The 557,638-nt window shown below is 42.0% G+C and overlaps 25 protein-coding genes, 1 long non-coding RNA gene and 2 other non-coding genes across 53 annotated transcripts in view; 11 read left to right on the top strand and 17 right to left on the bottom strand.

Annotated features, from left to right (window-relative positions):
• The window catches only part of vps4b (vacuolar protein sorting 4 homolog B), a 10,994-nt gene extending 5,682 nt beyond the window's left edge, over positions 1-5,312 (top strand). For both annotated transcript variants that reach the window (XM_026998356.2, XM_026998357.2), the window contains 7 exons: positions 1-13; positions 220-376; positions 1,296-1,444; positions 1,720-1,801; positions 2,380-2,599; positions 2,885-3,025; positions 3,556-5,312. The exon at positions 1-13 is cut by the window's left edge and continues 107 nt beyond it. In XM_026998356.2, coding sequence (XP_026854157.2) covers positions 1-13; positions 220-376; positions 1,296-1,444; positions 1,720-1,801; positions 2,380-2,599; positions 2,885-3,025; positions 3,556-3,657 — 864 coding nt within the window. In that variant the 3' untranslated portion in view covers positions 3,658-5,312. The remainder of the gene's footprint in view (positions 14-219; positions 377-1,295; positions 1,445-1,719; positions 1,802-2,379; positions 2,600-2,884; positions 3,026-3,555) is intronic.
• Positions 5,313-5,905: 593 nt separating this feature from the next.
• kdsr (3-ketodihydrosphingosine reductase) lies at positions 5,906-13,883 on the top strand. 4 transcript variants are annotated; one of them, XM_026998259.2, is made up of 11 exons: positions 5,906-5,927; positions 6,253-6,350; positions 7,015-7,104; positions 7,204-7,260; positions 7,634-7,699; positions 7,846-7,941; positions 8,341-8,532; positions 8,924-9,007; positions 9,342-9,425; positions 10,603-10,704; positions 11,115-13,883. In XM_026998259.2, exons 1-11 carry the CDS (start codon positions 5,915-5,917, stop codon positions 11,232-11,234), a joined length of 1,002 nt encoding a protein of 333 aa, XP_026854060.1. In that variant the 5' UTR covers positions 5,906-5,914; the 3' UTR covers positions 11,235-13,883. The 4 variants fall into 4 exon arrangements, with proteins under 4 accessions (XP_026854060.1, XP_026854059.1, XP_026854058.1 ...); XM_026998258.2 differs by lacking the exon at positions 5,906-5,927 and adding an exon at positions 5,937-6,013; XM_026998257.2 differs by lacking the exons at positions 5,906-5,927; positions 8,924-9,007 and adding an exon at positions 8,767-8,850 and having other exon boundaries at positions 5,938-6,350.
• Positions 13,884-15,200: 1,317 nt separating this feature from the next.
• bcl2b (BCL2 apoptosis regulator b) lies at positions 15,201-40,454 on the top strand. Of its 2 annotated transcripts, none has more exons than XM_026998261.2 (2): positions 15,201-16,441; positions 39,244-40,454. In XM_026998261.2, exons 1-2 carry the CDS (start codon positions 15,908-15,910, stop codon positions 39,379-39,381), a joined length of 672 nt encoding a protein of 223 aa, XP_026854062.1. In that variant the 5' UTR covers positions 15,201-15,907; the 3' UTR covers positions 39,382-40,454. The 2 variants fall into 2 exon arrangements, with proteins under 2 accessions (XP_026854062.1, XP_026854063.1); XM_026998262.2 differs by lacking the exon at positions 39,244-40,454 and adding an exon at positions 19,028-19,217.
• A 2,281-nt stretch (positions 40,455-42,735) lies between these two features.
• LOC113570062 (5'-AMP-activated protein kinase subunit gamma-2-like) lies at positions 42,736-80,940 on the bottom strand. Of its 4 annotated transcripts, XM_026998252.2 has the most exons (16): positions 80,438-80,940; positions 77,290-77,361; positions 73,230-73,485; positions 60,222-60,466; positions 52,065-52,116; positions 51,723-51,832; positions 50,946-51,027; positions 50,387-50,445; positions 50,251-50,296; positions 49,970-50,024; positions 49,723-49,849; positions 49,360-49,525; positions 47,093-47,130; positions 46,367-46,513; positions 46,116-46,209; positions 42,736-45,304 (listed from the first exon to the last, which is right to left on the bottom strand). In XM_026998252.2, the coding sequence occupies exons 1-16, from the start codon at positions 80,522-80,524 to the stop codon at positions 45,276-45,278; spliced, it is 1,665 nt and encodes a 554-aa protein (XP_026854053.2). In that variant the 5' UTR covers positions 80,525-80,940; the 3' UTR covers positions 42,736-45,275. The 4 variants fall into 4 exon arrangements, with proteins under 4 accessions (XP_026854053.2, XP_026854054.1, XP_026854056.1 ...); XM_026998253.2 differs by lacking the exons at positions 73,230-73,485; positions 77,290-77,361; positions 80,438-80,940 and adding an exon at positions 67,579-68,266; XM_026998255.2 differs by lacking the exons at positions 60,222-60,466; positions 73,230-73,485; positions 77,290-77,361; positions 80,438-80,940 and adding an exon at positions 52,654-52,752.
• A 2,867-nt stretch (positions 80,941-83,807) lies between these two features.
• Positions 83,808-165,049, bottom strand: kmt2cb (lysine (K)-specific methyltransferase 2Cb). Of its 2 annotated transcripts, XM_026998326.2 has the most exons (61): positions 164,364-165,049; positions 161,172-161,354; positions 147,107-147,195; positions 145,457-145,604; positions 142,459-142,632; positions 139,490-139,587; positions 139,116-139,225; positions 136,916-137,078; positions 136,330-136,501; positions 135,903-136,017; positions 135,473-135,648; positions 134,860-135,143; positions 127,614-127,694; positions 126,374-127,425; positions 124,665-124,784; positions 122,147-122,263; positions 121,887-121,994; positions 121,626-121,730; positions 121,100-121,281; positions 120,080-120,244; positions 119,879-119,988; positions 119,503-119,586; positions 119,190-119,402; positions 118,816-118,941; positions 118,394-118,513; positions 115,315-115,457; positions 113,635-113,812; positions 113,238-113,342; positions 112,890-112,937; positions 111,165-111,302; positions 111,019-111,051; positions 110,766-110,915; positions 110,425-110,554; positions 110,013-110,251; positions 109,852-109,925; positions 109,285-109,491; positions 105,913-107,760; positions 104,960-105,273; positions 103,201-104,840; positions 102,979-103,090; positions 102,758-102,836; positions 102,586-102,649; positions 102,233-102,465; positions 98,231-99,781; positions 97,671-97,871; positions 95,535-95,699; positions 95,169-95,310; positions 94,738-94,885; positions 94,408-94,586; positions 93,237-93,373; positions 92,820-93,102; positions 91,705-91,844; positions 91,147-91,245; positions 89,778-90,936; positions 89,391-89,527; positions 89,109-89,239; positions 87,299-87,470; positions 86,663-86,779; positions 86,454-86,527; positions 86,090-86,198; positions 83,808-85,962 (listed from the first exon to the last, which is right to left on the bottom strand). In XM_026998326.2, the coding sequence occupies exons 2-61, from the start codon at positions 161,351-161,353 to the stop codon at positions 85,870-85,872; spliced, it is 15,066 nt and encodes a 5,021-aa protein (XP_026854127.2). In that variant the 5' UTR covers position 161,354; positions 164,364-165,049; the 3' UTR covers positions 83,808-85,869. The 2 variants fall into 2 exon arrangements, with proteins under 2 accessions (XP_026854127.2, XP_035392361.1); XM_035536468.1 differs by lacking the exon at positions 124,665-124,784.
• Positions 165,050-204,723: 39,674 nt separating this feature from the next.
• Positions 204,724-305,123, top strand: dpp6b (dipeptidyl-peptidase 6b). Of its 3 annotated transcripts, none has more exons than XM_026998353.2 (26): positions 204,724-204,979; positions 277,472-277,586; positions 280,577-280,675; positions 283,262-283,356; positions 283,609-283,683; positions 283,935-283,987; positions 284,698-284,779; positions 287,785-287,905; positions 292,648-292,802; positions 293,713-293,810; positions 294,027-294,153; positions 294,909-294,947; positions 295,210-295,317; positions 295,442-295,533; positions 295,713-295,760; positions 295,847-295,959; positions 298,637-298,690; positions 299,664-299,762; positions 299,862-299,931; positions 300,710-300,904; positions 301,408-301,462; positions 302,840-302,957; positions 303,063-303,121; positions 303,209-303,281; positions 303,404-303,477; positions 303,690-305,123. In XM_026998353.2, the coding sequence occupies exons 1-26, from the start codon at positions 204,923-204,925 to the stop codon at positions 303,837-303,839; spliced, it is 2,424 nt and encodes an 807-aa protein (XP_026854154.2). In that variant the 5' UTR covers positions 204,724-204,922; the 3' UTR covers positions 303,840-305,123. The 3 variants fall into 3 exon arrangements, with proteins under 3 accessions (XP_026854154.2, XP_026854152.2, XP_026854153.2); XM_026998351.2 differs by lacking the exon at positions 204,724-204,979 and adding an exon at positions 227,538-228,570; XM_026998352.2 differs by lacking the exon at positions 204,724-204,979 and adding an exon at positions 253,420-253,620.
• A 340-nt stretch (positions 305,124-305,463) lies between these two features.
• Positions 305,464-350,835, bottom strand: arhgap21b (Rho GTPase activating protein 21b). 5 transcript variants are annotated; one of them, XM_026998292.2, is made up of 25 exons: positions 350,747-350,835; positions 349,446-349,643; positions 336,934-337,110; positions 336,438-336,459; positions 332,829-332,921; positions 332,647-332,725; positions 332,508-332,562; positions 325,401-326,976; positions 317,886-318,032; positions 317,569-317,668; positions 317,420-317,456; positions 316,942-317,067; positions 316,523-316,822; positions 314,730-314,791; positions 314,474-314,613; positions 314,077-314,216; positions 313,801-313,959; positions 313,429-313,507; positions 312,986-313,059; positions 312,791-312,880; positions 312,211-312,336; positions 312,079-312,120; positions 311,736-311,841; positions 308,830-308,861; positions 305,464-308,483 (listed from the first exon to the last, which is right to left on the bottom strand). In XM_026998292.2, the coding sequence occupies exons 2-25, from the start codon at positions 349,518-349,520 to the stop codon at positions 306,951-306,953; spliced, it is 5,370 nt and encodes a 1,789-aa protein (XP_026854093.2). In that variant the 5' UTR covers positions 349,521-349,643; positions 350,747-350,835; the 3' UTR covers positions 305,464-306,950. The 5 variants fall into 5 exon arrangements, with proteins under 5 accessions (XP_026854093.2, XP_035391986.1, XP_035391984.1 ...); XM_035536093.1 differs by having other exon boundaries at positions 305,464-308,480; positions 350,630-350,830; XM_035536091.1 differs by having other exon boundaries at positions 350,630-350,830.
• A 4,619-nt stretch (positions 350,836-355,454) lies between these two features.
• Positions 355,455-365,920, bottom strand: prtfdc1b (phosphoribosyl transferase domain containing 1b). The gene is given in 9 exon segments (XM_035536470.1): positions 355,455-355,502; positions 356,987-357,069; positions 357,239-357,285; positions 357,432-357,514; positions 358,708-358,725; positions 360,751-360,764; positions 360,767-360,812; positions 362,880-363,063; positions 365,889-365,920. Coding segments are annotated over 9 exon segments (555 nt in total).
• A 3,070-nt stretch (positions 365,921-368,990) lies between these two features.
• Positions 368,991-402,280, top strand: gpr158b (G protein-coupled receptor 158b). Its single transcript, XM_026998267.2, has 11 exons — positions 368,991-370,256; positions 378,707-378,812; positions 386,695-386,797; positions 388,754-388,965; positions 390,319-390,387; positions 393,085-393,194; positions 393,994-394,232; positions 396,488-396,626; positions 397,864-397,969; positions 398,119-398,265; positions 398,524-402,280. Exons 1-11 carry the CDS (start codon positions 369,391-369,393, stop codon positions 400,285-400,287), a joined length of 3,861 nt encoding a protein of 1,286 aa, XP_026854068.2. The 5' UTR covers positions 368,991-369,390; the 3' UTR covers positions 400,288-402,280.
• Positions 402,281-404,971: 2,691 nt separating this feature from the next.
• On the bottom strand, positions 404,972-416,013 carry dvl3a (dishevelled segment polarity protein 3a). Its single transcript, XM_026998380.2, is given in 16 exon segments — positions 404,972-406,345; positions 406,872-407,075; positions 407,398-407,565; positions 407,693-407,824; positions 408,241-408,390; positions 408,624-408,691; positions 408,821-408,897; positions 409,011-409,150; positions 409,320-409,389; positions 409,482-409,575; positions 410,685-410,829; positions 411,329-411,444; positions 411,614-411,717; positions 411,719-411,733; positions 413,321-413,390; positions 415,515-416,013. Coding segments are annotated over 16 exon segments (2,022 nt in total). The 5' UTR covers positions 415,676-416,013; the 3' UTR covers positions 404,972-406,037.
• Positions 416,014-416,529: 516 nt separating this feature from the next.
• Positions 416,530-417,551, bottom strand: LOC118242937. Its single transcript, XR_004777108.1, has 2 exons — positions 417,513-417,551; positions 416,530-417,006 (listed from the first exon to the last, which is right to left on the bottom strand). It is a non-coding gene; the product is annotated as an uncharacterized LOC118242937 (long non-coding RNA).
• On the bottom strand, positions 417,099-417,232 carry LOC113570162. Its single transcript, XR_003409867.2, has one exon. It is a non-coding gene; the product is annotated as a small nucleolar RNA SNORA13 (small nucleolar RNA).
• Positions 417,552-417,861: 310 nt separating the features above from the next.
• Positions 417,862-418,000, bottom strand: LOC113570160. The gene has a single exon (XR_003409865.1). It is a non-coding gene; the product is annotated as a small nucleolar RNA SNORA13 (small nucleolar RNA).
• A 677-nt stretch (positions 418,001-418,677) lies between these two features.
• Positions 418,678-426,008, top strand: pcyt1aa (phosphate cytidylyltransferase 1, choline, alpha a). The gene is made up of 9 exons (XM_026998283.2): positions 418,678-418,898; positions 421,579-421,702; positions 421,802-421,901; positions 422,079-422,195; positions 422,610-422,761; positions 423,077-423,155; positions 423,431-423,573; positions 424,043-424,231; positions 424,326-426,008. Exons 2-9 carry the CDS (start codon positions 421,595-421,597, stop codon positions 424,548-424,550), a joined length of 1,113 nt encoding a protein of 370 aa, XP_026854084.2. The 5' UTR covers positions 418,678-418,898; positions 421,579-421,594; the 3' UTR covers positions 424,551-426,008.
• ap2m1a (adaptor related protein complex 2 subunit mu 1a) lies at positions 425,895-432,090 on the bottom strand. 2 transcript variants are annotated; one of them, XM_026998281.2, is made up of 13 exons: positions 431,983-432,090; positions 430,999-431,117; positions 429,498-429,763; positions 429,064-429,146; positions 428,912-428,917; positions 428,636-428,771; positions 428,186-428,330; positions 428,001-428,015; positions 427,512-427,634; positions 427,300-427,435; positions 427,006-427,103; positions 426,759-426,870; positions 425,895-426,513 (listed from the first exon to the last, which is right to left on the bottom strand). In XM_026998281.2, exons 2-13 carry the CDS (start codon positions 431,070-431,072, stop codon positions 426,379-426,381), a joined length of 1,329 nt encoding a protein of 442 aa, XP_026854082.1. In that variant the 5' UTR covers positions 431,073-431,117; positions 431,983-432,090; the 3' UTR covers positions 425,895-426,378. The 2 variants fall into 2 exon arrangements, with proteins under 2 accessions (XP_026854082.1, XP_026854083.1); XM_026998282.2 differs by lacking the exon at positions 428,001-428,015.
• Positions 432,091-434,221: 2,131 nt separating this feature from the next.
• anxa13l (annexin A13, like) lies at positions 434,222-439,864 on the top strand. The gene is made up of 11 exons (XM_026998393.2): positions 434,222-434,444; positions 435,137-435,212; positions 435,645-435,739; positions 436,285-436,455; positions 436,823-436,856; positions 436,999-437,078; positions 437,383-437,451; positions 437,527-437,628; positions 437,957-438,032; positions 438,433-438,545; positions 438,685-439,864. Exons 1-11 carry the CDS (start codon positions 434,430-434,432, stop codon positions 438,802-438,804), a joined length of 951 nt encoding a protein of 316 aa, XP_026854194.1. The 5' UTR covers positions 434,222-434,429; the 3' UTR covers positions 438,805-439,864.
• A 2,800-nt stretch (positions 439,865-442,664) lies between these two features.
• si:ch211-252f13.5 lies at positions 442,665-446,330 on the bottom strand. The gene is made up of 4 exons (XM_026998269.2): positions 445,616-446,330; positions 444,590-445,098; positions 444,290-444,356; positions 442,665-444,202 (listed from the first exon to the last, which is right to left on the bottom strand). Exons 1-4 carry the CDS (start codon positions 446,244-446,246, stop codon positions 442,665-442,667), a joined length of 2,745 nt encoding a protein of 914 aa, XP_026854070.2. The 5' UTR covers positions 446,247-446,330.
• Positions 446,331-449,186: 2,856 nt separating this feature from the next.
• Positions 449,187-463,088, bottom strand: abi1b (abl-interactor 1b). 2 transcript variants are annotated; one of them, XM_026998373.2, is made up of 11 exons: positions 462,884-463,088; positions 458,880-459,047; positions 456,914-457,090; positions 455,639-455,653; positions 455,170-455,276; positions 453,981-454,121; positions 453,055-453,152; positions 452,453-452,665; positions 451,768-451,854; positions 450,983-451,168; positions 449,187-450,580 (listed from the first exon to the last, which is right to left on the bottom strand). In XM_026998373.2, the coding sequence occupies exons 1-11, from the start codon at positions 462,998-463,000 to the stop codon at positions 450,405-450,407; spliced, it is 1,485 nt and encodes a 494-aa protein (XP_026854174.1). In that variant the 5' UTR covers positions 463,001-463,088; the 3' UTR covers positions 449,187-450,404. The 2 variants fall into 2 exon arrangements, with proteins under 2 accessions (XP_026854174.1, XP_026854175.1); XM_026998374.2 differs by lacking the exon at positions 455,639-455,653.
• Positions 463,089-470,142: 7,054 nt separating this feature from the next.
• tsen15 (TSEN15 tRNA splicing endonuclease subunit) lies at positions 470,143-472,363 on the top strand. The gene is made up of 4 exons (XM_026998336.2): positions 470,143-470,275; positions 470,528-470,609; positions 470,691-470,826; positions 471,098-472,363. The coding sequence occupies exons 1-4, from the start codon at positions 470,222-470,224 to the stop codon at positions 471,264-471,266; spliced, it is 441 nt and encodes a 146-aa protein (XP_026854137.1). The 5' UTR covers positions 470,143-470,221; the 3' UTR covers positions 471,267-472,363.
• A 176-nt stretch (positions 472,364-472,539) lies between these two features.
• Positions 472,540-477,874, bottom strand: zgc:55943 (uncharacterized protein LOC406337 homolog). Of its 3 annotated transcripts, XM_026998337.2 has the most exons (8): positions 477,299-477,874; positions 475,939-475,991; positions 475,748-475,785; positions 475,341-475,470; positions 474,671-474,756; positions 474,503-474,567; positions 473,812-473,872; positions 472,540-473,711 (listed from the first exon to the last, which is right to left on the bottom strand). In XM_026998337.2, coding segments are annotated over exons 2-8 (420 nt in total). In that variant the 5' UTR covers positions 475,940-475,991; positions 477,299-477,874; the 3' UTR covers positions 472,540-473,672. The 3 variants fall into 3 exon arrangements, with proteins under 3 accessions (XP_026854138.1, XP_026854140.1, XP_026854139.1); XM_026998339.2 differs by lacking the exon at positions 475,748-475,785; XM_026998338.2 differs by lacking the exons at positions 475,748-475,785; positions 475,939-475,991 and having other exon boundaries at positions 477,299-477,871.
• Positions 477,875-479,793: 1,919 nt separating this feature from the next.
• Positions 479,794-484,278, bottom strand: imp3 (IMP U3 small nucleolar ribonucleoprotein 3). The gene is made up of 7 exons (XM_026998370.2): positions 484,078-484,278; positions 482,679-482,786; positions 482,440-482,514; positions 481,986-482,065; positions 481,318-481,369; positions 480,997-481,069; positions 479,794-480,539 (listed from the first exon to the last, which is right to left on the bottom strand). The coding sequence occupies exons 1-7, from the start codon at positions 484,212-484,214 to the stop codon at positions 480,513-480,515; spliced, it is 552 nt and encodes a 183-aa protein (XP_026854171.1). The 5' UTR covers positions 484,215-484,278; the 3' UTR covers positions 479,794-480,512.
• Positions 484,279-493,359: 9,081 nt separating this feature from the next.
• On the top strand, positions 493,360-498,468 carry slc35a3b (solute carrier family 35 member A3b). Of its 2 annotated transcripts, none has more exons than XM_035535992.1 (8): positions 493,360-493,603; positions 494,985-495,241; positions 495,549-495,703; positions 495,896-496,018; positions 496,163-496,337; positions 496,598-496,716; positions 496,877-497,010; positions 497,097-498,468. In XM_035535992.1, exons 2-8 carry the CDS (start codon positions 495,040-495,042, stop codon positions 497,185-497,187), a joined length of 999 nt encoding a protein of 332 aa, XP_035391885.1. In that variant the 5' UTR covers positions 493,360-493,603; positions 494,985-495,039; the 3' UTR covers positions 497,188-498,468. The 2 variants fall into 2 exon arrangements, with proteins under 2 accessions (XP_035391885.1, XP_026854050.2); XM_026998249.2 differs by lacking the exon at positions 493,360-493,603 and adding an exon at positions 494,613-494,666.
• A 97-nt stretch (positions 498,469-498,565) lies between these two features.
• Positions 498,566-501,970, bottom strand: fam78ba (family with sequence similarity 78 member Ba). Its single transcript, XM_026998250.2, has 2 exons — positions 500,714-501,970; positions 498,566-500,116 (listed from the first exon to the last, which is right to left on the bottom strand). Exons 1-2 carry the CDS (start codon positions 501,040-501,042, stop codon positions 499,594-499,596), a joined length of 852 nt encoding a protein of 283 aa, XP_026854051.2. The 5' UTR covers positions 501,043-501,970; the 3' UTR covers positions 498,566-499,593.
• Positions 501,971-502,054: 84 nt separating this feature from the next.
• Positions 502,055-509,262, top strand: cmpk (cytidylate kinase). Of its 2 annotated transcripts, XM_026998376.2 has the most exons (7): positions 502,229-502,316; positions 502,860-502,954; positions 503,774-503,920; positions 506,790-506,942; positions 507,050-507,126; positions 507,382-507,478; positions 507,899-509,262. In XM_026998376.2, the coding sequence occupies exons 2-7, from the start codon at positions 502,901-502,903 to the stop codon at positions 507,938-507,940; spliced, it is 570 nt and encodes a 189-aa protein (XP_026854177.2). In that variant the 5' UTR covers positions 502,229-502,316; positions 502,860-502,900; the 3' UTR covers positions 507,941-509,262. The 2 variants fall into 2 exon arrangements, with proteins under 2 accessions (XP_026854176.2, XP_026854177.2); XM_026998375.2 differs by lacking the exon at positions 502,860-502,954 and having other exon boundaries at positions 502,055-502,316.
• Positions 509,263-511,024: 1,762 nt separating this feature from the next.
• On the bottom strand, positions 511,025-516,651 carry bcl6ab (BCL6A transcription repressor b). Its single transcript, XM_026998383.2, has 9 exons — positions 516,571-516,651; positions 514,151-514,322; positions 513,623-513,844; positions 512,799-513,527; positions 512,575-512,681; positions 512,097-512,255; positions 511,875-512,005; positions 511,637-511,774; positions 511,025-511,548 (listed from the first exon to the last, which is right to left on the bottom strand). The coding sequence occupies exons 2-9, from the start codon at positions 514,309-514,311 to the stop codon at positions 511,435-511,437; spliced, it is 1,761 nt and encodes a 586-aa protein (XP_026854184.2). The 5' UTR covers positions 514,312-514,322; positions 516,571-516,651; the 3' UTR covers positions 511,025-511,434.
• Positions 516,652-532,371: 15,720 nt separating this feature from the next.
• On the bottom strand, positions 532,372-536,343 carry tctex1d1 (Tctex1 domain containing 1). Its single transcript, XM_026998369.2, has 5 exons — positions 536,295-536,343; positions 535,852-535,989; positions 535,296-535,387; positions 534,160-534,284; positions 532,372-533,934 (listed from the first exon to the last, which is right to left on the bottom strand). Exons 2-5 carry the CDS (start codon positions 535,962-535,964, stop codon positions 533,731-533,733), a joined length of 534 nt encoding a protein of 177 aa, XP_026854170.1. The 5' UTR covers positions 535,965-535,989; positions 536,295-536,343; the 3' UTR covers positions 532,372-533,730.
• Positions 536,344-538,414: 2,071 nt separating this feature from the next.
• On the bottom strand, positions 538,415-551,037 carry sgip1b (SH3GL interacting endocytic adaptor 1b). 2 transcript variants are annotated; one of them, XM_026998343.2, is made up of 23 exons: positions 550,792-551,037; positions 549,962-550,025; positions 549,411-549,435; positions 549,226-549,282; positions 548,644-548,701; positions 547,678-547,850; positions 547,464-547,475; positions 546,672-546,683; positions 546,290-546,314; positions 546,041-546,116; positions 545,751-545,827; positions 545,306-545,386; positions 545,141-545,215; positions 543,376-544,083; positions 543,013-543,122; positions 542,516-542,669; positions 541,423-541,534; positions 541,112-541,267; positions 540,830-540,962; positions 540,392-540,594; positions 539,806-539,870; positions 539,084-539,248; positions 538,415-538,914 (listed from the first exon to the last, which is right to left on the bottom strand). In XM_026998343.2, the coding sequence occupies exons 1-23, from the start codon at positions 550,799-550,801 to the stop codon at positions 538,892-538,894; spliced, it is 2,574 nt and encodes an 857-aa protein (XP_026854144.2). In that variant the 5' UTR covers positions 550,802-551,037; the 3' UTR covers positions 538,415-538,891. The 2 variants fall into 2 exon arrangements, with proteins under 2 accessions (XP_026854144.2, XP_026854143.2); XM_026998342.2 differs by having other exon boundaries at positions 548,644-548,728.
• A 560-nt stretch (positions 551,038-551,597) lies between these two features.
• On the top strand, positions 551,598-555,017 carry si:ch211-107p11.3 (myb/SANT-like DNA-binding domain-containing protein 3). Of its 4 annotated transcripts, none has more exons than XM_035536301.1 (8): positions 551,598-551,618; positions 551,799-552,062; positions 552,440-552,510; positions 552,585-552,761; positions 552,867-552,937; positions 553,030-553,086; positions 553,172-553,234; positions 553,347-555,017. In XM_035536301.1, exons 2-8 carry the CDS (start codon positions 551,902-551,904, stop codon positions 553,470-553,472), a joined length of 726 nt encoding a protein of 241 aa, XP_035392194.1. In that variant the 5' UTR covers positions 551,598-551,618; positions 551,799-551,901; the 3' UTR covers positions 553,473-555,017. The 4 variants fall into 4 exon arrangements, with proteins under 4 accessions (XP_035392194.1, XP_035392197.1, XP_035392196.1 ...); XM_035536304.1 differs by having other exon boundaries at positions 552,585-552,710; XM_035536303.1 differs by having other exon boundaries at positions 552,440-552,507.
• The last annotated feature ends 2,621 nt before the right edge of the window (positions 555,018-557,638 follow it).

The raw sequence follows: 557,638 nt of genomic DNA on the forward strand, positions 1-557,638 counted from the left end.
CACCTCTTCACAGGTTTGCCTTTAAAAAAAAATCGGACAATAGTAAACCCTTAACCTTTGTGCTCTGCTGCTTTTTCTGCTTGAGAAATGATGTTTGTAATAACCAATGATACCCTTAACTTTTTTTGCAGGTTCGAATGTTGGTTAAAATGCATTTAATTTTTAATGGATTGTGCGCATGTTTGAGTGTTGTGACACAGCTGTTTCCTTCTCTCCAAGGCAAAAGGACTCCATGGAGGGGGATCCTGCTCTTTGGGCCGCCCGGCACGGGCAAGTCTTACCTGGCCAAAGCCGTGGCCACTGAGGCGAACAACTCCACTTTCTTCTCCATCTCATCCTCAGACCTGGTGTCCAAGTGGCTCGGAGAGAGTGAGAAGTAAGCTATTGCTTCCAGAGTTACTCTGTTCACTACACATGGCCTACCAAGGCACCTGACTGTTGGGTGGTGGCATGATATGGTGATGAGTCTTTGGTTTTTAAGTAATTGTTTGAGCTGCATCAAGTTTTACATCAAATCACAATACATACAAATTCCAATACATATATTTTTTTTTCCATTATGGTGCATATATAATACTCATAAAGAAAACCAAAAAGCCTCATTAACGTCTCATTTATATTTGTGGTTTGGGTCCGTTGGTCAGGTCCAAAGCAGACAATGATACATTGTTGTTTTTAGTCTTGTTATAATAACAATCAAACCAAAAGATGTGAACAAAAGTCATATGGATGTAACACTTCCTGATTTGTACAATTTTTTATGACTTATATTTTGTGACAGTAACTACAATAATGCGAAATCCCTCATTCTGTTTTGCCTCCATAATGCATTTTGCCAGCATAATGCATTTTGCCAGCTCTTCTGGGATTTTTAACTGGTAAAAATACCACCCACATATAGAAAACCCACTAGTGTATTTAAGACAGCATAGAGCATTGTTCTATTTGGTTGTTATAATCATAGTTGTCATAAAAGCTGTTTAATCTGGATATGATGTATCCTCATAACCTTGCATACATATTTTGGTTCAATGGTAAATATGAAATATAGCGGTGTTAAGTGAACCAAGACTAAAAGCAGCAATGTATGATTGTTCTGAACCAAGAGAAGCAAACTGCAAATATAAATGTGACCTCAGGTCCTGTTTATCAAGAATAAACAATGTGCCACACTTCTCAAGTACAAGTACAAAGATTTTAATTAGACTAAAATATAATTAGACTATAATAATTTGATTTTATTGGGCATTGTTCCTTAAGTTTGTTTGTCATACAACCGAGCTTGTCTCCTTCAGGTTGGTGAAGACCCTGTTTACCCTCGCCAGAGAGCACAGTCCGTCAATCATCTTCATTGATGAGATCGACTCACTGTGCGGCTCCAGGAGCGAGAACGAGAGCGAGGCAGCACGTAGGATCAAGACGGAGTTCCTGGTGCAGATGCAGGGTGAGGAGCAGCACCACACAGTATGCCCCTCAGAAAGCTAGCATCCTCCCAGTGCAGTCAGTCAACCCGGTTGACTCAGTTTGGGAGGTGTAAGATCGGCTTTAGCTAAGTATAGTCCACAACCTTCCCATCGCCTGATCGCAGATGGTGATTAATGTGACTTCACTCCTCAGGTTTTTTTGATGGTGTGATATACATATGTGGATGTCATTTTTGATGTCATGCAGAATTACAAACTTTTCTTTAGAATCTAATTATTCATCACCCCTTCCCAGGTGTTGGTAATGACAACAAAGGCATTCTGGTGCTGGGAGCTACCAACATCCCATGGACACTGGATTCTGCTATACGGAGACGGTAATAAACTGTTTCACTGGAGGATGTCAGGAGGATATGCTAAATAAAGAAAGCAATTGCAACTATTCAAGCAAAGTTCCTTGACCTGTTAGTCAGCATCACTACTGGCATGAGTGATACCTTTTCCAGCTGACTACAGGTCACCCAGAACAGGTTTTTCAACTCCCTATTTTAAGTCATGCAGCGGACTGTCACTTGATTGCTGAGCTTCAGTATGAGTATGAGCAGCACTTTCCCTGTTATAAAAAAAAATGCATTTCATCTGGATATGAGATTAGGCCAGTAGATGGAGCTGTGTAGCAGGATTGTGTGAAGAAACTGGTTCTCTGAAAAGCAATGCTGTAGTGTAGGTCTGACCAAGCTTTTTATTCTGGGGGTAGTCAACTTGCTTCATCTCCTTTACTCAGTATACTACATACTTCAGTTCCTATGAGAATGGGCTAAAATTGTTAACTAATCGTCACCATCGTGCTAGACGTGTGCGAATTACATTCTTTGATGTTAGTAATTTATGCTACGTAGTCATTCACCTCCTCCTCTGCGTGTTTGCACGTGCCTGTGTGTGGCCACATGTGCAGATTTGAGAAGCGCATTTACATCCCTCTTCCTGAAGAGCACGCTCGCTCCTTCATGTTCAAGCTTCACCTGGGCACCACGCCCAACAGCCTCACTGATACCGACTACACCACCCTGGGCAAAAAGACGGATGGCTATTCAGGGGCCGACATCAGCATTATAGTCCGCGATGCGCTTATGCAGCCTGTGCGGAAGGTGCAATCAGCCACTCACTTTAAGCGGGTAGGTCCCTACAAGGGAGGCAGAGTCTCTTTATTGGGCCTGCCTGGTTGTTACTGAGCTGTCATACAAATACAGTGGAGTTTTTTTTGGCTAGGAGATTTCTATATAAAATGCACACCTAGCAAACTCAACATTTTAGTACAAAAAAAAAACTCATTTTTTAGTGGGGGGGGGGAAGAAAAAGAAAACTATGAAGAATGCTGGCACTAATTCTTAGTGCATATGGAATTCTCACAGTTTTAGTTTTTTGTATTTTAACTTTTTTTAATTATTATTATTTTTAAGGTACGAGGCCCATCGCGGGACGATCCAAATGTAATATTGGATGACCTCCTGACGCCTTGTTCTCCAGGTGACCCTCAGGCTATAGAGATGACCTGGGTGGAGGTTCCTGGGGATAAACTCCTGGAGCCTGTAGTTAGTATGGTGAGTGCTTTGAGTTTGTTGGGCCGTAGAGTGTGTTTGCACAGGAAATCCATTCCTTCCTGTGTTACATATTCTGCAAAATGTTTGTGTGCAACCATACACAAAAAAAGCATATCAAGCCATGGTTAACCAGTTAGGCAGCTTGTTTTTGTTTACTCTGGTCTTTGGAAAGCTAGATCGCCTTTCAGAGATGATTTACGGTGTGGATTGGGCTCCCAAACACTTCAGGAAATGGGTCAAACAGGTGTATGTCACAGTAGATGAACTCTGAATATGCATTCTCATAACCTGTTATGCATATCTATCAGTGCAATTCAAAGCCTGTTTTAGATATAGAAATGCTTAGAAAAATGTGACTGTTCATTAAGCTACAGAATAAACATAAGGGCAGTGAAGTCACATATTTCACAAATCCCTTTAAAAAAAAAAGACATTTAACTATGTAAGCTATGGACAATTGGGTCATGTTTTGTGCTTGTAAAATTTTAGCGGTTAAGTGCCCATGTACTATTCTGTGTCTGCGCACCCAGGCGGACATGTTAAGATCCCTGTCCAACACCAAGCCCACCGTCAACGAGCAGGATCTGGAAAAGTTGAGGAAGTTCACCGAGGACTTTGGACAGGAAGGCTGAGGGGGACAGACTTGTTTCTGGGAACCAAAGCAAATGCCTTGTGATTGTAAAGTCTTTTTTTTCATTTTCTTCCTCTCCTCTTTCCTCTCCCCTTGGACTTCTGCTTTGACTGGCAAGTCTGGACATTTCTTTGAGGCCAGTCTGAAGGTTACATGGGACCCAATACTTTATTGATTTATATTTTGTCCTAAGGTTGCCCCATCCACCATCCCCTACCCCACTCTGCATATAAGGGTGCCGTTAGTACATTCCAAGGCTTGGGCCCACTACCTGTATTTGTCACGGTTGAATCATTGCATCTGGAGGAGATGTGATAACCCTTTTTCCACAACAGCTGCCTTACGAATAAAACTGCATTCTGAAAGTTGTGTTTTCTGGTGCAACAAATTTTCAGCAGTGCACTAATGTGAACTTGGACAATTTTCTGACACCACTACAGAGCACACAGATGTATTTCAACTCCCTATAAGCTGATGGTGTAAGGCTCATTTTGATTTTAGTGGATGCAGGGTCTCCAATCTTACAGAGTGAAACTTTAAAATCTCTGTCTCTCAGATTGCCAGAAGACGCTTCATAGGCGTTACTGCATTCATAAATTTTTAGGATGTAAACGCCATGCTTTTAAGTACTGAGTCTGTCTTATTTATAGGATAGCGTGCCTCTGAATAGTCGCAACTACTAAATCTAAGGTAACTTTATCCAAGGAGTGCAAAACATCTGCTTTTGCAAACCGTAACCTAAAATGTTTTCATTGTAACTACTTTAAGAAGATACATTTGAAGTTCTGGGTGCAAAGAAGATCACTATAACACAGACTTTTGGCTTTTTGTGAGTTTCTTGCAAAGCTCTGTGGTGGATGGAGAATATAGTCTCACAAGGCCTGAAATCCTAATCATTTCAGTCTTTTGTCCATTTGTAATATTTTTACAAAATTGACTTCCTTTATTGGACAAGATGAGGGATCAGTAATGAGTATATTTGCATCCATGCACTACAGTATATAGACCTTGTGCTTGGCTTATCATACATACTTTTCTCCATCTCATCCACCATTCTCTAATTCCGCTTGCCTGGCCCCATGAGACAGTAATGCTTTTCTTGGTGTGTTTGCATTTATTAGGCTATACAGCTGACTCTGGGTAAAAGGAGGAATCTATATTGAAATGAAATTAAAGCCCACAGTGGTGCCCCACATTATTATTTAAGGTGCATCTGATGATTTGAGGCCAATATTTGAAGATGCTTTCACCTGGTTACATAGCTACTGACCCTCTTGCTACAGCTAAGCAAACCATGTGCCTTCTATGCATATTTTTGAGTAGCTCTATATTAATGTTTTATAGACAGAACATTTGGGGAACTGTTGAATAATATTTGCACATTTCATTTAAATTAATACCCTATCATATTGTATACAGATATGCTCTTATGCACTTATGGTGTTGGTTTTTTCCTTAAAAATGTTAAGATAGTAAATTGCTATTAAAATATACCACTACTATGTATACCACCATTACTAGTTCGTATGTAGGTATGTATCCAACTTTTTTTCAGTTGGAGGATCCATGTTAAGAAATTTCTTCAGAACCAATTAGTATTTTGTGTTACTTGTTTCTTTTATTATACACATGTAAATAAAGACTTATGTTGACAAATACTGAAGTAGAAAGCATTTATTTATTAGATTTTAGTTGGATGGAGACATTTATTTTGCATTTCAACATTTCTGTTATTGAACACTGTACATAGGTTGTAATGTTCATGGATGTGCAGTTGATTACAATAGTTCAAGGAAATATTTTGACATGAATTTATTTTCATATAATGTGACGTTTGTGTAAATGCATAAAATGACGGCTTGTTGACACCGTTTAGAACTGGTTATGGACAAATGCGGAGTTGTGGTTCACCGTTACAGAGCTATTTAAGTCTTTGAATAAGAAAACCCATCACTCTCTATAATGGTAATAATGCCATATTTCATACTTTAATTATATTGTTAGGATCATTTTATACTGTAGGATAGTTCTTAAAAATCAAAATCGGTTTAAATGGACCCGTTGTGTCTTCACGGTTTATGTATCAATTTAACGGCAAGACTCCGCCCTTGGCAGCAATTGATTGTGAATCTCCAGATGCGCGATATTGAACTCTAGTACTTGTAGTCGTTTACTTAAGCATTTCGGTGTCTTTAAGTGATACGTAAAAACTAAGGAACTACAATCCCAGAAACTAGCCGACTGGAGGGAGGAACTTCATGCAAATGACCAGTATGTTGTGTTTTGGTTCATGTTAGTGAACGTAGCCTCAGCGTCATTTCACCTTTCCATCCTAAGGCTTTTTGTTTTCAGCAGCGGTAAATGCTACAAGTATTCAGATTAATCTGAAATCTTATTTGTTGTCTCTCAGTTAACAGAGGGAGCAGCTGTTCGGACATTGAACTCTTTCCGAATCTATACTAGGCAACGTTCGCTTGTTGGCTAACGCCAGCCTAAGGTTGACCCATGTCCTCTGAAGAGGGTTTGAGCTCAGCAATTTCGGACTGGCTCTTTTCTAACTCTTGGTGGTTGCTTCTCCCTTTCATTATGCTTTTAGTGGTTGCGGCATTTATCGTGGCCTTCGTCTTACTCCTGTATATGATATCCCCTTTAATAAGCCCCAAACCGCTCAAACTCAAAGGGGCCCATGTCGTGGTAAGTAACCATGTCGCGAGCGAGCTAGCTAGCATTGCAGTGGCGAAATCTAGATATTTACTTACAAAAATGTGGATCAATTGTCCAGCGAAACAGTACGCATCAGTATTTATTTACATAACTCATAATATCTGAGCGACAATTTTATCAATGACTTAATCTAAGTGAGTTAGTAGAGGGGCTATCTTAGCTTAGCTAGCTAGCTTTTGAAATCTCGCTAGCGATAATACCTGTGCGGTTCAATTAATGCCTATTTTACGTCAACTTACTAGCTAGTTATACATTTACCTTAATTATTCTTATTGGGCCTGGGTTTGTGTGAAAACCTGACCTAAATTAGCCTTTTCAATTGTTTATCTTTTTACTTTAGTAAACGAAAGAGAATAGGATCATCTTATATTTCAGTTTATAAAACTCGTTCCAAACACTTTCAATAAGGTGATTAACGGCAATGAGGTATATATCCTGCTTTTGGCAGCAGATATTTCTTAATAGCAAAAGCAGTAGCTAAACATAAAGGCAATTGACCTGTAAAAATAAGATTAAAGCTTTTGTGTATAATCCAGTGTGTTTGCATGTAAACTGCTCAGACAGATGAACTAGGTGTGATGTAGAATGGAGTTTTCATTTAGGAGGTGTGTGTTTGTTTTTGTTTATATAACAGGTAACTGGTGGCAGCAGTGGAATTGGGAAGTGCATTGCTATTGAGTGCTATAAACAAGGTGCCTTCATCACATTAGTGGCACGTGATGAGGTGAGGTGCCCTTGGTTTTTGTTTAGACATTTTAAAATCTAATTTGCATATCTCAGAAGAATAATTAATATGTCCTGAATCTTATAATCTTCTGTACAGAACAAGCTGATTCAAGCAAAGAAAGAAGTGGAAAAGTTTGCAATTAATGACAAACAGGTATGTACCAACCATTTTTGGATGTGAACACAGTATTCTTTAGAATCAGAATTAAAATCACTTTATTTAGCCAAGTATGTTAACCCAGGAATTTGTCTTGTTGAGTGCACACATGTATGTAATATATTAAGCAGACCTGACAAACATGCAACTGTTAATGGTATTTAACTAGGGAAAAATAAAATAAAAATACAATAAATAGTGAAGAGCCATGGAGGAGAGTTAAGAGATGTATGTGCATGAGCATTTTATGTTTAAGTTTCTTATAGCATCTGAAACAATATTAATTGCACATTATTGAATTAACAATTGTATGAGGGGAAACATTTAATTTGATGTTATCAGATATTAATTATTGCTTGTAATCTCTAAGGTGGTGCTCTGCATTTCTGTTGATGTGTCCAAAGATTACAGCCAAGTGGAGAGTGTCATAAAACAAGTAAGTTTGTATATGAATAAAGAGCTTCCTTGGGAGATGTTGTGGGGCTAATGTGCGCATAAGAAAGTTGAAGCAGAATTGTTTTTGTGTTGAGCTGTGTTGCTGTTGTGTTTGGATGGTTTTAGTGATGGTTACCTCCCCTTCAGGCTCAGGAGAAACTGGGTCCTGTGGACATGCTGGTGAACTGCGCAGGGATGTCTGTCTCTGGGAAGTTTGAAGAGGTGGATGTCAAACGCTTCCAGGTCAGTTTGAAATGGCTGTTGTGTAATTCACATAAGAGCAGGTAAGAAGACATTGCAATTTTTAAAATAAATTTCAGCAGCAGTTATTTTCTACCCTTAACTGCTGTTGTGAAATGTGTAATATCTAGACACTCCATAAGTGGTCTGACGTACAGTGATTCTCGTGTGTGTGTGTGTGTGTGTGTGTGTGTGTGTGTGTGTGTGTGTGTGTGTGTGTGTGTGTGTGTGTGTGTGCGTGTGTGTGTGTGCGTGTGTGTGTGTGCGTGTGTGTGTGTGTGTGCGTGTGTGTGTGTGTGTGCGTGTGCGTGGGCCTGTGTGTCCATGCACTCCAGGTTTGTAGCTTATACAAATAAACCTTTCTTTCTTGATCGGTCTGATATGTGAGCTTGTCTCTGTCAGAGTCTAATGGAGGTGAACTACCTGGGCAGTGTGTATCCAACGCGGGCCGTCATCACCACTATGAAAGAGAGGAGGATGGGACGTGTCGTATTCATTTCCTCTCAGGCTGGCCAGCTTGGCCTCTTTGGCTACACTGCATACTCCTCCTCCAAATTCGCTCTCCGTGGCTTGGCTGAGGCCCTCCAGATGGAGGTATGGGTCTGTGGGTGTCTTCATAATTAGGAGTGTTATCATAATTAGGAGTGTTATCAAGTGTTATCACTCTGTGCTTTGGAAAATTGGGGATGCTAAGATTGTTAAACATTTTAATATAAGTGCAGCAGTATGGTGTTGCTTCAGGCATTTCCCTGTGAATCAGACCTCATTCCTGTAACACTCTGAGATGTATATTGACTAACTGGCATCCTTTCATAACTTCTCTCCAAGGTAAAGCCCTATAACGTCTACGTGACAGTGGCTTACCCACCTGACACTGACACACCATGCTTGACAGAAGAGAATAAGACCAAGGTCACCTGATGTGTACTTACTTGCAGTGCTTATATATTGACTAACTGGCATCCTTTCATAACTTCTCTCCAAGGTAAAGCCCTATAACGTCTATGTGACAGTGGCTTACCCACCTGACACTGACACGCCATGCTTGACAGAAGAGAATAAGACCAAGGTCAGCTGATGTGTACTTATTTGCAGTGCTTATGGGAGTAGCAAGTCTTGTTTCTAGAAAGCACTATTGATTGTCTGCCCACATAGAAGACTAAGAACATTTTTGCTATTGTGTTCAATCATATGAAGTTATTTTTAGTTTTACTTCACTTTGATTTTGTGGTAACTTTATAAGAGCGCCGGAAAATGTTTGATTCAGACTTTTCCAGCAGGGGTTTTGTTCATGGACACTTTTTTAAAAAATTTGGTTTATTTGCTTCAGTGGATATTTTGTATTGAGAGTACTGAAATGGGCTGTTTGTAATCTGGGTCCTAAGTTGTGTTCTACATTCCAGCCTTTAGAGACCAAGTTGATCTCTGAGACATCTGGAGTGTGCCAGCCCGAGCACGTGGCCAAAGTTGTCGTCAGAGACGCTGTAGTAAGTGCTTTGATAATGGGCTTTAAAGTGGAAAGCTTAGTTCTTGGGGATTATTTTCTGTTCTTCCACCTTTTGAGTTGTGAATATGGATGATTTTAATTCTTTATAATGTGACTCAGTACTCCGAATTTAAATTTGCATGTTTTGTGGCTGGGTATGCATTATGATTTTAGATATCGACTTCATTAATCTATGTAGTGGTAAAATACCTGACAACTTGAATTTTCAGACTGTGATTTAATATTGTTTTAATTAATTAATATATTTTTTTAATGTTTCACATGTGTGACTGCGAGAGAGAGAAGGGGGTAAAGTAATTGAAGGGCGATCTTTACGATTCATTCATTTAACTCAGTAATGCCAGATATAATTACAGAAAAGACTGACCACACAAGACAGGCACACAAAGTGTAAGTACACTAATAGACACAGGTGGAACGGTGAAGGGCAGAAATATACAAAACACGAGAGATGGAGACGAAAATAAAAACACAAGACACAGGCAGAGAAAGAAAGAAAAATAAAAAAAAACAAAGCCGTGTGGAAACTGGAGCCAATTTGGATATGGGATGGATTTGAAAAGTCAGATGGCCAGTAAATTAAAATGTAAGGTATGTTGAAAGTTATTTGCAATAAAAATTGCAGCACGATAAATATGTTCCAGCACACAGGCTATGACGCAAACAAAAATACCAGCTGCCCTTCATAACCAAAAGAGCTGTTGGCCAATTCATTTTCTAGTGCAGTTCCATTTGACATGAAGCGCTCCCTGTTGAAAGAAATTACTGAAGTAGTGGCATTTCACATGAAGGAAAAACTATCAACAACGGTATTGGATGGATATAGCTAAAAGGAAAAGAAAATCGTGTTCCTTCTTGTACTTGTGCAATTTTTAGTCTGTTAAAGATATTGAAATTTTTTTCACTACTTGCCTGATACAGATTCCAAAATACATTTCTGATTTAAAAAAAAAACCATAACCTTCGTTTGAAATCAATTGTCATTTTTCCAATTTCATTACGTAAGGACTAAAAATAATAATTAAGAATCGGCCATGAGTTTACAAAGATCAAGATTAAATTTTTTTTTTTTGCTGTGTCGCCCAGCCCAAGGACACGGTATCTGAGTTGTGATTGGCTCTTTATGTCTCCTCCTCCCCATATACTTATACTTATAGCAGGGGAACTTCAGCAGCTCCATCGGACCTGATGGCTACATGCTTTCGGCTCTCACCTGTGGGATGTCCCCTGTCACTTCCATTACTGAGGGACTACAGCAGGTACTGTCTATCCTTACTGAATACACACTCTGTGTAATGGCACCAAATCCGTTGGTCATATATGGAGGCACAAAATTGCAAAAGGACACCAGTGTAAAATATCTGACTCCAAGCTGTATTATTCAATGCAGATAAATCCGTCTGTAAAAGAAACAGTATTGGTGCACCTCTAAAATTCTGAGTAAACACAGATGGTGCCAAAAATGCATGCTTTAAGAAAGCAGAATGCCGTGCAGCTAAAAATCAACCACGTGCCAATGTGGTAAATGTGAAACGGCATCACTGGATTCATGGAGGAAGAAAGAAAAGCTGGTGACGTCTATTGCTTGTTGCAGAATGGACATGATTAGGATGAACGGCTGTTCAAATTGTGCATGTGTGTGTATTGTGTTGTATCTCCTTGTGTCTAGATTGTGACCATGGGTCTCTTCCGCACCATCGCGCTCTTCTATCTGGGCAGCTTTGACAGTATCATACGCCGTTGTATGATCCAGAGGGAGCAGTCCAAAGCTTCTGACAAGAGAGAGTAACCCTAGCAGTCCTGAAATGTCTGGACCATTTACACCCCAGCCCCTGCATCACTACCCCTTTAGAAGGGCCACTCTAGGCCCTTTAATGCACGCACACACACTACATAACAATCTTGAATCAGGCAAAAGTGGAGCTTCTTAGTCGCACGTGTTCATAACAGTAGTTCTCGTGGTGTCCATCCACCACTTTCAACTACTTTTTCCACCTGTACATTTGCGATTTTGGTACTTCAGTATCAAAATGATTTACGTCCACCCCCTCAACCCACCTCCATGCATATGTGGCAACCGATTCCATTCATTTGAGTTTTGTTTGAGGACCCATTGTGTTGCCTCATCCCACCCTGTACATTATACAGTATATTACAAGGATGGTTATTTGGAAGATCTGTGATTCCAGTTTCAAATTTCCACATATCTCCCAATCATCGTTTGGAAAAGGGGGGAAAAAAAAAGGACAAGTACAGAGGCTACCTTTAGGTTACATATGCTTTAAAACAAACAAATCAGTCTATAGACTTCGTACCCTAGACTTCAGGCTTCTAAAGTTATGCTCGGAGTGCTACCTGAATTAAGACTTGACAAACTAGGTCATTTTTATTTTGATACACCTTGTCTTGTGAAACTCTTTGAAAGAGATGTCACCATGTGCCATACAAGTTTGATGTGATCTTATCACTTGCGCAGAATAGACGCCTTGCAATCTTTTTAGTAGTGGTCAGGTTGACTACCTTTGCAGGCAAAGGTAAACGTTTGATGTTCTATGTTTTGTTTGTGTGTCGTGTGTCCAGTACTGAGTCACACATGCAGCCAGCCCACTTTAATCCTAATTTTTTTTTTTTAAGGTAAAAACGCTGATACTCAGTGTTGAACAAGTTTGACGTGCAAGCTTTCTGTATTCTAGGATATAACGGCGTTAGTCTGCCAATTTGCCTTATCCTCAATTTTTTGCATGGGGGTCCTAATGGAGATGTTTACTGTACGTGTGTCTTGGGGGGGGGGTAATATGTATGTCCTGGAGGACCTCAGGGGACACTTAGGGTCCACTGAAATGCAGGATGGTGGCAAGACAAGCCATTGAGGTGCTGACTTGCTGGTTCAAGTCATTCCATCCCTCTGCCAGCAGAGGGAGCTGGAGAAACAAGGGATTAGCCATGAGCCTGGTGTTTCCCAACCCAGTAAATAGGGACAGCCCAGTCAGTCCACGGTTTTTAAAAATCCCAGCTTCCAGTACAATTGTGCCAGGTATTCCTTGTTCTTGACTGCTTGGTTCTGGTGACAGAGCAAAAAAAAAAGTGACCCTTCTGGGTACTCAGCAATGGTGCCCCAGAATAGCAAAACACAACTGTTTTGAACGGAAGAGGACTGAACTGTCTGTGTGTGATTAAACTGTATATTTAAGTGTATATTTTAGCATCCACGCTAGTACTTCAGAAACACACAACACTAGAGAACAGGGTTGTTTTTAAAACAGCAGCACGGCTTCCTTGTACTGAATGAAGCACTGTATCGAAGTTTCCTTTGTTTTACTGTGATGTAACTTCGAGTTGAGTTTTTAGTCGAGTTGCATTTCATGTGCTGTAACATTTAGATCAAGTGCTTTCTGAGAAACCTGTGCTACACAGACCCTACAGAAAATAAACTGATGCGCAGAAAAAGAAGTGAACTCCTTTTCGTCTTACTTTGCTGTTGTCGCCTGTGGGAGGAATGTGATCTTACTACCACCACAGGAATTCACGATGGGTCTTTCTGGAGGTGTCTGCCATCTTCCAAACTCCAACTTGAACTAAAAAAAGAGTGGCACTAATACAATACGACACTGAGATTCTTTTTTTTAAATTTTCTTTTGGTATTTTTTTATTTTACAGTTTCGCTTTTATGTTTACCAATAGGATGTAGCTCTCTAATGCGGTCAGATGCTACAGTAATGGAGGCCCGTTCTAAGCCTTAAGATGTAAGTTAATGCAGACCATGTCAGAGCTATAGGCATGGATAAGCCCAGAGCAGGCTGTGGCATCGCTCATGGGCAGGTTACATTTTTGTGTGACACTTGTGACTTTCTATACAGTCTTAACTAAATGATGATCTCACCTCCCCTGTCCATTTTGCTTCACTTTTAGATTTATATTTATTCATTATAAGGCCTTATTTGGACCTGAAGTATGAAAGAGAATGCGTGAGTCATAGTGATGACGTTCTCATTTGACATCGGTTCAAGGTTCACTGTCCAGCACAGATAGATACAGTTTAGTTATTGCTATTTTTAGGACTTACCATTAAGTAGGGCCCGCTCATTTCACAATACCGACTTCATTCAATAAGTAGCTAATAGACAAGCAATGATCTTTTAAATCTTTAAAGCTATGCAAATAAAGCATGTGCTCATAAATTACAAAAATCATGCTCATGCTATAGTTTAATCTTTTGTTGTTTGATGTTTTAAGACATATTTAAGTGAAATTGATTAGTTTCAAAATTAGGTAAATAAGACCAGCTTTGACACATTCTGCTTCCCTCTTTGGTGTCTCACTTTAATTTCTGGTTGCCAAACTTTCACCTTGTGTGCCTCTGAAAAAAGGAGGACGTTGTTGCTTTGTCTTATTTTCTTATATGATCAAATAAAAATAAAAAAAAAACTCTGGAAAGTTATTTCCATGGGCTCCTTTCTGTGATTATATTTTAATTACTCTGCTTAATTTACTATATAATATTTGTCAAATGTTCAACAGTGAAACAGTTGGCTTTGAGAAGAGCTTCATTTTATATTATTTTATCTGTATAAGAATCAAATATTTGTGGCAATTAGAATACCAAAATTCCTCTCAGGCTCTGCCTTCGTGTTTTATCTCCAACAACAGACCAATTGACATACCATACAAAGAAAAGGGTTTGCCGGTGGCTTCCAGTCATTTTTCTGCAGGGTTTAGCTGCTAAATGCGTTGCAGGCACATCTGTACCTATTGCATGGCTGTACCATAGACTCCTCTAGTGAACATACAACCATACGTTTTTTCAACCTGTAGGTGCGCAGGCCAGGCATGACTAACCGAGCACTACTACAGGTTCGAGTTGAACTCTGATATAAGGAAAGGTGGAAATATTCAACCAAATCGTTAATACACAGATAGGTTTAGACACAAGCAGAAATCTATGGTCCTCATTAGTCCAATAAAGTGAATTTGATGACGGGGTAGTAAATCCAGAATGTTTATATTCCGTTTGTCCGACGAATGACAAACGGCTCGTGGAGTAGCTTGCTCCCGTCATTCCGAGCCGGGACTGGGCACCAGGGGTCGCACATCAAAGGCTGCTCGTCACACACGACGTAACCCAATTCAGCACGAGCTCTGTAATTATTCATAAGCTGAAGCGTGAATTGTTTTACCTAATATTCAAAGCAGCAGCGACTGCAAGGAGCGAAAAAGATCAAAGGCCTTGTCCTGTTCAAAGAAACAATGCTACTGTCTTGCACAAATCCTCTACAAATTCGGTTCTGCTTCTGCCTCTATTCTACTTAATGTTGATTTTCCTTCGAGATAATACGGGATAATTTACATCTGTAGACGGAGATACAAAAATATATCAAATTTATGTTACAATACTACATCTCGGTAGATTAGTTACGATCAAGAACTCAACCAATTTTAATGATAGACATAAATCTAACTCAGTGTTCAAAAGTGGTGACCAATCTACTAGGTAGATTCTACCGGCATATTTTACTCTGTTCACACTACAAAAAATCGTATGGAACGACGGTTTTGTATTCTAAATAAATAGGAAAACTGCAAGTCTGTATGGGCTGTATACTGTACAGTATAGCCTACTTTCAGATCCGGATCAACGTGAAACATAAAATCATAATGAATGCATCTGCCGTAGTCGCAGTACGTCCAGGAATCACTTGAATGGGTGACGTAGTAGGCCTAGATAGGAAATGCCTCACTAATGTGCAAAGAGGGCACGTTCTACAGCGCAGACTTCAGCGCAGCCTGCTGTTTGCGGCGCATATGTAGCCAGTGCTGCAGACACTGAGCTTAACACTCAAGTTATGCAGACTTAAGTCTTAGGCCTTCTCCACCATTTAAGCAAAGGCTCTGCAAAAGACTAATTCAAGACAATATTCAAGGTTCTATTTAAACCGGTCGGCGACTGCTCGGGAAGGAGGAACTCGAATATATGCGGTTCGAAGCGCTTGCCTTCTCTTCCGTCTTTCCTGATCGGTTGCCCTGGACTGTTCTGTGGACAAATGGTTTGAAAACAGGTAGACATTGTCGATAATCGTCGGAAACTTGATGGATCCCGCTTGCGTGGTTTACGGTTGTTACAGAATGACATCAACACGTATATATTTCCTGATACAATTCCAAGGATTTTTCTAGTTGGAGAAAGTGGGCGTTTTTCTAACCAGGCAATCCGAGCCAGTGTTGCAACTCCCAGTTTCTACTGAAGCAGCATACAGTAAGTTCCTAAAGGTGTTTTCAATTATTTGTTTTTCAGACAATTAGTTGCGATCTTCTCTAGATTATCGTTTTAAAATTTGCCTAGCCTTGCCAATCGCTGTTTTTGAACCTCGTAAATAAGGGCACAATTCCGTTAGTCGTCAATTCAATGAAGATGCGCATGGATTAAGGACATTAGTCCCAGTATTTTTGAGCTATCGATAGAGCGACATGGCAAACGAAAATCTCGATCATAATCGTAACATAGTAGAAAAGTATCTCAACCACAAACTGTCGAAAAATGGGTACATGTGGGAATTCCATTCGCGTGAGACGGACCCTGACCCTGCCTCTAATGGCTTTGACGCTCCGGAGCGGCGATGTCAAGCAAGCACAGACGAGGAAGAGACCGTTCACCGAGCCCCACGCGCGCCCCTTCCCGACCCGTATGCTGCTCTCCACAGGGTTTTGCGCGAGGCCGGCGACGAGCTGGAAAGATTATATCAGCCGGACTTTGCCGAGATGTCAAAGCAGTTACACCTAACATCTATCACGGCGCAGAGAAGGTTCACAGCTGTCATAGACGAACTGTTTAGGGACGGGGTCAATTGGGGTCGGATTATTGCGTTTTTCGAGTTCGGAGCGTCGGTGTGTGTAGAATGTGTGAATAAAGAGATGAGTGCGCAGGTGGATAACATTGCGGGCTGGATGACGGAGTATTTGAATGGACCACTGCACAGCTGGATCCAGGAGAACGGTGGATGGGTAAGTCATTGCATTCAGCACTAATCCTACATCGGATGGCGTAGGCTGCGGGCTCGCACGCCCAACGATTTCTGCAACGCCTCTTGTCAATGACATCATTTCCAGACCGTCTAATGATTGGGTTTTGGGGATGTTTGTCGAGTTTTGCCGACCAATAATACACTGCGTTTTCTGTCACACCTCTACCACGCCTCCATATGCAAGGCCATTTATGACAGCTGCTTATTAGCAAGGAGGTGTGACCCTCTCGAGATAAAGTAAAGATACATTATTAATTCATGCAAAAAAAAAAGGACGCGATCAGTTTCTCAACCGCCAGGTTAGACGGGTTTTAAAAAGGGGCCACCACTAAATCCAATTTAATTTGAATCACAGCGACCAGAAAGATAATACGTACAGCCAATTCAGAGATACTCGATAACGTAGACTTTCTATGTCAAAACGGTATTTTTCCAACACAGGTAGCGGCCAAACATTTTAGCTAATTTTCCCTAAATTATTAACTGTAGTTACGATTTGTGTGTCATTGCGTTAGGTAGTAGAGGTGATGACAGGTGATGTGTGAGCATCTGATGGGATCATTATCCTGGTTATGCCCTGAAATCGATGGCTGGAGTGCACCGGAAGCAGAGGGGACACGCATCAAGACACGTGTCACTTTAATTTGAATGGTCCTTTAGGGCATTACCACACAAAACATTGCACTGAGGGCTGAGATGACAAGCCTGCTTTTAGGAAGAGGGTGGAGGGCTTACAGTTAATTTGTGGAAAAGAGCCTGCAAACGTGCTTAACCTTGAAACAAACACAGCTAAGCATCCAGCTCCACCCTATTGCGCCTTATAGGGTGCAATAGCCAAACACGACCAGGAAGACACTTTTTGTTAACGTTTTATCACAGTGTTGGTAATGAGAGGCCTTGAACATATTTCCTGTGGAGTTTCTCTCTCTCTCTCTCTCTCTCTCTCTCTCTCTCTCTCTCTCTCTCTCTCTCTCTCTCTCTCTCTCACTGCAGCTGTACATAAATGATATTGGGCATAATAAGCGCGTTATTCAGCGCTCTGTGTCCATGCAGTGTTTGTCATCAATATTGTATGGGCAGCATTTTATCTTTAAAAATGGATCCTTAAACATTCCCCTAGAGTCCTGGCCTTTTAAAGATGGAAGCTTATGCCACATATCAAAGCACCATTCTGAGGCACTGGCCTGAAAGTGAAAGGGAGAATAGCCAGGAATTTATGCATTCTTTCTTTGAAATTAGCCTTTTCTCCTCCTGCCCAGAGTGTTAGCTGACAATTAGAGGGACCACCATGCTTGTGAAGGGATTTTATATGTGGATAATTTTCAGATGCCTTTATGAAATTCCGTGACCTTTGATGAATCAAGGAGGGTGCATTGAGAATAAGGATATGATGTTCAAGTAATGTGTCCATATAAGGTATTTGTATGATTACATGGACTATGGATTAATCTGTGTCTGTTCTTTGTCCATGTTCTGAAGGGTCATAGCATAGAACAGTATGCAGGGGAAATGAAAATACTGTTGTCCTACGCTTGGAGCAGCTTGGGTCTGGATGTTGTGTCTGAGTGTTGTTGTGTCTGAGTGCACAGTGACATTACTCACCAATGTCTGATACTCAATGTGTAGCTTTCTGGTTACCAACATATTAGCCCCAGGGGCCCCCAGTTATTGCCACAGAAGAGCATTCGTCCTATCATCTGTAGTTTGCTGGTTCAAGCCCTGATAATACTACAGCCATTTGTGGCCAAGAGATCTCAGGGAGCAAATTGACGCTGCTCTCTGGGTCGGAGGGATGGCATTACTCTGCCCCCTGTCATTCACTATGACTCTAGCCATTTCTCCATGTCTGTGTGTTTGTGCTTTGCTGACAAGGGTTAGCACTATTTTCTGAGTGTGTAGTGCTGCACTCTGTCACAGACAGCAGTTTGAAAAGATGTGGTGCTTGGCATCGCTCCTCTCAGAGGAAGCACATGCTTGCTGGTGCCTTTGCTGTTGGTAGTTGTTGTAATGACGGGGGAGTTAGCTAATTGGTGGGTGGGAACTGGCATAACAACTAAGTTGGAAAGAAATATAAATATCCAATATATTAGCCCCAGTATCTAAAGAAGACCTTGTCTCGGTTAGTTGCTCTTTGCTCCCTGTTGCATAAATGTCAGTAGAAAATATTTGAAGAATGTTGGCATACAACTGGTTTAGTAAAGAGAAGAATGTGGCCCACACACAAACAGTATCCCTTCTGCCTGTTTGTGTGTCTGCAGAAGCTTCAGTTTACAATGTGAAATGCTCCCCTTACTCTAATTCAGTGCATCACCATTCACAAAAGTATCAGTAAGGGGAAACCTGATGTAGCGTAAAGTTTCAGATCCCATTGCTACTGACTGAAAGCACAGGTCTGGAGTATCTTTGGAGAAGTACTGTAGTTCTACTTTTATTCATTGACATGTACTTTAAGTCAGTTCTTCAGGATCTGGCAGTTGACCAGGTGTAATAAGGCCTTCTTTACATAGCCCAGGTACTATTTCAGGACAGTTCAGTTTAATTTACATTGCTCTTCTCTCATTTGCAGTCTTTGAGAACTAGGAGTTCATGTGAGTGCCTGTGGTGCAACGTGGAGCTGATGGAGCTGATGACTTCAATATCCAATTCTGCTTTTGGTGAACCTAAGCTCTATTTGAATTTAACAGTGGATTAAAGACTTAGAAGTCAATTTGACAAGCTTATCTTTGAATGTGCTGTATTTCATTGAGGAACTGCTTGTGATGATACAATGCACTAGTGATTACTGGCTGGCCTGAGCAGACCAAATACAGTTTCTGCCAAAAATACTGCTTGGTTTGTGAAGCTATGGTCTGGTGTCTTTCAAAGTGATGGCTGGGAGAAGCACATAGTTTGCACTAAAATTGTTGTTCATAGTATGCTTTGTCACCAAATGTACATGATGTTAATTATTATACTATTATTATACAATCATTACAATGCTGGTCATCCCTTACTGGTGTGTGGGCAGGACACCTCAAAATCTTCAGTATGGTGGTGGAGGTGTACGGTTTGACAGCTAATCTGAGGTGAGCGCCATGACATCGCCAGTGAACAGACTACAAACTGTGTGAGCTTGTGCCACAGCCAAGCCAGGGGCGGTCTGAGCACCCAAATGCATGTTTGCTTTCCTCCTTGTTCTGAAACCAGAGACAGAGGTGGGAGCTCATTAACCTTTGCGATGACATTTAGATGACACGTGAGAGTGGCGGCAGGGTGAACCGATGACTGCCCGCTTCCCACCCCCACCCTACCATTTCCTGTTGAAGTCCAGACACCTCTTAAATGTAGGTGCCATGTCTGCGGGTACACTCCTGGTACGCTCCTGGTACACTCCTGGTACACTCCTGGTATGCTCCTGGTATGCTCCTGGTATGCTCCTGGTATGCTGAAACTTGATCCAGAGCTGAACCATTCTAACTGCAATAATAACAAGGGCTGTTTGTTTGTTTTCCTGTATGCTTTTGAGTTGCAACATTCTATTAGTGTTAAGTCTATGACCTACACTGCCCAACCCCCCCCCCCCCCCACACACACACACACCTGCTTTGGAGGTGACAACACACAGACACACTGACTGACTCACATTCTCTCTACATCTTGGTGCATGTTCCTTTTGGCTTTTTTTCTTCCCATGCTCTTGTACAGCAGCTAGACCGCTGTTGATTCTGTGTCATCTCCGTATGACTGAAATAGGTGGCAACATGCTCTCCTATTGGATATGCAGAATGTTTATTTAGTTTGTCCTGGTCCACCTCAAACTTTACAGACCAAGATAAGAAGATGAGGTGAAGCAGTCCTGTTGGATAATTGGAACAGGGCCCAGGTTATGCTTTAGAACACGACCTGACTACAAATGCTTGTTGAGTCTAGGATCTGAAACCAAATGGCCGTGCATCTGTTTTTTCATTTCATATGGAAAGCCCATACCTTGTGCGCTCAAGTTAACCAGGGCCAGAAGCTACTCCTAGTTGAGTATTCAGCAGCGACGGGCCCCACCTGTGTTTATTTGAGTGACATTACCGACATTTGTGACTGGCCATGCTGGTAGCTGGCAAGCTCTTAAATGACATGTTAAACAGCAGCGGTCTCCGTCCAGTACGACACTGCAGATCTGGGCTGTTTCAGCTTCTTAAACAACCAGTTTTAAAGCCTGAGTGTATCGTGCACTGTTTGGAAGGGCCTTGGCATTTTGGAGAAAAGCAAGTTTCATTTCAGTCGTGTGTTTGTGCTTGAGTATGTTCCTGAGTGTGTGTGTGGGTGTGTGTGTGTGTTAACATGGGAGGCTCTCATAAATCGCTTTTTACACATTACATTACTCTTGCATATAATTATATGGTGGTGCCCTTTGGTTTGATAAGTTTTGAACTGAGTACACCTGCAGAGAGAGAGAGAGAGAGAGAGAGAGAGCGCGAGAGAGAGAGCGAGAGAGAGAGAGAGAGAGAGAGAGAGAGAGAGAGAGAGAGAGAGAGAGAGAGAGAGAGAGAGAGAGAGAGAGAGAGAGAGAGAGGGTGGGTCCGAGTAAAAGTGAGATGGTTAGATACTTCACACACTTGGCCCTTTGTAACTTTTCTGTGCAGACTATAATAATGAACAAATCAGAGCCTTTGTGGGGTTGGTGCACATTCACACCTGGCAGAGTCAGAATAGAGGAGCTCTTTCTCAAAGTAAGATTTTGAATGGAAATAATCTTATCATGAACATCATGTGATAAGTTAAATATTACTTTCCGACCATTTAAAAGATGAATTTGTCTATAATTGAGCATGATTCAGCTGAATGAGCCTAGTGCAGATCAAGGCCATGTTTGCCTGTCCCAGGGCCCTCTGGCTGGAACCTTTTTCAACCACACTCCATCTGCCTGTCTTTCCAGTAATCATTGCCATGCCAGTAATCTCATAAACCCTTCCTACTGGCACAGTGAGCATAGATCACACAGACCTTCCTAGTTAAGTGTCTGACGGATCCTTTTCATAATGTCCTTATCATTTGCACCAGTGTATTTGACTTCTCCATTTTTTAAATCTGAGACTTCTAGAGCCAAGTATCAATGTTTGAATTTTGGTGTTCTTGCATCTGCGTTCCTGGTGTTGTTGCATGTGGAATGCTGGTGTTGTTGCATCTGGATGTCATTGCTGGATCTGGAATGATAGTGTTGCTGTGTCTGGAATGTTATTGCTTGATCTGGAATGCTTGTGTTGTTGGGTCTGGAAGGCTAGTGGTGTTAGGACAGTATGCTTTGCCTTTACAGCTGCAGGTGAGCTGTAGCCAGTAATGTACATCTTAGAGCTTCAGATATGGATGTTTTCCAGCTGATTTGTGACCGGTCTGTTCAAAGGTGAAGTGTCAATATTGCCATGTAGTTGTTCCAGAAACTATTAACAGTAGCATTGTTCAGCAGTGCTGGTGATCCGGTGATTCTAGGCAATTGTAAAATCTACTGTTCTGATGGAGTGCTGTGTCATTGTTCAACACACTGTACTGTTAGCATATGGGATTAGCACACCCTCTGTACTGTGTTCTCCCTCAAACCCTCCACATCCTTCCAGTGCTTATTTCTGGGGCCTGTCTCCGGAGGCCACTGTTGCAATTAGGAATGTAAATAAATAGAGCAGATGACCTGGGCGTCTCTTTCCGGAGAGGCCAGTCATGGGTGTGGACAGCAGGGTTTTTTTTAACCTCTGGACAATGGATTGAGTCTGGATAGCAGGGTCAACCATGGCCACTTTTAGAAATTCTGTAACATAACTGCATCCATAAATGTGAGTTTTTCTATGTCAGTGTGCCCAGTGTTTTTTGGTTTGTCATAGGTGTAATTGTGCCATTATGATGGCATCGCTGTTGTCTTTCCTGGTTTGCTCATGAACCTGCACTTTTGCATCATGTGTTTTCTTGCATGTATCCTATTAACACCTATACAGTCTTTTTCCAGGTAACTTCATCCCAACATGAATGACCTCCAATTCCTGCAGCCACAACGAGGCCAGGACACGTTGGTAAAAGATGAGTCGATTGTTCTTCCATACTAAATGGTTGTCCCTCAAACAAGGACCAACCATCACTCTTTCCACAAGTTCTCCACACACGGCACCTGACGACACCTCTTCACAGCATGCAAGGGCCTGAAATATTCGGTGCCATGTGAGATGCCCTCTAAACGTGACTGTGGTCTTGGGACATGGTGGCTGGACATGCTCCTCCATACGAACTCACCAGGGATGTTGCCTCATGGAAGCCGACCTCAGAGGGCAGCTCACTGGGAATGAGCACGCACGGTTGTTGTCTCTGAAAGGTGCAGGTGGCATGGGCAAAATGATGAGATGAGCCTCCCAGCCCCAACTGCTCAGCAGCCAGCCCACCCTGGCTGGCCTTCAACCAAGGCAAAGGTCATGCTCCGCTGCCAGAAGTTACTGCTTCTGTATTTGGAACAGGGTCTGTGTGAATCACATTAGGTTAGTTTGCTGTCCATGAGGTCACTTTGTATGGAAAAGCCACAAAAAGGGCTAGGTGAGAGCCACATTTATAGCAGACTTAGTACAGTTAACTCTGCTGCTGTTACTGCAGAATATGCAAAGCACCCTGGCAACAAAATTCAGCCCTTGTATGCTTTGTATTTCATCGTTTTCATGAAATATTATAATTTGCATGCTCTTTGTAGAAGGCATAATTATAAACGGGTCATTTTTGCAGTGATGTAAAATTCTGCCATTAATACTGACAAAGTGAGAGGCAGAAAGACTCCAGGCAGAGGAGTCTGCTATGGCTACAAGCACAGGCAGCCTGTGAAAAATCAATAATGCACTGTTGTCACTGGGTGACACGTGAGCCATGGGGGAAAGCAAATGGCTGGGGGTGGAGAGGGGTGGCAGCATTAGCTTTCTGACAGATGTCTGGTTGCCTGGAAAGCAGACACGTGCCAAGGATTGCCAAAAAGACCTATCCAGTGTGCTCGGTCAAACAATAACATCACAGTTATGTCTGACTGCCTGTATAACACTCCCATTCGGAAACTCTCATAATGAGAGAGAAACTTTTCACTACCAATTTAACATTCTGCCGTCCATCTTCTCTTAATGTCACGTGAACGTGACATGGCCTGGGTGAAGCCTGTTCGTTAGCATGGAGGAGCCCACAATGCTCAGACATGTTCACCAATTTATATTTGCTCTGCAGCATGAAACCAAGGTTCTACAGCCAATCCTCCAAGATGTCTGTCTTCAGTCAGTTTTAATGAAATGGCATCTGATATGTTTCTGTATATGTGCAGTTTTCACGATATATGACAGTGCACCAACACTTTTGTTTTGTTACATTGTGGTGCAATGCATAAGTCCTACTCCAAACTAGTGACAAGAACTGAAAATTACATAATGAGGGTTAAAATGTTGTTGTTTTTTTTAATCTGGTGATCTCAGCTCCTGACATCTTGTCTTCCCTGGCTCTCAGTGCTACCAGATATTCTCTCAGCCATCACCTCTGAAAGCACATGCTCAGTCTTGAAATGATGGCAGGGGCTGTCTGTGCAATGTCTGTGAAGTAAAAGCTTGCGAACATGCTGCCGTCTTGTGTTCAAGTCAGCGTTCTGTTATCGAAGCCTAGCTTACCCTGGTATCTAGTCTGTTGTGAAAGGTGGAAAGAAGACCGGCACTATTGACCAGCATCAAGATCCTTTTACTGGTCTTTCACTGAGTCTTTTTTCTTCAGTGAGAGGAAAGTGAGTTAGTAAAACGTTCAGAATGTAGAGAAATTATGAGATTGTGGCCACTTCCATGGGCTTCAGCAATGGGCTTGGTAACCTGTTCGATCTGTTCAATCAAATCTGGTTTGCTAAAGAGGTGCTAATTAAAAAAATGTGGAGTTCATCTGGTGCACATCTATGTGCAGTAAACAAAGTGTACACAACCCGTTTTAAGCACTGTCAGTTGGGTGGTTCAATTATGGTTTTTACTGGCAAAGCTTAATGGGCAAGACAAGGGAGTTTTGTTTTTTTATGTCTAGACATGTTTCTTTATGAGTACATATTACATAAATGTAATTTTTAAGTGTCAATAAACTAGGTTATACCATATTACTCAGGCAACATGTAATGATGATTAGAACACAAAGACACCCACCCACACACACCCACACACACACACACACACACACACCCATAGTAGAGGCATGCTTGTATTTGATGTTGTTAGGTGTAAAGATACCCAGTATGATTAAATGCAACTATGATTTCGTTGTCTGTTGTGCTGAACCTGCTAGAAAAACCTTTCCAGTTTGCATGTCCCATCCTATTTTTCTCCCTTAATCCACCTAAACCTTAAACTGGTGACCAACTACAGTATTGCACACATTCTCCCATTACAAAGGTGCAGATTGTGTGCAGGAAAAAGTGTCTGATAATAAGGCGTGGCATAGCTGTGGCAGCAATTAGCACCCTTTGATCTGGAAGATATGTTAACCAAGACAGGGAGGGGTAGCTTTTGGAAAGGGGACATTCGTCAAACTACAGACACCCTATTTAATGACCGTCAGACAACAGAGTATAGCCGCAACATGGGCCAGACCACATCAGACAGGCAGGGGCCCAGAGAATGACTGCCCATGCTGACATCACGCATTAACTTCAGTGCTAGTGAAGTGAACATCAGGGGCTAAGTTCCATCAGCCACACCAGAAATCTGCATTGTATGCACTATCAAGTAAATTGGCAGTCAGTCTGGCAATTCAGCAAGATTATTGGAACTTCCTGGACATACTAAGCTTGCAAAAACGTGTAATTTTCTAGGTGAGCAACTTATTAGACTTTTAAAAAGTTCTCTAGCTTTCATTGCTTCACAATTATCTTATACAACGTTATGTTGATTCCTAGTAATGCAGGTAATTATTTATTTTAATTTTAAATTTTTTTTTAATATTAGGCCTGGATATTTATCAGTGCCTGATTCTGTATCATTTCCACATAGGTGTGACTTGCCGGTCTACTCACAACTTGTGGATTTGCCATCTTTGTTTTTCATATTCGTGAAAGTTGCTTCCTTGTTTTCTTTGCTGTAGTCAAGCATAGTGAGACTCATCCACAGTCATGTTTGCTCTAGCCTCCTGGCTGTTCAGACTTGCCATCTGTTGTCTTTTCTGTTCAGGCTGCTGAAAGTTTTCAGACCGCTTCTCCCCTGACCCCAACTGCCCTGGCCTGCCTGCAACACTTTTCTGTTTGTGGGTACCTGGATGGAACAGCAAGTTTAACCATGATGGCTGCTTCTCTTCCTCCTTCAAACTTCTTCTCTGGCCATACTTTATCTTTCTTGCTCCTGGATTCCACATTGGCCCCTACAGGACAGTTGCCCATTCAAACAGAAGTTTATACCTGTTGACAGTGGCCATGACCTCTGCTCTCTGCCTGCATCATAAGTCCTTGTTGAACTGCCATCTACTGGACAGGCTCAAAATCCACAGCATAACTTGTTTGTTGTATGGGAGGAGCATAAATAGATACCCTTTACAACAGGACAAATGAGAACTTGTCCTCATCCACTTTAACAAGCTTTTCTTAATCTGCCCACTCAACAAGAGCTGCTCTGGTTCTCTAAGGAATCATGCCCCAACTGTTCAGTTCCCAATCAGTTTATCCTCAGATCTGCACACGGCTTTGGACACTCTAGTGAAACAGCAGACTGTCACTCTCATTTCCAATTTCAGAAAATTCAGCATTGCCTGTCCCACACAGTCTCCTGTTCCTTCAATTTTAGACATCAACAGGCCTTCCAGTTTAAGCTTACAAGCTCTGAAAACTACTATTTGCAGCCATGCCACAGATTCTGTCAGTCAAATAGAAGCAAATCTTTCTCCTTTGTAAAATCACCCATCTGTATTTGTCATCCTTCCAATCATTCCCACTAGCTATTTTATCTCTGCACTTGTAAATGCTCATCTACTCTGTAAGCTTCTCCAGTGTGGACTACTACCTCACCATCTCCCAAACAGGCCAGCTCCCACCGACTGTACAATACCATGGTCATGTTGTCTGCAGGCACTCTACATCATGTTTGTATATCTCACAAACTATTTAGTCCAATTAGAATATACTGCCATTTTGTTACAGCTTTCTTGGTGTAATGGGAGTGAGATGGGGGGTCGAACACACGTGCAAAGTACCAGCGACTTGGACCTGATAATGAGCAGAATCCAAAATAGGGGAAGACAGTGAAAATGATAAACAGGACAATGTAAATAAATGACTAGTTTAATAACAAACACCAGGAACAAACAAAAAGGATGAGAGGTCAATTCAGGGTGAGGGTGAGCACTGGATAAATAAGAGGACTAAATATTAAAGTGGGAACCTACGGGATAACAAGGAAGCATAACACTCAGACAAACAGGGTTAAAAAACAAGGAAGGGGAGTACAAAGAACTTGGTTACTCAACTAGGTAAACAATGACCAAGACTAAATTACAGGTAACAGATATACAAGGAGAACCAAACACTTGTATGAGTTAACTAAGGGGAAAGAAACCTAAGGGGGGCAAAGCTACGAGGAAAGAGACTAGAGAACGAGAAACGCAAGAGAACGCATGTAGGAACCAAACAAGAAATAATGCTAACAGGAGAATAACAATAGTAAATGGAGAGAGTAACTTAACTTGAAACACAAAGAACGAGTACAGCATAACCATAAGTGAGGCAAAATCAGACCATCGAAGATACATAGACATAAAAATGGAACTAGAAATGACCAACCAAACCTAAGATGCGGTGACACGGTTTAAATATACAAAGCTAACAAGACTATAAACAAGGAGCAGGTGAAAGCAATGATGGGCGTTGAAAACAAATGAGGGGGTGGAGAAAACGAAACTAAGGACTGGAACGCGGAAGAGATCATGAAGCCAGGGAAACAGGAGAAGCTCCGGTCCATGATCATGACACTTGGGAACAGACTTTTTCATTCTTCACCAGCTTCAGATTCAGAGCTTCGTTTTTTGATAGTACAGCGTGACTCCTCCATCGTTTCCATCTATCCTTTTTAAATATAAGCTATCTTTTATAAACTACATTCCCCCTACAGACCCTTAAAACACTGATTCGAATATTCCAAAGTGCTTTACCATGATTAGCTGTTCTTTTATATATATATTTGAATACTGAGTACTGAATTCTGAATTATCTATTTTCTGTCACCCCAAGCTTAGTACTTGTACACCTGCTCACATTTCTAATAAAATTTGAGACATCGCAAGTCCCATATAGTCCCAAAATTACACCACTGCAGCAACCCACAGCAAAACACCACAATACATTTGACTTCTTTATTTAATCTAAAAATGGAATTACTTGTTTCACTCATTTAGAAAAAGAACAATTGACTAAATTATTGAGTGTGTGGCCTTCACTAATGACCTCCACTATTAGCAATTTGATGCAGAGTTGTATAATAGTTATACATCTAATTTGAAACAGCTCAACCCCTTGAGGCTTTTTACCAATTGTTGTCACATACAACCTTGACACAAATGGCAACATCCTTAGGGGCTTTCTTTGGGTTTTGTTTGTGAATTTGGAAGTGCATATAAAAATAATATTACCACACAGGATGTCTTGGTTTCTCATCACCAACTGGTCTCTATTTATATAGGGTAGGAAATGAAAAACTTTGGTCCTTGTTTTATATGTATTCCCAATGGACTGGCTGGCCATTTCTGAACAGGGAGCATAAAACAGTCCTAAAGACAGAGGCACAGGATTTGAAGGCAGAACAGAACAGTTACAAAAGGCAGCTCTCTTATCGAACCACTGTTGTTTGCAAGTTTTATTCATAGCTTAATCCTAGGGGGTCTTTAACTTTCTGCATGACAGCACCAACGCTCATGGAGGCAAACATTCAGATTTGGTTTCCTTGGATATATAAAGATTGTAATGCATTTTTTTCACTGCAGACCATTTACCATCCAGGAGGAGCACAACAAGCTTGAAGTGGAATCTGACCGAGTTGATTTGGAAGTGCTTTTCAAATCCTAGTTCCAGAGACACCAGCCCTTCCTTGACTCTTTTTTTACTTGATTATAATTATCTCGTTCTCAAACTAATTGTCAAGCACTTCATGACTTGTATCAGCTTGCATCAGCTTGCATGAGATTCACAGGATTGTCTTTGAGAGCCACTCCACAATGTAACAAAGCAAGAAATCCAGTCAGACAACCACCTCTTATATGCTATTTGAACCTGGTCAGTAGCACTCCCAGCGATGGGCCACACAACTTGGGCTCAAACCTGGGTCTTACTGCTGAGCCTTGCCTCTGCACAGAGAAAGTGCAAGACTTAGGAAGATTACGATCACCTCGGATTCTCACTGAGGCTCACATGGCACTGAAAAAAAGCGCTTAGCCGTGGAGACACGTTACTGATCGTAAACAAGTATGTATTATTTTTACTGCTTACTGACAGGGTGCAGCCTTGGGGCATTGATGCTCCACAGAATGCTCTCTTGTAGGCTTGATGTGGGAAGCCTCTTCCAGAGTGCAGGCCTGGCCCATGTATCTGTGTCGGTATGAAACAAAGTGGGATTGTTTGTCTCTGCGCACCAGCACATTCCACTCATTCCCCCACCCCCACCCCCGCCTTCTGGATGGGAGTCAGGCGGGTGCTGCTTAGCCTGAACTTTTCCCTGCTTTCTTCGTTGCCAGCAGACGGGGACGGAGGGAGGAGGGAGGAGAGATCCTTATGGCAGGAAAGGGAAGGAACTTAACTTTCATAAAGGAAAGAGCAATGAAATTGTTCTGTCCATTGTCCAAGAAAATAAAGAGGATCAACCAGTGTTTATGTAAGGAGTGGTGATTTATTTAAATATTTTAAAATATTAATTATATATATACACACACACACACACATATGTTTGTGTGTGTGTGTCCTGGTCCTGCTTCATGCAGGGACAGTGGAGAAATATGTTGTGTTCCATGTTAAATGTCTCCCTTGCTTTTAACACAGCAGTTGATTGGATGTTACTGCATGTGACAAATGCCACAGGAAAAGCTCCATAACACTGGAGAGGAACTGAACTGAACACATTAAACAAATGTCATGTGCCATCAATAGGAGCTGTTTGGATTAATTTATTAATGTCAAATATTCCAAATGTCATTTTCCTGAGCATTGATTAGTCTTTAAGTCAGATGCTATGGGTAAGTTAATTTATTTATGTGGAACTTCTCTGTGCAAAAAAACACTATCAATTTAATGTCGCTCTAGTTTTGACTCATCGCAAGAATTTGTGTGGATAATGGTGACATTTATGAAACATAACCCAAGAGGGACATAATTCTACAGGTTTAAGGAGAGAACCTTCTCCAGTTTCACTTGTCTGACTGATGGCAACTTTCCAAAAACTGATGTCGGAGCGGAACTGAGAAAGCATGCGTGGGTGCGTCTTAAAGGCTGTCTACATGACCTGCAGATTAATTAACTCATGACAATGAATCTCGTGTGACAATTGCATGTACAGTACACCCACACTGCGGGGCTCTTGAACTACAAAGACGCTCCGAAGGATGTCTCAAGTAGATCTTTGTTCTCATTTATTTAAATGGTCATCTGAGAGCCTGAGCCTCTCTCTCCCTTAGCCACAATCCGTGGTTTGTTCCCTTTACACAGTGAAAAGTTCAAATACCTGAAGCCATGCTTCATTGTGAGCCAGCAACCTAGTCAGAGGGACTCTGTTGCCAAAACCATCAGGGTTTCATTACAGGTTTTCTCCACAAGCTTTCATCATGAAAGGAGAGACCTGACTACAGGGGGGTGTTCAGTGAAGCTTGGCAGAGTGTTATTATTTTAACTTTGATGGTTTCATTATCTTTCAGCCATTTGCATTGTTTCGCATCGCTCACTTTGAGTACTTGAAACCCTGAAACGAAAGGCAGGTAGCCATCGGCTTTCGCGGTTAAAGAGTAACCTGAACTGTAGAGTGACTTTCCATTATGCTATTAAGTAACTTGTTTTCCAAATCCAATAATGCCCGTGAATCATCAGTAAGGTGTTGTAAAATATAACATGCTTTTTGGAGATGCATAATCTTGGCTCTTTGGTTGGTTGTCACCTTGCTTAAAACAACTCTAGCAGTATTGGCTTGTAGTTGGACTTCAAGTTTAGTTGCACTTCTCAGATTCTAGTACTTTTAATATTTAAACTGGTAGTTTGTTCAGTCTGCACGGACTGATTTATGTAAATGTCTCTATTAGTAATGTCATTTGGTTCCTAATGTGTTCCCACCTAGAGGTGTGACTTCTTGAAAGCATCACATGCCCATCCATTGACATCATCATTAAGCAAGAGTTCACTCAAGTACATAGTGTTTCTTTTGATGAGGTAAGTTTAAGGTTACATTGTTTTGTTGTTGTTTATTTTTGTCCAATAACTGTTGCTTTTTTTGCGCTAGCTCAACACTTCCATTTAGGGATGACTTAGTTACTGGATTTCCAATTTCCTTTAAATCACATTCCACCCAACACTTTGACCTTCAAGAACCTTTCTCAACCAGTCATCTTACTGATATTGTCTTAGTAAGCACACATTGGCTCCATGCTGCATTGCCTCCTGCATAAGAGCCTTATCCTTTGCGTTTCTGGCACTGTTGGCTACACCATGGAAATGTTAGCTGTTCTCCAGGCAGAGAGGTTATCCCACATGCATGCTTTCCTTGCAAGTAAGATGACCATCAGTGTTTTGAGCTTTAAAACTCAAACAGCCCCATTTTGGCTTGTGAATGTGGATTAAAAAGTGTTCAATGTCAGTCTTGTAGGCTTGTGCTGTTTCTCATACAATGTCATTCCCACCAGTATAATGAAACCGTTCCACATTTTCACCAAAAATGGCTTGTCTTGGCCAAAAGCCTTCTCCTTTTGTCCTTTTACAAAGTTAGTTGTATTGATCTTTGTTGCTGTTGCGTGGAAACTATTACTAAACCCTTGATAGCCATTACACTGCATTCACAAAAAAAGTGCTCTCACCTTGAGGATAAACATTTCCATGACTCAACCACAGATCAGAAGGTGATTTGTGGGTCACTGAGCTGGATGCGGTTTTCCTACCTCTGGTCATTGGACTGCATAGACATTTGGTTTCAGGATATAAACTTGCCCCAGAAGACATATTAGTCTCTTAAGGCGCGACAAGCCACCAAGGAATGTTCTGGTTCCCACGGTGTCTGTGGCTGCCTCTCATCTAATCTCCAAAGCCAAGAGCGTGAGGCAGTGTCTGCAGGGAATTCTCACGCTCCCCCGGCTTCTCTGCCGCTTGCCTGGGAAGCAGGAAGCGTTTGAAGCTCTGCTTTTTCCTCCTCACATTGCACCACACGACGCGGCTTTAGCAGAAAAGATGCTCCCATGTTTCCCCTCAACAACGTCTCATGTAGAGGTAGTGAGGTGGATGGAGGTGGTGCAGAGGTAGGCTGGTTGTTACAGAGGCACTTGCATTTTCATTGCGTTAGCTGCTTTTCATCACCTCCAGCGCTTTTGTACAGGTGCGTTACTTCCCCACATATGTATAGGCCTGTATAACATTATGTTTTGTATGGATATGGTATATATTCAAGGCAAGGCAACCATTCCACTTGATGCTGGCTAGCAAGATTTTCCGTTTAATTTATGCTTGTGTTTGCTCAAAATACGATTTTTGACAAAGGGATCCTATCAGTAGAAACATTCTAATGGGTTGAGGCAGGTGACCTTATTCAGGAGGTGGAGGGGAGGTGGGGCATGAAAGAGGTTGTGCATAGACATCCTGCTCTGCTCTGCCTTTGGGCTGCAGCTCTGATGAGTGTCTGACCCCTGTAGGTGATGACTCAGCGACCTTTATGATTATTGACCACCCACATGTGCGTCATCTTGGCCCTTTCAAACTGCATCCACTGTGTAGATACAATAAGCGCAGCTTTATTAGATTGTTTGGCAGGCCTGGCCGGGTGTATTTATAGTAGAGCTTCAACCACTCAGTCACACACACACACACACACACACACACACACACACACACACATTCAGGAACAGGGCACTCATACCCAGACCATTACTGACACTAAATCTCCCTCAGACAGTAGCAGCTTTTCTTTCCAGCATCTTTTCAGTTTCTAGTTTAAACCTTCTAAATGATTGCGTAGCAATGCCTCCATCAAAACACATAGGTATGCAAGATTCTTCATGAATTATCTTGACAATGTACTTATATGCTGTTGTGCAAATTCTAGTCAGATGGATCACAGCATGCAGGCATGTTTTGATGCTGCATATTTTCATTGTTGGTGGCCCTGCTGGTGGTATCTGTCAACAGGCCCTGCAATTATTGAATACCATCCATTTGGAGATATCTGGTTCAGGTGCATTGTGTGAAACATGTCCTTGTATCCTTTATGCTTCAAAAAGATGAAGAACTAATCCCAGGGCAATAACCCCCCGCCCCCCCCAAAAAAACCCAATATCTCAACACATGATTCTCTAAGGCAACAGAATCTATTGTCTATTAAGGTGTTTGATATAATAGAATTAGTTACCAGCTGAAGAAGCATCTCATTGTTCAAGGAAAGGGCATCACACAGATATGTACAATGGAAGCAGAGAGTAAATTTCAGTCTGTTTGCTGTGGTTTACCTCACTATCCTCAGATAGTTGGCAAGTAAACAGACAGAGGAAGACTTATGTTAAACTCTACCCTCCTAAAATCACGCTGGGAATTAACATATGTTATACCAAAGTGACAAATGTGTGGCAAGTAAAGGGCAAAGAATAGTTATCATGAAAAGATACACTGTCAAAAACCTTAGCCTTGAGTTATATGGCCTCATATTTCCAGCTTTGGGAGAAGTGGGACTGCATCATGGGAGATCTCTGCTGCATATGTAGGCACACCAACCAGACACACATTTGAATATGTATAAGGGGAAACTGGAGTATTTGCAGGTTGCTTTGGAGACTGGAAAATCGGATTCCTTTCGCTAACTCAGCTCGACCCCCCTGGGGCCTCAGGTAGTGCTCCATTAATACCCACTCTGGGCCGACTGCCAACGGCAAGCGAAATGGAATAAAACAAGAGTCTAGCTGGGTTGCGTGGAGCATACTGCTTACTGATGTAATACAACACTCTAACACCATACTGCATTCAAGAGGAGATCCTCTCTGATAGCTGTCATGCATGACATGCCAACATTTCATCTGTATAACAGGTTTGTAATCAGTGCCAAGAAAAGACAGAGAAGGTACTGCATATGCCTACTGCCCTGTTCCTTCTATTAAAATAAACTATAGGTTTTTAACATGTTAAATATAATTTTGTGTTCTCTTGGAAAATGAAATGCAGTGAAGCAATTTAACCCTCTGAAATCCTCAGTTATTATGCGTTATTGTAAATGATATAATGTTCTCTTTATATAGTAGCATATGTTCTATTTTAATCACTATAGTATTACAATATGGTTTTCCTTATTGCTGGTGCTGTGTCAGACCCCAGAGTATTTACTATATGTAAACTCAGAGGCTGGTTTACCCTAGAACCCCACAATATTAAGATATTAAGTATCATGAGGTGATACTTCCACCATCTCAGAGTAACCACACTAACCTTCTGTCAGTCCTACAGTGGCTGGGACACAGATTTGAATTCAAATGAAAGCGTTAGTAATTCTAACTTCCTTTTGGCTGCTTGACTTTGGACTGAGTGTTTTGCCATGGCAGGATTTTCCTGAGCTCCCTGTGGATTCTTGGGTCCCCCCCTGTGGCTTATTTGGCTGTGGCAGGTCACTGTCTTGGCATGGTTCTTCCCTCGGATCTGTGCTGCTCTTTTCCTCAAGGACTCCATACCCTTTCATCCCCTGCACACTGCTGACACTCCTGCTCCTATCCCTAATGAGTGCAGGCCTCAAACTCCTCGCTCATCATTTTCCTACAACACTCTGGAGACCGCCGGGCATGGAGGCCAGGTGTCCCGAGTCCGGTTTAGGAACTGCTTACCCCATCCCTAACTTTGATATGGGAGGTAGAACTAGTGTGTAATCAGCATGAGAGGCCACCCACCAGCCGTCTGCCTTGGCTACCTGTGTTATGGCTTCAGGTGTACGTTGTTATGTCTGCCCCAATCACCTGTTTATAAACTGCTTGATGAGGCTACGCTGGAGTGGTTCTTGCCTTTGATGATCATTTTAACATTGCAGTTACTCAGGCACCATTTCAATTAGATCATTCAAACTGTGCAGCCTTCTTCTCTCTCCCAGTTCCAAAATCCCCTACGACAGTCTTCCTATGGGATCAAATTTAGTTCTTTGCCTTTAGGGTCAGAGCAACTATACACAACACTGTGTATTGTCATATATACATTTTTGTATATAGTGTAATCAGATTATGGTTATGGGCAACAGAGAAACCACTTTAATGACTTGCACCACTTTCCAAAAGTATTTTTGGATTCTTTTTAGTATTACTTTATTAGTTATTGTAATTTTCCTTAATGTAATTTCATTACATCATGAATGATATAGTACTGCAGAATACCCATCGAGAGCTTTTGGATAATCAAATCAAATCAAATCAAATATATTTATATAGCGCTTTTTACAACAGATGTCACAAAACAGCTTTACAAATGTCCAAGTCCAAGCCCCCAGTGAGCAAGCCAAAGACAACAGTGTCAACGAAAAATTCCATAGAGCATGAGGAAGAAACCTTGAGAGGAACCAAGACTCAAAAGGGGGCCCAACCTCTTCTGGCTTACAACGTTCACCACAAAAGTAACAATATACAGTATACAATATAAAATATGCAGTTACAGTACGTTGCCCTGAGCTTACAGTTATTCTAGAAGGCTACTAAAACCTTTAAAACACCAAGAATGGCAATGCAAATTTATTTACAACAAGATCTGGGTGATATGAAAATCATGCAAAAAAAAAACAAAAACCAAATTGTTGTTGGACAGGAGAAATACTTTCAACCAATTTGAAACCCCCCAAAATGAAGCCCTGGACAAGCTGCTGGTGGCAAAACTAAATCACGGGTGAGACTAGCAATGACACTGTGTTACCACGTTACCATGGAATGTTGGCAAAATTGGCCTTCCCAACCCTAACACAACGAAAGCCACCCTGTCATTCATTTTCATTAGTCTGCTTCTCACTTGCGGTTGGGAGGCAGCTGAGAGCAAGGGAAGGTTCCCTCTTGAGGATCAGGACCGCATGGAGGAACGAAGCAATAAAGACAGTGCCACTTCTGGGCAGTGCAGGGCAGGTGTGGTGTGGTGTGGCGGCAGATGGTAGGTCACTGGTGACCTTATGTGACCTTACATGACCTCTCATGCTGAAAAAACTGTTTCTGGTTTGCTCCCACATCTAAATGCCACCGGAGAAAGACATAATGAAGATAGTGGAACCACGAATAGTAACTTGCACCATTTACTGACGTTTAAGACAAGTGCTAAATAAGTGGAAATGCTGCTATAATTTGAGTGCATAACCTTTTTAGGATTTCAGTGTTAAATGCCATTAAATAAATAGTAGTTCCTGGTGATAACATAGCCAGATTTGCTGTTATATATTAATCTATATTAATCTGACTCCTAATTTAGCCCTCTTCAATTTGACCTCTTGTCTGCTAACTCATGAACAGGAGTTTGTTAAATCAGCCCTGATCTGTCATGACTTTGCATTCTGATTGAGCTGACACCCCTCATGAAATTTCCCCCCAAATGAAACAGAGTGCTCAAAAGGAGCCCTGTCTAACTGTAAGGGCAGACGTTGGATCCTTCCAGCTGCACCATGTGCTATTTGTGCCTGGGAGTCCATGAATGAAAGGTGCTGTGTACTGATTGGAGTGGAGGAGGCCAAGGGGGCAATGTATCTCACAAGGTGAAATCCGAGAATTAGCACTGACCTGCAGACATATCAGGATGTGCGGCCATGCTGCCCTCGAGTAGAACGAGACATCGACCCCACTAGGTAAACTTCAATGCCCCCCCAAAAAAAAACAACCAAACAAACAAACAAAAAAAACAACAGCAAAATAGGTCAAAAAAGGGAGCAGAATTATAAGATTAATGCTTGCCACTTTAAAGCATAGCACTGGAAGATGTTGTAAAATCAAGTGTTTTTGGAATACTTGGTCTTGTGACCAGCATTGCTTTGAAACTGTATTTACCCAACAACATTAGGTCAACGTAATGGAAAAAGCAGGCTTGACTTCAACCAAGCAGCAAAGAGGTCACATGCAGCTGATGCCTGGGTATGTGTGTGTGAGTGTGTGCGTGTACAAGTGCGTGCATGTGTGCTTGAGTGTGCGTGTGTGGAGGGGGTGAATGATGAAGCAGAGCATGATGGTCATCTTCCCCTGTTGTCCCATGATTCTCACCTGACTGGCTCCTCCAACAGCTCGCATGACTCCTCTTTTGCTTCTTTCGGCTCCTTGCGCTTGGTTGGTGGACAGCTGAGAAATGAGGCGAGGCACTGACCGCACGCCGCTCACTCCCAGATGGGCAGCACACTGTGAAAGGCATGAGTCATGCGTCTCCCTTTAGCCCTTTGATAATCACTGTCACACCACTGGGTTTAGGACACCACATACTCCAGAGTTCCACATCTGATGTCAAAATGGCTTTGAGTCATTTCTAATAATAGTTATCTATTGCATTCTCGAGCCACAGTGAGCGTTGTAAAGCTAACCACACCTAGAGGCTCAATTCTCAAAGGCTTACGCATGTATGGCAAAGTATTTTATTGCATTAATAAGTCTAGTCATAGTCTCTGCATACTGACCCAGCTGTGTGACAGTATTTGAGCAGCTCCATACCGTGGAGTCATAACCATGTGTAGTGGTGTGAGCCAAACTGCCTGGACTGCTTGCGAGCTGCAGGAAAATGTTCACCCTCTTATGTCTTGCACTGGAACATTTCCTCCCATTCTTTTCATGGGACTTTCCTGCAGGCGTGTCTTACAGTAGGTTTGGGCAGGATCTTTTTTCCATTTAGTGTGCGGGTAAACGCATGAAAAGGCTTTGTGCACAGCCAAAATGGAAGAAGTTGCTGCCACCCTGATTTGTCTGGCCTTTGTTTTTCCTGAGGAGCCAAAAGCAGCCAGGGAGGCTCCCAGAGGAAAGCCTACTGCTAGGAACATTGTCTCGCAGTTGGTGATCACACGGAAACATCTACCGTCAGTTAATTACAACCTGAAAAGTTCAAACTATTGGTGTAGAGAAGGTACATGTTTTGAGGGGGTGTTGGGGGGCAGGCTGTGTGGTGTGGCATTTATTCACCTCAGTGAGTGTGCTGACCTACATGTCTCTTAACCAAGGACTGTCAGGATGATTCACTCAGAGAAAAGAATGCAGAGAAAAGAATGAGACAAAAATGAGAAATAAGCGAACATGCTCCGTCCTGTTGGAACTCTCTGTTGGTAGACTCATAAATTGTAAAATGTGGATTTTATTTTTGATTTTGTGTCAGCCCCAGGGATCTATAGCAGCTGTGCTGCAGACTCTGCTGTCTATCCTAGACGGGAGGAAGTGAATGAGGGAGATAGGAAATGGTCTCGTCTTTTTGCCACTCTGGAATGTAAGCACATGCCATGAAGTTTGGCCTCGACAAGGGGACTTTTGCTTTAGTTTGCGTTTATACTGCAGAAATGTGGCTCTCTGACTTCTCGATACTATGAACCTGCGGTGTTTGGTGAGCTAGTCCTATGAGCAGTGTGTCCCATAAAGCAAAAAAGCTGTAGTTTCCATTTCGTGTAACATTTGAAGGCAGGGGTGTGGAATTATGATACGTTTCTATAAATAGAGGCCATTACTCTGACTTTTACTGCTATGACCTGAGGAGGCGATATAGAGTGAAGAGGCCTACATTGATGCAGTTATGTAAGATGTGAGTTAATCATGTTGCAATCGTCTCTGACAAAACCAAGACTGGCTACATCGTGAGGGACTCCCACTAGAGGAACTGCTTGCTTCCATGGCTGTGTTTTTTGGACATTCAGCCAAGTGCATTGCTTCCTGTTTCAGAATGAGCCTTCACCAATCCAGCTGTATGCCCTGGGCAGATACATTAGCGGACATCCTCTTTCCTGTACTTTAAAGAACTTCCCATTTTGAGGTCAGAACTGAAACAGGGTTAGAAACGGAGAGAGATTTACACAGGTCTGCGGGTTGGAGTTGACTAAGGGCTGTTGTGGCTATATGTGTGTGGTATATATGATGGAATGTGCATGTGGTTGTGAGCATGCATGCGTGTGTGTGTATATATGTATGTGTTTATGGGTGTCTGTTTTGTTGTAGTGGGACCCAGATATGTAGATAAACTCCTTTTTTAATCAGGTGCTTTTGGTCTCTGGCATGTGCTAGCATGCAATGGCGAGCTTCCAGAAGAGGAGGGTTAACGCTCAAGACACCTCTAAGAGAACCCCCCCCCCCCAGATGGCTTTGCTCACACTCTTAAACTCAGAAGAGGCCTTGGAAGAGAAAGTGCTCTTCTGAATTCTCAAGCCCCTGAGAACTGCACATACCTACCACCAGGGGCAGTAGACTCAATAGCGTATGGGATGAGTAAAGGCAAGCACACGTACACATAGCTTGTCCAACACTTCTGAAACTAAAATGGCAAACTCAAATTCAATTTACATGTTAAGAATTTCCCCAATTTCAGTTCTTAGGGTAACTCCATTGTGTGGCGGTTGGCACCCAAAGCACTGATATTTTTTATTTTTAAACTAACTCTCTCTCTCTCTCTTTCTCTCTCAGGATGCCTTCATGGAGCTGTATGGCAGGCAAAAGGACTCCGTTTTCAGTAGTTCTTGGCCTTCCATAGTGACAGTCTTCAGCTTGGCAGCACTGGGAGCAGTCGGCTTCACCATAGGAGCCTACTTAGCTCAGAAATGAAGAGCCCCCTGCACCCAACCCCCTCCCTTTTTCTACAGCCATCCCCATCTCTTAATGTTAATTAACGTCAGCAGGATTTGGATTTGTATAGTATAGTACAGTATAGTAGTTCTTATATAATATAGTTCCATATGAGGGGCACAATGTTGTTTTTGCAGATTCACCAGATTCACTAGAAAGACTGAAAGACAGAGTCACTAGTCTTTCAACATTTCACACATTAACTTGTCCTATGTCAAGTATCAACAGAATGGTTATTACTAGCAATTAGCAGTGTGCTCTGAATTTTTGGCCCCGAGACATTTAATCAGTTCACTCCTATAACAGATAAACACAGAACACACGTACACAATAAGTTATAGTAGCAAATAGCATTTGTAATAGCAGTTGGCATGCTTAAAGTCTTGTTGTGTGCTCAGTCCTCTTCAATAATGTACATCCTGGGTCAAACCATAGTAAAGTTATAAATAAACTGCAGAACCTCTCCTGTACAATCAACATTCATGGACTGCTACACAAGGATGGAGAATAAAGCACCTCAGAACGTGGACGGCCAAGCGTGATTAAGACAGAAAACCATCGTGAACTCAGGAGGTGGGCGCAGATGCAAGGCTCTGTCTGAGATCCCCATCACCCACCCAGTCTCCATGCTAAATGCCTGTGTCTGATGAAACAGGATGACTCATCGCAAACCTTGAATGGCAGGAGCTGAAGCAGCAGGCTAAACCGCCGCTCAAGCGCATCAGTCAAGAAAAAGGACACATTGTTTATCCGATTTAAAGAACTGAAGAAACATGGTGCCATATTGAGTTGAGTCAATTCAAGTACTGTTTGATCATTGCATTGATAAATGGTCAGAGTTATACCTTCAGATGAATTTGGCTTGAAAAAGGTATAGGGTTTTAGGTGCTTTTGAAACACCTGTGTTTAGTGAACTTTGGACACCCTTAGAGTCGTCTATGTGACGGATCAAACATCCTCCCTTCAGACTACAACTTGTAAGCATGAGGAAAGGTTATTATTTCCAATCCACATCACTCTTGTGTATGTCAGATATAAAATGATTGCCTGTGGTTAAGGTCTGGGGTAAATGTGTGTTTGGGGTAAATGAGTTATTTTGTTTGACGTCGAAGGACAGAGAAGAATAAGGAAGGTGAAAGCCAAAGAGAAAAGACTTTTAGAAGAAGAAAGTAAGTGTGAAAGGTGGGGGGTGGGGGGTGGGATATCTGTTCCTGACTAAAGAAATACAAAGAACACAAGGGGCTTGGTAAATAAAGAAAGAAAGCTGCTGTGGCTAAGTTTGTATGAGGCTTTGAGAGTGTCGGAATGAGAGAGAATTAGACATGCTGTGAAACACAGCTGTGAGACTGACACCAGACAAGGACTTTCTACTGCCAGAGAAAAGGTGGCAAGCCCTAAATGCATGTACCTGGTGACTGTGTAAGCATTCTTGTTGCACCATTTTAAAGGTTCCAGAGAGTAACACAGTGTGCATGCTATGTGTATAGCCGCTGTTCTTTTTAAGTGTGGACGCTGCTGCGTCACCAAGTGAAGTCACGTGCATTTAATATTAAGTTGCTCTTCTTGTGCACAGACGTATACAGGCCTGTCTGTCGATCGCTGAGCACTGTGCAGCGAGCTACCCGGTTCCGCGTGTCCCAATATGCAGGGCTACTAGATGATCCCAACTATGCCTTGATATTCATTAATAATGTATTTGGGGGGGGGGGGCGGGGGGGCTTACTGTTTCTAGATCGCTGTGGCGTATCAGTGCCAAAAGCAGAGAGCAGAAGAATCCTATCGTGAATCACATGTGAATGCAGTCGAACATACAGTATTTCTAATGTTACCCTCAGAAGAATTCAGGTCCTTACCTGACCTAAATATCACCACTGGTCCAACCAAGCTAAAAGGTGGGACATTTAGGAGAGAAACAAAATGACTGAGATTGCTCCTTCTGTTGACAAAGGTAGGATGTGTTGTCCACCAACCTTCACACTAACAACGGAATTAGATCAGGGCCTACTACACTAGTGATAGATGCCCCCTTCTGGTGCATTTCATCAAATCTCAACTTGAATCAAAATTAATCTGGTTTCTGTTCTGTTTTTAATCACAAATGTGCAGGTGTTCATTTCTGAACTTGCCCATTTTTCACTCTTTTCCCACTGTGCTCTGCAGGGTGTGTCAAAGTTCTCCTGGATTTGTCCTGTACAGTGTTTGGTGGACATAGGCCTGTGGGAGTTTGACACAGTACAACCCCTAAATCCTAAAATATACAGACTTGAAGCATTAATTTCACCATAGCAGAAAATAGATTTTAAAAAGCACACAATCATGGAAAATATTGCATGGAAAGTGTAGCAAGGACATGTTTGACATGCTTTTACAGTAGAAAAAATATAAAATCCTAAAATAAGGTCAATTGTGAGGTCAGTCATGTGCAAATCTTAATTGTCTTATAAAAGCCTGTCCAACTTCCTTGGTATATGTTATTTCTGACATTTTACACAAGCTTGTTTAGTACTTTATATGAACAGACATAACGTGTGTTCTGATCTATTATAGTTTAAAAAAAACTTGGTGTTATCACCATAAACTACAACAGTGAGAACATTGTTGAGTTTCCTTTGAGAATGTACAGTGTCTGTTGTTATAATGAAATTATACATGTATGTTCTTTCCACTGTTTACAGCTACTTTAATAATGCCACACTAAAATTCAACAGATTTAGGATACCATAGTTAACTATTTAATCATTCCTTATTTTTTTATTATTTATTGTTAGGTACCTTAAAGCCAATAGTTGAACACGGGAGATCATTGTAAAATTACTTTCATTTTAATTCCATTTCTAGTTTTCTTGTTTATAATTCCACACTTTAAATATATAGAATTTATTAGGATCCTAATTTACTGCCTAAATGCTTACAATAATTAATGATGTATACATAAATCAAAAAATGACACCAGATAGCTATGTGGGTATTTATTGAACATTTATATTGTTGGACATATGACTTCACATATTACTGTAGCAAAAATGCTTGTGATGTGATATGGTGTCCATTTTTACATTGAACCCTGTTAAAAGGAAGTAAATTAGTAAATAATTTTACTTCCTTTACTTTAATAAGTAAAGGAAGTAAAACGTTGGGAAGAAGCATGTAAAGGGATTGAAGCAGTGTCTCACACTCTACTGTAACTACACCATGTACCACTATTTATTTCTGAATGGGAATGAAAACATGATCAAGATTTTCCTCATCATGCTGTATACATATATTTCCCTCACAATGCCATGCCTGCATATTCCTCAAAAGGAAGAGGAACCATCATTTCTCTTTAGTTTCTTTAATTACCATTATGTTATCATTATTCAATATTGCCATTTCGCACACAAGTCAAAGCATGGCATAAATCATGCATACACACAAGAAAGAACAGTTTCTCATTTTGTAAAAAAAAGACAAAATAAAATCCACTTAATTGTGTAGTTTTAATTGCAGTGTTATTACCAGGAGCAAAGGTGTAGAAATGCATCTCCTACTTACTGCTATACCCTGTCCTGAAGCCTTCCAAGGTGTTCAGTGCATTTAATTTAGCAGCAGTGCTGTTTGTACATAGTCCGCACATGACACTCCTTAAATAAGCTACCACAGTATCCTTCTGTAACAATGACATGATTAAAGAATCATAATGTCGCACATTGTTGTGGCCTGTTTTGTCAGTGTTAGATGTTGTTCTTTGGTAATTAGCAAAAACGTCAGCAAATGTCACCTTCACAGGGAGGATAGTCATGTAAATAGGGTAGAGTACTCTCTCACAGCCCACTGACTCAGTAGGAAATCAGTGAGGGTTCCATTTGCTCCTCCTGTTCTCCGAATCCAAAACTCACCAGCAAACTCCTTGTTCTGCTAAATGTAAAGGTAATTTCACATCTCTCTCCCTCCCTCCCTATCTCCCTTTCATATTCTGTTTGCACACATCTTCAGACAGGCCTGATGGGAGCTCCGTGTAATCTGTGAAAAGCAGGATGCTGTAAACAAAACTGTGAGAGAGGGCGCGTGGAGGAGAGTGAATCAGCCATCCCGACTCCTGCTTCAGCAGTCCAGGGCCTTTCTTGCTCTCCATACATAAAACACAACATGCTCAAGGAAACCAGGCTCCCCCCACCTCTGCTTTTTGAGACACTTTGACATGTGTAAAATGAGAGCTGGCTTTGATGTTGTGGTTGTGGTTTGGTTTTCCCATGTTTTGTATTCCTGAGCCTCAGACCTGACCTCTCAGTTCAGGCCAGCTGCATTTCAAATCACATTTACACAGGTCCTATGCACAGTCGTGCAGCTATGAAAATCAAGAAATGTCAAATGCTATGGCGCCGCATAGTGGATATTCCTATAGCATCAAAAACATAGTCTTAGTGGTTTAAGCACACTGGCCTGGCCTCAGATCTGTATTAAATAAATACATTTATAAGAACAATAATCATAATAAGAACACTAATTATAATACAATGAACATATTATAACTCTTAGATCTGATTCTGAATAAGTCTCCATTAATGAAAAAAAAAAAAACACATTTAACAGAAATTTTTACTACACTCCAAACTACGTGATGTATTAAAAAAGTCACAATTATGAATGCATTGTGCGTATATTAAGTCAGAACATATACAACTTTTTTAATGAAAACTTTAGCATCATTGTTCAGCTAATAAAGGTGCACAGTTTGTTCCAGATTGAAGACTTCCCTTTCAGTAAAGAAATATAATGACATTTAAAAAAGAAATTTAAAATTTTTTTAAATGAACATGATTTAACATTTTAGGATACATAATTAAACCTTCCTGTAGTAGACCTCCAGGCTTGCAACTTTTAACCTGAACATTAATGGTATATATAAAAAGGTACTCATCGTACTGATGGCCACTAACCCCTTACCGCACATCCCCCCCTTTTTGCATAGGATGGGGATCACATGCCCCAAAGCGATCCAGAAAAACACCTACAGAATGACAAAGCCAAAGTACATAAAAATCAGTCAACACTGTCGCCCACAAATTACCGTCCTGCTCCACACTTCTGAATGAATAAACAAAAATAATAATAATAATAAAAACATAAAAATGTCTTGTGTTCTCCAAGATTTGGTACATTCATTCTTTACCCAAAACTTGGGACATATACAAGGCACACCTGACAACAGTGCACAATGACATTGCAAGGACTACAGTGTTCAGCAAGTTGGCTTTTTTGTTGCTGTTGTTTTTTGCATTTTCAAAAGCACATTCATTGGTTGCTCATTGGATGATTGGTGCGTTCACAAGAATGACTACCATGCTCTGCCAGCCTCTTCAACAGGGAAAAAAAACAAAACAGGGAACTGGCCAATGAGGGCTAAGTGTCAATCTGTCATTCGGCAAAGTCCGACCGTTTAAATCTGTGATGTAGATGCAAATTTCCCTTTTGTAGATTTTAGCATAGCAGCTAAGTATGATCATTGTGCCATTTAGCATAATACATACAACATTATTATGTGACAATATTAACATCCAAAAACAAAAGACGACAGTGCGCAACTGTCATGTCTGTCACAGATGCAGCATCAAAAGAGCAGCATGGCGAGGCAAACAAGCCCATAAATCAGAGCATGTATAAAGTACAGCAGCAGACACTGGGCCACCAGAAACTATATAAATTATATAAAAATAATGTGCGTTATGACCGTTGCATGAAGCCATTGTAAAAGGCACCTAAAAAAGAGGCCCAAAGTATCTTAGTGCTTCCAGTTATCTTTCTGAGAAAGTCAAGACTCCAGCTGGACTGATTAGGACTTCAGATGGATAATTTGTCATTTCTGTAACATGACAGAAGTGGTCATCGATGCGTCATTCCATCTTAACTTCTTTCCTGCTCCCTATGAAATAAATTGCACTGAGTTTAAAAGTTGTACTGGTTTGTTTAATATAAAGTCTGATGCCATTAGGAGTCCACATATATTTAAGGAACAAAACTCATAGCTTTTAAATTGTTTACATTTTGTGGTTCATTTTTCATTTGCAAGGAAGTGCTTGGTTTTCTATTTATACCAAAATCATTTGCTAACTGTCACACATAACTTTGAACAGTGAGTCAATAAATAGGCTTCTATAATATTCAACTGAGTATTTCTCTTTACTGTGGCAAGTTGCGAACGTAACTAACACATGAACCACTACGCATAGTACAAAGACATCAATGCACGCTACAAACAATGAGCAAGACAAAATCAGTGCAACCTTGTCCAATACACACTGACATAACCATACAAACAACTGGATATTTGGATATCCTTGGCAATGCAGTCAGTATACTAACTTGTTATCAGAAACAGGCAGGTACCTGGCTGCAATGATTAATTATAATGGATGGCTATGCTTACAGTCTATATGGTACATGAAAATCTAGGAAGAGTCAATAATGTGATGACATTGCTTTTTGTAACTGCTGTTTGCACGGATATTTACAATCAGTTCCTATTTGCACTGACTCATAGCTTTGTTTTGGGGCTGAACAGAACAAAAGTGTGGACTGGCTGGGTTCCTGGAGGACGCTTTTGTCGATTTGAGCCCTCAGTGTCTGGGTATAATGCAACCACAGCTGTACCTGTGATGGAAAGCCTGCCTAAAGCATCTGGGCAGTAGAAGAAGGAGAGTGGAGAAACACTTAAGGATGCTGAGCTTCTGTACCTGAGGGGGTGAGGACCAAGGCCTGGAGGATGTCTGAGAGCGAGACGATGCCCTCAATGCGGGAATTATCGTCCACTACCACCAGCCTGTGCACCTGGAGAACCAGCAGCTTTGAGTGAAGCTTCTGAAATGGCTTTCAGCAGATACTCCCAAATGTACAAATGAACAGAACCATAACAGACAATGTGGGGGTTTGCATGGTGTGTGAGTGTAAAGAGAGATCAGTCTCACATCAGTCCACTCAGGCTCACCTCAGCTTTAACGATTCGGTCTACGATAGTCTCCAGGGTCTCGTGCCGCTTGCATTTCATCACACCCTCAAAGTACTCTGAACGGTGCTTCAGTGCCTGGGTCACTGTCACGTCCAGGTTGTTGTAGGTCTTCTCGGCAGCCAGGTTCTACACACACCCACAACAGTAATGAACACAGAGTAACACTATAGGCTGTGCCACTCCATACACACATACAACACTGCAGAGCTGAGCAATTGTGGCAAAAATTCTTACTGTAATAATTTAGACATACTATCTACCTTGATGATTGCTAGTAACATGAATAACTGATAATGCTTTTCAAAGGCAAGGGACCAAAACATATAGATATATAATTTAAATTGGCCCATTCTGTTTAATAGTGCCTTTTCTCCTGTTATGGAAAACAAAAAGCCAAGACAAACCAAACTCCTAAAAAGTGTAATTCTGAACTGGTACTCAGTAATAACTCCCTGGTTCAGTTGCCCAACCTTTCTTTTTTTTAATTTCTTTTAAATGGTGTAAATGGGTGCAACATGCTCTCTGGAAATCGCTTTTGTAAAAAGTTGTGATTTCAATGCATATTTTTAGTTTTAAATGTTTAAATAGTTTTCATTGCATCTAATGTTTTTTCTCTAAACCCCTCTAAGGAAAAAAATAATAGCGGCTTCTACACTATAAAGAATTTTACTATAATAAAAACATAAAAGAAAAAAAAAGACTTACTATGACATCAAATTTGGAGTAAATGTCCACAACCTTTCCTGTGTGAAATAAAAACAGTCAAATCAGTGGCAGTATGAGAACTTTCTAAAATTGTTCATCCCCATGGTGGAAGAGCATCTTTAAAACAACAAATTCTGACCCATAAAAGCCTCATTCTGTTGAAGAACTCCAACCAACTAACTTTAAGAGTGGATAAGTCAACTCTCCTATGTCCAGTAGTGCTCGAGGCTAAAATTAGCTATGAGATGTTTACATATGGATCATATTCTATTCTCTGTAAAACATTTCCTCGAGATGAAAGATTGCTGGGAGGCATTACTGGCTTGTTGGTTTGATTTTATTGACCATAAGTAGCAGGTGTTCTGCTCTTACAGTGTCTGCCTTCAGCTGAGGCTTAGACAAGAACACTGAGGATGTCACTGGCTGCATAATGGCAATGAATCTCATCTCAACAACTTCAGCTGACAAACGTGTGTTTATGCACAAATAAACTCAATGAAAACTTTTTCTGTATTTCTCCATTTTGCCCCATCAGAACTATGAAAACCAACCTAAAATTACAGTTATATGCAAAATAATAGCAGTGTTTAAAACAACTGAGAAAAAGATCAATCCTCATAATAGCTATTTCCATATACACAAAGGCACTGGGAGCACTGCACATTCAATTCCAAATGAAAACATGAATGAAATATAAATTAATTTTAAACTGAAAATGAAGAAAAAAGAATAATGGGCTGTTCAAAAAAAAATAGTGTCTTCATTTTCATTTACAAACTCAAATAATTTACAGTATAAACAAAGTTGTTTACAGATTTAGCTTTTCTGTTGATTACTGAACTAATATTTAGTTGTATAACCTTTATTTCTGATAACTGCTTTACATCTGTGTGGCATGGAGTCAACAACATCTGACACCTGCGAACAGATATTCCAGCCCAAGCTGACTGGACTAAATCCACAATTCTTCTGTATTCTTGGGTTTTGCATCAAAAACAGCATTTTTGATGTCACTCCACAAATTCTCAATTGGCTTGAGGTCTGGGGATTGGACTGGCCACTTCATAACATCAACCTTGTTAGTCTGGAATCTGGATGTTTTTCGCTTGCTGGTGTGTTTGGGGTCGTTGTCCTGCTGAAACACCCATTTCAAGAGCATTTCTTCTTCAGCATAAGGCAACATGACCTCTTCCAGTATTTTTGATATATTCAGACTGGTCCGTGGTGGGTCTGACTCCAAAGTATGAGAAATGTCCCCAAACCATTATCCTTGCACCGCCATGTTTTATAGTCTTCACAGGTTACTGTGGCTTGAATTCAGTGTTTATGGGTCGTCTCACAAACTGTCTGTGGCCTTTAGACCCAGTAAGAGCAATCTTGCTCTCATCTGTCCATAGAATGTTGTGCCACTTCTCAATGTGTTCTTTGGCAAACTGTAACCTTTTCAACATGTCTTTTTTACAGCAATGGTACTTTACGAGGTTTTTTTGCAAATAGTTTGGCTTCACATAGGCGTCTTCTGATTGTTGCAGTACTCACAGGTAACTGAAGATCTTCTTTGATTTCCCAGGAGCTGATCACTGGACGCTTCTTTGCCATTCTTGTTATTCTATGATCTACGCGGATGGTAGTATTTCTTTTCCTACCACGTGTTTCGGGTTTTGTTTGCCATTTTAAAGCATTTGAGATCATTTTAGCTGAGCAGCCAATTATTTTCTGCACTTCTTTATATGTTTTCCCCTCTCCATTCAATTTCTTGATCAAAATTCTTTCTCTGGAACAACCTATGTTACTCACTGAGAAAGAGCTAAAACCAGCAGGTACAACATTTGCTGCCCTTCTTCTTTAAATAAGGGCCATAATTGACACCTGTTTCTTCATAGAATGAATGACCTCACTATTTGAACTCCACACTGCTATTAATTTGAACACTCCCCTTTCATTAAATGAGTCAATTACACCCAATTAGCAGCGTGCATGTCATGACTGTTGATTCTGTTGGTTGCCCATTACTCGGCTACACCTGGTCATGAATTTTTTCCCCATGTTGTATTATCTTTTCTGCCAAAATCAGTAATTAAATACATTAGTGAAGTTAGACTGCTATTATTTTGCACATAACTAAACATCCTCTCTCTCACATTCCCATTCAAGATTAAGGTTCACAAATAAGGTCATAGATCTTCTCTCATGAATCGCCCTTAACAACATGACATGGGCTCAACTGATAAAGAGTGGACAAAGGTGGAGGTTAAGCCTGTTTCTACCCATGCCGTCCACCACGGGAAGCGCAGACACCCTCCTCTCCACGAACATGTTCAGGGCCTTGATGATGGCCGTGTGGGGCCGGATGAAGGCGATGTTGCAGTAGGTGCCAATCCCTAACTCCTCCAGGGTCTGCCTCATGAAGGCTGGCTTGGGCATCTCGCACACCTGACAGCCAGCACACACGACAAACGCTCTCTCTGAGAATCACTCTCAGACAACATTCATTCCAATCAGCATTCTGCTAATATGAACCGATCTGTAGCATTAGTCATGAATATTACATTTATCCTCCACATACACTATGCGAATATGGATTTATACAATGAGCTGCAGATTAGTGGCATATGTTTGCCTATACCCACAAAGAGCTGAAGAAATTTGAGGATCCTTTTATGTGTGAGGATGTAGAGAGCGTTGCCTGTGACTGGATCAATCACTGGTAACCGGTGAATCTTATTTTTGATGAGGGAGTACACAGCATCAAATATGCTGGAAATGCAAACAAACATATACGCACACAATTCTCAGAATTATAGAACTGTTACAGTTCAAGCCTTGTTAATGCCTGCCCCCTGCAGTGAGTGACCACAACAAATGTAAAAGTCTCACCTTGCATCAGGAGATATGTTAACCAAGGGCCTGCATGTTTCCTGTAAACAGAGTTCTTTTGGAAAAATAAAGAAAAAAAATTAATGTCTAGTTTACAAGCAAACTAATAATTGGTCCATTTTTGCAAATTAAGACTACTTCTAGACTACGCTGCAGTGCCAGTGGAGAATTACTATTGGGAACTCTTTTTAGTTTAGTCTTAAGCTTAGTCTGGGTCTGTGAAACTGGCTCATTAAAATTGAATTATATTTGAATATTACTTTTCAAAAGTTAACAGTTACCTCTCCATGTCTCAATTTTATGTTCTTCCAGCTCATATATTTGTACCTGCCAAAACAGAAGTTATAATCAAATAAAACAAAATACTATGAATTATGTATGAATTCATGTTTGGGAAAAATGATTTAAAACACCTACTAAAGGTGACTTGTAGTATCTGTGTAATATTATGATGAAGTCTGTTATGGTCAGCATTCCTAAAACCAAACATTTCAAATCAGTATCAGTTTACATTTAATTAGATCAGTTGCTGATTAGGACTAAAGCCTTCAGTGAGCAGCTTGAAATTAACTGGCTTACTGGCAGTGTTGTGAATAACGTGGTGTTATAGAGTTTGAAAGAAAGTCTACAGTGAGCACTGGGTAAAAATTGAAATTGCATGGCTAAACAAGGATTATATACTTTATTCTGCAATATCAAAGGCTAACTACACTGGCAATGGCAATGGCCAGAGGAAATACAAAGTGTATGTTACACTTTCAGAAAAAGATCATGACTATACAGGAAAGACAAAGAAAAAAGATGGATGGATTATACAAAAAATGGCAAGAACATTTATTTATGACTGAGTGTGAAAAGAATTATGCTAATTGTTATTAGGTAGGCCTAAGTTACATATGTAAACAATACATATGTGACCATATGTCTTGACAAAGTATTAAAAACAAAGATGTGAGCGTGTGCTAAATGTTCTTACCCACAAAGCTCTGCGTATTGGTCTCCCACAGTGGGGCAGCTCTTACTCCATTAGCAACCAGCGCAAAGAAAGCTTTCTTTACCTGCAGTATAGAGAAGGAGAGTTACCTCACACATTACCTCAGAATGGCACTTTGTCTCCCAGTTCACGCCCACAGTGAGGTCTCTCACCAATGGATACTCATGGATTCCTAACAGTTATATTCTCTATTCCTGCTATTTTGTCTTTGGTAAATCAGTGTATATGCTTTTAGCAAAATGTCACAGTGTGGCTACAACATGCTGAGTATCAAATCCACGAAGGCCATACAGCTTTCCTTGGCTATCTCAAACCCAAAATGTCCAGAGGCTCCCAAACACTGTCATTCAGTATAAACGAGGAGAGACGAAGGCGTAACTCAAAACAGCAGCATGACACGTGCACTTCTGGATGGTCCATACTGAGAGTGTCAGGCCAGGAGGCTGAAGAGGAGAGTGGCAACAGCCTCAAACCCTGCACATATTGCACGTGATTACAGTTGAACTGTTGCTTAACTATTGTTTACTATTGCTAAACAGTTTCTTCAGAGAAACACAGAATCTCATCTTCATTTCCTGCTATGTGAAACAGGTTTCAGTTATGGGGAAAAATAGCAAAGCAACGGAACTGCATGAATAACATAATAACCACTCCTGAATTTGTTAAAACTGGGAAGACTGATTTAAATTAAATACTTTATACTGTTAGGGTTATGTCCTACGTGCAGAATTGGTATCAGGAAATGACACAATTTCCTACCTGTAGTGTAGTATCGAAGACCACCAGCTTTGAACTGGTGGGAATGAGGTCATAGCACTTGTGGGACTTCATAAAGCGCATGTAAATATCACAGTCTGGCTCCTTAGAAGCTGAAAGGACAAAAAGAAACAGGCTTTCCCAACTACTTTTGATAGCAGGATAGAAATTAAGATACCATGCACATGAGCCCACAAGTGTGTGGTCAGCCCTGAGCTATTCTGCAACCATTAACTTATCTTTCTCACATATCTTCTACATGCTGTTTCTGGCAATCTGGAAAAAAGTCAAAATTCCAGAAGATTAGATCAGGGACATAAAAGATTTTCTATTTTAGTCACTTACATTCATTGCTGATTTCAAGTTTCTCCAACATGCCTTCAGCTAATCCATATACCTGTGAGACAGAAAAACATAGAACATAGAACTTAGCCATAGAAGATAGAGAACATAGATGGGTGGGGGGGGAGGGGGGGAGGAACCTGTGTAGTTCAAATCAACCCAACATCTACTAAGAACTTGCCATGGCTTCCCTTTTCCCTGGTGGCACCTAAGAATGCTTTGAGGTCCAGACAATAGCCCAGCTAAGCTCAAGGACACGATATATTGTAAAGCTTTCTCACTCATTCATTTGCCCTTCCCACTCCAAATGTGAAACTTACATTGCCCACACAGGTAAACATTAACCAATGGCACAGCCCCTGGCAGCGGTGTAATATCGGCTTCAGTCCTATGATCCGGAACCACTAATCACCAACGTGGAAGTGGTCCCTGTTTGACTTGTGTAAATGGCAAAGATTAAATAACAAAAGGAACTTTTGATACCCAATTCTATTAAAATAATAAGAAAATATGAGATTTATTGCAATAACCACAACGCAAATAAATAATAATCTTGTACAACCAGCTATCATTTTCTGCCATTAATACTTACATGACCTAGACATGTAGGTTTCTCTGAAGAATTCAGCCATTTGTGTCCAGAGACGCCACTCAGTAGCTTGGCCAGTCCCTTGTTATCTCAAGACTGGACGACTGCAATTCACTCTTGGCAAGCCTCCCTGCCCACACCACCAGGCCCGTGCCGCTGCACAACTCATATTTAATCTTCTCAAGTTCCCAAATATCATCCTACTCCTTCATTCCCATCACTGGCTTCCTGTTGTCGCCCACATCAGTCTTAAAATCTTGACACTCGCCTACAAAGCCTAAAATGGACATGTTTCCTCCTACCTGAAAACACTTGTCTCATCCTGTACCATGTCTCTCACCCGTCATGCCTCAAATGTAGCATTTCTTGAATCACGGTCTCTCAAGAGATAGCAGGGACATGCCAAGACTCTTTTCTACACTAGCACCAATATGGTAGAATGAACTCCCTCCAACAGTCCATACAGCTCTTAGTCTCTTGCTGTCTTCAAATGTAATCACCAATACTTCACTTACTTTTGTACATACATATATTTCTGTATGTGTGTGTCTGTGTGTGTGTGTACACACACACACACACACACACACACACACAGTAATTGTAGGAAAGTATACAGTTTACAGAGAAATAACATTTTAGACAGCGGTCCATCATCAGATGTACAAGCTTGGGTGTGCTTCTAAATCAGTAAAAGGGGCCAGTTTATATATGAAAAAGTAGTCAGTAGTCTGTTTAGAACCTCACTGAATGAATGTTATGATTTAAAGTTCCAGGGTTCCTTTTCTTTTAATTCACACACACACACACACATACACACACACACACACACACACACACACACACACACACAGTAATTGTAGGAAAGTATACAGTTTACAGAGAAATAACATTTTAGACAGCGGTCCGTCATCAGATGTACAAGCTTGGGTGTGCTTCTAAATCAGTCAAGGGGCCAGTTTATATATGAAAAAGTAGTCAGTAGTCTGTTTAGAACCTCACTGAATGAATGTTATGATTTAAAGTTCCAGGGTTCCTTTTCTTTTAATTCACACACACACACACACACACACACACACACTGTTCTGGAGGCAGAAGGGGAATGGTTTTAGTGTTATGGCTGATTGGAGAACACAGTATTTTAACAAATACTGTGTTCCCCTGTGTGATTTCCCTTTGACAATGTCCTAGATTAATGAGATCTTTAGATTCAGGCCTAGTTCACTAGAATAAGGATTCTCTCCATGGAGACAACTAAGCACTATTGACAAAAGTGTCTGTTAAATGTACTATAATATAAAAAGTATCCGTTTATATGTACTATAATTATCATAATTGCATGCTATAGCAATTTCAGACACAGTATTGCCTGTGCAAAGATGTGGGCTTGCCTTCATACATGAACTAATGCTACAATAAAACTACTTGCTATATTACAATTAACAGTACCATCACGATGCTATGATGTAAATGAAATAAGGATTTACAGCATGTGTGTCTATCCAAGCATCTTTCACTAAAATTTCTTTAGCAGTATGTTTCCCTCTGTAAAACCAACAATAAATGCTTGCAAACTGTGGGTTACACAGTTCTTTGATACAGATCGAAAGTGGTCTTAGCCTAAGCGCACAACACATGCATAAGAAACACACTGTGCGTGGTCCTATTTGGGAAATGGAACATGTGCACACCAAGTGTGTAAGTGTCATTTAAGTATGTAGACTGCACAAATATTAATGAAAGTTAAAAGTCTAAGTTTATGAGTCTAATGTGTTTTATGTTCTTGCTGTTTTAGAAAAGTGTCCATTTACCTTTAATTCTACAACTGAAATGACTTTTTAAGGCTTTGATCTCATCCACTGCAAACAAATGCAGATCAATGCAGGGCTGCTGAGATGTTAAACATGACAAACATGCCGGCAACCAGATAGTGTACAAACACAGTTCTGTGAGGAGCATGGGGACAGCTTCTAGGAAAAGGGACATCCTTTCCTTTGGGTTGGAAGTAGGTGGCAGTAATGTTCAGCACCTCATTGAAACTCTCAGAATCATTTAAATTCTCACAGCATACTGTAAGATACAGTTATGTGCAAAAAACAGCAATGTGTTTAAAACAACTGAGAAAAAGATCAAGCCTCATAATAGCATCTATTTCCATATACACAAAGGCACTGGGAGCACTGCACATTCAATTCCAAATGAAAACATGAATGAAATATAAATTAATTTTAAACTGAAAATGAAGAAAAAAGAATAATGGGCTGTTCAAAAAAAAATAGTGTCTTCATTTTCATTTACAAACTCAAATAATTTACAGTATAAACAAAGTTGTTTACAGATTTAGCTTTTCTGTTGATCACTGAACTAATATTTAGTTGTATAAGCTTTATTTCTGATAACTGCTTTACATCTGTGTGGCATGGAGTCAACAACATCTGACACCTGCGAACAGATATTCCAGCCCAAGCTGACTGGACTAAATCCACAGTTCTTCTGCATTCTTGGGTTTTGCATCAAAAAACAGCATTTTTGAGTTCACTCCACAAATTCTCAGTCGGATTGAGGTCTGGGGCTTGGGCTGGCTACTTCATAACATCAACCTTGTTAGACTGGAATCAGGTTGTTGCCCACTTGCTGGTGTGTTTGGGGTCGTTGTCCTGCTGAAACACCCATTTCAAGAGCATTTCTTCTTCAGCATAAGGCAACATGACTTCTTCCAGTAGTTTGATATATTCAGACTGGTCCATGGTGGGTCTGACTCCAAAGTATGAGAAATGTCCCCAAACCATTATCCTTGCACCGCCATGTTTTATAGTCTTCACAGGTTACTGTGGCTTGAATTCAGTGTTTATGGGTCGTCTCACAAACTGTCTGTGGCCTTTAGACCCAGTAAGAGCAATCTTGCTCTCATCTGTCCATAGAATGTTGTGCCACTTCTCAATGTGTTCTTTGGCAAACTGTAACCTTTTCAACATGTCTTTTTTACAGCAATGGTACTTTACGAGGTTTTTTTGCAAATAGTTTGGCTTCACATAGGCGCCTTCTGATTGTTGCAGTACTCACAGGTAACTGAAGATCTTCTTTGATTTCTCAGGAGCTGATCATTGGACGCTTCTTTGCCATTCTTGATATTCTATGATCTATGCGGATGGTAGTATTTCTTTTCCTACCACGTGTTTCGGGTTTTGTTTGCCATTTTAAAGCATTTGAGATCATTTTAGCTGAGCAGCCAATTATTTTCTGCACTTCTTTATATGTTTTCCCCTCTCCATTCAATTTCTTGATCAAAAATTCTTTCTCCTTCAGTACAATATCTGGAACGACCCATTTTACTCACTGAGCAAGGGCTAAAACCAGCAGGTACAACATTTGCTGCCCTTCTTCTTTAAATAAGGGCCATAATTGACACCTGTTTCTTCATAGAATGAATGACCTCACTATTTGAACTCCACACTGCTATTAATTTGAACACTCCCCTTTCATTAAATGAGTCAATTACACCCAATTAGCAGCGTGCATGTCATGACTGTTGATTCTGTTGGTTGCCCATTACTCAGCTACACCTGGTCATGAATTTTTCCTCCATGTTGTATCATCTTTTCTGCCAAAATCAGTAATTAAATACATTAGTGATGTTAGACTGCTATTATTTTGCACATAACCGTATATGAGGTTAAGCTCCATAGTTACAAACAGCATGGATGTTAACCTCATTTTAGCCTCATTTTGAGACACTGAAATCTGAGATCTGAAATCACTAAGAACAAATACACTGTTGGCCATTAGAAAAATATTTAATGAGTGATTAATTGTATTTAATATTTTAATCCATGTTTAATGGATTAAACATGACAATGCTGGTCTTTTAAGTGATCTAGGGACTTGTAAGAACACAGCATAGTAATCAATTTTGACAATCTACAGTGCATCCGGAAAGTATTCACAGCGCTTCACTTTTTCCACATTTAGTTATGTTTCAGCCTTATTCCAAAATTGATTAAATCCATTTTCCCCCTCAGAATTCTACACAGTACCCCATAATGAGAAAGTGAAAAAAGTTTATTTGGAATTTTTTGCAAATTTATTACAAATAAAAAACCCAAAAAACCACATGTACACATACAAAGTATTCACAGCCTTTGCCATGACATTCAAAATTGAGCTCAGGTGCATCCTGTTTCCACTTATCATCCTTCAGTTGTTTCGACAACTTGATTGGAGTCCACCTGTGGTAAATCCAGTTGATTGGACATGATTTGGAAAGGCACACACCTGTCTATATAAGTTCCCATAGTTGGCAGTACATGTCAGAGCACAAACTAAGCCATGAAGTCCAAGGAACTGTCTGTAGACCTTCAAGACAGGATTGTATCGAGGCACAGATTGGGGGAAGTGTACAGAAAACTTTCTGCAGCATTGAAGGTCCCAATGATCACAGTGGCGTCCAACATCCATAAATGGAAGAAGTTTGGAACCACCAGGACTCTTCCTAGAGCTGGCCGCCCAGCCAATCTGAGTGATTGGGGTAGAAGGGCCTTAGTCATGGAGGTGATGAAGAACCCAAGGGTCACTGACAGAGCGCCAGTGTTCTTTGGAGAGAGGAGAACCTTCCAGAAGGACAACCATTTCTGCAGCACTTCACCAATTAGGCCTGTATGGTAGAGTGGCCAGATGGAAGCCACTCCTCTGTAAAAGGCACAAGACAGCTCGCTTGGAGTTTACCAAAAGGCACTTGAAGGACTCTCAGACCATGAGAAACAAAATTCTCTGGTCTGATGAAACAAAGATTGAACTCTTTTTGGCTTGAATGCCAAGCGTCACGTCTGGGGGAAACCAGGCACCGCTCCTCACCTGGCCAATACCATCCCTACAGTGAAGCATGGTAGTGGCAGCATCATGTTGTGGGGTTGTTTTTTGGCAGCAGGAACTGGGAGACTAGTCAAGATCAAAGGAAAGATGAATGCAGCAATGTACAGAGACATCCTTGAAGAAAACCTGCTCCAGAGCACTCTGGACCTCAGACTGGGGCGAAGGTTCATCTTCCAACAGAACAACGACCCTAAGCACACAGCTAGGATAACAAAGGAGTCGCTTCGGGACAACTCTGTGAATGTTCTTGAGTGGCCCAGCCAGAGTCCAGACTTGAACCTGATTGAACATCTCTGGAGAGCTCTGAAAATGGCTGTGCCCCAACGCTCCCCATCCAACGTGATGGAGCTTGAGAGGTTCTGCAAAGAAGAATGGGAGAAACTGCCCAAAAATAGGTGTGCCAAGCTTGTAGCATCATACTGAAAAAGACTTGAGGCTGTAATTGTTGCCAAAGGTGCCTCAGGAAAGTATTGAGCAAAGGCTGTGAATACTTTTTTATTTATATATATATATATATATTTTTATTATTTTTATTATTATTTTATTTATTTATTTTTTTAAATACATTTGCAAAAATTCCAAACAAATTTTTCACTTTGTAATTATGGGGTATTGTGTGTAGAATTTTGAGGGGAAAAAAATAATTTAATCTATTTTGGATAAGGCTGTAACAACAAAATGTGGAAAAAGTGAAGCATTGTGAATACTTACTGGATGCACTGTATTTACTGCAAGTGCACCACTACCAGATTTATCCTTATGAGCTATCTAGCTCTCATAATGTTTGTGTACTTTGATGAGTGTTCTGGACAATACGTACTGACTATCATATTGTCCATTTAAAAAAAAAAGATTGAGGAGTCCGATATTACCCAAACAAAGTGCACAGTTCTGTTAGACTACACACACACACACACACACACACACACACACACACTGAAACTCATAAACATTATTTTTATTACCTCACGTGATTTGAACTGCATTCCAAAATGCAGTAACAATCAGGATAAAATCAGGCTCAGATCACTTTAAGCAGTCCACAAAACCAGCAGGAAAAATTTCAATACAAGTCTCGTCTAACATGAATATTTTACATGCTTCAAACAACATTTAAAATATTAAACTAACTGAATCTAATTTAGCGCTCTTACAGGTTCTGCTGTAGAACATTAGGAGCTATAGATGAGAAGCAGACCACAGAAGTGGAGAAAGAAGAAAATTCAGAGGAGCTAATGGAGAAAAAAACCTCAATGCTCCAGAAGACAGGATGCAATACACAATGCACCATACAGGAAAAATAATTTCACAAAACAAAATTTACTAGGCAGAATGCTGTAGCACTGCAGTGGTTTTCACTGGTTCTGGCTCATGGTGCAAGTGTGATGTAACTCCTCTCACCAGACTTCTCCAGATAACATGCCACAGAGTAACCAAAGCCAACATCCTACAACACAACCAAACCCAATGTCCTAAAGTACAACCAAAAGTTCTTGATGGTCATGGAACAGCTCTTGACAAAAGTATTTTACTGGACTGGACATTATATGCTTAGGAGCAATTACTTTAACCTTTGAGCCAACTTTCAGCCAGACAATATCAGTATCTATGTATATTACGCTGACAGCTAATGCCGATGAAGCAAGCAGAATCCAACTGTGTCATGCAGGCATGTGCAAAAACAATGTAACAACAAAAATAAAATCCAGCTGTCAAGCAAGTCATACAGTTAAAGCCATTCTCATTTTAGGTGGGTCTCTGCTTCTTTTTTTTTTATTTTAGTTTGTACTTATTACCTAAGAAACCTACAACAGCACAAAATCTGCATTATTAATGACCATGACCACCCACTAGTAATAAACAAAAATCCACTATCACCACCTGACACATAGTTCTCAATTCACATTTACGATTAAAATTATATACTGGAATAGATTTTATGGATTATTGTGTATATGAACATTGTGTATTATGGGAGCACAAAACATTTTACTTTTCAATGAAGCAAGACAAGAATGTACTATACATCAGCTATACATAAGCACTTTCCATTTTGGGTCTCAAGCTCCTTGCAGCTCACACTTCAGGGTGTCCTGCCCTATGCCTGATTCAGCTAGCTGTACAAGCCCTGCCTGTGTTGAGGCATTTTACACTGAACAAATTGTTTATTGTTTTAATTTAAAAACATACGCGTTCAGGCTCACTTAAAATAATGAGTTCCATTATTGTTCTGTTTATGTAATATATGAAGGGAGAACACTGAAATGTGTTATGCATGGGTACAGGACACGACAGACTGGAGAAGCACAGGACCAGAAACCCAGAGCTAAACTAAGCTTTTTCTATACTTATGTGAAGCACTTTGAATTGCTGTTGTGTATGAAAGGTGCTATATAAATAACCTTGCCTTAAGTCATGACCTGGGTTTCCCACTCCTGCTTCTGGATTAACCCTGCACTCCGGAAACAAATGTGCTTCCCTGCTCTCGGTGCACACCTAACTCAACTCACCAGGTAATTAACAAGCACTTTGTGAGGTTAAAAGTGGAGTGTTATAGCAGGGGGATCCCCCTAAAATGAGGGGTGGGGCTCCTCCAGGAGCAGGGCAGGGAAACACTGGCCTCCATCAAAAAGCAAACGACCAATGCCGAGTCCTTACCGGCACTGCAACTTAACCCAGGCGGGGAGAACACGATGATCACTCACCGGGCGGTAAGCAAAGCTGAAGGAGGCCAAGTTGGAGGTGAGGGTGGGGGTGGGCATAGAGGTGGACATGGGCGATCTGCCAGCGGGGGCCAGGCTGAAGCGCTGGCCAGTGTCAGGCGGGGATGAGAGCGAACGTGTCCGCCTCTTCTCCGGGCACTCTGGAGCACTGCTGGGGGCTTCCAGGGAGAAGACGGGCGGACTGGGGGTCTGTGTCGGGGTGCTAGGTGGAGAAGACAGCCCAGAGGCTAAAACAAACAGAGACAGACAGGACATGATGAAACCTATTCAACAGTTGTATACAAAAACAAACATTTTGCACAGGAATTCACTGAAAACTTTTATACTATTGTAATCTTCAAATCCATGGCTGCATCTGTTAATTGCTTGACCTAATCATATGCAATCCACAATAAAGAAGACTTTTAATGTCACTGGCAAACTGTGACTGGACAATTGCTTATGTAATATTCAATTATTCACTGTAGGCAGGAGGATGATAAAGTTTACAATACAGGCTACCTATGTGTGACACTCAGTGTGTTTATTTGCACTCAGTGATCTGATCATTATCGGATTTCTCCAGTTATCTGATTATTCAAGTACACATGTAAAGAGCATACTCAGATTTCGTAGGTCGGATTTCTTGAAACCCGATAAAGAGAGGTGGATTTAAGCACAGGAATCGCATTTCTCAATGCACGTATCTGGGTATTGATTTCTTAGACTCCTCGTGTGCAGAAATGTACATGGATAGACAAAACAAACAAAACCAAAAAGAAACCTCTAAGAAGGGCAGCATTTTGCAATAAAACCATAAAAAATGAAGGTCCATATTTTCCATTAAAAAAAAAAAGCTGGGATAAGGAGTTTTAAGTTTATGTCACATGCTACGTCTTCTATGTGTATACTGCTGGGCTGCAAAGCAGAAATCAGATTGCTACCAGATTTGTGAAGACTCTCCATTTTTCCATTATCTGACTACTGAAGCACACACAAGTGGGTTAATCGAATTATTGACAAAATCTGCTTATTATTGATAAAATCTGCTTTCTTGCCATTACTGGATTATTGAGTCCATGTAAATGCACTCATTGCTTTGCATGCACATAAAGGGTGATCAGTAATCTCCACTGGAGAGAGTACCTGTGACCTTACTAGTGTCATCTTAGTGTACACAACTGACAAGACAGCTAGCTGTGTAAACAGATGCAACTCTTGCTTTCACTTGCATGCACTGGGGATGTTACAGAAAACAGCTGTTGTGTCACATAACAAAGGTCCCACGACAAGTGTCCCACAGACACTCCCCAACCCCACACACACCCATAAACACATGCTGTCCTCCCTCAGCACATGGTAACACATGACACTCGCACACCTGCTGACCTACTGACATATTGTACCAAGCCATAACACAGTTACACAACCCTGACCATGGCATCGACACATGGGTATATACAGAACAGAGTATGTCAAAGCGTGAGATCGAATACATAATGGTAGGTTTTTGCTAGGCTTATGAGGTGTTGTCTTTTTGTTTGTTTTGTTTTTTTACCTGAACACGATTTACCATTTTAAAAACCTTGATTAATGATATATGTGTCAAGAACAAAAACAAAAAAGTGAGACACAAAAAATAAATCTTAAAACCATGTTGTGGCACTGTTGAGTTCTATTTGTTTACATGTAAATGACATTACAGCAGCAGCAAGATTATGTAGAGAAACTAAATTATTAATCAGTGTAATCTTAAATCTTGGGTTTGAGGCCCCTCACATACTCTTGAAAAAGTATAGACTGTTAATTAGGCACCTATACCCTAAATAGCAAAAAACAAAAAAACAAAAACCCATCTAATAATAGCAATAGCAAAAGCTTAACACACACACACACACACATATATATATATTTCAGCAAAATACAGAAAAAACCTAAATCTACTTTACAAAAATAAAATAAAATACACAAATAATGTTCTTTTGAAATGCACTTACATTGCCTAAAATTACATTCATTTTAGTCGAAGTGTGCTAGTTAATAGGAAAAATAACATTTCCTTGATTTCTGGTTTGAGGAGAATATGAATACATGAATGCAATGGTACCCAAGTTTCTTCAAAATAGGGAAGCGCGTCTCTTCCCCACCTCTTCTGTGTTCCACCAAATTAGTGGATTTTTTTCACCGTCAATGACATTTTCACGCAAGTATGAACTGGGTTCTGCTGTAAGCTCTCCATCCTAAAGCTAGCAAATGGTGAAAGCTACCATTGCCTCCGTTTCCAGGGCTTGCTTAGTAAATGTTTCGTGTAACTGGTTGGCTGTTGTGTCACCATGCCCAGCGAGGACGTAAACTGCTGCAGACGCTGGAAACAATAGGCCCCCATGACTGTAGGTACTCTGAAAATGTGAAGCTACAGTGACATCGCTGAAACCGGTTTATTTTCCAGTTTCCGTCTGTCAGTCGTACGCAAGTCCGTGTTTTCATGGAAACTATTTACAACAGTTCCCCACCAGTGATCAGCACTGGTTCTGAAAGCGTGGATTCCAGGTTCACTATCTCCTGACATTTAGCCGCATGCTGCTGGCTGCCTGTGGCCTGCCTGGTGTGTCACCATGTTGGCTTCTTATTTTAGCCTTTGCCACTGCAACACATTCCACAGATTCTGCTAAGCTATGTTGCTGGCACAGTGCTAAGTCTCCACAATCTCCTAAACTGCTCCAAGTGCAATACTGCCTGGTTCTACATGACTGTGTTCATTCATCAACAACCTGGCTTATACCTTTTTCCTTGATCATATTGTGAAAGCCATACTCATATTTATATATATTCCTGTTTATTCCTGTGCTTCCAGTTATTGCTTACTGGAACCCTATTCCTACAGTTGGATGGGGTCAGAACTCTACGTTCATGTCTTTTATCCGTTTTTGTGAATAATAGTCTCATAGATGCACAATGGTGTCAGGATTTGGTATAACACTGGAGTGATGCTGGATTTGCTTGGAACAGTGCAGCCTAAAATTCTGCAGTCTGTTAAGATTCATTAACTGATATTCCCCAATAAAATTAGTAAGATATTAGCAAAAAAAAAAAAAAAAAAAAAGTTGACCAAAGGAAGATTATGCATCTTGGAAAATGAATCTGATTAGCACTAATTTGCCAAATATGTATTTCGATTTTTTTCAGCAAGAAATATAATAACTACTTGTATAGGTGTATCCATTTCAACATGTTTATAAACATGTCTTTTAATTTTTCTACACATGAAACAGGAAATGCAGGCCATGAAGCGTCGGGGTGTAGTCTTCAATATCTATTTAGTCAGTATAGTATCCTACACTTAATTTTTGTTCAAATAAATTTAAGGCACACAGTACTGAGAAATGCAACAAAGATTTTTTTACCCTGAGGGATAATTTTCAATAGGGTGCTATTAAAATGGAAAAATAGACTACTTGGCTGCATCCTTGATGCTAGAACCCCCAAAACACTAATATAAAAATGCTATCGAACATCAGGCCTTACTCATTTGGGTGCATATTTTCAAGATGTGTCCTTAGGTTGCTTATACTGGAATGGTAGGCTAACTGTAGCTTACAATTCTTGCATGCAACTTTATCATGAGGTTCCACAGTTTTGCCACCTACTGACCAAAACTTAAATGGAGGGCAAATTACTCTCTCTGCAGCAGAGTTGTGAACTCTCTCCAATTGCTAAAATACAGTTGTTGAATTATTCGCTTGTTTTGGCTTGACATACATTGCATTTATGAAAGTGATGTGGTATGACTCCTGTTCGTTATACTGTACATTCAGTGCAGCAGCCGAGGCCACACGAGGCAGACAGCGAAGGTAGTGCTGTCCACCCCCCACCATCGAATGTCTGGGTTTTAAATAATTCGATTACAAAATCAAATTTATAAAATTCGTTGACAGCAGTAATGTTTATGTATAGTCTGTCATTAATGAACGTGATTAGATCATGTCATTGTTAAAAGTGATTCAGCCTTACGGCCCTCTGACGGCAGAGCCAAGTTGCTCAGAATCCGGAAGTGCTCTACATTCACGCTATACCGTGGGCTGTTGGCTTGCTGAGACCGTCTAACCATCCTACTGTGCAACAGGGTTCTGGGGGCATGGGGGTGGGGGGTTATTCTTTTCCAGACATCTGTGACCCACAGCGAATTTCCTGAAGAGGCCTAGAAGCCCCTGTCTGATTTCCTGTGTCACCTCCATTGGCCTCCGTCACCCAGGTAGCCAGGATCCTAGTAGCCTCTAGTGAGTTAGGCTAATAGGTTAAGTGCATCCCTGTCATGGTCATTTCTCCTCTCAGAGCAGGTTGTTTACCGTATTACTAATCTCTGACCTGCAGGTTCATATGTGGGTTTGGATTGAAATAATCACCTCCTTCAGACCTTGCAGTCCATTAGCAGGATGCTGGCCACTTTAACTGGAGGAATTCCCAGTTTATTTCCCTCTTCCTCTTATTTGTTTGGCTTGCGTGGTTTGAGAAGGTCCCCTCACCCGAGGGAAAACACAATCAGGTTCCTATCCTCCAGATTGCTAAGCAACATGTCAGTGATTCAGATTTCTCTCCGTTTGGGCCACAAAGCTATGCGCTGTCTGGTGATGTATCGGGTAGAAGTCAAAAATGCAAACTGTGGAGGAGGTCCTGTACCAGGCCACACCTTCCCAGAGTATCACATTAATGGAATATTCATTGAAGAAATATTACAGCTTTTTTTCAACCTAGGTTTTATCTACTGCACTGTAACATATGATTGTTAACCATAGGCAAAAACGTAGACACATTTCCCAGTACTTAGAAAAGAATGGAAAACTTGACTCAAAAGATACAACAGCTGTGCTATTAGGAGATTGGGAAGATACATGGTGTAACTTTATGAATCATCCTGTAGGAAATGATAGACAGGCAGTGTACCTACGCATCAAATGGCACAACTGAATATCTCGGCCTCATTAACAATGACTGCTATTCTTAGCGATCGAGCCCACGAGATTCTGGTTGCGAGCCTGGTTCTGCCTGAGCCAAAAACAACACCTGCAGTCGCAATCACCTGTCCATCTCTCCAACACTCCTGTTGAGCGAGTCAGGGTAAAAATAGTCAGTTTAAGAGTTTCTCTTATGTTTCGCATACAGTCATCATTAAAAGACTGACTGTCCTAAAGTGGATGGGCAACAGTGATCACCATGCTGGGATGCTTTCTAGGAAACACAATGCAATTTTCTAGGAAAATGGATGTTATTTTCTGTAAAAGATAAACTATTTCCAGAATGTTGCACAAACCCTTTCAGACTCTGTATGCTCCAATTGAGCCAAACAATGATCGAGTCTCTCGTTGGGTGCATGGTGAATGTGAGAGAACACAATTCACTAATACAGAAGGGAACACAAGGCTTTAAGTCTAATTTACGTCAGCAGCCTGCAATCTCATGTGACACACAGGAATCCCTGTGGGGCGACTCTGCCCCATTACACATCACTCCTGTCAAGCTGAGGTAATATGATGAATCACAAGGTTCCCGTGTGTGTCTGCGCACGAGAGATGGTGATGCTAATAGAGAGTATGTTGATAGTGTCCGAAAGCACATGCCATAGTGTATCTGTATTGCTGTCGACAGATAGGAGCGTTTAGTGTACTAAACAGGCACTACCACTGCAGGTCAGTTCACAGTCAGACCTCAGGGCCCATCTGTGCCAAACTACATATACATAGAAATACATACATTACAGATTCATACAAACACCACCAACTCTGACCTGAAATAACTGACCCGAAGAGAACAGGTCCTTCGGAACCATATGGGCTAGAGTCCAAACTGTTCACACAAAAGGTACACTATTTGAATTACACATCTATGCAAGCAGTACAATGCAGAATTGACCTACAATAGAAAACCTGAAGCATTACTCATGACATATATACATGGCATAAAAGAGTATTTTAAAGGAAAACTTCTCAAATATGAACACAACAAATATGAACATCGAACTGCTACGCAAACAGCTCACACACTCCTGTGGAGAATTCTGTCTTTGTCGGTGTTCTAAATCAGCACCATGGCATCCCTTACAGCAGAGCCCTGACCCTACCAACCAGGTGTAATGCAGGTGCCAGGTCCTCCAGAGAGCATTGACTAGGCGATCTATTTTAATGAAACTTGACATACAAAAATAGGCTGCCCGAGAGTGAACACAGACATGAGGACCAAGGCTTTGTTATGACAGTTAGGTAAGTGTGCTAACACTGGACAAAGGCAGCAGTCAAACACAGATGTAATGTACTATGGAACAGAATTAGGATTACCAAACACACACATATGAATATAACCAGACAAACAGATAAATGGAATGTCTTGTAGTGTCCATGTAGTGCTCTAAAAAAAAAAAGAAGCTGTATGTGACTTGCAGAGGTGGGTAGCAACGCGTTACTTTTACACTGTTACATTCGAACAAACTGTACTTCCAGAGATGCTTTAAAAGAGGTAACTTAATACTCGAGTACATTTGCTAGGTCAAAAAGTGTGTTAACTCTCTCCTACAACATTAATCCCCAAGATTTATTTGATCTTTTTTCAAAAAAAGAGAGTCACATGTTTGTTTGTTTTTGTCCACATTCAGCACTGTGCTCTCCCAAGACATCAACACATGAGATTTGGCTAAAAATAAATGGAGGTTTTCAGCCAAGTCATTGACCTCTATGGATTGCAAGAACATACAGTGGGCCATCAAAAAGGCCTTCATTCCCATCACAAGCAGTGCTTAACAGAACACCTCATACTACAAAATACCTTCCCAAGCATTTTCAAAATTTGTTTCTAAGACACATGCCCAGATGATGGTCCTGTTTTAATCATGCTGTTACAGGACATGAACAGTGTTTTAATGGAGTCTGTTTCAAGCAGATCTCTCTGTCAGTATCATGCTACTGCAAACTGAATAAATCTTGCAAAAGTCTTCAATCCATAGCTCTCTCTCAATGCCCACTGGCAAGAGCTAAAAGCAACATATCAATGGACACAAACATACCCACGTGCTGCCTGATACCCACAGGACTTGCTCTAATACCAACTACACAGCATGTAAAGCTCCAGTCAGGAGGAAGTAAAGAACACACCGTTCAGTTTAACTGGAGTACACACAGAGAACAGTCTGTGTTGTAAAAGGTCTCATCTTATAACTTGCCAGACTTTTAATCTACTTGGAGAAGATGAATCCCTCACTAACAGCAATGTGATTATTCTGAAAGTGCCTAACGTTAAGGCCAGAGACTTTTTTCAATGCTCTTTTTTCTTCTTGATCTACTATTGCCCGTTTTCCATTTGAATGGTACAGTACCAGCAGAGACACACGGGGTCTCGGACATGCGTCTCCGGCTCATCTGCTTCTCTTCCTTGCGCTTCCTGTTCCTCGGGAAACTGCTGAACCTCTTCATAGGAAACGAAGGGTCTTGACGCTAGATGGACCATAAACCATGCCCTGCGGACCTCAGTGCGGTTAACTGTTCAAGAGCCCTTCAGATAGAATGCCTGCAGAGCCAAGAAGGGACTGAAGCACTACTCCCTAGTCGAGGGGCGGAGGGGTGAAACTCAGTGAAGGGTAGCTGTTCAGATCCAAGGAGCCCAAGGAGTGTTGCCTGATCTTGAAGTTCATTCAAAGATGCGTGAAAAACAAGCAGCAGCTGGAGAGTCCGTCCTGTTTTTAGATGAAGAGTCTTCACTGAGGAATGTGATTGTTTTGCCCTTTTTGTAGCAGTCTCCTAAAGTGAGAGTGTTTCACCTGTCCTATAAATTCTCGACGATGTCGGCCTCATCCCACCAGGTTTCAGGGAATGTTCACTGCTGTATGGGCTGTTGTTGTACCACTTGCTGTTCCAGGGTTCTACTCCCAAACTCCTTGAGTTGGTGAAATGCAAGCAAGGCTACAGAGTGTCAGGTCACACGCCGACCATCACACTGCCGGGGCGACAAACTCTGCACGTTCAGCTTTCTCAGAACTGATACCTTGTCTGTCCCACACTCATCCAATTAATAGCCCTCTCCCTCCCTCCTTCAGCTGAGGCTGTTGGGCAGTGATCCCAATCCCCCACCCCCGCCTGCTCTCTCTCTCTCTCTCTCTGCATTGAATTGCCAGGTGCAGTTGCATGTCTTTTTAAAATAGTCCACATGGCAGATAGCTGTAAATGCAGAGCCTCCAATGACAGGCAGTTCTGCCCACCATCAGGCCCAGCCACTCCCCTTCGGTTAGACCAGCCGTCACTTAACCTTACCTGCCCACCACTTGACCCCTGATCGCTCTTCCCACTGGACACTTCTTCTGCTGCTTGACATTTTACACAGATGTACAGTCGTTTCTCAAATTATGAGCACTACTTTCTTCTTAACATTAAAGGCTGAGGATGTGTATGATGAGGTTCTTCCAAAAGCACCTCCTGCATTTAGTCTCAACTTCAAGAGTTGAAATAATGGTTCGTGCCTCCCTAGTACAGTGTCCACTCTGTTCTGTCCCTTTTCTTCTACATCTCACGGTCCGAGTGCTCTTCACTACTCCTGCCTCCCTCTCAGAGATCCCTGCTGTTCCTGTCTGAGGTCTCCCCAGAACGCCTTGCAGGGAGCACCATGTTTGAGACAGAGAGCATTTAGCTGACACTTGTATTCAAAGCAACTTACAATTATGACTGAATACAACTTGAGCAATTGAGGGTTAAGGGCCTTGCTCAGGGGCCCAACAGTAGCAACTTGGAAGTGGTCAGACTTGAACTGACAATCTTCTGATTACTAGTCAAGTACCTTAACCACTGAGCTACCCCTGCACGTGAGTGAGACAGACAGACAGACAGACAGACAGACAGACAGACAGACAGACAGACAGACAGACAGACAGACAGACAGACAGACAGACAGACAGACAGACAGACAGACAGACAGACAGACAGACAGACAGACAGACAGACAGACAGACAGACAGACAGACAGACAGACAGACAGACAGACACGAACATGGTATGGGTGCTTATCTCCTGACAAGGTCATGGCACTGTTATGTGCAACACAAAAAGGGGGTGAAAGTCTAGAGTGCAAGTGTTTTATGTAAAAGAAAAAATAATTCTACACAGGCAAAAGTATTACATCATACGCAAATTACATGTGAATTAATTGTAAAATGTATGAATAGGATGGAATTTAATTATTTATTGGATGGATGGATGGTTGATACTGCAAGTCAAGAATGCAGAAATAAGGCCTCATATACCTCCACAGAAATAAAAATATGCTAGAGAAAACTTTGACCCCCATCAGGAGGTGGTGATGAGTGGAAAGAGTTGAGGTCACACTTTTGACTGCTCATCACGTGCCTCATAGTGATGGGTGATGGGTCACTCTGGCTGATGGGTCATGGTATCACCTCGCTGCGCATAGGTGATATGACGAAGGCAACAGACATGGCATGGAAATATGCGGCACTGAAATAACTTTAGTCTAGACTGGACTGGAAGGGAGCAGAGTTGCTTCACTCAGTGAGACTACTGGTTTGACTCCGAGTGCCTCCTAGTGGGAAGTCTGGTCCCTGTTTTACACTGTATATGCCATGTACGAAAAATCAGAACTATTTAACAAAGGGGATATGCAGAAACAAGGCCTGAAATAATGGCTTAGAAAGCAACATACGTCTTCTGAGAGTGACCAGATCGAACATGAGATGCTGTTAGATCCTAAAAGTACTGCCAGAATTACATTTGATGCATCTCAAATGCAGGCTTTGTGTTCTCTGACTGTGCTAGCACATCCAAGTGAACTGCATTGTGCAGCCGTTTACAAAATATCAGCATGCTGTCAAAAATCACACAAAAGTGATGAATTAATGAAAATATTATTTTAAAAAGTTAACAGTTGCCATTGAAGATAACTGGACAGCACAACCGTCTAATTTTTCCTCATAGAAAAAGTTCTACAGTTATTTTGAAGGCTTCTTAGCTGGCTGAAGGCAGCTCCACTGTAGGAGGCCAACTCATGTCAAACCTGCAGTCTCTATGGCTGGCCCAAACTCCTGAATATTGCTGTTGTTAAAATTCAAAGGGTATGACTCCCAGCAGTAGGTCTTGGAGAGCAGGCCACTTCAGACATGATGCCATTCGAAAGCACCCAAAGACCAACCCTTTTACACAGGTGACCTTCCAAGCACAACACTTTAAACTGCTACAACCAAATGGAAGCTTCTCTCTCAAACATTCAGTCACTAACACTAATTAGTAAACCTGAAAAGAGACCAGCGAAGGGTGATGCAGTAGTTTTAGGAAAGTGAAATAACTGTGAAACGAAAAAGGAAATAGTTTAGCCCCCTGGTGCTCGTGTACTGGGACACCATTGTACACTACTATTACACTTTAATACAAAGTAGTAACAACAAAGAATGACTGCACTGTACTCTAACTTTAACAATATCATCTGTAATGCTACAATATTAAGATTTAAAACTATTTTTTTGGCCAGAAAAAAAAAGAATACCATCACAATGATGTTGCTCAAACAGAGTCAAAAGCAGTTCTGTCCTGCAGCATCCTCATTAGTCAATTCCAGGGGGAAGCTACAGAAAACTAAATCTGGGAGAAATGTGACGAAGCTGGTTTGCTAATGCCAGGCTCTTAACTAGAATAAAACCACAAGGAGCCTGTAACTTGGTTGTAAGATGTCGGGCTGTTTACAGCGGCTTAGTTCAAAACACACTGTGTATCGGCATTTATGAAATAAGAATTCATGATACGGAATGAAAATTTTAATCTACATCCTTATCAGAGTAGCAAATGATTAACACTGCGTTCTTAAGCCCTTAAGTGTATTAAGGGCTCTAGAAACACTCTGCCTTGATTTAAAACAACTCAGCAGAATGATGTTGGTTTGTATTGTTTGTGCTGTTCATACTGTAATTCTTGTGTTGACAATTACATTTGTGTTGGAAGTAACAAAGCAACAACACCATAATGGTTGAGCAAGAATCATGTTCTCACCAAGATATATTTGGGGAACTGAAACCTGGCTCATAATGCACTATATATATATATATATATAAATATCCCCATCCAAGCCCATCTTTCTCTCAATTAAATCTTTTGCTTTGCTTCATGAAGGTGCATCACCGTTCATACCTTCATTAGACAAAATATAATCCCAAAGCTAAACCTTTGGTCGCTGTGGTCTGTCACTTCCATAACATCACCTCTTTTCAGATTTACTAAGTAAGAAGTTTACCTCACGCATTACATAAGAGTGTTGTAGTACATGTAGTAGCACGAACGACCTCTGCTGATCGTCTAAAGTGTCTGAGGTTTTCAGGCAGGAAGTGTCCTCGCATGTCGGCATGGGTACCATCAACCTCTCAACAGCCTTTTCTGATGCAGAACTGAAACCAGTCATAACATAGTGGTGCAGATAGCACTCTAGCATACACACAATAAAAACAGTGAGTGTGTGAAAGAGGGGTGGGGTGGGGAGAGAAAGATCTGCAGAAGCCGAATCTTACAAAATATGTCCAGTATTCAGATAAAGGTTAGTCTAAGCAGAAAAGGTTTTGGAACATGGTACATTGCAGAGGTTAATAAAAACACTTCCTTGTTAACAGCTGTGGGTTGTTGTCTCAAACACACTGCCCCTTGTGCTGGGCTTCATAGCACCTCTGCCAGTGCTGATGCACTTTGAACCCCCAGTTAAACTCTTCCTCACATGCACAGCTCTGAAGCTATTAAAATTAAGAAAACTGCAATCAGTCTCTTACTATACACCTTTCAAGCCATTAAACAATCAAAGGCTCGCTAACCACAATTGTGATCACAGCACTTCCTGCTCAGGGATTTCAACTCTTGAAACGACAGGAAGCCGCACTCTTTATGAGTTGACGCAGAGTCGGTCTCTTGCACTTCAAACCCAACCTCATCCCGCAATGATTGGTACTGCAAAACAGATATCCGATAAGCATAAAGGCCCCAACCTGCCAACAAAGACGACTGCAACAGGATGAGTAAACAGGCAGCGCTTAGCAGTGATGGCACTTTGAGCCTCAGTTTTGTGTTACTGGGATGACCGTCTCTTGTGCAGGTTGGTGATGACTGCAGAGACAGCTCTCAACAATGACTTGCTCCCAATTGGTGAACCGACCTCCTCCGGGTAAAGAGATGCATGGATAATATAAAGTGGACCCAGAAAATATAAAACTACTCCCAACTGACTCACATTTCAGGGCTCAGAGGACAATGTGTAGAAAATGTAGCACTAGCTATATGCCCTCAAAATGGGGTGCATGCGATGCCAAATTCAAATGATCAATTTCCAAGTTTTTACATGTGATTTTATGATGATTATATTACTATACACACATAGTCCTGTGAATATTGAGATTCAGTGTTTTGTGCAGATGTGATCAACTGCCCATTCACAAACTGTCCATTCACATCAGCAGCCAACCACATGCTGCTGTAAAGGCATTAAAGCTTGGCCTCACTTATAAACAGCAAACAGGGACGATCTGGAATTAACCTGTTCAATTAGATCGGCAAGCTGACAGGGTTAGAGATAATTGGTAAGTTGAAAGGGTTAAAGAAAGGTGATCTTACACATATGGCACACTGACTGCTCAGAGATATTGGCGCACTGAATTATTGCTAATAAGGATTTACAATAATTCTCTCGTAGTTATTTCACTTTGATTTGACAACAGTTTCTGTAACGTTATGTTTTAGCTGAGATGTGAAGAGCACTAGCCAGCATATCCTGAATAGCAAGTGACCCAAACATTTATTGCCTGTCGTGGGGTTAATGTATCACATGACTTATTTATGCCCTTGGCACTGAGAAATGAATGTCTCTAAAATGAATGTCCCTTTCCCTTGTTTGTTATGCCCTGCAGTCGAACTGAAGATGTAGGGCTATAAAGTAGGGGATATCACAGAAAACTAGGACTCCCTACTGAAAATGCTCAGCTCTTTGCTGGTTTCTTACCTTTTCGGGCTCTGGAGAAGAGCCTGATGCTGGCAGGGGCAGAGTTAGATGAGGAGCGGAAGATACCACTGAAACTGAGGCGGTGGGGGGATTTGGGGGGTGAGTCCTGGTGGGTGGCTGGGGGGTAGGGGAAGGTGGTCTTTGTTGAGCTTGGACTGTCCCTGGGGTGTACAGGGGCTGACATAGGGCTCGACGGCTGCATGAAAGGGCCCCTTATGCAGAAGCCTTTAGTGGGGCTGGCAGAGGAGCTCTTCACCTAAAGGAAAGAACAGAAATCACGGAGGAACTGTAAGAGTTTACCATTTAAATACAGGAAATTTAATTAATCAAAGTTGATGATGAAGCTGTTTAAATTGAAATGCAAACAAAGTTGCGTGCAAAAATACTAATCTAGAAGTACTAGGGGTATAACAATACAATTTTACGGTTTGACTTTCAGATTCTGAATTCAAGATATAACATTTTTTGATATGTTAAAAAATGTGTTTTATACAGATATTGGGTTATTTATTACATAGACTAGTTTGGAAAAGAATACAAATTATATTACGTCCCTTTGCAAAGAGTGATCTTATAATGCAGTTGAACAACTGAGCTAAAACAATACACAAACTTTCTACAGCATATGAGAGACCCACTTTATCGATCCTTTAACATTTCATTAAAATTAATAGTTAGTACCGAAATTACTAAGAGGCTCAATGCACACAAAATGCAAACATTGTAAGGATTCTCTGATCATTTTATTAACTTGCATTTCTGATACAGTTAGAACTCAGAGCTCAGTATATGACAGCTGATATGATATAGTTACTGTAAAAAAATCTGTTAGTCACTATATATATATAGGCAGCTCTGAGACGCTCTGACAGTATTTTCATATTGAAAAAAAAATCGGGTTTGAACAAGAAATCACTATTGCTAAATCCAACAAAACAAAAAAGTAACACCGTAGTTAAATCCCATTACAACACAGCAACAAGGACAAGTCATTGCACAATGCAGACAGATTTTGAGTAGAAGAGGAAAGACAGGAGGCACAAGAACTATATTACTATTGTAATCGGTGAACAGCATAATTAAATCCCCCACCACAGGCATAATAAATAAAAAACTGCTGTGTGTGTCAGAATTAGTGGATCTGCATATGAATTCATATAATCATATTTCAAAAGTATTTCTCGCCAGAATTTCTTTTCTCAGGCTGAAACAAATCAAGCAAAAAACCCTCAGTACTGTAAGAGAATATCATCACTAGCTTAGATTCTTAGGATAGTTTACATTCCACAGGAAGTACAAAAATACAGAATAAAAACACACACAGGCATATCCACTCACATGTCCACAAAAAGAAAAAAAGACCACTGGAGGGCTGCATAGTAACTATATAGTAATATAGCTTTGTAACTATATATGGCATAGTAACTATATACTGCATAATAACTATATATAGCCTAGTAGCTATATATTTGTGCTAATCATTACTGCAATGTAGGCCTTTGTAACACTGATGGCCACAATATGCAAATGATTTTATTGCGCACTATGAGCACATGACCTATAGCAGACATTTCAGATGAGGGCTCTGCTGGTGTTCTGAGGAAGCACAGCATTCACATAAATATTTTGAGTCAAAATAATGCAGGTCGGTTTTTGAGCATGCCGAAAGAGTAAGTTAACAAAGTCTTTTAATATATTACTATACCCGCAACATCATATTTTTGTTGAGATCACAAAAGTATTTGTTAAAATATTAGAAGGAAAAATACTTTATAAATCATAACGCCAAAAGATTTTTTTAACAAGAGTGTCAGCTCAATACTTTATAGTAATACGTAAGATCAGTATTTGGTCAGTGGCAGCTAGCAGTTTAGTTCAGTGCTTGTTGGATCCCACACCGCTCTTCTTCGGACCATGTGAAACTGATGCATGATTTCTCATTGGCTCCAGATCCACGGCCATGGGCTGAGCAGCGAGGCCCTGTCTGGCTCCTCTGTGAAGGCTAAAACCTCAAAGCTGTGACCTTCAAATGTTTGACGCACACCCAGGCACTGTATATGGTCATGCACCAAAGGTTTTTTTAGGGGCTTTTGATATTTTCTCCCCCCCTCGTGCTGTTTTACTGGCTTGGATTTTGTTTGTCCTTTGATTATAAGACTGTCGCTGTCTTATCATTATGATTGTGTAAACATCTGGAGTCTCTCAGCACCTGTGCGTGAGTGTGGGTAAAAAAAGGGGGGGGGGGGGGTGGAGTCCTGAGAAATGACGGCTCACCCACCTTTGACGAGTCATCATGAAAGGTAACCACACAAATTCAGAACTATGGCTGCGGCTTTGTTTTAGGCCACATGGTGTTGGCACCAAATAAAAGTGACAACATGTGCATCGGGTCTTGTTTTGCTGGTGTTTCTATTGGTGTTTCTATTGTATTGAAATCTTTAATTTTTAATCTTTAAAGGACGCCACGGGAAGAACGGCAGCCCCGATGCACTGGGGAAAACCAAACTCTAAAACTTCCCAAACAAAACCAGAAAATAGGGAGGAACTTTAATGGCTAAGGGGAGCCTCGGGAGGGAGACAGACTTGAGAGGGAAAACTGGAGAAGGGAGAGGATGTGTACAAACACAGACACCCTCGCAGAGCAGAAGAGAGGTGTAGCACAAGGGCTCACAGACCTCAATACCCAGAGTTACCAGCTAGGAGCTTGGCTCAACACTTTAGCACTGAGTGACTGGGTCACTGGGCTTATATAGATCTAGCCCAGCTGTTGATTGGTAGTGTGCCTGACTCGAGGCCTCCCCCTGGTGGCCGGAGGGGACCTCGGCCTGGTGCCAGCCCTTACAATTATTACTCACAGTGTTTTAGTTATTCCAAAAGACAGTTAGTAATCCAATATTATTAATTTAAGTAAAGGTGGCAATGAAACAGTGGTGAATGAAAGAAATGTTCATAAATATCAGCCCAGGAGTCATGAGTGAGTTATGCACACCTTATGACTATTTAATATAGCTGCTAATATGACAAAATGATTAATGATGGTGGTTAAAGAGAGCCTCTTGCTTTTCCATTCTTATGCATTAATGCTGTGATGAGAAAACTTGCTTAAGGCTGGCCTGAATCCACACCTTCCCTCTGAGCCAATCCTATTACAAAACAAGAGCAAACACTCCCACCCCTTTCACAAAGCACACACCATGTCTATAGTATTCTGCATAAATGTGGATTTTGACAAGCTAAGCATATATCTGTGAAGCCTGATCTCTGATGAGCATTTCTAAAAGGTATACTGGCACCAAGTTTATTAGAAGCCACTCTACAGTTCACTGGCAGTGACATGATCACAAAAGCAGCACATTGTACAGCAGGCACTGATTCATCGTTAACGCACTGCTATAGCAGAACCAGGGTGCAAGATTACTGTCTTGACAACCATGTGGTCTATGAAACCGAGAAATAGACAAATCCAAAACACTCAAAGGAACACACTGTTCACACTAAGTACTAACTAACTTATGAACCCTTTGTTTGCAGGCATTTAAACATTTTATCAGGATTATGAGGCCTAAAATGTCCGCCATGTTTTTTCCCCCAAATCAACTACTAAAATTACATTTCTGGGCTCTCCACTTGAACGTACGTTTATGCCTAAGAATGATGTCTGCCAACATTTTACAGACTAATCTGGCCCCAACAGTGATGTGTGATGAGCAATCAATATTTGGTAAAGCAGTTTGATTTAGAACTGAGGTTCTAGATAAGAGAGACTTTGGCACCATGGAAACTAAGATAGATTGTCTCCAACTCACACACATGAAAGTCTTGTATTGTTTTATTGAAGACAAACTACACCGTTATTTATTGCTATCATTAGTTGATAATGAGTTGCCCTTGGACCACCTCTGCTTTTAATGTAGCTGTTTATCCATGAAGTCATTCAGGGGCAATAACACAGCTAATGGCTTTTCTCACTTGGTGTCTGGTGGGCTAGCAGAACAACTGCTGTGCCAGTGTCTCCCTTTGGATCAGCCAAACGTGCAGTGTTAGGAAATTACGTCATTACCTTTGGTGTTCCAGCTGTGTCAGGTTTGAATGTTTCTCCATCCACACAAGGAGAGGCAAATGGACTCAGCTCCTGTGTCAGAGAAAATAAGCTATTATGTCACCACGAGGGGGATTCCACACAGACCAACCTTTAACCAATATGTTATTCTCAGTTGATGACTGACAGCAATTTAACAACCAGAGTTTATACTTGTTCCTAAATGACACATCTTATCCAGAGCGACTTTTGTAAAGTGGATAAGAGCATCTGCCTAATACCGTAAAAGTTAATATAAATGTCCCTTTGTATGGTGTCACTATGTTTTCTACTCTGCTAGGTCCTTTCAAATGTAGTCTAACTCTCAAATTTTGATTACATTCATAAACTGAGATATACAATCTGAATCAGCACTGGAGAAAACAAGCATTTCTTAAACATCAATAAGGTGCAGTTTAACAAATGCTTTCCTTGTTACTTGCCAGCTACTATTCAGAAATATTAGCTGCCTTGTTTCCTAATGTTATAATCTTCTCTGCTGTGCTCACCTACCTTATGTGTATCTGCCAGCTCATTTTGGCATGCATTTTCAAAATCTCACATGTATTCAACCTTTTACCCCCCAGTGCAACACAGTACGCAAGACTTTTTTTTCCCCAGAGTTTCAAATAATTTCTCCTCCTACGCACCTGTGCAAAGGGAGGCAAAGTGTAGCGAACTATCATTACCCTTGGCACACATTACAGAGATGAGCATATTGGAGTGCCCATCAGGAAATACTCAAGATTTTTTCATTCAGATGTTTCCCCAGCTACTGCACTTGACAAGCATCTTTTCACAGACTACACATTCAGCCCTCCACGTTTTGCAGCTAAACTCTAACGGTCAATGTGCTAATGCAGCTCTTAAATGTCTGGTACCAAACATGAGGTAGCGTCTGCAGTAGCCACTGCATGCATTACTCAGTGCATTTGCAACTTGCCTGTTGGATGGGAGATCGGTGTGGCTGGCTTGGTTTGGAACGGTGTACTGCCAAGCTGCTCTATTTAGAGAGCATTTTGAGGTGGATGGCGCAACCCCACCATGATGCACGAGCTAGACATGCTTGTGTCCAGAACACCCATGCAGGTCAAAAGCATTTGGAGATGGCAGTAAAGAACACAAACGGAGCACAGAGCAGCTGAGCATAAACTCACACGAGGGCCGACACACGTTCAAACATCTGAAGTCATACATTTAACATCATGCACTTACACAGGAGGACTATGATTAATGCACTTAATGTTATTATTATAGCTGAAATTAGGTTGCCTTTGTTATCGTGTAAGCATCCGATTATAGCCATCTCTGCCATTATAGCGGTCTTACATAAGAAAGGACACAAAGCAAACACAGCATGGTCATCAAACAGAATATGGGACAAAGGTGAACGCTGTTTAATATATTCTGGGGAAGCATGTGGAAGATGGGTTGAAGGGTGATGGGAAACAATGAGCATCATAAATTGATCAGAAACGATTTTGCAAATGATAGTGTAAGCCACTTACATTTTTACAGACTCTACTTATGATATTCATGACATATTTTCCTGTTCACACTTAATTGTTCTCTGTCTTTCCCCCTATAAACTATGATTTTACCAATCAAAAATTAACACAGGATGCAATTTAGTAATGACTGGTGATTTTGTGCATGTTTAATTATTCAAGTACGCAGGGTCAGTAATAAGTGTTTATTTGGGAATATGAAATTCTAGCAGAGCGCTGCGGCTAAATTATTCCGCAAAGGTCCAGTGTCTAGGCCTCTTTACTTTAAAATGTTTCCTCCTCCAGTATGGAAAGCAGAAGAAAAGGAGGCAGGGGCGATTTGATTCAACAGAGAAAAAAGGTCTTAAATCCGTTCAGGGTTTCCAGTAATGAGGTAGCTGTGGCTTCAGTTTCGACCATTTGCAAAAACAAGATGTATTTCAGAAGCACTGTAGGGCCTCAATAGTAATATGGGCAAGATAGCGATACTTTGATGCGGAAGCTTTTCAAAAGTGAACAAAAATAGAGATATAAGATTGGTAGGAAGTAGCGACATAAGCATTTTAAATTAGAATGAGTCATCAGCTCCTTATATCCAATGTGAAGCCGCTGTACGGTTCAAAATCAAGTGAAATGTGCAGACATGTGCGGACTATTTCATAACGTATTACAAACATCCGCGAACTCTGTCAAAACTTTCTTTTTGCTGATAGTATTGTTATTACCTCTCACTATGAATATGCAAACGCGTATAGGCTTTACGGTATCCAGAAACGTATGGACTGCTTAAATCTCAACAGTCTCAAGCATAACAAAACGTGACCTTAGTTATTAAAAGGTCGGTGTGTCTGCGGAAGATTACACAAGCCTAGATGTTTTTAATAGTGACTATTAAACCTCGTGCCAGTGCTGTTCTTAGCCATAACTGGACTGGCTAACTGAGTGAGTATTTTAGAAAGCTATAGCTAGTTATAAAACTTGCGCACTTGGATGCGCCGTTTGATATTCTCAGTGTAGTGCGAACTAAGATCCATTCCAGTCCTAACAGCTGTTTGCTCAGCTTCTCCGTTTTTCTTTCTGTACACAACGACCGACTGAACGCAACTCAGCATGAACACGGCTGTAGCTAAACAATATAGCTACTTTCACCTCGCTGTAGCAAAGATTGCACTTTCGCAGTTATGTTTTGCTCATGTTAGCGTGGAACTTCAACACATCTAACGCACCTGGTGTAGTTTAAAATGGTAATTTACAATCACCGCACAATATGGTGCCGCCCTGATGTAATGTGTAACCGAAATCTTGATTTGCTATTTAGCGGGCTAGGTCATCCACTAAGTCAAAAGTAATTTAATCCTGCATCCTGCACGATTCCACCTTCGGAATAAGATAACTCCCGTGCAGGTGACTTAACTTGAAGAAAACACGAGTACTGTTTTCATATAAGTGTCGTTAAAAAAAGGAAATTAGCAGTGGAGATAGGAACCCTTTTGCAAAGATGTTAAAGGACCCGCAGACGGTATCGATTGCATGAACCCCGATAACACAGAACTTCCAGCAACACGCTACACTAACCTTAAAACGGACTCCTCGTGCGCATAAGCCGCGGCTGGAACACCAAGTTAGAAAGAAACTCAACTCACTGGCATGTTAAGTCGAAGTGCTCTTTTTTTCTTCGGATTCTTCTTCGAAGAGTCCTTTTTCTTGGTGTCCATCACAGTGCTTCCCATTGCCTCTTAAACTACTTTTGGTCCTTTTTTTCTATAAGTGCTCCGCGATCATTTGAGTCTTCGCAAGTAAGCGTCTGACAAACAGCTTTGTGATGCTGAATTTACGGAAGCATTACAAAATATTGCTACACTCCAAACCTTCAGTTCCTTGTCAAATTCGCTTTGCCATGGGGAATATCCGCATTCTCTCCGTCTGAAGCATTAACCGTTTATCCATCGAGAATGTTGCACACCCTTGTTACATCGTGACGCGTGCAACCTATCAAAAATGCACCAAAGCGAATTCTTGCTATAAAAATAACTAAGTGACGCACTGGGCGGTATGTCGCTTATCGAAAAGCAAAGCTGCTTATCAACGACTGTTGCTGCTTCGCCAGGTACGCGCAGTTTAGATACACCGAGAATCTGCGCATGCATGTTTCTAATGGGAGGGCTCACACGCGCCATAGTGGTGCTGCAGGCCCGTGTGCGTAGGCGCGTTTGGAAGCGGGACGTCAAAATATTAAATTATTCAATAATTCGCTATGGCGGCCTAATTATTTTCGATTTTCCATCATTTCTGAGAATTACTGGTGGCATTTAATTTTGCATTACCGCATCTGGTAGAATTTTGTATGACAGCTCCTGGCAGAAAAGCTCATTACTAAACTGAACTGACCCATTTTCCATTACGCTTAAAGTCTCGAGCGATAGCAGCCTGATAAGCCGCTCCTGCTCCTTTATTTTGTTCATGTATATAATATGTTTATATACTCTACTGCAATTGAGCGAATGGACAGAAATCAAGCTCTCTCTCTCTCTCGCTCTCTCTCTTTCTCACTTCATGTTACACAAAACGATAATAAAGCGTCATAAAAATAACTAGTGCTGTCCAAATTCATACAGATACAATCACACGTGTGCATGCATGCGCGCGCACACACAACACGCTCGTATGCCATTTGGCGCATACGGATGACGCGGGGCAGCATGACTCATCTCCTTCCCTTTAGCCCGCAGCTTTTTGTTGTTCTCTCGCTGCTATTATGGCATCTATCCACCCCCCCACCCCCCCCCCCCCCCCCCCGGAACACCCAAGCTCTATGTTTGAAAGTGCAGGATAGATGTAAGAAACAAATCTGCAGTAACCTAAATTATCCTCTCTGCGGGTTGCCTTAAGCTTCTAGATCTTCAATAAATTATGTTTATATTTCGCCATTGAATGAAGCTGCAGATTTCAATGTTCTCTGTTAAGCAGAAACACTGAGATTACTAACAGGAGTAACACACATGAACCATTTATGAGAACATGTTCCAAACACCCCACTCAAAGCTGGGACTGAAACAGGACATTTCTTCAATCACAGCTGGTTTCTCTTGCCTTCTGCCCACATGGTGACACCACTCTAAAAGAAGGCCATATTGATTCACGTAGCCATGACACTTAATACAAGTTATTGACTTTAAAATCATCCACCTGATTCAAATAAAACCATTTTTAAACGTTCCAAACGTTTTAAACGTTTAAACATGACTTTTTAATGTCCAACAGTGTATGAAGATGTCCTTGATAGTGAAAGGGGGAGTCACACCTTAAATTACTTAAACCGCTACACCGACAGTTACACTTTCTCACCAGCAGGTGGGGCACATGTGGCGTTGATTCCATACGAGGACCCTGAATTCCTCCGACTAACATGCATCATCTCTTTTATACCAGCTATATCTGTGATTTGACATTAAGCTATATTGTAAACAATGGTGAAGTTAAAGGCATTTATGAGCATGTTCTGATTTATTATAAAATATGCTCCATTACAGATAACCTGTTAAAATATATAACCTAATCCAAAGGATTACTGTACTATTACTATAAAGCCATTTAATCCAATATTTTCAAATACATGCGGAGTATTTGTTAGCCCATTAACTGCCGAAGAGTTTCAGAACATTGGTTCCCTACAGCTGTCCATAACATCTCCCTTATCCAGCAATACAACAACGCTGAGAAGACCCATTTAAAACTGGCTGACCCATTTCAAACAGGCTTCATCGGTGTAAACATCTCAGGTACAGAATACATTGGGATCGGCGAGAATAAAGTTCTTCATAGTAAATCGACATTAGAAATAATTTGATATCGATGTCTGTTTGAAATCTGCGATTTCTCGTCATTAAATGAATTAAATGAAAATTAATCAAGATAAACTTCACTTAACATGTACAAAGTATCAAACAAACACCATAATGACGAAAACAAATCCCGTGTTCACGATCAACAAACCTGTTAGCACTTAAATTGTCTATTGAGCGTCAATGAAAGCAAAGAAAGGAATAACTCGCAGCCGAAAGATCTCACAAATGTTTCCAGCCACAAACGGCAAGGGCATACAAAACGACCCAAAATGTATCCTGGTAAGAATACAACAGGTCGCGCACATCTCGGACCTTTGAATGATCGCATGCTAAGTTCTATGCTGATGCTGTTGCATTGGGTCAAGTCATGGGAACCGTTCACTTGATTAGCACCATTATAAAAGAAGAAAAAAGATAAAAAACGAACAAGTCATCCTTATTCAGTTGTAATCCTGCTAGTAATGACCATATTTTAAAAATGTACCAGTAATCGAATTACTGCATTCTGTCATTGCAAATGAATAATTATGAAAACGCAGTTACATATATTCCACAACCCTGATGATGTATCAAATCCAAAGTAATGCATGCTATAATAAACCAGTGAAAGTCCAACTGATCGCTCTTAAACGTCACAGATCCTTTTGTGTAGACGTACCGAGGCCCAGAGCCTCGACATTGAGAGATCCCGGAGATTTGGATGCTTTGCGTGGGCGTCTCAAAGCCAAGAACGCGCGCGTACACCACCACCCAGGTTTTAAACTTTGCGTTACTATGGCGACGGAAAAGGTTCTCCACGCCCTATCCGTGACTCGAAGCTTCGGCCAGGACTCAGCATGTCTGGTTCGCGTACTCCGTACCGATAAACACCCACTCACCCGCCGCTAGACTGCTTACGCACTATGCGTTATTTGGGTGGGATTAGTTCTGCATGCAGGTAGAGACGACTTCTGAACTACAACTAATTCTGACTCTACATTTTAAAATAAACTAATGTATGTCCTGTAATTTTACTATATTCTGTATATTCAAGATTACATTTAATGGTTATCATACTATTGTCATGGCATACAATAGAAATAAACAGATTTTGGGTGGTAAAAAAATTAAATTACTTTCTGTACCCTGTAACAAATGGCTAATTCAGACAATAAAGTCCTACAACCAATAATGATGTAAAATATTTTATTTTTCTGTAAATGTTCCTAAATTCAGTTCCTTGAATACCAAACCCTATAATCGCTCTGTGTACTTCAAAAGGATTCATTTTCCAAAACATTTGAGACTACTATACAAGGGGGCGCACCACCAGGAGAAATGTTGATGTAATTTACAAGACAAGTAAAATATTCATGAAACAAAACAATTTTGTTACAGATGTTCATTGAGGGAAAAATATATACAACTGACTCTGTTTGAAAAATCCATGCCCTGTACAACTGGTATTCTAACCTGTAAATTTATTTATTGGGAAGTTGTGTACAGAAAAAAAGAAGAAAATACTAGGCTTGAAACAAAGCATGTGAAATGCAAATATCAGGTATTATTTAGGCTACAAAATGAACTGCGCGCTTTTGACAAACATTTACCTTTTAATCAATAAAATTATTCATATTGAATATATACATTTCTTTTCTAAAAGTCACCCCAACTTTCTCATGATTTTTTAACAAGTACATGAACTGGCTAGAGCTTATCCGACTGAAACTAACATTTTTAACTGTTATAACCCAATAATTAAACTGGACACAGAAGATTTATACAAAAAACCCAGACCAAAAAAAAAAAAATCTACTTGTGCCTATTCTGGTTAAAGTCATGATTATTTTTATGTGGGTGGTTTAAAATTAATTGAGCTGTTGTCCTCAACTATAACCAGATTTCTTTTAAATGCCTTTATACGGTTGCATGATATTTTTCAACTTGCAGATCAGTTTATCATTAACAGCCTCTTACCAAAAAGCTAAATGCAAATCACATTTTTAAAAAATCAGTTTTTCAAGTGGTCAGAATGAATGTGTCAATCACAAAGAGTCACTACAATACCATACTCTAAGTAAAGAGAAAATACTTTCTTGTGAATTATTGAAATTACTTTGCAATTCTGTACAGAATAGTAATTTAAAATAACCTCTGAAACAGTTATAATGGCGCATCGTTATTAAATATTTTTTAAAAGAAGAAGAGAAAATGAAAACAAGCACATGTAAACACCCAAACATCAAACTGAATAAGGTAGTATTTGGTCAATCATTCCAATATTTTTCCTTATTTACAATTTATTTACAAATGTAACAGAATCTCTTCAAACTGCGGGCAATATTCGCAGTCTTGTATCGTTTTTGTCTGTTTGCGTTTTTCTTTTTTTCTTTTTTTTTTTTTAAATTTGCACCTTTTTTACATTTTAAAAATAGGCCCACTCACTCAGTCATACAGTAATAAATACAAAACAACTTTTCTTTTCTTACACAAAACAACAAGAGAAACCTAGGATAAAACTGACTCATGGAATCAAGTATTTAAAATTTCTTTTTGTGAGTTTTGTCTGTTTTCTTTTTTTTAGTGCAAGTTACTTTTCCCTTTGCGGAAGTCAATTCCGTACATTCTTCTTTCAGTGATGTTCTACATTGATTAGTACTGTACAGTCTCCACCAATAACGTCAAACGAATGGGCCCGCCCTCTCTTTCAACCAATAAGGCATATCCGGCACAGTGCTCGCTCTCCCTCCTCATTCGCTGGTGAAATCTGCCTCAGACGTTCTACCCCTTTCTCTCTCTCTCACTCACACACACACCGCCTCGGCACACACATATACACACACACACACACACACACCTCAGCACACACACACTCACATGGCACATGCAGGTAACTGAACCTTCTCCTTTCAAGTCCAGAGAACGATGCAAATGGCTGTAACACAATGGCGCAATTGCGTTTGTGTTTTCCTCTTGATTTTGCACATTACAAAAAAAATAAATTAATTTAAAAAAAAAAAAAGAAAATAAAAAAAAAAACCAAAATAAAAAAACAACAAAACCCCCCACCCCACCCCCCACAAAACACCTTAAAACATAGATCGTTCAGCAGTGTCATTAATAGGCCATGAAAGCTACAGGCTTTCTTCTTGCCACTGACAAACTTTAAATTTTGCAGTTAGTCTTCAGCACCTTGGTCTGCTCAGGACTCTTGGCACCTGTGAGTTAGAGAACATGTGCGTCGCTCCTCTTCAGTTCAGCCACTTGCGGCAGTTGGCTGTGCCACAAAGGCACGGAATCTTGTTCTGGCTGTCCACCGGCCCCAGTTTGTAATTGTAGCACAGCTTAAATAACACACACACACACACAGGCACGCAAGCCAGGATAAGTTATGAACATAAAAAAAAAGAAAATAAAAAGGATGCTGTTATAATGGATTAGCAGATGCACCCATTGAATACAAACACTTACCTCTTCTCCTTTTTCAATCCTACGACTGGAGCTGATGATGATTTTATAGCCACGTTCAAAGGTCACTACTTCTGCCACACAATTTGGTGAGCAAGAATGATTGATGTACCTACACACATACAACACACATATTTATATGTAATCAAGTCAAACGAATGATCAGTTTAGGTTATCTACCAGCTTGAATACGCATTCAACACCTGTTTATACCTACTGCATACTACTTAACAATACTGTTGCTGCATTTATGTGAATGGTGAAGAAAACAGCATACATCTACATCAGTACCATTTCCATAAACTACTGTGTGTTGTCACAGAGCCTCTACAGGCTCAGATCAATAAACATTGCAATTGGTATTTACCTCGCTGGGCTTCCAGAACAAGTAGCGTCAATGACCGAATCGCTGTCGATCCGGAACATGAATGCTGTCCGGTTCTGAGAGAGTGTGTGAGAGAGAGAGAGAGAAATTGTGTTTGTGTGTGTGTGAGAGAGAGAGAAAATCAGTCTGGGTGCAGTCTGTTGGACACTGTGTGGTGATGATGGCTTGGCCCTGGGAAAGGCAGACAGTACCTTGGCCTTGTACTGCAGCTCCTTCCGCAAGGCCACTTCGTTGCGGAGGACATGCCCAAGGTACTCAATAACCATAGTTTGCTTCTCGATGTCTCGTGCAGCAAACAGTCCAAGGCCCTGCAGACACATGACTCACTCAATGCCCAGAGAATGCATTTCTCCAGCTTAGGGGTTCAGCCCAGTGAGCAATTCTGCAGAGTTTGTGCTTATGTTATTGATCTTTTTTCCTGTTTTGGGACTTTTTATTACTGTTTTTTAAAATTATTAATACTTTCAATACTATATGTGTTTGAATTGATTGATGTGATGTAAGGTGACCTTGAGTGCCATGAAAGGCACCAATAAATACAACATATAATAATAATTATATATATATATTTTTTAGATGTGTTTCTGTGAACTGTGTGGTAGCTGATGGAACAATCATAAAAAGGCTCCACTGTTTTTGTAGTCTTCTTTACCTGACTGATGTACAGATTACCTGCATCTGCCTGACTGAAGTATAAGAATTCTATGAAAATAAACCTTTTTTTAATGCAATTGCACCTATACTGAACACCGAAATAAAAAGCTGAGAAAGATGGACACTTTAGGCACTGTGGCGAGGCTATCACAATTCTTTGTGGTTGGGCGCACCTGGATACGGGAGTGAGCCAGGTAGACATTGCTCTTCCATTCGCTGGTCAGCCGGCGATACTGAGACGACTTGGAGTGCACGAAGTGTTTACTGTGAGTTGGGCCGCCCTCAGCCACAGCCGAGTTTTGGATGACGCAGGAGGGCTTGTTCCACACAGAGAGGATCTTTGGCCTGCGTATGATGCAGGTGTGTGTGTTTGTGTTTGAGGGTGCGCACATATGAAAGATAGAGAGAGAGAGAGAGAGAGAGAGGAGAGATTGCGAAGATAGGATACATAAAAGGACAGAAAACACAATGCTCATGTCTGACTTGAAAGATTTGAAATGAATCTATGCTGAACAATACTGCCTGATGAGGAATGGCGAAAACTGATAAATGGATAAATACAAATTATTTTTGCCTGCAACATTAGCTGAATCTACTGCATATATCGACAATGCTCTTGCTAGAAAGCCTGAATGTTGCTGAAAGCAAACTAAATAAATAACACTATCCTTTTACTGAATAAATAACATTATTCCATTTTGCGAAACAGTCTTCTGTTCCAGTAGTTAGGTTCAGTTTCAAATTAGTTTCGGTTTGACACAGATGAACCTGTTCTGCAAGATTTCCTTCCCCTTCTCCAAACTTTTAAAGGGGACCTACTATGGTTTTCTGGGTTTCCCCTTTCTTTTAGGGTGTTATATAGCCTTTTTGTGCATGTAACAAAGGCCAATGTACAGTGAGTAACTCTCTTCCCGACAAACTACACGTCAGATATGTGAAACTCCTAAATTTATTTTCTTCAAGATGATGCAATCTTGTAAAACTTTGCATATTGCCCACCTACTGGCAAGCTTGGTATGTCCTCACACAAGGAATAGCAAGTACTGGAGGCTGGGAAGAGTTTGTAGCCAAGTGGAGAAAATGCTGTGCTCTGTGTTGTGACAGGAAACCTCCTTTTTAGGCTCTGCCAAAGGTACAACCACTAAGAAGTCAGTAGTCGAAATTTATTTTTACCACCTTTCCAATTAATTTACTGTGTGCCTGGCACTTCATGGAGGACTGCTTCAAAAACCGTGCATAGCTCAAATGCTGGATTTTCGCATTTCTTACTCCTAAAGCAGAGGGCAGTTAAAACATTGTGTGGCCCAATGGAAGATTCAGGTTCAGAACCTGAGTTGTGAAAAGTGTGCATCACTAGATCACTAGATGTCAGAACAGAGTACAAGTGTGGAGGTGGATTTATGATTACAAGATGTTAACATTACGGTCACAATCCACTGTTGCGTGACCTTGAACAGCTTGGAAACCACCAGACACTGAAATGCTGAAGTGAAATGAAAACATATTGTGCCCAAAAAGAAACATATAGATATAGACATATATATGTGTTACCCTACAGAAAAGCATGCCAAGTCAGTCTAAACCTTCTTCACTCATACATTTGACATTTTATCATCACCACTAAACCTAACAAATAATCATTTGTCGAGCAGTCTGCAGACTCCAAGAAGGGCAGAATATGTAGGGGCATATCTGCTTTGACAGTTGACCAGTCGGAACAGAGTGGGCAAGCTGACCAATCAGAGTAGACTGGGCTCCTTAAAGCCACAGGAGCGCAAACAGAGCATTTGACACAGAAGGTGAATCGAGAGTGTTTTTGGAAAACCGAAGCATGTTAATCTATTGTCCTTTACAAAAACATTTTTGAACAATGAAAATAAGCATAATAGGTCATCTTTAAATGCCTAATTCTTTCCCATTATTAACAGACCTTTTCTGGAAGACAGTGTTAACTCTGAGGTCAGAGGTCACTGAAAAACTGACCTCTCACTCTGTGGGTAGCTCCTTAGCTCAGACCGAGCGCTCCCCGAGGGGTTGATGGACAGAGGGAGTTCCAACATCAGGTTCCGCCCATAACGGAACCGGTACCTAGAACAGGCCTCTATGCCTGGCAGCTACGGAACAATCATGAGACGACAACGCAAGATTTTACGACATGGCAAGTAAAATCAATCAATTAGTATTAGATTACAAAGCGAGAAAATTATAGTGTGTGCATGATGCATGATATGATAGTGAACGATAGCGACATTGTACTGTAATTACCGATTCGGCGATGCGGGCAACGGCGGGTACGGTGAGGCCGAACAGATCCTCGCCTTTCAGGTAGATGGGAAAGAGACGCAGCATGCCTGTCTTAGCTCTCCTCTCCGCCACTGAGATCAGCACCTTGTCCCACACCCCTGTACAGCACACAACCGGACACACCATGTGAGAACAAGACCCCAGCCACACAGCCAGGCTGCTTTTCAAATGAATATCAAATGATTCGCACAAATGTTTGGGCGAGTTATACTTGGTAAGATGTTTTTACTTAGCTATTTATTAGCTATCCTTGAGAAGGAGCACAGGAAATCAAAAAAAGATAACTCCTCTTTACAAGAGAACAGTGTATCCATCAGAGGCCTACAGGCCCCCGGCCCTATACCATACCTTTAGCCGTGGTGTCGGTGAGCAGGAGGTCTTCGTAGCCACTCTCTACTACGCGGATGGTGAACTCGGGCCGGCCCTGTTGCTCTTCCACAGAGCAGATGTAGCGGCAGCGTCGTTGGCTGTGCCGCATGCTCCAGTAGAGGCGGCTGGCCTCATAGCCCGGTGGGAAAATGGCGCTGGCTGAGTGGAAAGCAGGCAGCAAGGCAGCTGGCAGCTGGCCCATGGCGTGGAAGAGCAGGCTACCCACCCGGAAGGTGTGGCCCAGTTCAGGCCTCTGCACGGCGGCAGCGAGCAGCCGCAGCTCGTCCCGCTGCACGTAGACGCGGCGGAAGACAGAGAAGCAGCGCAGCTGCTGGTCCAGGTGCGGGCCGGCGGAGGCGGCGCCAGCCCCCCGTGGCCGGTGCTGGTGGCACAGCATGGTCTTATCCTTGAAGAAAGTGCAGCCGGCCTGCAGCGCGCAGGTGAAATGGTAGACGTTCAGGCAGCGGAGGCGGTGGCAGCCACTGGTGGCACCCAGGCGCTGGCAGAAGGCACAGGCCACGGTCTGGCCCCTCTGCCGCGCCAGTTCCACGTTGATGAGGGCGCCCGCTTGCGTCTCGTACACCTCCGATGACCACAGTGCGCAGTTCAGGTGCACCCATGTGTCCAGGTCCAGGTTGAGGAGACGGGCAGGTCCGTCCGTCAGCCCGTCGCCCTCCTGCTGGCAGAAGCAGCAGCGGCGACGGTCGCGTGCGCCCGGACATGGCCGCAGCGACGAGCACAGCTGCTGCAGGAGCTCCTCTACGGCTTCTTCGGGTGCTGCTGAGCCGCTCTTGGGCACCACCACTTGGACGGTCCACCTGCGCCAGCGGAGGCCCTTCCAGCGCTTCCCATGGGGCCAGGGCCGGTCGTCGGCCATGAGGCTCTGCGAGCGGGGCTTCAGCTTCACCGTCACTCGGAGATGCGCCTCAGCTTCAGGCTCCACTTTGGGTGGCGCCTCAGCGGGCTGAGTGGGGCCCGGAGAGATCACGTTGGGTGGAGGCGGGGAAGGAGGCGCCAGCTTGGGCTGGAGCTGAGCCAGACAGTGCACGTCCAGAGAGGACATGTTGTTGTTGTACTTGTGCTGGGCTTTGGACGGACTCACCTTGACAGTACTGTCTGCGAGAAGGGCCACAGATGCCTGCAAACACACACCGACATCATGGGGCAAGATAACCAGGGTACTTCAGTCCAACAGGTGTTTTGTAAGGTATAAAAGAAACACAGTTGTGCCAGTGGAACAGACTTTGCCTGGAATGGGAGCCTTAGTGATATGCAAACAGAGAAAGAGTGCTCTGGAGCTCCTCACACTTCCTCTCGCACTGGGGGCATAGTGTGGAGGGAGACAAACCTTTGTGTCCACATTGCCTTTGGACTGGGGAGAAGAGTGCAGTATGAGACAGCTATGGCTGCAGAACACCAGCTCTCCATCAGAGCTCAGGTGCATCTCCTGCAGGAGAAACCGGAGCGAGAATAGCACAGTATGACCTGGTGTGGTGCTCTACAAAGACACTGGTTACACGCGATACATCACGGAAGTCAATCCACTGCCAGGGATTTCATGACAAAAGGCAAAGGGGAAAAAAAGGCCAAAACTCACTGAAAAGCCAAAAGGATATTCTAGATTTTCATTCTGATTTTCTCTTCTATTGTATACAGTCATATTTCACTGATAAGAGGAGGAATGAGATTATTTCTCTATAGATTTGTTTTAGTCCATAAGGTAATAACATTTCCAGAATATGTGGGGTCTCAAAGCAAGTCAAAGACTGCATATATCTGATAAGAGTGAGATTTCTGTCAAAGCAGCCAAAAGATTCACAACGTGTCTGCTAAAGGAAGTAAATAAGGACTTGCTGCATTTTGAAAATGACAACATCTGAGATGATATACACAAGTATTCTCATACCTGTGATCTGCTTTGTTGATCTTTAGCGGGTTTCCTCACTCCGTTGCCCAGGACGACCACTTTACAATGGCGGCACCACTGCGGCTTGGGGCCTGGGCTGGATGGCCGCTGCTGACACTGCTCCCTACCCCTGACAGGACCTGAGTGCGAGACACACGCACTACTGTAAACATCACACACTGTGAGCATCACACAATAAACACTGTGCAAGTTGCAGACAATGCTCTTACGTTACAGAAGCATCAAATCTATTGCCACCTGCCGAACTCAGATTAAGGTTCTGCCAATCAATCTAAATCTTTCTGTAGAATTCTAAATGTGCTTTAATGAAATGTTTCTCCTGCCATGCTGTTGCAATTTCTTAACAATTAGCACAGAAACACTAGCTACACAAAGACCAGGGGCAATAATGGCACATGCTTGGAAACTTACTGACACACTCCATTTTCTAATGCTTTTAATCCGACAGGGCATGGTCATTAAGTGAGTATCTGACACTCTGACGTGGATAAACAGGCCAGGACATGGTCAGGATCGTTAGTTCGTTTCATTAGCTTTCACAATCATTTGCCAAATCAATAAAGCAGCCCTGTCTGCACCTGAGCCATGTGGAAGACCCCAAGAAAGGAATACGGATTTGCATCATTAGTAAACATCATTAGAGGGGATAATCATCAGTGTGAATGATGATAGGAAAACAATCACAGCCCACCCCACTGTTTGTCTTCCTAGCGAAGGGTAGTGATGAAGCTTTGAGAGCAGACAGTATAGATGGTTTCAGGCAGGAAGCACCAAACGACTTGCTGGTTCAACACCAACCTTTGTGTTGGCTCTCCATATTTGAAAATCCCCAGGGCATCCTTACGTGTGCAAAAATTTTAATCTAATTTAGAAACTGTTAGAATAAGGATTAACTAAAAAAGAATAAAATAAAAATAATGTAATAATGTAAGAATAATGTACTGTACATACTTAAATGAATTAGTTCAAGGTTAGTTCACATATATAAACTCTTCTGAGTCTGAGTCTAATCTGGGTCATGCCTAAAGATTTTATATATATGCATTTGAATTTTAAGCGCAGCTCTGTAGTTAGAGGATGCTGCTCTGACTCACTCTTGTCATGGGAATGGTGACTGATGAGATGGTGCTGTGGTTGCAGAGGGCCCTGGGTTCCTGTTCCTCTGCCATTGCGTTCGGTCCCTCTGAGTGGCGTTGCCGCTGCCCCAGGGCACCCATGGAGCAGGCCAGAGGCCTGGGGGCGGGGCTCCAGGCCGTGCACAGAAGCCTTGTGGGCCCCTGGAGGGCCGTGGGGCCATGGCCCACTGCTGACTTCATAACTGCTGGGGATCTTCACCCCAATGAGGTTGGTAATGGCTGCCACAACGTCAGTGATGTTCTAAAGTGGTGAGAGGCCATGAGAGAATTTAGGGATTAACAGTGGTGTCTAGGTGGTGCTGCCACTGATACAGCCCACACCTGGTCCTCCACTCCCCCTTCACCCTTCCTGTTGGAAACATAATGGAGACTCACCTCGGCAGCAGCAGGCTTCAGGGTTATAGCTATGGAAACGAGACCTGTGCTGGAGCCATTGTGTGGTATCCCGAATGGAGAGCCAAAGAAAATGGATGACGGCTCGGTCTTGATATCGCAAAGCTTCGCTGCGGAACCTGCAATAGCAATGAAGCAGGATTAAACACCGAGCAGGGTCTGTTTATTATCAACAACAATAATTTTTAAAAAGTTCAGAGACATTTAAAGTCAACATGAATCATAAACCTGAACATATTTTCCTTCCTTAACATGTATTTCCAAGTTATATGGAACAATTATGGGACTGACATGATTTTATCCATCTGCATTTGATTGCGTCAGGAAAAGCAGGTGTTTCAAAACTAACTTGGATACAAAAATGGCCACTTCCTCTATTAGGAAAAATAATTATACAATATTTCCACTCTTTTCACAGAATTAAATGGTCATTAGCTAGGCAAAGAGGTGGTTTGATTTTATAACAGTGAATAAGGCTAAAGGGTATCTGTATACCAAATGCTTTTAGCTGAAAGAATCTCAGTGTAGGAAAGTTGTATTCTTGAAACATGATAAAATGCCTCAAACATTATCTGGTACACCATTTTCAAGATGTAAATAATCAAGCCACTGGGCCCATAACCATGGTATTTTAGGTAAAGGGAACAAGGATATTGCTGGTGAACAACCAAATCTGAACCTCCTGCTCAGTGATGTTGCTAGCTTGTATTAGAGCAGACCAGGTGGGAAACATGCCATGATATTTGACTGGTTAATATTTTATTCCCTGCCTTCCATCCATGATGACATAGTGAAATTTCACAATCAATTTAAAAGTCCACTTTGAGTCAAGATTTTGGAGAGACAAGAATTTTATTTATTAAATTATTTGTCACTATGACTCATGCTCAGTGTGACAAGTTATCAAGGGCAAGGTTAAAAAAAAGATTTTTAAAAAAGGAAATTCTGATTTTAGGTTGACTTTAAAGCATTTTTGCATTCATAACACACATACAACCATTCATGAAGATCACAAGATACATGAAGTGTAAGAAACCTGTGTGGTAGGCTATGCAGCCTTGATAAATGACATAAGCAAGTTATGTATGTGTTATAAATGTTTTATTAAGGCCTTAAGTAGGTCCCTGGAGAATAAGCAGTGAGAGGGCCCTACCTTTCCCCCTGGAGTGGGGGAAAATAGGCATGACTGGGGAGAGAGACGGAGATGGAGGCTCCTTTTTGACCAGTGACAGGTCTGGATAGCGGCTGATCTCCATGCCAACCACGCTCTCCGGGGAGGAAGAGGGGATGAAGCTGTCGGGTGTGTCCCGGTCCTCACAGTGCTCCTGCCCCCTGTGTGGCCAGCGTGAGGCAGGAAGGAAAAGGACAGAGAAAGGGAGACAGGGAGCACAGGAGATGGAAAAGACATACAGTTGAAAAAAAGGCATCCAGGGAGGAAAATTCTGTGCTCAGGAGCTTGCATTAGAGCATGCTCCGGACTGACCTGAGCTCCTCCTGATTGTTGTGGGGGGGCGTGGGGAGGGAGGCGGGCACATCTACTGTTTTGGGGCCATGTGCCAAGGCCCGAGCAAGGAGCTCTTCCTCTGCCTTAAAGGGCACATGCAGTGGCCTTGGTGCAATGCCCTTGGTTACTGCGTTTAGGAAGGAGCAAACCAGCATGTTAACCTCTTGTATCTTTTCTCTTTAAATGAAGCTTAGCTAAGGGTGAGCCATCTCACAGACAGCCAGATTTCATATATGGTGAAAAGGAAAAAAACAAAACAACATAGATTAATGCCAACATAACGGAAGGCGTGAAAACACTGTACAATTTCGGCTGATTGTGAACACAAATGGCAAAACATAGCCATTTCTAAACTGATCTTAAACCTACAAATGAATGACTCATTAGCGTGAGTGGATGCAGGCCCTCACCATCATGGCCACCCAAGACAGCCACTTTGCTTGCCAGCTCATCTGTGGTGGCAAAGCCGTTGAGCAGTTTCTGCCGCGCCACGGGGGGCGGTGTAGGGGGCAAGGAGGCTGGAGGAGTGGGCGGGTTACTGAGATTGCTCTGCTGTGGAGAGGCGGAACAGGAAAATGTGTGTCACGCATTTCTCAGATTAGACTGACTCTCCACTTAAGTAATTTGCACCTGTAAAAGCCCTTTGCTCCCGGGGATACCATCCTTGGTGTGCGTAATATTACATAATAACCCTAACATATAATAAAGGCACTGGATTTAGACATTCTTCTTACCGCAATGTGCTGAATAGATTAACACCCGCGGCTCTCACTTACTTTGTAAATGAGCTGCGAGTAATAGTCCGACATGCCGTCTAGAGAGGCGCTCCCGAATGTTCCCGATAGACGGCTCTCTCCGTCCAGCTGTCCGCTGCCGTAGGGCACAAAGTGGGCAAAATTGACCCCAACCAGAGGCTCCATTAGTGGCAAGAGAGAGGGCTGCTGTTGCAGGGAGATGAGAAGAAAGGAGACAGGAGTGGGTGGGGGTAAGAGAGGGTGAGAGGGAGGAGAGGGAGCGAGGGAGGGGGAGAGAGAGGGAGGGAGGGGACGAGGGAGGGGGAGAGATGTAAATGTGAGGGTGAGATGAAAAGCAGTGAGAGAAATTAGAAAAAGATTAGGAGCCTGGAGAGATAGGCTCTTGAGGTATGACCAGTTTAATTAATATGGAGACCTCAATGTCTTCATTTACTCAAGACGAGCATTTCAGTCACACCATTATCAAACATATGTTAGCATGGAACCTCAAGAAATGACTGCAGAACCACTAGCAATGTTATACATTTGTGCTGTTTAATTTGATTCTACCTGGAGCTTAATCATATGCAAACATCACCACTTAGCATCTCTGCATAGCAAGTTAGCACAAGTTATTTCAAACTTTAAGTAGAAAGGCATCAGTAATGTAAAGTTTTTAAAAAAGTGTTCTTTCAAGTTGAATTTTGTAAACATCAGCAGTCATAGTGATTATTTTATCACATATTGTTCAGTTAAAAGTAAAGCACTTGTCACTTCAAGATGGGACTACTGTAATGCCTTACTATCTGGCTTGTACCACTAAGTGAATAAACAGGCTCCAGCTAGTTCAAAATGCAGCAGCCAGAGTTCTTACTAGAACTAGAAAATTTGATCATATCACTCCCATTTTAGCTACATTACATTGGCTCCCAGTAAAATTTTGTATTGATTATAAAATACTTCTAATGACCTACAAAGCACTGAATGGTCTTGCACCACAGTGCCTGAGAGAACTGCTGGTGCATTACTAACCACCATGTCTGCTTAGATCAAAAGGTGCAGGCTCTTTACTAGTACCCAGAATAAGAAAATCTACTGCAGGAGGCAGAGCCTTTTCCTATAAAGCTCCCACACTATGGAATAACCTTCCTATAAATATTCAAGACTCAGACACAGTCTCAATATTTAAGGCTAGGCTGAAAACCTATCTGTACAGTCAGGCATTTTATTAACTACTTCCCATCTTAGTTAAAGGTGTAGATCTGGGGGTCCATGGGCATTGAGAGTTATGGTTAACTGGGATGTTATGATGCTGTCACTTCACCTCTCTTTTGTCACTGAAGTTTCATGACTGAGAGTGGCAGAGTGCTGATGTTCCAGGGTGCTCTCATGCTTGTGTTTCCTTCTGGCTCTATCCTGTTAGCTGTGCTGCCATAGCTAGATCTGCCAGAGTCCATCTTTGCAGGTTATAGTTCCCCAATTTACACACCCTTGTACCTGGACATGCCTAATAATTTATTCTCTCTTTCTGTTGAGGTACACCTACCCCTGATGTCATGTTGTCACTGAGCCTCAACCCATCTCAGCTGCCATGGCTCCTCCCACCACCCCCAGATGGCCCCTGCTGTATCCCACCACCCGCCACCCCAGCCAACTACTCCGTTTCCCTCAACAGACGTTCTTGTGCGGGATGGCATTCAGACAGGTGCACACCGTTGGGACCAGACTAGAACTTCTAGAAAACCAGACTAGACACGGATTGCTTATTTTTTCATTTTTTATTATTTATTTTTCTCCCTTTTTCACTACGTATTCTGCTCCTTATTGTTCATATTATTACTACTGTAGTGTCTGCTGTTGGCCAGAGGTGGATGGACCCCCCCCCCCCCCCCCCCTTGAGTCTTCGCTCCTCTCAAGGTTTTTTTCTTGCCACTGTCGCCCTTGGCTTGCTCAGTGGGGGGCATGGAGTCGAACATTTGTAAAGTTGCTTTGTGACAACAACTGTTGTAAAAAGCAGTATATAAATAAATTTGATTTGACTTGATGCAGGCTGAGAGATGACATGACACAGGCAGTATAAACTTGTCATAGAAACCTGCCTCCATGATTCATCACCACACTGATGACAAATCCTTAACAAAGCTGTCTTGGCCTCAGAGTGGGTCTGTGGGAGCTTACCTGTTTCAGGCTAGTCATTAATGGCTCTGTGGAGGAAAATGCAGCTTGTTTCTCATCTTCCTCCTTCTTCCTCTTCTTGGAGCGAGGTGCTGGCCGTTCTCCGCTCTTAGGGGTCCTCTTGGTCCTCTGCTTTTTCTTGTCCTCGGACAGCAAAGGCCCCGTGAAATCAGGATGGCCTGAGAACTGTTTGTGTGAGAATGTCTGAGTGCAGAAACAAAGACAAACTTATGAATTATATGATTATTTTTCAGATGAGTCAGATTTTAATTTAGGTAAGTGGGATTAGAAGAAAGAAAAACAAATTGTTTAGCTATTAACATAGAACATTCATATGTAATCATTTCCATGGCAAGTATAAACCCCATCCTAAGGCAAAACCTGGCAACATTCTTGCCCTGTGTATAGTTTGTATCATGTTGGTAAAATTATTTAACAATTTGATGTAATTAGTAATCAGTTCATTTCATTAATAGTCTGGTTTACATTAGATGTTATCTGAATTAAGGCATGTGGAACAAAGCCACCCCCAGTCTTTCATGTTGAAATATGCTGTCACTCACCCCACTGTCCATGGAGTTCTGTCTCTGGAGGGCCTTGCTGTCCATGCAGGTCTCGTCCTCAGACCTCAGGCTGTCCTCAGACTTCTGGTGTGGCAGTGCTGGTGGAGGAGTCTCCTTGTTCTTCAGCAGTTGTTTGAGGAGCTCATTACTACCCTCGGCCTTTGCGATGCTAGCTGGACTCTGGCGTGCAGGACGGGGGGACAAGCCTTCTTTCTCCCCTTCTTCCTTCACCAGGCCCATCTCCACTTCGGGCCCATGGTAGTCACTAGCATCCATCCTCTCCAATTTGATGTTGGTAAGGATCCTAGCCTGCATGTCCTGCTGACCTGCGGTCGCTTCGGCTCCACCACCACAGCTGCTCTCGGAAAGCTGTCGCTCTAACTCAGAGTGGGGTTGGCTGGTCTGGGAGCCTGGCGTAGAGGAACCCTGCTGGGAGGTCTCGCCCATCTCCTGGTCTCCAAAGAGCAGCTGGTTTCTTGTGGGTGTGGATGATGTGTCAGATACACAGGGTGTGAGCGGAGCAGTTAGGTCAGAGTGCGGTGTGGATGGCGCCCTTAAAGACTCGGCGTCATCGTCCTTCTTTTTCTTGCGGCTTCGCTTCTTCTTGCCTTTCTCGTCTGGGATAATATTGGAGTAGAGCTGAATCAGGGATGGACCAGAGCCTGGAAAGTTTGGGGGGAGGGGCATAGATGACTCCACCCCAAAAGGATGGCTCTGTCCAGGGTTCTGAGGTACCATGCTTGTTCCAGGGAACCCTGGAGGTCTGGGCTGCCCCTGAACAAAGTTAGGACCATGAGGAAGTTGATCATCTGACATAAAACCTGACCTTGCATCCTGAAGAAAGGGCCCATTTCCCATCATGGGTCCAGAAGGGGCTGCTCCAGGCTGCATGCCTTGCATACCAGGCTGCTGGGAGAATGCAGGGCCTTGCATCTGCTGCTGAGACCTGTGTGGCTGCATGAAGTCCTGAGGCAGGTTCTGGTTATAGAAAGGCATCTGTGAGAGAGCCCTCATGTTCCCATCTTGGTTGAGGAGGCCCTGCTGTTGCTGCTGCTCCATCTCCATCCGTTGTTTCATACGTTGTCTCTCCACTTCCTTCATCAACTGCACCCTCTGCCTTTCCTGCTGTTCCCGCAACCTCTCCTTTCTCTCTCGCTCCTGGAAGCCTTCACTGAAGGGGTTGGTGTCATCAAAACTCACATGAGGAGACTCACCGCTGGCCTGACCCGGACCGGGCCTCGCTAAGGTCACCTGAGGAGGTGGGCCTTGCATTATTTGAGGCGACATGACACCTGCTATTTGAGGTCCGACAGGGCCTGGAGCACCAGGACGCCAGCCAGGCATGTTGAGGGGATTTGTCTGGCCAGGATGGAGCTGCATGGGCACTGTGGGACCCATCTGAGGTTGGTTCATAGGGCTGGTTGGCATCAAGCCTGGATGACCCTGTATTGGCAGCCTGCCAGGCATCATGGGAGGTTGCATTCCACCCTGTTGCTGTTTCACTCTGTACTCCTCTATCAGCTCTGCATGCTCTTTTTGCTGCTTCCGTATCTATGGTAAATAAGAAAAGAGACTTTGTTAATTATTGATAGAAGATTTAAAGTAGTCAATGTAGCAAGATGGATTCCCATTCTTTAAAAAAAACCTTATAAGTTTAACATTGTCAGTGAATCTGGATTTAAATAATATGCACTCCAAATCAGGTTTTTTAAATCAGGTTTTTTAAACAAGTGTATAGCCACCTTTTCGTAGCATCGAATGTCATGAGGTTGTCTGTTTTAGAAAACCTGGATACTTTACATTACCTAACATTAGCTAACTAAAGCTTTCCAGTCTCATACTTTGTAATCTAACTTCAAAGACATGTAGTTAAAATGACAAATTTCACTGATGTTATATTGTTTTCAGGTCCTGGTACATGGAACCATAGTAAGCAAACAATATCATGTGCTTGCTAGCTAGTTAACTAAATAGCAGGTCTACTACCTTCCAAACTGATTAACTGCTTTCATCAGCCACATAGAGACTGTGGATATTTACATCAACTTAGTCTACTTTTGCTAAGTCACTAATTTGTTCTTCAAATATCTTTCAAATATTACTTTGTCCCCTTTTACATACTAAATGGCTGCCGTTAGATAAGGTTGCAATACCTGCTGTTCATAGACTGAGCTTGCTTTTTCAGTATATGGGTATAAGTGACAGCCTAAATGCAGGTTACAAAAATGTATAAAGTTTACACTACACCAAATACATCGAACTGTAAATGTAACCGCAGAAAAAAATTCTGTAAACATCTGAGAAATCATGCAGTAAAAATGGTTCATAGGGTATATGAACATTACAACATGTTTTATATTTTGTTGTTCAACCAAAAATACATTTCAGACAATAACAAGCAGTAGTTTAACATGCTGAATATAATCAAACATTTGCAGAGCAGTGTCTGTTTGCAGCAGTCTGTACTTTTAACGAGTAAAAATATAAATGCAAAAAATGATCAGAAACTATGTAGAACTTTATTACTAAACATAAAATGATAAATTATGATTTTACAAAGAATTTACTTTCTGGAGGCTTGCACAGTTGGCCATGGGTGCACAGCACCTATAGGCCATTTTTAGGTTAGACAACAATTACTGATGTGTTTTGTTTAACTAGTGGCAGTGACAGCACAACGGTGTCAGGTGTACAACTATAAAAAATATGAATTATCTGGAAGCCTTCTGATATCTTAATGGTTTGCCAGTAGAAGGCCGGTTGGTGTACATGAGTGGTTGCCAACCAGTCGATCAGTATGGACAGGTCAAGCTCCCAGATCAACCTCATATGGCTGATACGATCAGCATATAGGAGGTGACCACTGTCATACACAAATAAGCTATCCCCAGGTGAGTTTCCTGACCTGTACTCTTTGTTGTGTCAGATACCTTCATATACCTTAATCAATATCTATTGTACAAAAGAGAAACTACAGGCAAACTAAACTTCATGCATTTAATTGTGACTTTCCTGTTATGTCCAGGGCCTAGAATAGCAAGATTTATCAGACATATTTTTGCATATTATGCACTGATATCCTGGCCAGCAAGCAACAAGGATCTAAAACACAGTTATACAAGTGCTATTATAAACAAATCAAGCTAAACACCGACTTTGTGCCGCTTGCGTGGCTGGGCTAGTATAAACTTTTTCATTTTATTTAATGTATGTTAGAACAATATACATAACTAGAACTACTGCTGCTACTATCTCGGTGTATGTAAAAATGTTATTTCTAGTTATTTCTACTTATTATTTCATGCAGTAAGGCTAATGTCAGGCTAATACAGTGAAACAACCTGTCCATTTAATAGCTTGCCACCATAAACACCGTTGTCTGTAAATATGGTAATTTATTTTTCCATTCCTATTCTGGCATTCAACAGCACAGGACATTTTTGTGATTATTCTGTGGATTTTGCCCTTTTTGCTCCGCTTGTTCGTGTACTCTCCAAATTGGTCTATTCCATGCAAGTTACCACAACCGGTTGACTTTGCAGCTAATTAACGTCGTGAAACTGCATGATGTAGTCACTAACCTACTTGCAATAAATGGCAATATGGCAGCAGCCAGGAGTGAAAACAGTACCAAAACATAAATCTATTATATGTCATTACTTTGTATGCAAATTGTTCCCCCCAAAATTCCAATTCTGTATAAAACTTGTCAAATTTATTAGGGTGGTTCTTGTCCACTTTAAGATCGAATTCAGTTTTCTTTTAAAAAGAAATTTACAACAGTATAACCTAGATAATATAAATGTTCTACATCGTAAAATAATTAGTTTCATATCATGGTTATGGACCATTTTAAATAATTCCACCAGAATCCGAGAAATTACAATTACAACCATCGATTTACATGAAACAAAAGCTGCAGTGACACAGTAAATTCAAGCAATTGTGATCATTGAATTAAAAGCTAAGTGTGTGTGATTGATGTGTGTCTGGCTGCATCACCTGCTCCAGCTGTTTCTGCACCACACCCTGCTGTTCTGTCACATGTTTCAGCTGTTCAGCATCCTCCTCAGGGAACTCCCGCCCTGCTTTTTTAGCAGTTCTCTGCTTAGCTGACAGGGCCTTTTTGGATTTCCTGTGGGCCCCAATCTGCTCTTCAAGAAACTTCTGCTGCATCTGTAAAAGTTTTTGGGTTTCTCGAAGCCAGTCTTCATACTGTACTTTCTGGGCATCATCTGAAAAGTAAAGTAGAAAAAACCCCACCACTGAATAACTAAAAAGCCATATATATTTTTGCAATTCGTAATACTTTGGCATATACTGACTATTTTAATCTATATTTAGCAAACACTTACTGGCAAATCCTGGATTAAAATTTGGAGGACTGGGTCTCGTCATGTATGGGGCCAATTTTCCTTCCTGAATGGAAAGGAGACACCAAATTTATTTATAGACAATGGATTACAATTAATTAGGTGAGTTACTGAATGATGTAATATAAAAACGAGAATCAGATTATTGCTGCACCTGGCCAACTGGCTGCTGGGAAGGGACTAATGCATCTGGAACCTGTGGTCCATGTCCTGCTGGAGCTCCTACTGGAAACCTGAAAGAAAAATAAAGAAGATAAAGAAAAAAAGATGGAAAGAAAAAAAATCACTACAAAACAGGCTTCTTTCAGATGGATTTACAAACTACTGAACTACTTAAAAGCATTTATAATACGTAATCCTAAGTGATACACTTACTTGTTTATGACCATCTGAGACATTCCCATGTTGTTCTGAACCATTACTTTATTGATTCCTTTCAAGGCCACCATCTTTGCCTTCATGATCGGATCAGTAATTGCATCAAAATCTGAAAAGAGCATGTGCAGAAATGTCAAGAGTGCACCTATAAAACTTGATTCACATAGGACTGAGTATTCTTTATGACAGAAAAAATCTTGCTGTATTCCCACATTTTACCTATATTAGGGAAGAATGAATCACTGGACCGCTGTCTAATCATGGCTTGCATCTGTTTCTGCTGCTGTTGTTCCTGCCTCTCTTGATCCAAAAGATCTTGCAAGAGGAGAGGCTGTTCTTCTAGTAACAGAGGTCGGTTTTGCTGGGACATTTCCTGCTGGGTTTGAGGAAGAATACCAGTCTGCTCTACTGAAAGCAGAACCTCCTTCTGATCTACTCCTAACATTGGATCTGAAGGCTGATCCTGGATGGAGCCTGGAATGTCTAAAGGACCCTCACTGTGAGAGGAAACCAATGATGGTTCTACAACCAGGGTAGGATTCATTCCCTGTACAGATATGGCTCCGGGTCCTAGCAGAGTGGAACTGAGGGTTGGCTGTAGCCCAGGTTCGCGAAGTTTGCTTTGAGATGTGGTTTGCCCACAGCTTTCTTGCTTTTGTGTTTCACTGTCAGTTGGTACACTGACCAGTAAACTAGAAAGCACCGGAGTGGCATCAGGGTGAATACCAGCCTTTGGAACCTGGGAAATGGCATCAATGCTACTCCCATAGGCTTCTCGATCAATGGCTGTGATTTCCTTTGTTTGCTTTTTGCAAGAGGGCTCTTGTGACATACCATTTTTGGCCTCGATTTTGATATCTTCTTCTGCTTTCAAGGAACCCTGAATCTGAGAAACCTCATTTTTTAAATGGGTTGGAGAATGCTCTGGTTTGCGATCAGTTTTTGTTTCTCCAGATGTGGAATGGGAAGCATCAGTCTTTTTCTCTGTTTGTGCCTTTGGGATGTCAGAGGTTTCAGTGTGGTCATCAATAGGATCATTGAGATCCAGGTCCTCACTAAGGTCCAGGTCAGCATCCGTGTAGGCAATAATATCAAATTTTCCAGATGTCAAGAAAATTTCCTCCAGGTGCAAGTCATTGGTTTCTAGATCTAGATCTTTTCCATCATCTGGGTCAAGATTTAGGTTCTCTAAATCTGTATCAACGAGGTCTTTGACCTCCACATCTTCAAGATCCTTCACAGCTGATTCATCTGCATCACCTTCATTTGAGGGTAAAGCAACTTCACTGTTCTGTGTAGCAGATGCTACAGGGAAATTTGATGGACTAGGACCACTGAAACTCTCATTTGAAGCAGGCTGGCTCATTGACCTCATAAGCGGAATCTGTGGATGCCCTGGTTTTACTGCAAGATTTGGCTGATTCAAGTTCTCCATACTCACTGAGCCATGCATTTCTGGAGCTACTCCCTGAGTCTGATTCATAGTCGGATCTCCTGGTTTAGGAGCCTGATTGCTAGGAAATCCCATTTCTTGCCCACTTATAAAACCTGGAGGTCGCTGAGCTTGTGACGGTGACTCCATTCGGTTTCCCTGCATTACAGGTGGCCCAAAGGAAAGCCGAAGCCTGCTATCTGCAGGCCTGTGCCTAAGTTCTATAAAAGGTTGCCCCATGATATTGTGTTGCTGCACATGCATGCTTCGAGGTGGCATAGGCTGGAGTCCCATGGGGTTGCCACCTAATGTTTTCCCCAGATCTATAGACAGGGACCTTCTCATCTGTGGATGAGCTTCCATCATTGACTCTTGCATTTGATGGGGTCTTAAGCCAGGCCCTTGGACACCAGGTGGGAAACCTAGCCTATGGGAATTGAAAATAAATAATAGTCAACGTCATAAAGTGCTCCATTCTAAAATTATTCAAATACAACAATTAAATCTCTCTGACCACAAGAACCCGTCAAGTTCTAATGTACTCACCTGGGTCCTGGTTGCCTAATATTATTATTGTCCATAGGAAACTGTGGCCTGGGAAACTGACCATCGGGGAAACACCCTCGCTGATCTGCTGGGAATGGTCCATGAAATCTCTGAGGGCTCCTGACAGTACCTGGACCAGGATATGGTGGAGGTGGTCGATTAAATACGTCACTTTGCTGGCCTTGGGTCTCCTGACTCCAGTGCTGTCCGGTTCCCGGAGTCATGGTAACAGGCTGGTCTAGAGTGGTTTTCTCTTGGCGAATTGCACTTTTCTGCTGTTGCTGTCTGAGGATCAGTTCTCGAATACGCTGACGCTGTGATGAAAACAATGCAAAAATTAACAAGAGCTGTCAACTTAAGATTTATTATGAACATTATGTAAAGGTTAGTGAATTTGATTCATCATCTGTCTAGACACATGGCCAACTTTATACTACCTGATATATATAAATACTTAATGAGCCAATATTAATTCAATACAACTATATTACACAATAACCTCCCTTGACAAAACACTAATATCATATTTTGCATCTCATAAAGCTTATTTTTACAGGTCTGCAGCAAACTGTGAACTCAGTCAGACCTGAAGCACCCATCTGTCCACTGAGAAGTACACTGGCTGTTTTTGTGGAGATTAAACAACAATACCTTAGCACTATATAAAAATCTCCTGAATAGAAAGTGCTGTGCATTGTTGTTGTGGGTGGTACAGTAATAATAGAGAGATGAACCAAATCAAATGAAAGCAAAATTGTTCCTTAGGAAAATTCAGAGAAAATTCTGCATTGGGAATATTTGTTTGTGATCCAATTATCACAGAATATTGCCTACATTGGCATTTTTTGAGGATTGTTGCTGCAAAATCACTTAAATCAATGACAAAATGAATCTAATATTACAGTTAACTATTTTACACTTTCTCAAATCTGGTAGTACTACGGCAACTATACCTGTCTCAGCCTTTCCTCAGCCTCTGCGAGTGGAACACTCTGAACATCAGTGTTGGGTTGTCCCATTGCTACAGCACTGTGTTGCTCTCTACTTTCTCCACACTGGGGGTGAGGATTCAATGGTGCCTGTTCGAATGCATCATGAACTGGAGTTTGGCTTGGCTGACTAGATGGAGACTGAGTCATGTTGTTTTCATCCACCATACCAGGATGTCTTGGGGTCTGAGAACCTGGCATTGCTGAACCAGTGAAGGTGTCCTGCATCAAGACTTGAGGTGGTGAAAACGAATCCTGATTGGACATATGCCCTGGTCTTATACTCTGGTTTGCACCACCAGGACGAGGTGTTCTTGGTGGTTGCGCATATGGATCACTGAGTATTGACTGGGAGGATCCCACGGGCTGTGCATGAGGGTCAGGACCTATTGGTCGAGACAATCCAGAAGGGTGATTAAATGGATCTTGACTCCTTTGGTAACTCTGTGACTTTATGAACCTTTCTGGTACATTTGGATGTGATGCCCCAGGAGGCTGAGCATAAGGATCCATTGACATTGGGGACAGAATGCGATTCTGAGTCTGAGTTTGTGGGGAGGTTTGGTTTATGATGACAGGATGAGAAGTGGTGGACTGGTGAGAGTAGGGTTCAGGGTCATGTGGTCTGGGTGTTCCAGGCATTCGAGCATATGGGTTGGAGTAAGGAGACTGGGAAAATGGGTCACATGGAGAGTAATCTGCCCTAGAGTTGGATTGGGAGCGTGCATATGGATTCCCAGCAGGTTGATGTGCCATTGGCCCCGGCTGTGAAAATGGATGGGCTTGAGGTTGCCGTGTGATTCTGGTTTGATTCTCATAGCCGTCACTCATTCCAGGATGTGGAGTGAGTGGAGGATGCACATATGGGTCATTTGGCTGACTCTGTGAGAAGGTCTCTGCTGAACGAGGGGGGATCATTGGTCTTTCAAAGGGATCCCCACCTGGTCTTCTCGAATGTATGCCTGCGTTTGATTCCTGAGGCTGAGGTGGGGGCATCGGTGTTTTAAAGAGCTGGACAGACCCTGACTCATTACTTCCTGGAATAGGGGTAAGCAGGGGACGGGTGTAAGGATCTGAAAGTATCATTCTGCCTTGAGGCATACGTGAGTACGTCTCCTTTCTCAGGCCTGGCCGGGAGAATGGATCATGTCCTGGGGAGCCAATCAGGTGCCTCCCTTCCATGGACTGACTAGCCCTCGGAGGACACATAGGCTTGAGAAATGGGTCTGTTGGTCCTGCTGGCCTTGGGGTGTCTGGAGGCTTGGCATATGGGTCAGCGTTTACACTTGTTGGTGAACCGATGGGCTCATGAACTGAGGGAGGTTTCCCACGCTCTTCTGAGAGACTCCTAGGTGATTTTCCAGACTCAGAGTTTCGACGGGTGGCGCCTGGGCCACTTGTTGGTGGCCTGGGTGTTCCCACCATTTTGGCATAAGGATCCCAGGGTGACGATGGTCTAGAGCCAGAAGAGCCTGGAGAGAACATCTGGGGTGACTGTGGCTGGGATCCTGAAGAGGGCGCTGGAGGATGAGGACGTAAAAAGACATCATCTGGGGAACCTGAGGTGGGAGTTCCTGGCAACTGAGTCTTAGAAAGCCCATTCTTGGAGTTTGGCTGCATAGGAGACATGTTCCCATTGGTGGACTGCGAGGAGCCTGGACTCAGGAGGCTGCTGGAGTTGTCATGCTCAGACTGACCTCCTTTGAGGTTGTGCTGCTGCTGCTGTTGCTGTTGCAGTTGCTCATTCTTCACCTGCTCAAGTTTTTGAGTAGCTTCAATTTTGGCCTGCTGCTTACTTTTCTGTCTCATTTGCTGCAACAAAACAAAGAATGTTTGCAGACAAAAATTATTGACTGCATACAAAATATAACAGAGTATCACAGATGACTTTATAAAAAATAATTGCACCCATCTTACCTAAATTGCATAAAATCACCATAAATTGAAAGACTGTTACAAATTATTTTAACTATGGACAAGGAGTGACATTTTAATTACTTTTTTTTTTTTCAGGTTTAATTAGTTCTTAGCAAATAACAACCCTATATGCAATGCACCTAGTTCACCTACTTTCTCTGAGCACTGTGATTATCCAAATAAAAGTGCAGGCAAAAATGCATTCAAGGTGCATTTAAAATAAGATTTAAATTTGACTGGCCCGACCACTTAAGAAGCCTAACCTAGCCTAATTTTAGCCAGATTTTATGGCTACCATCATTTTCATGTAGCATCATTACAACAACAAGAACAAGGAACAACATGAAGCTGGCTGTTGGTAGTTTAGATTTGCATTTTTCACGCTACATAACTATTGGACATCAATCTGGCTAACCAGAGATGCGTTTGACTACAAAGAAAATGCATGTGGTTATATCTCATCAGGATACAACACAGACACAAGAGGCATGAAATGACCACATGTAATCAGGGTCTTTGTCTCATTTCAACCTTTAAGCTTTGAATATCTGCAAAGTATCTATAAGGTTGAGGTGTCACAAAACAAACACAATTTGCGCCATGGTTCTTTTGCCACAGAGCTCTATATGCCTTCCATTACATGTCACAAAGAAATGATAAAAGTTATTTCTTAAAGCAAAAGTGCACATAATGCATGTTATGCAATACCTGCATGGTTCTCTCTCTAAATGAAATTGGGGAGGTAAACATTTTTATAAATTAGATACTATATAAATGTACATGCAAAAGACCTACAAAAAACTACTTAAACTTAAAGGTTTTAACAAAATGATTATTTCCCGGACTGGTAACCTGTCACAGCTGCAGATAGCAATCAGCCATTCAGTGTGCTCTTTCAATGGCTGCTGTTCAGCATGAAGAGGGCTAATGAGATGATAATAAAGACATAATGGTAATGAGGTGATAAAAGCACAGCTTCTATGTGAAATACACTCTCCAGGCGTTCATGACAGCTACAGAACAGAGTTAGACATACTGACTGGAGCCCAGTATGGCCACAACGATACAACGACAAAGAGTATTAGCGCATGATAGTGCACCCTGCAAGGATGGAACAAAAGAAGCTACGATTTACTCTAAACGAAGGTATATCAATTTGCTTAATACAGTTAAAAGGACTTTATTGCGGGTTAAGAGTATTAGGGTTAATGCAATAGGTAACTATTTAAAGTCACAGACATTCAGAAACTGAATCATCTTAGAAAAGCCGCCCATTTCTGGGGACTTGATAACTATTTACCTACTGTTCACATCTATGTAAAATTGCTTAGGGTTCATACAGTTTTAATGACTCATTAACAATGTCTTTCATTCTAAGTTTCCTTCAGAGACATAAAGGGAATTCTCTGCAGGACTGACCTGTCTCAACTTCCATTCCTGCTCCTGTTCTGATTCCTTGTGCTTCAGGGGGTCCTTAAACAGAAGCTCCGGGTCGAGAGGGGGGATGGCAGAGTCAAACACTTCCAGAGGCTGCGAGGACTGAGGCTGCTGCTGCCTTTTGATTGTTTCATTAGACATTTGTACTTTGTTGATGCGAAGGGCTGCCCTGTTATCCCGAGCCTTTTGCTGTGAGTGACACAGATAAACAGCTTAACTTAGTAGTCATTAATTATGTTGGCCTTAAACTTGTAGTTAAGTCAGTGGACCTTAGTTCCATAACATTACAGTGGTAGAAGCATTGTGTTGTAAATTCTGTGAATCACAAAAGCTCATATCAGGCTTTCTGTTTATCAATATAAGGTTTTACTTTTTAGGACTTAGCTGCAACAGATGCATTAGAGTGAGGATCTAATGGTCATGTTCAAAACTAAATATCACAGTAATTGTAATTTGATTGCACAGTGGAGACAATGACAACAACTAAGTTGGGTATCACTCTGTACCCTTCTAGAAGACTGGCAAGTTTGTTCATGGCATACATCTTACCACATATGGGGCCCTGTCTTGCGAACTTGCTTTTCTCCACAACTTAGCAATTTGTTTCACTCGTGTCTGCCAGTCTGTAAAACGAAATTTTGACGAAAGAGCTAAATAAAATCATATTCATCTCAAGCAACCAAATACACAGTTGGATCATTATTACCTACCTGGGTACTCCTCTTTAAGGTTGGGGAAGTTTACATTAGTGTAGAGGACAGGAGCCACAGTTGCAAGCTCTCCCAGAGTCTCTTCTTTCTCCCATTTCAGGGTGCTCTTCTGAGCTGTGGACAAGGAATCCCCCTCTCCCTCGGCTGCAGAGGGAGGGGCAGGAGTCGGAGCAGGGCCTGGACCAGTGGCTGCCCATGGGCCGGCTGCATCCTGTGACATCTGACTAAACTTCCTGTCCCTGATCGACACAGAACATACTCTGAGTTAAGATCCACAACACAATGAGATGAATGAATGTTACAATCTGTCTAAAATGGACTCAGAAATTCTGATCTCGAGCCATAAAAATATGATTCTTACTGACTGTTTTGACAGTGTTATCAGGCTGGGATGGGTACACTTCACGCTCACCTCAGATTGTCGGAGAAAGGGGCGCGCTGCATGGTAGCGAAGTTTCGGGCCACATTAGGCATCTGAGATGGTGGAAACTGTTGATTGGGTGCCATCAGACCATTCATCACTGGCATCCGGGGAAACATTCCTGTAAGGCCGTGGGTGGGAAAGACATTTGCAGCCAATTAAACTAGTATCCTTCAAGCTTTAAAACAAACTTAATCCAATGAAAACAGCAGAAAAGTACAAAGTATCATCTGAATAAAAAGAGAACCATGAACTTAGTAGAATGCAAATTAAATGTTTCACAGTCTCGAGATTTAATCATGTAATGTAATTCCGGTGAACAGACGACATACCTGAGTTGAGCTGGGAGGGGGGCAATGCATGGCCTGGAGGCCCATGTAAAGGGTGTGATCCCTGGGATTGATGAGGCACCTGAGATGCCTGGATGGTGCTGGGGCTTAGGACAGCTGTGAACAGATCTTCAACATCCTTGCCCTCCAATTCTGTGTGAGAAGACATTTAAGCTCAGATACTCAGATACACAGCAAGTGTAACCTTCTCTTCACCATTACATTTCTGTTATTGAGCAACTGAACAGCGGCATACCTGGAATTTTATACAGCTTACTTAGAATGGACTCTGTAAAGAAAGTAGAGAGTGTTTTAAGTATTTAGTTTTAAATCACCTAAACATGTCAAGGTGTTTTTTGGCAAAACCCTTAAACCCTTGAGTAAAATGTATACTATACTGACCATCAGTGACCATCTTGTCCAGTTCAGGGCTTAGAATGCCATCCAAAGGCTCCTCTGCTACCTGAGGAGGAGCACGTACTGGGAGAGACTGGGAGGAGAGTGCTGCCTCTTCTGCAAGAGGAGCAACCTCCAGTCCAGCTGAGGTAGAATAAAACAAAACATACACACATTACTAATGCATATTATTAAACTGCAAACCGCAGTATAAAGGGAGTGTGGTATAGCTTAATTAATAGATCAAAAGAGTATTAGAACATTTCAATCACAACAAATGTGTGACTGGGAAAATTAATTATCAAAGAAATTAACATCAGAGTTCAGCCAAATGTGTTAATACTTAGGTGAAAGGTAATCACCCTGGGGGGGAGGAGGATTTATGTAATTTCTATACATTTTCAAAAAATTGTCTCAGTGGAGCTTCTTTTTTAAAATGACTGCTTATCTTAATAAAAATGCATTAATTGATAAACTGTACCGATTTCAACCTTTATAGATCTATGCTACTATGTCATTTATGCTACTAACTTGCTAACTGACAAATAACCCATCTAATACTAACAAAGACACAGCTAATCCCATCACAGACCCAATACAATGATGAAAGACATTAATGCAATCAAAAGCTTTGATAGTCTTTATTTACTGTAATAATGTTCAAAATGCTCAATATGTGAATAGGATAAAGCCCTGATAATGTTTTGGCACACCTTTCTCTCATTTCCTTCCCTTCTCATCACTGATGCATGTAGAAACTCCAGTTGTACATGACACAATCATGCCACTCAAGCACACATCTTAACACTATCATGTCAGTGTCATCACTGTGTTAACATTGGTTCACATCCCAAATAATATGCAGTCAGCTGTGGTACAGAAGCTGAACAGAAGGGGATAGATGGTTGACAGAGATGGTGTGCTTGGCAACAGGTTGGCCTATACAATCAGAGAAACTTTTGCCAAAAAATTGCCAATGAGTGAATGTGTGTTTTTTTTTACTAGAGTAGGTGTTGTGTTATATCTTCAGTATTTGAGAAACCCTAAATACAATGACAAAGTGTTAGACCTATCCTAATCTTCAGAGGTTTTCACTAGAAGGTAAAGGCCTTTCTACGACACAGGTTGCACAGTGCCGCATATGCTGGATTCTTTCTGGAAGCCAAAGACTCTGGTAGTGCTTTCATCTGGGCTAATTTTCACCTGGCCATGCAGATAGAAATTCTGAATGTTGAAGGACACTTCTCAGCAATATAGGGTTTTAAAGGGATCTGTACACTGCAGAACTTTCATTTCTCTGCATTAAAATAAGTGGCCTTGGCCATGCTTTCGAGGGTAAAGTCGAATTATTACAAATCCGCAAGTAATGCTTGGATGTGTACTGAGCTTGTTTTTAAGGACTATGCATGTCGTGTCTAAAACCAAATGTATCAAGGATAAATATCCTAATAATCTAATCTCGATAATACCTTCTACAACTACTCCTCTAACTCGAACTTATCTGGATTTAGGCAGTTTTCACAATTTTAACAGAAATGCAACAAAGATTAATCCATCTACATATTATTAGTAAAGCAACACAGTACCATATATATAGCAGGTATAGTCACTCTGACAAACACCAAGAAAAGAGAATTTTTAAAACTTGTGAAATGGTCTGAAGGAAAAGCAAAAATGCAGGCATGCAAATTTCAAGCTGGAAAACATGATTTTGGGTTCTGGGGCTCTTACCAAATGGAGAGGGAGAGCAGTCAACCTGGAAAGTGCAAAAATCAAGACCTACAAGGACCCAAATCAAACACAATGAGTGAACAGACCCAGAAACAAATAAGAATCATGAGAGAGAGCGAGAGAGATAGATCAACTAAACCAAAAGAACTTTCTAGACGGAATAACTTAAAATGAAATATAATGATGTCCAAACGCAATAAACACATGCATGCCAGTATAGAACCCACAACAGATGCATTTTAGACTGAGTGAGCGCAGATCGAAAATGAGTTCAGCAGAAGAGCTCATTTTGACACAAAAAAGGTTGCAATGAGTAGGGAACATGTTTGGGTAACATTAATGGCATACCAGACTCCTCTGTCTGCTTGACCATGTCATCAGACAGCATTCCCAACAGCTCAGTGTCTGATTTCAGCACCTCGGACAGGTCCACAAGAGGCTCCTCAGAACTCCCTTTGAATAAAGGCAGGGGATCTATGAGTGATTTGAGATGTCTGCACAAATCAATCAGATCTTAGTCATATGAAGTGTGTGCAATTGTGTGTCTATCTATCCCATACTAATATGGAACATATGCAAAATCCTTATAGCGCCATTAAGCAAGGACATTTTAAGGTCATGGATTAAACATATTTAGTTACACTAAGAATTAGGGCCTTGTAAACAAAACAAAAGAAGCATTTGCTTGTAAACAATAACAAAAGAAGCATTTGCAGGTGCGTGTGTTTGTGTGTGCGTGTCTTACGTGGTCCTGCAGCTTTACTAGGCAGCGATGTTGATGTTGTACCAAGCGTGGGGTTACCAGGTGGCTTCAGGAGGCTGCAACCAGACGGTTTCCTGTCTCTTTCTTCCTCCAACAGCCCTGTCGTCTCCTGTCTGCTCTGCTTGCTCTTATCCAGAAGGTCTTTTCCAAAGAATGCTTCCTACAGGCAAAGGTACCCATTATATTTTGAGTCACTCCTGTTTGGATAAGTGTTAATATTTCCAGATCTACATACACCAACAAGCAGACAAGAAACTGTCAAACAACCAACCAAAAACTATGAAGGGGGGTGTGTGTGTGTGTGTGTGTGTGTGTGTGTGTGTGTGTGTGTGTGTGTGTGTGCGTGTGTGTGTGTGTGTTATATGGGAGGTATGTAGTCAGTATATTTCTTGTCTTCTGTAACATCAACACAACTACCTTGTACTTTTATTTATCAGGTAGGTCCTCAACCCACTCAAAACTGCTGGAATGCAAGCATTTAATTTATAAACCCATCTATTTGTTTACACATGAGCTTTACATGGCTAAATGCACCCCAGGCTGGTTGAACGCTCACAGAACCCTTCCCAGACTCCGAACAAAGCGGCTCCACCGTGTAGTAGGTTGCCAAGGCCCCGCATGAAGCTGTCAAAATGCTGAAGCCTCTCAGACAAACTACCTTTTCATCCAGTCTCCCAGTGCTCCTAGCTGCCTTCCCCAGGACACCCTCGTTATTAAGACGCACGTGGGGTCCATGGACGCGGTGTGCCAATGGGAGCGCGCAACGGAGACGAGAACGCCCGCCACAGCTGCTGGCATATGTCCGCCCCACCGCTCCGCCATCTTGGCTCTGCTCGCCTGCCAGCCCGGCGCGTTTACCTTTCGCTCTTATGCATGGTGATGGCTGACACATTAAAAGCCTTCACTCTCAATAATTGATGGGAAGCAGGTTCTGCCACGCGGTGGGCCTTTAGCCGCAGCTACCCGCGTCAGTGGCGCCGGCAAGTTAGCGCTGACAGGCAGCGTTAGCTTAATGCGCCTCACATTCCTTGCTGTCCTCTTAGTGGCTGCTTTCCCCCAGGTTCCCCGTGAGCCTGCCTTTAAAATCGCAGTTCGTGCGAGTCAGCGGGCGAGCGCCTGAGACAGTCTCGCCGAGACAGAGTGGGGCTCGGTCTGGCTTTCAGACGCCCATTTACAAGGCAAACAGCAGCGATGGAGATGCGGGAGGAATCACGTCATCGCTGGTTCCCTGCGGAGCCCACGTCAGGCTCTATTAGACGTGCACACTAGCCTTCTCTCAGGTTATCTTTAGCTGTTGCCTAGCAATACCCTTGGCCTTCGGAACCCTTGCACAAGGTGATGGAAGTGAGTGTGAAAGTTGCGTGAGATATCGTGTTCCAGAACTCAGAGATGAATGTGTTTTTTTGTTCTTGGGGCAAGAATAAATAAATAAACAAAAACAAACAAACAAAAAAACCCACATCACTGCTCTATAATATGAGGAACAATGCAAGTGGTGCATAGCAACATTTGTTTTCATACTATGTTACCATTTACCAAACAGATCTGACAGTCTCTTCTACTTTATGCCCATTATTTCAGTTTACACTGTATTAAGCAGCCTGCTCTTCATAAGATACTATTTTAGGAGACTAAATGAATTGCACAATATGGGAACCATACCTGTAGGTACGTGGGAAAGGCCTCTTCTAGTTTGGTCTTCTTTTTCCTGTAGCGCTTGCGGACCTTTACCTCAGAGTTCTCAGGGAAATCAGACATTGGAGGTTTCTCATCCACTGGTGTATCTGGCATCAGGTCTCCCCATCCTACCAGAACCAAACAAATTTTTACCATGCGAATCTTAACAAGTACAGTGTTTCTGCTGCTAACATTTATTCATTATAGCCTGCCACACTAAAATCTTTTATGCCACAGAATTTTATTTATTTATTTTTTTAAAATATCAATCCAACAAATTGAGGTAATCTAATCCATTGCCTTCATGACTCGCCCGTGAAGACCGTTTCCTGCCGACACATGCCCACATTACTAAATTCAGTTAATGGCACCAACAGGCTATATTACGTTGTTATTTGGCAGACACCTTTATAAAGCTCTAATAAAATGAACTTACATAAGTATTTTCTACTTTTCTACAAGGAAAAGGAAAACATGAGAAAAACAGAGAAGGCCTTTAGTTAGGTGGAGGCCCTGACTGCATCTCTCTTTTTGCTCTTTCAGTTCCAAGCTGGGTTATCTTAGCTCTTATCCCAACTCTCTTTCCTTCAGTAACTTCTATTCTGCAACTGGAGCTCATCTACACACTTCATGGCTGGCTAAATTAATGTGACTATCGCTAATGACATACATATACTCTGCAGCAGTGTGCTGGTACTTCTCTCATACGCTGGGAGGGACTCACTTCCTACAACAAACCCCCTAAGATAGACTGAGTCACATACACAGCTGCAGTTAGGCTATTAGATTGTTGAGTGCAGCATTGGAGAACTATTGAAGACTTGCTTTAAAAACTGCAAAAAAAGAAAAAAAAAGAAATAAAGAGGTAGCTATAGCCATCACTGAAAAAAAAAAAACAACTAGCCTACATTAATTCATATAATTATTAAATGTTTGTCTCTCTCCACAGAAAGAGAGGGAACATGGATTAGGGAGGGAAGATGGAGCTCAGGGAGAGACAGATGAGGAGACAGAGGAGGCAAAGAGAGAAGTGTTCAGGCAAGACGAGCAGGAGAGGAGCGAGCAGAGGAAAGAGAGACTCTCCAGACGTCCAAACATAGAATATTAGGTCAGTGTGGGTCCCATCCATCTAAGATTTAACCCCTGGTTGTAAAATAGTTCTTATGGTAAGGTTCAAATACAAAATTACTGCATCAGGGTTTTTCTTGCATAGAGAATTACACGGCAGCTGCCGCTGTCAACTTTGTGCTGCCTGTGGGTGTAGACAAAATTTTGTTGGGTATATTCGTGGAAAACACCATTTTCTAAAGATCTCTGCACTCAGTGAATTTTCTAATCCAACAAGCATTGCACTGGTTCTTGTGGCCTCAAACACCTTTGAAGATAAATAAGGCCTGTGAACTTTGGTAGGCTGATGGAGATATAAGCTATACTTCATTCCATAAAGTATTTCCTCTAGAAGCTGTATTTGCTTCATTTATTCAATAATAATTTGCATAATATGCTTGTTTTAGTCAGAAAAACAAAATGTATCATGTTTCTAATGAAAAAATCTGAAAATGTTCATTCTTATATTTTGTCATATGATGCCGAAACAATAAATGTGGCATAAATGACATTTTGTGAAATGATACTATTTATTTTTTCATCAAAATAAATAGAAAACAAGTGTACTACAAAAATATTTTAAACCAATAGTTGACAAACATGGCCATAAAACCTTTCGTGAACCCTTTTCTCTCAGTTGAGCACCAACTTATTTTCAGTGAATACATATGCCTGAGGACTTATTTATTAAAGGGAAGGTGAATTTCAGGGCTGGCTGAATTGAAGGCAACACCTGGTTCACATTCTTTTCAAACCAAACCTACGCCCATGAAAAGCAATAATACGTTAAGGACAATATATGGCAAATCTGTTAGGCTTTATTTATGTTCAGTTACACTGCAAGAGGGCCATGCCACTGTGAACTATAAAAGAAAACAATAGCTTATGTTATATTTCATTTGATTTTAAACTTTGCTGTTTGTTAGCTGCGTAAATTAGCGCACTGCTTTTATGTTGTAATGAATTTAATGTTGAACAGGGCAGCATAGATTTTTAAATAAAATGTTTTAATGTGATAATTGTCATTTTCTTCAGTAACAATCATTAGAATTCCTAAAATAAGTTTGTGCTTCTGGTAAAGTGTTTACTTGAACCAGCTGAAGTCATGGTACACATGCACATGATCAGAATGGTACCACCTCTGCTGCCTTTTAAGCCAAGAAAAACCCTGTGTGTAAAATAAATAAATTAAATTATATAAACTAAAATATTCTTAAATGAACCTATCCATCATTTTATAGAAATGCTCTGCTACTTGTGTAGTTACAGTAGACCATTCCCCTACCCCAACGTTTTGATCCACAGCAAATACTGAACTAGAGAAACAGTTTTGTATATAAGGAGCACAAAACTGTAAAGTTATTTAATGTAACAGTATGTACTTATAGTTTGATCAATCTCACAGTGATCAGTGATCAATGAGATGAGAGGCTGTTACCTCAAAACCTCAAAAGCACATACAAAACAAAATTAACAGAACTGAATGGAATTCACCATTAAAGGGGATACTCAAACCACCCAAAATCAAATGAACATTTGCAGCATGTTTAACACTGGAGGAATAAGTGTCTGATCTGCTTAGTCTGGGTTTCTTACCACAGGTGGTGCTTCAGAGCTGTGCAAGCTGTTCGAAACCTGTGCCTCAAACCACTGTGAGGTGAATAAGTCAAAAACTGCATGTAGTGATGAATTTGCTATGGCCAGGTTTCTGCATTAGTATTGGTGCAAGACCAGCTTGCCCACAGGCTACAATTGTTGCTACAGCAAATATTGAACTACAAAGACATATACCAAACTACCAATCAAAGCATTTGCCATGGATTTGCCAAATTTATTTTCCTGGCATAAAAGGCACCAGACATGGTACCATTCTGATCATGTGCATACACATGAATGTGTACCATGACTTCAGCTGGTTCAAATTCAGAAAGTCTAAAAATGAGGAGGTCATTCCTACCTTCGTCCTTGCCCTGTGGCGTCTCAGAAACAGAGCCGGTGGAGTCCTTCCTACCCAAAGTTGGTTTGGCTTTGCCTGGACCGGTCCGGTTCCGCTGCCTGACCATGAAACCCCCGATACCTGTGGAGCAGGAAGATCCACTCAGCATGCAGGAGTACACCAAGAAAAGCAGTCACTCCATATCCAGGATGTATCAGAGATGTTCATGAATCACTGCACTAGTCCAAGTCGAGTCTTGAGTGTTTTGATAAGAGTCAGAGTCAAGTCTTAAGTCACATGAACAACAAAAATGTATGAGGCTGCTGGTTCCATCCATCAACCAAATGGCCAGTCCAGGTGACATCCTGCTGAGCAGTATGCAGTGGGCTACCATACACTTTCACACATCAGTGGAGCTCTCCTTCAAACAGGTGCTCTCTCACCAGGCCGGTAAGGCTTCCTTTTCCTCTTTTTGCAGGCTTCACTTCCTTTAGATTCGTCATCCACGGGAGGCTCTCGCTCAGGGCTGGAGTCGGACTTTCCCTCCCCATCAACTATCTCTCCTTCTGCTGTTAAAAACCAACACACAGAGTTGTCACACACACACACACACACACACACACACACACACACACACACACATCTCTGTCTACCATCATTGAGGGGCAAAGGAGAGCAGTGTGAGAGCTTTCGCTTGTTTTGGCTCCTGTATAGTTATCCTTTCCTGCATGTAGAAAAATGCGACCAACTTTCCAAACATAAACCCCTGTGATGAAAAAACATGATGCAGGACTCAGGGCTGAGATGCTAATGGTACCCCTGGTGTCGTCTAGGTCTCCATCTCTGGAGAGCTCTATATGAGGGTCTGGGGGTGTCTGCAGCACAGCCACGCTGTTCTGGTTGATGATCCTCAGCTTCAATTTAGGCTTGGGCCGACGGCGCCGAGACGCAGTGCTGGCCAGGCTCTGGAGCTGAGACAGACCTGACTCTGTGAGACATACCCCATCCTGCGTGTAGGTGCGCATCAAGTCTGTGCAGGGGAAACGGCAGTGGTCCATGAATAGTGCCTTGAGGAACCTCACCGGCAATTACTATTTTACAGATAAGAGGTTAACAGTGATGGTCTTTACCTAGATCTCTTGATTTTGGAGGAATTTGTGGCATGACAGGAAGCTCACTCATATCTGCATCTGGTTTAGGCCCTGATCCCAATGCTGTGTTGATACATGATTCCAAAAAAAAAATATGAGGACTGAACTGGAATGTGCAAATGAATGTTAGTTTTGATGTCATAAATTCTTACAGTATCTCTGCAACAAGTTTTGCATAGTAAATAAACAGCTAGTTAGGATAAAATAATGAGGCATAAGTGAAAACAAGTGGAGTCCAAAGACATACAGCCACACACACATACACACACCCCTGCCTAATAGTGCAACGATTAAAAACATTCTGCTGCCAAATGATTTGTGGACAGTGCAGTCTAAAACACCAGGTTGTGCCTACCTGGGGAGAGGGAGCTGCTGCCCTGGCACAGGCTGCAGTCGAAGCTGCTGTCTGCCATCTTCTCAACCTCCTCCTCTGAGTGGAAGCCTTGACACAAGGCATGCATCCACCTGGAGGAGGCAGAAAAGTGGATTTATCATCCATGCCCCAAGGCAACTGTTCAAACACATCTACACATGCACACACGCACACACAGCTCACCTGTCACACTGATGACACTGGAGGATGATCTCTTCCTCACTGTAGTCCAGCAGACAGACAGGGCAGCAAGCCAGACTGGCACAGGGGGCGCACTGTGTGTAATTATTCTGCCACTCACATCTCACACCTGGAGAGGTAGCACCACATTGCGTGCAGGATACACACCTATGTATGGGAGATAAGACAGTGACACACACACACACACACACACACACACACACACACACACACACACACACACACACACACACACACACACAATGTTAATCCTTCTCAAAATTTTGTAAATATTTTGTTGGAGAAAAACCTTGTGAAAACAAATAAACAAACAAAAATAAAACTACTTTAGTCCACTATGATCCATATGATACTGATCCACAATGAATTATTGTATTTGCATAATATTCAATACGTACTTATTGCTAAAGGTTACTTCAAGGTCAAATATTTATTAAAACCTTACATGATGGTTCTGTTTCTGTCAGTACACCTTGTTCTAACAGTCCATCATATGATCAGCCTACTACCAGTTAAATGAAATAGTGCTTTAGTTCAATCTCAGACCCAGATAAAAGAACAGATATGATTATGCATTACTCAGTCAAACAAATCTGAATGAATGCCAAACGTTTTTCAAAGGCAATTTAAGTTCTCATAGAACCCTATGTACATGAGAAGCTGGCATGGTGGTAGAGGTATGGAGACTTCCTCAGTAAACCAGGCGTAACGTCCCAACACCATGCAAGCTAGCAGAGCTTATGAAGTGCCTTCAGCTTCCTGACTAAAGCCCATTTACTCTGATAAACAAGCCCACACATTGTGGGAACATAATCACACCTTTAACTTTTGCCAATTCTACTTTTTCTTATACAGAAGCAATTTGCCTACAACTGAGAAACCCATATTTTGTAATTATATTTATAGAATAAATACTGTTTTGGTTTTTAATTCTTTGAGATTTTGTGCTTTATAGTTAAATAGTTCTGTACTCTAAAATGTGCCCTCTAAAGTGGGCGTTACCATTTGCACTTCCAGCTGCCATTGGGGACATTCTGTAGGGGCGGGTCCAGGCAGTAGGTGTGGTAACTAATGTCACAGTCATCACACAGCAGGAGACGGCCAGGGTCACTGGCCTGCCCGCACGCCTCACATACTGTACACTCCAAACAGCGCCAACCTTTGCTTAGCACCACTTTGGTGATCTACAACACACACACACACACACACACACACACGCATTTTTATGCAAGATTTACATTTAACGTTAAGTGCTCACTTATCTTTTCTGCAACTTACAAAACACCTAATAAAGAACTAATTGATACTGCTGTCTTAATGTCAACACACAAACCTGTAGTGCAAAAATTTAATGTTAATCGAATCTGTACATTTAAATGGGGATCTGAACATTTAAATAGGGATTTTCCAGTTACTAATGTGTTACTTTGAAAAAGACACTGAAATGTTGAAGGCGCACATTTGTGGATGCGCGTGTTTGTGTGTGGCTAGCTGCTTCCGGGTTGTGGGGTTTGGACTGGACCGTTACCTTAATATTAACACAGTAGGGGTGGTAACACTGTCCGCACTGAGCACAGGCGAGCAGTCGACCCTCCACGCCCTGCCCAAAACTTCCGCACACCACACACATGTCCTGAGAGAACGAGAGAGAAGAAGAAAAGGGGGCAGAGAGAGAGAGAGAGAGAGAGAGAGAGAGAGAGAGAGAGAGAGAGCGAGAGACCCCATTAGTTAGACAGCTGTGGACTGGGGCTATGGTGAAAATAGAAATTTCACACATGTTCACTGTCACCTGTTTCAGAGTGAAAGTGTCTGTGCTGGAGAATATCACCACTGTATTGTGCATAGCGTTCTCTTCTTCCTCTCTGAACGGATACACTGTTGTTTCTATGGCATTTATCTGCAAAAAACAAGCACAGAAGCATGAATGAGAAATAAGGGAGGAAGGGAGAGCCTTGCACCAAGCATAATTATTTCAGAAATTACCTTTGTTTGTGTATGGTTTTATATTACATACGATACGAATTCAACAACTGACACCAAGATACATACTCCTGGGTTGGGCATCGGACTCACTCCATTCTTCATCCTGGAGCGGCCACGTCCTCCTCTGCCTGTAAGCCCCGCCCCCCTGGGCCTCCGTCTCCCTGGGAAGCCCGACCCTCGGCCCTGTAGGCGGAGAAACAGAACCACATCATCTGCTGTACAATAGATATGCTGAGGACTCAAACAATTTCAGCAACGGAATACACACAATTCAAACTGCTGTAAGCCAAAGATTACTTTTGGCTAAATTGTCTTTAGATCCTGATAAACTGTCACTAAAATAGCTGCTCTAAAAGAAATTAAATGTCACTGTGACCTGAGCTCCATGACAAAAAAACCCCACAAAACAACCCACACCAACATTGTCTGGTGTATTAACCATCAGATAACTTCTCTAAAAGGGTGCAGCTCCTTCAGTGGCCAAGACTGTATGAAGTTAACAAGACCTGTGTAGTCATATACAACAGCATTATTAAGCTAGGTCCCTGAGGAAAAAAAAAAAAAAAAAAGAATGTTTAATAAAAAAGGTTAACAGGTCGCCTCTCAAATCCAAACAGTGATTATTTTTATTTTTTATGTTTCATCAATATGATTGGGTTTGGAGTACAGAGCCTGGGATAGCTATCTACATGAGTGTCAGCCCCCAGCCTCAGTTGACATCATTATGTATTACTCAAAGGGTAACAGAAGCATAAAAGAATCACGCAGGTTTGAAAAAACAACCATCATCCTTGTGTGTGAGGTGTCTGAGAGGCTGATCTGGGGCCATTCCACACAGAGAGGGTGAAGAGCTGTAAGGCTGGGAGAAAACATTCAGTCAACACTTTAACAATCCCCCCAAAAGCCCCATGTGTTCTTATAGACACTTCAGGTGGGCGAGGTTGGATCCAAAAAAATTAAACTGCCAAACAAATTAAAATGGAAAAACAATTCTTTTGAATTTTGATCCACACCGGAATGCAAAGTGCCTGTATGTAGTGAGATGGCATGACAAATTTGCATAAGTAACTTAAACAACAGGATGATGAGGGATGATGGAGAAGTCTCTCCCTCCAGTTGTAGCCTCGCTGTGCTGAAGTGCTGCAGGAGCTGGCAGAGCATCTGTGGCCACGTGTGTGTGACTCCTGCATTTCTACGTGACTCCTACTCACCCTAACAGCTCTATGCCTTCTGGCAGCAGTGTGTGATTCTGAAAAAGGAAATGGGCAGTGGCGTGTGGGAATGGGGTCTGCATTCCTTTGAAGACTTTTCTTTCAACACCGGGGACTGTCTGGTCGCACGCGACGCGTCCGCGATCCCGTAAGCCGACCCAGTAAACAAACATGAGGCTCCAGTCGACCTGCTGCGGGGGCGGGCCTGACTTGTTCAGTGGCACGGATGATTGTGGACAGTGCAACGGGGCGGTGGGAGACAGTCCCCCCTACAAGGCTGCCATCAGGGTCACGGGGCTGATGGCAGAAGCAATGGCTGCGGCTTCTGAGGCTGGAGTTCTACATGCTGTCAGTGAGTTTCCTTTCCGCAGGGACGGCCACCCCGGCTGTCACGCTGAAAACCGTTTGGCAGAATTACAATCCCTTTCCTCCTTCTCTCGTCACTCCTGCATTACCTCTTCCCCTCACCTTGTCATTAGGTGTCAGTGCATTCTCCCTTCCTCTCCGCTCCTACTTCCTCCTTCTTTCCATCCGCTTGTCAAATCCTTCCTTTGCTAACCTCCTTCTGCTTCTCTATTCTATCTGTGCTGTCTCCTCTCTCTTCTCCACTCATCCTTTTTGGCAAATTCTCTCTCCATTTCCTTCACTCCTCCCTCTCAGCCTCACTTTCTCTCTCTCTCTCTGACTTTCTCCTTCTCTTTGCCTCATTTCACCCTGTCCCCCCGCCTCCCACCCCTCTCTGCATCCCTCTCCATTTCTCTCTCTGTAATCACAGAGGGGATGGTATCCCATGTTCTGGCAGAGTCAAAGGTGATAATGCGGTTAGACCTGCCTTGGCTTAGTGCCTGGGCCTGGTGGGTCATCATGTCGACTCCGCTGGCACAGTAACAGATGGTACTGTGAACCCGCTGAGAGCCCTCTACTAGAGCGGACATGGCTGCCATGCGACCCCTGACCTCCCTGACATGCAACACATCTGCCCTATGACGCGCTATGCAAAGACATTCAGAACCCGGTCATTTATTGCTCCTGCTGCAGCCTGAAACCTAGGAAACATCATGCGTGTTAAGAGATTAAATTAGGCTGTTTTTGTTTTTTTACATAAGCTTAAGGCTGAGTTAGTGGCAGTCAGCAAACAATGTAGGCAAACGGCAGCGTGCTTGTTAGTAACCCATGCTAAATCTTCTCTCCCCCAGAGGTTTTCTGCTCCTATTTGTTCCGGAACCATTAAGTCACTAACAAGGTGGCCAAGTCAGAAGCTGTGGCGTCACCTCTGACGTCTGTTCATGGCTCATATATCAAAACCTAGTGTAAAAAAGCTAAAAGCTAAGCAGGTCGACTCAGTCTGAGTCTTAGTGAGGAGTTGTAGTTACCACGCGGATGCTCCATGCGAGTGGATTGGGGAGCTGCCTGCTCTGTGGGCCGTCCCAGCCCTCCGCCTGGCCAGGGCACCATGGGGGTGAGCTCAGCCTGGGAGAGGCACTCCATACTCCCTGAGGGTGGGGGTGGGTTAGAGAGAGAGAGTTAGAGAGAGAGAGAGAGAGAGAGAGAGAGAGTGAGAGAGAGAGAGAGAGAGAGAGAGAGAGAGAGAGAGAGAGAGAGAGAGAGAAAGGGTGAAGAGATAGACATTGGAAGAAGGAGCGAGAGACAGGGAGGAAACAAGTGAGAGAGAGAGAGAGAGAGAGAGAGAGAGAGAGAGAGAGAGAGAGAGAGAGGGATGGAGGAAGATAGGGTAGGATGTGGGCGACAACATGCCAAAACTTAAAAGAAAAGGCCAACAAAGAAATGGGCAGAAACACATGCATACATGGCCAGTCATGGTGGACAAAGCTGAAGTTGTACAGACCAGCACAGGAACATGGATGAGGTCAGGCAAAAATGACAGGTGTGCGTCTGAAGCACGCGGTGTGCGCAGTGCGGTCTGATTACAAAACAGTTGAAAAGCACAACCCTTCTGGCAGCCACCTACCACACCCCCTCAATAAGCGACAAACTAGCGAGATTTGTTATTGAAGAAGCGGGCCAGAGTTAACTCATGGAGGCTTCCCACCTCACGCCTCCTGCGCTGCGGTAAAAAACACACTTCACATGAACGTGCAAACCTCAGCTTGCCTTGGTTGCCATGAAAACCGAGCCACTGGTTTGTTTACAAATGAGAGAGAGGTGATAATGTCTAGAGTACAAGGGCATGAGGCCCCTGGAGGGTTCGATGTGCAAAGCAGTCAAATGGGAGGAGCACTTGATCTTAACTCCGCCTTTACTACAGACATCACCAGTAACCTCGTTTTTTCAGCTCATCTGTGAGTGGCTGGCAAATATATATGCTTACAACTCAAGATTTGGGGTATGCAGTAAATGCAGAACTAATAAATTATAGTGCACTTTAATGAGAGCAGATCTTACAGGGTTTATTTAACAGACACACTGGTATCTGTGCATAATTCTAATTCCATTTAAAGTGTATATTGTGTAGCAAAGTGTTCTTACTGTGGGGTCTGCATACTGCTTTATTTTAACTGGGGTTTGTATTGAGCATTTCTAACCTACATGTTGAAAGAAAGTCTTATGCTAAGCAATAATACATGTGACAAGAAGGTGTGAAGGTGTAAAGTAGAGAGACCTGCTGAACAAAAGAAGTGAAAAAAAAAATTCTATGAACTGTGTACAATCTGACCAAGGCCATGACAACCAGATGTCCATAGAAATAGCACATGAACTAACATGACACACTGAGTGATGCACTGAAGAACTGTTGTGAGCAAGTTGTCTCTGGTGTTGGCCTTATAGCTGACGAAGATTGATATAGATAACATGTTCTGACTGAGGAATTAAAAAAAAAAAAAAAATCCATCTACAAACAGACAGTGGAAAAGATGTGCTAACTGCTTAATATCTCAAAATGAAGAACACCTGTAAATCTGAAATGAACGCTTCTCTCACCAAGAGATGGGCAAGATTGTATATAAATTTTTTTTTAAAAAATCCATAGAGCACGCAGTCCACAACATGATCCCTTTTGCAAACCTTTACCAGCATGACAAATACATAGAATTCTGTCATTCACCAAAAACCCTGGTCCTACCTGTTTCACCCTTGGCCTTCCTGGTGAGAACTTCCTTTTGGAGATGGCGGGTTTGCCCATGCCAATTTTGGGCATGAACGGTATGAAGGTGGCTGAAGGCACGTTGCTACTAGCCTCTCCCATTCCAGAGTGGCTTTGGGGGCTGACAGAAGGATGGCCAGAGGAGGGCAAGCTCTCTGGCTGCCTGACTGGAGATGGCTTTAGTGATGTTCTCTCTTCCACCAGTGAGCTCAGCTTTGCCAGGCTCCGCTCACCATCCAGGCTGACGTCCATGTAATCAGTAAGGCCTTCAGAAGAGCGTTCGTGTTCCTCCATCGCGAGGTCGTCAGTGGCTCTCTCGTGCTGGTCCACCGTGACATCCTCGGTGGCTCTGTCATGCTGCTCTGCCATGCTGGTCTCAGTGGTTCTATTACGCTGCTCTACAGTGAGGCTCTCAGCAGTTCTCTTGTGCTGCTCTACAGTGAGGTCTTCAGCAGTCCCCTTGTGCTGCTCTACAGTGAGGCCTTCAGCAGTCCCCGTGTGCTGCTCTACAGTGAGGCCCTCAGCAGTTCTTTTGTGCTGCTCCACTGTGAGGCCTTCAGTGGCTCTCCCCTGGTGTTCCCCTATTAGACTTTCAGAGGCACCTTCATGCTGCTCTATTGAGAGGCCATCAGGGACTCCCTGAGGCTGCACCACCACGGGGCCCACCCTCTCTTCTTCCTCCGTTTCCACCTTTGGCACAGACTTAGCAGGACTTGCTTCACTTTCCAGGGAAAGTTCCGGAAGTCCTGGCAACGACACTTCCATGGGTTCCTCCTCAGAAGGTTCAGACACTGATGTGAGTTCTTTGGTGGATGGTGTGATGGCGTTCTGCTCCTCCAGCCTCGGTTCAACATCCTCTGGGTGAAAAGCTGTTTTTGCAGGACTAGTCAGCATCGGGGTCTCCTGAGTCGGCTCTGCCTTGGCGGATGGCATGAAAAATGAGACGACTGGAGTCTCTGCAGCTGGAACTTGTTCCTGCTGAGAAGGTTCTGGACTACTAGCTGGTTTAAGATCCTGAGGAGGTTGTGTGGCTAGGTAAGACAACAAAAAAGCAAGTTGCACTTTCTCAGACAGCAGAAATGAAACTTTAAACCAGATGTCTTGCCAAAGTAATTCCTCAACAACCGTCCTCAGTGGAAGAGGTTGTCTAGACAGCCAATAACAACCCATGATAGGACTGTAGGTTGTGCAGCAAGAGAGAAGAACATGAACAAGGTACCTGGAACTTTTTCACCCATGGGTCCTTTGTGGGAAGCTTCTGCACACTGGGCTTCTGCACCGCTCGTGTCAGCAAAGGCCACTAGAAAAGGAAACACACTGGAAGTCAGGGGAAGGACAGGTGTCCTCCTTACATAACACACAGCAGCACGAGCCAAGAACAGGTGTAAATGATTACATCACTAGGTAATGAGCAAATTAGGTTTTTTTAAGGAGGTAAAGAGGAGAAGTGTATATGTCTGCATTAGTCACAGATAAAACAGAAAGAGGGAGAAAACTAGATTAGTTCTTATAACAATGTAATCATATTCGGTCCTGCGGGCACACTGCTGATGAAATATACTCTCTTTATCTGTGCATATTTAAAAATGTCTCCAGTCTCACTGTCACACACACCCTTTTGCTTTGCGGCTCCAATTACACTTTGCTTTAAGATGCTCCAGTTGCCTATAATATCTGTCCCTTGCTCACTTCGAAGCCGTGAGCCACAATTTCCCAGACAAGTACCCTACAAACACTGTGATCCATTATTGGGGTCAGTTATTGGTCCTAATCAAATGTGGTCCATGTCTCCTCCAGGTACACAATCAGGAAGTTTCAAATACCCACAAAGGATTTCATAACTAAATATTAGCCCATTGCAGCTGAGATTATCTTAGTGCTATATAAAGTAATTAGACCGCAGGTTTCTTTGTCTGTCTGGGAGAGGGTTTGCATCAGCAAAAATAAAAACAGAGAAAGGACACGCCTGTGATAGTCTTTCTAAGTGACTGGCATACTAGGTATCCTTAATTACTAAATAATAATAATAATAGTAATATTATTACTACTACTACTACCACCAACACCACCACCACCACCACCACTAACAACAACAACAACATCAACACAATATTAAAGTAAATTGATCTCATACTTTCAGATAGAGAATTCTGGAGCTTAAAGCCATAATAACTAAAGGCAGACTCCCCCTTTTTAGCCAGGTTTTTGGGATGACTAGATTACTATTAGAAGACCTAACAGGTTGTACAGGTAGAGCACCATGGAGGCAGCTAAAGACTGAAGGGTTCTTCAAACCAACTATAAAATATATGAAGTCACTTTGAGGGTCGGTGTAATGTGATCTGTCATTCTAGTACGCGTGAGAATTCTAGCTGCTGCATTCATAACTTGTTGCAGATTATTAATGGACTTCCTGGGAAGGACAGATAAGAAAGCATTGCAATAATCCAGGCAATGTGAAACAAAGGGACAAATGAGTTTCTCAACATCAGCAAAGGAGAGAATGTCTCAGACTTTGAGATTTTAGTGACATCAGTGGTAACATGCTCTTTTACAGACCTCACTAATACAGTTATTGAAACAAGTTTTGGTCTTCACAGACTATACGTCTACTCAGATATTCACTTAACAGAACCTCTTTCTAATCTTTGTTCAGTTGTAGGAAATTCAGGTACATCCACAGGTTGATGTCATTTATGTAGTTCAGTAAGGATCCTTAAGAAATGTAAGCCTCAGGTGATAAGAACAGATATTGTATCTATTGGTTATATTATATCAGGCCAGCATGTATAGATAATATAAGGAAAGGGCCAGACATAACCTTTGTGGGACAGCGAAGGATCCTGTGTAGTGCTGATCCAGAGCAAATTGCATACTGCTGAGTATGACAGCATGTGTGCGCCCTGGGAATCAAAGTCTCTACCTTGGTGTTGCCAACACCCTGCTCTACTAGTATAGCAGTGCTGAGATATGCGAGTACCTGGGTGAAACGTCTCACAATCATTCAAGTAGGACCTAAACCAGTCTAATACTGTACTATACAGAGAGGTCAAATCAGTTCTTTAGCTCATCTATTCACATATTCAGCAAATCAAATGCAATACTGAGGTCCAGATAAATCAAGACATATCAACATTAACTCATTTACATAAAACAATGAGGCGTGTTGATTCTGTGCTATACCCAAAAGGCCCAAAAAACAGACTGGAAAATTGCATCAACTTTATTTGAGCAGAGACAATCAACTGTTTGGAAACCGCCTTCTCAATAACTTTGCAAAGAAAAAGTTTAGTTGGTTTGTACAGTTTGTTCATTGTTCTATAACCAAAATCTACCCCAGATATAGTGTTTTTTATACTCCTGCATGATGGATTAGTGACCAAACACTTTTGGAGAGCTATTTGCAATGTTTTATCTTATAGTAGTAATTATGTTGCTAAAGAATGCAGTGAACTCTCTGCATTTGTTGGCACAGAATTCACCAGAGATGCTAAGGGTGGGGTAAATCAATCTATCTATAATGGGAAAAAAATGTATTAAGGGTTGGCTTGAGCTGCTCTGCTGAAAACTACATCCATTATATTAGGCGTTTCATTACAAGAGGACATGGAGGCCGAATGCCTCAAATTCTCATTCAACATACTATGAAAAAATATATGTAGGATGACATACTATTATTTCGGCACCCCCAATCCACCACTGGCCACCTGCCAAGTCTCAGGACCAGCTACAAGTAGGAGTTCCCATGGTAACTTAAAGGAGCACAACTACAATTGTGCTCTACAGTCCAATCCAGCAGAGAGCCAGTAGCATCCTTTAACAGTTTGACCTGTGAGCTACCTTCTTTTAAGAAGCCAAGCTGCCTTTGCCTGCAGTGTGTGCAGGGACAGTAGATGATACGCCCACATCCATCTGCATGCATAGTGGTCTGGAGTAGTATGGATCAACAGTCAGCACGGACTTGTCTGTAAGGATGTGCGATGTAAACAAAATGCATTGTTCTGTGCAAAATTGTTTTGATTTGTTGGATTACGTGAATACTCTGATTCATCACAACACCCACAGAGGCCTCACATGGGAACAACTGAGAATTGGTTAGGATGGAGACAGCATACAATAAAATACACTGCCTGGCCAAAAAAAAAAGGTCACACACTAATATTTCATCGGACTGCCTTTAGCTTTGATTATGGCATGCATTTGCTGTGGCATCGTTTCCACAAGCTTCTGCAATATCACAAGATTTATTTCTGTCCAGAGTTGCATTAATTTTTTTTACAAGATCTTCTATTGATGATGGGAGATTTGGGCCACTGTGCAAAGTCTTCTCCAGCACATCCCAAAGATTCTCAATGGGGTTCAGGACTCTGTGGTGGCCAATTCATGTGTAAAAATGATGTCTCATTCTCCCTGAACTATTCTCACAATTTGAGCCCGATGAATCCTGGAATTGTCATCTTGGAATATGCATGTGCCATCAGGGAAGAAAAAAAATCCATTGATGGAATAACCTGGTCATTCAGTATATTCAGGTAGTCAGCTGGCCTCATTCTTTGGGCATATAATGTTGCTGAACCTACACCTGACCAACTGCAGCAACCCCAGATCATAGCACTGCCCCCACAGGGTTGTACAGTAGGCACTAGGCATGATGGGTGCATCACTTCAGCCGCCTCTCTTCTTACCCTGACGCGCCCATCACTCTGGAACAGGGTAAATCTGGACTCATCAGACCACGTGACCTTCTTCCATTGCTCTGGAGTCCAATCTTTATGCTCCCTAGCAAACTGAAGCCGTTTTTGCCGGTTAGCCTCACTAACAAGTGGTTTTCTTAAGGCTACACCGCTGTTTAGTCCCAATCCCTTGAGTTCCCTTCGCATTGTGTGTGTGGAAATTTACTTTCACTATTAAACATTTCCCTGAGCTCTACTGTTGTTTTTCTACGATTTGATTTCACTACACATTTAAATGATTGCCGATCATGATCATTCAAGATTTTTTTCCAACATTCCTTCCTTGAAGATGATGTTTCCCTACTGTCCTTCCACTTTTTAACAATGTGTTGGACAGTTCTTAACCCGATTTTAGTAGTTTCAGCAATCTCTTTAGATGTGTTCTCTGCTTGATGCATGCCAGTAATTTGACCCTTCTGAAACAGATGATACATCTTTTCCATGACCACAGGATGTGTCTTTCGACATGGTTGTTTAACAAATGAGCAGCTACTCACTGCATCAGTTAGGGTTAAATAACTTGTTGCCAGCTGAAACAATCACCCTTGCAGTAATTATCCAATGGGAGGCTGTAACTTATTTGCTTAGTTAAATCCAGGTGGTGACCTATTGTTTGGCCAGGCAGTGTATTTAAGATATGTTAGAGGGCTCATTTGCATGTAGCAAGGCAGCCTCAGTATTGCACAGGCCAGTATTGAGATAACTGACAGATATCAGGCACCCTTATTTTTTTGCCAGTGGAAGTAGTCATATTTGCCAGTAAATACCTACCAGTGAAGATCAAAGACTGACAGGCCTATGCCCTGAAGTACACAGTGATAGTTTTTTTCCCCACTAACCTAGCCACCTGTGGTCCATAAACAAACAATATCTAAACATAAGGCCCTTCAAGCTGTGTGTAAAAAAGCAGCTCCTCACACATCACCTTCATTATTCACACAACTTCACAACCTGCTCACCAGTGTTTAAATTTAGTGTCATAACTGCTCTCACATACAGTGACTGAGTCACATACAGTGTTGTCTGCAAGTCTGCCAAGGCCGGTGGGCCTTCCCAGCAGCACCAGGTATGGTGAGAGTGGAGGCCTGGGTGCTCACATCTGTGCCTGGACAGCTGCTCTCGCATGAAAACGACGAGGCTGGAGACCGCAGCCATGGACACAGCACAGGACCTTAGTGGCCAGCGCGGCACGTTAATGCAACAGCGAACACAGCGGACGAGTACCGTGATGCGGTGCAGTGGAAACTCACAGGACAGAGCACGGAATGCTGGCGGTGCCAGAGATAGCCGCGTAAAGTGCAAAGTTGGAGATGCGCCGTCTGGCTTCCTTTGGTTGGGCGAGAACAATGGACCAGAAAACAGATTCAAAAGGCAGCAGGGGTAGTGGGGATGAGAAGAGGGGCATCCTTCACAAAACCAGTCATTTACCCTTGAGGAAAGCCAGACTTCATAGTGCTTCCATGTCGTTTGCATCACGCCGACGACACAAAGAGAACACCCTTGCTTTAGTCTGCTCGTAATGGGGCACCATCTGGCTCCCGGTGCTCAAGACGTCCACAGTGACCGTGTGATCAGTGGGAAGCGAGGGATGGCAGAGGATGAGACAGCGTCATCTCCTCTTTGGTCTCCCTGCAGAACACCAGGGACCATGGCTTCATCTCACTCTACAAAAGGACCAGAAACTTCACACGGCGAGCCGCTATCGTAGCCCTGCGTTAAAGCAAGAGGGAGCGGCAGTTCATTAAAGGAGGGCTTCCACGTTCTGCACCCTTAGGACTCTGGCAGTCACACAAAGCTTATTATGACTCACAAAGGCTGGCAGGAGATTTGAAATTCTCCCGGACGAATCTCAACACAGATTCATTCGAAGCAGTGGCCCTCGGCTGATAACAGGTGTGACAGGTCATTGAACACCCAGCTCCATCCACCTGCCCAAAAGTGAGGCCAAACACTTTCCCCAAAAGCTGTGAGGCAATAAAAACTGGAGAGCGGGAAAAAAGAGAAATGAAAGCATTTTCAGAAATCAACCACTATGACCATACCAGGAGCTTCTAATCGAAATGAATGTTAGCGAAACAGCAAATTAAGACACTTCCGCACACTTGCTCTAAATGCCACTGGCCGCACCTGTCTAAGCCCTGCCCCAAAACTGTAACCCATTAACTGCTGCAGCCTTGAGTTGATATAAACACAGCACTTGAAGAAGTAAAAACAAAAGCCTTTCAAATGTGGCAAAGTAGTATTACAGGCAAAAAGTTCACTTTCAAAGAGAAAAGTAGACGCCTGATCTGTTGAGTTGTGCCAGATCAGGTTAGTCCATGCAAGGCATCTAGCTAGCTATCATTATTAGGTGATAAAACAAGTAGTTGCATGAAATCCGATGCACGATGAAACAAGTATTACACATATATGTGTGTGTGGTTGTGGTGGTGGTGGTGGTGGTGGTGAGGGGGGGGGTATTAATAAAATGCATAAGCCCTCGAAAAAAGGAATGCCCACTGGACAGCTGTATGTGTGCATTGCATACTGAGCAGTGACTAAGACAGCACAGATGGAGCCTAATTATGTCCAGCCTGATCTACTAACTACATGTAAAATGGGATGTTCCTTGTGTATAAATTATGAATATAGTGTTACATATATTTTAACATGTTATTGAGTTTGGTTAGTAATGAAAAGACCATTTTAAATGTGAGAATAAGTACTAACCCACACCTGGGCAGGTGTGGATGTAAGGGTGAGTGCACATTTCATGTGAGGTATCCAAGTGGGAGAACCTGCACAGTCACAAAGAAATGCTGATCAGTAGTCCATGCCTTCTGCACTACTGAAATCACCGTAAAAGTCTAATGCCACCATGCTGTCTTGTAAAGCTGTTCCGTCAGCTTTCCTTTCAGTCGGTGGCATTGTACTTTTGACAATGATTAGAGACTCCCCTCACTGAACCCGGGAGGGCTGAAGAGTCTGGTTTAATGGGGGACCTTGGCTGACTCCTCCCCTGAGCTGCCTCTGGCTTGAGGGCGTGTCCAGAGGACTGGCCCCCAGAGGAGCCTCAAGAACAGTTTGCATATTCATGACATGATAATGGAAGGATAAGCAGGCGAGAGTACAACAAGTTGACTTCAATGCAGGAAAACCGAGCAGATCTGAGGCGATGCTCCAAGGACATATTGACCGCAGAAAGAGATTCAGCTTGCGGATTTAAATAATATGTTAAAACTCAATAAATTGTGGATAAAGAAAAAGTGGGACAAGGGAAAGCGGCAAGATATGCTTTTGGTTCCAGGCAGACATATTTCAGCTTGCCTGAAGCCATTGTGACACAGGATTAAATGAACTTTTCTTTCCAAAGGATTCTCAAAGCCATAAACCTAAACACTGTTCGCTGCCAAGCACCACAAGCGCTGTGGTCATGTCATCTCCTTAACTTGTACAACAGCACAGAAAGTGTGTGCAGTAAACAGCTGGGACACGAGGAGTTGCGGATTCCAGATGCCAGAAGAGCTATACAATATTTAGCTGTTTATTTCCTCACTTGTACAGAGCATCTTAAGGACCTTTTTAATACTACATGCAATTCAACACCCACACACACAAGCACGTATACAGACATACATGCACGAAACACTATAGGCCAATCCATGAGGACAAACCACTAAAGAAGGCGAAGGTGTGGTCTTCAAGGCACCCGCTAGCGTCAGGCATTTCAGCACAGCAGGCTTTCCATCTTACCGGACCCGCGTCGCTCTGCAAAGTCCCCCAGCACAGACACGGTCTTGTTGGTGTCTTCCTCGTCGTCGAGGATCCGGGCCGGTTGGGGCTCAGCATCCGGGTGCGCCTCTCCTTCGGCGTCGATGTGCGAGCCCACCTTGGCTGGGAGAAGCTCCTCGGCGTCTGTACGCACGGGCCCTCCTGGCTCGAAGCCAAGGTGTTTACATGCAGAGCAGACGTAATCCTCTCCGGCCTGCACCTCCGCATGCCCTTCCACCTGCCGCTCACACTCCAGATGGAACCACCTGGAGCACCCAAAGAGGAGGAGGGAATATTAATACCATTAACCATGTTTTATTTACAGTGTCCCAATGCCGACACATCGGTCTGGCACCGAAAACAAAATTAAACTGACAAATACATATATGTGTGAGTACTGCAACAAGCCCTCCAAGACACTAACGTGACAATGATGAGTACCAGCAGACATAATTAGACCTAATCATTATCCTATAATAATTACCTTAATTATCCTAAAATTATCCTAATTTGGATGCATCCAAAGAATGTATTGCCTTTGGAAAATGGCAAGCAGTGAAATGTAAGGCCGGTGTAAGAAGGGATTTGCGCATACCTTTTGCAGTGTAGGCAGGACAGCAGGTCTTTGTGAAGCTCGGGGTCCAAGTTGCTCGAGCACAGGGGGCAGGGCAGAGGGGTGTCCGGATGCCCACCACACACCTCGCACAGCAGCCCGTTGTGGTGCCACTGGGTGCTGCTCCGTACTCCGCACTGCACGCATGCCCGGCAGTTCTGCAACAGATCGCTTGCGGTTAGCCGGATGTTTGCCCCTTGCACACCACCGCTACCATGCCTGTGGGTACTGAAACCCTTCAGGAAGGGGCGTTGATCTCCCTGCTCAGATACGCCTATTGAACCTGGTAAGTAAATGGCGAGCTGAGACAGGTGTGTGAGAACTGCAAAGGATTTCATGTGCATTCGGTGTGCCTCCTAGCCTACAGATGGACACACAGCAGTAGAGGAAATGCTCAGTTTTTGGGCTGTACCTGACATCTCCAGCCGTTAGTGGGGATGGAGTCCATCACTGGCTGTAGGCAGAAGGTGTGATAGCCTTTATCACACATGTCACACACCAGCATCTTGGAGTCCTCTCCAGGATTCCTGAGACAGGGCAGCATGTGAGCCAGAAAAGCACTTTTCAATGATAATCCACTCCCCCCAATCTCTTACTTTTTAGAATCTAAACACTAAAAAAAAATTCGAAACTAAAACAGAGAAACTGAATGCACAAATGGTTCATGATGTGAATGTGAAAATAAGATAACCAAGTAACGGAGCAAGATTCAAAATGTTCTAAAAGATAAAGCCATATGGCCATAAAATCAGACTACGGATTCAAACAAATACATGCAACCGGAGAAGCTCAATGGTGTTCTTGTGCCGGACTCGGCTCAGCTTTCCCACGACACTCACTTGCACGTCTGGCAGACTTTACACTCAGGGCACTGCCAGCCGGCCCTCTTCAGAGGGGTGACGCTGATGTCCAGACACATGCCATGGTAGTGCAGCCCACAGCTGGTGCAGAAGAGCTGGTCCAGCAGGTCCCCCGAGCTGTCACACAGCACACAGTCTGCCTCCTCCGTAACTGTTGGGCGTGGGGGTGGGGTTTGGAGACGGGGACACAAAGAGGCAAAGGTGACGGATGGGAGAGTGTGTGAGACGGCGGGAAAGAAAGGTTTCATGGCTGCGTGATTCATTAAAGGTATAAATTACAATAAATACAGAAAAGGGAGTCCCATATGGCATGCTCAGCAGAGGCCATCTGGCAGCATACAGCGTTAAACTGCTTGACAGAAATGACTGATATCTCTAATCTGTCTGCATGTGTCTTTGCTCTGCTCTTGTTGCATCGTGCCACCTCAACTCAATTGGAAAAAGTTTTATCCTGCAGCAGTAACAAATCAAATAAACAACAAAGAAACCAACAAAACATGCGTATACAACTTCAGCAAGCCTGAATGAGAAGAGGGAGGTTGACAAGGTTGAAGGGCTGTCTCACATTTGCTGAGGGCCAGTCCAATGTGCTCTGTGCACAGGACAGACAGCTTCCTGAAGTCCTGGAAGGTTCCGGCGCCCCCCGCGCAAGGGTAGTGGTACGACCGGTCACACCCCTCCTCACAGCACTTGATGGATGCTCCAAGGCGCTTACAATATGCACAATGCTATGGAGGGAGAGGAAGAAAGAGAGAAGAAGGATGGCAGAGAGAGAGAGATAAGTTTACTGGTTTTTACACTGATTTTACTGGGCCCAAGACGCGCAATTTATTGTTTAGCAAACCGACTTTGTGGTGCATTTATAACATGTATCCAAGCCTTAGAGACAACCAGCTATTTAAATACCAAAGCCCTGTATGGTCACAGCACTATCCAATGAACGCAGTGCCTATGACCACAACAAAGACTGCCCAACTTGCTCTGTAATTGTTCCACCATGACAGTGGTCGCACTAATCTTAATTACTCTCTCCACAACTGGAAAGGCTGCATCTGATTTTGTCTGGACATGGGGCGCTGTACTTTCTGTCTCAGGTCTGTTGTATAAAGTAAAGACTGATTTTATAATAATAGTAATATTTAAAAAGAAGATGGTTATTTATTAGGAAGTCTAATTAACCAAAGGAGAAGTGGTGAGAAAAGCACTTCCGTGGCAACACATTTGTTTAGAAACTAGGCGAAAGGAGCCTCTAATGAAAGAGGATATGCAGTAATGATGGCATAAGCTGAGTCAAATGGGGTCAGGAGTTCTCTGCTTCCTCAGCTCACTTCCATGAGCGAGTGCTCGGCATTACCGGTTTTCTCCTGCAGCAGGAGATGCTGCAAAAAGACTCGCAGCATCAAAAAAAAAAAAAAAAAAAAAAAAAAAAAAAAAAAAAAAAAAAAAAAAAGGCAGCAGCTTCCACATTTCCTCACCGCTAACGGTGCGACTCAAAGCACCTCCCTCTGCTCTAGGCTTGCAGATACCTGCATCAGGGCCCGCGTTTGCAGACAGGCTTAACGAGGCCTTCTGACACAAAGCCAGAGGTTCAGAAGAGAGGAGAGGTGCTCAGGCCGGGTTTCACAGCCAGGTCTCACCGACGTCTCGTGGCATGTCTCGTGATCACCATGTTTGTTTTTGCATCTGCCTGGGCCCATGGTCGGTGAATTTCAATAAGGTGTGTATGGAGACACGGTGGGCCAGACACACAGGCTGGATATAGAGGCATGGAGACCTGGAGCTAGCATGCCACACATACGGACGACTCTGCAGCACCTCAGCCCCCACAGCCCCGCACGCGCATATACACAGCTCCTCCCTCCCCACCCTCACGTGCGCACGTACCTTCATTTGCAGCTGCTCTGTTATTTAGCTCTAGTTAAACTGCGATTTGCCACTGGTTCAACACCTCAGAAAAAAGCCTTAGTTAAAAGAGATTTACATGAAGCAGTGGGAGTGGGCATGCTGGCCAGCGTGTGTGTGTGTGTGTGTGTGTGTGTGTGTGTATTAAGGTACAGCCTGAGCTGACGAGGAGGAGCCCTGGCGAGTGCCGTGACCTTTTCTGTTTCACAGCAGAGCAGGCCATGCTGATCAGCAGCGACCTTTAGCACCCCTCCCCCACCTGCCTCGCATACTGCCTCTCTCTCTCACACACACATACATACACACACACACACACACACACACACACACACACACACACCAAAGAGGCACATTTCTCAGGCGTTACAGCGGTGGGAATGTGAGTTTGCTGGCAAGAAGGGTAGCAGCAAGAGACGTTCTGGTGGGATCAACAGGGCAGACGGGGAAAAATTAGAGCATTCAAGATGCTTTGCTCAACATACCCTGCCATAAAGAATAATGAACCAAATATGAAAATAATATAACAAGTCTGAGCAAAATTATAGATATTTCATGGGTCGAAATTTGAGCAAAGCAACAGAGATTCCTCACTCCCATTATATAAAACCTTCCAAGGTAATTCTTTAGCTTAATTAAGAACTGCCTAAATTATTTATAGGACATCCTTAACAGGCTAAAGTATATACAGATATTTATAAATGCTTAAGTTATTAGCATCATCATAAATTATGTTGTGACCAATTTCTAATAAGGCTGATGAGTAATCTGTAATGTGTGTGTTTGGTAACATGTTTACATCGGTATAATCAAATAAAGTGTCATTCAGAGAACCTAAAGAAATCAACAGTCCAAGTCTGACTCACCACTGTGCTCCCTGAGTGGATGGCTCTGTCCACGTTGAGCAGTGATTGGTCCTCTGCCTGGTATACACCTTCTGACCACAGAGCACACCGCTGATGTGCCCAGCACTGACCTGCAGGCACAGAAGATTCAGTCTTGCCATCAGGTCAACACAGATATGGGCTTCTCTCTCCTTCCAAACCAAGAGCAAAGGGTTTTTGTAGGGCCTCTTTAACTGCATTGTGGAATAAACAACCTAAATATCAGTGGCTGGTGTTCACCCATTCAAACGGCACTGTGCATACCGGGAAACTCATAGCGGGAAATGCATCCTTTCTCAGAGCGAGAATGTGAACGGACAAGGCCCAAAGCTGGCTGTATCATCGAAGTACCTTACCCGACTCATCGAAGAGACACCGGACATCTACGTCATCCGGAATGCCGACATGGTGGAGCTCATCCCAGGACCTGCTGCAAGACTCTTCAGCTCCAGAACTACAAAACAGAAGATGGGAATCAGAGAAGAACTACAACAACACAGCTTGGCCTGTGATGGCCAAGCAACAGGGCAAATAGACAGTGAAGGTCTCTCTTGCTCCACCCCAAGCCTACAAAGCCCCAGCATGGTTTAGTGTTCATCCTTTCTCCTGTACCCCTGATTTGCCTAATGAACTATATCAACATTTAACTGGTAAGTTTTGATGCATCATAGATTCAAAGGCTCCACTTTTTGAGCTCTTGCAACAAAAAACTGATACATCAAAACATACATCAAAAAACATACATGAGAGATTTCCCCCTTTTTATGTAATCGGTTATTTTAGTTTTTGATTTTGTACAACCTTTACATTAAAAGTAAATTAAACTGCTAAATGTGCTTTATTTAGACTTACCTTACTTCAATCATATGGAACTTAATAATGCTTTATATTACTGCTTTTATTTTGTAGAATACAGAACAGCAGCATATGGACATGTTTTTTTTTTTTAATTGCAAAGGCTCATTTAGTGTTGTGACCCCAGTGAGCCAGATGTGGACACCAGATCAGGTCAAAAGACAGTGAAAATAAAAAACAGTGAAATCTGTCAATGCATTATGAACGTTAAACGGAAAATGAAGTATCCAGGACATTAGCAACGACATCAGGGGCAATCAGGCCCCTGCATAATAAAACAGAGGAGGCTGGGAGCCCTTCCCTCAAGCCTTGGAAAGCAAACAGCCTGATAAATGTCAGTGCTGTGCAGCAGGCTCAGACGTGGCCTTTAGCACGAAGCGGACAGAGCTGACGGGCTTCGCATCCGCATGCGCGTGGAGGGAAGGAAGGGGGAAAAAAAAAGATATATAAAAGTCTGCTGTCGGCCGGTGCGTCATCACGGGAGCAGAACTGAGCGCCGAGTTCACGCCTGACGTTCAGCACAGCAGGCCTTGACTCGCAGCCATTTTAATTTAGCTGTGGCGAGTGATCTTGGGCCGTGATGTCGCCGACTGATGTGCCAGTTATTCAGAAATGACTCACAGTCAACAGATAAAGGCATCGGAAGCCACCCTCTGCGTCTCATTATACCTTTTCTGCCCATTCATATCCATCTGCTTGGACTGGATTTAAAGAAAGATGCATTTACATCTATCTAATGAAAACACAGTTTATATGTAAATAACAAATATGAATATAATCCTTTATTGCTTATCAACCCTTCTCTACTGCTAGTCATGAATGTTCAGAGCGTGATCACTGTGAACAATTTGAACAGGTCTCAAATAATCTAGAAATTAAAATATTTATGCATAATTAATGCCACTCAGGTGACAAAAGTGCTGCAAAAATGTCATCCACTCCTGTGAAACCACCGCCTGTTATTGTGGTCGCAGATGTGATCTTAGCCCCAAGAACGTCAGGAACAAAGCCCTACGACACTTTTTGTACCGCATGCCCGCCCGCACACATGTACACCTGCCTGCCCGCTTGAGGCTACTGCTCCTGGTTGCCTACTCCAGCTGTGAATGGCGCTTTGATCTTTTGTCTTCTCTGGTACTCTGCCTGTCCATGGCTGCAAGTCCATGAGCGCCTGCAGCTCTGACAACCAATCACGGCGCTTCATTTGAGATGGCGAAGCCAGGCAGCGCTGGCCAGCCGCCAGCTCCGTGGTCCCCAGCAGCATTACGTCAGCTGGCCGCCCCCCGGGGAGACGCCTGATTGGCTCCATGGAGCCGAGACAAATTAGGCAGAGAAGCGTTCAAGAGAGGCCAGGAGGGAAGGCCCTTTGTGGGCCCAAGCGCACGCTGAGGCTGGTCCCTCGCGTCCCGCCCCACAGGACTGCCCGGAACCTACGGGATAATCGCAGGCCAACGCAGCGCATGCCAGCAAAGAAAAACATATGAGACGAAAGCGCGAGAGAGAAGGAGAGAGAGAGAGAGAGAGAGAGAGAGAGAAGACAGGGGAGAGAGAGGGAGAGAGAGGGAGCTGGAAGTCAGCTATTGTTCCTTTTGTGCAGTCCTTTTTCTGTAAAGGACTGGACTCCATTTAGCCCACTTCACCAGTGCGATGAATAGACCCAAAGCACTGCTACGTGTAAAACTTTCAGTCCATTTCTGGCCCAAAGGACTCCGGCCTGCCTAAAAAGGGATGTCATACACAAATGCCACACACATTCATGCAAAGCAGATGGCATGGCAGCCTGCAGTAAGGCTAAGCCTTCTGAAACAGAGAAGATGCCATTTTTATAAACTGCAGTCCCTGACAAAGCAGCACAGGCATCCCTAAACGGGATGAGGAGGCAGGTCTTAATTACGACATGCTACTCCTCCCACCGGATCAGGCCCTCCCCCGTTTCGCAAATGGTAAGCGCATATGTAAAATGCCAAATCAGTCCTTTTTGTTCCCCCTGTGAATCAAACAATAAGGCTCGAAAGAGTTACAATGCTTTGCAGGAGTTTGCAAAAAAGATTTTAAGTGTCACTTTAAATACATTTGTATAAAGCTATTAAGCTGTGTAATATATGTCTCTTCCTAATCAAGGGTATAGAACATGAGAGAGGTAGGCCTAACAATTTATGAATGCAGACAGACCATCTTTCTCTTTCAGATCCACTATGTGCACATCAGCACATACACATACTTGTACACACACACATGGCTAACGATGCCATTTCTGCTATAATAGTATCTAATCCCCTCTATCTGTATGGCCTAAGTTACAGGATCTGTGCAGAAGCCCAAACCACCGTGACTTCCATAATCGCTGTGCTGCTCCGAGCAAATTCCCACCACCCTCATCTCACTGGGCGAGTACCCAGGCCATTACAGCCCACCTCTCACAGCCAAAGCAAACCTGGCAGCTCTGTCCGCTCTCCTCCAATCAGTTTACCTCTCTGGGCCTCTGGGCCTTCCCAATTGGACGGCAGCTGTGCTCCCATCCTCCTCAGTTCTGCCCTGGCGGCAGGGCGGGGCTTCACAGCCGGGTGTGGCCTTGAAGAGTCTGAGCTCACCCTGGCCGAGCAGACTCCGGGCGCCGCAGTAACAGAAGGCACAGAGCCGCTCACTGTAGGCCGAGACCACACGCATGCATGCATACACACGCACAGACACACACACACACACACACACACACACACACACACATGCACACAGTTCAGAATGGGAAGGCATTGGCCTTTCCTCACACAAACAAAGAAAGGTCAGAAACACAACTTTTTAAAACCCCTTTTGACATATGCAGCTTTACACATAAATGTTCCAATGGTTTACTGGGATGGGTGTTACGTGGGAGTGAATGCCAGATTTGAAATACTAGGAAATCTGATCCGGCTGTTTACCGGGACCAGACCTAGCATGATTCCTGAAAACATTTCGGGGACACTTGCGAGTAAAAGTCAGAATGTTACTGGATTAGAGGATTGCATTTTGGACTGGATGCAACAGCTGCAGTTTAAAAAATTAAAAATTAAACAAAAATTAATTCTTATGTGTTTATTTACTGTTTGAGTCAAAGCCAAAATGAATTCCATTACATTCTGCTATGGTTTCCAGAATTTTCCCGTCATATACAAGCACGCTGGACCAGGCAGTGTTCCAGTGTTGGAAGATGAATCTGTCTGCATTGCCGAAATGTTAATCTAGGTTTTCTATTGCGATGCCTAAGCTAGCGGGCTATCCAAAGACCTGGTGCATCTCATATGGTAATAACTATAGGCATTACAGGCAGGAGAAGCAGTGCAGAGTGAGCTAGATGAGGCATGGCTCAGAGAAGGCGCTGGTAAATATTTATTAGCTCTGGAGAGCGGACAGACATGGAACCTGTAATAGGGTCCCCAGATGTATCGCCTGTCCCCACATCATCAACTTGCACTGACGCTGCAGTCCATCTGATGGATCGATCCGCGGTCATCAAGAGACCAAGGACCCAGGCCAGTGAGCCTAGATGTTCTGGCACTGGTTTGAAGGTGTGTGCTTGTGTGTGCGCTCGCACACGAGTGCAGAAGTGTTTGTGTTTGTGTGTATATGTGGGGGAGTACTAGTAGAGAGGGGCAGGAAAACAAACAAACGCGCAACACAGTCTGGAGAGTACGTAGATGCGCAACACAGTCTGGAGAGTACGTAGATGCGCAACACAGTCTGGAGAGTACGTAGATGCGCAACACAGTCTGGAGAGTACGTAGATGCGCAACACAGTCTGGAGAGTACGTAGATGCGCAACACAGTCTGGAGAGTACGTAGATGCGCAACACAGTCTGGAGAGTACGTAGATGCGCAACACAGTCTGGAGAGTACGTAGATGCGCAACACAGTCTGGAGAGTACGTAGATGCGCAACACAGTCTGGAGAGTACGTAGATGCGCAACACAGTCTGGAGAGTACTTAGATGTGCAACACAGTCTAGAGAGTACTTAGATGTGCAACACAGTCTAGAGTGTACTTAGATGTGCAACACAGTCTAGAGAGTACATAGATGTGCAACACAGTCTGGAGTGTACTTAGATGCGCAACACAGTCTGGAGAGTACTTAGATGTGCAACACAGGCTGAAGTGTACTTAGATGTGCAACACAGTCTGGAGTGTACTCAGATGTGCAACACAGTCTAGAGAGTACTTAGATGTGCAACACAGTCTAGAGAGTACTTAGATGTGCAACACAGTCTAGAGTGTACTTAGATGTGCAACACAGTCTAGAGAGTACATAGATGTGCAACACAGTCTGGATTGTACTTAGATGCGCAACACAGTCTGGAGAGTACTTAGATGTGCAACACAGGCTGAAGTGTACTTAGATGTGCAACACAGTCTGGAGTGTACTCAGATGTGCAACACAGTCTAGAGAGTACTTAGATGTGCAACACAGTCTAGAGTGTACTCAGATGTGCAACACAGTTTGGAGTGTACTTAGATGCACACAGCTGAGAACATAAGCACAAGGGCAAGCTCATCAGGGACAACAGTGGGAACAGTTTCTGTCTCTCCCCTTTTCTCTCTCTAGCCCCATCTCTCCATGACTGTCAGTCTTTCATTCTTTCAGATACACAGGCATGCACACACAGATGCACAGAGACACATGGACATTTTAATCATAGGAAAGGCTGGAGACATTATGCCTTAGGAACCTAGCAGCTCTAAAGGTCACAGGCCCATCTGGAGCCTATAGGCCGCTGATCCAGTCCTAACACGTGTACTGCGGTTGAACCCAAGGCTACTGCAACAAACTCACACAATCTAGATAAAATAAAACACACACCTCCCAGCACCATCTAGTTTTGCATACTGACCCACACTGGCATTTAAAACCTCCACAATGTTCTTGCTAAAGTCTGATACTTGAGGGTGGTGATTTTGAGACTGGTAACACACAGAAATGACTCAGTTTCAATAATTAAATAATGAATAATGCATTCTGTAGTGTTCAATTGAAACCATGTAGCTAGTGAAGAAAAGCCAAATCAAAACAACCTTTTACTGTCAGCAGTAAAACGGCCTTCAATAAATGTAGGACAATAGCAAATCTACACGGTAAACATTTAAGCAACTTTGTAAAATATGTCTATGCATATATTAGTATGGAAAGATGAGGGCAAGTATTTATCCTAAAAGTCTCAGGAAAGAAAACAGATGAATGAATAGGTTGTGTACATGAACAGACTGTGTACATTTGTGCGCGTTTCTTTAAGAGGTCTATATCCAATCATTTCATCTGAACTTGTTCTGGACAGGCCTTTAGAACGACACCGAGTATACAGTGCAGATCAAACTTCTCCAATTGACAGATAAACACACATCTGAATCCTCTCCCAAGCCTAACACACACACATGCACACACAAACACACACACACCTCCCACGGTTGGAAGTGAGTCAGTGACAGGCTGTTGCACTGACCTGCTTTTAGCTTCTCCAGAGGCTGCTGATGTTTCTGCCACCCCCATTGCAGGAGTTGGAGAAACAAGGGACGAAGGCCGCTCCTCTTCCTCTCCGGATAGTACCACTGCAGTGGTCCCATCGCTGTCCTCCTGCTGAGCTTTAGTGCCTGAGAGAGAGAGAGAGAGAGAGAGAGAGAGAGAAAGAGAGAGAAGGAGGGAGGGAAAGAAAGAGACAAGTAGGGAGAGAGGGACAGACAGAAGGAGGGAGGGAGGGAAGGAAAGAGGGACAGACAGAAGGAGGGAGGGAGGGAGGGAGGGAGGGAAAGAGAGACAGAAGGAGAGCAGGAGAGGGAGGGAGGGAGGGACAGAAGTAGGCAGAGAGAGTCAGAAGGAGGGAGAGAGGGAGAGAGGGAGGAGTGAGAGGAGGGATGGAGAGAGAGGAGAAAGAATGAAGGAGCAAAGAGTTGAGAAGGAAAGGGATGGGGAGCAAGGGAGAGAGAAGTAGTTCAAGTGATTGTGAGGGGGAGAGCATGAGAGAGGGGGGAACATGGGCTTTAACGGGCAGCATGTGTTTCATCATTGGGTACAGATCCATCCTGCTTCCCAATCCGTTGCTCTTCAACGTTCTTCCCAGGATTGCTTCGAGAAGTCCTCATGACTACTGACTGCTATATTCAAGTGCACATTCTCAGTGTAGTGATTCAAAAGCAATCCAGTGTCTCCTGTCTGCTGCACATTGAGGTGTGTGTTTGTGTGGCCTGGCATTTCCCTCTATAACAATGCAGAAACTGGTCAAAACCTGATTTTAAATGTAGGAACGCCTATTCTATTGACTCATTTTATTTGGCAAATGATCCAATTTCCAAATTCTGAATTAAACTATGTAAACACACAAGATTTATGTATGAAATGCAAAAAAATCCTGACTCGAAGCTAAACAAATATGGTGCTGTTGGAGGAGACACAGGGGTTCATGGCTACTAAAAGCCACCCGACATCTTATCAAACTGTCGTCAAACCTGGCCATGGGACAACAAGAAGAGGGAGAAAATCATGAGAGGAGATTTAAAACATTAGACCTACTCTAGCTTCCTCTATATCTCCAACCCGGGATGGGAGATCGAGCCGGGGGCGGGGGGTGGTGGAGGAAGAGGCCTGACTACAGCTCTGTGGCTAGAATCAAATCCTTTCAATTAGTGTCTAAGAGCAGAGCCATGTGGAGCCCGACGAAAAAACTCAATCCTGTTCAAGGACTGTGCACTGGCAAGCCTGCTAAACGCGCCTCCAGTGCAGCCAGAGCGTTGGGTCAGAGAGACCGTGCGGCTGTGCTGGGGGGAGGGCGGGAATCAACAAAATAAATAAAATCAATTCAGGCTTCCAAGTTCTGATTTTGTTTTCGTGGAAAAGGCCTCGGTAGCCCAGAATAGCACCATCAGCCATGGTGGTGGGGAGCAGGGATGGTAAACCGATTGGGGGGAGAGAACAGGAGAGCTGTGGGTGGGGTTTTAAGCTGGTGCGGAGGAGGTGTGGGAGAAGACACCATGAAGCAGGAGAGCAGGAGACGAGAGGCTGATGACGGGGACGTGGAAGGCCTGAGACGAGAGGCGAGGAGGGGATGAAGGAGGACACAGAGAGAGAGGAGAAGGAGGAACAAATGATCCAGCCTCACCTGGCTCCTGAGTGCTGCCAGCCTCAGCCAATTCCATTCCGTCTGTACTGTCTTCATCTTCCAGCACAGCCTTCCCCCGGCAACGGCTCCTGAGAGAGAGAGAGAGAGAGAGAGAGAGAGAGAGAGAGCGAGAGAGAGAGAGCGTGCATGAAAGACAGAGCAAGAGAATGAGAGACACATGGAGTTATCATGTGGAGAAAGCCAGTGTTGGCCAGAAAGTAAATCCGCACGACGTCAAACTGGTAAACAATGTATCCAAACAGTGCAGGAGGGAAAGAGAGGAAAAAAAAAGTCAAAAGAGTAAAAATCACTAGGCAGTTCAAAATCAAATACTGTAGAATAAACAGGAAGGAAAATGGTCTCTCTCTCACACACGCACACACGCTCTACAGTAATGCTGCTGTAGAGCATGGCACCAACCTGTGGCACACCTGGAAATGAGTCAGAGATCTCCAGTGCATGAATCATCAACATAAACAAACCCTATTTACCCCAAGTTGTCACCAGTGGCCTGCAGCATTTCCCTGTTGCTAAGAAGCGTGAAATGACAGTATATTTTATTTCTGTGGACACTAGAAGCTAAACATATTGGGGCGAGAGGTGGTCTCAAGCCTGTATGAGGAAAACACCAGCCTGCCCTGCCCCCACCAGTCAGGACTGCAAAGGATCCTGGGAAGGACACTAGTGCACCACTTTGGACTACCATTGTCTGAAGAATGAGAATTAGAGATGGCACAATACCAATTTTTCTGTATTGATCTAATACCGATACACTGCATTTGAATGTCACCTGATACCAATCTGATAATTTTTCATCCACTAATTTTTCATCCACTGTGGAGCTGTGGTTCAGTTGTTTGGGTGTAACAAACACAGTATAACCCTCATCATCAAAGTGAAAATTACAAATTTTTTTAAAAATCTGTTAAATTATTATAAATTAATTAGTAAAATAGCTGATTTGTATAAGTAAATAGCCCCTTAGATTAATCATTATAAACTTGATCAGATACAACTAATCACCTTCCGGATCACACAACAGGCCAACTGACCCACACCTGACATCAATTGTCATGGTTTTGATTAATTCAGAATAAAAACAGATTTGGGGATTCCACTTCTAGTAGTGCAGGGTAATAGAACATTTACAGATATAAAAATTTCAGCGGCTTTACCTATCCCTCCAAGTACCTTTCAGAGCATTCTGAAGAAGTGGAACGCGTGTGGCACCACTAACTTCTTGCCAAGATTGGACCATCCCTCCAAACTAGATGGACAAGCTAGGAGGACATTGATCAGTGAAGTTACCAAGAGGCCAATGGTAACTTTGAAGGACAATGTCACAACCTTTACACAAAGCTGGCCCGTATGGCAGGGTGGAAGGAAAGAAGATGCCCGGGAAAAAGTGGCACGATGAATGTCATTTTGTTTTGCCAAAAAACACTTTGAAGATTCTAATGTCATGCGCTAAAGGTTTTATGGTCAGATGAGACCAAGATTGATCTTACTGCACTGAACTCCAAGCAGTATGTTTGACGAAAACTAAACACAGCATGCCACCAAAGAAACACCATAACGTTGCCACCGCTGTGCTTCACAAAAGTTATGTGATGGGGATGTTTCTCTTCAGATGGGCAAATAGATGCTGCCAAGTACATCCAAATCATGCAAAACATGCGGCCCTCTGCTAGAAAGCTCAAGATTGGCAGGTTGTCCACCTTCCACCATGACAATAACCCTAAACACACCACCAAATAAACAAAGTGGTGGCTTAAGGATAGAAAGGTGAAGGTCCTTCAGTGGCCAAGTCAGAGGCCTGACCTAAAATAAGTGGATGGACTTGAAGAGGGCAGTGCATTGGTGGTCACCAAAAAATTTGACTGAACTTGAACTATTCTGCAAAGAAGAATGGGCAAATATTCCCCAGTCTAGGTGTGAAAAGCTGGTAGAGACCTATTCAAACAGAGTGATGGCTGTAATTAAATCAGGGGACAGATCACTTTTCCAAACGCTGTTATCTCCTAAGTGCACGTCCAGTTTTAAGCTCATTTTTGAATGATTTGTACTTGTTCACTTTAACAGTAGTCATCTGAAATTGTACACATAGCACAATGATCATTCAGGATTTAAATTGAAGTAGACACTTGGGCCAAGACATCCATTCACATCCAGGCTTATTTTTCCATCATTTAGGTTCTATTTAAGCTCATCTAATACAGAAGAAATGTAAAAATAAATAAATACTTTTAAAAAAAATTATTTTTGGGGTTTATAATGCGTATTTGGATGTTGGATATTCATTTTCAGTCATGCTCTACATTTACTGATTCACCATGGTCTTGTCAAATAAAGTAAATATTTTGGGCATATACATGAAATTATTCAGGAGCTAAACAGTATTTTCCACTAGGTGTCCTAGATATCCGCAAAGTGCCCAAGAACCTCTCCAAAAACACAAAGTCATCAGTCATATGTCGAGTATGCAAGATTTTTTTTTTGCTAAAACATCACAACAATGTTCAACAACTTACTAAAAGACAATATTTTGCTGTGTGCATGTCTCTAACTCGCACAATAGCTGCCCAAATATAGCAAGTGAGGTGTCTACGTTTTTGTCCAAGTGTCTTCCATTTGTGAAAACAGCTGCCAATTATGCAGATTGCGCCTGGAAAACACTTGTGAAGTAATTCGATAGACCAACCCTCTCCCCTTCACCCAAAACACCTTGGTACTCAATAGGTGTGAAAGAATGTCACTTGAAGAAAATAGCTCTTTATGGCCAAACAGCAAAGACAGAAACTAAGAAAGGAGGGTGTTCGGGGTCTATTCAGGAACATGTCACGCAGTTGCTTTGATGGTGACTGAATTTTCTGTAACAAAAGCTGAAGTTATCTTATACCAGGAGCATGTTTTAAAAAGCCATTTAAAAGGACAGGTATGATTGTAGTAGAAATTTAGCAAAAAAACCAAAAAACAAAAACAAAAAAAAAGGATGCATTCAGCGTGGGATTTCTGGTGAATGGTTGTATGTAGATGGCTGAAAATCAGTGAGCAGGTACTTATATTACTCATAAGGAATTTAGTATTGATAGATGTACTGCATTTTAAGAATATTCGATGGTATGAAGTGATTTATTTGATTATGCCAGATCAGGCCTGCTAGAGGGCGCAGGTGCAGTAGGAGGTTATTCTAGTTTTCCTTTTACTTGAATGTTGTTAAAAGGCAAAATGTATAAATGCTGGAGAAAGATTTTTTTTTTTGAGTTTTTTTTATTTCAGGATGAAAAAAACTATTGACTATTTCAAAGGGGCATGAATATTTTTTGTAGGCATTGTTCATGCTTTATATTTTTTTTATACAAACATCCTGCATGGATATATTAGCTAAATATAATAAACATTTTTTTTCCTCTTTTCTGAATGCAACTGCAATTCCATAGTAATATTGACTTTTTAATTATTCTTTTTATGAATTTCTGGGGTAAATCGCTGTCCTAGTTACTATATACCCCAGTTACTAAGTAAGTAACTCTACCTGACATCTGTTCAAAACCAATAGAAATATAACCCGATAATTACAAGATGGTTATTTCTATAGCTGAAAAAAAAGTCTATGCACAGATTTAGCTGAAGTTAGCTTATTCTATAGCTTCTTATTCAAATTTTCCAGTCCACCTTAAAATTCAGCAGACTAACAGCACACTCGGCAGTTTTTCCACTTTTTCATGTGGTTTGAGTATACAAACGCCATGGGGTAATTAACTTCATGAATTTAGTGAAGGAGAGTGCTTTACTTGTTCAGTTATACTTACTCCTTTCCAGCTATGTTTCTGCTGCACTTTCTCCATTCCTCAACCATTTCCCGTCCTTTAGTTTAGAGCCAAACTGGAAACAATGTCTTTTGTGTTGTTGTTGGGTTTTTTTTTAAAGAAATTATTCATAAATAAATCATTCTTGGTTATGGATCCATGGTGCTGAACAGTGTTAAGATGCTATTTTATCCAATTTAAATGCTCTTACTAGAAGGGGAAACAGGTCATCTCCACTAGGTTATCGAAACTACACAATAGCAGTCATGACGTGTGTGGGTGCATGGATATTTGCATTGGAACACAATTTTAAATGTTAAATGTGAATAAAACTCTACAGTTGTGTATAAACTCTGGTCAAGCTAACCTGGCTGTTATAATGTGACCTGCCCAAATTATCCTGGCTGTTATCACATGATTTGTGGTACACTGCTGCAAAACACTGCTGCTATTTTGAGGAAGGACAGTGATGCATCAGAAAAAAAAAAATTTCTACCAATATCCAACACAGCATTTTTCCCCCCCTGATATTGGCCCAGTTCTTATATGTGGTATCTTTTATGGTTCCTTCTGTATATAGAATGTTTTTTGTCCAAACACCTTTTGGTCCATTTACTTGTTTACTCATCAGCCACAAATATCTACTTTGGACCTACACTCATTGTCCTATCGTATAGGTGCGTTCTGTAAGTACCACACTTGCAGACTGTATAGACTCTGCACAAATACTGCCAGGTTGTCTGTAATGTCTTTGATGCTCAGCATGGTCATTAGTCACTTTGAAAGGAGTGGTGGTGGTGGTGTGAGTGCTAGTGGTGAGAGTGGTGGTACGAGTTGACTGGCTTGGCTGCACAATGGTGGTATCTAGCTGAAGGTCAGTTCAAGCAGGAGTTGCCCTTCCTGGCCACAGCCATGCTGCCCCTCGCTCCTGAGAGAACCTCATGTCAACCACACTTCCCTGAGTGCCCACCCCCCATTTCTCTCTCTCTGTTACATTTTCTCCTCTCCTTCTCTCTCATGCTCTCTTTTTCTCTTTCCTTCTCTGTCTGTCTGTCTGTCTGTCTGTCTCTGCCTGTCTCTTTCTGCCTCGCTCTCTCCTGTTTCACTGACAGGCTGCCAAGATGCATGGGGTTGCCTACAGCAAGACTGGGGCCTGATGCTTGTTGCCATGGCAGTGCTGTGACATATGCGTTTTTTTTTTTTAGGTTTTCATTAGTAAAACTTCCTATCATAAGTGCATATAGCCATGCAAAATGAGTAATGGACAATAGGAAAAAGCCTCAACCATTCTTCTTTGAACTATGCATTTTCTGTTAATGACAAAAAAAATGCTCACCAATTATTATAGGCAATAATTATGATTGGAATGAATGAATGTAAGGACAATTAAAGAGTTTTGCATATTTTAGACCCAAGTTGACAGTTCTCTCTTCAAGAACACCTGTAATTAGTCATATCTTAAAGAGAGGCTTATATAGGGTTTTTAGATGGGAAGCACCTCTAGGAACTAGATTTAAACTAAGGCACTTACTCATGGTAAGCAAACAGTAATGTCTACACTAGGTGGCATTACTGGAAAAAATACAATATGGATACTATGTCACAGTGGTGCTTCAAATCATTTGCATTTACTTGATGCTTTTATCCAAAGCAACTTACAATTATGAGTGAATACAACTTGAGGCCTTGCTCAGGAACCCAAGAGAGGCAACTTGGCAGTGGTGGGACTTGAACTAGCAACCTTCTGATTACTAGTTAAGTACCTTAACTGCTGAGCTATATCAATGATCAACATATATGAACAACATTCTCACCCCACCTTAAACCTCATCCAGAAATACACCTTTCTGGAACATGCAAATGACCATAAATATACTTCCCTTCCCTTACTTTCTAGCTTAAAAAATGTATCAAAGTGATGTGCAAGACAGTTAAGTGGAATTTTAGTATCTTTGAAATGGTTGATGTGAGGGGAGGCTGGAAAAAAACCAACACATTTATTTGGTGGTTTGCCAATTGGTTTTAGTGCTTTGTGCAAGGTGACAGCCGTTGTGGGTTGAGGGGGCAGTACATGCAGTCAGCTCAGGAGAGCTGTACGAGACCCACAGAAAAGGTCAGACGTCAAAGTCGCTGTTAAAAGTTTCTGTCCACCAGCTGCATGACAAGCTTTCATATTTAGCATTTCAACCAAGACAGCATACGGTGGATTAGGGAATGGTCACAAATTTTATTTTTTAATGTGAAATAACAGAGAAGTACAATGAAGCTAACAGTTTTAATCAATCCCAGACTTATAGTTATGTTGCCAGGTCTAGTCAGGACAGGGGCAGGTAAAGCTCGATTCCTTGTGGTGTCTCTTTCCAAATCGGTCCCAGATCAGCACAGTGTTCCAAAAAGATAGCTCCTGCAAAACCAAATTGGCTCAAAAGCCAGACATCATCCTGGGCAAATATATTAGCCTGATCTTTGAATACATACTCCCTTCTAACTCTTACAGCAGAGGCAAATCACTGTGGCACATCTGAAATACTTAACATGAAAAATGCTTAGTGTCTCTACATACCATGAAGAAGTACATATGATTCCACGATTTAAAAGACAAAGCACAGAGTTTTAAATTTTTAGTATTTTATGACGCTGTGGTCATAAACACCAACTTATGCTTCAGGCAGGGCTACATTAAACATGTTAAATCAAGTATTTTTCCATTTTCCAGTAGATTGCTTAAGGTGCAAGAGAAATTTTGCATTTTTTAGCACATTCTACATCCAACATCTAAAACATCCGACCACAAATGTCACTGTGCTGAGGTCCTTTCCCACTGCAATATTCTTTCACTCTCGCCTGTATCACGTTAAAATGTGAATGCAGGAACACAGTTTATTATATCTATTTAGCATGCTTACTAAATTAAAGCAAAAATTCTGTCAAACATTAAATTAGCTCATTAAAAATTAGAGTCTGTTTACAGGAACTGGTAATACTGTCAATAAAACTGCAGTGTTTTCTCCAGTAACCAACTGAACTAATGTAAAAATTAACCACTCATTACTAAATATAACACAGTGCAGGACTATTTAGACTAATCTTCACAACTCAACCCCTCTGGAGTGGTTTCTGTTGCACACAGATGCAACAGCTTCCCCTCAGCAGTGTGTGTTTCTTAATCCATGTCTGTTTGTGCGAGCTGGCACTTTTTCACAGGCACTCTGCTTAGACAGACTGAGAATATGAGGATTTCATTGCCACTAATCCAGTTTTACCATTCCTCCATTACTTTAACCACTTAAATCCTCTTTCTTTGGGTCGGTTTTAGAGTAATATAAAATGTAAAACATATACTAAACATGTATAAAATATATAAAAATGTACTAGACTTTTAAAGTCTACTAACCTAATCCTGTACCTTAAAAAAAGTATACCAACATAAAAACACAAAGGAAATGTATAGATTTATCTGCTTTGTGGTCATCTGACCTGTTGCCAGGTTGGAGTTTATAAAACAAGTGCTCTATCTGCATGAGCATGTGCTGCATCTTTACTAGATATGGCATGATAACTTTTTTTCTGTATTGATCTGATATCTGGCATTTGAATGCCATCTGATATTGATACCAATCTGATATTTTTTCATTAAGAAAATGTCTCACAGTGAGACATTTATTGTCTTGGTCTTTTTGGTTCTTAGCTTTAGTGTACTCACATTCAAACACACACACACCCACACACACCCCTCACCCTCTCTCGCTCTCTCTCTGTCTGTCCATTATGGCAGCCTCACGCTCTCACTACTGAAATTTACACTATACTTGAATAGCCTGCATATTTTTCTCATTATTGAATGCAACTGTAATTCCATGTCAACTTAATATCAACCTTATAATTGTTGTTCTTGTGAATTTCAAATGTAAAACACCGTTCTACCCGCTATACACCAAATGTACAACAGGCACTAAGTGAGCAGACAGAGAAAGGCTACTTGTGTTATAAGTCTCTGTTCACGCAACCTCTGCTTAAAACCAATATCCTACATTTTATTTGATATTTACAAGATTTGTTTTCTTTCTAGCAAAACATATCTATGGACAGAGTTAAATAGCTTATTCTCCAATTTCATATTAAAAATTTGCAGTTCACCTTAAAACTCAGCAGGCTAAGAAGCAAACATCAGTTTTCTCTAAAATTTATACTAAAGCCAGAGTAATTAACCATGAATTTAGAGACGGAGAGTGCAGTTCTTTATCAGGTCCAGCTCACTTTCTCAGGTTTCTGCTTTTCTTTCTCCTTTCCCTGACCCTGAACTTTCTTTACTTCACAGCCAAACTGAAAACGTCATTGCTTGTTTTCTTTAACAGTGGAGTAATAAACAAATCGCTGTTGGTCGTGAATCTATTTTGCTCTCATTAGAAGGTGAATAGTCAGATCCCTCACACTTGATAGACAGGTAGCGAGTGACCAGTCTACCACAATGCCTTCCACTTCAACAACGAAATCACAGAGCCACAAGTTAGCAAATCCTCAAGTAGTTTTTCTTTTTACTTAAAAAAAAAAAAATATTTAGCTCATATTACACACAGGTTATAAGGATGTGATTTACACTGGTTTAAGCATCCTTTGCTATGCTAAGAAAATGTAGTTTTCTGAAGGAGGACAAGAGTCACTCTTTGTTTGTAGCACACGTTGCACCACTTTGTACCTCTTTGTCCAGTTTCCACATTTCCACTGCTGGGTTTCAACTGGGCCTGGACCAGGCTACTTCAGGAATGCCATTTGTTTAAAGCCCTTTGCATCTCCACAGTCATCAGTGAGATAAAGATAGATGTAACTTTGTCTGAGTTAAAAAAGGTTTACTTCCTGTAAACTTATGTAAGGGAATTCCCAATTAACAGGGCAACAAGCAACCGACTAAGCTTCCTGCACTGAGTGGAAATGTGCTTATTGTAAATGAGCTGTGACAGTCAGGCCTTCAGCTTATGTTGGTCAGTAAGCATGAGAAACAAATGCATCAGTTCTTGGCAGGAGGTTGGCATCAATGAAACAAGGGAAGTCCAGCAACGGCCTTCAGCCATGAGACTAAATGCACCAGCTGATCACTGCCTTGCCAAGAAACAGCCTGTTTACCAAAGCTGATTACCAAACCAAACAGTCCCATGTTGTAAACCATGATGACCAAGAGTGCAGATTTGATCTGCCTTGCTAGCAGCTGCTTGTCAGGGAGCAGGTTGCACTGAGATTCCTGCCCCAGTTCCGTAAACTTGTGGAGGACAGCATCACCTGATCACTCATGCCAGGTGAGCATCAGATAAGCCTTTATTCTTGGAACTAAATGCAAGCTTAATTTGTACCTTCAGGCTATAAACAGACAAATCAGTGGATGCCAAAGGACTGAAGGAAACGTTTGGAATGAATAATGGATGAGTAGGCTATTTAAGGATAGAGATTGAGTGAACATGGGCAGTGAGTCAGCCTACAGGACCCTGAGCCTAGCGAGTTCCTTCTGCTGCGATAGGCCAGTCCGGACATGGTCCGGTGATGGCCTACTGCGGCCTATGGTGCCAGTTCTCAGACTACCCAGTCATATGGTGTGAGGAGGCAGTCACATGACAAGGTCGAACCAATGGTCCCAAAGAGCAGTGGGACAAGGAACGGCTGAGGGGGTTGAGGACAGCGCTGAACATCCTTATCAAAGTATGTATGTATGTATGTATGTATGTATGTATGTATATACTGAATAGCTACAATCAGGGTTGGAAAGGCTACCCTTTTAAATGATACACCATGGGATAAAACTTGATGACAATTCTATCACGTCTGTGTACGCCTGCCATCTGTTAAAGTTGTGGTGACAGTAAACAGTCTACTGCAAGAGTTGTCCTGCAAAGGACACCCAAGGACAATACAAACGCAGTCGGTGTTGGGACACTTACTAATTTGAGAAAACCATGTCAGAGGGAGACAATAACACCCCAGAGTGAGAGTGTGTGGGTGTGGTTTGTTTGTGCATGTGTGGGTTTTTTTTATTATTCGTTTTAATAATTATTTTTTAAGTGTTAAAGGGATGTTACTGAAAATTCCTAAGAAGCATGAACTGTTTTTACAACACTGTCATAGTCCAGAAAAATCTGTGAAGGTTTAAGTCCCTGACATGATAGTACTGTCCCAACCCAAGCTCTATGATAGACATTAAAGTTAAGCAGTACCTCCTCCAAGCTATGGTTAAAAATGAAGAAAAGAATAGGACATTAATGACTGACAAGCTCTTCACACTCATAACACAAGTGACCATTTCAATGTATGATGGGCATGTGACCAAAAGTGCTATAGGCATCTTTTGTCTACTCAAAAAGGAGCAGTGCTTGCACACAGTCTTATGCATGCCAGCTATGTCATCAAATACTTTTTGAATTATGCCCCCAAAACTGGTATTCTGAGTTTATCCCCTAAAAACAGCCACAACCGGACAATGTTCATCCCGGCTAAACCTGAGCACAGCTTCATATGGGTGACAACTGCCAAACTCACAAACAGTAGTCCTCGATATCAGCTCCATTGTAGCAAAGGAAAGTAACAAGAGTCAAAAGAAGGGAAGCATGTTTCTCTGAGCTATGAGGGGGGGAGGACCGAGGAAAGAGAGGAGAGACCAAGAGACGGAGCTCAGAGGGAAGCACAAAGGAGCAGGGAGAAGGTGCTTTGGTACCTCCAAACCAAACAAAAGACTCTTTAGGTTTGATTTAGGCCATGTCTAAGGCCAAGTTGGTGCACATTAACCAGTTAACAATATGGATCTGTTTTTAAGGATCACATCATGGACAGCCTACAACGTACACACAGCTCCTCAGCATAATTTTACTCTTACTTTAAAAACGGTCATCAGTATTCACACCTAATGTCATATTGCATGGTTTTTAAAGATAATTCTTAAGATACTCTGTCAGTGTATTTTCTGAATCAAACTTGCTGCTATTCCATAAAAGCAAATTATTTCTTCCAGATGATGTTCAGTGAAAGGCAGAGCACATCAATCTTTGCTTACACATTGTATACACATTGTCTGTAATATGCCTCTATCAGCATCATTCATTCTGATTTCATATTTGTAACAACAGCATCACTGAGAATGAGATATGTAGCAATCCTTTAGAAGTGTTAGTAAAAATTGTTATACTCTGTGAAAAAAAAAACACTTTCAGTTTAGAGTGATGTATACAGTGAAAATAATTTGGAGGGATATTCTGGGATCAAAACAATCCATGCATCAAAAAGAATGTGAGCCAATCCGTGAATGTCAATAACTAGTTATGCTCTACATCTCTTCCAGTAAAATGTTTTCACCTCCCAAAGAAATAATTAAACCATCCATTTGTTTCTTTTGTGCCTTGTTAAGCATTTAAATATAATTTTTGATGCCTTATTACAAAATTGTATCATAAAATATCCACATGCCACACCTTTAATAGGTTTGAAAAGGTACATGATGGCATTTGACTTAATGGCCAAAGAGATCATGTTTGCCATTTGCCCATTCTGAACTGAATACAACCATGTCAGTGCAAAGGACAGAAAACTTGGCTTACTATGACGTTTGAAATCTGAGCCTTCAGGTATGCTATGACAGATTTCCCTTTATAATTAGAGGGGAAATAATTTCTCACATAACATGATACACAAAACAAACTCGGAGTGTTAGTTCACTGCCACAGTTGTGACATGGCACAACAGATGTAATCCCATTTTGTCAGGTCCCATCCATCATGTTATTACCCATAGTACTTATTCGTCAATTTGCCACATGTTCTAACAGTGACTAACTGTTGAAACACAAAGACTGACCGGACAACGGCAATGCAGGAGCACAGGACGCAGAAAGCCCGAACTCTGGAACAGAGCGAGTACCAGTCGCAAAATTACAAAGTGCTTCATGGTCCCAGACAGCTGTCTGTGATACCGCACAACAAAGAGGCAAAAGAAAAGAAAATCTCACAGACAGCCTGCTGAACAGAAAATAAAAGAAAGATATCCATTTCATCTTGAGCTGAATTGGCAATGGTCATCTGAAAACATCCATTCACTCCCAACCAATACCTCACATCCTGATATGAAGGCTGCAGGATGTTCTAGAAAACGTCGGAACATTGGAATACTACTATAACAGGCTATGGCTATTTTTAAGTTCAAGTACAACAATCTGAAAATCAGCTGCTTCATTACAGTCCTGTCTTAATCACTGTAAACATCAGAAAGCCATAGGTTTATGTGCTACTAGTCAGTCAATTTGACAACACCTTACTTTAAACATGATTATTTGTTATTTGCAAATGAAAAAGCATAGAATGTAGCTATGATAGCCCCTTTAGATTGACTGGGCACCCAACCCCCAAGCACAGAGCCCTATAACTTATCCCCATGATCCCACTATGGAGGGGGGGGGGATCTGTTGTTGGAAGTAGTGCCAGCTCACGGGTTTAAGTGAAAATCTGGAATGGATTTTTGCATGAACTGGAACTGTCTGACTACAGTTACGCAAACATAAGTCTTCATGACCTTCCTTAAAACCAACCAATGAATGGGCTTTATTTTGTCATAAACAAACTTGAGTACTAATAAAGCCAACAGCAGGAAGTAAATAAATTACAAACTTAAAAAACAAACAAAAAATTAGTTCTTTGTACAATCACACTCATTTCTAACAATAGTAACACCAATTAACAGGTACGTTCACCAATATAAATATTTAGCATGTGCAGAGTAAGCACACAAAGACGATGACGGAAACTCCCCTCCAATTAGACAGTCACCTCAGACAAACATTGGAAACCCTCCTCTGAATGCAGAGAAAGGCCAAGAGGAAGTCAGAACACATTATCATCTTGCATGGTGAATAGGTTCGTTCGGCTCAAATCTCACACGCTGTCTGTGGCACTTTTAACAGGTGGCTCTGCAAATGGGCTCTAAAAGGCCAAATGATCTCTAGAGATCTTCTTCACACAGGAAATCCACTCAGCAGCCCTTAAACATAGAAATATCCAAGATAGTAAGCAGATCTTAGCTGACAGTAGTTACAAACTACAGACATGTAGATTTCTCTGCATAATGGCAAATATAAAGAAAAAATTATTAATTGATAAAGTCCCCTTCAGGCAGCCTGGACACTGAATGCCAAGATAAAATAAAGAAGCAGTTATATTATTTAACCTGCTAAATCTATTATATGGCTCCAAAGCCAGTAAGGCTCGGCCATATGCAAACTCACATTGCACTAATTCACCTATATGGGATTGGAAAAAGTCCAGAGAAAGAGTAGTACATGCAATGTACTGGTATAATCTGTTAAATTGATTATGGACTATTGAACTTTATTTTTTAGTTATTATAGTCCTTTTTTGCCTTATACGTAAGAAACAAATGTGTGACAGCCATGTGGATACTGGAAGTATATAGGTATATGTGGGGTTTGCTATTTTACTTGAATTTCATCTTACACAAGAGGTCCTGGTACTGGTCACTTATGACAGGCCCATACAGCATAGTGAACTCGCACAAATGACCAGGAATTAGTAGGGTGAGAATGATTGAAACAGACTTGTGGGGGGTCAAGACTGCCACACTACAAAGACCACAACTCCATATGGATTAAATTTTTTTTTTTTTGATAATTATCTCATATTAGTAGGGTTAGGCTGTCCCATCTGACAGCCAAGATACACCTTTGCATTCTACTGGAGACAGTTTTAAGTTTTAAATGTTAGTAAAACTTGTAGTAAAACCGCTTTTAGTATGAACGACATTTATTAAATTGTTCCACATATATAAGTATTAAAACAGAACTTATGGCAACCTGATGGGAAGCTCAAACCCCATTGGTTAAAGGCAATTACAATACGATTTCTATTCTAGCATAACGCATACCTGATGTGGAAAAACTTTTCTTGGGGATGATGCATAAAATGGAATGTTTGTGTGTGTATGAAGAGATGGAAAAACATCTTGACTCAATTCTCAAGTAAAAGTGACTTTCCAACCAAGAGTTGAAAAAAAGGTTTATTTGGTTATCTTTTTAAACTCACTAACTTTTACTTTTACTGTATTCTCTATTGTGCCAGTCCCAAGTTTTAGCAGTCAAACAGACTCTAGAATTCAAACCACCATGAAGCAACTGGTAATAGACAACCTGTTGATTTAGATCACAGCACAATAAGGTACTTAAATGTAAACAAAGCAAACACACACAGAAGCAGTTCAGAAAGAGTTGAGCTTACTTCTTTCTCTGTCTGGGCAGAAGGGGAGGTTGGGCGGCTGCAGACAGAGCATCCTTCCGAGGCCTGCCTCGAGGCCGTTTATCAATGGGGGCGGGGCTTCCAGTGGGCGTGGCCACAGAGCTGCTGAGAGGAGGCGAGGGTCCTTTGTCAGAGGGGTCCAGAATCTTCTCCTCTGATGACATTCTGATAGAAAGAAAAAAGGTTACACACAGACACTTTATTACACATGATATCAGTGGGTCAGGATTAACATTACCAGCACTTTTCAAACATGCAATCCATCACATTATGAGGGATCATGTTAAGAACTTTGCTTTTATAACAGTATTAAAATAGCTGACCTGGTTGACCTAGGCTGATTTTATTAAGGACCATAAATGGGTATAGAATTGCTAAAAAAAAATGCTATTTGCCAAATAACTGCCATGGATGATTTTACAAATTAAGATATTAATAAGAGGCTTCCTTCAAATGGTCAAATGTAGCAACCAGGCCTCATGAAACCAATATTAAATGTAACAACCCTAGTCATACACCTGTTATACATAATGCATAGGCCAGCATGTACCACTAATGCAAAGACTGTTACACTTTTTTCCAGTGTATGTGAGAATATAGTGGCATAGATCTTAGCCCCAGAATCATGGACAAAGATGTGCACAATCAAACAGGGCCAGGTTTTTTCAAAAGTAGAGATCATCGTTAACTGCTAGAGCAAGTGAGAGGTGAAAGGTGTCTAAGGTTGGCACTCGTTTGTCTGCCTGTGCATGTGATTTAGTGCATCAATCTAAGTGACGCCAATTCCACTAGCACTGTAATATTTGTAACGCTAATGCAAGCCACAACAGTTCCCTCTGAGCTCACAACCTTATTTCAAAATGGCATCAAAGCCCAACCATGCATTTTACATAGAGCATATTTATAAAGCAGCACAGGGTATTACTTAAAAACTGTAAAAGCATGTATAGTTGATATAGTTGGTTTTAGAAATGAAAAAATTACTATGGGAGTACAAAATAGTCCAGAATCTATAATTAATAACTTTAATGAAGGACAAATGGTAAAATCATACTGCTGTTCACATTCTGTACCAAAATTCTGTAAACAGATTTCTCACTTCAGTCTTGGAACAAATTCCAGCCCAGCTCTTTAACGCTCACTTATTTACACACTGTTCACATGTATTTTTTAATTCAACTTTTGGTCTCTTAATAGTTTGCTCCAGTTTGTTCTCTAGTAGGTACACCAAGACAGTTCTACAAGCATCCGTACAGCTTGTGCTGTTTCAGCGAGGCATGCTTCTTTAGGAGAGGGACTCCATTCTGTCACAGCGCCGGCAGCGGCTGCACCGGGGCCAGTGTGGCGTGCACGTTGTCACTTGACTGCTGCTGATCACTCGGCTTGTTATTCTCGCTCAACGTGATGCCTGTGCCCACCTGTCCGTTCAGCTGACAGGGCACACTGCCAGTGGGACGCTGCATTTCCGGGAACTACGCGGGATCCCTCCCTCAGCTGGGCTTTGTGTGAGTAAACAATTACACTGCTCCAGCTCAGGATCCCTGCCCCTCACCTTCCCCCACCCCGAACAGGCCACGCACGCTAACAATAGAGTGCACGCACGCACGCTGCCGACAATGCCAAGTGAGCTACGTCAGTGGCTCGCATACATCCTGAAATGCAAGACAGTCTTCTTTTAACAAGCATCCAAGCCATGCATCCTTAGAATTGAACAAAAAGGGATACTACTTTTTATGTGAGGCTAATATTAGGTCCACCATCATAGTATACTGGGGGCCTTGCAAAAATAAAGACTTCCTATAGATGTGTTTAGAAAACAAAAGGTGTTGGGTCACTGATAAAGCCACAACACTCATTAGTTCTGTGATGACTCAGCATTCAGTGACTGACAAGAAAGATTGACAAACAGAAGAAGCTCCGGAGCTGTGACTCTTCATAGGGAAGGGTTAGTGCAAGATCAATTAGTTGTGTCTTCTGGGCTGTTGGGGGACAATATTGTACATTTGCCTCTTGTTAAAACTGTTTGTGGATGTTTTGCACTGATAGAAGCTTCTGACACTATTGTTTGTCTTCAGAATTAAGGGATGGTCTTCCATATCAGTTACAAATCTATGCTATATGTTCTTATAGCAGTCTGGAATATGCAGTTTATTTACAAGTGAACAAGGAAAAATAATTGGCACAATTCTCAGTTAGCAAGAAACGGGGGAACAGACATGGGAAGAAGAAATGTTGGCAACATCAAGAGTAGCCGGACCAAGAGTAGTAGTTATTTTAGGTACAGCTAGACTCTGAGTACTTGGACAGTCAAAAACTCTTAATGTACTTTACATCTGATAAATGTATATTTGCTTCTATTTTAAATGATACCGTTGTTTTATTTTAGAGGGCATGCAACATTTGAGAACAAGGAAAAACTGATAGCCTTTGTTTAACAACTGAACACAAAGCAAGTGGTTCACATGAGGGGGGCATGTCCAGCTTTTTGCCTTTGTTCATTTGACTCAGGAGATTACTGTTTATTTTTTCCCCCAACACGGATGTTCAGTTGTTATCAATAAAATAATATTTCCACACATTGCTCTGAGTCTAACAGTTAAGGTTAAGGGAAATAATACACAAAAGCCGGTTGATTCATCAAAGTAGTGCTTCAGGAGGCTGATTCAAACGGTCCGAGAAACTCAATGGCTGAGCTTTCGAGGATTGTTGCCGAAGATAGCAAGATAGCTAACCTACAAAGATTTATCCTAAGAGTTTGAGAAAGGCAAACAGACACTGTAAAGATTAACTACGTGATATGACTGTACGAATAACAGAAGAATATATTCAGATGTGTAGCTTAGCACTGACTAGCCACACCAGTTCGACAGGCCTCGCTCCTCGGCTGAGTAGCCCAACTTGGAAACGTTAGTGTCCAAGCGGGAATACAATAACGGGCACACACTCCAACCAGACATTGTTTGAGACATAGCACACCGTTCAAATGCTCTGACCAGGTTACCTTTAGGACCGCCAGGACTACTATGAAACGCTCTGTGGAAGAAAGAGGAAAGCCCGAATAGACACGAGTAAAATAAACTGTTCGGTGACGTGTTAGATTTGTAGGGAAACGTGATATCGACAGCAAAACGACTTGCAATTCATGAACAATCGAAATGAGGTATTTCTACTTACCTCTTCAACCCTAGCAATGTTTAGATATTTCCTTCATGTCAATAATCGTGTTTTTGACATACAGTACTTTGTTTGGTGTTTCTGAGGTTTGGGGGTTGGTAATAGACCACTATCCCTCAGAGACAGCAAACGACATAGGCTCCGCAGTTCAGATATTCCGGTTAAAAAAATCCAGTTTATCTCCAAATGTTTGTAAAATCGGCAATGTAACATCCAAAAGGTTAAACTATTTATTCCTTTCGCCTTAGTTTGGCAATCAGTTTATTTTTATTCCGTTTCATCCCACATCGCGAAATCCTTGAGGGTTACATCCCTGTGCTGTGGGCTATTCTTCCAACGATGCTCGTGCGTAAACAAGTCGTACCAAACGCTTTTTGGAATCCAGTTAGCCGGTGACAGTAAAAAAAAACCTCTTGCCATAAAAAAACCTCGAAACAACCTGATATTGAGCCTTGCCTTTAATCAAAAATTATTCCGTTCAGCTCGCGGAGCAAGCTGTAATTTTGAACAAAAAAAAAAACCCACACTGTTATAGAAAACACATCCAAATAGTTACATTTCCGTGAATTTGGTTCAGCACACAAAATAACTAAAAGAAATATATCATAACTACTATGTTTGAAGAAAAGAAACTGAACACTAAATAGCTATTTAGTCACAAATATTAAAGTTGTAGCTTGCACTCCATGGTAGCCATATTTGAGTCTGACCAAATTACGCCCTGTAATCTAAGCAAGACCACCGTAAGTAGTACCACAGTTTAGCTAAAGTCCGCCGTATAGAACGTTACTTTTTTGAATAAATATGTCGTTTTATGAATATTTGAATAGATAACGACTTATTACATATTCACTATATTCCTTCGTATATACAGCTATCGATAAATATTTTCGCAAGAAAATAAACTGACCCTGCGGAGTGATATGTTGGAAAGCTCAGCAGGTGAGGCGACTTTTTTTTTTTCGAGGAAGTCTGCAAAATCTGGTACGGCGCACTGGAACGAACTTGTTTCGCGCTCTCTATCTAGAGCTCTTTACACACTACGGTCACTTTCATTCGGCCCTGTCATTTGCCATGGTCTCAAATGCATTAACATGAAGCTTTTGGGAATGCTAAGGATAGGATTTGGACATGGTTTTTGTAAGATATAAAAAGTCTGAACAGACATAAAGAAAACTAAGCAAATCAAACTATCCATTGACATCTGTTTTGACATATTATAGTGACCAATAAGTACAATTATTGGTCATTATATTGTTGGAATTGGTACTCTGGAGCTGTAGGACCCAGCCCTATAGCTTGTCAAGCTCGTCAATATGCTGAAATCAGCACATTTCTTCTAAAAAACTTCAGGTATGCTACAATAAAGAGCTTAAGGACTGCTGCTCCATGGCACCTCATGGTGCTGATATTGAACTTACTGAGCTCCTGTTTTATTGCTTCCTCCATCAGATCTCTAGTAAGGGAGCTTCCCACTAATAAATAACTACTCCTTATTACACAGTCAAGAGTATACAGACAAACAACTCTAAAGACAACTGACAATGAAAAAGAGAGACAAACTAGCTTGACACATGTTTCCTCAACAAAACAGAGGTCATCTCATAAAACAAGGGTCCATAATATTGTTAAACATAATATTAGAATATAGTCCAAAACTGTCCATGAATTATTACTAAGAAATGTTCTGATTCTCCAGAGATTTTACAAACCATTTTCTCTGGTGCAATCTTCCTTTACTTCCTTTCCCTTTATATACTTTTGACTCTTAAATTATTGCATTTTATTTATTGAGCGCACCAATACAAAAGCAGTCACGAAGGCCAAACAAAATGAGGCCGGGGTGACTCCAAGATCCGAAACAAATCCAAAAAGGCCTATGACTGAAAGGGACCTAAAAATTAATAGATTAGGTGGAAGGAACCAAATGCTATATATTTTCATATATTTTCTGGGAGCCCAAAATCCCTGGCAGCACCCCTGATTAGAGACACAAGTTTACAAAACTGTCAAGTAACTGCTCCCAAAATAGATAAACACTAGTGAAGATGATTCAACTTTTCACAATGATCAGGGGAGACTGCATGACACTGGAAAAATACAACTGTTATGCTGAATAAGAGGAAGAGACACATCTGGGTCCAGAAACACAAATCAAGATGTCAGTCTTGTATTAATTTTGAGTTTCTGGACTCTAAGCCCAAATATATTTGAAATATTTGGATCCAGTTGAGATGTAATTGTAGGCACAAAAGACAATGGGCACTTGGGTTGTTCTTGAGTGGTTCCTGCTGTGAAGAGCTGAGGACACCTTGTGTAGCTTGACTGGTGACATAGTTGGTAATGTTTACATGTACATTTATGGCATTTGGCAGACCGTCTTATCCAAAATTATTTACAGAATTTCTTTGATGTCTACTAGGAAATTATTTATCCATAGTGCTGCTACATATCGACCAAGTCACTGCTGGAGTCAGGAAGTAGTACAGTTCAAGCACACTTTTATATTTGAAGTTATATTTAAGTGCTTTTAAATCAACAGTAGTTTTCATTTAAATGTTGAATGAGGCATTCATTAAATAGGTGTGTCATCAGTTGGACTTTACCAGTGGATTCAGACAGCCAAAGGGAATTCATTCAATTTATTAAATGTAATAGGTCAAACTGAGTTGTCATTGTAGTACAGTAGTATAGTGAAGGTTTGATCAGTGTGGCAACAGTTGGATGGACCTTTTGGCTATCTATACAATCATTAGACTTTTCATCTTTATGTATGCAAGTACAGGAAGTCTGTGGAGGCAATGTAGGAGTTTAGCAGGTCCAGGGCAATATCAGCCAGTATAGCTACCAGACCAGACCACATACACCCTTGCATCAGTGTTAGAGCTGGTTGGGCAGTCCTTTATTCTTCTTCAAGATGATGAGCACGAAAGCACTGGGTCAAAGAAAAACAGCCCTATGTGACCAACATCTTGGGGAAACTCAATAATAACTCAATTCATAAATGCTTTGTGATTTATTAAACAAGTATGAAAGACACCAATTGAAATATCCAACACAGGTAAATTCACTACAGAAGTTAAGAAAATATCACTGTGAAAATGTTAGATTTACAAATCAGGTGTTAACACTACCAAAAGCAATTATGTTGTCAGCCATTGCTCAGTGTGTAAGTTAACTATGCTCCTTCACAATGAAAAGAAATCGATTTGAAATCAAATGATGCCCCCTAATGCATTCAGAGAGAGCAGCATCTTAGTATAATTCTGACTTACTTAAACGTGGGAGTCCAACTAAATAAGTACCACTACAGCACCATGAGTATCCGTATTTTTTGGCAAGGCCTGGAAGAGGTACCTCTCTCCATCCATTGCCATAATTATACCTATAGCAAGTGACATCTCACATTTGTAAGGATTAAAGTGGATGCCATAGCAGTGCATGCCATAGCAGAACTAAAGACTTCAGCAAAGGTGCTTCATGAGCAGAACGCCATGCACGGCCTGCAGATTGTTTTCCCTTTCATTGCTCCTCTTCCTCTGGACAGGCTCCATCTTATGCTATGAAATAAATCCATTCTTTTCCCAGCTATATAGGAACCACACATTGCAATATAAGATACATACTTGTCAGGTAATAAACACAAATGATTTTTGATGGCTCCTTTATGCATTCCCAAAAATAATAAGCTCAACTTACAAGGTCTGAATTGTTGCTATGTAAAGTAGATTATTGAATATTAGCTTGGATAGCTTGGATGAACACTGGATAAAACATATTATTGTATAAAAACGATAGAAATATATAGTTACATCTCTTGTTAACACATACTCATTGGCGGAGCACAAAATTCTGGGGCCCCACTGCCAGAGGTAGGGTGGAGTAAAGGGTGGAGGGCCATAAATTAGTCCCTTAAATGTAACTACCAATATATCTGGCCAGGGGGCAGTGTAACACTGAAGAAAAGAAACTGGAAGTTACTGAACGATCTGATATCACAACCTCTCTGAAAAACACCAATAAAGGTCAGTGCAGCCCATCACTTGAACAGCCCACCAAACAATCAGAAGATACTTTTAATGCTGCAGAGGTGTTTTAAGCCTGATGTTCATGGTATAGTAATCGTACAGCAAACGAAGTGCCCCTTAAAGTTGTTATTACTGCTGATAATTCACATCGTAGTGCTTACCAAACCACCTAATTTATAAAATCTTGGTCTTGATTGATCTTTTTTGTGTAATACTATTATTATTGTTGTTGTTTTTATTATAGTTCTTTCATCCACTAGCAAATAAATGTTGCTGGCACATTAGAATCCCATAATTCTCATTTTCCATTTCAATGCTTTTTTTTCTTTTATTGTTCCAGGAAATAAGATTCTGCCCACAAAATAAAGCAATAAATTGGTATTCTCGAAATGGGGGTGTTGAAATTCAATCAACCCCAGTCTTGTTAAAGAAATAGCTCAAATAGCTCTTTATGGCTCCCTTTGAGGCTAGAGTGAATTCAAAGACTAATCCCATATTGACATTGTTGTTGTTCTCTGGCTTTCTTTGCCAGGTTCTTGGGGTTTTCAGCATGTATTTTCTGTCATTGCAGTAAGTGATTAGCTTTCAGTTCCAGAGCGCCGTGTCCATTTATCAAAATGAAACTGTCGACTATAAACGCTTGTCTGTAATCCACTCTCACATATCAAACGTTGCTTTATTGGTGTTATTCAGGCTCCAGTGTCACATACCCAGTACATGACAGGAAGAATCCTTATGCAGATGCTGAGCTCATGTTAAAGCCAAACTGGAAATGTGATACAGAGTAAAACATGTGATAAAGAGAAAAACAAGGACCAGCATTGCTTTGCCACTTTTTACTTGTTGGTAGTGTTGTTTTTGAGACAGAGTGAGACCAACCTATGTCTACGACCTTAAGCAATCAAGCACAAATCAAGACCAAGACCAAAAATGTTATAAGGAGCTAGGTGTCTAACTCGGAATCAAGATGAAGGACACTATTAGTTCAAGATCATAAATCTGAATTGCAGTTGAAGAAATATATAGAACACAGCTTACACCAATAAGCTCTTACTTAAAAATGTTGAGTTTATATATGTATCAAACATAAAAAAACAAAACAAACGAAATATGTGTTTGTTGCATTTTTACAACATCCCTTATATAGACAAGAATCCTGGCAAACAAAATTTGCTTTTAATTTACTAAACCTGCAGTTTTTGAAGTTTTTGAAGCAGCAAAAATAACAAACATTCAGTTCTACAACTCAAATTTTTTGTCCATTGATCAGATGTTACATGAACTTGGGTGATCAAAAAACATAGGGTCCCCAGTGTTAACATGTGACTTCATACTATACTACAGTTACTGACCTTTCAAATTCACAATACACAAACAGCCTTCCTTCTTCTTTTAAGGTGTCTCTTTTATTACATCATATTACACTATTGAGTATTTTCCATGAAAACAAAAAACAAACATAATTCACAGCCTTTGAAGACTTAATTTATCCCATCTCCTCTAGACATAAAGCTGTTCTCTCCAAACAGACCTCTAGATTTCCCCATTAATACCAGTACATGATTGGTCAATATACCGGCAATGTTTTCCTTGGCAGCATGGCATGACTTTTATTTGTGTAGGCTAGATCAGATGGAAACAGGGCTATATCACCCGGTGGGCCCAGTCTGGTCGCATAAGACCGCATAAGCCTTATCGTCCAGCGGCAGCAGGCATCTCAGATGATGAGTGTAAACGCTGATTTTGAACGCACACTTAATGTCTTGCAAAACAATCCAATCCCTCAGAGCTGTCAGTTCATGTTTAAAGGTTAATAACTGTATCTAATTTCCTTAATAAGGCAAAAGGCAGCACTCCTGGCCATTGAGACAGGGGAGGACGCAAAGGGGCAGCCAGTCACCTGCTCCTCCTACACTGAGGAACATGGATGCATCAGGTTTTCTGTTCACCTCCATGTTCATGTGCAGACATTGTCATCTGCTGTTGTGTGTTGCCCCTGTAGTATTAAATGTCAGTGTAACGTGACATTTAACTTATTCCGATACGGAAAATAAATGAAGAAATAAAACCAGCAGAAGCAAGGCCGAAATAAGCTCCTTTCTATTTTCATAACAAGAAGAAATTCAAATTCTCACAAACATAATATGTATGTAAAATCATGTAATTAGAACCTTCTATATATGGTTCAATGTTTCTCCAACATTTTGCTATGTCAGAATGTCTATCTTTGAAATCTTCCTGCAATTGTTCTCCTGTATAATTGTGTTCCTGAAACACAGACAAGAATACATTATGTTGCCACATAATAGCATTCCTTATCTGAAAACAACATCAGCTAGTGACATCAAAACCTCTATACATCCCAAGTGCCGACACGTCCCTGGGAGTATACGCTTTTCGTTGAAGAAAGTGATTACTGCAGCTCCACAGAGGGTTACCAGAATACACAGAGCACAAGAGAAGGGGAGAGAGAGAGAGAGAGCGAGAGAGAGAGAATCAATAACTTAGGATGAAATCTGCAGGCCTTACTTTTGAATGCAGTCAGACAGGGACTCAGAAAAAGCCAAACGGGCTTCTGGGACCCCATCTATCAACGAACTCTACATCAGAGTGATGCTGGTGAGCCGGCAGGCTGAAAATCCCGGAAGTTTAAAGCAGATGGCCCTGTCCATTTGAAGGGAAGGACACAGAGATCTCACAGGGCTCCTCGGTCGATGAACAAATGTTTGGCTTGAAGGAATAAGTTTGCGCTCGAGCAATGTTCTGCCCCTGCAACCTTGTTAAGGCTGCTCACAGGACCTCACCTCATCTCCCAAGCCCCATATTGATGCACAGGGAGACAGAAATGGTGAAAAGTATAGACAGAAAGGCATAAACAGACACAGGAAAAAAAGCAAAAACAGGAGCAAGTAAACAAAGCACAATGAATCTTTGTAAAGACAAATATTTTATGCAAAAGAGAGGTTTTATTTGTAAAACCAAAAATAATTCAAAAATGTTCTTTTTGGCTATGGAGGTTAAGACTAAGAATTATTTGGCTAGTGTTACAGGTCATTGAGGACTAAACCTCATATAAATACAAGAGATTTGAGTGTGTGTGTGTGTGTGTTTGTATGGGAATTAAAGCCTCATCATATGACTGATCTGCTATGGGCACTGTTCTCTATTGAAGAGTTCACCTTGGCCAGCCTTAAATATAGTCTCATGATTTAACCCCAAAAAAGATTCTTTACATTAATGACTATTCATACATCTCTTGTTCTGTCTGCTTTTCTAGAACCAGAAATGTCAGGATGCCAAAATGTCTGATTTTTAAACCATGCCAGTGTTCTGAGTTCTTTCTGCTGTCCTGAGAAGAGTGAAAACGTGGGCCACATAGAAAAGTTGGAGCTGTCTAATTACTTGCAAAGCAGGGCATAAGTAATTGAACAATGACAATTATGTTTATTTTTTTTACACTCTGCTTCAGCAGTGGATCTAAAACAATGACTATGGAGTTAGTTAACTTTAAATTGAGGCAGTCACATGTGTGTTGGATGGACCAATTTCAAATCACAGCCTCTAGTCACTTCAATCAGAAAGGCCAAAAATGAGGAAAATTTTAAAATTGATCTGTTTTCTGTCCCTGTTTGTATTGTATATTTTTGCCTTTATACTTGTCCCTAGTCAGTGAAATGCATGCTCAGTGCAGTTTAGGTCAGGTACCTTAGAAACATTTCACTTTTTGCCCCTGAAAAAGTCTGGAGTTGCTTTAACGGTGTGATTGTTGCCCAGCTACAGAGTGCCATCCAATAAGTGCATTTGGTTGAGTCTGAAGAGATGACATCATTTTCTACAATAGACAAATCATCCTAATGCTGTTAGCAGTACCACCATCAACACAACCATGCATGCCAGTCCTGCCAGCAGCTGTACAGATACCTTTTATAGGGTTTCACGTTTCAAAGCATGTCGCGCTTCTGCTTTTTTTCTTTTTTTTTTCCCTCTCCAGGCTTTCCTGATTTTATCACTACAATACAGCCTGATCATCTCAAATGTCAAATTCTCAGCCTATAATGTCTACAAGTGTTTTTTGTGTACTTTTCAAAACTGCCTTTCTGTTTGTGAGGTTTACTGGTGACTTTGCACTTTGTTAGAAAGACTTGTAGCCACGCTGATGTGTTCTTTACTTTCTTTATAGTAGACTTTGCCTGTATCCTGGAGAGCATTCTAGATCTATGACAGTTGGAAAGAGGATGCCATGGAAGTGTCTATACGACCATCCACTAATTCTGTATACCAGTTTGTTCCTGACTGCGCATGCGCCAGTGCGCTGGTGTCTTAACCATGCACCGAACAGCTGATGGTGACTGTCACTATTCAAGTACCTTGGCTCTGTTTGGATTCTCTGCTTTGTTCCCTGGTTGTAGTGTTTTGCCATGTCCTGCATAATGAGCCAGAAAAATTCATGGTGTAGTTTCTCAGCGTATAAGTGTATAAAGTACTGTGTATTCACCAGTCTGGTGTCTGTGTCTCCTCACTTCTTGACATGGGTTGTGTCTTTAATTAACTTAAGAATTCTGATTTTTCAGACTTTTCATGATGACATGCTTTACTGGCACTAATTCTAGGGTTAGGGTTAAAGTTATGATTAGAGACAACAGTGAGAAGTGACAAATGCAACCACCATATCTGGTGCTGTGTTCTCTTAGCTGAACACAAAATCAGGGGGCCACATCCACTTTACTAGAATCTATCTTGCACATACAATTACTGACTACTTTATTAGATCCATTTATCTTATAGCTGCATTTTATATGTATACAGGTGCAGACTGTAGCCCACTGCACAATTTGTCAGAATTGCATTTATAACTGTGGTGAACCGGCAGTTTTCAATACAGTAGCAACACTGAAATGCATCACTAACATCGGTGGAGTTTTTGCCCGCATTAATGATATTGGTGGGTGGAGTGTGATCTGCTGCCCCAAAGTATCCAGCCAATATCTGCGGTCAGAAGAAGACCATTGACAAGGATGGCTAGCTCAAATATCAACAGATTTCAGTCTTGAACTGAGCACCTACAAGGTGCTAACTGCCCTTTCTTCCTAAAAAGCAATATATTCAAGTTAATCACTTCAAAATATCATTTGAAAACATTTTTTATTCTAACAAAAACTACTGAATGTGGTTCCTTTTTTTTTTTTTTTTAAAAGAAAAAGGAAAATACTTTGGCCTGTGGCAAGAACTAATTAGATACTATTAATAATTTCATAAGGAAATATCTGAGGATCACAAAGGCGAATATAGGAAGTGCTAAACCGGTTCTAAGCTCCACCAGCTATTCTGCAGTGGCTCAGACCTGATAAGGGGTAGTGCCGGGGATGAGCTCATTGGTCTGGTTAACAACTTACTCAGCTGCACAAAGGAAAAGCAGGACATGATAATTAACCAGGAGATGACAAGGGAATGCATCAATTAAATTCTTCCTGAAAATACGTTTCCTGTGTGCCAAAAGGTCCTTTAGTTATTATCGACTAACTGTTCAACTACAGAATTAATTGTTATTGGTCATGATTATGGCAAAGGCCTCTGAACATAAGTGAGAGTTTATGAAAGTATGAACAGTGAAAACAACACTTTTGTGAGTCTTTGTCACTAAATCTTGTTAAGAATGGAGACGATAGGCTCATGCGATGTATCTATTCCATCACTGATTTTGGTTTACGGGACATGGCTGGGGGGGGGGGGGGGGTGTCAAGTAAGAACTTGGCTTTTTTATTTATCGAGTATGCCATCTGGTTTCTATTCCCACATGTACTTTCAAAACTTTTTAATGACCAACTGCCAATCTTTTAGCTACAGACAGTATGGTGCCTGACTGCAAATCTTGAGGTACCATGGCTGAACAGTACACAGTATGCTAAATGTATATTTGTATTCTATCTGGGAATTAATGAAGGCTGCTTTCCATGTTTTATGCCAGCCACGCAGTCCAGGGTAAGTGCTAGCCTTTTTCTCTTTGAAATGGATACTGACTGTTAAATTGCAGATGGGATGCTTCCACAGCTTGACAAGCCTGGAGAGACCTGGTGATTTGCAAAAACTATGAATGATATTACAATTAAGGTTTTTCTACCTTTCAGATGAGGCAACGACATCCAAGACCTCCATTAAGAACATTTTGCAAAAAAAATAAATAAATAAAAAGAGTCCGCTTCCATGTTATTAGTTTTATCATCATTAACTAGAGTTAGGCAAAAATTATTAGGCTTCAGTTGCTTTGTTGAAGTATGGTAATGTATTTCGTGACTTTTTCTGTTCAAAGAGTCACCAGTTACCGAGATGACTGTGAAATGATGTATATGTCAAAGTGACGACTTCAAAAATCTAACCTAAAACAGGTTAAAATGTATGTGCAAATGATAAGGCATACTCACAGTGAAAGAGTTCACCTTCAAAAAGCCTTGACAATACAAATTGAAATGGAAACATCCTAATACATGACTCCTTTTCATTGTGACAATGTAGTCATGACTATATATTAAAAAATGTTTAATGAGTAATAGTACCTTAAATTCAAGTCTATAACATATTTGTAGTCAGTAAAATCAGTGATGTGTTCCATTTTTTTTGGTTTAGTAGCTGCATTCTGAACCAGCTGAACGTTGAACTTGTTTTTTTTTAAAATCCCACAAGGACACTATTACAGTAATCAACTCCGCTGAAAATAATTTCATGGATGACCTTCTCCAGCCCTTGTTTTTGCAACAAGTCTCTAACTTTGATTTAGTAATAGCTTTGATAAAATAATCTATAGGCCTTCATGGTGTTAACAACAGTATGTAATATCTAGTTATGTATATGCTAAGTACAAAGTTTAAATTAACACTAAAAAGGTGACATTTTATTTCCTGAAATTGTCACATCCCTTGCACGGTCCAGGAAACTTTGTGAATGAAAACATAAATAAATCCAAGTAGGATTAAGGCTTCCACTCAACTGTGGTTTCATCATCCTAGTTTAATACTCAGGCACGCTTTTTTTTTTTTTGGACCAACCACAAATGTTAAAGAGCTACCATTGATTTTGTTCCAGACCAGAACGAGTACAGAGAGATGTTCCTGCACGAGCACCTGTTCTCTTATCCCCATTTGCTCACACTTATGCTGGGAACTTTGGCAACCCCCAAAGTTTAGAGGATTGTGTACTAAATGGTTACATGAGAACTTCTGGGATCATCTTAAGCATAGCGACATGAGACAAACTACCCGACAGTGGTCCTTTCATTTTTTTCTCCATTGAGCTTCATAACACAAATATGAACAATGCTCCCTTGTGTTCAGTTCACCATAATGCATTCAGTATGCTGCTACTCTAATAGTGTAATTCAGTTCCAAAGAACAAGATTATTATTGTTTTGTAAGATCCTTAACCGCAACTTACGAGGTTTTTCAAAAAGTACAGAACACCAACGTTCTCTGCCCCAGGGTTTTCCTTTCAGTCTCTTCAGAGTTTACCAAAGGCGACATTTATCATAAACCAATTTTTGAATTTGCATCTTGCCTAAAAATCAACCCTTCAGCTGCATGAACAATCCCTTGGAATATACAAATATTAATTAATTTTAAGTAAACAGGTTCACTTATTGTCTATCTGGATTCACATGTATACCAGAGCATCTTGATTGTTTATAAAAATCAAAGTAGTTCACTGTCCAGTCCATGTTTCTAAATTCCAAAATATGAGAACTCAATCATGCAATTTAAAAAAAAAATCGTCTTCCTATCTTTTCTTTAGATAAGTTATGAAACAATGAGATCCCCATGCATTTAAAAATATTTTTTAGACATGTGGATCAAATGTGTTGTGTATCGAGCCTCAAAGGAAATCATCAAAAGAGGGAAAAACATGAAGGGAAGAATGCTGTGAAATTTTACATCTTGGAATTAAACAAAAGGCTTTTAAATTACTGAAATATATATATTTTAAAAAAATGAATTCATGAGAAATGATAGGTTTATGTTAGAGAGTTGGCACTTTGTTGTGCTCATAATCAGTACTTCATAGAAGTATGACAAGCATATGTGTCTTTGAAGATAAGGAAATGTCTTTTTGGAGGCATCAGGCTCTACTAACAAAGGGAAGCACGGATACGAATCCTTGCCCATAAAACTAGAGTGGAATGCAGGTTGCAGTTCTTAAGACTCTGTCCAGATGATTCAGGTAGACCATAGATAACCAAGTCTGGTTCTGGAGACCAGAGCACTGCAGGGTTAATGTCCAACACATCTGTTTCTCACATTCAGATGCTACTGAAGGTCTCAATCTACTTAAACGTGCGTTTGAGATTAGATTTGGAACTTAAACTCTGTAGTGCAGTAGCTCTCCAGGACCAGAGCTGGCCACTCCTGAGGTCCACAATTAGAGCCCTAATGAGCTGATGCACAACAGTGAGAGTGAGGCTTGGAATTGGTCAATTTTACAATGAGTTTAGTTTATGTGGGATTTAGATTTGAAGGCGGTGACAACAGTTTAAGGTTCATGGAATGTCACTTTCATGTATTCATAGGTGTAGTTGGATGGGATAATTCCTGCTCACACTACTCATATCTACACCTATGCTGTTTTAGGTAGGGTGGTGTGAGCAGTGTTGAAATCTATGCTACTGCATGTACTGAACTATCCTTATTCAAATATGTCTAACAAAATACACTTTTCTGTTTAATGTTCACTGAGATATAACATATTATAAGACATTGCTTTATTGATGGCTTTTTTGTTGAAGTTTATTTTTTAAATGTTTGTCTAGCAGTAGGAGGTTAGTTAAGACAAAAGAAACTGGAGTACTGTGCTCTGTGACATGTTTTTAAGATTGTGTGGTCAAATCGAATGCTTTAGTCGTTCATGGCTTTTGCAGCACTATCAGTCACCTGGTAGCTCCGGCCAAATCTCAGTGTGGGAGCTTTGGCTATCGTATAGTAAAGGACCCCGACAGTGAGCCGCAACAGGCCGCAGCTGAGATGATGGATGGCTGTGGTGTGACCGGTGCAGAGTGGTGCCACATGGGAGCGTGCCGTGCTATCGTGGTCCTATCGCCACGCGCTTGACGAGGAGTGTACGTGACTCCATCTGCTCAGCCAAAGGAGCAGCACGACGTACTGTGTGAAAACAGGCACATGGCTGACAGTGTAGGGAACATTTCTCAATGGAACAAAAATTAATCAAAGCAATGCAATAGTAATGTATGTTCAGTCCATATATATTCTTCTGACAATCATTGGGGTAGGAGTCATTTCAACTTGGGGGGGGGGGGGGGTTTCATTGTTCACACCTCCCAGCCTAACATTATGAGTGGTGTGAGCAGGAATTAAATTACACCAATAAATAAAAAGAGTGTTGGAATATATATATATATATATATATATATATATATATATATATATATATATATATATATATATATATATATATATATATATATATATATATATATATTGGAATTTTGCTTTAGAAGTTTTTTTAAGACTCATTAGATGGGCAAAAATTTGGCCTAAAAACAGCCACCCTGGACTTGGTGTTTATTGGACTTCTGAACTGTAGCTCAACACCAAATCAGAACTGTTAGGATAAGGGCACATGGTCAAAAACAGACATTTCCAATAGACAACACATTGTTTTAACACACACACAAGAAGTTTTGACATCACTCCTCTTACCTGTATTAAGGCCTAAATCCACACCTAGACAATGGAAGCGCCGTGATCCGTATTCCCATCGCAGCCTTGACATCTCATCAAATTTTAATTGCTTAGTCATTGAATCTGTACTGTGGCCTTGAAGAGGGATAAACACAACGATCAAAGAATGTTCATTCATTCTGAGCCAGGCCTTTGATAAAGGCTATTGGAGGTTGAATCAAGAGCCCACAACCTAACCTGACCTATCCCTCTGTATTAATGAAAGCAGTTAGGTCACACTCCATTTGATCAATTATTAAAAATAAATTAAGAGCCAAACAATAGCAGCAGTTTACAAGTGGTGCTTGCATTGTGAAACTTACGATACCCAGGTTTCTTTCCCGAAGTATAAAAGGGGGAAGAGAGTTACCTCAGTGCAGTCCACAACATTGTCCATCTGATCAGAGTGCAGTAGATATATACCACTGCTGGCCAGCACAATGCAAGAACAAACATTCATCCATTATGGATCAGTTAACTGAGTCAGGTAGTCACTCACTATCAGAACATGCATATTTAAAGCCCATGCATACACAAACACCTAGACAGAAAAAACAGCAATGTCATAGCAATTCCTGACATGATGGTACAGCTTTTGGCACACTCCCTCTCTATGGAGAGAGTATTTTGTTCAAGGTATTTTGCTTTTGGCTATACTGACCTCATTCATGTCACTGTCAGTACCGTACATCCTCAGGTGCACCTCTCATGACTGAACTGAATCACTCTTGCACACTGCTACAGTGCAATGTGAAACAGACCATGTAAACCTATTTGAAAACACTGAAAGAGTTCTCCAACTAGCTGCTATGTTGATGCATTTATCAAAACATGTTATTTCTGCAAACAGGGAAAACAGCTGATTGAGACATTTTTTGAAATATCAGCAATTAAAAAGAGGGTGTGAACAAAGGCTACTCCTTTTCATCTACTTATTTGATTGCTGTTCACTTTGTGAAACCTTTTGCCAGTTTGCATACCTGTACATGACCTGGGACCCATCTTGAGTCCAGTGAGGCTGAAAGGTTTGAGGAGAGAGAGAGAGAGAGAGAAGCAGCAAAACACGCTTTTAAAACACTCAAAAACATCATAGACCAAAACAGCATCATGTTGAGGTGAGCAGAGTACTTCATACCCTGCAGAACATTATGGGCAAACTAACTGAAATGTCCACTTGTTCATGACCTCGAAAATTACCAACATTCATGAAGTTTCTAGTGGGTGCCCACATTCTTAAAGACAACCAGGCCCTAGTTATTGACAGTGTCCCTGCTCAATTGTTGAAGCAGTGAAGATAGCTTTGTGAAGAAGCCTTCCACTAATATCACCAAAGTCTGGAGAGACTCCACAGCGGAGGTCTGCAAGGGAGGGGAGTCCATCAGTAGAGGGATATCTCTTGCTGGTAAAATCCTCACCAAGGTGAGGCTGAACACAGAGCAAAAGTGCCAAGAATAACATCAAGCTCTATGAATAGATCTTTGTTGACCTCCACAAGGCCAATGGCCCTGTGGAAATAGAGCTTTGATGGTGTGTGGTCCTTAAGTGTGGCTGTCCAGCTATATTTGTCAACGTCCTTTGCAAGTTCCGTGAGTGTGTTGGCTCTTCTGATTGGATGGCAGCCTCTTCAACATCACAAGGTTCTACGCAACTGCCATTCTCGAATTGCAGTATACAGATGACCTTGTGCTTCTGGCTCATTCTCCACAGGACACATAGGCTGGCTGTCCTTCCTATCGTTGTCAGAGCCTACAGCAGGACAGGACTGCCACTTGCAATGTGATCTTCCAATCCCAATTAACTGCGAGATCCTAACCCATGATGCTACTTTAAATTAATACCCCAAGTTTCTAGCTATTATTATTGGGCACATATGCCATGTAACTCATGTGCAATGTACCACACATGACACATACTAGCATGGAACACTCACACATCTATATGTTCCATCTCACATGTTCTGGTGTACAAAACTGCCGACACATACACCTCACATGCAGAAACAAAAATGTTTGTCTTACCTTGTCAGGAAATAGGGTCATATCCATGTTTGCTGTTTTTAAACACCACTTTATTGAATCCTGTCACCCATCCTGTCTTATCAGGCTGATATCAACTGAAGTCAGCAATTACTGGAATAAGTTTAGTGAACTAAAAATGACCATGATTACTCATTTACATTGTCCATTAAGAACTCTGCTTGTGTTTTTGACTTAATAAATGAATACATTTACCATGAATTTTGTTTTATTACATTTAAAGTTTTACTCAAGTTGCCAGAGTATTTTTTTTAGGGCTGAAAACGTTTCTCAAAAGAACTGGTGGCTTGTTTGAAGCACATTTTTTTTAGTACCTACATAACTACATAAAAAGTGCCAGTGAGTGAACACTCCATGCACTTGTAGCCTACATGCAAAAAAACATCCTAGATTGAAACACTGTTTTTCTGCTCCTCCTACAAGTTTAGCAAAGTTCTGTGTAATCATTTTCTGTTCTGCCATATTAGATCTCAAACATGCCATGTCATATCTGTCCCCCCTACCATCTTTCAACTTAAAGGTTTAGCTGAACTTTATTTCACCTTAACATGGAGGTCACTTACTTCAGAGTGAAAGAGAAACAGGTTATTCCCTAGTGCAGTGTCAAGAACTGGAATAAAGAGAGAAAAGCATCCCACATTATCTTTCAGCTCAGCATGCTCATAAAGCATTCTGTTTTTTGTGGACTGTTTGGACTAGATAAGGCAGTTAAAAGTCCTGTGATACCTGGGGAAATGGAGATACATGTTACCTTTGTACAGAGACTGTAGCTTAACAGCATGTAGAGGACAGTCACCGCAAGATCTGCTCTTCTGCCAAAAAGGCTTTCATTCTCTCGTTTTATCTGTATTCTCTTGAGATGACGACTGCAGCCTTGGCAATTAAGAACTAGTCTATACTACTATAGAAATTTGAAAATGTCTGTTTTCATAAATTTTGCCCATTCATCCACAATAAAATGAAGCTTTCCAACTCTGAAAATGGCACCTTTTCAAATTTGCTCTCCAAAGGGGGACATTCTGAAAACGCAACTTTAGTGTTGTGCAGATAAGGGAAAATGCAGCTTTTAGAAAACACTGTCATAAGGTTGTTGAGTGACCTCCACAGTTCCAAAATGACAGTTTTACTTCAAGTTTACTTGCTCGACTTTAACTGCCCGAATAACATTTTTTTCTTGACATTTTCCCTACATGTTAGCTGCTAAGTTGCACACAACTACAGAATGTAAAGGGCTGTAGCAGAAACTTCATAGGAGTCATAATACATGCACATGCTTATCATTCACCTTACCTGTCTACACTGTAATAACCACTACTTTTTGATTCTTTCAGATTTCTCTGTGTATTGATCAAGTGTTCGTTGTAACCACTATCTTCTCTGCAACAACCTCTTTACCCCCAAGCTTTGCCTTGTCTTAATGACCCAGACCTGTTGCTCATTACAGACTAATGAGCACTGTTACTGCATGGCTCCCCTGTTTGCTGATATCTGTTGTAAAGTCTCCTGTTCAGTTAATGAGTCTCCAAATCTTTCTCATATGTTCATTTTGCTTTGCCATTTACCAGTACTTTTTCTCTGATTTTGTCAGCACTTTCATAGCCTGTTTGGCTGTGTTCTCTGACACTTTGATGGTTTTGACCTTGTTTTGGATTTCCAATTTAGAGAGAGACAAAATTTCCTGTGCCTGTATCCAGTCAGCTTGTATGACACATTCAACCAGTGAATAGGGTAGACAGATGTCCCTGTTTTGAGCTAGACAGTCCAGTTTTTGAGAGCCCTGTCCTTTGCCTGGCCAGACACCTATTTATCATCCTTTTGGAGTGAACTGGTACCTGCTTCCATTGATCAACATTATTTTACAGTGCCACTGGGTCACACACACACGTCAAAGCCAATACCTTTCACTGGTTTAACAGATTGTCTTGTATACCCTAGCTACTGGTTAAGTAGATAAGCAGAATGTAAGCATTCTAAATGCTAAGTCAGTTAGGATGTTTGCAATGGTGTTAAAATGCCAAAAAGAAAAACGATTCAGTACTCAGTGGTCAGCAATCCTTTCAAACAGTGGGGAAGATGAATTTTATTCCTTCTGTACACCATGCCAGACTTAAATACTGCAAGTAGGTACCATGCTTTTGAGTAAAACATTAACTTATATTACTTAATGTTTCTAGATCAAATTGGTCTGCTCTGTTAGCTCTCCAATTAGGTTATGATTTTAATTCAGTTGTAGTGCCATATCCCTGTTCCTGATATGCCCTCCTTTTATGGGTTGATAAAGTGGTCACACAGTGTTCACCCTATCAGTGAATATTATTGCTAACTTCTTTTCTCCAGTTTTATTTAGTGTAAATGACAACTTGGCAGACTAGACTAGATCTCATTTGGAGTTCACGAAAAGCTAATAGATAGTGTGACGGCCCAAGAACTGCAGGGCGTGAAGCAGGACGTACAGACACCCTCCACACATAATGTATACTGCAACAGCATGTACATGGTTAACATGAATACACCTGTGACTAACAACACAAACAATAACCAACACTGAGGCCCACACTAACAGGGGTTTAAATACACACAACATTAAACCAGGTGCAGGTGTGTGCTATTATGGGGGCGTGGTTACAAACAATACAAAGTGACTTCCACTGTACGCGGTGGGCCGTACCTTGTGACCAGTAGCAAGGGGCACTGGTGACAGCTAGATTGTTTTATGTGCATCAGCACCAAGGGGATACTGATTTAATGCCCGAACCACTCGAAATTGTAGTCTTCAACACCAGAATTCCACTAAAACAGGCTTAAAAGTGCCTGGTTGATTTGTAGCTTGTTATCACCATGAGGTGGATCTAGATATCTCCTTCTCTTTAATTACCAGGTGTGCTTCACCAGAAGATGCTGGACTCCAGCCAACCAGCACCAAAGTTGGCCACCCTTGTCTTACACCCACAATCAACTTTTATCTGAGGCACTCTGCAGAAATATGCTATTTTCTTTCCCTTTGCTTATGTGTGCAGCCAAAGGTCACACATTTCTCACAGTGAATAAGAGAAATATGACTCTCTGTACACCGTTGAAACATTAATGGCTCAAATTTACATGAAGATCCTAAGGCCAAAATGCACAAAGGACACATTCTTTAAAGTTCCTTCCTCAGACTCCATTAATAAGAAGAGGAAGGTAGAGTCATGAGATCCAGAAAAAGATTAAAAACTGCCAATGAAATGTAATACATTTATTATTCTATTAAAATTAAAAAAAGATGCAGATTACACAATCATATGGGAAAAATGGCAGTAATCTAATATTGTACACAAGTCATACAAATAGACAAGCTGGATCACTTTCCACTTTTTCCACACTCAACACAGGGAGTATGTAACCTGCAGTTATACACTCCAACAGGCCAGCACCTGAAATCAGGAAGAACAGCTCTACCCGTAGTGCACACAACAATATAATTCAGTCTTGATACAGCAAATACCATGAAAGTGAATTAATAATTGGCCTGTGAATTACATAAAGGTCCACACATAAATCTACCATATATATATATATATATATATATATATATATATATATATATATATATATATATATATCTGTCTACTGAGCAAGTGTGACGTTTTCGAACCAGTCAGATGCCTGTGGATATTTAAGGGGTTTTGCTTTGCTTGTGGGGCTTTAGGACAATCATAAAGCAAACTATACGACTTTGGTTTCAGAATGGGCACATTTCACCTTATCCAACTTTCCCAATGGGGCAATGATATAAACTGAACTCCCATCTAATAGGGCTCTCAAAACCACATATACCACAGTGCTTAAAGGATCTTCAATCTACATATGAGCTTTCAGTCCTTGGTCTCACGCATTGAGCCTCTTGTAATATAGACTCTCATACTTTTCTGGCCTAGCCTTTTACTTGTGGAAAGCAGCCAGCTGTGCCCACCCAATGCTGTTCAATGGCCCCTGATTGACCTGTTTGGAGATAGCTAAAAAGGTTAGTATCAGTATATACTATACACTTATACCCCAAAAAGTACCCATTTCAGGGCCAAGAATTCCAGCTTCATTGAGCTATTATGGGTCATATAATGTTCATATGGTATCAGTCCCATATTGGCATAAGATATTGGTCTCACTGTCCCTTCTAGTTCCTGCGTCAGAACAGCCAAGCCACTATCGCTGGCATCTCCAAAATGAATGGCAATGTAAAGATAGCATATGCTACTACAGGAGCACTCACCAATCTTTGTTTCAACTCTTCAAAACTATTCTGGCACTCCAACACCCAAACTTCACCCAAAGGCTTTCTTGTGGCTCTTTTACTCTTCGTGCTCACCAATTCAACCACCACCTGATGGAGTGGAACAGCCAATTTTGTAAAGCCGGTAATAACCGCAAAGAGCTGGTGAGAACTAAGCAAACCTAGGAAAGACATAATTCAGAATCATGAGTAAGACACTTCCAGTTGACTACTGTTCAATTCTAATGGGGTCAGTGGCTACCCCTTCTTTGGAAATGACATTACTCTGGTATGCCACCAGCTGTTGAAAGAAAGGACATTTTTCAAGTTTGACTTTCAGGCCCTTTTGTAGCAAACTCCCCCAATCACCACCTCCTGTTGCTCCAACCACCAAAAAAAACAAAAAGAAAATACATCATTCAGGTACATGAGTGACAATGCTGAGCTCTAAACATATGCTTCATAAACCAATGGAAAGAAGTTGGAGCAATACAGAGGCCAAATGGCATATGGTTCCCCTCAAACAGACCAAAGGACATACAAAAGGCTGCCTAGCAACGTAGCTGTTGGATGGTGCCGAACATATTGTTTTAGTTCTCTACACAACTTAGGATCATACACACGTTCTACAAACTAATCACGAACCAAAACCTCAGCATTTGGCTTGGCAATGGGGGCACCAGCAGTCACTTTGGCCATTAAACTATGTAAAGTATAAGAAAACTCCTGCTTGGTCTTCTCCTCTTGCTGTCTCCTAGAGGAAATATGATTTTGTAACATTATAAATGACTCGGAAACGCCATACAACTCCTGCAAGATTCAATTATTTTGTCAGGATCATTCAGCTCTGCCTGAGGCCAATATTTAATTTCATTTGGAGCCTTGCCCTCCAAGTGATCATACAGAAAGTGGGCTTTATCAATAGAGTACAGATGACAGGCCCACATACTCCTCAAACCTCTCAAAAATACTAGCACCCCTAACTGGGGCTGTACTCTGCTCAGCATGTGTCTCGGCTTGTTCCTTCAATAACCCTCCTTATCAGACCTAAATTGCAGAACCAATTCCTGCAGTCATTGCAGTTCTTTTTTCATGACAAGAAAACGGTTAGTGAGTAGACGAGGGAGATGACAGTCCAGCAGGTCTCAGGTCCTTCAATCAAAGTCAAATCAAAATACAACTCCAGATGTTTTTACCATGAGCCCAAGCAATCCAACTAGTTTCTAAAAAATGAAACCACACCAGGTCACCTCTCTGCATTCACCAGAAATTAACATTGCCCCAGCAGACTGCCAATTAACTGTGACTCTCAATGCAATGATGAGCCAATGCCTCAAATTTCCATGAAGCTCTTAAGCCCAAAATGCACAAAGGACACATTCAATAACCCCCCCCCCCCCCCCCCCCCCCCCCCCAAATTGCAATACTAAACAGACGAATTAAGTGTCAATACTGTATACAAAAATCATAAAAATAGACAAGACCGAAGAATTGGCCCACTCTGACCCAGTCGCTCGTCACAGAAGGAACTCGCGTGAAAGCTAATCACAGGCTGATAACCTGCCCTTACACATAGTACAAAATGACTGATGTATATTGGCACATAATACTGGCTTATTAAAAAAAAGTTATATAGGCAGTTATATAAGTTACATAGTCATGTATACCCGGGCCCGAAACACTGTACGAAAGTTTCGCAGCATTCTGTTGGGCTAGCATGACAGAAGGAAAGTTATGCCTAAAGACTGGTCTGTCCTGCATAAAACATCCACCTACTGGTTAAATGGGAATCCATTAACATGCAATTCAATCTCAAATAGTTATTGATCACTGTATCATGGCCATTACTATATTATTATTTCATGCAGTAGAGGTTATGGGCCCTGCATACCGGACGACTGAACTGACCACACTGCATTTATAACAGAATGATTCTTCATTATATGACTTATGTGCTTCCTGGTAGACACATGCTAATGAAATACACCCACTAGATTCAGGCTAGTCCTATGTGTTTATTTGCATTGCTTACTGGTATGTTATGTGACTAACTCAAGCCAATGTGTGCTACATCGTTCATTCGATTGGGCTGCGATAAAGATATAATAATATAGAATATAGTAATATAGAAACCACTTTGAACATCCATTCTTTGCTTCACATTTATTGTCTTGCCTTAGCAATATTGTGGAAAACGTAATGAATACACCCCCACATGCTTCTTTTCCAGGGTAAGTTGTATTTATAGTAACTGTAATTAGGTCATGGATTTTATAACTTGTGCGTTTCTGAACGGGGGTGCAGAAGAACAATGTATTTGTCATCACTTGATTGTTTTTTTAACAATCTCTACTTAACCACCCATTTTTATTGCCATTATTTTATTGGTGTATATTTGGAAATGTGCAATAGCAATTCAGAAGTGACTACTATGATTAACTCATGAACTACAACTGCGCTTAAAACATAAAAACAGTTGGTATACCTCTCTCATGGAAAAACAAAGTATTTACTATACCTGATGAAATGTATTCAAGTGAATAAATTAATGATTTTGAATTTTTCAATCAACAAAGAATGAAAATATATAAAGCACTGTCAAAGAAAACATGTGGCACCGATGTCCACAGTTCACCTAAATAAATCCAATGGATTTTCATTCTTTCAGGTCTTTACTGAAAATTATTTGATATTGTCAGGATCTGAAACCAAACTGGGTTGATGTTAAGATGCTGCATATGAAGAGATAACCTAAGGGGGTATCATGAACCAAATAAACCAGTGCAAAGACAAATTAAAAGATAAAATAAACTCAAGACAGAGACACAATATTCTGAGGGGCTGATTTTGACCTAGTTGAATTTTTTTGAAGAAATATAAAGGTTCCCACGGTCCCAGTGAAAGCAAGCGTCCATTAATTTTGGATTTCCTCTGTTTGGTCTACTTGAGATGCTAAATGCACTACAACTTGAAATTTCCCTGAAAGCTAATTGTTTTGGTTAAGCATGTCCTCAAATGCTTAATAATCATCAAAAACCAAAACAATTCAATTACAGGAAGTCTCAGAAAATCATTCAGTATATAAATGCAACAATTAATATTGTCTTTATGGCAAACATGTTAGGCTACTGTATCACCCTATTCTAAGGCAAATGTAATACAAGACAGAATTTTAAAAATTTAACACAAGCTGTACTGGCACATCTATGTGTTATTCTTGCACTTTTTAATTATTTTTTTTTTTTTTAAATTAATTTTGACACAAACTTATTTGACACATTTAGAGAGTGCATTGAGACAGCACAAAAAGTTTTTAACCACACTTAAGATTAACACCCCCCCCCCCCCCCCCCCCCCCGAAGACTTATTTCGATTGTGTTGTGTTCCTCAGATCTCAAAAACAATCCTTTGATAAACCTTCTCAAGTTATTTCTCTGAGAATCACTACATTGGTGGAGCATAAGGAATTTGTATTAGTAGTCAGTTTGGAGAGGACTGTTGTGTTCAAAAGCTTATTTCAGTTCATTGACCTTTGTGTGATTCTTGTGAGAAGATAGGTCAGAATGTAGGTCAGAAGTAACACAACAGCCATCTCAGATAAGCTGCTGGACCAAGCAGAGGTGCCAGGAGTTGAATTATGAAGAATTCTCAGTAGCATGGGGAGAGTCACTCCACTGGGATCACTGACTCTTCCCTGAATTTAGCCTGGACTCTGGCAACATGTGCCCAATTACCCTCTGTCTCTGTCTCTGTACTCTGTAAGTAAGATGAATAAAGCGGAGTTGAATATAAGCTCTCAGAAGGTGGCCACCAGAGCATGAGTGTTTCTTTTCTAAATAAACTGTGCTTGCAGAATGAATAAACCTTACATTTATTGCTGCCAAGGGCAACAGATCACTAACCGTGATTATTCTAGCCAGAAGTGTGGCCAACATGCTAATCAGGCTTGCAGCAGTGTTGAACAGTCTTGAGTTCTACTGTAGTTCTACTGTTCTACAGTCTTATGCCATACTGTTGTCATGAACACTAGGACACAAGTAGATGTGGATTCAAATGCAAGATTGTTTATGTGAATATACCAACAGGTAGGGGTTGTGTGGGGAGTTGGTGGGGTCGAAAACCGGGAGATCGCAATGCGGAGAATCATCAGTCCAATTCAAGGTCAGAACCAGTAAGCAGAGTCCAGAGTGATCTGAAGGACAAGGAATGAGGCATTGTCTGGGAAGGAAACAGAGGTCGGTTGCCAGGAGTATCAACAGGGGAATAGAATGCTCGGTATGCATATGAGGAAAGCAATACTTCGCAAAGTGGACTGGGAGAATGGGAGGCTTTAAAGGAAGCAGCTGGAGATAAACAGGTGTTGCCTATCAGTACTCAGGAGAAGGCGACCTACGCCTGGGTGTGGTAAGACTAGTGGGCTGGGTCGAATCTGTCACAACTGTAAAGCAGACCACCCAACAACACACTGCCATGTACATGCACATCCATGCTTAGATGTAGTCTTTTGATGTGATTCAATTAACTTTATTTGGATTTTGCTTGATTTTGGACTGAGAAAGTTTGATTTTAGACATCTGAAGACATCATAAGACATCAGACCATGTCTGTGTATTTATTTACCTGTTGATCTTCAACTGGTCCCGTTCCTTTAGGAATACCACATCCAGCATCCTGTTTTATGATAGCTGAAGGGTGCTTGGGTTAACTAAGGGAAGTGGGAAGTCTGACATTGAGGTATTTGTGGGGGAGAGAAAACAATGTTAAATATGAGGCATTGAGGATGTACTTACTGGTAATATGCATGAATGGTTCGATTACATGCCATTAAGAATTCTCTTAATAGTGATATTTGTGTGAAAGTACGTTTGTGTGAAAGACTGTTGTGCTCTTCTCTGTAAACCCAGAATGCTATAACAATTATTTAGCCCAGTCTGATTATGGATGGGGCTATGAGCTTAAAAGAGGGGAGATTCAGTTTAAGGAAGGAAGAAGGAAGGTAAGAATCCTGTTTGCGGAGCAGGACTATTCTAGCAGGTACTGTTATGTTTAATTGGCCTAGTGGCTCTAGATTTTATACTGTATTGGAGTGGAGTCAGGAAAACTTCTTTTATTGTACAGATGTTTGGGAACTACAACAAGTCATTTACAATCCTTATGACCTGAAATATTTTTCTTTGATCAGTTTTTCTTTTCTCTTACATTTGAACAATAATAAATGCATGTTCTGAGTTGGAACCTATCTGGAAGTGAAGGAGCAATGCTTACTTGGCGAACCATGTCCTCCTTACATTCTATCAGACATAAATCCCTTCACAAAAAGGAAAGACACCCGTGGGCGTTTCGATCGAGACTTGCAGTGGTGATCCATCTGTTTGCAGACATTTTTTTTTTATTTGCGTTGTTCCTCCACAACCCCCCCCGCCCCCACCCCCCCAAAAAAGATGAGTTGGAGTTTCTTTCCAGAGCATAATGAACAGTTTGATAGTGGGGGAGATACTGATGAAGCACACTTTGAGGGGGTGAGCAGGTTGACAAGATACACTTTAAGAGACGGGCAGTTTAATTTGTTACTGAAGTGATTGAAGAGCTAGGTAGTTCTGCACTGGCAATCTGCAAAGTCAAGCTAACAACAGGCTCAAAGGGTGATCATTTAAAAAACCTAAAAAGAAAATGCCTGAACTTGTTTGCCTTTTAGAATGTGTACTTAAAAGTACATTGATAGATGATTAGGACATTTCCCCCTCATCTTTAAAAACCAATCACATCTTTGTAAGCCTTCTTTTTCCGTCAAAAGTGTGTGTACTGCAAACATTTTAATTACCCAAACTTTAGAATTAGAAATCCAGGAACATTTATTGGCTACTACTAAGCAAGCATTTCAGGACAGAGGGACTCCATTGTCCAACCTTATAAATGTGCAGCACTGATACACTACGTGTCATAATGTCCTGTATCTGACATACCGGACAGTACGAGCAAGCAGGATTGCTTTCCTTTACGTTTAGGAAGGATGTGTCTCGGACCACTGTCTGCGTAACACATTACTGCATAAATAAACGTGTCTGTCAAATAAGGCCCAAAATGTGAGACACTATGTCCCCATCAACAATACACAAATGTGCAGTTTCCCCCCATCAATGCACAAATGTCTCTACTACATGTTTTACATAATCCTCATTACCAGGCAGTATGAAAGAGCAAGAAGTAGCTCCAGGGTTACGAAAAGAAGCGAACACAAAGATGCCCTGGTCCATTAAGCGACATGTCTTTTTTTTCCTCTGTTCTTTTGTCCAAATAGTCTGACAAAAAGATCTTGTCAGTTTCAGGACAGTGGTATGAGGCCACTGTAGAATACTTTTACACTACAGAAAAGGGGAATAAACTGTTTCCACAAAGTTGGAAGCATACAATTGTCCAAAATGTCTTGACGTGCTGAAGCATTAAAATTTTCTTCACTGAAACTAAGGGGCCTAGGCCAACCCCAGGAAAACAACCTCACAGAATTATCCCTCGTCCACCAAACGTTACAGTTGCCACAGTGTAGTCAGGTAGGTGATATTCTCCTGTCGTTACTCCACAGAACATGTGCTACAGAGACCCATGTTGGCATGCTTTACCTCACCCCATCTGACACTTGATATTGCGCTCGGAGACTAAGGCTTGGTTAGGCTTGCATGCAGCTGCTCGGCCACTGAAACCCATGCCATGAAACTCCAGGCACATTTTTGGTGCTGGTGTTAATGCCAGAGGAACTATGCAATCAACAGAGCCTTGGTGACTTTTACGCACTATGCACCTCAACATTATGTGGTAATGTGGTTCCTAAATGCTGCCATTTTTCAATAACATTCATAGTTGATGGTGGAATATCTTGAAGGGAAGAAATTTCAGGAACTGACTTGTTGCAACATTAGCATCCTATTACAATACCATGCTCAAATTCAGTGAGCTCTTTAAAAGGACTGATTCTTTTACAAATGTTCGTAAAGGCAGACTGCGTGGCTAGGAGCTTGATTTTACATACCTGTGGCAAAGGTGTTGAATGAATCACGTGAATTCAATGATTAAGAGGCATGTCTTAATACTTCTGTCCATATAGTGTATCTATCATATTATTTTTTTCATTTAATTCAAAAATACATGCAATATTTGAAGACTTTGCATATTAAAAAATAAATTGGCCTACTGGTGAGCTAACAACACATATTTTATGTTAAAGAAAATTACCATCTAGCATGGATTATGGCAAACATAGGTAGTATTTAGTAAGTTCCCTTATATGCTGGCATCAGTGTTACACTAGACACATCAGTCATATCAGTAACAAATGCGCCTGGTGCATTTACCATTATAATACCTACAAAACACTTTGATGAGCAGAAGCCTAGTTATGTTAATAGTGGGTTTCTTCATTTATTTACGAGGTCATCTCTCATTTCTCATCAATGTAGGTTAAATTTAGCCCTTGGAGACTTTTTTTTTCTTCATATAGACAAGCTGCAGCAATCTTTGTTCAGTTGGTGAACTGCTGAAATATCCTACTAATTCCAAGGCATCAGACTCATTCCAAAGAACCAGCCTAAACATCTGCATGTATGGACTTTACTTCCCCCCCACAGGCATTAATTACAACAACTTGGCACATTATTATTATTTGACTAACAAAATTTAGAATAGTAAGCACGACTGGCCTCGGATGTGAAGCTGTGTCACTTTCTGTGGCTCTCACCTTCTACGTCTCTTGGTTCATTGTTTTAGTCAGCAGGTATCTGCCACAGAGGCAAGAAAGCTTTGACATCGGTGTGTGTTTGCGAGTGTGTCACAGAGAGAGAGAGAGAGAGAGAGAGAGAGAGAGAGAGAGCGAGAGAGAGAGACAGACAGACAGACAGACAGACAGACAGATAGACAGAAAAAGAGTGATGTGAAATAATTGAATGAATTCTTTTATTAAGAATACGGCTTTACCTTTCACATCACTAGAAAAAAATAAAAGAAAATAATATGTAGATGGAGGCAAATGATGATAAAGCTGTTTGCTGAGAGATGCCATTGATATTTAAGGACACACTTTAAGGAGAGAGGTTGCAAACATGTCATGTTTGAAATGGTAAGCAGTAGCACACAGTGGAAATGGAGAGCTCCCTCCCTGGGCTAGACCAGAAAGCCTGGCCCAGAAAGAATGCTAAACACATTTTCACAGACACCTTTTTAACAGTGACGAATTTCAGCATATAATATATATAATAAATCGAAGGTTGCTGTATCAGCATTATAACCGAAGCTATACTGTATAGAGCAGGTCTATTTTATAAGGCCAGACAGTGGATTATAAATTAGATAATCTGGGATTAATTTTCTAGACACCTATCAGTTCTAGAAGGAGAAGAAAGCTACCTTATTCTGTTCCTACATACAGTATTTTTGTTCCAATAACTTTGTACAAACTGAACTCAAACTGAACTTTGTACTCAAAATGAACAAATGGGTATATTTTTCTTAAAAAGGAATAAAGTAATTTTTAGTGTTTTACAAACCACACAAAATGAGTTCCTACCTTTTAAAATGAGGTTGTGAATTTCCTGGGGATATACCACTTTGGGATTTTACTGGCAGTGATATTTCACAACATCTAGCTTGAAAGTTTCTATATTTAATTTTGTCTGTTTTTACTGTATACTTTGGAGGGCCACTGACAGAAGGTGCCCATGAAAACTTTACATTCCTTTTTATTTGACATATTTATCAATTTATGTAACACATAGTACAAGTGAACCACAGATATGTGGAGAATTGTATAAAGTTACAGACAGAATACAAACAGAAAAGCTAAGCCACTGTGTGAGAATGTAAAAAGGTTTTTAACAGTTCACAGCAGGTAAATTATATATTATAGTGTGTCCTTAATACATTAACTATTGTGTGTGTGTGGGGGGGGGGGGGGGGGGGGGGGGGTCAATGGAGCATCAATAAAGTGCATGTTTTATGGAGTGGCTTGTGGTTATAGTCTTTGGATCCTGTTCACCAACAGTCTGGGAATATAAATAGACTTGTCAGTTCATAACATGGAACAGCATAGATCCAAACCAGGTTGCAATGACTGTTATGACTAGATATGATCGGTCCAGGAGAGTAAGTGAAGTAAACATGACTGTTAATTTGAGATGACCTCATAGTTGTGAGGTTAATAGATTTTAGTAGCTTTAGTGAGTGTGCATTCTTCTGGTTGGGGCTGGCCATGTGGTAAGATCATTTTCTCCTTGTCCACCTTGCTCAGTATGCATTTTGACAAGGAGCAGGTAAGCATAGGTCAAGAAAAATATCAAATGTGACTGGAATATCAGCAACAGCACAATTGATTTTGTAAGGTTTTGGATAAGGCTCAAGTAATGTTAAACATACTGTACAGTTGCATCCTCCCATGACTCCAGAATCAGATTCAGAATCAGGATTCATTAGCCAAGTGCATTGGCTGATACAATGAATTTGTTTTGTCTGTACAGGCCTCAAGGGAGGCGCTGGAACAGTTGATGGTCATGGCATGATGGGTCAGTAATAATTTTCTCAGCACCCTTCCTGATTGTGGGGGTGTACAGATCAAGCAAGGAAGAAAGGTTTACGACAACAGTCTTTCCTGCAGACCTGATGATGTGCCAAAATTCGTGCATGACATGTTTGGTGGCAGAGCTGCATCTGACTGTGATTGAGGCAATGATGACGAACTCTGTGATCACTGTGTCTGATCTGAACCAGTAGCTCTTGCAGCAGGTTGAACTTCTACAGCTGATATGGGAAGCACATCCCCTGCTGGGCTTTCGTTCTGATGGTGATGATGTTGTTGTCCTACTTAAAGACTGGAGTGATTGCATCGAGGATTGTGAAGGCCAGCAGTGGTGGAGGGCTTCTCCTGAAGTCCACCATCATCTCTACTGTTTTGAGCGTGTTCAATTCCGAGTTGTTGTGACTACTCCAGAGTACCAGTCAGCATCCTGGATGAGACCAGTGACAGTAGCGTGATCTGCAAACTTCAAGATTTTAACAGGATGTCCATGGAGGAGCAGTGGTTAATGTACAGTGAACAGAGCACTGGGGATAACACACATCTTTGCCAATACTAATTGTCTGAGTATCTGAAGAGAATTTTCCCATTCTTGGCCTAGGCTGCTGCTCTCTTCTTAAGAAAGCTGGTGATCTACTGGCAGCTGGAAGCAGGCTGGCATGCAGTCCTCCGGAACTGCCACTAACTACAGTCCCCAGAATCCTCTTGGGAGATCATCATTCCCAGAGTAGTAATCCATCTTATCTGTGCATCATTACAATCACCTTTATATATGCTGCTCACACGCTTCCTCATTGCAAAGTATTGCCTCTAGTTACCTGACCTACTGTTTATTTGTGTATTGACCTATTTACGTTTCTAGTCCATTTATGAGTTTTGCCTTGCCCTTGTTACTCCCTGTCTTACTGCCTTGCTTTCTTCTCTGATTCTGGATTTGCCCTTTGGAATTGTTTGGCTCTCTGACTCTCTCTCTGGATTTTAACCTGAAATGATTGTGAAGTTAATAAACTGTTCGCCTTTTGTCATCTGCGAGTGTCTGACCTGTCTTACTGTGTGATACAGGCACACTGAGTTGAATAAGTTTATTGTGGAGCAGTTAGGGCATGATAGTGTCAAATGCATTTAACCAGTTAACATAGTCAGGTATTCCCAGTGTAAATCTTTTGTATTTTAATGAGACAATTCACCTTTTTATCCTAAAATTACCAGCACAAAATGTAGACATAAGTAGAATATGGGAAGACAATGTATTTGCTGAGGACAACAGATGACTGGAAGAGTTTATTCCTTCAGGTTTATTTTCTAAGTGCACGTGGTTTGCTAACCATCTTGATGATGAGAAGTTGTGGTGTTATGCTGTTTTTTGAACATCTGGTGTACAACCCCATGAAAATATTAAAACATTGGAACAAAAAAACCCCAAAATTTACAGCACTGGTTTACAATCCCAGTTTTGAAGGTCAAAATATTTTTGGGAGTTTCCTGATCTAACAAATCTGATTCATCTTATCAGTAATTACAGCTCTTTGTGAGCTTCCTGAGTCACGTTAGATACAACAAATAAAAATCCTCAGGACTGGACCTGAGAGCCACTGCAGTCACTGGACTGTTGTTGCTTGTAGATCAGCATATGACAGCAATGATTCCACTTCAAATGTATTCAAATTTAAACTACCTAAGTGCTACAGAAAGAAACCTTGAGAGGAAACAAGACTCAGAAGGGGAACCCGTACTCCTCTGGTCAACTAATAACACAAAATGAACAAAGGGCCTTTTGATGAAATGATGAAACATTATGAGAAATCTCCGAATTCTGAGGCTCAGAAGAAATGGGCTTACCAAGGAGCCCTCATTCAGAAACATGGCTGGAAATGGGTCGTGTGGGTCACAAGGTAGTATGTATAAAACATGACTAATAAAACTTATTTTGGGCTTTGAGGACACCTTGGTGGAGCAGAGAGTGGAAGAGAAAAAAAAAGTTGTGGAGAGGGATTCTGCAACATTTGTTTGAACTCACCCAAGAGAGGATAGGACATTTCCTTCTTTGAAGTCCTAAGCCCACTTCACTTGGGAACATTTTAACCTTTTGGAAACAGCAGAGACTGGTGTGTTTTTCTCTTCCTTGCTGCTCTGAGGAAGAGGGACCATTCTGGCTGTTTTGATGACATTAACAACCACAAAAGCTGTTTTGGCTGTAGAGGAATTTTACCTTACGGGTGCAATATCGAGTGATTTAATGCTATACTTGTGATTCCAAACTGAACAGTACTGAAACATTGCCACATTGTTTTATTGTTTTTGGCCATTACCCTTATGAGGCTATCACACTCAACAAGCGAATGAAGCTTTCTTGCTCCGTTTGGTCAGCATTTTGTAGTGTGTTAGTTTTGGAAATAACCAAGACGCATTAATAAAAATAATAATAATAAAAACATCTAGGTCAAGACTGCCTGTGTGTTTCAACCAGACAACAATGACAAGCAGGAAACAAACAACCACTGTAAGGCATGTAGTAACATCTGAGAGTCAAGGGTACAATATGTAAGATCTGATAACATGCACCATGGAAACAGTTGCAATGCAGCAGCTAATCAGACAGGAGACAGAAACCTTTTGTGTGTGCTATGTTCATGCATAGAGGCTGTCGGATGAAACCCATTGCTCTTGTGTGCATTTTCAGGAAACCAGTCCACAGTGCACCATATTTTACACAGTCAATTGCCTCCTCACTGTGCAATTACTAGATGTGTAATGGGGTTTGGCTCTTGTGAGCTGTACTAGTCCTAACTGTGGTGCTCTAATTACAGAGTAGGTAGGGGGCATATTATTCCAATATCTGACTCAGCAGTTGCATTTAATTGACTTGGGGAAGTAAACAGAAAGTTTCTTACCTAAGCATTTAGCTCTGAATTTTCTCAGGGTTCCTATGCATATAACTTCATGGCTGCAGTGTGAGGCTGTAGGGAAGATATTTTTGTCATCTGGAATTTTAATATCTTGTATTTTACCAGCAGGAAAGTAATACGGCAAACTGATATTTTGTTTATCATACATGATATCCCTTATTCCTAATTTAAATGCAAATAGGAGTAGGATGTCTTCATATTGCTATCTAATATGACTTCATAAGTTGCTTTTGAAGTAGCTTACTGTACATAACCCAGTAAAGCATGCCTGGCTGACTCTCCCTAAAAGCACAACTCTGCAAAGAACATCAAAGGATTGCAGTTAAGAGCTACAGAGCATTTCTCACAGTCATTAATCCCTTTGTGTACATTGTAATCTAACATCAATATATTGAAGAAAAAAAAAAAACAGTCTGAAGGAAACTACCTGGATCATTCAGACACCTTTGGGGTATTTCATAATGCAGGATATCTATGTTAACCAATATACACTCACCAGCTTTATTAGGGACACATTGTTAGTACTGGGTTGGAACTCCTTTTACCTTCAGAAGTGCCTTAATTCTTCTTGGCATAGATTCAGCAAGGTGCTGGAATCATTCCTGAGAGATTTTGGTCCATATCGATATGACAGTATCACGCGGTTGCTGCAAATTTGTTGGTTGCACAATTCATGATGCAAATCTCCTGTTCCACCACATTCCAGTGGTGCTCTGCTGGATTGAGAGCTGGTGACCGTGAAGGCCATTTGAGTACAGTGAACCTATTGTTATTTTCAAGAAACCGGTTTGAGATGAATTGAGTTTTGTGACATGGTGCGTTATCCTGCTGGAATCATAAAATGGATACACTGTGGTCATGATAGGATAGATATGGTCAGCACAGGTAGGCTGTGTCATTTAAACATTTACACATAAACGGCGATCAGCTGGTATAAATGTGCCCAAAGTGTGTCAAGAAAATATCCCCCACAACATTATACCACCACCAGCAGCCTGAACTGTTGATACAAGGCAGAATGGATCCATGTTTTCATGTTCTTCATGACAAATTCTGATCCTACTCTCCTAATGCTGCAGCAGAATTCGAGATTTATCAGATGAGGCAACGTTTTTCCAGTCTTCTCGTCAAATTTTGGTGAGCCTGAGCAAACTGTAGCTGACTGTTGCTGTAGCTGCCTGTTCTTAGCTGACAGGAGAGGTGCCCTGTGTGGTCTTCTGCTTCTGCAGCCCATATGATCTTCTAGCATCAAGGTTCAATGTGTTGGGCTTTCAAGCTAGCTTCAAGAGGCAACGCGTTGCTCTTCTGCCTATCTGCATATTCTTCTGTTGTAACAAATGGTTATTTGAGTTATTGTTGCCTTTCTATCAGTTCGTAATTGTTTGGCCATTCTCCTCTGACCTCTCGCATCAGCAAGGCATTTTTGCCCAGAGAATTCAAGTAGCAGAGCTCAAGCTGTCATCAAAGCAAAAGGTGGTTATTTTGTAGAATCTAAAGTATAAAACATATTTTGGTTTGTTTAACAGATTGTTTTGTTTACTACATAATTCCATATGTGTTCCCTCATAGTTATAATGTTTTCAGTATTAATCTACAATGAAAATAAAAAATAAAGAAAAAACATTGAACGATATGTAGAGATATTCAAAATTATGATGAAGTACACAAGTAAAGTGCTTGAAACCTTTGCAAAGTGCAAGCAAAGACAAGACGTGGGCTATGTTAAGTCACCGGTGTGGGTCTGGTATGAATAAACAGCATTTTGTTTGCACAGCTAATGAAGGACCTCTGTCCTATTTCTCTGAAAGCTCTGCGCACTTCACTACAATTTTGAATATCTCTGTAGCTCTGTTATCTCTGTTAACTTAACACAGCATTAGAGATTGTTCAATTGGAGTGTGCCTTTCTCTTCGTGTCTTCCCTTATTTTGACAGTCTTTTTGTAGAGTTATTTTGTATAGGTTATCCAGCTAACTGAGAATTCTTGCTTCATAAAATACCTTTCTAGACTCTAAATACTGTGTAAACATGATAGAAAATAAGTAAATCAGGCTTCTGCTACTTATGGTTGCCAAATAATTGTTTCATGGTCGTGCTTTACTGTTATACAGTTTCCAACACACCAGTGATCTTTATGCATTGCTAATCTAAAATGTACTTTATTTTTAGCTTTTAGGTCTTTACTGGGTTTTTCCAATCAAGCTCCAGCGACATTAGTTAGTTACCTAGCAAAGAGGAATAAGGCATAGTAAACCACTTATGTTTAAGACACGGTCTGTGGGCAAAGGTTCAGCATAGTACAGTGAGACCTCATGTTCCCTCCTGTGTAGAATCAAAGCTTTCTTTCTAAAGTGAGGAGGAGCGTTAATTACAGCAAGATGTGTACAGGGAGAGTGGATCAGCTGTGTTATCGGTGGAGAAAGAAACCGGATCGCACGGAAACGTGTCAGAGGAAGGAGGTTGTGAAACACTGCCAGCTCTACCCTTATACCTGCCCATGTAATGCCATACCGTCTCACTGACCACATGTCACATGATCAATGTGTGGGGCACCAGTGAGACATTCATCCTGCTCGCGTTTACTGCTGATGCCATTGGGAGCGCGGAATCGTGCAAGTGGAGACTGATGCAGTCATGAGGTCACCCTGAAACCATTTTAGCCACATCCCAAGAACACCAATAAAGCGTCAACATTACAGTTCCAATATTACAGTTGCACCATTATAATCCCAGCATTTATGGTTAAGCCAATAACCTAATGAGGTCTGTAGTTGTAGTGTTTTCTATACACTTCATTTACATACTCCTGTCCAAGACATTATAGCTTTAGATAGATTTATTTGATTTATATACAAGATTTTAAGAAAAAACCACACAGTAAAGTTTGTGTCATGTAGCAGACAAGACATGGGCTGAATTAATCCACCGGTGTGAGTCTGATATGAATAAAAAGCAGAACGTGTTAAGTCAGCTTTAGCTGAGCTCTGGAGCATGTATAAGGGTTTACATTTACTATTAGTGTAGCTTCAGGTGAACAGGACTGTATTACCAAATCACTGATACCAGCTTGGACTGGAGTACTAAACCTTGGACTGGAGTACTAAACATGGGGTTTGATATGCTATACCAATGTACATATAATAAACAAAAAGTAGTGCTTTGAATGACTTGTTTGCTTAACATGCTTGAAAATATTAGTATTTGGTTTCAAAAAGCATCAAAAGCTGTCAATTTTCCTGACACATGCTGATATAGAAAATGCTGCAATCAAAATAACAAGTTTTGCTTTTACAGTATCCCTACAGTATAATTTGTCACAATGAAAGGCAGCTATGCTTTAAATTCTAAATGCTAGTGAAAATCACTCCTGGAGTCAGAAACCATTTTGAAGTAGTTTTTACATGTCAAATTAAGGCAGGTGTGGGAATTCAATAATTATCTTCCACTCCACACCTTGCTGCTAGGCACCTCCATTTAAACACTCAGCAAATGCTATTAAACGCAATTAAGATACAATTACCTACAACAGATGAAATTTAAATATGAAAGGTTTGTACCCTTTGACTGGATGGTGCAGTGTGATGTAACCTTTGGGGGAGCCTATCGTCTTTGCTACTGACTGTGAGGCAAATTGATTCACTGTTTGGTAGCTAGAGTGCAGAATGCCGGATTCGTAATATTGAATGCATGTATTTGCAGCGGTGGAGATGGAGACCTTAATATAGAGGTCAGGGTGAAGGATATTCCAAAAGAGAAGATGATTATTTGAAACTGATCCAAAGGTAATATGTAAAATTGCCAGATACAGTACCAACATATGCCAGTGCTATAGTATGGGGAATATTTTCTGACCTAAGAATCGTCATTATTTTTCACTGTATTCTGGTTGTCAAAAGTGAAACACACACACGCACACATGCACACGCACACAAACACACATCCATAGGCTGTCCTTGATGTTTGATGCTTGTACACACAGATTGCATGACGTCTGTCCTCTTTGAGCATTTTGCTATAATTGTCGCTGTGTGTCTGATGAAAGAGTTGGTGAAAAGAGATCTTGCCCTGAGACAGGCGGTCAGTGTCTTTACCATCACCTTCAGCATAGTTGTCAGTCAACATACAAAAATTCCTTCAAATTCCTTTTTGCTGAAAATGGCTCTGAAGTAATTGGTCTCCCAAATCTCATTTTGAGAGTCCAAAACTTTGCTCTTCACTCAGGTTTTGCCATTTTCTTGGGTCTGATGAACATTTCTCTATATTTGCCTTTGTAGCACTATTGTACCTGTTTAATGAGTACAGTTGTAAAGTGTTAATCACACAACAAAAGCAAAAGAGGACCAATCTAAACATTTGTACATATTTGTTAGCAAACCTCATTCGCAGAGCCTTTTAGGCTTGGGTGAAAATCTCCAGCCAGATTGTAAGAAGTCTCAAAGGTCTTTCACGTTTCACGTTAGTGCTTAGTTAGGTGCAGAATCTTCTGAATGCTCTTCCAGTACAATCCAGTCATGATGAAAAAATGCTGATGTACTCACTCTAGGTTAGAATAAACCTATAAGTCATTGTACAGCAGTGTTCATTCAAAACACCTCCTCAAATTGGGCCCGATTTCCACTGCCTGCAAATCTAACTCTAAACCAATCAACAAACTACTACCATTCAATAGCCAATGTCATGAAGTCAGATGGGACAATATTCCACGCCATCACATATCTGCAGTGAGCGACTGGTTTGGGGCTCATCCACACATCTGTTGAATTTCTTCCTCTGTAATAACATTTCTAAATCCTATTGAAGAATTGTTTTCTGCCTGGAGATGGAAAGTATATGACCACTGTCCCTATGACTAAATAACACTTTTATATGCCATAACTGAGAGATGTAGGACACAGCATCAGACTACCAGGGCTGGATCACGTACACCTTGAGAACCTTCCGACACTGCATTGCCACGCAAAATACTAATTTACTATTATTGTATGAAGCTCAATAAAATTATTGTACTTACAGTGAAGATGTGTCCTGCATTTCACTTTGTTGGACTGTGTTTGTGTACTGATGATTTTACTATAACTGTAGTGAGTCATGGTGGATTACAGTAGGTGTCCTTCAGCATTGTACAGTAGTAAGAAACATCCAACACTTTAAAACCAACCACAGGTTGTGACGAGCATCTTTGAGTCATGAGTCAGTCAGTAAGTCAACTGACTCTGAGTCAGATTTGACTGTGAATGTTTCATGAATGCTGTGTCAGAGAGCTTTGGTCTGGTCGTCAGGACATGTGATTGTTGCCTGTTGGACATGGGTTAAAGACCGGGTGTGGTTGCCCCATTTGCATTACAAATGGTGTCAGAAGTGGAAAGGTGCTGTGCGACGGAGACCAAAGGAGAGGGTGGTGTGATGGAAACTGAAGGAGAGGGTGGTGTAACAGAGACGGTCACTCGGGAAGGTGCTCTGTGGTGCCAGAGAGCTGGCTCCTTTGCCTAGTGATTGGGGCTGTTGGCTAGTTTGAGAATGTGGTTACTGTGTTGACCAATGTGGTTAAGTGCCTGAGAAAAACTGTAATTAGAGGTTGTGTGTTAATAAATAACTATAAAAGGCCTCCAGGCAAACATATGATCACCCACCTGCACAATGGATTTTATTAACACATTAAGACAAAAAATGGTATTTATATGAAATTGCATAACGTAACTGCAGCTGTTTGACATGAGCTTGCAAAGTATGCAGGCAAAGAATAAAATTATGATTTATGTTTATCTTTAGAAAAATATCCCTTCATAAAACATACATGAAGTCACCGCAGGTAATAGTTCTAAGGTTTTACAAATCCATTTTAGATGTAAACTTGCTCTCATTCTGTGCCTGCTTGAAGCCTATGAGGAACACATTTCTACAGTGTACTGCTCTGTACGACTACACAATTTACTTTAAAAGCACTTATGATCAACTTGAAAGAATACAAAACAGTTGGAAAATAAGTATTTATACAAAGTGTTTATGGACAATAGCTGGAAAATCCCTGTAAGAGCCTAATAAGATATTCATGCTGACTGTAGTTGGATTAGAAGTTCTCCTTTATCAGTATGAAATAAACATGTCCAGAACAGATTGGCCTACATACAGCAACAACCCTCAACTAGTCCCACTGCACATACCCCTCCTCCATTTTCCATGGAAAATTGCTTTCTGCCATCCTAATTAAGAAACCATTAAGTGAAAGAAGTAAGTTCTTAAGCCCTTTGGCCAAAGTGCCAAATGACTCATTCATTGTGGTGTATAAAATATTTCAGCATTTTTGCAGATTGCCACATGAGAATTTATCACTGCTGTGAATAAAGACGTATGGCCTCAGAGCACTGAAATTTCAAAATTAGTTGGCAAAGGAGTGTTAGAATCAGTAATATCCCCAAACCAAAATAGTTTGCAAGGCAACCCGCACCTCCTGGGATCCCTGTGAAACTAGCATCACTAGATAACTTGGTAGCATATTATATATATTAATTCTTATGTTGTTATATTCTTAAGTAGTGAAATAATGATATGTGAAATGTAGTTTATAGTAAACCTTTAACAATTTTAGTCATTACAACAGATGCAGTTCTTACATGCAGACTTACATACAGAAGACTTCTCCAGAGAGCATGCATGCAGACACTTTGGCATGGTCACATGCACATGTTACTTCAATATATTTGAGAGTCCATTGGTTTAAAAGGGTTTAATGTGTTCATTTTATTTCTGTCAGTTAAAAACTAAAGCTGCATGGTGCATCCTTGAGTGTGCGCTCCTCAGATGAAAACTGCAGATGAGAAGGTGAATAGAAGAGATTTATATTAAGCATGTCTGGCAACCCTATTGTGTGTATTTAGTAGAAAGTTTTGTTTTAGATCCTTTGCAGCCACCCCAGTTATATCTTAATTACTGAATCATGCATAGTTAATGGAAAAAAAACATCAGGGAAAAGGACAAATATGGAGAACAAAACAATGTGAGGAAAAGGTTTGTGATGTCATAGTAATTGTGTGCACTAGTTACTCATCCCTACTTTCACCATTTCTCAGTCCAATTCAAAATTGTAGTGAAGTATACAAAGTTTTCAGGGAAGCAGGACTTCATCATCAAGCAAAGTGCTTCTAAATTTGTAGGAGGAGAAACCCTGTACTTCAATAGACAAAAGCACTTTGCTTGCTTGCATAGCTGATGAAGGACCTCTGTCTAAAATGTGTGTGTGTGTGTGTGTGTGTGTGTGTGTGTGTGTGTGTGTGTGTATATATATATATATATATATATATATATATATATATATATATATATATATTTATGTATGTGTGATGTATATGCACACATATATATGTATGTGTGATGTATATACACACATACATACATCACACACACACACACACACACACACACACACATATACATACATATCATTTTGCCCAGTTCTGCATTTGGTTTGAAGAATTCATTTATAGATTAAATATCGCTAATAGACTTCTTGAATCACGTGATGAGAAGGGAATATAAAGGAGGGATGGCAATTTGACATGGGGTATTTAAATTTTTACTGTTGCTGGATCGCCCCCTCAAATCGAACCGTTTGTGTCTGTGCAATTTATTTGGAACTTAACCTTATTCAGAACTTGTTTAGAACTAAGATGACAACGTCGCGATGGGTATTACATTGATTTAATATCCAAAAAGTCTCAACGTGCTGTTATCAGGTTTACCCCCGCATACCCCATCAACGCGTGAGCGCTTGTAAGGGAGGGTCACTAAGCAGCGGGTGCAATGCGTAGTAATATGTAGGTTTGCAGCTGGCTAACTGAATTCTTCTCGTCAGTGTCACAACGAGGGAAGGTCTGCAAAGGCTGAGTTATCACGCTTCGTTACAGTCTCCGTCAGCCAGTTATCCTCCATCAAGCACGCTGAAAGTCTCTCGGCAAGTCACTTTACCGTCATTTTCGTTTCGTACTGGAAACAGACTTTACAGTGTCTACAGGAAGAGGACAAGACTGGATCCAGCTGAGACCGAGACCGTTTCTTTCTTAGACTTCGGTATGAACACCTCCGCGGGATCAGGAAGTATCCGGAAGAGTTTCTCCAAAGATGACAAGGTAAGCTGTTGCCCATAACTTTTTATAAGTCAGAAATGGTTGCAGCTTCACAAAATGTAACTTAAGTTAAATAAACATTTTTCAGATACCCAAATCTCCAGATATTTTTAAGTAATGTCAAAAGTAAAATCTAAGAAATGCATATATTAGAAATATATAGTTTAATGCACTTATAATGCATAATAACGTCCTATTTTTTTATTTATAGTAATATGTGTCTGCTACATCCGCATTACTTACCCTAATATTAGTAAGTGTTGTGCAGCTCGCCAACGAATCGGTTTTTGCTCCAATTCCTGTGAGTGGGACGAATCAATTCAGTAGAACATCGACGTCGAACGTTTTCAACCACTAGATGTCGCTGGCCTAAGATTATGGTCGGTCTATTTGAACAGGGATAAATTAACGGATATTATTTTGTTACCATACGGTATAATGAACGAAGACCGGTTTATTATCCACTAGAGGTAATAAGTGTGATGAATCCAGTACCTTTATTGTATTTCACTAATGTGGTGAATCACAGACAGGGAAATAAGCAGGCTAGCCTGGTATGTAGAGAAAAGATATCTACTCTACTATACCATAAAGTTCATCTTTTGCTGCATTGCATTCCGAGCTAGTAGTGCAAAACAGCCAGTGTTCAATGAGAAGAGCAAGTTGAACCAGTAAGGAAAGGGTCCAACAGCTGTAATCTGCACTCTGTAGTCTCATCTCTAGAGTCTGCCCTGAATCAATCACAAACAAAAACTCGTATGCGACTGGCCGGTCTCTCCCTCTGAGGAAACCTGACCTTTATGGTGCCTCCACTCAAACCTGACATGAATGCACTGGAACGCACTGCTGATGTTTACTGTGTACTGTGTATCACTCACTCGGCGGCTGATAAACTTTCAGGGTGGTCTGTGCTGAATGCACGCAGAAATCAATCTGTACACAGGCCAAACCTCTGCCCTCACTCTGTGACTGCTGGCTCAGTGCTGGGTAATTGTGGCAAGCCAAGTAGCATGTGACTCCAAACCAAACAAATAAGTACTTGGTTCATTGTGGTACACATGTACAGCCTCATAAAAGTATCGGTTCAACTTCTGAGTGCACTACTAAGGTTACGGCACCAAAGCATGAATTTATTACTCAGTGCCTTCCATCTGCCAGGCAAACAATTGTGTATAAGTTTGACCCAAGCTTTGTGAGAGATCTGATGTTACCAGACTGTTGTTATACAGCTCTGTGTGCAGAGCACTTTCTCTGTATGATCCAGCTAGATATATTGGGGGAACTGAAAGATCCCATGATGCTTTCCAGTAGGCATAACGACTCTGTTGACATACCCGTATTATCACCAAACAGTTGTGGTGAGAGCAGTCAGTAGGTGATTCCTCTGTGATGTACCCACAGAACAATTTTTCAAGGTGTGTGCCAAATTCATGGGAATCAGATCATGAGAAATAATTACATGTTCCCTTGTAGTTGAATAGAAAATCCCTGTTGTGTTTGTCATGAAACAAATATCAGGCTAATTATTAACAAGGAATATGGTGTAATATTACTTGTATTCTATTCTATTTTATTCTATTCTATTAAAATCAGTGGGAATTCTTTTACGAATGTGTTGACAGAGTGGGAAATAATTGTGACAAGCTTCTGGTTTTTCTCTTAAAATAGGAAACAGAATGAAATATGGTAACATAGTGCTAGGTGTATAATCATTTCAGCCAGGCGCTAGATACTTTCCTTTAGCTCCTGGTGAAAATGGCAGTTTAGATGTTGCTCATCTGTGTCAAACATAACGACATTAGCAAAGCCTGTGGGTTTGAGTGCGGTTCCGAATTAAGTTCACAATTTCATTGTCTATAGGGCTTCCCTACTTTAGTGGGAAAAATGTATTACCTTTATATTGTTACGGCTAATAACACCCACTCAGTGATTACCAGTTAAGATGATAACAGCTTGTAGATTAAGACAATTCACTACTTGTCCAAGACATAAATTGCATTAGCAGATTTCTTGGGGGCCTGTGTAAAAAACAGAATGGATACATTCAATATTTCCTGTCCAAAAATAAATAAATAAACAAAACAATAAAAGTGTTATCACGTTGGAGGAGTCTGGAATTCATCGTGGACTCATTTCAGTGACTGAGTTTGGGTGGCTGGGATCTCAGCCAGAAAAAAAAGTGCAGGTTAACACGATCTTATGGAGGCAGCAATTGTGTTGCAGGCAATGGAGAGACTGACTCCCTGCAGGGCCCCTGGGACTCAAGCCCCACCAACTAAGTACAATTCAGTCCACAGAATTCTGGAAGCACAGAATGTGAATTTTGCCAGTAGTTATTAAATGATTTTGTGGGTAACAATATTTATTTTGCTCAGTTTCTCTGGTCCTGCTCTTTCTTAAATCAGGCCTACCCCAAATATCTGTTCACTGCTAAAAGAATAAATGGATGTTATATTTAGAAAATTATAGAAGGGTATATGTAAAGGTTTAACTGCTGCATTTGTAAATTATATATAACATACATTAAATGCTTATGTTTCATTCATAAAATTCTATAACTATACATGAATTTTTAACTTGTACATTGCCTAGTGCTACTCCACATAATTGAACACTGAACCTTAAAAACTAATGTAATGTCAATCTTCACATCACAAATATCAGCAATACACATACTATATGAAAGGTTTGACTAAACGCCCTATACTTAATCTATTATGAGACCACTTCAAAGATAGCACATATGGTTGCCCTGTTATCATGCCATTTGAGCCTGTTAATGCAAACGTGTGTGACCACTTCCTGTGCCTTCACTGACCGCGAGGACAAATGACGTGAGTGCTTTAACACCGCCCAGGGTACGCTCGCCGATCGTTCGCGGTGACGTGGAGGTGTTCCCATGCTTCACTCGAAAAGGGGTGAGGAGTAGCGCCAACTAGCAGAACCTTCTTGATTCAGACAGAGCTTGCACAGGTGCGCCACACTTATAATACATGGATTGCCATGTCTAGATGCTGTGTTAATCTTGTCCCTGTTTGCTGAAGGCATTATAATCTTGGCTTCGTTTTAAACGAGAGAGAGAGAGAGAGAGAGAGAGAGAGAGAGAGAGAGAGAGAGAGAGAGAGAGAGAGAGAGAGAGAGAGAGAGAGAGAGAGTGAGAGTGTGTGTAATATGCGCTTTATCATTTAATGACTATCCTTTGTGTTACAATGATTTTGGGAAACCCGGCCCTGGTCTTCATACAGCGAAGAGACTTGCATTTCTTTTTTCTTTTTTTTTTTTTTGCCTGTAATATTTTCCACACAAAACTGTTTTGGAATAAGCTGTTACATTCACCAGTTCTGGATGTCTGTCGATGCGACGTTCAGTGTTCACTATCAGCCGATGGTGTGTCCTCTTTTTCCGTTGAATGGGCAGTTTCGCCGTGCTGCAAGTCTCTTCAGTGCGGCCTCTTAGTTGGAAAAAGGCAACGCAAAAGCCAAATATTGACGTGCGCCTTGTTTAGCTCGGTGCTATCTATCATGGACATCGAGCGCTGTCTATAAGACAGTTAAGACAGATTCAGTCTAAAAATACACTGACACAATTGCATGTTTGCGCTAAATGAAGCGTTCGTCCTTTTTGTTATGGTTAGAGCAACCGGAGTGATTCTTACAAATACAGTATGGAGCAGCCCAATCCTTTGCAGCACACGAAGCATGCCCTCTGCTGGCAAGAAGTGGACCTGCATGCAGGTCAGCGCGAACAAATAAAAACGGCAGTAAATGGATTTTCAGCCAGGGCCTGTATTGCCGGAAGGCTTGGAGCACAAAGATCCTTGTGAGACCTCAGTACAAGGATAGCTTTGATTATTCACTCAGACAACTAAAAGGAACTTTAACAGAACGGTTCGTTCAGGAACCCAGGCGCAGAACAGTCTGATCAGCTGGTCTGTTTGACCAAACAGAAGTGCCTTAGAGACACCTTAGACGTCTCTGAGCAGGCTAGAGGTCTTTGTAGGTGTGTACGCAATTACTCTAGTGTCCAGACAGAGAGTTATGTTGGCTTTCAGCTTCACTGATTCTGCTGCAGGGCTTTATGACTCCTACAAATGAACGTTTATCATGATGGAAGCAAAGGTGATTCAGCACTGCTGAGCTGGACCCAGTAGCAAGACTGAGATTCATGGCCTGCAATGAAAAGTCCACAACTGCGAGTTTAGTAGTTCAGTAGTTTCAGTATGTGCTGTGTTGTTTATGATGGGTCCCCTGGACTCCTGTTTTCCTATTCCCTGTTCCCTGAGAATTCCTGACTGAATCGTCTTATCCTTCACCCTTGGCACTCCCTAGTTCCCTCTACTGGTGAGCAGTCTGACCAAACATACCACCACAATCATTACATTGGCTGTGATGCAATGATTTGAATCTTATTGCAATGAAATGAAGAATGACTCAATCTGTAATGCATTTATATGAAGAATGGTTCGATCCTTGATTAACTGAGAGCATTACCCTTGGCACTATGGGGAGATCTTTTATGTGGATGTATTTATTTTGACAAGGCAGAGGTATTGAGGTCAAGGACTCCTGCTTATTTAAATTTAACGCAAGTGCAAATTCTCCACTTTTCAAAAGTCTCAATAATTAAAGAGAAAATGCACAGAATAAAAGAAGAAGAAAGAAAAAGAACATCCATTCATTTGTTTTGGATCATATTATGAGAGACCGTCTATCTTAAAACATATGGAGAATCTCAAAAAGTATAGGTCAGAGGCAACAGAGAGTGTTTCCAAAGTAAGCTACCACCCAAAGAGCATATTTGGCGGTGTCATCTCTGTGCTTAGGACTTCTGCCTAGGAGGAGTGATGTCATACGCCATCTGAGTTTTTTTTTGTTTGTTTTTTTGGTTTTTTTTAATGAACGCCAGCCTTGTAAATGGACAGGATGTAATGAGGTGATCTTTGCAATTACAGAGGTGGCGATCCCACTTCCTGATGTAGTTTTACACAAAATTGTTTGTACATTTGTGAAAGGAACATGTGTTAAAGTGTTAACATTAAGGATGCTGCAAATATATTTTCCTCCCATGAATAATCTGACAGATTCTCAGGTTCACTGGACTATTCTAAGATTAAAGCAAAGACTTTAGAATCTTGTGTGAGTGAACAGCTAAAGGAGTTTTGAACAGTGAATCAGCAAGTAATTTATATGCATGCACTTTTGTACCACTTGTACATGTTAGATACTGTTTAACACGGTTCTTTATGATTTATTATTGTTGGTTGATTACCCACCACATTCTTTTCAAAAGAGCACCTTTTCCTCATTTATGGGCATACTTTAATTTATAAATCTATATATGATTTATTACCTTCTTTTTTATGTACTTTTTATCAAAAACTAGGAATTATGGTCTGTGCTTCTTAAGATCCCCCACTGTACTGAATGCTAAATTAGGAAAACCAGTAATTATGCTGCAGATTTGAATGTCTGGAATTTGTTAGAGAAAAACCTAAACATAAAGAACTTGTGGATGAATCATTTTAAAAACATTCTTTAAACAGTGGAAGTGGCTAAAGCTGTTTGAGTTTTAAATGACTTATTATAATTTATTGCTGATTTTATATATATATATATATATATATATATATATATATATATATATATATATATATATATATATATAGTATGTGTGTGTGTAGATAGATTATTTATATATATATATATATATATATATATATATATATATATATATATATATAATCTATCAACTTTTATTCTTACAACTAAATGAATGAATGAGAATGAGTGTGCAACCAAAATCAGATTTATTCCATACATAATAAAAACTTCCATGAAGGAATTGACACTACATGTGACTATGTACCATGTGATAGATGGACTGATGGAATGATAGAATCAGGGATGGTGGATGGTGGGATGGCCTCTTTAATAACCCAGAAAAGGAGGACATATGGGGAACGTGGATATGACACTACACATAACATTAAAATCATAACAGAGCGAACAGAGCTGACCAATTGGATCCAGAAAGCTAATAGAAATTAATGAATTAGAGTTGTGTAGTGTACCATGAAATTCATAGGCATCAAACTTATCTTTTTTTACTCTTTGAAAGTAAAGGAGGTTCTGACCACTGAGAACTGAAATAATTTTTCTTATTGGTATTTTCACACCACTTCAAACATCCTAATTGACCAGGATTTAGAGTGCAAACTTTCTATAATTTACCAGTATATGTGATCTATTAAGCCAATGATATACAAGGTGTTTGTTTTGTCATGTGACCCAGTGACACACTAAAATAATAATGGTCAGTGGACAGCAACTACCAGTTTACTTCAGAATGTCAAATGTATGTGTCCAAGTGGTGTTCTGGATGAAAGGCAGGGATCTGAGGAAAATAAGATGGGACATCTGGTCACCCTAGTGGATGGATGGATGGATGGATGGATGGATGAATCTGTTCTAAAGCCAGAGAGAAAATTAGTTTCTTTTCTTCTGTGATATCATGTGATGAGCGAAAAGGAAGAGCAATAGAGGAATATCTCACATCCTCAGATAGCAGGCTTTGCATTAATACTGATTTACTGTCTCTCACACTGGAGCTTGGAAACTTGGGAATTGGAGTTAGATAAGGATACCTGTCTGAATGTGTGAAATATTTGTATATTTGCGCTACTTGAGTGGATTGAAAGTAACCCCAGCGTATTGATGCAGTGCCAGCACTTATGGGTGAATTATTTTTGATGTGTGTGCATGTGAGCAGAGGTGCATTTCTCATGGTCTTGATGCAGTGTGTGTGTGTGTGTGTGTGTGTGTGTGTGTGTGGGTGTGTGGGTGTTTCAGTAGAAAAGAAACATTTGCACATGTTGAGGCCTACGAATGAATCGTCTACTCGCTGAGTTGTCTGTGGGAGTTGCTGAGTTGACACTGATGTGCTGTTTCTCAAAAACAGCTAAAATCTGCTTGAAACAGCCCAAACTGGCCAGAAGCCGTCCTTTCAGAGTTTAGCAGTCTCTGGCAGGTGTCAGAAGAGATTCTGCAAAACACCTAGGGTTTTAAATTTTTTATTTTTTATTTTTTTGTGGGATCAACATTTAGAAGCATTCTTGAACCGATTAGCTTGCTGCCTAACATGACAAATTGACTTATACAGTGCCTTAAACCCTTCCACTTGCAGATGAGTTCAGTTTAGCAGTCAGGTTTTGAATATTTCTGCATATTTTAATATTACATACATGTGAAGCTTCCTTGATGGGTGATGTCATGTGTGCTCACGTTACAAAATAAGTTTGCCCATGTATAACTCCTCCTGTGTCGGTAATATTATTAGCATTTCCTTTCGTAATATTATTCTCTTTTGTAAGATGTACAAAAGAGAATAATATTACGAAAGGAAATGCTAATAATAACCTCCTTGCAAAATCATGTTATGGGGAATATTTGACGTTTTCTGTACTATCGTACTACAAGGCAAATATTGGTGAAGGTAAAAAAAAAAAGACATTGGCTGGAAGGCTTTTTGGACCCACCTGCAATTCATATTTACATGAGCATCTCCTTGTATAACATTGCTAGACATTAGAATAATTCAATTTCTTTTAATTTTCCTGCTCTATTGGGCTCGGGTGATCAGTGCGAATCTTACTTGATTCCATCGAATCCAACGACAGCCATAATGAACAATAACCTCTGAAACTCTTGCTCCTCAGTCCTACCTGAACTGCAGTTTATGACCAGCTTTGTTGTGGCCTGAAAGGCCGCCCTCCCTTGGCCCGCTTCTGACATTCCCCAGACACGTCCCCGACACACCCAGACGCACACCTGTCACACCCCAGACGAACTCCAGATGCATCCCAGACACACCCCAGACACGCCTCTTGCCCTCTTGTATCAGGCAGTTTCTCTGAATGTGCTGCCTGTCCGCTAAGTGGATGCAACTCGTTCTAAGCCTGCAGGTTTGTTGCTATTGCGTGCGATTTACACCAGCTGGAAAGGTTGCCTACAATTATTTATGTATGTGCTGGAACAATTTTTGTTGTGTCACTGAGATTGATGGTTCACTTTGTGGATGGAGCTTATTGCAGTTCAGGCTTCCACCCTGTGAGAAAGTTCTTCTAGGAGGGCCTGTCGGTCACTTGCTCCGACTGTTTGCGTGTACCTAAAGATAGCTGCATGTATCTTACATCTATATTTAAAAGCAACTTCTTTGTACATGCTGGGTTTAATATTTGTGTCTTTAAGTAGCATGTAGCCATGTTATGAACAACTTTATCTCATTTTTGTGAGACAAAGTTTTCTGAATCTGTTTTTTGTCTTTTAAAAAGAGGAGCTTTATGAGCCATAGTACATGTAGCAGAGGACAGCAATCACTCCCAGCTTTGAACCTGATAGTATAAACAGATTATTTACAGATTTTTTACAGCCACTGGCAGTGGGTAAACATACCTTTTTTTTTTTTCAGATTTAGAGCAAAGAATGGCACGTTCACCATATTTTGTTCACGGATCTGAATAGTTTTCAGTGCTAGTGTCTCAGTGCCTCCACATACCAAGATTTGGCAGTAGGAACAAACAAATTCAAGTCCACTCATTTTGCTTTGCACATCCTGCAGCCTAGTGCAACACTGATGACAGACACTTATGACGAAGTGAATATGTAATATTTCACTGACGTGTAAGCATCCCAGGAAAAGATCGTAAAACCTGTATTTCATCTTCGTTTAAATAACAGCTCAATGTAAAATGATAGAATGATGCCCGAAGTCAAGCAAAAAGGCTTGCTCTTCATTCTGCTGTTCGCCTTGCTCCACTCTTCGATCCATTCTTCTCCCTGCAAGCATGTACTGATTTTACCAATGTTACTAGCAGCTTCCTCAGTGGACCTTCCATTGAATTTCAATTGTTCACATGTTTGCCTTCAGGAAGACTGGAGCCCCTCCTGATGGGTCTCAAAGTCTCCAGTGCCTTCACCTAAGCAGTGCTGTACATTGAAAGGCTATAAAGATTCTTTGAAGCATGGAAGCAGTGACTGCTCTTTACTGTGACATTCACGAACCCTAGGTTTTCTATCTGTGAAAATACGGCCTACGCATTAGCCCATACATAAAAGATCAGCTTCAGTTTTCTCCCCCTCCATTTCCTGCATCCCTGCGTATCTAATTGCATCTCTCTTTTTACCTTTTAGTTTGTAATTTTTGTTCTGCTTGCGATTTTTGAAACCAGTGAAATACGATTTAAGACCAGAAGATATTCCTTGAAGATGATACAGTTTGCATTTTCAATAGAACACCCAGAATACACCACCCTGGCTCCTTAAAGCCCCACCCCCAGGTGCTATGTGTGGGTGACTGATGAGATGACGTGACTGGTGATTAACAAACTGTCTTCCAAAATGGCCTATTTTCTTTCTCTGTCTGAGATTAACACAGAGCCGCCCACGGCCAGAGGGCTCAACACAGTAGCAGGTGTTTTACCCGGCATCCTTATTGTCCAGGGAACATTTTGTATTTCCACCGTGATGTGGAAGGTTGGTTCCTGATCTAGAATGTTCCATTAAAGGCTTATGGGTGCAGCTCAAAAGAGGCTTTGCTTTGTGTGTGAGCGGGTTAAAAGCCAATGCATTCCTGACACTTGCAATGACTGAAGTATTCTTGACACCTGTAATGACGTTTATTAAAGAAAATTGGTCTGTTTACTTACCGCAGGGTGTTTGGTGCCAGTGTTTGAGCACAGTAGCAGTATGAATGATTGATTTGTTTATTTTTTCAAATGGTTGCGGTCGTGAATGTTCCATATATGTCGCTATTATGACATCCCAGTGCCGGAATGGTCCCGTTTCTTCACGCTGTGCATTGCGTTGTTTATTATATGGTAGATGTACTTGCCTTTATCCCAGTGCTGAGTGTAGCTAAGAAAGAGTGCAGGTTTGTTTGAAGTTGTGGGAGTGTGATTAGCTGTCTTTAGTGTGTTTAATGTATTTAGCACTTTATGCTTAAAATGCTAATGTACTGTTTCAGTACAGAGCTTCTCCCACTGCTTTAACGCTTTGGAGTTAGGACTGATTGTAACAAAAGCTGAGAAGGCCTAAACCTTTATACTTGTTTCTGTATTTCATTTATTTAGTTGGTAAGTGGCAGGTCCTAATATTTCTCCAACCTATTTTTCAAAGAGGGAATCCTAGAAAGTCTTTTTGGTAAACTTGTTAAGCTTTTTGCCAGGCTCAGGATCAGGTGGTAAGTTTTGTCTATTTAAGTAAGAAATGAGGCAAAAAACAGTAGACTAAGTGTATAATGTGTAAAGCAGACGAATACAGTAGGAAGTGTGCTATAATTTGGTATAGATATGTGGATGATATCTGTACACAGATTCTCTTCCAGAATGCATTGCGAGAGGTGCGGGGACTCGGGCTGACCTGTCTGTACTGTCAGTAGACCCTACGCTAGGGAGACGTTCTGTGGTTGGCATGAGCTAGTGTTGTGTGAGAAGTTGCGTGAGAAGATGGACAGAGATAGATCCCAGAGGTGTCCTACTGTTGCTTCCCTTTGTCTCTGATACACAGTCCAGAAGCCTCGTGAACTGTGGTCTGCTGATTTCATAGTCCATGATTCAGGAGACGATGGAGACAAGGTGAATCACCTTTCCTTCCTCCCCCAAAGGAAATGCAACATGGAGGCAGTATAGCACTACAGAAGGCAAAAACAACAACAAAAATCACAATATGGGAATGATATCCAGAATAGGATTGTGCAGGGAGTCCAGTATTTGTATCTCTGTTTAGTTAGGTAAATTTATTTGGATTTGTATTCAAATAAAAGGGCAAGTTGGAAAATGGGGTAGTGGTTAGGGGACTCCACCGAAACTGACAATACCATATGCTAAGTTCCAGGTGAATGCTAGCCTAATCTCTTCACTGTCAGCATCTCCGTCTGCTTCTACATCTTCGAAATGGCACAGCAACTTTGCTAGAATAACTATAAATAGCCCTATATTCATCCAGTGTGATTTCTCTTAAACACACTCGCACTGTGCATTTAGCACAGCATGTAGATAAACTAGCCAGCTAGCAACTACACTGCCAGAGCTAATGTAGGCTTATCTCCTCCCAGTCAAATAAACTCTGCTTCATATATTATAGGTCCAATAAGAAAACAAAAGACAAGTAAACTTATAATAAACTGCCTCACAGTTTTGAGGAACACCAGCTATTTGACATGTCTTTTCCCCAAAAATCAAATAATGAAAAAAATATCTCCTATTTTGTGTTTTGACAAATACCATTTTGATTAGGCTCTGCCCCAATCCAGAAACTGCTGGAGCAGAGTAGCTGAAGACCATCTGTAGACAGTTAAAGGCAGTGATGCTGCAGGGCTTTAGACTGACTTTCTTTTAGTCCTTGCTCCATAATAATGGAGTCAGGCTGCACATGGATCTATGCAGAGATGTGGCCTGTTATTGTAATGCAGCACAAGGAATGTGCACTGGCAATCAAACGCCGTCCTTCAGCGCCACATGCACTTCTGCTGCATTTTGGGTCTCCCGTCCTCTGGTGTCTCAGTGAGCTGTCTCTGGATAAAAAAACAAAACTGTAAATCTCATCTGGCATTTCGGCATCCTGCCTGTCTCTAGTCAGTCTGGGAGCATAGAGCAGGAGATGCTGTCTCTTCCAATGGACCTCACCCCAGAGGGAAAAGCTTAGGTCTGTTCTGACATCAGCTTTTCCAGTGATCGTGCAGGACTCAATCAGAGCAAACACAGGTAGCATTCAGACACCCCCAGGGGAAATATGACAGACTCCACCCGTTCAGTGTTTTTGTAAAGACCTCCATCATACAAACCCCATGGTCAGTGTTTAACCTCCGATAGCTGCATGACTGAACATCCCTGCAAGACCTGCCATCGGGCAGTCAGGTGACGGGCAATTTGATTTATCCCCTTTCCGTTTTATCGCGTGTGCCCATAGACCTAGCGTGGCCAAGGACAATATCCAAACGAAGGCTCACTAATATGTAACAAAGTAAGCTGCTTAAGTCTGCTTAAATCTAAATGCTCTGTAGCCTGACTTTAAGGATGGACTTAACTGAACAGCTGAATGCGGGTGCACAGAGCGACGCCGAAGACCATGCTCACTGAGAATATCCTGCAGTGTCCTGCTTCGCTGCTCATTGTCGTCGTTTTTGGAATGTTAATGTTCAGCTGCTGTCTCATCATGCTGTGTGAGGCGTGATTAATATGGGAGACATTAATAATCTAGTGGAACATGGTGGCTACCAGGCTGGGGGTTGATGCATGAATAGAGCGGAAAGGGTCTGTCACTGTGCTGAGCTTTGCAGCGAGATTCGCCACATGTTGAGGGCTTCTTTGACCTTGAAATAATTTGTGTCATATTGCGTAACGAAAATGGAGGAAAACGTTGGGGGAGCTGCATGGAAATTAAAATGATGTCTCTAATGCAGACAAGAATACGACTTGGAACCACTTAACCAGTCTGTTTACCCACAAGAAATAAACAAATATATCGAATACTGTGCCTGTATTTTTTTGTCTTTAAACAGTATCTGAGCAAGAAATTACTTATCAGATGTTCTGCTGTTCTGGGGTTTAGGCTGATTCATTTCTGAGTAGCATGTTTCCATCTCAGCATGGCCTGTGGCCACGATAAGAGGCCCCCGTCCCATCAGCTCAGTGCACCATTTTCTCAGTAGTGTGTGTGTGTGTGTGTGTGTGTGTGTGTGTGTGTGTGTGTGTGTGTGTGTGTGTGTGTGTGTGTGTGTGTGTGTGTGTGTGTGTGTGTGTGTGTATGTGTGTATGTGTGTGTGCATGCGTGCATGTGCTGATAACCTCCTCTCCAGTGCCACGGAGCGTCTCCCCTTTAACCAGGCCTAAATGGAGGGCGCTATACACAGCTCTCGCAAATTTCACACATTAGATTTTGCCAGAGACCCGAGAGAGAGCAAGCCTGTTTACTACACAAGCGAATGGGGAAAATAAAATAACACTGTAAAATGCTTTTAACTTTTCCCCTCACTGCGTTTTTATTTGTTTGTGTGCTTTTTGTAACATTCCACTAGACGGTATGTTCACAGTGAGAGAGACACGTTTTCTGATTTACAAAAACACACGCGCACGCACATGCATGCACACACCTTAATTAGTTATTAAAGCGATACTCTACATGTGCTCTGTGTTTAGGACTTAATAATGCTAAACAATGCCCACTTTCCTCAGTCAATAGAGACAACGCCAACAAGACTTTCATTACAACTCGTACATCTCCTAATGAACTTCTTGCCATGGACCTCACCAGCGTCCCATTGCACAGCACAAGAGACAGCTGCCTTGCGCGCCATAAATATCACCCGCGCGTCATTATCTAACGACATGCTCGATTAAACCGACATGAGGAAAAACTGAAGTCGTCCACTACCAAGAACTGAAAAATCGGGCCCTGTGATGTTTTCTGAGGATATTTAGACTGCTTTGATAGTGGGACAAATAAGAATAAAACTGGAATTGAAAGACCACCTTCAAAGTTTTAGATAAAGCAATAAACAACCAGAGTCAATGTTAGTTAGGCTACAGTTGTTCAGAGGCAATAACATTTCTTGTGTTTGGTGTGCACTATTCTGATATATTTCATATAAGGATTCACCTCTCCTAAAAGAGAAAATAGAAAAAAAAGGTTTGTCATAGTTTTAAATTATATAAATAAGTTTTTTTAAATGGTTTGTTCAGCAATGAAATAAACACAGTTCTTAGTAGTGGACCCAGTTGAACATAAGCATATACACCTGTCCTCTTATGCACACACTGCATACGTATTTATGGTTGCGCACACACATACAGAAAAACATTTCTATTTCTCCGGACCCAGATCCACTTGGCAAGGGCTGCAGACAAAGGGTTCTTGTTTGTGGGCATATGAGTGTGTGTTTTTTCAAAGTCTGCCTAGAATTTTCAAGTGGTTTACCTCACATTTCAGTGGGGCAATACGAGAGACAGGGAGGGGAGAGAAAAAGAGGGACAGTGAGAGAGAGAGAGAGAGAGAGAGAAAGAGACTTGGAACAGAGAGCGAGTCTGAGGAAGAGGACGACGATCGAGCTCATAACCGCATGCGTGGCGACATCGCCCGAGCCACAGTGATAGTGGCGCAGGCGTCTGGGATTCAGACCAAGGGAGTGGAGGTGAGTGGAGGTGGGAGCAGACAAGAGCCACACGTCCATTAAACGGCCATTAAACAAACCCTGCGTTCCACAAGTGGACGTCCTCGACCCCACCGGCACCAACTGGCCCTCCCTCGCCTCTGAGTCTGTCAGCGGAATCAGACACATCAAGCGTGATGTCAGTTCTCATCGCCACCCAGCTGAGGATAGACACCAGCTCCTCTTCCGGACAGGTAAGGGCCTTGGCTTCTGAGCCACCAGTGCATCAGACACGTCGTACTTCATGCTTAGTGGAAACTTTCCGTGCACGCAAGGCTTGTTGCCATTTAATGATATTTTCAAAGTAAGAACATTATAGGGAATCTCCATCACAGTTTTCAGCTTAAACCAAAATTCAAGGCTTTTCTGGGATTAAAGATGCTAAAAAGCACTTTTTGATGTTTGATCCCTCTTTCTGATTGATTTTTTTGATGTTTGGAGAGTTTTACTGTAACTTACGCTGACGTTTCTAAGAGGGATGACTTCTGAAAGGTTTTGCCGAGTAGAAATATTCAGGAGCTCAGGCTAAGACAACAAAAAAGACGTGTTTCATGCTTGAACGCAGTGTGTCCTCTGTAAATGAACTGCTGATGTGGGCTTGAAAAATGAGAGGTGATCTCTGGAGTGGGAGCCCCTCCCAAGCGGCACAGAAGTTTTACTCTTTTCAGTGCCTGGGGCAAGTTCACTGAGAGCTTTTTTCCCAATGTAAACCTGACTTTTAGGCCGTGGTGCATTCATTCTCAGTATATGCGTCATGCATTCTCAAGATATTCATCACATACACACACACAAATTCAGAACCCAATGTACACAATAAAGGCTGTATTATGTACATACAGTGCAGAGCAGACTGTATTATTTATGTACAGTGCAGAGCAGGCTGTATTCCATTTGTAGTGAGCTGGAGCTAGTTGTACTTTGTATTGTGGACATGGATATATTGTACTGCACTGTGGTGGCCAGTGTATTTTATTGCCACTTTGACATCCATTGCAAATTTCGGCCAGCCAGAAACCAAGGTAAGTTTTACCTGCTGCATAAAGAATATGTGTAATGTTCCTAGAATATGTGGTGAGGCACTTGTTGTCCAATAATGCCTCTCTTTCTTCATCTCTTTCATTTTCTATGCTTCCCCGAAGCTATATATCTTTGTCCTTTGTCACAGAGCAGTGTGAGGTAAAAGGTATAAAAATTCCACAGTGAGGTTCAATCCAGATTTTTTTTACACAAAAAATCCAATACCTGTCCCAACGCTCCCCCCTCTCTCTGTTTCTCTCTCTCTCCCTTTCTCACCATCCCTTGCCTTGCGTACTACCTTGCACACACTCTTGGGACCGCAGGAATATGTTAAGTCCACCCTGTGTCTGTCTTGTTTAAAACCCAATTTCCCTGGCACCTTATCTTGGACTTTTCGAAATTGAATTCAAACGTTATATGACGTGCCCTCTCTCAAACACCTGCCTGATTCAGTAAACAGGGAATTTTCAGAAAGCGCATGTTCTTATTTTCAGTCTATAATAACTTGCAAAGTAAGAGAGGGAAAGATAACAGGTGAGATGTAAGGTCAATATGAGCGCAATTCAATTCAAACTGCTTCTTATGTGGGGAAACTCAGTGGAGACTATTTGCCATGGGGCCCTGCAACCAAACACTCCCAGGTAAACAATTAAATACTAAATAAATAAACGTAGGACAGAAATAGTGCAGTGGCTTACTTAGAAATAAGCAAATGTACTAGATAATTTACAAAAGCATCAAAAAGAATAAATCCTAGACAGAACAGAGCTCCCACTTTCTCCCGCTTTCTAGTTCTTGTAGGCTTGGATGCTTTGGCTGCTGCATTTCAGCTGAAGGGGTGTTGCAGTAGGCTAAGCAGGCAGAAGCAGAAGTGTGATTTCTAGCACCCAGCGTTTTGAAGCATTCTGCCGTGGTCCTGTAACAGAAGAAGAAAGTAGGCAGGCACATTGCGTGACTTGTAGTCCAAACCGTAGGCCAAAAGCAACATGTGAAATATTCAGGGCTGATCTGGGGGGCGAAGACGACTGATTCCCACGTGTAATTACACATGTTTCTGTATTCATGCCAGTGTAGCCTCTTTCAACAAGATTTCTCCTACAACAAAGGGCCCGTCAACAGTCACTGCAATAACTGCAAGGTTTTTTGTTTGTTTGTTTTGTTTTTGTCATGTTACAGTTAATATCATACACACTGCTTGGTCAGTGCGGTAACTGCATTGTCACCATGACAGTGATAGATCAAATAGATTTTATACTCAGATATAACCTTTCAGGTGGAATCATATTCAATAGAAATCAAATTGGATAGAACCTGTGGAACCCAGGAAAACATATTCGCCTGCGTCTTTCAGAGACATGATGATCCGCACAGACAAAAACTCATTGTCATTTTGTTTGGTTTTTTCCAAGATGCTGCTCTGAACACCCAACAGCTAGCGGTGCATGCAGTGCAGATGTGTAAGGTAGTGGAGTTGCCGGCCCTCCTTGCAAGTGACTAAATCATGCACCAGCTTCAATCTCTCAGACAAGATAGATACTCTCAGGTGGATGGAATTTTTCACTGGGCTTTTACCACATTAAGCTTATCTTATAATTTTGTAGAGGTGGTGTTTCACTCCATTGCCACAGACCAAGGTTATAATTATTGGATGTTTTTAATGTAGTGTCCTCATTTGATCAAATTTCTTATTAATTTAAATGAATAGTATTCCTTTGCCTTAAAAACATGGTTGGTTTTAGACTTGCAGAAACTGAATTGAAAATACAAATGGGTATAACTGTGAGCCCCATGACAATGCATTAGAGTGAAAGTCAGCTCTACCTGTAAGCATGCAAACAGATACTCCCTCTCAAGGACTATGTAAGAGCCTCATTATATCCCATTATATTTCATTCCTTACTGTATATCATTTGGCCAATAAGCAAGAAATTGTAGTTAAGCACCGGTAACAGAATGCTGAGGCAAAAAAAAAGGATTTCACAAATATTAGTGACAAACACCATAGCATATATATATATATATATATATATATATATATAGAGTTATAATGAGTTAAATACAGACTGGTTCAGCTGGTTCAGGTGATAATAGGTAGGAGGTGGAGCCAGAGCTTGCTTGGGCCAATCCAGTGTGGCAGAGTCACCTGGGGGTGGGCCCCAAGGCACAGTGACATTTATATACTTTTAGGTTGATTCCTATGCAACCCCATCAATCGTCAGAGGAATGTTTATAGTGCAAGCTCCAGTGGTTCTGTGCCAGAATAAGGGTAACATATGCACAGCGGTAGTTTTTACTCGCTTATTGTATATGAGCTATGTGTCCAAAAAAAAAAGTACTCTTGTTTCAAAGCTTTTTAATTGCGTTCACCATTTGTCACGGCTGGCTCCGTTGAGCCCAGGGTATAATCGAATGCCGGAACATAATTGAGTGATAAGGAGTGTGTTTCACCACAGAACTTGAATCCCATTAGGGTCATCCTGTGCTGTGTTTAATTGAATTTTGATACAGACACTGAAGTAGACCCAAGTCTCTGCATGAACTGATGATTCTTCCCAGAGGAATTGTATTTAGCTCCTATTGTTAACCAATGGTGGTACATTTAAAAAGAATCCTTTATATCTCTATGATTAAAGTCTGTGATGTTTTGGTGAATCAGTGACTCATCTTTGATTGCTGATTACAAATAGACGGATTCGACATGGTGTCTTCTGGGTTGCCTGTTGCACTACATGGTGCAATGTTCTGTAATCTGTTCCAATTCTGATGAAGCTTTTTACATTATAAATGACTTGCGTGCACGTTCCTGCATTTAGAGTACTTTGAATGCGGGCTGTTCAGATGTCTAAAAAACTTGATCTAAAGACATATGCTTAAATTGTTTAGAAGACAAAGAATGAAATGAAAGCTCATTCCTGTGTACGAATGTTGTACCTAAAACCTTTTTCTCCACCCAGAATAGGTAGCATTCTTTTAGTCTCTCAGGCAAGTGTTTGGCTTATGGGCTTATAATCTTCAAAGTAACATTCTGGGTGACTTTGTGACTTTGCACCAAGGGAGCACAAAGTTGTCACTGAATCAAAGGATGACTCATTTGAAATACATAAAATATAATGGTTTTGATTTCTCTTAGTACTTTTTGTTCAGTCCATAAACATCTTCACTAGTGTTCTGAAATGTGGACAATAGAAAAGAATGCGTATGTCTCAGCTTTTGAAAAAATATGTCTAATGCATGACTGAAGGCTTTATTATAGCTCTTTTGTGCTGTACCTTATACTCTTCAGCCCTTCTTAGTCAGTATGGTGGAAAAGGTCTTTTTCTGTCCTCTTACCATTCTCAGAGTCTGCCAACAGAGGAGAAGGAAAGATAATAAGAGAAATTCAAATGGTTATTTAGTCAGTAAACACACACACACACACACACACACACACAGGTATAAGCATGCACATCATATATAATGACCCTTCCCCTGACTAAACTCAGTTCCAAAATGCATGTTTTGCATGGGCTGAATTTGCAAGCGCTGGCCAAAAGTCGTGCTTCCAGCAGTCCAGGTTTGAGAAAACACACTTCAGCTGGGAGATGAAACCAATGAAACCAAATGAACCTCAGATACTGTTTAGTTTGACATGCGTGTCATTGCCACTTGCGAGGCAATTAGGACGGAGCAGTGATTTGCCCATTCCTACCAGAACTGTGCCAATTTAAGGGGCACAAGGTTTTCTTTTTCTTTTTTTTTTGGGATGGTGGTGCAGATTATAGACCGGATACTACTAAACTAACTAATAGTATGGACTGACTGTTGAGTTCCTTGATTGGTGATTCTGTTCCTTAGACCTGTTCTATGTGTTTCAGGGACAAAAAGTATCATAACCACAGAAAGATGCACACATGCGCGCGCGCACACACACACACACACACACACACACACACATACATACATATACATACAGGTCTAATTTAATGTAACAGCTTTATGGGCTTTGAGCTGCAACATAGGCAAATTAAAGCACAATAATGTTTGAAAACGTAAATGTTTTTAATAGGAAAGTACCTGGTAACTCAAATAAGCTGCATACATGGATAATACATACATAAATAATATGGAAATATACATCTGAGGATATACCACATACAATCCCCAAATTACTTTAAAAAGAAAAGTTATAGAATAACAGCATACCTTTCATATTAATTTCAGTGTTATTACTGAGTAATTCACAGGAGCCATGAAGGGGAAAAAAAAATTTAGGGGGTAAATAATTGGACATTGATTCCATTGTGGTTAAGTATGATAAACTGTTATTAGTCAATGATTTTAATATTCATGTAGATGAGGGGTCTGATGTGTATGCGGCCGTGCTTTTAAATAATGTTTTGTCTTTGAATTTTTTCCAGCATGTGTCAATATTGCTCCTCTTGTTTCTCTTCCTAGCACTGATCCTGGATCAGTTTAGTAACATTTCTGTCGAGGAACTAATGGAGGATGTCTGCCATCAGTACCCCTCCTCAGATTCCTCTGATACCAGCTAATTTCTTGAAAAACTTACTGAAATTGGTAACGCCTTGTTTACTTATCTCTTCTCTCAGACCATGCTCCAGACTCTCGACATTTTGATTAAGGAGCAAAGCGCAAGTGAGATATAACAGAAATGGTTTTAATGAAGAATAGCACGAAAAAGAAAGAGGAACAGACTGAGGTCAAAATGTAATGAAATCAGATAAGCAAATGGATGACTGAAGTCTTAGAGTTCTTAGGCTTGGCTGGCATAGTCTGAGTGAGAAGGCCCACGCATAGCATAGATTAAGACAGCTGCGGGCAACAAGGGAGGTAAAAAGTTGCAGGTGTATGTAATGATCAATAAGTGGGTGATTGATTGGGAATGTGGAAGTGAATGAGTGACATGATTGGTACAAGCTGGTGATTGATGGATTGTAGGTGTCTGATTGGCTGGCTGATGGAGGTTGGCTATGTGGGGGTGATTGGCTGGGTGTGGGCCAAAGCGTGACACAGACTGCATTAAAATGGCAGTTCAGCCTATTCTCAAGAAATCTGATGTGAACCCAAAACACTTAGTCATTTTATACCTACTGCAAAATGTATTTAATTTCCAAAATCCTGGAGAAAGTGGTGTCTAACCAATTTGGAGGCATTTAAAAAAAAAAAAAAGCTTCAATCTGGCATTTATAAGAAACATAATACAGAAAGAATGAAATTTTAATGAGAGATATTGGATCTTCGTGGCCTTTGACACAGTTGACTCAGTTGGCTCCAGTTTGACCTAGACAATTGCACGCAGGCTTAAGAAATGGGTCTTCATAACAGTCACTGCGTTAAGATGGTCTGAGTTTATTTATCAAATAGAAAATGTTTAATATTAGTGGAAGATAAGAGGTCCACCATAGCTGATGGTGCTTGTCGAGCCCCTCGGGCTTCTATTAGCCCTGTTTTACTTTCTTTACATATGCTACAGCTAGGGGAATTAACTCCTATTTGGTTTCACTTTTATGCAGATGACATCCAGCTATATCTCTGTAGCATAATGATTTCAGTAGATTCAGTACTGGAATGCATTACAGCTGTAAAGGGCTGGTTATCTAGTAACTTTATAAAGATAAATGAGGACAAGACACCTAAGTTAATCCTCTGAAAAAATATGGGCATTTTTCACCTTAAGTTTCTCATAAAGAAACTCATTCACTCATTTTTTTTTTTTCAACTGATAAATATAGCAAAAATTTGGAATATATTGTCGATGCGGGGTATGGAGAAAGTTATTTATACATTTGTGTCATCACGTTTGGATTATTGTAATGCACTTTTTTACCTGCTTTAGTCAAGGGGCATTGGGTAAGCTCCAGCAGGTTCAAAACTCAGCTGCCCATCTTCTCACTGGACCAGACACAGCAAGCATGTTAGTCCAATGTTGGCCTTGCTTCACTGGCTACCATAGAGGTATAGGATCCATTTTAAATGACTGGGTTTCACTTATCAGGCACTGCAAGGGAAAGCACTGGGAAATATTTGTGAAATAATAGTGCCTTATATTAGTGGGAGACTACTGAAGACCTCAAATCTGTGGCTTTTTGATGGTACCAAGCACAAAATTGAAGCAGAAAGGTGATTGTGACTTTACTGCTCAGGACACTAACCTCTGGGATAGTCTGGAATAGCCTCCCTCCTCGCATCAGACTTTCTGATTCTTTGGTCTTTTTTGAAAAGCTGCTCAAAAACCACTTGTATGCCTTAACCGTTCAAGGGTTTTTATAGGTATTATTTACACATTTTTGGCTTTTAGCAGCCTCTCTTATCAAGAGGGACTTAGCCAGTACAGTATGTCAAAGATACCATTGCACTAGAATACTATTAAATGCAGGAATCAATGCTGATACCTAGAAGAAATGCAAAATGAGCACTATTAAATCATGATAAGTGCAACACCAAACAATAAGTGGTAGAGGTGTTCAGTTAATCAACAATAGTATAAAATTTCCAAAATTTACATATTCCACAAATAATCGAGTCTTCAGTCTGCGTTTTGAAGACAATATTATTATATTATTATGTAATTATAGGTAGTCAATTTGTAGCGGGTATTTTCTGTTGTTGTTTTTTGTTTGTTTGTTTGTTTTTTTACATTTTGATTATGTACGTTTTATTTCTTTTAACTTTCTGACTGTACAACATCTTATAGCCTCGTCTTTTAGTGATATGTAAATTAAACTGATGCATTCATTCATTTCTAGAGTTTTTTATTTAATATACTTGCATTACTTTGTCTTTACTCTCCATAAGTTTCCATTTTCCTTGTCATTTTGTTGGTTTGCACTGTGGCATTTATTTGCATGAATAATCGGCTCCGCTGAACTTTTAGTTGCTAAAAACGTACAACAGAAACATCTCCTGACACAGCAAAACCTGTAAAGCTTCCCGTCCTATAACGGAACGTCAGAACATGCGCAGCGTCGTTACTCGTTAGCATGTCTTTTTAGCATGTTGTTAGCATGTATGTAGATGGCCAAATTGTCGTGAGTAAGCATGTTTCTTACCCATCTGTGGATAAATGTGTTCAGATTAATTTTACACTACAATTAAGACCATGCCCAGTCATAGGAAGTCGCTTGTTGCAGCGGTAAAGGAGCTGTTCAGGTGCTGAAACCAAGCGGAAACATTAAAGCCCGGGCGACCGTCTGCCAGAGAGGATTTTATGCAATATATGCATAGAGAATTAAAGAGGCATTTCCACTGTGTATGACTACAGTATAGCCATACACTAAGCACACGCTACAGTAGTAATTTTTTTTTTTTTTAAACAAACCAGGGCTTGTGGTGCTTTGTTTTTTTGTTTGTTTGTTTGTTTGTTTTTTGTCATAGTCTCCTGCCTGGACTGCTGTTTCATGCTTTACCACGGCGTGGCGCCCCGATACTATGCACCAGCAATTCAATCTTCGTTCAGAAGTAAAACGCTAGAATCTTACGTGAAGGATAAATACAATGGCAATGAACATAATTCGAGCAGATATTGATTAGTTAACACGAAAACTGGTACTGGGGTCAGTGTAACGATTTCATATGAAATTTAAGATGTAAGATTGAGGGACTGTGTTTATATAAAGGTGGTGTGTTGTTCAGATAACAGTCTCAACCTATTCTCTCTCAGTGGTCACTTCTCATGCAGAACGCGTAGCCAGAGACAGGACTGCTCTGCGTATATCAGCTAGTGTTCAAGTCCAGTTTTTAAAGATATCCCATTGTAAAATAAGATACGGGAATCATTTTTGATTGTTTTGGGTCGCAATCGATTCATCAAGATCATTTTGATTGCTGAATATATTCGGTTGGAGCTTTTTTAGTTCTTCGGTGTACTGAAGAAGGGGACAACGTGCTTTGAATATAGAGCAGACTTTGACTAAAACTGACTACGGTTTGACCGCCCGACCCTTCAGTCAAAACCGCCAACAAATGAAATAGCTGCTGAACTCGATAATACTACCAAGAGTATTTTAGCTATTATTTGTGAACGCCTTCGTTCTAATTAAACGACACGCTTAATTGGGCTAATTCTACGAGTCGCTTTACCTCCCGTTCAAGAAGGGAAATCTTTTCCTTTGATCGAAACGGGAAACGTCCAAAAGAGAAGCAGTGCAGCGGAGGAGATGCATTAGTGATTTTTAACCGGACTTATGGCTTCGCTGTATCAGAGATTCACGGGAAAGATTAATACGAACAAATCTTTCCCGCACCCACCTGAAGCTAGCCACCTTCTCGGAGGACAGGTTCCCGATGAAGAGAAGACTGGAAAGATCCCTCAGCCCGCGACTGACGGCCCACCGCGGGTGCAGTATCGAAAGAGAAATACGTGTGAGGATGAGGACGTAAGACTTTACTCTTTAATTCAACTACTCTATGCTGTACTTGATAGTATGTTGAAGTAATACCTCGTAGTATACTATACGTGAGTTTATGGTGCTGCGGGAATCAACTCAGCAGACGTTTGGCTTTTCAGAACAAAACTGCAAAGTTATTCCCCGCTGTATCCTGGATGAAGGTTAGAATTGGCCGTCATTTGTACTAGAGTTGTTGAGTTGTGAGTGCTATAGTTTCAGCTAGTCTAGAGTCGGTTGAATGGTTACTCGTCTCTTGGCTTTGTAAGGCTGTTGTCGGACATTAGATGTTTGTGGCCACGTTTCAAAACAAAAGGAGCAAAAAATGTTGTGAAGTGCTTACTGCAATCTAGCTCCGATGGGGTAAAAACACCCTATAAATGCATTTTTAAAGCCACGTTTTAGCAAAACAAAAAGTCATTAAAGAACAAGTCTATATTTTATTTTGACACTGAAAAGAAACAATTTAACCGCTAACAAATGATAAATTGAGTTAACAGATGATTGACATACATTCTAGCCGTGGATCAAATTTGATCAGTTAACTTGTAACCTCTGAGATTCTTTATTAATTGTGGTTTAGCACGCGCATAATTCTCTCTGACCTTCGAAATAAAAAATGACGTAATTCTTGTGACCGTAAAGCGTCACAAATGCCCGCGCGAAATACTACGCTCTTTTGAGTCGTTAGGGGCCGTTGCTTTGCAAACGTATTGCTTAAAAGGTATATGCGCTTGTTTATGAAAACAGGAAAGTGTTAGTCTAGGACTATGCACAAGATAGCCTGTTAATTTGCTTATATAGACATTCTTTTTCACTTGTTTTTGCTCATAACCTTTACCTACAATCACTGTCTGTGTTGTGGCATATGACTAGCTAGCAATTATTGCATTTATGAATTATTTGGTGAGGGCGATGTATTTTCTCCGAACGCTCCTTTTTCCTTAATTGAATGTGGAGCTGACCATGGTGCTGAAAATGTCGACGTGTGTGATACCCTGTCTGGTTAACTACAAATGCCTCTTCTCCTAGGATTAAGTTTATTTCTGCTTAGATAAGATGTTACGAATGTCAAGACAAATGATATTTGCTTGCTATCCGTTAATATATTGTGCAACGTATGGCAAAACGACATAGCTCTCCGCAGGACGATGCTGAAATACTTTTGTTATGCTTGTTTTTATGTGCCATGGCCTATATACTGTGTGATATTTTTTTTTTTGCATGATTTCTGATCTATACAGAGCAGTAAGGCTAAACGCACGTCTATACTTACCTATCTTACATGATCATGTGTACTGAAGACCACTTGTTGCATTTTTGTACCTACATAATTTCAGCTGTTTCCTGATTCCTTTATTCAGTGACGTAGCTTTTTGTCATTGACAGGACATTTAACTCTTTTTCTATAACGATCACACAAATGGTGATCTGTGAGGTGTAGTGCATTATTTGTCAACATTACTGTATCTGTGTTTCTGAGAACCCGTAACTGTGGCATGGCCAGCAGGAAGGCTCAGTATTCTGAAGCCTTGTCCCAGTTGCCACAAGTGACATTTTGGCAGCGCGATGGTGTCGCACTGAATTATTGATGAACCGACAATCAGTTGACGCCAGCTCCTGATATGGATAATTTGATTACTTTTCAGCCACGCTGTATATACGTTTTTACAAAACAATAAATAAAAATAAATTTAAATGTTATATTTTAACTTCATTTTACCTTAAAGGGTGGTCTGATTGCAGTATGAAGTAACCTTTATCTCTGCTGGATGAATAACAGAAGTCTTCTGGTTTAAGCCTGGAATGCCATTTGAGTGTTTTATCTTGGATAATTGCAATTGGGCTGTCATTGGAAAGCTCAGGGGAACCAATTGCCAAGCTTGCTGTTTCCAGGCATGGGTTTATTAGATGAGCACAAACCTGTAGGTCACCTTCAAAGCTAATTATGCCATGATTTCCTGTCCAGCAACTTTTTTGCTGATAGTTAACAGCCCAATGGCCAGCTTCTGAATTTAACAAGAAAATACAAACACTGGATATACACACATTTGAAAATTCATTTAGCTAATTCTTTGTCAATTGTGGGGTACTATGTATCTACAATATGTTTTAATGTTTATTTGTACATACAATTGATCAATTCATTAAATGTAATACATATTGCCAATGTGCCTTTCACAACATTATGACTGTGCTGTGACTCCACATTATAAGTAGCTTTTGACAGGAAGTCATCTAGGGTTCCACTAGTCATAATTCTGCACCTCGGTAGTCAAGGTTGAGGGCCAGTACAGTGACCTTAATTAATCGTACAAAGGTGGCAGCCCGAGAACAGAGCGACTTCCAAAGGGGCCTGTTGTTAGGCCTGCATCTCTGAAGGGAAGTGTATTGACTTTTACTGCATGCTCAGCCCAATGAGGGCTGGGCTGAAGGGGCATTGGGGTGGGGTGGGGTGTGGGGGTTGGTGTGCGGTGGGGTGGGGGGGTTCCAAGCAAGCAACCCGTCATTTGTTCAGAACCACAGTCCACCCCATGTGGTAGATACTGGCCAAAACACGATAGAATCATACACTGGAACTTAATATATCAGATTAATTTGGGCTGTGTTAGAACAAGTTACCAAATGGAAGCCTCGTGGGTTTGGCCAAGCAGCTTGACCTAGTCATGAAAAATGGCATAGCACTGCATCCCATTTCCCTCCACCTTCCTGTTAGTGATAAGGTCTAGTTTATTATGAATTACCTGCTTCTCATTTTCCCTGATGTTGAATAATGAAGTTCACCTGGCATGTTGCATGCAAACTTACAGTAGACTAGCTTTGTTATTGCTGAATATAGCTATCCCAATGCATTCAGCGGCCAATTCCCACTGCTCAGAAGCACGTATGCTTGCCCTCACATGCCGGGCAATTGTGCTGGTAATGACTACAAATCCCTGCTTAGTTGCCACAGAAAGTTCTTTACAATAAAGGCTCATAGCCAGAATTTCATTGCTATGCTTCACTGACCCAGCACAGGCTGGTCTGCTCAGCTCTCTCATGGAGCCAGTGGTGCAAAATCCTGTGTCACCCTCTCATCACCATCTGTTCCTTACAGGATATTCCCCCAGAGATATGGTCAGTCTTATGTCATTTCCAAAAGTATCCCTTTGTGTACAGAAGCATACACTGACTTAGATAGTGGCATGCTTTAAAAATAATTCTGTTCCATTACAGTATCATAAAAGACTGGCTTTCTTTGAAATAAACTTTCCTGTTTTCAACTGAAATGATTAGCTGTTGACCAAATTGAAATTTGTGACATTTGTTATGGGGTTTAGAGAGTTGGGTGGGGTTTCAACTAGCTTACAGTTGCTGTGTCAGTTCTGGTAGCAATTATCAAATGCGAAAGAATTTGGTCTGTCCTTCCCTATGTGTGATAACACCTGTATTCATATTCAGCCAAAGTGTGATATGATTGGCAGATATTCTGGATCCCAGCAGAGGAGTGTGAGAAAATCAGCCGGTACTGTGATGACGAAAGTGAAACAGTGTCCCAAGTGACAATGCAAGGAAATGTTATTACACTATTTTTAGCCATGCTTTCTTTCTATTGTGTATAGCATGGCTTTGGAATCTTTTATTTAAATCAAGAGTTTGAAACTGTGAACTGGCATACTATATATAATAAGTGCATAATATTTTGTATCCTCAATCAAAGCATCTTATTTATTCCATTCATTTTTCAGTTGTTCTCATACTTCAAGGAAATGTCATAATTCTCAGATCAGATAGATTTGAGAAAATGTTTGCAAAAAAAAATAGATGAATGATTTGAATATTTTAGTGAAAAATTAAACATGCACCTTGGAAAAGAAAGGAGTAGAAAAAAATAGTAAAAAAAAAATCTCATCAAAGTTTAAATTGACCTCATTGTTGGTAAGATCTGGAGAGAGAGAGTGAACTGGAATGGAGGTTGGCAGAGATGCTATGAAATGTGCCATCCGGAATGATGCCAGGAAACAGGAGTTCTAGCCTGGCATATCAACATCTGTCATGCAGTACGATATGCGTCAGTCTAGCCAGGCAAGACCTTGGACTGCATCCGCAAACTCACTCCTGCATGAAAGTATACACATGCGTGCACAAAGAGACAGGTGGCATTTTGGATTGTACTCTGGTGGACTGATTTTATTGTCTGCTTTTGCTGAACCTGTGTTTGGCTGGGCTGATTATAAACACACCTGCTCTTATACCACTCTATACGACTGTTTGCATAGCTTTCTCCTGTCTTCTAGCTCATGTGGCAGAGCATGTTGAGTTAGTAATGCTAAGGTCATGGGTTCAATTCCCATGAACTGCATGTGTTGTCATACTGATAAATACGTATCTGGATAAGAGCTGAATGCTGAGCATGTAAATTATGGGACTAGGTGGTGCAGAACCAATTTAAATGACACAGAATCCAGTATCTGAATTTGCCTGTGGTGTGGGCAGCAATCCATGGACAAAGACCAGTTTCCCACTGATGAGAAGCAAGATCGGTTTAGAGCGGATGCAATCCCACCTCCACATGGGTCACAGGATAATGAGCCACGAGGCTGGCAGCTCTCACCCCCTTCGTGATGTCTGGCCACATCCCTGTGACGGCTGTCCCCTCCTTTGTCTTTGAGGAGTGTGTCTAGTAATCTTTTAGCCAGTGATGAACCACCATGTGCATTGTCCAAGGCTCTGTTCTACTTCCTGTCCCTGCCCAGGCAGGTGGGAACATGCTTGCATGGCCGACACCCCGGATCCTCCGCTGTCGCTGCTCCGGGCGTCTGGCTCACCGTTGCTATGGTTTCAGAGGTTGAAAGGGTGGTGCAGGATCCTTTGCAAGCCTTTGCCCCCCCAAACACCCTTTAGCACAGACTGCTGCCTGAGGATGACGCAGAGTACGCACACGTACACACACGCGTGCACACACGAGTATACATAATGCTCGGCTCTAAATTTGTCAAAATTGGAGAGTGAGGAGGAGAGGAAGAGTGGATCAAGGAGTGAAGAGGAAAAGAGTGCAAATGAGTGGAGAGGAGAGAGAGAGAGAGAGAGGAAGAGAGTAAAGGAGGGAAGGAAGAGACAGGGATAAATGATTTAAGTGTTTTTGTAGTGTAATGTTTAGTGCAGTTCTTCCTGTTAAAGTTTTATACTTAATATCAAGGGCAATACATTTATTTATTTATTTATTTTTGAGAAACCACTTTAGTGGTTTGTAAAATTAACAGAGACATTTAGTATGTGGGAGAAAGCAAAGCTCCTTTCTATCATAGGTGAATAGTCTGTGGGGACAGGGGAGTATCCAAATGTGTTTTTAGATGGGTGCCACCATGTGTGTTTTTGGGTGAGTGTTCATGTGTTTTTCTTCTCTTTTTGTCCGTTAAATTCACACATTGTAGATTTGCTTATGTGGGTTCAATGTCACCGAGAATCGATTTGCTTTCCTTGACCCCCCCCCCCCCCCCTCATGGAGCTGTTTTACATGGCCATCAATCACTCCTAAGCCCCACCCACAGAATAATGGGCAACCCATCAGTCACTATATGCCACGCCCCCAGGAGTTGCTGACAGGCTACCAGTGCAGAGAGGGTACAGAGGGAAGGTCAATTTTCGCCCAGCAAATGAAATGCGCTGATGTTTCACTGCTAAATAAGTGTTGGCTTAGATAGCTCTGCCTCTATGCTTGCTGTTCAGAGATGAGGTTATCGATGAGTCAGACAGTCGGGGGATGTTGTGTGTCTGATACTCCAGAGCAATGTTTAATGGAATGTTTTTTTTTTGTTGTTGTTGTTTTTTATACTACCAGATGTTCAGTGCATCCCAGATGTGAATCATAGAATGAGAAGTAGGCACTATGTACAGTTACTTATCTTACCACATGAGCATTGACACTGTACAAACCCCACCATCAGTATATTCAGGAACTGCTATATGGACTGTATTGGCATGTAGCAAAAATGACATGTGAGATGTACAAGCCAGCTAAGGTATACCTGAAACCACGGCCCCTTTTACTGGATCCCAGCCTTCGTTTTCACTGAAACGTGTTACTTTGCTCCCTGGGCCTCAGTGGCTATTTAGTGGGTCTTTGGTGTGGAGAGAGAACCCTTCCAACAGCTGCTCTTCTAATCCTCGTTCATTCTCTCTCTCTCTTCCTCTCTATGCTCCTCTGCTCTCCATCTGTTTTCAAAGCCCTTTCCAGACTCATCCCCAAACCTCTCTGTCATTGGATGACTCTATGTATAGTGTTTTTTTTTTTGCTCTCCGAGCTAAGAATAGCCAGATGTGAACTCTCTGATCCACCTCCCCTCTCTGTAAACTCTTACTGAAGTATACTGGGCCAGCGTAAGTGTGTGTGTGTGTGTGTGTGTGTGTGTGTGTGTGTGTGCGCGTGTGGGTGTGGTGGAGGGTTCTGCAGTTTCATGCTACTTGGGCTAACTGGAAAAAGAACAGCAGTCTTTTTTTATTCATGTTTAGCATGAGTCCTCTAGTTTGGGTACATTAGCCTTAAGTGAACACCACCTTGAAAATTTCAAGATCTGCCAATACTAGCTCTAAACACATTTTTCATTTACATATTTTGTCATACAAGAGTGGATTTGGTCAGTATTAATTATGAATGACCTTAAATGGGGGGATTTTGGCCTCTGCAACCAGTGAACTGGAAAAGGCAACAAGCAAAATGGATGGATTATAATGTACCCAAGCCCACACTTTGTGTCCTGTGTACTGTGTCCTGTAAATATGCTAATGATTCAAAAAAACATTTATTAACAGTTTTCTGTTACATTTGTGCATCCCTGACATATATGCATGCAAAGACTATACAAGTGTCTCATTAAAGGGCTATGGTCTTAAGATGTGGTGCATTTTGAGAATAAATTTCATTAAAATTTAATCTTTTATACCACTTTTTAAACATGATCTATTTTAAATTCCTTATGATAAAAACTGCATTCTCAGTTACTTCAATATTCTGCTGCTTCTGTGGCCTTCTTAGTTTTTCTTAATGCTTCTCAATGCATAATTCAAATGACATTCTCGTCTTGGTAATGGTAAATATCATGTGGTATGTGTTTTTGTGTATATACCGGTTTTGTTTTGTTTTTAAAGTGGCATAAGTGCACGGAACCCTTCCGCTGAGCTTCCCCTGGATGTTGTGCCACACTTGGGCAGCAGGGGTGCTCATGCGCTAGCCAGAAGGTTGCTGTGCTTCTGCTACCATTTTTGCCTGCAACCAGGAGCACAGTCTAATACAATCTTCCCTTCAGACTCACACTGCACCCACTACAGAGCCACAGAGGCATTCAGAGTTAGCTACGATCAGTCAGAACACCCAGCGGAATGTCGGAAATGCAGGGTCGCCAGTGTTGAGGTTTAACAGACAACATTTGCCCTAGTAAGCTTGTATAATTACATATGGCTATGGCCAGCCAGGCTTCCAGATGGAGTAGGCAGAGGGTGTCAAAGTCAGTCCAGCAGAGTCACCCTGAGCTGGACCAGGCAAGGGATAACAGACAGAAATTAGAGCAGGTCAGCAAGCAGATACCAACCAGATGTCCAGAGAATGTCATCCACTTTAAAAAAAAACCCCCCAAAAAACAAGGCATCAGCTACAATAAAGAGTAGTTGATCTAAAGCGGAAACACACTATGAATCTTGCTCTAGGGCTTCAATGTTTCTTTGTCACCCTGTAACCACAGATGCCTTTAACAGCAAAGGTTGTTCAATCAACAAACCAACACTCACACATGGCACGCAGACAGGATATCTTAATCTGATGCAGTATATGCAGACAGTGTGCCAGGAAGTGTGTACTTTCATACACAGCATGCCAAAAAGGTGAGGGATTGTCAAGATGACATGCGAGGCGCATCGGGTGCTCACCGAGTCAGCCCTTTGCCAGAGGAACATTAACGCAGACTTTCCCTCATCTCAAAATGAGATGTAGGCTGTAGTTGTGTTGAAAAAATCCCGACTTCGGCAGCAGAGGGCAGACTAAGTCTCCTCTAAAGTCTGAAACGTGATTTCAGTCTTGTCATATCATTTTGCTGATATGACTTTCTTTAGTGACATATCTGGGCCCCAGCCTTAACCACTGAGCTATTACCAAGGTTCGGTTTAGAGGGATTAAATTTTTATGTGCTATCCGCTGATAGAATGTTAATTTTAAGGCACTGAAGGCACATTAGAGAAACTGATCAGAGTGCATGTACCCTCTCTCTTCTTACTCCCGGCATCAAGCATGCAAAGTTGTGTACATTAAAACCAAATTAAAATTCGATTAACCTTTTACTGCATTTCTGGACCCCATTCTTCTGTATTCTCAAAGGAAAGCAAGGCTGTCCGTTCAGGACGAGTGTGACTGTTTTTCCCTTAAAGAGAATCCATGTGGCAGTAAAGTGTCTTGTTACTGAGGTTGTGTGTTATTGACTCGATATTTAAATGATAACCAGATGCCACTGGGACCACAAAAAGGCTATCTCTGGCGCCCCCTGTTGGGCTGTTAGAACACGGACTATAATGTAAAAGACCTTTAATATTTTACTTTTTTTTCTTCTTTGTTTATTTGTTTCTTTAATTTTAACTGTGTTATCAACATGCTAGCATCTTTTCAAGCCATTACTCTCCAGTAGCAAGAGTCACTTCACTTCACTTCACTGAGTGTGTCCAGGTCATTAGCTCAGTGGTCTCCATTCAAAAAATATGCAATGCAAATGCAAAAAGCAGAGCTTCCTGTGTGTCATATCGTCTGCATGCCCAGCCTGTTTCTTGCATCGGTTCTTAATTTATCTTCCACTTACAGCGGGCCATGCTTGAAGCGTGTCGTGCACAACTAACGCTCCTTTCACACTCCCATCTGTAAGAAACCTCAAGGAGGCGTGACTTCAACCGTGTGCGAGCGTGTTAGCCAAGTGAGAACGCCATTTCTCTCTTTTCACTGCCCCGTTCTCTGTTTTGGAGCCAGACGCAGCATGACAAGTGCCACCCTGAGAACGTGCAGAGCGACTGCATTTATACAAACGTGTGGAACTAAGAAATGGCTATTTCCCATCGCTGGTGCAGTCCCTCGCCCAAGATTACTTCAAATGAGCCTGTGAATTATGGACCAGTAAGGCTTTTGCAAAAAGGAATATAACCGCCTACTATTATGAGCCTGAATTCAAAGTGTAAGACGTGGCTATAAGACCATCACTAGCACATTCTAAAGGCCTAAGAGCATATTAAAATTAGTATATTATAACACAATCATCTATAGCACCATTACAACAGAGTCATTCATTCAGTCATTCATGTGATTTTGCCCTACGGAGGATAGAATACCAACATATGATGTGGTGTGAACATGTTAGGATCAAATGTGACTAAACCAATGTTTATTTTTAACTCTTTTCGAACTCTGTTTTCCTATTCGTGGCAAACTGGGAAACTGAGTCATCACCGTTCTGCGCCTGCTTATTGCTTGGCTAACTACACAGCAATCTTCCTGTGCAATCAGCATTTAAAGTTAACACTGCCAGTTAAAGCAGCACTTTGCAGTGTTCCTCATCCTGCCCTTCCAGAGGGCACGAGGTCCCTGCTCTAACTGAGTGGGCAATGATGATGATGATGATGATGATGAAGAAGAGGGAGAATCACCTTTATATAGAATTCTTTAAACAAAGTTTATAAAAGTGCTTTACAGAAAGTTAAGAGAAGCGAAATAAGTTGAAATGGAATATATAAGGATAAGGACTAAGAAAACAGGAAAGAAAGACAAAATACAAGAGCAATGAATAAATACACAAAATTAAACACATGAAAGACGATATATAAAACATATATAAAATAACATCATAAAATATGTAAAAATATATAAAAGAATAAAATACATCTGCAAAAAATAATGTGCAGCTCCCTCTGGCTTGAGTGTGGTTCTGCCTGCAGTTTGTAATGTCCATACCAAGTGAGGTTTGAACTGTGACCAGTGGATTGACAAGCAATTTAGGACTTATAGTGGTGGAAAGAAAATGTATGTGTGTATGCGTACATTCGGTGAATGAGTGTGTCTGTATTTGTGTGTGCTTGTCAGTGTCTGTGTGTTGTCAGGGTGTTGAATGCTAATCCGAAGCTGATGGGTTGTGAGCCCCTCACCCAGACAGTGGTTGATACCGTAACACAGGGTCAAGTTTCCCAGAACGCTCTGCAGGAGTGCTCTACAGGACGTCTCTGGTTCAGTTTCAGGACTTCTTTTACAGTGGAAGATGCACACTATTATACTCTGACTCAGTCTCTCTCTCTCTCTCTCTCTCTCTCTCTCTCTCTCTTTCTCTCTCTCTGTCTCACACACACACACACATGCTGCACTTTGTGCAACTATTTGGATATTGATTACACAGTGTTGAAGGAATGGTAAATGCAGAAAATCAACCTCTGTACTTTCCATGATGATTTATTGAGTTGATAAAATGCATTTTCAGCATATCAGCCAAAATTAGAGCAATTTTCTCTGGCAAAATATTATTACCTGCTAAGAATTTAGTGTGCAGTGTGTGTATGCCACGGTTAACATACTACACACAGCCACAGATAAGGACAGACTCTCACACACATCATGCAGCGTGAGCCCACAAACTATACAAGATTGTACACACAAACACAATTCAAAAATGCATACTCATCTTACCAGCAAAACAATATTATTTTTAAATATACATTCTCTCATACAATCTATATTCTCCACACACACACACACACACACACACACACACACACACACACACACACACACTCACACGCACGCACCCAGACGGACACAGTGGGGGGAAGCCCTTAATGGAAACCATTGGCAGGGAGAATGCTGAGTCTCGGTGTGTGGTTAGGATCACAATCAGGTCCACTTACAGCTGGCTCCATAACCCCCCCCCCCATCGTCAGCTGTTGACCCGGTGCACATCCCTGCCTCACACACTCACCAGCCCTCCAGTCACGGTGCAGCATGAAGACCCGCAAGCTGTCCCGAGTGGAACGCCTGTGGATCGTAAGCCTCTTTCTGTGAATACCTATACCTAATGGCACTTGCTGACCATTGATGGAATTAATATAGCTTTCAGCGCTAACTTGATTGCGTACATGTTTGGTAAGCAGCAGGTGTGCATGTTTAATGTCTTTAATCTGTTTCTGCATTTGAACGGTGCAGAACTGTTCAGATGCCAAGGGTCAGACTTGCTCTGTGTAAACTGGACTTTGCGTTGACTTTGAATTGTCATAGAAAGTTAGTTTGCATAGTCAACATAGTTTGTGTACTGCTGAATGCCTAAGGGGTATTTAAGATGCCTACCAACCTGTCATGTCCCATAGAAGGAGGGGTGGCTATGGATAACCAGTGTTTCTCATGGCCCTGAGCACTCTTTCTCGCATGGAACATTGCATCAGCCTTGCAAATGGTCTCCAAAATCTCCCCGAACCTGCACCTTCCATAGACCAAGTCTGTATGCATGTTTACGCTGACTTGCCCAGCTTTTACTCCTCGCATTTAAATCTCGTGTTATCGGCCAGTCTGAGGCTGGCTTGGCTGAACCTCTGAGAGGGAGACCCCTGGGGGCGGTCGGGTGCTCTCGCGCGGTGCAGCGCTTCGGTCTCACCGTGTTTGCAGCTATGTCACGAAACCGCTCGCGTGCACTCAAGCCGGCTCGCCCGTTTCATCTTCTTCAGATGTCCCTGTCAGCGAGAGTGTGAGCATCCCTGCTTCATTTTGCAGAGGTCGGCATCCATTAGCTCTCAGGAATATTCAATAACGGCCTGCATCAACACACTTATGCTGGAGCTCCAGGGGGTGGAGGTGCCCCCACCCCCCCACCCACCCACTCTAGCCCTTAATGCACAAAGTATTTAAAAGAAATTTTGACGTGCATGGTCAGCCACTTTCCTCTGGGTCTGTGCCCTTGGTAAATGCATGTTGGTCAATACACCATAACAGGAGGGACCATAAATGCCACAATTTGGAGTAGCTTCCCTTGTGCGACTTCTTAATGAGTTTTACGTACTGTGAGTATTTTGTCCTGCTTTCTTTTTGAGATGTCATTGCTGTAACTTTACTTTTCGTGAACATCATCCTTATGTACACGTATTAAAATTCTTTGCTTTGTATAATCAAATTCATAGCAGGTGATAGCAATGATAGCATTCTATTCCTCATACAAATGAACACTTCTCAATGGGGCCCATAGACCAATCATATATAGACCTTTTAAGAACCTAAAATCCACATTATAAGACCTTGAGTTTCAGTTTAAAAAGCAGAATGGAATTTGGCTTTGAATGGAACAAAACGTTGCCTTGTATCTTTCATGGCCTTGTATAAGACTTTTGAGTTAAACTGGCCAGTTTGACCCATTGCATGGTTTTAATGTGGCTCTTCTGAGGTGTCTCTGCATGCTAGTGATGGTGGTGATGGAGGACAGTCGTCAGTCAGGAAGGACCAGATGGTGTTGTCTGCAGGTCCTAGAGCCCCTGGTGGCCAAATGCAGGACATAACACAAAGTCTGGCAAACTCTTCAACCCAGTAACCTCAAAGGCAGAGATGGACATTTTTGGAGTCAATTTAGATCAGGCCAAAAGAATGAGAGAAAACAGATTATTGTGGTTACTTGGCTGGATTTCGTTATGTGTGAAAAAGTCTGCATAATCTCCTTTATAACTCCGCACCTCCACTGCAGCTCAGCCCACTGCACCTTCAAAGCTCTTCCGTTAAAGGAGAATACTTTGTGTGCATAAACTGACCCACATCCATAAGCCACCAAAAGACCCATAATCGATGGGGTAAAAGACTTTATCGACCCCTCATTGCTCGTGTGCATGTGACTACCCGGTACAGGGCCTTCATTTCTTTGGGTTTGGTATTTTATCCTAAACCACAAAGCTTTAAGGTTTAGATGTTGTGTTTGAGAAAGCAGAGGCAACCGCACTTCTCTTTAGAGGTGTGTGAGTCCTGACACTCACTGGTCACACAGCATTGTTGCACTCTTCACACCCTCTTACCTGCACTCGTGGCAGCCTGTGGCCCCTGGACATGGACACCGGCCGGACAGGGACAACTTTCAGCTTTTCCGCTCCAAATGTGGCCCCCGGAAACCTAGCCCCGCCCCTCTTTCATCATGTCCACAGGAAGCTACTTACCAAAGCTTTCCATCACACGGTACTGTGTCAGGCTCAAGTGGTACTGGCGTCTGTCCTCCCATTTTCCAACAGCACAGCAAATCATGACATGGCCTGGATTCCAGTCCTAGAGGACCAAACAAAGCAACCCTTTGCTGTGTTTTTATAAGTGTGGGACATGACAGCCATTACACTTCCTGTGAGTCACGGGTTGGAACACCGTGGCTTGTTCAGTTGTTCAGAAGTGTGATGCTCAGCATTTGCAATTACCAGGCAAAACTGTGATTAAAGGTGTGATGTGCGGTTTTTATACGCTTTATTTAATTGAGTGGCTGAAAGGTATGAGCTATTTTTCCCCTGTACATCTCCTTATGTTCTTATGTTCCTTGCAATAAAAATCCTTTCACATTCTACAAGATAAAAATTATATAAAGCATTTTTGTAAGTTTTATTTTTAAATGCCCACATGAATGAAGTACGTTAAGTCTTAACAAAGCATATTTAGCATTTTAATGTAATGTAAAGGTTGTACCAAATCAGAAACTAAAATAACTGATTACACAAGAAGGAGAAATGGCTGATGTATGGTTTTTCATTGCAACGGCTAAAATGTTCTTAAATTTGTGTGCAAGCATTCTGTGTAGCCTAGGCATTCTTGAGCTGGTATTACTGACCAAAAGTTCAAATATTTTTTGTGCCCTTTTCACTGTTCTAAAATATTCTATATGGCCAAAGGTATGTGGACATCCATCCTAGTTACCATCCTGGTAACAAATGTATAAAGTCAAGCATATAGCAATGCGCTCTCTATAGGCAAATGCTGGCAGTAGAATGGGCCATACTGAAGAGATCGGTGACTTTAAATGTAACGGAGGGCTCCTTTAACACAAGTCAATTTGTGAGATTTTTGCTCTGCTACATCTACGCTAGTCAACTGTAAGTGCTAATATTGTGAAATGAAAGCATCTAGAAGCAAGAAAAGTTTTGTTCCAAATGGTAGACTCAACCATTTTAATGCTATATTAATTCTGTTAATTCTACAGCATGAAAATTCATTTTTGACAATTATATGCTTCCAGCTTTGGTAACAGTTTGGGGAAGGTCCTTCTGTGCTGGCATGACTCTGCCCATGTGCAATAAACAAGGTCCATAAAAAGATGTTTTGACAAGTTTGATGTGGATAAGTCTGATATGGAGAGGAAATACGTGTATTTTGAGACAAGACATAGTTTGCGGAATTACTTGCATGTCTTAAGAACACAGAGGTAAAGCTGCTGTTTTTCCAACACATTGTACGTGACACCACATACAATAAACTCCTTTACGCTTGTCAGAAGATTCCAGAGCCACACTCCAACATGAAGGCAGGCTTGCCTTGTGCCAAACACACAAGGCTAGGGAACCGCTGACTCTGCACAGTTATTTATGTTTTCCAAGTGAAAATAGCTGTATGCTGAAGTAGCTTTAGTTTGTTCCTTTTGGTAATAGCAGTGCTGCTTTAAAATCCTGTGTTCCAGTCTCTAAACGGCACCGTCTGGCAAATTGCCACTATTTACATTTATGGCATTTAGTAGACGGCCTTATCCAGAGCGACTTACAAAAGCGCTTTGTCATTTACTCATAGAATATATCCTAGTACGGTACACTAGGTTAGACTCAAACATACCAATGAACTGGAATACTGTAGAATACAGGGATGAATGCTGATACCTAGAAGTACAAAATACATAAGGTCTATCTTAAACAATGATAAGTGCTATAAACAATAAGCGCTAGCATTTGTTAAACAACATAAACAACATAAACAATACCTTACAATAAGTACTAATTTAGTCAGTCAGTATGGGAGCAGTGTCAGTTGTCCTTTAATATTCTGCAAATAGATGGGTCTTCAGTCTGCATTTGAAGACTGCAAGGGACTCTGCTGTCTGGACAGCAAGTGGGAGTTCATTCCACCATCTTGGAGCCAGGACAGGAAATAGTCTCAATGCTTGTCTTCTATTAGGCCTGAAGCAAGGAATTTCAAGCCAAACCATACTTGAGGTTCGAAGTACTCAAGGTATGGCTCGAGCAATGACTACTGACCTAATGTATGAAGGGGCTAGTCCATTTTTGGCTTTGTAGGCAAGCATCAAGATTTTAAATCTGATGCGTGCAGCTACAGGGAGCCAGTGAAGGGAGCGCAGCAGTGGAGTAACATGTGAACTTTGGAAGATTGAAGACCAGTCGTGCTGCTGTATTCTGAACAAGTTGTAGAGGTTTGATGGCTCTTAGAGGAAGACCAGCAAGTAGCGAGTTGCAGTAGTCTAGTTTTGAGATCACAAGAGACTGCACAAGCACCTTGGTAGCTTAGTGCGAGAGAAAGGTCCGAATCCTTCGTATGTTACAAAGGAGGAATCTGCAAGACTGGGTTAGATTAGAAACATGATTTGAGAGTGACAACTGGTTGTCCAATGTTATGCCCAGGCTACGGACAGCTTCAGATGGTGATACCAGGGAGTTCTCAAAGGAAACTGAGGTCATGGTAAGGGTTGGGAGTACCTGGGATGAAGAGAAGCTTGGTTTTACTGGGGTTGAGCTTCAAGTGGTGGGCTGTCATCCATGACGCGATGTCAGTCAAGCATGCTGAGATACGTCTGGAGACCTGCATGTCAGAGGGTGGAAAAGAAAGAAATAATTGATTGTCATCAGCATAGCAGTGGTAGGAGAAACCATGAGAAGATATTACATCACCAAGAGAATGAATATACAAAGAGAAGAGAAGGGGCCTAATACTGAGCCATCCCTCCAGATAGGACTGAAACCATCTCCAAGCAGAGCCAGTCACACCAAGCCTGGAGAAAACAGAGAAGAATATTGTGGTTCACTGTGTCAAAGGCTGCTGAAAGGTCTAGAAGAATCAAAACATGAGACACAGACATTTCCTTTGAGCGTTTTGTACACGGGCTGATGAATTGCATTCTGGTTGATTGCACTGTGGCCAAGCTTTGAAATGTTAGATCTCTCAAGCAAAGTGAAAAATAACAAATTAAGGATATATTTCTTCAACTGTCTTCTAGTTGTGAGAACCTAGTACACCCCCATATACTTTATGAGAATTGTTATTGCTAAGGACTGGCTGATGCACAAGGTTAATGTGGACTAAATATGAACAGACTAAATACGAACAGAACAGTTTAAAATGCGAAACTGTTTTCAGGTCCTTCCCCACTCCCACCCACACCCCCACCCCCACCCCCCAACCCCACCTTCATGGCTGCTGTGTAGGAGCCTGTCATTAGATGTTGTGGTGTTGTTGAGGGGTTTTAATGATTGAACTGCAGAATGCTTGTGTCAGTACTGAGGAGAATTCCTTCTAAATCTGGCTGGAAATAGTACAGTGAAGTACAGTGGCTAGAGAAATTCTGAGTGCACTCTTTTTAGTATTGAATTGCTGTCTGCAGGGGCACAGAATCAAACATTCTCAAACGTACTTCACACAGTATGACCTTGTTCATATCTTGCATGACCTTGTTCATATCTTGCATGACCTTGTTCATATCTAGTGATGTGAGCCTTTGGACTCATTACCATCGTTTATTTTTGTTGTTGTTAAGCTTTTCCAAGCAAGCAGACATGCTTGCACTTTCTCTGGCCACTGCCTGTGCACCATTTTACAGTGTATGGTGGAACACAAATCCTGGTTTATTCCAACATAGCACCTCTTTCTATCCATACTTATAGATCCACCCCAAAAATCACATTTTCCTGCTTTTTTCTGATATTGTTTTGTCTTTGATCTCTCACCAATTTTGTCCTTTGACATTCCTTTTCTGCCACTTCGAATTAAACTTACTCTCCTCCTTCCCCTCGATGGCTGAAATCCTCTTCCGACATTCCATTTGGTCTCTTATTAATCGGATCTCGACTTTCTGCACTGATCACCTTTGGCAGTGGAGTTCCTGCTGTCAATAATTCCTCTTTTATTGTTTTTTTGGGCATTCTTGGTGGTAGATTGCCATGGTTACAGAAGGGCTTATTAATAACTTTTTTTTTAAGTGCCTCTCCCTCAGTTTTATTGCCATCAAGAAGAAAATTGATTAGGAAGGCTGAAGTCCAGAAGACCTATAAATCGTTGAAATTGAAATTGCAGCATTTAAGATAATGATCCTTTAATGAGTGCTGAATCATCCAAAGGGCGGCAGGGGGGGTTCCAGTGTTTTAAAATTCAGCTCACAGTTCACAGTTCATCATTCTCTCAGCTGAGAAGCCTTGGTCAGCTCCTGCTTTGCCGGAAACTGCAGTATAAATTGCGAAAAATATTATTTTGTTTTTGTTCCATCTTTTTTTTTTCTTTCTTTCAGTGGACAGAGTGTCTCAGGATGAGGACCATTTTTACGCACTGGACTTATGAATATAAGTCACGTGTATGCAGGATGTGTAAAATTTAGAATTAAAATTTGGAATAAAAAATGCACAAAGAAATGTCCTTTATCATAACTGAAAATGTGGTTAGATGGATAAGGACCAAGTCCTTATATATGTCATTCTAAATCCATGTCCTATTGAAGCATTAAAAATGTTTTGTCAATCATCAGATAATTAATTTAGATAGCTGGTCATTGTTTACATAGATGTTAAGTAGATAGGGAGCTATGTATTAGTAGGGACCAAGTCATTTTAGAGAATGAGGCTAAGAAGCACACAGGTTTTTGAAATTGAATTTATGATTAATTACTACAAATTATAATTCTCGGTATTAGCTGTGAATACAGTAGTATGCAGTAGTTCTCCTGAAGGAAAGCACAAACATGCTCTCTCTGGGATATTATCAGGCACTACTCTGGTCTCCTTCACCAATTCAGTGCTCGATTTTCTGGTCCCTTTTGCAATTTGAACAAGCCCAATACTTGAGAATTGGTACCAAAAATACTATTGAATAACACAGAGCCATAAGATTGCCTTCATTTCTTTTCATATTGTTGAAGCATGTTACCATTCCCTGTCAATCTAGCATTCAGAGAATAGATCAACCCAGAATCCATTGCTGGTCTGTTCAATGCCTACCTCTGCACCTACCTCTGGCTCAGCTTCTACATGGACACTGCTATGATTAGCCTTTCTCTTAACACGATAAACCATCACACTTCTGTCAGATTAAAATGACAGCATGAGAACCTAGAACCTAACCGAACCTCTCTAAGTCTATTAACACAGCAAGAGTTTTGCCATTCAGAAGCTCTCCCACATTAACCCTCACTGTGGAACACTGGGACATCCGAGGATGGCACCAGCCAGATGGCGATAGGCCAGAGAGTAGAATGGGTGGCTATCCTGGCTCCGGATGAAACAGGGGTTTACATGAAATGAAAACAAGCAATATGTATAAATGCACTATACAGATGACTGTTTGATCAAGCCAAGAGGATTTTGTCAGGGCACAAGAGCATCTTGTCCGTGCAAAATTCTTTTTGTCCCCCAATTTTTTTGCCACTAAGTTGTAGCCAATTATTGCTCACTAGCTGCATCTCTCCCTGTGATGTGATGGCTATCAAACGTGTGAAACCGATGGCTAACCTATGCACGTGACCCTAATGCACCTTTTTTGTGCTGCCGCTCATGCAGCGTCAGAGGACAGCTGAAGAATGTCGCTGATCAGTAGAGGGGCAAAACACAAAGCTGTCTTTACCAATCAGAAAGCAGGATGAGGTATGCCGTCTTGGACTCCTGGCCACAAATGATCATGGCATCCTAAGACTCGGGGCCGTTACCAACTCAAATTAATATTCTACAATAACTGACTGCATGCATAATGAGCTAGGAGTATGAAGCACCATTTTGAAGTATTTCTTAGCAGCATTGGATAGAACAGCTATTTCATGTGATTGTAGTCTAGTGGATCCGCGAGTCAGACTGTCGGAAAGCTCGGTTTCTTCCCCTGGGGCTAATGCCTTTGTGTCCTTCATCACTCTGTCTGTCTCTCTTTGTTGGAATTTGCATCACATGAACGCCACTGTTAGTAAACAGAGGAAGACCAGATAATGTTCCGTTAAATCCATTATATGCTGACCGTCTAGCTGCCTTAGATTCTCTTATTATCTACTGTTCTTTTCCTCATTCACTTGCTCTTCAGAGATGATCATCTTTCTTCCATGCTTTTCCTCTTCCTATACATCAGCTTTTATATTAAAAACTCTGGTCATCTTGCAATCAATAGCTACTCTATTTGCCTCGGGATTCATTTAGCCAGCCAGCCAGATGATTGTGTTTTAAATCAAACTGACCTGGTGTTCCTCCAGGGAACAAGGGTCTGCTCATTCACTTTGCTGCTTGAGTCAAAGAGGTCTAATGAGTAATCTTCTTATTGACTCTCCAGACACATTCCCTCAAGGGATTCTTCATTTTGATAGTTTAATAGAGTTTGAGTGGTAAACATCCCCATTAACTCTGTTGGTGATACAGAAGGTTGGCAACAGAGCAGGTGTCCTCTGGTCATGAAGCTTCTGATTTACCTAATCGTGATCTTCAGTGAAGTCCTCTGGGCTCTATTAAACAGGTGCTGGCATGGAATCAGGTGCCTTGAAATCAAAATTGATCAAGGAAACAGCAGGCTTCCCAAAGCCCAGGTCATACTGGCACATTCCTTGGTCAACCATTGCCACCTTAAGATTCAGTTTGAAGATATAAAATATGTAAATTTCTGTTACTTCATGCACTTCCACACATATGTTACAACGCTGCAATGCCATCATGCTCAATATTTCTGTTGACATTTTAGTCCCTAGAGGGCAGCACTGTGCAATAAGGACATACAGTGGACTAGACATGTGATCAGTCCAGCACTAATAAGATTGTGATTCAGGCTTGTTTATCATAATGAGCAGGACCTTTTTATCCTCACTGAGCCAAATAAGATACTGGAAATAATTTATGTAGCCAAACAAACCATCCTTTGAACATAATTTATAAAAGCTAATACGCTCAAACTCAAGTACAAAGTGCTGGATTAAAAACAACCCAATTTTTATCATTTCCATAACCCAGTGATGGGTCACAAAACACTGTTATTTGAATGACTCCGCAGGCTGGGACAAAAGAACCACCATTTTAAACGGTTACTTTGACCAAGCATTGGGTTGTTTTTACACTTTCTGTAGAAATATTTAGTGATGGGTAACACTATTGTAACTCTGTTGCACTAATGCAATGCAAAGGAAAAAAAATGCAGTGGTTTCGAGGAGGAAAACTTGCTTTACGTACCACCACATCAGATCCCAAACAGAACATAAACTAGACTAACGCGAGACAAATACTACTAGATCATTAAAGGACGGGTAAGCATCTAAAATACTACTAGATCATTAAAGGACGGGTAAGCATCTAAAATACTACTAGATCATTAAAGGACAGGTAAACATCTAAAATACTACTAAGGGAGACAGACTAAACTAAATAACCAAGCACACACAAACAGACAAAGAAATGTAACTAATTTAATTTACATTGAGCTGGGAGGTGCACACCATCCTGGGAGTCTTAGCTGTACCATCCCCATCTGTCTCCCTGGTTTCTTTCTTTCCTAGGCAAACATTAGCTCACAATAGGCTAAAGTTAAAATAATATTCACCCAACTTAAGTTATAAGTTAATAAGTATGCATATGGCAGACGCCCAATATCAGTCATGTTACAGAGGTAGGCGAATGCAGTGTTAAAATGGGACTGAGCCCCCACAAGAGAGGCAGAGATAACATTATCCACTACACTATACCAACCAACTACATAGATATGTTAACGATAATCATCCTGTCAGAAATGACAGTGCATATGACGGTAAAGCTAAAAATGTTGAACTGTTTACTTAATTCATCTGTACCTGTTTCACACAATACTAAATAAAAACACGCTTCTCAAAAACTACATTTGGCTTTAACTTGCCCATAACAACTACAAATAGCCATAAGACAAGATGGACAGACTCGGACATGTGTTAAATATTGGCCAGTGCGTAATAGCCTATGTGCCAGCTTATTAGTGCAATTAGCTTATTAATATTCAAATGACTATGAAATGAGACTATTGGTGCGAGGGGCTGAAAACCTGGGTAATTATAGCAGTATGTCTGTGTCACAAACAGTATTTAAATCAGTAGCTAACTACTGGGGAACTATTCGTTAATAAAAATCAGTATTTTTGTTGTTGTTTTTGCTTTTTTTTTTTTTTACTGAACGCCATTTTTACCGAATTACAGCTCTCTCTGAGCACTTCCCACTTACTGAGTAGTATGTTTCAAGGCTATGGTAACCTTTCTCTCTGTGCTGAAATCTGACAGCTTTCTCAGTCTTCTAACACTTTTAGCTAAAACTTTTAATTTTACCTTTAAAGACCAAATGTCATGAGATGCAAACAATATAACCTCAAGTAGTTATGTATTTCAAGGGTGGTAACAAATATGAGATGCCTTATCTTAGTGATATACTGAGTACTGAACACCAGACTGTAGTACTGAACACCTGGTAAGATGGACAGCAGCACTTTACTCAGTTGAGCTGGAATTTGAGCATAAATTTGGATTGTTCCATGCAATTAGATCATTTTCGTTTGTCATTGGCTGCACATTTTTTCTACCTCTGTACAAAGATTTGTTTATCTTGATTTTCTGAGGTGAACCATCTGCTAACATGCTGATATTTACCTTAGTCAACACAATTTCAGCTGGCCAATAGTTGGTCAATAATGGCCTTAAGATGGTATTTCTGGAGCTGCCCATTGTGATAATGCTGAAATCAGCATAGGAGCTGTCCATTGTTATAGTGCTGAAATCAGCATAGGAGCTGTCCAAGCTGTTCTTAGAGGCTCTAAAAAGTTGTGTGCACCTGTCTGAGAACTATTATCTGAGATGTTCAGCTTTGCTAATAGTATAAGAACATATTTGTCATAACATTTCCATTTCCAGTTCTAACTGATGCAAACAGTTTGTTTGCATTATTTAGTTGCATTATTGAATGATTTTTAATTTTGCAGGTCTTTTATGATTTGATTTTGTTTTTAGTATGCCAACACAGTGTACTGCTACCAGCAGTGTTTTTGTAAAATAGACCATTAGAGTGACTTTTGCTGTGGAGTGTATAAAATGAACATGGCATAGCCACAGAACACTTGGAAATGATTATTCACAAGCTCAATGCACCACACACTGTTAGCTAAGTCACAGAAACAGGCAAGGCTTTGGCACTTAGTTGCTATGACAACCCCCACTGCAAAGTGTGGTCTGGGAAAGAAAAATGAAATATGTTTCTATTAAAAGAAATTAAGACTCAATTAGCAAACAAAATGGATAGCTTACACTCTGGAAAAGTGTGATTTTGTTATTATGCTTGAATGCATCATGCCACTTACTAGTTTGACAAATTATGAACATTGTTTGTTCGACTGGTATCACTTGGGTGCAGTTCTGTGTATATTCATGTTTTACTGTCAAAAGTCTAAATACCTTTTTCCACATATGATTGCAAGCATACTGCCCTAGTTCTGGATTGTATCATTTTACTCAAAGGCCTATGAAATGGGATACTGATGTATACCTGACATTGCCCTAACCTAGGGCATGTTCATGATTAAACACAATTAGAAAGTTCTAGGGGCCTCCAAACGTCAAGCTATTCTCATTAAGTATGATGTGATCTTCACAAGATTAAAGATGTCAACTGTCCTACTTTTGATACTTCTTAACTTGTTTTAATGAATTATATAGGCTCGACCTAAAACTGGGTCATCAGTCCATTATCAGCCAGTTCTCCATTTCAAATCACCATGGAAATTACACATGCAGATGATTTTCTGCACGTACCACTCAGCATCAGTATTAGTTCCATATTACATCATATGCACAAATAAATATGAGCCTATATCTTATATATCCAAAAGTTGCCTAGACTATGGGGGAAGGTGTGTGTGTGTGTTGTGGGGTGTGTGTGTGTGTGTGTGTGGGGGGGGGGGTCCATCCATTTCAGCAACCATTACACCTTAATATGGTGTCATTTCCCAGTTCCAATGAAGGGTACCATATGTCTTCAGTAGACCTGGACTGTTCAGTGGCTTATCAATACAGTCTCCATAGAGTACTATTTAACAGACCATCGAGCCTTGTAATTGTTACTTTATGGCCAACTCTAAATCTTTTTAACAAATCGCAAATTGCCTGTCCAATTACACATGCACACCTGCCTCATATTAGCATACTGTGAGAGTTATGCTCAAGAATTTATATTGTCATTTGACAGCCTTGCAAAAGTTGCAAAAATCGTTTTATTATAGAAAGGGCTATTCATGTTGTTATGTTATATCTTTCTCTCCAGGTATTTAGATGTGATTTAGGTATTTAGATGTCCATATGACCATTCTGGAGACATGAGCTTCCATACAAGAAGTAGAGGAAGGTGCAGTGTGACACATCTCAGAAAAAGGAACTTGCTGGGGGCGGGGGGGTGGAATCGGCAGAACACATGCTAAATTTAGAGCTGGCAGTCTGAGAGATCCGGACACACCTGGGTAAGAACAGTTTGAGTGTAGGAATCAACATGTGCTGACTTTAATTATTGATTAATGGTAGAAGAAAAACAGAAGTTTAGAGGTGAAGTTACGCCCTGTTTTTTTTTAGACCTCAGTGTTGTTATCAGGTATCAGGTTGAAAAATGTCCCAAACATGGTGCCATGTATTTTTGCATTTGATTTGATTTGAATGATATGCTTGGCTTATTGAAGCAGTAGCAGGCTGATCATTAAATCTCCTTTGCAATGGAAATCTGACAATTTCAAATGCACACAGCCATACATATACAATATTGAAAGTAGCGTTATTTAAAGTCTGTTGAATTTCTGTATACCTCAGAGTTTTTAATGCTTTGATAACAGCAGAAAACAAATCAAGCTCAGTTTCAAATGACTCAGCCTGCTATATGCTATATGCTCTATTTCTTTCTATGCAGGGTGTGACTGTTTAATGTTAGGGGTTATATGGACTGTCCTGAACTATTTATGTACTATACCTGTTCACCATCTCCAACATGCATATTCACTAGCTTTAATTCCACAATCAGTCCATTTGTGTGTTTTATTTTTATTTGTTATAGACATTTAGACTGTCATCCATCAAAGTATACAAAGGACAGCTAAGATGCAAAATGTTTATTTATAAAAATAGATTTATTTATATTCATAAAAATCTTCCCCCCTAACCCCCCCCCCCCTTTTTTTTTTAGCTATAAATATGTTTCACCGTTTCCCAATACAGAATTAACAGTTGATTATGTAGTGGTTTCTTAATAAGTCGAGACACTAAAAATCTAAAACTTTTTAATTTGAAAACATCTAAAAATAAATCAGCTTGATTTACGAAGGGGTTCGGAGATTGAAACACCAGTTTTGCGCCTTAAATGATGCTTTCGAGGCGAAATTGATATAAAATGCAGTATGGACCTCTACTGAGAGACAAAGCCAACGAGTCTTGTAATTATAGGTTCCTTTTTAGTGTACTGAGCCATAGAACGGAAACCATTGCCCGCCCACCTAAAACCTTTGTTGCTGCTCGCCCAGCACTATGGAGCATCTGTTCGTGCGCGATCCGAGCGCCTTTTTTGGTTTGTTTCAGCTCGAGACGGAGAGGTAACAGCAGTGCCTGTCACAGCACTCGCCATAAAAGTCTAGCTCGCGCTCTCTCACGCGGGCGCGCGTGTACACACATGCACAAACACACGCGCGACTGGACGCTCTGTACTTGCAGTAGCCTTCCGCTAGTCCCGCAGCACCTCGTTCGTGTCCTCAGTCTCTACAATTTTGGCTCTCTCCGCTTAACGATGACCTCGGCTAAAGAGCCCACCGCGCCTGCCAAAGCAGCACAGACGCAGGACCAGGTAGTAAAGATTTGCAATATCTTATACCACGGTCATGTTTTTACAGCATGTTAAAGAAATGGAAAAAAAAAAATTATTTTGGTCAAATTCTTTTTTTTTCTCCCTTTTTATCTTTTGCCAACAATGTTTTGTCTTCAGAATAACGTTGTGACTTTCTCTGCTGCCAGAACGGATGTATTATTAATCGCTAGCTCAGGCTCCAGTGATTTTGACTGCAGTAACTGTACGGTCATAGTCAATTACGTTGGTCGGTTACCAGTGTGATTAATTAGGGACGCGCAGGATAACGAAGTAGCCGTATGTTCAAACTTTGCGACGCAATTACTTTTCACTCAATCACGTTCTAACCAACTGGTATCCGCAGAAACATGTTCAGTCCATTTAAAAGTGTGCTGCATGCAAAAAATAACAATAGTGAAATCATTCCTTTTTGGTCATTTTATGTATAGTTAAAGCTCTAAAGTTCATTCATATTCTCAGTGGCAAGGACATATTGTGCAAGCAAACCAGAGGACATACACGAGTTTAGTGCAGCACACTGCATGGTGGTCTCCGTTATCAGCAGACTGCTGTCATGTTTCAATTATTTACTTCCATTTTATATAATGGCTGGATATATAATTCGGTATTTTTTTTCTTTGCAATTTCATGACATATGAAAGGGCCTCTGGCAATAAAAGCTAGTAACACATGGCCTGTGTAAAACAACTTCCATTTTACCATAGGCTGCAACCGATCCGTAGAGCGTTAAGATATCACTAACTTGTGGCATATTTAAATGAATTGCGGAAACCTTGCTGTTGTTAAGAATAATTATAGAGAGGAGACACGAGTATAGTCTTATGTCCAAATATCTTGAATATCCTGCCAACATTCCAATTGTTGACACCTGAAATATTTCCAGATTTTCCTCGTGTTAACCTGGACAGATGGCAAACATAACGGTTACTTTTATTTCACCTGTTTATAAGACAAGACAACTCGCATCTCGTCCTTGAAAGCAATTACCCCAAACTCTTACATCTGTTGTTTTCTGATTAATTTCGTACCACGCATTAATCGTGTCTCTGCTTGGCCACGCTTTTGCTGTTCTCCACACTTAATCCTTCCTCAGCTTACTAAATACTCAAGTTGTCCCTTGAAAGTGATCGAAAGCGTTAAAATGTTAGAATGTCTTCCAGAAACTGCAAGTTGTATTGAATGGGATTAATGAACTATGGCGAAAAGCACTCAACATTTATGGTGGGGTGGGGGGTGGGGGGTTGCTTATCACGTCCTCTGGAGGCTGCGTCGCACGCTTGAGCCCCAAAGTAGGTCTCTTTGATGACAGTGATTAGGGTACAGGCACGGACAGCATAGAAGTCTGGGAATAGCTTTGAGATTCGGTTAAGCAAAGCGGCTATATTTGGTGTGTTATTGCTGATAAAGTCGGTCTAATAGGCGGGATTAATTGGGAAGTGCATTTATGGTTCAAAGCCAAGATGAAATAGAACAGTTCTCGTGAACAATTAAGGCTGTGCCAACTCAAAACTGCCATGCGCATCGCTGTGTTGGACCCCAGTTACACCTGAAAGTAACAGCAAGGCTGGAAAAGTGGCCAAGAGGCCTCAGCGTTGCGAGAACTGCACTGCATATGTGGCTTGTAGAGAATACGAACGAAAGAAAGTTGTTGCAGTGTATTTCTTTCCTCGGGTAAGACAATGACCACAGTCAGCAATATCGCCAACTTATCTTTTATGAGATGAGATCCTATTAGTGCTTGTCATTTTCCTGCTCTGGAGTGTTTGTGGCTGCTGCCACTATAGGTTAAGTAGGGCACTATGGCGTCTATGAGTTTTAAGCCTGCACTTTTTGTCTATAGATAGACTTCTGCCCCTGGACCTTCCCATAATAACATCCGACTTATGGTCCTGAAAAGGGCAGCAAATGTCGGCAGCAGGCGTTTGGAGGAGCCCTCAGGAGCCTTGCAATATTGTGACTCCAGCTTTGACGCTTCCCTGTGTTTTTCCCTCCTGTGTTCCAGAGGCACACAGCCACTTAGAGAACACAGCTAGCCTTCTCCGACATCCGCTTTCCTCGCTTTCATCCACCTCTTGAGCGGCAGATATTGTTATCGCAAGTGGGAGAGGTGTTCAGGTTTCTTCCACGAAATCAAAAACCATGTTGCAGGTCCGCAGTGCAGAGGCAAGAGTTCCTTGCTGAACACTCCTCGGTTCTCTGCGCCTTGTGTTGCCACTATTTGTGAAAGAACTGCTACCCACAGGACACCTGGAAACACCTATCTTATACATAGCATTTAAGTGTGCAGAAACAGACTGCAGCCCATCTGTTGACAGTCGTCATTTCTCTGCCTCCCTCTGTCGCATTCTTCACTGGTCAGATTCGGACTACAGGCTTACTGTTCACTTGATGTTAGTTGGTAGGGGCCGTGGAGGTGCTACAACTTCATCACGCACAGCAGTGTTGCTGGGGCGTTTACGTGCGCCTGTGTGTGCGCTGGTTTGAGATTGGTTCATCCCTGACAAAGAAATGCTGCCTACAGCTGCCCTGAGCTCAGCAGTCAACCACAGGATTTGGGGTTACCTGCAGAAACATGGCATTATTTGAATTCTTGAGTCCAGTTGTATAGCTACAAGGTGGTCCCCACCAAAGTGTTCATTCTAATTAGGTGGCTGGTGAGTCATTGTTGGTGTTTTTAGCAGCCCAGGATATGCGGTGTCACAAATGATTATTTATTATGCATTTTCTGCAGCAAGATATATTTCAACAGCAGGTTTATATATATATATATATATATATATATATATATATATATATATATATATATATATATATATATATATATATATATATATATAATTTATTTACTTATTTTTGTTTGTTGAGGCTTTTTTGGGGGCAGGGGTTAGGCATGCTCCCAACCTTGTTTTTGCTCATATTATTCCCCCATGAATGTGGTTCCAATATAATATAGAAAACATCAAATAAATGTCTAGTCCACCATGTACATTAACACCATTCAGGTAAGTGGACTCAAGTGGCAGTTCACTGTCATCAAACATTTTTTTTATTGTCCCAAACAGAAAATTATACCCATTGACTGTAATGAAATTGATATAATTTCAAAACAATCTAGTATTGTCTTCCTTCTTAGGGTAATATATATAACCCTCTCTGACATGGTGTGGTCATTTCTGCTTAAAAAAAGTGTTTCCATGTGTACTTGGGAACATCCTTTTAGTTAACAACTCTGATTTTAGTCATATGTTATGACACTAAGTTAGATTTCTCTGTCGAGGTTAATTTTATGAAAGAGAGAGAGAGAGAGAGATGAAGGTGATTACATTTAGATTTTCTTGATTCAATTTGTCATGTGGTTATATGGTGCAATAACAAAACTGTAATTATGTTTCTGAGATTCACACTAAACCAAAGTATATTGTGCATTACACATAACAGAATTATCTAAATGACAGCAAGCAGGCCTACCTCTATCTATCTATCTATCTATCTGTCTATCTGTCTGTCTGTCTGTCTGTCTGTCTGTCTGTCTAACCTGTCTAACCTGTCTGCTGAGAGGTTTACATTGTTCTAATATGATATTCACATTTTTCTTCTTTTGTTCTGTTGAGTGATATTGCCATTTTTTATGCCAGTTATTCAGCCAGTTTTGCCTACTACACTGTCACCTCACTATTATTTAATTAATGTCATTTATCTCTTAGATAGCATTGTTCTTCTTTGTATTCATAGCATTTCTCCAGTTTCTGAGGATGTGTTGTGTTTGTCCACCTCCCACTCAGTCACCTTAGAGGCACATCACATCCTGACAGGATATGGATTCCGCCACCACAGGATATAAACCTCATTTTTACAGAAAGACTGTAGCCCATAGTTGTGTGAAATGTGTCAGATATTGCCATCCCTCCCAAAAGTACAATATTAATTCTTAGTTCTAACATGAACTCTGCTGCTTTTCGCTGTGTTTCTATGGCAATACTGCTTTCCCCAATTCACTGGAAGGATAGACTACTATTTTTTTTGTTTTTCTTTCAGAGCTTCATTAACCTCATCATGGGTTAACTGGCCTTTAATATGTAATGAGTACATCACTGATGCACCGGTTTTCTATGCCGTTCACTGTAGAAATTTATTTTGTTATCGTCAGAACTCGATAACAGGAAATGAGAAGTTGCTTCCACGTCACATTACACCATGACGTGCCTTCACTGTTTTTTTTTGCTACACCTCATGCTGTGAAAGACACTAATTGCTCTCTTAATGTCTACTTTAATGTTCCCTTCAGTTACTGGTCTCCCCCATGGTGTCCATCAATCAGCTAGTCCATTTCAGTCGGCTGAAGTGTCCCACACCACACAATCGGCACTAAGTGCTTTGTTTGAATAAAATGTTTTTCCGAAGCATTTCAGTTGGGCTTAGTGTGTTGTGAGTGAGATACAACGCGTTCACCTTAATGTAAGCACTTGTCGGTATAAGGCGCAGTCAGAAGACTGTCAGTTCAGCGTATTGATTTTCTTTTTTCGGAGATGCCGCTTGTGTTAACTGAGGAACATTTATCCACATGTTTGCCCGGAGCATGCTGAAAAGTGATTTGCCTACCACACACAGCGCTGACAACACATAGATACTTCACACAAAGCTGACTCATGCCATTTAATCTGTTATTTAATCAATTTAAAGATTAGCAACATGACCACATTTTTTGTCTATTCGTTGAGGGGTAAGGATGCTATTTATGAAAGCACAAAAATGTTATTTTCTACTGAATGGTTTACTATTACTGTTCCAATAGAGCGACACACAACACAGTCGATTATAATATTTTAAATTTTAGAATATTTACTTAATTCGATATGCTAAGACAGAGTGGTAAATTGCCTTACACCCCAAACCAATGGCTAACAGCTACAAAATCCCACATGGTGCAGAAGAAATAACCCTGAGCAGAGCCATATTTTGAATTAGGTCCTAGAACAAGGATGCTTAGTTCTGGTCCTGGAGATCTACCACCCTACAGCATTTGGTCCCAACCCTAATCCAGCACACACAGGCCTGTGCCTGTTTATGTGTAGTACCACCGACTCCTCTGCTGTCCCTCAATCTTTCACTCTCCATCTTTGTCCTTCCATCTCCCTACGTTTTTTGCTGAAGGTGTTTGAAGTGGCAGCAGCCCTGACCACTGCAAAAGCTTTAATCTCCACCCTCTGGGATGCTCTTAAGAAGCTGTTGTTTGCTGTGGGGTAGAACTGATGAGTGAGTGGATTCTCATTCAGGCTTACCTCTCATCATATTGTTCCAAGGTTTGCTCATTCTGGGCTTTGTAGTTGAGCTCCTGTGATCTCTCACACCCCCTGCAGTTTCCTTTATGGCTCACTGAGCAAAGTTTTCAGGAAGGCTTTACTTCAGAGTTTCGTGTGTTTTGCCATAATTGTTGGTGAAACTTCAGTTTGACCATATAATGCCTATGGCTAGGTCAGGTACGGTTAAGGTACAATGTGACATTCATAGACAGCCAATTTAAACACCACGGTGTAGAAGTTAGTCACTCATGCTTGATGATACTGTACTATCATAATGTAATAAAAAGCACTTTTTTTCAAACAAGGTCTACAGAGTTTTTTACAAAAGGATACGATAAAATGAAATTCAATAAATTAAGATAGATGAAGCAAAAACAAAAGAAGATAAATATTAGAAAATAAAGTACAGCAGTCTTAATCTTCATAGACAAGTCATAACCTTCCTTAGATGGATATATATCCCTCAGCTATGCATAGAATAGCCATTCTCTTTAGACAGGTAGCAGGTGTGCTAGCCTGTTAGGTAAAGAGCTCTTCTGGGACGACACCTAATAATCTAATAATCAGTGATTCACTGATTCCTTCAAGAAGGCATTTAAAGGTTATAAAGAGTATCTTAAAATCATTTCTGAAAGACACAGGTAGCCAGTGCAGCTGTCTGAGGACAACCCAAATATGCTCCGGCACACTCATGCGTAGGAAAATTCTCAATGCCTTATTTTGCACTCTCTGCAAGCTAGAGATGGAGTTCTTTAGCAGGCCAAAAAGAAGAGCCTTACTGAAGTCCAGATGAGTTTTTTATGTTCCACTATCAGCTGTTGAGGAAATGTCACAGACCTTAGCTATATTTCTAAAGCGATAGAATGCTGTTTACAAACATTACTTCTTAAAGTTAAGGTCACTGTGACATGTTGTGACACATATTTATTGAAGAGCTAAAACATCAAACTAGAACAACAAAAGCGCTTTAACAAGAAAAGAACGTAAATCACAGAGACTAACAAACGGGAGACAATGGCAGGTAGGAAGCAGGCGTTGCATTAGTCTGAAGAACCAGCTAACGCACATGGTGGTGGGAACCTGTGGGTTTATATGGCGTTGATTAGATTGGCAGCAGGTGTATGTAGTCAGTATTCAGGAGAAGGGCAGCGATGACGTGTGTGACATGACAGAGAGGATGCGTTGCGAGTCAGAGTCATGACAGAGCTGCTGGGGGGACTGCTCGTGCCAGTGTGTGAGCACACACTGCCTCATGCTAGGCTGGGTGCCAGTTGGCACTTGACAGTTGCTGTTGAAAGTCACACTCAGGTTTATGGCACAAGTTTTAGACTTCACAGATAGGCGCTCTATGTGCAACATTTCTTAGTTTGTTGTTCCCAATAACAAGGAATTTGGCTTTGTCTTACCTGCAGAAACATGATTACATTTACATTTTTGGCATTTAGCTGACAGTTTTATCCAAAGCGACTTACAATTATGACTGAATAAAACTTGAACATTTGAGGGTTAAGGGTCTTGCTCAGGGGCCCAACTTGGCAGTGGTGGGGCTTGAACCAGCAACCTTCTGATTACAGGTCAAGTACCTTAAACACTGAGCAAATCATTTAATTGTCATGACATGGGAGCATGTATTTTAAATAGATTGAACCTTGAGGCACTCTACATGACACTTGGATGAAAGTTCCAACTACAATATTATATTCACAGCCACTCATACTGGTTTGAAAATAATTTAATTGGCCAACCCCATTTTGTAGACAATGAAGTATTCTATGGTGAAAAGTATTTAGTGGCATTAAGATCTTAAAGAACCTGTATAGGTAAGTTACCTGCATCTTGAGTTACTGTAGGATCATTAACATTAACATTAACTTTAAATAGCCTTTTCTGTCCTTTGATGAGCCTGGAAGCCAAACTGGAATAAATTACATAAGCTTTCATTTAAGTGTGCTGATGGGACATGAGGTGAGTGGTTAATCAAGAAGGATTTATAGTTGTCTTTATGGCTTGAAAAGTAGACTTACTAGCTAGTTTAGTTTGGTTGTTGAGCAGTTTCTGTTGATTTTTGTAAATATCAAAGTGGATTATGAGCTTAGTGTGCCTTCATTTTCATTTTGCTTTCCTGCAATCTCTTTCAAATTTTAAAGTGATGCATATGTATATCCATGGGGCTTTAAAATGTCTAGACACAGACTTGGATTTCAGAGGGGATATAGTATTAATGCATTCATTAAGTCTCCAAGTAGGCAGTCATAGGGGGATTTGGTGAGAGGATGAAGACAAGTAAAGACGTTTGTGAAAGTTGGCCTAGAATTGTCAGTAAAATAGTGGATGCTTATGACTACTTATCAGTATTGCTACAGAAAACCACAGACAACCCAAGAAGACACAGTAGTGACTGGAAGTTCCACCATCCAAAATATTAGTCACCTTGATATGTAAAATATAGGATATAATCAGGTCTAAGGTATGGTCATGTTTATGTATAGAGCCTGGAGCTTGCTGTGTCAAGGCAAAGGAATTCAGTCTAATTGTAATATCATTAGTAACAGGACCTGAAGTTTTATAAAGATCAATATTCAAGTCTCCATTGAGGTTTTACTTAAGAAAATAAAGTCTTGTTCATGGTTTTCAATTATCTATCCAGCTATAAACGACATATTAGTTAATGACCTTAGATTGAGTACAGCAGCGTTTAATGCAGTGGGTGCTGTTTTGTTTTTTTTTCTTCTGAGATTTGGAGTCACTGTTGTGCTTAAACATTACTAAGTTAAACTTATTAGAACCATCTTTTGTGGCTATGCCATCTGTTGCTGCACATATCCAAGACATTAGACTGCCATGTAGGAAGGTTTCCAGCTTGTCATATCTGTGTCTTATACATATCATACCCAAGTGCACCCCATGCAGCAAATGGGCTGGATGGAAATGGAGGATGTGGGTCAGACCTTGGCCAGTCTCTTGCTTTAGACACTAGCAAACTGTACCTGAGCCACAAGTGGCCCACATATTAAAAATTCATGGCCTTCATGTCCCAAAATATATCTGAGCCACTTCTGACAGAGATATTGCTCAGGAAGGCAAACTGCATACAAGTCAAATGTGCCCCAAATACTTAAGTACTAATATAGATTACACATTACAAAGCATTTCACTTTTAGCTGACACGTTTTTTCTGACAGATACACACCTAATCTGTTGTGTATGTGACCCTCATCTGGCAACCGGGAGTGGACCATCCATCCATGTGGCAAGTAGACCAGATGAAAATGGGGAATGTGGAATAGTTGTGGGCCAGAATGATTTCGCTATCAGGGTATTTCTCTATAAATGCAGTGGAGGAGAGGTATATGTTCACTGTGGTAAACTACATTTATGTCAAAACACATTATTTTCTAAGACTACTGTATGCAAGAACACACTTAGCAATGTAAGAGGAAAACATTTTCACAAAAAGATAATGCTAGCAAAAGTAGAATTGCAGAGTAATAGCCTATAATGCAAAAATACACTGTAATTGTTTTATTTAAGGCTAAATTGCTGAAATTTTTTTATTGTTATTTTAATATTTGCAGGCCACTTTTGGAACAAAAGTAGGATAATTCATAAAGATTTAATAACTGCTATCCATTCATTCTTTTTCATTCATTCATGCATGCAGATATTTGTTATTTAAAGGTGACATGAAAAATTCACGTTTTTCATGCTTGTGCAAATATATTTGGGTATCTTGTGTGCTTACCAAAACACCAACCGTGAAACAGAGTGCACCAGTTTTCAGCCAGACTGATTAAGGTCCTGCAGCTGGTTCTAGATGAGGAACGGAGATAACTGTTTATCGGCAGTATGCTGAAGAATCTATGAGAATGGAAAGAAGAGATACTGGTAGTTTTTTTGTTTTGTGTTTCTCTTTTATGAACAGAAATTGAGAAGTTCGTTAATCTCATCAGTTTTTTTGTTGTCAGAGTGCAACCATCAATCTGATTGATGACTGCGGCCTCTTTCAGTAAACAATGTTGTTTGTGTGGGTTATAAGTGAAAATGCGATATCATAAAGCAGATTTCCTATCAACAGTCAGGCACCAGTGAAGTTGGTATGAAGGTTTTAAACAGTTCACCACATTCCTAGAAGATCTTGAAATCAAGGTGAGCCAATTGTTCAATGACAACAGTCAGCTAAAGTAATCAGTTCCCAGTGCCAGTGTAGGTAGGCTTCAAGATGGGCGTGTAAGAAGTGGAGAACATGCATCAGGTGATTAAAGTCATCTTTAAGTAATTCTGAGTCTTGTTTGTGAATGCTACATTTGCAATGGTTATCTGAGCAGGTGGAATCAGTTGCGAGTCCAGATCCTGCTCTTCATCCCTTAAGGAATATGGTGTGAGAATTCTCTTCTATAGTTTGGTGAAGTCCAGAAAGCTGGTGGAAGATGGTGAGGTGAGTCATAAGTCAGATCTAGGAGAACCAACATGTGGCTTTATCTTTGTCTTGATTTTAAAAGCTTGTTTCAGTCATTTCTATTTTCCAAGGTTTCCATGATGGATACATCTCGAGATAGAAACTGTATCCAAGGAGGAAGAGTTTCAGTGCAAGTGCAAAAGAATGGTAGCAGCCAGGGTCAGAAAATGATGATGAGCTGTGTGGCCTTTATAATGTGTCATTTAAAATAAGTGTTCTCATTTAATACTTATAATACCATTATAAAACCTCAAAAAAAAAAAAAAAAAAAAAAAAAAATCTCCTTAGCAGAAGATCAGTTTTTCAAAAAGAGGTAATGCATTCAAATACTGTGCTTTCAAGGCTAGGAATCTTCATAGCAGTGCAATCAAATTTGTCACAGTCTGAAAAGACAGAGAAAAACCCATGAAAAAAGCATTTGCTACTGCAAGCATATCAATTTATGCACTCTGTCAAACAAAGCAATTAGCTGCAGCAAAGGTTGCTGATAAAAATCAATAAACTTTCAATTATGGCCCAAAAGCTTTAGCATATTAATATACATTTTTGACCTGTTGAATTGACAGATCTCATTTCATTTTCATCAGATGTTAGACTGAGAATTTATTAAGAAAAGCAAGGTAAAGGAAACGGCTTTTTTCATTAGCTTGTCTGGCATTTTTTTCTTCTGAGCATTGTAATGGTCACGGCTACTTTGGCACACAGCAGAGGATGGCTTGCTTCTGTAGGGGTTCACTTTTCTTGTAACCTAAGACCAAGCACCTCCTGCACTGGCTAAGAACGATATCAAAACAATGACCCTGGTGACACAAAGTCAAATATCAATTTACTGTTAGTAATATGGGCCTGTAACCCAAGATCAGTCAAACGAGAAACTAGAGAGGCAGAGCGAGAAGTTCACACACTAACTGGGATTGCTAACAAGCCTGTAAGAGTGCGACCCATATTCTATAATTCAGGAAAAGATACTTTTGGTTATTGGGAGTTAGGGCTTAAGCACTTCTATTGCAAATGGACTTTCAGTGCAGATTCTTTTAGTGTCACTCACGCTACGTAAGAGTGTATAATACACCTCTCAGTATGTAATACCAAGTTGTTTCCCAGAGCATTATATGGCTTGTGCCTTCAGTGGCATCCTACTGTGAGCTTCACCACTAGAAAATGTTTCTCCTAATCTCAGACCATCTGAACCGTCTTGTTTTATGTCATAATAAGAGACCATCAGAGCTCTCTGCACCCACTTGACTGGATCCAGCTTCACACTGCGTGGCTTCTCCTTTCAGGGAGGTTTAGATTTGAAGTGTTCAGCCTGACCTCTCACTATGTAGCATGCACTGCTGGGTTATCTGATTCAGAGGACATCCAGACCCATAATCTTTTGAATACTTTTTTAAGTGAGCTAATTGCCTCTTTTGTGGTCTGTAGTGCCTGCACAGCATGGCTTTTGAAAGGATGCTGGCACATTCAGATAGGATTCAGCAGATGCCTGGTTCCACATCCCTGAACCTGATACCCCACTGGCATGCATTCTTAATCTAGCAGGAAACATTGATTAGTTATTAAGGGAAGGCATGGGAAAAATATCAAAATATCAACGATTATATTGTGCTTTTAAAACCAAATTCATAATAGAACCATTGCAATGCTTTTCAGCTTGCCTGGTAGGATGGGTGACCCTTTTCAGGACCAGATAGAATATCAAGCAATGCCATCTACCTGCTACAAAAAGGGCACAACTTGGAGTCAGTGAGACTGTGCTCTAGCAACACAAAGGGGAAAAAGTAGCATGCTTCCAGTCTCAAGCTGTGCACTTGTACAGCCAGCAGTGCACTGGAAATAACTGGAATTTACACAATTCCAGAGTCGGCCAAAATCACTGATTGCAGGCCATCATCGACCCCAAAGTGATAATAAAGCTCACCTCCCACATCTACCCTCTTTTTGTTTCCTGCCTATTGCCATGACTTCTGGTTCCCATAGAAACGGTGGCAAGCAAATCAAAAAGAGACCTCTTCACAGTAGCATGAGGAGATACTTCCCTTACCCTGATAAAACTATTCAAGAAAATCCAAAGCCTCTTGATGAGGAAGAGTAGTACCTATCGTGCATCTCCGAGTGATGACCTGTTTTTCCAGAGTCTTAGGAATAAGATTTAACCAACAGGGGGAACTGAATCCTGTTCATCAGCTACCTGTACTAGTATGCTCCTGTCTATTGTGCAGTGCTGAGTCAGTGTGCTGGGGTCTTTATATGCTTATGGTAATCCACATTCTTCAAGAGACAGTAAAAAGATCTTAGCCCTTTGCAAAGGAAAATGAGATATATGATTCTTATGGTCCTTCCATATAGAAAACCTAAGCTTAAAGGCTTCCTTTTGCTTTTCCTCTGAACTTGTTAAACCCCACAGGTAATCTCGCGCAGAGGCAGAAATGAGTTTGCTGAGACGAATGTTAGCTCTTGCCTTAGACTTGAGAAATCTGGGTTATCTGGGAGACATTCGAGCTCGCTATTTCTTTTTGGGAACTTCACTGTTTACTTTACTGCTGATCCCTGTGTTGCTGAATGAGAGAAAAGTGGCAGTGTTGAGGTATTCACGTTGTAATGCAGCTTTTGAGCAACTTGTGCTAGCGCACATGCATGCACATATTGCTCGGTAACAAGCTGCATGCATGTGCACCACCACATCTTGTTCTAACACAAAAGCTGCATGTGTGTGAGGTGTGCCATGCAGTTTTTGTTATGGAGCGGTATTTGCTGGTGCATGGATGTGCAGCTTTTGTTATGGAGCGGTATGCGCTGGTGCATGGATGTGCAGCTTTTGTTATGGAGCGGTATGCGCTGGTGCGTGGATGTGCAGCTTTTGTTATGGAGCGGTATGCGCTGGTGCATGGATGTGCAGCTTTTGTTATGGAGCGGTATGCGCTGGTGCGTGGATGTGCAGCTTTTGTTATGGAGCGGTATGCGCTGGTGCGTGGATGTGCAGCTTTTGTTATGGAGCGGTATGCGCTGGTGCATGGATGTACAGCTTTTATTATCAAGGTGGTGCATACACAAGCAACCTTTGTCATGGAACAGTATTCACTGGTGCATGTGCATGGTTTTTGTCCTTCATGCCTAGTGGTAAATTGTGAATTCCAACGTGCATTACCTTGTCCTGTTGCCCTGGAATCCTAGAACAAAACAGGCAAATAAAAAGCCCTCGTGTTCAGAGTTTTATTTCTGTCAAAAAAAAAGATGAAGAAACTAGATGGATGATACCTTTTCAAAGCTCAAAACTCTGAGAGGACTGAAAGCTTTTTTTTCTGTTGGTGATATGAGGCAAAGTGTCTATGTGGGTGGAGTGGTTGTGGGTTGTAGAATGTTAAGTAAATCCAGTTAGTGAATTAGTACACTACAAAGCCCTCACTTTAACTTCAAGAAGCTGCTTCTTTATGCTGTTAAAGGTTGAATTGTACATCTATACCTGAGTATCTGTGAACATATGTGGGTTCCAAACACAGGCGTTCACATGGGTGTTAGCCAACATACTTGAACATAATGTCAACATATGTATTTGAAGCAGCATCCAAGTAAGAAAAATGAATAACAAAGAAGAAACTCTCTACAGTAAAGAAAAGTTTAGATTTTTACATTGGATATAAATAGAAACTTGTTTGTAACCCCATAACTCTTCAAACTGCTTCATTTTGTTTTTGCACGATCTCTAGTGTGAATCTTTGGCTCTCATAACCTGCCACCAGTGCTATCGGATAGCCAATCAGAGTTTTGTTGACATACAGCTCCACAAATACACATGACATGTAGTTGGGATGTTGGTGATGTATGCGTCAACCCCTCAGCGAGCCTCTGTGCACTACGCATACCCGTAATGCCACATTCTGCATAACGATGCAGAGACACATGTAGATGTTCCTAAATTGGTCTTAACTGCAGACATGTTTGAGCTGATCACTGCTGCTTATTCTGTTCTAATTAAACTGCAGTTCAACACTGCCCAAAACAGGCAAATTGCTACAAGACTAAATGGTTGACTCCAAGTCTAAATAGCATGCATTCTAGCTGACTACATACAACATATGATCATCTTTGAACATATTCTAAATTGTATGAAATTTGCATGAAAATGTGGAAAAAAAATAGTAGCTATGAAGGCCTAATAGCCGGTCACAGTTGGAGTGATGATATTATGGTATAATAGCATTCCAGAAAACACTTTTACTTCCAAGGCATTGAAGGGCATCCTGGAGTCCCAGGGAAACCGAGGCTGATTTCAATAAAACTGTAGAATTTGCTTCCCCGGCATGGCTCCTTAGTGGCTTTTGCTGAATATGTTTCACAATGCATAATATAATCAGTTTAGGGGCCACCTTTAGCACAGCACACATTTGAAATGCTTCTGGAGCACAGGCTTGTTTTTTGGCTGGCATGCCCAGTGCGCATGCCACGTGCACCGGTGCCTTGCCTTTTGGGATTACATTCATTTGCATTCCACACTCAGACACTCCATGGAGTGCAGTGCATGGACAGGTATGGGTGAAAGAGCCTTGGGGAACTAACGATACTTTATACATAGAGATGGGAGTCTGGTTTATCCAGTTCAAATTGGTTTCATCTCAGAGAGCTTCAGAAGCACTTTGCTTGCACAGATGATGAAGGAGCTCTGTCCAACCTGTTCTGGTTCTCTGGAAACCTTGTATAGCGCCTGTTACACTGCAATTTTTACAACTCTTTTAAACCCAATACATTGCAGTTACTTATTGTAATCATCTTCAAATGTATAATATACGTACACACACACACACACACACACACACACACACACATATATATTATATATATATATATATATATATATATATATATATATATATATATATATATATATATATATATATATATTCATTCTACAAAATTACACATACATACATGCATATAAATAAATAAATAAATAGTGGCAAATCAGTGTGATAGTAGACAAGATACAGATAATAGGAAGGGCAATAGATGTGGCAGTCCCAAGTGATGAAAACACCCAAAAGAAGGAATATGGGAAAGCTGGAAATTTCCCAGAACAGAATATTATTCTAGGAGCATATACCACTGGTTTGAGCTGCTGGTGTTCCTGCCCTTGAAGAAGGACCGCACCAAGCGCATATGAAACTGTATCAGCTGAGTGTTTCTGCTCAAACTGTTTCTGCTCTGCGGTTATACAGTGCCAGTCCAGGAAGCATGATCAGCTGTTTCTTCACGGTATCAGATGCTTAATGCTGAGAACATCCCAAGGAGATCTCGGAGAGGACTCGTGCTCTGCTATGTGAGCCAGGAATTTCCCTAAATGATTCGCCATAGCTAGAGAGCACCTAACCTTACTGTTATCTCTAGGTGCCTACATTGCTGACACTGCTCTTATTTTAGCTGTATCAACACTGACTCCAGAAACTTCATACATCTGGCACAGTGTCATGGAAAGATTTTTCTCTTTGCCAATTTAGGTTCAGGACAAGTGAACAACACAACATAAGTATTTTTGTGATTTAAAAAATAAATAATTAAACTTTATTTCAAAGAACTCATTCTCTGCAACAAGGAGCAGTTCAGTCTTGAGAGCAAAGCTGGCATTTAATTGTTTGTGTTAATCTTCAAATATCCAAAACGTTCTGCAGAGGGGGCACCTTCCAACTTCGTCTGTTTGGGTTGATCAAATTCTATATTGCGCAGTTTCTCCCCATTGGCTGCCAGTTGGTCAGCTGCCTACAGTAGATAGGATTCATGTATAGAGTCATACTGACCTCAGTAATGTCTACACTTTCCTCTCTTGTTAACATTACCACATTTCTCTCTTATAGCAAAGCGCACAGCTCAGCACACTCTGCTTGTACTCACACACACACACACACACACTACCCACATTCTCTGTGCCCAAGGCTGGTCGTGCTCACATACATGCATAGTATGTATGTAATATAAAAGTAGAAAAAAATCATATTCTGATTATTTCACAACAGCACTCCATCGAGGCCCTTCAGAATCTGTGACATTCTTGTTTGAATCTGTTATGGTGCTGATGAAGAGCCAAAGCACAGTCGGTTGAAGCAAAATCTCCTGAAAGGCGTCACACATGTAATGAGAAGGGTAGACTTCTTAGTAAGAGAAATTTGCCAGACTCCAGAATTTGTGTCTAGTTTAGAAAACACTTGCAGCCCCTCAAGTTGGCCCAGTGTGTTCTACAGCTGGTAGTAGTATTTTTCAGAGCACAGAGTGCTTCCCTTACTTAAGGTAGCTCGAACTTGATTGTGATATGTAACAGATCCTTTACAAGGCCTTGAGGGACTTCTTGAGGTCATCTCAAGTTTGCTTAATTGACCTCATTTGCGCAAGTTGGATGACAATGCTGTTATGTCTGCTCCTGTGTCAATTTCAAATTCTACTTGTGTGTTTTCTAATTTTAGTTTCCACAGCCAAGGTGCGCTGTGAGTCATCGCTGCAAAGAGAGCCTAAGAAATGTCTCCCGTCAGTATTCACCTCTGCTACAGACCTATTCTTGCACACTTTAGTGTAGTATCCTTTTCTCTTGCAGTGGTTGCAGGCGTGAGCTTCATTTTCGCATGCTCCATGGCTGAATTGTTGTTGTTTTTTTCTGCAAGCTGAGGTGACATCTCTTCATTTCTCTTTTTTAGAAGTAAAATTATTTTTTTTGAATTTTTAGCTTTACACTCCATCTTCTTCATTAACATCCTACACGAACTCCCCCTAACATGATCTTGCCGTCCCCCAAATATAGTCGCCTGTAAAATTATCTTTCAGCATATCCTGTGTTTTTTTAACGTTTCCACTGCCGAATTCTTCTGACTGCTCTCTCTAGTGTCAGTTCTGGGGTCCAACTGTAACTGCTCTGATAACCTTTGATCCCGTAAACCTACAACGAGTCGGTTGGCAATTATTGCGCTATGTAGCACGCCGTATCTACCATTCTCTGAAAGACGGTAGCGAGCTGTGGTGGAGCTGCCAACACTGTCCAGCTTTCACAATGCTGTACTCATTAGACTTTTCCGCCGTGAGCCATAGTGATGTCAGATAACTTGACTCTCCTCCGCGTGAAGTGCCAGCCTAACCTCCCAAACCACTTTATCCAGTTCGGCCGCTCGTCTGCTCTAAAGTTAAATTTCGCCAGAAGGGGAAACCGATTCATTTTGACCTCTGCCGGAGCGTTCTATTCCTGAACTTGAAATCGAGTGCCACACTCGAGGGCAAAACTACATTTCAGTCTCCAGTGTCCCGTGGAACATCCCGCAGATGATACTGGTGCAGCTTAAGCGGACACTTCTGATACCATGTTGTGTTATGAACGTTAGACACCACTACACAAGGACGATGCTATATTAATGCTGTATTATATCTTAATGGCTTTTCTCCTTTCAATCACACAAGTCCATGCTTACACCGCACTCACACTTTCCTTTATGTCCGACCAGGGACTGAAGGAAGACCGAGAGAATGTGAAATGTTAACACCAAGGTTGTCCCAGTGGTGATAGGGCCACTTGGGTTGGTGAACACAATCCTAGGAACAGCAAAAATACTGCACTGCACCCTCTGGTAGAAGGCCCAAGTGTGAGGAAAAGAGATTTTACCAACCACTCTCTGTCTCTCTCTTTCTGTCTCTCTCTCTCTCTCTCTCTATCTATCTAGCCATATATATATATATATATATATCGCATAATTCCCTTCCCTTGTGTTCAGTTACACCCCACTGGTTCCTTCTGTTTAGATGAGAGCAAGTGGTCCAATCAGATTGAAACATCTAGCAAATCAACAGCAGCACTGAGATAAGTCGAGTCGCTATATCAAATCCACACTTCATTTAGACAAGTACCAGCATTGTATGGGGAAGGATCCCAACAATAACCGCACGCCAAGACCACCACAGCAAAGGACTATTCGCGTAGCTTTATTTTGAAATTGTTTGTTTTACGTCGTCGTTGTCATTGTTGTTTTCCGTGTTCGTCATAGGTTTTCAACTTACGGCTTCAAAAGCATCTGTTTCTTAAAGAAAATACATCTGGAACTGTGTTCCCATTTTCCAGTAGTTGCTTTTGCTTGTTTTTGTCACGTATGCCCGTGAACGTGGCTAACATCGCATTATCTTTTGGCTTTGACCGCGTTGGTCCCATTGACAAACGGGCATCGAAACAAGATCTTATCTTTCATTTTCACTCAATGCACCTGCAGCCTTCCAGCTCTGTGCTAGCACAGTAAACCTTCACTTGAGCTTTATATAAGTGAAACTGGGAGCTTTTGGTGTTTTGTAAAAATGGAGGTTAAGTGTTGGGAACCGAGCCAAAAGAAAATGGCAGGCAGTATTCATGAGAGATGAAGTCAGTGTGTTCTGACATACTCGCTTGAGGCACAGAGTGCCAAAAATGAAAGGCGATAATTCACTGAAATATAACATAAGCGTGAATTATTTATACACATCATATAAATAAATAATAGACTAATATTAATGTCATTCTTCTCAAAAAAGTACCTTTCTTTCTTTCAGGTGTTGAGCTTCCAAAGAGTTAGATAAATCCTGTGTTGGTTTCCAAAACTTACCCATGGTGTCATAAATCTTGTATATCAGCAACTGTGCATCTCTGTATTGCTTGCTTGCTCTGAGAAACCTAGCAGATGATCCATCATGGTGAGCAGTGATCTGTAACTGGGTGGGGAACCGCACCAAAGCCCTCCAAAAGAAAGAAACAAGCAGAAGCTACAGATGGCGAGGTGTTACATGACCGTCTCAGACCGAAACCACTGCAAATAGCTGCATCTCTTTCTCGCTCGCGCTCTCTCTCTCTCTCTCTCTCTCTCTCTCTCTCTCTCTCTCTCTCTCTCCATCATTGCAGTAAACAGCAGGAGTTAAAATATTTGCAAATTCTTGAAACCTGTTCAGGTTCTGAGCCAAAGTCTTTGAACAGGTGCAGAGCAACGAAAACACTGAGGCCAGACTGACATGAACTAATCACGAGATTTGACACTGGCTCTACAGTAAGACTGCATGCTGTTTTCTTTCGAAAGTCCACCCAGAGTCCTTAATCCACAATGGCTGGCCTTCACACTATACTGTGGTTGAAGTTAATGTGGGAAAGAATAAGACCAGAGATCATTTATCTTAGTTTGTAGGGTCCTATTCTTTGTCATAAGTGATGTTGAGTTGAATAGAAGCAGGTTTAGATGTGTTAGATCAAATAGAGTCCTTTAAAAATAATGGTGCTTATATGTTTTCTCATTAGATCAGACATTCATCTATTATTCAGACAATAAAGGTTATAGTATTTATATGGTGTAATTGAAAAATTAAGCAAAGTTTGGATGCTTGCATCAGGTCTTTGTGTAATACAGAGAAAAGGATACAGGGACTGTAAACAGTACAGCCTGATGCATTCTGGTAGAGCATTGGAAATGTATTCCATAACCCATAGGTAAATGTTGATTGTTTCACAAAATCCACTTCAGTCACTCTTAGAGTGACATGAAAGTTTCTTTCACTAACTTCACTGACCTAGTTTCAGAGATGTGTAGTTCAAGTTCAGAGTGTTACCACCCTCTCCAGCTGTTTTCTCCAGCTGCATAGCCTCACTAATTGGATCAAGTTAGCAGGTAGTATTAAACTCTGAAATTAATCGGGTGATAAAAAATCATGGCAGGATCTTTCCTTTACTGAGAGTTGAGTCTACACCTCTATCTAGTTTTAACAGGCATGTCTACATATGTGCAATTTACTGAATACGGACAACAGCCGCATCTTTTATACTCATTATTTATCAATTTTTTGGTTCTTTGCTTCACCTAAGACAATGAATCATCATGTCCATACAAACCTTTTGTGTATATCATTAACGCGTTTTGCCCTTCTAGGCTTCCGTGTTCCTTGTTTTTCCATCTTCCGTGTTCCATGTTTTCCCATCTTCCGTGTTCCATGTTTTCCCCGTATATTTCCGTATTTTAGTTCCATTGCGTAGTTTCGTTTTCTCCGCCCCTCGTCTGATTTTCCACACCTGTCCGTCGTTTCTAGTCTTGTTAAGTTCATGTATTTAAACCCTGTCGTGTGGCCTGTGTCTTGGCTGTTCATTGTTTATTTGAATGCTTGCGTTTGTGTGGTTGGTGGAAGTCTGAAAGCCCGTTTTTGTTTCAAAACCTTCGTTTATGTTAGCCTGTTTTGTTATCCTATCCTCTGTTATAGCCCGCTTCCCCTGTTTGCCTTCGAGTGTTTTACTTTGTTTGTAATGTATCCCCGTATTCTCCGTGTTGGTTCTGAGCCTGGACTGCTATAACGACTGCGACTCTGGATTTGCCCCAAATAAATCTCGCTCTTCTCCGCACATGCGTCCGCCTCCTTACCGCTCACCGTTACGTGTAATGTATAATTGTATGTAATAAATGTATGATTGTGCACATTGATTAGCAGGAAAAACACTACAATGTCTTGATTTCAATTTTCCATCTTATGTGTGCTTAAAATAGAATAGCATGCCTTTTCCTCTCAATTAATCACCTTCAGCCATTATTGCTTCTGATTTAATCACGGCCCGTTCGAAAAATGTAGCCGATCTCGAACCTGAAGCCTGGATGTCTGTGTTTCTCCCGCGGGGCTATCCTCTTAGATGTGAGTGTATTTACAGGAGGTGGGATGAAGCGTGCTAGCTCAGGTCAACAAGGGTGGCGTTGCCACGGCAACGCTATTGCCTCAGCGAGTTTGGTTTTTGCGTCATGATTAATTGATGGCTGCATCCTTGATCGAGCTGGGAGCTTTGCCGGAGATTTTCCTCTCAGTTCCTTCTCTAACCAGTCATATTGCTAGTGTGTGAAGTCTCCTCATGGCTGATGATGTCATGTTTATTGTGTCAGGAGTCAGCTCCTACAGAGTATTGTGATCTCTCGCTAACTGCCAAAGGCTGCATTAATCAGCGTTAGGTCTGGACTCAGCAATCACACAGCTCTAAAGCATTTCTCCATTTTCTGTTGGTCCTTCCTAAATATAAAAATGAAAATTAATGATGATAAAAAATTAGGCTGCTAACAAGCCTCTAAAGCTTCAATGGGATAATTATTGTAAATTAATCTTTGGATCTGAGCATGCCTTCAATTGGCATCTTTTCAAACATGCTTTTATTTGGAGGGAAAGGACATTGTTATACATTGTTAGAGCATCAGGCATACTATGAGTGGTGGCAGGTACTTCCAGACACAAGACTTGCTGAGCCAAACACTCCGTTTGTCTATTGGGCTGCTGAAAGCATTTTCACAGATTTTCTTTTGCAGTTAAAGTTTGAATCATTAGAATTAAGTATGTATTAAAAGCTCTGAATACATCCCATCACTTTAAAACCTTAAAACTAATAACTGAAAAGTTGTTTTTTCCCCCTCTGGAAGGTAGTTTCTGCAACAGGTTGTTCTTAAAACCATCTTTTTCTTTCAGTCTCTTCTGCTCTCTCTCTCTCTGAGGAGTCCTTGGCATTTCCAAGCAGCTGGATATTGGTGGTTAAATATGTAGGATGTTACTGACCAAGCACCATCCTGCCTGTGATACACATAACCTTCTCTTTTCTACTGTTTCATATTGGGGTTTAACACACTGAGTATACCATGAAGATACTTTTTTTTTTTTTAGAGCACTACCATAAAATTTCTTACTTATTACTTATCAGACCATCACATTAAGGAAAACATTCTGTATCACAAGGATTTAAGTTATACTGAGAAGAGTTTAAAAAAGTATTTTCAAATGAAAAATGTTACTTTGTTTTACTGTGGTCAAAAATTATGGCAAATGATAAAAACTTAGATAATACTTTGGAAGATGTCTGGAAAATAACATCTTGCAGATTGAAGCCCATTGCTAGCCTTGTAGCTTGAGGTCTGCTTGGCCAGAGTTCCCCATGGCATCCAATCAGAAGCGTTGCTTTGCTCCCTGTGCTTCCCACTGTGGCTGCAGTCTCGCCACCTGTCACTGTCTCTCCCGCAACCCCCGAGAGGCATTTGCAGCCACACATCATCTGAGGTCGGGGTGACACAGAGGCTGCAGCTTAGCCAACTGTCAGAGCCAGATTCTGGATTTGGAACCGAGGAAGTGACATCGTGCTCCCTGGCTGGGGGGGGGGGGTGGAGCTGGTTGGAGCCGAGCGCCTGTGCTTTGTTGGAAGCCGGGCTGCATTTGGACGGGCGCACGCACCCAAGGACACAGGGCAGGGAGCGAATCTCACCGGAATGAGCCTGCAGCCTCCGGACATGGCTTAGACAAACCTCCAGCAGCGCCACGTGGTTGCGTTTGGGCTGCTTCTGTTTGCTGGGTGTTTGGGTGCACACAGGTGAACTGTTCAGTAGCCAAGACTACATTATTCACGTTTCACCGTACTGCATAGGTTTGTGTAAAGCATATCCGGAGGCTGCAGGCTCATTCCGGTGCGTTTCTCCCCCTGCCCTGTTGGCATAGTAAACATTATCGGCTCTGTATTCAAGCTTGAGTCATTTTTCCTCCTCTCTCACGGCTGATTTGTTGGTGGCGGGTTGGTCTCTCCGCTCATTCTCTTCCGAAAATAGCCTAGCACCGTTGCGAATTCCCTGGCGGCCTTAACCCAGACAGACAGCTCTCCTGGGCATCCCCAGCCCCGAGTCCCTCATCCCCGTTCTTGCTTCTCGCCTGGCCTGTAGATTAATGAGGCACTAACAGATTCAGTACACACTAAGGAGGTGTTTGGTCCCCAAGCAGAGTTTTTCATACTTTCAATGGAGTTTAACGTCATCATTTACCTTCATCATATGCTATATGTTATTTCCATCACCAAAAATGAGACAGTGAGAGAACTATTACATGGTGAAAACTCTTGAAAAAGAGCTAAAATTCAATCCGTTTGACTTATGAATATAGATTTAGAAGATATTTATAGGGAGCTGGTAATTAGAAAATGCTGATGAACTGATGGAATAAATTTTTTTTTTCATTTTTATTTTTTGGTGCGTCCTCATATTTTGACCTTGGAGAGGCCGTGAAATGGTACAAGGTCATTTTTTTAACAGAGCAATTACATGGTGTTATTAAAATAAACTTACAACTTATTACTTACAAACCCATTTCCACATCTTCAGTGTCTGTATGAGGAGTTCATATCTGTCACTAACCAGAATGGAGACAGACAATAGCACATGTGAGCAACTGGGTTAGTTTTATTCACAAAAAGATAATCCGGAGTCAGAGAAATGCAACAGGCAGAGGTCAGAGTTCACAAAGCAGTCAGCCAGAACTTTTACACTAGAACAAACCAGAAAACAGGACCAAGGCAGAGGCAATAATCTGAGAACAGAATAGGCTGTAAACCAAAGAGGGATAACAGAAAAAACACATGAAATTCATGGCAAAACTTTGCATGGAATATGGGAAAATGGATGGGACAGGGAAATACTGAGGAACAGGTGGGAACAATCAGTACTCCTGGGTTGCAGATCTGATGAGGGTGTGATGATTGGAGGAGCAGGACTGAGTGACATAGGAGCTGTCAACAGTTGAATGCAGGGAGTTTGGTCTAGGGAGTGTGGCACTATCAAATCTAATTTCATTATCCCAAAGGTGCAATGTAAGAATAGAATTAGGTTTAGTTACCTATTCCCACCTTAACTAAAGTGATACCTTAATGCAACATAACCGCACAAATTAACTAAAAGGTGTTTCCGTACATTGTGTGACTTTCTGTAGTTCAGTCTATGTAGTTCAATCAAGGATTAAATCTTTGATTGGATTAAAGTGCTCTAAGATTTCTTTATTTCTTCCAATGAGGAATTGAAGTCACATTATGTGAATTCAGACATGACTGTGCATATCCACCTCAAAGCTGAAGCCTAGTGTAGCAGCTCCCTGCTCTTTGTTGGTACTGCTGGGCTTCTGCACAGATCTGTAGGATGAACGCCTAATAGGATGGGCACCAAATTATGTTTTGGTAATTTGGAACTATTTGTTACCCCAATGTAGTGGTAAAAATGTAGGTGTGTCCATAAGTGTGAGTGCTAAAAATGGGCTTGCGTTTTTGTGTGTCCGGCAGGAGCTGGTGGGTAGTGCCCCAACTCAGCGGAACTGGAAGGGAATCGCCATCGCACTGCTGGTCATCCTGATTATCTGCTCTCTGATCATCACCTCCGTTATCCTGCTGACCCCGCGTAAGTTGGTGTCATGGGACAAACACCCCAATCTCCATGGGTAGTGTGGGCTGAATTGCATGGGCATGTCTCAGGGAGCACGAGAGGGCAGTGATGACGTGCATGTCCCGGGAATCACAGGAGTGCGGTGATGACATGTGCATGTCCCGGGAATCACAGGAGTGCGGTGATGACATTTGCATGTCCCGGGAATCACAGGAGTGCGGTGATGACATGTGCATGTCCCGGGAATCACAGGAGTGCGGTGATGACATGTGCATGTCCCGGGAATCACAGGAGTGCGGTGATGACATTTGCATGTCCTGGGAATCACAAGAGTGCGGTGATGACATGCAGCAGCTGTATAGCCCTTTTTGTTCAGTAAGAGTCATTTCACCCCTTCACTCTGTAATGGCTCTTTAATGTGTATCACAGTAATGATTCAGTCCTGCCAAACACGGATTATCACCGTCTAAATGCCACGGTCATTTATAAAATTGGCAGGATATCAGAGGTGCCATTTATATCTTGTTGAGTATAATTTTTTGCTTCTGTGTTTTATGGTTAGTGACCAAAGATGGCAGAACGTTTCAATTATCCTCTCATGTCCCAAATCAGAGTCATTAAAGGATAGTGTTTTTTTGTTTTTTTTTCCATTTGTGATTTGTTTTACCCATTTGCATAATATTTATGTGGCAAAGATGCTGTTAGTCATCTGCAGCAGTTGCATAATTTGTTTGACATTATTTATTGTAATAAGTCTGCAGTTTTGAGGTAATAAGAATGGCGCTCATAAGAATGGCCTTTGAGTGATAGGATCAAAATACTGGACTATACCAGTGATTTAAGAGCTCCTGACTGCACAAAAAAAAAAAAAAAAAATCTGATATTTTAAACAATATTTCCCAATCTTGGTCTCCTGAGAGGTCAGACATGAGTCCAGGCAGATTGTGGGATGAGAGGTCTATGAACTGCACACGTGTGCTACATTTTAACCAGCTGCCTTTAGGGCAGTGGTCTTCTCTTTTAGGGCAGTAAAAGGGCTACAGCATAATATGGGTCTTGATAAACAGCTGAAGTGACCTGTTGTTGTGATGTGAGAAATGAAGCCTGACTGTGACTCCTAATTTAAAGCAAACAAATAAATAAAAACATTGTGAGTTTTGGATCAGTGTGCATTGCTCTGCCAGACAAGGAACTAGCCGGCCTGACGCAGTGTTACCTCTGCAGCGCCATGACTGCACTGTCACCTCAGCAATGTCACCTCTGCTGCAGTCCACCTCTTCTGATTGTTTGTGGCCTCAATGCTTGGCAGGGAATTGCTCTTGTGAAATGAATCCGAGACAGTCATCAGTGAATATCAGCGTGACCCTGGCCGCCTCTGTTTGCTGCTGTTGTATTGTCATGGCCTTGTCATGGACTACTGAGTTGGTGGCCTCAAGCAACACAATGAAACCCTTTCAATATTTTGAAAAATTTGCTACAGGGTGGAAAAATCCATCACAGCAAAGAGAAAACAATGTCTGAAAGGGGCCAGCTCCACTAAGAACAGGGAAATTACAGTGACAGGAACAGAGCAAAACAATACAACACACAGACAAAAGCTCTGTTATCTGCAGAGGAAGCTACAGAGGCAATAAGGAACCAAAGTACATGTGGCTGTCTATACAGGCCCTCGACACGAGCACATTCATTTTCCCTAGGACTGTGCTCTCAGACAGCTATATGAGACTGACATGATTTGTGTCGAAACCCTAAAAGGAACCATCACTTTCGGCAGAAACTCTTCCAAGCCCAGACACCCTTCAGTATGGGCTTGCTAAATGGAATTCTAGTCATTCAGTACATTTGCAGCTTTGAAACCTGCCTGTGTTACTCAGTAGACAGCAGGGAACCAGAGACATGAGGTGACAAGGAAGCAGATCCGACGTGTCGGCGTGTCTGTGTGCGCACGAGGCACCGCTGTTGTCTGTCTTAGCAGGCGTGAAAGCGCCGAACAGTAAGCCTGATGACTGACTGGTTGATTAGCATACTGTGGAACACACGTGCATTTTGCTTGGCGTCCCTGTTGGAGACCCGAGACGCTCTTGGGGCCGACTCTAGCGTCGGCTGCCGCCGGCGGAACACCAGGGGCATGGGCTTTATAATCAGCAGCGGATGGGGTGCCGATGTCAACACGCTTCCTGAATCTCATCAAATGTGGAATCTCTAATGATGCCAGGCCTTCCAGAGGCATTCCTCGACTGCCATCCCAACTGCTTCCTAAATCTCCTGTCACAAGATCCCGGGCATCGTCTGCGAGCCAGAAAATTGTGCAAAAAAAACCCACAAGCATTTTCAATCATAACGGAAGAATTTCAACCATTCTCACCTTATGAGAAAATATTGCAGAAACACATTCCTTTTATGAGGGGATAGAGAAACATCATCCCAGCTCCACTCTGCCAGCTGGGCTTTACGAACGCTCCCACAGATCCATGTTCGGCCGGCTAATATGAGCCCTGCTCCAATACTACACCACTTCATGGGCTTGATGTACAGTGTTGTCACGAGCATTGCACTAATTAAGTAGCACTCGTTTTGCCGTGCACTAGTTCGTATGACAGCTGTGCCATGTTTTTTTTTTTCGGAATACAGTAGTTTAAACTGTCAGAATGGTGAATGGCTGCTAATTAAAGAACTTTGACAAGTAAAATGATTTCTACAAAAAACAAAAAAACATTGTAACAACGAGAGCTAGAAAGGGGATCAGGCTGAAGCAGCCAAATTCTGTTTGCTCTTTCATTATGTAGGGGCATGAGTAATTACTGAGAATTGCCCCATAGCTATTAATAATTCAGAGAGGATTAGATCCATTATATGACTAATCAATAATAAAGAGAACTTGCATTTTGCTGAGGCTCTTTTACAGTACGTTATTGCAGTTTATGGCCTTTCTTCTTTTGCGCTGTCTGTTTTACAGAGGTAATGTGTTTTATCTGTTCTTTAACACACATGTCTATTGCCTACAGATGAGGATGACAGCCTGGCCTTAAAGAAGAGAGTCACCATAGAGGACCTATTCAGTCAGGAGCTCCAGGTCCATGATCCCGAGGCCAAGTGGCTCAGTGGTGAGTCGGACTGGGGTTTTTACCGTATCAGAATGGCAAGGGAGGCACACCTATCTCTCTGTGTGTGTGTGTGTGGGTGTGTGTGTGTATGTGTGTGTTTGTGTTTGTGTGTGTGATGGCTCATTGTAACATTTCATGACTGGTGGAGCTAGTGATAGCATCGCCTGGCCCAAAGTTGTGCCTTCGAAGCCTCCCCCTTTATAGTGGGGAGCCTCGGGGCTACTTCAAGCGGAAATTCTGATCTAATATGAACCCAGGAAGAGCAGAGTGCTTCCTCACTGAGACAGATAGCACTTTCCCCATCATTCCTGTTTTTTTTCTGATTTCTTCAGTTTTTTTGCAGACAAAAAGCTTTCTTCTTTCTTGCATTAAAAAAAAAAAAAAAACACTCGAAATACCGGAATAGTTACATGAAAAATGGTAGAGTTACCGATACCTTTTACTGTGCTGGCCTAGCCATCATTAATCCCTCCATGCCTCCTTACAAAGTCAGCCTTGCCTTTTCTTAGTGGATTTTCTTGCTCCTCATCCCTTTCTGTACATGAACTTTGACGGAGGTCTTCCTCTCACCTTTCTATCGCGGACTTTCCTGTGGTCAACTAGTCAGACGTTAAACTTATCAGGACTCAACTGCACTTTGACCCGTGGGTTTGCTGGCAGGAAGCCCTGGTAGGTGCCTTAAAATTGCCAGTGGGTACTGGAGTCTTCAGGGCTGGGCCCCACACATCCACCCCTCACTTAGCAAATGATGGTCATGTGATATCTGCCAGCAGCCTTTGGGCTTTCAGACTCTTGGGTATCCTGTCCCCTGCAGGTTTTGCTCAGGACAGTCAAAAAGGTTTCTCTGTGCTTTTTTTGTGTAGAATTAAGGGTTGTTTGCGGGCCGAGTGTGTCAGCCACGCTTTTATTCCATTCGCCACTGCTTAGCATTTGACCACGGGACCACTGCACTGTCGTATGCTGAGACAATACATTTGTTTGAACGCAATATGCCACAGGCCTTGTTTCTGCACTTGGCTTATTTTACTGCAACCAGGTCCAGCAAGTGTTCTCCCATACCACATCTCCTCATCCTCCCTCCAAAACCATTTTAAACTGCAGATGACACACAGTGCACAAGTATGAGTATCTTCCTCATCAGAATTGAGGATGGATGAGGAAGCCATCTGCTTGCTCCCACATCGTTTTGAACTTTGAGTGATCATTCAGAACGTCTCAATAGTTTCACCAATCAACCAGCACCAGTCAGTCATCTTGGGACAGCCAAACGTTTGCAGAACTGCCATGTTTTGGAAAGTTGGCAGATGCCAGAAGCTCAGAGTGAAGGCCCCAGAGTACATCCGCTACCATATGGGTCAAGATAATTAACCACGAGAGCAGAGGTTCACGCTGCTGCCAGGACCAGACTGATGCCCCATAGGGAGGCTCCTGGTTCCCAGATTGCTCGGGAATTAGCATTTCCTCTTTCTAAAGCCCATTAGCTTCTCTGCAGCACTCTGGGCATATCAGCTAGCCGTAGCATCTCAGAGTTCGCTATGAGACTTTCTAGATTCTGATTGGGGTCTTGTTACCATTTGATGGCCAAGTACAATTCCCAGCACTGATTCTGAGTGAGAGAAGGTCCACAAAGAAATCTCACCTAAGGTGTGCCTTCATGTATGTTTATGCCTTGGTCATAAGGTGAGCATATCCAATCAAGTTAGGTGCTGTAGAATTCTGCAAAATTCAAAGCGGATATATCTGACTGACACAGCTTTTGATGATCTGACACATTTGACCATGGGAACAAGCTCCTTCTGGTGTTATTGTTTTCAGTAAAAAAAAAAAAAAAAAAAAAAAAGCACAATGTGTTTCTTTGTGCTTTAAAGATTAGAAACAGAACTACATGATATTTTTCGTTATTTTACTCATTATTTCCGTTCTGCTGTGCTGAAGGAACGTATCAGACAAATGCAGAAGTCCAGCTGCATTATGAATCCATTTCTTTTATTGAGCCCCTGGCACAATGTGTGTGTGTAATTTTGTGTGTGTGTGTGATCGTGAGAGAGTTACAGCTCTGTGGAACCCAGGGAAAACGCTATTATCTGCAGCCTGTCATGGTCTGCAGCTTCTCTTTGTAACGCTCCTTTTAAAAAGCGATTACTCATCTGTATTATTTATCGCAGTGGAAAGAATCAGCATTCAGGCCTCTGGCACACTTAGTGAGTGTGTGAGGACAACTAAAAAACATATCACCCCCCCCCCCCCCCCCCCCACCAAAATAAAACCAGCAACTTTAAGATATAAATTATTCAGCCTTTTGAATAATTAGCAAAAGTAAATGCCAATAAATATAATAAATGAACATAATCTGGAATTTGAAGAACAGTCTGGGCCTGCACTAGGTCACTTATCAAAGCTCTTAAAATAAAGAGTGTCTCCCTTTCAGATCCCGGTGGGAAGCGCAGAGCCTCGCGCTCCCAGTTTTGCTGTTAGCTGCAGCAGACAGTTACGTGTTACTTTTAGGGGCACGTGAGTTACGTGTGTTCTTGGTCAGGGCACTCCCTCCACTTCTAACCGAGCTTCGTCCTCTTTGTCGGCCCACAGGCCGTGAGCTGCTCTACCGCAACCGGAATGGCGATGTGATCAGGCTGGACGTGGAGAGCAACACCTCGACGGTCCTGGTGGAGAACCGGATGTTTGTGGGTGCTCCTTTGTAATTTCTCACCACGCAAACATAAGACTTGGGCTCGTGTGTCAGTGGTGTTTCGGATGTGAGGAAATGAGTAATACAGCTAATAGCGAATGCACAAGCTTGTGTGAGGCGAGTGCGGGGTAAATCCGTGCCTTGCATAATTTAAGAAAAGTTGGGGGGTGGAGTGGAATTGTATGTATGAGCTATTTATTATGCTAGGTGAACGGCATTTTAATGAGATGTATTCTTCTGGGTTCAGCAAACTTATAAAGCCAGCAAATACCAAGTCTCCCCTGATTTGACACATGTGCTACTGGCCTACAATATCTTACCGGTAAGTCCTTCCTGTCTGCTTTGTTCATTTACTGTGTTTTCAGACTGGTAACTTAAAAAAGCAAAGGTGTCTCTGCGCTGGGTTTTTTTTCTGCCACATGTCATAGTTATAATGGGTTACCTACATGTTTTTTGGTTTCTTTCTGTCTGGGTTGCCCTGATTTCCATATTCCTAAGAATTCCACTCCGTGTCTATTTGTTTTATGTATTTGTAATGACGTTGGTGCTCGTGTGTTTGTGCTCTCTCCACAGATCTATCAGTATTCCTATACGGCATCCTACATCATTTGCAGCCTCACCACGCCGTAAGTCCTCCCTTCTCTGGCCAATTGGGCTTGGGCTATAAATGTGATGAGCTTGTAATTATAACAGATAATCAGATAGCAAGTGGCTGCATGAGTCAGGCCCACTCAGGGTTTTTACCGTGTCTACACAGCACAGCAGTTAGGGCTCAGTTCATGCTGCCATCTGGTGGCCGCTGCACAAGGTGCAGGGCAGGTCGTTTGGAGACTGTCCCTCAATGGGGCTGGTCCGGTGTGGTTGCCCTGCTGGGGTACATTACCACGCACTGTGCTCCAACTGTGGAATTGCAGTTAGCCATTTTGATTCCTTTAGCATGACCGGAGTTTTAGTTGCTGGCCTGAGAGCAGATTTGAAGCTAAGATAGAGCACCAGACTACAGAGGTAATTAGACTCTTACAGGATGAGCACACTCATGTGCCTGCAAACACACCTGCACACACACACACACACACACACACACACACACACACACACACACACACACACACACACACACACACACACACACACACACACACACACACACAGAGACAGAGACAGACAGACAGGCTTTCTTGTTCACTTTCACATACACAGAAAGAGAGAGAGGGAGAAGATGGTAAATGAGTAATATTCTTAAGATACTGGAATAGTCCATAAAGCTTGCAGGGCAGACAGACGTGGTAGAGACTTGTCTTGTGTGATATGTGATAGCTCTCTGCCCTCCCCACAGTGACACAGTGGTCTTGACTCCCAATGAGGTTAAGCGCACCACATTGCAGTATGCTGGATGGGGCCCAAAAGGCCAGCAGCTGGTGAGACACACACACACACACACACACACACACACACACGCATGCGCATACACGTACACATGCATGCATGTACACACAAACAAACAAACACACAGAGGCACACACACACACAGGAACACACGCACACACATGTAGGCACACACACAGAGTAACAGATGGCATCAATGTGGTACATCTCCACGGGCACCAGTCCTTGGGATAATACACAACTGCAGTCTTGTATTCTGCTGACCTTCAGTGTATATGTGTGTGTGTGTGTGTGTGTGTGTGTGTGTAGCAGCCATATGACTCAACAGTGCTTATTCCAAACAGTGCTTAGTATCCCTGCACTTCTACTGCTAATTAAAATAAAAATACAGAAAAATCTAAGTAAGACATTAGGAGAATTGAGAAAATAAACATTCGTCTATGTCTTTAAATTTGTTTTAGTGGAGTCTGTGGGTTTAATATACGGACATTAAAGCTGTAAGTATACTTGCCAGTTATATTGGACATGGAGAGAAGTTATTTTAAGTCATGGGAATATTTGCTGATTTGAAATGAGAAATTTGATCATGGTTAAGTTATTTTTTTAATGTAGTAGTAAAGTTGTAATAATAGACTTTTATAGCACCTTTCACATTGCTGAGGTCCTTTTACAGTTTCAGGGAAAGGGAAAAAAGAACTTCTAACAAGCAGTAGAAAGGGTGAAATGAAAGTGTTTTAAGACAAGATTTCTGAAGATATAAAGCTGGGCTTTGTCATTAATGTAGCAAGAATGAAGAGATGTGGGTGAGAAGTTCCAAAGGGTAGGGGCAGTAACATTAAAAGCCGTACCACCCATACCACCCCCTGCCTGAACCTAGGGTTAGCTAGCGAACCGGTATCAGAGGACATTGGTTTGCGACATGGGGCATTTGGAAGTAGAAGTTTGAAAAGATGTAGAGTTGGGCAATGTCTACCTAACTGGTACATCACGATATCTGCAGGGAAACATCACAACATACGATGACGATGCGCTAGTGGGGTGGGTGGGGAGGTATTACAAAGGTAGCCTACTGTACATTTTATGTTCTTTTACACTTTTTTTCTATTCAATTAATTAGTTTAATAATTTAATGTTAATTACAGTTGATTGAACCTTGCAATGAGTAACATTGAGTTTTCTTTTGCAAAATTCACACTAACCCGATTTGTCATTGTTTGATGTCCACAATTTAAAATTAAGCCATCACTAAAGCGTTTCTGCTGCTTAATTGGCAATATTTAACAATTTAAATGTTTGCTCATGTGGAAAAAACATTTATCGCCCCTTCCATGAATTGATGTCTGGACATATACTTTCTACCAAATATAAACAGTAATATAAAACATTATACTGTGGCATCACAATACTGGCTCGACATTGTGAGGTCTGTCAGCCATGGACGACGAACAAGGGCATTGGCCTAAACCCAATACACAGGTACAGCAAACAGAGATGTAGCATGTAGCAACCTCTGCACTGTATCTTGGTTCTGTTCTTTCAGTGCCCTAGCGTCCAGAAATCAATAATCACAAAGGGTCTGACGGAACGCTGGGGCAGACGCATGCATGCACACACACCCACACCTCCCTCCCTGCATATACCTCAACATTTTTTACTACTGCCTGGAATCTTGTTTATATTTCATATATATATATATATATATATATATATATACACACATACACACAAACACAAGAGGCCTTAGCCAATCAGAGCACAGCACCAGAGCCATCAGCAGGGCACAGCCTGGCTGCGCTGTATGCTGCACATGCCTTCCAGGAGAGTGTGCATGTAAAGCAGCACTGATGAGCAGAGGGAAGAACAGAGCAGAGCTCTGGCTGCCCAGTAGCCGCTGGCAAACGTCACCGTCAGTCACAAGCTGGGATGCTTGCGCACGCACTCCCGTGCACTTCCCTGATGTCAGCGGGCTGCTTTTTCTTTCTTGATGCCATTGATGGTTCTCTTTTCATCTCGCCCTCTTTTAGAAGCTTGTGACCTCGCTCTTCGTTATTGCCGCAGGCTCTTCTTCCGTGCCCTGCACCCCTGCATTAGCAACATGGCGATTGTCACCTGCTCTTTCAACCTGCTAATCACCTCATTAGTAAAAGTGAACGGTGCCGCTCGTTAACGCTCACTTCCGCGAGCCGTGATTTACTGTGAGCATCTGATCCAAATAGGCGGATGAGCCCGTCAGGTCCCCGATGTGTTCCCGCCGCTGTAACGAACAAGTCACGGCAACGTCATCACACGTAACCATAGGATCCAGCGAAGAGGAACGTTGGCGTAACATCAGAGCTAGCACGGGGGACTCGGGAGTGTGGGTGGTGGGGTCGGATGCTCTCCGCGGGAGACTGGGAGAGCAGGGCGATGTAGGGAAGGAGGTGAAGGCAGGCGCTCATTAGAGAGGTTTACTTCACAGGAGGGGAACTAGGGTGGATGTGAGAAATCGTCCCACACGCGGCGGCGGATACTACAATGCCAGGACACACCTTGATCTTCACAAAGATCGACCGCAGGGGCCGCGCAGCACATCGGCAGTGATGACAAAGCATAGCTGACTCGCCTTAGAGGCAAGGCAGGGCGGCGCAGTCGGGGCTGTGGTCATGGCAACTGTGACAGCTCTTTCATTTAGAACACTGTCATGTTTTCTCCCCACCCATCAGGGTGACACAGTACAAATCCTTCACCTTCCTGGGTCTGTCGTGGAAAGATGTATACACTCGACACACATGTCGGCTGTCCATCAGTCAGGTTTGGCTGCTTGGTGTAGTCACAGGACCATACTGAGACTCACACTCATCAGCAGTGTTGGATTTACACATGCTATGGACATGTGTGTTGGGCCCCTGAGCAAGACCCTTAACCCTCAGTTCCTTGAATTGTGTTCTTACATAATTGTAAGTTGCTATTGAGAAAAGTGTCAAATAAACATAAACTTGCAAGGCATACCCTGAGTTTCTGAATTTTAAATGACCTGTTTTGTGATCTCTCCCCACAGATCTTCATATTTGAGAATAACATCTATTACAAGCCCACTGTGACTGACCATCCCATTCGCTTGGTCACTACAGGAAAGGAGGGTGTGATATTTAATGGGCTCTCCGACTGGCTTTATGAAGGTAAGCAAGCACCATACGTCTCAAATCACAGTGTGGCAGAGGGTCAGCGCTCTTCTGCTATTAGTAATCGATTACTGCTTACTGCTTACATGATTAAAAGCTTCTGGTACTTTGTTGCTCATTTAGTGTTCTGATGATGAATGTATTGTGATTTTCTTTTTTTAGATGATTAGCATGAGAGAGTGTAGAAAGAGCTTTCAAGGTGTTCATATTTGTAAACAGTTATTTTTTTATAAACATTTGATTCACCTCATGTCACTCCACATCTGTTGATTTATTCTATTCTTTGTACTCCAAATATTTATTAATTCTTTTTAAACATTATTATTTTAAACAATTCATGCATTTTGTAATACATTTCATTCAGTTTATTGTTGCTTGTTGATGGGCTGACTCTGAACACCATGTAGCTGGTACGGTATTCATTTACAATTTACATTTCTTTAATCTGATTTACAGTATTTTTGTTAGTTTGCTTACTTGTTTATTGTGAAAGAGGTGGACGAGGAAGTGGAGTTTATCCCGAATGGGTTTTTTGTGATTTAATACTTGTTACTGAATATAACCACACGGGACACCGTAGGCCAACTAGCTGGTCCACATCCGTGTGCACATTCTTACGCTCGGTTAAAGTGATTAGGACTTTAAAAACGATACTGTCTGTGTGTGTAAATGAGCACTGTCCCTCACAAACTGTTCTGAGATGCTTCGAGCAGAAGTAACCCGTGAGATCTTTTTAGAACCCTGATGACGAGCCTCTGTCTCAAGGATTAGAAAAGTGAGTACACAGAGAGCAATTCCCTCTTTTTAATTACAACCTCCTCTCAAAAAAGATTTAAAGTATGTGCTGAACAAATTATAATTAGTGTTTAAGTACAGATTATTAAATGCCAAATAAATCCCACGTTGATGTGAAGGCAGTAAGTGGCATGCTGGAAGCACTGTACCTGTGTCGGATTGTCAATGGTACCGAACAAAAATAAGGATTATTTCCCCCTACGTTATTCTGGGTTATGATTATGGCCTTCGGTTATGTTTATGTTGGTAGGATTTATGATGGTCTTTCCTCATTATGGTAGGGTTTGACATGCCTACAGTCGGGGCACTGGTCAATTCACCAGTTTTTGTGCCATGACTGATGGTGTTCTTTGTTCAGCCCTGTGTGTTCTGCCAGGTTGTTAAATTCACCTGTGCAGTTAACCTGCTTAACCATGGACCACGCAGTTGATTTTGACATAGCAATCTTCGATTGATCTGCCCCTGTGATTTTTTCCTGAACTTTGACCTTGAGTGTCAGCAAGACACTATAGAGATAATATTAAATAAATGCCTGCTTTTATGGCACTTACTCTTCCCTAGGGAGTGTTCAGAGAAGCAACCGCACAGAATCACAATCAGAATCAGAATTTGTTTGTTTGCAAAGTACATTTCCACCTAAAAGTTGACTTGGTGAAATTGGTGTGTGTCAATCATAATAAATACAGAAAGGTGCAATGTAGTCAAAGTGCAATGAGTTTATGTCAGTGAGGCAGCTGGGTCTTGCTGACGAGGCAGGCTGCAGTTGGGATAAAACTCAGATTATGGCAAGAGGCTTTGGATCAGAACAGACCTTAGCCGTTTGCCGGAAGGAAGCGTTTTTTAGATGACAATCCGACAGTAGCATAATTACTGATTCGTTATTTGCTGATTGTCCCCCAAGTTTAAAAAGGCTTGTGATATAGTTTTATGTGATATGGGTCACACAATTTAGATGTAAATACCCACAAATTAAAATGAAGATTCCACACATTGATCTTATCATTTTTATTTCAAACTCAGGGTGCTGGAATAACAAACCTTTTGTCACTGTTTATATATTTTCCTTGTATATAGCTGCTTGTATACATGGTATGCATAACCTTTACTTTAATGTTACAATCCTGCTGTCACTGTAAAGTTTTGGTGGGGACTTTCACGTTCACTTTAGCCCGTCATGGTTCGCTGTGGGGTTTGGGCTAGGTACTTTGGTGATGAGCACAGTTACTTGCGAGCCTCATCTAACGCAGTTATGTAGGGACGTAGAATCATTCCACCTCTACTTCTCCCTCAGTCTCGGCCCCACTTCAGTTCCCCTACACCAACCCCAGACGGCGCCAAGCCAAGATGTGCGCCTCTGGATCTCCGCGTGCTCACCAAGATGTATCCACACCGCGACCCTGGTCTCACGGAGCCTGGCTCGCTTGCCCTCTGCGCTTGGTTGTTCCATTTCTCACTCTGATGGTTTTACACCAATACGGGTCACAGTTTTTTCATTTTAACTCCCTCTCGCCATCCTCCATGCATGTGATTCATTTCTTTCGTCTTGGAAGTGATGGGATTTTTGATGGCGTATTGCTCGGTGCCTGGATTTAGGGGTTTGCTGTGGATGCAGAAGGGAGAATTGCACACCTCCTCCTGAGATCTTGCTCCTCACTTCCTGAGTTGTGTTGTAATACGAATTCGTGGTTTCTCCGTTCTTGGCTCAGGATTCCTGTGGTGGTTCCTACGTGTGAAGTCGCTGGGTTTGATTTGCTGCTGTGCCTGCTCCTCGCTGGCTCGGTATTGGTCTTTCGAGAGGAAACTGCATTACGCCACTGTCTGTGATGCAGTCGCTTCTGCCATGGCAGCAGATGCAAACCATCTCTGTCTCCGCGACGGAGATGAGCAGCTGGCTTTATGAGGCTATGGGTGCAGTGACGAACACACACACACACACACACACACACACACACACTCGGACCCAAAAGCAGGCAAGGTGCTGAGCTACCCGCAACTGTTTACAGCCACTCACGTCCACAGGCTAAAGCTGTAACGGCTCTCTACTGCCATCCTGTGGTCTTAAATTGCTTTCAGGTCAGACGTCCTTGTATCAAAATATACTTAAAGGCAAGAAATCCAACCAGTCCAATCCTTCTGTGGACATAGTTGTGCTCATGTGGTATTTGTCTTTTTGAATTTAGCCCTCTTATTATTTGTGAGTGTGACAAACTATTGGGTAGAAATGTTTTAGTCTGCATTCCATTTCCTCTGCTTCATTTCTCAGGTACGTGTGGCTATTCTTAAAAGACCAAGGTCAGGAGTTGTGCCATTTGTTTTAATGTTGAGCTGAGGCTCCCAGGGGCTATTGATCGAATTTAAGCATCCAGCTGAATAATGTTCTTGGCTCTGAAGTTTCATACAAGGGGTTTTTATACAGTGTAAGAGAAAGAAAACAATCCAACACAGTCCAATCTGTTTCCGTTGTTGCTACAGCATTGCAAAGTGAGTGGGAAGAACAGCTCTTGCTTAGCAATCAGAGCTCACCCTGCAGGCTGTTCCAAACTCCCTGAGCATGCAACATTTACCCCTAATTCAAACTCACCCGTTCATATACACATTTTCCTGTTCGCGAAGGCAGAGCTGATTCATATTTTGCTAAACTGTTATGCCCGCTAAAGCTACGTCTTCAGTAACTGTCCTTCTGAGAACGTCTGCTGCACATTTGGGTGTCGTGGCTCTTTTTCAGGGCGACTACAGCTAGTGACTCAAATGAAGCCAGAGCTCCGACAGCAGCCGGCATCCAGGGTGGGCGCTCCATCCCTGCTTTTCCCCAGCCCCTTCTGCAGGCTTTAACTGGTCCGTAACTAACCATAATCACGTTGCCCCGGACGTAGCTGGTGGTGTTTTATGTGCCGCGCCATTTGGCCGGGCCACCCCCAAACCGCTCTCCCTGCTCCGGCGCTCCACCCGGTGATAAACGGGACGCACGGGCTGGCAGGTGCAGGTGGGGCTCGAGGTGGGAAGGTGGAGCAGGAAACAGCCAGTGTGTAAATCACGCTCGCCACTTTTCGCTCGAGCTGCAGGCACGGCGGTCGCAGCACGTCCTGCCCACTTCGTTTGTCTAAAGGCTCTTTTGTCCTCGAATCCATATCTGTGTCAGAGATCTACAGAAATCTTCAGAAATGATCTTCAGAGATCTTCTATATTGGCTTTAAAAATGTCATTGTTTAGAGGCACATTAATACAATTAATATGACTGATTATTATAAGGATTTATTTTAGAAACCTACCATTTGCATATACCAGACGGCTTCTGTAGCTTTGGATTGAATATTTTGATCATTTAAATTCATGATGATATTAAGCAAATTCTCATTCTGCTTGCTGTCACAAACCAGTTTTTTAGTGGATTAACAATTTCCTGTGTATAAACATCCACGGAATAAATCTCAACACAAGTTCTATGCCCACTGGCATCAACAACTTAAATGTTTAACGGATGATAATTACGACAATATTTGTGTGTCTAAAGCAGTCTGCAGTCAGTCTACTGGAGAACAATATGAATCAACTTTTTTTCTTTAACACAGCATTTTTCGCCCGGAATTAAGATTCGCTCTCTTTTAGTTCTCTGCTGTATTTCCACGAAGATGCAACAGATACAAGAAAATGGTCACGTGACAGAAAATATTTGTGGCTTTGTAACAGTTTGTAACTAAATTTCAAGATGATAATATCATTAACTGCCATCATTCTGGAGATTATAATCGTTTTCCGGAATTTACACTACAGCTCAAGCCTAGTAATGTCTGACAGCTCTTCCACAAGTTCTATTTAAAATCATATTAATGTATATTGGATGCCATTATACATATTAATGCATAATGAATGTCATTTCTCCCAGTGCTTCTCTCAGACTTAAACACCTTGTAAACTAATGTTTCTACTGACCGGCTTTGTTGCAGAGGAGATTTTCCGGAGTTACACTGCTCACTGGTGGTCACCAGATGGCCTCAGGCTGGCATATGCCACCATCAATGACACCCTAGTACCCAGCATGGAGATGCCCATGTTCACTGGCAGTCTGTACCCACGCAGTCAGGAGTACCGCTACCCAAAAGTAAGGCCTGTGTGCTTGCTCTCTGCTCCCAGAACCTGTGCTAGTGCTAATAATCCCCACAGGAGTTAAAGTCATATTGGCTTGTACAGCTTTCTGGCTTCATGCTAGCTGAAGGGTGCACATAGCGTGTTTTTCTTTTGTTTTTTTTTTTAAACATGTGTCTAACCAAACAAGGTTCCCTAACCGCAAACACCAAAGGCAGCTCTGCACACCTGCAGCTTACGTCTAACGCGCGCAGGCTTGGAGGAGCAATAGCAGATTCTCTAGAGCAGCATTGTTGGAATTCCTGAAGACTCGGTTTTCCCATTTATGAGATGTGGATTATTAATAGTTTTAAACACAACTTTAAAATGCACTGAGTGCTGACTTATTTTATTTGATGTTTTAGGAATAAGCTTAACACCTGTTGTAGTGAATTGCAATTATTTTTTCAAACTTAAATTTTTCAATTTTGTATCTCACTAACTAAAAAAGACAAAAAAAATATATGTCACACTGATGGTATCGCTGATATTTTGTCCCATAAACCATTTTCAATCACATAACACTACTGACAAAGCCATATCAGATTTGTAAAACAAAACAAAAACATGACCTCAAAATTTTCCTTTGGGGCACACCACAGCATGCTGATCCAATTAACACAAATGCAGTCATTATTAAGCAAAAGGGTCAGAGGATTCTGATTCAGGTTATGTTATTCCTGCACATTTTGGCTATGTTTTCAAAATCTTAAAAGGGCAGTCACAAAATTAAACTGATGCTCTTTTAAACACAATTCCTATTCTTTTAAGTAGTCATGAAGACCCATGCAAATATACAAAAACACACAAAACTTTTAAAAGTTTAACGAATTACCAGAAGCATGGACAGAAACAAACACTACACATCACTTTGCTTGTTTTTGCAGGCCGGCACAGAGAACCCCGATGTCTCCCTGTCAGTGGTGAGTCTCAATGGCCCCTTGCACACAGTCAGGATGAAAAAACCTGAGGACCCCAGGATCGGGTGGGTAGTCATCACACTAGATCTCAGTTTCACTGGGCTTTCTAATTAAGCCGATAACGACAGCATTGATTTAAGGTGTAGTGCTCAGTAAAGCAGACAATGGCTTTTTGTCAAAACATGTAAGAGCTAATGCATGGAAATAGGAATTCTCTAAACCTACCCAACTGAATTAATGTGAAATGATACATGTAGATATAAAGCATGGCCCTCTTTTAGGAAAGAGTACTACGTAACCATGGTAAAATGGGCTACTAGCACCAAGCTGGCTGTGAACTGGCTAAACCGGGCACAGAATAACTCCATCCTCACCCTGTGTGAAGCCACCACAGGAATCTGCACCAAAGTGAGTCAGTCTGTCTCTCTCTCTCTCTCTCTCTCTCTCTCTCTCTCTCTCTCTCTCTCTCTCTCTCTCTCTCTCTCTCTCTCTCTCTGTCTGTCTGTCTGTCTGTCTCTCTCTCTGTCTCTGTCTGTCTGTCTGTCTCTCATATATATATATATATATATATGTGTGTGTGTGTGTGTGTGTGTGTGTGTGTGTGTGTGTGTGTGTGTGTGTGCGCATGCGCACGCACATTTGGTAAAATTTTTATATGAAAAGTGGTAGTATGGTAGTAGTGAAGTCTATGTGCGCTATTCTTCACAGTGCCCAGTAAATTTAGCTTACTAGCACAATGGAAGCTTGCAATGCCTGGATGTTACTCACAATATACCTAGACTGTCTCTGCTCCTGCTCTACCTCTCTCTCGCTCTCTCCCCAGTGGTGTTAATAGTCCCAGTGGCAGGACCCATCTGTGCCTCCACTAAATCAATACCACATTACCATATTCATTCAGCTTAATTAGAACACTGGTGTGTATTCAGGGAGAATAGCATCCCTGCTAATATTTTAATTTGCTTGCCTCTTATTACTAACCTTTGCTAAGGAGTGTGAGCAGATCAGAGAGACGCAGCTGTAACAGACCCAGTTTGCTGTGAAAAGGCCTAAAATGAGCCACACAAGCAGGGCCAGGCTGAGCTGCACAGTACACACACAATCACAAACACGAGAGAGAGAGACGGGGAAAGGCGTGAGCCGTTAACGTTCCGCTGTGCTTTCAGAAACACGAGGACGAGAGCGAGAGCTGGCTCCACAGACAGGTGAGTCAGACGCATCGTCTTAGTCACACGTCAAGAGCTTTCATCTCTGCGTGGAGACAGATGCCACTCGGAGAGCCTCGCCGCGTGTGGGTTTGGAGTGGAGGCGTGTTCTCTGATTCAGACATTCAGAATGTTATGGACTGTGAGTGCGGTGCTATACACTCACCCTGTTCTCTCACCTTGTCTCTGTAATGCACACACACACACACACACACACACACACACACACACACACATCTGCGCGCACACCCTCTCCGTACAGAATGAAGCGCCGCTTTTCTCACGGGACGGCCTCAGGTTCTTCTTCACCCGAGCAGTGCCGCAGGGTGGCTTGGGCAAGTTCTTCCACATCTCCATGTCCACCTCTCAGGTGAGCTGGCTCTCCCACACCCACACCCACACCACCTGAAGCCATCCTCCACCTGTATGCGGAGCTTTGCAGCCTGGTGAAAGTCATGTCCCCTGTGTCATGTTCTCCCGTCTGTCTGTGGTAGCCCAACAGCAGTTCCGACACGCTGCAGTCCTTGACTTCAGGCAACTGGGATGTCACAGAAGTTTTGGCCTATGACGAGATGTCCCAGCTGGTGTAAGCATCTGCTGCAGACACATACCAGCACACGGTCACAATGCTTAAGGCTAGTTTCTCAGAAGAGCGAACAGAACATGTTCACGTCTTTCTATAATGACAATTACTGTTAGGGAAACTGAAATGCAAATGTTGGTGCACTTTAAAGCCTTTTCTGACGCACTATGATCGCTTTGCAGATACTTCCTGAGCACGGAAGACGATCCAAAGCGGCGCCATCTGTACAGGTACAGGTACCGCCCGAACGCTTTACCGGGGCTTGTGCCGGATGGCGTCCGTGTGAAGAAAGTGATCATGACGTGCTGTCTTTCAGTGCCTCGACCACAGGCTCCTTCAACAGACGCTGCCTGTCCTGCGACTCCGACTGTGGCTACGTCAGCGGCGCGTTCAGCCCCAGTACACACAACTTCCTTCTCGAGTGCAAAGGTCAGCAGTCTATACTCGCTCACGAGGGCCCTCTCACTTAACGTCCTGTTTATGTTGGTACCTTTGCCCTAACCTCCATTGACCTCAAAGTCATTATGCTGTAGTTATTATACGAGCTAAATAAAAAATATGCTACCTGGTGTCACACAGAGGACGGGTTCTCCAAAAGAATTTGTTCTTGCCACAGTTACACTCAACTTGTGCATTAGATCTCTAGACCAGGATTTCTGTGAAGCAGTTTCATGGCAAAGTGTTGCTAGACCCGATGTAGAAACTCTTCACAAACGTGATTATGATTGTCATCACTGACATACAAGTTAGGAAACCTGTTAACAATTAGCCTAATTCCAGAAACATGTTATTAAATGACCTTTGAACAACAAAGCTTTCTCAATTTTGGACATGTGGTCTGTATCTATATGCATGTCTGCATCATGGCTTCACATGGAAAATTACTGCCAGAGGTGTCGAAAAATCTGAATGTGAAACTTCACAAAGAAAAGGATACAGGAAGATCTGTCATCAATTAAAAATTATTAGAAACAAAAGTGAGCTATAATACCACTAACTGAAACTAGTAGAGGTCGTCCCTATTGAAATGATGCCGCAGATAGGGTGCTACTGCTACATGCAGTCTAGCTCTGAAAAACAGAGGAGCAAGTGCTTAGCACAGAGGCTATCAATGAAAATCAGAGTTTCTGTGACAGTTCAGACAGCGTGAAAGACATTGCATAAAAACGGCCTCTGGACAGCATCCAAGAAAGAAAATCCTCGTTTTTGCTCTTCTGCACAAAACTATGAGAAATACAAACATGGTAAGAAGCCTGATGAATCCCAGGGACACATTCACATTCAGACTGAGACCGAGATAAATTTGTTCGGCTTAGATGGTGTCCAGTATGTTTGGCATAAACGTGGCCAGGACTACCACTGTGAATGTACAGTCCTGACAGTGAGGCACGGAGGGCGGCGTGACAGGATATGGAGTGCAAAAGATGTTGGGGAGATGACATTTATAGATGGTATCATGAATGACTGTGGATGTAGCAAAAATACTGGCTGACCAGATGACTCTCAGTCACCAGAAACTTGGTAGCAGAGGAATGTGGCAGCATGATAGTAATCCAAAGCTCTCTACCAAAATCACACAAGAGGTTCTAAAGAAGAAAAAAGTAAACTATCGCCTGCCCCAGTATACCGCCTGACTCGAATCTAACAAAACCCCTTTGGGGAATTTGAAAATGAAAGGTAGGGCAACACCACCCCTCCACCAAAGAGTAGCTGGGGGAAAAAAAGGCCTGGGAGAACATCTCTCCTGAAATGTGTCCAACCTTAGTATCCTCCATGCTGAGGAGGACTGAGTCCATCATCAAAAATAAAGATGGACTTAAAGTACTGAATCTCAGTAATGAATGAAAGGTGTACTAACTTTTGTTGTATTGAGCTCCTACTGCCCTTATTCCAGTCTGCAGTCCCTCAATCAGTCCATGTTTTTGTTTTGTTATCCTGCACCTGAACCAGGATATAGAAGGATCGGTGGTACACCAAGGATTGGATTAAGAACCTCTGACTTGTCATGTTTAGATGTAAACTACTCTGTACTCCAACCTGACTAAGCCAGTCATGTGGTGATAGAGCCAAACTAAAAGAGCTCTGAAAAGGTACTTGTGTTAGAAAGCCTATTTTAAACACATCAGATTTTTAGAAAGCCAAATTAAGTTGCCGACACCTGTCATCAAGTAAAATAGGAGGGTCTGATAGCTTATAAACAATAAATGGGACATTTCAGAACCTGAAAATGATTTATGAGGCTCCTTCTTGTGAAAAATAAGAATGTTCCTGAAGGGTTCTGTTCCTCGATGCTAAAAGATAAAACAACTGTCGGGTTATCACAGTGTTGCTCTCAGACACTGAGGCTCTTATTCCTGTTAATGCGTCTTTTTTTTTGCCCGTTTTATTCTTGGCTCTTAAAAACACTTTGTAAGCTGTTGTTTACCCATGGCGGCCTCGAAAAATAACCTCGCTCCTCATCTGCCTTTAGTGGAAAAACCCTGTAGAGAGTGAGTAGATGTTCAATGAAGCCGGACAGACGCAGTGAAGGGAGACGTATCGTTTCACGGGCGCCACAGCTCCACACCCTTCCAGCCCTGTTGCTGCTGCCTTTCTCCGAGCGCATTAATCATTGCTTTATTGCCGCCACGTTCTTTGACTGGCAAGGCCTGGTTGCCATGGTTGCCGATCTGCTTAGCAGGCTAGGTGGCTCACGCAGGCCACCTGACATTTAGGTCGTTAACCGAAGGCGTCGTAACAATCATAACAATGCTTAGCACGGACCCAGACACCAGCCCCCTTCCACCTAAGCAAGGGCGGCAGGTTTTCCTACACAGCCCAGCGTTCTCGGTGACAGATGGAACAGAACAGTTTCGAGCGCCATCCCTGAACTTTTATTGCATTTCCTGCCCTTCAAATTTAAATTTGAATTGCATTTCCTGTCCATGTGAACTTTTATTGTACTTCCACGGAATGTGTAAAGATGTGCAAAGACTGACAGCCTGAAGTAGGAATGTTAGCTTAATCTTTGGAAGTAGGGAGCTTTTGTTTACTACCATTAACAGTATTTTGAAGCATACGATAAGTGCACTGTCTGGATCCTAATCACATCCTCCTGTACTTCCAGGTCCTGATGTGCCCTACACAGCTGTCTACAGCACTCAGGACCGGCTCTATCAAAGTGAGTTTCCCATGCTGCCCGCCCACACGCTTGTGCCAGAACGTCAGTTTACAACACTGACGTGCTCCGCCTGGAGTCTTGTTCTCCGAAGCCGTGCGCCGCCAACCAAGAGTTCCGCGTCCTGTGACGCGCAGAAGACAGTGGAGCCAGATGGAGTTTAGCATACAAGCCACCAGATAAGCCTTTGGCCGTGAAGTCGGCGAGTGTTCGCGCCTAGCAAATATTAAATACCTTTCTGTGCTAAGACGAGGATGTCATCCTGTGAGGCGAGCAGTCGCGCCGCCATGGTGTTTCAGAGTAACGGGGATGACAGCAGGCTGCAGAAGGGCCATTAGGCGTCATCTCCACTAATCAGTCGAAAGGGAACATTGGAATACCAAGATATGGTTGTCACGGTAACTAGATTTTCCCTTGAGGAAAACAGGAGCCAGGATTTGAAAGCTGATTGCATCAGAACACACACACACACACACACACACACACACACACAAACAAAGGAGAGTGACTGAGTCAGTCAACACTGCTTTCATCAACAAATTGTACATAATATAAAAGATATTCTATTATTCTATTCACATATCCTTGTTTGCTGGTATCTAATGTTGCCTAATTGAGGACGAGTTCCCTTTCAGTGTGGTTCTCCCATGTTTTCTTCCTTATATCACTTCTGGCCCCTGCAAGGTCTGATGCTAAAAGCTCTATATAAGTAAATATAGCTATAACTAAAACTGGACTAAACTATACTGGATTGGGAGCTGAACCTGAAAAATACGCCTTTAGTGTTTTTAAGAAGACAACATACACCACCAAAGTGCAAGCTAAAAGACCTTCAATTAGAGACTGTTTAGAGACGCTGTGCTGAGGGGCATGTATTAACATGTTTGCATTCCATTTGCATTGTCATGCAGAAAGTAACAGGACGTAGGCTTAACGAGTGCCCTCTGTAATGCCTCCATCACCCCCCTGTGTTCAGAGCTGCTGGATGTGGAGACCAATGCTCTGCTGAACATCACAGTGAGCTCCATGCAGATGCCCAGGGTGGAGTACCGAACCATCACCATCGACGAATACCGTGGGTAGTCACCACCTCCTCTGGCCGTAGACATTTGTTAAAGGTTGCGACTGTGATACGCCAGCCACACGCTCACCGTGCACCCCCCCCTCTCTGCAGCCCTGAACATCCAGATCCTAAAGCCAGCGGGGTTCATAGACACAGCCCAGTACCCTTTACTCCTTCTTGTGTAAGTTCCAGTCCAACAATTAGACACCGAATCAAGATGAAATATAGGATAGAATTGGAAATTTGGGAGATTTGATTTGTTGGGCACTTTGAAAGTATGCTCTCAATCAAAGCAGACAGGAAGCTGTGTGTGTCAGCTAAAATAGTGGCATTTAAAATGTAATAACAGGAGGTTGGATGCACAAGACTTGCAACAGCTAGGGCAGGCCAGTCACTTGCTACGACCAGCCACACTGCCTACCCAAGCAGGAAAACACCACTGTTATAAAACATAAAAAAACAAACAAACAAAAACCAAAAAGGAAACTTGAACTGGCACTCACCCTCCATGTTACTTCTAATTAGGGCAGAGCAGTGGGCGGTCTGAGCTATCTGGCTCCTGTCCAGAGCAGCTGCTGTTTTAGGAACAGTCTTCCTACCGCACAGCCAGCCTGGTATGAGAGCAGCCCACTGTCCCTAGCGTGTGCGACTGCATAACAGCAGCTGAACTAGTGCGAAACCCTGGCCACATCATTTGGTCTCATTAATCATCAGTTTCGGCAGTGGAGAAATAGTGCTTTGTCTCAGCAGAGACAAACACATGAGCTGGGACGTGGCGATGAGTGTATTTATACCAGTGAGTGTGTAGCATTATATAGTGGCACATACAGGTACAATACTTTGTTTTTGACTAGTTGTTCTGTAAACTGATCCTGTCTCTGTGTGTGTGTGTGTGTGTGTGTGTGTGTGTGTGTGTGTGTGTGTGTGTGTGTGTGTGTGTACGGGCATGCCTATGGCAGGGACGGCACCCCTGGTGGTCAGACAGTGACGGAGCAGTTCCAAGTGGACTGGGCCACGGTTCTGGTGAGCTCCTACAGCACGATCGTCATGCGTTTCGACGGCCGGGGCAGTGGATTTCAGGGCACTAACCTGCTCCACCGCATCAAGAGGAAACTTGGAATCCTGGAGGAGTTAGACCAGCTGGAGGCATTGAGGTTGGAACTCGCAGATGTGCTGACAAGATTAGCTCACATGCCACACGCTTATTTGTTGCTGAAACTAACAGTAATAAGAACACTGGAATTTCAAAAGAATTTCAAAAGCTCTTTGATAAGATTTATCCTTTATTTAAGTAATGCAATGCGTGTCAAGTTGTACAGAGAGATATTTTACACCTGGCCCTTTCATGTAACTTGTATTTAGATTGTATGCTGATATTTTAACCACATTCATACCACATTGGCACTTCTTGTGTTATTCTCATTTAGGTATAATGCTGATACTCGTGGCCCAGTCATTAAAAATGGCCAGATGTACACACAAGATGGTTAATCAAGTATAAGTATATTAAACGAGGAAAACTGATCTCTACTGCGACATGGCACTGGAATCAACATTTAGTACATACAAAATAATTACATACAGGACATAGTGACACATTTGCAGATAAATCTACTTTTTAAATTGAAAATCTTGTCTTTTTATTTTTTTCTTGCAGCATTATATCTAAGGAGACATATATTGACAAAACAAGAATTGGCGTCTATGGGAGGGTAAGTTGAATGTCCTTAACCAGAGTTGATTAGACTGATATTCTGGTCCTGAATGAACCTCAGGGACCAGTGGCAACACAAATGCCCCTTATGCATGCGCTCACTCACTCACTCTCTCCCTCCCTGAGAGTGCGTTTGCATCGTTCCAAGCTGCAGAAAAAGCCTGTGTCCTTAGAAAGGGCTGTACTGGGGTATAGGAGCTCACTGCAGTAGCTCTTCACGCTCTCTATCCCCCTATGGGCTCTCTCACTATGTGCACTAGGTATCTCTAGCTTGCTCTTACATACACTGAGTCAGCACTGCTTCGTGTTTTACTTTAAACTCTTGCTATCGCACTGACCAAAAGATATTACTATACTGCTCTCTATTTGTCAGCTGTCCAGCTCACAGAATGAAAAATTAATTAGCACAACATTAGGCTTTCCTATATACAGTAGAGTGCTGGATTCAATCCAAACAAATGTACCCTGCTTACATCATAAACAGACAATATTTAAAATCTGTTCCATGTTGGTGCATGTTTATTTGAATGTATCTGCTTATCAGTAACAAACCCAATATGGCGACACATAAGTACCCCCCCCCCCCAAAAAAATATATAGGAGTGAAGCAGTGCAGAAGTTGGATCCACTATAAACGCTTGGACCTACGAAAAACAAGTGCAGGGAAAGATGAGGAACAAACCAAACCCCTCCAAGAGCCACATCCAGTAATACCACTGCAGAGTTCTGGAAAACGAGGCTGTTTCCAAACAGCAAAAAAAAGTGTCCGGCTTGAACGTGTGGATCGCCGTAGCTCATCTCTCCCGAGCTTTCGCTGCCAAAAGACGAGGCGTCGCTCTGTCTTCATGCAAAGATGGAGTGAGCTGTTCAAGAAGGCTGGCTAGAAAGGAAGCGGTCTGTGAAGTCTGGAGCACTTGCGACGTTCCAGAAATGCCTGCGCATGAATTATTGAGCTCAGTCTGGAGGCTGAACTTAAGATTGGAGAAATGAACTCAAACTAGGCCAGCAGAAGGGCAGAGTTTAAAATAAACCTAAAGCGGAAGAGCAGGTTGCTCGCGTTTGGCTCTCGGCCCTGGCAGGTGCTCCAGGATAACGGCAGGAATCTTGGTGCTGTCCATGGAAATTAATTAGTGGCAGGCAGACTGACTTGATGATGTTTACTTCAAGATGCTGTCAGCTCTGAATATAAAATAACAATTTACCAGAGGCTTGGATTCGATTTAATTCAAAGTTAATTCTGCAAATTAATACTGCTTTGTAGAATATTTTTTTTAGGGGTTAAGAGCTGACATACAGACCAAGGGTCTAATTCTATGTTTAAGGAATTGACCTACTTTAGTTGTTTCACATTAAACTGTGTGACTTTCTGATGCAGGTGTATGGGGGATACCTTGCCAGCCTTCTTTTAAATTCTGAAGAAGCTCTGTTCAAATACAACTTCAAATTCAAATGCGGAGTCGCCGTCTCTCCCATCACCGATTTCAATCTATACGGTATCATCACTGAACACAAATTAACTTACTCTGTGCCTTACAGTCAGATATAAACCCAATGGCAGTGACCGTATTTCTAACCCAATGTCTCGTAAACTCTTACAGCCTCATCTTTCTCCGAGCGATATTTAGGAATTCCTCAGTCCAGTCAGAGAGTGTATGAGGTAACTGCAATTCATCCTCTACATAAAAACACATCAGTGCTCAGTGCTTCTAAAAGCTACACCGATTCACATCATTTTGTTCACTAGATGTCAAGCTTAGTACGTCGGACAAGCCTACTAGACGATAAGAAGTTCTTAATTATTCATCCTACAGCTGATGGTAATATATTTAAAGTTTTTGTTTCTTTTTATGTGTAAATTTAGTAACTTACACAATATATATATAAATTTATAAGCAACCCAGAAGCATTAAGATTAATGCTGATCTCTGTCTTCCCCCAGAGAAAGTCCATTTCCAGCACACTGCAAAATTTATAAGCCATTTAATAAATAAAAAGGCCAATTACACATTACAGGTAAATGCTGTATAATTACCAGCAGGGTTGTCTGCACTTTCTGAATGACTTGTACATGCTGACAATTGCTTTACATTTATAACCTCTGACTGAGGTGGCATGGTTTTCATGAGTAATTGTTCTGAAGGCCATCATTGTTCGGTGTTGTACTGGGCACAGGAAGCTGTTCAGTTTTTTTTTTTTGTTTGTTTGTTTTCTGGCCTTCTACCCAGATCTACCCAGACGAAGGCCACTTCCTGCACTCCAAGAAGGCCCAGCTGCACCTGAGTCAGTCGATCATCAATTTTTTCGAGGCGTGCTTCAGACCGCCCGAGATTGTGACACAGGAGGAGCTGGAGCAGGAGAACGAGGATGACGGTTAAGACTCCACCCCTCAGAGCTGAGCACAGGCCAGCTTACCCCTGGATATGCAAACTGTCCCCCCTCCCCTCCACAACCTGCATCGTCATCTCCAACAAGATTGGGTTCTCCTGAACACGTGCATGGATCAGACCCCTTCGCCTCTGACTGGCTACCAGGACAGGTGAGAGCAAGAAAGCAGCACAAGTGAGCTGAAGAGGCAAATGGGACATTTCTTCTTCCTCTCCCCTCGGATGAAGCCCCGCCACCCCCCACCCCTGGATGTTGAGCGCCCTCGTGTGGACCAAGCCAGTAGCATCACAGCTACCCTCTGCAACTCTTCCGTGCACGGCTTCTCAAACCATGCACCGATTATGTAATCTTCTAAGAGAGGACAATAGCACAAGATTTAGGTCAGTGGAAAAGGCAGAGGAAAGAGTGCAAATAGCTATTTAAGAATACTGGTTACTTAACACCACCTTGTTAGTTTTTAACGTGTTGCATTCAACTTCTGAGCTTAATAAGGGCCCTTATTTGGATCTAAAAGATATTCTCAAACTGTTTCTTCGTTTGTCCGTCTCATTTAATAATGTGAATCATCCTGTTAAGTCAAGTATTTGTTACAGTACAGTAGCTTTAAATTGATATTTAGTAATAAATGGCCCATAACACTGTATACTGGTCATTTGTGAATGGGTCAGTTTAGAAATCAATGTGATTTTAAACATTGCTCTGATTAGTTCCTAAAGCTGGGGACATGGAAGCCTAGGTTATTTTAGTCACTGTGCCTTACTAAGTAAAGCTGTATAAGATGGGCTGTCCACACAAAAAGAAACAAATATGTTTAACATAGAAATAATTTTTACATTGAGAAAGGATAGAAAGTTAGGAACCATAACAGAACCCTGTCAACAGCATCTTGTACAAACTTGCTAGTATTCTGGTCATTTTGGCTATAGAGTAATAGTGAATTTCAAACCTGTATTAATGGTGTAGCTTACGTCATCAGGTACAGCTCATACAATAGCCATTATATTTCATATAATGGTCGTGTTTATGTCCAAAAAGGTCCTTGAGGCACATTTTGTACAGACCAAGTTGTTTTAATTCGGCATGCTAGCAAGTAAAATGCAGATTGTTTTTTGTTATTAAGTATCTAAGTGTTGTAACCTCTGACGGCTTAAATATGCCCATGTGGTTCCATGTAATGTGCCGTCTCGTCTGCAGATGTACAAATGTATAAATTACAAAACTGTTTCGGTCCCTACTGTTTGTGACTTGTACATAAAGCATTTTCAAAACTTTTTTATTTTCTTTTTTTTTTGTGTGTGTTTCATGTTCACGGAGTACCACGTAGGCAGTTTTTTCTTGTACGGAGGGAGAAAATGCCCAGGCATACCCGTGTACTCTCACAGTGACGCTATTGTGCCATCTAAAGGCGAAAAATGATCAAGTCTACTAGACAGGATTTATTGCATAAATGCTGATGTTCAGAAAGGTAAAAACTGACACGGTTATTTTTTTAGACATCAGAATCCCCATACTGGGGGCTGTGCGTAGGAAGGGTTCATTTGTGTTAAGATTATCCATGAAGTAATCATAGGCAGATGATGAGCAAAGCAGGACGCCAGAAATCTCATGCGGCGGTTCTTTGTTAGACATATAACATTTTATTTTTCCAGTGTTTTGAAAATACCTCCACTTGCTGGAGTGGACACAGCATGATACAAACAGTCGAGGAAGCATATGTTTCGCCCCCCAACACACAGAGAAGGGAGATCCATGTCCCCCCTCAAGAGATGAGCATGGTCAAGTCCTCTTGCCCTGGCCGGTCCCCTATCTACATGCTAGTATCATACAATACTTGCAGAAGAAACTAAAGTAATGAACGTGAGGAAAGATGCTAAAAGAAGGAATAGATATGTACATTTAAGTTATTTTTACAGGAATATTTAAAATTCAAGTCAGGTTAAAAATACCAATTGAGAAAATGAAATTAAAATGGTAAAAAACATGTTAAGACCAAAGTGGAATGCCTATGGAAAGGAAGCTTGTGTGACCCCCACCCCTCCCCCATCTGTTAGGCCTGGAAAGCCACTGAGGTGAACTAGGAATCTCTTGACCTTTCACAGTACGTTAGTGAATAAGAAAGATATGGGACACTCATTGACACAGGACCATAGAGCTCCCCTTGTCCAGTCACGTATCCCAGCCTTATCCCAACTTTTTTATATTTTCTTAAAACCTCTTTTTTTTTGCATGAACTGATGGTAAGAATACATAGGACTCGCAGGATGTTGCATCAGAGAGGTGTTTGGCACGCCTTCAGATCGGTGTGAAATCAATTGAGTTCTTTTCATCGTAAAAATAAACACTATCCCACATCACAGCGCACAAAGCGGTCCATAAAACAGGTCCAGAAACAGCCAGTGGGGGGAAGCAAAACATTTCAAGTACAGAGGGGGAAAGGGGGCTATGTACACTTACAAATGAGAACATGTACAACTATGCTTTTTTTGTAAGTATTACAGCAAGCAGATAAGATACATTCTTCATTTTGGTTATAGGAGGACCAATCATGATTGAGACCACCTTACGCTTTCAACAACAACAAAAAAAAGTCTTTAGCAATACTTTGACACTACAGTCTTTTCTCTTCAACATCACGTTCAGCCCTGCTATGACCTGCCTCGTCATGTCATCCCTCTGAGAACATTGCCATTTTGGCGCTCTCTCTCTCTCTCTCTCTCTCCATTTCACGTTGACTTTCCAACATGACCCTCTCGTAGCCTAATTCGAGTGGAACAGAAAGTCTTTCAGCAATACTGGTGGTTCACCAGGTCTAAACAGAGACCCTGTGTCAGTGAGTCATTTCACTGGAGGGAGGAAAAGACCCTGGAAGTCAGTGGGAGTGAGCGAGAAAAATGTCACTCGACTCACCCTGACAGCTGTCAAACTGGCGTGCTCCCCGGCATTTTCCTTTGCTTCCCGTGTATAAAAATCACCCTCCAAGATAGTGATTGCAAAGGCACCCAGTCGCAAACGCTCACACAGCTCACAACCCACGGCGAGTACCCTACAAACACACGCCTACTGTCTCGGGCATTCAACCAGGCAGATCACCGGGCCCTCTCTCACAGATACTGATAGAAACGGGAGCGCACCACTTGGCTGCCGGAGAGTTTATGTGGGTGGGCGTCGGACGCCAAGCTGAGGCTCCTGCTCTGAGAGGCCGCTGGCGGCGCGTCTCCGTTGAGCACGTGTGTCGGATTGGAGCAGGAGGGTGCGAGGGTGGAGCCCAGCTCCAGGCCCTGGGCGGTGGGTGGTTCTGCGGTGGCCAGGCTCACTTCAGGGTTGCTGGTGCGATGGCGCTCGCGGGCGATCCACTCCGTGATGGAAAAGTCTTGTGAGCCGCACCTGGGCTTCAGGCGGTCCACGGCGGAGAGCTCCGTGCCGCGGGCCGGCCAGCCGCACACGACGGACAGTTCGGCAAAGTCCCGCTGGCCGCCCATGGTGTGACGACGGCGGATGTTGGTCTTGCGTTTGCTGCGCGACTCTGGGGACCTGGTGCGCTGCGAGCCCACGCCGAACATGTCGTCGGCAGAGGTGCGGAGGCGGCACTTCAGCCGGTCGGTGATCTTGAGCCGCCAGGTGGCCTCAGTGCGCTCCGATTCGCTACGGGCCAGCCGTGGGCTACTGGTCGGCTTGTCCATGTCCAGCACCCTGCACGGCCTGCCAGGCTCGTCTGCGAGGGCGCCGTCAGCCGAGGACTCGCTGTCCGTCTTGTGGCGGCTCCCTCTCTTACGGGCGAGTGTATCGCCCGCGACGATGCGGTGGCAGGGGAGGATGCCGGGGCCGTCTGGCAGAGGCGTGGTGCTACCATCCGGTTGGCTGCTCTCCTCGACCTGCCCGCCCTCTCGGCTCACGGTGAACATGGACAGGTCGCTCTCGCTGTCCGTCTCTACGTGCCTGCCCTCGCTGACTAGCTCGCTTCTCTCGTCGTCTGCCTCGTCGCCCCGGCTCTCCGCCACCGAACGGACCTCCGGGCTCAGGACGCTCGACTCGACTCCAGTCAAGAACGTCATGGAGGAGGTGGTGGAATAGTCGGAGGTGATGGAGCAGACCTCGGCCCCCAGACCTGCCCCTGCCCCGGTGCCCTCTGACCAGGGGCCCATGGTCCTGCCCTGCCTAGCTCTAGGGACTGACGCCTGGGAGCTGGTGCTGTTCAGTGTGCCCAGGTCTGAGACACAGCCTTCGTCAAAGTTGGAAATGGGGTCCGAGAAAGAGTTCTGCCGAGCCATCTGCGTGTTGTAGTTCAGCCTGGGGGACTTACTGCGTTTGATGCTCTGCACGGACTGCTGGGGCAGGAGCTCTTGCCGCTCCTGATCCCTTGGAGCGGTCACGAGCCTCTTTCCCGGCTCCCCTTCCTCGGGCCTTTGGTGGGGACTGCCAACACCGACCTCGCTCTCGGCTTCGTCAGTTTGGTCGTCGGCGGGCCAGTTCGGGTCGCTCTCCTCCTGAAGCTCCTTCTTGGAAAAGACGGCGTCCAGGTCGTCGTCTGAGCTGCTAGGCTGAGGCTTGTTGGTTTTTTTGCGCTTGCGATTGACAAAGATGGAGGCGCGCACTAGATCTGTGCTATTCTGCTCCTTACAAGGCCAGTAGCCCTGCTGCAGAGGCAACAGCACAGAAGCCAAAAACAGCATGTTACATTGGAAGGCCAGAAAATACTCCCTAAAAAATACCCTGGGATTTCTTTTCTTCTATAATCTGAGGTTGTCTAGTGGCATTTTTGCAGCTGTCTTTGCCATAGCAACAAATACCTTCCATTTAAGACATGCTTTAATATGAGCATAACCTTGCATGAACTTAGAGTAGCAGTATGATTTGCATAAAGAAATAGATTTTCTGAAGGCAATAGGAATGGGCAAAAATGTGAAGATATACTGAGGAGTTTTGATGAACTACAGAACTGCTTATGATCTTTGAGTTAATATATTAGAACAGCCTACTCACCTTTGATTTGGCAGAGTCACTGGCGGTTGAATCTAATGATGGCAAGGGTAAACAAACAAAAACAAAAACGACATAAGTGCATTTTCCAACGAAAGGGTGAAAGTGGGACAAAACCCACAAAAACTGGAACAGGAAAAAACAAAAACAAACAAAAACAAAAAACAAAACCACACCATGAACCTTTCAGCACAAGAACAGCACAAACAGATGAGAAGATTGGAAAGACATAGGCGACGCAGTAAAGCCATCACACACGGAGGAACAGCGAGATGAAGAGGGGGCTCGGGGGCAGGGCGGGTGAGGAACAAGAGAGCCGCCAGGAGGATGAACCCGGCAGCTGCACCAAGACAGGAAGCAGCTCATGCACACGTTCTCACAGACGGCATGTCAAAGGTTCAGTCGGATATCACACACAGACGCGCGCGCACACAGCCTTTTCAAAGGCATTCTTTCCCAACTCAGAGACACCACTAAGGCAAAGATAAAACATCTGCACAGGTACAGAGTAAGCGGGTGGGAGGTTTCATCAGAAGCACTTGTGTTTTACTATCTAGTAGTGTAGCCGAGTGTATGCTGTAGTACGTGGGTGCTGAGGGAGCGTACACCTCTGCTATCCTGGAGTGCGTCGCACGCTCTGACCATATTCCTATTACACTAAACACTTATGTCTTTATGCTAGTTTAATGTGGTGGGGCCTTAATGGAATGGTTCAGCAAAGAAATGTTAATGTTCACCTAGATGCAGCAGATCTGCCATGACATAGCGGTCCTTCAGTGTTTGCGCTATTAATTTTGCCCTGGACCTGCAAGGCTAATGTAGCTAGCCATTTCACCCCAAAATCATCATCTTACATGTCCACATCTTTACACATCTTCACTGATCTCAAGTAATGTAACAGACTTTCCAATGTTGTTTAGGATCTAGTGTGACTTACTTATATCTATAAAAATGGATACAAACTACTCCAGAGCTAAGCAGTGTAACTATGGAGGCAGCAATTCTGGACAAACATCTTAATGTGGCATCTATCAAGCATATGAATATTTGGGCTTGTATTTCTGAAAATGTAAGATGAAATGGCTTTCAGTAATTGCTGGCTACAATAGGTTAGTAGACTCAGTGCAAAACACATGGAAATATCAGACTCAAAGATGACTTCTTTGATGGATTAGATTTGAGGTAGGTGGTAAACACATTTGACTTTGTTGTACCATTCCTTTAAGGCATGAGAGCTGTATATTGACTGAATCTAAGCTGATAGCTGTACATATGACAAAGTATATCCTGTAAAAAGAAACTGCACTGTAGACCATGTCTGTATTTAACAGCATCAAGGATCTGGTGTAGCGTCCAAATGTGATCACAGAGAATAGCCAAAGCTCTGGAAGATTTTGGGGGTGAACGACAAGGGGCAAATATTACAGGAGCTAATGGGGCAAATGCTAGAGGGTGACTGACTGTGGCGCGAGGAACTGTCCTTTGTGTGAGCTTCTCCACCACCAAAATGCCTCTAGTCTCGCTGTTAATCTGTGCTAGTGTAAATGCTACAGCCTGGCATGTGACTCCTCCGCTGATTGTGTGTTTGGGAATTTTGAGTTTGAGCTAGCTCGCAACCCCCCAACCCCACCACACCCCTTCAGACACCATGACAACGATGCCACATAAGTGGAAGAAAAGCCTGGAGGCCATACCATGCTAGAACTCCTTACGGTCAGCTTCAGAGACAACGGGAGACAGCAAAGAGGCTTTTCAGACACATGACACCATCACCGCTCTGTATCCTCTCTGTTAATAATAGTCTTATAAGATATGAAACGTGCAACACCACGATGACAAATATTGACTTCTCTGACATTCATTCGGGGTTTGTTTTCTCTTTTTTTCCGGGTTGTGTTTTTTTTTTTTTTTGAGCTTTGTTCATTCTGTTGGGGACACGTCCCGGATTCGGTTTCAATTTACAAGAACCGGGGGTTTCTGCAGACTAGGCAGCTACACTGGGGACAACACTCCTTCTTCCTACAGTCCCAGCTGTCCATCACAGACATAACAGAGTCCATCAGTGACATCACCGAGTGATAGACGCCGCCCACTTGGCCTGTGTCAAGATTGGGTAATGTGTGAGCAGGGCTGGACAGGCACAAGGGAGAAAGAAAACACTGGAGACAAGACGAGTCAGACGTGTGAGCCACATTCGCTTTGCATTTCAATCGCAGTTTGCTTTTTTTTTTTTTTCCTCCCCCCCCTCCCCCCATAGTTTTCTTTTTGGGAAAGAACATGCCGGGCTGGTGTGAGAAAGGGGGTGCGGGTGGGGGAGGAAAAGAACCGAGGGAAAAGGAGTGGAGTCATAACGGAGGCTAAAGGAGGAATGGCATGAGCGAGGGATGAAAAGAAGAAAAACCAAAAACTAAGGCAACACAAGAGATGTGGCGAAAGAACTGCGTTTCAACAAAAGACAAACGACCCTGCAAAACCATGATGAAACGGACAAATTAAAGTAGGAGGAAAAACAAACAAAAAAAACTAACCAACAAAAAAAAAACAATTCAGAAGCTTCACGTATATACTGGAACTATTTTATCCAATTTGTTTAACTTAACCATTGCAAAATTGTTAAAATAGTTCACTTTTACATAGGCACCAAGACATTCCTTATAAGCTCACTAAGCTTACTTAGTCTAAACATTTAATGAAAAGCATGTGTAGCTGCCAATCTTGTGAGCTACTTAAAAAACCCCAACAAAAAACCCCCCAAAAAAGTATATACAAACACGTTGACATTCATGAAGACATTTCACCGAGCTCATGTGCCAGCCTCGCTGTGCCTGCTTGCCTTGTCCTGACCTCACCTGCCTGCCGCTGTGAAGTGCAGTGCTTTTGCCAGGCAGGGCTGCGAGAGCGTGTCCTACCTGAGCCGTCTCCCGGCGACGCCGCCGTGCGGCCGATGTTGCTCAGCAAGTGGTCGATGTTGGGGACGGGCTGCGACTGCACCGTGCTGTCCTGCTCGACAACAGCCTTTGGGGGGGAGATAAAGTTGCAAAGACACATTTGGTGCGGAGAGCGAACCATTTCCGCTACTTTTTACCAGAGCGGCTACAGCGGTTACGATTGGGTGTTTAGTTAACTGCCCTTAACGATGGGGAGAGGCGCGTTGTGGCCGTCATTCCCGATACAGGCAGTAAGGGCTGTCGAGGCACTTCTGAGGTCTCCTCTGAGGAGACGTGGCATACAGTCTTTTATATGGATACTCACTACAGGGTCCTCATCTCCGTCTTCGGTGAAGAACCAGTCATACTGTAACAGAATCGGGTGGATCCAGGAATGATCAAATGATCAAAGTCGCACATAAAACATGGTCTGGCATACAAGTAAACAGGCTCTCACATGCTGAATGAGGGTTTCCACTATCTTGTACTGGTCCGGCATGTGCTTGACCATGTGGGTCATGTTGTCTTCAGAGGTTCTGACCAGCGTTGGCCCAAACACGATCGCCAGGTTACGGGGCTCCATCTGAGAAAACAGTAAGGAATAAATACTCACCCATTCCCACGGTCCACTCCAGTACATTATATGTTCTATGTACGATTCAGATGTGTTGAAAGTCACACAATTCTTTTACACCCAAATATGTTTGATTTGAAGGTATACATTCTAGAATTTTTGGATATGATTAACATTTTTTTTAAAAAGCATTCAGTACAAACTTTTACAGTACTCTAGTACATTTTTGTGAACTCTAAATAAATAATTTCAAAGGAACCACCGATATTGGTCACTGCAATGTGAGAACGTGCTGAAGTGGCGGTCATTTCCTGGAGTCCGCACTAACGAGCAGAACTATCTAATTAGAAACGCTCAATTATGATGCAGGGGCACAGGTGAAAGTGAACGGCCGCCTGCGGCATTTGAACCGAGCACAGCTCTTAATTGCGATGGCACGCCCGCTCATCCGGCTTGGTCCTACCTTATTCTTCTCACAGTTCTCAGAGACGGTTTTCAGGTGGCCAGAGAGGAACTTGAGGGTTTCGTAGTGATGGCCGGGCAGCTCGCGGATCTACAGAGGAAGAGAACATGACGGGTATGGTTCTTTCTGCTCGCCGAGGCTGACCGCCTGAAATGTCATCGTTTGTTAAATGGGCGGTAAACGTGTGCTGCTCACCAGACACTTGAGGGCCTTCAACCGCTCCACGCCATCTTCCTTTCGATTGGCCTCAATGAAGTCAGAGTACTTTTCTGCAAACAGACATGAAACCTGATGTAGCTATACAACAAAGCACAGGCCATAAGCCAAACAAGCAACCAAGCAACTCTCAAACCATTTCACTGCGAGTTATACTGTATACGACTATGTATGTGACAAATAAACCAAACTTGAAACTTAAAAGCAGAAAAGAGGGAGAACCCCCCCCCCCCCTTCCCCCAAAAAACCCAACAACTCCCATTACCAACTGTGTCCTCTAGGTGGTGCCCTCACTCTGCAGTAAAACTAAACCATAAGGAAGTTCAACTGCTTCAAAAGGGAAAATCCCATTAATTTCCCAAACTCTTAACTCAAAGCATGCTAACAATACACAGTAAAAGACTAATGTGCCTGTTTCATACCATTAGTAAACAGAGGATCTGGGAGTTTCCTGAAGAAGGATTTGAGCAAGCTGCTGATCACGTTAAGATCTCGCCATTTCTACATGAGGAAGACAAAGAGAGTGAGTGAGAGTGAGGGGGAGAGAGGTAGAAAGAGAGAGAGAGTGTGTGTGTGTGTGTGTGTGCGCGCATGCGCACACAGGAACTCTTTAGAGGCTGCGTGTATATAGCAGAGGTGTGTAACCACTGCACATTTAGGCTGTGATTTCTGACCGAGTATACTGAGCGAGTGTCATGGGAACAGAGCCTCCCACTTAGTCCAAGGGAGGCACCAGGTTTCAAAACAGCAACTCGGCGACAGATTTTGTGAGGAACCACTGGCCGTCCACTCACGTCATCCTGTACGTCAATGTCACTAATTCCCTTGGTGTCCAGCTCCTCCTGCATGCTGGAGATGGCAGCGTTGTTTCCCGGGACTCTGTAGATGCCAGTGTACTCCAGGCCTCTCTCTTCAACCAGCTTACAGCATACCTCCACTATCAGAGGCACATACTACACACCCACACGCACACAGACGCGCACGTGTGAAAAACAAAGCAGCCCGACAGAAAAGGCTCTGTGTTGTACCGAACCCCTGGTTTGTCATTGTGTCACGTTTTGAGCTCTTACCCTGTTGTTGTGTGCTGGGGGGCAGCTGTCCAGCCGCACTCCGAACGTGACCCCCGCAGGGCACTTTTTCTCCGGTTTCTTCTTCAGCCCTGGAAGCCCTCTCTTCCACGCGGCTTTGTCCCTCGGAGGACTGCAGTCATCTGGGATACAGCATGCCTCGTACATTGATATCTTTTACTAACGTGAAAGCGATGACTCTGCGCATGCATGTGTTTGTGGTGTGGGGTGTGCAAGTGTGGTTATCAAGCTGTGATGGTAATAACTGGGAGCATGTCTGTACCGAGGCTCTGGTGTCTATATACCCCTAATAGCCTGCACCATATGTTGTGCTGAAGAACTGACTTCTGAAATTGACAGAAGGTGTCAATACTCTGAATGTGCATGTGTCTGCGTGTACCTCTGCTGTTCCTCTCCTGCTCGGTCCTCGTGGAGTGTGTGCTTTGGCCCTTGTTGCCCGTCACCCCGAGCAGAGTCTGTTTAATGCTAAGAGACTGTCGCAAGGCTTTGGGGGAAGGCTCAGTCTTAATGGGGGGAGTACTACACACACACACACACACACACACACAAAAATGAGCAACATGATGATAAAAAAAACAAACAAACAAAAAAACAACAACTAAAGAGCAGAACATTCTTTTGCCGCATGGCCTCACCTCATAGAAATGTACTCTTTGATCTTCCTGTTGATCAGATCAGTGCTCGTCACGGCCGCGTTCTGCACAGATGAACAATGACAAAACAAGCAGAGAAAAGGGAAAGTAAGGAGGCATCCAAGACCTGCTCTCAGAGCGCTACCGCTCACCATACAGGGAGACGGAGGCAGAGCCAGCCACAACCCGAGGGCCTGCACTTCAAACTCACACCTTCAGCAAACAGTGCCCTGCCTGGTCTTCACTCCCGCGCTGATCGATGACAAAAGCATTGCGCGCTGCATGGGGCGTGAGCTGAATTTACTCTGGTCTATTGAGAGAAACCTGATGCTTACAAGTTGGGAGTTTCAGAGTTCTCCGAGTTTCTCACAAGGATCTGTTTAGATACATGTAACGGGTAACACCAATATCTAGGTAATCTGTAGATCCTCTGGTATGTCAAAGCTGCTGACACACTATATGGCCATAATTATGTGGACCCCAGATAATACCTATACAAGCTTGCAAGGCAACCCATTCCAAAGCAATGGACATTAATATGGAATACACCCTGCATCTATAATGGCCACATTTTTTTGAGAGAAGGCTTTCCACAAGATTCTGGAGTGTTTGGGAGTGTTTATCCATTCATTCAAAAGAGCATTTGGGAGGTCAGGCAGGCTGTTGGATGAGAAGGCCTGGCTGACAGACGACGGTCCACTTCATCCCAAAAGGTGTTTATTTGAGGTCAGGGTTCTGTGCAGGCCCCAGGAGGTCCCTTACCCTTCACTGGAATTAAGGGGCCTAACCCAAACCCCAGAAACCAGGCCCAGACCATCATCATCTCTTCTACTCCGAATTTCACTGTTGTCGCCAAGCATTCCCATAGGACGTTTTCTCCTGGCATCTGCCGAAGCCACATTCCTTCACTGCACAGCCAGATAGTGACACGTGAGTCATCACTCCAGAGAACGTTTCCATTGTGAGCCGCTGCGTTACAGCACTCTAGCCAGTGCTTGGCTTTACTCTATACGCTACAGTAAGACCCTCGCTACTGCCAGTGTTCGTTTATGGAGATTGCAGGGGTGTGTGGCTCAAACACTTGATCTCAGTAATTAAAAGGGGTGTCCACATACGTTTTGCCATATGGTGCATATTACCCAACCATAGCCATTACACAGTGCATACTACCTAACCGTGAATAATGCATGCAAAATTTTATCATTCACTCCAGAGCCGACTGCCTAGCCTATTTCCCTGTGGTCCTGTTTGTTTGTTTAATCAATTGTAAAGTGATCTGTATAGATTATTGTATCATGTTAACAGTTTACTCAGGAAAATGGATTGTAAGAAGGAATGAAAGTTGACTGTGACTTGTCACAGACAATCTGTCAACAGATCATGGAATTAAATCTAAATACTCAATAAACAAAACACTCTAGTTCCAGAGAGACCAAAGCACTATACACTTCAGCACTACACACTGATTCTGTTCTGGGTGTGTCAGAGCAGGGTAGGCAGTAATCTGTGCTGTCGTGTGCCTCTCCAGTATCTGAGTCGGTTACCCGTATTTTAGCTGGAGAAGAACCATGTAAAATAGGACTTCTAGAAGCAGATCTTTCAGAACTGTCTGGCGATTCACACATTGAAAAGCATTTGTATTCCTTGGGCATTCATAACCAGTACTGTGTCCTACAACAACAACAACAACAACAACAACAACAGCAGCAGCAGCTCCTGTCTATTCCCAAGATTAATCATGCAACATCCCAGAACTGACAGGCTCTAAAAGCCTGCAGAGAGGCGTGGCCACCTACCTCCTCGTCCAGGTTGCTGTTCTCCTGGATGACACGGATCCAGGACAGCATGTCGTCACGCCCCTCGGCCTGGAACAGGTACTCGCAGTCGGACGTGGTCAGCCGCAGCACGTTCTTGCGCTTGGTGTCGCTGTAGGAGATGTCGATCAGGCAGGCCTTGACGCTCACCGGCTGGGGCTCGTCCTCCAGCTGGGAGTTGACGTGCGCCAGCGCCTCCCTCCTGTCCTTATACAGGTAGAGGGAGTGACCACGCAGCACAGCATACATCTGCTTCCATGGCCGCATGCCTCCGCCCACACGCTGCCGAGAGGGGGGGGGAGAGAGAGGCCGACACAAAAATTGCACACGGCATCCTCAGTCATAAGATTTTCTGGGGACAAGGAAGACAGCAGGGCTGTGAGGAATAGTGGCCTCCATACTTTGCTCTTGTCCATGATGAGCTGTCTGAAGTGCAGCCAGCCCTCTTTGGAGGAATCCGTGAAGATGTCTGAGGAAGAATCTCTTCTGGAACAGGAGTCATCGGAGGACTTGTGTCCATCCAAAGCCTACAGCCGCACACCAGGAGTCAGATAACACACGTTTGACGCCTTACACGGGCAATGGTATCAACATCAACACAATATGCCATTTTCATTTTAGAATTCATCATGCAAACATTCATCATGCAAACATTCAAGTCACCAGGAACCAGAAAGGCCCAAGCTCTGCTTGCTTTGCTGTTTGCTTCAGGGAATCTTTGGAAAACCCTAGCCAGTAGTGTGGATCATAATTTGAAATGTAAAGTAAACAGCATGTTAAAACTAAATGCATTCTTTAGCATATTAAAGATGGGTGGAGTGGTGACAGTAATGAGTGTGGTTGCTATAGTGCTGTGATGGCTGTATAAGGACATCTCACCTTCTTGAAAACCTTAAGACTTGACTTACTGGAACGCCTAAACCATAAACAAACAAAACAAGGTAAACAGACATCAAATTCACTGCCTTCCTGAATATCTGTGGTGTGTGTGTGTGTCTGTCTCTCACAGGTTGGTATTATGTACTTACCCTCCTTCCTCCTCCCTGTAGTTGTCTAAACCCTCGTCGTAAGATTTGGAGCGTTCTTTTTTGGTTCCACTTTGTTCCAGAATAGCATTCCTGAGGGACTCTGTGCACAGATACACAAATTCAGGGAGAGGTCAAACGCACCAACACACATGCACACTGACATGTTATAAGCTGTCACAATAACAGCTGTATACACCTGTATGTCTTCATGGTCAAGACTACTACATTTGACATTTGAAATCAACAGTATAAACGCGTGCGTGCACACACGCACACGCACGCACGCGCGCCAACAAAACCAACAAATCTTCTGTCACCCTGGTCATGGGAGAGCTGCCGGCGCATGTGGGGGCTGGGTGTTTTTGGACTCTGGGTGTCCGTCGCTCCGGCTGAAGCTGACGAAATGACGGCCGAGGCTGGAATGTGGGTGCCACCGCGGTCCACGCTTGGACTGGCGGGCTCATCTGCGAATACCAAAGCGACAAACGCAGCTAAAACAGCTAATAAGCAAGATGACAATCTCAGTCCCAACAATTGTATGTATACATTTCTGTGAACACTAAACTTAAAATACAGGAACCAAGAAACTAACTAAAAACTGCATGTAACTGATGCACATGGCACATGTACAGTGCGGTCAAACTCAGGACAGAGTCTGATGGGGTTTGCTGTAGTTCAGCAGATCGTTATACAGTTTTAAAAAAACTGAATCTGAGCCTTCCATGAAACCTACATGCAGTCGTACTGATGACAAGTTGGCAAAGGACATAGCATTGCTGCTTTTCTCTGAACACAGAACAAAAATATTAAAATGATACAATTGAATGAGATCTGTATATTCATGTGAACTGGAAAACAGTTATGTGGTTGTGGATGCCTTATTAACAGCTACGTTTTAACAGGTACAATGGACTGCGAAATTCACTTTGTGAGGCTGAGTGGACTGACAGCTATGATTTAAACACACGCCCCCAGAACACTCAGCACTAGTCACACTGGGAACGTCCAAGCTTTCCAGTGTGAATCACTCAAAATTCCTGTGATTTGTGCAGGAAGCATTCAATGATTAGTGCTAAAGTAACGTAGTGGGAACGGTGCTATGCCAAATGCACTGCTGATTAACTGCGCTAACTGCTTCAGGAAATTACTTAACTGCTTCTTAGGTTTGACAATCTAGTTTTGGGGATTACAATCCATCAGAACCAGGCCACCAGCCATTTGATAGCCATGCTCAAATACGACCCAATTTCCCAGTTAAGAAATGTATTCGGCCCTAAATTACAAAGTGTACAAGACTAACACTGCCAAAAGCTCATGCTGAAACTTTCTTAGGAATGAGGACGGTTTTATCTGTCCCATTTGAGAGAGCTAAAAAACTCTCGAGGTCCTGTGAAGTCCTGAGTTCTGAAAAAGCCCAGAGTACAGAGCTGCTCTGTACTGCCAAGGGGCTCGAGCTGCTAAAATTAAAGCGCGTGCCCTAGTTCCAGCCTCAGCATGGCTCCTGAACACGGCCAAGGGGAAGGTGTTTAAGCACCCCGCAGAGCTGTGTCACAGAACACCACCAGGTCCTACAGCTCTGTCTATGGACTAATCGTAGGACACTAATGTTTTGGTTTTGTTTGTTTTAAAACCAGGCTAGCCATAAGCTAACATTGCTGAGCCACCTGATCGCAAAATTCAAAACTTACAAATAATTTGTATTCACAGCTGACAGATACATCAGCAAACAAAGCCTACTCAGCGCCAGTGTTACTTACAGATCTTTATGCCAGCAAAACACAAACGGAGACCTAATTCTGAACAGAGTTGGTATTGAGGTCCTGAAGGCAAGCAACTGTATGACTAGCCACTGTGCAGAGGATGTCTGCCAAAGATGGCGGACTATGGAATCTTCCAAAATATTGCAGGGTTTCACATAATATTCTCTAGCAGTCAGCCTGTTCAGTTCTTCAGCCATGGACTTAGCCAATCAGGAATCCGTATGCTTTGATGAGCTTTGGGGTGGCTCAGCTTGGGAACATACAGAAACAGAGGTTGCGGGAAAAGATAAAGAACCATAACAATGGCAAGAGGACTTCAAATTCTCCTGCACAGAAATACCAACTTGCTCTGAAGTCTTGCCCTGCTGCAGAAGGTTTGCTGTTCTCCGAGTGAGACCTCATTTTAGCAGCCTGCTCACTGGTGGTGTCTATATGCACAAACCTCACTGACATCACTTCCCACACCTTCAGAAGCCATGGAGCGACAAAGGTGAGCAATGCAAAGTTTTCCTTGTTTGGCTTTATCCAGGCTAGTGACAAATGTAGTCATCTGATTTAAAATAAAATAAATCAAAACAAAAACAAACAAACAAAGTCTCACACATTCAGTTATATTCAAGCAATCCCTGCACTACACAAATGCATGTATACTGCTGTAAGTGATTAGCTGGAAGCTAACATCTCGATTCACACACAACATAATCAGCCTTTGAAATCTCCTCAGAGAGACATAACTGGATTAAAATGTCCAAAAGCAGTAGATGAACAGTGCGGCATGTGGAACAGGCCTAACCCACCATTGCTTGCTGTAGAGGACTCGGTAAGCTCAGAATGTTCGAAGATGTGTGGAAGAGAACAGCTTTAATGTGGTGGCACAAGTGTAATTTAAAATCTTTAAAAAAAAACAAACACCTCTTTATAGGGGTACAGCCTAGAGCATTTCCTGAGTCTTATACACAAGGGAAGAATCGCAAATATTTATAGCTCTTCCACTTATCTACTTTGTGCACACAATAAAAATGATAGATTTTGATTATATTGCTATCGATATTAATATCTTCCAATATGTTAAAACACAGTGGGGTACACCTCCTAAGATTTGGATAAAAATGGACCTATATTATTTTGAGCAAAATTATTGACATTTCTTGAATTATATGAATGCAGTGATTCATCAAAACACCCACAGAAGCCTGCTCAGGAAACTCAGCATACCAAATATGTTCCATAAACTCATGTTCGTCACGTCATGCGCCATTCTATACTGCCTAAGGCCTTATAACCAACACAGAATCAAAGTTAGAGTCGTGCGTCATACACAGGCCTGCATTTGTGACCTCAGTTCAGTGAGAACCTTCTACATGCTTCTGTTTGGTTAGTCCACACCGAATGAGCTTCCATTAAAGTAAACTGTAGCCTCATTCTTATATTCAACAAACTTTGCCAAGACAACTGATGCACATATTCTTGAGCCATCAGAAGGGGCGAGCATGGCCATTCTTGAACAACGAACTCTTCATAAAAATAAAGAATGTAGACCGCACACTACCAAAAAAGAGCAAACGTTTTAGCTTGGATGCTCAACTGACAATAGTATGCAAGCTGAAACGTTTGCTCTTTCTTCACTGGTTGGCATAAGATCATATTAATGGAATAAAACTGATCAATACTTCTGTTTATCTTTTCTGGTAGTGTGCGGGTGACAAGCTTTATTTTTGTGGGCATTCTACTATTTGCTTCACATACCTACAGCAAATGTTTTTTAGTCCGTTTTCTTGGATTGTCCACAACTACAAATCTTTTGTTTTTCATCGAGAATCATGAACTGTGACAATCGTTTGATAAGCCTCCTGGGCAATTACCTTTTACATAAACAAATAAACATTTTACACCATACAAAAGATGCAATGCTGTATTCAGTAGTAATTCAAAAATGTAAGCGTATCCACACTGGAGACCAAACTGACCATCCTGCGTCAACTGGAGCTAGAGCCTCTGGCACTCTTTACAGGACTGACATGGGCCTGCCTCGCCTGACCACAGGGGGTCCACCAGTTTCTCAGGTTCAGACAGGGAACCGGAGAACCTACTGCAGTTTTGCCCTTTCCACAATGAACTGGTCCACTGTGTCATCTGCAGAGTATAAACTATACTGCTAAATCCACTTCTGCTGTCTCTCCTAACAAGTACTGCTTGATGAGAATGTCCAAATAAACCTGTCAGATGCACAGGAAAGGGATGAGGCACCCTTTAAAGATTAAATGCACCAGAGACCACAGAGCCAGAAGCACTTGAGAGCAGCAGTCACAGCGCGGTGCGTCAGCCTTCCGGCAGGGATGATGAATGGAGACCCGATTGGCCGCGGTGTGAAGCAACATGACGGGACAGGTTCTCAGAGTCCGCAGAAACAAGCGGCTTGGTCAGGGGTTGTGTTCTCAGGCTGCTGGGAGATGAATGGTGCTGCAGTTGGGTCTGGGTGAGGAGGGGCATTGTGCACACCTGTTACCAGGGCACCAACTACTATGGACCCCACAGCTCTGAACATCAGATCAGCAGCAATATATCTGTTGTTTTACATTTATGGTCAAACTAGTATCTAGATGTTTTCTCAATGCATTTAAAAGGCCAAAGATATCATGTAGGGTCTGGTGGCTTATATGACCATTACAAAAGACCTGCAGGAATCATTTTTTGAACTACTGTAATTAGAAACAGCTACATATTGGCCTTTCCATGCCAACTCACCTAGTTCGTGTTGTGGAGTTTCTTGATTAAGTAAAACATCATGTGAAAACGTCTATTAAATTCAGACAATGCAAAATCCTATAGCTCTACTCTAAATGCCATTTTAGTTATTAATTTTTTAAGTTTGGCCTTCTGAGCTTAATTATAACTTTGCTATTCTTTGTATGCGTACTTTGTACACGTTTTTAAATTTGTACTCAATATCCAAGAAAAGGACATTTCGCAGCATGTATTCATGTAAATAGTTGTTGCTGAATGTTTTACAATAATCAAATATAATTTTTACTCAAATGAAGACTCATTAATTTTCTAAAATTGAATATCGCCACTAGTTTTTACTTTCTTGCAACCAAATTTTGTTCCTCTGTAGTATTAATATATTTGTCACATCTATTAGTAATTTGGTGCTGCATCAAAAAAATCAGTGTCACAGACCTTGATAAATATAGCTTCAGAGCTGAAAATCCCACTTTAAGATATTTTGACTGTATATATTCCCAAAAAGGATTATTCCAATTTCGTTAAAAAAAACATTTATGGGAAAGTGTTAATATGCATGTTCTATTGCGCCGCCTTCATTTAATATCTATAAAAGAACATTTCTTACAGTTGTGATGGTGGACAAAGCCAGAGGATAACCAAATATTAAACATTATTGAAGTCAAGAAAAGAAATAACATTGAGTCTGAAGAAAGCTACATTTCACCAAAAGTACCTCTGGTGATGCAAACAAACTGTGGCATCATCTGTTAAGTCACAACAGCTTCTTCTCAACCTCAACAGTTCCTTGTCAGCCACCAACTCAGTCAAACTTGAAAGCTGAACCATTAGTGTAGGTTGTCTTGAGACAGTTTCCCACTTCTTGTAGGTTTTTCCAATAGAGTGAGGCTCCATGATTTCAATGTAAAATCAAATTAAATTTATTTGGATTGCACTCTTTCATATATTTCTGGGTATGTAGCAACCCATTCGGCAATCAGCCCAAACCTGTTTCAGGTGGGATTAGCCCAGACATGCGTTATTGTTTTCCAATACATCTAGAAATTAGTTGAGCTGTACCAATTTATGTACAAGCTGTAACCTGTTACTGTTAATTTCTTGACCCTAATGAAAACCAGGTTCAGCATGCATCACACATAGAAAACCCTGAAGTCAACATTGTTTTAATTAGTTATTTGAACTATGTATAATAAATCTTGAAAACACTGAATGTGATATTACAGCCAATAAAAATAATGAAAACCTATTTTCTAAGATATTAAAAAGTAATATACCATCTTCAATTCTTTTATATAATAATGAACACTTTTCCATTAAAAAAGGTTTCAAGGAAATTGGAATAATCCTTATTGAGAAAATACAGTCAAGTATATTAAAATGCCTTAAAAAGTGGGGTTTTCAGCTCCAAAGCTATATTTAGCAAGATCTATGGCACCAAATACCTTCTAGATGTGATGATACTATACAGAAACAAAATCTGGTTGTAAGAAAATAAACTAGGCATTACGTTTTTGGTAAAAAATGATTTGTTCATATGAAGTGCTGTCTGTGCCGATAAAAAAAATACTCAGGCAATTAAAAAAAATAAATCTCAGGTAACGTGCATCTTGTAACTATGACGGACCACGCAACTATACAGAGTTTACTTGCCGCCTGGCTAGCTATGAGGATTATTTTTGTTTACCTCCACATTTAACCATAGTGAGGAAACAGCTGCCTATCTTAATACCGCCAATCTGTCCTACAATACATTTTCAAGCTATTGATTTTTTCTTTAGTCATCAGGTTAGGTTGGGTCTCCCTACACCTTTATCTACTTAAGCAAAAAATCCAGGATTTAACACATTGTGTGTCGCATCATTTCCTGACTCCACTGTGTTTGAAGTGAGAAACACAAAAATTAACACATACCAGAACTAGAACTAAACCCCAAAACTATGAGACAAACAAATCTGGTTTATTATTTCCCCTAAATTCAATGTTTCTACATCTTTTCGCTCACTGCCCTCAATTTCTGATTTGTGCTTCCTTGATTATAGTGTGTAATCAAGAAAGAATGTGTCATTGATTTTTATGAATGGTATGTCTGATTCCACACTCCCAGGTATACAACCCTCCACAAGTTCACAGGACTTGCGTCGGATGGTTTGGTTGTTCCCGATCATTACTTGGAGGGGTGCACTGGGTGATCTCTCCATGTTCTTGAGGCATGTCTTGGATTTGACATGAGCATGGCAGGTGTCTTTTCGTGTTCAGCCTACAATACTAGAAAAACTGTTACCCTGATTCATAAGTCATCTGTGTACTGTGCTATGAATTGTGTCGTTAAGACTGATATCCTCATCAACATTACCCCCCTGCAACTAGCTAACCCACACACATCATGATGCATGCGCACCAAGAGAGAATAATAACAGAGAGGTCATTAAAAGAATAAAGCACAAATTATTTAAAACATTTCCAAATTCCCTTCCATGTCCGAATTCTGTATTTATGTTACAATTCCATTATTCCATGTTCTCCATATTGCGGAAATCAAAGGGCCCAGCAAACTTTTACCCTACTGCCTGGACGTTTTATTATTATGAGAATGAACGTGACACCTACTGCACGACCAAAAATTTTACTACATATATTTATAAGTATTTAATATATTTCTATATATAAATTAATTTAAAAAATAAGAATACAGTCAATCACACAAAAACTACAACAAAGCCCACAGGGACCATCAGGCAGCTAAGTGGTTATTGATTTGCAAACAATAAAGACTCCTGGAGCCCTACACCAATCAATTACCAATGACTTAACTACTTAGCCAACATGTAGTATCTTAGAGCACGTGCATACAGATGTGGAACTGGAAAATACCCTGTGTGGGGTCACTGTGCTCAGCTGCGCTTATCCCATGGTGTATAGGGAAAGAAATTCTACACCGGACAGGCACGTGCTTACTTAGCTATCCCTCAGCCAAAACAACATTAAACATGGGCATGAGCTTGTGTCACTTGTATTTCCCCTTTCCCACAAGTCATCCAAAATCTTACACATAATGGAGCAGATACAGAAAGACACTATTTAGACCACAGATCAGAGACTGCGACTTTGTGGATGTGTGGATTTAGATATTTGCAAATTTGTATTAATTACGATAGCTAGGCTGCTCACACGGATTACTACTCCCCCCACCCCCCATCACGGGGATCGTCCACTCGGTTAATCTTAATCCACAAACTGGACACACCACGTTACTCTCACATAGCTATACACTGCTGGCCAAAGCTTCTTGCCCAGCACTGTTGCCATAGCGACGTGGGCTGCACTTACCAATAAAGGGGATGGAGTCGAGCGACTCGTCCAGGTTGCTGGAACAAGCGGAGGAGTCCCTCTGCTCACCCAGCCGCCTCATGTGCACTTCACGGCGTGCATCGTTGGGCAGCCAGCACACGCCGCCCCCTGCTGGCTCTGCCACATCGGTGTCGTTCACGGCCAGGATGTAAGAGGGGTGGCGCAGCGGCTGGGACGCGCTCTTCCCCGCCGACTTGTCCCGCAGGACCACACCTGCCACCGGGCCGCGCCCGTTCACCGGTAAGCCCTTGAGGTCCCGCGGGTGCGGCCGCTGTGACGGCGCCTCTGCCTGCTGCGTCTGAGGGGGAGGGGCAGAGCAGGAGGAAGACCTCTGCCCCACCGGCGCCTCCCTCCCCGCCTCCGGGCTCTGCATCGTCTCTGCTCGGACCCTGGACTGCTGTCCAGCCGCAGGCACGGAAACGCGAATGCTCATGGCAGCTCTTTGGTCCTTTGGCTGGGGCTCTTTGGCCTGATTTTTGCCAACACGTGACAATCTCTCGGAGGGAACAGGAGGGGGCGGGACATCTGTTCTGGAGCTCAGCTGGTGCGGAGCAGCCCTTCCCCTGATGCTGCTCCCGTACGTGACGGCGTGTGGATAAAGCATGGACCTCTGAGGAAGGGCCTGCCGGCTGGGCCGACCACCTTGGTCCACCCTGCCGCAGCCCCTCCGCTCCCCGGGCCGAGGCACCAGCTCTCCGTGCTCGGCGTAGTCTGGACTCAGCACACGGGGCTTCCGAAGGAGGCCGTCCGAAGACACGCTGCGAGGAGGCCAGTCGTGCGGCCGTGCCGTGCCGCCCGCCCGGTCCTGCGAGGCGCTGCGGGGGGCGAGTGCGGGCGGCCCCACGTACGAGCGCTCATGGGACGTGCTCCTGCGGCGGAGGTTGCCGGGCCAGGCGGGCGGCAGCGCGCAGAGTCCAGCTCCTCGAGAGCTCTGGGCAGCGGCTCGCAGGCTGTCTAGCCGCTCCTGGATCGTCCGGCTGTACGAGTGGAGGCCCTTGTGGTCGATGTACTCCCTGTAGGTCTGGTACGTCCGCCAGTCGATGTTCTGGCGGGTGGCAGGCGAGACGACGGAGGAGGCCGGAGAGTAGTGGATAGGCGCTGCGGTGTAAGGGTCTCCGTGGTAACCCGACATGTAGGCATCAGCGTTGCGAGCGTGAAGGTATTGCGGTCGGCCGCCGGAGACTGCGCCGGGCCTGGACTTCGCCAGGAGCGGCTCCGGGCCGACAGGAGCGTAGTCTGCCCTGCTTCCGGCTCCCACGTGCCCCAGGTGGATGTCGGGGGGGGCCACCACCACTGTCCGCACGCTGTCGTTGCACACGTACACAGCCGTCTGCGGCAGGGGCAGCCGAGGCGGGGGCGACGGGGGCACGGATATCTCCACGCGGTAACCCAGGTCAGGCGCAAGGCCCCCTGGGGGTGGCGTCTCCGCGGCCTCAGCCATGCCCAGGGGTTTACAGTCTACTCGCGGGTAGCATATGGACGGCGGCTCCGGGATGTGACGAGCGTGTCCGCTGTAGGCGTCGTGCCCTTTAAGGTAGGCATCCTGGGAGTACGCCTGCGAAAGAGAGAAGGGGGCTCGTGTCAGAGAGAGTCAAGGCACACAGCAGACACGCGGCACGCTGCTGGAATACTGGGCACTCATCTTTGAAGATAACCAGAACCAACAGAAGACTGCAAACGCTCTACTGTGCGGGGGAGGTTCGTGCTGCAGCTTGTGTGTGGGAGTCTGACAGGTCACAAGTGTGAGCAGCACTGCTTTTCCAAGCTAAGAAATTTTACACTACTCACATTTTAAGCAGCTACCAAAATTTGCTGGGGTGCTAATCAAGCAGAGAACGCACATATTTCCAGACAACAATACAAGCTGAACAGAAGAGGGGAAAAAAAGGACTAAAAACCAAAAGCACTCAGCCATCAATGCAGCACAACAGTGCCGCTATCTAATCTCACTGGGTTAGTCAAACAGGTAGCCACTTCCCTATGAATTCCATTGTGGTGGTGGTCAGATGATTTGATCGTTAGCCTCCATTTCACATGCTTAATTCGACAACCGCCGAGCACACAAACCCACAACAGAGCCCAAAATTAACGCAAAAGCTAAGACTCCACAGTTCTAACTGGTATACATTTTAGCTTGTATGTCTTTGTATGTCCATTTGTTTTGTACCCACCGATCGGGTCACCGCCCGAGTCCGCAGGCACACAGATGCCGGGGGTGGTCGGCTGCTTCCATTAGCCACCGCGCTAAATCTGACTTCAGTTATCATAACTTAAAAGACCTATGATCAAGAGCAAAAGGCTACTGCAAACTCTCCTGCTAAAGCTCTAAAAATGAAAAACAACCACCAAATTAGAGATTCCATTTATTTGTTGTTGGTATCGTGACGAGCTCGTCAAGTCTCCGAATTGCGGCGCCGTTCAACCTTGCTGCGCTGGCTACAAAGCAAGCGCGGTGGACTTTCACCTAGCATACCTGTAGGGTCACGTTCCACTTCTTACGCACACCTGAGCGAGCCGAAGCAGACCTGATTGGTGGCGGACCCTGGCCCCTCCCTTGGCGAGGCACCACGGGCGGCGTGTGGAGTTCCAGAGGTCAAAGTTCGGCGGCGGCAAGCAGCAACCGGTGAACGAGTAGGGTGAGGCTCGGGGAACACACCTGTCGGCGTCAGCCGAGCAATACCACCCAGCCCTACATCAAACAGGTACTACGGGTTCCACAGAGCTGCAGCCAAGACATGCCAGGAGCTACGCGTAACAGCAGCAGCAGCTGCTGCAGCTGCCAGGGACACGAAGCCTCGGTCGACAGGCAAGCCGAGCGTGCAGACATGCATGACGCCTGCGGATGAGGTGATGACAGCACACGGTCGTCGGTCCGTCCGTCCGCTTACCACGCTAATCTCCCATGAAAACTGCAAACGTTACATCACGGAGTGGCACGGGAAGAGGTGGGTGGGTGGGGGGGGGGGGGGGGGGGGGTCACGGCGGGAGAGCAGAGGCGCACAGGTTAAAAGACGGCTAAACCAAAAAGGAGTCGGTCCGAGTCCAGCCTCTCTGTGTGTCTCTCCTTCACCGAATGATTCTGGGCGAGGCGCTAAGAACGCGGCGTGGCGGCAGTGCCGTGGCTGAAGAGGGATGATGAGGGGGGAGAACCGTGGGGAGACCGGCGCGTCGGCGAAGCCACCTGCTCGCGCTCGGCGTCGAGGTGGCTACGGGCAGCCTCCAGCGGCAGGAGCGGCAGCGATCGCCTTCCCATCTCTCTCTCTCTCTCTCTCTCTCTCGCTCTCTCTCGCTCCCCGTCCGCGGCCAGATTACAGTCAGCGCGTGCAGACACTTTCGCGCTCCCTCGCTCGCTCCCGCAGCTTCGCCCTCTCTCTCCCGCTCCTCAGAGAGCTGCAGCCATTCACATGACGGAGGCAGCAGCTTGATTATACATTCTGTTCGCATGGCACATCTCCCCCTCCCCTCCCGCCTTGCCTTCTCTCTCTCTCTCTCTCTCGCCTTAGTCACACGCGCGTGTGTACAACACACGAAGGAGGAGGACGACACGCAGAGCAATCAGCTGATCCAGTCTGTTCTTCCACGTCTCTCTCCCACGTCTTTCTCCCGGTGAAAGCAATCGTGTCGTTTCATATGGTCTGCCGTATTTGTGCACTGATGGGCCTCCGCCCCTGTCTCTTTAACGTCGAATCCTCCCGCACAGCTGACAACCCCGTCTGGACAGGCAACATCACTGCCTTATTACACGGCCGGAATGTCATCCTCCCGCCCTCCGTCGCGCGCGCGTGTGCGCCTGCGCGCACATCAGAAAACAAAACCACAGCAACAGATGTGAGCAGGAGAGACAGAAGACAAAGGAGGGGGCAACGTTTACAGCAGTTGGACTGTCCCTGAATGTGAAAAGGGCTCTATAGGCAAACCTGCCTTACATGTCATTTAACATGAAATAACAGTGAGGACATACACTGCATGCCTGCATTTTGCCTAATTTGCATCCAATATTTTGCCCTTAGATGATGATGATGATGATCATCATCGTGTATTTGAACAGTTAGGTGGAAACGGGTTAACTGTGACTGATTTTCAGGGGTTGGGTTAGGCCAAATAGTATTTAACACACATCACTGGTCCAAATGAAATACAGAAAATATAGCTTTCAAAGATTATTTAACATTCTAAAACCTAAAACATTCAAAGATGATGATAAAAATCCAAAGTTCAAAGCCTTAATACAACCATTTATGCTGGTCTTGGTTAACCATGTAGTAACATGCACTGATTATTGTAAAACCAATGGTGTTCAGTGTTTATTATTATTGCATACATTAGACAAGCACACTAATGCCAACGACTGCAGAAGAAATACAGCTCTTATGCGGTGCTTGGAGTGTGTGTGTGTGTGTGTGTGGGGGGGGGGAGTTGCTCTGCTCTGTGGCAGATATTGTGCTTATGCAAAAGCAGGCTAGGATACAGAAATAGCCTAGAAATTGCGCAGCAAAAATGCACATAATTGAAAATAGCAAATAAATTTTAGCTAATAGTTTCTAAACATTTAGCATCATTATAATGGGTGGAAAAGTCAGCATTAAAGCAGCATTTGCAGAGCTCTGCCTGAGAGAAAACCAAATCTGGCCAGCTGCATTAAAGTTGCTTTACTTATGTACCACCTGTTATACAGCACACGATTTGCATATTTATCTTGTTAGTAGCTTATCTACAAATTCTTAGTTTAAACAGCCCAAATAAAGAGCAAAGCGCAGGGAACCGCCCACCCTCGACCGCGCATGCCCTGGTTTACAGCAACGGAGGCTTTCTCTCCTGTTTACTAGGGTTATTAGGACGAAATTTCTGTTACCTGCAAAGCCCTCTAACCATGCACTATATACAGAAATTTTGCACCCTGCCTGTAGCCCAAGCCTTGAGTATTTACATTTACATCTGCGCATGGACAATGGGCTTCATACAAGATTTCACTCATACTGTATTTGTAAAGTTGTCCCATAAGACTCTGCCACATCATGATGAACACACTCAGCTTCAGGAACTAAAACGTCAAAAATGACTAAAAAAAATGACGTAGCACATCTTCCACCACCAAAATAGACACACGAGGGTAGGTGTCCCTGCTATGTTGATTTAGAAGGGTATTCATAAAAATCACTTCCAAAAGTTAAAAGAGCAACTTCATGGCATTAAAGACCGAAGTCCCACTTATAAGAACCAGTAAACTAAACACGCACGAGCAATTTACTAACGAATGCTTTCAAGCGAGCGCTGCTTACTCAAGGTCCTTTCTCTAAAAAACTACGTCCAACATTCGACAGAACTGTAAGCTATCAGGATTGACCTCATTACATAAGCCACTCTGAATCTAGACTGATGGAACAGCAAACCTTTTTGCATCTGGACGTCAACAACGAGCATGCTGGTAAATCGGCCCTGGCCAAAGGCAGTCAGGAGAGCAACAACCATATTCTCCACTTAATGGAGCCAAAAGAGAAAGCTGCTGTATTTCATTTTTCAACTGATAATGGCATACCAACTTCAACGTCTGTCTAAACAGCTTCAGCTATTGTTACTGGCATTTCCGCGGAACACTGAAAGATTGCAGTAAAGGCACGCGTGGCAAGTAAAGGTTGAGGGCTAAAACATGAGTAAGATAAAGCCGAAATGAGGAGAGAAATGGAGGAATGAAAAACCAACTGCTGGATCAAGTTGGTCTTTTTTCCTGAAGGAGGTAGCCTGTTTTAAACGGGGGTGGCTGCTATCATAATGGAATCATATGACCAAACCTTACACCTGACCCTCGGAATAGTTCACCAGGAAACACATGTCAATGCAATTCAGAAAAATACCCTGACTACTCACGCTATTAGAAAGATTATAATTACAGAAAGTCTTTCCATGCACATTTTGTGTGGACAACACATTTGAAGGCAGAGCACACTAAACCCAGCAGTGACTGTCAAGTATAAAAGCCTGCTCACAGACTGTTAAGACAGGCTACTATCAGTCACTGTGCATTCGTAAAATGCATCTAAAGGACAAGTGCACCTCATAAAAGTAGCCAGTGAATGCAGGCAGCTGTTTCCAATAAAATGGTTGGCGAGTCTATAACGAGGGTCTTACCCGCTCTGCTGTTAAGGAACAACGGCTAGAAAGGTTTAAGTTGTTCTAGCAGGCCAGTGCAACACGACTCAGCCGTCAGTGATGGAGGTAGGCGGAGTTAATGAGAATAGCGTAGTCCCGCTGAAGCTGCCACTGCCCTGGATACATGCTCACAAGGGTTTCAGAGGGACGCTGCTGAGCTTCAGCTGTGCCGCACGCCGTGCATGCTTCGCTGCCGCAGCCTCACAGCTTGGTGAAAGGTCACCGGTGCCGCGGTTCAGGCTTTGATGCCAACATACAGGTTTCCTGCCCAGCTCTGATGCACTCTGACTACGTGAGGCTATACTTTGACTTGTTTTTTTTAAGCAGAAAAGAACTAATATCACTTAGGAGGAGGAGGACTGGCAGCCTGACAGTTTTGCTGGAGTACAGAGAGACGGCGCTGACTGTGCTCGCCGTCTTTGACCAGCTTTCGTCCCCCGTCTCTCTCAAGCTGCCTGAAAAAACATCCCTTTCCCTTGAACATACTCATCTGCCGTGTCCAAACATCCATAAGTCTAAGAACTCTTAGGCTGAGGCCGGCCTCCTCATAATTAGAAGTGTTGACCTGCTTGGTTCGCTGAAGACAGAGACAGAGACACACACCCACGTGCCTGGGATAGTGGAGGGGAAAGCGATTGGGCCGGTGGAGCGCGGCCTGGTTAGCAGACCCACATAGAGCTGCTGCACACGTGCGCAGGAGGAGTGAGAGAAGGAGAATTTGAGCACTCCTGCTCAGGCAGGTCAGCTCCTCCACCGAACGAGTGAACAAATGGAGTGGCCCGGGATCAGCATGCGCTCCTGGCGCAGCGCTTTGCTACCCCGTGACGGCACTTTCTCTTGCAGCTCCTCCCCCCCCCAAAACATGGCTGTGTAAAAATATTGCACTGATCACCACGGTTTCTGTTTCGGTTAAGCAGGGGCGGCATGCGGGAAGCTTACCAGCTGCAGGATGTCCTCATCCTTCGGCATGACGCACAGCTCCAGGAAGGTGTCGCTGCAAGGGGAACGCGAAAGATGTCAAAACCACAGGCCGGCGCGGATAGCTGCCCTTCCCCTCTGCCTGGGCCGCTTTGCTCACCTGTCCTGGATGAGCGAGATGACCTGCGAGTAGGTCTTGCCAATGACGCTCTCGCCATTCACCTTCACGATACGGTCTCCTGCAGATGGACCAAAGAAAAGCGTGGGGGGGGGGGGGGGTTCAGGCACGTCGGGGAATGGCACGGCTGAATGCAGTGTTAGGAAGGCTGAGGTGGTGCGCACCTGTGCAGAGGCCAGCTCCGTGGGCGGGGCCTCCTTCCTTCACCTGCTTCACAAAGATCGTGTCCATTGGTTCCAGTCTATTCCGCGGTCGCCCTGGCAAGGGGAGGAGAAAAGGAAGCGCATCGCCAAAAGCCCAGACCACGGTAAACCTGGCCGTAAATAATGCGGCAGTCACAAGACCAATCCAGTGATAAATGTTTCCAAAGGACCTGCTGAAAGCTAAACTTACCAACTCCTCAAAGTATTACAGCATTGATTTGCTGCTGCAAGTACCTGCTACATTTAGGTCTAAGGCAGTCCAAAAAAAAAAAAAACAAACATTGGTTTTTCCTCACCTCACAAGGGAATTAAACACTCGAGTGTCACTCAAGCCCAATTATCTGGCTCAGAGAGAGGTCAATTGCCGTCACAAAGCCCCTCGATGCCAACGCCATCGGCTACGCAAAGATTGGATCTGCGCACACATCCTTCTGGAGTTACAAGGAGTCGCAAATTTACTGCGCGTCCATCAGATGTCCCGCCAAAACTGAATCCTTTTGCTGAACAAAACACCCGCCGTCACCCAATGCTGGTTCTTTAATCTTACTAACAGCAGCACTTTGAAAGTCTTCTACTCCCAAGCATGCACAGAATCTGAGGCAGAGCAGAAATACGCGAGCCCATTTAGCCGTGACAGGCCAGCGCTTGAGCCGCTTGCACACTTTTTTTTCAGCCCCCAGCTGAGGGTGGGGTCCGATCACATGCGGGAAAGCATATAAACCAAAGACCAACAGAGTGGGCTGGCTGTTTCGGGGCGCAGCGGAGTGTGTGGCGTGAAAAAAAAAAACCTTGCTGAAGTCACGGAGAGGCAATGCTCCCTGGGGTAACAGAAAACACCAAAGCCTGATGGGAGTTTGGAGAGAAAAGAGGAGAGTGTGTGCTGGCAAAGACAGAAAGCTGCTTTCTTATTCTGTTCCTGCCTCTCATCTCTTAGCAGCAGCACACAACACACGGAGTTACATGCCAGGGGGGTCAGGAGAGAGGAAAAGAACTCAACTCTAAACTACAACACTACTACACTCAAACCTATGACGTGTGCAGCTACAATGCCAAAAAACCCCAGTGCAACAATTTGTGAAGGTTATGGTGCTGACTGTCAAGGATGATGTACGAATATTACAGTCCTTCATGCTTCTTTATAGTGTCTGGGGGGCCCTGTGTGTGCGCGTAGTGGGGAAGACAAAGTGGGACATTTAATCCAGACCCTGGAACATTAATCTCATAGAAGTGGAAAGGAATGAGAACAAGACACTGAAAGCAGTGTTTAAACAGGCCACAGGGACACTCAACACACAGGGCTTTAGCTAATCACAGTATAAAGCCAAAGCTTGTTTACATTAAAACAACTGATCGAAGTGGACTCAGTTGCCCAGTAAGAGCTGCTTGATAATCATCTTGCATAAAAAAGCCCTTGAAAGCGTTCACATGCCCTCTTGTGTTCAGATTTAACTAATGCAAGCTTCAGGCACGTATGCAGCTTTTTTTCCTGAAATAACTTTAAACATTCAGTTGCAGTACGCATAAAAAAAAATAAAAACAAAATCTACAGCACATCATCAGATAATAAACAGTAAATATATGACTGACTTAGTTAAAGCGGCTAAGCTTATAGTTGGAGCATCCAACAGAGGGCACTGCTGTCACCTGTGTAAAGCCCATGAAAAGCCATATTCAAAGCATGTCAGACAAATCAGTTCCAAAGAAATTATTCAATGATCTGCAACTCAATGCAAATAATGAGCAGGAATGACGTCTTTTAAGGCCACTAACGTGTGTGAAGCTACTCTGGAACATTTCTGCGCCACTACTGTCGCAGTGAGGGACACCATACAAGGGGATTCATCCTCATTGCCTGCCTGCCCCCCCCACAAAGTTCCTGCAGAGTCAGCACACTCCAAAATGGCCTCACATAGCTCCCAAGGCCAGGGGAATTGCGTGATCCACACACTTAGCCAGGAACAAGTGGAAACACTAAAAGGTCAGTGGCACGTTGACACAGACTTTTAAAGTCCCTGAATTCAAGTAAAAATTCCCAGGCTTTTAGCAGTAAAGTGCTATAATACACAAATTCGAAACAGCTTCAGTTACATGACTACACTAGCCCACCACATTTTAATTCCTAAAATGCTCTGCGTGTTCAACATATGTTGTTGATTCCAATTGTGCATGTGATTAAAGTCAAAAACAAACAAACAAAGCCCCAGGTAGAGACCAAACAACTGGTGCAACTGTTTTAGACCACAGAAACACACAGTTGCCAAAAAAAAACTAACAAAACAGAACACAAGCAGGGAAGACTAGAACTTCAAAGGAAAACAGACAGACACTGAAAAGGGTTTGGCTCAATAGGAATTAAACTTCAGCTCAAAAGTTCACACACAGGACAGAGAGAGAGAGAAACGGGGGGAAGAGAAATATGGTTGTGAACGTTGCCCGAGGCCACTTGTGCGTCCACAGCAACAGCAGACACGGCAGCAGCATGAGTAACGCTGGCCTGCCGTCACCACGGAGACGGCAGTAAGACAAGTAACGCTGGCCTGCCGTCACCACGGAGACGGCAGTAAGACAAGTAACGCTGGCCTGCCGTCACCACGGAGACGGCAGTAAGACAAGTAACGCTGGCCTGCCGTCACCACGGAGACGGCAGTAAGACAAGTAACTGGCCTGCCATCACCACGGAGACGGCAGTAAGACAAGTAACGCTGGCCTGCCGTCACCACGGAGACGGCAGTAAGACAAGTAACTGGCCTGCCGTCACCACGGAGACGGCAGTAAGACAAGTAACTGGCCTGCCGTCACCACGGAGACGGCAGTAAGACAAGTAACTGGCCTGCCGTCACCACGGAGACGGCAGTAAGACAAGTAACTCTGGCCTGCCGTCTCCGTGGTGACGGCAGTAAGACAAGTAACGCTGGCTTGCCATTACCACAGAGACGGCAGTAAGACAAGTAACGCTGGCCTGCCGTCACCACAGGAAACACCTTGCCGAAGCAACATAGAGCTATACAGCAGTTTCCTGTGTCCACTGCTTGATGTTAACCTGCTTTAATACAGCTTACTCATAGCTCAACAAGCTGAGCAAACCTGTGTTAGTAGCAGACAAGAGAAATGACTCAGACAGCTGGCTCTACAGGACTCAACAACCTGCCTCTAGAAACACTGTTCCAATTTGCTGTCTGACAGCTGAAATGGCAGGGCAGCTCATAATGCATGTATCCTAATAATAATAATAATAATAATAATACTACACTAAACAAAACACAAACAAACTCCCTGAGAACAACACAGCCAACAAGTTATTCCATTACCTCTGGTGAATCTCTGCATACATGGCGCAAAGTTTACTGTGTCGTTTCTGGTTTAAAATTCCAGTTCCAAATCCAACATGACTATATGGCCCCCAAATTATAATTTTTTTTAACTCAACAAAACATCTGTCGCACAGTAATGAGTAATGCAAGGGCTGGCCATCTAATCAATTCTGACCTACATCAGTCTTATGGCTAAAGTCATTTACATAGATTTAGTTGTAATTGAATAGGTCTCTATACAAAGAGTTTATTAACTCACCTCTGTGATCATTGTCTTCCTCCTAGAATTAGAAGAAAATAAATATATACATTAGAGAAGCAGCATTCAAAGCCACCAACAGGAGTCTTCTAGAGGCCTTAGCCTCCACACATAGTGCTTTCAGCGCTGAGAAGGGGAACTAAAATTACGGCTTAGCTAGAATGCTACGTCTTTATACATGAAATTCCACGTAAACTGAAATTCCACGTAAAGAACCATTTTTAGCTTTGGTATGGGTGACACACAGACGGGCAACCAAACACACACAGAAGACTGTAAAAGGTGGCTGCATTGCACAGTTAGTCATTCCAATTCACAGTCTAGACATATCTGACAGACACTTGCACCATTTTCTGACAAAGCCACCCAATCCTGTCAGCTACGAGCAGCAATCGCTGCAAGGATCCACGCCCGGAGAGTGGAAGGCGGTCCTAGGTGCCCTGCTCAGGCTCGGACCGTGACGTCGACAGCTGTGGCATACCCCGGAGGCGAATACCTTGAAGGTGGAGTGCACGGCTGACTCGGGCGGGTAGACGATGAAATGACGCAGTGTGAAGCCGAAGCCAGCCGAGGTGCGGAGCAGACGCAGCGTCTTTGGCCCCGCCCACCCGAAGGGCTCATCCTCCAGTGGGAGGGGCGTGTCGACTGGGGACTCGCTCTGATTGGCCACATCCTGGGGGAGCAGGAAAACAATGGGTTAAAAAAAAAAAAAAAAAACCGCAGTGGAAATCTCTTAATCGAAAAGAACACAGAAGCTATATCCAAAATTAAAGAAATGCAATGGTATGTAAAACTATTTCTAAACTTTTGAAAGAAACCAGGAACACCTGTTTCAAATTTTAATCTAATCATGCATAAAGGCCACAGGGGAAAAAAAAGATTGAAAACCCCTTTAGCAGGTAGTTACCCAAAAGCTTGAGCTTGCAAAGTAGCAGGTCATGTTGCAGAAAAATTGCTTTACACAGCACATTTGACCTATACACAACACAAAAAACTGAAGTGCCTCATAAAACCTAAAGTAAATGAGAGGCCCTCAAAAGAGACAAGAGATCAGCAGTTCAGTTTTAAATGTCATTATACAGCTTCGAAATGTGATTAGTTGATTGATTCTGTATTATGGTTACACCCTTTATAAAACACTTCCCTTATCCTCGTCAGGGTAGCTGTTAGCTACAGCAACCAGATTCTAGATCAACAGAGGTTACAGCAATGCTGAAGGGGGGAAATGTCCCCACACTCTTCACCTTCACCTAGGAGACATGTGATGACAAAATGTGCAATTAGTCCTCCTAATTGTACAAATGTGCAATTAGTCCTCCTAATTGATGGTAGTCATTCCATTCTATAAATATCACCGTCATATCCGTCTACTTCCACAACATTTAAATCATACACATTACATTTTATGATTAAGACTGTAACAAGCAGGACATCTCATGGTGTGACCAGTAGACACTCCACCAGTTCATATGTCCTGGGCTGTTTCTTTCGTAAACAAGTCTTCGGTCTCGCCCAGGTTTTGTTAAATCATATTTCCCAGATGACTCAAGAATGGGCACTCCAGCTACACAGCTGTTTACAGGGTATTTATAGGCCCACACCTCACCAATGTTCACACCCATTTCTCCAGGGTCAAAATCTCCACTATGAAAAAACTCTGAGAACCGCGGGGCTATCGCTCTCTGTGTGGAAGAATGCCCATCCCACGCACACCGCTCAGCTCTCAAACATCCTCTTCTAATCTGCTCATGTGAACTCATATGAACTTTGTTGTTCATATGAACTGAGAAGAATCTGCAGGGCCAGTATCTTGTCAGCAACTTGCCACTCCGTGAATCCCATTGAAAAATACATTTAAAAAAAACAGACCAAAAAAAGTGAAGCATGTAAGGATAATGAATGAGAACAGAAGCAGAAAATCACTGATGAATTGTGGAGAAGGGCCATCTGATGGGTCGGTCGCTACCTTCCAAAACACACATTCGCACAAAGTTAAACTCCTTAACTGTATTGAGCCAAACCATCCGTCATGAATTCAAAGGCAATGGCTGCAAAACCCTTTGATGAGTCAACGATGAGCTCACCTCTGGCAGAAAAAGTGGAGGGGGGGGGGGGGAAAACACCCCACACAATTTCACCCAAGACACTATGTGGAGGTTGTGCTAAGAAGCATACAGTTGGGCCACTTCTTGCCTGTAACAACCAGCACACGGGGACTCCCGATCACAGCACGAAGCAGGAGCAGTTAAAAGCCAGTGTGTGTACACAAACACTTGAGAAGTTAATAAGTGTCAAATAGGGCACGTGAAGACGACTGCTGGATGGCTGCGCCCGTTTGACAGGCTTTCATCGACGAAGCAGCGCACTTAAGCGCACACCTCACGACGTGCCATCTGTTACGATCCCATTTTAACGAACTGATATTACCTTTCGATACATGAGCGGCAGAGCTCATTTAAGAACAGGAATTGGAGGTATCCCGGGTGAAATACCATGCTGTGTTATGTAAATCATCCCATATTATAAATCAATGTTTATGTGGTCTCATATTACACTCTGTGCACAAGTGGTCGAACAGGAAGGGCTTTGTGGAAAGGAAAACAGCCACAGGGTTTTTCTGTGGTTTTTTTGGAGCACTTTCAGTAGGTGCTGAACAAATCCGTCCATTGCCAACTTAGTCACTGTTGTATGCCAACTGTCCCAGAATACAGATTGTTGCAACAAAAAACATCAAGTGCTCGGCCTTAAAACCATTACATTTTACGCCTGCCTCTGGGATTGTCTGATACGGCATTATTTGGGGTAAAGTTACTAATAAGACTGCAGCTTTCCTATGACGACATGCACCTATTCACCCAATGGATGAGGAAGAGCAGGTGGTGGCAGCCAGCTTTAAGGCATTTCCCAGTTTAGCTCTGAGAGGGAAGCAACAAGCAGTGACTACATGCCAGTTAAGATGCCACTCATTCATTTGTTTAAACCACTCCCCCTCCAGCAGTGGCAGAACAGCGAAGCAGAAGAAATGGGGTTAAAGGTGCTGTTTTTGTCTGCAGACTGAACACATAGTAGGGCAATTCAAAGCAGACTTGGAAAACAACCGGGGAAACAAATGTGCAATCTCCTGGTAACTTGGCCCCCAAAGAACAGCGTCAAAAACAGAGAGAGAGCAATAAGTCAGTCATCGATGGACACCTGTGCAGAATGCTTCACAGTAGACAAGTACCCACTCGACCCACCCTGTATCCCCCGCCCCCCCCCCCATCCTGCTGGAGCAATACAAGTGATCAGCATACACATGCCTCCTGTACAGAGACAGGTATTGATTTAGGAGCACAAACAAACATTTCCAAAAGTGCCCTGTGACACGCAAAGAGACGCACAGTGGAAATGCAAGATGAGCAACTGGCTAAAGGCAGGAATTTGGGTCTGCTCTGTTTGTGTAGGTGTGCTTGTGCGCAGTTGCTTTTCTCTGTGACTGGCCCTCCACGTCACTGTTTACACAACAAACAACACATGAAAAACAGATAAGCCCATCCCCCCACCAAACAGATGCAAACCAAAGTAGTCCGAGGTGTTTTGAATATAAGATCACCAAAATTGCAAGGAAACAAGCACGCAGGCACAAATGATTCACAGGTTTCAGACAGCAAATTTCAGTTTTACCGATTTAGTTTCATCAACAACAAAATTTGTCATTCAAAATTCTCATATGTGATGTCCTTGGACAGGAACACAAACAGTAAGAACCAAACTTCTGAAAAAGAAAAAAAGAAATGCATCATTATGCTCATATTGATTACAAAAACAATTAATTGTTAAAACAATTTAATGATAACAGTGAAAAGCTGACTCTATTAGCCAAAAGCTAAGAAAACTTGAAAGGGAAACAAAACTACTACACCTGTAAAAAACTAAGTCAAATGAAAAAAAGTTTAATACTGCATGGTTCACAGTTCAGTTTTAAATGTCATTATACAGCTTCGAAATGTGATTAGTTGATTGATTCTGTATTATGGTTACACCCTTTATAAAACACTTCCCTTATCCTCGTCAGGGTAGCTGTTAGCTACAGCAACCAGATTCTAGATCAACAGAGGTTACAGCAATGCTGAAGGGGGGAAATGTCCCCACACTCTTCACCTTCACCTAGGAGACATGTGATGACAAAATTGTACAATTATTGCTAGTCATTCCATTCTATAAATATCACCGTCACATCTTTGACTTTATGCATGTTAACCCCCTATTGCCCCAACGCCCCCTAGCGGGCCCATGGGCAGGTCCAAACTAGCATAATCAAATTATTGACAACATCAAATATTCTTAAAGTACAGGACATCAAAATAACATATTTTAAGACTAATACAAGTACCTGCTTACCGATTTTCACTGTCTATATGCATCCGTTCGCCAGAAATTGCATGCTGAAGATACTGTGTTTTTCGGGTAAATTTCCACAAAAACGTGCCTGCACTTTTGAGCGGCCTTTTAAAACATTCTTCCGGTATACGTTCAGATTTTGTCATAGAAAATTCAACTACCATCAAAACAACTGCGTGACATGTTTAAATGGTATACAGAGTGTTAGTAAAGTTCTTTAATTGCATGCGCACTTCTTTGCGTAAATCACGTGTTCGGTTTCTTCGTAAGAAAACCCAAACTACGCAAGCCTTTGGTTAACTCAAAATGCACGTTACTGACGTAAAAGTGTTCCTGAACAGAGCAATATACCCCCCCCTTTTCTATTTTCTATTGGCCATTGCAGTGCCATCGTCTTGGAGTGACAGCAATTCTCACCTGTGTGTGAAGGGGTAAGGGGGTGGGGTGAGGGGTGACTAGCAGGTGTTTACTTCCAGGTGTTTCCAAGTGTTTCTAGGGCAAGCGGCGTGATTGGCAGCTTTCATCAAATAGAGGAGGCTTAGACAAAAATGTAGACCCCTCACTTGACTTATTTAGTCATCCCTTTAATGTTTAAAGGCCTGCGCACTCTGTACCGTCAGTGCATCAGTGCTGTTAGCAGATAGCCTAGCACATCCGTTTGGCAAAACTTGTACAACCATAAGGCAAAAACGGCACACTTACTCATCTCAAAATCTCTTGTCGCTCCTAAATTGAAAATTCCATTAGAATTTAAGATAGAAGGCGCAAATGCTTGCACTGTAAAACCCTGCACTATATGAATATCCTGAACATGCACAATCACTGAGCTCTCAGGATGGTGGGCTTGTGGGAGACAGGTTTTTCACATAAATGCTTGTTGGTTGTGCAAGAAGTGGCACACGCATCCAAATACAGCTGTTGTGATTACATTGGAGTCATAGCTGACCCAGCCAAATGTAGGTCCCCCCCCCCCCCCTTTCTTACACACCAGCAAAGAGCACAGTCTGTAATGTTACACTCAATCTCCTTTCCCCAAATTCAGCAGGAGAAGAAAACGCTTGTAAATGGACATTTCGTCTTGTCTCTTCCCAAAATGAGCTAGTTTATCAGTTAATCACAGCACTCAGCAGAAAAGTCAGTGAAATACGACTTCAGTGTTTAAAGAGCATTACTAAATGGTCATAATCCATTGGCTGGTAGTCCATAAGATGTCCCAGTGGAGCACTTCATCTGGCAGAGCTGGTCTGCAACTCTCAGTATACATGTCTCATGGATATTTCATATATTGTGCAGAAGGCAGGAAAGGTTCCATGTTTGTAACCTTGCACAGCATTTGTCAATAATGACGTTTACAGGTGTACTCAGGCCTATATTCAAAAGATCCTTATCTGTCTGGGTCAGTTTGGCAAATGGGCTTTAAATGAGGGGTATTAACCAGGGCAGTACCAGTGCAGAATTATTGCATTTTACATCAAATACGGATACTGAAGCACATAAAATCACAATTGAGTCCATATCACTTACTGACAATCTGTTAAAAATTAAACCTGAATCTGAAGAATATTGGAACACTGCACTATTGCACCTACGTAACACTTGAGAATAAAAGCTTGTTTACCATACAGGTACTTACAATACTATAGTTTATAGTCTGCCGTGTCTCTCTCAGATATGGAGATCTAAAGATTTGTCTTATAAGCTGCAGTCTCACTTTCAGACAGCTGCATGTGTTTTTTGCTTGTCTGTTGTCAGGGGGTTTTGGCTTCTTGACATGCTAACGCTTCATCTTCTGACACTCGACGAAAAGAACGTCATAAAAACTGGACCATGCACACAGATGCATTCTACACTCACCTGAGACAATTCTGCATGCACGCGGCACATATCTGCGAGCTCTTCAGCACACCATAGCAGCCCTTCATGTTTAAGGATGGCAAAGAGCTCCAAAGAATCAAGCCACACTGCGAGCCCGTAAATAATTCATTGCGAAAGTGCAGATGCATCTGCACGATGCTCCATGCTCATACAAGGCTTTCGCCCCAGAGCCATGAACAGTTTCCATAACATGGCTAAGAGCAGATGAAGAGCATCATGTCTTGCCATGAGCTTCTGTAAAAGGGTCCTTGATGAGGATCAAGCAGGTCAGAGGGGTCCTTGACAGCTACTGCCAGAGATCCTATGCAACATACGGTCTCAGCACCAGGGTCTTTGGTTAGTTTGCTGTGCGCTCATACAGCGGCACGCATACTGCTCAAAACGTCATTATATCTTCTGGAAGGATGCAGATTCTGCTCATTCCATTGCTGCATGCATTTATTTTATCTGCAGAGGACCCTCGCAGATCAAGTTGAAAACTTCAGACGGAAAAGCCCCACTGTCTCATGAGACAGCAAATCAGAAGTGGGTGAGAAGTGGTAGCCATGTGAGAGCAGCCAACGCTTTATGAAGCGAGCTCTTTTCTAGATCATGACAAAAAAAAAAAAGTTTCAAAGGCTGCATACAATATATTTAACGTTTTGGGTGAATATTTCATTACAATGTACATATAGGTTATATATTAGTTTGCTTGCTGTTGATGTTCAAGACATACATGCTAGCTAGGTAACTAATGACAGGAGCAACTACTCAGAATCGATAATCAAAGATATCGAGTAATTATAAATTACAGTAAATAATGAATAACGGTAAGAGTACATCAATAACTTCACAACCAATCACTGCCCATAAAAAATACGCTCTGCTCCTTCTCTGCTTGGCAAAATTGAGGAATCTATTGTGTTGTGTGAAGGTACGCCTAGATGGTCACTAAAGAGTGCATTTTTATTAAAGTGACAAAAATTGTTTCTCAGCCAACCAGCACACATCCCTGAAATGCACCAAATTTCAGACGTCTCCAAAGTAAAATATGATCAGAGTTGATGCACAACTAGCAAAATCTGGCCCAATATTGTAACTCTCATAAATCGTTTTTTTAAATATTATTTAAATGTTAAAATTGTTTAAAAATTCTAAAATGCACTAGTATGTTACTACTGGATTTGAGCTCGACCATGCAAGTGACATGATGAGAACGCTTGCCTGCTATGCCACATCCACCAATCTACTAGTCTACTAGTCTTCGGAGCCCGGCAATATTAATTTCTCATTTGCATAAAGTTCAAAATTGAGCTTTTTCTCCTGCTTTCTCTCAATTCTCTGCTTCCGCCCCCACTCTCGTCAATGCAGGCCTGGCTCCAGTCTCCACAGAAAATGAACGAAGAGGAGCATAAAACGTTCAGCTACTTTGAATACACCATGTACGTGTGGAATCCCAGAGCTGGAAAGTGGAGCTCATACAGCAAAACTCGCAGCACCTGCAGAAAACATGCATTTTATTTTCACAGTCAAAAATGGTACAGGCGAGAGGAAGTGTGTGTGCTACTAAAGACCAGCGATTTGCCCCTAAAAGTCAGTGGAAACTTCTCTCCAACACGTCCAGAGGGTCACCTGTGCAGTCAATCGTTCTGGATCAGACATTCTCCCTTATGAAACCAAAATAATCTACATTGCATGAGTCAAAATTTCATTTCCCTCAGCCTGCCGGGCTGTTCTCATAGACATCTGGCCTTACTAAAAGCCATTTGGGTCCCTTCTATTGAATTGAAGGTGCATTTATCCTCCCAGACAAGGAGTTAATTATATGATGACTGGTAATAAGAGACACAGAAAGGGGCATAAGGAAGCTTCTTAAATGAGGACCAGGACCTGAGAGTTAGGAATGCTGGAGCCATAAACCAACTCCCACTGTAACTGAGAGACGGGAAACTGAAGAAAACATGTGCACAGAATATGTGATAAGCCCTTTGAGGGTGATAGAAGCTTGCTTTAAAAAAATATAAATAAAACTATTTATAATCCAAGAAAAAGGAAAATCAAACTTAAAGTGGAACCAAAAGCTGCTTCTTTTGATTCTTTAACTATACCTTAAACCCAAAAAAAATTACAAATATTGGTAACCAATAATATGCTAATAAAGAATTGTTACAAAAATATCTACAGTGTCAATATGCAAGTGAATTAACTGTCAATGGTAGTGTCTTACAAAGCATGCCAGTAAAGCATTCCACACAGTCACTTAAGATCTTCTAATGTCTTCAGTGGGCGAATGAGGACAATCACAGAGTGAAGTCTTCTCCTGTCACACATTAACCGGCAAGTATTCAGTTCTGGACCCATAAATGGAGGCACCACTGGAGCGACTAATCCAGGAGGTGCGTGTGTCGTTGTTCAACTTAGCTAAATTTCTCCTAATTCCAACCATCCTGTCCCTAAATACAAACAAGGATGGGCTTGGGAAACGGGTTGAATTAGTAGCCTTTATATAATTAAGTTTCAAGTTGATGACATTCAGTGTGCTTTTTTTCAGTTCTCCCAATTATGGCAATCCCTGTTACTAACACAGCTTAAGATGTAAAAACATTAAACAATAAATTACTTTTGAAAAACAAAAATTCATGCACATTTGCTATTTAAAAATATATATGCCTGAACAAAACAAGACAGACATAAATTAGTTGTGAGGCTTCTGTGTCAGTGCACTGTGCATGCAAGAGTTAATCACATTCCCAACGCTATAGGAAACCCATCTGAAATTAAGCAACATCGCGCTGTTTAGAATGCTGGGAGCAATAAAGGGAAAAAAACAACACCATGAAGGACTCATTCCAACCTGTGTCAGTCGTACCAGTTTTGCCTAGAATTTCCAGACAATAGCTTTATTGTGTTGATGTGGACCGGGTCGTCTCAGTAGGCGATGTCTATCATTGTTACTCCCTAACTGCACCCCCGGGCCTATGAACAACACCCCCTGCCCATCCAGCCTTCTACAGACCAGCTATAAGCTCTTTAAGAAATAAATAGGTCTGTGTCAGTTAATGAGTAGCAGATCTAAGCATAGAAAGAGATTTCTCGTCTGTAAGAAAGGCTTTCTGTAAAAACACTGATTGAAAAAGCCATGCATTCATCACAATTCTGACTGGTCCCATTTCCAGTGAAGACAGACAGGCACTGGCAGGACTGTCCAAGGATTTTACACACACACACGCGCGCACACACACGCGCACGCACACGCGCGCGCACACGCGCGCGCACACGCGCGCGCACACACGCACACACACACGCACACACACACGCACACACACACGCACACACACACGCACACACACACGCACACACACACGCACACACACACACGCACACACACACGCACACACACACGCACACACACACGCACACACACGCACACACACACGCACACACACACGCACACACACACACACCTGAAGTGAGAGGGTATGTTCCCACTCTACCAGAACAAAAGCTTAAATTTTGGACCAGGAAAGATTTACCCTTATTAACCATCTAGATATCATCTCAAACCAACCCAAACACAGTGTTGTGACTCAGCCTCCATCAGTCCATCATGGATTACTCAGCATATCCCTTGGTAAAGAAGCAAAATGAACCCAAACCACCTAGGTCACATACATTTCAGGACAAGCTGCTGGAGGTCTCTCAAAGCTTTTTAATGCTCTTCCTGATCTTTCATTAAACTCTCAACTCAATAAATCAGCACGTCAGACGCTGGTTTCCTTTCTCCCTCGCTCCCGTTTGAATCATAATGTGAGGTGAACACTACGCGATTTTATGCCCGATTTTGCTGGTGACAAATGGTTGCACATGCCTGCCACCACACTCATATAGTGTGAACAGATCAACAACACAAATTTCCCAATCTGAGAGGTGCTGCAGACCCTAGAAGATCTTCAAACATGACTGAATATCACTGAATTGTATTAAATCTTGTAGTACAAGTACCTCTGTGACTAGCAATAGCAGCAGCAATGTGCCACAAGAATGCAAGAAAACAATCGCAGAACAACTAGCACCATAAATCCTACACGTGTGTAACTTACAAAATACTGAAATTAACCCAAAACCGATTTTTGTCAATACAGATAGGGAAAATGTTTGTGAAAGACAGAGATTCATTATCTGACTTTGGGGGCATTATCTTAGGTTTTGTTTTTAAGATTAATTCTTAACAGTTGATTGGTGTAAATAAAATAGACTTATCTTTGTAGAAAAGATTAGTTTTACAATGCAAGTGCCACCATAAATCTTAAACTCATGAATGGTTCTGTTCTATGTACAGACAAGTATTTGTCCATGACTGAGAGTGAACATATTATGCTTTGAACTGAGCTTCCAGTTCACAAAAGAACCCCATAAACATTCCTGATATCATTAGCCCATGTCAAGTCAGGACAAATGTGAAACCCAGGTTTCAAAACTACAAATTAGATCAGAGGAACTGATTCATTTTTGCTTGAATGGTTCAAACGTTTCATTGCATTTTATTGCACTATTTACCTCTAGCTCTCTTTGAAGACTGTTTTTGCTGACCACAACCAAATCTCCATAAACAATTTTTCCTCCACAATTTCTTTTTAATTCTCTTATCTTGTTTATGTTCAAACTAGCGCAGAAACATTATAGCCAGTTGTTTAGGCTCCACCTTCACATTATACAGCTCACAAGTATTTTTACCAGGGAAGTGTAGTCCTTGTACCTTGCCTGTGATCTCTAGTGAATTATGGACCTCTGTATCAACAAAACAACAGGTCACAAGCCATGTGTCATGTAGTCTTGATTCCAAGACTTTGAAAAGCTGTGCAGTGTGGTTGGCATAAGATAATCAAGACAGATACACTTGCTGCGAGGCAATCATCACTCTTCCTTGGTCCTTCAGTGAGGAGAACACAGGCAGCACTGCATATTAGATTAAAAGGTGAGGAAGTGATGTGTTCAGAAATCCGCAGATCCTATAAATAGATGACCTTCAACCCAATACGAACACAAGCAGCAGTTTCACAAAGGCCTCTGTTTAGAGGCTGGGTCATTAGCTGCATGTAACACAGGGACACTCTGCACTTAACCTCTGATTTTGTAGACTGGACTAATATCATAACTAGGCAGAATCAACTATTCATCACCAGAATCACCACTCTGTTGATATAAATCATTTATGAAACACACACACACACACACACACACACACACACACACACACACACACACAAACACACACACCAGGAAAAATTACTGAATTGCCCAAAGGGTCTCAGTTAAGGCCATAGCTGCCTATTAAAATTAACTATGCTAAACAACAAAGCCTAAAATATCTGTTCTTGCAAAGTCAGCAAACATTCAGTGCTGCCTACATGAAGGCATGAAAGACAACAGGCTGGGTGCCTCAGGGCTTCAGCTCACTTCTACTGTGCTCCAGTGGTTGGAGGTTATGCTGCCTGCATGTACAGTGGCTGTGTTAGCAGTGGGGCGAACGCAGGCTACTGGAGCTCCCTGCGAGGAAGAATGCCAGGGAATTTCCTTCAAGAGTCCCCAAAGAATTTTATTTCTTTTTGCTGTAGACAAAAGCATTTGCTTTCCTTAAACCGTGTGCTGTGAAACAGCATGGCAGTGTTCTCAAAGGTGAGGCAAAATCCTCTCTGAAAATGAACAATGGAGCACTTTGACCTTCAAAAATCTTATTTTAAAAGCATAAATAAGTCACTATTAAAATAAAGTCAGTGTCAGCGCTCATAAAGAGAAAGCATTATCGTTAACATCATCTGCTCGTTCCAGCTGACATTCTGAAACGTTTTGGTATCTTCTCCCATGTAGACCACACATAAGGTAGAGGAGAGGTCAGGAGACTGCCTGTTAATTTTTTTAGATAGACTGCTTAATCTGAGAATAAGATATGGAGTACAAATGTACCTCCCATAGGCTACTAGCAGCAACCTCCAATTTCTCCATCACTGCCCAATAATAAATGTGATGCATCTTAAACAACACATTGTTCAGTGTCTACACATCAAAATAATTCAGTATATGAAATGGATTGGCTAAATACCCCAAAAAAGGGTAAAATACATGGTGCTCTTTGTAAGACAACTGAACACCATTTCAGTCCCATTGGGCAAGTTGATGCAGACTGATCTAGCTTCCTCTTTCTAGTGGGTGGGACGCAGGTATTGTTTTTGACAAGTGGTGGAAGCAAACAGGCTTGCTGGCAGGCAGGAGGCTAAAAGCACCAGCTGAACGCCAATTCAACATAGATTTTCCAGTCACAACAGCCGGCATAGTAAAAAGAGACTGTCGACTTTGAGCAAGCAGACATCCAAAGAACCAGTTACAGTGCCAATATTATCAGGTATCTCAGATATCATACTCGATAACCTGGGACACACTGTAGTAGCACAAATTCTGTATATAATTTTATACAAGTGGCAGTAATAAACAGCTCCTGAGTCAGGAATGTACAGTATGACTGTGCAGTAGGACATTTCAGGTTTGATGACGTGATTAACACTGCAACATGTCAAGGCTGAACAGGTAGCAGGGATACAAGGTAAAGGAGTGGAGCAGCAGCACAAAAGTGCTCCCGTCAACGGACAAACAATTCCTTCACTGTACAACTTTCCAGAGAAAGCTGTGTCGAAACTCTTACTCTATCATTATCAGCTGCTGTGCAGCAGCACATCATAGGCTAACATCACAAGGCATATAGACATAACATTGCTTTACCTGGCAAAGTTGGGTCTTAATGGAATAGATTGTCTCATCCTCTTCGTTTGGACTCCCCCAAATCGTTGCCATCATTTCACTTCACGTAAAAGGCGATCTCCCACTTGTAGCCCACATCTAGGTAATTGTTAAAGTAACCAATCAGATTGTGTAAATATCCACCCTGTCTTCACTCCCCATTTCTTTTGGTGAAAAACGCTGTAAGAAAAAGAAATAAAACAAACACTCGATATTTTATTCAAAATTAAACATGTCATGTAATTAGCCATTAATAACTGTTTTTTTCCTGTTATATTTACTCTTCATTCAAATAAATACTTAGGGTTTTTTTAAACAGATACAGGAGATAGCTTACACAAAATCACAAAACATTGACTATCAGCAGACTTCGGACAGCACCCTTCTACTCCAAACTAAGCAAGTTTAAAAACGCGCCAGTAACTTTCTTTAAAACAATTAAGCTACGTGGATACCCTCAAGAAAAAAAAAAAAAAACAACCAATGCCTGTTCAATGCATCGTCCGTCAAACGCCTGAGTCTATCTAGCGTTGCGAGTGCCACATGGCTGCGTGCAAGCCCGTCGATTCGGGGAGCCTGATCAACAACTGCGCGCCGCCTTTTAGTCCAAATGGCCCAAACCCTTTAAATAACCTGATTCGCAAACGTCTACGTCGGTGTTCTTTCTCAAATATAAATTACTTGTACCCATCAGCTTTGGTTATAACTGCACGAATGGCAAACCACAGAATAAAGAGGAGTCCTGCGACTCTCGTAATAATTAGCTAGCTGTGAGCTAACAAAGTTGGTGGTAGTAAGTATTTTAACTCCAAGCGTGCACTATACGACAGTGTAAACCATATTCCAACTTAAGTTATAGCGTTAGCTGGTTATCTCAGCTAGCTTCCCACTGACCGCCAGTCTCGGAAAGTTTCGTAGGAATAGCTGGATTGACACGGGTCGAGGTTTTTTTTTTTGAGTGTTTAAACACAATAAAACGGTCAAAAGTCTTTCTCTCGCATTTAAGGACAACTGTGCAATAATGGGATTTATTTGGTACCTTATCTAATTTGAATGAGTTTGTAGTACATACAGCTAGCAAAACAATGTGGCTAGCTAGCTAGCTCAAAGGCTAACTGATCTTGTTAGCTAGCTAGAGTTAGTTGTGGTGGCTAGTCTGTGCCTACCTGTTGGGAATAAAGCTCTGATGTAACGTTGTGAACGCCCATTGAAAATTAACTGAAACCCCTCAGTTCAACGATAAGGGTATCCTTAAAGTATATCGCTGTCATACTCCTGCTTACATTCGCGGAGAACTGGAAAAGTTGAAAAGTTTAGTAGTTAGTTCCCAGTGCCAGGCGAAACACACGCGCGGAACAATGTTGGAATTGTGCTCGGGGGCTCTCGGAATCCTTGGAAACACCACCCTCTTTGCTGGCTCGGGGCACAACCGTCCAATCAGGTTTTACTTAATATTTCGGTTTGAATTTTAGCCAATTGGCAAGGTTGTTACAGCCAGCCATTTTCCCAAACTTCGGTGTATTTTTTTCCACTTTCAGATGTTATAGATATGTTCGAGATGTTGTTTGTTATTGTATAACACGTTGTTAATTCATTCTTATAACAATGCTGAAATAGTAAGAAATGTATGTTTTAGAATGAATGTTCAGCATGCTATACATACATACTAATAATTGAACCTCAGCAACAAAACGATAACAATCTTTTTCTTTCTTAAAGCGCAATAAAAATGACATTAAATCATACTGTATACCAAAACCATTAATTCTGCATAACTTGATTTTACATATTTTTTTTTCTTTCTCTTTAAGTTATCTAAAATATCCCACAACATTAATTTCAATTTAGGAGGAAAAATGCAAAGCAAAACCTGCTCTGGTGTCTGTGAAGTTTATCCTAACGTCTCCTAAACTATTAAAGTTTTGACCAGGGCTGCAGTGCTTTCAGAGGGGATCATTAAGTGAAATTCTGTATTATGTAACTGGTACTGACTTTCAGCTGAATAACACACTGAACAATCCATCCTTGACTCAATCAATGCCAAACAGATCTTTATGGACCCACATCGATGGGTAGCACACAGCACAGCTGGGGCTCAAACCTCAATCCCAGCTGTGTGCCTTGATTTCCACTTTTTTTTCCCAGGTGTATCTTCTGGGGTAAGTGAAAGTGATTCTTGAGATATGCTAAACCTTATACCAAAGTTGCACCATCCCACTAAAGTATTTTCCAGCTCTCTTCTAACAGTCTGTCAGCCAATCCATTAGTAAAGCTGCTTTTGTTATATATTCATAATATCCTCCTTTCCCAGCACTCAAATTCCATGCTGTCCTGATCAGCTGCGTGTGCCCCACACTTTCAAGCCCTTCTCGCTGTTAGCAACTGTTGGGACAGATTATCAGGGTCACATGCCATCCCAGTTCAAAGCGGAGTCAGCCGGCTGGGCAGGCGGGACCAGTGTGCAATTGGTAGGTGCACTGGAATGACTGCTCCACATGTCTGGCAGGCCACAAGTATGTGGCTGCACAAGGAACTTCACCCATCCATAGCCTGTCAATCAATCACCCCGCTACTATATTTGTATTCATTGTGAAGTCTGTGTGATGTGCGGGGGGTGGTCATGAGATGAAGCTACTTCATGCCTTAATAACTGACAGTACCATGGTTCATGATATGCTACTATGTAAGTGATTTATTCCCTGAATAACTGACAGTATTATATAAGTCATTCATGACGTAATAACTGTCAGTACCATGACACGTACAATATTTTTTACCACATTTTATCTGTTTTGGGTGCATCTGTAGTTGTCAGTAATGTGTAGTTTGTATCATGTATAGTATCAGGACATGCGTCCCTAAAAAGTAAACCTCCTTGAAAGAGATGGTTTCATTGTGTATGGTGCAATACATATACTGAGCACACACACACACACACACAGAGCAACCCTGAAAAGGGAGCTTTCTAAAATGTGGTCAGTTTCTATGGGCTTGGACAAATGTTCCTTTCATTGGTAGCTAGCAGAAGGGGCCACCTGTTCAAGGGATTTGCTAGCTTTTGTGCTGAAGTCACCGCAACCAAAGACTTTCACAATGTCCCCAGCCCCAGGAGCTCCTCTCCCAGCAGTCCGGCCGGGAATGCTGTACTGTGAAAACCAGACACAGGCTCGTTCTGGAAAAAAAAAAAAAAAAAAAAAGTCAGCTGCATGTCTTTCCTGTGACCAGTTCGTAAACAAGTGGTGTCATTCATCTGAGAAATGCAATACCCTTAATGTGATTAGAACCAGGGACGATGTCCCTCATTTAGAACTGCTCTAGAGAATTCAGCTATAGAGGAGAATCGTTCATTCTAAAATGTGGGTAAATAACGTGTTGGCACTTGATACATTTCAGGAAGTGCATTGTTAAGTAATGTCAGCTGAATTTTTTAAATAGTCAGGATATACATATGCATCTAAATTTCACCCTGAATTCCTGGCACGTGAAGTTATAGTGTCACACCTAAACTGCCCTCCTACACAAAAACAAAGGCCAGATCATGCACTACTTAGCAAAGGGCACAACAGTCGGGTGTGAAGTCGAGGCCATTAAGTGGCCAAACACAGAGCAAGGCGCTTTGTCTTCCTAGTACACTGAAACCTGGTCCTTCTGTTCAAACGTCGGAGTCATGTGTCAGCTGTGTGTAAAAGGGCCTGTGTAATACACACTACCCCTCCCCTCCGGCTCCACCGTGGGCATGGCTCTGTCCCTGCCTGGCATTTGTTTACACTGGATTTACCAAGTTCTTTAGCATATTTAGAACCAGAAACTTACAGAATCTGAGCAAGGTTTTTTGGGTTGTTGTTGGTTTTTTTTTTTTTTGTTTTTTGTTTTTTTTGGTCTTTGTTGAAATCTGAAGAATACGTTTAACCATTGCTGCCTTCAGGGAATTTTCAATATCCAGAATAAAGTTCAGTTTCCAGATTTGATTCGTTTCAACAAGAATTCCCCTCTCACTTTTCTACAACTTGTATGCTCAGAAAACATTATGGAAGGCTACACTTATATTTCAGCAGTCGGTAGTGAAACCGGACGGAATCCCCCTACAGAAAATAACAGTGGTTGATGACTGTTTGCCAAAGGGAGCCTTGCACTCCCAACAAGCTTCTTGTGCACACCCTACACTCTAGCTATAATTATATTTGCTCAAACACATAGATGTTGCTAGCGCAGTTCACCTGTGTGTTACTTAAACAAGTAAATGGTCTGCCTTAATCATGGACTTAGAGGAGCCATGGGTTAATGTCTATTGGTGAGGCCTTCCCACCAAGTGGAAGTGGTTAGCATGGTTTTGGGTGGAGGCAGCAGCCTCGCCTGTTTAAAGCCTTTCTTTTAATGCGAGAAAAACCTCATAACCTCTCAGATCAGCAGGGAAGCACCACCACTATAAACATCAAACCTTGCGTTAGAGAGCTTCTCAGCTCCCCCAAACTAGCTTTTTAAAAAACTACGGGGGCGCAGAATCCAAACGTGTAAGATAACACTGAAAACCTGGATGAACAACAAAGAACGTTTGTAAATAAAACGTATCTTTGTAAATTTGCTGTAGGCAGCTTGATTGTTCAACTGAAACATATCTACATCCCCTCTCACAAACAGAGGTAGTCTGCTGCTTTCGCTTAGTCCACTAAATCAAGTCCACTAAATAGGGCAGTTTGCTTTGTGCACTTCAGTTTGCCCAGTTTGCAGACTTGGGTTTTTATTTTGGTCCGTTCCTACTCTCATGTGGCAACAGTATGAGAGGGCGCTAGTTTAGGCTCGAAGTTCCTCTAGAACACATCCATCTGACAGCAATCCCACAAGCATGCCCCAATTGCCCGTCAAGCAACATTGATAACCGACCTGAAGCAAGCCATCTCATTTTTATGCTAAAAGCCTATCGATATAGAAGGGAAATCATGAACTTATGGACCAGTGAGAAAACGATTGTTCTTTAATACCCAGGGAGAATCTAAAACAGATCATTGATTGAACAGCGGCGATATTTTCACTGAGTAATGACCCTGAAAGGCATCTCATAAGTGACACTTTAACACAATTAATGTGCGACTGGCAAAATTAAATTAGAGCCTGCAGGACACACACACTTCACCTGCACTGAACCAAAACTACAAGAGGGCTGTTGTGTGTGTGTGTGTGTGTGTGTGTGTGTGTGTGTGTGTGTGTGTGTGTGTTACATAACACACACCCAAACAAGCCCAGGGCTCCTCTGCAGCTTTGTGCTTTGTGTACACAGGTGTGTTGCATGTTTGATTTCTCCCACTGAGCCTGTGTGTGTGTGTGTGTGTGTGTGTGTGTGTGTGTGTGTGTGTGAGTGAGACAGAGTGGGACCACCTGCTCCAAACGGGTAGCACAAATTTACATGGTTGTATGTCAGATACTCTACTAAAATAAATAAATAAACAAACTCAAATAATTTCATTGCAAAGCACACTTTAATGTTTAATACCATAGCGAAACACCTAAAAGGACATATAAAAGCATGTAAACAATGTAGCAAGAAAATGTAATTATTTACTGTTAAGGTTTAAACAAGACTTGACAAAAAATGTCAGGACTTCCAAAAAAAAAATTTACATTTTAAAATTTTTAAAAATCAGCATCTTTTTACCATTTGTTGCTTACATATAAAAGAATGATACAGAATTCATCATATGTTTTCATTCTGAGCTTAAGTGAAACAGGTCTTATGGGTGAATGTTGTAACAATGTAAAAGTTTAGGACCAATTGTACCTCGTAATGGAGTCGTATATATTTATCCAACCCTGTGGAATAGTTTCTGGGAAGCAACAGTAACGACTCTCTGATGTGGAACGGGAACCCAGAGGGGTAATGTGCTGAGCTGACTGTGCTGTCCAACACTGCTTGCATCACACGTATGCCCTGCAGAGAACTTCAGAACCTTGTGAATAAACACATATGACCGTGAGGGGAAGACGAGGTGGCCCACTTCAGACTTTATATTTCTGTTTCCCACTCTCACTGATCACACAGATGTGCTATGAGAGGTGAAAGGGAGGGGGGGTTCAGAGAGACAAAATGGGTAATATTTGAGATTAAACATCTTTATTGCCACAATTTAGGCACTAATTACAATGACAAAAATTAAAATATCATTAGATTCAAAGGTTTCTTTTTTTTAAATAAAAAAACAAATTCAGCATCTTTATCATCATGATACAACAGAGGGAGGCAGACAACTGTCTTCGGTGTGGCCTGTACTGAACACACCGAGCCCAACGAGTCTGATAGGCCAGCTGGTTCCGAGGGCCCCACTAAGAGTAGAACAAAGACGCACTGCAAACGAAGACTCACCAAGTCTTAATACCAGACGCTTCATGTTTTGGACAGCACAGATGAATTGCTGCATTCTTTAATGACATGGCTTTGAAACTGGGCCCAAACCCAAGTTGTGCTTTAAAGACAATGTGAAACGGAAATCATAATTTCCCTGCTATGGGACATATTTGTGAGTGAAACAGGATATTCAGGCAGGAAATAATGTGCGACCAGACCGGACTTGAGTTTATTCATTCGGATTTGAATGGACCATGAAAACATGACATTTATTTTCTTAAATTCCTAATATTATTTTTCCACACTAATTTGGCCTTATTTATAGCAAAACATTTTAAATGTAAGAGGCAGACATACGTCATTGCATTTTGATAAAACATAATGGAAAAACAAATAATTTTGTCTTAGGTGATTATACTAAGAATATGAAGGGTTTAAAAAGGGCCAATTTTGATGTCAACTTGTCTTTAAAAACATAAAACAAGCAATAAAAGAGCATCACTCTTTAAGTATGAGATGCCTCTATGTGGAGATCATGAATTGTTAGAACACCAAGTCCTGTGATCATTGCCAGATGTAAGGGTGTGGGTAAGCTTACAGCTTCCTGGAGAACTGAGTCAGAAGACCTGGGGTGTGCTCTGTAGAGGGTGCCATTCACTATTTAAGCCCATGTCGCCTAGCAACCTGCACTCCAAAATCGAGGTGGAACGTTGAGGTCACAGTGGGCTTCTTCTGCCAAATCTTACCAGGTGACACCCCCCCCCCCCCAGCACCACCACCACCCAACTACACATTCCTCAGAACGAACGGCACTCCCTGATGGGGGTCAGGACCGACATCTCCCCACTTGGAATCTCCCTTTATGGAATTTCTCAGAGGAGCGAGAGCCTTCAGAGCAGATGCTACTCTTTAGATCTCTTTAGCACTCAGCTCCTGACCTGGACGTCAGAAGTGATAAACCTAGCTCTGGGCAAATGGTGAGCTTATATCACCACCGGGGCAATGGAGTTAGCCAGAGCCATGCAGATAACCACTCATGTTCTAAACCCTCTATGTACTAATGCAGAACACAGGCCTTCAAACCAGTGGCATTCTTATAAGCCGATTAATTTGTAGCAATAAAGAGCATGCTGACACGATAAAATGGCTTCACGTCATTGTTCACAGAGGAGCCTGGGGGAAGAACACTTCCACCGAGATCCCTAAAGTATTCATTGTAGTCGAAGGCATAGCCAACCACAAACCGATTAGGGATCTCAAATCCAACATCTGGTGTGGAAAGACTTAGTTACAAAAAAATAATTATGATAGAAATGTTTTCCTGAATGAACTGTATAATAATAATAATAATAATAATAATAATAATAATAATAATAATAAGTTGTTGTTTTACTAAATATTAAACAGAAATATTAAAACTATAAAGACGGTGACTTACAGTCCAGGAGGCACCCTGAGTCATACGAGCGCCTTTTCACCAGCAAACTGCAACAGTGTAAAAGCAACACTAACTGGCCTGGGCAGTATGTGTGAAACGTGCTGATCCAGAGACACACTCGGCTGATCTGTGTGAGGAAAGGTCAGCGGTGTGGTCCGGCGTTACATGGATGAGCCGCGTGCCAGGCGCCCACCCTGCCACTCTGATCATCTCAGAGCCGAAAGCCCAGACGTGAGCCAGTAGGGCCTTCCTGGTTTTCCCTGTATCCACTATGGCCTGCACGGCAGAGACAGAGGGGGACAGGCACAGGAGTGCGGGGAACATTAAGGAGTGTAACGTTAAACGTGTGCACAAGCATATATGTGCATTCATATACACGTGCACAAGTATGTATGTGCATGCATATACCCATGCGCGAGCATATATTTGCATGCATATATACGTGCACGAATGCACACATATGTACACGTGCTTGATGCTATGCAAATACACAAAGATATGCAAATAAAGTGACACACTTGTATAGACTCTACTCCTTCCTCTTTCACACAGATATGTATGCATGATGTTATACAATTACAGACAGCGAAGGACATACAATTAATATAAAACACCCCCCCCCCCCTCCACACACACACACACACACACACACACACACACACACACGCTCTCCTAATACTCCTAAGACTGTTTTTGCAGTCCTCACTATCACATAGGTTCTGGAGTGTTGCATTGTGTCATGATGCAATTATCAATGTGCAGTCGAACTAAAAGGCCACCCAGCACTGTGCATAGGCCAGCAATGTGGACAGCAAGCCCATTGGAGGTGTGGCGTCCACACACAGTGCGTTTCCTGTTTCTTAAACTAGTTATGAATCTATTTTCATGATGCGTCTTCTATAACTAGATTGTAGCTGATTTTGTTCTAAAAAGGAGATTTGTTCAATTCCTATACCGTGAAGCAAGAGGTGAAGCTTAATTTGACCCAATAACCTGCTAATAACTAACATAACATAATTAACATAACCAGCATCAAAATTAATGCAAATTTTAAAGTCAGAAGAGTCTATCATGGATTTCCATGGGGCACCAAAGACTTCAAGAATCGTAACTGAGCACAGCATGGCCCCAGCAGAGGTATAACATTATTTTTGTCCTACATGTTAACTTCAAAGGGAAACAGGAGAATCTCTGAACTAAAACGACTTCCTGTCCTTAAAGTTATGTGAGAATAGAGCACTGTGTAACCACGACTTGGTCTGGAAATGCCATCTAAAGCTCCATCAATGGGAAATGTTAGGAGCAATAATGGCAGTGTTCATTCATGCCGGAATATAGCATTACATAACTGGGCACATAAAGGTTCGCCTATTCTGTTCACTTCTGACGACACTGACATAAAGGCAGGACTACTATGAGAGACGAGGCTGATGCACAAACCAAGAGAAAGGGCCACAATAAAAACTTACCTCCACAATGAGGACATTCTTCATTAGATGGCACATCAGACTTGCTGGGGTCTTTTCATGAATCGACATCATTACTGTGTTAAGAGGGCTCCAGATAGCAACAGCTAGAGGGCTAGAGAATGGCTAACACAAACTGGGCACGGCAGCCAATGGTCTATATCTGCATCTTCAAAATGTTTCTATGAAGATAATGTTTGGAAATGTTTATGGGTGTTTCCAATAGAAACCAAGTGAGTGTGCAGCACAAAAACATTTGTTTGAAGCTGACAGAAAGAAAAAAAGATTCGGTTTATAAAATTATGTATTTGGGGCCTGCTTCACATGGTTTAACTGCAAATCTTCTTCACAAACACATACAATGTGGACATCAAATTGTAATCCACACGTCTAATGGACATATGTAATCTCGTTTAGACACTGCCCTGCTTACATCACTGAGGTCAATCTAAAAAGCACTCTCGTCTGTTTTCCCAGCACCACGATGACACGCCCTGCATGGCCAAAACAAGCCAGGAGGCTGGGACTCCGTCTGCCAGCCAGCGGAAGCTTGGCTATGGGCCTCTGCCCAGCCGTATAACACAATTCAATTTGCATGGTGCAAGGTGAACATGAGACAGAGAGAATGAGAGTCCAGCATTAGCATTAATGCTCATCCCATCCATACACTCACTGCTTCTTACTGTACCAGAACAGTTAATGTGCTAGAGCATGTCCCAGAATGCTTTGCTGATGGGAGCAGGAGGCAGACCCATATAGGCAGGGGAAGAGAATGGAGATGCATGCTGTTGGTTAACGTGGTAAACGTGGCCACTTACATTGGTGGTGCAAAACACACAGCCCAGAGGACATATGTGGCCCTCCAGTAAAGTGATCTGCTAAATAGCTAAAATTTTAAATGTGGGCTTTCTCTGATGATAGGAAACTGGCCTTGTAAAATAATTACAATATCTATAATTAACAATTAAATATAACGTATTAACCTAATAATGTATACTTTTTATTATGGCTTTGCTTACTTCAGAGTATTCTGAATACCCAAGGTTTAGTGCCAACCAGAGAGCGCTCTCTCTATAAGACACACGCCAATACTCTCCATGGGCACAATTACCTGAGCAAACAAGCCCCTCTATCCTATTACAAGAGACTTGCAATTAAACACCATAATTTCAGTCCCTGACTATGAAAATTTAGCAGATTGACATTTACACTTTAGATTTGATTTCATACAACTTTTGTCATTCAGTCTCACTTGAACAATAAAAAGATATTTGTTTTACAATGAATAAAAAAAAGATATTAGGATGGTGCCTGTCTTTACTGCAGTAGGTAAAGGTGTATATATTACTGTGGAAAACTGTAACTCTCATCTCATTAAGTACCCCAAAAATACAAAACTGTCAGCAAAATACCAATTTGTGGTTTAAGGAGTGCTTTATGGTGGTTTATGGTCAATTATTAATTTTTTTTTTTTTTTTTACCCAGTTCAGTTTGCTTGTCATTTGAGGGCAAACTCACCAGGTACAGTGAGCAGAACAGTGAACTCCAACAGGACACTGATGTAATGTTTGAGAAAGAGATGACACACTGCCCAGAGACTCCTCACCTACAGGCAGAGCAGCGAGTCAGATCTTCTCACCCTACAGCTGAAGGTCCAGCTGCCCAGCCAAGATCCAGGCCCAACACACACACACACACACAACCCAACACAGAAGAACACGTACATATCTCCACAAGACCTTTGACCCATGTGATGTATAATGACTCAATAGGTACTGCGTTGTCAGTCTATAGATAAGACAGGCCTTCCCTAAAAGCTAACATCACCCTCTCTCCCTTTCTCCCCTCCCCAACGTAGGCATGGTCAAACAGATACAAAAAGACTCCACCACACAGTAGTTTGTCACTGAACAGCATTCACTACCAGCAATTAACTACCCGGAAATGACTCCTTGATAATTAATGAGACAGCTCCTGCTTGTTAATAAGGAATTATTCAATTACCTTATTACAACATTAGAGAAGGAGTTTTAACTATGCCCTTACCTTTCCGCTCAGTACAGACTCTCAGCTCTTATAATCTGGAGGTCTTGTGTCGAATGATCATTCTAATTTACACAAACAACATAGGTTCAGGAGAGGGTCTGGGTGATGACTTCATTTCTGACACTGTATTTCCGCAAGTCATCTAAAACCAGAATACCATAAGTTTCACTTGTCACATCCACATGTGGCTGAAGGCAGTCGTTCTCTTTACATGGGGGTAGTTCAAGAATAATTATCTATGATATTCTGCCATCTGCTGTTCAAACTATGCACTGCACTGGAAACGTTAGCTGCTTTTAAATAGTGCATAGCCTATTGGTAAGATAATATGTTTTAGGTACTATGAGGTGAGCAAGTGAGGGGCAGAAAGGGGGTCATAGACGAGGCAACAATGCACCCAGGGTGTATTGTGGTGGATAAACTGTGTAGTAGTGTACATTACCTGTTCTTATCAGTCCCGTGCTTACGTGTTAGTTGGGTTGATCTTGTCGTGATTGTGTAATGTTCTAGCGCAAGCCGTATTATTTACCGTATTCTTGTGGTGGAATGTTTTCCCCCAAGCTTAGCAAGTAGCTCAGCTAATCTCTAGTTTCTTGAGTGCTAGTTGTCTTTGTAAAGACTTCCTGCCTCAATAAAGAGCAACGCAGAGTAAGGGCTATGTCACGTATACCGAGTGTCCCCTTGCAAACATCACATTGGTATCAGAAGCGGGATGTGGCCATGGATGTCGAAGAGCCGTAAACATTGAGGACCCTCGCTCACAAACAGCAAAGAAAACGGTGATGCCAATCTCTGTCACCATGGGATGCTTATGGAAAGAGTAGGCGTCAGTGGGTCCATTCCATGAGATGGAGGTGGGGAACCACTGTGTCATCCTGGCCATGGACTGTTTTACAAAGTGGAGCGAACCATACGATGTCCTCGACCAGAGCATCGCCGCCGCCACCGTGTTTTGGAGGCATTCCGTTCCCCTAGCCTGAGTTCCTAGAAGAGCAGCACAGTGATCAGGGGCGAAACTTCGAGACGTAGCTGATGGCAGAGTTCTGCCAATGACGGAGCTTGCGCAAAACGAGGACAATGGTACTCCACCTGCAGAGCGATAGGTTGGTGGAGCGGTCACCACACAGCTGGCTCTTATCACCTCCAGGCGCTAGCACAAGTGCCCCAGTCCTGTGGGCTTGGCGATTAGCCAACCAGGACTCGATGGAGTTCACACTGGCAATGCTAATGCTAGGATGTGCACTCTAGACACTGACCAACCTGGTGTTCAAAGATTCTGTACTGATCAGATTGTGATTCATTTTATAGAAAAAAAAAGAAGTAAAAATCTAAATAAATAATCACTTCTAAAATACCGATTGCTACTTTTTGGTGGTAAAAATGACTTCCACCTGAATTGCTCCTTTAAATGTACTTGTGTTGTGTAAAATGTCTGATTGATCTTAGTGCTTATGTAATGTTCTAGTGTAAATGATTTTATCCATTGTCTTCATGTTATGTAAGGTTTGTCATTACCTTCCTGCAAGCTTAGTATGTAGCAAAGCTAATCTCTCAGTTCTTGACTAGTTCTCTTTGTAATCACATCTTTACTGAATAAAGAGCAACACAGAGTAGAAGCTGTCACATGTCTTCCTTTGCAAATGTCATAATATCTCTTGATTTTCATGTTCAGTAGATCACGTATAGCAGGAATGCTGTATTTGTATTAGGAGGGTAGTACTGGGACATGAACCATACTGTATCCTCGCTATAGCACTATGTCTAATTTTAACCTGGCATAAAGTGCAGTTACTGTAGGACAAGAGAAAATTAGAGTATGTGAGCAGACATATCTAGTCTAACATATAGAGCAACTTCCATAATAAAGTAAGTTAGAAGTGCAAAAACTATAATGATCTTTCAAATCTCAGATATAAAGAGAAAGACTACCCTCAATTCAAACACATGCCATTTAGGTACTCAATGTAAAATTGGCCTGATATAAATTCTGTGGGGAACAAGGAGGCAGATACAGTGTAACATACTTCAAAATAAATTACTTTTTTTAAAAAGGAACACCGGAAGGACCATCAAAAATGCATTTTAGATTTTAACAATGAATTTGATAGCTAGATGATATCTCAGAATACCAGGAAGCTCTTCAGCTGTACAAAGACCACCCTGACAAGCAGGAACCTGGTGGAGCTGCATGTCAGAGTCGGAATGGCCTCCACCAGGTCAGGGCAGAACTGGTGTCCCCCCTTCAGCACGCATAGCATCACGACGTCATGGTCATCCAAGTCTACCACGATGTCCCTCACCAACCTCTCAGTCCTGACATACCACAGCACGGTCCAAATTCAAGGCGTGGGATGGTATTCACACAGCAACCTAACTGAGAAGGTACCGCAGTTCTGTGTGCATGAGCATATTTCATTCTAAGGGATAGGGGGTTCTGTTTGGAGGGCTGGCTGAAACATGGCCTACATAGAAAAAGCTAATAACTGCTGCTTTCTCTTTCTTTAGCAACAAAACACCAAGAAATTGACATTACTTTTCAAGTCTTTAGTTCAGACAGCATAGAAATGCTGCCAAGTTTCAATCCCACAGGAGTCTCTTTTCATTGAGATTTGATAGGTTATGCTTCAGAAATGAACGAAACTTCAGAACACATACTAGTTCAACCTAATATGTACTTCACTTGAAATTCTTACAAATATTATCCAAGCTAATGTATTTTCTGTCAAACTAAGATGAATTTCAGCCACACAAACAGGAAAAATGCCAAATGTTACAGAAATCTCTTTACCTACCACTTACTCTCTGATGCAACATTAACTCCTGAATAGAAGTAACTGAACCTAAGTATTTCAATTATTTATCATTTACAAATATTCTGCTTACTTTCAAATACCAAACACAGATTAACAAACACTAGCAATAAACAACCAAAATTATTAGACTATTACAAAATCTGTTGATGATTCAAACAGCTAACACCATATTTCCCAGTCATGGAGACCCCATGCCGAGTCCACTCACTTGTCTGTTTCTGAGCTTTAACACTCCTAACACATCTCCCTGAACACAGAGGGGGTTTGCATATGTTGGCTCTGGAGTGCAGCATCATAGGGCAGCGATATAGAGTATATAGAGCAGAATATAGAACAGCGACTGATGAATGTCCCCGCAACACAGTCCAAATCCCTGGAGCAGTGCAACAGACAAGCGAGCAGGTCGAGGCGATACCCTGGCCAGTCATCTGGGATCTAGCAATGGATGAACGTATGAAGAATCAAAGTCGGATCTATGTCCGATTATTGTTCACCTGTAGTTTCTCAGCAGAACAAACTGTACAGCTTTTGGATGTGACCAGAAGCCTAACAAATGCACTGTTATGTGTATGCTTCTAAATAGTACCAAATCATGCCACTAATATTTTTAGGGCCAGATATTACCTGCCAATCAAATTTTGTATCGCCCAATCATAACAGAAAGCTTGTCTCGGGGCTTATTGGGAGAAGGAAATAGCGCTGCTTAAAGACATGAAAATATCTGTGTACGTATGAGGAAACAAAAGATCAGAAACAGGCAGGATAATCTGTATTCAGAGCTTTTTTTCTTTTAAAAAAAATCTAATTTACTCGTTTTTACTTCTTTATTTCAAGTTATGCGTAAAAATGCTTATTCCCTTAGCACGCCCCGATGTTCAGGTAACAGCCTGGGCCTTTTCCACTGAAACACGAAAATGCTAAACTACACTAGAGATAACTAACTTTCTACTTTTTTTTTTTATCAATAAGGCTACCAATTTCGTTTTCTTCTATATAATTTACATATATAATTCCCCCTTTCCTTGCCTGATTTCCACGTTAGGCAACAAAAGTTTCAGGATCACGGTAAACTTCTAAAACTTGCATTGCTCCGTATAACGTACACTTACTAAGTCGTTGGTAGCCTTCAACAATTTCGATTAAAAGGTCGCTGTTTGGGGGAAGATGCGTATTTATTTACAACAATTACCCTGTCTCCGCCAGTAGGAGTTTAATTGTTTTCGGTCGGCTCTGCCATCTTGGACATCCTCGTTAACGTTCGTCTCTGTTCGTAAATTTCATGTAACAGACAGGCGGAACGGTCTGAGGAACGCTTATTGTTTCGATCTCGCAGCAATTTAGCAGACCAAAAGTGAAAGGGGTTTGTTAAAATGATTTACTTGAAACCTTGACCCCACTGAGTATATTATTTCATGTGAAACTTTATAGTGGGAGTACTGTTTTATTAGAATAGTACTAGAACTGTCAGTAAGATGGCAGCAAAGCTGCCAACACACTGCGCAATGAATGGATTCGCTGTCGGCACAAGGTTCTAGGTGACTCCTTGTAGCTCTTATTTTTTACCAGTGTTAACAATGTCGAAAATGTTATGCGCAATCCACGGTCATGTGATGCAGGTGATGCTTTAGCTCGACTTTTAGGTCAGGAACTTTAGGTCAGGACCGATCGTTTCTTTCTCCCACTTCCCCGGTAAATTATATGATGGATTTGACAGTTATACTGTCTTATGTGGCTTATGTGTCATTCCAGTCCATTGTACGAAGTTTAACTTAAACATTGCAGTTTACAAATGGGTAAACCAGTTGCACTTCATTTCTTTTGCTAAGATATTTAGAATAAGACTAGGACCTTTTTGTTCCAGAATCATCTGTTTTTCCTGGCAATACCATTCAAACTGTGTGACTTAATTTTACTTTTCAAACCCGGGGAAGTAGGTGGGCAGCCTTAGGTTTAGTCGTGAAGACAGGCCTACATTTCTGGACTTTCTCTGCTTGAATATAAAATGTCATTCTTTCTTCACTATATATGTACATCACTGCACATTCATCGCACCATGGCTACAAGAAAATATGTCTCTTTAAGAATTGCCAATACATTGGTGGGTAATGCTCCAGGCCTTACCTGAACTCACAGTTCAATATATCTCTAATAAAGGGATGTCAATTACTGGCTTCCTCTGATACACTCCAATAATTTAAGGAAACTGCTAAGGCAATACAGCTTGGATCTTGTTTCCATGGGCGACAAGGAGAACTCCATAGCTATTTTTAGCCATTCTGAGTGTTATCCCATTGTTGCAGCACACACTGCCGGAGACAGCCTCACCTGGGCACTGACTGATGTGTTGCTGTGGCCATGTGCCCTCAAAAGCAGGAGCCGCAATTTAAACACTACCTCGACATGACATTAAAAACAATTGCATTCTGTTGAGTTTTAAGGCTTGTCGAGAGAAAGCAAAACAGTGGGATTTGCCAAACAAGATTGTTCTAGAATGTCTGTAGGACATGTCCATTTGTATTTGTGTGAGAGAGAAGCCGATGTAGTGTGCATGTCTGTCTGTTTGTATCTGATTTTATCATAAACTGTCATGCATTGGCCTCTGTCATTTTAATGTTGTTACTCATACAAAGCACCTATACAGCCCTTTCAAATGAAAATCCAGTTTAAGCAGTTAAATACCAGTTTGTCTTGCATAACACTTTGTATAACACTGCCTTGTAAATACATAAGACATTGTCTGACTGGGAAGATTGATTTTTTTTTCATATTTATCATCACTTTTGGAAAACTTACTGCATATCTGAGGGCTTTGAAGGCTTAAAGGAAACAGCAGTATTCCCCTTTTCACATCTTTATGGCATAGCTGAATCACATGCCCCACACCAATCTTTGTGCACAGTGTTCTGCTGCAGCTCAGCTGACAGGCTGCTCAGACAAGGTAGAGCGAGTGTGTGTGGGGGGGGGAGTGTGTGTGTGGGGGTGTCTGTAGGTCAGGTACTTTGAAGGCATGAGTGTTAGCACTCTAGGGGGGAAAGGGTGCTTCTTAGTTCCCACACTAAGCCATGAGATCGGCACCTAGCTGTTCACACCTACAGCAGCAGACAAAAGCACAGATGCTATGGGCTTCATTTATAAACACTGTGGGAAATCTGTCCTTCCTGCTGTGTAAATGGACAGATATCTGCACAAATGGTGGAGTTAGTAAAGAATCACAGCATTGAGTGCTAATGCTAAAACACAATCCTAAATGCATATTATGACTGTGATGAGCAGCTATTATAAAACTCTGAGCTCTCTAATATGGTCAAAGTAATTAATGGCCAAAGTTAAAACTAAAACCTCTGAAATTTTCATAGCGATGAGTCTTATACTAAAATGCAGCTGCATAAAATTAATATAGAGATGAGAGGCCTTGCTAAACCTTAAGTCAACTGAAACATCAAAATTCTTACAGCTTTACCAAAATTCAACCCTCTAACATTTCAGGGGTAACATTTCAGTACACCTATCCTGTAGCTAGCCAGCCCTCAAAGGCCACATCCACCATTCACTTCCCCTGGTCCCAATCACCCACTTATTGATTAATCACCCACACCTGTCTTTCATTTGCTTCACTCCATTTAATTCCCACAGGTGGCCACATTTTGTGCTTTGCATTGATGTGCTCTTGCCACCAGTTAAATGCTTTGCCAAGCCTACTACTCTAAAGACATGGTTTTTGTTTTTTTTTGAGTTCCTTGCTTCTGCTTCATGATGTTACGAAACTGTACTGGTAAGATGAATGATCAAGTCTGGATGGAACTCATCACTAGCAATTAGAAAGTCAAAATAAAGCTTATTCTAATATTTCAACTCACTATAATTCAGGGTGAGAAATTGTATTCATGCCTTCAAAGCTAATTTTCCATACCGGAGTAATTTATAGTGTTGGACAGCAGCATCTATCAGATTCTTGACATGTTGACCTAAAGTAAGTTTTATCTTCTCTCTCTCCATAGATTTCCACCATATTTGCATTTTAAAAAAAACATTTCCTTGCTACACTCTTAAAGCTCAATCTCTCCCTTTCAAATAATAAGCCATGCTTCAAAGTGTCCCAGACTCACTCTGCTTTCATACCATCAATTTCCTGTCTCCTGCCAAAGCAAATGGTAAGATAAAATCTTCAGTTTCTGCTCTCCTGAATCGAGAAGGCCAGACACCTCGGCTCTGCTGAGAAAAAGAAATTAAAAAAACCAGCCTGAGGTAGAAATTATGCCTATAACTGAACAAGAACTAGCTTGCCCTCTTATGCCTTAATCATTGGCCCATAAAACACAAACCCATTAAAGAAATTGACTTATAGCCATAGTGGCATAAGAAACACCTGCACTCACGACTAGTGTGAACGTGCCTCCACCTGAAACATGTTGACAGAGCACTGCCCAATGTGGCCGAAGGTTTCACAAGACCATGAAAGATGATGATGGGACTATTGCTTATACAACACACTAACCTTCATGTCAGAAGGCAGGTTGCAGAGGAAAGTGTCAGTCTCGCACCAAGCAACTGGCCTGAGATCAGAATAAGGAGCTGAGATTGGAATAAAGAACATTATCAAAGTCTCTAAAGCTTGTGTGACATTCAACAATAGACAGGCACAATTGATTGTAATTTCTGTTAATTTTATTAGTGAGTGGTTCCTGTGTGGTTCAGTTCCAGCTGTTGGTCTGTCCAAATAACTGCTTTAGGATCAGCTGCGAGTGTTTCCTGCTGAATGCAGTTCCAGCTGTTGGTCTGTCAACAGAACTGCTTTAGGATCAGCTGTTTGTCTGATGACGGGGAGCAGAAGGTAGGAGAGCAAATTGTCTGCAACATGTCTGATATCTGTGAAAACACAACAGTGATGATACTTGCAATAAGATTTTTAATTACATATTTTAGTTTTTATATATTACATAATTCATAAATGTTATGATGGTCACATTTTCCTTGGAGCGTTCGTTGCTTTTTCTAAATTCATATCTCATGCTCAAAAGCTTTTCCTTTCTAATTATTGAATAAATAAAAACCAGAAATATCGTGCATTTGTAATGTCAGTACAGACTTTAGGACAGTTTTCTAAAAGGACTCGTTCTATGAAAAGTAGAGTATCGTCGCGGGGATATTTTTTTAATTTGTTTATTATTTCTGCAGCCCAATTGTTTTGTTTATGGCTGTTCCGCCGTGCCATTGTTCAAATCCCACGGATTCATGGTAAAACCGTTGACTAGTCCTCCGGTGCTGCCTTCAGCACTGGACAGCTCCCATCCCCTGCACTTTACCCCACCCCGTTATGTGATTGACAGAGGACGTGGCCATTTATGAGTCCTATGTAGTTTAATGAGGGGAGTGGGAATTTGAAAGCGGCTGCCTCCCATCTTCACCGAGCCTTTATCGATGCTAAACGCAGAAGAGTGGTGCGAGCAGGCAGCAGTCGTTAAAACAAGCGGAGTGCGAGGACGATTCAGAGCGCTCCGACCTACCTGTATGTAAAGTGTTCGATCATTATGGGAAGACGTCAAGCAAATTGCATACCCGGTTTGGCAACAGACAGGATTGGCACACGAGGTAACGACTGGGCTGCGAACACGGTTCCACAGGATGCCACTTAACACCTCTGAACGTGGGCAGAAAGATTGACGCGAGGATTAAAAAAGAGCAAATGAAACATGGAGTTAGGCAACTTTTGCGAATACATAACTAGCAGTTGTTTGAAGACGCGCGTGGCTGGATTCAAGAACGATTGCGATTGTTAAATGGATTTAAATTGAGTTGGCTGTGCACCGTTACGCTTGGCCGTCGAGGTATGGGTGTATTTCTGCTATGCCTCCTTCTACAAACGGGACTTGCCAGCGGGTCGAATTACGGCTATGTGGAATGGTCGGACAACGATAAGGACCCTGAAATCAGGGCGAAATATGATGTTTACAGCACTCCCGATGACACCGAGCTGCTGTTCCACCCGACACTGCCTAGCAATCCCTCCACCGAGCGCACAGTGGTGGCGCATAAAATCGAAGAGGACCTGCCACGGGTGGTCACGGCTTTCTTGCACACGGGAGATTCTTCGACCCTCGAACATGTCAACTGTTCGCGGCGTTATGAGCTAAGCAGCCTCCGCGGTGGCGTTCACGTCGCCTCGCATTACTCCCTTCACGCCGTGCTCGACACAGTGGCACACGCGGCGAACTTTTTAAACGTCTTTCTGCAAACGGACAAGACGCGGGAGCAAAGCCTGCAGCGAGATATCCCGTGGTACTACGCGCTAGTACGGAGCATGCTGGAGGGGGACCCTAAAATCCACCGCGCAGTAGTTACATTTTATACGGAGTCTACGACGCCTGGCCCACAGGTATTCCTCCAAGCAGCCAGAACCAACAAGGACATCGTACTCCAAGACCTTTCTGCCATCGCTTCCCATCGCCTTAAAAACAGGACGCCAGAGTCAGAGTGGTTCAATGAGTTTAGGGACCGCAAAAGACACAACTTGATCAAAAGCGCACCGGTACGCGGCTTTGAGAACTCACAAGACAGATACTTTATTGATAAAAGTCACATAAAGTGGTCGGCACCTTACCTTGAGTGCCACCATGGGAGTTTCGTTCCGCACTGGCTATTAACACTGTCCACGGGTTTTTACGGTTTAAGGACGAACGCAGCGCCAGAGTTCAGGTAATCGCAACTTCCAGTACCTGTTTATTCTGTTCCATCCCACAGAAACGTATGTACATCAAGCTGATATAATACACAACCAATGTATTATTCTGTTATTGTTGGTTTTCTTGTCGTTATTTTGTTGTCGTTATATTAATTTTTAATGAAAAACGCGTTGTTCCCCTCAGGCCACCGTAAACCGTGCGCTGGATCACTTACTGGCTATTGCGCTCTAAAAATAAATCGTGCGGCTGTTTCCCTGCCCAATGTCCTTCCCAGTAAATATTTTTAATTTCTTTCATTTCATTTAAAGGAACATAATGGTAATGCGACAAGGACACGTTGGATTTCATATAGGATCAAGTCTGAAAGTTGCGAATAAGAGGATGACTTTAAAATATTCATCTCATGCTCTGCTCGCATTTGTAAATGCGCGTATTAACGTAAGGATAAGACAGCTTGCGCATGGTCTGCATAAGCACAGGCAATCGCAGAATGATCTGTCGGTTCTCTCCAACTCAAACCTTTTTGCACACTTGATACCCCAAAGCTGACTCGGGGCTCAGGGAGTCATGCTGACAGGTACTAAGGATGATTATTAACACGAGTATGTCAATAATCTCCATACGTGTTTTCACTTTGCCTTCACATACTACAGCCTCCTTTCTCAGCTTTTGCCAACCGAAAGGATAGATATAATCCAAAGGTAATACCTTTTGCCTTCAGATGAAAACTTTTGCCTTTGACAGTAATACAGACAGACGAATTTGTGTCTCAACATTTCTTGGGTATCCCCTTAAAGGCTCCTATCCAAGTTATAAAATCAATAAAGTAATTAATAAATAATAAAATATGCCGCCTACTAATAAGGTGGTTACTTGAGACCTCCTTCGTCTAGGGGCCCTTAGCTCTTGACTGGAAACTGTGAAACTTCTTGTGGCGTAATTTCAAAATAGCTCAAGTTAAAACATAGTAATAAAATACAGCATTCTGTCAGGTGGAATTTGGGCAGTCCAGTGAATAGCATTTCAGTCGGTACATTACTCTATATTATTCATAATCTTTTTCTCCTTAGTGAAAACGGGAGGCTGTTTCTACAATCCTGAAGACAAAGCAGGGTAGCCTTTTTTTCTTCTTGAGCTCTCGGACCGGTATTTTGATTCACGGCCACATGGATAGTGTGATGTGGAACGGAGCAAATGAGCCGTTTATGAAGAGTGTTAGATTGTCTTCCACTTAAACTTTATACTAAATTACAGAATAACAGGCAGGCGACACGGAACAGAGAGGGCCAGGTTTTTCGGTTCTTGTTTTATTTCCCTAGCGCTGTTCATAAAGTTCACGTTGTCCATTCGGGACCAGTAGTCCTGATCGCATTAAGACTTTGCCGTTGGCCTGTCTGTGCGACGGCCTCTGACTGTCGAAGTAATGTCGAAAAACGTCTCCACTGCATCAGGAAAACCTGTGGGGCAGACGCGTGCGCAGAAACCGTTGTTGTGCTGAATTCCGTCTCCCCCCTTCGCGTGCACGCGCTTCACGCAGCCATGTGGACGCTTAAGACTGTATTCGCGTTTTCTGCTGTATTTAGGTATATGTAAGTGCACCTAAATGATCTTATCGATAAACACCAGACCATGGTGTAAAGGCAAACAAAAAATAAGACAGTAGTATTACTAGTACTCGGTGAATCGAATGCGTATACCTGATGATGGGTATTCTAAGAGCGTTATGAACAGGGAATACATCTTTCAGCTTTAATTCTCAGATCTGGCACTGCTAACATTATGCTTGCCAAAATTGTACTCCTGCTTCATATCTCTGAACTGTATATATTTTAATTACTTATTTTGGAGTCTAGGTTATACCATAGGAAGCATTATTCTATAAGTTCATCAGGAGGGATAATACACTCCTAAAAAATTAAGGGAAAACTTAAATCACACATTAGATCTCTATGAACAAAAGATTCCATTTAAAAATCTTTACTGATATACATTGTGTACTGCGTTGAGAACAAAATGCCAAAACAATGTTCAGTGGAAATCAAAGTCATCAACCCATTGAGGGCTGGATTCAAAATGACACGGAAAATCAAAATAAAAAATTTAAATCCCAGACTGATCTTATTTGTGTGAATTTCATCATGGCAAGTCATAATGTGACTCAGTAGTGTGTATGCGCCCCATGTGGCTGTATGCACTTCCGACAACATCTGAGCACTACTTGGTGGTGTATAATGTCCCAGAGTTCCTCAAATGGATTCAGAGCTGGGGAAAATCAGGGCCAGTCAATAGCATCAGTGTCTTCATCCAGGATCTGCCTACACACTCTGGCCACATGAGGCTGGGCATTATCCTTCACCAGGAGAAGCCCAAGGCCCACCTCACCAGCATAAGGTCTGACAGTAGCTCTGAGGACTTCATCCCCATACCTAACAGCACATGGAGGCTTGTGCAACCCTCCAAGGATATGCCTGCCCAGACCATCACTGATCCACGGCCAAACCGGTCATGCTGGATGATGTTGCAGGCAGCATAATGCTCACTGCAGTGTCTCCAGACTGTCACATTCTGTCTATCACATGCCCAATGTGAACATGCTCTCATCTGTGAAATGAACGGGGTACTGGTAGCGGACCTGCCATTTTTGGTGTTCTCTGGTAAATAACAGCCAGGCTGCTCTGTGCTGAGTTATGAGCACAGGTCCCACTAGCGGATGCCAGGCCTTCATGACAGCTACATGGAGTCGGATTCTGACAGTTTGATCAGACACGTTTACACCAGCAGCCCACTGGACATCATTAGGTTGGGCTCTGGCAGTGCTCCTCCTGTTCCTCCTCACACAAAGGAGCAGATACTGGGAATTAGAGGTGTCTACCTTTCCTGCTGTTTAGTTGATGCCCTTCTAAGGCCCTGTCCAGCTCTCCTTGTGTGATGGCCCATGTCCATGCTCTTGAGACACAGCCAACCTTCTTGCAATGGTATGTATAGATATGCCATCCTGGAGGTGCTGAACTACCTGTGCAACCTGAATGGGCTACAGATACCACCTCATGCTACCAGTAATGACCAGCAAAACACAAAACTACAAAACCGTAGAGAAGAATCAGTCAGGAAGGGTAAGGAGAAAATAATTGTCTGTGGCCACCGCCTGTAAAACCATTCACTTCTTGGGGTTGTCTTGCTGTTGCCTCTCTAGGGCACCTGTTGTGACTTTCATTTGCACCAAAGCAGGTGAAACTGATTCACAATTGCTTATGCTTCTTAACTGGACAGATTGATATCCATGTAGTTTAACTGACTACTGTGATGATTAAATGTTCTCTTAATTTTCTTTGCTGAAATTATACTTATCTCTGAAACTGCAAGGTTTGATTCAAATTACATGTAGTTTGGTTACTTATCGTGGTGTGTAGGATATATACTAGGTAGCATCTTTCAGGATTCAGGATTCAGGATCATGATGGATAATATTAGGGGGAGTACACCAGTAGCACTGCCAAAATTTTACTCCCCTTATTATTATCCCTCCTGATGAACTAAGACAAAAATGCTATGGTATAACTTAGACTTCAAGATAAGTCACCACAGTACATTTGATTTGAATCAAACCTTGCAGTTCCTGAGATAATAGGGGGAGTACAGTTTTGGCAGGCATCAAAACAGCACTGTCAAAATTCTACTTAAACTAATATTTTCCTGCTGATAAATTTACAGAAAAAAGCTTCCTATGGTATGACCTAGATTCCAAGATAAGCCATCAAAATACATTTGATTTGAATCAAATCTTGAAGTTCAGAGATATGAGGAGGTAGTGTAATTTTGGCAAACATTATATTAGCATTAAATATATGGAATTCTGAATTATAAACGTGAACAGATTTAAGCATATCAGGTGAGGTGTGTTTGTGTAATGAGGGAGGGTGTGGCCTAAGGAGATCAACACCCTATATCAAGGTGTGCAGAATTATTAGGCAGCTTCTTTTCCTCAGTCAAAATGGGGCAAAAAAGAGATTGAACTGACTCTGAAAAGGAAAAAATTGTGAAAAGTCTTTCAGAGGGGTGCAGCACTCTTAAAATTGCTAAGACATCGGGGCATGATCACAGAACCCTCAAATGTTTTGTTGCAAATAGTCAACAGGGTCACAAGAAATGTGTTGAGAAAAAAAGACGCAAATTAAAATGAACTGCCAAAGATTTCAGAAGAATCCAATGTGAAGTGACCAGGAACCCATTACCCCCAAGTGCTGTCATATTCCGGAACTGCAACCTACCTGGAGTGCCCGGAAGTACAAGGTGTTCACTACTCAGAGACATGGCCAAGGTAGGGAAGGCTTGAAACCCGACTACCACTGAACCGCTGAAGACTCATTAGGTGAAACGTCAAGACTGGGCCATGAAATATCTGAAGACAGATTTTTCAAAGGTTTTATGGACTGATGAGATGAGAGTGTCTCTTGACGGACCAGATGGACGGGCCCATAGCTGGATCAGTAACGGGCATAGAGCTCCACTTCGACTCAGACACCAGCAAAGTGGAGGTGGGGTACTGCTATAGGCCGGTATTATTAAAGATGAGCTTCAAGCTTTTCGGGTTGAAGATGGACTCAAAGTCAACTCTCAAACCTACTGCCAGTTTTTAGAAGACACTTTCTTCAAGCAGTGGTACAGGAAAAAGTCTGCATCTTTCAAGAAGACCATGATTTTTATGCAGGACAATGCTCTGCCGCATGCATCGCAGTACTCCACTGTGTGGCTAGCCAGTAAAGGCCTTAAAAGAAAAATGAAAGAAAAGAAAAGATGAAAGAATAATGACATGACCCCCTTCCTTACCTGACCTAAACCCTATTGAGAACTTGTGGGCCTTTCTTAAATGGAAGATTTATGGTGAAGGACAACAGTACAGCTCTCTGAACCGTGTCTGGGAGGCTGTGGTTGTTGCTGCACAAAAAGTTGATCGTCAACAGATTAAGACACTGACAGACTCAATGAATGGAAGGCTTACGACTGTTACTGAAAAGATGGGTGGCTATATATTGGCCACTGATTTTTTTTTAAAGGTTAGCAATGTTTATTTGTAAATTTTGAGTTGCTTCTTATTATTCTCATTATTCTCAGAAAATAAATAAGTGAGATGGGAAAATATCTCGCCGGCTTGTGTGGCGACGGCTGCTCCGGCTGCTCCGGCTTCTGCGCATGTGTATCCAGAGATGCACCAGCTGACTTGTTCGTCTCGGGGGCAGGCACTGGTGATGCAGCTTTCTTGCCTTTCCGAGGCTTCCGCGTAGGCGCTTGAGCTCTGGGGCTGCGAGCTTTCAGCGGAGGGAGTGTCCTCATCTGATGACACCTCCCTGCAAGCCCCATTGGGCAGCTTACTTGTTCCGGAGTGGCCCCTCCTGGGCGGAGCCTTGGGTGGTACCTTGAGTGCCGGAGGCCCTTCACTCTCTGAATCTGCTGACGCAGTAACCATCTCCGAGGGAGAATCCCTATGGAGGACCTCCTTCATCTGATGGACCTCCAAGTCCGATCGGAAGCTGATGTTGGTATATTCTGATCAGAGGCTGACGTCCATATAACCCTCACCCTATTCAGACTCCCAGTAGTTTTCCCGATAGTCCCAGTAGGGGTACTAGGACCCTGCGGAGTCCGGACCTAGATACTGGTCTCCCTTGTACCAGCTTTCATAGTCCGTCAAGGGCCTGTAGGACTCCGCAGAGTCCACCCCTGAACTACACCCAGAGCCCCCACCCCCAGAATTTTCCAAGAGCACTCTCCCCTGTTGTTTCGGTACAGAGAGTGCCCAGGAGTATGGAGGGTTATCCCATAAGGGCTGGGGAGGAACGATTATGCGCCTTCATCCCCTTCTTTTTGTTCTTTTTCTTTCCCAACATCCTTGATGTTTCTGTGACAAGAGGAGGCAGAGCAGGATGCGGGGGCGGGTCATATCAAACACAACGAAATGTTTATTGTTACACAAAACAAAGATGACTACGTGGCTAGCAGGCTAACCGGGTTCAAACATCGACAACATTCACATTCAAACACAAGACCTATATACACACACACTAACAATACACAATAAGGAGCAGGTGTGAAACACAGGGAGGGCGTGGCCATACAGACGAAAGCGCGCGCACACATACACACACACAGGGAGACATTTGGGACGAGGGGCCGTACCATGACAAATTCTGCACACTAACAGTTGCCCAATAATCATGCACACATAGATATTTGCCTAAGAAAGCCAAAACCTCACTTTTCCTTTCTTAAATATTCAGGTTTTTGGTTTATTAATATTTAGGATTGATGAGAGCACTGTAGTTGTTCAATAATAAAATGAATCCTCAAAAATACAAGTTGCCTAATAATTGTGTTTGTAGTTAGATGTCCTTCAGCATTGCCACCCCACCACTCCTTGGTCTCTCTCTCTTTCTCTCTCCGTTGTGCTGAGAGACAGAAAGGAAAATGACAGCCCCGTGTGTTTGTCCCCATTCCGAGCTGACAGATGGGCTTCTCCTGCCTCTGAAACACTCTCCGACTTTTTGCTAATGGAAAGCAAGAGAAAAGGAATGGCGAGAGTGTCAGGCTGTGGACCCAACGTGAAATGAAATTGCTGTCAAGTCCCATGATCTTCATTTCAAAATTGCTGACAGTTTTTTGGACTACATCACAGGAAGGAACGTAGCGTAGCCAATTCAGCAGTTAAGGTCTCCTCACAAAAGACAACCTTAAACTTTTATGTGCAGCACGCCCGACCTCCAGACATGGCAAACTCACTTAGTGGTGGTGACCCACGCTCGCTGAACTTTCCGAATCCATACTTTCACTGACGTGAATGAAAGAGTGGATGGGTGAGCGAGCTCCCGAAGGCCAAGACTGTCTGCGAGCCACATCAAAGGCGATGAGAGGAGTGAATCCTCGGCTAACAGCCGTCATGTACGCTCTTCCCAAGCCTCCAGCGACCCACGTGCTCTACACATCTAATACCTCAGGCACGTCACAGGTCGAAAAACTTTATATATTCCTGGGCTGGAGAAAGAAGCTAGAAAAGGGACGCTGAAATCAGACAGATGGAGCTAGCTTGAGGGCAACGGATGTTTTGAGTGATGCCTCGTAGCCTGTAGGCAATTTTATGGGGTATGAAGTCTAGTGACAACGCATGTTTACACTTAGGCATGCAGCACATTATCAGGAGGGAAGCTTTTCAGCTTTCAGGTCAGGGATTTTTGGCAGTGGTGTATTCAAACAGACAATTCCAGAATAAGGGATCAGGTTTCCTACAATGATGGAGTTATGTCTTGGATCCTTTGGAATTCAGTTGTTCATTTAGGCCATTTGTTAGGACTTATATGTTTGGATAAAAATAACAGAGGTTTCCGAATATAAAACACAGACTTGCGTACCACATCTGCAGCAATTCTCAAGTTACCATGTGGATTTGTTTACATATCAGTGCTACTAATAGAATACGCTACACTCTTGCATATTTTATATCTATTCATAATCTAGTGTAGTGGTCAATATAGCTGCATTTTTCTGTATGAGTTTTATTCTGTCCTTCTTTTGTTTACTTTGTGTAGCCTAGCCAGAAGAATTTAAATACATTTTGATGTGACATTGACTTTTGAGTCCAGCTCACACCATGCAGTGTTAAATAATAATGTAATGATACTAAATAAAATAACTGTTTCGCAAAACATTACAAAATCACTGATTATCACAGTAGATCAATTCAAATATAATTAAAATACCATTGGGCTGATATCCTTTATCATTTACCACTGCAAAGCCAAAACAGAGCTGCCTTGAAATGTACCATTGTCTAAGCATGAGTGATCACAGTACACTCCTCTTTGCAAAGCTCTCTGTGACCCATATGAGCCCTCCGTGGATGAAATAAGAGAAATAGGCTCTAATGGACAGCTCTCTGACCTGAGGGCTGATCTTCTGTTCCACGTGAACAAGGCACGGGGTGACATTAGTGTAGCTCGGCCAGATAAAACCCCACCAGACGATGCTGGGTGGAGATGGCTTCCCAACGACTCCCATGATACTTTCAGACGGTAGATGTCAGTCTGAAAGAATATGTCAGTATGGGGTATGGAGAAGCTAAGGATAAGTTAAAACACTCCCTGTGTTTCTTAGCAATGAGGTATGTTAGATCCGGCCTGCAGACTAATGAAGGCACGTCTCCGTGCCCCTGGGGAGAAATGACTGAGATGCTCAGGATGGACCTGAAATGACATTGCTGTCACATTCTACAGCAATGCTTAATGTTCACGACTTTAAGGGAGCTTCCAAGAGGACGTAGCTTCCCTTTTGATAAAATGTTTTTTTGTTCTCTGATTCTCTCTCTCACCTTCTCACCTTTTCTGCTTCTCTCGCTCTCTCTCTCTCTCTCTCTCTCTCTCTCTCTCTCTCCATCTCTCTCTCTCTCTCTCTCTTTATTTCCCTCTCTGCCTATAGGGGAGTAGTGAGAGTCGATGTGAATCTGCAAGATGTGGACATTGACCAGTGCTCCAGCAACGGCTGGTTTTCAGGCACCCATCGCTGCAACCTGACCACCATGGAGGTGAGTGGCTCCACCTACAAAACACAGCACAACAATGAAAACAAAGCGACCCCAACAAACAACGAAAGCCTAAAGCTAGGACAAATTTCAGAGCACGACCAGTTGGTGCTGAAAAGCCTACATGCTCTCCGGCAGGCTCTCAATTTTAGCAGTGACTTGTAAAATACGGTACGGTACAAGGTATGTGTCTGCCTTGTGGGGAAAACTGTCTTTTACTGGAAATGTCCCCATGCACTCTTCACGTCCCTGAATATTCAGTTGCCATACATCTACGCTATAAGGGTCTAAGATGTAACTCTCAGTTTGATTTGCCAGGGTGGTGTTCTGGGCTTCCTTTCACCTTGAATTGATATATTCTTTCTCTAAATCGCTTAGGAGCTCATTATTTTTGGGAGGGGGAGATTGGGCATAGGTGTTGCACCGCCGCATGGCTGGTGACCGCCCGCTCCACCGTGCTGTGTTGGAAATCGCTCTGACGGCACTAATTAGCCGCGCTCTTCTGCATTTGCACCGGTCAGAATTCAGATCAGACCGGCTATTTTTGGAGAGCCTGCTCGAATGTTCATTCAGGCGGAACGTGAGATGACACAGGCAACCACAGACTCACCGCCATGCTTGGGTAAAAAAAAAGTAGCAGCAGTGGACAAAAGACTGACGTTTATCTCTGCTGCTGGAGAAAGGAAAACCATAAGAAGTCTGGTGACCATCTGTAATTCTTATGGATGCTTATCGATACTTATTGAACTGCAATTGGCTGCCGCTTCCCACTGTCGTGTTGACGGGATGTCAAGTCAAGTCAAGTCAAATTTAGTTTTATAGCGCTTTTTACAACAGCTGTTGCCACAAAGCAGCTTTACACATGTCTGCTTCCAAGCCCCCAGTGAGCCAAGGGCGACAGTGGCAAAGAAAAACTCCCAAGAGCATGAGGAAGAAACCTTGAGTGGAGTCAAGAGTCAGAGAGGGGCCTATCCTCCTCTGGCCGAGGATGTGAAAACATTTTGCACTGTGTTGATCGTAAAGTGTCATTGGCTATTGAGAAAGGCGCTATATAAGTGTAACTTCATATCATACTCATAATCGTTTCGGATAACTGTTTAATGCTGTGCATAAAAACCTGATATTCGTAATGTATTTGCTAGCTGTTGTGTTTGCCCTCTGTATGACTTGGTCCTCCGATCTATAAGGGGACTGACAGAGATGTCTGTTGCCAGGGCCTCAGTGAGGTGGGTAGAGCTGGTTTGATTATGTATGGAATGCTTGTTAAGGCTGAGCGTGTGTTGCGGGAGGGGACCTGCTTGCCTGTGTGATATAATCCTTAATAAATACAGGGTAATGGATTGCAGTGCGCTCCCTGAATTATTCACTGGCCTCTTTGCACGTGTGGTCCGTCTCTCGGGAACGCTGGACGAGAAGCAGAGAGGGAAGCACTGGGAAACGTTTGTTCCGGACCACTAAGTAAATTCACAGTTTGGAAAAAGGCTCCATCTGGCTGAAGTGTGAAAGAAACTGAATTTGTGTTTGTGTGTGTATGTATGTGTGTGTGTGTGCGTGTGTGCTTGCGTGCGTGCGTGTGTGCGCGTGCATGCGTGCGTGCGTGTGTGTGTGTGCGTGCGCATGAGCACGCACGCACATGTGCGCCTTTGTGCACGCATGTGTGCCCATGTGCACTTTTCCAAATATAGCGACTTCTCTAAATCAGATGACAGAGCTATGGTGCTCAGTCTGTGCCTTGTTGTTCAAGATAAGCGCAAAAAAAAAGACTTGGTGTCGGCTGCCACTTCGAAGGGAGCGCCCAGCCCAGTTTGAATGTGGTAGTCTGGCCTTCATGAACTTCACGGACAGTGCATTTACCCACAAGCTGCCTGGAATGGATGATACGAACATTTCCCTTCTTTGGGGCAGCTGAGTGTCTGCCAAAAACACTGCAGATGCAAAATAATCACAGATCCCACTGCATAGTCCAAAAGCACTATCACCCAAAGACCTTTGTATAGGAGACATAACTATGAACCAGATGATTAGCTTTGGAGCATAAACTCTGGGATGTGCTAAAAGTCAGTTTGTTCAGATCAACTGCAGGAGGCTCTCTGCACTTGTAATCTTTTAAGTAATGAAAAATGCCAATAATTACATAATGCAAAATACTGTGAGTGTAGTAAGAGGTATAGTTTCATAATAGTAGGTTTCTAACACTCAGTACCCTGTCTAGATCCATACAGACTTCATCCTGTCATGCCCCACACCCCCGACCTCTGACGCCTCCACATGTCTCTTATTTTTGTTCCTGGTTTAGTTTTCTTCAGCTCCTTGTTTGTTGTTGTACTGTTAACCTGCTTGTTTTTCTCTACATCAAAATTTTGTTTTCTTATAGTTTATTTTCTGTTTCCATTTAGCTTGCCTCCCCTTTGCAAGTTTTGTTCATCCATTGTTTCGTTCAATTGTCTGCCTAATGCATAAATAAATAGCATCGCTTACACGCTTGCGTATGACCCTGCTCATCTAACTCAATGTTACACAACCATTCTAAAACCCGATGCCTGTGTACTAGTGAGCCAACAAAAATAAATGGAAGACTGGCTCATAAGTGTAGTGCAAGGCCATTTCCAAATTTAGGACTTTTTGACAGTCAAAGATAATGAAATCAAAGTCTATTCATACTCGCTGATCAGATTAACTCACACCACACTGGTCTTATAAGTAGTATGAGTTGGTATGTTTTGTTTTTAATCAATAATAAGGCTTATTAAGCCTGTTTTCTGAATTCCAGGGACAGATGTAAGTGATTGCTATGTGTGGGTGTGTGCAATTATGAAAGGTCTGAGAGGACATTCCTGATTGTTGATTTTTGTACTGAGAGACATTGTTGCTAAGTTAAAACACATCATACCATCATTACCAATGGCAGTGAAGTCAGGAGTGTGGTGTACTTTTTTTTGCAATCTGGGGTGATTTAATTTAGCACATCTTCAGTTTCAGACATTTCATAGAGTTCAAGTGTAGCAACAACTCAAAACACTATTCCTGTATCCTGGCTTACTTGGTTTCTACATTTGTTCTCAGGTTGGAGGTTCAGGATGTTCAAACCACGATGAAGTGAGATGGCATTCTGATGCCAGTAATAATTTCATTGCTTGACTTCTTACTTGAGGGCACTCAGGTGGGATCAGTGGAAGTATTCAGCACTGACGTTCAGCAGTGAGCACCAACCAAATCAGTTGGATGCCTTACACAAACAGTTTATAACTGTATATAACAGTTCATTTTCCCTGATCTAGGCTCTCTAACATGTCTGACTGACCTCATAAAGCACTTAAAGGTTAGTCGATAGGTTGAAGTGGCCATATCTGAATAGGACAAACATAAAACCTTGTACCCTCCCACTATATGGGAATGTGTATAAAATAGAAACTTCTAAAAAAGGTTCTATTATCACAATGATGAACTACCCCTTTACACCCCCGTCCAATTTTTTTTTTACGCATATTCAGATCGTATGCTTAGTTATTACTATAGCTGTTGTGATAGTCTTGCATAGTTTCATGTACTCTATAGGAGCAGAGTCCAGCTCTGGTTGTTGTGGTTTCCTTGCGTTAATGCACCTGAGGAATCTGGTGTCTTCGAGCACCAGACAGTGCCAGGCTGTTGCCCTTCAGGGCTGGCTCCAGACACCTGCGGTCCAACAGCCAGTCTCACTCACAGAAGCCCGATTAAGACACCGCCCAGGAAGCAGAGCCCACCTACATGCACACGTATGTCCCACATGACTAAAAATAGTCGCCTCAGGCAGGAGGAGATGACATGTTTTCTTGCCTCACTGAACCGCCTGCCTGTTGGCAGTGGCTTGTAAATATTTATATCCCTACCTCTCCGACTACTTCCTTCACTCCGTTCCTTCCTCAAGAATCAGCAGGGCCCAGTTCTGGTGCCGGGACCCGCGTGTGACCCTCCGGGAGAGCCACGTGGAGCCTAGCATGAGGGAATATGGAGAGAACATAGCACACAGGCAGATAACAGCTTCAGCGATGCAGTCACCTCCCACAAAAGCAGGCTATGTCACTGTGTACATTCTCCCTGCAGTTCGTACCTACTAGCACCTACAGGTACCTACAGGATCTAAGGAACTTCAAGGTTAGACTAGGGTCTTCAAACAGGACTAAAAAATAAATAAAAATCCGATGTCCATGTATGAGGACAGAATGTCCCCATGTTCTGCATTGTCCTTGTGTAAAGAAAAGCGGCCCAGTTTAATATATGTGTGCTGGCTCAAGCATTTCTTTATGATGTTCATTACATATCCCATGGCAAGTTAAACGCGTATTGTATGATGTCTAGCAAATAAAGGAAAACATGGTAGACAGAATTAGCATTCACTACATGAGCACAGCTGCAATTTGACAGCATGCACTCAGGGGAGCAGACAATGGAGTGTTCTTTGATTTATTTATTAGTACAGTGGAGATGGCCAGGTCAGCACAGGTCAAAGTCCCTGAAGGTGTGCTGGCACAGTCAAGCATGCACACATACACATACTCACACACACACACACACACACACATACACACACACACACTCAGAAGAGCACACACGCATCCACATACACGTCCAAATATATTCCCCTGCAGACAGGCCCTAGCACCGCAGTGAAAGAAAAAATCCACTGGATTTACTCACTTGAATTGTAGACATTGGTTCCACATGAATGGTTTGTGTTATCAGTGCAACATACATTTGCTTTGCTTCAACAGCTTGGCTCAATACTTAACTCATTGCATTCTAGTTTAAAACAATAGTACATTCAGCAGACCCTTTTTTCAGTGAAGTCACTATCAACTATAAGTCTGTCTTGCAAGGGTGTCTTGAATCAGATGACTTCACCTGATTTATTCACTTGGTTTGCAGTTATTTGGGAAATTGAGAAAGTGTTTATTTCCCTGATAATGAATTGCTTTTAAAACTTTCACACCTCAGGTCGCAGGTGGCAGTAGACTCAAACATCATCATGATCTACTTTATAGCTGTACCAAATAGACTGCCATACATTGTCACTGCTGACACTACCATTGTGCTGTGAAGTCAGCTAACAGATTACAGCTTTTATCCAGAGTGTACCCAAAGGGCAGGTGTTGGCTGGATGGTTTTAATATATATGTACACTGTAAGAGGATGTAAAAACATTGTTTATGCAAACACTTATGAAAAAAGGCCTGATTTGTTGTTTGTATTTATATGTGCGTTCACAAAATATCCAGACACCCCATGCCCTTAAAAGAAGGTGATTAATGAAAAGTGCCACTGTAAAGATGACAAATATTAGTGCAGAGAAAGAGAGGTTATGATCTTCTGAATATACTGAAAAGGTAATGGTGGTCTGTTAGCTAGAGCTATACAACAGTTGTATCTAATAAATTAATCTTTTAGTGTATATGACAAGCATGGCCAGTGATAATAAATGTAGACTAAGTAAAATTGGTCCCCCATGGCCTAGGATGTAGAAGATCCCATAAACATAGTGTGTTCCCACAGGGAGACAGGGAGGTGTGTCAGAGCATGAATTAACATCAAGCCCTAATCAGAGCCTTGCCTTCTGTTAATTAAATCCACTCAAGTGCACTTCATACGCCAAGGCCGCTTGGACTTGCCTGCTGAGACGCTGACACATAATGCCTAGATTGACAGGTGGGTAGGGCGGCAGCAATGCTGGACAGACCAGTCAGAGGGCTGGTTGTACAGTGGGTGGGGCAAATCATGCTATTTAAAGACAAAGTAACCCACAATTTAGTGTCTGCATGCCGAGTGGCCATCAGCCTCAACATGACCGCTTTAGCATATACTGCTACAAAGCTGCTGAGAGGCGGTCCAGACTTGTGTTTCCTCATGAGGGTTCTTTTTTGAGCTGTTGTTGTCCTCAGAAAGCACAACAATAAAACATGACGAGGTATTGGCTTTCCTTTCTGTATGGTCTGCACTGTCAGACCCACCTGGTTGAAATAAAAGTGAACGTGAAGTGGGTTTCTAATACAAATCTGTGTTTTATTTTCACATTCATGAAATAATGGCAGAGACACACTGAGGTCATGTTTACCGTCTTCGTCCTTTGTGTGTGGTGTGTGCAATCTAACAGACACACCATGCTCAGTTCAACAAGGAGACATAGTTGTGTAACTGCTGGCTGAAACATATTTGAGGAATGAAACAAACCTCAAATTTGAGTCCATCCTGAACTCTACAGAAGGCATTTAGACAGCTAAACTTCATGATCATTCATCAAACAGAGAAGGAAGACAACATCTAGATTAGAACTTTAAATTGCTATTATCTGTCAGCGGATTGGGGTGATGGGTGGAGGGAGACTGAATTTCACACAAAATCAGTCAGTGACGATTACCCATGATTTCCATGGTTGGAATGCACGAGTGAAATTTGTCCTCGTGTAAAGCAATGAGGACTAATACTGGATTTGGTCTCTCATCTCTCTTTCTCATGTCACAACTTCCTTTTGATCCTTTTGATCTCAGACCCTCTGGGCACACCCATCAGTGCTTGACTTCTCTGGCTCATTAACTCCTGGCACCTTCTGTCTCAAAGGCAAACCCCTGTCTCCCATTATCTGAGACAATGAGCAGTCACACACCCCTTGCAAAGCTTAGCCATTTCTCCCAAGTGCATTTCTGGGTTGTGTTTGTTACCTTTCTGTGCTGGCTTTGGTGTTTGAGTTCTCATTCATACCACACCAGATCTTCTCAATCAAATAATGAGATCAAAACCAAGTTATCCCTGCAACAAACAGAACCTCAAGTGAGCTAAAGAATACAACTCCCATGTCCCATTTTGTGTTTTGTTGTTTGGTTGTGTTTTTTTTTGTTAGTTTTTTTTTGTTCTTGTTGCTCAAACTACCCAAAGGGCAAATACCTTAGGTAAGAAAACCTGGTACTTTCTTAGAAGAACTGTTTTATTATATGCAAACATTTCAATATTACCTCCGATAGGTGCACCATTCCCTCTTTTGCGGCTACAGAACCACGATAACTGAAGCCTTTTAATACTGAAATTGTCTACTAGTGCTAGTAGTACCAGTATTTGTTTACAAATACTTCTGTGTTTGGGCTCAATTTAGACCAACTACATGTTTGCTAAATAGCCACACCTGGGAGACGTCCATTTTTCTAGCACATTTTAATTGAGCAGAGAAGCCTAATTCCTAATTTGGATGTTAATTAGAATTTTATGCCACAACAAAGTAAGCCAGTGTCCCTTGAAAGCAGAGCTTAGACTTATTAGCAGGCTCAGGGAACACAAGTAACTAGGCCTAATATAATAATGGGGTCATTCACTCTTGCTTCACAGAGAGGAGAGTAAACAACACATGTGAATGAGCCACAAAGCAAAAAAAATGCCTTGAGTGATGTTGGTTTTATTGGGGTATCTTGGACAAATGTGACATACTGAATTCTCCAGATTAACAATCTTCTTTTCTTTTTGTATTGGTAATATAACCGAGCGTTTGGCTGCTCGGGTAGTTTTTTGAGAACTAAATAGATTAAACAGGTAGCTTCCCTGATAGTGTAGGTGGAGTGAGTGTTGGCAACACCCAGGTCATGGGTTTGATTCCCAGAGTGCAAACACTGTGTGATGGTGATAAATATGTAACTCACGCTGGATAATAGTGTCTGCCAAATGCTGAAAAATGTAAATGAAAGCAACCAGATGCTTCTTTCAAATAAACAAACAGTAACATGTCTTCTTGTATCCACATTTATCAGCACTGTCATCTCACCAAGACGGTTGGCTTAAATATAACTTTCTAAACACGCGGTTTCGCAGGTCCAACCCAGGAGGACCACAAGGACTGATGCTGTCCCTCTTCCATGTCCTTTCTCCTCAGTGCAAACCCGTCGTTGGCCACGGATTCGTGCTGGACAACTACAAATGCCAGTGTAGGAGAGGCTTCTACCACCCCAGCAGAGTGGTGCTCAACAGCTTCTCTAGTGAGTGGAAGTTCCTCTATGCCTTCCGGATGGGTCACTTTTAGAACCTTGTGGCCACACTTCTTTGCATAGGTCTTCTTCCTAGATGAGATGTGACCAACCCAAAAACACAGGAGGGACGTCAGACATGGGTGAAGTTGGCGTGGGTTGGCCCGTATTGTAGTTTCGGGGTTAGGGTGGAAGTATTTGTGTTGGGGCATCATCTAAGATGGCTTTTTAATGACAAGGCATTTGCACGGAATGAGCACATTTATGCTGCATGGAGATGGGGAAAGGCTAACAATCACTTTCCCATGGACAGCACCTGTATCCAGATCACTGCCTTTCTGAGCATTGGCATCTATCTGCGTAGTCATAATTAGCCCTCGGCGATGTTAACTCACCGAACGAGCACCTTCGTGCTTTGCCTCACCCCATTGGTCGGTAATTACACCCTTGATGGACCAAGCAGCATTGTCTGATCTTCCCTTTGGTGCACTACAGATGCAGAGCATCAAATAACCATTTGTTCCCCATGCATCGTCCTAATCTAATTTGTTCTGTTCTCTATCCCCTGGGGGCACAGAGAACGAGACATACATTTCAGGTTCTGTTCAATCTTATTTACATTTTTATTACCTGACATTTTTTCAGTTCTCAGGCTACTTCAGATGTGCGCCTTGTTTTATTTGTGTTTCAACTTTACTTCTATGACACCATGAAGTAATTAAAGGGGATGAGAAATACGGTATGCACACACATGCATACAATGATGAATTGTATGAAACATTCCCTATGCAGCGTTTAAGTCAGGACAGGAAGATACTCAGATATCAGCATGATCTAAGGTGTATCCAGCAAAGGGTGTGTGTATTTGTGTGTGTGTGTGTGTGCATGTGCACGCGTGCATGCATGTGTGTTTGTGTTGTTTGCATGTGTGTGAAAATACCTGGATGCTTGCTGGAGTTTCCAAATGCAGAATGATCATGACAGTTGGGCATCTAAAAGCTTTGCTGGAGATAATGACACAGGAACATTAAACAGGACTACACATCCTGTCACCTTCTGACATACACAAACACAGCAGGAGATTAGACCTTTGCCTCACACGCAGAGTACTCCCAACAAAAATTCCCCAAACACATTTTACGGTGAAACCTAGTTGCTATGGGTGATATTTCAATCTACTGAATCTTCTCCACAAACACACACACACACACACACACACACACACACACACACACACACACACACAACACACACACACACACACACACACACATACACACACACAGATTAACAGAATTAAAATTAGCTCATGAGTCACCAGTGAATCCACTGTGTTTCTTAATGAAGTGATACCAGTGCACAGATGCATCGCCTGATTTACATACAAGAGAAGAAAGACTTTTGACACAATAAGGCAGTTCTACAACCGTCAGCCAGATCCACCACTTTATCCCAGCCTGTAGCTCCTGCAAAGCCCTCAAATACTGCATTAGGGGGAGATGAGACGTTGCAGGTCAGGGTAGTAATACGGTGGGATTTAGCTTTAAGGTGTAGATTCACTTTCAATATGAGCTATTGTGCTGGGAGCAGGAGTGCTTCTTAGCCCCGTGCATCATCTGTCTACAGTGCTGCATCTGATAATGAGACAATCTTGAATTATTTAAAATATTAATAACGATAATAATAATAATACATGAGATTTTTATAGCGCCATTCATCTATGTAGACTCTATAAATCTGTTCTTTTTCTGCACTTTTTATAACCCTCTGTGTTAGGTCAGGCTAAAAACAAGATCCAAAATATCCGCAACCTCATTCATGACCCCTGCGTCTACGCAGGACTTAATAAACAAGTTATGAATATGTTCTAACTTTATTTCATGGGGTTGTTAAGGAGCAAACCCCTTCAGCTCATACAACAAATCAGCCTTGCTGCTGGCCTCTGTGTGGTGTGTGCGTGCTCACCAGAGGCCCACGAGGGTCCCCACAGTGATGAAGAGCCGGAGGTGTCCGGGAGGTGCCTGCCCTGCCGCGAGGGCTGTGCATTCTGCCGGGACGACACGCCCTGCTTGGCGCAGGAGGATGGTATCCTCCGTCTCGCCGTCGTCTCCTCGCAGGGCCTCTGCGTGCTGATGACCTTTGGCACTATGGCAACGGTCTACCACTACCGACGGAATAAGGTCAGAACGTGGGCAAAAAAAATTAATTACATAAGCTATAATAACTGCATTATATGTTATTTATAGTTAAGCTATTTTATATAAAGTGTGTTTTCTTTATGGCTGCCAGATTGTATTTTAACACATATTATTTTTATATAGGTCATATAAAAATGTTAATTGAAGCACTCACTTTTTAAAAGATAGCATATCAAAAATCTATAGATACATTATTAATTTACAATCACCAACAACTTTAGTAGAAGCACCTGCTCTGCATCTATTCTCACTAGACACTATAGATGTAGAATTATAGACTGTAGTGCATCTACTGGAACGTCTAGTCCAGCTTTCTCTACCATATCATTGGTCAGTTTCTGAACGCATGACAGAAGCTGACCAGATGTTATGTGCGTGATGGACAATGGCTGTCAGATGGGCTGTAATCTATTACTACTTTACTAGACGTTTCTAGTAAAGGAGGGTGGGGAATTTAATTCAGAGTACAGCAGAACTGTTGGGTTTTGGAGGGACTTCAAATTAGCTTGTTTTTCTATCCCCAGACCCTAATACAGACCATCCGTATTTTTAGGTAGTTCTACTCCTAGATAAAAAAAAAATAATATGAGTGAAGAAACTCCAATGTACTGGAAGCCACTGGAGAACTTCAAAACAGCTGTTTGTGAAATTCTGATAGATGATGATATTTAATGCTATTGCAGTTCCAGGAAATGAACCCCCACTGGTGTCTTTCACTCTTAATAGAATGTCTCAGCTGTAAATTGCTTCAGGTGAAGCTTAAGCCGGAACCATTTTGGGATTCCTTCTAGCTCATTTGTTGTTGCAGTGCTCGTTCATAAAGACAACCACAAAGGAATCATTCTAATTCACGTAAAGGGTGGTCCCCATACATTAAAGCGCCTACAGAGGGAACATTTGTAATCTTATTAATGCAATTTAATGTCTTGACATGGTGTAGTGACAGGCTCATTGTGTGAATAAGGAGTACAGCTGTTAAAATCTGCATCAGATTGATGTGCCGGGCGTAAAAGCCCTAGACGTGGAGGACACAGCAGTGATAGTCGTCCCTGTGGAGTGACAGCAGAGAGCTCTCTGAGCTCAGGGGATTAGTACTGGCTCCCCACACAGGACAGCTGTCCCATGCAGTCTTTGAAGGATTCATACTTTTTCATCTCTCTCTCTTTCTCTCTCTCTCTCTCTCTCTCTCTCTCTCTCTCTCTCTCTCTCTCTCTCTCTCTCTCTCTCAGTCTTCCTCGCTCCTGCTTTCTTTGTGATCTCTTTTTTTCTCTGTCTCTCTCTCTCTCTCTCTCTGTCTCTCTCTCCCCAAACCCTCTCTTTCTCTCTCTCTATCAGAGAATTAAAGCCTCTGGTCTTATTCTAATGGAAACCATCCAGTCTGGAGCTGTGCTTCTCTATCTTCCTGTAAGTAAAAATCTTTACAGTCGCAATTACAAACATGTTCACTCTTTTTGTTCAGTCCATTACTAATGCAAACATATCATGCAATATAAACACATCATGCTATACAACACTTTAGACCACACTAGTTGTTGATTATTCTTAAGACCCAACTGCCTCAAAACATAAAAATGTAGATGCTTTCATCCTAGCATGAAAATCTTATTGATGTACACCATGTATTTCATTCCACCAAGGCCTTCCCTTGGTGTTTGGCTTGGCTGGTTCCAGAGTGCATGTATAATGTATTGCCTAGTGCATTGTGTAAGCCTGTTATACAGAGACTGTATTATCACCACATGATGAGTTAGAATTTCTGCTCAAGAATTAGTATTAGTATTAGAATAAATTTGTCCTTCCCAGTTACAGAAAGATTTGATTCAAATTCTAATGTCCTTTAATTCTGAAGTTTCTAGTGGCCTTGCAGGAGATGAATTTCGCATAATAACTGGATTACTCACAGTTATGTCATGAACAGACATTTGGGTGACACACCACAGTTCTCTAATTTTCTTGCGCAAATAGTTTCCCCTCTCCTGCCACTTCTTTGCTTGAATGTTATTCAATATCAGAAGTGAGAAGTTGTTCTTTTTGTAGATTTACTGTATGAAAAGCTGCATAAGGAAGACATATAAAATGCTATATTGTTTCAGCCATTTCCAAACGTATGTGCATTTTGGAAGGGTAATGCATGATCTGTAAACTATCCTTTCCTTGTGAGTTAGTCAGTGATGACAGTGGTGTTTCCCAGACGCAGCTGGGGTCAGTTCCTGATGCGTTTTCCCATCCACAGCGGTAAGCTTTAGCCCACCTGCTGTCTGATAGAAGGAGAGGCAGGGTGTTTCATCACTGGACATGGATCCTGACATTCCTCTTCCTTTGCATTGTTAGCATTGTTAGGGCATTGTATTGTAATGATGTCATGCTCTGACAGAAAGAAACAGACAGATATGAGCATGATCTAAGGTATCCCCAGTCAAGGGTGTGTGTGTGTGTGTGTGTGTGTGTGTGTGTGTGTGTGTGTGTGTGTGCACGTGTGTGTTTCCCCACTCACTAATGTGACATGTACTGCCAAGTTCTTCTGCAGTTCCATGCAATTTTAAAGAGTCCATCAAGGACTACTGCCACTTGTTTAAAAATAAACACACTGATTAATTCATGTCAAGGTGTCGTGGGGGCGTGGCCCACTTTCTTGTCTCCAATCTGGCCGTCCAAACACTAGCTGTCCAGGACTCCAGGTCGTGAACCTCTAATTGTGAAAGGAGCCTGGTTTTTAACAAAGGTCACACCAATAAATGCTGTCATTAAAACAAAAAACAAGCAAACAAAAAAAAACAACATCCACTGTTTCAACATGCTGAGCTGAGCCTAAACCACTATACTTGCTTTACTCTCAGTTTCTTGACTTTCATTCACTTAGCTAACATTCACTGGCAGTGTGACAGTTTACACTGTATTCAGCACATGGTCACTACATCTCATCATTTGGGGCCTGCTGAGATGAAGTAAATGCGTGCCAGTTATCACAGCTCCACTCTGGGTGCTTATGATTGTGATGCAGCCACCCGAATACCACGCCATTGAGGAAATGCCTTTCCATAATGCTTATCACGCACGTCTCCAAACTTAATGAGGGCGGAGAAGCCCTGTGCGTCTGCCTCTTTTGTCTTCCAAGCCCAAAAGCCTCAGCTAAACGCCTTTTCATTTTGGTTAGAAGTCGACCGCGTGCAGCCGTGCTGTTTGATTACCCCGGAGAGGAGTGCGATTGGGAGGCTGGCAGCGGATCATGCAGCTGTTCCCAGAGCTCTCCAGAGAGATAAGCCCAGATGCGTCTGTCAACATCCTCTGTTATGGAGATTTGGTTTTTGCCACTTTTATGAACCATTGATGCTACTTTGGAGAAGGAGCATGAGAACAGAAAGGGGTAGGGGCCAGTCTACGAAGACAGGGCATATTTTTAGGGGCTTGCATGCTTTCTTGGCAGCTACAGGCTAGCAGACGATGTATTCCAGAGCGTACAAACTGTGCCGGAGGAGCTTTGGAGCGGGGAGGATTTTGATGAGGGAGGTTCAAAAATCTGCAGTGCCTTCAAAGGCTTACACGATTTGAGGGCACGAACTATCAGCCAAGCAAAAGTAATATCATGCTTGCTTTTTATGTTTGGTAACATACTTTTCTTGTGGGGGGACTATAACAGCGTACTGTAATTATACCAAAGCTTTCCTTTTAAGGATAAGGATACAGTTATACCAGTATACCAGTATCATCAGAGGTATGAATATGCTTTGCCCATATCCACCCTGATGTTTCATTCCACAGCCCCATGTAGAGCTCTCCATGCATGAAACTGTGTTTACACTGACTTTGATCTGCCCTGGCGGATTGGCCTCTGGTGGATTGGTCCTGTAACAAATCGGCATTGGTGGATTCTAACAGCAGGAGAGCTGGACACCCAGCTGGTGTATAGGAGTACTCAGCTGAATAAAAAGAGAAAAAAAAAAAGAATAAATCAGAATCTTAGCAGAAATGTGAGCAAGTCAGGAAGTGTCCCACATGGATGGAGTGTGATTTTTTTTTCCCACATGGGCAGACATTACAACCAACTCACCTACTACCCTCTACGTTATGGGGTGACGTTTATTTGCTATCCCTTTCTCGTAGGTGATGATACTTTACTTTCATCCAAGCGTGTTGCGATGCATTCTGCTGAGATGGCTGCGCCTCTTGGGCTTTGCAACCGTGTATGGAACAGTGATTCTCAAACTGTACCGGTATGCTTCCACACAACCGCGCGGTAAACATGTGCTCCATGCATGCAAATTGCACACCTAAAGGACCGAGGAAAGAAGAGATACTGTTGCGTTACTTTCCAAATGAACGGCTGACCCACATAGTTGTTCTTTGCGAGGCATGCTAATCGTGTATAAATCCAATCGGACAGGCTGTTCGAGCCACCCACACTGCTTTCGTCTAGAGAAAACTTGCTGGCTAGTCTGGCTCTTTCCCATGCACAACAGAGAACAAGATTTCGGCAGAAAACAAAAGCATTAGCGGAGGTGGAGAAGACCGCTGAGTAACAAAATGGAATGACAGATGCAGTATTTCAAGTATTTGTGAAATGTAAAAAAAAACAACCAGCAGTTGTTAATTACAAATAATAAACTGCATCTAATTATCTAGAGTAATTTCTCATCAATGTATCTGCCTCAAGATGTGATCACCACTCTACAAATTCAAGACCCTCTGAATATTTTAATATTATTTGTGCTCTACACCTGCCACACACCTTTGAATCTTAAATTTGGAGTAATTGCCACCACTTCTTAATCATTTTTGTTCTAGCAAATAGAACAAAGAAAGAGTGTAGCAAAAAAGACAGAGTTCCTCCTTGGCATGTGAGCCAGACAACTGTTTCTTCCCACTCTGAAACTCTCCCAGATATATTATACCGGTGCCTGCAATCCTATCCCGTATGATATAACCCTTCCTGGCAAAAATGGCTTCATTTTCAGGTTTTATCCGATGCCTTCCTTTCACCCGTTCAGAAGAATGGTGATCTTTTCCATCCAGGGTGTTGAAGGTGTTCCTGTCGCGTACAGCTCAGAGGGTCCCATACATGACAAGCTGGCGCGTGTTGCGGCTGCTGGGCGCCATCCTGCTGGTGGTTCTCTGGTTCCTTGTGGCCTGGACTTCGGCCATGTGCCAGAGCCGCGATGCCCACCTTGCCCTCATTGCCGTGGGGGTGACGCCAGATGGCCTTCAGTTCAGCATGTGCCTGCTCGACTGCTGGGACTACATGATGGCTGTGGGTAAGTACTTTTTAGCACTGGCGGTCAAACCTGAAATAAGTATTTCTTTGACATGGTTTATGTGAAACGAGCAGACAAATTTAGAGAACGTCCGCTAGTTTCTGGGAATTCATGTGTGGCTTCTTCAGTTATTCCTGTGTTTTGAGGTCTGCATCAAATTAAGATTTGCCAGCACTGGAGATATAAATGAGGAAAAGGTTTTGGAAACTACTTCAAACAAAGACGGAGGCTTTGCAGGATTCCACATGAGTGCCATTTGGTTTGATCCCACCCTTCACCCTGCCCCCCCTCACCAGCCCAACTCCCAGTTATGAATTCTCTCTTTGCACACACAGCATTGCCAGCAGTTCCAAACTAGCAAGAAAAATATATTAGACTCTCAGGGCTCAAGGGCGCCGCTTTGGGATGTGGAACCTAATTCTCCGGTAGCAGTAGAGAACCAGCACACAGCTGTGAGACAGAGCATGCTGTCTCTCTTCATCTCTCTCTTTCTCTGACTCCCCCCTTATCTCGCTCTCTCTCCCTCTCTCTCCCTGTCTCTCTTTCGCCATCTCGCCCTCTTTCCCTTCTTCCTGCTGACAGCCTTGAGGAAGCGGAGAGTGAGAGGGGGCTCATTGTGGAGATAAGGTGCCGGGGAAGCGCGGTGTATATCCTGACAGTGAGCGTGCCTATGAATGAGCATGAGCAGCTGGTAGAGTGACGCGAGAGCTGGCAGAGACCACGGGCAGAGAACGGGATATGTTGACAGTGTTCTTATTAGCTCAGCTCCAGTTAATAAAAAACCTCGGTAGTCACTCATATACACTGCATTCTTTCATCTTTGCTTTATAGCACACGTCTGTCCTCTGCTCAGGGCTAGTGATGCAAGAATATCACACCTTCGTTTTCTTGCGCATTGGCTACTATAATTCTTCCTTCGTCTCCCTGATAAATTGCTTAACCGGCTTCAGTTTATCCAAAATTCAGCAGCTAGAGTCTTCACTCATACCACTCATAACACTCACATTACCCCATCACTACAACACCTTCACTGGGTAGCCATTGGTTCCAGTCCAAACTGCTCCTCCTAACCTTCATAGCCCTTCATGGCCTTGCCTCTGTGTATCTCGTATGCACTCCGACTGTCCCACAGATCTCCATCCACAATGTCCTTCTCACTCTGTCCCTCAGATTTTCTCCATCCACAATGTCCTTCTCACTCTGTCCCTCAGATTTTCTCCATCCACAATGTGCTTCTCACTCTGTCCCTCAGATTTTCTCCATCCACAATGTCCTTCTCACTCTGTCCCTCAGATTTTCTCCATCCACAATGTCCTTCTCACTCTGTCCCTCAGATTTTCTTCATCCACAATGTCCTTCTCACTCTGTCCCACAGATCTCCATCCACAATGTCCTTCTCACTCTGTCCCTCAGATTTTCTCCATCCACAATGTCCTTCTCACTCTGTCCCTCAGATTTTCTTCATCCACAATGTCCTTCTCACTCTGTCCCACAGATCTCCATCCACAATGTCCTTCTCACTCTGTCCCTCAGATTTTCTCCATCCACAATGTCCTTCTCACTCTGTCCCTCAGATTTTCTTCATCCACAATGTCCTTCTCACTCTGTCCCATAGATCTCCATCCACAATGTCCTTCTCACTCTGTCCCTCAGATTTTCTTCATCCACAATATCCTTCTCACTCTGTCCCTCAGATTTTCTCCATCCACAATGTCCTTCTCACTCTGTCCCTCAGATTTTCTTCATCCACAATGTCCTTCTCACTCTGCCCCTCAGATTTTCTTCATCCACAATGTCCTTCTCACTCTGCCCCTCAGATTTTCTTCATCCACAATGTCCTTCTCACTCTGTCCCTCTCACACCCTCACGTCTTCTCTATCTAAAATGTGGTCCGTTAGCACTAACTTGTCTTTAAAAAGTGCTGGTGCAGTCTCTATGTCATATTTTGAGATATTAATCTGAAGGCCTACTCCTGTGATCCAGTACTCAAACAAAAGGCTTTTTGAGCCTTGACAAAGCCTGGAGTACTGAATTAAGGTGCAGATTAAGCGAACAAATTCTGCTGGATTTGATGAGTCGGCTGATCAAAGGCCAACGAATAAGCATTCATAACGTGCCAGCTGAATTGCCAGAGGAGGCAGGAAGGAGAAGACCTGTGACAGGGACAGAGCAGATGGGAATCCCCAACTGCCGACTAGGCTGAACAATCCAGGACTGTTTGATGCTCTCTCTCCCCATCTGCTTCACTGGTCTAGCGGAGTTCCTCTTCCTGCTATGGGGCGCCTACCTGTGCTACGCCGTGCGAACTGTGCCCTCCGCCTTCCACGAGCCACGCTACTTGGCAGTCGCCATCTACAACGAGCTCCTCATCTCAGCAATCTTCCACATCATTAGGTGAGTCACACACATGCGGTGTTAGCAGGCTGCAGCTGGCATTATCCAATCAAGAGACCAAAATCCACTGTGAATACTTTTCAGAGTTGTAGTTGGTTTCCAATTCATTCTTCAGTGATTCAGTGATACTTTAAAGGCCTGTAGCACATCACTCTAAAATCATCTTTGGTTTACGGTCTTGCAGCGGCTCCCAAATGAGTAATGTCCGCTACAGGCAGTGTAGTTAACCTACTTAGCTTAGACAGTGTTGGTAGTGTTACCTACAACCGAATGAGGACAGTGCTGGAAAGCTCACACTATCTATTGGTGGATGCATATGTGAAGGGGATCATAGCTAAGACTAATGAAATTTCCACACAGTCACACATCAGCAGAAATTTGCCGTGAACAGTTTGGGGGAGGCCGAAGTCAGCGTCAGCTAAATGACTTCTGTCACTAAGCACAGATAAGCCAGTTGAAAGTGGGTGAATGAAACATGCCTGCTCAAGAGATCTGGCGCATTAGTATGCCAAGGCTTAAAATTAACCCGTCATTCCCTCTTTCCATCTCGCACAGAATAGTCCAACTTTGATACTCTACTTCAGCTGCCCTTTTTGCTCCTTGTTGCCCTATTTCTTTCCCAGCTACAGAGCAAATCACGTCAAATTTATTCCACTTGTGAGAGACGAGATAAGCCGTGAAAGCAGATTCAGAAAGGCGGCCGCATTTCTGCTTGTAGATGGAAGCGTGCTCGTATAGATGCAGCCGGGGAAATGCTGCTTCCTTCGTTGTCTTAGGAGAAGCAAACCACATCAATTTGTTTTGAAGGTGCCATGGAGAGTGAGCCATTGTTCCCACTGTGTGTTTTGTTTTCCGAAAGTCATGGGTTCCCCACCGCCCCGCCTTTGCAGTGTTGCTTCAGCTCCTGCTGGGACTGGATGATAAGATGAGGAGTTCTGAGCTATTCCAAAGCAGAATCTGGTTCACCAATGTTCTTAGTGGGGAAGAATCCTGTTATTCTGGTCTATAAGAAACTAGTTGTATCTTTTAGGGCCCATAAACCATTGCTAGTGAATAATGGTGCTTCAATTAAGCTTCTTTAATGCTACCTATCACATTTCATTATAGTGTTCTTTAATTAATTGGTCATTAACATTATATTGTATTACTTGCAACAGATTAAAGAACAAACGCTGAAAGATGTTTGTAGGCAACATATCAGATGTGTTCTTAAGAATTCTTTTGATCTACTTTGCAGGTTCTCACTGGCTCCTGGACTGCATCCAGATTGGATGCTTATGTTATTTTTTGTCCATACTCATTTGACTGTGACAGTGACACTTGGCTTGCTACTTCTCCCAAAGGTGATTTCTTTACGCACTGTACTTCCTACCACAGCCATTTTTCGATATATCTAGGAAAAGGGTTCACATAGCCTGCAATTTAAATGTCATTTGTCAGTGATTGAGATGTTTCAAACATGCTAAAGTAAAGATTGCTTCCTTTGTGGCAGTTTCTATCCTCTGGGACTCACATGCAGGAGGATATCACTACCGAGCCCTATGAGGAGGAGCTGGACATGGGTCGATCTGGCTCCTACCTGAACAACAGCATTACCTCTGCCTGGAGCGAGCACAGTTTGAACCCTGAGGACATACGAGTGAGCTTGCTCTTTGCCCTTTCCTGTTCATTCAAAAAGTCTTACCAAGGTGTATTTACATGGATGACACAAACCACTTTTTGAGAACTTTTTCCAGTATAAGTGGCTGTAGTTCACACGACTGTTAGTGAATTTCCATGTGATGGTTAGAGAATTTCAGTCACTTGGTAGTGAATTTTGGTGTAAAAAGCAAGGTCTCAAGCTGAAATATTCTTTCAGTGGAGTATACAATTATCAATCTACCTGGTTTATTTTTAGGAGGAGTTAAAGAAGCTCTATTCTCAACTAGAGATCTACAAGGGGAAGAAGATGCTGGCCAACAACCCTCATTTGCAGAAAAAGCGTAGCTCCAAGAAGGGCATTGGACGCTCGATCATGAAACGCATTACTGAAATCCCCGAGACAGTGAGTCGTCAGTACAGCCGCGAGGACAGGGACGTCAGTGAACATGGCAGCAATCGCAGCACCCTGCGTGGAAACCTGTGTGAACCTCCCCACGGTGGCAAGTCCAGGGAAGAATCCTTGAAGAGCAAGGTATTCTCTCTGAAGAGATCCCATAGCTACGACCACACATGCGACCAGGGGGAGGGCGCAAACAGAGCTCCTGCTGGCAAAACGGAGAGCCTGACCAGCGAGATGTCTCTGCTGGACACTCTGATGGGCAGAAGGTCTACAAAGAATAACCCTGAGGTGCCCAAAGTTGAACCTGCTGAATCTGCCGAGTCCGTCCCCCTGGTATGCAAGTCAGTCAGCGCACACAACCTGGCAGCAGACAAGAAGCCTGTGCACCTCCGAACTTCAATGCTGCAGAAGTCTCTGAGTGTCATTGCCAGTGCCAGGGAGAGGACATTGGGTCTTGCAGGGAAGACCCACAGCATCGAGGATGCTAGCAAAAAGGGGCTCAAGGCCAGAGACACCAGGATGCTCTCAGGAGTGGATGAATCCCCTGAAGGTTTCCCAAAGATGATCATTAGCCAGTCGGTTGAGTACACCAAGACTGCGGGCAAAATGGGGATCATGAAACAGCAGGTGAGTGGAAGTCAGCCTTCCATTTGCTCCGAACCAAGCAGGAGCAAGGACCTGTATGACCTTTCTGAGGTTTGCCCATGGGAGATGGAGGAACTGGCCACTCTGTCAGAGGGGAAAAGCCAAAAGCATGTCTCCATCGCCCCAAATGAGAGCACCACAGTCCATGGGAGTGTCTCCAAACGTGGACGGTCTCAACACAGACAGAGGACAGTGGTCCAGTCACTGTCAAATCGTCGCCGCTCCAGAGACAAGGGTGGCAGTAGGGAGGAAGGGTGCGACAGGCATGAAGGAAGGAAACCCAGATCACCCCTTAACCTGATGGCCCACAAAGCAGATGTGTGTCCTTGGGAATTCGAGGACACGCCTTCCAAAGCAATAGAGTCTGCAGGTCTGTCCCCTGAGAGGACCAGACGCAAGAAAAGTGTCACTCCCACAGATGGAAATCCCAAAATTATCCTCTCAGACATCTCGAAGTCCACTGGAAGCCTTCTGCAACCCCCAGCATTAATGGTGGACATTTGTCCTTGGGAATATGATCAATTACCATCCCCTAGCCAGGAGAAAACCTCTAGCCCCACACAGCAGTCAAAGAGAAGGGACTCTGGCTCAAAAAGGAAAGGTTCCTGCTCATCTAAGGGTAAAGGCAAGGTTAAAGAGGACAGTGGGCAAATATGCAAAAGCAGGGAGAGAAGAAGTTCTTCAGGCAGACCTTCAGAGAAACGGCGGATCAGCCAAACATCAGATAGTGGCCAAGTTACCATGACAGCATCTGGCAGGAGGAGAAGCTCGACACGAGAGGCTGAGATAACTGATAGTAAGCCTGCTGAAGTGTGCCCCTGGGAGAGCGAGTGCGTGCCAAGTGTCACCTCAAAGGACCAACGCTACTCAGCAAGGGATAACTACACAGCTTCTCAAACAACAGCAGCCAGTAATGTCAGCATGGCGGAGGTGTGTCCTTGGGATTTTGACGAGTCATTAGAAAATAGCGCATGACACGTTTGCACATTATATTACACACATTATAAGGATATTTCATTATTCTTGAAAAGCTCTACTGAGTCTGTCCCTGTGATAACTGAAGGTCATGGAAGGTCATGGTTTGTGTATCTGAGGAACTGCCTTCTGTTTACTCTTGATTGATTCTTTTTTTTTTTTAAAGAAAAACATGATTCATTCAGAAATATTACGTTGCTAAATATCTTTGTGTTGTGTTTATCAACATGTTGCATCATAAACACTTGAAACAAACTCCTATTATTGTCACTTTGTTGACATTCCTTTTGAGATATTAATTGAGATATATTAAGTTATTGATTCAAGCTCAGACCATTACAAGCCAATATGGAAGTGTTTGAGCATGTTGTTTATAATTATACTCTCTAAACAGCAAAGCAATTTTAGGGGCCTTTAGCTTTATATTGAATCTTGGGTAGGGTCACCGTGTTGTTGCACTTATGTCACAATTTCCATTTAAATCTAAAGCTGCTTCCATTCCAACCAAGCAAACATGAACAAACTCGAGATGGTGTTGAGATGATGGTTTTTGGGAAGTCTCCAAAATGAGACCCCATCATTGGTCCTTCAGGCTTGGACTAATAGCAGACTGATGCTATGTTTGGAATAGTTCATGTGCATACCCTATAGCTCAGAGAAGAATTTATGTAGTTCACTAAGTCAGAATTGGCCAGTCAAACAAAGCAGCAGTTTAGGATTAATGAATGCAGTGGATTTGACAGCTGAAGGCTTTGACCAGCTAGCAGTTAACATCAAGTGACTGAGGAAAAAACTTCATGGCTATAGAGCAAATTAAATTAGCTACATACCCACAAGATATCATGTTTAAATTGGCAAAAATGGAACGAGTTAAGCCCCTAAAATTAGTCATATTTTAAGTAGCCTCATTGCCTACTTAATTGAATGTGCCATTTTCAGAGTTTACAAATTATGACTCCTCTTTTTTTGATTCAACACCTCTATGTTGAATATGGTTTATCTGTACATTACAATCTGCAGGGAACTTTACTGCCTAACAATTTGAACACCAATACACAATGGCTTACAGTCTATACAGTGCATCTCTTCAGCAGGGAACGATTCCAAACACATCCTGAGATGCTATGTTCAGTATGCCTCAACTTTACTTGTAAGCTGTTTGATTGAAAATTACATTGCAAAACACAAGAGCAAAATATCTGAAATATCAGAATAATGAAAAGTTCTTACCGTTACAAATTAAGTGCTTATTATTTTATTGAAATTAAACAAAATGTAATACACTGTGCACAATATACATTTTTGTTTCATTATAAATAACTTTTGGTAACAAAAGTAATCTAGTAGCCTCAACATTTGATCATTTCTTTTATGTAACCAAATAATTATTACATCTTTAAAACAACCTGGTGAATATCTGGAAAATGTCCACATTTGCTTTTCCCATAATAGACTGAACATTTTATTTATGCTCAAAAATTATTCCACATAACAGAAAAAAATCTTCAAAGGTGAAATAGTGTCAAGTACTTTTAATATTCTTCAATGAGTATTTAGTGGCAAATAAGGACAAAGAAATATTTGTGGAATATTTGTTAATGTTGATTAAGGAACTGCATGAATGCACTGATTTGTTGTGCTGTTGTTGATACAGTATTGCTTTACCTCTTACTCAGCAACGTCTACTTGAATACTGTGATGTGGTGATTTTTGCATCAGTATGAGTTACTGTAATAACATGTGTCCTCCAACCAGTGATTGCTGTATGCTAGTTACAGTGGCTTCTGTATGACAGTGAATCTGTAGGTCTGTCTCTCTGCATAGCACACAAAATCCCTGATCTTTTGGACTATTAAGAGACTCCCTTGAGTGTCCAGTGGAAAAGATCCTTTCCTATTGTGGCATATCCTAAATAGCAAGCTGTTGCATCTAGCCTGAGCCCATCCTATTGTCAAATTAATATTGTACTCTTCTGTGATGGTATGGACATGAAATAATCTGACCTGCAATAAACTTTTTGGTTTCAAGTTCTGACTTTTACTAGCATGCCGTGTCAGCACCGCCTTCAAATCACTGTATCTCTCCACAGAAATGACTTTTTTTTCTGGTGACTGTGAACTTTCCTGGAGTATGCTGAGTGTACTGGATTTAGATCGGCTCAGAGCTGCTTTGATCCGAAAGCAAAAGGACCAGCGTTTCATATTTGACTTTCGGGTCCATCCTATGAGTGAAAGTTTCCCTATTGGTAAATCTTTTAAAAATCTTTTTTTTTTTTTTTTTAACATTATACACTAAATCTATATTTAGAATATTCTATATTCAACTTTGTGCATGTTGATCCTTTGCAAATTAATACCTTGCAGCAATTTGCCTATTATAATAATTAATTTATTGTAGTGTTGAAGGTTTGCAGTGAGTTCAGTGAGTTTACAGAGGGAAGGGAGATGAATAAGTGTAGGGAACAAAAGTTATAGTTCCTTAAACCCGTATGGCTCTCAGATTTAGATAAAGTATCTAGTGAGGAATCAGTATGAATACACTTGAAAGAATGCTTTACAATCCCAAATTTTAATGTCTGCAAAAACGCAGCCAACTTTTAAAATGACTGGTGCCCACATCTGTTCCAAATAAGTCTGGGTGTAATCTAGTGATTCTATCAGATGCAGATGGCTATTCTTTTGGAATCTTAAATCAATGACTAACATTGATTTGTCACTGTTTAATCAACCCTTTTAGCGCATGTGATTATGAATGTATCTTACACCAGACAAAGATTAGAGTATCGGGTATGGACTCCACAAAATAATGAATTTATCTGACTGTTCACTGCCAGCTTTATTCGCTAGTAGATTGATCCCAAGACTCAGCCTGGAGTTGCTCTGATGGCAAACAGAGGAGACTCATGCATTTAGTCAGGGGCTGGCCAATGTCTACCTAAAACATGTTTTGTAATGCATTTCACTTTGCAGCACTGCATTGGGTTACACTGGTTAATCTACGGCGAGAGGGCTTACAGCACCGGCCAAGAAAGCAAGGTTTCAAGGTTTCAGTGCTTACATTGTCTGGTTTCAATAGCTAGGCAGTATAACCTTAAAGAGATCTGTGAGTTTCTAGACAAAGGTTTAGTGTAAAACCGAATGGCTATGGGGTGCCAGGGGTGTGTTACCAGCCAATTTTGTAAACAGTTGGAGCCTTAAGTCTATTTAATGAGCAGCTGGCATGTTACTATTTTGTTGGAATAATTGAGGGAACAGTTTGCTTTGATCAATTCAAACTCCAAATATAGCAGAGGAGACATCATTCTTGAACTTGGAAACAAGCCATATTTGAACTCTTCCCTGAAATGAAATCACTGTTGAAGTCTCTCCCACAAAACTATGGCCAGAATTGTTTGTCAAAGACTACTATGTTTTTTTCTCTACTTTAGGTTTCTTTATAACTAAATTATTCCAAAGGGGGACTTACATATGGCTTAGCTAGTGAATATCCATAAGAAGATATTTTATGACCCGCTGAAGGTTGTTAGGCCAGATTCCTGTGTGGTCTGCTCATAAGATACACACAGCAGGGAAATGGTTATAAGCGGTTAAAGTTGAAGAATTCCTGCTTATGATTTGAACGACGTTCATGTGGATCTACGGTCGATCTAAAAATCATTTCATGGACCTTTCACTTGACAATTCATAAAACTGAATGTGCAAACCCAATGAAAGAAACAGCTTTCCTATTTATTGTGCAGCAATGCCCACTTGTGGTTAGATAAAACACTGGCAGAAGTGCAATAAAACTGAATAAGGCCGGGAGAAATACAAATACAGATCAAATCTACCCAACAGCCAAAAAAGGGTGTCACTGGGTGCTCTCCATTTTTTTTCTTTCACCAGTTATACCGGTAATATTTATAGTTCTGAATTCACCACTCATATACTGAACAATTCTAATTATTCAAAACTTGTTTGCAACCTGACTCCATATATAAAACATAATAGCATATTATACAGCTGTATAATGGGTTAATAGAATAACTCTCTTTGAGTGAGGTGTTTGTGTGTGATAACGCATTACTGTATGAACATTTCAGGTGCCGATAACACCAGTTATAATCTGTACAAAATACTTAGAAGTGGTTGCATTGAGTCTAACTAAAAGTAACAACAATAATAACAACTGATAAGTAATCACTGAATATTAATAAATGATTAATATTGATATTAATAACTGATGAAAAAAAATCCTTACTGATGGGGGGTTTTTTGGGTGGGAAGAGTGGGGGTGGGGGGGGGGGTTTAAATGGTAGAGCAAGTATCAATGGGGCCCTCTGCTTGTGGTTTGTAAAGGACAGTCCTGCCATCATGGGCCTCATGTTAATGCTATAGTACAGATGAATCAGTAAGTTATTTGTTGTTGTTGTATTTTCTACAGCCCTTTTGATCATTTTTATATTCCCTGGGGAGATTTAAATTTTTTTCCAACATGACTGGACGGATAAGAAAAGTTTGTGGGGCGCGCCCTCTAGTGTCGCACACTGAGATTGCACCGATTTAGCAGTAAACCAATTTAGCCTATTTGGCAGTTATGGTTTAACTAAGGGCCATGATAAACGAAGCTGAAAACAATGACATAGCCTAATAAATAAAGGCAGATGTGTGGATAAATGTAGGAGCAAAACGCATGGACACTCATACTCATTCCAGACTTTATTTCATTTTTTATTAATTTCTTGCCTAATTATCTCCCTATGCTAGTTATAGCCAATCTCCATGTTTTGTTATTGGGGTAATCACGGAATGTAGAGGCTTCTTTCAAACCCTTTTCATATCTTTTTCAATGGTCAGCCATGCTGCATCCACTAGCAGCACCATGAATCTTCTGGTAGCATGCTTGAAGGGGCACCCCAACTGTTGAATGGCTGATAGGTCCAGGAAGATTAGTGTAAAACCAGATTGGTGGGCACAAGGTGTACCAGCCAATGAGCACACAGCCCATTACACCTTACTTTGCCCTCACTAACGGAGGGTGCATGGCAACCACTGTGATTCAAACCCACATGCTGGCTTGCTTCAGGTTTTGCTTGAATCTGTCTAGAGAAAGATGCGTGCATGCACGCAACATGGGGACTCTCCCAGCATAATAAACTATTTATAAATTAAAAGAACAAATTCTCCTCTGTCCTTGTAAAATTATTATTGCTGACAAACTTTGAAAAATTATATTCTTGATTTTAAAAAATTGCATTGTGAGAAACATATGAAGGAGAAATTTACTGATGCAGGTATAAACAAAGCTAAAAAAAACACACACAAAAAAAACAAACACCTCCCAAAATACACTACAGTCGGGCAGAAGACAAGAAACATTCAGACACTTGCATCCTTGTTTGGACTACATTCAACTTGAATCAGGAGTTCATCTCATCTGCAGTGCCCTGTATGATCTATGATCAAATCCCATTCAATGATGATTACTTCTCCAAGTCCCAGTCCTATCAGTAGATTAAATCTCACCATTAAATCTAATCAAGAAATTAATACCAGAGTTAGGGGTTGAGGGAGGGAACGGCGTGTTCTCAACGGCCCGTTTCAATCCACTGATAAGTGTGAATATTGACGTTACTTAGATGCTACCTACACAAAGGTCATTTTTCACAACCTACTCTTAAACTGATCCTAGCTCTTCTACTGGGCCATGTTTTGTAGCATCGCAAGGTTTGGCCACTTCTGCTACACCCAATCACAGGCCACCATCCACCATCACATGATGTCCACGAAGAACTCCCCATTGGCTGTGCTGCAGGAGCGGCGGGAGCCGGTGATCTCGGCGGGCACGTGGGCGAGGGGGCGGCCTGAGGGCGAGCCGGGCGCCGGCCACGCCGCCGCACCCCGTGCCGTCCCGCGGGCTTGCGAGCGCACGCTGCCCTCACTAGGGGGCGCTGCAGAGCGGTCTCGGCGGACGTCGAAGTCTGGCGCATCGGGCGGCTCAGGGCACCCACCCGGTCTGAAGTCTGCTGGACCCGCCTTCCCCTCCACCCGGCTCCAGCTGCAGTTCGAGCCGCTGCTCCCTGCAGTAGCAGAGAACACGTGGATTCAGTTTTTTAACACAGTAAGGGCTTCCACATGAAATTACTGTAACAGAAGGTTCAGCCACAAAGAAACATCCTGAGACTCTTCCTGAAACCAAGAACTGTGAGAGATTAACAAAGCACACTTGTGTATAAATGACATGACAAACCCATACAATACAGGCCATCTTATTACATTTATATTACATTTATTTATTGTTTTATGTCCTGTAAGCTTTTAATTCTTGTTTGTGTAAAGCACATTTTTGACATCTGTAAGATGTTCTATGCATTAACTTGCCTTGCCTATGCACAGATCTAACAGGACTCCTTTTTATGGCTTCATCATGCTGGGCCTGTCCTGGTCACCACAAACGGGACAGTGATGTCTGATGAACAGGCTCTTTCCTGTTCTGAGAATGCTACCCTAATGGTGACCAGCAAGTCAACCCCAAAACCCCTGGGCCAGCTTGGAAGCTGAGCCAACACTGTGAGACCAACATATCTGAAGGAGACGGGGCGTTACCCTCACTGTGCTGGCTGCCAGCGCTCCCGCCCCCTCCGGCCTCTGAGCAGGCGTGGGGGGCGTCGTGCAGCAGAAGAGGGGCGGGGTACTGGTAAGGGAAGCCCGGCCAGGGGGCGTCGCCCGGGTGGATGAGAGGGGCCAGAGTGTCCTGGTCGGATGCCCCACTGGAGCCATCGTGGTCATGTAGGGTCAGGTGGGCCATGTCTTAAAGACAGAATGGCAGGGATTTTATTAAACACACATCGGTACGCGGGAGCGTGTGCACACAGACGCAGGTGTGTTTTACTGGCAAATGGAGGAAGAAGAAACCGTTTCTCTTCGTGCTAAACACAGACTGACAGTGGAGGTACCAATTACTGTGTACACACAAGATGTGCTGGATGTTACTTTGGACTTCCATGAGGTAACATTAACTACTCGGTGAGCATAAACTGTCCATATGGGACATTAAAACTACTAGTTAAAAAAAAAGGTTAGTGATAAACACAGAAAGGTTACATGTATTTGCATGAATGCAGTGACTCACTGCCTGACAGGTCTCCGAACACATAGTAGCATTGCTCAGAGAAGGTGATCTTGTTGACAGTGTGGCGAATGAAGCCGCCTTTCAGCAAGTTGCTGGCGTACTTGCGAGCTTCCCGCCGATCTGCAAAGCCCTCCACATGGTGGAAGAGCCAGTCAACCACATCAGAACCTGATTGACCAAACAGAAGTGCACATGCACGCGTAGACACCATTCAGAAGAAGTCATATCCCACGGTGATTTACACCTTGAAATAAAAAACACACACACACGCAGAGTGCCAGAGGACCGGTTTTACCTATGAAGGCGTTGGCTATAGTGATTTTCAGCCACATCCTGTCACGAACCTCCAATCCTGAGTCAGGACAGGCCATCGCCTTGGCAACCGTTGCCATGTCACTGTGGACAGACAGGTGGTAGTCATCGAAACCTGGCGAGAGAAAAAACAATGGAAGTTCAGAATGAAGATAGTCCAGCTAAATCTAGACAACCACTCTAAAGCAAAAGTTGACAAAGGAAATGCTTGCAAAGTGAGCTCAATCTGGGATTTTTCTATGTCGTTTGGAAATCTAGTGCTGAACATAGCCAGTTACCATCTACTGGTTACCATTACAAGGGGAAAATGACATTGAAAACTTTGCAAAACGGGTAAGCTTTTAAATCTTCACTTATTTCTGAGCACCAGGACTAAACCAACTAAAGACCAAAATCATAATCAACTCAAAACTTGGAATCAAAAATGGGTGCAAAAAGTATTTTCACAAACAAGCTGCCTGCTTTAAGCACTGAAGTTTAACACGAGGATCAAAAACTCGGCTGTTCCCACGAAGGCCTCGGGGCCCTTACGCTCGGTATCCGGGGCGGAGCTGGAGATGGAGGAGCTGGTGGAGGTGACTGTGCTCATGGAGGGGCTCATGCCGTAGGCGGGGTAGACTCCCGTCATGGCTGCCGTGTGGGACACCCAGGCAGCGGGGTCGATGGGCCGGATGGGCTCACCTGGGGAGTGGGGGGAGAGGGACTCTGCTCAGAGCTCCACAGAAAGCCTCCAGCCATCCACACATGCACACAAGCAAATGGCTTCACATTCAAGCAGGTCTGCTCAAAAATAATGCTTGAAAAGTCTTTTTTCCAGTCTATCCAAGTTATATTGAATAATAAAAAAGAATGTTCGGTGGGAATGTATTAACGGCTGCATGATTATGCATGCATTCGTGTGTGCGCGTGCTTACTTCTGGGAAGCGTGAAGCAGCTGTTGGGATTTGGATCCCAGCACTTTGCAACCGTCAGGGAGACAGGTCTGTAAAGAAAAACAAATATACATACAACCCACAAACACACACAACCCACACACACTTAAAATCACAAATTAGTACAAAACAGGATATACAAAATGTCTAGATGCAAGCTGTGGCCTGCTGGGACTCACCCAGGCTTGTGCACGATGTCCCTCAGAACCCTGACTGCATCATCGTTGCACATGTTCTCAAAGTTGATGTCATTTACCTGCACATAAGGAACCAATAAATGAAAAAAAGTGATCGAACAGCGCATCCGAAAGAATATTCTGCTCCAGCTAAATGCCCCGCCCTGACATCAAATGCAAGCCCCACCCTCACCTGCAGAAGCATGTCACCTGGCTCGATCCGCCCATCGGCTGCCACGGCTCCACCCTTCATGATGGAGCCGATGTAGATGCCCCCATCACCCCTCTCGTTACTCTGGCCCACGATACTGATGCCCAAAAAGTTATACTTCTCTATAATAATATAAAATAGTAACAACAAAATACAATAAAAAGAAATGGAGAGACAGAATGAGACCAAGCAGCTGGCAAGACACCATAAGTATGTGGGAGACAGACTAAACTGTTTGTTTCTGGTCACACTGACTGTCGCTTAAGTGTCTAGCCACCGGCAGAAACTTACCCATGTTTAAAGTGACCGTGATTATATTCAGGGACATGGTGGAGTCTGTGATGCTGCTGAAAGAGGAGGACTAGAGAAAGAGAAAGAGAGAGAGAGAGAATCCATCAGTGCGTCAGTTTGAAATTGACCTCTAGGCCTGCTTAACCTCGCCCGTCGTCTCACCCTCTCCATGTGATGAGCCTTGGGCTTCCGGCGCCGGCGCCGATGTCGTCTCATCAGACGCGACGAGCCACTCTGCTCTGTGACACTGCTGAAACTGACAGACACAAATTGCATTACTGACATGACATCAAAAGAATTTGCCCTAGTCTCATTTGAATTAATTACTGCAATCACAGAGATTCTCATCCTGAGTACCTGGCCTTCAAGATTTACTTTGTCCATGTCTGTTTAGGGACAGCGGAGAGCCAGGATGCTTTCTGAAATCCACCAATTAGACCAATTGGAATCATCTTACATGAGGTCATCTAGTCCAATCAGAGCACTTGCGTAAGGTCACCTTATCAACGCATACCATCCTTGTTTGAGAGGAGCTATGGGTTCCCCGTTCACGCCTTTGTGTGGTCCCGCCGAATCATATACTTTACACTGGCCTCATCACAATGCCCTGCTCAACATTTTTTTTAGTTTTTACTACTAAACAGAGGAGTCTCTAGGAGGAAATATTTCACAGGACCAAACCCAGACTTTTATAGACATTCACCTTAAGGCTATTTCCACACATCCGATAGTTCTTTGGCTCTTGAAAATAAAATGTTCAGGATTTACCATATACTCGCCACACTGTCCACTGGCAAAAGTGCTGTTACACAAAGACTCTGACCCTCACTGGCAGTTGAATCATATTTAACTATTCATTCTTAAGAATTTCTACTGTACTAAATAATATTATTTTTATATTCAGGGACAAATGAATGCGAGTGTAATATTTATATTCATAATTAGCACTTTGTGCCAATTTTTCACAGACTAACTGCCAATTACTGTTGGACTCTGTTCTCTTAAGCACTACTTATTTGGCACAAGACTACACACACTTTCGCCAACTCAACATGTTTAAGAGCATAACTCCTGAACTTCCAGTCCTTGCTCCTGAGCCCAGGAATGGGTTCATCCCAGTCCAACGTCCTCGTCATAGCAGAAAAACCTCCACAGATGCCATATGGCGTACCTGGCACTCTAACCTACATGGTGGTCCTAAGATGCCCCCCGTTGTTAGCTACATTCCCTCAGAGCTGCAAATTAATAAAGAAGCAAAAATATACTGGACGATTCACAATATTTGAGGTAAGTTGGAAAATATGAGTTATGTACAATACTAGTCCAGCAGGAAGCTTCCGGAGGATTTAGAGGGTGGAGACTCACCGGCTGGTGGAGCCATCATCATCTGAGTCAAAGCAGCTGCTGGACTCCAGCTCACTGCTCATGAGGGAGGAGCGGCTGTCGCAGACGCTGTAGCCCCCTAGCTCGGCCCCCCGGCCCACCCGTGAGTAGCCATTCAGCCTGCTACCTGTAGGGGGCAGCAAAACGTGGACGGCAGCGCTTAGACGTCATGATCAAATTCATACTGAATACATACACCAGCAATTACAAAACACTGGAATTGTACACTTCCAATGTACATTCTTTACTTCACTACTTGTCAAGTTTACATACTTAAATTGATACGTACAGTCATTCATGGGTATTCTTAATACCTTAAGAAAATCCTTCTTTGTGTCAGTAGCTTTCTCCCATTGCTTTTTGTTTGCTTCAGAAAAAAAAAAAAAAACCTTGACACATTACTGACTATGAGAGTACATCGGGAGTACATGCAATCGTTACAGTAATATGCCTGAATTATGGTGACTGAACTGGGACAAACTTCACACTGTGTTATATGTCCTAATCAGGTAACAATGATCAACGCCAGCATATACAGGACTCAGGAAGACACCCAGGAAGACTTAATAGGCCAAAACAGCTAAATAAATAAATAAATCTCCAGATGTGTGCAGAGGAAGACATACCGGAATGATCGTGAGACTGTTTCTTTCTGGGTCTCTCCCTCTCTCTCCTGTGCGACACCACAGAATCCGTCTCCGTTTCATCATCTATGCCATGCCGGCTGCCTGCAGCTTTTGGACTGTGTGTATTTGAAATGAGAACAAAAATGTAAAAAATAAATAAATAAATAATAATAATTAAAAAAAAACCACACAAAAAGGTTACTTTTTCCATTTCACAGCTGGCAAAAAAAAAAAAAAATCACCACAGCCATAGAGCTTCAGAATTCCAGCTTTCTGGATACTCACTGGAACGATGGCGGCCTGGAATCTCCGATGCCCTGGGATCTCTCCCCGGATGGAGGCCGCTCCAACTGACTCTCCACCACCGAACACCCATCTGAGTGGGATCCGTTCCGCCGACACCAGCTTCCAAGAAGGAATTCACAGAACATGGAGTAGAGGTTTGTCATACAGTGCCACTATCAGGACAGCTCCAAATTAACAGGGCTAAATGTGATAAAATCAGCTCGGTGTCCGGGTTCGAGGCCGTAGAACACCGGCCTAAAGTGTGTGAACATCACCCTTACACTAAACTGAGGCCTTTTGCTAATCTACAAGGACATCCCCAACATCTTATGTATGTTTTGAGAAAAAGGTGTGGTTGGATTTCTGGTGGAGCTGGAATAGAAGTCTATAGAGGATTTTTTTTTTATGTGAAGACAACGCCTTAAAGCCAGCCTCAAAATGTGCTGGTTTCAAGTTTTCAAAAGTCCCAGTTAAATGATTAATGTCTTCAACTGGTGCACAAATGAAATCATTGCCAAGTAAAACTTGCTTTTCTAATACTGTATTGCACTTTCATAGGCTGGACGATCACTGCCAGAAGTCACTGCTCACTTAAGGCTCTCCATCTGAAGAGGGGGAAAAGTCCTTTTAATATTATAGTCCTTTGAACTTAGAAACAAAACATTTAAAAAGTTATGCAACATATGTAGTTATGTTCTGAATATGCAACACTTAAAAATTGATATTTTCAAGGACAGCTGAAGCTCCAGGGTGAAGAATTGTTTGTTTTCTTTTTCTCAAACTAGTTCAGGGCACTGTGTGGAGTCCCGTTATTTCTGGTTGATTGGTCTGAATAGCAAAGATTTGATTAATCAGTAGGGGTCCTTGCAAATTTCTGGGAAGTGTGCAGTGTAAGCACCACACTGGAACTATGGCAATGCAGGAATATAGCAGGGCAGCAATATGAGTTCAGCAATGCAGTATTTCACTGTGGTACATGTGGAACAAAATCCTGAGAAGTAATATTGAACAATCCAAATATCCTTTATGTGTTTTGTTTCATCTGCTGAATGTACAAAATGATTAGGAGCAGATGATTACTAAAATCAGAAATAACTGTGTGCAATTTCAGTGCAAATACTGAGAAAAATAACCCAGGCCTGCAAAATGGCACAACTCCGACCAATAGCAGGAAAGGAAAGATGCACAAATTAATTCTCTCAAGAATTATTTTTTTAATGCTGTTCTTACTACAGTGCACCTGCCAATAACTCTAATCTACATACAAACCAGAGGGGGATCTACACATCTGAAGGGTTTGGAAATAGCAGGATGACAAAACCTGTATAAGAGAGTGCATATGAGAACAGGGAACTGAACCTGTGACAGAATCGATTGTATATCCAGTGAATGCATACTCCAAAAAAAAAAGATTGCTGTGCAGAGTTTCCAATTCTCTGAACTCTTCCATATTCATGATATGCACCGAGGTCTCTAGAGCCAGAGGGAAACCCAGCTGGCCAGCTGGCAATATCTTCAGGATGAGTGTGACATTTAGTGCTTCTTTACCTCATTATGCTAAAAGGACCTGTGAAGTATGCTGAATGAGGTAAGTGTGTGTGTACGGAAATACAATCAACAAAAGATTATGTTGTGTTTGGCCCCCATATCATTCACAGTTAACTTGACATATAAGGAAGGTAGGTGCATGTGCGTGTGCGCACTCACCCAGCATATCACACGTCCATTGTAGCAGGGCAGTTTGGCATTGTCGTCTGTGATCTCTTCCTTGACCACCCTGCAGATGAAAGTGGAAGACATTTGGCTGGATAAGCATATCTGATCATCAAACCCCGCCTATCACGGCATCAATCAAACAGCAGCTTGGCTTTAACCCCAGGAGAGAAGTCTATGTGAATACATTAGAATAAGAAAGTGTAATCAAGATGAAAAAAAAGGAGGGTAACTGATAGAAAGACACACAGACATGCTTTGTAGACCCCCCCCCCCCAAAAAAAAAAAGGTTTCAGCATGCAAGTAAAGCAAAATGCACTTGCTCAAATAGAACAGAGAAATGTGGGTCATTGATTAGGCAAGAGGCATACAGGACACCACAGGGAGCGGGAGAGCGTGCTCCAAAATTCCACCCTTACCAGTCTACTTCACTGAAATGGTCTGTCCAAATAACAAGGAGAGGAAGCTAGAACTCTATAAACTAGCAGTCTAAACAGAATGTCCACACTTGGCATGAGCAGCTAGCTCTGGCGAACTGACAAGACACACCATTTCAAAGTTGTCATGTGGGATCTCTCAAACATGACTACAGGAGCGAGACATGAAAGAGTGACCTCAGGAACCTGGCCCAAACTTCTCAAACTGAATTACCATTTATAGGTAGAGTTTTGGCTATTTATGTAATTATGAGTCATTTAAATTAATTATTTATTTTGTGGAACAGATCTAAGATGACAGCAGTTGTTTTACTGTACTTTAAGATGTTGTAGAAATGCTGTGATTAATCACAGATTTATTAAATAAAACTATTGTTTTCTAATGCTTTCTGCAACATGGTCCCTATGAGTTGGCCTGTTATCTGGCAAAAAAGGCAACAGGAACTGCCAACAACTCTTTTCTGATTTACATCTATGGCAGGAGATAAAACATGTTCGTGTTCTTAAATGAGCTTTCCGAGGAGGAGCTTAAGGCAGCAGGAGAGGGTGGATCAAACTCGGGACATATTTCATGGTGAAGCTCTGGCTGTAAAACTGACAGTGTGCTTCACAGCATTCCACGGCATTCCTGACCGCAGTTGTCTCAAGGCAGCCTTCCATAATGCTGTTAACGCAACACACAGATGAGACAAGCGTTACAACAGCAATGTTGAAAGAGGGGTGAAGATCCAGTTCAGTAATGCTTATGATCCTGCTGTGAAATCTGAAGGACACACAATTCCAATCACTAGCTAGTTAAGAATGCCTTAGAATAAATTTTAAAAATCCATAACCTGGTATTTATTATTATTTAAAAAAAAATCAGTCATATTTTTGTTAATTAACCCTAATCAGGTCTAAACCAATGATGTCATAAAAAAATATATTTAAAATATATTTTACTGAGATACCCATGATGATGATTAACTTGAACGGAAATTTTCCAATTAATTGTCCAAGCCTAGGTTCCCCCCCCCCCCCCCCGGGGGGGGGGGGGTTGTTACATGTAATTTTGGAGACATATGGCATTTGCTCTGCGCAGGCGCAAATTACAAAGAGCACATTCAATGGACCATACACTGTAGCCTCCTACTTTGATGCTTAACCATGAATGGACAAGATCACTTATAATTGAAAAACGACTGTCGATGTATATGCTTCTGTCAATTACAACTGTTAAGACTAAGTTTAGTGCTGAGATTATAGCACCACACTTAAGGAAAATCTCAGGAAGACAGATTTTTTATGTAGTCATGGCAATTGACACGCACACGCCAAGCAGCAAAGCAAACATACAAGGAGCTCTCCTCCGACGACCACTTCATCCGAAAGTTCTTTTGCTCTCAGCCTTATACAGCACTCATTTGCACTGCCGTGTAGCCTGCACCCGACCTTGTGCCGTCAGTTCAAAAGCCATATTAGAAGGTAGTCCAATCTTAAAATGGATGCCGTCGGCAAAATCTGCACTCCATTTCACCCCAAATGAACTTCTCACTCTAACACTTTTAGTCTTTGGGATTCGAGTTTAGGCTACAAACGCGGCAGTAACGGCCGCCCTCGCGCAATCTTTATGAAAGCAGTTGAAGACCGTAAGTCACGTAGCGTTAGCTACAAAAAAGAAGAAACCCCCCCCCCACAAACTACTCAAATATACGTGAAATAAGACTCTAAAACACGGTAGATGGAAAACAACGATCAATAAATAAGCTCACCCAAAGTCATCGTCCATAGATTTGAAGAAGAATTTGTAATTTGGTTTCTTGAGAGCATTTTTGAGGTCTAAAAGTGTGACCCTTTCGGCAGGGATGGGCAATTTGACCAGGTATGGAGTTTCCTGGTCGTCGAGATGGTAGATAACTTTGGTCTCCCCCATTGCAGACCGCTGGGGAGAAATGGACGGTGGTCATCCAGCCCCGGGGTTCCCACTGTGCCCCTCCGAAATGGGCTTCGTGCCTCTTCACTTCGCTAAAGGACTTTTGTTTATCCCTTTCTTCCGTTGCGTTCGGGAGTTCCCAGGAATCTTAAACACGCAAGCACAACTATTCCCACTCACAGTTATATCCCAAAATGCTTTTGGTCTTCCATAATCGTATCTTATTCCTAATTTCCTATTGAAAAAGAAAATAAAATGACGAAAATCGGAAAATAAACGATTAACTTTGTGTTGGAAACCCGTGGTTCCCAGGAAGCTTGTCTGGTATTCTCACAGAAGGTTTTGTATTGCTTTAATTGATCTAAAACCGACTGGAAAGGGCAACGTGCTCCCTCTAGAGGAAAGGGGTGGGAGAAAGAAAGTGTCATTGTGTCCGCTGAACACAGCGACCCCTAATTTACGTTTCATCAAGTTGCGTTATGGTTTGCTACAAGTATTACACAAAGCTCAGTCTTCTATTTAGGTAGGTGTGCTATCCAAAGCGTTAATTAGTAGATACCTTCATACTTCCGTTGCCCTACATGTTAGCTGTGATGTAACTGTGCACCCGACTTAAATTGTTTGTTTTTCCCATGTAAGTTTTTTGTAAATTACATTAGATTATTCAACATTGAAAATATGAGACTGCACATAGATTGCAAAAGTGTTGACTATCACATTATCGTTCAATTTAAAGTGTTACTTGAAAAAGGCACCTTAGTTTAAGGTACAGGTTAAAACATTTCATAATACTGTGGTTCATGCAAGATTTCAAACTACATATGAACAAAACAATGCTCAGTGACTACACAAACTAATTAAATGCAAGATTATTTTATTCAGACATCAAAACAGACTATTACAGCATTTGGCAATGCATAGGTAATTACTCAAGACATCCTGAAATCTTTCATTTAAATTTGATGACTAATGAACAAACTTCTTTAGAAAGGGACAAAGAATTTTGATGTAGACATATGAAAGACATTAGTGGACACTTAAGAAAACCCTCAAGTTCATCTTAAATCACTTAAGATACTTTTTTATAGTTATACAAATGGAACTTTCAGTGAATTTCTTTCTAGTCATAGAAACCCCCCCCCCCCTCCAAATTCACATTAGAAAATGCCCAAAGGAAATATCCATTCGGCCTAGTACGCTGGAAACTACAGGCGCTGAACTGGGAAGAACTAGCATCCTGTCAGGAGTTCAGTGTTGGTCAGTAAAACCATCCTGTAGTCCAAGACAATAGGCAGCAAAGTTTATATCCAATGTATCTGTTGCTCAGCTACCTGCAATAAGAAAAAAAGCAAAGTGATACCACATTTCTTGTGCAAAAAGCCAGGATATAATGCATCTCATGCACATCATTTATACGACAGGGAAATGTTCTTGTCACAGCAAAAGCAATGGGAATTAAGAAATCCAGACTTGCATCATGCCGTGAAAAGATTTGCTGTGTGCCTTAGATGACACCTCGTTCATCACAGTGAAAAATGAACAGGCAACACAAAGGCAAGTCTGGGCAGCTACCATGCAGGGCCAAGTTTCCCCAAAACGTATTGGAACACAAAGATTAGTGAAATGGTAGAGTATCACATCAAACACACCAACACACTCATTTAAGATGACCATAACATCAGATGCTTTTGGGAAGCAAGGCCCTGAACATTTATCTGGATTTACTTTTTGCACATAACCACTAATTTTGGAATACCCAAGAACAGAATACAGTGAAGTTTTTAAAAGTACAAGGCAATCAAAAATAAATGTCAAACTACATTTACGTTACACTTACGGCATTTAGCTGACACTTTTTATCCAAAGCAACGTATAGTTATGACTGAATACAACTTGAGCAATTGGAGATTAAGGGTCTTGCTCAGGGGCCCCAACAGTGGCAACTTGCCGTGGTGGGATAACTGTCCACTAGTTGTGATCAGTGGACTTTCCTCTTGATAGCAGTGTCAGCAACGGGCCGTGCGCCAGCCATGAGGATTAAAATGGCCGCAGCCAATGTGGCCACAGGCCACATTTTCCACTAGATTTACATTATCTGCAAAATAAAGATAAAGACAGTTTAATTTAGCCAACAACCTGAGGAAACACAGTGGACACAAAACAGGGTTATATATAATTAGTGTTTAACATGTTCTTGGCACAGCCCTATTACAGAAATTACTAGATAGTGTATTTTCCGTGTTTATGCTGTTACAAGAGTTACTGTTCGCCTTATTTGACACCACATTCATCTAGTTGAAAATGAACGGGCAACACATAAAGGCAAATAATTAGCTAACGAGCTTGAATTACCGCGTTCTGGTTAGACTTCCGACTTGCTATTCGGTAGTAAATTGTGAAATGCTTCCGAAAGACTAAATATTCTCAGCTGCGCCAGTTTTAGCGAATTTACTTATTGTAGTAAATATGTTTTTGCCACAAACTTACCTACCTATAACGCATTTCGAGATACAGAATATAAAATGCTGTAAATGACTTCATCCTCCTCGAGTGCCGCTCCATGTGAGTAGCTTTTAACGAAGATAGGAACTTTTTTGGTCTAACGTTATAAGGACCAATAGATGGCCATCGACGTGCCAGAATGAAAGGAGTCCTGATGTAGTGTTTGTGGCGTGTATAATATAAACTCTATTTCCCCATGTACACGTTTTCGTGAGAACAATAGAAAGCGGCCATCAAATAAAGATAATTCTGTATTTTTTCATTTTGAAGATATATTGTCTGTAGTTTCAGAATTCAGAATTAAATCCTCCTTCACTTTCCCTTGCCGCTTTCTTTTGGGAAAATCCTCCACGATTAAACACGCTTATTTTTTGTTTAACCCTAACTATATTTTTTATTTTTTCCCGTAGTGTTTACACATGACTAGTAGTCTCAAATTCAGGCACCGGTAATATTAGCTGTTCGCATCCTCGTTGAAGTTCCCTAGCTGCCGCTCTTAGGGAATGTGAGGCGGTCTTCTGTCAACTTTCATAAGGACTGGACGTAGCTTTAGCTGGGTAGCCAACATAGCGAGTTGCCTCTGTGATCTATTTCAAACTGCGATCCTCTCTAGCTAGCGTGGCGAGTCTGTGGCACTACAGTTTGGAATCTGTGTAACTCAGTAATGTTGCAGCTAACTAGCTAGATTTTCAACGTTTTACGAGTGAATAATAGAACAAGGGTAAGTAACGCTACGTTAGCTAACCTAGCGATCTGGCTAATATAGCTAGCTGCTTTTACCGCAGCCAGCTAGTTAGATGTTAGCTAGATAACGCGTAATTATGCTAACACAAGGTAGTTCACCATCGTATTTATAATCGACCGGTTAGCTAGGATCAAGTTAATGTTTTGGCATTTGTAGTTGATGTTGGTTGCCGTTGATTATTTGATTGCTGAAAGTTACAGCCCCCTACTCAGTCTGTCCAAATAGCTACGTGGACATAAAGCAACTAGCGATCGTCAGCTGTCGTCGCCCGCTGGGTTATCGGGACAAGCGACAAGCAGGCATCAGAGTAACAGGTTACATGGCTAACTAAATAGCTATCTAGGTGTCAAGCCAGCCAACTTCTCCATGCCAGCTAACAAAGCTAACTGCTATTTTGGATTCAGTTGCCTTACGTGTTTGGACAGCTGCCGGGGCTACTTTTAGAAAGCCTTGTCCTAAGACTATTAAGACTAGCTACTCGCAACTCCATGTGCGCTCTTATAAGTACATTGGTCACATTGGAAAATGATTATGGTTAGAAATGTGTACGGGGACTCATTAATCTTAATAGCTGTAAGGAGACAAACATTCCCAACCTCTGGAGCCGGTTTTACGGTCCCCGTGTTCTCGGAAATCCAATCCTGTCACGCTCAATGTGAACCATCTGCCGTTTTCTTATTCGTGCAGCGAGAGGTCTAGGTTTGAAAACTAAGTATAACTCGAGGTTGCGTTCAGGTCTGCCAGTGCATTATGAAGTCATTGGCAGAGGTGCTGCACCTTAAAGCCTGCCAAGTTGAATCGCGTACTCAAAGTGCTACAAGAAAAAAAAAAAAAACAAAACAAAAAAACAGGTTTCCACTTTTTTCACTTTTTATTTTCTCCAAATCTGGTCGTTATTGTTTTCTAGCATATCTGGATTACAGTCCTCTTGTCAGCCTTCCCTTCCTGTTGTGTATGAAACCTGCTGTGTACTGTCTCCTGTGACGTCTCAGGCCTCTAAAACCTTAAAGACGACGTTTTTTCGTATCTAGAGTACTATATTGTGATTACATTGTTACAAATTGCAGGATGCTTAAAAAGATTTTATCCTTGATGTGTCATGACTAACATCTGTTATGCACTTTCTGAGATTTGTTGGGTCAAGTGAATGCCATAGTTCATCAAAGCACCCACAGACCACTCCTGAGAATTGTCAGGATGCTTACAGCACAAAAATAAAAAATATGATTTGTCGGAAGGCTTCTTTGCAATTTACAATTTGTGATCTCAGTGTTTTCCAGAGGCCAATACTGTGATGCAAGTTAGCAAGCATTCAGACCCATATGTAGGCAGATTAATAGAGTATAAGCTATTTAAACTCTTGTATGGTTTCTGTCTGCTTTGCTGCAACACCAGGAACATATAGTGAAACAGTTGTGCCCTGCCTGGTTTGAATTCAACTCTCAACTCATACATCCTCTTTATTTCCAAGTGAGAATGCAGGGTGAACCTATGAAGCTGAAATGTGACAGAGGAGGCTGCCGATTACCCGAGTTCGACTATTACAACCCGAACCGGCTATCAGGAGAAAATGTTTTTTAATGAAGCCGATCCTATACAGTCACAAATCCAGTCTGAAAATAGCTGCAGGTCTGGATACCTGCCAGGTTAGTTTGAGCAGGTCGTGTGATAACAGTTGGAGCACAGTTTATATGCAACTGTAGAGTTTGTCTTCACATTAACAATTAAAACAGTTATGTTCAAATGCAAATTTATATCCATGCAGTGGCAGGCTGCCACGGATCCTTGACCAACAGTGATTTATATATAATCCATTAAAAAAAAACTAAGGACGTTGTTTCTAGTTTGGCCGTGAAGTAAAGGCAGTTCAGGGAAGCATAAGTTGAAACGGCACTGCAGAGGTGAAGGATTCTCCTTTAAATTCATGAAGTTGATTACTATGGCTTTAGTACATTCAGACCGCATGAGAATGAGGGGAAAAACTGCAACATTTGCTGTTGCCTTGCTGAGAGAACTGGAAAATTTGAATGAGAAGCTGGAGAATAAGCTAATTTAAGATGCCTCTGTCCATGGATTGATTTATTTTTTGCTAAGCAAGAATAGCCATGTGGCAATTGTTATAGGATTACATTTCTATTGGTTTTAAGCAGACGTCAGGTGAAGAGAGACTCATAGTACAGGTAGTCCCTCGCTGTCTGCTCACAGTGCCTGCTGTGTGGGAGGAATGTAGTAGGTAGAACTGCGATTTACTGCTGAGATTCACAAGAATAACTATAGGTCAATATTCAGTTGATGTGGAATTAGGCATATTCAGTAATGAGAAAAAAAAAGCAGATGATCTATAGTGTAAATTTCAGGAGTCAGCGAGTGAGGCAGCTGAGAGCAGTGTATGTTTGCATGTGCTACAAGCAGATGATGAACAAGGCAATAAATATCATCTATACCATAGTCTGCATAATGATATCTTCTCATGTAGATACTATATTTCTACAGTATCTTAGAAATCTAATTTCTAAAGACACCATAGAAATATACCACACATAATACATATCACGAAACAATTTCCAACGGGAAAGCGTGTGCCCAGAATCCATTATGCATTGGGTGCACTGCAATGCCACTAACGTGGTGCCCCTTTACCTCCACACGACTCCAGGAGCTGTACAGACGGCATGGAGGCGCATGCGTCGGGCCGGGTCCTCTCCAGGAAGAGGAGGAGAGGCTCCAACGGAGAGACGGAGGAGGGTGAGAGACCCCTGAAGCAACAGTGCTACACAGCGGTAAGTAGGGTGAGGGTGTGAGTGAGTGAGTGAGTGTGTGTGCGCGAGCGAACGTGTGAGCGTTCCTGATTGACAGGAACGCCGCCTTTTGCCCCGTAGGGTCTGAGAGATCCTGCTCCCTACGCCGACCAGCTCGTGTCACCGGAAAAGAGACCCTATAAACGCGTCAGCTTGGAAGAAGCCCAGAAAGGCACACCTCGTAAGTTATTCCCCTACTGTTTGCACATCTGCGCATGCGCACGCACACACGCCAATACACATGCGCAGTTTTGTTCACGCACCCAATGTTTTCTTACTGTCATTTGCATGCTGCTCACTTGTTTATATGTGTTTTGTCTTGGGGGTTTTGTTGTTGTGCCATCCTCACATCACTCAGCTGACAGGCCAGTGAGGGTGTATGCCGACGGCATCTTCGACATTTTCCACTCAGGACACGCACGTGCTCTAATGCAGGCCAAAGGACTCTTCCCCAACACCCACCTCATTGTGGGCGGTATGTTCTTGCTTAACGCTCTGATCTCCAACTGATGTTAGACGTCACGTCGGGTCGTATTTAAAGTATGTAAAGCAGTGCACTTTGAAAATACCCTCTTGGTTTCGTGAGTCGGCATAGCTTTGTTAATTTAATGTCATTTATTAAGGCAAAATTATGTCTTTGGCTGGTCATTGCAAAATTTGTGCCATAAATCGTTTCAGAAAAGTCAAGTATAGATGCAAATATCTTGAATACAATTTTACAAATATTAGAGGTTCCCTTGTACTATACCCCCTCATTGATTGCTGCTTACATTCCATTAATTCCCACACGGAAGCTCAGAGCTGTAGGCTGCATGCTGCACGCCTTCTCTCCTCCAGCAGCAGGGGGCGCCGTGGCTCACGCTGGCCCCGTCTCTCTCTCTCTCCAAAGTGTGCAGCGATGAGCTCACGCACAAACTCAAGGGCTTCACCGTCATGAGCGAGGACGAGCGCTATGACGCCGTGACGCACTGCCGCTACGTGGACGAGGTGGTGCGCGACGCTCCATGGACCCTCACGCCCGAGTTCCTGGCTAAACACCGGGTAGGTGGCGCCGGAGAGGGCAGTCCGTAGAATGAAAGGTGCCCGTTGGTGAACGTTTAACGTGAACGTTTAAAAAGGGGCTTGCGTTATTTTAAGCAAGTTTAAACGAATGCCTTCATCAAAACTCTCACAAAAGACTCATCAGAAACATACTGAGATTAATCAGTACGCTAACATAATACTGCAATCTTGTTTTGTTAAAGGCTGGATTTACATATCGTGACCCCTTGGGATCAGGTCAATATTGCAAGAACAATGAAAAAAATGTGATGCTATTACAGAAAAAATGATTGGTCTGTGTTTTGAGCCCCTCAGATTGACTTTGTAGCCCATGATGACATCCCCTACTCTTCAGAAGACAGTGATGATGTTTACAAGCACATAAAAGAGGCAGGTGGGTGCCACGGTAACCGGATTCTCCCATTTAAACTTGGAACAGCAGAGGCTGTCTGACCCAATTTGTAAGGTTATGGAGGTGACTATGCTTTACGAAGTTGCATACCAGGCAACCATTTGCTATTCTTCACCTAGTAATCATCTCTGATTGTTAAATTCATTAGCCAATCATATACATCTTGTTTTCCCTCTCCTGCGCCAGTCTGTAATGGCTGGCGTTTTTCAGGTGAAACATAATAGAAGTGAATCCTCATCTAGTTTGCGCTTTTCCAGGAATGTTCGCCCCTACCCAGCGGACGGAAGGTATCTCCACGTCAGACATCATTACACGCATCGTCAGGGACTACGATGTGTACGTGAGACGGAACCTGCAGCGTGGCTATACGGCCAAGGAGCTCAACGTCAGCTTCATCAACGTCAGTCTCGCTCAGCACCTCCAGCTGTAACGTGCGAAGGCACACTGTTCCACTGCATCTATCTAGACATGGACTAACCCAGCAAGGCCAAGGTCTCGTTTCATTAGTCCTGTTAAGCAACATGCAATAAAAAGAGAATTAAGTCAATTTAAAAGTTGTTGCATAAAAAAAGTGTTAGAAAATACTACTGACAAAAAACAGTTCTGAATGAGCTGGTTGTTTAAGTTGAGTGTGTGCAGTCCTTGAATTTGTGCTAGATATGCGTGAAGGCAAAGCTGAATTTGTGTAGTGAAATGTGGCTGGGGTTCTATTCGTGTTCCAGTCTGGGCCCCGCGTGTTCCATACGTGTTGCAGTCTGGGGCATATGTGTTTGTGTTTTATGCAAGTCCAAATGTCATGCCCCGCATCCAAAACATGAAAGGGCGGCAGCTGTTCAACCCGTGCTTGTCCTTTTGGTGGTGTTGCACAGGAGAAGAAGTACCACCTGCAGGAGCGTGTGGACAAGGTGAAGCAGAAGGTGCGCGACGTGGAAGAGAAGAGCAAGGAGTTTGTGCAGAGGGTAGAGGAGAAGAGCATCGACCTCATCCAGAAGTGGGAAGAGAAGTCGCGCGAGTTCATCGGCAACTTCCTGCAGATGTTTGGCCCAGAGGGGGCGCTGGTGAGTGGCAGCCTGTGATCGCACACTGGTGCCTGGTGTTAATGCTATGCGAGCCCTCCTCAACAGCCTCTCTCTTTCACGCGCTTTCTCTCAGAAGCACATGCTCAAGGAGGGCAAAGGTCGCATGCTGCAGGCCATCAGCCCGAGCAGCAGCCCGGCACACGAGCGTTCTCCCTCTCCCTCACCCGCCTTCCGCCTGCCCTTCTTCAACAAGGCCTCGCCGCCCACATCGCCCGGCTTCGGGGCTGCCCGTCAGTGGCGCATCAGCGAGGACGAGGTGGACGAGGACGATGAGGAGGAGAACGGTGATGAAGATTAAAGGCGACGGGGGCGCAACGAAAACGGCAGTAACCCAGCGCACGCGTCCACTCCGCCCTGCCGGCTCTGTCCCTCAAAGAGGGAATGAAACCAAAAACAAAAAAGTTAAAAAAAAAGAAAAGAAAAAAGGAAACCGGGGAGAAAAGGCATGATGACAAACACGTGAAAGAATCAACCACTTCCTGTGCAGGTGACGGGCAGGTCATAGGTGTTGGGCTGCAGTGCGTGATGGTCCGTTTAGGGGCTGTGATGGGTCAGCGCGGTCGAGGAAGGAATGCTGTTTTTAATCATTTTAAGCAAATCAGTCCGCATTTTTCTTGTTTCAGCTATTATTACACTACAGCAGGGTGGGGGTGTTTGTTGCTGGTGTATTACTTCAGTACAAACCTCTCTACAAACCTGTTATCATTGCTTCTTTTACATATGGAAAGGGTCCCAGGCTTGGTGGACAAAAATATTTTAACCCGTGTGTTGTCAGTGCATCATGTCTTGTCCTACAAAACCCGTTTGTCTGCGTAATCGGATTGAGATTGTACTGAATCAAGGTTGACCTGGCCAGTCAGATGAGCTTGAAGCACAGTTCCTAGTTTTGCACATTATAAGTTACAGCTGCTTGACTGAATCCGAATGTTCACCGCCTCTTGGCTCTCCTGGAGTGTTTAAACTATTCAGCTCTCTTGAATTGAAGGGGGACACTTTAAAAAAAAAAAAAAAAAATTTATTTATTTATCCCCGAGTTAAATTTAAGTTACTTTTTCTTTAACACCCATTCAAGGTTTCTCAGATGCCACTTTAAACTCCTATTGGATGTAGTTATCATAAATTGAATCAGATGGGGCTTGGTGAATGGGAGTTGTCTTTTTATGCTGTTGCGTTTCCATGACGGATTGGTTAACACCGTCCTGAGAAATTATTTGTCCATGTTTGTGGGACACTCTTGGTTTGTCAGCATCTGAAACGCGTTAAAAGCACGAAAGTGTTGAAGCCAGTCTTTCACCACACACGCATGACGCACAGCCGCAGTAGAGACGTTTGACACTTTACTGTGCTCATGCTAAGATTGCACTGTTACAATTCATGCAGGCTGGCAATCACTGGTCACTGTGATATATAAAAGCTGCAATAAGGGCCTCTACCTTAAAGATGAATGGTTCAAGAAGGTTCACCTTCCTTCACCTGTCAACCAGTACAAACGAGTACAATTAAAAAATACTGTTCTAAATGTAAAGAGTTAATGAATAGTCATTGTGTATACTTGAGGTTTTGTTTTGGTAAAACTCAATGAGCAATTTCACTTCCTTTCTCCCATTCCAGCATGTCAGACAGGAAAGAGATGTTTGTTTGCTTTATGGTTTTATATTTTTATTGAACGTAACCCTTACCTACTAAGTAACTGGAGAGCAACCACAGATTAAAGTTACACCTCGGAAGCATGAGGCCACGGCCCTCTACTGTTCAGGGTTTCCTGATTTTCACAACCTGATCAAACCCACGATTTCCAAGCCTTTCACAATGCGGTGCCCTCCAGGACCTGAAACCAGCACTCCTGCATGGACAACTACTACAGCTCAAGAATCTTGGGTGCCAGTATTGTACAGAACAGCATGCACACACGCACAAACACTGCAGGCTCCAGAAAAATCCTCTGCCTTTCAGTAGAGCACGCTTTCAGATCCACGCGACTCATTTCACATTCTTCATAAATCTGTATTTTTGTTTTGTTTTTAATTCAATTCATCCACCTATGAGAAGGAAGGTGAGATATACATGGAGTTTGAGGACAAAATGCGATTGGTCCCTCCATTCAGCTGGGAGGGGGGGGGGGGGGCCTAGCAGCGTGTCTCGTAGATGCCGCTGCGGCCGATGTAGCGCACCCATTTAATGACATCGTGGTCGCTGTAGTTCAGCTTCGACTCGAACACCTTGAGGTAGCGCACCTTCAGTCCGGAGGGCGCGAACGGGACCTGGGGGCCCAGGATTAAATGACAAGGCGGAGCACTATACGATACGTGGCAAAAAAATGTATTCTCTGCCATTACGTGCCACAGGGGTAAACGAGAATATCCGGTCAGTGCTGGGACGCATCAAAAATATCGAATGACAACACCATTAATGCATGCTGTCGTGCTGAGCACAACCAAAATGGGTGTACCTGGAGCCAAAACTATAGTGAAGGTGTGGCTAACAAAAAAAAAAACGATGTGCTCACCTCGAAGTTCATTGAGATGGGAGGCCGAGCCCACTTCTTCTTGTCGTTAGTGGGCAGCAGCTCAATCTCGGCGCTGATCTGAGATTCCTTCATCCCAGCCATGCGTTTGATCCTACGCGCAAGAGAGGGAGGAACTAACTCCATGGGCTGGCATTTCAAAACACAGCTTGCTTGTAAAACACAGAACTCGTTTTTAGAAATAACTTGATAAGGAACGATAACCAGCAGGTGGGAGAATGTGACTGACTTCCACACGATGGCGTTCTCGCTGGCCTTGTATTTTGCCTTGCCCTTCATGCAGATCACCTGCACACCGCTCGTGTTCAGAGGGGTCGGGATGCGCACCTTATCAACATAGAGTCGGCAGCACTTATAAAACTTACTCCGAACATACCACAGCTCATTGCCCGCCTTACAGAAGTCAGGCCGCATTTTAAAGGAACAGATAAGTTCACTAAAGCACAGCTTTCAGAATCCCACGAAGAGAAAAGCAAAAGGTATAAATGGTAGAAGTTTAAGTTGGTGCGTTGCTTAAACTTGCCTCTATCTTCTGTGCGAGGAGCGAGGGCTTGAAGTTGGACTTGATGACAACCTTCACTTCCAGTTTGGTGCGGCCGACCTCACGTACCAGCGGGATGACCCGGAAGGGCAGGATGATGTCCTTGGTGGTGCGATACCTGCGTGGCGACACGCACCGTGAGCGAGCGCGCGGCCCAAGGGTGGCCCGGCGGTGGCGGAGGGCGGGGCACCGACCTCATGAGCTCGTATTCTCCGTCTGGCGGGATGAAGCTGATGCTTCGCTCCGAGTCGAACTTGCTGAGACGCACGCACTGGTGGAAGGTGCAGTCGTCGATGGCGATGGACTGCTTCCCGCTGCTGGAGCTCGCACAAAATACGCAGGCAGCGTTAGGGCAAAGCAAGCTATGACCTGACGTCCAATTTAAATAAAAAAATTAATTAATTTTAAAAAAATGATGACGACAGTACCCTCCAAAACAAAGGTGTTTGGGCCCAGCTGATGCTAAACCGTTCCCCCTACATACACATGGACATGTAACTGCTCAACAATGGCTGATTTGGTTCATGTGAGGATCACACACACACAAACACACACACACTAACTGCTAGGCAATCTAGGGGCATAACAGCAAGACGGCGAGTTCTACGGGAATTAGGCAATAAAGAGAAAAATAAAATCATGTTCGGGAATGGACATGAAGTCAAATATCGCAAGCACAGTACCTTCCGCCTAACTCACTGAGGCACGGCAGAAAGAGAAAGAGAGAAAGCGGATGCAACAAAAGCTTAAAAGTCAAAGCAAGCTTAACCTTAACACCTTTAAAAAAAAACAACATCTCTGAAGATTAACAAAAGGCCAGAAGTCTGAAATATGCCCCCTATAATATACCACAGGGGACACCGTTCACCTTTTACCCGCTTCGTCGCTGGCTCCAGCCTTGCCCTGCTTGTCAATGACGATCTTGTCGTTCATGCCGAACTTGCACTCGGGCATCCCGCTCAGGTAGCTCTTCATGACCACGCGGCCCGAGACGTGCGCGCTCAGCACCTGGCCTGGAACGGAGAGTCTCTTTAACAAAACAGGTGTAAAACAATCACATACACAAACACAATGCCAAGCAAACACACAGTCGCTCTAAATGCTTTCACTGGAACCAGATAAAACACTTCTGGATGCTTTCATGAGGTCAGTGAGTGCATGTGGTGACTGCACGTGCACTTTGGCGTAGACAACCGCAGTGAAGGTGACTGCAGCAAAGGGGCCGGTGCTAACGTCACAGCATGCAAATCTTGTGCTACATCACATTAAGCATTCATAACATATTACACCTCAAGTTTCCTAGGGGGCGCCACCTCACCCTGTGGAGACATGAGCAGGTTGACGCTCTCCAGCACGTCCAGGAACAGCTCGTTGCGACGGTATTTGATCCCTTCGCGCCGCCAGCCAATCTGTCCAGTCACCTGGCTGGTGATCTGGGACTGCTCCTCCTTGGTCTGCGGATCCAAAAGATGACCCATCATTGCCATAAAATCCACCGTTGCCATCACACCCCCTGCCGGGCCGACAGCAGCTAAACGGCGCGCAATTCTGCCAGAATGCAAAGATCTGCAGGGTGTAGGTGGGTTTTGTTTACCTGATGCTGCACACCAGGTCCAAGGAGACGGAAAAACATGAAAAAGAAGGACGACCAAAGTTACAAATGGGGTTTATATAGGCAGACGGAGCAATTGCTGTCCAGGACAGTGCAGGATGAGAGTGTTTCTGTTCTGTTGCTTCGTTCCCCACCTGGCTCTTAATGCCCTGCTGGGTGATGAAGGTCTTGAGGGCGCCGGTCTCAGAGTTCTGAGGATATCCAAAATCCAGAATCTCTGCGTGAGGATGCATGTGTGGACATTGGGAGGGGCAGAGAGAGAGTGAGAGCGCAAGAGAGAAAATTCAACAGTTCACTGGCTGCATCACAGACAGCATGGGCACCATTAATTGAGCTCCAGTTATTTATTTAGGCGGCAGGCTGGATTCTTGGACAGCACGTGCATCAATTTGCAGGTGGCAGTTTTGGCAGGGGTGGCTGTGTGCCAGGAAAACCCAATCTGAGAACCCAAGACCAGAAGGCCGCAATATGGCAGGCGTAGAAAGCCAACTAGGACAAAGATCTCCAAAATTTATCAGGCTCTGAGAGGCACGGAGGTGTCCGTTGAGGGGGAACAAGGCTGACTCACCGTCCAGCAGCTCGTAAATGAGCACGAAGTTGTTCTTGATGTTCTCCTCGCTGATCTTGCCAAAATAGGCAGTCATGACATCACACATCTTGTAGAGGAACTCGAAGACCATGGCGGCATTGACGTTCTGCTTGGTGACGGCGGCGAGCCAGATGTTGGACCGCTTGACGTGAAAGAAGCTGGTGCGGGCGATGTTGGTGACGGGTGAGCGCACCTGCTGGCGTGCGTGGATCACGTTCACACGGAACGCGTCCACCGCGTTCCTCCTGCAAATGTGAACCGGGGGGTGGGGGTTGGAGATCAGAACAGGAGGCAGAGAACACAGGAAAGGGGGAGGGGCTTAACCACCATCCACCTCTCCCTTTGCTGTACGTCTTTGAGGTGGTCCTTTATGCTGAGCGCTATGGCGATTGGCTGACTTAAGGAACCCCTAACATGTTATTAGTGCTTGTAGAACAGCAGTTCTGACTTGACTTTTATAAATAAGCTGTAATTTTAAAAAGGTTCCTGCTAAGATCTTCACAAACATTAATCACATGTAATAACGGGCTACCGGCTTACTGAAAACTAATACCTTAATTACAAAGTAGAAAGTCATGAAGTTATGGGAAATGATCCTTAGAAAGGTTATGTTACTCTTTTTGACTAAGAAAGCAATATTCTACTCATTTTAGGGTCAAATATTTACATTTTATTCAGTTTCTTCTACAATGAACTTTAGATTTCTCAAACATCTTGCATTGTGTAGTCTCATGCTTGAAATAAAACCCAGGAAATGCTACTAAGGAACAGGAGCACAGTACTGCTTGACCACAGGGCACCCACACCTGGTGGTCGCCATGGACACTGGCATGCATTCTATTCATTTCTGATTGGTTCTTGGGCATCCAGAAGTACGCTTTGCACTCTCTAGATACAGCAGCTCTTACCTACTTCTACAGTAGGCAAAATGGTGATGGAGAAATGATAGACATTAAGAAGAGGATGAGTAGAGGATTTAAAAGGAGGCAAAGGATAAAACAGTGGAAACACACAGAACAGGTACACAAACACATCACACCGCACACAGTAAACAAAAACTGTCCCTACCCATCCCAAATAGTATTTGCAAAACAAATCCCTTGTCTTTGGCAATTACCCTTCCAGAGAAGTGGAATGTCACAGTTAAGAAAAAGCCCAAAGCAGCAGAAATTTAAGGCATAGATTCTCCACTCAGCACATCCTGTGCTTCTTCCTCCATGGCTGCTGCATTAGGCTGGCCTCTCTGAATAAGAACAATGGGAAAAGACCAGTCTCTTTCTTGCAAACCATAATCACACCTTCCTGAACACGTCAAGCTAAATGACTCCTCCTCACCAGACTACAACAGCCCCGGTGGCTTACGTAAAAAGGCAAGAAGCAAAAGCAATCGGCTCTGTGAGAAACCGATTAACCCCGTAAAACGTATGAATGCGCCTCTACACCTTTGCAATCGAGCGACTACCATTCCGGACGCACTCACCCTATGTCATCACGGTAGACGCGGGAGATCAGGACCTCCCCCTTGTGGTTGTAGATGAACAGTCCTCCAATCATGGTGGCCGCTCCTCAGACCTCACGTTCCATGATGGTGTCCGACTCCTGCGAGGAGGCGGGAGAACGCACATTGTCCTAAGACTCAGGTGTGTGACAGTCCTACGCGCACGGCCGTCCCGTGTATGGAACAGTGTCTTTGGGGTGTCTGGTGATAACGAGAAACCGAGAAGGTTAGCCCGTAGTACGCTCAAGCTGATCTAGAGTGTGTTGTCTTGTCTGCGGGCACCTCAGGAAGGACAGGCCTTGTTTATACTCCGTTAAAAGAACGAACATTTTAGTGGTGGTTTTAATATCCACCAGGTCACTCCCGGCCCAGGAATGGAATTCGCAAAGAAGACGGCGCCATGCCGCGGCCAAAACACACCCAAGTTCCCCAGGAGGGTATCTGCATTTGTTACAAAAACCCATTTTGAAAAATACGTCTTAAAAATAAAGCAGCAACCCGGTCGTGCATCTTAACACAGTGACCTGGCCTGCTGCTGACGAAAAAGAAATATACTTATTTCACGAATATTAAACGTTTCGTCGTAACACAATCCTTGATCACAAAATAAACAATTTTGTAAACTTGACTACGAGCCAGACAGGAAGTGTCAATCCACCGGTTTAATCGCAGCATAATTTGTAAAAGATGTTTGCCTTAAAGAAAAGACGAGTTCATGAAATGTTAATGTATGACTGCTAACACCCTAAATTTAGCCTACCGCAAGAAGATCCCTTATTACGCCCAACATTTTCCGTCCTAAATCCTTAGATGTATCCAACGGTTTGCAATGTATTCCTGCTTCATTCGAGAGACGCATTGACCGAAATCTGCTTTTACTCTAATTGCGGATAGTCCTGACATATCATAACGTGCGAGAACTAACAGATCTTAGTTAACGTGCATCGCCAATAAAAATGACCATACCTCGGTATGGTCCACTCCAGCCAGCGTGGAGCTACTGTAGCGTTGGTGTTCTTCGGGATCAAAAGGATTAGCGGGACATTAGACTCGCCTCACCAAAATTAGCCCCTCCCTCGGCCAGGAAGTCAGATGACAGTCTTCTTCGCGCATGCGTTGTGCAAGATGCAAGCTGCGTCGTGTTTATGGTGATCGCCCCAAAGGGCAGGTCAAGGCGTGTCCTTTAAAAAGCATCCTGAAGTTTATACGAACCATTCTGCACACTACAAAATTTAAATGTATAATATCAAAGGCATTTGCACTATAGATCGAAGTAGTAGCCTCAACGCTTTACCTTTCACATATTCAGATATAGGTCATTACTGTTTATTCATATTCAGCATGTGAATCAACAACATGCGATCTCAATTACCGATGGTCAGTGAAGTTTATTTCGCTATAACTCACTTCCCTGAAATGTTCAATTATTCCAGCACCCAGATCTTTCAAACTCCATGTCCACAGTACAGTATTGTTCCCCGTACATCGTTTCAACACAGCTAACTTATTGAAACTGATTCAGTCACTATAGAGAAGCAAAACGCTGAACTGCTGAGTTGGTGATCCTTTCTATAAAATGAAGTCAAACTATTAATTTGAAATGATATGATCCCGCCCAGAAAGATGTTTAAACAAATAAATGGATATTGAGGGTTAGACAGCTCCGCATTGTTCAGAACGGTCGCGTTTGGTAGCCTACATTCAAATTTGGACAACTATTATTGAATGTAATTTATAGTTCTATTAGTATAAAGTCTTATTTGCAACGAAATAAACATAGAAAGGTTTGTATTCAATTTTCAAGTTTTTCAAAAACGTGTGTACGTTTACGGCATTTGGCAGACGCTCTTATCCAGAGCGACTTACAAATACAGAAGTGCTTTGTCATTTACTCATACAATACATCCTAGCCAGTACTTTAGGTTAGAGTCCAAGATACCAATAAACTAGAATGCTGTTGAAATACAGGAATCAATGCTGATGCCTAGAAGTGCAAAATACATAGGCTCTATCTCAGATAGGTGCAATCGGTGCAATCAACAATACGTACTAGATTTTCAGTGAGTCAACATAGGAACAGGATCGGTAGTCATTTAAATATTCTACAAATAGATGGGTCTTTAGTCTGCGTTTGAAGACTGCAAGGGATTGTGCTGTCCGGACAGCGAGCGGAAGTTCGTTCCACCATCTAGGAGGCAGGACAGAGAATAGTCTCGATGCTTGTCTTTCATGAGACTTGAAGCATGGTGTTTCAAGCCGAGCCGTACTTGGGGTTCGAAGTACTCGAGGTACGGATCGGGCTTGACCACTGACATCATGCATGTAGGGGTTGCTCCATTTTGCTTTGGAAGCAAGCATCAAGGTTTTAAATATGCGGGCAGCTACTGGAAACCAATGAAGGGTGCTCAGCAGTGGAGTGTCATGTGTGAACTTCGGAAAATTGAAGACCTGTCGTCTTGCTGCATTCTGGACAAGTTCTGGTGGCTCTTAGAGGAAATTCAGCAAGTAGCGAGTGCAGTAGTCTAGCTTTGAGATAAGAGACTGCACAAGTACCTGAGAAGCTTCCTGGGAGAGAAAGGGCCGAACCCTTCCTCTGTTACAAAGGAGAAATCTGTGTGCCCTGGTCACATTTGAAACTTGAGTTGCGAACGACAACTGATGTCCAAAGTTGGCAACAGGCTTAACCTCCCAAAGAATAGACTAATGTAATAAACGTAATCTTTATGTGGCAGTGACCTGGCTTATACAAATGTTCTAATGCAGGTTCTGCAAGTAATGCAGATCTTCATGTAATGACAGAAAGACAAAACATAGCGAGCCATTCTGGTCATCAGAAGGTCACAACATTGTGGAAGGAGCATGTGGGATGATGCTATTTGGTCAAACAAAGACTGTTTTGTCCAAATTCTAACAATCTTTGTTGTCAGATTTGTCACTGCTTCTCTATACTCAAGTGTCAGTTTATATAGTTTTTATATTCTTTTTTTTTTTAATTATTTTTTTTACACTTTTTGATAATAGACAGACTGACAGATAGACAGGCAGTGATAGATAGATAGATAGATAGATAGATAGATAGATAGATAGATAGATAGATAGATAGATAGATAGATAGATAGATAGATAGATAGATAGATAGATAGATAGATAGATAGATTTGCTGATTGATGAGTGCATAATGTTCAAGGCATTTTGCGTAAAAGTAAACGCCAAAGGTAGCCCAGCTGCCTACTGTTTTTATAGAGCTCCGTCTACTTTTCCAGTATTGCTTTGCTGGTTTTCATGAGCAATGGGTTATCGACGTGTGGGCCATTGAATCGGGTGACGTCAGCCATGCAGTGGAGTATTTTGCTGGGTAGCGCGAGAAGGGAGTAGGACCGGAGCGGCTGTGCGGTTAATAACATCATCGAAAGATGGGCAACGTTCAAGTGGGTAAAGTTCTATACCGGATTTCTTTGGGTCTTTTTCTTGCGTTATTGTATTGTATTGCAGATTATTGTACTAACAAGTGCAATTACAGATTACTGCAATATTACTGTATGCTTTGCCGTATGTGTAATTTATTATTGTTTAATATCCTGCGTAATTTTACGTGGTTGCTATTTGGACAGTGATTTTAGGATTTAGCATTGCAACAACTTTTCTCTCATTTTTCATTTTTGTTTTTTATAATTTTCCCGTTTTCTCTCTTTTATAAACATGCGTATTAAAGTCTAAATCCGAGAAGATTGCGTAGAAATTAACTTTTTATACCTATAATAATATTAGTTTAAAATCCGCCGCATATTCTACTGGAATATTCTCAATTCGAAACTCCCTTTTTATCATCAATACGCTTTATAATTGCCATTACAGGCAGTGGGCGTGGCAGAGGAAATATGTCGCCGCTACAGCGCACTCAGTCAGCCAATGACTCAGCAATGGGTGTATGACTGCACCCTTTGTGGGGTTTAGCTACAGTTTGTCAAGCTCAAACCATATATTTTCATAATTTTTTTAAACCATCAAATCCTGGTGATTTTATCCTCAAGTATTCACTGGCGCCATGACATCTGTATGGAACAATATTATATTGTCTTTATTGTGGTGTATCTCATTCTGTGTTTTGCTCTCATTTTAGCCAACAATTGTTCCGTACGAGGATTTTGATGTGGTGGCAGATATTAAGGAAATACGTAAAGCCTGCAAGGGCATGGGTAGGTCTAGACAAATCTCAACAGCAACCTGTCTAAGGCAGAGGTTCTCAATCCAAGCCTTGGAAACTCTCTGCCAGGCCGCACGTTTGTTGTGTTATAGATCCCAACACACCAGAGCCAAACTCAACGGATCTTCAGGATCTGATTACTTGCTTCAGGTGTATAAAGACCAGGAATAGAGCAAAATCTTGGCCTGGCCTGGGGACTGCAAGCACTAGATTGAGAACCTCTAGTCCTGGAGGACTGGAGTCCAGGTCAATCAGTGAAATCACCAAACTGCTGGATTCTAATCTTCCAGGGCTCCAGTTGTGCAACCTTGATTTGAAAGTAGCATTGCACTGTCATCCTAGAAAAATGGAAAACTAAGATTTATGCAGTAATAACATGCTGAGCATTATGTCAAGTTAAAATGGGGTTTCTTCCTGACTGCAGGTACAGATGAAGAGATCATAATCTCCATTTTAGCAAATCGCTCCACCACCCAGCGAGTGGAGATCAAGCAGGCATACTTTGAGAAATATGATGATGTAAGTAAGGTGTCCTTCATTTATTTCTTTACAAAACCACACAGTCATCAAGTAGCCAGTGTCTGAACACAACAGTTCTGCTGTTAAGTAATTTTGCTTGGATAGTGGTTATTTTAGCAATTTCCACATTGGATATCTGCTTATATTTTTATAAAAGTTCAGATAATATACAGAGCACAGTCTGAGCTAAATCCTTATAACAAGAGCTTGTTATAGTCTGTACACAATACTCCATTCCTGTGAGACATCATGAGCTATTTTTTTTTCCTTTCACTTTTGCATGGTCAGTGAATGATATTGAATAGTTGCCAGATTTCTTTCTTGCCTGCATCCATCTTTCCTTCATGACAGTGAAGAATAAAGCGTTTATAAAAAATAATGAGCAGTGCTGGTATTCAATGTTCCAGGCTTGACAAAAGCTCCTCAGGTCATTTGGAATTCAAAAGGGAATTCAATCACTATCTAACATGAGCATTCATCTCAGCCGAGTTCAATGAGATTAGCTGCCATGCTAAACATGACCTGACTAGAATGCTTTCCCTTAGGAGCTGGAGGAGGTGTTAAAGAGTGAGCTGACAGGAAACTTTGAGAAGGCCATCATAGCCATGCTGGACCCTGCGCCTGTGTACGCTGCCAAAGAGCTGAGGAAAGCCATGAAGGGGGCGGGGACTGACGAAGACGTACTGGTGGAGATTCTGTGCACCAGCACCAATCAGGTCTTTCTGTGATTATATTATTTTGCATAAGGACCATTATCATCAAACTTCAAACCACAGGCATATAAGATGTCTTAAAAATCTTAAAATGCTTTAAGATGTAAAATATAAGTATATTTCTTAAGCAGTTGTACATCTAAGAATCATTATCTTAAAGGTTTTTCCTATGTATTGAACATTGTGCCTCATTTGTTTACAGTGTCTTCAATGCTTTCTCTGTTGAAGGCAACCAATTTGATTTTTGTTCTATGTGACTTTTACAGAATTTTCACAAGAATCCAAAAAAATGTGTGTTTAAGCAACTTTTCATAAGGCACTATTCTATAGAAATGAACAATATAACATTTGCTATTTATTTAATCAACAGGATATTGTGAACATTAAAGAGGCCTATGCCCAGGGTAAGTCTGGAACTTGCGTAAATATGGAAATATGACAAAGTATTAGCGCCATCATTTGTTCTGATGTTTTACTGCTACCACTGTAAGAAAATGCATTGCAACAACAAAGCTAAACACCATTCATGTACTGTCATCCATATAGTACATGGACAGGAGTTGGAAGCCGACATCGAGGATGACACAAGTGGAGATGTAAGAAACCTGCTAGTTTCCCTCTTGGAGGTAAGATGGCAATATACCTTACTAAGTGCTCCTAGAGTCTTTTAGCATATGTAGGCCTACAGCCTACAGAACACATTTGGAACAAATTTGTATGTTTTGGACAAATTATTAGAATACATATAAATATTTTGGACAGATTATATTCAAGCTGCCTTATCAAATATAAAGTTATTGGTCCTTCAGAAAAAAAACCTTCAGAGCTGTCCAGAGTAATTTGGCATAGCAGAATTGTATTATAACTACTGGTCATAATGAGGTTCCTCCAAGTATGAGTTGTTAAGCAACAGCTCTTCTCCATCCATAGGCCAGCAGGGATGAAAGTTATGAAGTGGACGAAGGACTGGCTGAACAGGATGCCACCGCGCTGATCGAGGTGAGTTTGACCTTTCCCCTTCTTTAGTACGCAACAGGTTCCTTCATGGCATTGCGTTCTGCTGGTTTCTGCCAGGCTGGGGAGGCTCGGTTTGGCACAGACGAGTCCACCTTCACCCACATCCTCACCCACAGGAACTACCTGCAACTTCAGGCCACCTTTAAGGCCTACGAATCGGTAAGAATTGGTCCCTGCTGAGATAAAAACAGTCATAATTGTGTCATAAGTCATAAGAGGAATATGACAGATATGTTTGATCATGCTGGTCCACATCTATCCATAAACATTTGAGTATATTAAAACTCACTCTGTTTTAGTCTAATGCCAGTAGTTTCTTAAAGGAGTTACTTTGTTCTCCATTCAAGTAGATTATTTCTGGGTAGTTTGTCTACGCGACTTGAGTACAGTTTTCAATATGTTTTCCACTGCAATTTAAAACACGTGTATTGTTTTGACTATTAAAAACAACCTACAGTTATTTTAATGTGTTTCTCGGCCAATGCAGCTTTCTGGAACAGACATTCTCGATTCCATCGACAGTGAGGCAACAGGGACATTAAAGGATTGTTACATTACTCTGGGTAACATCTCTCTTGTTGTGTACGGCCTTCAGTGAATCTCTTGGATCCTTACGATGATCACTGTAGAAAGATCACTACACTTATTTTGTCATCACTTCACTTGTATTGTCATCACTTCACTTGTATTGTCATCACTACACTTATTTTGTCATCACTTCACTTATTTTGTCATCACTTCACTTGTTTTGTCATCACTTCACTTATTTTGTCATCACTACACTTGTTTTGTCATCACTTCACTTATTTTGTCATCACTTCACTTGTTTTGTCATCACTTCACTTATTTTGTCATCACTACACTTGTTTTGTCATCACTTCACTTGTTTTGTCATCACTACACTTGTTTTGTCATCTTGTTTTTACTGGGCTGTTTTGTTGTTTTTCTATCTTGGTTGATCAGTTCGGTGTGCTAAAAGTCCTCAGCTCTACTTTGCTCGTCGCCTGAATGCAGCAATGAAGGGGGCAGGGACAGATGAGGACACACTCATACGCATCATAGTGGGCCGCTCTGAGGTGATCTTAAAGGGAAAAATACTCAAATCAAATTTAGAAATTTAGGTTAATTTTATTATTTTAAAGCTTGTTTTTTTTCACGTGCACAAATAAATATAATTCTAGCTTAATACCATTCCCCCCCCCCCCCGGTTTACAGGTTGATTTGGAGACCATAAAGGACATGTATCTGGAGAAATACGACATGACTCTGAAGGATGCCCTGAACTCTGAATGTGGGGGAGACTTCAAGCGCCTCCTGGTGGCGATACTGCACTGAGCGCAGACAAGGCAAAGCATACCAACAGCAGCCTTATGTAACAGAACCCTCTCACCAACACTGCTTAGTGAAATGCCACTAACTATGATTCCACTCCAAATTCCACTCTGAATACACTCCACAATTCACTCCTTCTGCCTATACAGCCATTCCTTTCCATACCACTTCTGGGTTACTTTAAAACAACAAATGGTACACATTTATTAGTATTCAATTCACAAAGCATTTTCTAGTGACCTTTAATAGCAAACCAGGTGTGGCTGATATCAGATCTTACCAGCATGTTGTCAGCCTCAGAGCAATGTGGTGTTTAAGACACACATAAGGTCTGTCTACATATCAAGACAACAAAACTGCCAATTTTATAGCATCAGTCAGTAAATCTCCCTCTCCTGCTGTAATTCTGTTCTTAAAAAGATAAGGGCATTAAACACCAAATAATCCCTGAACATAACTTCATATTTGAACTTTTAATTGCCACCATATATGAAAAGTGTTATACAAATATTCTTGCCTCGCATTTTAAAATCATCTCAATCACAGAATGTGTTTTAGAGCACAAAACTTAATATCTTTTTAACATTTTATTCTTTGTGAAAAAAGTGTCTTGAATACTTAATACAAAAGTACCTACTTCATAGTACCTGGCAAACATGTAGCAAACCTGTAATTCTCTAGGACTCTTAGTACTGACTCTTTCGATACTGCCTTTCAGTAACCACAGACCATGTTATTATTTAAGATGTTTATTTGGTAATTGGAAAATCATGTCATCCTTACACATGCTCTCTTCAGAGTAGGACCTGGAGTACCTGTATGCCTTATGGAGACAGATATTGTAGATATTGAAGATTTATTGTATGTTGTGTTGGTGTAACCCATGTGACCTTTGCTCTACATTCAATATTTGGTGGAAATATGAGTCTGCAAAATAAATAAATAAATAGATAACAACAATAATAAAATAAAATAACCAAAGGAATGTTGGGGTCCCATATGATAGCACCCAAACAAAACATTATTAATGAGTATTAATAAACAACAAAACATTTGAATTGAATTTGGGTCCGGCCTCTTTTGTATCTTATGATTGTTATATTTATCATGTTTAAACATATAAGGTTTACTGTTTTGATTTACTTAGTTTTTTATTCTGGTGGTCTTGATAACACTGACATTCAATGTACTTACTGAAAGGATAGTTTTTTAAATGTTTTAGGTGAATCATATCTGCTGTTTATTTAAGCGAACAAACTGAACTAAAAATGCTTAGATTCTACAATGAGAGAGTTAAGTACCGACTCTCCTCACGCATCTGAAATGCTTCCAGATGTTACCCTTTGGTTTCGTCTCAGACCTTTTGGGAGAACAGTCATCCTATGTCACCGTTACCTTGAATGCCCTGCCAGTGCGACACTCTAATCATGAGAGTCAAGCTGTTATCGGAAGGTACAGTCATCAAGCATGTAAGAAGGGGGCCGAACTACAGACGTTTAAGGCTGTTTTCTGAGGCTCCTGGAGACACGTCGGGCCCGTACTGTTCCCATACACAAACACACGTGCATACTCACACATGTGCACACATATATGCATTGCCAAGATTAGACATGTGTGTTCACCCACAAAAGTGGAGCAACTGTGCCAATATTAGGGCCATTTTTGCTTGTTTCCTTGGTGAAGGCTTGATGGTGGCATTCTGTATGTACGTGTGTATGTTTCATGTCTAGTTTGTGCAATGATCAAATGGCAAAATAGGACAAAACTGATCACCATGAGGAAAAATCCACTTTTTTTTAAATGCAAAACTAAAGGACCAAAAGCTTTCTGAAACTGAAATTAGGTCGCAGCATAACGTTAGATACTGTAATACACAAGCCAGTGTATGTATGGACGTACCCCACAAAGATTGTAATACTAGACCATGTGTAAGGATGTCATATGGTGACTGAAGTTCAAACTGGGTGCAGGTCAGTTTTAAAAGTCACCAAGATGGAAAGAATAAGAGGAATGCATTGCTTCAACAGCTGAACCGTATGTCTCTTTCCCAACATGTGTGAGGCATCAGTCAATGGTCTCAAGAAGTTTTATGGAAACTGTCAAAATGTCCAAAAATAGATGATGTGCTGAGAACAAAGAGTTTTACAAAGGCCTTTGGGAGTGGATGTTGAAACCTGAGAAGTCGGCGGGAGAGAGATTAACAACGCTCAAGACAAAAGTATCCTGACTTACTTCCATCTTCATGCAACATGATTAAAGGCGTAGTAAGTTCAAAAGTGCTTCCTCTTACCATTACCCTTTGGGTTAAATTCACTTTTTTAATTCCCTCGGAACAAAGATGTTATTTCCATAAGGGCCTGGTTAGGGAAGAGAAATAATGTGATGGAAAGCTGTAAGCTGATGGCAAGGGGTGAGATCAGCCTTAACCCCCAGACAGATAACTGTGTTTTACATTAAGTCTGCAAATGTCTCCCCTGGCATATTCTCTTATAGAATAGCTCCAGCCTGATGTCACGCGCCGCTCCAAGAAGCACTAATGTTTGCCAGATGTTTTTATTAAAGTTTAAATCTGTGCACATAATTAAAAACAAAAATAATCATATTTTTTTCAATTCATTGCAAATAACATTTATTCATATATTGGCTGCTTCAGCATAGCGAATCCCTTTTTTTTTTTTTTTGTAGTATAATTAAAAAGACCACAAATGTGATTTTCAAACCAGTTTTGTATACAGACAGCCATGTTGAGTTTATTAAAAAGGACACCTTAAAACCTCCAATTCATGTTTTTTGTACATTATATCTGCTGCAGACAAAAACAGTGGGGCTTCGGTGTAACTTTATGATGAAGGAGTCAGAATGGCCATAACCCCGATGTTTCCCGTAAATTCCACTTACAGAGCAGTCTTCAGATCCACAATGAAAACCACGTGCGCCCGTGGGACTGGTGCACCTGCATTAGATTCCCACTAGCACAAACGGAGACATTCACTATTCCTCTTTACCTAGAGACATTGCGATATCAGACCATAGCCAGGTCTGAGATTACAACAAAGTTCAAAACCATGCTGTAAAAATAGGAGCAAGCACAAACAATGAGCTACAAACTCTGGCAGGATAAAAAAATCATTTATTTAATTACTTTTGTCGTTCCCCTTGTACCTGCTGTGACCCATAAGCCTTGGGTTTTTTAAGTTTGCATAATATTATTCAATTAATTAATTAATTAAAATACAGCCATACTTTGGGCACCAGGAATATTTCATAAATGAATATTTCAGTATTTCCAAAAGTAATCCAAAAGGAAATATAATTAAAATATGTTGGACAACTAGACAAACAATTACAAACACTTAAAACATATTATGAATAGCATAAAGTAATAAAGATGCAATGTTAGTTTAGAAAATATTGGCACATTTCTAAATAAGTGCTAATATTAAAAATAAAAACCATTTCTTTAAGTAAAACAAGTAAAGCATGAGCTAAAATGCAAAACAAAGTGGGAGTATATTTTTCACTCATCAATACTCAAGTATTAAGGCTATGTACCCAAATGTGTACTGTTCATTTAAGCACTAATGACAAAAATTTGTTAACAGAGCTTGAAACCAATAAAACTTTCTTAATGGAGCTTAAAATATTAGTGGTACAATAATAAAAAAAACTACAGGAAAAAAATCAATGAGTAAATTTGGAGAGTGTCATAGTTTCCTGTAATTGCACTGCAGTATACCATTATAAGAGAGTGACTGCTATAATTTGAACCAAGGTATATAGATAGTATCACCATGTGAGCTAGCTTTCTAGCCTCCTGATAACTGCTAAGACATGCTATGGCATGCTGTAAATTGTGACTTAAATCATGCAGCTGTCCAGAGGATGGAAATGCCACTGCCGGCCTCGTGGGAAATTTGGTTGAGGCGTCCATGTACGCAGTCCACTGTGACAAACACTTCAGTGCCATTGCGCACAGAGAAGGACACCCTCAGGCCCATGCTAGCCCACTCACTCCCTTCTGGCATCTGACCTCCGACCTGCCGGGCAATGGTTGTGGGTCGTGCCCCCTGTGGCCCGACCTGCTCTAGCAGGGCGAGCTTGATTGTGCCGCACGAGTGGATGAGCCTGAGATCGAGGGCCAGGCTCGCCACGCCCGCCGCCCGGAAGACGAAGTTCCGGAAAGGGTGCCGACCCCTGGTGCCAGCCAGCCCCAGCTGTGGCACCAGCGTAGATGTCTGGCGGAAGAGCAGCGCCTTATTGCGCACAGCACCGGTTGGCAGGCCCGTGCGTGAGACCGCAGCCGACACAGCAGAGGACACAGAGGAAGGGACCCATACCAGGCTCAGCACACTGATCCCAGAATCATCGCCAAAGTAGCGCACAGTGCACTGCACCGGGGCCAGGATTTCGAAACTGATCGAATCACCGATGTCCACGGTAGTGACGGCAGACAGTGATATGGACATGTCCCGGTAGTGCGCACCAGGTTTGAAGACACGCGCCAGCTCGCTGCTGTTACCGCTGCGGTCGATGTACGCCAGCAGGTGGAAGCCCTCAGACACGCACGCCTGGCCCATGGAGTACAGAGCCTGCTGTAGGACAAACTTCACCGTGCCCCTCTCTGCAAAACGGACGCTGCGGCCATCATGGGTCAGCCCAACTATGTATGGATCGGAGACAAAAGACATGCGGAACGCCGGCCGGTAATTGGTGTAGAACTGCGATGAGGCCACAGCCTGGGCGGCCATGGCGACAGCGCCTGTGTCGTGAGACAGCCACAGCAAGCTGAAGGCGGAAACGAGGCCACCCTGCAGGCGCACCGGCTCGCCCTCGGCGTCGCACCGATGGCTGGCGCTCCTGAGGACCAGGGCGAGCGCGTCACCCAGGTCTGCCACAAATGCCCCGCTCATACTGGCGCTCTGCAAGGGCCCACCCTCTCGCTGCTCCAGACGCACTCCACTCAGGTCCCGTACAGAGGCAGCACTGCCGGCCGCTTCACTGGCGTTCAGCTGCAGGCACATCTGGACAAAGCTCTGGCACCCGTGCCGCAGAGCCAGGTTGTTGTCGACCCAGACCAGACCGTGTTGGTGGAGGACCAGCCAGCCATCGGCGGTGGCAGAGGCCAAGCTGCTGTCATCAGCACCTTGGAGGGGAAGCTGCATGTTGGAGAACCCAACGCCCCGAGGCGGAGTCACATCACCAGACCAGGAGAGGGACATCTGGGCCCCAGATGGGCCAGCACACAGGGTGTCGCTCAGGGCCGAGCAGGGGGATGCTGTCGGCTGGGAGTCGCATTCGGAACAGGCCTGGCACTCCTGTAGCTCCAAATTGTAAAAGTAACCAGGGCCACACAGACCAGTCGCTGCGTCCTTCACTGACATGCTTGAGCATCTGAAGCCACCTGGTTCAAGGACACACACAGCAGTGGATTCCCAATGAAAACATCTGGTTGAGGAGAGGTGCTTAGATGGAGATGTTCTCAACTCACCTGGCATGTTGAGACACTGATCATGCTCTCTGCAAAGGTTTGGTATCTCCAGGCATTCATCTCTGTCCTATGAGACATGTTAATGTCATAAAGAGATATATCTGAAAGGTTTCCCAACTGTTATCAAAAGTATAGACATTGCATTTTATAACACTCAGAACTGCATTCATCTATTTTGTAGTCAAGGTTTTGAACATGTGAATATAAACAGATTAGCTTATTCTCAGTAAAATAAATCTTTCAAGATAGCTCACATTCTGTTATCATTTAAAATGGGTTAAAATACTTGTAGGTGAGCACCTGACAGATCCTGTCTGCACTGAAAGAACACTGGGACACTAGGAAGAACCCAGGAGGACAAACAGTGCATTTCTCGCAGCGTGGCCAGTTGCCGCGGTAATCACAGTACTCATCATCCCCACAGGAGCCACAGATCTGCAGGGGCCTGCCCTCTTCCATCACACTGGCTTCCATGTCCACCTTGTGCATGGTGTAAGCCTCCTGGAACCGGCTTTCCTCCTGCGGCCCGAGACTCTCCGGGCGAGCCTCCGGCTCTCCGCGCGTTCCACCCTGAAAGGGCATGTGCCGGACGCCGTCCAGGAGCAAGCTGTACTGGGCCTTCACCTGCTCCATCAGGTCAAACATTTGCCGCTGCTGCTCCATGATCTCCCTCTGCTGCTCCATCAGCTGGCCCTGCAGCTGCCCGATCTGCAACTGCTGCTCCTTGAGCGCCTCCGCCAGCTTCTCCTGGCCCTGCCCCAGTCGAAGCTGCAGCACTAGCGCATCCTCAGATGGCAGCTCATTAGACCCTGGACGGTTTGGCAAAAGCAAGAAGGATGAAAACTCACGTGTGCTTTAAACCTCCTGATAAATGTGTCACCATTTTTAATTAGAGAGCAAAGTTGGCGGACGGACGAACGGTTTATATATAACAATCATTTGAACAAATATTGCGCACTCAGTTATACTCAGTCCTAATAACCTGCACTGAATTTGTTGTTGTTGTTTTATCTGCTCTAGCACTCCTGATTCGTCTTATGAATGAGTTAATAACCCGATGATTTTAATCACTCTGTTAGAGAAGAGAAAACAAACAAAAATGTGTAGGGAAGGAGGTCCACAACTGGGCTTCAGAATGTGTGAAATGAATTATTAAAAAAAAAAAAAAACAAACTATAAATAAAGGCTTAAATAAATCTAAACGATTCAGATGCACAGTGCTAGTTATTATTATTACCAGCATAGAATATTCATACAATATTTAGCTTGCAACAGCAGACAAAAAGGGTAATCAAAATTAATTAAAAAAAAATTCTTCGGACTCACCCGGCTTGACGTCACATCTGAGTTGGATGCCGAACGGGGATTCTCCACGCTCGGAACCGACGTGTCCGAACTCTGGCAATTCATCCAGTGCCTGTTCTGCCCTGTCCTGCATATGGACGACTGTCGGATTGCGTACCACAAAACCTGCTCCGCTCTGGCAGTCGCCGCCAGCGCACGAATTTGGTTTAGGCATTGGACGAACAATGAAGGGCAGTTTACATCCGATGCCTTTGCACGCTTTTGTGGCATTATTAGGTTTTAGTGGATCACGACTGTGGCAGCCTGTAGTCTTGCATCCTGGGTTGTAAACCTCCGCCGTTATGGTCCTTGGGTTCTCTCTTGGGCTGTCAGCTTTTCCATGCTGTGGAGGGATAATTGTGTATGAAACAGCGTGACGATTTTGGGGGGAAACGCGGTAATCACTCCGAACAGTGTGTGGCGCGGCACCGACTTGTGCCGAACGCGTAAAGTGGCGGATAGCAAACCCCTCGGCACCCCGGCAATGCCCACCGCCGCACGGTCTGTTGTCCGCGCCAACGCAGCGCCTTCCCCTGCAAATTTCGGAGGTGTTTTCTGTGTTTCCCACAAACCACGCCATCCAAATCACAAACAGAAGCACAGCGTTGGGCATCTTAATCCACGCTCTTCAGAGGAAAATACTGCTCTCGCAACTTTTCAATGCCACTAAATCTGAGCATCCCGGACCCCCTATAATGCAAATTAACCACTGGACTGCATTACACGTCCCGTGTGATGTTTTAGCATTTGAGAATTGCTTGATTGAGGAATTTAAAACCAATTACCCGAGATCGCCTCTGTGTATAAAAGAATAAAAAGTGAGTCTCTGCTCCGAGCGCTCTTACGCATCTGTCCTGAAGTAATGTCAGTGTGCCATTGGCATAATTGGCAACAGGTTTTCTTCAAGATCCCATGTTAACCCATGGATTCCCCAAGACTTTTAAGATCTTTGTGGTGCAGATTTTCAGTAACACCATAGAAGAAGAAGAAGAAGAAGAAGAAGAAGAAGAAGAAGAAGAAGAAGAAGAAGAAGAAGAAGAAGAAGAAGAAGAAGAAGAAGAAGAAGAAGAAGAAACTACAATGTGTTCTATTCAAAGTTTGTCTTATAATTGATTCTTATGCCCTGCATTTCATTCAAAAATTAATGTAGATTAAGGCTACCCCTGATATGGTTTCGCTTGGTCCCTTGAACTTTCCAAATAGTACCTCTTTAGTCAGACCCCTCAGCAACATTCTTTCTCCTGGGGGTATTAATCCCAAATGCTCTGTGTGTGCATGTGCTCTAGTACATTCATGAAAACCTTAATGAAATATGTATTATGTGTATACCCTTTGCTAGTATGAAAGGTTTGTGTCATAATCTGTCACTTTCCTAATGTTACCAGCTAAAAAACATCGTACAGTGTCCCGTACCATAGCGCATACACGTTTGTTTGGTAGTGGAAGTCAAACTGCACAATGTCTACTACTGCTGGAACCAATTGCCGCATTACTACAATTACTCACTTGCAAAATAATAAAAACTTACTAATACATTCAATTTGTATAGTGCCAATATATAAGTTCACAAGCCCTGGGGGGGGGGGGGGTGTCTAGGAAGAACAGTAAAGAAGAACGTTTTGATCTGAATTCTAAAGGAAGACAGAACAGAAAAGTTACAAAGAGATTATGGCATAGAGTTCCAAATATAGTTAGGAGCAGCAGCACAGAAGAGTCTGCATCCCATGGTTGCAAGTCACGTTTGTGGGACAGCAAGACCAGAGCTAGAGGATCTAAGTGTGCGAGACGGATAACATAAATGGATGAGCTCTAAGAAATATGTAGAATCAAGAACATGACGAAGTTTGAAAGTTAGATTTTATACTTAACCTGGGTGATACCAGATAGCCAGTTTAGCCGCCTAAAGGCAGGTGTGATATCTGCAGTACGAGTGTTAAATGAAAGGAGCTTTGGATTTACTGAACATGGTTGAGACCATAAAAATTTGAGTTACAGTTACAGGGGGAATAAATGAATGCATTTATCAACATTCTTGCATAATTATCACTAAGAATAGGGCAAAAGTGTGCAATATTGTACAGATAAAATGCAGTTTGGTGAGTTGCTATGGGACTAAAAGATGATGAGTCAATCAGACATCCATGGTTTTTAAGAACTTGAGCTAACCTAATAGTAATATTATCAACATCAACAGTGAGGTTGGAATGTAGCAGTTTAGGCCATATTAGAAAAATTGCCGTTTTACCAGCATTAGATATCAAGTAGTAATTGTTCAACCAGAGTTTTAAATCTGAGATCTGTGATACATGAACTCAGTGCCTGGACAGAAGCTCTGGAGGAAGCAGTATTAATATCAACCTGAATGTCATCAGTATAAGAGTGGATTTTAATGCTGATGATTACGAATGAACTGACCTAGTGGAGAAATATATAAAGGGAAAGGGATTTGTCCAAAGACAGATCACTGACTCCTTGAACAAAAGCAAATATACATATGGGCCATTAGGTAAAAAAGCCTCTTGCCTGCCGAACGATATTTTTATATATACTGTCGCCCTTTCTCGAGACCTTTTCTCCAAATAATTAGCTTGAGATGTTTTACCACTATTCCGCACACTAGATGGTAGCAACAAGCCATTCCGTTAGAATTCACGGTCTCTAAGGCCCTGTTCACACCTGGCGTTAACATGTGCCGTTCATTTTGAACGCCTGCCGAGTGACCGCTTGTGATCGCATTTCTCACGTCATTTCCTTTTTCTGCTGTTTGTGTTCAGATAGGAATGTCCTGCGAGTTGTTGCTCACGTACGGACTGTTACAAGCCTTTTGATATTCCGTCGCACTGAATCCTCGGCCCAACTGGAAATGAGTTATTTCGTTCTAGTGGCGCACCAGTCACGAGTATCCCTTTTTATTCATTAGCCAACTTGCTTTACACACAGAGCGAATTTCATTCTCGCAACAGAGCAATCTCCAGTGGTCCGTATAACGATGTCTGCTGGCGAGAACTGAAACAATGACTTTGTATCTGAGACCGAGTTCAAAATAAAAGTGTTATATAGTGGTCAATTCCCGTTACAAAAGGTCAGATCACGGATACGCAATTTACTTTATAGCTTATTGCTGCCATCTACAGGGCGGAGTCAGTATTAACATTTTCGGGCGAAAAATATCTGGAGATAATTATCTCGAAATAATGATCATTGGCGGAAGATTGAAACTTTTTAAAAGTAAATAATTTTAAAAACCACTATGTCCTCTCACTGACTCCCTAGTCCTCTAGTGACATGAGGGCTGAAACGCCACCTTCTGGCAAAATGTTTAAACGAATTGAATGATTTTTCATAGGTATGCATCTTTAGAGCTATAGAATTTTTTTTCCCCTTTTTGCACACTATACGCACATTTTACACAAACACGTGTTCTTTATGTTTGTATATTTGGCTCTTCAATGAACACACAAAATAAACCGCAGTTACTTCAACCCTCCACTTCTGTGTTGAATGCTGTGGTAAACGTTCACAAACTAAATTTAGTGGGACATCTACACATAAGCACCATGGTACGCAGGACAGTGCTTTATTATAAAAAAGACTGTACATAAATTGAGAAAACATTATATAAAAGATGATGAGGGATAAGATCGTCTCTGAGGCCTTACCAATTGTTTGCACATCCTCTGGCAGTGCCTTACTGCCAATGACTAGTCATAATTCACACAGTTCTAACATTCTCATGAATATTTAATTTGATTTAATTAGTACAATAAAAACCTCACATTGTTTTTCAGCCTTCAACAGCATCTGAGACATTGCTTCTGATTCTGTTTCGACCAAGTGAAGGCAGGAATTAAGTTTGTGTCCAGAGCTGGCTGAAACTGATGCAGGCATGATTAAAGCCCATGTTCTGTTTTTGTTTCAGACCTATCATAATAGGAACCAATGACAAAAATGGACAAAATAATTCAACAATGCAAATAGTGATCCACAAAGATCACTGGGATGCAAAGTGTAACTAAACTGACATTTGTGCATGTTAATATCTTTCGATGGTTTCTTTAGACCTTTTAATATTTGAGTAGCTTGGGGAGTGAATAAAATGGTTCCCAACACTGAGCCTGATTACCATGAAGCTCCATCACTCAGGGGTGTAGCTGATTGGCCACTGCTAGTTTGGTGTTATGTTACACAAACAAGGACATTTGAAGAGGAGTTTCAGAGTAATCCTGCCTCCTTATTCTGCCTTGGCCTGACAAAGGCAAAATAACAACGCAGGCAAACATCGAAGTGGGAAATGGTAAGAATAATTTTTCCTGGGTTTTTTTGAGGAGTGAGGGTGCCTATTCATTAGCCAGGTATGAATCACATTTCAATTTCAGGAGCATTTTGACTGAGATGAGTCTGGCAGTCCGATTAAAAACAAAATCAATCAAAACAAACAAAAGCCAACGAGCACTTTTGAATAAAAAACAGGCCCTAGCTGGCACAGTGGCATACTGGCCTTGTTACACTGACAAAACACCCACAAAATGCACACTAGTAACAACCTACAGGCTTCTTACAGTACTGTATGTACAAAATATTTGACAAAAAGAGCTAACCAGAAAGAAGTGAAAACCTGTTCCTATTCTTCCCACATTTGCCTGTGCTCATGTACACCCAGTCCCTCAATACACTGAGCATAGTAAATACTTAAATACATTGGTATTTGGACAAAAACGAACATTCGGTCATAATGCTAATGCACTTTTGTAACATTTGTCTTATGATGGCATCAGTCGGCGTAGTGCATGATGGACTCAACGTAGTTGCCGGGAAACAGGCCGGTGACACCGTTGCACACGCCCTCAAACCAGCCATCATCGTTCTTTTTGATGATGTAGATGATGGCGCCCTCCATGAAGGAAAGCTCATCGTCCTTGTCCTTGGTGTAGTCGTAGATGGCCACCACTGGAAGTCAAAAAAGGTGAACAGGTTGACAATCGGTCAAGCCTCAAAGCAACGCCTTTGCGGCATTTAGCAGGCCCTCTTATCCGGAGCGACTTTAAAACGTGCTTTGTCATCTACTCGTGGAATTTGACCTAGCCAGTACGGTAGGTGAGAGTCAAATTGCTTTGTTTCTTACATCAGGACATGTTCTGCTACAGAGCTGAACGGACCTAGACCGGCATATGCAGGTGAAGAGTCACTAGGTGTGAACAGATGACAGACTGAGAACAGAAAAGTGATTCTGTCTAAGTCATGTGTAGTAGAAAAAGAATATATAGTATACATAAGGTTCATATCTTAATTAAAACCTTGCTCCACAGTATTAGTTTTAAGTGCTCTGCCAAAGAGAACAGGGACACACACCCTTCTCTATGTAGGACTTTGGGGCCCAGTGAGGGTCTCCGTCAGCATAAGGATCATTGTAGTGCACCAGCGCGCCATCCTCTTCCTCATAATCGACAGGCGGAGGGGGAGGAGGCGGAGCTGCCTCCTCAAAGATGGGCGTGTCTTCAGGGAGCGGGGGCGGTGGAGGGGAGGGGCTGTCTGATACTAGGGAAACAGGAGAGAGAGAGAGAGAGAGAGAGAGAGAGATCTGCCGTCAGCATTTTAGGAGGGAGGCAAAAATTCAGAAAGGTAAGCAAAATCAGTTCCACTTCATTCCTAGAGCTCAGTTCATACACTCCTAATTGGATTATTTTCAAGATTGTACATCATCGTATCCACATTAAGGCCTTGTAAACCGAGAGCTCCAAACAGTCAATAAAAAAGGCTTTTCAGATCATTTATTTCATACAGTAATTGTTTCTGTAGGACACCTTGTACATCTTAATCAGTGAAATGGTTGAAAAAGTCCTTGTTATGAGCTAAAGATGTGTGTCCGTGAGTAAAACATTACCATTTAAACACAATAACTAAAGAAATTCCCAGAGGTTGAAGGATATTTTTCACAGCTGCGATTCATATATGCAAATGGAAACTAGTAGCATGAGATTAAAGCAAACATATGCCATAGCATATGACAGTATGAGTGAGTGAGTTTGAGTGTGTGTATGTATGTGTGTATGTATGTATGTATATATGTATGTGTGTATGTATGTGTGTGTGTGTGTGTGTGTGTGTGTGTGTGTGCGCTGCTGTAGAATACTCACTATTCTCCTGAACCCTGGCCACAAATCCAGTGAGAGGAATCTGGGGAGTAAGCTGTACTACAGGAGGGGGTGGAGCAGCGGCAGGCACTGGAGCCACACACACACACACACACACACACACACACACACACGGAGTGAGATATCAAAAGACATAACAGATAAAACAGACTAACATGTACAGTAATCTGTACAACCAAAAGGCAGAGCACAAAGCTTTGGTTTCCAATGCTGCAGGTTACACAAAAAAGACATACACACCCACTGCAGTGCTTTGAAAAAACTGACATTCTGTCTACTCAAAGCTCCCAGCATTCATTCAACTACTTGTTTCATATGACATGAAGTGTTAGCCTTTTAATTTAACTGTGGCGTTAGTGTAGTTCCCCTTCAAAGCACACCATCGCATATTTAATTCAGTTTCATTATTAAGTATTTTGTGAAACATGCCTAATACCATGTTCAAATGCTGCACACACCAAAGCTGACGTTACAAGCAATGGGGTAAAAACCTGCAATTTCAGTTTGCAAAATTTGTGGGAAAAGTGTCATGTTTTGAAAATGGCTTCTGTGGGAAGCTAGCAAAAGGTTGTTTTTTTTTTCTTAAGATAACACGTTCCCTGATACAGTAAGCAAGAAGCTGGAATGTAGTCTGATTCTCTGGCCTTGTAAGGTGGTACGTGCCCACCTGGGGTTTGGGAATAAGTGGGACCTCCGTTGAGGTGGGGCTGGGGCACGGAGAAATGGGAGGAGCTGGAGGGGGCGCGGCGGTAGGTGCCAGTGGCTGACACCATGGAGGCAGAGGAGGAAGAGGTGGAGGAGTTGTGTCGGGAGATCTGCCGAGAGATGGTACCAAACTGAGACATTGGAACAGGACCCAGACCTGGACCTGGGGGAACCACTGTCAAGTCAGGAAGGGAGAGAGAAGAGAAAAAAAAAACATGCTAAAAGTTAAATACGGACATCGTACTACTAATACTGATCACACTGAATGAAGCTAAAAGGTATTTGAGCTTACGTTGCACATTTGAGCAAAAGAAGGAGGGTAACAGATGAAACTCTAAAATGACTGTGAAGGTAATGTCATTTAGACATTTAACTAGCTACAAATTAACTAAATTGGTCAATTAGTGGCCATGTAATTATCAACGGGACTTTAATCTCTCTTTCAAAATTCAGTTTCTTGCATAACCTCTGCCATTCCACTGATACAAATCCTTGTGACAAATTTAAAAAAACCAAATAAATATGTTCAGCACAGTTAGTATGAGCCATAGTTACCACTCTCACCTGGTGCCATGCTGGGGGGGGAAGGTGTTGGAACAGCCAGAGGGATTCCCATGCTGTTACCGCTGTTCTCCCGACCCCCACTGCCTCCACTGCTTCCACTGCAGAGAAACGAGGCAGTCAGAATACTAGGAGTATAAAAAGGTTAACTCTTAAAAGTAAACACACCATAAACATGTAAACGGTAAATGGTTGCTGTATTTTTTTCTACCAGTCAAACAGGAAACCATTTTGAACAAGCTGGTGTGTGAAGGACAAAGACTGAAGTCCAGACCTACTCTACCAGACCTACTCTAACCTACTCTACCAGACCTACTCTACCAGACCTACTCTACCAGACCTACTCTAACCTACTCTACCAGACCTACTCTAACCTACTCTACCAGCTAGGATGTATTGTATGAGTAAATGACAAAGCACTTTTGTAAGTCGCTCTGGATAAGAGTGTCTGCAAAATCCATAAATGTAAATGTAGTCAAATTTGCTTTCTTTGCTCTCTCTGTGTCCAGAAAGTGTCCACAGAGAGATAGAATATCAGTACTGAATGAAATTGAGGGCCAGCACTTAGCTGTAACAAAGAGGAGATTTTGGAAGAGTGCCACAAGCTCTGACAAGCAGTTATAACCCGCACATACTCATTGCCTGGACCTCTCAGGCTGACATTGTTAAATACATCACATAACTTACAGCATATGAGATGCATAAAACCAGTAAATAAACTCCATGGGGTACAAAATGTCATTTGCCTGCACTAAAGCTCTAGACATGACCTAGAATAAAATCTAGACAAAAACTGATTGATGAACTGTTTTGTAACATTGGATCCAGCAGAAATATCATACAAATACTGTCGCTTGCTAGATCCTGGTGCCTATGTCCATACTGCCAAACTGTGCAGGTGTACATATGTATATGTACATACGATGTACCTGTGTGTTCTTGGCCGTTGGTTGAGCGATGCTGTGCGTCCGGGGCTGTTCTGACTGCCCGGTCGTGCTGGGCTGGTCATGTAATCGTTAGGCACCACGGGAGGCTTGACAGGCTCCAGAGTCTTGTAGGGTGTGTTCCGTCTATGAGGTACCAATTCCAAAAATCCTAGACTGTTATGTAACAGCCTTGTCTGATTTCCACTCCTGAAGTTTACACCAGCCTACATTCTACCCCACGCAGTATTAACATGGAACTGCACAGCTAAATCTTCAAATGTTCTGCAGGTATTGTGAAGTTGTTAGTTTGCTCTGCAGATTTCACTCTGGACAGTTTCTCAAGCTTAGACAATACTGAGAAAGCTTCGCTCACTGAGAAGTGGGGCAGTTCCTAGTTAATTGGCATCACAAACCCAACTGCAACATTTCCACCTATCCACTTTTTTTTTTAAAGTCAGATCATCTTACATTGAAAGTTTCATAGTATGCTAACAAATTTTATTCAATTTGTGGTGTTGTCACAATCGAAAGAAAGAAGCTAGTAGAGGTATTGTTAGCTAGTAGTACAGGTATGGTTACTGGTAAAACTTTCCTACTTCTGTCCCCATTCAAAAAGTCTGTGCTGTTATATAAATCTACAATAAAAGATTCACCTTTGGTAAGCCCCTTGTCGGGCAATTCTTTAACTTAAAATGAACAAGACGTAGCATGTTGTTTAGAGATATCCACTCTATAGCTAGCTAGCTAGCTCACTCTTTCTAGCTAACACAGCTAACACTAGTTTTTCCACCACTTAAGTGGAAATGGTTGTCATTTGACAAGACATCTAGTCAATCTTTTAAAATCTGTTTTATCTGGCAACTGAAATATCCAGGATGCAGGCTCATACATTTACAGTTATATGTGTAATCAGTCCAGAGCACAATCACAGCAGAGCTGATCAATTATTCATGAGCCCACCAGAAAAAGGGTTGTAAAAAGAAAACCGCTCCTTTCATTCTAGAGCCAACTCATGGGGTTATGAACGGGCATGTAAACCCATAACTAGACATTTGTCACACCTTGCCAAAGATGAATACTTACTATATAGACATCAGAGAACAATTTACAATACTAATAAATATATTCTGGGGCACCTTTAATACACACAAATGCAACAACACACAGTTAGCCAGTCTTGCAGAAGACTTACCCCAAGGTTCCCCGCCCTGCCATGGGCGGGCTAGGAGGTTTCTGTGTTGGTGGATTGGTCCTCGATAAAGTTCCTCCCCCTGCTCTGGCAGGCTGGCTGTTCCCTTGCTGAAAAGAGAAAAAAAAAACAAAATGTAAAAACAGATGTAATGCCTTCAGGTTTGTCCCAGAAGATAACGCTACAAAGTCATCAGAATCAATATATTCAATAGAAGTTTATTTTACGTAGCCTATATTTGGGCACAGTAAGCATACAGTATGGTATCACAAGCCATGCGGGCCTTATGAGAAGTAATGTTGGAAATACCTTTGCAGTCTTGTGTAAAAGATCACACAGTGTCATATAAAGTCATACATTGTACTGTTTAAACCAAGGCAAACTGGGAGGATAAGACTTCAAAACTGGTGATTGCTGTGGAACCTCAGATGAACCCTCAAAGAACTTACGGCTCATGTAAGAATGCACTTACCTTTGCCTTTAGCCACTGAGCGAGTGCAGTGAGAAACAAAGGAGACGAATGTTAATTGATTAACTTCTACCAAATGAGAAAAAGTACGTGAGGAATAGTGACACAAAAGGTTTTAAATTAAAAATACAGCATGAGAAGGTACAAAGACCTTCTCCAACTGGGCTGGAAGGCCATAACTCACTGGAAAGAAAATGAATAGATAGTCACATACATTTTACTTGTAATAGTCTCTAAATACCTGCACGGCTAACATGTTTGTGACATGTTTATAATTATGTAATTATTTTTGGTCAATTAAAACTCTGGCATTTTCTCAAAGAGAAAAATGTGCTTCCATCATCCGATCAACAAATTCACCGAGCAGTCTTAATTTAATAGCACATAAATAGGCTTTATTTAATAAAAGATTAACTGTACAAATAGTATGAGGGTGTCTGCATGATACTTCTACAAAAAAATTTATTTTCAACCAATTAATCATAGTATAGTACAGAGTAAAAACATTTCTGTACCTGAAAGCTATTTAAGAATCAATATCAGAACACCAAATCAATGTCAAAACAATATTGTTCTCTGGTATCTAAATATGATGGGCATAAAACTAATCCCTGAGATGCACCATGGCCAGCCCCAGGTTCCCATTATTCTGGAAGATGCACTAGAACCAATAACAGTAATTGTATACTGAAAACATTTTCGTAGGAGTCATAGCTAATAACTCAATTATGTATGATAACATCTGGTCATTATTTGCAGTGTGGAAAGTAAAGTCACACAGCTTGACCAGACTAGTTATGCTCAGGAGTGGCAGTATGAAGACGAGGATGCTGAGCAGGGAGAGCCATGTTTAATGACCACCAGGTCAAACACACTAATGGCACACCTGCAGTTTGAGAACAGCCCTCAGGTGCTTCACCTGGCTGAAAGGGAAACAGGCCAGTGCCTACCCACGTAAGCCTAATGAGTTCATGTGTGTCCAGCGTGCACTACCACCACATGTACAGTAGGGGGAGTTGGAAAAGAACTCTATAGCATAATCTCAACTAGGTCTACCTGAGTCAAACACGGATTAAAGCGACAAAGAAAACCACAATTATGTTGGAATTCATTATTTGCACATAAAATGCACTATATTATGCAATACTTACAAGCACGCCATGTGAAGTTTATGAGAAATCTACATTAGATTTTAGGAATGGGTCTGAACCTGACTGTATTTCTATTTCTGAACAGCTACAGATCCCAAATTCACAAAAGGCTACACATCATACTCACTTTAACGCCGTGACCCACGTCGTCCAGAAGCGTGTAATCTATGGGCTTTCTGATGTAACGCACTGGCCGCTCCATGTTGCCAGGGGCAATTATCTTGTGGGTCCGGGACGTGTTCTTGTTGGTGGTCAAAATGCCAATCTCTCGCCTGGCAACTTTTTCTTTGTGGATATCGACAGTCTATAAGACATGAAGGAAGAGTAATAGAAAACTTTCTAATATAGACTTAGGAGTGAAATTTCAGTATAAAGCTTTAAAGGGTGTGTATGATATATGCACATAATGATTACAAAATTAGCATCAGACTGTAGGATGTGTCATGTCATGGGCAAGCACACCTGTAAAAACGTGTCATTCTCTGAAATAATATAACACTGCTGTATTAGTATCTTATACTAATTCAACCGGCAGCCTCCTGAGTCAGCTGTAAATATTCTAGCAATTAACAGTTTGCTATGAGAAATTAGTTTTTGTAAACAGGAACAATTGTGTGTTGAAACAGCACACTGTAGTGCAGCTGCAGAAGAACTGGGTGGCCCAAGATGAACATGACTAGCTGTTACCTCCACTTACCCATCACTCCTTGGTTTACCCATCACTTCTGCACCTCTGCTACCTTATGCTTAAATACTTCATGGTTTGTTCCCACAAACCACTTGTCCACCATTTCCTGAATTCACAGGCGAAAATGTCAAGCAAGTATCACCGAACAACCTAGAGGTTCCACCACACATTTGGAGAGCGTCTGCTACAATTTGATTAGCCATGTCTAGACATGCTTGGAGGGCACAGGGGAATGTCAACTGAGGCCTCTAGGGAAATGTCACAGCCAATTCTGTTCTTGGATCAGTTCTTGGTGGAACCCAGCAAGCTCTTTGCCACTATCTGGTCCCTAGTGTTTGGAATTCAATCAAATTAAATCACTAATCTTGGTCCACTGTTTTCCACTCAAACATTAATGGATTTTTTAAAAAGATAAATGTTAGGATTACTAGGACTACTAAAACTGATAATAAGCCAAACTGTTTTAACGCAGTCATGAATCACAGATACGTCACACATTTATTTGTTTGTTTGTAATTGTGCCAAAGGATTTTTGTTTGTGGTGTAAACAGGGTGTAGGCATGATATTGCGGGCTTGATCTTGGTGTGCTTGCTTTTCCTTGTGGTGTTGATTTTACTGAGATGGCCATTGTTGTAGATGATTGATGAGAGGTGTCCAGACTGAGTCAAAATGAGTCATTTTGTTTTTGATGGAAGCTGTTAATTCTACCATTGAAATACCATCCATTAGCAAGTTGTTTTCCCACGAGTAATGGAAAATGGCATTTAAACATAATACTTAATTTTGTATTGCTTTTTTAAGATCACCTGTAATAATGCCCTAATGTAGCAAAATTCAGCAGTCTGTTCATTCTATAATAGACATACATTATTATATTATTAAACTAAGAGGTTGGGAAAAGACATTAAACAATGTAGAGTTTTCACTATTTTTTGCAGTCAGCTATAAGGAGTTACTTGTTTAGTTATTAGGCTATGATGGAGTTGAGATGAATAAATTAATTAAGACACTAGGGAAAGAAAGAAATCCTGAAACTTCCCCAAGTCAAAGGGTTTAGAGCTAATTAAAAAACATGAACATTTCTTTCAATTTACTTAGTAATTAAATAGCTGAATGATCCACTACAGTCTGATTTAGACAAAGTTTAATTCACACTGATAAGTTGGTTGGGATGATCTGCATTTAGACTGTAAAACAAGTGTGTCAGAGCTTTGTAAAGCCTAGGGGAGACTAGGAGCCAAACATCTCACAAATTAAAACTCCCCCCATAATTGCCACCTACTCTGCCAGTTCCCCTGACAGTGTGAATCCAAAATATGAGAGAACATGAAAGAAAGAACTATTGGGATGATATGACAGCATTAGCAGGCTGGTGGAAGATGTGCTTGATGGAGGCAGACTGACCTGGGAGATGTGATTTATAGAGGACTCCATCCTGCGCAGCTGGGATGCCTGGATGTCCAGCAGCTGCAGGACATTGTTGGCCAAGGCGTTGATCTGGTAGGCCACGCTGGCCAGAGACTGGGTGGTGTAAGCTTTGGTCTCCTCCAAAGCTTTCTTCTTATCTGGCGCCTGAGGGCAGAAGGAGAGAGGGAGAGTGGGAAGGTTGAGGAGATATCTTTGTAATTCCTATCCATAGGATGTGGCCGGTAAGAAATCATTGTAAACCTAAAGGCAGCTAACACCAGGCACACAGTCCATAATGGGAAACGCTTCCCCTTTTCTGAAATTCAAAAATGTCTTAACTACACTGAACTTTTCTGTGTGAAAATCCCTGCCACCTTTCTCACATCCAGTAGCTACAAGTACTAACACGAATACTTAATGTTCAAAAACACTGTAATTTATGATAATCATTATTTGAGTCAATCGCACTGTGGCACAATATGTTTTTTTTTTAATATGTGTGATTAATTGCCTTAAATCTTTTAATAGTCAGTAAATATCTTCCATGAACTTATGTGTTACATATTTAGCGAAACAATTAACATTTGACCAAACAAAAATTAACAGTGTAATTAAATATGACCTGGACAGTAAACCAGTTAGGTTATGCTGACACACACACTGTATGAATGAAGATTGTATTTGCAGAAGCTAACAGATTCACTGATCAGGAACCCCAACCTGCAAACTAATAGAATAACTATTCTATTTTGTAACCTAAAACATATGCCTTAAAATAACCTGGCCCTCTCTTCCTTTGATAATACTAGCATTGTATTCCACTCTTCTCTCATGATTTTGGAGCTCAAAGGAAAGCACAGTGAGTAAATGGATCACTTAGAGTTGTTTTTTTGTTCGTGACGAATGAGTCTTGGAAACGATGTGATTCGTTCAGTGGGCTGTGCTGTTTAATAAGCTCTGCTTTCCAAACTTCAGGTTTAGTCAGGAAATTAAGTCTTGCAATGCACTGTGTACAGTGCATTCACAGATCATCTAAACGGTCGGTCAGGATTGTTATGTTTGGCAAAATGAAAATTCTTATATCATTTTGAAAATCACCAGATAAAGAGACATGAAATTACACTGATACCAGTTCCATGGCAGTAAAAGTCATGTTTAGCCTCATTGAGCAGGACTTAGTGAGTAATATCTTGGTTATTATATCCATATATAACTACCAGCAAGTATATATAAACAGTATATAAACCACATCTCAGTTCAGATATTAGCTAATAAATAGTACAATCAATATCTTGAAAATTGATATTTTGGATAGTAAAGAATGAGATCACCCAAGTTGATACACTGTGCAGAAATGTAAGTGCAGACAACACTTAAGTTGTTTTAAATAAATTATTTACAAACAAAATAGGTAAATTAAAAGTAACAGACATTCATTCTATTCATTATTTTGGTATAGGCAATATAGATCTGAACAGGAACTTTAAAAAGATTAAAAACAAAAATTATAACAAGTAAGGATATAAAGATGACTGAGATGCCAAAATGGCTGCCATGAGAAGTTTAGGTTTCAGCATGACAGGAAATTATGAGCTATGCATATCATGTTAGTGGTTGAAGTGGCCCTGAATACAACCTCAGATGATTATTGTAGAACAATGATAGAATTACTCTGAGTGAACTGCAATCGACATCTGGGTGAGGCAGTTCAGTAGATTTATTTCCAGACTTCAGTACTGATCACTTTCAGGTTACCTTATTTAGAAAAAAAACACAAAAAAAACTTCAACTAAAGAAGTCTACAGACAAAGATTCCTCACACATCGCTCAACATTTCTGCTGGAATATCAAGATAAATGTGTCAGAGTAGCTGAGATTTATGTTGAATACTGCCTTTTCCACCTAAGCAGATGAGGAATAAGGAATAGTAAATGTGGCCTTTTCCAGAGTAGAGAACATGGTCCAAAAGAAAGACTGCTCTCCATGTCAAGGTTGAAATAATTCAGCTTATAACTCCATGCAACATGCTCTGGTCTGACTCTCCCTTTGTTTACTGAGCTGTTCTGGAAGCAGGCAAAATGCGAACTCTGGGACAACGATCAGAATGGCCTCCTGTTTTAACACCGTTCCCATCCTTTTCAGTAAAATTTCCCATTGGTGCACTGGTAGGGCTATATTAAAGCTCTGTACATAATACCAGACAATCTTGATACTTCTTTCTCCTTGCTGAAATGGAAGTGGCTTGATATCTAGGTTCACCATACTACTTAGGTGTCTATATTACTACTGCATTCCCAGATACAGCAACATGATCACAAATGTTAACACAATAAAGGCCGGCTGCAATGCCCACCCATCGCTTAAGTATTTATGCATAAATACATATACGTGTCAATAAATGTAAATGTTTAACACAGACAGTAAATAGCTATATAGAGGAACACAGTCCGTCCATGTTCTCTGCATCTATCCATTTATTTTAAAGATATTTTTAATCTCTTAATTTCTGCAATTTCAGTCTCAGAGAGTTCCAAAATGAAAATCTGGGTCAAGAAAGCTCACAGTGATTGGGATCTGACTCATTTTATTTTCTTGCTCTCATCGACTTAAATGTGCAAAGATTATGCTTTTTGAATAAGGAGCTTTAACTGCTCGTTGGCCGACATCTATTCGTTCAGATCCCCTATCTGAACGACAGTATATCCGTGTAATTCCAGCGATTTTGTAAAAGCACCATGTCACGAGTACCTCTTCTCAATGCTGCAGGAGCATTTCAAATCCAGACAGGTGTAACCCGGATCACGAGCGTGCTGTGCGTACCTTACAGCAAAGCCCTAAGACAGGCCATAGTTTAACGATACCATATTACGTATGGAACTGCATGCGTATGCATGGAAGACATACAAAATTGCACCACATGCCTGTATCTTTGCGTCAAGTCTGCTGGACAGGAGAACCAGAACTCCGTCTGTGACGCCAAACAACACTCCCCATCCTTGCATCTTGTGGATTTTGATCTTATAAAAAGCGTTTGCACGGATCTGTCCAGGAAGACATATGTGATCGTCGAACACAGACGTGTCCGTCATTTGACTAAATACACCGCGACTCCAAGCACGGTAGACTATTTAGTGAAAGGCGCGAGACTAATCACACGGGTGCAAAGGAGTCACGCGCATTACCATAAAAATTACATCTTAGCGCTCTGACGCTATATGTTATTAAAGATGTCATCAGAGAGGTTATAACGAAATGAAGGTGTATAAGGGAGAAGAGGAATCACTCCCTCAACGTAGCTTGTCTGATACGTGTGATATTCCCCAACTCTAGTTTAAATCCATGCTGGCATATGATGGGATATGATCCAATGTATTAGATACGAAATAGCCAGACTTTCCCGTGATATTCGAAATTATTTGAAATGATAATCGGCAACATTAACTCCACGGAAAAGTGACAAGCACATTGTATAGCTTTATCATGACGCAAAGGCTCACTTGCAGAAAATTCATACATGTTAATCGGAATGAACCGTGCTGTCAACCGTGCTATCAAATCCCCGATCGCGTACACATTCAAGCAAATTTGGACACATATCAGCAGTACGTTTTATGCACAAATTTTGCGCATGAGATTCAGCGTCCATCAATTCCAGAAAGCAATATGAAATAGCGATAACAGACACACCCTCCGGGTAGCTCTGTAGCTGTGTGCGTGAAGTGAATGAGTGCATACCGAACGTGTTACCCCTCGCAACACGCGAAATTTCACCTAAAGCTATACAACTCTGAGCGTAAATTCGACAGAATTATAATTACATGAACGCAAGTGATCCGAATTTGGTTTCCAGCTGGGTGGAAGTCCGCTCCTCATTATTCTCTGCAGCATCGTACAGCAATTTTCTACGTTTCCTATGTCCGGCTTCTCAGAGTCTAGTAACATCAACATTCTCTGACATATGGACAATAACCGAACACAAAAAATTGCATTTTTGTAATTACCTGCACATAATTATTCTCACAATATTCGGCAACCCTTGAAAGATTCTGGTAGCTCTCGACTAAGGCTCTCTTCCCAGCTGGAATTTCTTCCTCTAACAACATTTGTAGCTCTGCCATCTTACATCCCTACGCATTACTATTCTCCCCCTTGTTTCATTGAAAGCAACCGAGCTTCACCCCCGCCACAGGAGGTCCCTCGCCTGGTATTGTGGGATTCCTGGCCTCGCTTAGACCACTACGACAATTCGCAACTTAGCACTCTTCGTGCTGCTCTGTGATTCGCTGCTTAGCGGAAATCAGTGGTTTTGGCCCAATAGGAAAAGAATGCGATTTACCGAGTGATGAGAGACTCGACGCAAATTTGATGGATTTCTCTACAGATCGGATTTTTGTACAACAGTTTAGTGATGTATTTCTAACATATCTGCTGCCTTTCATTTTAAGAATGTTTTTATAACTCTAAACAGTAGACCGTTTTGAAAAGAAACACACACTTTCGTTTACCGTTTATATTAAATATGTTCCCTATCCGAATAATATATTCGGTTGTTTTGTTATTATCTTTACAGAGGCGATGCTGCGGCTTTGGATGAAGCACGTTTTAGGAGAGTTTTTTGTTGGACAGCTCCGGCACGTTTATCGTGTCATATATTTTAAATACCCTTTCGAAAGGCATTGTGGATCTTGTAGGACAGAAACTTGTTATTTTCTTGTACTTAATGCAATTTTAATGCGATATAAAACTACATTTTCCAAGAACCCATGTTTATTGCAAGGAGTACTTACGACATAGCCTGCAGGGATTGTATTAAACAATTAACATGCAAACGTTGAGTTCTTTATAAGGCTTTTAAAGTTTATAAGAAGACTAAACCATTAAACCATTAGCATGTAAATCTCAGATTTCTTTTTTGTTCAGGTGTTATTTTTTTGGAGTTGTTTCAATTAACTGAAATCCTATCTTATAAATTACTGTAAAAAAAAGGTTTCTCACGCATGATAGCTATACTTGTCTTGCACGTTGTGTGAATCGAATCAGAAATAGCTTCTGAAATGTACGTCCGTCTTTAAGTTACTGTAAACTCATCGCTTTAGTTTGTTTACGAGATATGCAACGTATCAATGATGCATCCCTTATGTTTTAGATGAGAGCATCCGTCAAATATATTTTACAGCGTGACACGGGGTTGCAATGGCAAATGACAAATCCATTACCGGCAGAAGGTTTGAAGCAGCTCTTGAAGTGACACGATGAGTTTGCCTGAAGATGGTAATAATAGATGATGAAGTAGGTAATAATAGAAGATGTTTTCTGATGGCGTCTATGACTACAGGGTCTTCAAACCCATATGGTTACACCCCGGGATATTCAAAATTGGCAGATCTCTCAAGATAGCAGCGACACTGACATTTGTAAACAAGAGCACAACCACACCTCTGTCATGTCAGTGTATTAATGAGGGGACGAGAGGGGACGTCTACCGCAGTGGTCACTTGGTAACAGTTGGTCAGCACTATTTAGTCAGGAAAGAATATCAGTATTCTGCTCAATGTATTGCACCACAGTCAAAGGACATCTCACTAGTCTAGCTCCTATGAGATGAACTTGACTGCTCTATGAGAAAAGCACATCCCACAAATCAAAAATTACTTTTAGAAGAACTTCTAAGCCTTGAAATTCTATACCAAAACTTATCTGCTGAAATATCACGCAAGAATCCCTCAAGCATGTCGGGCTGTAATTAAAGCTAAAAGAATATTTGGATCCATGTAGGATTAAAACAAATTAAGAATATTTTAACTGGAACATCTACATTATAATTCTTGATGGGAAGAAATTAAACTTTCATTTTTACAGTTTTGGCTTGTAGTATAAGTGTTTCTTTATAAGTGGCTGGTGAGTGATAAGTGTCTGTGACTGTTTATGGCCAAAGTTGACTCAGCTACCGATCTTGGTTAAGTCACTGGTGCAATTAACCTTTCCATAGTCCACAGGTTGATTTGAGCTCTCCAGTGACATGCTGCTGATGTTTTACAGGTACTACAAACAAGCAACAGTAAGGCCATATAATACTACAAAAAAATGCCTGGGACACAGTCAGCAAAGCCAAATGTGATCATTCCCATCTCATCAAATCATTCTTTTTTTAATGTGTGTAGACATAGTGCATATCTATTCAGGTGCTGTTGTGGTTTGCTTCCCCACATAGGGCACATTTACAATCACATCACACATCAATTGCACTGCAGTTAATTTATCAGCTGAGCTGAGAGAATTCTGTTTGGGGCTGCAAAATTAAATCTTCCCTTTGAAATGCCCTGAGCGGATAACAGCTCTAAAGAAATGTTGCAATCATGTCTAATTACACTGAAAAGCGGGATTACAGGGAAAAACAGAGTAATACTTTTATCTCCCATGACACAACGGCTCCACTTCAGAGTACACTCAGAGTGGGCACGTTTTCCAGATGTGATAAATCTATGCAGAACAACTGGAAATGACTTTCCTTTCTCAGTTGTCTTTAGGGTTGGTTGTGTTTTTATTCAGAGAAAATCCACAGCATAGGAGGGTCAGCCTCCCCACTTGCTGTACAATCCTTAAATACTTTCTTTCAGTTATAATTCCCATTTTTATGGAAAAACACCAAAGCATGAAGCTTTTCAACTGATGCACAATGATGATGATATTAAAAGGGGCTATAGACCTTGTTTGCTCTGTAACTGTAACCCTGTAGCTTGTACTGTAATACTGAAAAATCATATTTCCTCATAGGGAGGCATGGCGTGTTTTGGGCAACATGTCAAACGAGCAAGCCATGAAGGAGTATGCTCAAGAAATTCAGTTAGTATATTGTTCATTACATTTGGACTTGCTGCCCTGTATTATATCGGAACTGCAGTAGATGTTCTCCCCACAGTAAAACTCCCACTCAGAAGCTCCATCCCTTCGCTGACACATAAGTGCTGCTGATCTGGACCCTGTAGCCCAGGACAGCTGCCTTCCACGCCGTACTGATGGTAAAGGGCAACAAGTATGAAGGGAAATTATTATGAGGTCAGTGAGCAGAAGATGGGTGATGACTCCAACAGTAAAGCATACAGTGACTCACTGGAGCACCTAGTATCCATAGAGGTATGGGTGGTGTGGAACACACCACTGTTCAGTATTATCAGAGGCTGTTTGGATTTTCTCTCATATGAATTTTGAGTCCTTGTTAGAGTCTCATAGGTTGATTGATAACATGCTCTCAAGCTGCCTCAATTTAAAAACAAGTGGCTTGAGATTTATGAATTTACTTGATTCCTTAGTGCTCATCTCTCACATAAAGGTCACTCAGGGTTAATACCCTGTACATTAGTACAGGTCTGAATGTGATGCTTGGCAGAATAAGAGGTTTGGGAGATGAAGCTCTTTTGACTTTTTGCGAGGCATAGAAAGAGGGAGGGAGAGAGTGATGTGTTTTGCAACTTTGCAGGATGTCAAAGCAATATAAATGAGAGCTTGTGACTTTCTCACCAGGGTTCAGGAGTTCCCAGGGCCTGTTTGGCAGGGCCAGAGATGGTTGGAGCCAAGAGGCAGGAGGAACAAGGGGGGAACAGAGAGGCTCAGTGTGAGAGTCAGGATGGAAAACCACAGGGAGCACCCTCTCTCCTCCCCAGGCCACTGGCATTTGGAATAGTCCAGCCTGACAGAGTCTCAGTAAGAAGAAGAGGGGGTTGACACTGTCAAGAACATTAGGAGAGCAACAGGCAGCCTTCCCATGTGGTATGTCCTCAGCCAGAAACCAAGGGTTCAATGTCTTATGTAGACAACAAAATGTCCAGTGTCAAATACAGTGTTTATTTGTATCCAGTTGGATTTAAATGAGCAATGTAGGTATTAACAGTACACTGTAAACTGTAGATGTTATTACTGTGATCTTAATTTCTAGTATACAATTGAGACACAGAGTAATCTGCTCACTGGGATTTAATCTGGGTTCACGATGTTAGTTTTTTCAGAGGTGAACATATAGCATAGGCTAGCCATCACATATTCCTCTCAAAATTGCATTTGTGTGTTTCTCATATTTACTGTGCCAGAATTCACAATATTCCAAGTAATAACCTTTGCCCTTGTTTCAGTACATACATTAATTTGGAATGACCTTATAACCTGTGATGATGATGTGACAGCAATGTGTTGCCATGGCATCAGGCAAAATGTGGAGATAGGGCCAGTGTGCAACGAGCATAAGGGGAACTTGCAGGTGACCACACAATTGTCAGGGCTACAGGACAACATGCAGAGCATGCTGTGGAGAATGAATGCGCTGAAGGCTTGGGGTACATCACAGGTGAGCGAGAAGGCAGGGCAGATGCTGAATTAGGCCATCTGCCCATGTGTATTCATCAGGACACAAATCACATGACCCTGCACTCATCTGTAACTCATATTATATAGCCAGTGTCAGAGCAGGACTCAGTACATGAATGGATACAAATGCTTCAAAATACTTTTTTTATAAATTAACAAAGACAAATACATGGGTAAATATGCATTTCAGGAGTACAGAATGAAGAACTTGTAAGGCTTAGCAAGCATGACTGGAAAAACAGGTCCCACAGTGACAATATGTCAACCTGGACATATGTATGCCACAGATAATGAAAGCATTAATAGGTGTTGTCACTAGAGGTTTCACTATTCAGAGGGGGCGGAGCCTCCAGCTGCTTGGCCAAGCCACTTCCCTGACAGGCAGTTTTGAAACTCCGATGGCATTTCTCAAGGAAATGGTGACCACAAAGACTCAGGCATTTTCAAAAAATACTAACCAAAATCCAGATTGGTACACTGTAAATTTAGCACATGCACTGAACATGAAAAGAGTATCCAGAGTTCAAGAAGACCACTGAGGTGGCAGGTCAGAAGAACAAAGAATTGATCACATACATGGGGCATACACTGATATATTTATAACATACATGGACCATTTCCATTATACGATGTATTGATGTTTATCAGTGCACCGTGGGCTGCTAACATGTAGCAGTATTTTACATATATGTTGCCAGCTGGATGGGCACACTCTGCCAAAGTACACACATATCAGCTTTAATTACTGGCTTAAGATCAATAGCCTACTACTACTTCTTGCCTTAGCCTCTAAGAAATTAGAATAAGGATCAGTGGTGCCTCACTTCTGGAAGAGATCTTTATACACCATCAAGAAACTTATACAAAATCAAAGCGTATCAGTTCTGTAGTGGGAGCAAGGGCATGATCATATTTTGTTGTTTTTCATCAGGTTACCACATCTTTTGTCAGCTAATGCCCAACAGCATACATTGGATCTTCATTTCATAATAAACCGTGTCATGTTCTTCCCAGATCAGAACTCAAGTGAGCCTCATACACACACACACACACACACACACACACACACACACACACACACACACACACACACACACACACACACACACACATACACACACACACACACACACATATATCCCATGAGCCCAAGAATGACATCAATTTCAGTGGGAAAAAAAATGCAATACTGGGAACAGCAAAATAAAAAAAAAATAATAATAATTTTATATATATATATATATATATATAAATTGCAGTTTTTTTCCATTGAAACTGATGTCATTTTTGGGATCTTTTGGAGCCACTCATCCAACTTAGGGGTCATAGCTTATCACTACTGGGACAACCATGATGTTAACCTTCTAAATCCTCTTTTTTTCAAAATCCTAATTTTTCCAACTTCTCATATTCTTCCCTTTGGATCGACTACAAGAAAGCATATGACTAATATATATATATATATATATATATATATATATATATATATATATATATAGTGTGTATTTCCTCTGGCAGGTTCTAGCTGAATGGTATCCTTAGATCATAGTCTAATATACTATCATAATGATTTCTTCCAAGGAAAGGAAGCACTATTGGAAGTCTGCAAAAGAGTGTGCACTACATACTACATTTGTCAGCCCTTTAATTAAAGATCCACGGACCCCTTTTTAAAATAATGAAAATGTTAGTATGACACTAGTGTTTTTTTAAGCATTCAGCAAATGTTCCATCAGAGAAACAAAACAGAAATATGAAAAGCTAACCAGCCTCAGGGTCTGATGAGTTTAATATCTCAATGAGCATGTTGATAAATGACTGAGAAATACTAATATTCCAATTTCAATAGTCCAATGAGCATGTTTGTTTGACAACTCTTGATCCATAATGAACTTTATTAAAGTGTTGACAGACTTGTAGCTGTTTTGTGTTCCTCGAGCAGAGCTGAATATTACGTTGTATATTACACGATTAGAATGGTGCAACTATACGAACCTAACGATTTAGTTTAATTCGTAAATTCTGGCAAAATCTATACCATTATGCTGACGTAAAGGTAGGGTTTAAAAAAACCGTTTTCTATCAGGATAAAATTATAGGTTTAGATAGAAACGGCTGTAAAATATCAATCTTGCATTGACTCTTGGAGCTTTTCTGTACTTAATGCATGTGTAACTTTCGTTGGGTAAAATTTACGTGAGCCTTCTGTAAGTCGCTCTGGACAAGGACTTCTGCCAAATACTGTAGCTAAATGTAAGCCTTACCTCACCAATGTGACCAGCCGTTTTACATCCGATAATTTATTCGATTTCCGAACAATATTTATAGGACACACGTTGGATATGTAAATTGTGTACACAAACTAGATTAACTTAATTAGAAAGAAATCACAGGTTCCTTGGGACTTTATATAGTTTATAGTCTTAAATAAGCTTTTTAAAAGTTCTATAGTTAAAGACTATTCCTAATGTTAACAGACGTATAGGCTAGAAAAAGAGAGTAAAGGGCTGTAATTTTTCAATAGACTTTGTTTCATTTGTTTAATAGAATACAACACAAATTTGTAGTCGACATTCGATAACATTGTTTATAACCGCTGTTAACAGCGGTGTATTTACTTCGAGTAAAGCCGTTTGTAAAGTATATTGTGGTATTTTTTTTGTAAAGTAGTATATTTTATGCTGTTTTAAAGTAGACCGCAAAATGTCACTTGTTTTCACAATTAATAATATTTTTACAAAATCATCTTGGAGATAACACTTTCGTAATCACAGTTATAAACAATTGCATACATTTAGCACTTCACTCCGTGCGTTGTTCTTATTTTCACTAGCGCTTACGTTTTAATACGGAACTCATGAACTCTACTCATAATTCCTCACGGTAGGATTTGAATGAAGTACTATTAGAGTAGGATAGCGTGGGTTGTTGTTGCTAGCGAAGATACATTTATTCCTGTTTAATGGGAAGTGAATATAACGATGGGCGATGACAATCGAGAGGTTTTATCTGAATGGATAACGCAGCATCCCATGGTAAGATTTAACGGCGACTTAGACGTCTGATTAACCTACTCGTGTACCCACTTAAACCTAAGATAGCGTTAACAATTAGCATATATTGCGCTACTGAACAGTGAAGGAGGTGCCCGAGTTGAAACGGAAACCTAGCAGCCTAACCTAGGTGTTAATAGGTAGCTTAGCTAGCGACAACTTTGTTAATGACACAATACGACATAGCTAGCTACTGTTTTCCTGCTGGCTTTAGTCTGTGGTAATCCCTTTTAGTACCAAGAACTGATGCGCCTGGATGTAGGTGACAGTGCTCAAGTTTACGCCGCATTCCTAGTTTACTTGGATTTGACGGAAGGTGAGAGACAACGCAAATTACTGCAATAATGTGATCTTATTTACATAACGACAAGAATGTCACAACTACCTTGTGTTGTAGTTCGTAAATGGAAAGATGTGGTCGGAATACCTTGCCATGAACTGCAGGCGGTTCTGCTGAAAGGTCGCGAGAAAGAAGATGAGTCTGTTCACATGGTCTTCCCGTTGCCAGCGCAGAGAACTGTCAGCCATAAAGAGTAAGTAAATACACGGAAAGCTTTGATTCTAACATGTATTCTTTGATTATTAGTCTGTTATAGAGGAATATATCAGTTTCTAGTTTGTTGAATCAGTTACGTAACAGAAAAAAAAACCAACAAATTGTCAGTTCCATCTAAAAACCACTTATAAGAGAAATGGTGGACTATTTTTTAACTCGGTGGATTCCCTGCAATATAACAGCCACATGCAGCAATGCCTCTTTAAATTCACAACTTGCTCTTTGAAGTAAACCCCTCTTTGTTTCAGCTTCAGGTGTGTATTAGACAGAGGAAGCCCCATGCTTCTGTGTGCAGTTGCATCCGACTCCACTCTGGTGTACCAGAGACTGTGTGATGGCCTGCTGACCCCTGATCCTCCAGTGGACATAAAGGACCAGGGTCACCGACAGCACCGCAAGCGAAGACTCCAAACGTGAAGACGAATGAAATGGGCATTTTGAAAAATACACATGCTGTCTGCTGCGAATAGCATGGCCTGGCCTGAATTTGGTATAAACTAGCTCCCCTTAGAACTTTTATGAAGCACTGAAATTAGAGTGAAATTAGCTTTTAACAGTGACCTGGTGCACCTAGGGGAAAAGTGGAGCTCCTTCAAGACCATCAATACTTAATTCTAGCAATATTTTGGCCAAACACTAATGTGCACTTACATATGATAAAACAAACAAAAACTGTTGAACCAGCTTTTTTCTTCTTCCAGTGATTACATTTTGATTGATATTGTCAGCTTACTCATACACTGGGCTGATGTTATTGCTTACAATGAGGAAGATATGAACCATAAATCGGAAAGCAAATGAGACCTTGAGTAGCAACAAGCGATACTTAACCATTGTTCTCTACAATGCCTTCTAGAAAATGAGTGTCAAACATTTGCCTCTTTGGGGTGTCCGTGTCACATCTACTTAGTTCCCCAGTGGAGCGGTACTCATTCCAGACGTCAGTGTGGAGCAGAGAAACTATACCACTGTCAACATACATTGCTTTTTGTCAGCTGGAATTTGTTTAGCCTATTCAAGACCAAAGCTCTAGCAGCTCACTGCAAGAGTTTCTTTAGAAATGAACTAAAGCTCACTTATACCCAAATGTCAATAATATTAATATCTAAATAATATGGCCAGTTACAATTTTCTAAGCAACTTGCATGTGTTTTTATGTTTATTAACTAATATTTGCCATTTAACATTTTATTTGATCCCTTTGTATAAGTGGAATACTGGAGAATACTACTGAAGAAATCAGTTTATCTGTGGCTTGATTTGCTGTTTTAGATGACACCATGCACAGCTAGGTGTGCTATTCGTTATAGCAACAAGACTTGTTTGGCAAGATATATAATCAGCCATTTCTACCACACGGATCTGTATGTATGGATTCCAGCAATTAGTCAGGGTGTGGTTTTAGCAAGGTTCAACAGTGAATTGATTGACTGTTTCTTGCAGCTTTCATAAGTAGCCAAATATTGATTTTCTATCTTCTATCAAAAGTTTTTCCGATTAAATCGGAATACCAATGACTGGTCTTTTAATTTACTTAGCAAAGATACTGTCCAACAGGGGGACCCAATTCTCACATATTTCAAAAGACTCACTGAAAAGAGGATGTGACTATTTCCCCACAAATGCATGTGTTAGTACTTGATGGTAATGTAAGAACAACAACAACAACAACAATAATTCATAAAAATAATTAAAAAAAAGTTCAGGTTCTTATTTGCATTTTCTCTTCCGATGAACAGAAATACAGTTGAACCTACATGAGCCTTTTACACAATCAAACCAAGTCATCAGACTAAGAATCTTATTTTTGAAATCCAGCAAACCTGTATTGTTTGATCATTTTACAGAATGTAAAAGTATGTTTTGTGTCATGAAACTACACAGTCCCATAATGATGCTTTATAACTGGTCCCTCTATACTTGGTTATGCTTGACACTATTGTTGTCATTCGACTTAAGTCAACATGACAGCACCTCCTTAAGTTCTAAAGTAACAATGCTTCTCTCAAACAAGGACATTCACTGAGAACTGCCTCTAACAATAAAAAAATAACAGCACAACCATCCTGAGCAGTGTTACACTTAAATCCAAAAGAAAGGGCTGAAATAGAAATTTGTGACACATAACAGACTCAAAAATACATGGGGGTGGGGGGTGGGGAATTCTGTCCACCTACTTTTTAAGGTCAAAATGTTAAACAAACCAAATGGTGTAGGACTTCCCGCAAAGAATGCCAACATCTAGGTCTCAGAAGTAACTAGTCCTTCTCAATTTCATTCGCACTCTCTTACTTTGTCATTCATGCCAACTCCCATTCATCTTTCTCTCTCGGTGCAGCAAAGACAGAAGATGTGCTAAGGTTCTGTAGACACTAAACAGGGAACAAAGTCACTTATTTCAACACACTGTTCATTCCATGTCCTCTTCAAAAGGTGAATGAAGTCCAGGACCTCCCTCTGGTTCTCTTGATTCCTGCTCGTCTGTGGGAAGCAGAAGGCTTACAGGCTTGTGTAGTGTAAGGCAGGGCACTGAAGTACAGTCCGACAGCGGTTCTCGCAGTGGAAATCCGGCACTCGTCCCAGTTCCCTTTCAATCTTTCCTTGCCAAAATGTCTTCCAGGGGGCCAGTTCTAGGGGCCCATTTGAGCACTAACCTGCAAGGCCACTGGCTGTGCTGCAGTAAATGTAAACAAAGGGAATAGGGGGTTAAAACTTTTTGTTTAAACAGAGGAGTTCTTTTAGGGAACTGGAAAGGAAAGGAGTCATCTCAGCAACGTTAGGGCAGGACTGGTTCTCCATTGGCCTGATCTCAACTGTGCCACGCTATGTCACATCTTCCTCTTCCGAGCAGTAGTCCCGTCCCTGGGAGAGTTAAAGGGGGGGAAAACAGCATATGAGCTTGGTGACTTCCTAAGGAGGGGGGTGCATGTGAGACCTGCCTTTGTACCACATGTGACCTCACCTTTTCAATCTTTTCATCCAGCATCCTGAAGAACTCCTGTTGGCTCTCTGAGGAGTGGATGCTACCAACAGCAAATAGAAAACCTTTAGTGTGCACAGGCTGAAATTATGAAACCTACAGTGGAACACCACGGGTGCATTCACACACATTCCCACTGAGCTTTTTTTTTTTTGTTTTTTTTTTGCTGATGTGAGAAAAGAAACTCATGCAATGTAATCATAACAGACTGCTTAGTTCTCCTTTGTATATGCTCATACTGGCTCTCTAGCTAACTACCCAGTATTAGATTTTATCCTCAATAGTGAGGAAGAGACTGGTTTCCTTAATATCTCCAATCTGATGTTCTATTATAGCTCACTAATGAAACTAATCTTTCAAATGGAAATTCTGAGCCCTCCAAGCAGCTGTTTCTCTCTGTCATTGGTACGCTGATTAAACAAGGATTTTTAAGTGTGTCTGCGCTTTTCTGAAAAGTTTCGGCAGAAAGGGTGGATTACAGAGATCACATTATCTGTCTCTGATTTAGGTTCTCAACTTCCAAGGTACTCCACTCTGCCAAAAACACTGCGGAGAAGCCGCTTCCATAGGATCCCTTGTAAAGATGACAAAAGAAAAGAGAGGCACTACATATTAATGTAGTTTTAGAGTATATGAGTGCTGAGTGCAGCTTCAAACCTTACTCCCCACTCACCTTATCTTATTACTGTTACCACTGGCATCTTTGTGTTTGCCCTTATGGAACAATGTGTTCTTTTCCTGAAACACATGACGGACAACTAGAGTTCAGCATAAAAGCTGACACTCCCGTAAGTTTTAAGAATGTGACATGAAAACTGCCGTGTGCCTGTGCGCGCGTTACCAGGTTCTCCTGGTTGCGTGTGTTCGTTCGCTCCTCCTCTCCATGCACATATTTCACCTTCTCAAGTCCTTTCATTTTGTACTCATCTACACAAAAGAAGTATGAATGCCATAACTTTAATCAGCTGGCAACCCTGGGAGTCAGTCCCTGAAATAAATATTTCAGTGGTTTTCAACATTACTTTGATGTTCCATTAAGGCTAGTTAGTTTACTTTCTAACTAAAAAAAAAAAAGATCAAAGGCAAAAGCTTATTATAGTTAAGCTACTGTTCTACAGGAAAACAGTTTTAACTGGCCTGTAATACCACAAAAGTGAAAGTTTTGTTACAGGTTCATTGCACTTGTATGACCTGTGGCCATGTATTATCAGCTCAGATGTTTGGGGAAGCTGATGTATATATGGCATTTTCCCGAACAAAAACGATATACCCATTCCTGCTGAGTACCATTTGCCCAAAACAATGATCTAAGCAAAGTGAATATTTTGTTAATTTTCAGAAACTCTATAATGCAGTCCCCTTTCTTTAGCCTTTTTCTAGAACTATCCTTAACAAAATTGATTTTTTATACTCACAAATTATATTCGATCCACATGTAAACATATTGGGCGAGTGTCAGACGCCCCTGGTCCAATCAATGTGTAACACTGCAGAAGGCGACCAACACTGACCAGACAAGGCTTCTCCGTTGCCGTAGGCCTTGCCCCGCCCCTCCTCATCGCCGGGGACAGCCGAAAGCTGCTTGGCCGAGGTGCAGCCCATCTCCTCACTCCCTGACCTTGTTTTCCAGCATGGCACTCTCTACCACAGCCGAGGAGAAAGACAGAGGGAAGTCAGAGCAGGGGAAAAAAAAAAAAAAAAAAAAAGCACAGTGAATTGGCACTTGTTGTCTCCTCAAAGGAGCAGATTAAGCTTAAATGTTTTATTACAAAAGCTAATGCACAGGATGTTGCTGAACTTTGTTACTTTTGAAATAAGGTGGCTCAGGTTTAACACTGTCCAGAAATGCCCAAGCTAACACTTACACATGTTGCTAATAACCAAAGCATTGCTGATATATGTTTAACTACTAATTTACCTCTCCATGGTCCACTCCAGCATTAAACAATGGGTTCACTGTTTTTCATCCCAGGCAAAAATATGATGCAAGATGTTATATCACTTCCCTAAGCAGTATTATAAAGGGCCATGCTGATGCATCACTAAAATTTAAACTGTATCTTTTTAAAATTGTACGTTCCCATCATTTAGAATAATGCACAAGCTCACTTCACTAAGAAACTTGCCACTCCTCTGCAGTTCCTCACCGGTCCTACAGTCCACTGGGGTGAAGATGAAAGAGTCGTTTGAAATTGGGTAACCTATACCATAGTCACACATTCTTGTATGCTTTATGGGAAATGTATACAAACTAGATCAGGTTTTACTATATATGCTTTTCAGGAAATCGATTTTCCGGGCTAAAGTAGGAAATTTTGTTCAAAACTGACATCACTATTATTCAAAACGTTCTGAATAAACATATAATGCACAAAATACATCCGAGTTTCTAATTTAGAAAGGGGGTCCACCCAATGGACAGTGTTTAAGCCCACCGAGAATTTGCAGAGGTGACGTTATCAATACTGAAGTCATCAAACAAGACATACTGTTAAACTGTAAACGACAATACAACCATTTTAAACGGACTAGGTTGAAAAATAGCGAATCTTCCTTTAACTGCAGGGAGACGTGCATGATAGCACATATAGCAAGAGAATAAACGTGAAAAAATATACGAATATACGCCTTCGCGCGTAAAAATATGCCAAGCAGTTCTTTCAATTGCGCTTATAATGAGTATCGAAACATTTTGTGGGTTTTTTTTTTTGGACAACCCAAAATGTAGTGGGCTGCCCAGTACTCCAGTACTTATTTACTTTAAGACGTCAGTCCTTATACAAAGACAGGCTGAACCAGCGCTGGTCTACACAAATAATATTTCATACAATAAGAATCCTTATTTGTATGACAAGCTCGCACACAAGTTTGTTAGACAAGTAAAAAGTGCGAAGCTAGCCAACTACAGAAAAATCCACGGCAACTCGAGAACAGCTCGGCCAGCGGTGCCCATGATCCGTGTCATCGTGGCCCATCGGAAAGAGCGAAGAAGCCCAGATTGCAGGGGTAGACACACGCCTGCACCCAGATGTTCGCGACGATCAACACACACGAACCGCGACCGTAATGCTTGGTTAATTTAACGACTAAACATTCACGTGTTTAAAAACCCACTACAAATTGCTTTTTGTCAGCTAATAATAACCCACGGGCCTAGCTGGCTCCGAGCTAGATGAACGGAAAACGAAACAAAAACACTTGGCAGACAAGTGATCTGTGACCACCAAATATCTGCTAAATTCCCGCGATATACAGGAAGAGTGCTTGAACGTGTGATATGAATATACCAGGTAGCAATCCAACTTGCGTCCCTTGTGTAAGAAAGGCGTTGAACGATCGTAACACGGGAAAACAACAACGGAAAACTACAACAAAAAAAGCCTTTGGGGTGTAATGCCTCGAACACACTGAAATCAACACAGCACTGAAATCCCTGCGTTACATATATACAAAATATATTAAGTCTTACCTTTATGCACTCTAAGTTAATGAGTAATTTTGGACATTAGTTGCTAACAAGCACTTAAGTCGGACAAGCGGGAGCTTCTAGTATTCGCACAAAACTGTCGTCCGTGTCTCGCATGTGAATTCCAGCAGCAGACGTGAGTAAAGGAGCCATGAGTAATCGAGAGGAAGGAAGCCTAGTCGATAGGACAAAGACAACCAATGCCAATATTTCCGTATACATTTTTGGGGAACGGCAGCCTTGGTTTATCCCACGCCATATCTTCACTAAAACCGAGGGTTGTGAAATGCAATAATCTAGCTAATTATACGATGATCAGTAAGCAAAGTCGATGTTCCCGTAACCGCTACCACCGTGCTAGCCATTCAGCTAGCTTTAAACTACTAGTGTACCTTGACATACATATAGCTAACGCTAATTATCGTAAAACTCCATCGATTCGTAATATAAGCGTATTACAGGCGTAGTTACTTTAGATATGAATCCGTCTTATGTAAAGAACGATTGACAGCGTGAATGCAAAATACAACATAAAAAGGAAACTAGTTTGCTAGTTATTAGGCGAAGCAGAAAGGAACTTTTGGCGTGCAGGAGCGCCGGGGAGTGTGAATTGTGACCCAACCTCTCCATGACAGCTAGGCGCCTTCTTGTCATTTTTAAATGTCACTTTAAGGGGAACAAGTGTGGTTAGTTAGAAGCGACACAATAATGCTGTTGACCATGGATGTTAGCATATGATTGAGAAAGGGGTATGTTACTTGACTTTGTGTGAAACTGGATTTCTCAAAATGCTTGCATTTGCTTTTCGGGAGGACCTTGAAATAGAATTGAACAGAAAATATGGGGGAAATGCCTACAGTGTCACGTCCTTACCGTTTTATTGAATTTGTTAAGACCATTTAAAGTGCAGAACAAACTGATTATGCACCTGGTGTGTCATCTTTTGTTGTGAAAAGTGTTTACATATACATGCACTGACCACTGTAATGAAAAAAAAAGTCTAGCTTGTAAGTACACCTTATAAATGGATAGATGCATTGGTATAGCAGTAAAATGTCAAACACACTTAATAGACAGACCTAGTTACACGTCCCCCTATTACAAAGACACCTACAAAACATTACATCAAGTGCCTGAGATGGCAACCACCAGACAGAACACAGTAGGAGTTAAGGTGTGCATGATGTCAAGAACTTAAAAACCTAAAGACCTAAAAACATCAGAGTTTAATGTGTCAACAGATAAATTAGGGAGTAATACTGTAATTTGGTATAGGTATCTGTAACTAAACCTTGATTACTGTGGTAGAGGGTGTCTGACATATTGTACATTTTAACAGATGGACTACAATCAGTAACTACACAGTAACTAAAATGCACTTTATAAACATACATAGATTCAAAGCAGATGTTTTCAAAGACGTTATCAGTGAGTGTCTGATTTGGATTAAGATATCTGTCAGTCACAAAGAAAATCTGTTTGAGTGTTTTACGTATTGACTATTATGGAAGACTGTTAATGGACATTACACACCTTTCCTAACTGTGTGCTGTTTTCCTTAGACACATATATACAGAAAACCAAAAAGTCCTATATCGATGGCAGAGCTCCAAGGAACCTGGGCAGTATTAACACAGAGCTGCAGGATGTGCAAAGGATCATGGTTGCCAATATAGAGGAAGTGTTGCAAAGAGGAAAGACTCTGTTTGGTAACCAAAGGCTTAATTTCATTCGTTTTCAGAAACGTTTGCTGTTTAACTAAACATTTTGCACATTAAACAGGGTGTTATGTCAAGTTGGAGCAACCTTTTGCAGACATAGGTGTGTACGTTTACAGCCGAGTATATTAGTAAGTTTCCTTGCTGGGCCATGAAAAGGATGGAAGATATAGAGTTTGCCTTTCAGGACATGTAATCTATAGAATTATAGTGATGCTGAATGCACACTTTGAAATCGGTTGACTATGAATATGTTGTGGTGTATTTTGTATTAGGCCTTACATATTTTAATCCACCTGGGGGCGCTACTGCCAAACAGAGCTACTATACTTCTAGTAGAAGAAAGGAAGTGAGATGGAGTTAGTTACACTCACATCGGTGTTCTTCTATTACCTTTAAATATATAATTAAAAAATAAGTTTAATGAGTGATTACTCACACAGGTAAACATCTTAAAAAAAAAAAAGTGCATTCAGCATTAATACAGTTCTCTTGGATTAGGGTAATCTAAAAGCCTTTGGCTTTCCAAATGGCTTTACTTCCTAGTATGAGAATTATGCTTATTGAGGATGAGGTCTGCCAAATAGTGAGCACGGCTAAACTTTTCTTTCCGTCATTTACCTGCAGCTTTGGATTCCAAAGCTACCACTCTGTCAAACCTCAAAGAAGTATGGCAGTAACACCAAGTACCTCAACATTCACTCCACCTACGCTAAAGTGGCCACCAGTGCAATCATTTTCCTCACACTTGTCATATATGCCTGCATCTGGTGGCTCTGAAAGACTCAGTCCACCCCTTTGGCTAAAAACTGCTCGAGCTGTGACTAATGATTAAGGCAGTAATTTCTGTGACTGTGCAGTCATTTTTAGGGCTGTGTGAATGTCCTGTTAGGGAAGGGCAGGGGGATAGAGTTACATGCAAGCAGAGTTCTGTGAATGTTTTCCCTTGTGAAATTCAGAATGTCACAACGTCCTTAGAAATTCGGATGACCTCTCTTCCCAAAGTTGCAGGATATTACAAAAAAAGTGGCCTTACTAGACTATGCAAAAAATGTACAGGTATTATGGCACATACATTATGGCATAAAAAGCACTACTCATGTTTACAGAAAGTTCCTAAGAACTAGCTTATGCTAGTCAATTCTTTAGGTTTTTGTGTGGCACTAATAACAGAGAGGTTTATTTTAATATTATGTAGCAGGCAGCTGTTAGAGGAGCATTAAAGGGAAGAAAATTTACAGTAGGGAAATGGAAGATTGTTTACAAATTGTACAGTTCTTTAAAAACAAAAACAAACAAACCCACTCATTTCACAGATGTACCAAGGCTGTGTTTTCTTCATGTGCATGGAGATTGATGTCATGGTCAGATACATGTTTTATCAGCACAAATGTTCTGACAGATGATGGTGTTCTCGCCTGTCTTCCATATGCTGCCAAGTATTGCCTGAATTCTTCTTTGGCTCTTCTGAAGATGGGCTGCCCTTAATTCCACCCACTTTAAACCACAAGATCAAAGTCATCGCGCTGGGAGGGAAGGGGGTGGGGGAGACAAACCATGAGTTATGTGCTTAAATATTACCATCATAAATATAACCAATGTTGAAATCTGCCCATACATTTGTGCATCAGGTGAGAATATGCAAATAAGGGACAAAATGTCTAGCAAATGGCAAGGAGGAATGTCTACTGGCCCTATCAATCATATTCTTTATGCAGAGCTTTGGAGGAAGCAGTGAAGGGTAGGCCTGTATTTGGCTGTTGATTCTAAAATAGCTAGTTTCACTTTTCAACACTAGCAATTCCAAAATGGGGATCCTTAAATAGCCCTTCAATTGCCTACTAGACCTGATCTCCATAACATGATTATGGAGCACTGTTTGAATGAAACCGTTCTAGACCACAAAGCATTCTGCCCAAACACCTGCACAAAGATCCTCAGAGAAATCCCATTAGCAAGGCCCTTGTCTGCACTATGTCCTACCTCCTCATTGTAAGTCATGACATGTTGTTTGATCTTTGAGGAATCCACCCAGGTCACAAAGTCCTCCATATTCCTGTTTGTAGATGATGGAGTTATAATATGACCAAATAACACATTTCAATCAGAAATAATTGAGAATACAGCAATATTATAAATTCATAAGCAGACATTTGGGATTTGTTCACAGAAAAGCAAAGTTCAGACAAAAGACCCATGTCAGTGAGTGGGACTCCAGTATAGGCTATATCGCTATTACACCTGAGGCTAAATATTTAGCAAACTGTACTTTTCACAGTTGTTGAACTAAAACTCATAGCTGACCTTGTAACAATAAAGGCAGGATCAGTGATGATCTCTGGCCCAACACGAATATCTGGTGAAAAGTGAAGGACATGGAACAAATGCAGCAAAAAAGGCGTGTGGGGCAGGCTTTTCACCCCACACTCATCAATAACTGGTTATTAAGAGAGCTCCTTTTGCAAATATAACAGAATTTTGGGCTCCATCTGATATATTTTCATCATGTGTGTAGATCCAGGGATTCAGGTTTCCTTCATGACAGGAACAGTTAAATATAGCTTAGTTGGCAGTATGATGCCTTCTAGGTAGCTAAACAAAATAATCTGTCAAAAGTACCTGTGGTGACCAGACAGTTTTTTTTTCTCTTTTTACATGAAAGGCTGAATTAGTTTAAACTTCCAATATCCCAAGCCTTTCTAATTGGGACTTTTTCCTTCCTGGGGAGTTTTTCCTGCCCAGGAGCTTTTACCTTGCCCCTGTCACCATCATCTTACTCATCAGGGATCTGGCCCCATACATTTGTAAAAGCTGCTTTGAGACAATATGGGTTGTAAAAAGCACTACATATATTTGACTTGCCTTTGAAGCCTACAGTTCTATTCGTAACCCTAGTTAACATTATAACCCATGCTTGGTTATGCTCGGTCACCTAAGACATGAGACAGCTAAGATATCCTTGTGGAGGATACGTCCTTGTTCGATGAAAGTGATGGCAGTCTTCAGGTTCTGAGCCATCCGCAGCTTAAGCATAACTGAAGGCAGACGCCGCCTAGAGGTCAGATTAAACAGGCCAGGTTAAAGAGGTCAATGCTCCAAGCAAAATAAAAATCAACAGTTTGAGAATTCAATGCATAATAAAACAAATCTGCAGTTCTATAATGACAAGCCCATGATGATGCATGAAACTGAAAAATGTATTTTCCACATTAATGCATGGATTTTATAGCTATGACTCTGCATCAAAGTGAGCTTGCATGCACTCAATAATCCGATCATCCTTGAATTTCTGCAGATGTCTGATTATTAGTGCGCTCATGAAAAATCTGCTTTCTTGCCATTATAAAATTACTGCAGGCATGTAAACACATTTATAGATGCTACTCCATTTCCATAAAGAACTGTACAAAAGGTGTAGTCACTTACCTACAGAAAGAAGATGCATTGACTTCATTTGCAAGAGAGAGACTCTGTTTGGTTGGGATCAAGCCAACGCTGTAGCTGTTAAAATAAGAGATTTTTTTTTCCCTTCCTCTAGTCCCAAAATGTTGCAATGAACGTCACGTTAATTTATATATGGCATGATAAAACCCAGTGGGATTCAGCAACCTTCTGGCATACCGCACTTGTGTGAAGGCACAGATGAGCCTTGTTCTCAAACTTACAGTTTTTCCAGGAGCTGAGAGGTGCTTTGAGCTCTGAAGCCATCCTTCTCATCCAAGTCGCGTATTTTTTGTGCCACTTCTCTAATGTTGCGACTTAGCTTGTTGTACCTCAAGAAACAATGGAGTATGAAATGACAATCTTACACAAGCGTATAAAATGTGTCATTTTTGGAGGCAAATCGTTAAACCCCCAAACACTGAACCGTCGGCTTGAAAACAATGTTGAGGCTCCTAATCCCAGCAGTCCCCCTGTTCCGGCCCTTATGCATTTCGTGAGAGGATGGCTGGAATTAGGAGCATCTGTTAGGCATGAAGGACAATCAGGTGGTGCCTTTGTTTCCATAAATGTCACCTCAAAAGCTATTTAAATGGGCACAGTGAAAATGAAGTGATCAAATGAGAGTAAGGTTTCCCTCAAATCCATTTAGTTTAATTAAATAATCCTGGATGTCTTTTCACTTCTGCCATATAGTTTTATGGCCATTTATGTAGGAATTTTTATATATTAAGAGATGAGCAATAAATTCAGGTAACCCCAAGTTCTGTAGCATAGCCACAACTGTTGGCATCTTGATGATCAATGGGAATATAAATACATGTACATCCAAGTTTAAATATTTAAAATTCACAGACACCAATTTTCTTAGGTCATGTATTCTTTAAGAAATATTTGCATTTATTAAAGTTAAGGTTTAAGTTGCTGACATTTGGTCTTATACATTTTGATAAGCTTAGTGAAATGTGCTGCCCATTTAAATTAACTTATAAACGAAGCAAAGATGGGAAATTAAACGAATAAAATCATACTTGAGTTACAGTGTATAATGGCTAGTTGTTCTGTGCTGGTTAAAACTAGAAAAAAAAGACCAAATGCTAGAATTCTCACATCTCCCAAGCACACTGCACATACAACACCTGTCCTCCAGCAACTGCACTGTCTTCATCTCTAGGAGAAAAAAAATTTCAACTTCTAACCTCCAAAGATCTGCATGTTCTGAGTCCTGTCCAACCTTCTGAACTTATTTTCCCATACCGTCCCTCTCGTAAATTTAGATGTTATGACCCTGGACTTCTTATTGTTCCCAAACTCGATTCTCATCCATGGGTGGGAGATCCTTCCGTGCGGTTGCTCCCAAACTTTGGAACTCTCTACCTCTCCGTGACTTGCTAGTCATCGTCTTCTTTCAAATCTCATCTTAAAACTTTCCCCTTTATTTAGCTTTTCGTTGTTTTTCTCCCAGCGTAAAGTGTCCTTCGGTTTATGATATGTCGTACTTTTTATTAATCATTTACTGACGTTAGTAAAATGTTAAGATTTTTTTACACTCAACACTGAAACTGCTCAGCTAATTGCACAGCTAACCACGGGCAATAAGATAGCCAAGCTAACGCTACTTACTTAGTGTAGTCTTCTCTCTTTTCAATGTGGTACTTCCGTAATACTTTTACCTCGTGTAGATTGTTGTCAACTTCCCAATTAATGAAATCTACTTTCCTCAAGAGCTTCTGCTCATGAAACTTTAATTTACGAACCATTTTACAATTGAAATTTCACTCTGCTTAAGGTCAACTTCCTCAAACCATGCTTAGGTTTTTTTTGGTCCTTACACAGCGGAAGCACGTGACTCACTGCGGAACTACGCCAGCCCTCTTAGGCCCCATATACTGAAACATTGCCCTCTAGAGCCTCGGATGGGCGCAGACCCATCTCACTTTAATCCATGTTAACTGAATTTGCAAAAAAACTTGTGTTTTCCGTTCCAAAAACCGAGTTAATAATGAGTGTAGATTACATGCTAGGGCAGCGTAAGTTGTGAATCTTATCTGCTTTTTAGCAGTGATGGACATTGTGAGTTATTTGTATCAATCGGCTGATCTTACTAATAAGTTATTCATTTCAATTGCTGGTCTCCTCTGTCAAAATAATAGGTTGTTGTGCAGCATTGCAGGATGCAACGCATTTGCAAACGACACGTCACCTTTGGAATATCTTAAATTCCGGTTTAAAGTCACAGATGATTGGATGAAAATTATGCCGTTGCCTTCCATTTTAATATAAACCAGTCTGTTCACCGCTTTTGGATTGAGGATGGCATGGTCTGCTTTCCTTTATGTCACCTTACTTTGTCCTGCTTTTTCTAGTCCAATGTATGACGAGACCCAGGATCAAGGCTAGAATGTGTGGTGTGCCCACTGCAGACACCTTGTAGGCCATACCACACACAAGGTACGTTTCTATCGACCTTCTGCGCACGTTGCCAGCGATACAACGATTAGGATTTTATTTTGCTGTTCAGAATCTTTTTTCCATCAAATTGACTATTAACGATAAAATGCGTTGTGTGATATCATTTCCTGAAGGCAAAAACCCACCCCAAACTTGTAGCACAAGTTTTGGTTTGCCAAGTTTTTATCTCTAAATTGAACGTCGCAAATTGTATACGTTGGGTATACATAACTCTCTCATAACAACCGATAAGGGTCTCAAGATTAAATGGACAGACTCAGACAGCTGCTAAGTATTGGCCAGTGAATATGCCATCTTTCTCACACACACACACACACACACACACACACACACACACACACACACACACACACACGCTGCTTTCTCCTCCTTGAACCACTTTCTTGCTCTTCACACATACACCTCAAGCCTATCAATGCCTTCCTTTTGCTACTAATGGACTAGAGCTTCTCTGACTACCATTGACTATGGTCTCCTGATTTAGGGTTGCGCTCAGAGTCGGTATAGAGAACGAACAGGACAGAGAGAGGAGGCCGCTCAACTGGGGAGGAGCAAGAGGCTCTGCAACTTAACAATTAGTACAATTATTAATATCCAAATGAGGGAAGCTAAATGAATCTATTGAGATGAATGGCTGTAAACTTAAATTACTACTTCTAACAGGATGTTAATCTAAAAAAACCCCAAATAAACAGATTGTGTTGATTAAACTTTAAATCATTAGGTAATTACTTGGGAACTATACATAAAGGAACAAATGGTTTTGATTCAACTGTGCAATTCCTTCTACAGAATTATAGCGATATTTGAACATTTGCCATTTACTGTGCAGAATGTGCCATGGACTTTCTTGGCCATCTATCTGTAAGTGCTGAAAAGTGACAGCATTCATTTCCCATCAAGAAGTGACAGTTATTTCGATGAACACTGGTCCAAGACCAGGTATACATTATTTACATTTATTGTAAGAGCTTGTGTGAAGGAAATCCTGTCACAGGACATGACATTAATGCTTAAAATTTGTTTTTCCCCCCTGATGAAATGTGTTTCCAGTGCAGAGTTTTGGAAAATCTCAGGCATCAACAAAAATGTAGTTGCTGAAGTTGAAGAGAAGAACATATTGTCGATATCTATAGAATTTTACAGTTTCCATTTATGTTGCCTATATTGAAAAACATTTTTTGTCAGCACCTCAAAATCTGAGGTTATGGTGGGAAAAGGATGGCATATGTTCTCCAGGTAGAGGGTGAGAACCTCCCTTATCTGTTTTATTCACAAGCAACAGGAAGCAAGATCGTGAGCTCAAAGATGGGTTAGGTTCAGCCGTATATGGGACTGTATGGAGAAGAGGGAGCTGAGCTAAAAAAGCTAAAAGCTAAAATATAATGAAAAAAAAAAATAAAGCTCCTCTTTACCCATATCTATCTCCCCACTTTCACCTATTGTCATGAACCCTGGGTAATGACAGAAAGAATGAGAGTGCAGATATAAGCTACCAAAATTAGCTTTCTCTGCTGGGTTTTGGGGCTCACTCTCCATGATGTGGTGAGCAGCTTAGCTATATGGGAAAAGCTCAGAGTAGAGCTGCTGCTCCTCTACGTTGCGAGGTACCAATTGAGCTGGCTTGGGTGCTATCTCCCTGCTGGAGGGGTTACACCTCACTGCTGGCCAGGGAACTCCTGGGGATCCCCCAAGAGGAGCTGAGGACAGAAACTATAGGCTCTTTTGCTAAACCTATAACCACTGCCATGCTGAAATGGATTAAGCATAGAAAAAGATGAAGGATGATAGATGGAAGTATCCTGTCTTTTTATATAGTGTTTTACATTTTATATATATATATATATCTCTATCTATCTCTATATCATTATCATAACTTGATACCGTGTCTCCTTTAATTGCTTTTTTTTTTTTTAGAACTAGAAATGCAACATAGACAAGCTTTATGATCATGACGCAAAATTATAGGCTTATAAAAAAATGTAGGGAAACTAGTTTTCTTGCTAAAGGTTTTGGAATACAGCAATACAAAAACAAATATGTAAAATCTGTTTACATAATGTAAAAGCCAATGCCTTCAGCTATATTCTGATGAACAAAAATGAGTGTCATGCATCACCACAGAAACTTACCTCTTAGAAACTGGGAGCAAACATCTCTGCGATTTTGAATTTCTCTCTGTAGCCTGTTTAAGAAGCAGTTTTACAGCCATCATAAGAAGTCATTTTCAGTCTTACACTAAACATTCTATGCTAAATGAAAAGTCAAATAAAAAAAGAGTGTGTGGCTAGCTACGCAGCATGCCCTACAGGTTTGTCTGCATTTATTACACTGTAACCTACACTCTAATATTGTCACCTACATAAAATTATAAGGTAAGGTTACAGCTTGCATTTGTGAATATAATGTTTAAGATTCACAGAAATCTGAATGAGCTGTAGAACTAGTACGAAAAGAGCTTGAGACCAGGTAGTTAATGCTATAATGTTCTCATTTGAAACACACACACAAAACCCCTCAAAACAGCCACACGCAAACAGCCTGTTAATATCATACATCAAAGCTTCAAACTCATTATTAATAGTCCATTAAGGGCTCACGGGATCGTCTTTTCGTGTGTGTGTGTGTGTGCGCGCGCGCGCGCGTGCGAGAGTTAATCACCCCACAAGGTAGAAATTCCTGTGCTCTACAGTCGTGGCCAAAAGTTTTGAGACTGACACAAATTTTGGTTTTCACAAAGTTTACTGCCTCAGGTTTTTGTTTTTTTTTAATCCCAATGCCTTGGATGCGAAGCAACCTCATGCATAAATGGTCTCAAGATGCCTCACTGTTGCATAACACAGGAATCATGGTAACGCTCACTCTTCTCCGGACAATCATTTGTCCAGAAGTCCCAAGCAGTCTGAAGGGGGTGTCTTCAGATAAAATAACTTTGCTCCAGTCCTCTGCAGTCCAATCCGTACACTTCCTGCAGAATGTCAGTCTGTCCTTGATATTTTTCTTGGAGAGAAGTGGCTTCTTTGCTGCCCTTCTTGATACCAAGCCATCTTCCAAAAACACTTGCCTCTATGTGCTTGCAGATGCACTCACACTTGCCTTCTGCCATTCCTGAGCAAGCTCTCATCCAAGGAAGTGGGTTTGCTCAAAATTTTGCCTAAGAACACTGCCATGAATAAGGAATGATATCAAAACATCCTCAAGAGCAACTTCTCCAAATGATCCAGGAACAATTAGGTGATGAACAATGCTTTTTCCAGCATGACGGAGCACCATGTCACAAGGCAAAAGTGATAACCAAGTGGCTCGGTGAACAAAACATTGAAATTTGGGGTCCATGGCCAGGAAACTCCCCAGATTTAAATCCCATTGAGAACCTGTGGTCAGTCCTCAAAAAGAGGGTGGACAAACAAAAACACAGAAACTGATCAGTGGGTTGTCATCAGTCAAGAGTTTGCCCAGAAGCTGATATCCAGCATGCCAAGACAAATTTCAGAAGTCTTAAATAAGAAGGGTCAGCACTGTAAATATTAAGTCTTTGCTTAAACTGGATGAATTTGTCAATAAACAGTTAAAAAACTAATATACACTTGCATAATTGTACACTATACCATATAAACATCTGCCAAAAAACAGTAAACAGCTATAGAGTCCATGGTCTCCCAACAAGGATCCTTAGTTAGGTCGAATGGGCAGTATCTTGAAGTCCATTTATCTTCACAGAAACTCTGGATTAGGTGGTTGAATCAAGAATCCTTAGAAAAGACCTTTAAGCAGAGGTATATCGAGGAGATAAAACAACCCATTTGGTACAATAATCCACAATAGCCAAATGTTATTCATTCTGATTTGGACTCTTGGGCAAGAGATCCATGTGGTAAGCCCTAGCATGTACCCAGGCTCAAGCCAGACAATATTGATATACAAGGCTTGTATTGCTGGCAGGTCTCATATTCTTTGCAGTAGGATCACGTGTTTCCAGATGGAGGCCAGTTTAAAAGACATAGTAGTTTTAAATTGTTCCAGATGTCCACTCATTGGATTAGCATGGGCAAAAAGTAAAAAAGCTTTTTTGTACTTTGCTGACACTAAAACTAGCAATGTTTGACCCAGCTGTTTATTAGGGATTACCCATAGATAGTGGATTCCGTCTGAATGTGGATCTGTTTTTTTTTGCCTTTTTTTCCAAGGACTGAAGAAAAGCATCAGACACTTGTGCCAGGGCAGTTTTTTCTCAGTCAGGTCACCAGGAGGTTGTGGAAGGGTAAAATGGGTGAGGAGGACCCCACTAGAAAGTGTGTCAGGAATGGTGTTACATTTGCCTTTCCTGTATTGGGCATTGAAATGAAAGCTTTGGAGGCAAATAGCCTACAATGAAAACACAATGAAAATAGGTGCAGCCCAAGGGGTGGTAGAAAGCCTAATGATCCCATTTTATAACATATCAATGGCCTCCTTGATGACGTGTTGCTTCTCAACAGAGGGTCTGTATGGCCTTTGGCGTACTAGGAACTCAACAGTTGTGACACAATGTATGCCAAAGCTTATTGGTACATACTGATGGCCAACACTTTAGAAGTTCATCCAAGTCCCCCCCCCAATAAGTAGTATCTGCCTTGCCTACTAGGAATTCTATCTGCTTGTGTGTTTGTCTGACCAAGTCCTGCACAACATAAAGTACTTGTTACAAGCCAAACTGAAAAAGGTTCTTGTGACCATGCTCTGTATAATTTCTTGTCACAAAAAGGATCTGCTAGGCAACTATGTCATTTTTTTTTTCTTTAGAGCAGAGAAAGAGGATAACCAGACAGAGCAAGCCATTTGCGGCAGCTAGTGAGCTTTTAAAAAGCAAACAGCCCGGGTGTCGCAGGGCAAGGAGCAGGACGCACAGACTCCCTCGACGGTGACACATTTATTAAAATGCCCCGCAGCCAATATAAACACCGAACGCGAATAGTATTGCTTATGATAGAAACATGAACAAAGGCAACGACCGACAACCACACAGTTTAAATACACAAAGACATTACGCGATAAACCACGTACAGGTCTGTGCAAACGTGGGCGTGGCTACACGCAAGACAACGAACTTCCAGTCATGCGGTGGACCGTACTACCTGATCAGCAGGAAGCGGAGCGTACCGTGACATTCTCCCTATACCTTTAAAGCAAATAAAGTTAGTGTTGGAGTATAGTAGCTAGAATAATGAAGCGATTGGGCCTAGTATAACAAACTATTTTTCCGATTTGTGTCAACATGTCAAAAGCAATGCTTCTATGTGTATTTTTAATGCTTACATAGGTAATACTGGCGTGTCTATGTCAGGGACAGGGACAAAGTGACACGTTTAAAGCAATGTTTAAAAAGAGGGTTGGGTCAAACGGAGCTTAGCTTTGCGCAATATGACACCAGTACAGCTGATTCAGCTTTTCACATGAGCATATCCATTATATCCATGTGGGTTATAATGGAAAAACCCCTATACAGTCCTGAGACCTTGTACAGCACAACTTGTTATACTGAAGCTGTCAAGTGAATGGGTGGAAAGAAAGAAGGTTGAGATCATTTTGTTTTTGTCTGTGTACACTGAATCCTAAACTCTTCAGTCTTATCTGTTCAATCTTTCAGTCTGTTTTCTCCCATTGTTCTCTTTTAGCTTTTCCCAGTAGATGGTATCATATACTGTGTTGTCATTATACCTGATACTTATGTACGTGTATTTAAAATTTACAGAAGACAATATGTATTCTATTTAAACTGATTAGAATATTTAAAAAAAATCATCTATCTGTCACTGCAAATATTTTTAGGAAGTCCTTACCTAACATAAACTGAGCAGGTAAGAAAAGGTAAAGTGGACTAGGGGTGTGGATTTAAATATATATGTAAAAGTATTTATGTATGTAAATGTATTTATATTTATATTGTATCCCTGATACAAACTGGTATGACCATACCACAAAATTCAGCTTTATATGATTTTGCTAGTCAACTCTTGATTTTTTTTCTGTCCAAATGGCACTAAGACAATATTATGCCAGTACACCTAGAAGTCTTTGAGGATTAAGAAATGTCTGTTATTCTGCTGTGGGCTACTTTTATCAAAATGAAGGGTGTACTTATTTATTTATTAATTTTTACCACAACATGTATTTAGTTAGGTACTGTTTAAAAACAAAATCTGTAGTGTTATGCCGGAGGCAGGGAGGGAGTAAGACACTCCCTGTTGGGTGTAGCAATGGTGTTTCTTTATTCTCCATAACAGAAACAATGTAGCTCAGCACTGAGGGTGCAAAAGCAAATTTAAAAAAAGCAGAAGTATTAGTGTTGGCAGTAATCTCTCAGAGTAGACTCGGGAGCCGCAGGCTCGGATGAGACAGGAATGCTAGTCATGGACCATTGCACAACGCTGGAGGCAGGCGCCTCTGGGCTTTAAATAGGGAGAAACGCAAACAAGTTACAGGTGGTGATCAATAAACTGGGAATTGTGTTTGAGGTGGGTATGTGTGAGAATCAGTGGTCATGTCCTTCTGGATGAGTGCCTGGCACACCGTGAAGTGGTACATTTAATTTAGAGCATATCCAGTCCGAATGACATTCTGATGTCACTACTGTATATCCCGGCGAGCTGGATTAGTGAGTTGATGTGTCATTCAACTCTGACATAGTCACCCATTTAGAGGAGTCATTTTGTCATCCACTCATGCTATTGGTCTAAAGTCAGCCTATAGGGTTGTCTTCCACAGCCCCATTGAGTTCTTGATGAAGGCCCTTAGGGTCCTGATGATGTTATATAGCCTCAATAATTCCAGGATCCATGTGTGGGGCATTAAATCCTAGACTTTCTTGTAGTCAATCTAGGCACTGAACAGGCTGGTCTGTCTGGTCCTACAGTCTCAAGTGTTGTATCCACCAGTAGCTGGTGCTTAATTCCTCTGGTGTAGTTGACAATGCCTTTCTGAGCCCCACTCATATATTGAGCCGTGTGCCATCTCATTTGTGCTGCCAGGTGTTCATGAAGCACAGTTACACCACTGACTTCATACGTGAGGTCGGTGGTTCAAATCCTGACCAGGGTGTCTCCAGTGTGGTCTATTAGGCAAGGTCCTTAATGCTAACATCATACCAACTCGGACGTCGCCTAGGCCAATGATGTCTGCATCAGATGTTGGGGAAATCTGATGAAAAGTGGGCTACTGGATCAAATACAAGACACTCATGGAGGAGAATAGAGGACTTACGGAATGCTACTACTACAGAAAGAGAGATTTAAATAAATATATAAAATTTCGTTTTTAACCAAGACAAAAGAAGTTTAATAAGAAGTAGTCAAAATAAAAGCATGCAATTAACAGTAGTGTTAATAACAAATAAAGAGAATAAAAATAAATAAGGATTTTAAAACAACTTTAAAGTATTTATAAAAGAATAAAAAGTAACTTCTCAATATACTGTGGTATAAAGAGCATATAAGGCAAGGATAGTAGAGAACTGGTTGACAGTGGAACTCAACCTTATGTATATAACCATGTTGACCCATTTATATGTATGTAAATATAAATATGCAATGTATATTTGTATATTTGTTCTAAAGTAACAAATTGCATAATATGACAAGGGTGCTCTTCCAATTTACTAAAAATAAACACCCAACTACAAAAGAGGTATCTGGTATTGAATTTACTTTTGGACAAGGATTGTCATTTTGGCAGGATGTAAGTGGAACCTAAAATATCTGGCAAATATATGAGCAGTAACAAACCCAGAAGCACTGTGTACACTTGTGTCATTCTTTACTTGCCGGTTCAAGTGCCAAAGCCCCAACAAGCATACATTAGCTTCCCCACTTGAATACAGCTGAATGCATTTGGGAAACACTACTCTCAGCAGAGAGGGCAGAGTATGCATCCCCTTCACATTTATTGCCCAGCATGCTGCATAAGCTCACACGGGCGTACACACCCCTGAGTGTGTGCTCAGGGTAGGTCCTTTAGGCAGGCTGCCAGAGTGCAGTTCTCCCTCATGCTTATGTGGCAGACTTGTGTGTGGGTGGAGAGTGTGAGTTCCTTGACTGGCTACAGCTCATATTACTGAATCCTGTACACAGAGAGGGATTGTCTAGACTCCTTCCTCCCCCACCAAGAGATCTGCCAACAGAAGGCATCCTGTGTGTTCTAACTGGACTTCTCCAGGCTATTGGCCAGGCTGGACTACTTTTTCCTTCACTCCCTGGGCATCCCAGAACATCAGCTCCAGCACATAACCATTCTTATAATGATGTGAAGTCAGACCAGCCACATGTATGGATTCTTTGCATTGGAAGTTTTGACGTTCCGCTGGAAGAAGTGGCGTCTTCACTCTTATGGTGGTGTTGTGTCACAGTGACAGCGGGCTGGGGGATCCACAGCATATCCCTCCCCCACCCCCCCCACCCTCCCAAGCAAGCCTTTCAGTGGGTGTGACTGCCAGCTGCTCCACAGAGCACTGCCAATTTGATAGAAATCTGGGTTCAGTCTACAGGAGTCTGCTCACCTAACATGAATAAGTCTGGCACATCAACTGGGCTCCAGAAGGACTAAAGGAGGTGTGAATCAACGTGTGTAGAAGATATTGGACCTCTGAAGATTCGGCCATGGTGCCTCTTGGATGATTATGGTGATGATGATGCCAGTTACCATAGTGAGTGATGACCGGTCATTCTTGTTTTGTTTTTTTTACTTTCAAGAAATGCTGCCAATCTCATTAGATTTTTATGTTATTCTCTCTCTCAGATGAAAGATACTACAAACTCTGTTTGGCCAGGTTTCAATTCATCATTGCCCTTTCTCCCATATATATATATATATATATATATATATATATATATATATATATATATATATATATATATATATATATATATATATATATATATATATATATATATATATATATATATATATATATGACTGGTGCACACCTACTCGTTATACTGCACCTACTTGTTATACTCGTTATATACATTTTACTTTGGGATAACATGTCTTATAATGGGAAAGCACTTGGCATAATATTTAAACAGCAATCAGGACACAAAGCCTCAGGATATTTAATCCCACCCACATGCTGGTTTCAGTTGAAATAAAAATAGTTTTTTTCAGATATGTTTGAATGTTTCCCTTGTGTGTCATCTGTCTGTACCCGTTGTGTTCTGTGGATGACAGTCCGTTTATCTAGTTACTCAGGTTAATGATACTCAGGAACAATGCTGGATTGGAAAAATGTAAATGTCTCAGTTATGAGAATTCCATATTTGTTCCTGTAGAAGGAGAAGCCTGTATATCTTCATGGAATCTTGCTAAATATACTTTGAACTAGAAGGAAATTGGACCTTCCTAAGAACACTAGACCCTCAGTCATGCTGAATAGTTGGGTGCAGGTAGGTTTTCATGCTTTTTTTCAAAACCGAAAAAGGAGTAAACAACAGCTAATCAGATCATTTTTCTCTCACAGATCTATTACATTTTGGCATTCTGGGTTATTTGTGTATGTGTCTTTGTATGTGCTGTTACTTGCTGTAATTGGTTTACAACCGATGACTACCACAAGCATTGGCAATGTGCAGATAATGTTACACAGGGCTGAGTGCGATTACTTATATTAACTAATTTCTAATCCTTACTCAGTGGTTTGACGCTCTGATTCCAGTGTTATTTTGTGGTGTCACATACCTGAAACTTTCCTGAACACTTTCTCCATCCAGGTGAGGAGCTGAATATGTCTGCATTAAAAAAATCAGTGGTTGGATTAAGTGAATTTTGAATGTTTCTGTTATGTGGTTTCCATTCTGTAAATTATGCACGAGTAGCTAGTGATTTACTAAAAGTAAATCCTTTTAGTCATTTGAAGTTTGGTCATAAAAAAATTAAAAAAGGTTTCTAGCATGCTGTTTAGGCTACTTTAGTGTACTCAAGGCAAAAAAAAAAAAAGGTTTTTTTAATTTCTCTTAATTCAGCAGAATGTATGGGATTGCTCCTTTCAAGTATGCTGTATTTCTCCACCCCCGCCCTGCCCCGCCCAGCCCCGCCCAGCTCTCTAAACCCCAGTTTAAACCTGGTCCTGCCGAGGGTTCCAGCATGTTGCGGTCCAGTGTGTCCACCCACCAGAAGTATGGGTCTCTTGGGTTGCTGGTGCTGCAGACCACCACTTTGGTTTTGACCATGCGATACTCACGCACGCAGCAGGCGGAGGGCCCTCGCTACCTGGCTTCATCAGCTGTGGTCTGTACTGAGCTGCTGAAGATCGCTGCCTGCACCTTACTCATTTTCAGGGACAACAGTAAGTCTCTGTCCTCTGCAAGTCTCTCTAGGTAGCTCAGGTTGTCTTTTGAGAACTATTGTTTAGTCTATTCTGTGCTACCTCATACGAAGTTCTGTGCTACCTTGTACGTCTTCCCATTTTAACCAGTACTGTAGGGCAAAATACATTTGGTTGCCCTGTTTGTTTGTTTGTTTATTTATTTATTTATTTATTTATTTATTTATTTATTGATTGATAAGGTCTCTTTGCCTTCTCCCTAAAACATGGGAAAACAATTCAGCGTAGCTCTTCAGACTTGAGATGATTCCAGCACTTTCACCTTCAGGGTTCAGTGTGCATGCGATGAATCAGACTCTCTGGGATGAAATTGTGAGCAAGCCCCTGGAGACCCTGAAGCTGACCATCCCTTCAGGCATCTACACCCTGCAGAACAATCTTCTCTACGTGGCTCTCTCCCACCTGGATGCTGCCACCTACCAGGTGAAGGAAGCAGAATTGCGCTTAGGAATTGCCCTGCACTGGCTGTGAAGCTGTAAAAGGGTAGTCAGGAGCGTCAGGCCAGTTCCAGCACCATAGCAACATGATCTGGCTACCATTGGTGGACATATATAGTAGATGTTGGCTGCTGTTGCGTATGTGTTTGAACCCTGTTCTCATCTGTTGGGTTTCTAGGTCACATATCAGCTGAAGATCCTCACCACAGCTCTCTTTTCTGTGTCTCTGCTTGGCAAGAGACTTGGAAACTACCAGTGGCTATCCTTACTCATTCTAATGACAGGTGTAGTGCTTGTACAGGTAATGACTTGCTAATGATACAATAGCGATATTTTGGTGTTATTTTTGCCCAGCTGCTGCAATAGGAGACAACACAATAGCTTTCAAACTCCTTCTTTTCTCTGTCTCCTCTGTGTGTGCATATGTGTCTGCCCTCACCAACAGTGGCCTTCGGACTTAACTTTGGTCCCGGAGCTGGAGAATCTCTCTGCAGGAACTCAGTTCATGGGGTTACTCGCTGTGTTAGTGGCCTGTTTCTCCAGTGGTTTTGCAGGTGTTTACTTTGAGAAGATCCTCAAAGAGTCCAAACAATGCGTATGGATCCGTAACATTCAGTTAGGTCAGCAAGGTGTATTACTCTTCTTCTGCTTGTTTGCCTGGTTTTTGTTGCTGCTAACGAAGGATAACCAGGCTAGAACTAATATTCACTCATGGTGGGGTATTTGCCTTTATCTATATATGATCAACAAAACAAAAAACACCATTAGTAATGTGCGCAAAAGTGAGCAAAAATGTGTTAGAAATACCTTTACATTTACCTTGGATAACATTTAGCCAAGTCTTCTCTCTCTCCATCTTTGGCTCTGGCTCCACCTACAGGTTTGTTCGGCTTGGCTTTCGGACTAACGGGAGTGTTTGCGTATGATGGAGACAGGGTGTTGACAGGTGGATTTCTCCAGGGCTATAACAGCATCACCTGGATAGTTGTACTTCTGCAGGTGGATCGCCCTTCCTTTTTCATTTCACCTTCTGTGTTCAGAATCTTATAAAGCAAAATAGACCAAGTAAATAAATGACAAAGTTGCACATAGAGCCAATGTCTTTACCTAATGTGTGTTTAAACTAGATGTTTGTATTTTTTCCCCCTTTGGATTTCAGGCATTGGGTGGGTTGGTCATTGCAGCTGTCATCAAGTATGCAGACAACATCCTGAAAGGCTTTGCCACATCCATCTCTATCATTTTATCTAGTTTGATCTCATACTTCTGGTTAGAGGACTTTGATCCTACCAGGTATTTGGTATTTTGAGCCCTATTTTGTTAATCTGCACCAAAATTACCAAAACCTTTCCTAAAATATTTTCCCAAATCTTTCGTAGGCTGTTCTTCCTGGGATCAGTGCTGGTGATTACAGCTACCTTTCTGTATGGGTTTGACCAGAAGCCTGTTGTCAGCTCTAATGTAGCTTAGGGAATGGAGGGCCACATGGATGTATTACATCAAGGGACTACAAGATGCCTCTCTGAGGGGACGGGAAAATCTAGGACGGCACAGGAAGGAGGGCAGGAGAATACAAGGATGTATGTGGGCTGAGACAGTGGGAAAGGACATTAAGGAGGACCTCATCAGGCTCAGACAGCAACGTGTTGGTGAAGTCTGTTTGATTTTATGACCTGAATGATCGTTCTCCTTCATAGGAACTTCAAGGAAAACACTTCAGATGTTTTTTGTGTGTGTGTGTGTGTGTGTGTGTGTGTGTGTGTGTGTGTGACGTGTCTTGCTAGTATCTTATATGAACATCTAGATTACATTAAATGATCAAGGAAGGCTCTTGAAGGAAGAATCAAGGAATGCTATCAGTGTTATCTGTAGCTTTATCATATGCCTAAATAAGGTCAAAAATGGAATTTCTTTCAAGGACATTAGAAGTGCCTCAGTAAGCAGATATGTCACAATAAACCACTCATCCAATGACAAAGTAGACCCTCTAGTGGCAGTTGTAGGAACTGCTAAAGTTGGCACTTCAGAAATCAAACTTCTCAGAGATGCTCAGTGTTTTTTTTATTAGAAGCTCAAGCGGGAAAGGCGGTTTGAGCTCATTGCTCTTAGCTTGGGCATTCAACGGAAATATATGTCACATCACAGTTTGTTTTATGCAAAACCCATTTGCATGCAGGAAAAGAAATCTGTGAAAGTTCTCTTCAGTTACCTAAGTTCCATGCTCACAGGCCAAGACTGCCCTCCACAGTTATCTAGTACTCTGTCATTGCATAGACTTGTTTTGTAATGGGAAACTATATAAATATGAACAAGCTATTTTTAAAGGAATCAATAGTTATGGAATTAGAGTTGATCTTTGTAAATCTTACCTCATAATATTCTTTATCAAAAATTGAACTTTTAAACATTTTCTAAATTAAACATTTTTTCGTCATATGTTGAAATGTCATCATTCAAGCTCAAAATGCTGGAATAAATGCTTTTCAGGTATATATCCAAACCACACACACTGCTGGTGTTCTGGGCCCTGGTTCTTCAGAAAATGCTTAGTACAATACTGCATATGCTTAACATACAGACGATCATCTCAACAGCCTGAAAGGATGAGACTCTTAGCTTAGAATGCTCTGGATTCACACTGGCTGCAGCTGAGAAATGTTTGCTAGAGGGTAGCTGAGAGGAGTGATTAATTATATTAGACTCCTTAATGGCTTCATCAGTATCTTCTTCTGTACCTTTACTTGAGGTAAGCGAAAAAGATATTTTTCCTGTTTGAGGTAGGGGAGAGAGAATAATGTTTGTCTCAGACACAACTTTAATTACTCTTCGTGTCACCTTGAACTTTTGCGAACACTTTGATTCCTTATTAAATGTTAAGCTTTTAGCCTAGATAAATCAAAATGTCATGCAGCTAACTAACCACACCCTTTTTCTTCCCCAACCTGTCTTGCTAGATTTCCTATATTTATGACATTGAATTTGCATCAAGATTTCAGTCTTTATAAACAATTTCAGAATTAGCCAAACTGTGCCAGGCTGGGATCAAGAAGACGTTAGTGATGGAATATTTTTTAGAAATGTAATGAGAACCTATGGAGTCTTGATAGGAGAGGAAAGGGTGAGACAGCTTGACAGGCCATGTGGCCGACCAGCACAGATGGAGTGCGTACGGCATGTGACTAATCTTGAACATGCCTATGGTGTGGTGACCACCGAGCGCATGGACTCGTTTGGACTCACGGGCAAGGATAAACAAACTCCTACCAGTGCTCATATGTCAACATGTGTGCGAGTGGATGAAGCCAGCAGACCAGACGCATGGCGTCATAATATTCAGGCCTTGCTAACTGCTCAAGCTCTTCCTGTATCATTTTGCTTGTCTTCAGCGAACAGCTTCCAACATGTGAGCTAACATCTAGCAGCTAAAGCCTCGTGCATGGTCTTGGTCAAATCATGTGGGAGCTTCGAAGGGTTTGTGCTGCTCCTGAAATTTCTAAACAGCGAATTTCCAGGTTGATATAATGACCATGGGCTGGTACCACTTAGTCCATTTCATGTCATATGACACCAAATGCACAGTGTCTCTCAAGCAGTATGTGGCTTTTTTTTAGTGAAATCCAGTTACGATCTAGCACAAGGCAGTTCTGATCAAGCACCGGATAAAGGCAGTCATGTGGTTTGGATAAGTCCAGATCTAAGAGAATTCCTCGCCCAAAGCAGTCCAGCTTGGAGGACCCACCCAAAAAACATCTTGACAGCCAGAAAGAGCAGACCCATACCTCCATGGTAACATTTCTCATGGTCCAATGGTGCTGTGTACAGCAAGAATTTTCACCACCTTTCAGTGTTTTACTTTGGAGGCACTGTGGACCACGCCTACTTGGAGGGGATGACCACTAGGGGTGCTCCCCGCCGTGGCCTCCACATCAGCACCTGGGCATCGTTGGCGTTGGGCCTTCCCAGAGCATTGGGAGGGATGGGCTCGTTGTTGGCAAGGATGTGGGGCTGCTCTTGATGCGGTCGGCCCACCAGGGAGGCACGAGAACCCAGTGGCATGGAGGGGTCCACGGCGATATCCACGTGCATACGCCAGCGCACCGTCTGCAGCACGATTCGCTCCTTGGTGGCACTGTTGAGTGCCACCAGCCATGTGATGAAGCTCTGGTCACGTGTGATGTGTGTGAGCATGGGTGCATTGCTGTTGCTCACCGGCACAGCCCACGTCACACTCGGGTAAAAGTTGTCATTCATGCTCACTGTCAACCGTGACGGCTTGGATGTGGGGCCGGAGATGGTCACCGTCTCCGTGGTGTTGCCGTACCAAGGGTAGCTGACGCCGTCTGAGTCGCTGATGGCCTTCGCACGGCCCTCGCGGAGCTCTGGCAGTTCCCAGCTGGACCTGCAGCAGGGTGGGGGTTGGTGGGGGTAGGACAAGCCAAAAGATTAACCCAACTTTTCAGTTGAAGAGTTGCAGCGATGTATCATGGGAGTGAAATAGTTCTGTGGTTAAGGTACTCGACTTGTAATCAGAAGGTTGCTGGTTCAAGTCTCTGCTAAGTTGCCACAGTTGGGCCCTCAATTGCTCAAGCTGTACTCAGTCATAACTGTAAGTCACTTTGGATAAAAGTGTTAGCTAAATGTAAAATATCAATGTTTCATTCAAACACTTGTAAAAGACTGGATGTGGAGTTGGTCTATTAAACAAATGGATGTGATTTTTATTTTTTCACTTATCTTAAATCTTTCACAGAGTTGTTAACTACCACCATGTCCTAAATTTGCAGGGAGTAGCTAGGTAGTACTGAAGGATAGAGAGTTAAAAAAAGAACATTCATTTGCAGATACAGGACAGGATTTTTTTTTCTTCAAACATTTTAAACTTCTGCCCCTCGTCATTTTACGCTGCTGAAGTATGAAATGTCAGGTAGTTAGAATGCCTTACTTACAGAAAGACTGCTTAACGATTCAAGTATTTGGGTCAACATTCACTACTTACATGCCAATATCGCCGTACGTATTGTAGAATTCCATCTGGGTGCAAGCTTGAATCCATCCCACGGTCCACGTCTCATTTCTCGGAACCGGCGGCATGACGATTCCGGCCGACGCTCTGAAATACGGCGTCTTGTAACGCAACACGATCGGCGAGTTCTCCTCAATCACTGTTGGACACTGGTCAATGGAGGCCGACACCTCATATACCACGATGTTTTCCCGTCTGATGCGCGGTTTACAGGCGATACTTTGAATGCAACCCATTGCCCTGGTTAAAAGGAGTGTCAGTATGACCAGCGACGGAAGAATTTGAGTATATCTAACGTTCATTGGACCCTTGTATAATCAATTATTGTCGAAACGCAGACCCCTGTTTCTGTTCCACACTCACAGTGCGGTCGATAAAATCACCGGAGTGCAAAATAAACACCATAGTTCATGTAGAAATATATATCGTGATATATGGTCAAATATTTGTGGCCTGGACTAAGACATATTTGAGGAAAAAATCGGAACTGCAGTGGCGATGAGGCGATTTTTCGAAATGGGGGTAAAGGTGTACCGACACCTCTCTTCGCCCTTCCCTGATGAGCCGGAGTGCCGCACTGCCCTTGGTGTTCGTCCCTAGCAGATGTGATACGGCCTCCCCCAGTTCGGACACCCGGTGGCAGCCCGTATTGTCTTCTGTTCCAATTCCCACGTCCGACTGTAGGTCTGAGCCCTTTGATCCTTGTTTTTTTGCTGGGCGCTGTCATGTCAGTGGTGAAGAGGCAGACGGAGCGGCAGGGAGGGTGTTCGGGTAGCTTTCCTCGAAGTGAGCGACATACCCAGTATTTTGTTGATGCAGCTCCTTTTGGAAATATGCGCTTGGTAGTACAGGCAAGACATTAGCTCACGCAGTTATACTTTCCTTCTTAATATATAGAAGGCAGGTTGCAAAGCAGAGAACAAATTAAAAAGACATCCTTCTTCGTGAATCAAAGGTATATATTTTTGTTTTTCCTTTGTGTGTTTCCATCCTCTATATCCATAGCGAAGAGATGCTGCACAAGTGAAAGGTGAGACAAACACGCACAGCGTGTTGGTGAACTGAAATCTACTGAATCTTCCAGACGCATTTTAAAGAATGCAATAATTCCTAAAGACAGACTGATTAATCTGGCGAAACAAAACCAATATTATATCTCGATTATTCGTGGGTTTTGGAAAAGCTACCGTTTTCCCGAGAATGGTCGCTGTTCAGTGCTGATTCTAGGGACGCAAGAGGGGAGGGGCTAAGTGCGTGTGCGTGTCTTACGCCACATGAACACTCCCTCTGCTCGCTCATTAGTTGTGACGTGTAGAAGAAATGGAATGCACTTCCTTGACACGCATCTATCGGTCATTCAACAATCTGTAGCCGACTGACTGGGCTCGGTCGTTATTCGTTCACGGAAGTAGTCTTTCTGTCTTTTTGATTTATGATTGTTGGGCTACTTCGGAGCTTGTCTGCGAAAGTTCCAAGCGCTGTGCCTAGGATTGCTCTCACTATGAAGCCGCAAGTTATTTTCGTTCTGGGCGGGCCTGGCGCAGGAAAAGGAACCCAATGCACTAAAATTGTGGAGGTAAAAAAGATGGAGATCAGACATTTGCTGTGAATATAAGTAAGGGATGGTACCAAAATAAAACGGATCTAGACAGCATTGTCCTAAGACAGCTAGCTACGCATCATACCCTGTCTTACTTTTCTGTGCAGAAGCCCTGCCGCTATACTCTTATTCTATCTGACGCACTTCCGCGTGTCCTCTAAAGCATAATTTTAATTTCTTAATGAGAGGAGCCTTTAGGTGTTCTTCTTATTCAACAGGAGCGTTAATTAATGTTCTCTCCTACCAATCATTTGACTTTCTGTGTATTCGGAGTAGGTTATTGTTCGACCAACTTACTGTTGCTCAAAATTTAATTCCTTTACATGTCTTTGCTGCATATGTCCTCTACCCTCTTTGTCCGTCAAAACCGTCTGTTCTGCTTAGCCTACCTGACGATGTCAGGGTGTCTATTCTACAACAGTGGTATTTATTATTAAAATAATGCCCATGTGAAAATGGTGAGATCGACATCTCACGTACGTTTGACCCGTTAAGTGTGTAAATTTCTCTTGTTACTAGTGAGGCGTCGCAACGCACGAGAGCAGTAGAAGGCTGGGGGGATGCGAGAGGCCCCACCACCTGTTTTTATATTTTTCGGCAGTTTTTTCTTGAATGTACGTTATACAGAAGACTACAGACACACACACACACACACACACACACGCACACACATTTTATATTGGGTGCAAGTGTCTGGAAGTCTGATGCAATCAGATAAATCCTGAAAGGAAAGTGAAAGTTGCAGCAAAGTAATCTAGTTAATCCCCAAAACCGAATGCTGGTGTTTTAAAGCGTACTCGTACATTCTGGTAATGCCTATTTAAACAGTTTCTCTAAAGTTCCATTTTCACCAGAGCAACTGCCTTTCTCCTTTAGCTTTTTGCATCTTAACTGTATTGTCATGACATAAGATGTTGTATTTCGGTATTCTTGCTCCCAGTGATAAATATTATATAGCAGGCCATAGTGTGAATGGAGTTTAAATCAACTGTGTTTTTTTCCATGCATAGGCCTACTTTATTCACTACTTTTTATTTATACAGTGGGATTTTCCGCTGTCAAGTTAGGCGTGGAAATCAAAACTCATCTAATTGTAACTGGTCATGCACCCAGCTGCAGGAACTACACAGTGTGTTTTGTGTATTTAAAGACGAACAGTGAGCCAATGAATTTCATTCATACTAGTGAAGCCCCACTTAAACTTCACCCCTTTTATCTGTCTCTCTCATAAATATTTTTTAACAGTAGCCTCCCACATGGGGAACAGCACTTAAAATACTTTAGAATTAATTACAAAGTTTAGCTGCAACCAGAGAGCTGCAACACTTTCTAATCTCTGAAATTGTCTTTAATTATGGGGAAGAGGATCCAGAAGTCCTAACTGGTCTTATCAAGGCCTGCCGTGCTTACTCTTCCTCGCCTCTCTGTCTCAGCACTATGGCTACACTCACCTGTCTGCCGGAGACCTACTGAGATACGAGCGCAAGCGCCCAGACTCCGAGTTCGGCCAGCTCATCGACAGCTACATCAAAGAGGGCAGGATCGTTCCTGTGGAGATCACCATCAACTTACTGAGGAAGGTACTTCTGGTTCTGTGTAGCTGTGCACCGTGACAGAGCGCTGACTCTAAGACACCCCCCCCCCCCTGCGGGAGTCCTGATTGTGTGGTTCATCTGGGAGTGTTTGGGACCGAACTGAGTGCAGAGTGAGGGAGTCTGTGGAAGCTCCAATTACATCACTAACTGAGTCTGAAGTCAGAGCAAAGTAAATTTCACTTTGTTCTGCACCATGGACAATTTCCAAGAGTCCTAACTGTAACTCGGTGCCTTTTGTGAAAGAAAGGAGCACTGTAGAGAATGAAGGTCATATCACCAGTTGAAATGATCATCAAGGAATAAGTGCTGGTGCTTGATCTATACTGTGTGAGCACTTTACTAGGTGCACTGTGTAGTTGTGCCTAATTGGCCTCATTACATTTATGAATCAGGGTGTAACCTGTTACTGCATGTACCACTATTGGACTCAATAAGTTGACTGACTGTAGCAGACACCTGTCCTCTGTTTACACATCTCTTTTATGAATGGCGTGATTGTGATCAAAGGGCTTTTAATATGCATTGGTATTGTAAATTCCCTTATAAACAAGCAAGCTCTTGTGAATACTGCATGAACTAATATGTACACTGGCAAGCCAGATGATTGCTCAGATGTATATGCGCCACACATGGATGTTTAGCTGAGGTTTTGATGTGCTTGAAGGGATCTGTCCACTCCTGGTATTTGTTTAGTGTATGGAACTAAAAAGTAGTATGGTTGCTAGGATCTACACAAGAATTGCACAGGAACAATACTTTCTGTGCTCAGTAACTAGTTTGACTGTAATAAGCCAATTCTCAATAAGCCAGTGTGGCAGCAGCTTTTTGATCCAGCCAAGCTAGCAGGCACCTTATAGAACTCATCAGTTGTTTAAAGACTCAGGGTTGATTTAAAGAAATATAAGTAAATGTACTCCTGCTTGGCTGGAATAAAGACCTTCAGCCATGCCATTCTTTGATCGGACAGCTCTATATCAGTGATACTAGTCATGCTCATTGTGTCCAGAATGTGACAGGAACTCACAGCCAAAACTGATTCATGATTTAGTGGTATAGCAGACAATGGGAAAATGGGTTAAAATCCCAAAACAACGCTTAGATGATCAGTGTAAAAATCAGTGTGTTGGCAGAGAACAAATATATGTGTAGAGAAATTTCTGTACAGTTGGTGAGTGTACACAAAGCTTTGCAGGGTAGTCATAAAGAAAGATAAGCACCATACTGCTAACCCTCTTAGTCATCCATTGCCTGTGTTTCATTTCATTTGTAATGTGTGTCAGTGGTCAGGCCAGAAACTGACTCTGTGTGTGTGTGTGTGTGTGTGTGTGTGTGTGTGTGTGTGTGAGATACATATAAATTCACAAAATATTTGGACATATACAGACACACACAGATTGCTTTCTTTTAAAAACAAGTCATTCATGAAAGAAGCCACTGGAAAACCTGGCACAATTGGGCAGAGAACAGGTCAAGTACTATTTAACTTCTGAGTATGTAGAACTGGATAAAAAAAGAACTGCTACCTTATAGATGCAGCCATTGAACATGGAGTGTAATTAATAAAGTGTCCACTCACCAAATGCCCAGTAAATATCAGCAGAAGCAGACTTCTACTACCAAGTACTAACAACAAAGGCCGTTCTCCTGCTATTTGTACCCAGTCTGTAGTGGGAGGTATATTTCACTCAGTTCGAAGAGAATCTATTAAAATATTTAAAAGCAGAAAACCATAATTATTTATCCAGCAGTTATTCATTAAAAGGAGGGTATGGGAATTATACCAGAAATTCTCTGTAAAGTGGCTTAGAGCCAGGGTTCTAAGCCCTGCTAACAGCCAGAGTTTTAGCTGTTCTCTAGTCCCATATGCTCCATATGAAGCTCAAACATGTGGGAAGATGGGAGCTCTTCTGCGGGTCCCTTCTTGTTTCGGTTTACTGCTGCTGGAATCAAATGCACAGTTGTCTTCATGACTATGTTCAAGGTCTTGTTTATGGGCAGTCTCATAGGCCTGGTGGACATAATAAACTGCACTTTGACCCTAGCTACTTACTGGTCAGGACTTGGCTTCCTTTTCTGACTCTGAAAACTGATTCCGGTGGTTGGCAGCCATAAACCAACACTAAATATCTCAAGCTTTTTTTTTTTCTTTTTTTTTTTACGTTAGAGCAAATCAGACTTAAAATCCCTCACCTGAAGAGCTGTTGTTTTTGGGGTTTTCTTCAGTTCCAGATGTTTATTGCGGAGCTGCCGCTGAATATATGCTGTTTGGACCTGTCGGTTGTGCAGTTTTGCTACACCCCTTGAGCTATTATCTTTTGCTATCTCCCCTGCCTTGCCCCATAAAATTTATTACTTAATTGTACCTTTCGATAACTGCTAGCAAATATATAGTACTATATTTTAGCAATATACACATATAGAAACGTGTTCGTGATGCTTATCTCTGAAATAATATAATAGATCTCTGAAATTATAAGATGTTAATTGTCTTATAGGCTGCAATATACATAGAAATAAAGATATAAAAATAATATAAATAAGGAACAGTTGGCAACATTGGTGAATACAGTCAATAATCAGGGGACTGGGAGTCTGCAGTGTTTGTGCGACGTGTCCCTCAGGTTGTGTGTTGGCGCATCGTCACTCTTGTATGCATAATTAGTTCGAATACATGTGCGTTTACATTTTCAGCATTACTCTAATCCAGAGCATAGATATTTATTAGTTTGTTAGTATGTGTGCTTCTTTGGAGCTGAACCCATAACCTGGTGTTAGCACCTTTGCTCTGTCTGCTCTACCGGGTGAGCCAGAGGAGGACCATTGTTGCCAGTGACCCATTTTCTATCATGTCCAGGCAATGGAGAAGACCATGACGGAAAACGAAAACAAGTTTCGGTTCCTCATTGACGGTTTTCCCCGGAACCTGGACAACTTCGAAGGTTGGACGAGGGACATGGATGGCAAAGCTGATGTCAAATTTGTCCTGTTTTTTGACTGCAGTAACGAAGTGAGTTATTTTCCGGTCTTTTCTTTGTATTAAATCCCGAACTTAACAGTGTTTGGCACTTTTTGTTTTTGGCCTGAGCTGAAAGTGTCTCATGTTGCTTGTTGCAGGTTTGCATCGACAGGTGTCTAGAACGTGGAAAAAGCAGCGGCCGGACCGATGACAACAGAGAGAGTTTGAATAAAAGGTTGTCCCTTCATCTCTGCATTCTGCACCCGGAATAGTGCACATGTCGGGCTCTGGTTCGGCACGGCCAGAATTCAGCCCAGTTTGCCGACCTCCCTGCCTGAGCGCATCTGATTGAGCTGCGTCCGTTCGCTCCCCGGGTCCAGCCTTCGTGCCTGGTGGGAAATGGCCAAACTGGGCTGCGCTCCAGCCCCGACCGCAGCCCGGCTGACTGTGTTTGGCATGACCACTGACTTCTGCTCTGTTTCTTGCGCAGGATCGAGACATTCCTGCAGTGCACCCGGCCTATTATCGAACAGTATGAGCGGCAAGGCAAAGTGCGCACCATCGACGCCTCGCACTCCGTGGACGAGGTGAGGCTGTCACGCGGGGCAACATCTGGCTGATGGCACGGGCTCTCAGTTTGAGCCTGGAGCCGCTGGGGGCAAGGTCCTGACGCCTCTTATAGAAAACGCACCCCTTACAGTGATGGGAGAGAGCAGCTGACATGTTGAGCAATGGATATTTTAGGGCATGTTAACTCGTTGTTTATATTTTGATTCAACGCTGTTCAGCCTCTTTTTTTTTTTTTTTTTTCTTTTTCTTTTTCTTTTTTCTCTTAATTTTGATGCTTTTGTTTAAAGTTGTTAGTTGGGTGGGGAGCATCAACAAAAGTCTGGCTTTGGCTGTTCATTTGAGAAGGGATTAAATACAGCATTGCTTAATAATAGATATGACAGAATAGTTTTTAATATTTTTTTTTCTTATTTATCTGATTTTCTCTCTTTGCACAGGTGTTTAACAACGTGAAGAAAATTCTTGACAAAGAGGGTTAGTGGTGGACCTGAACCTGTACTGCCAGCAGCTGGAATCCTCCTGTATTTTTATTGATATCAGCAACATTATTAATTTACTTCAGTGCTTCTTTTTACCTTATCTATGTGCATTTTTGTTTTGGTGTGTGTCTGCGCAGGTGCGTGTGTGTGTGTGTGTGTGTGTGTGTGTGTACGCGTGGGTGTCTTCTTGGTAGGGGTGCGCTGATTTGTGAAACGGGGACATTCTGTTGCTCCACATCCATTCTTGCTTAGTTAAAAAAAAAAGCTTGACAATAACATTTTATTTTAGTAAAATACCAGCTGAACTAGAGCATTAGGTTCCTGTTTTAAATGCAGGGTCCTTACAGGAGTGTATGGTAGTAACTGCACAGTTGCTGGCACTTGAAGCCTTAAGTGTGCTCAACCAGGCGCAAGAGCTTGACATGCGTATGGCATTTCTGCAAATTTCGGCCTGTTATCATTATCATTATAAACCATATCAAACAGACACCATATACACCAAATACACACCAAAAGAGGGAGGCCAAAATCCGATTGCAGAAAGCTGCTGTGCACAGATGATGTATACACAGTACATGTATGTAAGCAGTACACCTACATGTTGGGTGGCCTGTTGTCGTTCTTAACTTAGGAGCTACTAAAACTAGGCTTTCTAGGTTTAGAATCATTATGGCTTTTGATTCATTTTGACTAAAATGTTTTTCAGCCATGTCTTTCTCCACCCAGATTGTAGTCAGTATCGGTTGTTTATACTACAACTAAGCTTTAACATGTAGCTGTGCTTGCATTGTTAGGGAAGAAATCCAGTGGTCTAATTGCATGTACAGATGTTGCAGTAAAAAGCTGTCACCTACTCTAAAAACAATAAACAATTTTTTTTTTAATCATGTTATAATTTAGTCTAAATTATGTATTATGTATTAATACATTATGTATGTGTTGCAGTTTTCTACATAGCACTTAGTATGCAATAAGAGTTTTATTGCAGGTAATTTATCGTAAGTATTATATGTCCGATTTATTTTCTGAAAAGTCCACATACACAACCTGAGTTCTCTTTTCTCCCTCATTAACAGTCACTGTTGTTGCTGTCTGACTAAATTTGGAATCAAACAAGCAGTGTAACTTGCTGCAACGGGAATTAACCATAAGAAAAACCTAAATTAACCATAAGAAAAACCTCAAAAATGTCAAAGGGTGTTACTGGATTAGCAGTGAGATCTGTTAATAACATTTTAAACGTTTTAATGGCAGTCTTATGTAGACCAAAAGAGGGCAGACTAGGATACAAATGCAAATAGTAAACTGAAATATCTCGTGAATTCTTGCATGTGGGATTCATTTTTTTTTTTTTTTTTTGTACTAGAAGTTTTGGTCCATGTCACTTGTTTGAAAATGTATTACCAAACACTATGTTCCTTTATATCATCTATTACATTGCAACATTTTTATTGTTTATGTTACCAAATTGTATATGAAAAGCTAGGGTTCACAGCCAGAATTCTGTTTGCTCCCTTGATAGTGGTGACTTCCTGTTATTTCGTGTATTCAGCAACAGTTCTGTCAAAGCCATTTCAGTCGTGATTCTAAGTGTACCACTTTCCAGCCTTCAGGGAAATTGATGTCAGTTTTATCATGGGCTATAACTGGTCTTAGCTGGCTCTTCACAGACAACACCAACACCGTCTTTATCTGATTTACCTGTGCATTTACCTGCATGTATTTGGGGAGTGGTTAGTCCAAAATTAACACTGGATTTCATCTGCGTCCATTGGTTTATCTTTCTCAGTGCAATATCGCCAGTGCGGACGACAAATATTTAACATGAAATGTTTCATTAGAGATGTACCATCACCAGCATCCCGTTATAGATAAGACCCAGGGAGCGTCACTGCAGTATTACGCTGGTATCAGTAATATTGGTTCAATTGATGTAATAGTGTTGTTTCCATCGTCCTGTGTGACCTTGTAAAATGGGACATTTAAAGGAGGCAACTAGCTAAAATGACACAATAGGCTGCAAGTCAGTTTACATGTACTTGTACTGTACATGTACTTTTGAGGTCAGCAACTTACCACTGCATTTGTAAATTGGCTGATTTCTTAAATATTCACAAGCAAGTAAATTTAACCCCCAGAAGTTATCATTTGCTGTTGTAATGAATATATAGTAATCTGTATGTAATAAATATATATATATATATATATATATATATATATATATATATATATATATATATATATATATATATATATATATATATATATATATATAGTACATATAGTATTGTATGTTCTATTCTTATTACAATAGTATTACAACTTGGAATACTCTGGAATTTACTCCTGCAAAGACTTTTCCTTTTTGACATTTAATTTCAGTATTGAAATCACAATTAAAAACTAAAAACGCACCTCCAGTGCTAACTCCATCACCTCCCTGCTTATTGTTTCGTTGCGTGTGCAGTGTTTTACCTGGACCGCAACCATCTTATGTATTTTTGGTCTGTCCCAAGTTACCTGTGTCTACCTGTTCCTCAGGTGTCTTTTCTTTTTTGCTCTGCCTGTTAAGATTGTTGTTAAGTGAACTTGAGTCAGAGAAAGCCTCTATTTAAATAAAACCTAGCATTATTATTCTTCTAAAATATTATGTGCTTAATCAAGAACTACATAGAGAAACCAAGATGAACTATGCTGAATAACAGAGAACATGGTAAGTGAGAACATGGTACTTACTTAAGTGACTGCATCCTTGAAGCTAGTTGTTTGAAGGTTTGTTGCAGCAGTTTCAAAACATTGTTATTGTAGGTGATAGCAACTTCCTGTTTATGGTACAGCTATGCTGTATATCCAGACAGAACACTAATAATATTCAACTTACTTATTAGCACCATTCTAAGGTACTTGCAGGGACATAAATGAAGGTGAGCAAAAATGTATATCAAACATTTTATTGCAAGACTCATTGGCCCTTAATACCAAAATACTGTACAGTGTCAAGTGCCTATAAATAGAATTTTATATATATATATATATATATATATATATATATATATATATATATATATATAAATTTTGAGTACCCCTAATGTGTACCACATTCAACAGTTCCAAAAATAAATGTAATTTGATTTCATGTACAGAAAAATAACTATGGGACATCACCTTTATAATACATACAGCTGTGGTCTGGTTTACCCGGGGGGTGAATGTAACGTATATTTAGAGCCACTCAGTTATAAAATGTGCAGAAAACCCATCTACAATATTGAACAAAGGTTTGACTGAACCAGAGCCTGATTCCCTCTACCTTTATGTACCAGGTGAAGTGAAGGATGGATGAGCACAGGTGTGTGGAGGAGAAATACACTGAAATCCCTAACACTCCATACATCTACCGTGAACATTGCACTATGCAAAGTGTATTTTGCTTCAGTCTGTGTACACTGTGCTCTTGTTTTGGTTTTGTTTTGACTGTGGAGGCCCAGGGCAGCTTAGCGCTGGGGCCCCGAGTGCAGGGCCTTGCTGTTAGTCACAGCGCCGTGCTTCTGTCGCAGGTGCAGGCGGAGCTGGCTCTTGTGCCGGAAGTGCAGCCCGCACGTCTCACACTGAGGACAGAGAAGCTCGTTAACACTTGAAGCAAAGTGGAGATAGCCATATATGGGGCCGAACGTGGTAGAGGGAGATGGTGCTTACGCGGTATGGTTTCTCGCCTGTGTGGATGCGCAGATGACTCTTGAGTGTCTGCAGGTGCCGGAAGCGGGTGGCACAAACGTTGCAAGCATACGGTTTTTCGCCCGTGTGGATCAGCACATGAGCCCTCAGGTGAGCAACCTGCCCCAGACAAATAAACAAACACGAACGTAAACAGCCGAGTCATTGCACGGAAACCACAGCGTGACGCTCTGGCCTTTTGCCGACACAAAGCGCCTACCTGGACGAAGCACGCGCCACACGTCTCACACTTGTATGGCTTCTCCCCTGAGTGGATGCGCAGGTGCGTCTTGAGGTTCGCCGGTCTGTTGAACTGCGCGCCGCACACACCGCAGCGGTAAGGTTTCTCACCTGGGACAATCACAACATGACACCACACTGTCACTCAAACCACCCTGTCTACAGCAGGGAAATACAGGCATGTGGATGGGTGTCTGACTACCTGAGCTGGTGGACTTGGGGCTGTTGAGATTGCCTTTATAGGTGACGGCAGTCTGGCAATGGTCACACCTGTACGGTTTGCCCCGCTGGAGGCGCTGGTGGTTCTCAGAGCTCATCCCAAATCGGGAACCACACTGGCTACAGACAAGGCTGCTGCTCTCTGTGGAGAAACGGAGAGGTTTACCACTCTGCTCTGGAACCTAAATTATCCATCAGTTTGAATCTAGCATATAGTGGGAGCAGAGTTGCAGAAGAAAATTAAAACTCTTGTTGTAGGTAGGCATTAGTTAGTTGATTTCATAAATCCGCTATCTGCTTGTTTGAGGTAAAAAAAACAACACTGAGATAGGTGATACAAAATCCTGAACCACACATCTCTGAATGAGAGCATCCAGAACCTGAACTATAAACCTTTGAATGAAAGCATCCAGAGCAGACGTAAAGGGATGTGGTATAGAAAATTCATAGGAAACACCCACCGTGGTTTGCCTGAGAGATGTCAATATTGCTTTCCTCTCCCTGAATGTGCGTGGCTATGCAGAGAGAGCTATCAACCCGAGCATTTTGAACGCATTCTTCCCCAGAGCTACAGACAAAAGCAAATGACACCATAAAGCATTCACTGTCAAAATACTAAAAATGTAGAACATGCTAATTGTTAACATTCACAGCACAGATATGTACAGCACAGTGATTCGGGTACCTGCTGGTAGCATTCGAGAGGCTCATGGCTAGGTGTTCCCTACACTTGGTGGTGGGTTCTAGGACAGTGTAGGAGGGGCTGTCTGATCCATGGTGCTCCTCTCCTTCAGATGAGTTAAGTGTGATGAACTTGTACTTCTTCCAGTTGTGGACCTTGGACCCACCAACGAGTCTCTGAGGGTCCACCGTCTCCCGGCTGCAGCCACTGGACTCCGCCGGCGAGTTGGGCTGGCAGTCTGACTTCAGCGGGCTGTGCGGCCCAACTGCCTGCGAATGGCCAAAGCTCTCTGTCTCCTCCTCCTCCACCTTTGTCCCAGCGAGGCCCCTCGGGTGTCCCTGATCCGGCCGGGACATGGAGGGCGGGATCTGGAGGACCACCGAGGGACGGCTGGGCTGGTGGGCAGGGAAGACGCCGGAGCTGTTCATTCGTTTGTAGTCCTGTCTTTCTGGGGGAGAAGGCCGTCCCTGGGTTATGGCACTAGTGTCCAGGCCCTGCTGGAACAGTGGGCTGGCGTCAGAGGGTCTGCCCACAGAAAGAGGCAGGTGGCCATAGTAGCGCATGGGGCTGCTGGTGGAGGTACTGACTGCATAGTGCAAGACTGGAGGGTCGAGGCTCATGATGTCGGCCAAAGCGTTCCTTGAAACCTCTCTGAGGTTGAAGATGATATCTTGAGGTAAGGGCTCAGGGCTAGATGATGCTTCAGCTCTGTGCTGTTTTACACACAAGCCCCTGTGGGATGGAGATCAGAACGATTTGTCTGTTGTTACATGTCAGTGGAGTGAATAGCTAAAAGTCTGTACACTAAGACTAGACCCTTAGGTTACCTAGACTCCATGAACCTTTCGCAGGTCTCCACCATGTGCTCCATTTGCAAATATATGGCTGTAGTCAGAGTGGCCAGGATGAAGTGTTCGTTGAGGGTCAGGCGAGAAGTGTACATGAAGTCCAGGAGTATGGCAAAGCCATTGGGGTCTACCTTCAGATCCAGGCTAACCACAGTCTGATCGCTTTTTTGATTGTTTACAAACATAGTGTAAAAGAAGCCGCTGTGAAAAGAAAAAAAAGAGGGAATGACAATGGTAAGTTATCACACACAAACCATTATTTGGGGTTGCTAGGTGGGTTTCCTAGCAACAAACCAGGAAATCCATTTTTGTTTGCTTTCATGGTTAGGGAAGTACAATCTGAGCAGCGAGTGATGGCAGGATGTATTACACTTGCTATTACTAAGTTGAAATCACAATAAAACAACAACAACAACCAAAAATCAGTCATAGCAACAATCATAGCAGTCATCGCTGCTAACCTTTAACAACTTAATTGGAGGCTCCAGCTCCCTTGACTTAACTCACCTGCATGCCATGAGCACGGTCTTGTGCGCATGGAACTCCTGTCCCCCAACCAGGATGTTGACATCGGTGAGGATATGCCTGCTTCGTAGGCGGTTGAGGTTGAAGAGCACGTCACCCGCATGGCGGGTGAACTGGATGCAGCCATCATCTGCGCCGCTCATGGTGACGCACTCTGTATTAAAGGGAAAGGTGACAACAACATCAATCACTTCAAAACATGCACTTGTTGGTTTACTGGATATTCAAAGATAAATTTGTCTTTCAACTTTTATTTAACGTAGTCCCATGTTCTAAAATTGTAAGAGGCCTGTGGGGATTTGCTGGATCAAACCAGTTCTGAAAGGTCATACGAGTTCTGAAAGGTTATTCAGGGTCTGAAAGATCATATGAGTTCTGAAAGGAGAGTGTGGCCCAGATTTCTAAGCCCTCGGGCCATTTCCTTTGCAAACATATTTAAGGCAGGGCTGAAAGTTAATTCATACTGAAATATTGTCATTTGTTCTGACAAACCCAATATGATTAAAAATTCAGTCTTCAGTCATTGTGAGAATTAGTAGTGCTGTGTGGTGTTGCCAGCCTAAATTTCACAGGCTTTCATTTATTTTTTATTTATTCTGTCTTTCTCCCAGCTGGGAGTTGTTTTTTTTCCACCTATTTTCTATTTAGACCAATCAAATATGTGGTCTGATGAACAAAATGGGCAGGTCAGTTGAGTAACAGCAGTTGAAAGCGCAAACACACTGTGGTGAAATCAGAGAAGAAGCCATAGCAATTGCAAAGGCTCCTTAGATTTACAATATTGTCCTTAAGCACAAGTGGCGCCTTACCGGGTGGATGTGAGATTGAATTCAGAGTAAAAAGTTGTATTTGAAGGTTACACCAGGCTAAAGCCACACAAGATTCACTAGTGAAGTCTGGGACGCCTACCATGTTTACACGAAGCAGGGAAGTAACAATCATAAATACCGTTCATAAAGTGTCTAATTTTACTGAAACACAAAGCAGTCTTCTACTGTAATTCAAACAGTCCTCCTCTAAGGGGCAAACTAACCCGCTGTAGAAACCTCGAAAAGTTCCCAGAATGACCGATAGATGACAGTACAATGTTCAAAATGCAGCTTTCTTTAAAACAATTTTTAGTATATGTGTATTTATGACAGAGCAACGTCATTTAATACGTCAAACCAAAATTATGCTGTTTATTTATATGTATGGTGTAAAACGCCAGTTAAACGATGCGGTGTATTAAACATTAGCTTACTATAAAATATTATTCCAACTTTTACCATACACATTTAACGCAGAAATAAGGTAGGCAAGCTAACCTACATATCCCTCAGACTAGACTATTTGCATTTCGGCCCTGAAAGACACAATGGCTTTCATTCAAACAACACACGGCTCAATAAAAACATAATATTTTTTGATGGTAATATGTCATTTACTTAACAAAATTGCCTGGATGAATTTGCAAACTGAACAAACTGTGAAGAAAGACCAAACGTGGATGCCAGTCAGCTAGCTAAGAAGATCGGTGTAATATAGAATTAACATTTCAAGCGCACTTTCACTCACTGGTTTCGTTTTCGCCATTCTGACCTTTTAAAGCTCATTCTGACCAGGTAGTTACAGTGTAGTTACAGTGAAACCATCAGACATTGCCTACATAGCCTACAGTATAATCAGAATTCATAGATTCGTATTTTAAGCGCACATAACAATACTATAACACTGTGCATATAACAATAAGCTATGATAATGATGTGAATATAACAATGAAATAAATTTTGCGCGTCATGTGGACGTCCACAATACATCAACAACCCCTCACGACTAAACTGGGTTAAATCGACTCTAACGCAAACCAGGTATGACTAAGGCTACTTTATTTATAACATAATGACACCTCGCTGCCAACTTTATCAAAGATTCAGAATAAGCAAATACTGCATGTATTGTCTTATTGTATTAGATGCTATGTAATTAAAACACATTTGGCGAATCAAGTTAATAATACATGTCTAGCTAAGTGTTTTTAAAAAACTTAAGCATATGTCTTAGCCATCCATGTAAGAAACTTGAAGCGACGTTTGTGCCAATTAGCCGCGCATAGGTAGCCGACACAAATATGTGTAAACGCCATTTCACAAAAGTTGACAACGGCCTTCGTAAAACACGTATCGATTTATTTAGCTATGTAACCTAATTTAATGTGACTAACATGAACACCTTGAATGAATTACTACAAGAATGTTTCGTTAGGCCACTGACACCAAGTTTCACTCTAAAACAAATGTAGGTTTAAAAAAGCGTAAATATAGCCAAGTTAAATCAACCATACAAAAGCAGCTCCTACTGAATATCTAGAAAGCATCTCAATATAGTTTGGTATTATTGACGGGTAGTAGCTAGATAATCACCTGGTATATTTTCTTGGAAGTGCCGTCTGAAAGCAGTTCTTGGAACCAGACTTCTGTGAACGTTCAGCACTTAGTTCTCGGAATTCCACCATCTGGCTGCACCACTTCAACACCGTAGGGGAGGGAGTTCTTCCTATATCGGACTTTATGTTATTTAACCGTATCGGGTCGCCGGTTTTATATAAAAAACAGTCATATCAGTTAAATATATTTTAAAGGTGTCACTTCGATTCTTTCGGTTGTGATTACTGAACTGTTTTGTAGCAGTATGCCATCCTTTGTTTTCCCTCTGTAATGGTCTACTCCAGACCGTGGCTCGAGTACTACGTAAATTCACCTTTGTCAAACAACAGATTCATAAAAAGTCTCTCATCGCGCATGATGAGATTTCATTAGCTGCCGCGAAAAGGTAACTGACAGTGCGAAAGTCTAAAAACGAGCCTGTTTCACTGGTTTGACTGGTTTGTTTCACAGTTTATTATGGGAGGGTAGCACAGTAGCCTAATGCGCATAAAGTACATACTTAAATGTTTTTTTGTAATTTATACTGAACCGTGTGATATACACGCAGATACTTGATATTGCATAGCAAAGTTACATATTCAGGCAAGTTTGTTCTTGCTCTGTCATGTCACATCATAACACACACAGAGAGAGAGAGAGAGAGAGAGAGAGAGAGAGAGAGAGAGAGAGAGAGAGAGAGAGAGAGAGAGAGAGAAGGGGGGACTTCGGAAGCACTTTGCTTACACAGTTGATAGATTTCTTTCTGAAACGTCCTGTTTCTTTGGAAACCTTGTGTACTTCACTGCTATTTTGATTTTTGATTCCCCAACTGTATATATGATACAGTTCAAACAATGACAGTTGCTGATGTAAGGCTAGTTTTGGTCTCAGGCTTAGCCTCATTTATGTTCTTGTGGGTGCTACTTATTTGGAACAGATTCTTTGACACAGAAGAGTCTTCAGAACAAGTTTAGCATAACCTCCCCCGACATCGCTCCCTCTGATACATGACTGTTGAAGAGCCTAACTTAGTCAACAAAGCAATCATTCAGGACAATAATGTCCTGTCCTTCTGTGCAATAGCACCTTTTTATATTGTGAATTATTTACATATATTTTGATCTTCTATTTTAATATTTGATATTTCTGAGATACTCTGGGTGCTTAGCATCTCAAAGTAAGCTAGAAATACCCAACTTTAATAAGTTGAAGCAATTAATAGCAGTGTTGCCTGCACATGTTGCTATTCTAATGCAAGTCGGTCCTTGTCTTGTAGGAAATCAAAAAAGATGAGGTGGGATTTCCTATTGTCAGTCATTTTTTTCCCCTGTTCCTATGTGTGAACCTCTGCCCATCACCAGCAAGGTCCATGCACATTAAAGCTTCCTCATGACCTTGAAACACAGACACCTTCAGCATCTGGGGACCATTCCGAAGCAATTTCTTTCTAAGTTAGAATGTCAATTTCTCTTTTGTTTCATTGTGCAACTGTCCCCTCCCACATGTTCTGACACACACTTCCTCATTCCTTGTAAATGGAGAGAAGCACTTTCTCAAGTAAAGTTTGCTATTTCGCTCTTATGCTCTTGGATGGCAGACTGTAGGGCCTGTTGTCTCCATTTGTTATTTTGCCTTTTTATGTTGTTGTGCTCATTCAGTACATGTGTACATATGTGTATATAGGTGGCATGTACCTATAACACTCCACACATGAGCTCTCATCAATGGTAAACTCTTTCTAAATATTTTTGTAGCTATGCTTGGTTTTGTATATTTGTTGGTAATGCTTTTGTTCATAATTCAATATTTTTGTTCATAATAAATATGGGGACTTCAATTCAATAAAACTTTAATCCCCAACAGGCAATTCCCAAAGGGCAATTAGTGACAACAAGCAGTCATAGTACACAACATACATAAATGTTAAAAATGCACAAGATACCTCACCCAAGCAGCATGAGTCCGTAGACTGTATAGTCCGCTGCAGCTAGTTTCCTGAGATGGATGGCGATATACCAGCACCAGTCTTATTTAAAACAGCAATGGTAACTGGGATATAAGTAGACTTCCTGTGGACTGTTCTACAGTGACAGCTGCAAAGATGTAATTCAGAAGGAAACCAGTCAAAGGTACTGTGCAAAATATATATGGGATCTTTCTAAAAATAATGAATACATGGAAGCGTCCTTATACGCTGAAAATCAGAGAATGTCACAACTGATAAATTCTTTTTTGATTAGTATTTCTTCTGTCTCTCTCTGTGTGTGGATTGATTTGGTATAGCTGGTTTAATTAATTAATTGCAAATTAACCCTGCTTCTCATTAATTCACCTGGTTGCACTTTCTCATTAGGTATCCGTTTACATGGCTAATTTAATTTTGCTGAATACCGGACCTTTGCTCCCTTGTACCAAACACTGTAATTTGCATGTTGTACCAACAATAGTGTGCATTACACATTTGAAGGAAGAATGAAGGAAACGACAGAATTTATTTTTCCATGAAAATGTGTGCTGAACCTGTTTCTTCTCGCAACCGTATACAGACAGTGCTGAAATCTGAGGCTTTTGGTGAAAAAAGGACTTAACTTGAACCGTTTTTCCCTATGCTTGATAAAAGCAGCACTGATTAGCCTGCAACCGTCTATCTGATCATTTCTTTCAGCATCTGTCTTAGCTTATGTGTGGCCTCTGACTATATCATCATCATGGTCTGTGTTCAAAAAACATACCTTGAGGCTAATGGAGTGTATATATGTTAATCTGCAAACACACTTGTCACGATACGGCCCCTCCTCCCAAACTTCTCCGTTTGTGTGTGTGTGTGTGTGCGTGTGTGTGTGTTTGTGTGTGTTCGTCCGTGTGGCCACGCCCTCCCTGTATTTCACACTAGCTCCTCGTTGTGTGTCGTTAGTATGCGTGTATAAAAGTGTATTGTTTATGTGTGATTGTTGTCGGTGTTTAACCCTGATAGCCTGCGTGCTACGTCTTCGTTGTGTGTGTTAATAAACGTATGCCTATCTTTTACGAAACTCGTCCCCGCATCCCGCTCTAACTCCACATCGTGACAATACTTTATGATGAGACGGATAGAGATCAGAACAAATTCACAATCCTTGCAAATCTGCTTAGATGTTTATTTATATACTTTCTGTTCAAGCGCAAATAAGCTAATGAAGACTGCCCATTCACAGTATAAGGGGAGATCAGAGCTCTAAGATTCCTCACAACTGTCTGATTTACAGACTGATCCTTTCACCAAGGTGGTTAGATGCACATATGATCTGTGAATCAGTTCTTCCTTATAATTTATTGCAAACCAGTGACTTTTTTTCAAATTACATGGTCAGTAAATTTACAATATTTTGCAATCCTTGGTGTTATGATTAATTGTCATAACTAGGCTTAAGGTGGACAAGGGTTTTAACCCTTAAATGCATGGCTGTACATTTAGACATTAGAACTTGGGACTTATGTCTAACAAGGAAAAGTGACCTACAAAGAGCTATGGTAGTGTGAAACTGTCAAAGCATGTTATTGACAATAACAAAATATTAAATTAAATATTGTTATATTTTGATATTTTACTTGTCACTAAAAATGAGGTATGATGAGTTAAGCAAGGCCCTGCACAACAGAAATGAGCAACTGAGATTACCCAAACAATTGTGGTCCAAAGTAAGCGTTTAAGGGACAAAGCAAAACTTGCATGTGCAGTTTACATCTTTGTCCTGCATAGACCCAACTCATATCTTGTTGAATACACTATGTAACTTCATGAAATGCAAAATTCAGCATTAAGGCACATATGCAAGACCATCAATTCTATTAACCACTAATGGATAATTACTACCAGCAGATGCTCAAGAACTCACCAAATACAAGGATGTTGGGGTATTCTCTCATCCGTCACTGAATCGCTGATATTCTTATTCGCTGATATGGCAGCTGAAGTTGTGTGTCAATGCCTTTGGTCCAAGATGATACGTTTGTTCTCTTTTTGCTTGATTCATGCAAGTCAAAGTGTGTGTCCCATGTGATCTGACCTCTATCATATAGAGTGTCCCTAAGTTATTGTGTGAGGGTTTAGTTGCTTACCCCTACAAATTTACTGTTTACTGTTGAGTTTGCTCTTCCTACTGCCTCTGCATTCAAGGTTTTTACCCAGGATTTCGTTCTAAGAAGTGGAACTGCTTTCTAGTGTGCTATTCACCTCAGTCAAAATATAAATTAAAAAAAAGGTTTGACTAGTTAAATCGAAATATATTTGAAATGTGGCAGATTTTCCCCAAAGTCTGACAGTTGCTTCTGGAAGTGGGAGTAGTGTTTAGGTTCAAGGACAGTGGACAGTGGCTCTCTCCTTGGGAAGGACTGGTTATTCCAGTCAGTCAGGACATGTGGGCAGACTGCCCAAATGGTCAAAAAACAACGGACTAGACTGACTCATGTATGATGGAGAAATTACATGAAGCCCAGAGACAATGGAAGAAATGGGTAATAGGAAAGGTGCCCACAAGTGCTTCAGAATTTTCAACTGTAAATTTGTACATTTGGCCCTGGCTGTATACCTAAGGATCTTAAGTTTTAACATGTCCAAAACCCATGAACTGGTTTCCTATTGACTAAACCAATAGGCACTGGGGCTCCTATATACTCTGTGGTTTGTCAGAATAAACAGGGCCAACTAACTGTAACCTGGCCTTGGCAGAACTTGCCAGTGTGTTGACTTTTCTTGATCCATGTGTCTGACCACTTAGGACAGGATCTGTTAGGCACATCTCTAACAGACATAAATTGGAGTTCTTCCTCTTAAGTGTGTGTGCATACATACACACACACACATACACACACACACGCACACACACGCACACACACACACACACACACACACACACACACACACACACACACACACACACACACACACACACACACACACGCACACACAAGGGCTGACTCATTTTGGACCTGTGTTTCCATGCTTTGAGAACCACATGCCCTGGTGATCTCAGGTTAGGATCAATACAGAGACCAAACCTTGTATGGGAAAAACTCATAAATATTGCACATTTGGTCTTTGAAGTTTGATCTTATATTCATACCCTTATGTGAACTTGAGCATGAAATTTGTCACAGTCACCTTTATAAGGTGGGCACATGTCTTGTTTACTGCTTTATTCCAGGTATCAGAGATAGATCCAATAAATGGGATCAATTACCTAATGAACACTCAAATATGCAATCAGATATCAATCAAAACTATTTTAGAACAACAAAGGGAAACCTTTGAAATATGAATAATTTCAAAGTGCCTGAACCGACTGAATTTGCCTTGTTCTTTTTGTTCTGGAGCAGTCATATCAACTGATACAGCAGCTAGAGCGTAAAAAAAATCTGCAGGCCTAATAAAAATGTTCATTCCTACTTTGAACTTTTGATACCTACCTGTTGTTCCCATGCTTCTGGGGAAACACAGAAGCCCTGTCTTGTCTGCACTCTGTGAACGCGAGTTTTGGCAAGCAGGAAGGCGGCCTTATCGGTTCAGACTCGGGAAACATAGGACATACTGTGCTTGGGACATCACGAGGATGGAGGACAGTGTTCTCACATGCAGCTGTTTGGTAATGAAGCCTTCCACATTGCGAAATAGAGGTAAGGACAGGCTGTTCAAATACACACACACACACACACACACACACACACACACACACACACACACACACACACACACACACACACACACAGTCACACAGAAACGTGCATACACACAAATTGAAAAAAACGAAAAGTTGGTTCCTAAAATATGATCTGATATTCTTCTGATATTCTTCTAGTTCATAATTATAGTAATAAACATACACAGTATGTTATTTACATTTTATGTGAGATATAAGCTTAGTTTAAACAACCTCTTGTGACCTCTGGGAAGGGTACCTGTGTATGAGTGAATAAGTGGAGTCTAGTGTTCCATTCACTTCAGGTGTGGGCTTGAACTGACCTGCCATATTATAACAACACCATTCTACTTACCTGCACTCTGCATCATGTTGCAATATGGCCTTATCAAAACACATCTGAGAGAGCTTTCTAAAAAACCTTTTACAATTGTAAAATGTAATAAAAAGATTTATAAAGACTTGGGCCTCATGTGTTCAGAGTCATACAGATAAATGGAAGAAATTTGGGACTGTCTACACACTTCCTTGAAGTGGGTGATCTACTCAGTGCCACCAGAGCACTCGAACAAGCAGTAAAGGTCCTTAGAGTGATAGATAATGAACTTCAGGCATCCCTTGTACTTTATATCATCTGCGTTCATGAGCCTGCCTTATTAAAAGCACTGAAGAAGAATGCTGTTCTATGGCGTTCAGTGGAAGGTTACCATTGAGGAAAACTTTGCTCTCCTAAAGAAATCTTGCTACATCTTAAGTATATTAAAGACTAGCCTGCCTCTATGTCTGTATGGCTTTCCATCGCAGAATAAAACAATGAATTCCAAGCTTTATGAAGATATCTGATAGCAGCAAGTCAGGATGTGACTGTGGGCTACAACTCAAAAGAGGTTCATACAGCATGATGATAATCCAGGACAAAGGGCAATATTAACAACAGAGTGATTCAATCAAAAGAAATTATGCATTTTAGCATGGCCATGTCAGAGTCTCAGTCCCATTTAAATGCCATGGGATTTGAAGCAGGCTGTCCAAATAGGACAGCCCATAATTGTGCATAAACTAAAGCAGTTTTGTAGGAAGGAATCTGTCAGAATATCTCCTAACTTCTGTGTGGGACTGACAACTTGTTATAGAAAGTTTGTTAAAGTTATTGCCAAAAATACCACTAAATCGTAAATGTTGAAACTAATTGCTCAGTAAGGATATCACATGCTGTAAATGTTTTGTGTGTTTGCGTCTTTGTTTTTCATGACTAATATGATGATAATATCACGTTTCATGTAGCCAGGTAATTCACAAATGATTTTTATTTTTTATTCTTGTATAGATGCCTGCTCAGATCACTGACAAAAACACTTTATGGTATCACAATGTCACAAAGATGCATTCATCTGACAAACAAAGTTAAATCAAAGCATTATATTGCTCTTTTTTGGTATGTGTTCTTCAGAATGGGTGGTGCATCCTTCTTTTATCTTGGTATAGGTCTAAACTCTGTATGTTGAGTGACAGCCTTTGTTCTCAGTCTTTGAGGAAGCATAGCACATCTGTCTGAAAAATGTTTACTATGGAGCACACAGTTGGTAATTCATTTTCAGACTTGTTCAATGGTTTAAGAGGTGTCAGCAACTGGATGACAGTGCTCTGAGGGAATGTGAAAGAATCTTATTGACATAAAATAGCTACTCCCTTAATGAGATCTTTTTTATTTCCTGAGGTCTCCTCTTGTCTATTTAAAGCTCACATGACTGGATTATCTAGTTATCAGATTTAGTCCAGCTATCAGGTCTATGTCCTAGTCTTGACTGACTCTTAGAGCTCTGTTGGTTAACCACCACATAAGGGCAGTTTTACCCTCTCACTGCAGCCTGAGTGGTCTTCTCACAGCCAGTATTTAGTTGCCCACCAATGGTCATAAATTAAGCAATTTAATTAATTAAAATCACTAAATAAAAACATAAGTAAATGATACTCATTTACCTGATGAGATTAATACTGAGATGAGCCTCATAAACATTAGTAAACGTGGTGTTTTTTAGTAAACGGCCACATAATAATATAACTTTAATTATAATGGTCTTACTCAGATGTGATATTTATTGGTCATTCTGAAGTTTGACTTCATCTAAAAAAAATATAAGAGGTTTGGATCCTAACATTAATCAGACCATACTCACTACTTTTGGAGATGCCTTCCTGCTGTTTTGGAGCACTGTCCCAAGCTATGATGTTTTTGTTATTGTTTCATTATGGTTTTCCACATGAGGGCGAGTTTCTACAGGACCAGCCAAATAACATTGCACAATGTTACAGATTCAAACCTTTTTACATTTGTATTTACATTTTTGGCATTTAGCAGAAATGCTCATAACCAGAGTGACTTCCAAAAACACCAGAAACACACGAGTGAAGATTTCCATGCACAAGTTCAACATTATGCTCAACTGAGAATGTGGAGGAAAGGTGAACCGCCCTTAGGCAACTTTCTTCAAGACATGAGACTAAAATGATCACCTTATACTGCAGTCAAAGCCAAATATGCACACACACACACACACACACACACACACACAGACACACACACACAAACACACACACACATGCACTGTTCATTTTTTTTTCAGTTCCTTGAATGCATTTCCTTGAACTGCAAACCTTTTTAGAATTCTAAACATAAAGCTCCAAAATGTTGATCCCATCAAAGCTCCAAACCTCCCCCCCCCACCACCACCATCCTTCACTCTGCCCTTTAGAGTACACCAAGGCTGTTCTTTAAGGAAACAACAACTTTGGAATTCTGGCTGTTGTGTTAGTTTTTAGAAACAGATATTTGAAAGATATGTCACAGAGATCAGGAACAACAGGTTTGGTTACTTTGGTAACAAAATATCATTTACTATAAAATCCACATATTTGTTTACTTTGACAAACAAATATCATTTACTGTAAAAGCCAATTTTTCATTCTGAAAAAATTAAAGTCAAGGGATAAAATGCAGTGCTATAGTGATCATATTCACATCATATCATTCTAAAGATACTCTGTACCTGGTAGTCTGTAAGCATTGATGGGGCTGAGAGCAGTGCTTGGTGCATTAGGACATTTAAACCTCAGTTATCTTTAGCCCAGAGATATCCTATCTTAGCATGAAGAGCTTATTCTTAAGCGCCTTTCAGTAGGTAGCAGTTTTGTCATGTTTTGCGCCCCTCTGCTCCCACCTGCAGGCAACAAAGAAGCTAACGTACCCCCATCTGAACACTAGGAATCATTTCAGGTAGGAAATAGTGATGCAAACTAAAGCCAACTACAGTTTGAAGCTAAAAATATCCAAGAAGTATCAGTAAAAAAGTTTCAGCATATCACATACTAAACTTTTAACCAAGGCCGCTGAAAATAGTCGATTAACTTTATTGAACTAACATTGTTGTTTAAGACGTGATAAGCTAACTATTTATACTCATTTTTAAAAGAGTAGTGACTCTTTTTTACCACTTTGACATAGTCCCTGCTTCATTGTATTTCACTTTTTGTTTAGTTAACTATTGTTGACTGATGTGTTATGTTTTTGATGTCAAGCTGATTTGTCCTTATTTTGTCTTGTTTTGGCCAGAGTCAGATCTGATATGCCTGTTTATGTTGAGCCATGTCTGATATGTTTTTGTTATACACATATTCCGCAACCCAAATTCCTCATCTGGATAATTAATATTTGATGACTGAAAACTAAACTGACAGACATCTGTGTCTCTAAGCAGAATGAAACCTGTTTCAACCTGTTTCAGCAAATTAAAATGTTTTTTTCTCTGCAGTTTGCTTGAAACTACACTTTTTCTTGTAACTCCTTTTTATTTCTTGCCACTCTTTAAATGTTTTCCATTTATTTACATATTATTGAAAATGTGGGTTACTCCATTTAAGCTGAAGGGAGAGTGACACAGATTTTCCACTCCAACCTGCCACCAAACTCCAGATCTTCCCACAATAAACAGATCAGTTGCTTTAGCGAATCAGGACATGAGCTGCTTGCATGTGAGCTGAGACTAATATCCAAGGGGGGTTGTGCCCTTTCAAAACAATTGCTTCTGATTATTATTGCCTTAAATGTAATGGGCCCGAGTGCAGTTGTGAGATTGTTGAACTTCTCTTTTCCAGATTCCCAGTAAAAACATGGCAGCTCTATGTGGGCCACAAAATTGCCTCACTAGAACAGGCGCCACCACATGCCTCTCCATGCTGCGACGTGGATGAGTACCAGTCACTATCGGAATCTGGAGCTGAAGATAACCTCTCATTAGAAATCCTTTAGAAATCATTTAGAAAACCTCCAGAAAAACACCCGTTCCTGATTTGCAGGTTAATAGTCCTAACCAAATCCTCCACCCTTCATTTTACATTCAGGAATTTCTGAGCTATAAGGGTGGATCTGAGTTCTCTAGAATTCTGAAGGTGTGGTTGCATGCTGCACAAAACAAAATCACTGACAACAACAAACACATTTAACAGCTCTGTGCGGTTCATGTACATTTGATTGTATGGCAGCAGCACATCTCAGATATCAAGCCTTTTACATCACAAAGACACACAACTGGAAAAAGGTTTAAAGTTTGAGTATTTCATAAAGCTGATGTAAAAGAAAAATGTCCTTAGTAATAACTGCATATTGCATTGACATTTAATTCTTGAGGAATTTGTTGTAGAATGAACTTTATTGAACCTGTGTAAGGAGTGTAAGGAGTGTAAGACTGAAGAGACATGTGCAGTAGGCCTACAGTGTGATACTGTGGTGACGTATCTCAAGACATATCTCAGCATGGAAATCTGCCTCTAAAAAGCCCCCTTCTGGGCAGTAAAGGAACTGCAGAAGACTTACAGGCAGACACCAAATATTCTAGAAATTGTTTTTGCCAGTGTTTCTCAACCCAGTTCTTTCAGCAAACCAGCTGGTCCACATTTTGCTCTCTCCCAGTTTCCATTACACCTGATCCAAGTTATTAGGAATGCTGAAAACCTAGGTGGATGGATAAGAGGTGTCTGAGAGTTGGGTTGAGAACTAATGGTTTAACAACTGATTTATAACAAAAATCAAAACCTGATCGAAGACCACAGCACAGGTGTCATTTCTGAGTGAGTCTATTTGGAAGTAGGAAAATGTGTTTTCCATACTTTTCTGAAATGCATAGGCTGTGCCCCCTTTGTCTGTCTGGCATAAGAGACTGCCAGCCATAGCAGGATAATGGAGATGGTGACATGGGAGGAGTTGTCACTTCTGGGCAGCATCATCAAAACAAGTCGCTTGGTGAAAAATACAGTCAGACAGGGTGATTGTTGGCATTTCGTATATGTTAAATCAAAACACATGGAACAGCTCCAAAGTCAGCGAGATAGGAACTGATAACTCAAGCACAGGGAACTGCCCAGAAATGCCAAAATTCTGCAAGACATTGTCATGGCTAATTCAGTCCCCGTCTTGCTGCAAATACCTCATTCCCCCTCGTCTACTCAGAAGAGATACTGGGTCTGCATAAGCCGTAAACTCACTGAAAAATCCTTAATGCCATAATCATCGTTGCTTTATATTACTGAATGGTATACTGCCTGCCAGTTCACACACAAGCGATCTATTGCAGTGCTGCCAACATGCGTAAATTACAGTTGCTGTCAGTGAAAGTGCAAATGATGTAAGGGGCTGCACTGTCACACAGCTCACAGTAAATAAGAGGTCTAAACTGAATTAAGCATGCACTCAGCTCAGAAGAGAAGCTATCAACCACTGATTTTTTAAAATCCAGTTGTATTTAGCTTCAAGGTTTATTTTTAGCTCTAAATATTACCGAGGTCAGGACCTCGTTGATGTCATAGCTGGCTATGGACATGAAAGGGATACTGGTACACCTGATTTATGGTGTTCATCACAGTCATGTGACATATGAATGTAAAATTAGTGTGATGGTGGGGGAGTACCCAAAAAAACTGGGAACTCTGTGCACACAGAGTTCTCACAGGGCTGTCATTCGGCACAGGTTAGTCTGATAAGTGTATACAGTTAGCAGGGAGGCACTAAAGTGGAGTCAGAGGAACAGTAGCAAAACCCAAGTCACATAGGAATATAATAATCAGTTTTCCATTTTTATGTAACGATTTATGCAATGCATGCTGAATCAGCAGGAGTTCCTTAAATTATGTTTTCAGAAGCCTTACTGACACGAAGAAATGTAATGTCAGTAGATCTGTCAGACAACACACAGAGATCAAATCGGTTTCATTCAGACACCTGGGATTGAAGGATGTTTGCTGTTCCCATCATTAAGCAATCACATGGGTACATGATGAAAAGGTTGGAAAACTCAATAGCAAGAACTCAAAAACATGAAAATACAACCCCTCAAACACCCACAAACTCACAAATCTCAACATTTACTCAAACAGCATGCCATTTTATGTTCCTTGCTAATGAAGGAGTGCCTTCAGATTGGCAGCAGGCTCATGTTAAAAACTGAATTGTTAAACTCTGTTTTAGAAATTGTGTTTAAGCTATCTTGCTGCAATAACTTCAGCACATCTGTAGCTGGCCACACAATAGCTTAGTTTGTGTCTTTACATTTACATTTATAATATCAAAAAAGACAAAATATGATTAAAGGGTAAAATATCTTATGCAAATGTGCTGTGCCAATTTACTTCAAATAAAACTAAAGGATTATATAAGCAAAACTGTATTCAGATAAGCAGATACATGACCAAGGTTCTAAAAGCAACAGAGATATCGCTGAAGTGAATACAGAATATGAAATAAAGCTTTTGCCACTAGATGGCAGTAGAAATGCTGTGCCCACAAATGAAATATCATCTTGAATAAACGTCACCTTGATTTCCAGGCAACTATCAAATGGCCCTGGCAATGGAATTAGCTCTAATTCTGACTTTAAGACATATAGATATTACTTATAGAAAATTATTAACCACACAGATTTGGCCCAAAATCTAGTCATGAAGTAAAATCATAATTAATGCATGAGATTAATAAATAATAGCCTATAATGTATTAAACAAAACATAGAATAAAGTCAAAGGTCAAAGTCAAATGTATTTAAATAGTGCTTTTTACAACAGCTGTTGTCACAAACCAGCTTTACACATGTCCGAGTCCAAGCCCCCAGTAAGCAAGCCAAAGGCACCAGTGGCAAGAACAAACCCCCTAGAGCATGAGGAAGAAACCTTGAGAGGAACCGAGACTCAAAGGGCGGGGGGGGGGGGGGGGGGGGGGGGGGGCATCCTTCTTTGATTGACACCAGACACCACAATAGCAATAATATAAACAAGTAATGAGAATAATAATAAATGCGTAATGAGAGAAAATAAGCAATGAATTTCTATTCCAGTTTTCTAAAAAAAATCCTAGTCTGGGTTCGATGTGTGTAGGTGTGTCCAAAACCCATCTGGCACGAGAACATCCACCAGGGCAATGGAGTAGTTTACGGAGATGGAGGAGTGGTGGGCTACAGCAGGGAGGCATCAGGGGGTGGTGGGAGGAGCCATAGCAGCTGAGATGGGTTGAGACTCACCAGCAATCTGGCATCAGGAGTAGGTGTACCTCGGCAGAAAGAGAGAATAGGTTATTAGGCATGTTCAAGTACAAAGGTATGTAAATTGTGGAACTATAAAATGCGAAGGGATGGACATCAGCAGATCTAGCTGTGGCAGCTCAACTAAAAGGATGGACTCAGAAGGAAACACAAGCATGAGGGCACCCTGGAACATCAGCACTCCGCCACTCTCAGTTAATCTTGAATGACAAAAAGAGGTGCAGGGGACAGTATCATAACATCCCAGTTTACCAAAACTCTCAATTCCCATGGACCCCCAGATCTACACCTTTGCCTTAGAAGGGAGGTATTGAATAAAATGCCTGGCTATACCAATAGGTTTTCAGCCTAGCCTTAAATATTGAGACTGTGTTATTCCATAGTGTGGGAGCTTTATAGGAAAAGGCACTGTCCCCTGTGGTAGATTTTCTTATTCTTGGTACTAGTAAAGAGCCTGCACTTTTTGATCTAAACAGACATGGAGGATGATAATGCACCGGGAGTTTGCTTAAGGTACTGTGGGGCAAGACCATTCAGTGCTTTGCAGTTCATTAAAAGTATTTTTAATCAATATAAAATTTTACTGGGAGCCACTGTAATGTAGCTATGATGGGGTAATGTGATCAAACTTCCTAAGGCAATACAGTAGACCAATTAATGATAAATGCAAGGACTAGCGTTTGTGCTTCCTGTAAAGATAATATGTTCCTAATCTTTGCAATCTTTTTGAGGTGGAAAAAGGCTGTCATAGAGGAGCTCAGAGTTGGACTGCTGCTCCTCAGCGTTAAGAGGAGCCGATTGAGGTGGTTCAGACATCTGGTAAAGATGTTCCCTGGTTGCTTCCCCTGGAGGTTTACCAGGCACGACTAAGTGGGAAGAGGATTTGGGGTAGACCTAGGACTGGCCAGAGGGATCACGTTTCCTGGTTGGCCTGTGAATGCCTGGGCTTCCCTTCGGAGGAGCCAGAGGAAGTAGCTGAGGACAGAAAGAAGGTTTTTCTAATGAATTGGCTCAAATCAGTAATTACGGCAAACAGCAACAGAGTTTATTTGAAGGTTTTAAGTCAAAGGCACCATCAGGGCAAAGAATGATGGTCCACATTGCACCAACAAATGAATCTTTTCAATTATTTGCTTATTCAATTCATCATGCAACACCACAAACAGGCCTTTCAGTATTTATGAAATGATGTTAGGTCATGAAATGACAGGCAGGTCTTCCGTGCCACCCTGTGTCATTCTGTAAGGCGATCATCATTTTAGATGATGTTGACAATGGTTAAGACAAGGTAAGTGCCACCATTATGCTCAAACAACACCATGCTTGCAAATGCGCTTTCCCCACATACGGCTTTATGGACTCAGGCCAGCGTTAATCTTTAGAGTCATTATGGCCCACTCTCCCAATGCAATGGCAATAAACCCTCATTAGAAAAATGTCACTTCAATTATCTTTCAACATGGATCGTCTGTGGACGATGTTTTTGTAAAAGCAATCATGACACTGTGGAGGAGAGGCCACTCACTAAATTTCCAATTCATTGATCTTACACGAGCAACAAATGAACAAAACATCTTTTCGGAAGTCATGGAAAACACGTCAAGAGGGGTGGTGCAAAGCATGCTGTGTCCAGTATAAAAAGAACAAATGGACACGCCAAGGACCTGAGGACTTCAGTCATCACCCACCCAGAGACACCCAGACACGTCAGACATTGCCAAAGAAACAAGGTGGCTCAAGGTCTTCTGCTGGTGCGCGTGAAGGACGTGGAGAATCCATCCAGGCATGAGGGCCCTGCTGATGGCGTCACTGTTGCTGCTGGCATGCATGTCATGGGCAAGTGCAGCTCAATCCCAGCATGCCGTTAGGCTGTGTGGGCGAGAGCTCGTACGTGCCATTGTCTACACCTGTGGAGGGTCGAGGTGGAGGAGGAACCTGTCTGAGTTAACCACGGACGGTCAGTAATTGATATACTGCCAGACATAGGCTGTTCTACACAGGCAAAATTGCTCCAATTTGCATTGTGATACAGTTTGGAGTTGATTGATAGGTCCTATTTTTTATTCATATCAATCAACTTTAAATTGTATCACAAGGCTAAATGGAACAATTTCATAGCATTTTTGCCTGTGTAGAAATAATTAGGTCTTAATTATTTTTGGCCCAAAGTTATTTGTTGTCTGCAGGAGCCCATGAAAGACATTACATTCAAAGAACACTAATCTAGAATTAGGATACTCACACCACACAATAAAGAATGTAATTTGATATGCACTTTTGCAGTCTAACAAATTATAGTCTATTCTAAACTTTTGCGATACAAGTATTGCAAAGATCAGAACTGCGACAGTAGTAATCAAATGGTATATTGCACAGCCCAAATTTCCGCTGACGCTAAAAGGTCACTAATGCATTAACGCATTAAAAAGCCACTAATATAGTTGTTGCAATATCTGATTGCCGGTTACTAAGAAATTCTACTTTCTGCATATTTCTGTCTACTCTTATGCTGTGAACAGACGCCGAGATGGATGGGGCGTGGTCCTTCGTGGTCGGCACGGAAGTGAAGAAGATAAGAAGTCTGGACACCGATGTGTCTCTCAAGTGCTGCAAAGTGGGCTGCGGCAAGCACGAGCTGACGCTTCTGTGCTGAAAGGATTCCCCGCTCCACGTAAAGCAACTCTCGTTGCCGAGCGCACTTGATGTTCAAAGTTTTAATGAGAACGCTAAACTTTGCTAGGCTAAAGAGAGCACATGCTGTCGCCATTTCATTTGAATGTAGAAACAAAACCGATTTCCAAAGGTGTGAGGTACTTTTCACTTTCACTTTCTCAGGTAGGCTACATTACTATTAACACACGTTTAAAGTAATTTTTTCCCACAATTTTCAAAGTTTACTAAAATATATTTGGCTTGAAGCATAGAATAATCACGGAAGGCATACAAAAGGCGCCCATGTAAACTTCGCGCCACTTAGTTCAAATGAAGTAGAAAAGAAAATGGATATAGTCTATGATTGTCATATAGTTCCTCTGTTAAAGAATGTCTATTTAAACAATAATGACCTAAGAACTCCCAGATGTATTGAAATTAATATATAGATAACATTTACACTATTACCCTTTACCAATTAACTTCAGTAATGTGAACAAACTGTACATAATAGCTGAACACCTACACCTGCCTCATTGTACAAGAAATGTAACTTTTAAAGTTTTACAAGCTTTTTAAGATTTGCCATGCTACTGAATTATTACAGCTGTGAAAACTGGTTTATTTCCCACTTTCTAAATCTTATTTATGCTTCAGAGTTGCTCATCTTTACCAAACCCTCTACAGCTTGTACTGCACCAATGTTCAACTTGACAATTCCACAAAAAAAGTCTCTTTTGTCTTTTTTCTTGGAATATTTACTACATGCTACATTGGTCAAATAACTACTTGGGAAAGACGGTCTGTATTTTCACACTGCCTACTGGGGCAATTCCCACTTTCCAACTGGGGCAGTCCTGGGCCCTGATGCCTTCCATCATGCAAATAAAAGCAAAAAGCAAACAAATAATACCAACAACAAAGACCCCCAAACCTCACCCATACTATTTTCTACTTTCATTCTCTATAACTTGTAGGTAGTCTATAAAGGATAATGCCACTAATGAACCCATTATAGACCAAAAATATTTTTCCCAAGTTACTAGGAAGTGTGCACTGAGAGTCCAGGAAGAAGGCTCCATCCCACCAGAACTAGATCTCCCTGTTCGCAAAGGCTCTCCATCTCTGCTGCTTATCTTTAAAAACCTCCCACTCTGTAAAGGTGGAATCCTGGTGGTGGAATGCTATATTCGCAGTGAGGACAGAATCTTCGTAAGTTCAATTCTGCTGCGAGTCAGCATTTGGTGTCATTCGAAATAGACACCGTAGACATTAGCGACAGCAAAGAGCGAGCTGTTTTTGAATGTGTGTGATGAGAAGGTGTCGCTGGCTGCATCCCACAGACATCGGCTGCCCATACGCATGTTCTGGTCCGTCAGCTGACCAATACTGATGACCACTATAACCTTGTACCGAGGGATCATCATGTCCTTCACTCGCGCCTTTACCACCTGCACACACAGAGTCAGCAGAGCCTCATCAGCTGAAAGGTCAACAGCATTTCCTACATCTCCAAAGGCCACAACCAGTATGAACAAAACGGCATTTATCTGAATCTTCCTTGGATCTTTTTTTTTTATCAGACTTGGGCCTGTGCATCACTATCATTTCCACCTTATTGCGTTTTTATGTGCCAAATTCAGAGGCTGGTTGATAGCAAGCAGGAGCCGGCTGACCTCCGATATGGTTTTGGTCATCTGTCTGCACAGCTCTGGCTCATACTTCTCCTCCTGGAGGTAGCTGGCCAGCACGTCCTTCAGGATGTCCTGCACCGTCAAAACGGGGAAACGCTTTGTGGGTCCTTCCCAAGCCACAGAGAGACAGAAGGGCATAAAAAGGTTTCTGAAACTTACTGCAGTATATTGTAGTTTTGTACAGAGGTCCTTCATCAGCTGTGCAAGTAAAGTGCTTCTGAATGAGTAACAAATAAATAATGTTCTTTCCATTGGGTTCTAAAGTTCCAAGAGTGTAGATGAGTTCTTATTCTCTGAGTTTCCTAATTTCATTACTGAAAATAAATATACATGTAGCACATTTAGAGCAGTTGCAGGCTACAGTACCACATCCATTATTTGAATGATCATTTATCTCACTCTAGATGAGCATATGTTTGATGTTTTTGCCATATATATATATATATATATAGGAGATTGGTGGAGGATCCTTAAAAAAGGATGCTGTCTCTGCTCTGTCGTGGAGGATTCAGAAGTGCTTAAGTTTACTATCAGCTACTGTTTTATTTGTAGGATAATAAGTCAGAATCTTGTAGTCTTAACAGTAGATTGTAGTCTTAACAATAGATTATGAAAATGTTTTAACACAGCCATTAAAATAACTGGCAGAAAAGGAATTGTCATCACCCATTCCTCCTCATCCATCAAAATTTACTGTATTACTTGTAAGAGATGTAATCAGCTTTTATATTGGAGAAACCAAGAGAAGGTTTGCTGATGGCCAAGGCACTTTAAAACTAATGGACACTGCCTTACTGACATATCTGTTTGCATCGCCAGTTGTTGCTATGGCAGCAATGAAATTACATCTACTTTTTCATATATAAACGGACTCCTCCTACTACTAATTCAGAGGCACTTTTTTTGCAACGCTGATGAAGGACCTCTGTCCGAAACATCCTGTTTCTCTGGAAACTCAGTGTACACTACAATTTTGAATAACTTTACATCTCTTTATCTTTACAATTTTTTAATATTTTTTGACTTACTCACCTGCCCTACCATCAGGTAGGTAGTAAAACACTTAATGAAGCCACAGCCAAGATTTTGAGATAAATAGCAAAAATAATGGGACTCACCAAGCTGGTAAGTGTTCTCCATCTGCATTGCAGGTCGTGGAATATCGTCATGGTGACCGGGTTCATCAATGTAGGACACAGTACTGATAGAGCTAAAAGACAGTGGGTTCGCAGCAGTAAGAAATAGCGCTAGTTTACATTCGCGCTGACACTGGCCACTTGACCTGTCTGACAAATTGGTTGCAGACTTTTAGATTTACATTTACAGCATTTGGCAGACGCTCTTATCCAGACACGCTTGAACCAGGAAACGCTTGACAAACACGCTTGAATCACGAAAATGTAGCTAAGCATGCCAATGGTTACAGTTGGCTACGATGGGTAAAAGTCATCTGTTTGTTTTAGCTATAGATTAAACTAGTAGATGGATAAAACAAATAAACAGTGAGAAGTTTTAAAAGAGTATTGTCAAATAATCCATTACACAGTTTTTAAAAAAATATAATAAATAAAAAAAAAGAAGGGAAAAAAGAGAATGTGATCCTACTCTAAAATGACAGAACTATTGAATAAGTAGTTCAATCATAACATTTTAAAGCCACAGGAAGGGACTTACTCCTTGGCTTTCCAAGCGGGTTCTTTGGTTCGCACATCGTGACTGCCAAGCGAAGACAAGCTCCCTCTTTTCTTAAGCAGCCGCGCGGCTTTCTCTTTAGCCAAGTCTGACATGTTCCTAATATATTCCTTTCACACACTGCAATTCAGAAATAAACTTTAGCAGTGACTATTAAACGTTAGTATCCACATCTCATTGAACGCTCCATAATAGGCTAGTTTAGAACTCAGACTACACAGTAGCGCGAGCATCATCCACTCAGTTCGGTCCCAAAAACCTGACAGCGTTCTACTGGACAGACAATGTGGGTTTTTATCTGTCGTCAGTGATGTACAGCTCAGGTTAAAATTCTTATTTGTAATTATATATAAATCAAACAACTGATGGAAACAGTCCCGTTACCTCCTACTACAGCAACGTACAATATATCAAAAATAACCTACCGTTTTGGTTCGGGTAGCCAAACCGGAAATATTCAGTGCATTCAGTTATCCCTAATGTTGTTGCGCTGTTGTCATGACAACACCGGGATTACTTTTCATTTTGAAAGAGGGGGTGGAGTGAAGGGCTTCCCATGTGCGTCTCTGGACGGCTGTGGAGTCGACTGGACAGCGCAATATATTGAAGTTCCATCTTAGATGCAAAGTTGCAAACCCTATTATGAAGAAATGAAAAGCAAGAGTTTTATGTACGTATTGTTGTATTTTTTATTTTATTTTTTGGTGATACATTTTTCACTTTGTATATACCTATCATTTTCAATCTTTATATTCTCTTAAACATTGGAAGGCCATATCCTACACATGAAATGTTTGCATATTGCGTTTTTTCTGTGATGAACAAGATGCAAGTTAACCGACTGACAAATACAAATATTCCACTCATGAGGATAAAAATGCAACGAACACCGGACATTCTGTGAAATGGTCGCCTTACATCATGGTTTGAGCGGCACGAATCATTCACAAGGAAAACTTGTTATGTCCCCTTTTCAGGTCCCGTAAGGCCTTCAAAAACGCAAAAATAATCAAGTCCCTTTAATTCATCGAAGCCCAGCATTGGTCTACAGTTCTCAGCGAGGCAAACGCAAAACCCTGATTCATCGTTAAGTAGGAACATACTATCCATACCAACATAATTAGCATTCATTATTTCACTGATTATTGGAGGCTTCTATGTACAAGTTAGTCCCTTTGAATCTGACTCATGCCGAAAATGAAAAAAATTCAGTCCAGAGTGAACGTAATACAATGAATGAACAATATCTAGTATTCAGAAAGCAATGATCCATATATAAACAGGGTACGGGTTTGTAATGTCTACAGAACACTGCAGTCACAAAGCGCGGTAAATAGACACAACCAATTTCTTAATTTCCAAAATACTTGAGAAACAACAAGTAAAATATGCGTAAAATATAGCATATAGCCATAGTATTATACAGTACTAGCCAGTGGAGGTTGGAAAGTGCTTTGGACTTTCCATTTAAATGGCTAAAATATATAATGTGTCAAATGATAAAATACAGTTTTTGACAAGAAACAAATAAACAAAAATAAAGTGCTGTCATTAATTTGAAGACTTACAATGAAAATTTAACATTAAAAAAGTCTTATGATACATATAAGGTCTATATCCTTTCGGATATACATATAACAATTCTTATGTTACATTTATACATAATTTTTAATATTGCTACAAGAAAAAAAATCCACATTGTGGAAAACCAAATGGAAAAGGGTTTATACAGTGAGTGTAAGCTTCAGGGATGTTTCATTATTGACTCAATTTCAGTGTCTTCTTATCCAGATATGGTAATCAAATTATTAGCATTTGTTTTAAGATGCAATAAGAAATTGAACAGGCATTGTTTTTTGCATGAAAAATTAATTCTGGGGTTGTAACTATGCATATCAACATTTAGCTATGTATTGTCATATCTACCTTAGTAACCATACAGTCTAACCAAATGAACACTCTGTCCTTCGACATACAAGCTGAACTCAACAATATCTGAGAACAACCTACAACAATGTCAAAATGAATACATAACAAATCTGATACTGTTACCAAACAAAGACAATGGGTCAAAGATTCCTAGATTTTCCTTCTTCTTTTTGAGTACAAGCAGTCCTTTAAAAAGTTGTAACAATTTTATTGTTTTTGTTTTCTTATGTTTCCTGTTCATTTGTAGAAGTCGTGGCTATATTTATTCAAAAGTATAGGTTCCTTAAGTCCAGCTGGCCTATGAGATCTGAGCACTGTGTTGTCAACTGCTTGGGCACCGAGGCATTCAGGTCTTTGGCCAATGAACAATGTCCCTGCAAGGCAAATCATCACTGTTCCTTGCCTTTCCCTCACACAGGATAAATTACTTCAAACTCAGGAGCAGCTTTCCATGAGACTATGTCTTATGCAGTTTTATAGTAGGGTGGGTTGGGGGGGATGGGGAGTAGGACCCAAATATATTCCAAATGCATAAATTTATATATATATATATATATATATATATATATATATATATATATATATATATATATATATATATACATATATGGCCTCACCACTGCTATTGTTAATTTGCTAAGTGAACCCTGGGATTAATAGTATAGAACATTGCTGAGTGTGTACAACCACACACGTAGAATCATGGGCAGAGAGGAGGTGCATTGAATTTAAAGAGGAAACTCTGCCTTCTTGCATAAACCCAGCAAAAATTTGCTGTATTGCATTTATCCTGAAATTTACTGTATACACATATTTTGCTACTACCCAAACACACACACAGGCGCACACACATACACTCGCACACCAGCGTGCATGCACGCACTACCCACATATACAAACACACACACTGATGATATTCTATGCCAAAGAAATTCCAGATTAAGGAATCTCGGGGGTGTTTGTTGCGGTTGTTATTCTTCAAAGATTAAAAATGTTTTTAAAAGTCACTTTTAGTGGCAAACTTGAAAGCACCCTCATTCCCCCACCTCAGTTCAGTTCAAAAGTTGTTATGGCTGTCGTTACAACAGCAACATCAGTTGTCTGCCAAATATTTACCTGTTACAATGAGGAAGGGAAGAAAAGGAGAGAAAAAAGAGAAAATCTGCATGAGAATAAGGCAGACAAAATAAAACCGGAAGCCAGAGGATATTGGACAAGACAAAGTGTATTTTTTCCCTTGATTTAAAAAATGTGATTCTTTAAACATAGACTTAAGCAAACATACCCGCAGAGAACCTTTTCTTCACAAGGGAAAGTCTGTAGCCTGCTCCCACCAGCTGGAAGTCGCAGCCAGAGAGTGTGGTGCCTTCACTGGTGAACTGCACAGTCAGCTGAGCTGGGTTGGTGGGGCCTTCTGCTAGCTGGAAGCGGCCCAGAAGTGCCCCGACTCCTGAGAACATAGGGAGGGAGAGGGAGAGAGAGAGAAAAAGAGATAGAAGGAGAGAGAGAGAGATAGAGAAAGAGAGAGAGGGACAAGGAGAGAGAGAACTCAAAAGGAGTTTATACTTGACACACCACATACACATCAATGCACCCCTTGCTGCTTTCGTCCTCTGGAGGTGACATGTCTCCATTTTGAAACCATACAGAATGAAAACTGAGAAATATTTCCTTCCTGAGAAATGTTGTATTCTTGCAATACATTGCGTGAATGCTGGCATCAGGTTAATATCAGGATTACTTCAAGTGTTCTGTAATAATCCCCAAATCCCCAAAATAGTTAATTATAAAATACTACAAATATAAAATCTGAAAGTGTTTATATTGATTGATAAACTGTTTTAAAATGACATTTGCTTGAACATTGGTAGCAACTTTAAACAGTTTTCAATCAAAAGTAGGTCTTATGTAATTCAAATAAGGACTCATTTCAGTACTCATTGTGCACAGAAAACAGAAATAAAAAATAAAACATTTATAAATAAGCAAGGAAATTATTTTTGTTACCTCCATTTTCAGATTTTTGTGAGAGCTCAGGTATCTTCCACAGTATCTTGTGTGTTTCCGGGTTCCTTAACACACAATGCAACAATAAAATGTAAAAAACTACAGTCACATTTAATTTATGACAAATTGTTTATTATTGTTCTAAGTTTTTCGCACATCAGTAGAGAAAAACCTCAAAGTTTATTTTTGTTTGCTGAGGAACAAACAACTATTATCATCCAGCTGAAACAACCAATAGGCAACAGCTAAAAGGAAGTGGGATACAGAATTTTGAAAAGTACAAAAGACACATCCATTTCTGCTGGAATTTCTGGAATTCTTTAATGAGTAGTGAGTAAAAATGAGTGAAAGGACACATTTGTTTGTGTGTGAAGGGAAAAAATCAGCACTGATTGGTCATACCAAATTCACACACAGCAGTCCAGCTGCCAATGCCACGTCATTTAAAAGTAGTCATTTAAAAGTAGTCATTTAACTTTGAAATTCTTATAACAGTGAGCTGGTGAATTAATCTAAATGTAAATAAAGAGTTTTCCACTACAGAATTATTAATAAACAAACATATTTATTGATGATGTGCCCTCACCAGATGGCTGGAGGTAACATGGCCTGAACTTTGGTCACGCCGCCGCCCACGGGTGCCATGAAATGGATGTTGGTGAGGGGTGTGGGGGTGGTCATAGCCTCCGTGTTATACTTGTAGTCTATCCTGAGGTCGGTGCTGTTGGCATCGCCACGCCAGCTCACAGCCAGGTTCAGCGGAGTGGACTGGATGCCCTGTGTGGACACCTGGCCAGGGAAGCACGCTCAAAGTGTCAAGCACCACACGACCGCATTACACGGTTGACACAAAGACAACAGGCCAGGACTAGTGCCCACCTGGCAGCTAATACAGTGACCAATTAACTGTAAATCCTAGATCTTTGTTACACATGAATGATGTCTGAGTACAAAGTCAAAAGTTACCCAGCAGAGGCTGGGTAGAAATTTAGAAATTTCTGGCTGCACTTAAGGCTCAACTCACCTGATACTTCAGCATGTCCACATTGTAGTATGTAGCCTGAGGCCTTTGGTCTGCAACCTTCTTCAGATGTGACATCAGGTTGGGCATGTTCACCCAAAACTCCTTACAGTCAGAGATGGTTGCCAGGGTGTCACTGCACACAAGACACAAGTCTCACTGTGAACACTCCCTCTGGCCATGTGCTCTGACATCCCATGGCACTGAATTTTACTTCAGTACATTTCTACAGTAAATGAAAGCACTAAGGGCTTTTTTTTTGTTGTTTGTTAGTTTTTATTTTACCAGCAGAGAAGTTGAGGGTTGGGGAGCACCTGCTCCAGACGGCTATAGCGGCTGATGGAGAAGGTAAGGACAGGTGGGCTGGCCTGGTTGGAAAAGTGTCTGGTGATGCCTGCTGGGAAGGACAACACCATCTCGCCGGTTATCTTCACCACACACCTGTGACAGACAGGAGTGCAGGTAAAGCCTTAGAGACACAGTCACGGGAAATTGTCAAACCACTCAAGTACAAGTAATTGTCAAACCACTCAATTACATCTCATGTGTCAGTAAAGTTAGCATGCTGGTCTGGGTCTGTGCTGTGTGGTGCCTACTTGCTGGGGTCAGCTCCCTTGAAGTAGGCGCTGATGGTCTCGGTGAAGGCGGCTGCCACAGGCAGTGTGTCCTGGTGTCCCATGGTTAGTGGACTTGGTCCTCGGGAGGAGGCTGAAACACGCACAACAGCACATCCGCAGTCACGCACACAGGCCTAGATCCCATTCTCCTATGACTACAATAGTCTGGTGTTTGCCAATCCAATGCCTAGTGATTCCTGTGCACTCGACATTACCACGGCTCCCAGGAAAAATGTACCAGGTATTGAGTACCCTGGATTGCTTGTATGCAGTGTATTGGCAATGGGGTCAATTATTATTGCACATCTAAAGTCCCAGCACTTCACATAGATCAACTTTCAGTCAAAAGTGAAGGTCTTCTGTTTAGATTGGCCTTAGTGCAGGATGTCAGCCTTAAGACCAGGAGGGACATAGCCCTTCACTATTTAGCATTCTACCCATCATGGTTGCCCCTTCTCTGGCATTGTGGTTCCCATGGCGATGCTTTCCATGTACCTTGTGTTTTGAGTTTGTCTTAGTTTCATTTTTGGTTTGCTCCTGTGAAAATTAGTGTTCATAGGTGTTCACACCCATGTCTCCTTAGTGTTCATTGGTCTTTGTATTTACACCCCTTGTTCCTGTGTCTCTTTTGTCTGTATTTGAATGTATGCCATTGTGTCGTAGACTTACCTGACACTGTGCTTGTGTTTCTCACTTTGCCTGTTTATTTACCCATGGTTTGGCTTCATGCCTGTGTTCCTTGTTTCCCTTCCTGTTTTTTTTTCTACATTAGGTTTTGTTTCTTTCTTTAGTTTTTCAGTATCATGTCTGAGGATTATGTTTTTGCCTATTGCTAAAATAAAGGACTTTTGACTACGCACTTGCATCCAGCCCTACCTGCTGCTGTGTTACACTACCCCAATTTGCAACACCCATTTCATCAGGTCATATGATTGCCAAGTCCTTGGTAAGTTGATCTGAGTGTATTAGAGGATAAACCCTAAACTCTGCAATGCTGTGGCACTCCAGTCCTCTGGATGGACATCCCTGCATTATTGCCAGCTGTCCCAGGAGCAGGTGACCAGCGGCTCACCCGTGATGGACAGGTTAAGGTCCCGGCCCAGCGTCGGTGTTGAGGCAGCACTCAGTGAGGTCACCGAGGAGATGGAAGAGCTGCTCTCTGCTCGGGCCAGAGGAGCAAACGGCGGAGGACTCCATGAGTGGATGGGGGGGCTGAAGGGCCGAGCCTGCAAACGAGCGCCACACTAGAGTAACAGTTCAACCCAATGCCCTCAAACAATGCTGTCTCAGAAAACCAAAAATAATCGATCCACTCAGTGTTTCTAAGGTATGTATGAGGTATGTGTTTGTGTGTGTGTGTGTGTGTGTGTGTGTGTGTGTGTGTGTATATAGCCAGCCAAATTCATTTTTAAACATTAAACTTGCGACCTTGTTGATGCATAACAATGAAATGAATGAAATTTGGGCACGACATTATAGAATGTGGAGCTCTTTGTTCCTTTCATAATGCTTCTTTTAAAACTTTTAAGATAGTGTGAAGAACCAGGGGTGAGGTACCAGGTCACTCACGTTGGGTTTGCAGGGTGGGAGTTTAGGTCGCGAGGACGGGCGAGGTGGCAGCGGTGGTATTGGACTGCCTGCTGACAGAGGCGTGGCAGGGCGAGCAGGTGATGAAGGCCCTGAGAAGAACCCAAACCAGTTACCTTCCCCAAGATGTCAAAAATCATATCCTTATTCAGTTTCCATAAATTAATGTATTAATAGTGCTAAATGACAATCAATACATATTTGTTTAGATGTGGACTATTTATCAGTATTGGTGGTGTGTGTTACAAGTTTGAAGAAACTGCTCCACCTGCTGGTAAGTGGGCCTAAAAGAAGATTTATTGATGACTATGTTTATGACTGACTTGAATCAGGAAGCACTCTCACCACTGCCAGGACCGGGCGAGGCCATCATACTCCTGTAGGGCAGTGGGGGTGGGGTGCCCCGTAGGCCTCCTGGGCCTACCTCTTTGGGTGAAAAAGAGTATGTGAAGAGTTCTTCTCTCAGTCCAACAGAGTCTGGGGTTCTCCTGGGGTTCGCCTCATCTCGTAGGGTCAGAGGAGGTGGAATGGGGCCATGTGGAGACCGCTCAATGGGAAGTGGGGGCAGACCAGGGCTTGTGGGGGTTTGAGGGGTACTGGGGGAAAGCATGGGCTCTAGAAGCTGAAAGGTAGAAGGTGGAGGCAGGCCTTGGTCCTCAGTTGACTGTTTGCTGGGCAAGTCTGGGGGTGGGGAAGTGGAGGGAGGAGGGGGTGGAGGAGAGTCAGGTGGGGGGATGGAGTGTAGCGGGGGAGGGGATGAGTCCGGAGGTGGGAGGTTAAGGGGTGAGGGGGAGGGCGAGTCTACAGGGGACAATGAAAAAGGTGGGGAGGGGGCAGGCTCATCAGGTGGTGGTGGCCTGGAATCAGGCCCATCGTTGAAACTGACCCAGCTGGACTGTATTATCTCTGTTCCAGACTTGGGGGTATCGGCAGGGCCAAAGACATTGTCCAAGTCATGCATAGCTGACACCCCTACAGTGTCCGATAACAGAACGTCCTGACAGGCAGAGGCTGATCCCTCCCCTCTCACACTGGGAACAACACTGTAATAACCTGTCCAAAGGGGTATAAGCACAGACATGAAATAAGTGGCAGTCAGACTTGTTCACTACCAATTCCAACCCACTACTGACTACTCACTACCAACTGTGGTGTGTACAGCGAGCATACGCTTCCTCCGAGATGTGAAGCCAAGCACCACATCTCTCTTATTTGCTGCCCCCTGCTGCAACACAAGGCAGCTGAACGCATCAGAGGAAAGCGTAAGCACACAGATGTCCACGACTGGGGTCACCGTGACTGACAAGGGACTGAGGAAATCCCTCCCTACCACCCAGAGAGCAGCACCAGTTTTGCTCTCTTGGACTCTGAGCCATATATGGCAGTGGCATTACTGGAGCTCAAACCCACGATTATAGGGCAAACACTTTTTCTGCCCATTCAGAATGAACCAAGAACCTCATGACCAAGGACAGCAACACTTATTTTTAGGATCCCTCTTTTAAGGACACTATAAGAACCTTAAGAACCTCATAAAACATTCATAACACAATATGTATGTAATAATACATGCAGTATATGACAAACTCCCCAATATCCTGGATATTAAAACAATATCTTGGGGAATTAAATCAGGTTTGTCCAGAAGGCCTGACAAGGAACCACAAAAAATGCAACTTGTGAGAATCTCAAGATGGCAAAAGACTGTGGCTCCCTGCAAATTACTCATGACCAACAAAACACATCTTTTATAAATTCAGCACAACCAAGGTTGATGAAACCCAGAGCTTGGTGTATGTGGGAAGAGACCCACCATGCTCACTGAATGAGAATATGACAGCTCCTTCGGAAACAGGCTTCCAAACCAGCCAAAAAGGTGGACAAGCACTTCTGAATGTTGGGGAGGGTGAAGTTTGGAAAGGTCACTCTCTGAATCAGGAACATCTGAACATGCTTCCCACCTTAGCTATGATTGGCTGATAGTGAGGTATAAAGGGACTTGGGGATTGGTGGGAGCCAAACAGTTTCCAGAAACCCATATACTTATTCCTTATTTCTTTTTTTTCATAGTACACTGTTACTATGGAATTACAAAATCAGCAGAACTGACCAGAAGATTCCAGTGAGCTCGTGCTATAGCAGGGTAGAGTGGCAGCAAAGTTCTTTGGAGGAAGAGGAGGTGGAGCTGTAGGAACAGGTTCGTTATCAGACAACATGGCCACCTTCATAACCTAGACACGAGTGCTATGAGAATGCTCGATCAGTGGCGTGTTACCTCCCGAGGGGAACATTCTGTTCAAAGGGGAAGTGGCACGTAGAGTCGACTGACGCCATAGCTCTGGCTCCACTATGAAAACTAAATGTAGGGAGAGGACATAGTGAGTGGACTATGAGACTTTTAAATATTTACCAAGACAATTCAATATCTTAATACACTGTCAGAGGTTCTAGCAGATACATTTACTGTATAATTTACCCATTTACACTGGGTAAATTACACAGTACATTTCTTATCTATGAATAATTCTGGTTTTGTCTGCAAATTATATCCAATTGCAGAGATAGAAAATGGTCCTATATTGGGTTTGTCTTGGATATGCAGCATGCTGACTTAGTAGCGTACTTGTTAATTATTGAATATTTTATGCATGTTGTTATCATTTTGTAATCTTTGTGTAATTATCTTTATGCAGGGCTTAATCTAGGTTGTTGTATTTTACCTTCTGAATTGCGTACTTCAAACTCCGTCTCAAATGGTGAGCCAAAGAAAGCCGTGGCATTGTCTGGTAACCTTTTACTAAGGAAAAGAACATCAAGTGAGACAAAGAGGAGATGATGTGAGATGAAGGGCTGAACTCTAATCCTACCAACATAACCTGTTCGTGAATAGATTTCCTTGCCGTCTCAGAAGTGCACAAATCTTATGGGTTATGCTAGCAAGATTCAGGCTAACCTGAGAGTCTATAATATGTCTACAGCTGTATTGCATGCTACCAAATGGCAGGCTAACCTGGGCGTGTCGGGACCAGGCCCTGGGGCTGCAATGGGCGTCGGAGTGGAACGTCTAGGTCTGGCGATCTCATCGCCTAGAGATCAAGAGAGACAAAGTTAAATGTAGTCTGAACATAGATAGTATGACAACGAGGAGTAACAGGTCGAGGAGTAACCTTAAAATTTTGCTGTACTTATACCAAACAGGCAGCTTACTACAACTAAATTATAGGCTCCACACATACACATCTCTGAGCAAAAAACTTACTCGACAGGTTTCGTTTCAGTGGGCACTGTGAAGAAGAATAGAGGAGTAGGTAAAAGACAAGTGTGAGATAATTAAGATAGTTATGCACCATGTAGCAGAGCTGAACAATAAACTCATTTTCAGGTAAGATAATTCTTCAAGTCAAGATTCAATTAAATTTTTGACCTTTGATAAGTAAAAAAAATTAATGCTCCAATTATATGCTATAGACTTTCCAAATCCTTTTTTAATACAAAACATTATAAAGCAGTATGTCCTTTAAGTGATTCTTTAAAACAGTGCCATCCAGCTGCAAGCTTCTTCACATAAAACCTTATAGCATATGAGAGACACAGATACTCTGTTTGTCCCCTCAACTCTTAACTGCAAAACACCAACTTACCGGACTGCGCCTCTGTAACCAGCAAAAGGGAAGAAAGAAGAGACCTGGTCAGAGAGCAGGTGACAAATGAGTTAAATGAACAAGTGAGATTGCTCCGTGATCATGATCAGGACTACAGTCATTTACATGTGCAACTAGTTGCTTTAAGGACCAAAGCCCCACCATAAACCCCCTTAATTTCATTCATGTATAAGCATATAGCAATGGGAAAGAATTGTGGCATATTGTCCATATCCTTAAACAGTAGTTAAAAAAGCAATATTAAGGATCTATTACTAAATCAGTATGTACTTCAGCTGGCTCTGCTCTCTCTCACCTTGTAAGCCAAGCTATTATACTGATTATACAATCTATTATACTGTTATAGTGCAAATAACAGGGAATCTTGATCTTCCTGTGAATTTCTTATGTAATGCAGAAGGACACTCATTATTTTTTTTTTAAAATTCTTATTTTATACTTCTGATTTTCCAACTAATTTAATAAACCTTACATTTAATATAATAGACAGGTTACAGGTGTTCACAGGAACAGGTGTTGCCCAACAGAGTTGCTAAAGGCAAAAGCAAACATCACCTCCAACATACACGCAGCCTGGCACAAACTCTTCCAAAATGTGTTTGTCAGTGAAAACACACACACACACACACACACACACACACACACACACAAAAACACACACACAACCATGCTTCTCTGAAATCAACTGCACATATAAAAACAAACATGGCAGAAAAATGGAACTTTAAAGTCACAAACAACATGGCTCTGGTCGCAAACCAACCCACTCACCGGGCTTCTCCTCTGTCGCAAGTGAAAAAAAGGAGAAAGCAAAAAGTACTATCACATAAGAGTACCAAAACACTGGCCCATAAAACCCTCCTAATCCCCGCCCACTTTGTACAGTTCATGTACGTTACCAGCAGCATGGACTTCACTGATAGGTTCGAAAAAAATAATTGTTACAAGAATATAAAAGACAGAGAGAGACTCCTGCCAGCCTTACCAGGGGTGAGGGCGAGATGGCCAGGGTGCCCACGGAGGCTTTCAGTTCATCCATGGTGGACACAGTGCCGTTGTCAGGCGCCAGCGGCTTAATCTTAATCTTAAACTTCTTTCCTGGCTCGTCCTCGCCTTCCGACTCGCTGGACGAGAAGTAGGCCTTCGGTTTCAGGGTGGGTGGTCCGTGGTTAAGGAAGAAGGCCTCAGAGAGTGTTCCTGAAATCTGCAGGTTTCTGGATTTTTGCCTGCTGTCACATGCTTGATTCAAGCCATGGACACTGACCAGTTAGGCAAAGTATTTTAAAGCAGTAACATGGCAGAGAACTTGAATAATGGGTCATGTCAGTGCTTGCATATTTCCTTCATAGTCAAACAAGGACAGCAGGAGACTACTGTCAATGTGTGCTGTGTTCCTCCAGGCATGAAGTGAGAAACGCTCACCTTAGAGTGTAACTGGACCTTGGAGACCAATTAACACCAGGACTTGTTGACCCGAGGCATATATGCCTGAGTGCAGTGTCACATTTACATAAGTGATCTCAACTTGATCAATTCCACGCAATTCAGTTTTTGCGTATAATGCTTTTTACATCATGCCTTTCTAACAGATTGCAGACTGCTTGACAAAGAATCTGGGTCCAGGCCCCCAAAGAGCAAACCAAAGCCAACAGTGGCAAGGAAAAACTCCCAGAGAGCTTGAGGAGGTATTGTATAATTGACAAACCAATTAACACAGTACAAAAAGGGTTCATTATACAAGAATGACATCTGCACAGGCTGTTCAAATTCATACAGCATAGGAAGCCATAAAGACATGATTTCCATTGAATGACTATCTCTACCCTGACAACCTGTACAGCACCACTTCACATAACAGGTGGTTTGACAGTTCTGAGAACATGAAAATGTTCCGTGTATTCCGCTTTAATTAACTGGCTGAGTATTGAGCTTCTGCACTTAAAAAGGATATTTCCTCCTTGGTCTCCAGGCCTAATGCTGTATCCCTCATCATCCACATCCGGTGAGTTCTGGAACACAGGAGAGAAGGTCCCGGGCTAGGCAGGATAAATCTATTCCATCCCATATGGAAATTATTTATTTATTTATTTATTTACAAACATTCATTACATTTTCCCCATGGTTCTCCCATATCAGGGTACTAGCATTTGGATAAGGGGAATGATTCAAATACTTAAATATTAAATATATCTTAAAATGACAGCTTCACAGTCGACTAAGAAAAGCAGAGTGCGACTGCTTTTCCTTTTGGCTGCTGTGTGTTTGAGGATGATGTGAAACCACAGCAAGGTTATACAGTATGTGGATGTGCTCAAGGCTAAGTACATCTTCTGGGGTCATTTTGCTGATTTAGAAAGCCTTACTCAATGTGATTTCAGCAAATCCAAAATCTGTCAGATTGTCCTTCAGAAATCTAATAGAGGTAGCTGACCACATGCTTGAGAGGTTAGAATCCATAGAGCCTAACACACACACACACACACACACAAACAACTGAGTTATGTCAAACTGAAGTTCAAAGAGTTGTGCTTACATATCGATCCCAGTCTATATCACCATAGAAACCGTTGGGTGCTCCATTGGCTTTTTTCTGGTAGTTACAGAAAGCAAAACATGTTCATTAGTGTTTACACTGGATCAAAATAAATCAGGATTGTTCAGTCTCAAACAGGTCTAATGGAGAAGTTTGTTATCTTGAGAGTGCTATACTAAACTTACGGATTTGTCCTTGTCTGGTGATCCTCTACAATATAATAAAAAGCACTGTCAGTATATGGTACATTGTTTAACACATTATTATATAATATGATGTATAAATAAGTTTTACTTGATCAATTAGAGCAGTGTTTCTTTAGAGCAACCCAGATCACAGAACCCACTACATGGTTCATAGTTTTGCATTAAATGAGCTCCCAGTGCACGTGTGCAAGGTATTCAGTGGCTGGTTCAGGTGCTCTGTTGTGCTAATAGTTGGGATAGAGCAAAAAAAAAAAAAAAAAAAAAATCTGGTGTATCCTGAGGTCTACATTAAAAACCACACACTTTAGAGTATCCGCACATTGTTGCATTGTTGATGTGAACAGACTACCCACAACACGCAAAGTGTGGTTTGTACTATGAATTCAAGTGCCCTAAAAATGTACCGCATCCAGTAAAATCAGTCTTCTCAGTACTGATTTTCACATACTGAGTACATTCATCTGCAAAAATCAGTTGTTTCAGTATTAGTAATAGTCCTATTTATTTAGCGGTGCGACCATATCACTCACGTGGAGTCACTGTCCTTTTCTTTCTTGCGTAACCCGAAGGCCTTTCGGGTACGCTTTTTCAGTCCTGAGAAAGAAATGGAGTTAGAGTTGTGAATTGTGGCCGTCAAAGTTTTTTTCCCTTCTTCATTAACAAATGTGTGTTAATTTTCACTCTAAATACTGTAAAGTAGTTTATAATGAGTACAAGTCTGAAACTGACACCAACAACAGGTAAACTGCCAACTAATTTGCTCTGTTCCTCTATTGTGATAAAACTATCAGAACCTTAAGATATCTTGTATACTCACTACGAGCACCAGTTTGGTATAAGGTTTCAGACAGGAGGAATTGTGCGCCAGCCCAAAAAGAGCAGTTGAAGTGCGAGGATTTGAAAATTCCTACTGTTTTACTGAAATCTAGTAAATAAGGATAATATTCAAAAAAAGTGAAAACAATTGTTGTGAAGACAACAGTCCTTGAAGGAATGACTGGGCCAAAAACCTACAGGGTAGATAAGTCGCGCTTTCTATTCTGGGCGCTTGAAGAGAAAAATGAACGTATAAGGGATGTCTTCAGCACAAACATTAGAATACATTGCAAACAAACTAGTCATCTGCCACACAACGTGTGAGACCAATAATCTCCGCCAAGGATAGGTGCACATCAAGCGTGCACCGCAAAGTATGCTAGCTAACGCTCTCCAGCTGCATACCGGTACCAGTGCCTTATACAAGGGAATAAAGGTTATTTCTATACGAGTGAATAGGTGGTTACTTAAAAACCTCCTCCCAAAACAAAGGTTTTCAGGGTTAGGAAAGAAGAATGGGGATGGTGAAGTCAAGTCTTTTTACCTTCCATCATGGTTGCAGTTTCTCATTCCACTGTATCAAGGGAGAAGGAAGACCGACGAGGGATATAGTAAAACCCGGCCGATAAAGGAACAGTTCATAATCCAAAATCATGTGGTTTTCTTCTTTCGTTTTGCCTTCAGCGGACTTCCAACATGTTGTTTGGCTGGCTAACTGTGCGAGAAGGATAGGCCGCGGTCACTAACGAAGCAGCGTCCGCGCACGCCATCACAGAGGGGATGCTGGCGACAGATGCGGTGATGGGAGGAGTGGGGGTAGGGGGGGGGGGGGGGGGGTGTAGGAGAGGCAGGGCGAAGAGAGGACAGGACGTGTTTACTCATTGCCGAATAACACAGCCGGGCTAAAAGTGAGACATATTAACGCAGCCTAGTTACTAGCTATAAAAGAATACTTACTTATAGTCTACAAATAAAGCATATCTTTATCCGTTTAACGACAAAAACCAAACTGTCTAAGGTAATAAACTGAACCTTTATATTGCAACTTTGATGGCATATAATTTACTATATTTTTCTGGTAATTATTATCAGATATAATAAACAAATAATACCACTGTCCATTTACCTAAACGAGGTTGTTGTAAGGTATGGGATGCGTTTCAGACATGGCTTTCTGCGCGTGCGTGCGCAAACTCAGTGCACCGAAAAAAAACGGTCCCTGGGTGAAAGAGTCCGTCTAGTCTCCAGATTTTTCAATCTAGTAATCCCAGTTGGTGTGATGATGTCATACCGTGGATAAACCAATAGGAGAAATAGTGCTCCGCGTCACGTGGTCTTAGTCCTTTGACACCTTTGCCCAATTCGCCCCGGGTAAGTGCATAAACAATTGGGAGTAATGTGGCTATTTAACGTTGCTCAGATTTGGTAAATACTAAAAACGCACTGCCTGATATACCGTCGCTAAAAAAGCGGAGCACATATTTGTGTAGACATTCAGAGTCGCACTCAGTCAAATACACTTAACAAGATATATCTTGTCTCCGTTTCTAGGAGGAGGTCTCGATAACTCGATTCAGACTCAAGTAATCCGGATGGTTGATTTCTGCTTCCAAAGTCAAAAGGAGGTGAAATTCAGCGATGATCATCTCCAGCGATGGCCAGAGAAAGGGCAGCTTTCTTTAGCCAGTTTGAACAAGAGGTTATTTTGAAGACTTTTGAGGAATACAAGGCTATCATAACGGCTAAATGCAACACGGCAGCAGCCGCCAAATCGAGAGTGGAGGCGTGGCAAAAAATAGCAGAGAGATTAAATGCGTAAGTTCATTTGGGATTTTAATATATTTTAAGTATCTGTTTAACTAAATTAGTCAATGCTTAATTAGTCAATGTTTTGTCTAGCAGCAATTGGTTAAAACGTTTCGTGACCCATGTCAAGAAACGGAATTTATTTGTTAGCTGGATAAATTAAACCACAAAGACCTGGATATCGGAGAAACTTGTTCCATGAAATATCCCCAGCCTTCTGACCTTGAATATTGAAAAGTTAAAATGGATGCATTTAATTATTTATGTATTCTTCTTGTTGCAGTCATTAAAAAGGCAGACGTGAATTGGTTGTTATAGCAGATAAGATAATGTACATTTCACACTTGTCACGTTTACATTAATATTTATTTACCTTTTACTTTCAGCTCCAATCCCAGTAACGTCAAAAGAACATGGCAACAGGTCAAAGTCAAATACAAAAACATTGTTCAATGTGGTAGGTGTTTCCATTACTTTTTTGTGGTGTACTATGTACAGCAGTGTATGTGAAACGTGTGCTCTGATTATTAGCAAACAGGAAGAGGGCACAAAAGCAGAGACTTGGAGGGGGATTAGCCATGATCGGTTTCACCCGTGCTGAAGAACAGGGCCTGTGGCAGATCAGAGGGCATCCCAGCAAAGATGGCATTACTTACGGTAGTTCTTCTGAGCAGGCTGGCATTAGCGTTAGGAGCCCCAGTTCCACAGGTAGCTGATTCATCTCATTGCTTTTGGCCTTCACAAAAGTAAAGGTTAATCACTGTTGCATGTATCCTAACCATCAGAGATCTTCAATGTTTAAATGTTTTGCAGAGCCTGAAAGCTCAGGCACTCTTCCACTGCCAGAAGTGACGGTTTTTGATAACGCAGAAGAACCCACGGATGTAAGGAAACACTGCTGTTCTCTGTTTATATTGAGTGTCAAACAAAAGCAGACTGTGAACTTAACAAGATAATGTGCTACTTCTTGGTCCAGCACTCTGATTCAGACCATGACGAGAAGAACATAGTGGTGTGCTCGAATCCTCAAGAGGTATAATTGAATTCTTTAAAGTTTTTATGCTATTGCTGTGGTTTCCCTATGAATTATGATAGACTAAACTCATTCACATCTTCAGGGAAGTGAGGAACGCCAAGAGGAACCTGATCTGGCTGGTCCATGTCACTCTGCTGATGGCGAGGTACCTTCTCATTAAAACAATTGGCAGCCAAGTTGTCCGTGAGAGCATTTTTTTTAATGCCCACCTTGGCGCCACAACATGCTGCGGTAAGTCATGAGTACTGTCTTTTCAGCGAGAGGACGATGTGACCTCCCTGTACAAGCGCTACCTCAAGCAGGAGATTGCGTACCGGCAGCTAAAGATGAAGAAGCTTGAAAAGGAGATACAGCTGCTTGATAAACAGTTGGACGTAAGCTAGACCCCACGAGGTTGTGTTCCCTGGAAAAATGTAACCTAGCACCAAGCGTGTCCACTCCTGATGGACCATGGTCCCATGGTCCTCGGAGCAGCTCCCCGTGAACTGGGCTTCTCAAACTCAAATCTTCGAGAGCTTCAAGCAACACTGCCTGCGTTAGTTTTCGGCCCTCTGCAGCACACGCGACTTATCTTGAGGGTTAATTGGTGCCTGGAATCAGGTGTGTTGGAGCAGATGGGTATGAACCACTGTCCTACACAATTTCAAGTTTATCACCTACCTGAACAGACCTGACTCAACTCATGAGGAACTTAATAAAGTTATGAGCAGGATCAGGTGTGTTTGGGCAAGGAAATGTGTACAGGGAGGACTAATGGGAAACCCTTTTCTAAGTGGATTTAATGACTTGGGATTGTGGTGCAGCGTTGAGTATCAGCAGTGCACATTGTTAATCAGCTCTTAAAAACTGAAATAGTCGTCAGACTGTCTTTAAAGGGCTTCTCATTCAGGTCAATATATCAGAATTTCCCCTAAGATACTATAGTGTATCCTAAAATGAAAGATATAAAGCTAAGTAAAACAGCGGTAGATGTGGTTACAGTTTTGGCTTTCATCTAAAACCTTATTTTTATCTGCATGCTAAAATGTGATCAGCATGTCCTAACGTAGTACAACTTTTCTCTTGGTTCAGAGGAAGTAACTGGTATCACTGCAGTCAGTAGCTGCTGTTAATGAGTACACTATAACCCCCACCTTTGATCAAATCCAAAGAGTGCAACAGCATCCCCAAATAAAAATTATTTAAATTTATTCTATTCTATAAAAGTACAAAAAATTGAACTAAAGGAAATAAATATTTGCGCCAGTATTGAAAATGCTGATGCGGTTCGAATCAGCTGTGGTCAAAACGATATGTAGATGTTGACAAATTGTGCATAGCTATATATATATGTATTTTTGCTTTAGTCCGAAAATGTACACTCTTCAAGTGAACAATATCCAATATATGTAGCTAAAGTGGAAGTAAGTTATAGGAGCAAGGTGGTGAGAAGTTTTAATAAAGTAGGTAGTGAGTATATAGACTTATTACATTTTTCTGAGTACTTTAACTAATAAATATGTTTATAATTATGACCTGGGTAATATAATTGGACAAAAATGCTATAATGAAGTTGATTCCTGTGACATGAAAAAATATAGGTGATTCATGACCTAATGAATTAATGGTTTAGAGTAAAGACCCAGTGAATTTGTATGATGCACAGGTCATGTATGCTATGATCTGCACTTCTGCCTGCTGTGCTGCATCCTTCAAGGGGCATGTGGGCGAGAGCCGAGGTGCGTTTGTGTCTGATCCACGCTACAGGGCCGCGCATCTCAGTGTTTTGACATCATTGCTGATGCATGTGCTCATATATGTTCTATACTTATATGTTCCATATATGTAAAACACCATAAGGAGGCTTCGAAGCAACAGGTTAGTACCTCAACTCTCTTTTTGTCCATGTTTACAGACTCATCCATGAGTTTCCAATAAAGCTATTTTGATTGCTGTTTTTATTAAAAGACCTGTGGATGTTGTGTATCATTTTATTGGTTCTCAGTGTATTTCATGAAGCACTGTTTCTCCAATAGATAAGCAGATGTGTTCTCCTCTTATGATGAAAATCTTGCTTTCTCAAAAAAACATGCAGATATTTGGGTCAGTTATTGAGTCTAAGCTCATTAGTTATGCAGCAAACTTATTATATATTAATTAAACCTAAGCTAACTGACCATTTTTTTCATGTTATAATGATGGCAGTAAGCAACTATTAAACCACATCAGTTGAGCAGAGAAGAACAGAAGTAACACTGTGACCAAGACAAAATCCGCTAGGTGGCCAAAAGTATGTGGGCATCTGTGTGTCACACCAATAGGAGCTTGTCTGATGACCCATTCCAAAAGCATGGGCATTGATATGAATTTGCCCCAACACCACCCTATGTGGCTATAACAGCCTCCACTCTTTTGAGATGACTTTCCACAACGTTTTTCGAGTGTGTCTGTGGGAATTTGTGCCCATTCAGTTAAAAAAAGAAGACGTGTTCAGTAGGGTTGAGGTCAGGACTGCAAGCTACTGGAGTTGTTCCACACAACACTTTTCAAACTATGTCTTTGTGGATCTCACTTTGAAACAGGCAAGGGCCTTTCCCAAATTGTTGCCACAAAGTTGGAAGCCTACAGTTGTCTAATGTCATATGCTGTGGTGTTAACATTACCCTTCAATAGAATTAAGGAGTCTGACCCAAAACTTATAAAACAGCCCCAGACCGTTCTCCACCAAACATTTGGTGTTATGCTAATTATTATTATTATAATAATGATATAAGGTTTGTGCGCAGCTACTCTAGTTAGAACCCTTTTGCTGTTTTTCTATTGAGTGCATGACTTTGTACCTAAATTTAAAAGCCTAGCAATGGGTGTGTCTGAAACACCTGAACTATATAATTAGGAGGGATGTCCACATACTTTTCGCCATATAGTTTAGGCACCTATGGTCTTTTTCTTTATCCCATAGAACCAAATCTAGCATATCCACTCCACCTAAACTGAACTTTGAATAATGCTGTCTTGAGTAGTGGCTTTAGAGACATGTACATTATGGCAGCTTTCATCTTGATTTAGCCTTTTTAGCGCAACTTCTTAAGCAGTACTGACTTATTAGCACCAGTCCTGAAAGAAGTACTGACTTGCCTGGGGAAATGACATCCATGCTCCAAACACCTGTTTCAAGCATTCATGGCTGTGATAATTAGTTGATAAGCTGGCTCGCATGTGACATAACACAGAAAACACTAACCAGGGCATCAAGTTTCAGGGTTGGGGAAATGAACCACGGGTGTAGAAAAGCAAGCAGCTCTTGTTGCAGAGAACTTTGACAAGCCTCCAGTTATATAAAGGAAAAGCCAAAAAAAATCTTACAGGACTACAATTCCAAGTTTCTTCTACTAAAGACCAAATACAAAGCAATTGAGTTATCATGTAAACTATGTGTAGTTGTGATGGGTAATAGCTGTAGTCATTTCAGCCTAATTTCTTTCAAAATGCCTCTGGGTTTAGACGAAGTCATTCTTCCAGTTACTGGGATTGGAGGGTGAGGGCACTCTCAGGAGTTGCAGAGACATGGACAACGAAAAAAGGTGCATTATTAAATATATTTAAACCACATTCATAATCAAACATAAGCACCATGGCTGACAGAAGGGCTTAAAGACAAGGCTTACACAGTTAAAGCAAACTCATAGGAGTTTTTGAGTGCTTTTCTCTTGAAGGAAAAAGGTGTTTTTTCTTTGTACCCTGTTACTCTTTCCTCTTTCTTTGCAACTCAGAGGATAATAATTAACTACATTTGTCTTGGGCATTCAAGATAAAGAAACTAAACTGATCACCACTGAATGTTATCACAACACAGTGATAGTCAAATGTATCCATTGTTCATTGGGCTTTTCTTCTTCTGGACAAAATGTGCAAACAGCTAATATTTACCACTCGGCCAATCATTTAGGTTCTCTGTGGTTTCACATGGTTAGCTTTGGAATGTTAAAGGTGGACCGTGCTGCTGACCAGTATGTAAGTACCGGGAATTACACACAGACAAGGCGTATACCCGTTTTAACCGTCAAGATACATTTCCCTTGAAACCACATGAGGGCGCCAAATATCCACTGTGTGTGGACTGTTCTCTTGATTCCAAGATTCTTCAACGGTTTACATTTTATACACCTAGCGATGGGTGTGTCTGAAACATCTGAGTCTGCAGTCATAGTCTATTTTCAGGCACACACTTCTTTGAGGTCAGTTTGACTGTGTCAAAAATATTGTTAAGTAATAATTTCAATACACAATTATGTTGGCTTCAAAATTGATGTGTATCTTAATAATGTGCATCTACAAAATGTATGTGTATCTTATTATTAATTTTAAAAAATAATTTGACTTTACCTGAATTAAATTTTAGCCACCAAACATCACTCCTTACTCTATTATTTACTTTATTGTTTGATTTATTTTGGTTTTATTTATCATTTACAGTGTGTGTGTGTGTGTGTGTGTGTGTGTGTGTGTGTGTGTGTGTGTGCAGTTGATGGGGGATGTGGTTATTGTTTATAGTATACATGTAGATCAG

This window comes from Electrophorus electricus, chromosome 18 (assembly GCF_013358815.1).
Source record: "Electrophorus electricus isolate fEleEle1 chromosome 18, fEleEle1.pri, whole genome shotgun sequence".
NCBI classification, from domain to species: Eukaryota; Metazoa; Chordata; class Actinopteri; order Gymnotiformes; family Gymnotidae; genus Electrophorus; species Electrophorus electricus.

Coding starts and splice junctions, on each gene's coding strand:
- kdsr (XM_026998257.2), top strand. CDS start 6,162: ATGTCCTCTGAAGAGGGTTTGAGCTCAGCAATTTCGGACTGGCTCTTT. Junction 7,261..7,633: donor TTGCAATTAATGACAAACAG/GTATGTACCAAC, acceptor GTAATCTCTAAG/GTGGTGCTCTGCATTTCTGT. Junction 7,700..7,845: donor TGGAGAGTGTCATAAAACAA/GTAAGTTTGTAT, acceptor CCTCCCCTTCAG/GCTCAGGAGAAACTGGGTCC.
- bcl2b (XM_026998261.2), top strand. CDS start 15,908: ATGGCAAACGAAAATCTCGATCATAATCGTAACATAGTAGAAAAGTAT. Junction 16,442..39,243: donor TCCAGGAGAACGGTGGATGG/GTAAGTCATTGC, acceptor TTTCTCTCTCAG/GATGCCTTCATGGAGCTGTA.
- LOC113570062 (XM_026998252.2), bottom strand. CDS start 80,524: ATGGGAAGCACTGTGATGGACACCAAGAAAAAGGACTCTTCGAAGAAG. Junction 77,362..80,437: donor CACTTCGACTTAACATGCCA/GTGAGTTGAGTT, acceptor TCTCTGACACAG/GAGCTGAGTCCATTTGCCTC. Junction 50,025..50,250: donor TAAAATTGAGACATGGAGAG/GTAACTGTTAAC, acceptor TTTTTCCAAAAG/AACTCTGTTTACAGGAAACA.
- kmt2cb (XM_026998326.2), bottom strand. CDS start 161,353: ATGTCATCAGAGGAGAAGATTCTGGACCCCTCTGACAAAGGACCCTCG. Junction 107,761..109,284: donor AGGAATGGAAGTTGAGACAG/GTCAGTCCTGCA, acceptor GTTTTGTTGCAG/CAAATGAGACAGAAAAGTAA. Junction 102,837..102,978: donor TCTCAGATGGTCATAAACAA/GTAAGTGTATCA, acceptor TTTTTCTTTCAG/GTTTCCAGTAGGAGCTCCAG.
- dpp6b (XM_026998351.2), top strand. CDS start 228,379: ATGGCTTCGCTGTATCAGAGATTCACGGGAAAGATTAATACGAACAAA. Junction 293,811..294,026: donor CCTGAGGACCCCAGGATCGG/GTGGGTAGTCAT, acceptor GCCCTCTTTTAG/GAAAGAGTACTACGTAACCA. Junction 295,318..295,441: donor TCTCCATGTCCACCTCTCAG/GTGAGCTGGCTC, acceptor TGTCTGTGGTAG/CCCAACAGCAGTTCCGACAC.
- arhgap21b (XM_026998292.2), bottom strand. CDS start 349,520: ATGATGGCAACGATTTGGGGGAGTCCAAACGAAGAGGATGAGACAATC. Junction 332,726..332,828: donor CGGAGCTGGCCTCTGCACAG/GTGCGCACCACC, acceptor GTCCATCTGCAG/GAGACCGTATCGTGAAGGTG. Junction 332,563..332,646: donor ATCTCGCTCATCCAGGACAG/GTGAGCAAAGCG, acceptor TTCCCCTTGCAG/CGACACCTTCCTGGAGCTGT.
- gpr158b (XM_026998267.2), top strand. CDS start 369,391: ATGGGTGTATTTCTGCTATGCCTCCTTCTACAAACGGGACTTGCCAGC. Junction 393,195..393,993: donor GTGATTCTCAAACTGTACCG/GTATGCTTCCAC, acceptor TTTTCCATCCAG/GGTGTTGAAGGTGTTCCTGT. Junction 398,266..398,523: donor TGAACCCTGAGGACATACGA/GTGAGCTTGCTC, acceptor GTTTATTTTTAG/GAGGAGTTAAAGAAGCTCTA.
- pcyt1aa (XM_026998283.2), top strand. CDS start 421,595: ATGGAGGCGCATGCGTCGGGCCGGGTCCTCTCCAGGAAGAGGAGGAGA. Junction 422,196..422,609: donor CACCCACCTCATTGTGGGCG/GTATGTTCTTGC, acceptor CTCTCTCCAAAG/TGTGCAGCGATGAGCTCACG. Junction 422,762..423,076: donor AGTTCCTGGCTAAACACCGG/GTAGGTGGCGCC, acceptor TGAGCCCCTCAG/ATTGACTTTGTAGCCCATGA.
- ap2m1a (XM_026998281.2), bottom strand. CDS start 431,072: ATGATTGGAGGACTGTTCATCTACAACCACAAGGGGGAGGTCCTGATC. Junction 429,764..430,998: donor GTCTACCGTGATGACATAGG/GTGAGTGCGTCC, acceptor TCACATTTGCAG/GAGGAACGCGGTGGACGCGT. Junction 428,331..428,635: donor CCTGCTCATGTCTCCACAGG/GTGAGGTGGCGC, acceptor TCTCCGTTCCAG/GCCAGGTGCTGAGCGCGCAC.
- anxa13l (XM_026998393.2), top strand. Junction 436,857..436,998: donor TAAAGAGGCCTATGCCCAGG/GTAAGTCTGGAA, acceptor TCATCCATATAG/TACATGGACAGGAGTTGGAA. Junction 437,079..437,382: donor TGCTAGTTTCCCTCTTGGAG/GTAAGATGGCAA, acceptor CTCCATCCATAG/GCCAGCAGGGATGAAAGTTA.
- si:ch211-252f13.5 (XM_026998269.2), bottom strand. CDS start 446,246: ATGCCCAACGCTGTGCTTCTGTTTGTGATTTGGATGGCGTGGTTTGTG. Junction 445,099..445,615: donor CAGATGTGACGTCAAGCCGG/GTGAGTCCGAAG, acceptor CAAACCGTCCAG/GGTCTAATGAGCTGCCATCT. Junction 444,203..444,289: donor TCAGTGTCTCAACATGCCAG/GTGAGTTGAGAA, acceptor TCCTTGAACCAG/GTGGCTTCAGATGCTCAAGC.
- abi1b (XM_026998373.2), bottom strand. CDS start 463,000: ATGGCAGAGCTACAAATGTTGTTAGAGGAAGAAATTCCAGCTGGGAAG. Junction 453,153..453,980: donor CAACGGCCAAGAACACACAG/GTACATCGTATG, acceptor GTTTCTCTGCAG/TGGAAGCAGTGGAGGCAGTG. Junction 451,169..451,767: donor GGCCAGGGTTCAGGAGAATA/GTGAGTATTCTA, acceptor CTGTTTCCCTAG/TATCAGACAGCCCCTCCCCT.
- tsen15 (XM_026998336.2), top strand. CDS start 470,222: ATGGGCGATGACAATCGAGAGGTTTTATCTGAATGGATAACGCAGCAT. Junction 470,276..470,527: donor GGATAACGCAGCATCCCATG/GTAAGATTTAAC, acceptor AATCCCTTTTAG/TACCAAGAACTGATGCGCCT. Junction 470,827..471,097: donor AGAACTGTCAGCCATAAAGA/GTAAGTAAATAC, acceptor TCTTTGTTTCAG/CTTCAGGTGTGTATTAGACA.
- zgc:55943 (XM_026998337.2), bottom strand. Junction 474,757..475,340: donor CAACGGAGAAGCCTTGTCTG/GTCAGTGTTGGT, acceptor TCTTTTGTGTAG/ATGAGTACAAAATGAAAGGA. Junction 473,712..473,811: donor TGGATGAAAAGATTGAAAAG/GTGAGGTCACAT, acceptor TAACTCTCCCAG/GGACGGGACTACTGCTCGGA.
- imp3 (XM_026998370.2), bottom strand. CDS start 484,214: ATGGTTCGTAAATTAAAGTTTCATGAGCAGAAGCTCTTGAGGAAAGTA. Junction 482,515..482,678: donor TCTCAGCTCCTGGAAAAACT/GTAAGTTTGAGA, acceptor TTATTTTAACAG/CTACAGCGTTGGCTTGATCC. Junction 481,370..481,985: donor CACTTTCATCGAACAAGGAC/GTATCCTCCACA, acceptor ACTTTTCACCAG/ATATTCGTGTTGGGCCAGAG.
- slc35a3b (XM_035535992.1), top strand. CDS start 495,040: ATGTTGCGGTCCAGTGTGTCCACCCACCAGAAGTATGGGTCTCTTGGG. Junction 495,242..495,548: donor ACTCATTTTCAGGGACAACA/GTAAGTCTCTGT, acceptor TTTCACCTTCAG/GGTTCAGTGTGCATGCGATG. Junction 495,704..495,895: donor TGGATGCTGCCACCTACCAG/GTGAAGGAAGCA, acceptor TTGGGTTTCTAG/GTCACATATCAGCTGAAGAT.
- fam78ba (XM_026998250.2), bottom strand. CDS start 501,042: ATGAACGTTAGATATACTCAAATTCTTCCGTCGCTGGTCATACTGACA. Junction 500,117..500,713: donor ACGTACGGCGATATTGGCAT/GTAAGTAGTGAA, acceptor ACCCTGCTGCAG/GTCCAGCTGGGAACTGCCAG.
- cmpk (XM_026998375.2), top strand. CDS start 502,173: ATGATTGTTGGGCTACTTCGGAGCTTGTCTGCGAAAGTTCCAAGCGCT. Junction 503,921..506,789: donor CCATCAACTTACTGAGGAAG/GTACTTCTGGTT, acceptor TATCATGTCCAG/GCAATGGAGAAGACCATGAC. Junction 506,943..507,049: donor TTTTTGACTGCAGTAACGAA/GTGAGTTATTTT, acceptor TGCTTGTTGCAG/GTTTGCATCGACAGGTGTCT.
- bcl6ab (XM_026998383.2), bottom strand. CDS start 514,311: ATGAGCGGCGCAGATGATGGCTGCATCCAGTTCACCCGCCATGCGGGT. Junction 513,845..514,150: donor ACCGTGCTCATGGCATGCAG/GTGAGTTAAGTC, acceptor TTCTTTTCACAG/CGGCTTCTTTTACACTATGT. Junction 511,775..511,874: donor GTGGCGCGTGCTTCGTCCAG/GTAGGCGCTTTG, acceptor TGTCTGGGGCAG/GTTGCTCACCTGAGGGCTCA.
- tctex1d1 (XM_026998369.2), bottom strand. CDS start 535,964: ATGTCAGACTTGGCTAAAGAGAAAGCCGCGCGGCTGCTTAAGAAAAGA. Junction 534,285..535,295: donor GGAGAACACTTACCAGCTTG/GTGAGTCCCATT, acceptor TGGCTTGGGAAG/GACCCACAAAGCGTTTCCCC. Junction 533,935..534,159: donor TGACCAAAACCATATCGGAG/GTCAGCCGGCTC, acceptor CTGTGTGTGCAG/GTGGTAAAGGCGCGAGTGAA.
- sgip1b (XM_026998342.2), bottom strand. Junction 542,670..543,012: donor TCCCACCCTGCAAACCCAAC/GTGAGTGACCTG, acceptor GCTCGTTTGCAG/GCTCGGCCCTTCAGCCCCCC. Junction 540,595..540,829: donor TGGACATGCTGAAGTATCAG/GTGAGTTGAGCC, acceptor TTCCCTGGCCAG/GTGTCCACACAGGGCATCCA.
- si:ch211-107p11.3 (XM_035536301.1), top strand. CDS start 551,902: ATGGCCAGAGAAAGGGCAGCTTTCTTTAGCCAGTTTGAACAAGAGGTT. Junction 552,511..552,584: donor CAAAAACATTGTTCAATGTG/GTAGGTGTTTCC, acceptor TCTGATTATTAG/CAAACAGGAAGAGGGCACAA. Junction 552,938..553,029: donor ACGCAGAAGAACCCACGGAT/GTAAGGAAACAC, acceptor TTCTTGGTCCAG/CACTCTGATTCAGACCATGA.